Here is a 570000-nt window from a genome sequence, read left to right as displayed (position 1 = left end):
TTCCTCCAAAAGGAGAGCTTCCTCTGTTCTTGGCCATGGTCGTAGCAGACAGTGACTGTCATGATATGTTAGTGACAGTTCTCACATTAGACACCAGGCGCTGCTGACAGGTTAAGAGCTAAGCACGTTGGTCTGCAGTTCGTATGTGTCCGTAAATGTTAATAAAGCCAGTTAACGAAACAAAGTCTGGAAAGTTCATAACAATGACCAACCCGGAAGTAAACAAAACTCTCGCTCACTGGTGGGGTTTCTTGGCAATGGTGCAAATCCAGCAAATTTGCTGGACCTTTGTAGGATTTATTACAATTTTTATGGGTTCTTTTTTGTAGGATATTGTTCCAGTCATCTTCCCCAACATGTCTTGGTCAACCACGGAAAAGACATTTTGCCTGGAAGCCGATTTCACCAACAAATCATACCGTTTGGAGCATCATTTTGAAAGAACATGAGTTTTATGCAAAGTAACCAAGATAACTGAAACTTTGGGGAATGATCATACACAGACTGAAGTTTAAGTCTGTAGGATTTATTACAATATTTATGGGTTCTATTTTTGGGGGGTTCACCCTGTATGTCACTGCTGAGATAAGTGAATCTTTCTACAAGTTCAACACTGTCACCACAAGCAGATACAAGCAGATTTTGATGGTCGAGTCCAGGAAGTCATCAAAATCTGGGATCACAGCTCTTGATTCCAGACAATCACAAACACAGACGCTGCGATTCCTCACTCCGCCAGCCAGATGCTGTGGTCAGGGCATTCTTTGATGCTGCAAAGACTGAATCATCATCTGCTAAATCAATGTCTGTAAACCGATTATTATACATTTGACTGAAATCCTTTGTTCCAACTGGCTGATTTGTGTATAATAATTGCAATACTTTTCACAATAAATCATCCAAAGTTAACAATAGCCACATTACTGACTGATTCTGCACCATTTTGGGCAACATTATGAGTGATTACAGACCATTTTGTCATAACGGGGCAACAATGTTTCGCACATGCGCAGGGGCGATGCGTCGCAGACGACATCATGGGAGAGAGCAGAAGGTTTGCGTCCGTGGATACTGATGGGATAAACGCTCTTCTATCCAAGAAAGACAGTGAGAGTACCGCAAAAGTTTCAAGAAAAGTTCCGCACTGTTCAAGGACTTTTTAGCGAAGGACAACGGGAAAGATTTGCATGGTGTTTCACCCAACAGTTCGAGAAGCTTCCCACTGCCACACTTGACCATGAACTGTGACAATTCTACGCATTAGTACACTCCAAGTCTGGCCAGAGGCTGAAACACAGTACCATGAACTCACTATGGTATGGGATATCCAGGTACCTTAAGGATAAGGGTACTGACATTATGGGAACCCTGAGTTTCTAGTAAGTCCCTTCGGCTTCTCCCTTGTTTGCACTTGGGGTTGCCACAGCAAATCCAAGGTGGATCTGCATGTGGGAATCCTAAGTTTCTAGTAAATTTAAATGAATTATTTGTTTCTAGTAAAAATAACCAAAAATAAAAAAAATTAAAAATGACTTAGCAAATTTTTCACACAATTGTAAAGATAAATTTATTAACTACACAGATGTATAATAAAACAAATGGTGACTGGTTTGGAGGGCCGCATAATGGAATATCACCCCGAGGGATCATTGTTGTCCGCGGTGACATTCCATTATGTGGCCCTCCAAATCAGTCACTATTTGTATATTATCACATTAGCGTATTTGGTTAAAAACAACACTTAACGTTCACCTTTAATGCTGGTGATCTGTAATGATAAATGACAATAAAACCTGCTGTTTCTAAGTAGGCATGTAGTGATGGGTTGATGATAAAGGATTGTAAAAAAACTGAAAGTAAAAATCGCTATGACTGAATTGTGTATGGAATTGTTTTAATGCCAGAAAAAGAGGGTGCATTCTGTTCACAAAATCAGATTATATTTATAAAATCAATTTCCTGCAGCTTTTTTCCTTTGACATTCCTCGCGTGGTTTTTATTATACAAAACTGTGTATCCCTGCACGGGTAAGTGCCACTGCAGCTGAGTGTTTGTGCCCAAAGGTATCAAGTGGCGACGCTTCAGTCAGCACGGGAACAAAGTGCTTCCATTCATTGATGCTGAATTTAATCAAGAGATTAATTAGTGCACTAACCCGTTATTAGTGGAGCACAAAAACATACAAACGCGCACAGACAGGGCTAATCCGAGCTGCTCTCCAAGTCCTTCCTTCATGCTATTCCATGTCCCTGCCATCCCTGCTGAGCACAATATGTGACAACCGGCCACCAGCACCAGAACAATGTGTATGAGCATGTGCAGCACAAAGGGCCTGGGAGGTAATTCCTTACTAGATATGTTATATAACTCACGAAACACAAGTTCCCCAGTGTTCCTTTTGCCGTTCTTTCCTCTACCTCTCATTTCCTCCCTTTAATCCTGTGTAACCAGGTGGAAGCCAACAACAGTGACTTTGTGACAGCATTTGCTCTCTGTTATGTCTGTTTCACACTCAAAGGCCCCGTGCATGACATCACATCCTGTGCCGATTTTCCCAGGCACCCAGAGCAGTACGCGAGCTAAAAACGAAAACAGGGATTTCCTGGACTTAGTATGCCAGTAAAAGTCCGACGGGATTTTCTTAGATAGTGACAGATAATAAGTCACATGTCAGTGGAGTTCATTTAGACGAATCATCTCCGATAGTGCTTGATGGGTCAACGGGACGGGCGAGAGATAAATTACAGACCGCTAAAGCTGGAACAATGAGAAGTGAGCAGTCAGAATCTTCTGCAATCTTCCCAGTCAGACAGCGAGAGAGAGAGAGAGAGAGAGAGAGAATGCTTGGAAAGCAGCCAGGTTCCCACATCAGCTAAACCACTTGGACCTTCATGTTTAAAGGTCACTGCAGAGGAGGAGAGAGGGGAGTGATGTAGGAAGTGAGGGAGGGATGTGACAGAGGAATACTGTATGACCGTCCCATCCTGTGTGGTGGATCTGCAACTGTGTCAAACCTTTAGGAATGTGCCGCGGCTGACAGGGAATTGTTGCAGGTTCAGGTACATCGAAATTGTGGCACAGATGATGCGATGTCATATAGTGGAGGTTAGTTAGCTATGAGAGTACAGAAGGTGTTCATACCAATGTGATAATAAATGGCTCCAATGCTGTCAACACTGGATATATATATATATATATATATATATATATATATATATATATATATATATATATATATATATATATAAAATCAGAAAAAAGTGATCATAAAATAATCAGATTAATTGAAAAATATTTGCTAAATTAACCAATTACAACAGTTGCAGCCCTTATAAGCATATATATATATATATATATGTGTGTGTGTGTGTGTGTAAAGGCTCCATAGATAGATACTGGAGGGATCTGTGCTGTACATTTTCTTACCCTCCAGCAGATGGTCAGCAGATGGTGCTAAAATGTTGCATTTAAAATGTCAGATTTTTATGTTGCCTCAGGCTATGGTTTTTGAAAGATAATTTGCTCTTTTTGTGCCCATGTTATTAATTAAGTTGTGTATTTTCTGTTGGGTGGGTGCATATAAATACGCTGAAACAGCTGTGTGGTCATTGTCAGTACATAGGCGGATCTAAGGTGAGGCTTGATAGGGCTGATCCCTCCCAATCTCTAACAATCGAGTAAGTCTACCAAAAAAAAAAAAAACACACACACAAAACAAACAATAATTTCCCAGTACCACCATCATTCTCTGACTGATCCACTCCTCTAACACCCCCAGGTTCCAAGGTGCTTATGAAGTATTGTCTGGAATGAGCTGAGCAACTTCTCACCACTCATATAATGCAAGATGGATTCATACGTTCATTATTCCCTTTACTTTGGTATGTTGGCATTAGGGGTAGGCAGTACACCGGTGTGATAGTCCACCATGATCTGGATTGCGCAATACCAGCAACATTGTGAGAAATCTGTTTTTCCCCTATAATAGATGAGAACTTCCATCAGCCCAAAGTATTTTTTCATGATACAAATGCAAAATCCCAGATAAAAGAACAAAAAAGTATTAATTTATAAATAAAGAAATAACACCAACTATCCATTAATCTTTAAATCAACAATCATTTTGATGTAGCTGTGATCAAAGCTCGAGATGTACATGGTCTGTACAGCTGTTAATCTTTTTTTTTTTCCTATTGTGCTCCACACAAGTCAAAACAAGACTGTTAAATTATTTTCTTATAGTAGATGCGACTGCCTACGAGGTCATTTTAATATGAAGACACAGCGGTCACAGAAGCGGTTAAACTGTGATTCTAATCCAATTACATTTTTTTCTGCAAACCTGACTGGTTAACTGTGTGAGATTTCAGACATATAATATCAGGGTAACGGTGGCAAAATATTTAACTGTTTCACATTTGGATGTATTACATCGCGCCCTGCCCGGTGTTGACCGAGATGTCATTCCTGTCGACAGGCCAGCCGTCCACGCAACTGCGCATCCGCAATATTGTTGGGACATGGAACTGTCGATTTATGCGATGAGACGCACAGTTCGACAGAACACTGGCTGCGCGCCCTGCTAGCTGTTAGCTGTTAGCTGAGAGCAAGAGAGTTGCGTACCGCCGCCGCTGCCGAAATGGCTACCATATGAAAGTATTGATGTGGATTCTGATACAGAATTACCGTTTCACTTTTGATGGATTACTCAGCTGCTTGACCGCTGTTGGAGCGACGCTGCCTCACGGTAAGCCTGGCTGACCGAATTACCTACAGAAAAATAAACCGTGCAAACGATGGAATTGGATTAGAATGGGAATAACCCCCTTGTGTCTGACGATTTGCAGACATTCATGCTGTTATACAGTCGTAAATATCCATTTTACACGTTGCCGTAAAACTCCTTTTTACCAGCTCCACTAACACGTCGCTGGTAAAGCTGAATTTGCAACCATATAACCAGCATGAAAGTCTGCAAATCATCAGACACAACAGGGTTATTCCCTAATTGTGTTGTGTGAACCAGCAGAGCTTTGGGCTGCAGGCTTGCTTACAATCCTTAATTAAACACAGCCACTGGAAAAAGGTTTACATAAAATTATAATATTGTATATATATTTGTTTCATGAAGATTTTAAACAGATTTGAACTTTGAAGGTGCAGATTTTAAAATAAAAATAGTCTCGGGGAAACTCTCGCTCAAACAAGATTATTAAAGGAGTGACAGTGAAAAACCAGTAATCCAGTGAAAAAAACACCATCACCATCCAAGAAGTGAAAAATATTGTCATATTAGTTTAAGATCATACCACTAACCACTACTTGGCATAATGTAAAAGGGTGCATTTCGTTATTCCTTGTGCTTGTAACAGTGTGCCTCAGCAGTTAACCTTTAGATGAGTGGGTGAGTGAGTTAGTCCATCTCAGCCAGCTTGTGTATATAATAACTCAAAATCAAGTTATCAGCTTGTAATTCAATATTTTAACAGAATACATAATAAGGACAAAGCCTGTTGCATCTGATGAACTTTGATACACCAGACTGATCGAAAGAGCAACTTTGTTTTGCCTATGTAGTGTCCAATAGATGTGTCTGCCATGTGCTGGATAAACAGCCAAAATTTTCTGAAGAGCTATGTTTGAAACACACATGTACTTTGCCTCCTGCACATCGGACACACTGTGTGCACGTTGCTCCGCACCACCCAGCTAACAAGCTAGATACCATGGCTGAACATACACAGAATCCTAAAATTAACAGCTCATATTTCAGTTTCCATAAGCAGAACAACTGTTAGCCAAAACCACTATAAATAATGTACAACCCCAATTCCACTGAAGTTGGGATGTTGTGTAAAATGTAAATAAAAACAGAATACAATGATTTGCAAATCCTCTTCAACCTATATTCAATTGAATACACCACAAAGACAAGATATTTAATGTTCAAAATGTTAAACTTTTTTTTTGTGCAAATATTTGCTCATTTTGAAATGGATGCCTGCAACATGTTTCATAAAAGCTGGGACAGTAGTATGTTTATCGCTGTGTTACATCAACTTTCCTTCTAACAACACTCAAGCGTTTGGGAGCTGAGGATTTGCAAATCATTGAATTCTATTTTTATTTACATTTCACACAACGTCCCAACTTCTTTGGAATTGGAGTTGTACTAAAAATTACATAGCATATATAAATTTACATATTAAATTTTTGTTCAGTGTGTCAAGAAGCAAAGATATGGTTTTAATGCTCATCACATCAACCATGCTACAGTATACTACACAATCCATATTTTAAAAGAAGAAGAAGTTGAAGAAGATAAACCTTATTGATCTCACAGAAGAGAAATTCACGTTACGTCAGCACACAAGGTGGGTGCAAGTAGAGGAAAATGTTCAAACAGTGTGTGCAAGGATAAGAAGTAATAATACTTGTAACAGTACAAGACATAAGAAATGAGGTAGAAATAGTATATATACACACATATATATATATACACCCATATGCACACACATACACATATGCATATAAACATGATTGGGATTGAAAAGGAGATAGGAGCATCTTATTTACAATATGTGAAATGGAGTTTAAATGTGATAAGGTGACATTTAGGTGATTTGTAAACAAGTTGTTATTGCATGTGGTTATTTCACAGTGTTATTGTACAGCCTGACAGCAGCAGGGAAGAACGACCTGCGGTCTCAGTCTGTCACTGAACGAGCTGGTCAGCTCCACTACAGTCCGGTGCAGAGGGTGAGAGAAGGTGTTCATGATAGATTTGAACTTGGTTAACACCCTCCTCTCTGCCACCTCATCCAGAGAGTCCAGAGGACAGCCCAGGACAGAGCTGGACTTCCTGACCAGCTTGTTCATTCTCTTTCTCTCCCGCTCTGTGCTGCCCGGGGCCCAACAGACGACAGCATAGAGGAGAGCTGAGGCTACAACAGAGTCATAGAAGGTCTTAAGCAGAGGCCTGCTCACTCCAAAGGATCTCAGTCTCCTCAGGAGGTGGAGGCGACTCTGACCTGTGTATTGGTGTATCTGGAGCATCAACTGAAATCCAAAAAGAGCTGATTTTCATCCTTTGGCATATTTATTTTTTCATGAGGATTCAAGTCCTGAAAACAGCAAGGTGATCAGAACAATATGCACTTCCACAATAAGAGCCTGTATTTCAAAATAAAACCCTGTTAGTTTGCTGCAGACCTGAGGGGATTCATCAGTCTGGCCATGTGACCCCAAACCCAGAATTAACATGTTCATACTCCAGACAAAACAGCACAATTGTGTCTCAACAGTTCAGGGGTAACGGAAAGGGGAGAATAAGGAGAAGGATTCTAGGGGCCCATGTTTGACAGGGGCCCAGAGAGGCCCCTAATACAGTTGTAATACTGACAAAATAATATATGGAGTGGCCCAGTAACATTTCTTTTCATGGGGCCCAAAATCCCTGGTGGCGCTCCTACAACAGTGTATCACACAGGCCAAAAAAAAAAAAGGAAAAGAAAAGAAGTTTGCTCTAATGTGAACACTGCAACAATGCAAATATAAAACTTCAGTTATTCATAATTTCTTTACATGGAATATTGTACTGGTTAAGCAGCTTCAGAAAAGCTTAATAACAAAAATTCATTTGAGAAAACTGAACACAACTGAAAACACATTAAACCTTCAATAAAGACTTTCATAAGAACCAAGAAATTTTTCGATATCAGTACTTAAAAAATGTTGTGTAACTGTAAACAGATGTTCCCCAAAGGTCAGCTGTTCTCCGTATATAGTACAAATGACCACATCTGGATCCTGTGGTTCCCTACAGGTCAATGTCCTTGTTATACCTACATCAATACAGAAAACTATGCCATACAAAATATTGCTGTTATTGTTTAACAACAACAACAAAAAAATTCTGTAAAATTTCAGTTTTTATACTTTTACACAAGACAACTTCTGATTGGTGTGAATTACATTTATAAATACGTATACAACGTAGTACTCTTCCTGTATGTTGTACATGTATCACAACTTATACAGATGTTGCCATGTTGATGTAGTATCCCAAAACGGACATACTAACTTAAACTTATATTTACGTACTCTGCCTTGTATATTTTGCAGAGCGGCTGAAAGTCTTAAGAAAAGAGAAGAGGAATCAGCCATTACACTGCTGTATACGACCACACCACTGGTTACTCATGCAGATTGACAAGTCTGAGAACATTAACTCTGTGAAATGGAGGATCATAAAGTGTAGCAACTGCACCCTTTGGTGTGTGGTCCGCTCATTTTTAAGGGACAGCAAGTAAATAAATACATCTTAATGACAGAACAAGAGAAATCATGGCATTTTAACAAGTATAGTCAAAGATTATTATGTCCACGAAAGACAAAATAAAATCATCAGCATTTATTTGTCTGTCTGAGTAGGATTATGTCAAAACTACTGCACAGATTTTGACAAGATTTTCAACACAGATACATATTAGGCCAAGGAAGATGAGTCACGCAGATGTTTTTTTTTTCCCCAGTATGAATGCAAAAGACAGGAGAAAGTCCAAGGAGTCATACCATCATACGAAAACAGCACAGGCATCAACATGCCTCTGCAGTTCATTCCTCATCTGCAACAGCTGCACGCTCGCCCCCTATCATATCATACACTGAAGAAAAAAAAATGACTGTTAAATATGTACATCAGCTGTGCACGTTCAGAATTTGTCCAAACAACATTTTGTTGTTTCTAAAAGTACATTATTTGGACACATTCTGTTATACGCAACTGATGTACATATTTAAATCATGTAAATCTGAGACTTTTTTCCCAAGTGTGTGCCTGATGTGTTCTGTGCGTACGTTTTACCCACCTAACAGAGGGTTTTGCAACAGGTTAAAAGTATGAATTTGCTGCCAGCGGAGTGGCTTCTGAACTCAAATTTGTTTTTTGTCCTCTGAAACTCCACCAACACTGCATATTTGTTCAGCAATTTAACAACACATAAAGGAGTGAATACTAGAATAACGAGCACAAATATGGTCAGGTCCATAAGTATTGATACAGTGACACCATTTCTGTATATTTGCGTCTGTGCACCAACACAATGGAGTTGCAGTGGAGGTGATGGTCTAGTGGTTAAGCATTGGGCTTCAGTCCAGAGGATCCTCGGTTCAAATCCCAGCCTGACCGGAAAATCACCGAGGCCCCTTGGACAAGGTCCTTAATCCCCTAGTTGCTCCCGGTGTGTAGTGAGTACCTTGTATGGCAGCAACCTCACATCGGGGTGAATGTGAGGCATTATTTGTAAAGCCCTTTGAGCGTCTGATGCAGATGGAAAAACGTTATATAAATGCAGTCCATTCACCATTTATTTACAGCCAGTTGGTTCAAATATACTGCATTACAGCCATTTTTATACACAATCCCTCCATTTTTAGACAAGATGGTAATTGGACAAACTACATACGAGGTCTGAGAAAAGTAACAGACCTTTTTATTTTTTTCAAAAACTATATGGATTTGAATCACGTGCGATTACATCAGACAAGCTTGAACCCTCGTGGGCATGCAAGAGTTTTTTCACGCCTGTCGGTTACGTCATTCGCCTGTGGGCTGGCTTTGAGTGAGGAGTGGTCCACCCCTCCCGTCGGAATCTCTTTGAGAACTTCCTGAGAGACTGGCGCTTTGCTTGATCAAAGTTTTTTTAAAAACTGTGAGGCACATCAAAGTGGACACATTTAAGAAATTCAGCTGGTTTTCTGTGAAAATTTTAACGGCTGATGAGAGATTATGGACTGTTGCTGTTGCTTTAAGGACTTCCCACAGAGCGGGACGTCGCAACGCGCCCTGAGCCGCCGCTGTCTGTCTGTTTCGAGCTGAAAGCTTCCAAATTTAAGCCTCTGTTGACCCAGGACGTCGTGACAGAACAGAGAACTTTCAGAAGAGGTCGGGATCAGCAGTTTATCCAGACATTCCACTGTTAAAGGAGATTTTTTTAATGAAAGAAAGTGCGGACGGGTCTGCGCGTCGGGACGCAGCCGCCACAGGAAAAACACCTCCGTTGGAAGCTTTAAGGACAAGTTGGAACATGTCCAACTGTTAAACAATTTCTCAGATACTCACTCAACTGAAAGCCATCAAAAGCCGCCTGCTTTTACAAATGGTTAACACAGAGGTGTTTTTTTCTGTGCCGCCACACCACGCCGGCTGCGTCCCGACGCATGGAAGAATCCATTACATTTTGGAGGTGATCGGGATCCGGATCCAGATTCTGGATCAAGTTTCACTTTATATAGGTTTTGAAGGATTACGTCAAAACTACTTCACGGATTCTCACCACAGTTGCACAACAGATAGATATTAGGGCATGGAAGACTCCACTGAATTATGGAGGTGATCTGGATCCGGATTGGTGGACGTCAGAAATCTGATTGCTCTCATTATTATTATTATTAAAACCACTCTCTTTGCCATCTACATCAGGTTAATTTGGCTCAAACCTGTTGTCTGATCGCCAGACATACTGCCACATTATCTTCTCTGTTAGTGTTTGTGTTTGTTAGTGTACAGTGTCTCATACACGAGCTTTCAGACGCTGACAAAATAAGGTTTTCCCTCAGAGCTGCTTGTGTGAACTGACACTGTTTTCAGCTCAGCCAGCCTGTATCTCTCTCATGTTACGATTGTTGCATTTCAGGTGCTTTTGGCCCCTCAAGACCAAATGGTGCTGCTGCAGGAGGGATAGTTTGCTGAAATAATGTGTTTTAAGATCACAGTTCAATCATTCAATATCTTTCTCAACAGAACAAAACACATACTACTAGGGCGGCACAGTGGATTAGTGGTTAGCACTGTTGCCTGACATGAAGAAAGTCATGGGATCAATTCCCACCTGTGGCCTTTCTGTGTTGAGCTTGCATGTTCTCCCCATGTTTGCGTGGGTTCCCTCTTAGTGCTCCGGCTTCTTCCCACATCCAGAGACACACAGGTTAGGTGGATTGGAAACTTTAAATTGTCCGTAGGTGTGCATGCAGGTGTGAATGTCTGTCTACATGTGACCCTGTGACAGACTGGCGCCCTGTCCGGGGTGTACCCCACCTCAAGCCTTATGACTGCTGGGATAGGATTCAACCCCCCGTGAGCCTTAATTGGAGTAAGAAGTTAAAAATGTGTGAGTGAAAACACCTACTACCATAAAATAATGTGAATCATGTCTGTTCCACTTTAAGTCACTGAACTTGTCTTGAACATCTGTCATTAAGAAATACAAACAGGATGGTAATTCTGCTAAATGTCTGAAGTAGGCAGTTTTCATATACTGAGTGTCCATGCAAAAAGGAGACTGGTGAGGGAAGCCACCAAAAGACCTATGGCTACTCTAAAGAAGTTATAGGCTTCTGTTGTTGAAGAAACCGTTCATGCAGTGCAACCTTTACACAGCTCTACGGTGAAGTGGCACACAGATGAATTTTCTGAAAAATTAAATGTGACATTTCAGCTACAGTTTGCCAGAAGACACATGGGAGACTTGAGCCTAGATCTGCTTTCTTCTATCACAAGTACGTCTTGGTTGATTCATTTTGGCTCCACTGTGCTGCGTGTACAAAGACAAAATTAGAATATTGATGTCCCTGACATCAGGCTGCAGTAATTTTTCCTCTGCCGTTTTGAGGCACCACAGTATCAGCAGCTGTGACAGTTTTATGAACACCAACATGTTTTATTTAACTCTCCTGGAGTCACCTGACAGGACGCTGAGGAAGTAACCTCAAAGCTGACGAGCTGACAGGGAGGAGATGCACCAAAACAATAAAGCTGAAATCTCACAGAGCGTGTTTGGATTTCTTTCAGATTTATCACAGGAGCATTTGGAGCAGAAGCGACCTCGTGCCCAACTGATGTAAAGCAGAAAGTGGGAGTCAACAACATGTAGTGTTCCAGTCCTCAGCACGAAACGGAACTAACAGAGCAGAAAGAAAGATATGAGAAAGTCCTAAAACACTGCATCTGTTACTTTCCCACTGGACCAACCCATAATCGTCTGAGGAAGAAACAATCTTATTTTTCCCTCACCACTAATTGTTTTAACTTCCACATTGTCCATGTCAAATCTTACAAAGCTTGAATCTGCACCTAGTTTTGTCTTATGTATGATTTATAACACTGGTTAACGCGGTTTTTCTTGCATGGAGTTTTTCAACAGATTTTGGGTAATTGGGGGCACTGAATCCGAATGTGGTGTTAGTTTTTGCCAATCACATCACATTTTTTGGGATATGAAAACATATTTGTCGTATCAAGCTTTGAAGCAAAAGCTGCAGTCTCACACACCTCTTCAGCGTCAGAAACAAAGATACGGCACTTGTTTACATTTCACGAACCTGGTTTAAAAACTATACTTTTGAAGGTACTTCTGTGCATGATTAGTGGTGTCAAACTAGTGAGTGAATGAGCAACTTTTGCGTAATCCATCAATACAGAACATGCAGATTGCAAAAAAAACATGATGTGACAGAGGAAATCCAAGCTCAGATTCAACATCCCAAAATTACCCGAGAGACCCTTTCACACCGGGCTTACATAGAGTTGCATTGTGGTGTGTATATAGTATGCAGCAATGACTGCATAAGTTGCGTGCGGGGGGAGAAGCTTGGCTCCATGACGCTGTTTTTACAGACTGCCTGGACACGTAGATGGTTTGATACATTGGGAAAAAGTCAGAATACATTATTTCTGAGAGTTAATGGACTTTAACATGTCACAATTGTGAGAGAGCTTGAAGAGGTGAAGGTGGAGCTGCAGCCGGTCATCACGTACGATCTGTCTGTGAGGAGTTATAGTGGACATGGATATGTCCTCTCGCTGGCGATCCGTCCGTGAGGAGTTAGAGTGGATGTGAAAGCTTGGCCCGCATCATCTTCCATGATTTTGAAGCTTCACTGCCAGCAAAATTCAGTGGGATGAATAAAATAGAGCAATGCAGGTATATGTACTGATAAAAAAAAACCTAAAAAGATTTTTCGCCAGACTGACGTAGGATTGTGTACAACTGTGGAGGCTTGGTGTACAGAAGCCAGTGGTGGGCACAGCTCACCAAAATGTTGGCTTCGATAACTGCTAATCTGCTAACTGAAAAGTTAACTTTTATAACGATAAACCAATAAAAAAATTTAGCGGAAGCTACAGCTAATCAATGACCGCAAGCAGATCTGGCAACTTGCTTCTGACGGATTGTTTGTTGCTGTGACGCCACTCTGAACTTCACATGGTTGTATACGCTTCTTTTATTTCTGTTTAGCATTCTTCTGGTTATTAATTATATCTACTCTGAACGTTATTTAACAACAGTCCTGTTGTGAATCGCTAGCAGTTAGCATTCGCTAGCGGTTAGCATTTGCTAGCTAGGTCGACCCCTCCCCTCTCCATTGTTACTTTTTATAGCCGTTTCTTTTCTACCCATTTAATACTTTAATAGCTTGCGTTAGCTATTTCGGACCCCCGTCATAATTTTTCATTTCATTTTTTTACACTCCTGTTTAGTGTATTTTATAGCTGCTGCGTTTTTACCTGTTTAATACCTCTGTTAATTTTTCAGTGTAACTGCTGTGAATTTTAATAAATTTATTTGCATCTGTGTGAGCCTTAGGAGTGGTTAGCTTATCCATTATTGGTTAGCTCGTGTTTGCTTGGCTACATTCTTGAATTTCTTAGTGCACAAAGTACACTACTAATTCTATTTTACACCCTCCGTAAATCCTGCGTGACATTGGAAGACAGGGTGGCTCTCTTAGAGAGCCGTGTCCGTAAGTTAGAGCAGCATCTTAGCTCAGTGAAGTTAGATGTTACAGGCACTCCAGATGAGGTTAGTGTTGGGCCGGCTAGCGAGCCCATTAGCATCAGCTTAGAAACGCCGGCTGTGGAGGATGGCTTTCGGACTGTGGCTAGGCGGAGGAAGCCCCGTAGGGCTTAGGTGCCCGGTTGTGGCACCCCGATCACACTCACCAGTGCGAACTGTGAATCGGTTCTCCCCCTTGGATTTGCCAGATGTGAATTCTCTGAGCCCACAAGTGACTTCCACTCCTGTCTCCAAGCCGAAACACTGGACTTTAGTGATAGGGGATTCTGTCACCCGCAAAGTCAGGTTACAGACGCCGGCTGACGTTAAATGTATTCCTGGGGCCAGAGCTCCCAACACTGCATCTCATCTTAGGGTGCTGACGCTGCAGAAGGGAAGACAGATTAAGGAACATGACATGAGATATAGTCACATATTTATTCACGTTGGCACCAATGATATCAGGATGAAGCACTCAGAGGTCACAAAAATGGACATAGAGAGAACTTGTGACCTTGCCAGAAAGATTTGTCGGCATCGATTAATAGACTCTGGTCCCCTCCCCTCCCGGGGTACTGATGAGTCGTTTAGCAGGCTGACATTGTTAAATAGGTGGCTGGCACAGTTTTGTAGACAGCAAGGCTTTAGCTTTATTGATAACTGGCCTTCGTTCTGGGGCTGCTGTGGCTTTCTGATGCTGGATGGCCTCCACCCTACTGGAGAAGGCGCCGCCATCTTGTCTGCGAACATAGATAGAGCTATACAGGGAGGGTAACATTAGGAATCTACAGCAGTCCACGGAGCAGGTGATTAGAGACCCTGCAAGGCTTATGACAAATGTGGGTGTGGAATCCATTAGTTTAGCGGGGAATTTAGTGCAGAAAATGCACTATGGTGATAGTGCAGTTTATTTGCCAGGGAGGGAATTTCAACAAGTTGAGACTGTGGCCTGCTTCCGTAGTCATGTCCATAAAAATCAGAGGGATATGCTTTCCAAACTTAATACCCATTACTATATTGGATAATGTTGAAATTGAGGATGGCCCAGTGGGTTGTTCCAGCAATAGCAAAGATTTCGTGTCTGCTACCGACAACGCGCGTGGAATGTCTTAAACCTAAACCTACTTCTAGGCATCTTATATATGCTACTCTGGAACCACCCCTAAACCCAAACAGTTCAACTGTCAACCCCACTGAGGTCCTTAGACTGAGTCTCATTAACATAAGATCACTGTCCTCAAAATCATTGTTGATCAATGATCTAATTATTGATCATCACTTAGATATGACTGGGCTATGTGAAACCTGGCTTAAACCTACAGCTGTCCTCCCCTTAAATGAGGCCTGCCCACCAGCATATACATTTAGTCACATCCCTCTTGATGCAAAGCAAGGCGGGGGTGTTGCTCTTATTTATAAATCTAGGTTTAGCGTATTAGCTGTTAGTAAGTCCCTTCGGCTGCTCCCTTGTTTGCACTTGGGGTCGCCACAGCAAATCCAAGGTGGATCTGCATGTTGAATTGGCACAGGTTTTACGCCGGATGCCCTTCTTGACGCAACTCCACATTACATGGAGAAATGTGGCAGGGGTGGGATTTGAACCCGGAACCTTCTGAACTGAAACTAAGCGCATTAACCACTTGGCCACCACCCCTGCCAGCTTATTAGCTGTTGGCGGTTACAAATATCACTCGTTTGAGCATCTGATTCTCCGCTCTGCTCAGGATATTACACATTGCCAAGGTCAGAAGAATAAAAATCAGGTGTATTACTTTGTATATAGTATATACATATATATAGTATATATATAGTGTATATAGGCCTCCTGGCCCATATTCTGAATTCTTAGATGAATTTGGTGCGTTCATCTCTAAATTGTCAACTAGTGTAAATAACATTCTGATCATTGGTGACATTCATATAAATAAGCCTTCTGATCCCCTCTGCAAATCATTTATGGAAATTGTGGATGCATTCGGATTTCGGCAATGCATTTGGGATTCGACGCACATTAGTGGAAATACCCTGGATCTGGTTCTCGCACGTGGTATTGCTGTCACGAATATTGACATCATGCTTCTTACATCAGTGGTGTCTGATCACTCACTTATTATGTTTAAAGTTTCGCTGCCATGTTTAGTGGAACAACAACCTTATATATCATTACGGCGATGCATCAACTCCTCAACTAAGACTGAACTCGAAGCTAGACTGCCTGATGTCTTAGCTTCACATTTGACAAATACCCAGTCAGTAGACAGACTTGTGGATAGTTTAAACTCAGTGCTCAAAACTACACTCGACATGATTGCACCACCTGTGTTAAAACCACGCTCCCCCAAATCACAGTCACCTTGGTTCAATTATTATCTGCGTGACCTCAAGCATAAAGCAAGAGGTCTAGAACGGAAATGGCATCGTTCAAAATTAGAAGTATTTCACCTTGCGTGGCATGATGCTATCTTAGACTATAAGCATGCATTACTGGCTACAAAGCAGACTTACTACTCTGATTTGATCAACAAAAACAAGCATAACTCAAAGTTCTTGTTCGACACGGTGGCAACACTTTTGCATGAACAACCACCTGTAGTTCGCTCTCCTTTTACAGCACAAAATTTCCTGGATTACTTTGGGAAGAAAATAGAAGACATCAGGTTAAACATATCCGGACATGCCTTAATCCAGCCACTACACCCTGCTATTGATGTGGGCGCCACTACTGAGGTATTACCTAGATTTACAGAATTTGACAGTATCTCACTAGGCATGCTGACAAAACTCAATGTCAACAAAAAGCACAACCTGTTTATTTGATCCTATACCAACAAAACTGTTTAAGGACCTGTGGCCCACTCTTGGGCCGTCTGTGCTGGAAATTATTAATCTTTCTTTAACTTCTGGATCTGTTCCTAAATGTTTCAAATCTGCAGTGATTAAACCATTACTTAAGAAACCTAATTTTGACCCTAGTGTATTGACAAACTATCGGCCGATATCAAATCTATCATTTTTCTCTAAAATTCTGGAAAAAGTGGTGTCACGGCAGCTCGTAGACTATCTTACTGAGAATAATCTCTTTGAGCCACTGCAGTCTGCTTTTAGAAAATATCATTCCACAGAGATGGCTCCCACTAAAGTGGTGAATGATCTTTTGCTTACAATGGATTCGGACACCACTACGGTTCTGTTGCTGTTAGATCTCAGTGCTGCATTTGATACAGTGGATCATTATATTCTACTTGATAGCCTGGAAAATCACTTTGGGATTACTGGGAGTGCCCTTGCATGGCTGACGTCATACTTGACCAGTCGTTCTCATTGTGTTTTGTACAGTAACACTACCTCTAACCTTAGTGACATGAAATTTGGGGTTCCACAGGGGTCTGTCTTAGGCCCCCTGCTTTTCTCCCTTTATATAGCACCCCTTGGGCACATATTGCGGCGTTTCGGGATTACCTTTCACTGCTATGCAGAAGATACTCAGTTATACATGCCGATAACTGCTGGTAATCTCGTTCACATAAAATCCTTAGAAGATTGCCTTGCAGCAGTGAGAAGTTGGATGTCTAGAAACTTCCTACTTTTAAACTCTGATAAGACTGAAATGATGTTTCTTGGTCCAGTGAGACATTGGCATCAATTTGACCAGTTAACGCTCAGCCTCGGCTCGTGTGTCATACATCACACTGACAAAGTGAGGAACCTTGGGGAACCTTGTGGAATGATCTGCCTGCATCAATAAAACAGTCAGATTCTGTGGAGACTTTCAAGTCCAGACTTAAGACGCACTTATTTTCCCTTTCATCTGGCTAGCATACTGGTACATTTTTGTTTTAAGCTTTTTAGTCTTAATTCATTTTATTAGTAATTGGAGAGGGCCGCGGCCTCAGCTTTACCTAAATTCTGGGTCTTTTAGTGAAGTTTAGGGCTAGTGGCCGGCGATCACCTTATTATTTCTCTGTTTCTCTTGGTGTTTAATGCTGGCAAATTATACAGTATTTTTTTTTTTTTGTCTTTCTGATGCCTGATTGTTTTTTCCTCTCTGTTTAAGGTGCAGCTCCATCCAGAGATGGGAGTTGTATTCGTGTTGGCGATCCTCCTGTCCTGTGCGCCAATAGCATTTCTTGGATATTTTTCCGTGAATTGTTCTTTAATTTATGTTTGTAGCATGGCCCAAGCAGAGGGTCACCCCTTTGAGTCTGGTCTGCTTGAGGTTTCTTCCTCAGAGGGAGTTTTTCCTTACCACTGTTGCTCTGGGGGTTGGTAAGGTTAGACCTTATCTGTGTGAAGCGCTTTGAGGCAACTGTTGTGATTTGGTGCTATATAAATGAAAATAAATTGAAATTGAAACTGAAGCTTTCCGTACTGACTCCGGTACACTGTCAGCTACTGACAAGCCAGTTTCGAGTTTAAACACAGCCGATGCTTCTGAGTAGAATCAAAGGCGATCACAACCCCAACACAAACAATGAGTCAGAGCTTCTGTCTTCGTGTGCCCTGCCCACTGCTGTATGGAAGAGTCATGTTCATTCACAGCATACAGTCCGCCAGACATTGGAAAAAGGCATAAACATAACAGCAGCTTTGACTTATGGTTTGATTTAAAAAACAAACAAATTCAGGATGGTTTATTAATATTAACTGTCATTTTAACAAAGTTAAAATATCAAATATCTTAGTTTTAAAGTAATGCACTAACTCTGAAGGTTTGAGCATTAAAAATCAGATACCAAAAGGCACTATGGGAAATTGAGCCTCTTCATCACTGGTTGGTTGGTTGTAAAAAAAAAAAAAAAAAAAAAAAACACAAATTACTATAACGTGTGTGCTGGTTTTACCAATAAATCTGTAGTTGCAAATATGTAATTTTTTCATTTGTTAAAAAAGACATTTGCAATTTGTTTAAGTGTGAAACAGCGCACCGAATGGCAAAAAGACTATGGCTGCAGATGGCAGTGGATGCTATTTACACTCCCATCCAGTAGATGGTGGTGTTCTGTGCATTCAGGCTTCTAATTATATATTTTTTAAAAGAGTATAAAAATCAACAAATTTGTTTTTTGTGTGTGCATGTGTGTGTGGGGCTGGGGTAGGACTGATTGCAAAAAAAAAAAAAATTAAACTCAGTTGCCTCAAAATTGTATGATACCTAAAATTTTTCTATGGAATGGTCTATAAACAATACTTCAAGATGTCTGTTACTTCCATGAAACAACATTCACCAGCCCAGATTACCTCACTGCATCATTGTTACAGAATATTAGAAATCCAATCACAATGACAAAGGAACTGCTTTTCTGGCAGTTTCTACCAAACCCTTGATCTAGTTCAAGAACTAAAAATTAAAACCATTGATTATTATAAAAGGGATCCATGAACCTTCTATTTAAATAATTGTACAAAGTCAACATGATAAGTGTGTTTTGGTTGAAACTGGTGTGAAGAAGCTGACAAGATGGCCCCTGTGTTTGGCCTCGCTGTCGCTGCTGTCCGTGTACCTGTTGTGTGTTGTTGATTGTCATCCTGCTGGTCTACGATGGTCTTGCTGCTTGCTGTGTGTATGACCGTCAGGCTCTGCTCAATATCCGAGCTTCTATGGAGAACTATGGGGCTTCATTCTCGTCTTCTTTTGGTGATGAGCTCTTTCGGTGGCCTCCTTTTGTGCCGTTAGCCGGCGATGCTAGCGCCAGTCAGCTCTATAGGAGCTCCCACGGACGCAGACGAAGGAGGGGGAGAAGAGCTGGTGTGCAGGTGAGGTTGAGGCTGCTCTGGAAACGCAGAGTTGTGGGAAAATGTCGTCGATCCCGTTTGATCAACTTGCTTTCTCCGGACGTGTGGACGTACGGCCCATCTCCCTCGCTGGATCATCACGGGTGGCCCTGCTGTCTCCGTCAGGTGTTTCCTGATTTTCCCGCGGCTGTGGTGGCCCCCCCTCTGGAGTGTGAAACCCGCAGGCGAAGTGGTTCGTCTCCGCGAGTCCTGTGTGCCGTACCCCGGCAGTCCGCTGTGGAGAATCCAGCTACAGCTCCTCTCAGGATGGCGCTGTTAAATGCGCACTCCGTTACTAATAAGACTTTCATTTTGAATGATTATATTCGGTCCAAGGACCTGGAATTTTTGTTTCTAACTGAAACCTGGCAGAGGGAAATGGAACTCGCCCCCCTCATTGAACTCTGGCCCAAAAATTTCAGATTCTTCAGCTCGCCACGTTTGTGTGGACGTGGTGGAGGACTTGCTGCGGTCTGTAGGAGCAGCTTTGTGTGTCGACGTGTCCGTTCAGAATCGTTTCCATCATCTGAATCACTGATTTTAAAAGTTGGGAGAACTAATCCTTTTTATTGTGTTTTAATATATCGTCCACCTGGTCAATGCACTTCCTTCCTCAAGGAGTTTAGTGACTTTTTATCTACAACTCTCAAGCTGTCCAGACTTTTAATTGCTGGTGATTTTAATTTCCATGCTGATGATGCTTCAGATAAATCTGCTGCTAAATTCATCACTCTGATGGAATCTTTCAACTTGATCCAACACGTGTCTGGCCCCCCACACAGCAAAGGTCATGTTTTAGATCTTGTTTTTACTCTGGGTCTTAACATTGAGTCTATTTATTCTGAGGATATTTTTATTTCTGATCATGTTTGTATTCTCTTTAATTTGTCTCTTAATCTGGATTGTCCGTCTGCTCCTCCTGTGATCTGCTCTCGCATTTTTAATAATTTTACTGCAGATGTATTTTCTGCTGCTTTTAACCTTGAGTTGTTTAGTTCAGATGATGTTGATATTTTAGTTAATTCTTTTAATCATCATTGTCTCTCAATTTTGGACAGAGTGGCTCCTTTTAAAACCAGACACGCCCCTCTGAATAACTCCTCCCCCTGGATGAATGACAGTATTCGCAGCGTTAAGAGATCATGTCGGAAAGTGGAGCGGTTGTGGAAATCTACAAAGCTCCAGGTCCACCTCCTTCATTTAAAGGAGCTTTTAATCTCTTAATATGGTGAAAGATGCGAGGGCTGCTTATTTTCCCACTTTAATTTCAAACAGCCGACGGAATCCAAAAATTTTGTTTGACACAATCAGAGACATTGTTACACCTGCATCTCCTGCTGCTATCATTCAGTCAAAAGAAGACTGACAATTTTTTGTCCTTTTTTATCAGTAAAATTCATGATATCAGGGCAAATATTAATCCCTCTCTTTCTTTTCCTGTCCCCTATCTTACCCGGCCGTCGTTCTGGATAGTTTTAAACCTATATCACTGAAATAGCTCACTGGTCTGGTGGACAGATTGAAACCTTCCTCCTGCCCACTTGATATCGTCCCTACCTCCTTCTTTAAAAAGGTCTTCCATTCTATTGGCCCGGTTGTTTTATTGATAATAAACAGATCACTGCTTTCCGGCTATGTCCCTCAGTATTTTAAACAGGCAGTTATTCACCCTCTTTTAAAAAAGCCTAATGCTGATCCTTCACTCCTTCAAAATTTTAGACCAATTTCAAAGTTGCCTTTTATTTCCAAAGTCTTAGAGAAAGTGGTAGCCAAACAGCTTAATGAGGTTTTAGCTGAACATAATATTCTTGATAAATTCCAGTCTGGGTTCCGTCACTTGCACTCTACAGAAACTGCCCTTCTCAGAGTTTCAAACGATATTTTAATGCGCAGAGATGCAGGTGAATATTCTGTACTTGTCATTTTAGATCTCTCTGCAGCTTTTGACATGGTGGATCATGGAGTCTTAGTTGAGAGACTAAGGACTTGGGTGGGCATTTCTGGGTCTGCTCTGGACTGGTTTTTATCTTATCTTTCACACAGGACTTTCGCTGTTGCTACTGGTAAATTTATGTCCTCCTCTGCCATGCTATCCTGTGGTGTGCCTCAAGGTTCTGTTCTGGGACCTATATTGTTTGCTCTATATTTGCTCCCACTTGGTCATGTCTTGAGCAGTTTTAAAGATGTCTCCTACCACTGTTATGCAGATGACATCTAGCTGTATATTTCAGTCACTCCTCAAACGGTCTCTAGGGTATTTGCTCTTCAGAGCTGTGTTGAGGTTATTGGTGGCTGGATGGCGGCCAACTATTTGTCTTTAAATATAGCAAAAACTGAGGTCCTTGTTTGCGCCCCTGACGAGTTTGTTCCCACTGTGGTTGGGAATCTTGGTTCGCTGGCCCCTTTTGTTCGCTCAGCAGTGAGAAACTTGGGTGTTACGTTCGATCACCCCCTCAATTTTGACGCGTATGTTACCCGCCTGCACAGTCTTGTTTTTTCCATTTGCGTAATATTGCCCGTCTGCGCAGCATTGTGTCTCGGGCGGAGTTGGAGATGATCATTCATGCATTTGTGTCGCCACGTCTGGATTACTGTAACTCACTATTTTTTAGCTTTAGCAAGTCCTCTTTGGACCGCTTACAAATGGTTCAGAATGTGGCTGCAAGGCTGCTGACGAGGTCATCAAAGAGGTCACATATAACCCCAATCCTCTCCTCCTTGCACTGGCTCCCCATCCATTTCAGACTCCAATTTAAAATTCTAGTACTGACTTTTAGAGCTCTGCATGGTCAAATGCCATCTTATATCACCGAGCTATTACATCCATATGTGACAAGCAGGTCTCTGAGGTCTTCGGACCTGGGCCTATTGGTTGTGCCTAGGACAAGACTGAAGACCAGGGGAGACTGCTTTCGAGGTGGTGGCACCTAAAATGTGGAATGCACTGCCTTTGGACCTATGCTCCGTGGACTCTGTTGAAACATTTAAAGTGAAGCTAAAGACCCTTTTGTATAGGTTGGCTTTTACCTAGTTTTATGGTTCTATCTTTCTGCTGCTTTTAATTTCTTTGTTCTGATGTGAAGCACTTTGTGATTTCTATCTTGAAAGGTGCTATATACATAAACCTTACTTAATTACTAACTGAATATTTATTGGTATAATTACACCCAAGCAATGGCTGCAGCGTTGTTACGATTCTGGATCTGAAGCGTTCAGTAGTTTGCTAGCAAAATGATAACACAGTCTAGTAATGCATTTACGTAATTTATTATGCCATTATTAATCTCTAATATCCGCACCCACCCTGATTCATATAACAGTCTCCTGACATTCATCCGTCTGCGGGAGGTGGTGTAGCGTCCAGTTTTTTTTTGTTTTTTTTTTTCACTTTTCCAATTTAATTTCAATTTATACAGTACCAAATCACAACCAAGCTGCCTCAAGGTGCTTCACACCATTAAGGTCTAACCTTACCAATCCCTGGAGCAAGAACACAGGTGACTGTGGTAAAGAAAAACTCCCTCTGATGATTTGAGGAAGAAACCTCAAGCAGACCAGACTCAAAGGGGTGACCCACTGCTTGGGCCATGACACTGACATAGTCGACAATACAAATATACAGGAAAATTTTGTCTTTTGTTTCCATCTGCACCCGCGCGAATGACAATCTCTGCTGCAATTGTTGAACGTGTACTATGATGCCTGCTGAGGCTGCCGCTGTCGCTCCTTCCTCCTAGCTCATTGCTCAGCAAGACCTTAGTTCCTATCCTGCTCAGCCCTCTGTGCACCTGTTCTGACACTAAGGCGCCAGGCTTAGCGGTCCTCTGCACACTGCTCCCACATGTTGACACTGATGCTTCACATTTTCATGTCCTTCTTGCAGACACATTTGAAGCGCATGTGTGCTTGACTAGCCAAACGAGTGCCTTCTGCCAGCTCACCATAGAGTAGATTTTTAGGAATGTGGCCTGGATTCATTCTCCTGACGTGGCCAAGCCAACAAAGATGCCTTTCGCCAAGAATGGTGAACATGCTGCTCATGTTGACACGTTCCAAGACCTCTGTGTTGGGCACCTTGTCCTGTCATCTGATGTGCAGAATTCATCTAAGGCACCTCAGATGGTAGCTGTTGAGCTTTTTCTCATGTCTGGCATAGGCGGTCTACGCCTTGCTACCGTAAAGTGTGCGGAGCACGCAGGTCTGGTAGACGTGCAGTTTTGTCAGCACAGTAACAGTCTCCAATAAAAGTGGAATAAATACAGTAATGTTCAGAATAATAGTAGTGCTATGTGACTAAAAAGATTAATCCAGGTTTTGAGTATAGTTCTTATTGTTACATGGGAAAGAATGTACCAGTAGATTCAGTAGATTCTCACAAATCCAACAAGACCAAGCATTCATGATATGCACACTCTTAAGGCTATGAAATTGGGCTATTAGTAAAAAAGTAGAAAAGGTGGTGTTCACAATAATAGTAGCATCTGCTGTTGACGCTACAAACTCAAAACTATTATGTTCAAACTGCTTTTTTTAGCAATCCTTTGAATCACTAAACTAGTATTTAGTTGTATAGCCACAGTTTTTCATGGTTTCTTCACATCTGCGAAGCATTAATTTTGTTGATTTGGAACCAAGATTTTGCTCCTTTACTAGTGTGCTTGGGGTCATTGTCTTGTTGAAACACCCATTTCAAGGGCATGTCCTCTTCAGCATAAGGCAACATGACCTCTTCAAGTATTTTGATATATCCAAACTGATCCATGATACCTGGTATGCGATATATAGGCCCAACACCATAGTAGGAGAAACATGCCCATATCATGATGCTTGCACCACCATGCTTCACTGTCTTCACTGTGAACTGTGGCTTGAATTCAGAGTTTGGGGGTCATCTCACAAACTGTCTGCAGCCCTTGGACCCAAAAAGAACAATTTTACTCATCAGTCCACAAAATATTCCTCCATTTCTCTTTAGGCCAGTTGCTGTGTTCTTTGGCAAATTGTAACCTCTTCTGCACGTCTTTTATTTAACAACGGGACTTTGCGGGGGATTCTTGCAAATAAATTAGCTTCACACAGGCGTCTTCTAACTGTCACGGCACTTACAGGTAACTCCAGACTGTCTTTGATCATCCTGGAGCTGATCAATGGGTGAGCCTTTGCCATTCTGGTTATTCTTCTATCCATTTTGATGGTTGTTTTCCATTTTCTTCCACGTGTCTTTTTTTTGTGTGTCCATTTTAAAGCATTGGAGATCATTGTCGATGAACAGCAGATAATTTTTTGCACCTGCGTATAAGCTTTCCCCTCTCCAATTAACTTTTTAATCAAACTACGCTGTTCTTCTGACCAATGTCTTGAACGTCCTTATTGTCCTCAGGCTTTCAAAGAGCAAAGCATGTTCAACAGGTGCTGGCTTCATCCTTACATAGGGAACACCTGATTCATACCTGTTTGTTCCACAAAATTGACGAACTCACTGACTGAATGCCACACTACTATTATTGGTATCACCCCCTTTTCTACTTTTTAATAACAGCCCAAATTCATAGCCTTAAGAGTGTGCATATCATGAAAGCTTGGTCTTGTTGGATGTGTGAGAATCTATTGAATCTACTGGTACCTTGTTGCCATGTAACAATAAGAAATATACTCAAAACCTGGATTAATCTTTTAAGTCACATAGCACTACTATTATTCTGAACACTACTGTATAAGCAAAATTTCATCGACTGGAAGACCGGCTGACCCCCTCCCCAAACTTGTGCACGTTGTTTTGTTTAATGGTGGAACGTCATTCACTTCCCCTCGTAAGATGGTGGCCTGAGCTACCCATCACTGGCTGCTTCAGTGAATGACAGGTTCTGCTCTTGTAATTTTTGATCCCAATCTTCAAATTTAAAACAGTCAAGCATGCTAACTGCAGCATTAGCGATAAGACTATACAGTGAAATATAGCCTATAGTATACTAACAGACATCTGTAGAATATCTCAAAGATTAATATTGTAATGTCACACACTCCTACATAAAATCTTATTAACCAGGATTTCATCTGATTCTAACTTGGTTGGGAAAGATCAAGTAAAAATGGAACCCAAAACTAGAAATGTTACCGATTTTGCTTGGAAATGCATAAAAAAACAAAAAAATTCTTGTTAGAAACTCTGGTTTCTACCTTGTGTCAGCCTCCGTAGGAGCTGCTGGCGTGCTATGATGCGTGACAGGCGAAGGGCCGAACGTCGTCGGGGGGTGTTGCCCCGCCTCAGGTAGTACTCGTGTCCATCAGGTGTCATTGCCTCCAGACAGGCACCCTCATTGTTGCTGTCAGTGTCACTCTCACACTCATTGCTGTCGCCTTTGGCACTGCGGTCTGGAGTATCATCACTGGCCTCTGCGCCGTTCACATCTTCATCTTTGCCTAGACGGGTATTTAAGGCGTCTTCACGCTCTGCGGGAATTCCTCCATCTGCCATCTCATCCACGTCCATGGCATCCATAACAGCGGATCCTCACAGTCCAACAAGTGCGTCTCACGCTCACCGCGCTGAGCTGTGATGTGAGCTCTCCCTCTGAATTCCTGCCTTCGACATGCCCTCACTGGAAGCCAAATTGCCTTCCCACCCTCTTGCCTCCTCCTGTCAGCTCAGCAAACAAACACAAAAACCTCATCTACCTGACAGCCGTTCACATTATCTCTCCCTTGCACACGCTGAAGTCTCAGCTGAGGAGGGTGAGGAAGACTCACAAACTCTAACTTCCACAAAGTTGTTCCATTTGGTCACGTGGTCAGCAGCCAATTGTGTGAGATTTGAGGAAACACTACCCTGTTTCCTGACTCTGTGCCAGAGATACAATTTGGCATATGCCTCAGGCAAGTGTGCATGTGAGAGACAGGCAAATGGGAGATGTACTTATGGAGGGAATCAGTCTGGGGGAAAAAAAAAGAAGCCCAATCCCCATCGGTCATGTTGCAGTGTAAATGGGAACGGGCAGAACAATGGGGAGTATGTGGGTGTAAGGCTGTGCTCAGGAATTTATGTAGGACTCCATTGTTACTAACGCTGAGTAGGACGGTAAGAAACAGTCGAAATCCACCCTGATGTGTCAAACACGAACGCATAGCCCACATTCCATCAACATGCCCCCAGGCTAACACAACGTCTGAAAAATCAGTTATGCAGCCGTCACCGTGAAGCTGATTTATAAAATACAAATGTTCGGAATGCAGTGAGTGGACCGAGAAGTATGAAAGTACATTCTCTGGCGTGCTCTGGCAGACACGTGAGGTCAACTTAATTTTAATATGACAATGTGCACGAAAAGAGTCGTGCACATTCCGTACGAAAACTAGGCCTAAAAACAGTGAATTTCAGGTCACGCGCAATAATTTCAGAGTAGATGATGTAGATCACGTGTTGTCTGAAAGTTCTGAGGTAACATCTGTTCAAGGATTTGGGCATTAATCATATGCACTATTTTCAAATTCTAAAATAGTCAATGTTATTTGCTTATGCTGCCCTCTTGAGGCCATTTTTTGAAGAAATGACTTCTTGTTCCACAGTGTGGATGAACAGTGTGCACCCAGTTACGACAGCTGCTCTGTGCAAGATAGTGCTCATCACCAATGTTGGGAAAGTAACTTTTGAAATGTAATAGGTTACAGATTACATGTTACTTTGGAATAAATAATGTAACTATTTTAATGACTTTGTCAGCGTAATGTAACTTATTACTTGTGATTACTTTTTGTGTGCTTTCTGAACAAATGTTTTAAACTGGATAATAAAGCTATTAAATCTTAAAATAGATTTAAACCTGGCAGTGTAGACCTCACAACGTTTACCGTCATATGATTATTAAAATTTTCTCAACAAAACTTTAATTAAGATTGCGTGATGGTCTGCAGAGAACATCTGCACCTCCCCAGTATCTCCCAGTGTCCCTTTCTTTTCCGAGCCCTCAGAAACATCATCCCAGACAATCCCATTGTTTCAAAACTCACTGGTTTGTGTGGAGTAAAAGTTGTCAGATTTGTTGCAAGTCACTGCATAAGATTTTTAGTCGCTAGTGAAGGTCAAAAAGTCATTAAATATGACAAAGTCATGACATTGGCAATCAATCAATCAATTCAATCAATTTTTTTATATAGCGCCAAATCACAACAAACAGTTGCCCCAAGGCGCTTTATATTGTAAGGCAAGGCCATACAATAATTATGTAAAACCCCAACGGTCAAAACGACCCCCTGTGAGCAAGCACTTGGCTACAGTGGGAAGGAAAAACTCCCTTTTAACAGGAAGAAACCTCCAGCAGAACCAGGCTCAGGGAGGGGCAGTCTTCTGCTGGGACTGGTTGGGGCTGAGGGAGAGAACCAGGAAAAAGACATGCTGTGGAGGGGAGCAGAGATCGATCACTAATGATTAAATGCAGAGTGGTGCATACAGAGCAAAAAGAGAAAGAAACAGTGCATCATGGGAACCCCCCAGCAGTCTACGTCTATAGCAGCATAACTAAGGGATGGTTCAGGGTCACCTGATCTAGCCCTAACTATAAGCTTTAGCAAAAAGGAAAGTTTTAAGCCTAATCTTAAAAGTAGAGAGGGTGTCTGTCTCCCTGATCTGAATTGGGAGCTGGTTCCACAGGAGAGGAGCCTGAAAGCTGAAGGCTCTGCCTCCCATTCTACTCTTACAAACCCTAGGAACTACAAGTAAGCCTGCAGTCTGAGAGCGAAGCGCTCTATTGGGGTGATATGGTACTACGAGGTCCCTAAGATAAGATGGGACCTGATTATTCAAAACCTTATAAGTAAGAAGAAGAATTTTAAATTCTATTCTAGAATTAACAGGAAGCCAATGAAGAGAGGCCAATATGGGTGAGATATGCTCTCTCCTTCTAGTCCCCGTCAGTACTCTAGCTGCAGCATTTTGAATTAACTGAAGGCTTTTTAGGGAACGTTTAGGACAACCTGATAATAATGAATTACAATAGTCCAGCCTAGAGGAAATAAATGCATGAATTAGTTTTTCAGCATCACTCTGAGACAAGACCTTTCTGATTTTAGAGATATTGCATAAATGCAAAAAAGCAGTCCTACATATTTGTTTAATATGCGCTTTGAATGACATATCCTGATCAAAAATGACTCCAAGATTTCTCACAGTATTACTAGAGGTCAGGGTAATGCCATCCAGAGTAAGGATCTGGTTAGACACCATGTTTCTAAGATTTGTGGGGCCAAGTACAATAACTTCAGTTTTATCTGAGTTTAAAAGCAGGAAATTAGAGGTCATCCATGTCTTTATGTCTGTAAGACAATCCTGCAGTTTAGCTAATTGGTGTGTGTCCTCTGGCTTCATGGATAGATAAAGCTGGGTATCATCTGCGTAACAATGAAAATTTAAGCAATACCGTCTAATAATACTGCCTAAGGGAAGCATGTATAAAGTGAATAAAATTGGTCCTAGCACAGAACCTTGTGGAACTCCATAATTAACTTTAGTCTGTGAAGAAGATTCCCCATTTACATGAACAAATTGTAATCTATTAGACAAATATGATTCAAACCACCGCAGCGCAGTGCCTTTAATACCTATGGCATGCTCTAATCTCTGTAATAAAATTTTATGGTCAACAGTATCAAAAGCAGCACTGAGGTCTAACAGAACAAGCACAGAGATAAGTCCACTGTCCGAGGCCATAAGAAGATCATTTGTAACCTTCACTAATGCTGTTTCTGTACTATGATGAATTCTAAAACCTGACTGAAACTCTTCAAATAGACCATTCCTCTGCAGATGATCAGTTAGCTGTTTTACAACTACCCTTTCAAGATTTTTGAGAGAAAAGGAAGGTTGGAGATTGGCCTATAATTAGCTAAGATAGCTGGGTCAAGTGATGGCTTTTAAGTAATGGTTTAATTACTGCCACCTTAAAAGCCTGTGGTACATAGCCAACTAACAAAGATAGATTGATCATATTTAAGATCGAAGCATTAAATAATGGTAGGGCTTCCTTGAGCAGCCTGGTAGGAATGGGGTCTAATAAACATGTTGATGGTTTGGATGAAGTAACTAATGAAAATAACTCAGACAGAACAATCGAGAGAGAAAGAGTCTAACCAAATACCGGCATCACTGAAAGCAGCCAAAGATAACGATACGTCTTTGGGATGGTTATGAGTAATTTTTTCTCTAATAGTTAAAATTTTGTTAGCAAAGAAAGTCATGAAGTCATTACTAGTTAAAGTTAATGGAATACTCAGCTCAATAGAGCTCTGACTCTGTCAGCCTGGCTACAGTGCTGAAAAGAAACCTGGGGTTGTTCTTATTTTCTTCAATTAGTGATGAGTAGAAAGATGTCCTAGCTTTACGGAGGGCTTTTTTATAGAGCAACAGACTCTTTTTCCAGGCTAAGTGAAGATCTTCTAAATTAGTGAGACGCCATTTCCTCTCCAACTTACGGGTTATCTGCTTTAAGCTACGAGTTTGAGAGTTATACCACGGAGTCAGACACTTCTGATTTAAAGCTCTCTTTTTCAGAGGAGCTACAGCATCCAAATTTGTCTTCAATGAGGATGTAAAACTATTGACGAGATACTCTATCTCCCTTACAGAGTTTAGGTAGCTACTCTGCACTGTGTTGGTATATGGCATTAGAGAACATAAAGAAGGAATCATATCCTTAAACCTAGTTACAGCGCTTTCTGAAAGACGTCTAGTGTAATGAAACTTATTCCCCACTGCTGGGTAGTCCATCAGAGTAAATGTAAATGTTATTAAGAAATGATCAGACAGAAGGGAGTTTTCAGGGAATACTGTTAAGTCTTCTATTTCCATACCATAAGTCAGAACAAGATCTAAGATATGATTAAAGTGGTGGGTGGACTCATTTACTTTTTGAGCAAAGCCAATAGAGTCTAATAATAGATTAAATGCAGTGTTCAGTTAGTGTGACTCGGGGGTGTTGACTCATTTAAACTAACATATTCATCCTACTGTAACCAGGTTTCTGTAAGGCAGAATAAATCAATATGTTGATCAATTATTATATCATTTACTAACAGGGACTTAGAGAGAGACCTAATGTTTAACAGACCACATTTAACTGTTTTAGTCTGTGGTGCAGTTGAAGGTGCTATATTATTTTTTCTTTTTGAATTTTTATGCTTAAATAGATTTTTGCTGGTTATTGGTAGTCTGGGAGCAGGCACCGTCTCTACGGGGATGGGGTAATGAGGGGATGGCAGGGGGAGAGAAGCTGCAGAGAGGTGTGTAAGACTACAACTCTGCTTCCTGGTCCCAACCCTGGATAGTCACGGTTTGGAGGATTTAAGAAAATTGGCCAGATTTCTAGAAATGAGAGCTGCTCCATCCAAAGTGGGATGGATGCCGTCTCTCCTAACAAGACCAGGTTTTCCCCAGAAGCTTTGCCAATTATCTATGAAGCCCACCTCATTTTTTGGACACCACTCAGACAGCCAGCAATTCAAGGAGAACATGCGGCTAAACATGTCACTCCCGGTCCGATTGGGGAGGGGCCCAGAGAAAACTACAGAGTCCGACATTGTTTTTGCAAAGTTACACACCGATTTAATGTTAATTTTAGTGACCTCCGATTGGCGTAACCGGGTGTCATTACTGCCGACGTGAATTACAATCTTACCAAATTTACGCTTAGCCTTAGCCAGCAGTTTCAAATTTCCTTCAATGTCGCCTGCTCTGGCCCCCGGAAGACAATTGACTATGGTTGCTGGTGTCGCTAACTTCACATTTCTCAAAACAGAGTCGCCAATAACCAGAGTTTGATCCTCGGCGGGTGTGTCGTCGAGTGGGGAAAAACGGTTGGAGATGTGAACGGGTTGGCGGTGTACACGGGGCTTCTGTTTAGGGCTACGCTTCCTCCTCACAGTCACCCAGTCGGCCTGCTTTCCCGGCTGCTCGGGATCTGCCAGGGGGGAACTAATGGCTGCTAAGCTACCTTGGTCCGCACCGACTACAGGGGCCTGGCTAGCTGTAGAATTTTCCACGGTGCGGAGCCGAGTCTCCAATTCGCCCAGCCTGGCCTTCAAAGCTACGAATAAGCTACACTTATTACAAGTACCATTACTGCTAAAGGAGGCCGAGGAATAACTAAACATTTCACACCCAGAGCAGAAACGTGCGGGAGAGACAGGAGAAGCCGCCATGCTAAATCGGCTAAGAGCTAGTAGCTACGGTAAGCAACACTGAAATAAAGGTTCCTTAACAGGCAAATTCAAAAGGACCAATCAAATTTATCTCAATGGTTTTTAGTGAGCCTCATTGTTCAGAAATATGCTGTTCTTGCAAAGCAAAGATGTAACCAACATAGGACTAATGAATATTAACACATTAGATTTTCTTTATTATATCCAGTTGTGATCCCTTTAAAATCACCACATATTTTGACTAGTAATTGTATTTTATTTACATATTTTTTTCTCAGTTACTGTAATGGATTACAATTATATACTGTACATTTAGTAATTACTTAACTACATTACATGTAAGTAGTAACTCCCCAACACTGCACCTCACCATGTGTCAAAATCAGTTCCTCCATTGACTAGGTAGCTCAGCGGGATAAGGAGTTGGCCTACCAAAATGCAGACCTGGATTTGGTTCAATGTCACACTACCTGTCCGTGTCCTTGGAAAAGACACTTCATTTGTCACGTCCATTGTGATGCGAAGCAAGGCGGGTGTGTTGCTCTTATTTATAAATCTAAGTTTAGTTTATTAGGTGTTGGGGGTCACAAATATAGCGTATTTTCTGCACCATAAAGCGCACCAGATTATAAGGCGCACCCTCAATTAGCGGGTACTTAACCCTTACAAAAGGCGCACAAGATTATAAGGCGCGCCCTCAATTAGCGGGTACTTAACCCTTACAAAAGGCGCATGCTAAAACATATAGTCTACAAAAAAAAAAGGTAATGGAAGCAAAACGGTGAGTTTATTTGAACTTTTTAACAACCGGTATTTAACAATATGGTACTCACATTATTTTTTATTATGGTTCTGTCACAAATCCAACGAAGTCTTCATCTTCTGTGTCTGAACTGAATAGCTGGTCTTCTAGCTGTGGCCACCTCGCTTTGTTTCTGCGAAAACTCTGGTCTTTTTAACTTGGTGCAGTTCATTTTCTTGTTTCCTCTCGCAGCTGCTCTATTCCCACAAACAACCACGTAACTGATAGCCTGCAGTTTGCTTCGTAAGCATGTCTCTTCGCTGGTGCCATTTTCGGGGGTCCTTAGACAAACAAATATTGTTTTGCAGGATACCTGTAGTATACGGTAACTACCGGAGGAGTGGCGGAGGTAAGTGTACGTACCACGGACTCACGGACTCTTCTCTGATTGGTTTATCGCTGGCAGCGTACGTACTTTACGTAATGTTCTCCGATTGGTTTATCGCTGCCAGGGTACGTACTCTATGCTGCTAGCGTACGTACTTTACGTATTACGTCCTTTTGTCAGCGGGAAATGGTCCGATATTCCGACGGTCAAAGACAACGTCGGTCGTTTTTACAGATTTTGGAATTCAGTGCGCACATAAGGCGCACCGGATTATAGGGCGCACGGACAATTTTTGTGAAAATTTAAGGCTTTTAGGTGCGCCTTATGGTGCGGAAAATACGGTAACTCCTTCAAACATCTGATTCTCCGCTCTGCCCACAATGCTATGTATTGCCATTGTCAGAAGAATCAAAATCAGCCATATTATCACTGTATATAGGCCCCAGGAATTCTTAGATGAATTTGGTGAGTTCATCTCTAACTTGTCGACTAGTGCAGATAACATTCTGATTATTGGTGACTTTTACATTCATATAAATAAGCCTTCTGATCCCTTCTGCAAATCATTTATGGAAACTGTGGATGCATTAGGATTTCAGCAATGCATTCAGGATTTGATGCACATTAGTGGAAATACCATGGATTTGGTTCTCGCACATGGTATCGCTGTCATGTTTTGTGGAACAACAACCTTATTTATCACTGAAGTGATGCATCAACTCAACTATGACTGAGCTCGAAGCTAGACTGCCTGATGTCTTAGCTTCACATCTGGAAAATGCCCAAACAGTAGACAGTCTTGTGGACAATTTAAACTCAGCGCTCAAAACTACACTCTAGTATCTCACAAAGCATGCTGATGAAACTCATAACGTCTACAAACACCACAACAAAATGTTGGTATGGGACCTTTGGCCCACTCTTGGGCCAACTGTGCTGGAAATGATTAATCTCTCATTAAGATCTGTTCCTAAATGTTTCAAATCTGCAGTGATTAAACCATTACTTAAGAAATCTAATCTTGACCCTAGTGTATTGAAAAATATAGGCCAATATCAAGTCTATCATTTTGCAATAAAATTCTGGAAAAGGTGGTGTCACAGCAGCTTGTGGACTATCTTACTGAGAATAATCTGTTTGAGCAATGCAGTCTGCTTTTAGAAAATATCATTCCACAGAGACAGCTCTCACCAAAGTGATGACTGATCTTCTGCTTGCAATGGATTTGGATACCACTACGGTTCTGATGCTGTTAGATCTAAGTGCTGCATTTGATACCGTGGATCATCATATTTTACTCGATAGGCTGGAGAATCATTTTGGGATTACTGGGAGTACCCTTGCATAGCTGATGTCATACCTGACCAGTCGTTCTCATTGTATTTTGTAAAATAACACTCCCTCTAACCTTAGTGACATGATATTTGGGGTTCCACAGGGGTCCGTCTCAGCCCCCCTGCTTTTCTCCCTTTATATAGCACCCCTTGGGCACATATTGCAGCATTTTGGGATTACCTTTCATTGCTATGCTGATGATACTCAGTTACACATGCCAATAACTGCTGGTAATCTCATCCACATAAAATCCTTAGAAGGTTGCCTTGCAAAAGCTGTAAGTGAAAAGCTGGATGTCTAGCAACTTCCTACTTTTAAACTCTGATAAGACTGAAATGATGGTTCTTGGTCCAGTGAGACATCGGCATCAATTTGACCAGCTAATGCTAAACCTAGGCCTGTGGGTCATACATCACACTGACAAAGTGAGGAACCTTGGGGTAATTTTTGATCCTATGCTGTCCTTTGACCTCCACATTAGAGATATTACAAGGACTGCTTTCTTCCACCTGCGAAATATAGTGAAGATTCATCACATCCTGTCTATGACTGATGCTAAGACCTTGATTCATGCATTTGTCTCTTCTAAATTGGATTACTGCAATGTTCTATTTTCTGGTTTACCACAGTCCAGCATTAAGGGTCTCCAATTGGTTCAAAATGCTGTTACCAGACTTTTGACACAAAGCAGACGTTTTGACCACATTATACCCATTTTGGCATCTCTTCACTGGCTTTCTGTCCCTTTGAGATCAGCACCTTCCTACTTATCTGACCTAATTACACCCTACGTACCGGCCCAAGCTCTGCATTCTCAGGGTGCATGACAACTTTGTGTCCCTAGGGTGAATAAAAAGTCTGTGGGTCACAGAGCTTTCTCTTTATCATGTCCCTGTTCTGTGGAATAATCTCCCTGCGTCAATAAAACAGTCTGATTCTGTAGAGACTTTCAAGTCCAGACTTAAGACACACTTATTTTCCCTTTCGTAAGACTAGCATACTGGCATAGTATGTTACTATGCTTTTTACCCTTTTAAATTAATTTTATTAGTAAAGCGACCAGGCAGTGGCTTCAACTTTATCTAAAGTCTGGGGCTTTTAGTGAACCTTAAGGCTAGTGGCCAGTGATCACCTTAGCATTTCTTCTGTTTTTCTTGTTGCTTAATTCCTGACAAATTATACTGTAATTGTTTTCTTTCTGTTGCCTGATTCTGTTTTTTCTCTCTGATTGAGTTGCGGCGCCATCCAGAGATGGGATTGGGTGTCTTATTCTGCAGGCCTCCCGTCCTGCAGCATGGACTCCCAAAATTTCCTGTATTTTCGTATTGTCAATTGTGTCACTAGCATGGCCCAAGCAGAGGGTCACCCCTTTCAGTCTGGTCAGCTTGAGGTTTCTTCCTCAAATCATCAGAGGGAGCTTTTCCTTACCACTGTCACCTGTATGATTGCTCTAGGGGTTGGTAAGGTTAGACCTTACTTGTGTGAAGCAAGTTTGTGATGATGTGGTGCTATATAAATGAAATTATTTGAAACTGAATTAATCGGTACCGGCCTTGGCTGAGGAAGTAACCTGCGATGGACTGGTGTCCCATCCAGGGAGAAAAATCAACTCATCTGCTTCATACTACAGAACCCTGGGGATAAGTATCAGAACCAATAACGCATACATACACACAGATACATAGAACTGAAAACAATAATACTGCACACAGATGTAAAAATTACATGTAGCTCTCTATAATCTCCCAGGTTGTTTACCAGTGGTTATGTACAGGTTTCTGGGGACACTGCACTCTAAATATTGGTGGGAAATTATTTACAAGACAGAAGCTTCAATGGGCTCCAATGGACTACAACATTACTATGGCAACATCCAAAAAAACAAAACAGTATTCAACTGGTCATTTCAGCAGCCACAGAGTCGTCTGTGCAAATCTTTGGCTTAAACTACTCAGAGAGACCAAGTCTGTATTTACTACAGTTCAACAAGATTCCTGAAAATAAGACAGAAATCGACTGTGACCTTCAACCCCACAGTGACCTCGCTGTTTCAGGAACAGATCATCTAATTCTTTCACTGAAGAAAACTTCACAACAGTATGGTAAAGCGAATGCAGCACTAATCTCACTAATCAACGCCAATCTCACACTCCATTGTCCCCTCCCTCATAAACATGACTCTGAGGCACTTGAACTCCTTCACTTGGGGCAAGACCTCATTCCTTACCCAGAGTAGGCAGTCCATCGGTTTCCTTCTGAGAACCATGGCCTCAGACTTAGAGGTGCTGATCCTCATCTCAGCCATTCCACACTTGGCTGTGAACACACCCAGTGAGTGTTGGAGGTCACAGGCCAATGATGCTAACAGGATCACATCATCTGCTAAAAGCAGTGATGAAACCCTGAGCCCACCAAACTGGAAACCCTCCTCCCCTGACTACGCCTCGGTATCCTGTCCATGAATGTTGCAAACAGGACTGGTGACAAGGCACACCCCTGGTGGAGGCCAACCACCACCAGAAACGAGTCTGACTTACTGCCGAGCACCCGAACACAGCTCTCTCTTTGTGTGTACAGAGATTGGATGGCCCTGAGAAGGGACGCCCTCACGCCATACTCCCGCAGCACCTCCCACAGTATCTCCCAGGGTATCCGATCATACTCCTTCTCCAAGTCCACAAAACTCATGTAGACTTAATGGGCATACTCCCAAGCACCCTCCAGGATCCTTGTGAGAGTGATGAGCTGGTCGGTTGATCCACGACCAGGACGGAACCCACATTGCTCGTCTGCAATCTGAAGTTCAACTATCGGCCGAACCCTCCTTTCCAGCACCCTGGAGTGGACTTTACCAGGGAGGCTGAGTAGTGTGACACCCCTGTAGTTGCCACACACTCTGGTCCCCTTTATAAATATGGGGACCACCACCCCAGTTTGCCACTCCTTAGGCACTGTCCCAGCCCTTAACCCAATGTTGCATCCAAGACAGTCCCTCCACACCCAGAGCCTTCAGCACTTCTGGATTGATCTCATCAACCCCTGGGGCCTTGCCACTGCGGAGTTGTTTGACTACCTCAGTGGCTTCCACCAGGGAAATCAATGATGATCCCCCATCAGCTTCCAGCTCTGCCCCTAGCTCGGCCACGCAACCCCCCTCCCCTCCGCCAGTCGTCACATCAGCCCAGGTACACAAAGCCTTGAGGAGTGTCCACCCCCGGAAGGCTGCTGGACCTGACAATGTATCAGGATGCGCCCTCAGAGTATGTGCTAACAAGCTGGCTGATGTTCTCACCATCTTCAACCTTTCCCTCAGGCAATGCATCATCCCAAGATGCTACAAGACCACCACCATCGTCCCCTTCCCCAAGAAGAACCCTGTCTGAATGACTTCCGGCCAGTAGCACTCACTTCAATCATTATGAAGTGCTTCAAGAGAGTGATACTGTCCCACATTCATAACAGCATCCCGGACACCACCGACCCACTGCAGTATGCCTACAGGTACAACCGGTCTATGTCAGATGCCATCGCCGCCACCCTTTACATCTCCCTCTCTCATCTGGAAATTAAAAACTCCAACATTAGGATGTTCTTTATCGACTACAGCTCCGCCTTCAACATGATCATCCCCCACAAACTCATCCACAAACTGTTAGCCCTCGGACTTCACCCCTCCCTCTGTGACCGGCTTCTCAACTTCCTGACTGGCAGACCAGTCTGTCAGGATCGGGAGAAGGACGTCAGCCACCATCACTACCAACATGAGGACCCCACAGGGCTGTGTCCTGAGCCCCATCCTCAACACCCTGTTCACCCATGACTGTGTCGCTTCCCACCCCAACAACACCATCATCAAGTTTGCCAATGACACCACCATGATAGGACGCATCACTGGCGGAGACGAGGCGGCCTACAGGAGGGAGGTGGACAGTATGGTGATGTGGTGTGGAGACAACAACCTCACCCTCAACACAGACAAGACCAAGGAGATGATAGTGGACATGAGGAAGGAGAGGAGGCCTCACCAGCCGCTGTTCATCCGAGTTTTGAGGTGGAGAGGGTGAGGAACTTCAAGTACCTAGAGGTCCACATCAACGATGACCTCACCTGGACATTCAACACCACACAGGTGGTGAAGAAGGCTCAGCAGCGGCTGTATTTCCTGAGCAGGCTAAGGAAATTTGAGATGGCACCCAAGATCCTCAGTAACTTCTACAGCTGCATCATTGAGTTAGTCCTGACCACCTGCATCACTGTGTGGTATGGCAGCTTGACTGTGTGGGACCGCAAATGCCCACAGAGAGTGGTAAGGACTGCATCTAAGATCACCAGGACCCCACAACCCTCTCTGCAGAGCATCTACCACCGCAGAGTCCACAGGAGAGCTGTCTCCATCATCAAAGACCCCACTTATATGCAGATGATACAGTTCTTTATACCCATGCAAAAATGAAAGGCGAGGCAGCTGCAGTTCTATCGGGAGCCATGGTGCCAGTGTTCCAATGGCTTCAAACTCCTGCCTGCACCTTAATACTAAGAAAACAGTCTGCATGTTCTTCTCACGCCAGCCAGCAGGGAGTGAGCAACCAGCTGTCTTGGTTAATGGAGAATGTTTACAAGTGGTAGAAAATTTTAAGTATCTCGGGGTAATTTTTGATTCAAATTTAACCTTTAAGGACCATGTAAAGAAAGTGTCCAATATCATAAAATTTAACTTGTCCAATTTTAAGCATATAAGACCATATTTAACTGTAGATTCGGCAAGGGCTTATATGCACTCAATGATATTTAGCCACATCACTTATTGTTATACAACAGGGGTGGTGGCCAAGTGGTTAATGCGCTTGGTTTCAGTTCAGAAGGCCCCGGGTTCAAATCCCACCCCTGCCACATTTCTCCATGTAAGAAGTTGCTGAGAGACTGGCGCTTTGTTTGATCAAAATTTTTTTGCAGGCGCAGCGCAACAGGAAAAACACCTCTGTTGGAAGCCTTAAGGACAAGTTGGAACATGCCCAGCTGTTAAACAATTTCTCAGATACTCCACTGAAAGCCATCAAAAGCCGCCTGGATTTTACAAATGGTTAACACGGAGGTGTTTTTCCTGTGGCAGAGCGTCACGGCGGCTGTGAGCTGACGCTGCAATCCGTCCGCACGTCTTTCATTAAAAAAAAAAATCTCCTTTAACAGTGGAATATCCGGATAAAATGCTGAAACCGACTTCTTCTGAAACTTCTCTGTTCTCTCACGACATCCTGGATCAATAGAGCCTGAAATGTGGAGGTTTTCAGCTTGAAACAGGCTGACGACGGCACCTGGGAGCGCTGCGCGACGTCCCGCTCTGTGGGAAGTCCTTAAAGCGACAGTATCACCTCAAAATCTCTCAGCCTTTAAATTTTCACCGAAAACCACCTTAATTTTTCGAACCGTGTCCACTTCGATGTGCCTCACAGGTTTAGAAAAAATTTTGATCAAACAAAGCGCCAGTCTCTCAGCAACTTCTCAGACAAAGGAATTCCAACGAGGGGCTGGACAACTCCTCCCACAAGGAGTGCTCACAGGCGAATGACGTCAACGACAGGCGTGGAAAAACTCGAGGGTTCAGCATGTCTGACGTAAAAACATATGAATGAAATCCATATAGTTTTTGAAAAAAATAAAAAGGACCTATACTTTATTGACAGCCCTCGTATATTTGGGCATCCAGTGTGGGCAGCAAAGTAAGAATTTCATTGCACAGGGAAACGTTTCTTTACTGTGCATATGACAATAAAAGCTTTGAATCTTTGAATCTAGTATAGAGGGCACTCCAGTCTGATGCAGGAGTTCCTCAAAATTCTCCTTCCAGCACCAAATTACCTCATCAGTTGAAGTCAACAGAGTCCCATCCTTACTGGAGGCAGCTTGGATGGTTCCCCATTTTCCTCTCCCGAGGTGCCTCGCGGTCCTCCAGAACCACCTTGGTGCCGACCAGAAGGTCCTTCTCCATGGTTTGGCTGAACGCCTCCCCACCTTGCTGCTTTGCTTCCCTCTCAGCAGAGCAAAAACTACAATAATCTCCATATATTTTCCAGAGGTCTTTTTTTTTTCACTGGATGACCTCATGAGCTTCCATATAAGGTTATCTAGCACTTATCAGGTAAACAACAATAAAAAGAACATTACGGGTCTCAAAGAAATGATTTGTTTTGCACCCGTTTCTTTAAAATGACCCAACAAAAAAATCCCGTTTGCCACGCCTTAACATTGTTCTCTGTGTACGTATGTCCCACAAAGCCATCAGGAGTCCAAATAAATGGACATGCATAACATAGAAACTGATAAGCAAGATCATTTTAAAGTACATATAACTTCAACCAGACATACTGCTATTTTCTAACATGCAGGTGCAGACAAGCGACATATAAATTCAGCCACACCTGCTGCCAATTTCCATCATCCATCTAGCATCCACCAAATATCCAGCAGATGGCAGTGTTTCACAGGTGGCAGCTAGCCGGACAACTGGCCTGAATTAGGCCAGATACTGGCCTCTCTCTCCGAGCCTGTGATTGGTTGGCAGCCGAGATACTGACAAGCCTCACTTTTGTGTGGCGCGAACGCTGCTCTCCTATTGGTCGTTTAGGAGTGGGAATTCCCACTCCTAAATGGAGGCCAGTATCCGGCCTGATTCAGGCCAGTTGTCGGGCTAGGTGGCAGCTAGCTTTATGGAATTTTACATAAGCAAAACAAAATTGCTTTTTGGATTGCTGCGGTGTGTAAAAGTTCAACAAATTTTAATCATCTTATCCTCATTACATTTTTAATTTGGAAACGTACAAGAAGATAACATTTCTGGTTTTTGAGTTATGTTAATCTTGAGGGGATGACCTATTCATTCTACCTGTTTGTGTCCTTGGACAAGACACTTCATCTGCATTATCCCAGTCCACCCAGCTGTAATGGGCACCAGATCGAGCTGGGACATAACCTGCGACAGAATGGAATCCCATTCTGGACTCGGGGCTTATATAGGACCTATTACAGGACACCTCCATGATGGAGATGAAATGAAACTATCAACATAGACTTGTAGTGTGGACTTTTGGCTTTAAATCAAAGGCCCCTACAAAAATAGTGCATTCACCATGAAATAATTATAGCTACTTATATACCCAGTCCCTCCTTTTTCAGAAGTCATAAGTAACTGGACAAACTTATATAATTCTAAGTATACAAATATAATAATTACTTTCAGATCCAGGTTTCTTTGGACAATTCAGGAGATGGCTACATGAACATTTCCAAGTCACTGAATATGTCTTGGGCTTCATTTACATCAGTCATTAAGAAATACAAAGAGTGTGGTTCTGTGTGGTAAATCTGTCAGGAAGAAGCAGTTCCCAAAAACTGTGTGACAACAAAAAGGAGATGAGTGAGGGAAGCCACCAAGACAATATTAGTTCATCCAATGTATTACCTCTGAAAATGGAGGGACTGTTCTCAAAAACTATTTGACCATGACAAATCCAAAGGAGGTATAGGAGGGCAGTGACTTGAGAAATTGTGCAACTTTTTTTCTGGTGTATCATCGTTGTGATAGTAGAGAGGAACAAAAAAGGATTTTCTTTAAAAAAAAAAAAAAAAAAAAAAAAGAGTGTAAATTTGGAAAAGTTGACCCGATGGCTCTCCATACTTTTTGGCCTGAATATACTGACAAACGGCTTGTAGCCTGCAGATTAAATTGTATACATGTGATTTCTGAATGAGATTACAGTTATTACTGGCAGTGGAATGTAAACCTTAACTACAGGCAATGAAATAATCTGAAAACATATCTCTGATTTGCATTACTATTGTATATTTCTTTTGTTTCCTGTGTTTCATTCTTGTGTATAATGTGCACATTAATATTTGGGCTTTTTTAAATGAAGGGAAAGTGCATATACAAGAGTCTCACTGAACCTCCAAACACAACAATCTAATCTGCAGGCTGCAGAGTAAATTTTGCTGATTAAAATTTACTCTGCTGGGATAACATTTGATCCCAGTCTAAATAGAGAAAAAAAACCCACTATTGTAGAGTAAAATAAGCTCTACCGGTGTCCCCGAACAAACGTTTCCCCCCCACCCTGCCTCCACTGCGCATACGTCATTCGGAGCTCAGAAGCTCTATGGATGGACCCAAAGCGATCACATGGATGAAAGAGATTATTAACCATCAGATGACAAGGTACTCATCATCAAGGTATTGTAATCATTCTAAAGTCAGTTTTAAGCAGAAACAGGGCTGTTTTAAGCAGGAACAAGGCGTTAATCCATGACGCTTTGAAATGACGGACGTTCAGTGAAAGCAACAGCTAGCAGCTCGTGTAGCTTCGACGCTCTGATCGCTTCCTCCACTTTTTATGATGAAATAATGTTGAATGCTTCAGATATCTGTCACTGAGATAGATGATGACTGGAGAGCAGTTTTAAGAAGAAACAAGATGATAATCGGTGAACCGTGGCTGACAGACGTATGCGCAGTGAAGGCAGGGTGGACCAATTTTTAAGGTGGACTATTCAGCTGGCGACACCGTCTAGTCAATGCAAGTGGTTTTACTCCAATAAAAGTTGATTTTACCACTATGTTGAGTTGATTTAGCCCTGTGATAGAGTATATTTAACTCTATATAGACTGGGATCAAATGTTATCCCAGCAGAGTAAATTTTACTCAGCAAAATTTCCTGTGTGCAAGCTGTTTACAGTGCAAATAAATAGACATCAAATGCAAATGTATGATCTGCTATTCAAAATTATGTAAATATTCAGCCATGACTTTGCAGACCAGACTTCACTATTTCTTTGGTTAAACAAACAAAAACCAACAAAACACTGCTCATCAACATTCGACATGTATAACTTATTGGACAGCTGGCAGGTGCCACCACAGTTGAATGCCGAGGTAAAAGAGTTGCCTTTCTAATCAGTCCTCTTAAAAACATTTCTTTACTTGTACTGAGGTAAATATGCACACACCGTGCTTCTGCTGGGGAAATGCTACATGCTTCCTGAACGACCTATTGACATTTCAGCATATCTGAATCAGTGGTGACAAGCATTTCACTGCAGAACTTTCTGAACCCGCGCACTTCTGATATACGGTGCATCCAGAAAGTATTCACAGCACTTCACTTTTTCCACATTTTGTTCTGTTACAGCCTTATTCCAAAATGGATGAAATTTGTTTTTATTTCAAAATTCTACACACAATACCCCATAATGACAATGTAAACAAAAGGTTTTTTTTTCTTTTGCAAATTAATTAAAAAAAATAAGAAATCACATGTAAGTGTTCACAGCCTTTGCCATGAAGCTCAAAATTGAGCTCAGGTGCATCCTGCTTCCACTGATCATCCTTAAGATGTCTCTGCAGCTTAACTGGAGTCCACCTGGGGTAAATTCAGTTGATTGGACATGATTTGGAAAGGCGCACATCTGTCTACATGTAAGGTCCCACAGTTGACAGTGCATGTCAGAGCACAAACCAAGCATGAAGTCAAAGGAATTGTCTGTAGACCTCTGAGACAGGATTGTCTCAAGGCACAAATCTGGAGAAGGGTACAGAAACATTTCTGCTGCTTTGAAGGTCCCAATGAGCACAGTGACCTCCATCATCTGTAAATGGAAAAAGTTTGGATTTGCCAGGACTCTTCCTAGAGCTGGCCGCTGGTCTAAACTGAGCAATCGGAGAGGAGGGCCTTAGTCAGGGAGGTGACCAAGAGCCCGATGGTCACTCTGTCAGTGCTCCAGCATTCCTCTGTGGAAAGAGAGAGAACGTTCCAGAAGGACAACCATCTCTGCAGCAATCCACCAGTCAGGCCAGACGGAAGCCACTCCTTAGTAAAAGGCACATGGCAGCCCACCTGGAGTTGGCCAAAAGGCACCTGGAGGACTCGCAGACCATGAAAAATAAAATTCTCTGGTCTGATGAGACAAAGGTTTAACTCTTGGGCGTGAATACCAGGTGTCATGTTTGAAGGAAACCAGGCACCATCCCTACAGTGAAGTATGGTGGTGGCAGTATCACGCTGTGTGGATGTTTCTCAATGGCAGGAACTGGGAGACTAGTCAGGATTGAGGGAAAGATTGATGCCGTAATGTACAGAGACATCCTGGATGAAAACCTGCTCCAGAGCGCTCTTGACCTCAGACTGGGTTGATGGTTCATCTTTCATCAGGACAATGACCCTAAGCACAAAGACAAGATATCAAAGGAGTGGCTTCAGGACAACTCTGTTAATGTCCTTGAGTGGTCCAGCCAGAGCCCAGACCTGAATCTGATTTAACATCTCTGGAGAGATCTGAAAATGGCTGTGCACAGGAATGTGTAAAACCGCCCAGGTGCACCAAGCTTCTGGCATCATATTCAAGAAGACCTGAGGCTGTATTGCTGCCAAAGGTGCATCAACAAAGTATTGACAAAGGGGTGTGAATTCTTATGTACACGTGATTTCTTAGTTTTAAAAAAAATCATGTCATTATGGGGTGTTGTGAGTAGAATTTTGATTTATTCCATTTTAGAATAAGGGGTTAACATAAAATGTGGAAAAAGTCAAGCGCTGTGAATATTTATAGATGCACTGTATAGCTGTTTGTAGCTGTTGATTATTTTTAATGATCAAGCTAAACACTGGCCAGATTAAAAAAATAATCCTGAGTGCAGAGACAAGACAACCTAAAAAATAAGCCCCATAATTTAAAAAAAAAAAAGGCACAATTCTTTAAGTGACTTCCAAGATGTGGTTCTGGAAACAAAATGAAATGTGGCCTTATGTTTTACATAATTTACAGGGTTGTTTTTTAACCAGTATATATATAAATCAATAAGATTGCACAGTTTCAAGAGCCAGCAACTTGCAACATATGCAATATTTATTGGCTGTGACTAATTTATTGCATGGAAAATGTGCTACTTATTCCAAAGTCCAGAACCAGGCCAGATGCAGACATATTTTAGAATCTGTAGGGCCTTGAAGGAGAAGGATGCCCCACTAACCAGAACCCAAATTCAACTTGGGGAAGGGGAGGGTATCTACAAGCTTTGCTTTTGCCTCACCCTTTCAGCTAACAACGGATTCATTGTACGTTTTCCTTTTATGAGTGTGTTATTGTCTGTGTTGTTCTGTGTGTCGAATAAATTAATTCATTAAAAAAATTCATTCATTCAGTTCACTTTCATTGCCCTTGTTTTCAGGAATGTGAATGCAGGAAGGCCCAGCTTTTAATTGACTTAAGAAGCAGAGATCAGAAATTAGAAATTAAATTACATTAAACCAAGCAAACAGGCAAACTCAGAGCTGTCCATCAGTCCTCAGCCTCACTCAGAGAGACAACCCCGTGCGTGCACTGCTCCCAGTTTGGTGCACCAGTACACAATTCTGAAAATGTTCACAATTCAAAAAAATTCTCTTAATAGCGCAAATCAGAAGAAAAGCGTCAGATGCAGTGCACCGACCAGGCACGCGCTACATTTGACAATGACCTTCCCAAAATATCTGTGCGCGCTGCGCACGAGGCCGCATGCACAGTATGTTGCCTATAAATATGCAGCATTTACAGGTTGAGGAGAAGGGGAAAAAACAAACAAACAAAAAAAAACTTGTAAAGCTGTGTGTGTAAGCACGCGCATCCAGGCGCGGGGCCAGAACGGAACGCTTTTAAAAACATGCGCTGCGTAACGAGGACAATGTACTCCGCAGCTTCCAGCGGCGCTCTGACCTGACAGGCGTCTCTCCCGGACATTCCTCCACAACAGATCCCACGCTTTGGACGTGGAGTCCCGCAGCTGCTCGCTGATGGATCTCCGCAGCTGCAGCTTTGCGGACTTTCGCTGGCTTGTCATTGCGGCGCATCCGGACTCATGTTCCCGGAGTCAAAGCGGCGCACCGCGCGATCGTTCCAAACGGCGCGCACAGCGCGCACCGGCTGCGTGTGGGTGCCGCAGTGGTCGTCACCGCTTCACCTGGTACTGCCACGCGCTCCTTGCGCGCTGCGTCACCCTCATGCGCCAACAGTGGCGGATCAGGTCCGGTACTTGGGGTCGGACCCTCTAAATGTGTTGATTTCATCGGTTATGTCCGTCATCTGCTCGACACATCGACACGGGAAGAAATGCTTCAGCACAACTCCTGCATGTGAAGCTGCCAGATCTCTCTCTCTCTCTCTTTCTCTTTCTCTCCCCCCCCCCCCCCCCCCCCCAACAAGGCTCTTTTTCAGTCTCTTGGCAGACAGTCATGCACCATCAGCGGCTGGAGGGGGTGCGTGATGGGGCTACTGCCCCCCCACCCAACAATTTCAGCAGCGTCATTCACCAAAAAGTTAACATTCACAACTCAACATCCTGTTTCCAATTTCCATACAAACCACAATATATTGTTTACACACTGCACTTAATTAAAAATGGAATTATTTTACACAGCAGATCTTCCCAAGTGAAATCAACTCTATTTTGAGTGGGACCACATACACAGTGCTACATCAGTGAGTGTTACTCCTAAAACACTCACTAGCACTGATCAACTAGTTCAGTGGTGCGCAAACTGTGGTACGCAGGGGAATGTCATGATTTTCCATATTTTTCCACATTTTCACTTAAAAAAAATTCCGAAAAATACAATGCATTATAAATACGTTTCAAATGAAATGTGTAGCTTGAGATAATTAAAATTGTGTCTTTTAAAAAAATATTTGTTGCAAACGTACTCTGCTTACGTAGGCACGTACAGGCTGCACGGAATCATGGGATCACTAGCATGGGATCACTCACTTCAAATTGTTGGTGCGAGCAGGAACAGAAACGTAAATGCGAAGGGTAAATAAATGTAATGTTCTAGCGTCGAAATGAGTTTAAAAGCGTGGCTAAGTGGAGAGAAAAAGACAGAGAAAAGAAAAGTTGCAGATCAGGATGGAGAGGATATTGGTTCGAGCAATGTGGAAGCAGAATCGAGTAGCACTACTTCAAGTGCTAACGAAAGATGCAACGCTGACCCTGAAATGCCCGCGGCTTCTTCAAACAGAAAGCGCCGCAAAGCTGCACGAAAATATGACCCAACATATCTCGAGCTCGGGTTCTTTTGGAGCAGGACCGAGGAAGAACCAAAGCCACAATGTGTTGTGTGTTCTGAAGTACTGTGCAACGACTCAATGAAACCAGCCAATCTCAAACGGCACCTACACACTAAACACCCGACTTTAAAAGACAAGCCGGTGGACTTTTTTCGAAGAAAACGTGACGAGCTGAAGCAGTCAAAGTCCGCCATTCGTTCCTGTACTGCACCCTCAGCCGACGCACAGGAGGCCTCCTACGAAGCTAGCCTGCTCGAAGCTATGTCTACCGCTTGCTAAAAAAATAACACACATCATGTGTGGGGAGAAGGCAGCAAAAAAAGTTGGACTTGGTACCACATTGTCTGATTCACTAAGGTAACAATTCAGGTAACAATAAATAACAATAAGGAATAAACATCTCTCCTGTGTGTTTAAAGCTAATTGAGAAGGCATATATGGCTATATTTTAAAATCGGTCATCATGGTGGTACTCAGACAGCACACAGTATTAAAAGTTTGAGAACCACTCAACTAGTTGATTAATGCTATTTTAAACGGGACACTAAGACGTTTAACTCAAAATCACATAATCTGCCTAAGGTGTCCTTGTCCAGATAAAATAGCTGTGGGCCCAGAACAGAGCCCAAGTACAACAATAATATCGACTCTGTCTATCGATATCAAGTAACAGATCCTTCACTGCTTTTGTGAGAGTTATTTTCACTGTTGGCCCAAATATAAGATAGTTATAAAATATCCTTCCTTTTCCAAGACATGTTTTTAGATAAATACTTTAAGACCAAATCTTTTTAAAAACTTTTGTTTTGAAAATAATGCTAATGAGAACAAAGAACAAGAGATTACATTAAGTAGGGGTGCAACAAACTGGTGCACTAAAAAACAGTGTAAAATGGCCTAATTTAGCTCCTCAGATTATCATGTTATGTCCAGCCCAGTCTCACACTTTTTTGTGCTAACCCAACCATAACCCTCACAGACACCCCACATTTTGTGATACCATCAAAAAATGAATTTGTGCTCCTGTCATGAAAATGTGGTGCTTTTCATGAAGGTATCACAAAGTATCAGATAAATTTACTTTTTGTAATCACATCACAAAATAGCATGAGATTGGGTTGGTCATGTCCTCATGTCAGTCAGCTCTCCACTGGTCAAACTTTCTGCATATGCTCTCCATTTGGATAATGATGTAAACTTACTTGCTCTGAGGACTTTTCACATGGGTAAATGCCAAAAAGATCCTCAGAAATTCCTGTGAAGGGAGGAAGAAAATGGCTATAGAGTACAGTAAGTTGCTCCCTTGTTTGCACTCAGGGTCACCACAGCAAATCCAAGGTGGATCTGCATGTTGAATTGGCACAGGTTTTACGCCGGATGCCCTTCCTGATGCAACTCCACATTACATAGAGAAATGCGGCAGGGGTGGGATTTGAACCCGGAGCCTTCTGAACTGAAACCAAGCACTTTAACCACTTGGCCACCACCCCTAGACCACTTAAAAAAAATAATGGAACTGTTTCAGTGGTGAGAAGCAGAAGCAACAGGCCCTGTTAAATGCAGCACAACATGGTGTGATTCTGCTGCTCTCTTCTTGAATCTTTCCCGATGCAGTTTGAGCAATGCAAATAATGTTGCTCCGTTGTTAAAATAAAATTGTTGGGGGACAAGAGGCAAAGCTTTGGTGTCAAAATAGACAGCCTAGTGGACAGGAATGGCTGTAACACTGACGCAGGAGCTGCCAGGACTTCTGACAAAACTGTAAATAACTTATTTTATATGCTGGTTGGTTCTCATGGTGATCTTGTTAAAACTGTGTAGATAAATAATTGTGGTTTTAAAATGCAAACAAGCACCGTTCTGCACCATAAGTTTAAATAGTATCAAAGACCATGATATTCACCTATTGTAAGTGGCACACAGCATTCAGGGGTGGTTGGTGCCACCTACTGGTGCAGATATATGCCATGAAAATTCAGTAAGGTATGTCTTCTATAATACATTCCAATTCTAAGGTAGAACTCTACTAGTGTATATTAAGGTAATTCTAAATATCTAAAAAAAAAAAAAAAAAAAGGTGGGGGGTAAAATACGAGGTCTGTCAAAGTAACGGTCTTTTTTATTTATTTATAAGTATATGGATTTGATTCATATGTTTTTACGTCAGACAAGCTTGAACCCTCTTGCGCATGCGTGAGTTTTTCCATGCCTGTCGGTGACGTCATTCGCCTGTGAGCACGCCTTGTGGAAGGAGTGGTCCCGCCCCCTCGTTGGATTTTCATTGTCTGGAAATGGCGGAATGATTTGGACTTTTGTTCCATCAGAATTTTTTCAAAAGCTGCTAGAGACTGGCACCTGGAAACCATTTGAAAAATTTATCTGGCTTTCGGTGAAAATTTTACAGGCTTCACGGAGAATAAGGACTGTTACTACAGCTTTAAGGACGCTTGGCGCGCCGCGCTCCGAGCTGCGACGACGAGGCAGAAAACGCCAGATCATTTCTAAGCTGATGGCTCTGTGGATTCGAGACCGTCGTGCACTTTCTCTGGTTATCACAAGAGCTAGACAGCCATTTTCCGGCAGATTTCACTTTTAACAAAAGATTTTGTCATGGAAAGCCGCGCGGAGGCTTCGTGCGTAACGACCGATTCGCTGTTTCAGCGAGACAAAGGAACACCTCCGTTTCGGAGTGTTAGAGGACAAGTTAGGACATGCCCAGCTCTCCACAATTTCTCTGATACTTACTGGACTGGTAAGCATTGAAAGCCGAGATAGGCATGTCCCATGACACGCCAAAACAGAGGTGTTCTTTGTCTCGCTCAAGCAGCGAATCGGTCGTTATACACGAAGCCTCCGCGCGGCTTTCCATGACAAAATCTCTTGTTAAAAGTGAAATCTGCTGGAAAATGGCTGATGTCCAGCTCTTGTGATAACCAGAGAAAGTGCACATGACAGTCTCATATCCACAGAGCCATCAGCTTAGAAATGATCTGGTGTTTTCTGCCTCGTCGCAGCTCGGAGCGCAGCGCGCCGAGCGTCCTTAAAGCCGTTCTTAAAGCTGTAGTAACAGTCCTTATTCTCTGTGAAGCCCGTAAAATTTTCACCGAAAGTCAGATAAATTTTTCAAATGGTTTCCAGATGCCAGTCTCTAACAGCTTCTGAAAAAATTCTGATGGAAAAAAGTCCAAATCATTCCACCATTTCCAGACAATGAAAATCCAACGAGGGGGTTGGACCACTCCTTCCACAAGGCGTGCTCACAGGCGAATGACGTCACCGACAGGCGTGGAAAAACTCACGCATGCGCACGAGGGTTCAAGCTTGTCTGACGTAAAAACATATGAATGAAATCCATATAGTTTAAAAAAAAAAATAAAAAGGACCGTTACTTTATTGACAGACCTCGTAGAGTAGAGCCACTTAGGTGCCTGGTCTTGAGAACCAGGGATGGTAGGTTGAAAAGCTTTTTTATCCCATGGGAACTCTCCCTACCCACCTAAGTGGCTCAAGAAAATGGACAGCATGTATACGAGGTCTGTCAATAAAGTAACGGTCCTTTTTATTTTTTTTTAAACTATATGGATTTCATTCATATGTTTTTACGTCAGACATGCTTGAACCCTCGTGCGCATGCGTGAGTTTTTCCACACCTGTCTGTGACGTTTTTCGCCTGTGAGCACGCCTTGGGAAGGAGTGGTCCCACCCCCTCGTCGGAATTTCATTGTCTGGAAATGGCGGAATGAAAAGGACTTTTTTCCATCAGATTTTTTTCAGAAGCTGTTAGAAACTGGCACCTGGAAACCATTCGAAAAATTTATCTGGCTTTCGGTGAAAATTTTGCGGGCTTCACAGAGAATAAGGGCTGTTACTGTCGCTTTAAGGACCCCTTTAAGGACGGTCGGCGCACCGCGCTCCGAGCTGCAATGACGACGCACAAACCACTGGATAATTTCTAAGCTGATGGCTCTGTGGATAAGAGACGTCGTGTGCTCTTTCTCTGGTAATCACAAGAGCTGGACATCAGCCATTTTCCGGCAGATTTCACTTTTAACCAGAGATTTTGTCATGGAATGCCGCACGGAGGCTTCGCGCGTCATGACCGATTGGCTTGATGAGTGAGAGAAAGAACGCCTCCATTTCGGCGTGTCAGAGGACAGGTTTGGACATGTCTACCTCTCCACAGTTTCTCTGATGCTTACTGGACTGGTAAGCATTGAAAGCCGAGATGGGCAGATAGGCTGACTGTCCTTAAAGGGGTCCTTAAAGCGACAGTAACAGCCCTTATTCTCTGTGAAGCCTGCAAAATTTTCACCAAAAGCCAGATAAATTTTTCGAATGGTTTCCAGGTGCCAGTTTCTAACAGCTTCTGAAAAAAATCTTGATGGAAAAAAAGTCCTTTTCATTCCACCATTTCCAGACAATGAAATTCCGACGAGGGGGCGGGACCACACCTTCCACAAGGCGTGCTCACAGGCGAATGACATCACCGACAGGCGTAGAAAAACTCACGCATGCGCACGAGGGTTCAAGCATGTCTGACGTAAAAACATATGAATGAAATCCATATAGTTTAAACAAAAAATAAGAAGGACCGTTACTTTATCGACAGACCTCGTATAAGTGATATTTACACAATCAGGGTAATAAACAACATACACAAGAAATATAGTTATTACATAATATTATAGGCGTTAGCTTCTAAAACCTAAATATTCATACAGGAGAAGACTGTAGTATACGTATACCTAGTCTGTAGACTTGTAGCAAAATTAAATTATAGCTAGTAGGCTAAGCTATAAATATGGTTATTTTATTATAGAAACAGAAGCTATGATGTAATATGTTTTAGGTATCTATCTAAAGTTAACCCTGCTAGCTTACTATAGGAAGACAAAATACATACTCTATATGCTATCTAATGGAAACCCCAAACTTAGATACTATCTGTTGATATCTATTAAAGAACCCATAAACTGAAGAATCATTAAAATCTACACCATGTAAAATAAAGTGTAAATCACAAATGTAAGCCAACTATAGCTAGATAAGCTACCGTTAAATTAGCCATTAATTAGCCAACCGTACCTTGCTAGCCAACAAGGTTAAACAAAGCCGGTAACTAGCGTATAAAGTACAATAGCGTAGTTTAACCCTACTATAATGGTATTAACAAATACGTATAACAACAAATGTAAACAAAAGTGTGTATTAATGTTAGCTTCCCAAACAGAACAGAAATGACTATATTGTTAGCTATGATATGAAAATTCAGTAAGGTATATCTTATACATTATATTACAATTCTAAGGTGGAACTATGCTAGTGTAGTGGCTGCACTCTGCGTTGTGTTATGACTCCGCCCATTCGCTCCCCTCGGGATGCAAACTCACGATCTCTGGCGAGGAAGTCAGACTCTCTAACCAGAAGGCTAAAACCCAGGGCTCTGGCCTTGTGACCAGAGAATCTGTTTGAGCTGTTGGGAGTGAGATTTACTAACTACATCTGCACAGCGACACCTGCTGGCCTCCGTTACACTAGTATATCAATCAATCAATCAATTTCTTTATATAGCGCCAAATCACAACAAACAGTCACCCCAAGGCGCTTTATATTGTAAGGCAAGGCCATACAATAATTATGTAAAACCCCAACGGTCAAAATGACCCCCTGTGAGCAAGCACTTGGCTACAGTGGGAAGGAAAAACTCCCTTTTAACAGGAAGAAACCTCCAGCAGAACCAGGCTCAGGGAGGGGCAGCGCTCTATTGGGGTGATATGGTACTACGAGGTCCCTAAGATAAGATGGGACCTGATTATTCAAAACCTTATAAGTAAGAAGAAGAATTTTAAATTCTATTCTAGAATTAACAGGAAGCCAATGAAGAGAGGCCAATATGGGTGAGATATGCTCTCTCCTTCTAGTCCCCGTCAGTACTCTAGCTGCAGCATTTTGAATTAACTGAAGGCTTTTTAGGGAACTTTTAGGACAACCTAAAAAACTCTACTGCCATCTCTCCTAGACATTTCCATGCCTCCACTGGAATGTCATCTGGACCAAATATCTAAAAAGAAAGAGTAAAATAGGAGAGTAGAAAAGAGTAGAATTGAGCCACTTAGGTGCCTGGTCTTGAGAACCAGGGATGGTAGGTTTTGCAGCCGGCTCGATAAGCTAACGTTAGCTGTTTGGGTTAACTAATTGTACCCCACTCCTCCATTTTTATCACTAATATAATAATATTAAAAAAGAACAAGAAAAGGGACATTTGTATGTATACACAACCATAAAGCATGCTGAAATGTATATGGAAACAAGATATAAGTACCTTAGTGAAAAGATACTGAGGTGGAACTGCTCCCGGCTAAAGAGAGCTCGGGGTTCGTGGCTGCAGCCACATGTAGGCCAGGTTAGCCTCAAACTAGCTCGACAGAGAGGGATAAATTCCAGGTAAGTTAACGTTGACAGTAGTAGGCCTAGTTACCACTTAGGAGCAAACTAATGTGAAAGTATGTAATGTAAAAGTAAAAACCATGTAAAAGTCTACTCCAGGATCAAAATATGACCTCATATTTTCCTATGTGGTGTTTTTTTATGCTTTCTTTAAATCTTATATTCAGGCCAATATGGTATGTCAAGTGTTGAGGTCTGAAGGCTGACTGTATCGGTTCATAAAGATTGTTGTTCAGGGATCTGAGCCGTCTCTCATTTGCCCATTTGACAGGTCTGTGACAGGTTTGTGGATTTGAGCTCTTATTTATCCCCATGTCATCCCAGCAATGCTAGACAGACTGTTCACTGTGGACAGGGGATGTCTGTCAGCTGCCGTCAAACGTCCTGTTTGTGGTGTTCAGTTCCAGTCAGGATGCATCTCTGACCATAGACCTGATTTGTCATTTTGGTCTGTCAAAGCATGCTGCTCCTTATGCTGCCCTGACGGTAGAATCCTGGACACAGGACACCACTCTGAGGGTCATATTACACTGGCAGTGACTATGTACCGTAGTCACCATCAACAATGTGACTTTTGCTCAGAATGGTGCACAATCAAAGGCAGGCTGGAGTTCATGGAGCACACGTTTTTGGCATGTTGTGATGTGTGGTGACAGCAACGGAGTGGAGATGATTTATGTTACTGCCTTGCTCTGTGTGAGATTGACAGCTGGTATTCATTGGTGATAAGAAAAGAATTCCGAAAAGGATGAATGGAAAAAGAAAAGAGACACAACACACCTGATGAAAGACAGTAAATAAGTTGCTGACCAGACCAACTAATTATTCTGAACACCAGGTCTTGGCTAAATGCAGGTGTTAGTATCCACCACACAGGAGAACCACCTTAGGCCCGACATGGTAAACAGCCAGGTAGATAATCAGACCACCTCCACCTCTTGAAAGCAACCATCTACCTGCCACAGCCACGTGAACAGTGAGCATCCCCTTGATGTTCTCAGTTGCTGTGGTCCACAACACTGAGGCACCTGCATAATGGAGAAACCCCTGATGTGGCCAAAATATTACCACTAAGTGGCAGCCTCTTGTGCTGAAAAATAAAGCCAATGCAGAAGTGCCACATCTTGCAGTTTCTTGAAAGTCTGCTTTAAATCCTGGTGCAAAAAAATGGTTTTGGTCTCTACTGGTAGTTTCCCTGTTCATGAAAACTGTACAGGACACTGAATTTGTATATAACTCTTCAGTTTAAAGTATTTTAAGCCATAAAGTTATGGATAATTAGGGGTGTGGTCACACTGAGTGACAGCTAGCATGCCTGTTGGGTCCAGGACTCCAGTGGTAGTGGCTACAAGCTGCTGAAGACTCAATCATTTTATTACAAATATCTCAGATAATATTATTTACTCTGTGGCTAATTGTTCTAATGACCATATAAGAAGGAGATGTTCCAGTATTTGCACTGAGTGAAATGCATGTGTGTTATAATTTGTATGTTGGCACTGTTAGCACTAGCAAGCAGGTATCGGCAGCTTGGAGACATTAGCTTCAAGGGTGGTGCTATGGTTACTGAGGCAATGTGGTTACAATACTGTACTCAATGCACTTGTAATGAAGACCACCACCCAGTTCACACACACAAAAAAAAAATGTGTTAGTCAAACATCTAAATCAGTTAGCCTTAGCTTGTTTGATAACTATGAGATGGAGGCATGTTTGGAATTTATTCATCCTGCTCAGGTACCGCTTTTGCCTACGCTCCAACACTCTTTGCCCATTTATGGATTGACTGGGAGTTAGAGTCAGGCCATGCTGCTGAAATTTGGAGATGCCCCATTTGAGCTTCAAACTATGTCTTCAAAAACCAATGGGTGACATCATGAAGGGTTTATCCAGTATACTCAGTGGTGTAGTCTATGTGATACACAGTTATACACTGTATAACCACTAAGAAAGCCCCGGAATTTTTGTATACCCATGACAAATTGCCCTGTCATATGTAACAGGCCAGTATAAATAAAATGTAAGCTCTATTTTTCCCCCTGCTCTTTCAAAGACGGCCGGCGGCTAGTTGCCACTGCCGTGGTGTGCCGTGTGTGTCTCACTCACTGTTGGTCCTGTTTTGATTGGGTCACAGAAGAAAGTGGGGGGGGGGGGGGCAAGACAGCAAGTGAACGCCGCACACGCCAAGAGAACGATGAGAAGCGTGTATCATGGAAAGAAAGTCTGATTTATAGTTCTAAAAATTAAAAGAAAACAAGCCAGACTTTTTTGACGGTTTTCAAAACCGTCCTTCTGCTTCACAGGCCACCGATGAAGTTTCTATATCGAGCAAAGAAGACGAGTTGGACGCTGCCAGAGTTTCTGGTAAGTGGGCAACAAATGCTAGCTGGTTTGCTTTGTTAGCAGTCGTTAACTGTTGCTAATGCAGAGATATTTGAGAGGGTAGAAACAAACATCGCAGAGCAGCAATAAGAAACAAGTTCAATATTACTTGTTTCTCTTTACATGTAAGTTCTACTTGAGATTATTTTAATCACTACATACATAGGGACCCATGTATGTAGTTCGCTCCCCCTCTAGCTGCCACCTTATCGTGGTGGGGGAGTTTGCGTACCTGGATGATCCTAGGAGCTATGTTGTCGGGGGCTTTGTGCCCCTTGTAGGGTCTCCCAAGGCAAACAGGTCCTAGGTGACGGGTCAGACTAAGGGCAGTTCAGAAGCTCCCATGTCCAGTAAAAAAACAAAAATCAAGGACCGAGACGTCGCCCAGTAGGCCTGTATGTAGCACAGATTCCATCACATACAATTTGGCCAAGCACCTCAAGTGGATCTTGGCTCCTCTAGTGGGTACCTCAGACCACCATGTGGAGGACACACAAGATTTTATGAACAAGATCAAGGACCTGCAGCTGGAGGCAGATGAAACTATGGTGTCATTTGATGTGACATCGTTGTTCACCTGCATCCCCACTGCTGAGGCCATCTCAGCTGTGAGGCAGAGACTGCTGGAGGATGTGTCTCTACTTGAAAGGACCAAACTCACACCAGACCACATCTGCCAACTCTTGGAGATCTGTCTTAACACCATGTATTTCCTGTTTAGGGGGAATTACTACAGGCAGATCCATGGTTGTGCGATGGGGTCTCCGGTATCCCCCATTGTGGCCAATCTGTACATGGAGTGAGTGGAGAAGATAGCCTAGACGTCTTTCACGGGCATCTCTCCTAGTCACTGGTTCAGATATGTCGATGACACATGGGTTAAAATCAAGCAACAGGAGGTTGAGGACTTTACAGAACACATCAACTCGGTGGATTCCAATATCAAGTTCACACGTGAGGATGCCAGAAACAACCATTTAGCCTTCTTGGACTGTGATGTTACGACTGGAGAGAACATGCAGCTCCAGACGGGTTTACAGAAAACCCACTCACACTGACCAATATCTGCTCTTTGGCTCAAACCACCCCCTTGAACACAAGCTTGGGGTGATCAGGACTCTTCAACACAGAGCCCTACAGGTGCCCACAACTGCAGAGGGAAGGGCTAAAGAACAACAACTTGTACGGAAAGCCCTCACAGTATGTGGGTACCCACGATGATCCCTGGACAAAGTGCAGAAGTCCCAGAAAACAAAGTGACCAGGTAGACAGGAGACAGAGACAAGAAGAAGAGGAGTGTCTCTCCCTTATTTAGCAGGAGTAGGGGAAAAACTACAGAGGATCTTCAGACAGCACAAAATCCCAGTTTACTTTAAACCAGTTAACACCTTGAGACAGAAATTAGTTCACCCTAAGGACAGGGTCCCTAGTTACAAACAGAGCAATGTAGTGTATTCTATCAGATGTCAGGAAAACTGTAATGAACACTATCAATCAATCAATCAATCAATTTTTTTATATAGCGCCAAATCACAACAAACAGTTGCCCCAAGGCGCTTTATATATATATATATATTTTTTTTTTTTATTCCTTATATAGCGCCAAATCACAACAAACAGTTGCCCCAAGGCGCTCCATATTGCAATGCAAGGCCATACAATAACCATGAAAAACCCCAACGGTCAAAACGACCCCCTATGAGCAAGCACTTGGCCACAGTGGGAAGGAAAAACTCCCTTTTAACAGGAAGAAACCTCCAGCAGAACCAGGCTCAGGGAGGGGCAGTCTTCTGCTGAGACTGGTTGGGGCTGAGGGAGAGAACCAGGAAAAAGACATGCTGTGGAGGGGAGCAGAGATCGATCACTAATGATTAAATGCAGAGTGGTGCATACAGAGCAAAAAGCGAAAGAAACAGTGCATCATGGGAACCCCCCAGCAGTCTACGTCTATAGCAGCATAACTAAGGGATGGTTCAGGGTCACCTGATCCAGCCCTAACTATAAGCTTTAGCAAAAAGGAAAGTTTTAAGCCTAATCTTAAAAGTAGAGAGGGTGTCTGTCTCCCTGATCTGAATTGGGAGCTGGTTCCACAGGAGAGGAGCCTGAAAGCTGAAGGCTCTGCCTCCCATTCTACTCTTACAAACCCTAGGAACTACAAGTAAGCCTGCAGTCTGAGAGCGAAGCGCTCTATTGGGGTGATATGGTACTACGAGGTCCCTAAGATAAGATGGGACCTGATTATTCAAAACCTTATAAGTAAGAAGAAGAATTTTAAATTCTATTCTAGAATTAACAGGAAGCCAATGAAGAGAGGCCAATATGGGTGAGATATGCTCTCTCCTTCTAGTCCCCGTCAGTACTCTAGCTGCAGCATTTTGAATTAACTGAAGGCTTTTTAGGGAACTTTTAGGACAACCTGATAATAATGAATTACAATAGTCCAGCCTAGAGGAAATAAATGCATGAATTAGTTTTTCAGCATCACTCTGAGACAAGACCTTTCTGATTTTAGAGATATTGCATAAATGCAAAAAAGCAGTCCTACATATTTGTTTAATATGCGCTTTGAATGACATATCCTGATCAAAAATGACTCCAAGATTTCTCACAGTATTACTAGAGGTCAGGGTAATGCCATCCACAGTAAGGATCTGGTTAGACACCATGTTTCTAAGATTTGTGGGGCCAAGTACAATAACTTCAGTTTTATCTGAGTTTAAAAGCAGGAAATTAGAGGTCATCCATGTCTTTATGTCTGTAAGACAATCCTGCAGTTTAGCTAATTGGTGTGTGTCCTCTGGCTTCATGGATAGATAAAACTGGGTATCATCTGCGTAACAATGAAAATTTAAGCAATACCGTCTAATAATACTGCCTAAGGGAAGCATGTATAAAGTGAATAAAATTGGTCCTAGCACAGAACCTTGTGGAACTCCATAATTAACTTTAGTCTGTGAAGAAGATTCCCCATTTACATGAGCAAATTGTAATCTATTAGACAAATATTATTCAAACCACCGCAGCGCAGTGCCTTTAATACCTACAATACCACTACATAGGTGAGACGAAGCAACCTTTACACAAAAGGCTATACCAGCACCGCAGAGAGGGCGCAAATGGACCTCAGTCTGCAGTTCATCTCCACCTGAAAGACACTAACCACACGTTTGAGGACAAGGAAGTTAAAATCTTAGACAGAGAAAGGAAATGGTTTGAGAGAGGGGTCAAGGAAGCATTCTTTGTGAAACAGTTGAAACCCAGCCTTAACCAGGGAGGGGGTCTGAGACACGCTTTGTCCCCTGTTTACAATGGGGTACTCAGGTCAAAGCAGTTTCAGTCTTTTGTTCATGGTAATGAGTCATTCACGTCATCAGGAGAGTCGTCAAGGGAGCCATCAGGAGAGGCTTCCGTCCCATCATTAGGAGGGACAGCTGCCCTGTCATTAGGAGGGTGCTAACTAGAGCACAATAGGTGCTAATTAGAGCTATTGTTTAGTCACTAGCGTATAGCAGTTGGCCTCTCGGTAGGAGGGGTCTGGTTAGGTTTAAAAAAACTCCAGCTTTTGTTGGCTTCTGTTTTTTGTTCTCTACAAGAGTCAAGACAGAAGTCAGACTACCAGAGCAAGAATTTTAGCTGAGGAAGCTTCTGTGATTTGAAGCGAAACGTCCTCACGTCAAGCAACCCAATCCAGTCGAAGATTCAAGCTTCTCTACTATGGAAACCACCTGGACAACTGAGAGCCTACACAGAAACATATACCCACTAGAAAACAAAGACTACACCATTGAGTATACTGTATGTATAGTATATGATTGTTGCTGATGTTCCCTTACAGTGTAAGTGGTACTCATCTGAGGCACCCTAAGTAACTTCAGCTGACACAAAGGTCTCACACCATAAACCCCATATACTGGACAAACTCAGGGTGATGTCACCCAGAGGTTTTTTTTGTTTATAGAGACCTGGAAGAGCTGTTTTGAAGCCCCAAAATTGCTGCTCTGGGTGTTGCTATGTTGGCAGGGCTTACTCTGTCTACATCAATGCCAACACATATTTTGATAAAGAGGTGGACTGTGGGCGAGACCCCGCATTACCTGGGTGGAACAAATAAAGCCTGAACACGCTATCATCTTAGGAGTTACCAAACAAGCTAAGCCAACAGGCTGACCACGGTTCAGGTGTTTAATAAATCAGATTTTTGGTGACTGACTGGTGGATTGCTTTGGTGTCACCATTAAAAAATGATGACCCACTTATTTCCACAGTAATTGCGAATTAACTGGACTTAATGGCTACTGATACCTGCTACAAGTTCTAACGCTGTTAGCATGTAATTTTTTTCATTATTTTGTCATTTTACATTTTCATAAAACAAACAAATGTGTCAGACACCAAACAAACCAGATAAATGAAATATTACAGCTCTTAATAAAAATTAAAATGCAGGATGTGGTGGGTTGAATTTGCACTGTGAATAACAGAGTCCTTTTAAAACGACGTGGGAGAGGTCTGGTCCTATGTAGTCCAAATACGGGCGCCACACTCTGTAGAACTGGTCTACGTTACTGTGGATGATGTTGGTAAGATATTCAAGGCGAATCATCTCGGAAATTATCTTGCGCCAACTGCTTACAGTGGGGACTTTGTCACTGATAAACTGCAGAAGAATGTTTTTCCTGGCTGCAAAGGTTAGAATGTTAAACAGCCTTTTGACAGCTGATGTTTTCAAACATTTGTGTGGAAGTCCCAGGATCAGAGTGACAGCATCCATTTCAATATTAATATGAATAATTTTCCTTATTTCACAGAGAATTTCAGACCAGTATGTTTGAATTTTATAACATGACCAGAAACAATGAATTAAGGTTCCCACGTTAGTTTTGCACTTAAGACACAAGAGGGAGAGTGCGTGGTTGAAAAAATGCCTTTGGTGTGGAGAAATGTGTAATCTGTGTATAATTTTAAGTTGCATCGCTCTGGCACGTGTACAAATCAAAATCTTTTTTGCATTAGACCAGATTGAATTCCATGTTTCCTCATCTATGTTTACTGCCAATTCCTTCTCCCACACAACTCTCACCCTCTCTGTGTCACAACTGGATAGACCATTGAGTGTACAGTAAAATGAGCTCAGAGACACTTTCAAATGTTGAAACAGCATTTTCTCAACAGCAGATGTTTCAGGGTGATCAATTAGTGATGTACTATGAATAATGTCTTATTTGCAAAAAGCGATAAAAATCAGTTTTGTTCAAATTATAAGTGTTAGAAAGATCTTCAAATGACACGAGTCTATTATTTGAAAAAAGATCAAAGAGTGTTTTGATATTTTTATCAGCCCACTTCCGGAATCCAAAGTCTGAGGAGCCCAAAGGGAAGGCAGGGTTGTTTATAATCGGCGTGAACGTGGATGTTATATTTGATCTGTCTCTTGATGGCATACAAGCCGCCATGCTTTTAGAGTGTTAATAGTAATAGGATTTGTACAGTAAATTTTGATTTCTTTGAAGTTATTCAAAAATAGTAAGTCACCAAGTCTGCATTGTGATAATGCTGATTCAATATCCATCCAGATTGAATTTTGACCTTTAACCCAGCCATTTACAAATCTTAAGTGGGCACACGATATATTTTTATATTTGGCATATCTAAGCCGCCCTTCGAACTTGGTAAGCATAAAACTGGTCATCTTCAACTTGGGTTTACGTTTGTTCCAAATAAAGGAACTGAGCCATCCATTTATATCCTTTAACACTCTTTAGAGAACAAAACTGGAATCACTTGAATGGGATACAGGGGCCGAGGTAACACATTCATTTTGACCAGGGTAATACTGCCTAACCATGAAGTTCAGTTGGGAGCGAATCCCAGCGTTCCAGGTCCTGTTTAATTTTGGACAGTAAAGGCACAAAATTAGAGTTGTAAAGCTGGTCAAGAGATGGTGTAATAGAAATGCCCAAGTACACAAACCCATTGGGAAACTATTTGAAAGAGAAGGGTGGCACTGTAGTTGGCATTGCTGAGAGGGCACCAAGAGGCATAGCCTCGGATTTGGAGAGATTGACCTTGTAGCCAGAGAAGCGACTAAAGTGACTGATTAGTTGGATAAGAGCTGGTATTGACATTTCAGGGTCAGTCAAGAGTATCAAAACATCATCTGCGTACAGCATAATTTTGTGGCATAAGTATCCTATTTGTAAACTACTTATTGTGGGCGCTACCCTTGTGGCCTCAGCGAGAGGCTCAACTCCTCTTTGTGTGGCAAAATATTTGGAGTGGTATTCATTTGTCAAAACTGCTGTCTGTGGTTTATTATATATCATTTTTACCTACTTTATGAAATTTTCACCCAAATCAACTTTACCTAATGTGTAAAATAAAAAAGGCCATTGGATGCGATCGAATGCTTTCTCTGCATCGAGAGAAAGCACCAGACCTCTAATAGAGTTTTGTTTAAAAGCATGAATAGCATTTAGCAGCCGTCTAACATTAAAAGTGGAATGCCGCCCCTTTATGAAACCTGTCTGATCTTTTATCAGTAAAGGTAAAAGATTTTCTAAACGAGAGGCTAGAATTTTAGAAAGCTATTTTCTATCCAAGTTTAAAAGGGCTAACGGCCTGTAGGACGTACAGGATTCAGGACATTTACCCTTTTTTAAAATTAGGGTTATATTCGCCTGATTCAATGTTTGTGGAAGTTTTCTTGTAAAAGAATGATTAAACATATTAAACAGAGGGTGCACATGGATGTCCTGGACTTGTTTATAAAATTCACAACAAAACCCTTCAGGGCCTGGCGCCTTTCCATTTCGTAAGGTTTTAATAGCTCTAATCAATTCCAATTCAGTAATAGGACCATTGAGGGAAGCCCTCTGGTCTTCTGACAAGCTTGGCAAGTTAAATTGTGTGAAGAAATTGTCCATAAGTAGTTTCCTTTCTGGGATTTTGTCGGCCGTGTATAATTGCTCATAAAACTTTTTAAAACAGGTATTAATTAATTTATTGTCATATACCTTATGGCTTTCCCTATCTGACACTGCTGCAATAGTTAGAGATTCTGCCCGTTTTTTTAACATGATATGCCAAACATTTCCCAGGCTTATCCCCGTGCTCATAAAATCTCTGTCTAGTATATTTAATTTTCTTCTCTGCATCTCTTGCGAGTAAAAGTTAAGAGCTGATCTCAGGGTATTGACTTTGTCCCACAACAAAGGTGAAGGAGAGGCAATGTATGCATTTTCTTTATCAGTTCATTTTCTAATGATTTTTGATTCTCTTGTTTTTGGCGCTTCTTTGTGACAGAGTAAGAAATAAGCAACCTTCTAGCATATGCTTTACAAGTTTCCCATAAGACTGACACATTTACAGATGATGGGGTACTTACTAACAGAAATGCTTTAAATTCAGTACTAAAATAGGATGTAAACTTTTCCTCTTTTAGAATAATGGTGTTAAGACTCCAGTGGCGGGACTGCTGCAGTGGTGATTTAGGAGTAATATCCATAATTATTCTAGCGTGATCCGAAATGATTATACTAGAAATTTCACAAGACAAAACTGAATAGAAATCTGTCCGCGGCATGAAGAAATAAAGTACAGGTAAAGCATGTTCTTGATTGCAGAGCACCACATACTCTCTATTGTTCTTTGGTTGCACCCTACTTGACTTATTGCGCTGAAGTTTGGGGCAACTGTTACAAAACTACATTGCAACCATTATTCATTCTTCAAAAAAGAGCATTAAGGACAATTCATAATGCAGGTTATCGAGACCACACCAACCCACTGTTCATTAAATCTCAAATATTAAAACATAATGATATGATTTAGTTCAAGACTGTTCAATTAATGCACAAAGTGAAAAATAAACAAATGCCATTTAGAATTCAAGAATATTTTACTGAGAGAGAAGAAAAATATAATTTACGGGGCTTGTATCATTTTAAAATTGCTGGCGCTCGGACGACCAGGAAAGGTTTCTGTGTCTCCATGTGTGGCCCTAGATTATGGAATAAACTGAGGGATGAACTCAAAGGATGTCCAAATATCAATCAGTTTAAAAATCAATACAAAAAAAATGATGTTTTCAAGATATGTATCTAATGAAGTACGATGAGTTTTGTGTTGTCAGTTGTAATTGTGAACTTGTTCAGTAACATTCATTTGTGTATGCGCATGTATGTATATGTGTATCTATGTAGATGTATATATATGTGTGTGTATGTGTGTGTGTGAGTAATTATGTATGTATGTGTAAGTGTATGTTGGTGTGTGTATACACGTATACTGTATATGTATGTAAATATGTATGTAGACGAAGACATGGTGTTCACTTGATATGTTTATGATAATGGGATTTGAGTTTGTGTTAAATGTGTTTGTAGCATGGCCCAAGCAGAGGGTCACCCCTTAGAGTCTGGTCTGCTTGAGGTTTCTTCCTCAATACATCAGAGGGAGTTTTTCCTGTGTTCCTTTCGCCTGTGTGCTTGCTCTGGGGGTAGGTAATGTGTATATATGTATGTATGTATATATGGGGTGGGTGTTTATAAGCTTTGCTTCTGCTCACCCCCTTTTTGGTGACATGTCTCTGTGGAATTGTCTTGTATATCAGTTTTTGTTATTGACGAGTTTGTGTGCCAAATAAATAAGTTCAATAAGTTCATATGGACATTGAAAATAGCAAAGGATGGAAAGTGAAGCTAAGGGTAAATTGAATGTGTATCAGACTGTGGAGGTGTCTTACTTGTGTTACTGGTGTTTTGGCATGAATTCTGACTTTTAAGTCACACATTTTTATTTTTCTTACTTTTAAGGACTTCATTGGATCTTGTCTGTCCTTTCTATGCTTTGCTGTTAATTCAATAAATAATTAATATTAATTTTAAAAAAAATAGTCAATTCTGGTATGACACTTATGAGGGGCAGAAAAAAGTATCCTGTTTGTCTGAAGGATGAATGCATCACCAAACATCAATCAGCCCAAAGCACCAAGCGCATTGGCTTGAGGAGAAGGGGTGTTAAAGCTGTGTGGAAACACATCAATGAGTGGGTTTAATATCACATTAAAATCACCACCAGTAATAGCAGTAGAGTTAGAAAGGAGTGGAGCCAAGTCCATGAATAATTTGGTTAAAAAAGTGACTGGATGAGCTGGCGGAAAATATACATATTTTGACCTTGCAAGATTCCTTTAAGTATAACATATCAACCTCGTTATCTTTCACACAATGAGATACTTTAAATGGCAGATTTTCTTTGGATCAGCAACACCACACCCCTGCTTCTTGTTGTAAAAGAAGAAAAGAACATGTCCAAATAACTCCTCTAGTTTCAAATGCTCGATATCATCAAGATGTGTCTCCTGCAACAAAGTGATATCTATGCCATCCCTTTTCAAGCTTGTAAATATTTTTCTCCGCTTGATAGCGCTATGGACACCTCTCAGATTCCAATTACATATTCGTAGTTTACTCATAAATGGTATATTTCACCTACTGGAAGTGCAAAACACCCACCATGTTTCAAATAAGAAAATAATGGAAAAAGAGAGAAAAAATAGATAAGCTGTGTGAAAATATAGCATTAAAATGATAATAAAACAAACACTCAGAACTAAGACGAAAAATAATAATTTGGCAACAGCCCTACTGAACACGTAGGGAAAGTCCGTCCTTCCGTGTAAAGTACAGTAACAAGCGCTTGACTCATGCCTATCCATAAACCTGAACACAATCTGCCAAGCACACGGTGAAGAACCTTTTCACCTGGCTAACAGGTGGATAACACCCACGAAGAGAACATATTTGCATGATGTGGATAAGTCACAGTTGAAATAGTCCACACAGGAGTCTATGGAAGCGTATCCACATAAGCTGAAGCAGCCTGTGGTGTATCAAACCTCTGCACCACATCGTTGCAGGTCACCTTTAATGTAGCAGGATACAGAAGAGCGTACTCTACGTTCTTGCTCCTGAGGTGACTTTTCACAGTATCGAAAGCTTTACGTTTATTAACAACCACGGCAGAGTAATCGTTGAATAAAGAAACACGTATCCTGTCAGCTGACTGGTTTGGTTCGGCTGGGCGGCGGGCTGCGGCCATCACTCATTGCTAATCAGTGAAGTTATGAAACTTAACGATGATGGGTCTGGGGCATTGATTTGGGCCTGGGTTCCTTGGAGCCAGAGAGCGGTACGCACGATCCAACTTGATCTTCCCCGCTTTGGTTGTGAGCTTGAGGTATGAGGGGATTGAAATTGAAATTGATCCACGTCTCCAAGAAAGCAACTGGGTCATTGGTCTCCATGCGCTCCAGTAAACCGACCAAGCGGATGTTACATCTGCGGTTATGGTTCTCCAAGTCATCAATGCCTCTGCCATGCCTCTGAGTTATTTCTCAAGCATTTCTACTTTAGTTTGGAGTCTTTGCGTCGTGTCTTCAATGCTTGCAATACAGGTTTCGGCTGTATCAAGCGGATGTTACATCTGCGGTTACAGTTCTCCAAGTCATCAATGCCTCTGCCATGCCTCTGAGTTGTTTCTCAAGCATTTCTACTTTAGTTTGGAGTCTTTCCGTCGTGTCTTCAATGCTTGCAATACGAGTTTCAGCTGTATCAACGCGGGTCCCCAGCGCCTGTACCTGAGACGTCTGATTATGGATAGCAGCTAGTACAGTATCAATTATAGTGTCAAAGGTTGTAGTGATGTTATCCGTTATCTTGCTCGGAGCTAAAAGAATACTCTGGTCCACTTCAGTCCCGCTTTCAACTTCAGCAGTAGTTTCCTCATCACTAACTTCTTCAGCCTCTAGAGCAGCAGCTTCCACCATAGCATTGTTACCATTTTTTGCTCTTCTTTCTCTTGCCTTTGGACTTCGACTCAGGCATTTTGGAAAAATAATCGGCCAGACTCATTACAGAGTGACTCCCACGCATGTGTGTAAAATTCCACCAGGTGAACAAGTAATTTAGCCGGATTATTCAACAAATCACACCGGAGCTCAGCAGACGAGGTGCTCACGCTATGACGCCATCTTGTCAACCCCCGTTAGCATGTAAAATTAAAGTCAGACAGTAGTTTTACTCAGTGGAAGTGGAAATACAGGAGCACAGACATTTTAGATGATCCGTTAGGACAATTTAACACACATCAGGTCTTATATTACAGATATTTGAAAGAAAATGCTCAGAAAGGGCAGAAACAGTCCTCCAAACAATGAACGTGTCCAACCCCTAATTATGCATAATTTTATGGTTTAAAACAGCTTAAACTAAGATATTTTTTTGTTACCCCGGCACAGCTGTTAGAGGTGGAAACTAGCTATACAGACCAAAATAGTTTTTTTTCTGCCAAGTTGTAAAAACGTTTTTCCTCTGAAGTGAGACATTTTAACGTGGGCTTCTATGCGAACTTGCTCCTTTTTGGTTCCACCCTCAAGCGGCCAGTCAAGGTACTGCAACTTTTTTCTTCCAGTTGTGTCTTATTTTGGATGGCCTGAAGTTACCACTTGTCCTACAGCAGTACCCAAGGATCTTTTAAAGAGACTTTTGTTGTGTGGGCCACCGAAGAGGAGGTACTGCTGGCCCACCACCAGATGGCGCCTGCCTTGTCAAAGTTTTATTTGCCATTTGTAGAGCACAGCAAAATTGTACACATACATAGGAATTGTATTGTTACCCTTAGAATCAAAAGAACATCTTAAAAATAAAATCTTAAAACATCTTAAAAATAAAACAACAATGCTTGTTTCCAGTACATTTATAGTCTATAGATTGGCCATCAGCCTTACAGCTGCTGGAAAGAAGCTGTTGTAGAAACGTGTTTTGTGCGTGATAATGCTGTCTGCTCTAATGTGTCTCAGACTGTAGGGTTTGTATCTGGGCCTCAGTAACAGGTGTCCTGGATGGTGCCTGTCTCTGATTATGGACTGAGCTTTCTTCTTGCACTGCTCTGTGTATGTCGTGGTTATGGATGGAAGGTCTATCCCAATGATCCTCTCTGCAGTCTTAATGACTCCTTGGAGTGACTTTATATCTGCCTGTGTGGCGTGATGCCAAATGCCAGGATGCTCTCTATGAGTCCTCTGTAGGCATGTGTGAGAGGGCGCTTCCCAAGTCCAGCCTTCTTCAGAAGTCTTATAAAGTACAGACGCTTCTGGGCTTTTTTCACTGTGGCAACAGTGTTAGTAGACCAGCTCAGGTTAGATGTTAAATACAGGCCCAGGAATCTGTAGCCTTGTGGGCACCTTTTTGCCAGTAGAGGGCGCTTTGGCCTGTTGGCACCACCAGGTGTGCATCGTTAGGCTGTCAGCAATCACCTCGTCCATAAAAGCCTGGGAGAGACACCATAACTCTGCCGAGTTATCAGCCTACCACACAGGTAAACCTACTCAGCCGTTTTGTGCCGTTCGCACATTCATTGTAACTGAAGTCTTTGCAGTTGTGACTTATACTTGCAGCTGAGTTTGTGGAAGTTGGAGGAGTTGGTGTCTCCACTCCTCACTTCTAACTACTGAGTATAACAATTGACACTGCACGTCCTCCAGTTTTTCCTCTGCACTCTGGGAGTATCTGGATTTATTCCTCCAAGAGGATAACTGAGTTGCTGACTGTTTGCTGGGTGTACACACACCCACCTTAACCTGTTTTTGCTCCTGCCAGCAGTACCGGTCTGACAGCCTCGAGCAGTGGCCACCTGGGGGACCAGGACTTGGTGGCTCTGGTGTATTGCAGGCCTCCAGCTGGCGGTGGGACTTCGTGGGTTCCGGCTCTTCTCTGGATAGGCGTCTCCTACCCTCGGGCCTACCCACGTGTCAACATTTTGGTTATTAATTGGACTCAGCATATTCGTCTTCTGTTTGCACTTTTGCATAATAAATTATTTATTGGAGTTCCTACTGACTGCTCATTTACGCCCCCTAACGTGGGTCCGTGCATTCACTTTCCCAACAACTTTGCACCAAAGGAACCTAGTTGCCACCTTCAGTCACTGGTTAGAGACCAAGTGCTCTAACGTCCTCCCAGTGCCAACCGGCACACAGCACAGAACAAATGTTTTAAACTAGCATTACAATGGGTGCCATCTTTGACTGGGAATCAAACCTACGCCACATAAGCATCCCATCCAGTGGGAGTCATAGACTCATCTGGGTTATGATATGGAATCCAGGGATAAGCATGGGTACCAGTGGACTTTAGGGACTATGTCAGACTTACGTCTACTTGACACTTTGATGGTCCTCGAGATCACTTTCTCCACCAAACTGAAAGAACGTAACAAAAAACTTTCACGTAGGAACATCCCATCAAAGCAGAAACCTGAAACATTCCAAACAGCATGATGGATGCAAATTCAGGATCTGAGGTTCAGAGCAAACACACAGCAGAGCACAGGCATCTCCAGGACGAACTGGGACAAAGCGGCTGCTGTCTACTAAAAGAGCAAACAGCAGCACGAGGAAGGTAAAATTTCTTGACCTACAAATAGCATGTCATCTGACATGGTTCTTTCTGATGAACTGCAGTATGTGTCCCTGAGATTCTCTGCTACTGATGCACTATGAATTTGTTGTTATAATAAAAGCACGTTGCTCAATGATTGAACAGATCATGTGACCACATACTTTGAAAAAGCATCTTTTCTGACCCACTCTCCCTCCTCCCATCTTCTGAAAAATGACGTCTGCTTGCTGCCGTGTGGCCTCTTTCCTCTATTCTCCTCCTCTTCATGCTCAGTTTTTCTCCTCCTCACCCCTGCCTCTCTGTTTTCTATTTTCAGACACACTCAGCCATTCAGCCAAGCTGCTGTGCTCACTGAACTCAACTGTCTCTGCTTGAAAAATACACACACACACACACACACACACACACACACACACACACACACACACACACACACACACACACACACACACACACACACACACACACACACACACACACACACACACAGTACATCACGTCATCTGCTGCTTGAGTAAAATATGCTTGATTGAAATACTAATTTAGAAGAAAGATCACCGTAATGTGACAAGAGTTCAGATTACTCATTCTGTAAAAAAAGAAAACTTCATGTCACCTGTCACAAATTTCACCAGTCTGCCTATAAAGAAAGACTTCCTCATAAGCAAGCAAAAGGAAGGCTGCTGTGCTGGAAAACAGGCTATGGATAGACTTGCAAAAACCTCCACTGCCAGGTCTTTTCACCATCAATGCACGATTACTGGCCAACGAAAACGAAGAGCCAGAACTCATATCAAAGCAGAAAATTATAAAAGAACTTCTGTATTGTGATTATTCAATGTGGCTCAATTTGACAGTTATCGAAGCAGACTGACATTTCACTGCTACAACGGGAACAAGGAGTAGGGTAGGTGCACAGGAGGACAACTATGTATTTAAAATAACAGGTACACAAACGCAAATGTCACTCCTATATACCACAAGAATAATTCCCCATTTGCTTGTCCCTGGTTTGTGACCACACCTGGGCTGGGTTTCATAAAGCAGTCTAATCTTGTTTAGTCAACTAAATTCACTTAGTTGGCTAATTATTTGACGTTAATCGTTGCACAAAGCACATCAGTCGGCAAACGTTTCGCTTTAGCCAACTACAGTTTTCAGCCTGGTACAGAGGAGGCTAATCTTATTTTAGTCGACAAAACTTCAATGTCTTACCTCAAAAAAGGTGGCTATGTACCACCACTTGATGGTGGAGGAAGGAAGGAGAGATTTGCAGCAGGAGTGGGTGTTCCGGGACTGGAATAATCTATTGGAGATGTTTATGGACACCGAGATCCGGAGCTCTTCTCCTCTGATGCGGCAGACAGTCATGTTTGTAGCAGATGCACCAGCCTGGAAGTAAACAAAACTGTTGTGCATTGGAGCCATTTCTTGGCACTCGCAAGGCCACTATGACTGTGAAAATCATTGACCAAAGGCCATGCAGGCCTCTCATCCTGGACACCAGCATGGACTCCCAAAATTTCCTGTATTGTCTATTGTGTTGGTAGCATGGCCCAAGCAGAGAGTCACCCCTTTGAGTCTGGTCTGCTTGAGGTTTCTTCCTCAAATAAGAGGGAGTTGTTCCTTACCACTGTCACCTGTGTGCTTGCTCTAGGGGTTGGTAAGGTTAGACCTTACGTGAGGCAACTTTGTTGTGATTTGACGCTATATAAGTGAAAATAAATTAAATAGAAATTGACTAAAGTAAAACAGCTAATCTACAAGTTTAGCCATCAATGTGAAATGGAGATTAGATGGATTATGTTGGCCGACTAACCATAGTCGACTAGAAGATTAAACTGCTTTATGAAACTGGGCCCTTTTCATGAAAACTACCTGTACAGATTATCATGTCCCTGTTTATGAGAACAGGTGATTACAGAACAAGTAAATCTGCAATTTTACATACGGTAACTACGATAACCATTTATGTTGTGTTCAGGTTTCATCCCTATAGGGATGCAGCATAATGTAACTCACCAGGTCAGGGAGCATGTGCTGGTGCTCCCCACCACATTATGGAACTGCCTTGGATCCTATATAGCCACCACCCAGCCATACTCATATCTTAAAAGTAGCATCTTTGTTTTTTTTCCAGTTTCTGGGCTCCTCAACACTGAGGCACTTACACACTGGATCATGCCCAGACAAATGCACCACATGGCCACAATGTCAGAGCTGACCTTCCCTTATAATGCAAGTAGTTTGCCTCAGCTGAGTTTCTTTAAGTAACTGCTCAGTTGACACAAAGCCATTCCAGAGGTACCCCAAGGATCCTCCAATGAGACCTAATACCAAAGTCAGCCAGTTGTCATGTTAGGTTAATGGTTAGCTTCCAAGTTTCACAATCATACAGGAAGCAGCAGGACCCGAAAGACTTGGACCTTCAGTCTATCACAAAGGTATAGGCATATCTGTCTGGTGATTTCATGAGTCCAGTTGAACATGTACCTCAGTCTGATTTGATCTTCTCCCCAGTATGTGGAGAATTTCCAAAATCCATGAATAGAGCAGTAATCATGCCTATCGTAAGCAGCTATGTGGGACTAACATGGAAAAGCAGAAAACCTCAAAATAAAATGAAACCATTGAGCAGATGATACTGTGTAACCTTGGCCTGAATTCCAGCTCCTGTTATCTTATTTGCTTTTCCCTAAGGTTTGCAGACTCATACTGCATTTCTATATGTTGCTGCCATCTTCAAAAAGAATTTTGAAGAGCAGCACTGCAGGACTCACATCACAACATGTGGTTCGTGTGTTCACTGTCTGGCAAATCCTGCATAAGTTTTTATTCTATTAGGCAAGACAACATAACTCCAGAAATTATGCTGGCTCTATCTCCTGCTAATAAACACTGGTTTTGCCTTAAAATATCATTGAAATGCCTTTAGATAGATAGATACTTTAATGATCCAAAAGGAAATTTAAACACCCCATAGCTTAAAACACATCCTTATACTTATACAATACATTCAACACACACAAGGACAAAAAAAAAAAAACTTTATAACTTTTTGAGATAACCTGGCAATGAACACCAGTTATCACATCACCGTCTTGATGTGGGTAAAAAGTAAAGTGGTGATGTCATGTATGGCCTTACACTTAGATCCATGTTTTAAAATTAGAAATTCTAAAATATTCAATTTTCTGAATATTGTCAACTCAAAACCCTGACCTTGATAAATCAAAGTGAAGTTGTGACTGGTAGGTGTTGTCTATAAATGCAAAGCTTGATGACTTTGCAGACTGAGCAGGACAAGAGTTCTGTCCTGAAGGACCAGTCGCTCTTGCTGATTTGGCACTGTGGAGCAGAAGGACCCAGAAAAAGCAATTCAAGGTTCGCACCCTCTAAACTCATGTGAAAGGGCTGCGAGGTTAACGTATCCCCCAAAAATCATTGGTCGTCAAAGATATGGCTTGGAGTAATCACACAGGAAATGCCACAAACACTTTTAAAAACAAAACATGACATTTCTGCTACAGCTTGCCAGAAGGCACATGGGAGGCTCAAGCGTAGATTTGATGTTTTTTCTTGTTTCAAAATCCTTTTATGTTCCACTCCATCATGAAGCTGGTAATGGTGGCAACATTTCTTCAATCACAGCCACAGAAACTTGTAAGTCTGTCAGAGTTGTCTGGGTGTTTTGGTGGCTTCCCTCACTAGTGTCCTTGCATGGTCACTCAGTTTTGCTCAACTGTCCACTTCAGACAGATTTACCATACAGTACCACACTGTGTGAATTCTTTGACGATTGATCTAAATAAAGTCCAAGACATATTCAGTGACTTGGAAATGTTCATGTATCCATCCCCTGACTTGTTGAAAGAAAACTGGCTGTAAAGGTGATGATGTGTATTAAAAAAAAATCCTCACATTTAGTGTTGTTGAATTACTCATGGACTCCGAAAACAGAGGCACCCTGCGCATAAATGGTCATAATTTTTAAAATTGTTAGTGTTAATTTTGTTTAACCCCTTTACTAAAAGCTGAACATAGACACCCCTAGCAAACACAAAAAAGCAGAGCTGAGAAATGGTCAGCAGACTCAATCAGATCTGAGTGGGGAGGGGTAGACAACGGTGACATTAGGAGAGAGACGAGCATGTTTGAAAGCCAAGTGAGGAGGCCTACAGGGTGCAGAGTGTGGTATGGAAGGAGCAGGACCTGCTTTTGGAGACAGAGAGGGGGAACAATAGGTAATGGATGTGCAGGAAACTCCACAGGTCACTGGAGTGCAGATCACATGCTGATAGGAGTCCTTGTTGCCGAGTTTGTCAACTGAAAGGCACTTAGGAGTGATATATGTATACCCACGATCCCAGCTGTTAAAATAATCATTCTGACAGGACAGTCCTCAAGGACCAACTTCCTTCCTCAACAATTTTCTCTCGTGATAGTATAGGGTTGCAGGGCTGCACCCAAACGTTACATCACTTACACAAATATGCACTCATGTATATGCTGCCAAACACACACGGCCAAATGCAAATAAATACAAGTAGCAGTGTTCATTTTAGGCGCTACAACCAAATTGTCACCTTGATAAATTAACTAGGTAGTAGTAGTACCACCCATGGGCAGTAATGGCTATGACAATCTGATACCAACACCAATGACATTAGCTATCACCCAAATGGTTACTTCTAAGTTTGTGCCACATTTGGTCCAAATCAGGTTGAAAATAACATTCTTTGACCTTTGCTAAAAGTGATTTTTAATGTCAATTTTGGGACAACAGTCAATGAGATACAAAATTTGGTAGAAATCAGAGACCTGGGAAGAGTAGACCAACAACTAGACAGACAAATTTGACCTCAACACCAATGATTGATCTTTGGCAAAGTTGACCTTGACCATGGGCAATTCTAGAACCCACCTACATGTGTGCACCAAGTTTGCTTGAATTAGAAAAAAAAGACTCAGTTTTTTTCCTTTGACCTCAATTACCCTAACCCTTACCAAAACAAACATTTTAAGGGAAATTCTAGGGTTGGCTGTCATCCACATATCAGGTTCTACTGGCAGAGCAGGCAGGACACAATTGCAAGACGCAGACAAATAGCTCTGTAGAATTATGGCGTTTACTTGATACGAAAGCAGGGGTCAGTACACAGAAAGGCAGTCCAAAAAAGCAACAATAACACAATCATCAGGCAAGGGCATGGTCCAGGTACACAGGCAGGTTGTCAAAGACACGATGAGGCAGTCAAGGCAAGGCTAGAAAGGAGAAAGATCTAGAAAGAGGCACAAGGCACATCGATCAGGTGAGGAATACAGGCACACAGTGAGGCTTATAAAGCACGCAGGTGATGAGCAGCAAATCAAGAACAGGCATGAGGAAACTTCCAGAACCAGGGTGTGGCCAGAACAGAGGGAAACGCCTACCATGAAGAACCAAGAGAAAGAGAGGGACAAGAAAGAGCAGGACAGAGAAAACCCAAGCAGAAAGGCAGCACAAGAGACAGATACAAAAGCAAACCAAACACAACCCACACAAAGTCCAATTCCTGACACATATTAGGTTTGGTGGAAATCAGCCTAAGGACATGGGAGGAGAAGGGAAACAGACATGCAAATAAGCCACCCCAATGACCTTGACCTTTGCCAAAACAAACCCCTTCACAGCAATTCTGGGGTCAACCTACATGGTGTCAGCAAGATAGATTGGTGGAAAACAGCTCAAGCACCTTGGAGGAGTGGAACAAACACACACCCAAACAAACGTTTCTCCAGTTATAGTATGACGTTATCAAAGCATAGTCTTTCTGCTCACTTAGCTGTAACAGAAGACACACTGTCATGTTGTCGTCAGCATGACTATCAACATTTTTACACAATTCTCCTTAAAAATAGGCAGCTTGTGCATGAAAGCAAGAGTGACTACAGATGCAAAACAGCCATAAATAGGAGTTTCTGCTATTGACTGTGGTCAAGTGGGATCAGCCAAGAATATTACAAATGCCCCATCCTGACCTGGAAGCACCTCTGGATGCAGCAGGAAAACTGAAGTCTGAGGTACACTAATCTGCTATCACATGGCAGAGAAGCCGTGCAAAAGGGATGGACGGATGGTTGTCTGATCCAAATGCGATTCAAAATGAAACTGTGCTTTCAGGCCTAAAATCAGAGAGGTGAGATTGAGATGCTGGGACCATGTATAGAGAAGGGACATGAGATATATATCAGGAGAAGGATGTTGAAGATAGAGCCATCAGGCAGAAGGAGAAGAGGGAGGCCAAAGCGGAGGATTATGGATGTGGTGAGGGAGAAGAAGAAGAGCTTTACTTCCAGGCGCTGTGAGAAGGATCTGGCTCCTGTATGTACAGTCCGTGCACGCTCTGTCTGACGGCAAGTGCACACTGTGGTAAGCTTACAACTATCCCCAATTCTAACTTGAAAATGTAGTACCATATTTCTGACTTAATGAGCAATAACTTTGCAGCGATGAAGCGATTCCAGGTTGCACTTCAGAAGGATGTTCCAGAAGGTGCACACTCAATCAGACACTCTCGGGAGCTGTTAACACAGATAGGCAGAATACCCCAGCCCCCTTTCCTGTGCACGTACACACACACACACACACACACACACACACACACACACACACACACACACACACACACACACACACACACACTTTTCTCATCATTTCTATTGTTTTAAATCCAAAACAATAGAAAATTCCACAGCCGCTGGCTGTGAGCAGCTATAATGCACACAATGAGTGGTCAGAAGTTTGAAATGGGCAACTTTTTCTGCTTGCCACAGCCACAAGGACAATCCTCTACAGTGGCTGAGAGTGGCCATAAACTTCCAAATTTTGGCAACACTAGTAACTGCAGAAGACAGTCAAATACACAAACCACCTGCTTCGATTGTTGCACACACAAAGAACACAAAGTAATGCAGCTTTCAGCACATCCAAGGGTGTGATTTGATATAAATTAAGAAAGACCCCTCAAAACACAGACACACTGACAGACAGACAGACACACACAGCTTAAGGACACGTTACCGATCAGTATAATTCTGGTGTCCACATGAACGCAGCAATCTTTGTGGAGAAAACTACCATAACCTCAACAGAGACAAAGACCAGAGATGTTCAACAACACGACTGAAGGACGACCGCATCAACATGTTCAGAGAAAAAGGTTAATAAAACTCCACTCAAAGTCAAACTGGAAACAGAAAAATCACTTCTGGGGTTGATTTAATTTAAAAATTCTGCAGAAACAGCAACAGGCAGAAAGATGAAGGTGAGTCGAAAACGACAAAGCAGGAGAAGACAGATGGCTCAACTTGAACTAAAGCCAAATCCTCGGTGAGAATTAAAAAAAAAAAGACACGAATTCAACACTCACATGCACAAACACCACAATAACCTGTGTTAAGCTGTAAAGGTTTACTGCCTGCTAAATGCTGAGCCGACGGCTTTTCCTTGTGACATTTCAATGATGCATACGAAAGCCAGCTATAGAATTGTGTGTGTGTTTTTTGTTTATTGATAGGTAAGTTTATAGTTATATATTGTTATCTATGTTGTATTCTGTTATGCATATATTCTCTTATCCATGTTGTATTCTATTATGCATGTAGGTTGTTGTGGCAGCACCGTGGCTTAGTGGTTAGCATTGTTGCTTCACAGCAGGAAGGTCAAGGGTTCACTTACTACCTGTGGCCTTTCTGTGTGGAGTTTGCATGTTTTCCCCGTGTCTTTGTGGGTTCTCTCAAGGTGCTCCAGCTTCCTCCTACTTGCAAAGACATGCAGGTTAAGTGGACTGGAAACTTTAAAATTGTCTGTAGATGTGTGTGCGGGTGTGAATGTGTTTCTTTCTTTCTTTCTTTGTATGTGGCCCTGCGACAGACTGGCGTCCTGTCCTTGGTGTACCACGCCTCACACCCTACGACTGCTGGGATAGGCTCCAGCCACCCGCGACCCTTAACTGGAGTAAGTGGGTATAGAAAATGGATGGATGGATGTAGCTTGTTATATTTGTAATAAACTTTGTACATGGATGTGAGTCTAATGTTGGTTTGTTGGCAGTTCAAAGAGTATTACAGTGAGGAAAACAGAGAGGGAAAACGCAGATAAGAGGAAAATGTTTGCAAATTACATTCACTTATTTTCATTGCTCTTGCTTTATCATTATTACAGTATTATGGTATTAGTACCAGCAGCAACAACAACGTCATGTTACGATTTACCTAATAAGCAACTTCAATGTGTTAAAATCATGTCAAGTAAATTATCCAGGGAGGAATGGCAATTTTATTTTTGTAGAAACCAAAAAAGTGAGGCACTCAGCCGACTGCTATCACACTCCCTCCCTCCCCACCTGCCTTTTGCTTTTTGTCCGACCAAAAACCCTAACCCGTGAATCAAAAACTTTCACAAACATTTATCAGCATGTGAAATGTTCAGCCCAGTCTCTCTCTCTCTCTCTTTTTTTTTTTGTGACACAATCACGAAATGTAATACATTTTCATGATGCGGTCATCCGTCACTAAGTTTAACCCTAACCCTAACCTCAAATGCCCCCCCACCCCAAATTTTGTGATGGCATCACAAAAATGTTTTTCATGATGCCATCATAAAAATGTATAATTGACATTGGTATAATGAACTAATGGATTAAATCATTCATGACCCCAACATGTATTAGGGGTGAGATCAGGTGGGAAATGTTTTGAAATATTAAACTATTAAAGGAACTGAAGTATAGGTTAACAAAAATATCAGATATTTTAGGTTTGACCTGTGATGTTTTGTTTTGTATGTATAAGGCCTTTACGATGTGCTTTGTGTACTCAACTCTTTAAATCAGTTTAATTCCTGTTCAAGCCGAAGTTTACCTTTTGTCTCACAAAAATTCATCTCTTGGCAACAAATGTTACAAAAAGAAAGCGTCTCCAAAAATAATATAAAATATGATCAATGTTGCAACAGTTACTTTGAAAAAGTAATCCAGTTACTGATTATGTCTTGAAAAAGTAACAGTTACTTCACTGATTACTCAATTTTAAAAGTAACCAAGTTAGATTACTGGCTACTTTCAGCAGCTGCCGACAACACACCCCTGCCACCTCAACATGAAAATAACCCATTTTGCCAATTCTTGACTTCAATGAACATAAATACTTGTTTTCTAAAAAAGAAAGACATTTTTCTTGAAGCAGTGTAACAGTAAAACTTACCATTTCTAACCTACACTGTTTAGAAATGTAACTAATAAATTCTAACATTTTAGTTGTTGAAATTCTGATTATTATTGTTATATGAGGTCTGTCAATAAAGTATAGGTCCTTTTTATTTTTTTCAAAAACTATATGGATTTCATTCATATGTTTTTACGTCAGACATGCTTGAACCCTCGTGCGCATGCGTGAGTTTTTCCACGCCTGTCGGTGACGTCATTCGCCTGTGAGCACTCCTTGCGGGAGGAGTTGTCCAGCCCCTCGTCGGAATTCCTTTGTCTGAGAAGTTGCTGAGAGACTGGCGCTTTGTTTGATCAAAATTTTTTCTAAACCTGTGAGACACATCGAAGTGGACACTGTTCTAAAAATTAAGCTGGTTTTCGGTGAAAATTTTAGCGGCTGATGAGAGATTCTGAGGTGATACTGTTACTTTAAGGACTTCCCACGGTGCGAGACGTCGCGCAGCGCTCTCAGGCGCCATCGTCAGCCTGTTTCAAGCTGAAAACCTCCACATTTCAGGCTCTATTGATCCAGGACGTCGTGAGAGAACAGAGAAGTTTCAGAAGAAGTCAGTTTCAGCATTTTATCCGGATATTCCACTGTTGGAGATTTTTTTAATGAAAGACGTGCGGACGGATTGCAGCGTCGGCTCGCAGCCACCGCGACGCTCCGCCACAGGAAAAACACCTCTGTTGGAAGCCTTAAGGACAAGTTGGAACATGTCCAGCTGTTAAACAATTTCTCATATACTCACTCCACTGAAAGCCATCAAAAGCCGCCTGGATTTTACAAATTATCAACATGGAGGTGTTTTTCCTGTGCCGCCGCACCGCGCCGGCTGCGTCCCGACGCGCGGACCCGTCTGCACGTCTTTCATTAAAAAAAATCTCCTTTAACAGTGCAATATCCGGATAAAATGCTGAAACCGACTTCTTCTGAAACTTCTGTTCTCTCACGACATCCTGGATCAATAGAGCCTGAAATGTGGAGGTTTTCAGCTTGAAACAGGCTGACGACGGCGCCTGAGAGCACTGCGCGACGTCCCACTCCGTGGGAAGTCCTTAAAGCGACAGTATCACCTCAAAATCTCTCATCAGCCATTAAAATTTTCACCGAAAACCAGCTTAATTTTTCGAACCGTGTCCACTTCGATGTGCCTCACAGGTTTAGAAAACAAAGCGCCAGTCTCTCAGCAACTTCTCAGACAAAGGAATTCCGACGAGGGGCTGGACGACTCCTCCCACAAGGAGTGCTCACAGGCGAATGACGTCACCGACAGGCGTGGAAAAACTCACGCATGCGCACGAGGGTTCAAGCATGTCTGACGTAAAACATATGAATGAAATCCATATAGTTTTTGAAAAAAATAAAAAGGACCTATACTTTGACAGCCCTCGTATAAGTCTTGCCTCTCTTTTCAAGCCAAGAAGGAACTTGTGAATGCAACATTTTTGTCAGCCTTGGACTATGGATTCGACTGCTCAGTGTCTCCATGCCTTGGACACAGTGTTCCATGGAGCCCTGCGCTTCATCACCAACCTGAAGACTCTCACTCATCACTGCGTTCTTTATTCTCGGGTTGGTTGGTTTTCTCTTTTCTTGTGTCGCTGGATCCATTGGATCATTTTTATTTGTGTTAGGTCTCCTTACATCTTACTTGTGCACCTACCTGAGATGGAAAACTATGAGGACATACAATTTACATTCACAGGACCTGTATTTAATGTCTTTGCCTGAAGTCCGCACTGATTTGGGTAAAAAGGCTTTTAGCTTTGCTGCTCCATTTGCTTGGAATCAGCTGCAAGTTAAGGACTTGGTCTGTTTTAGTTGTTTTAAACATCTTTTAAAGGATCTGATGAATCAAAGGTGTACGTATGTGTTTTTGTGTGTTGCCTTTTGGCCAGGACACTCTTGTAAAAGGGTGTTTTAGCTAGGGGAGGTGATGGTCTAGTGGTTGGTGGTGTTGGGCTCGAGTCCAGAAGATCATGGGTTCAAATCCCCGCCTGACTGGAAAATCACTAAGGGCCCTTGGGCAAGGCCTTTAATCCCCTATTGCTCCCGGTGTGTAGTGAGCACCTTGTATGGCAGCACCCTGACATCGGGGTGAATGTGAGGGATAATTGTAAAGCGCTTTGAGCGTCTGATGCAGATGGAAAAGCGCTATATAAATGCAGTCCATTTACCATTTTAACCTCAATGAGTTTTTTTTTAAATCCTGGATAAATAAAGGTTTGAATGAATGAAAAATTATTATAAGTAGTAATAGTATGAAAAAAAATGTCTTCAAAAGTGGACCTTTAATCTGTTGTGTGGAGCTGCGTCCCCCCCACCCCCCGATAATGGGGAAAAAAAAAATCTGTAAATTTGTATTCCTGCATGTCAGATATACAGGTTTTCAATGCTCAAGTGTATGATGTTGATGGTGTTGAGACATGATTCAGCAAAAAGTGTTTAATAAGCAAAATAACCCAGAATCAATACAAATAGACAGAGAACCCAGTGGTTCCAAACAAACATGATATTGGCTACAAAACTGGTGGACAGAAACTGAAAACCAAAAACAGCACTTATGAAACAGAGGTGAGCACCAGCAAAGTTCAACAACACAGTTAAGATAAACAAGAGCAGATACCATAAACAGACTGATGAACACAGGGGAGAAGTAAAGCAAATTAATTAAAGAGGAAGTGATTGATACATTTCAGGCGTGATGGACAGATTACGATGAGATCAAGGTAGCTTGGAAAACAGATAATCAGTGAACAAATCGTAATAGTCTAGAAACTGTAGAAATGCAAGAGTTTGTCAACTGGGTCTTGACACTAGGAAAATGAATTCTTTACATAAGTCAGCATGCTGAATAATTGTCTCCATTAGACTACAGAATGAATCTTTATTGGTCGCAAGGGAATTTTTGGGGGGCTCATGTGATTAAAAACTTTATTATAGCCAAATCTAGTTATCCATTTAAGACAACAGATATTTCTAAGGTAAATAGAACCCTCCTTCTCCTCAAGGCATGTCTGTCTCTGTACAAATTCTGTGAGACAGTGAAGGTGACCTCAAAGATTAAAAGATCCTTTGAATCAAATCAAACTTGAAAAAACCAAAGCACTTACGCAGCCACAGGAAAATACTATTCTCTTATTGCATATTAATGTTCCAAATGTACAGTGAGGAAAATAAGTATTTGAACACCCTGCGATTTTGCAAGTTCTCCCACTTAGAAATCATGGAGAGGTCTGAAATTTTAATCTTAGGTGCATGTCCACTGTGAGAGACAATCTAAAAAAAAAAAATAAAAAAAATAAATCCAGACACTACAATGTATGATTTTTTAATAATTTTCTGTATGTTACTGCTGCAAATAAGTATTTGATCCCCTACCAACCAGCAAGAATTCTGGCTCTCACAGACCTGTTAATTTTTCTTTAAGAAGCCCTCTTATTCTGCACTCTTACCTGTATTAATTGCACCTGTTTGAACTTGTTACCTGTATAAAAGACACCTGTTTACACACTCAATCGCACTCCAACCTGTCCACCATAGCCAAGACCAAAGAGCTGTCTAAGGACACCAGGGACAAAACTGTAGACCTGCACGAGGCTGGGATGGACTACAGGAGAACAGGCAAGCAGCTTGGTCAAAGACAACAAGTGTTATGATTATTTATTAGAAAGTGGAAGAAACACAAGATGACTGTCAATCTCCCTCGGTCTGGAATTCCATGCAAGATCTCACTTTGTGGGGTAAGGATGATTCTGAGAAAGCTCAGAACTACACAGGAGGACCTGGTCAATGACCTGAAGAGAGCTGGGACAGTCACAAAAATTACATTAGTAACACATGATGCTGTCATGGTTTAAAATCCTGCAGGGCAGCAAGGTCCCCCTGCTCAAGCCAGCACATGTCCAGGCCCGTTTGAAGTTCACCAGTGACCATCTGGATGATCCAGAGGAGGCATGGGAGACGGTCACGTGGTCAGATGAGACCAGAATAGAGCTTTTTGGAATCAACTCCACTTACCATGTTTAGAGGATGAGAAAAACCCCAAGAAAACCATCCCAACCATGAAGCATGGGGGTGGAAACATCATACTCTGGGGGTGCTCTTCTGCAAAGGGGACAGGACGACAGCAACCTCCTTCCCTCAGTAAGAGCACTGAAGATGGGTCATGGCTGGGTCTTCCAGCATGACAATGACCCCAAACACACAGCCAGGCCAACTAAGGAGGGGCTCCGTAAGAAGCATTTCAAGGTCCTGGAGTGGCCTGGCCAGTCTCCAGACCTGAACTCAATAGAAAATCTCTGGAGGGAGCTGAAACTCCAAACCTGAAAGATTTGGAGAAGATCTGTATGGAGGAGTGGACCAAAATCCCTACTGCAGTGTGTGCAAACCTGGTGAAAAACTACAGGAAACATTTGACCTCTGTAATTGCAAACAAAGTCTACTGTACCAAATATTAACATTGATTTTTCACAGGTGTTGAAATACTTATTTGCAGCAGTAACATACAAATAATAAAAAAAAAAAAAAAAATCATACATTATGTGTCTCAGTGGTTCTCAAGACCAGGCACCTAAGTGGCTCTACTCTACTCTTTTCTACTCTCCTATTTTACTCTTCCTTTTTAGATGTACCTTTATATACTGGCATAGTTCCACCTTAGAATTGGAATATAATATATAAGTTATACCTTACTGAATTTTCATGCACCTAAGATGAAAATTTCAGACCCCTCCATGATTTCTAAGTGGGAGAACTTGCAAAATCGCAGGGTGTTCAAATACTTATTTTCCTCACCGTACGTTTACTGAAAACAAATCCTGTCTTTTTTGCTGGTGTTAAAACATCTTCCATAGTAACATGAGGACAAATTTGATTAAAAACACCTACTGGATAATCACAACATCCATCTGCTTAAACAGTAATATAACCATCTGCAAACATTTTTTAAATACTGTCACACAAATGCATCTGATGAATTCCAAAAATTTGCAACCACGCAAGGAGCTCTACGTACCACAGACAGCACAGATATTGCCCTCTGGCTGAAAGGAGTCCTTATCAGACCAGATGAATGTCAGGTATGTGGGCAGATGTAAGTCCAAATATTGTGTCTGTACAGAACTAATACATGGACCACACACAGGCCAAAAAGTGATCAGACAGAATTTCTGTCAAACAGCCAACATGTTTCCTTGCGTGAGAGGAGAAAATAAAACACGCTTTGAGGAAAAACAATCAAACTAATCTGCAAACGTCTGTCAGTACCGCTGCATTACGACCAGGGTGGAATGAAATGTTTGACACAAATAAACTAACTCTAGTCATGACCGGCTGATCGTATCACCTCTGCCCCCCCACCCCCATTCCTTCCAGGGGACTCTGGGGCCTTATTACCCACACTCCACCTCATACCACCGTTGACAGTAATATCACCCTGATTGTTGGAGACACCCAAATTGTTCATGTAAACACATCACAAACCACACATCCTCCATGTAAAGCTAGCTTTACACGACGCGGTGATCCAGTACAAATGATTAGACAGAACTTCACTGATACCCTTGGGAAGACTCCCTCAGAAAAATCGAGGTTCCAGCAGCATTGTACAGCAGCACACAGGGTAAGAAGCACAGAGTATCAAAAGTGAAAGTAAAAAAGAAAAACAGTTTGCAAATGTGCATTACTACAGGATCATAGCATCTCTTGACCAACTACTGTAGGAATGAGCATGTCGGTGAGACGTATCACAGCAATTCAGACATGTTCAAAACTGCTGTAATTTCCATATTGCATCATTATATGCATTGCATAGGGTTAAATATATGTTTTTACACAATGTGCATTTGCTCATGCACACACTTTAACCAGAGAAAACAGGAGTAGCCAAAAAAAAAACAAAAATAATGATGCACTCACCTGCAGCCAAAGTGCTTGCGAGGATGTAGAATAGTGCAATCACTCAAATGTCAGTGAGTGTAATGTGATCAGCCTTGTGTCTGTCTTTTTGTGACGTCATTACACACACAAAAAGGTTTCAAACATACAACCCCAAATCAGAAAAAGTTGGGCCGGAATGAAAAATGCAAATAAAACAATTTCTGTGATGATGACATTTACTTGGACTTCTTTTTCACAGCAGACAATATGAAACCAACATATTTCAAGGTTCTTCTGGTCAGCTTTATTTAATTAGTTAAAACACACACATTTCTGCATTTGAGACCTGCAACACAATCCCAAAAAAGTTATGACTGGGTCAATTTAGTGTAAGTGACAAGGTCAGAATTTTAAATAATAATGTTATATCAGTCAGCTGATTTCAACAGGTGACTGTAATAATGATTTGGTACAAAACCAGTATCCACAAAAGAGTCCTGAGGAGCAGAGACAGGCAGAGGATATCCACTTTGTCAACAAATGCCTGAGAAAATTATTGAAATGTTTCAAAACAATATGCCTCAAAGAAAGATTGAAAGGGATCTGGATATTTCTCCCTCTACAGTGCATAATATTAGATGATTCAAGGGATTTCAGTGTGTAAAGAGCAAGGCTGCAACCCCAAATTGAAGAACCATAATCTCCAATCCCTCAGACGGCACTGCATCAATAATCCTAATTCATCAATAACTGGTATAACCACACGGGCTACTTAAAACTTTACGGTGCAAAAAACAGCCCTTATTGACCTGAAGTACCATTGACTTCTCTGGGTTCAGAGGCACGTGGGTTGGACCATTACATAGTGGAAATGTATATTGTGGTCAAACAAATCAATATTCCACACCTTTTTTTGGGGGGGGGGGGGAAGAAATGGATGCTGTGTGCACCAGACCAAAGAAAATAGACCACCCAGACTGTTATCAGCAAAAAGTTCAAAAGCCAGGGTCTGCCACTGTATGAGGTTGTGTCACTGCCCTTGGCAAACGCAATTTACACTTCTGCGATGGCAGCATTAATGCAGAAAAGCACATCAATGTTTTAGAGCAACATATGCTGCCTTCAAGACATCTTTTCCCAAGAGTGTAACTCAATAAAAACCAACAGACAAACTTGGAATAACTAACTCGTTAACTCAAGTCTAATGGACTAAAACTATTTTTATGTGTGAGTAACTTAAAAGTAATAGAAACTGGATGATTTAAGGTCAATGCAAAACATAAAGTAACTATCTAAAAGGACTAATGATTTGGTGGAAGTGACTATGTACAGTGGTACGTAAAGGTTTGGGCACCCCTGATGATTTCCATGATTTTCCTTTATAAATCATTGGTTGTTTGGATCAGCAATTTCAATGAAATATATCATATAGCAGACAAACAGTGATATTTCAGAAGTGAAATGAAGTTTATAGAATTTACAGAAAGTGTGCAATAATTCTTTAAACAAAATTAGGCAGGTGCATAAATTTGGGCACCCCAACAGAAAAAAAATACATCAATATTTAGTAGATCCTCCTTTTGCAGAAATAACAGCCTCTAAATGCTTCCTATAGCTTCCAATGAGAGTCTGGATTCTGGTTGAAGGTATTTTGGACCATTCTTCTTTACAAAACATCTCAGGTTTGTTGGTTTCCGAGCATGGACAGCCCACTTAAAAAAAAAAAAAAAAAAAAAAAAAAATCACACCACAGATTCAATCATATTCAGGTCTGGGGACTGAGATGGCCATTCCAGAACGTTGTACTTGTTCCTCTGCATGAATGCCTTAGTAGATTTTGAGCAGTGTTTAGGGTCATTGTGCTGTTGAAAGATCCAGCCCCGGTGCAACTTCAACTTTGTCACTGATTCATGAACATTGTTCTCAAGAATCTGCTGATATTGACAAGAATCCACATGACCCTCAACTTTAACAAGTACCAGTACCTGCACTGGCCACACAGCCCCACAGCATGATGGAACCACCTCCAAATTTTACTGTAGGCAGCAAGTGTTTTTCTTGGAATGCTGTGTTCTTTTTCAACCATGAATACCGCCCCTTGTTATGTCCAAATAACTCAATTTTAGTTTCATCAGTCCACAGCACCTTATTCCAAAATTAAGCTGGCTTGTCCAACGTGCTTTAGCATACCTCAAGTGACTCTGTTTGTGGTCTGTACACAAAAAAGGCTGCATTATAGCATCATACAGCATCTCATTGTGCAAAGTGCACTGTATAGTTGAACAATGCACAGAGACACTATCTACAGCAAGATCATGTTGTAGGTCTTTGGAGCAGGTCTGTGGGTTGACTATGACTGTTCTCACCATCCTTTGCTTCAGCTAATCTGAGATTTTTCATGGCCTGCCACTTCGGGCCTTAACTAGTACTGTGCCTGCAGTCTTGCATTTCCTCACTATGTTCCTCACAGTAGAAACTGACAGCTGAAATCTCTGAGATAGCCTTATGTATCCTTCCCCTCAACCACGATGTTGAACAATCTTTGTTTTCAGGTCATTTGAGCGGTGTTTAGAGGTTCCCATGTTGCCACTCAGAGACTCAAAGAGGGGAAACATTTGCAAATGGCCACCTTAAATACCCTTTGTCATGATTTTTTTTCAGCTGTGTAAAGAGGTCAAGGATCAATGAGCTTACCAAACCAATTTTGTGTTCCAATAATTACTGCTAAATGTATTCAAATCAATAAAATGACAAGGGTGCCCAAATTTATGTGCATGCCTAATTTTGTTTAAATAGTTATTGCACACTTTCTGTAAATACTAGAAACTTCATTTCACTTCTCAAATATTGTGTTTGTCTGCTATATGATATATTTAACTGAAATTTCTAATCCAGACAATCAATGATTTATAAAGGAAAATCATGAAAATTATCAGGAATACCCAAACTTTTGCATGTGTAATTGGGTAGCTTGTTATTAACAGTACTCAAGTGACTTGCAACAACAACAGCTGAGTAATTGTAACTATTTAACCTAAAGATAACTGACAATAATTACAGATAACCGCAACTGACTAAATTAAAAAAAAAAACTCATTTTAAAAGATTCCTTTGATCCAAATCAAGTAGCAGATCCTATCATTGATTTTGAGCTTTGATCCCGTTTCTGTTTATTCTAACTGATCAAAGCACAGGACCTAAGCTCAATCATGAGGATTTACCCTTGAGCCTGATTACAGGGTCAAACAGACAGAGAGACAGATGGCCAAACAGAGACTAACATCCTTGGCCAGGTTCAAATATCAATTAGCAGCCAAAAAAGGATTCAAAATGAGTGATTAGGATCAAAGACCATTGTCAAAGTTTGTTGATCAGAATCAAAGGTCACGTACAGGGTCAAACTTCAGCGTCAAAGGTTACCAATCAAAATCACAGATAAGTGATAAAGATCAAAATCAGGATCACAAGTCAGTAAGTAGGATCAAAGACCAAGATCAAAGGACAACAGTCAGGAACTAAGAATGTTATAGAAGACATCAAAGGAATAATCCTGTCAAAATGTTATTAACAAGGACAGGAACAGAGGACTGTTGGATTTGGTAGAAGTATGCACTATGTATGTCCACTTATGTCTGGGTGAAGAGGGGGTTAACGCACTGTAAGATTCAATGTTATCACAACAAGAGGGCTTTTTGTTATGAGGACAGGTGGACTGCTGTGTTTCTGCACCTGAATATGGGTGTCTTGTGTATGGGTTATGCATGTCTGCATATACAAGTTTCAATGTGAAATATGAGCACTGTTTGTGTCATATTACCTGCTGATCCAGGGGTCGTCCTTGCTGCAGCCTGACATCAAATCCAAAAGAAAGAAAGAAAAAAAAAAAAAAAAAAACATACAATGAGTGGCAAAACCACAACAATAAAGCATTTATAATGCACCTACAAAGTATTCACACTGTTGCACCGCTTCCACATTTTTTAATGTTACAGCCTTATTCCAAAATGGATGAAATTTTTTTTTTTCCTCAAAATTCTACACACAATACCCCATAATGTGAAAAAGGTTTGAGATTTTTGCAACTGTATTAAAAATAAAAAACTAAGCTATCACATGTACATAAGTATTCACATGGTCAACATTAAAATGTTATCCCAGCAGAGTAAATTTTACTCAGCAAAATTTCCTGTGTGCAAGCTGTTGTACAGTGCAAATAAATATAGACATCCAATACAAATGTCTCATCTGCATATTCAAAATTATGTAAATATTCAGCCATGACTTTGCAGATAGACTTCACTATTTCTTTGGTTCACAAAGAAACAAAAACCAACAAAACACTGCTCATCAATATTCAATATGTATGAACTTATTTGACAGCTGCAGCGCCACCACAGTTGAATGCTGAGGTAAAGAGGCACCTTTCTAATGAGTCATCTTAAAACATTTCTTTACTTATACTGATGTAAATAGGCACACTCGTGCCTCCCTGGGAAATGATACATGCTTCTTGACACACCTATTAACATTTCAGCATATTCAAATTGGTGGTGACTAAGTATTTCACCAATAGTGCTTTCTGAAAGCCCTGCACACTTCTGATATACAGTGAATCTGGAAAGTATTCACAAGAGCTGGGTATCGATTCAAATTTCAAGAATCAATTGATTCCAATTCTTAATACCACCATCACACATAACCAGAATCACGCAGAATGGCGTCACAATGATGAATCGCACACATCCGAAAACTGTCAGATTTCTGTTCCAAAACGTTCCGACAGCCATCTGCGAGAATCCACACAGTTGGTCAAAATCGGCCGACGGACCCAGTGTGATGCACATGTTCAAAAGCCTCCAGGAGCTGTCGAGACGGGACACCTACAACCCCTGGCAAAAATTATGGAATCACTGGCCTCGGGGGATGTTCATTCAGTTGTTTAAAAGCAGATCACAGACATGACAAAACTAAAGTCATTTCAAATGGCAACTTTCTGGCTTTAAGAAACACTATAAGAAATCAGGAAAAAAGAAATTGTGGCAGTCAGTAACGGTTACTTTTTTAGACCAAGCAGAGGGAAAAAAATATGGAATCATGAAAAACAAAAGAACGCTCCAACACATCACTAGTATTTTGTTGCACCACCTCTGGCTTTTATAACAGCTTGCAGTCTGAGGCATGGACTTAATGAGTGACAAACAGTACTCTTCATCAATCTGGCTCCAACTTTCTGTGATTGCTGTTGCCAGATCAGCTTTGAAGGTTGGAGCCTTGTCATGGACCATTTTCTTCAACTTCCACCAAAGATTTTCAATTGGATTAAGATCCGGACTATTTGCAGGCTACGACATTGTTTCTTACAGTTCGGTCACAGACGTTGACTCCCATTCATTCCTCATTTGTTTTGTTGTGTATTTTCGATTTTTGAGACATATTACTTTAAGTTTTCTGTCTTGACGCTTTGATGTCTTCCTTGGTCTACCAGTATGTTTGCCTTTAACAACCTTCCCATGTTTGTATTTGGTCCAGAGTTTAGACACAGCTGACTGCTCTCGGGGTGCCTCTGTGCTGGGAGCGCTGTAGTAAACAAGAGCTTCCAGTAGGGGCAGAATGTTGAAAGAACAAAAGTGTTATCTCATTGTTTGTGTCTGTTATTTTTAATATTACTAGAAGCTATTAAATTTGTTTTACTAGTAGTTGTAAATGTGCCAGAGATAATATTGAAATTTATCAGTTATCTGTAACTTCCGATACATTTTTGGGTGGTTTATTGTTTTATCTTTATCGAAGGTAACTTTTCAGTTATCTGATTATCGAAGTAAATTTTTTGGTTATCTGTGCCCACCACTGAATGTAACACAACAAGGATGTGCCATGTTACAAAGCTAAATATTGAATTTTAGTTCACGTTTTGTGTCCGGGGTTTTGGTGACAATGGGATGAATAATAGTGACAGTATGGTTTATTTGCACTCAATGGGCCTCATGTATCAACGTTGCGTACGGCGATATTTGAGCGTATATGGGGTGTACACCAAAACGGCTGCGCTACTTGGCATTTATCAATGTGGTCGTTGGCGTACGCTGCGCTGTAAATATACACCAGGTCGAATGGTGGCGTAAATTATACACCAAAATGAACCAGCGCTGGAATCCACATAAAAATGAAGATGATCAACATGATAAACAGTGCCATTATACAAATCAATGCATATGTTACATAAATAACACTTTCCTGATTATACTACATAATAATCAATACAAATCCCGCTGTTGCGGGAATGTTATGGAGCACGATCCGTGGCTACAGCGTTACTGCAAAGAAAGCGCTGCTCGCCTTTTTCTCCAGACTTCGAGCCTGGAGCCAGAGCAGCACTGAGCTTAACTTTATGTGGTGTGATTGTTGTAGACAATGGAATTGATAACTGTAGTTTCGTCATTCCCTTAATTTGCTCGTGCTGCAATCAGGTTTTGTCGTCTCCAGTCGGTTGTCACAATAAAATAAATACAGAAATACATTTAACAAATAAAGAAATGTGACAGATTAGGCGTGTCTTATTAATTGAGCGAGCAAATATCCACATGTCAAGAATTATTGACATGTGAAAAGAGAATACAGTGGTCCCTCGCTATAACGCTGTTCACCTGTCGTGGCCTCGGAGTCTCGCAGAGTATTTAGTCCAGTTTTGCATGCCTTTTTTTTTTTTTTTTTTTTTTAACAGTGTTCTGTGTTCTGCATATCTGTTTATAAGAATCTTGTTGCCCAGAAGAAAGAAAGAGCGCCAACAACTATTCTTAACTGTGTTTGTCACACGGAAACAAACACCTGCTACAGCGAGATGTGAGTGGGGGAAAAGGCGTAGCGCCAGGACACAGAGGCCCGATCTGTGACATACTGGTCAGTCACTATTACTAATTTCTTATGTGTCCGACCTCGTTCGTTGATCGTTAAAATTAATTTGTTAGTTCTAAATGCCATCATAATTATTTATAGGAAAACGTTCTATTTTTATTTCTCAAACAAATGTTTGGGCCTGAAAACAGTTTGGTATTATTTTCCTACTAAGGTTTGAACTTTGAGAGTGTTTACACACGAGAGAAAAGTGAGAAAATGTTCATGCCTGATTGAGAAAAGTGTATAAACTGTGTAGAGAGGGGTTTTACAGCCTTAAAACGTCTATAATAATAGTAAAAAATAACGCTGACTACATCGCGGTTTCACGTATTACGGGCTATTTTTTAGAACATAACTCCAGCGATTAATGAGGGACCACTGTAACACTTTTTTGATTATACTACAAAACAGTTGATACGACAGCCGCTTTTGACACTCTATTGGCATGCGTCGTGATTGGTGGAGTTCTTTTTCATTGCCGTCTTTCCGGCTTCTATGTCGTAAAATGAGGGTGTGTCTGAAGCGGAGTCTGAATATTTATGGGCGTGTTTATTATAATTACGATCGTTTCCACCCACCGCATTTATCAAGATCACATCAGGCGTACGCCAGAAATTGGCAGGTGCGCACTGCTTGATAGATGTCACGGCGACTTTGGTGTATTTCAAGTTTACGCCATAAATTTACGCCACAAGTGCGCAACATTGATACATGAGGCCCAATGAACTTTATCCCCAATGACACTGAAGTTTCAAAAAGCAGAACAAACTTCATTCAGGGAATGGGCTTTTACTGTATGAGAATGTTGATCAGAGTTGGTAGGAGCAGCTTTCATTAAGATTTCATCTATATGAAATATCTGTTTTATAGCAAATAGACCAGGGGTGGGGCCACAGGAGCACTGGCCCTACCCCATAATTGTGTTTTCTATACACCACAATTATAACATGCTTGTGTATCTAACAAAGGAGGAGAGGTGCTAAGCTGGCCTGGGGATATTGTCAAGCATTGAAAAGAACACTGAGGATCACATCAATCCTACTGACATGCCCTCCATTGAGGCAGTAAGGATGAGAGACTCAGACAGATCTGGTGCCATCACCCGAGAGAAAGTCAACAAGGCAAGTGGCTGGGGGCAGACAAATTCATCCTGAGATGCGGAATTCTCTGAATGTTGTTGGGCTGTCACGACTGACATGCTTACACATTGTTGCATGGACTTCAGGGACAATATCTCTGGATTGGCAAACTGGGGTAATGGTCCCCACCTTTTAAAAAAAAAAAAAAAAAAAAAACTGGAAAGTGTGTTCAATTAAAGAGGAATCACACTTCTCAGCCTCCCTGGGAAATCCTATGCCATAGTACTGCAGAGGAGACTTTGCCCTCAGATTCAGGACAAGCAATGTGTGTTTCATCCTGGTCATGGAACGGTGGACCAGCTCTTTACCCTCGCAAGGATATTAGAAGGGGCTTGGGAGTATGACCAGCCAGTCTACATGTGTTTTGTGGACTTGGAAAAGGCGTGTGAGGTGTGCTGTGGGGAAAACTGCTCCAGTATAGGGTCCCGGAACAGCTGCAATGAGCGATTTGGTTTCTATATGACTAAAGTAGGAGCTGTGTCCACATTCTCTGCATTACATCAGACCTGCTTCCAGTGGATGTAGGACTCCCCCTTGTCACCAATCCTGTTTGTGGTCTTTGTGGATGGAATTTCAAAGCCCAATCAGGGACCAGAGGGTGTCCAGTTTGATTGCATCTCTGCTTTTTGCAGATGATGTGGTTCTGTTGGCTTCATCAGGCAGTGACCTCTGATGCGAACTGAGCAGGTTTGAGGTAGAGAGTGAAACAAGTGGGATGAGAATCAGCACCTCCAAATCTGAGACCATGGCCCTTTGTAGGAAAAGGGTGGATTGTCCCCTCTGGGTCAGGGAAGAGTTCTTGCCCCAAGTGGAGGAGTTTAAGTATCTTCAGGGTCTTGTTCATGAATGGGAGTAAGTTGGAGCGTGAGATCAATCGACAGATTAGGGTGGAGTCTGTTGGCTTACTGACACTGTCCTGGACACTCATGATGAAGAAGGATCTGAGCCAAAAGGGGAGACTCAGTTTTTTTTATTTTGTAAGCTTTTTAAAAGCATTTTAACAAAACAATTTTCAAAATATATTCAGTGATGTAGTTTTCATCTGACAGAAAAGTAATGACTGATGAAATGTGTACCACCTTACTGAACAGGGAATTGTGCCTGGATGTTGAGACATATGCTTGACCCCTCTGTATAAAATGTGGCCCCTTAACGGTGCCTGACGTTTAAAAATCCAAGATGCACCACTGGATTAAAGTATACCACTCGCAAAATAATTATATACTCATGGTATACGCCCATAAGAAATTTCTGAAGCCATGATATTACAATCCCGGAATCATTTGTATCCTGCACCAGCAACAGTGGAAAATCATGGGGGGGCACACACGCATATTACTTTGGCTGTCTCAGATATCTTCTGATCTGTTCTGATTCAGCATCTCAAAACCCTTATATACAATTTTCATGCTTCCTGCCAGAGATACACATCTTGAACACATATCGGCACCTATGGAATGTGTTTGAAGCTCAAACGTGTTTAGCTGTTTTTTTTTTTTGTATTTATGGTTTTTACTACCTCCTTGCATGATGTCACCCTTGGTCATGGACTTTCTGCTCAAATGTGTTTCTGCTGCAGTATGACAGAGAGGAAGGTGACCTTGTACTCTGCTGGACCGAGCAGAGCTGTCTGATCCTGTTTCACTTTATTTACAAAACAGGCAACATGCTCCCTGATGGCAGACAGAGGAAGAGAGGAGGAAAGAAAACAGGTTTGTAAAAGAAAACGTAAAAAGAAAACCCTCCCTATAAGATTTCTACAGATCTTCAGGAGAAAATCCCCACCGTAATGGGTTTCTCACACATTCAACAAAAAGTCCACCGGTGTTTTGGGGATATAAATGCAAGTTGTGGGTCAGAAATAATTGTCTAAATAGTGCCAAATCATAAAAGTCACACCAGGGCCCACACACAAGCAATGTTCAAACCTGGCCCACCCAGTGAGCAAGCACATGTCAGTGGGAAAGAAAAAATCCCACTTGTTCCCTTTATTTTTAATAAAGATAGGAAGAACCCTCAAGCAGAACAGACCCAGTGAGATGGCCATACTAATGAAATAAAACAACTCAGAGTTGTCCTCAGTGGGAGATGTAGCCAGAGTCCCATCCACACTAATCAACTGGGGAATAACCCAGTCATGGCTGATGATTTACGACCGTAATCCAGCATTAACATCCGCAAATCAGGCACAAGGGGGTTATTCCCATTCTAATCCAATTCCATCCTTTGCACGGTTTATTTTTCTGTAAATTGTCAAAGGGTGTAGTCGGCTCATCAAAGCTTACCGTAGCAACAACGTCTTCGTGCCAAACTGGAAATTTGGAGAACAGACGCACAGATTTCTCCATCTCGGCAACGGCATTGAGTCATTCTGTATCAGAATACACATCAGTGCTTTTGTATGCTAGATTAAATTCACCCATTTCTTCCACAGTCAACGCAATATTTTAATGGTCAAATCTCACATGATTAACCAAACAGATTTGTGGAGCAAATGTAATTGGATTAGAATCAGTAATTACACAGATGCCAAATCAGACACCAAATTATGTAGTTTTACATCATCACGAAGTTGTTCAAGGAAAATGGGTTATCACTGATTTCTGAAAATTAAAAAAAAAGATGAATTACAAACTATCTCCATGTTTATCACAGCAAGACATTTGACAGCTGTCACACAGTGCTGCAGCCTGTCGGTCATAAACCCAAGCAAGAAACAGACTGAGCAACCAAAATCAAAAACATATGTCTATATGCCTTTCAATTTTGCATTCATTTCTTAATTATAAATGTGATCAAAAATTAGCATTTAAAATTTGGAAGGCATTTAAGTAATGAGTGCTCATGTTGGGTTCACTCACTTTTCTGCTAATCATGGGCTGACTTAATGTCAAATCCTTCATGGATATGCACCTACATGCTCAGTGAAACATGCCACATGTCCAAGGTGCAAACTAAGTGACACTCCTTATCCGAGTCTCCCTCACTAACCACGTATTTCATACAAAGTCATTCCAGCTGCACACAAAGATCTTCCCAAGAGCTGTAGCACCAAAGAGACTTGAGTCCTTACCTCATTTTGATGTCAGCATCCAAGATTCACAACCATACGGTAAGAAAAGTACCAAGATCCAAAAAGACTTAAGGTACCTTGACACTTGCACCAATTTGATCCTCGCACTGGCACGCAATCTGGTATGCCAGAGCGTAAACGGTGCATGGCTGCATGCAAGTACACAAAGAAGATTTTGAAATGTTCAAAATCTCTGGCACACAATTTTGTGAACTACACACGAACATTGCGCATTCTATTCAAAAACACTGTTACTCTGTCTCATTGTCACATCACAGCGCAGCTCTTCTGAACAATTATGAGATGTTAAATCTATCATAAACATAATTATACAGATACTCATAAGAAGGAAAGAAAACGCAACTATTTCATCAAGCCATTACAATATAAATAATTACCTTTGAGACTATTTCACATGCACTCGCCACGTCATGAAGCACATGAAAAAAAGCTGGAGCTGTAGAAGATTCCTCTGATTTGGGGAGCAATTAGAGGTGGTTTCATCAGCCAAGTTCTGGTATCAAATGATTAATCCGCTACAAAATAATTTTATATACACCGCAGCATCCAGCGGCACAAAGCGCAGCATCCAGCAGAACAAAGTCTCAAGGTGCCTTTAGACCTTTGTTCTCTTGCAAAGGTATCAGCATCGCCAAACATGTCTGTTCAGGCATCTATCAATCTCAGAGGCGCGAGAGTGCCAAGATAAGTGTATGTCTCTACAATTTCAACACTTTCACTGCATACAGATACTCTGATGATGACCACATCCAAGAAGTCATTGTTGACTGCCTGGGTTTTAGTCTTAATTCAGGGCAATCACAAACCCAGACACACTGATTTCTTGCTCAGGTTCTCAAGTATCTACTGATTCTGCAAAGATCACAGGAAATAACGCTTGCTGCAACTGATGCTATTTTTTGCTCTTTGACATGTGCTGCTCAGGATATTTTCCTTGTTCTTATTTTGGTTTGTTCAGCTTTAATTTCCATTTTGGTGGTGCCCTATCCACTTTAGTTTTATGTCGCTGTTGTGTGTTTCCATGTGGGTGCATTTCTGTGCGTGCGCACACACACAATCATTGAAGTTGGTATTCCATCTAGAAGATTAAGAAAGCTGTGACACTTTCTATCCACCCAATAGGCACAAATATGCAATTGTCTAAATAGTTTCTGATGTTTTATGTCCAACACTTGTATCCAAAAATGTTACTTTAAAAAGTGAAAGAACTCCTTAGTTAAAAACTGACCATCCTTCCCCTTTACACACTCACAGCACTCCAGACAGATGCATGCATACATATGGAGTCTCTCTCACTCTGGCTCGTCGGGCATGAAGATGTGCAACAGATGAAATAGAAGAGCGGGTCAGTGGTCTGCTCCGAGTCAAAGGTCGAGAGCGGCGCCTGGTTAGCGGCTCAGGTCTGTCTGGAGGTTTGGGAGCTACCCGATCCTGACCCAGGGCTCGGCTTGCCATCCTGCTTACAGCTGATGCACACTGAGGACAGAAAAGTGAGCAGTCAGATGGAACAAAAGCAAATTGCTGGCTGTCAGTACAGTGTTACAGTCCATCCATGTCTGCTCTGCTTGTCTGAGAATGGATCACAGTGGCAATAGCCCAAATGATCCTCTCTCCTCAGCTCCTCTTGAGTGGTGTCATGGTGTTTCTAAAGTAGTGAAGCTTGAATCTTCGACTGGACTGGGTTGCTTGACGTGAGGACGTTTCGCTTCAAATCATAGAAGCTTCCTCAGCTAAAATTCTTGCTCTGGTAGTCTGACTTCTGTCTTGACTCTTGTAGAGAAGAATAAACCAGAAGCCAACAAAAGCTGGAGTTTTTTTATCCTAACCAGACCCCACCTACCGACAGGCTGACTGCTATAGGCTAGTGACTAAACAATAGCTCTAATTAGCACCTATTGTGCTCTAGTTAGCACTCTCCTAATGACAGGACGGAAGCCTCCCCTGATGGCTCCCTTGACGACTCTCTCCTGATGACGTGAATGACTCATTACCATGAACAAAAGACTGAAACTGCTTTGACCTGAGTACCACATTGTAAACAGGGGACAAAGCGTGTCTGAGACCCGCTCCGCAGTTAAGGCTGGGTTTCAACTGTTTTACAAAGAATACTTCCTTGACACCTCTCTCAAACCATTTCTTCTCTCTGGCTAAGATTTTAACTTCCTTGTCCTCAAACGTGTGGTTAGTGTCTTTCAGGTGGAGATGAACTGCAGATTGAGGTCCACTGGCGACCTCTCTGCGGTGCTGGTATAGCCTCTTGTGTAAAAGTTGCTTCGTCTCACCTATGTAGTGTTCATTACAGTTTTCCTGACATCTGAAGATCCTCTGTAGTTTTTCCCCTACTTCTGCTAAATAAATCCCTTATTTAGCAGGAGTAGGGGAAAAAACTACAGAGGATCTTCAGACAGCACAAAATCACAGTTTACTTTAAACCAGTCAACACCTTGAGACAGAAATTAGTTCACTCTAAGGAGAGGATCCCTAGTTACAAACAGAGCAATGTAGTGTATCATATCAGATGTCAGGAAAACTGTAATAATAGGTGAGACGAAGCAACTTTTACACAAGAGGCTATACCAGCACCGCAGAGAGGTCGCCAGTGGACCTCAATCTGCAGTTCATCTCCACCTGAAAGACACTAACCACACGTTTGAGGACAAGGAAGTTAAAATCTTAGCCAGAGAGAAGAAATGGTTTGAGAGGTGTCAAGGAAGCATTCTTTGTAAAACAGTTGAAACCCAGCCTTAACCGCGGAGCGGGTCTCAGACACGCTTTGTCCCCTGTTTACAATGTGGTACTCAGGTCAAAGCAGTTTCAGTCTTTTGTTCATGGTAATGAGTCATTCACGTCATCAGGAGAGAGTCATCAAGGGAGGCTTCCGTCCTGTCATTAGGAGAGTGCTAACTAGAGCACAATAGGTGCTAATTAGAGCTATTGTTTAGTCACTAGCCTATAGCAGTCAGCCTCTCGGTAGGTGGAGTCTGGTTAGGATAAAAAAAAACTCCAGCTTTTGTTGGCTTCTGGTTTATTCTTCTCTACAAGAGTAAAGACAGAAGTCAGACTACCAGAGCAAGAATTTTAGCTGAGGAAGCTTCTGTGATTTGAAGCGAAACGTCCTCACGTCAAGCAACCCAGTCCAGTCGAAGATTCAAGCTTCTCTACTATGGAAACCACCTGGACAACTGAGAGCCTACAAATCAAATCAATTTTATTTATATAGTGCCAAATCACAACAAACAGTTGCCCCAAGGCGCTTTATATTGTAAGGCAAGGCCATACAATAATTACGGAAAAACCCCAACGGTCAAAACGACCCCCTGTGAGCAAGCACTTGGCGACAGTGGGAAGGAAAAACTCCCTTTTAACAGGAAGAAACCTCCAGCAGAACCAAGCTCAGGGAGGGGCAGTCTTCTGCTGGGACTGGTTGGCGCTGAGGGAGAGAACCAGGAAAAAGACATGCTGTGGAGGGGAGCAGAGATCAATCACTAATGATTAAATGCAGAGTGGTGCATACAGAGCAAAAAGAGAAAAGAAACCCTCAGTGCATCATGGGAACCCCCCAGCAGTCTAAGTCTATAGCAGTATAACTAAGGGATGGTTCAGGGTCACCTGATCCAGCCCTAACTATAAGCTTTAGCAAAAAGGAAAGTTTTAAGCCTAATCTTAAAAGTAGAGAGGGTGTCTGTCTCCCTGATCTGAATTGGGAGATGGTTCCACAGGAGAGGAGCCTGAAAGCTGAAGGCTCTGCCTCCCATTCTACTCTTACAAACCCTAGGAACTACAAGTAAGCCTGCAGTCTGAGAGCAAAGCGCTCTATTGGGGTGATATGGTACTATGAGGTCCCTAAGATAAGATGGGACCTGATTATTCAAAACCTTATAAGAAGAAGAGTTTTAAATTCTATTCTAGAATTAACAGGAAGCCAATGAAGAGAGGCCAATATGGGTGAGATATGCTCTCTCCTTCTAGTCCCTGTCAGTAACTGAAGGCTTTTCAGGGGACTTTTAGGACAACCTGAAAATAATGAATTACAATAGTCAAAATAGTGAAAAACTCTTCAAATAGACCATTCCTCTGCAGATGATCAGTTAGCTGTTTTACAACTACCCTTTCAAGAATTTTGGAGAGAAAAGGAAGGTTGGAGATTGGCCTATAATTAGCTAAGATAGCTGGGTCAAGTGATGGCTTTTTAAGTAATGGTTTAATTACTGCCACCTTAAAAGCCTGTGGTACATAGCCAACTAATAAAGATAAATTGATCATATTTAAGATCAAAGCATTAATTAATGGTAGGGCTTCCTTGAGCAGCCTGGTAGGAATGGGGTCTAATAGACATGTTGATGGTTTGAAGGAAGTAACTAATGCAAATAACAGACAGAACAATCTGAGAGAAAGAGTCTAACCAAACACCGGCATCACTGAAAGCAGCCAAAGATAACGATATGTCTTTGGGATGGTTATGAGTATTTTTTTCTCTAATAGTTCAAATTTTATTAGCAAAGAAAGTCATGAAGTCATTACTAGTTAAAGTTAAAGGAATACTCGGCTCAACAGAGCTCTGACTCTTTGTCACCCTGGCTACAGTCCTGAAAAGAAACCTGGGGTTGTTCTTATTTTCTTCAATTAGTGATGAGTAGTAAGATGTCCTAGCTTTATGGGGGGCTTTTTTTTTTTATAGAGCACGCCATTTCCTCTCCAACGTACGGGTTATCTGCTTTAAGCTGCGAGTTTGAGAGTTATACCACGGAGTCAGGCACTTCTGATTTAAGGCTCTCTTTTTCAGAGGAGCTACAGCATCCAAAGTTGTCTTCAGTGAGGATGTAAAACTATTGACAAGATACTCTATCTCACTCAGAGTTTAGGTAGCTACTCTGCCCTGTGTTGGTATATGGCATTAGAGAACATAAAGAAGGAATCATATCCTTAAACCTAGTTACAGCACTTTCTGAAAGACTTCTAGTGTAATGAAACTTATTCCCCACTGCTGGGTAGTCCATCAGAGTAAATGTAAATGTTATTAAGAAATGATCAGACAGAAGGGAGTTTTCAGGGAATACTGTTAAGTCAAGTCAGAACAAGATCTAAGATATGAATAAAGTGGTGGGTGGACTCATTTACATTTTGAGCAAAGCCAATTGAGTCTAATAATAGATTAAATGCAGTGTTGAGGCTGTCATTCTCAGCATCTGTGTGGATGTTAAAATCGCCCACTATAATTATCTTATCTGAGCTAAGCACTAAGTCAGACAAAAGGTCTGAAAATTCACAGAAAAACCTCACAGTAATGACCAGGTGGACGATAGATATTAACAAATAAAACTGGTTTTTGGGACTTCCAATTTGGATGGACAAGACTAAGAGTCAAGCTTTCAAATGAAGTAAAGCTCTGTCTGGGTTTTGGATTAATTAATAAGCTGGAATGGAAGATTGCTGCTAATCCTCCGCCTCTGCCCGTGCTACGAGTGTTCTGGCAGTTAGTGTGACTCGGGGGTGTTGACTCATTTAAACTAACATTCATCCTGCTGTAACCAGGTTTCTGTAAGGCAGAATAAATCAATATGTTGATCAATTATTATATAATTTACTAACAGGGACTTAGAAGAGAGACCTAATGTTTAATAGACCACATTTAACTTTTAGTCTGTGGTGCAGTTGAAGGTGCTATATTATTTTTTCTTTTTGAATTTTTATGCTTAAATAGATTTTTGCTAGTTATTGGTGGTCTGGGAGCAGGCACCATCTCTACAGGGATGGGGTAATGAGGGGATGGCAGGGGGAGAGAAGCTGCAGAGAGGTGTGTAAGACTACAACTCAGCTTTCTGGTCCCAACCCTGGATAGTCACGGTTTGGAGGATTTAAGAAAATTGGCCAGATTTCTAGAAATGAGAGCTGCTCCATCCAAAGTGGGATGGATGCCGTCTCTCCTAACAAGACCAGGTTTTCCCCAGAAGGTTTTCCAATTATCTATGAAGCCCACCTCATTTTTTGGACACCACTCAGACAGCCAGCAATTCAAGGAGAACATGCGGCTAAACATGTCACTCCCGGTCCGATTGGGGAGGGGCCCAGAGAAAACTACACAGTCCGACATTGTTTTTGCAAAGTTACACACCGATTCAATGTTAATTTTAGTGACCTCCGATTGGCGTAACCGGGTGTCATTACTGCCGACGTGAATTACAATCTTACCAAATTTACGCTTAGCCTTAGCCAGCAGTTTCAAATTTCCTTCAATGTCGCCTGCTCTGGCCCCCGGAAGACAATCGACTATGGTTGCTGGTGTCGCTAACTTCACATTTCTCAAAACAGAGTCGCCAATAACCAGAGTTTGATCCTTGGCGGGTGTGTCGCCGAGTGGGGAAAAACGGTTAGAAATGTGAACGGGTTGGCAGTGTACACGGGGCTTCTGTTTAGGGCTACGCTTCCTCCTCACAGTCACCCAGTCAGCCTGCTTTCCCGGTTGCTCAGGATCTGCCGGAGGGAAACTAACGGCGGCTAAGCTACCTTGGTCTGCACCGACTACAGGGGCCTGTCTAGCTGTAGAATTTTCCACGGTGCGGAGCCGAGTCTCCAATTCGCCCAGCCTGGCCTCCAAAGCTACGAATAAGCTACACTTATTACAAGTACCATTACTGCTAAAGGAGACCGAGGAATAACTAAACATTTCACACCCAGAGCAGAAAAGTGCGGGAGAGACAGGAGAAGTCGCCATGCTAAACCGGCTAAGAGCTAGTAGTTGCGCTAAGCTAGCGGATTCCTAAAAACACACAAAGTGAATAATGTGTAAATAATTTAGAGGTGATTCAGCAGAGGGAGTGCTTTAGTTAAGGCACGTGAAGATTACACTGTGAAACAAATCGTTATCTAGATCAATCTAACTGCGCAGATTAAACAGCTAACAGATACAGCAAAACGCCGCTGTGCTCCAGAACAGGAAGTGATACAATACCGCAGTGAGAGCCAACCACCAGTAGAGGCAAGCAACACAGAAACATGGTGTTTCTAAATTATACGGGATAGGTAATCCCTCCAGTGCTCTTAAGATCTACCCAAAGGTCTCCTAGTTGGATGTACTGCACCCGGAAAACCTCCACAGCAACGTGTCAAAGAATCATTCCAATAAGATTCATGAACGATTTAAGACTGACATCTTTCAATGTAAAGGAAGAGCAATTGATTTGCAAACCCCCTTGAGACACTGACCAAAGGTGTGATACAATATGGGAAAGGCTTATTGCTGAACACTGCTGCGTGCAGAATTAGTTACTGCAGTGTACAGCTCAGCCCACTGGACTCAATGTCTTCAGAAGATCGCCAGTCTTCAAAATAAAAACTATTAAAAGGGATCACTAGAGAGTTTAGTTTCCCAGTTTGCTTTAGAACGAAGGATGAAAGCTGTAGCTTTTTAAAATTTAAGTGGGAGTGTGTGGGGGAGCATCTGCCCCTGGAAAGTTTTAAGTGAAACCATTTTGTCCTCACTTGTGAACAAAATAGACTCCTTGTCTTGATTGAGTTTAGAGGTACTGCTTGTCATCTGCCCTTGTTCTCACTTAACTGGAAAGTATGCCAATTACACTGAAGGTCATGCTGGGAAGCAGTCATCACAGTTACACCATAGTTTTAATCCTGTGAAAAAAAATAGACCCTTTTTGACATTCATTTTTCCCACATGGTCATAAGACTTCAGATCTATAAAGGAGATAGAATGGATTGTCAAAAACTATCATGTCCTCTTGAGTGTCCTTGAAAGGGTAAAGAGCTTACACACTGTTCCCTAGATTAATCAGAATGTGATTTCCTACTCATGAATCTGAGGTTTGTCTTGGGACAGAATGTGCATGCCAATCAAATGGACAGCCTGCCAGTCTCTTTTCCAAATGTGGCATTTATACATAAATGATAAACCATTTTATATCGCCACCTTCCTAAAATAATGGCCTAAGTCATTTTTTCCAAAAGTGAATTTTTTTTTGCCTAAATCATCTCCCTATGATGCTGGCCACCTGTGGTAAAATTGCTTAAATCTTCAGTTGAGGAGATCATGCAGTTCCACCCCAGTTGTATAATGGCCTATCTCAAGAGCGTGACTTAGGCCATATTATTTTGATTAAGTCAAAAGATAATGTGACTTAGGCAATTTTAGAAGCTTTTCAAAATGGTGACTGTTTCAGGAAAATGAAACTCTACTCAGCCACTGAAGCTCTTGTGTTTTCCATGACATAGGCCATTATTTTAGAAAGGTGACAATATACAGTGTCTCAATAATTAAATGACTTGAAACAGTCAAGGGGCTGCCATGCAACAGATAGGTTACTTCTTTGAGCAGAAAACCTGGCCAACAGTCTGCCTGAGTGGTTGGAAATTGGAACACTGGTACCACATTTTCCTTCAGCCACCAGGCAATCAAACCACCGTAGGTTCTGAATGGCAAAAACACAGAACTGTGTGCTCCAACAGTTGGTATGTGGTTGTCCCTTTGGCCATTTGCATTCGTTGGGGTCATAAACACCGAGGCAGCTGTGTTCTGGATTGTGCCCAGTCAAATGATATACATACCCAAAATGTTGTAGTTGATGTTCTGTCACAATACAAGTAGTATGCCTCCTGTGAGTCTCACTAATTAACAATTCATTTGAAAAAAATCATTCCAATGATGCTCATGGAAGAGACCTGAAACCAAAGACATCCAGTTCTCACCTTAAATACAATCATACAGTAAAACAGGAAGCACCGGGACTCTAAAGACTTGGATTTTAGTTTTGTTGCAAAGGTATCAGCATCAAACAACTCTATCCAGTAACCTCATGACTGCATGTGGTCTTCCCAGGCATTTATTCATTTCAGAGGTTTGAGGACACAGAGATATGAGTGTCATTGCTGATATAAGTGAATATCTTGACAAGACTTAATGTAAGTTTGCCACATACTAGAGCTCTTTTACATTCCATTGCACCTGCATTAATGGTAAATGTCCACCAGGAGGTGATATTGCTTCATTTCAAGAACCTTGAGTACAGGCTGCTGTGGGTCACAAACACTGTTTATTTTGGTACCTCTGATGGCTGAGTACAGAAAGTCATTGAAAGCCTGGATCTTGATCCAGAACAATCAGTAACACAGACATTCAGATGCCACACCCTGACTCACATTCTGCAATCAGAGAATCTGTTGCTCCCTCAAAGATCAGAGCATCATCTATACTGAACAACAAAAGTAGCCATGTTTTAATGTTACTTTATAAATAAAATTTCTGTTAGATTTTGTACAGGATGTCACATACAATAGAAAATTAAGGTGTTTTGAGTTTCTCAAGTCGATAAACAGAACGGCAACATTATGGATCAGATCACAGTCAACTGTGCATGTGACCACCATGCAGTGGTAATGCAGCTAATCTGTGCATGGAACCTACTAAATGGTAAACTTCCTGTTGAGGAACGGCCTGCCACTCATCCCTCAAGGCACTTTGGAGTTGAACAGCATGTTCGGTATTGGGATACAAGCGCAAACATTACAATCCAGAACCCCCCGAGTGTTGTATGGGTCTATTGTGCGCCCTCCCTGTGTTGGAGAACCACCTCCCTAACCGGCTAGTAGTCGCCTCATGAACATGTTCTGCACTGTGTAACTAGCATCCAACATGCCAGTAACGCATTCACGAAGCGTTTTGGTGAGGCGCAGCAAGGCTAAAACTCTCATTTTATTGGCCCCTCATACCCCAACAAAATCAGTCCTAATTGCTACCAACAGTGAAGCATTGCTGAAAACATGGCACACCTCCGTAAATTCTGTCCAGGTGCTCGCCAGCGTCTGTGGTCGTGTTTGTGTGCAAACGCATGTTCAATGACTTAAAACTCACCATTTATAATCTGCATCTCCATGGTAGACTCAAAATGACATCTACCCCTACTGTTTGTAGAAAAACCTGTGTTTCTTTTGTTGTTCAGTATATCATCTACATATATCACACGAATTGTTTTATATTCAATCAACTTTTTTCTTATATAGCGCCAAATCACAACAAACAGTTGCCCCAAGGTGCTCCATATTGTAAGGCAAGGCCATACAATAATTATGAAAAACCCCAACGGTCAAAACGACCCCCTATGAGCAAGCACTTGGCCACAGTGGGAAGGAAAAACTCCCTTTTAACAGGAAGAAACCTCCAGCAGAACCAGGCTCAGGGAGGGGCAGTCTTCTGCGGAGACTGGTTGCGGCTGAGGGAAAAAACCAGGAAAAAGACATGCCGTGAAGGGGGGCAGAGATCGATCACTAATGATTAAATGCAGAGTGATGCATACGGAGCAAAAAGAGAAAGAAACAGTGCATCATGGGAACCCCCCCACAATCTACGTCTAAAGCAGCATAACCAAGGGATGGTCCAGGGTCACCCGATCCAGCCCTAACTATAAGCCTTAGCGAAAAGGAAAGTTTTAAGCCTAATCTTAAAAGTAGAGAGGGTATCTGTCTCCCTGATCTGAATTGGGAATGATATTGTCAGTAGTCTTAAAATGATGTACTTCTCTGGAAAGTTGCACAGATATTAATATGCCTGATAACTCATTTTCTTTACCTTCACCAGAAAGAATAAAGCACTAAAACATGAACTTTGTGTCATTATAAGCAACTTTCACTTCTTTTATAACGTAATTACAACCTTATCACATAAAACCTGACAAAACTGACATTTCTTCCTAGTGTATTCACTGATTTGTGTGTAACTGCATTACTGACATTATTTCTGCGTGTCTTACCCCAGTCCCCGTCTTCATGTCACCTGTCTCTCTTCCAACAGCTCTCTGTATCTCAGTTTGGTCTTGGCAGAGTAACTGGTGTCGCTGCAGAAAGTGTGGAGTGAGCAGAGATAGAAGACACCGGTGATAAAGTATTTGCTCTTCTCTCGTTCTGAAAAATCCCCATTTAGTTCATCCATTCATGCCTCCTCAGCCCGTCCGTCCACTCACTGACAATTCTGGAAAGTCCGTCTGTGTTTGACCTTGTGAGTCAGCTACTGTACAAGCTGGATTTTCCTGGTATAACCCTCCCACCAAACGTGTCTGTAAAACTGAAAGTAATGACAGTAATGGAATTGTTTCTTACAAGGATTCTATCCAAAAATAAAGTACTATATTTTCTGGAGTATAAATTTAACCGAAGTATAAGTCACACCTCAAAAAAATACCTATTGAAGAGGAAAAAAAACACAATTTGCACCAGAGTATAAGTCACACCTTTTTCCTTTTTCTGTGTTATGAGCTCTTTAATTTGGGATTTTTGTGCATTGTTGTAGTACATTTTTATTGCTGCATTTATATTTTCATTATTGGAGTTTATTTTTGCAAATGTTCTAAGTAAATAGTCATTATAATTTCTAAGAACAAACTTGCGAATTTTTGGTATACAAGTCACAGGGCCTCCCAAACTACCAAAAAAACAAAATGCGACTTATACTCCAGAAAATACAGTAGTCTGGTGGCCTATAGGGGTGTAGAATTATGTAATCACAACATCCTCTGATTGAATACAACTACATGCTTTGTATGTGTTGGGGTGGGGGTGGGCAGTGCCATCCTGTACATAACCTTTTCTGAAATATAAACAAAAATGTCCCAAATAACCATTTTCTAAACTTATTTTGTTAAAGACCATGGACTGGGAGGGGAGCTGAGGCCTATCCCAGCTGTCATTGGGCAAAAGGCAGGGTACAACCTGGACAGACCGCCAGTCTATTGCAGGGCCAAGACAGACACACATTCACACCTACAGTCAACTGAAACTCACCAGTTCACCTAACCTGCATGTCTTTGGAAGTGGAAGGAGTCAGAGCCCCCGGAAGGAACACACACAAGCACTGGGAGAACATGGAAGCTCCACACAAAAAAGACCAGGTTGGTCCTTTCAGCCTGTGAGGCAACAGTACCAACCACGAAGCACACTGATGTGGGCCACTCTTCGGTATTAGCCTGCCTTACCCTGTATAGCTGTATGTAGCCTGTGGGATTGGCATCTGCCTGCTTGGCACCTGTGTGTGCCACCAGTATTGGTACCCTGACTTTCCACTTTCCAAACCATTAGGGGCTAGTGGGATTTTCTGTGCACTACGTGCGCTCCTGCAGTGGTGCAGGCTTTATTTGACAGCCTGGTGTGCTGTGGAGTTGTGTTTGCGAGGACCATCACAGCTTCCCCCTGCTCCAAGATTAACCATACAGACTCCCATGATGGGCGTCGCAATTGCCCCTCATGCATGGGGATTGCTCATTTGAGAGTAGATGTCAATCTGCAGTGCAGTTTGTGACCTGTGGAGGGACGAGAGTCTACGCTCTGTGCCCATCAGTGGTGGGAGGGGATCACATGTCGACCACCAGGCTGAAACATAAGTGCGCTCTGTGTGCCTGCGAGGAACGTATGCATGCTGGTGCGGGCCAACAGCATCGTTATCTGATTTTCACTTTTTTCACCAATAGTAGCTTGTGTGATTAGTGTGTGCACACTACGTGCACTCATATAGTGCGTGTTGTCCCAGTTTTTACTAGGAAGATAGATGTATAAATGGATGTTATTTTATTGTGTCTTATATCACCCAGGCAGTGGCTTTGGGCGTGCCCATGATGAGTGGCTCCAAAAATCCATCTCCAGTGCAAACGTATCTTACATAAAAATACTTGACAGTAAAATGGTAAAATGCCGGCTTTACTGCTGTTCGCCTGCTTGCGTGACACTTTGATTATGATTATCTTGATTAAATGCAGCCTTTTTATAAGAATTCCTGAAGTTCTGCCGTTGGTTTAAGAGCTATTAGAGGTTCCTGGAGTTGCGCTGGGTAAACATAATGAGGCAGCTGGAATGTCTTGAGAGCACAGGAACAACCATGTTCTTCTACCCAATGTTAAGTCTTTACAGTAACCGTGAGAGGGTTTGAGCTCAGCACTTACTGTCTGTGGTTTCTGAGGGATTAATGCTGCTTCCAGCTGGATGCCAGACAATGGACAAACCACCTAGTTTATGAAAGCCAATAATGGTGGAAAAACAACAGGCCTGGAGACAATGCAAACTTTCATTCTTAATGTTCCCCATATTAAATTGAAGGAAAGTCTGTAAGGCCTGATGAGTTATGAGAGGGCCGTCTGCCCAACATGTGTGGTATGATGACTATGATTTAAAAGTGTGTGTGTGTGTGTGTGTGTGTGTGTGTGTGTGTGTGTGTGTGTGTGTGTGTGTGTGTGTGTGTGTGTGTGTGTGTGTGTGTGTGTGTGTGCGCGCGCGCGCGCACGCCAAAAACCAGCATAACATGTACAGGTTAATATCTTATTGAAGATAATGATTGTTTTCTAAATGAAGTGCATTTATATTGAATGTAAATGAAATAAGTGCATGGGGGGGCAGCATGGTGGCTTAGTGGTTAATGCTGTTGCCTCACAGCAAGAAGGCCGTGGGATCGCCTCTCGCTTGCTCCTCTGTGTGGAGTTTGCATGTTCTGCCCGTGTGCACGTGTTCCCTCTGTGTGCTCCGGCTTCCTCCACCTCTAAAGACATGCAGGTTAGATGGAAATGGAAACTTTAAGTTGAGCGTGCGTGGAATTTGGCCCTGCAATAGACTCCTGTCCTGTCTAGAGTGTACCCTGCTTCACACCCTATGCATGCTGTGATAAATTCCAGCCCCCCCCCCCCCCCCCCCCCCCGACGTGACCCTTGATTTGGAGTAAGCGGGTGTAGAAAATTAATAAATGCATTCTACTTCTCCAAAGTACTGTTTGGTACCTGAGCTTTTAGAATGAATAGTTGAGCCTGCAAAATATTATATTAAAATACTACTGCGGGAACATTGCTGATGCTCTGGTCTTCCTTTCTTGTGTGACCTCAGCTGTTATGATGTGGGCCGGTGTTTGCCAGATGAGTAATATCTGGGGAATGTGCTGCACGAGTGTTATTTTGAAGGGCAGGAGTAATAAGCTTCAGCCTGTACTTTTCTTAACCAAAAGAACTACTGAATAAGCAAATAGGTTTGTATTAAATTTATAATAGATTTTTCAGATTTCATTCAAAGTTACTGTCAATCTTTATGGCTTTATGCAGCTAAAAACTTAACTGTTGACTTTGAGTTTGTCATTAAAAAAAAATCAATTTTATTCCTTCGTATTTACATAAAGGACCTACAACATATAACACCAATATATGTTGATTTAATTCCTGACTATTCTTGTCTACGTGAAAGCTTCCTCGAACAAAACAGCTGAGATAAGGCACCTTTTTTTATCTCAGCTCCTGGGATCAGTGGATGAATTGCAATGCATCTTTATAAAATTTTTGCCTGATTTCTAAAGGAAAATGTTATCAATATGTAGTGCATTTACAGATTTGATATGTCACAGACTGGCTCAGTGGGTGTTTCAGACAGGAGCTGTGAGAAGAACATCCATGATGCATGTCTGATATCTTGTGCTTATAATGAGAGGATTCTGTCCTAAATTTTGTTGGTAGCAGGGAGTTTCTAAATGGATGGAAATAAAATGTTGGGACTTTGAGGATGTCTCACATAAAACCATCCAATCACATGCCTCCTGTCAATTGTCCTCATGGAGACAAGGAGTGCACCTGGACCCGTGCTCAGGTTGAAGTGGCCCACTGGTGTAAAAAAGATGAGCCAATTAAAGCAGCTTTGTCCTCCAAGCTGTCTGTTTTTAAAATCAAAAGGCTCCAAATAAAATGTTTTTCAAGTTATGCTTCACAATAAAGTGTGTGTTGAGCTTACCATGGTGTTCTGCTGCTCCTGGTCAGCAGAGTCTGTGTCCGACTGAGACGAACTTGGACTTTGGACATCCGTCTCATTGAGGTGTTTCAGCTTTTTCATCAGGAGGTTCATAGAGTCAAACTACACATGCAGACCCAAAGACACACATGTCAGCAAATAATTTGCTTAATTTCCATTTCATTTTCACCAATGCCTGTAAAAGTAACCTTGTCAACGAAAATATTGTAATAGAGAACGAAGAAAAGCCATCCCTATATTTTAAGTACACAATTTCAAATATGTTCAAAAATAAATGCAAACTAGAAGCACTCAGAGTGCAAACCTCTGCCAAGGTCATGGGGTCACTGACGCCATAACATCTACACGCCGTGGAATCATTGAACCTAAAAAAGTCTAACAATGATGTTTGCTCAGTAGTAAAAAAAGTTTCATCTGCTGTGACTGGATAGCATGTATCCTTAGCGCTTGGCATCACAGTTTATTGCAACTTGCACCTTTCCCAGAAACTACTGTCATCTGAGCACTGATACTGATATTGCATGTGCTTATAGACAAAAATCAGACAAAATTCAAATTTATTATTCAACTAAACTGCTAATATATGAATTTTTTTTTTTACATTTATGAAACACTTCTCTAAAGGCCATAGGGTCACTGACCCTAAAGAGATTCCCTCCTTGGCACAGTGATCTATTCAACAATTCAGTGTTACAACCAAAACTATGATACACTTTTCTTTATATTTGACATCCTTGACCATGAAAACATAGCACTAGAACTTCGAATCACTTTTATGTCTTTATTAGTTCAAAAGTTATTGTATAAAAATGATTTTTCGGTAATGGCGGTTTTCTTCTGGATCTAGCTCCATAACATTTGAAGCTACATCAAATCTGATGACACCTTACTGAATCAGTACAGATTCAGCTACAATTTGGTGTTAGTTGTGCACCTCTAGCTTCATTTGTCACCTCACACTGACACATTTTCTATTTCCCTATATTTTTGCATATTCTGGATCACCAGATCCAGAATCCGGATCTGATCATCACCAAACTTTGTTGTTTGATAGAACATTTGACTATGTTACACCCTAATTTTTTTTTTCAAGCCTTTCTGCCTTGTTTTTGTGGAGTTAGAAACTAGAATGTCAAAATTACCCCTATCCCACAATGGTGAAGAATCCTTTAAAAAAATTCCTGGATCTGGACCGTGATCCATATCACCACTAAAATTTAATAATTTGTGCCTCTTGTCATTTCCAACCACTCCACAAAATTTCATCAAAATCCGTTCAAAACGTTTTGAGTTATTCTGCTGACAGACAAACGCACGGGACCAAAAACATAGCCTCCTTGGCGGAGGTAATAAAACAATTTTGCATAATCAGAATATTTTTTTTTAAATGTCCAAAGTTACTAAACAACAACAACAAAAAAAAAAGTGTTCCAAAATATCTGTCACCCTTTTATGTTTACCATCAGTCATTTTTACAACCAGCCTGGGGATGGATACATGAACATTTCCAAGTCAGTGAATAGGTCTTAAATGTCATTTGCCTCAATCATTAAGAAATTCTAACAGTGTGGTACTCCATAGTGAATATGTCAAGACTGACTGTGCAAGGAGAGTCCTGAGGGAAGCCACCAAGACGACTCCCAAGATAACTCTAAAGGAGCTATAGGCCTGTGTGGCTGTGACTGGAGAGCGTGGGCATTGTTTAACTTTTGTCTGTTCCATCACCAGTCACAGCTTTACGGTGGCGTGGAACACAATGGCTTTAATAGGAGAATTTTTAACTGCTCAGATCTAAGCTTGAGTCTCCTGTTTGCCTTCTGGCTAAACACAAGTAAGATTTTATGTATTTTCCAAAAAAAAAAAAAAAAAAATCTCAGTCTCTTCCACTTCACCATGAAACTGATTATTGATGCAACAGACAAAAAGTTGCATTCTGCCTAGTTGCTGTGATCACAGACACAGAAGCCTATAACTCCTTGAAAGTTGTCATGGTGGCTTTCCTCACTTGTCTCCTTATAGGGTCACTTAGTTTTGAGAACTGCCTCCTCCAGACAGATTTATCACAGTAAAATACTGTTTGTATTTCTTGATGGATTTAGATATAATACAAGACATTCAGTGATGTGGAAATGTTCATGTATCTATCCCCTGACTTCCCAAAAGAAACATGGCTGTAAAAGTGATGAGTTACCGTAAATTCCTCAAAGGGTGTCAACAAATGTACCACGTGTACATTTTACATCTGTATTTTTATTTAACCATTCAAAGCATTTTGTTATTGATTAGTTCTGGACATTTTTGTTAGAATTGTGATTACGCTCCATTACTTCATTTGGTTTTATTTCGGAACCTATTTTCATTTCTGTTCTCTATGCACTTTGTGATTTGAGCTGATGGAGCCGTGCAGCTGGTGCATGCTAAAGTGTGCACGGTGTCATATCTGGATTTCTGTACAGCTGTTATGTTTGTGTGTTCAAACACAGTCAAAATTGAGTCCCCAAAAACGCAAGCAGACAAACACAGGAGGTAAGTGAAAAAAAGTCAAGGTGATTTATTAACCACACAATTGTCAAAGTACTAAACCATCCAAATGGTGAGAAAAACAGGGCAGAGAGAACTGAGTCCAAACACGAAGAATTCTAGAGCAAAAACCATAACTTAACTGACAGATCAGCGAAACAACCAGCAAACAGTACTCACAACCCAAGAAAACTGGAACCACAGTGAATCTACAGGCAACTGACCTAAGGACAGGTGAGGACTTAAATACAAACCCACTAATGAGCAACGGATGTGTCTAATTAGGGGAGGGAGGTGGAGCATGAAGAGGAACTGACTGAACGAAATGGAGACAGAGCCGGCCCAAGGCATACGCCAACTACGCGGTCGCTTAGGGCCTCCACGCCACCAGGGGGCCCCGAGAGCACCGAGACGTTGTGATAAAAAAGTAAATATATACATGAAATTAAAATAATATTGAATCATTTAAACGAAATTGTATTACACCCGAAAAAAAAAATTCATTTTGACAAAATACCAATACTAGGTTAACTGATGCCTCCTGTTGGCTGCTGCCACCGTTGGGCAAATTTAGATGCACCGCTTGGGTCAGGTGGTCGATGACTAATCGTGAGGAATGAAGTGTCATGTCTCAGAAAATAAATTATCCCCCTGGAGCGGAGAAAAGAAAAAAGAAGGTGGAAGACGAGAAAAAACAACAAGACAAAGGTAGGTTTGCATGTCCAATATTACAATTTTTGTTGTCATTATTTACGAAATGCTCCGTTTGTTTAGTGTAAAGTGCTTTAGGTGTCTTAAAGTCAGAGGCGATTGCTCTAAGACTGCAAGACTAAAATGTCAAAAAGTAAGTGATCAAATATATACTGTTGTGTGTACATGTCATTAACTAAATATGCGCTACAACGCGCTCAACTTTTGTTCAGAATCAGCTTCTTATCACTGGTAACGACGCGGCTTTCCTCTCACTCAAACCCGCAGCTTCACAGTGCTTTAAACAGTGTAACAAACTTCAATAGCGACACAAAGCATTCAGCGAAACGAGACGAGTCATTGGATAAATGCTGGGCTTTGTCCCGCCCATCGGACGCTCAGCGTGTCTGCGGGTCAGTGGGCTGGCCTCGGCCGGCCCGGACGCTCAGCTTCTGAATGATGATTGGATGATCTGTCTGAGGCTGAATCCCTTTTTGATTGACAGCGAAATGAGCGAATCAGCGATTTTTTTGGTGTAAACATCCGTGGGAGCATTTTCATTCTGTTCTGAGTTGAACCGGAGACTTTTCTAATCCTTTTAGCGGCATTTTCTTTGTTAAAAACGACTAGCGACAAATCGAGCTTCTATTTCTGGTGGGGTTTTTTTTTGTAGCTGCTTGTGTTTGGAGACTGACTTCTATCACTCTTTCTGACTTCTATCGCAGTTTCTGTCCCTACCGAGCAGCGGGTGCTGCTGAGCTCCTTCACCGTCACAAAGCACTCACAGGCGGACACACTTCACACTAGCCTCACGCCTTCCCAGCTAGCTAGCTGCACTTAATGGCAGACTATTTGAATGTTGTGGACCGGATTTTGGCGAAGCCATTTGATAGTCTTCCTTACGAAGAAAAACTTAGTTAAACAGCAGGGCCGATAAACTCCAGATTAATTTGGTGCAAAAGGTGGGGAAAAGTGGCTCAGCTCTCAATGGTTTACAGGCCAAAGTTAAAGCAATAGCCCCCAGTGCAATATGTGTGCATTGTTATGCACACACATTGCTGTTATGTTGTGGATTTCTATGTTCATTTTGGAGATATTTAAGTATTGTATTTATTATTAAAGTATTTAATTTTGATTACAACTTTTATTTTTCTGTAAGATAATGTGAATGTCATTTGATTCTATTTTGTATTTGGATATTGAACATTTTGCACACCATTGCACATCTGAAAGAAACTAAACTATTTAATGTGTTTACTATAAATGCAGTCTCCTGCCTGCTGATGTTACTTTCAAATAGTTAAATTAATGAGCCATACTTATACATCACTCTGTATGTAGAAGTTAATTAAAACATATTTATGAGTTTGCTTCCCCTTTAAGGTTAAAAACAAGAATGACACCTGTATGATGTAAGATAATTACAAATAATGCTAAAGATTGTGGGTACGTTACACACATAACAGTGTAGCCTATGGAATAATGAGGCATCTGGTACTGAGGTGATGGTTGGGGGGCCCCAAATGAAATTCTGCTTAAGGCCCCATAAAGGCTTGGGCCAGCCCTGAATGGAGGACTGGTGTGTGAAAGGTCAAAGGTCAAGTGACAACATACAAATAAAAGGTGAACAAAAACTAAACAGACAACTGCCAGTGAGTAGAATATACTAAACATAATGATTGCAAACTACAATAAGAAGGGACGTAACAAAACCAACACAAAACTCAGTAAAGTGCCAGAGTGAGAAAACTAACCTAATGACAGCAGGAGGTGATCAGAACAAAAAGATTATAAGAATGAATGAAGACTAAACCAAAATCTATAAAAAAAAAAAAAAAAAAGGCAGAAAAGCAAAGTAGGACTCAAACATAAGAAGGAGTGCAGAAGGAAGACATAACAAGACAGACAGGTGAGTAAGCAGTGGTGGAATACAGGGGACCCAGATCAGACAAGTACAACCCCTGGCAAAAATTATGGAATCACCGGCCTCAGAGGATGTTCATTCAATTGTTTAATTTTGTAGAAAAAAAGCAGATCACAGACATGACACAAAACTAAAGTCATTTCAAATGGCAACTTTCTGGCTTTAAGAAACACTATAAGAAATCAAGAAAAAAAGATTGTGGCAGTCAGTAACGGTTACTTTTTTAGACCAAGCAGAGGAAAAAAATATGGAATCACTCAATTCTGAGAAAACAATTATGGAATCACCCTGTAAATTTTCATCCCCCAAATTAACACCTGCATCAGATCAGATCTGCGCATTGACATTGACCCTATGCCATGACATTGACCCTATGCCATGACATTGACCCTATGTGTCTTTTTGCAAGGAATGTTTTTGCAGTTTTTGCTCTATGGCAAGATGCATTATCATCTTGAAAAATGATTTCATCTTCCCCAAACATCCTTTCAATTGATGGGATAAGAAAAGTGTCCAAAATATCAACATAAACTTGTGCATTTATTGATGATGTAATGACAGCCATCTCCCCAGTGCCTTTACCTGACATGCAGCCCCATATCATCAATGACTGTGGAAATTTACATGTTCTCTTCAGGCAGTCATCTTTATAAATCTCATTGGAACAGCACCAAACAAAAGTTCCAGCATCATCACCTTGCCCAATGCAGATTCGAGATTCATCACTGAATATGACTTTCATCCAGTCATCCACAGTCCACAATTGCTTTTCCTTAGCCCATTGTAACCTTGTTTTTTTCTGTTTAGGTGTTAATGATGCCTTTCGTTTATCTTTTCTGTATGTAAATCCCATTTCCTTTAGGCGGTTTCTTACAGTTCAGTCACAGACGTTGACTCCAGTTTCCTCCCATTCGTTCCTCATTTGTTTTGTTGTACATTTTTCGATTTTTGAGACATATTGCTTTAAGTTTTCTGTCTTGACGCTTTGATGTCTTCCTTGGTCTACCAGTATGTTTGCCTTTAACAACCTTCCCATGTTGTTTGTATTTGGTCCAGAGTTTAGACACAGCTGACTGTGAACAACCAACATCTTTTGCAACATTGCGTGATGATTTACTCTCTTTTAAGAGTTTGATAATCCTCTCCTTTGTTTCAATTGACATCTCTCATGTTGGAGCCATGATTCATGTCAGTCCACTTGGTGCAACAGCTCTCCAAGGTGTGATCACTCCTTTTTAGATGCAGACTAATGAGCAGATCTGGTATGATGCAGGTGTTAGTTTTGGGGATGAAAATTTACAGGGTGATTCCATAATTTTTTCCTCAGAATTGAGTGATTCCATATTTTTTTCCTCTGCTTGGTCTAAAAAAGTAACCGTTACTGACTGCCACAATCTTTTTTTCTTGATTTCTTATAGTGTTTCTTAAAGCCAGAAAGTTGCCATTTGAAAAAATTGTGGCAGTCAGTAACGGTTACTTTTTTTAGACCAAGCAGAGGGAAAAAAATATGGACTCACTCAATTCTGAGGAATAAATTATGGAATCACCCTGTAAATTTTCATCCCCAAAACTAACACCTGCATCAAATCAGATCTTCTCGTTACTCTGCATCTAAAAAGGAGTGATCACACCTTGGAGAGCTGTTGCACCAAGTGGACTGACATGAATCATGGCTCCAACACGAGAGATGTCAATTGAAACAAAGGAGAGGATTATCAAACTCTTAAAAGAGGGTAAATCATCACGCAATGTTGCAAAAGATGTTGGTTGTTCACAGTCAGCTGTGTCTAAACTCTGGACCAAATACAAACAACATGGGAAGGTTGTTAAAGGCAAACATACTGGTAGACCAAGGAAGACATCAAAGCGTCAAGACAGAAAACTTAAAGCAATATGTCTCAAAAATCAAAAATGCAAAACAAAACAAATGAGGAACGAATGGGAGGAAACTGGAGTCAACGTCTGTGACCGAACTGTAAGAAACCGCCTAAAGGAGATGGGATTTTCATACAGAAAAGCTAAACAAAAGCCATCATCATTAACACCAAAGTCATATTCAGTGATGAATCTCGAATCTGCATTGGGCAAGGTGATGATGCTGGAACTTTTGTTTGGTGCCGTTCCAATGAGATTTATAAAGATGACTGCCTGAAGAGAACATGTAAATTTCCACAGTCATTGATGATATGGGGCTGCATGTCAGGTAAAGGCACTGGGGAGATGGCTGTCATTACATCATCAATACATGCACAAGTTTACGTTGATATTTTGGACACTTTTCTTATCCCATCAATTGAAAGGATGTTTGGGGAAGATGAAATCATTTTTCAAGATGATAATGCATCTTGCCATAGAGCAAAAACTGTGAAAACATTCCTTGCAAAAAGACACATTGGGTCAATGTCATGGCCTGCAAATAGTCCGGATCTTAATCCAATTGAAAATCTTTGGTGGAAGTTGAAGAAAATGGTCCATGACAAGGCTCCAACCTGCAAAGCTGATCTGGCAACAGCAATCAGAGAACGTTGGAGCCAGATTGATGAAAAGTACTGTTTGTCACTCATTAAGTCCATGCCTCAGAGACTGCAAGCTGTTATAAAAGCCAGAGGTGGTGCAACAAAATACTAGTGATGTGTTGGAGCGTTCTTTTGTTTTTCATGATTCCATAATTTTTTCTTCAGAATTGAGTGATTCCATATTTTTTTCCCTCTGCTTGGTCTAAAAAAGTAACCGTTACTGACTGCCACAATTTTTTTTTCCTGATTTCTTATAGTGTTTCTTAAAGCCAGAAACTTGCCATTTGAAATTACTTTAGTTTTGTGTCATGTCTGTGATCTGCTTTTTTCTACAAAATTAAACAACTTGTTGTGTGGGCCGCTGAAGAGGAGGTACTGCTGGCCCACCACCACCAGATGGCGCCCTGCTTGGAGTGCGGGCTTCAAGCACAAGAGGGCGCCAGAACCACTGGGAGTGACAGCCGTCACTCATCCTCAACACCAGCTGTCACTCATTCATCTCATCACCATCACCATAAAGGCCGGACGGCGACTCCACCTCCTCGCCGAGAAATCTCCTACGATTAGAGGTAATCTTCTCTGCTGTGATTATTGTAATCTATTATTGTTCTGTGTGCAGTTGCAAACCCGTGAAGACCCAGGAGAGGGACAAACGGGAACTTCACAAGTCAAGACGTTCCTGGAGGTGGAGGTTATCCCTCCCGGAGGAATCATTAATCAAGGTTGCTGGGTGTGAGGATTCACACTCACCACCTTCTGTTTCTGTCTGCCAGCAGTACCAGGGCCGACAACAGAGGACAGAGACCACCTGGGGACTCAGGGCTTGACGGCTTCGGTGTTCTTCAGGCCGTTGGTGGTAGAAGCGGTGTGGGCCCCGGCTCTTCGTTCATCCGAGGTCTCCTATCTTCAAGCCTGCCCGCAGTCCTCTTGTGTATGATTGGCAGTACTCTTGTTTATATTCCGTTGTGTTCTTTTGCAACATTAAATTGTTACTCCTTCTCTTATCCATTGTCCGTTCATTTGCGCCCCCTGTTGTGGGTCCGTGTTACGACACCTTCCCAACACAACTGAATGAACATCCTCCGAGGCCGGTGATTCCATAATTTTTGCCAGGGGTTGTATAAGGAAGAGAGAACACGAACAATTGATCACCTACCGAAAATAATAATATTAACAGAAATACAACACAAAATAACACCTAAGTGCACAGACAAGCATACCCACAACAACAGCTCAGTTATGCACATACCAGAGCCCTCTTTCCCGCTCCACCCATTGGTCATGGACTCTGACTGAGACACTTGTTTGCCGGCCTTCCAGGAAATGAACAAACTGCTTTGTTTCTGAGCTCGACTGTTGATCCCTGAGTCCCAGAGGCTGACAGCAGCACATAAGGCCCCTTTGAGGAGTTTTAAGTCCAAAAACAGCCTCCTCACTCAAACACATATATTCATGTGCATGAGCGTGCCCCCCGCCTACCCGTCCACCCACTCACAAACACACCCTTCTGTCCACTCGTGTTCCCAAAACCCCATCATTTTGGGCCATTTTACAAAATATCCACATTTACGCCTTGGCAGTAAAGGCACTTCCTGTGCATTACAGCCCCCACATGTTCAGATTCCTTCACACAGGAATACAGAAGTCCGTCTGTGTGCACCACACGGCTATTTTTAACACTCACTATTGAGGGACTGAGTCGGGCTGAGGGCAGAATGCAGGGAGCGAAGGCATTTCTGTGGCATAAGTGACTGCAAACACAAACAAACGCACACCATCTCACATACACACACATTTGGACGGACTCAGTTTCAGAGCAGAGGGCTCTCAGACCTCATGAAATGTTAATAAGCTTCTTTCCAGCCCCGTGATGCATCAGCTGTCTCTAATATAAGACCATTTCATTATTCGTCTGTCTTGTAAAAGAAGACTTCTTTTACTATGACGACTGCTGTCAGGGTGAATATCTGAGGTGATGGGTTGTTGGTTCAACACCTATACCCCACAGGCCCGGGGGGCTGATGCCAACTGCCTGACCCCCAAACTTGACTTCTTGGTATTTTTCTGAAGTCTTGTCATGTTTAGAGTGCAAAATCATAAATTAACAGTAAATAAATTGGGATGCATTGTGTGTTATTAACGTTCACGAGCGCAGTGGGGGTGCACAGGGGCCTCTCGACTCTGGGTTCTACTTTACTCCTGCAGACTCCGCTAAAATGTAAATATTGTTTATGATTGATTGACTGATTGATAGAGGGGCTTTATTGAACATGTACAAATGGTATGTAAGCCAATAAGATCTTAATAATTAATTAAACTGCAAATTATAAAGAACACAATGCTCATAAGGCCGAGGGTATTTTAGCATTGCGTTATTATTATATCTCCAGCCACTAAACTGGCATGTACCACTGTAACAGCTCTGTACTGAACTATGGTGCTCTGCACTCTGCCTTCAGTACTGTGTTGTCTGAATTTGCAGCAGCCACATTATCAAATTAAATTGGTACATCTGCTCTATGCTCCGTTTGTATTTTCTTTGTTTGCAAGAACTTTTCAATTTGAAAGATGTTTTTTGATGCAACTACCTATTGTTGAGTAGATGCAAGTGTTTTTTTTTTGTTTGTTTTTTTGTATTTGTAAATGTGTTATTACTGCCTTATTTTAGAAGTGTTGTGTCCCCTGTTGCCCACCAAATATTACCTATTAAAGCTTTAAAAAGTATATTTTTTTAATCGATAAATTTAAAATATTGACCTTGTAGATTTATTCATCCACAGGCAGGAGTGGTGGCCAAGTGGTTAGTGCGGAAGGTTGCCGGTTCAAACCCCACCCCTGCCACATTTCTCCGCTGCATCAGGAAGGCCCCCCGGCAAAAACTTGTGCCAATTCACCATGCAGATCCACCTCTGATTTGCTGTGGGAACCCTGACTTACTTTTAGATTTATTGTATTCACATGTATCCATGCAATTGTATGATTCTACACTCCTGGGTGCCACCAAGAGAAAAACTCTCCTCAGACAGGGCTCAGGACTTGTACCCACAGTTTAATAACTTGGTTTTTTTTTCAAGTTGTTTGTTTGTCAAAGCTGTTTCTCATTGTGTGGTGACGGCGCGATGAAGCTGCCTGAGCCAAGATATTCCAAGAATGTGGAGCCACAGTGAGCCTCACTGACTTAACAGGTATTCAAATGAGCGCCAGTCAATAAGTGATTTTAAATGCTACTTGGATTAATCTCAAAACTGTAAAAGGACTGGAAATTGGGGGGGTGCTTTTATTTCAGGCCAATGGGAAGAACGGCATGCCAGAGGATCTTCACACGCCAAACACAGAGGGGTGTCCAGGTGTAAGAACCTTGTCAGGGACATTCTCACACTAATGGATGGATGTTCGGAGTTGGAAATCTCACTGTAAGACAAAATTTATGGCACTGGATGCTCTTAATTTTTATTTATTTTCATTTCTATGTCAAACACGCAAACTTTATATTTTATTAAATTTGTCAGAAAACTATTCAAATAATTGTGAAGTTTGTATCCTCAAGTATTTTAGGTATTATGTGCATAATATTTAAAGTGCATAAAAGAAAAGCAGAGGATGTTTGCACCCATTGTGTTTGGACCCAACAGGGTCAGACTCTGCAGGATTAGTTCAGTGGCTCCCAAACTTTTTAAGTCATGCACCCCTGTGTACAGTTAGTTCACCCCTCATTGCTGCTGCCCCCCCCCCCCCCCCCCATGCCCCATCCTACAATAACTATTCAATAACCTCTGTTGTGCAAAAGATAACGTGTGAAATCTGTATCATACTACGGCCCCGGTCAAAAGACTAAAATTTAGTAATATCAAAAGAGGAGGTCTCAGTCCTCGTAAAACTGAACCACTGTCCAGTGCATTTGCAGTTTGTAAACGCTTTTTGGATAGTAAGGACTTTTGGGCAAATTACAGGAAGAAAGCAGGTTGTCGTCACCCATTAAATATCAGAAGAAGAAAACAAACAGTTAATAATTGAATTAATTTAACTGATTAAAACTGGGTGAAGATCTGTGAAAATGTTTCCCTTTTGATGGCAAGTTCTGTGAAATTACTGCTTGCTCCAAAAGAGAAAGCAAAATGTTCTACAAAAAGTAACAGACAAATACAAATAGTGATCATTTGTCCAAAATCAGTTCATTCATTTTTCTCTGTTCAAACAGAACTTTTTTCTGTTGAAATGGAATTACAGACCAAACTGATGTCTACAAGCCAACCAGTGGCAGGTATGGGGAGATGCAGCCTGTATAGATGATGATGTGAGGATGGAAGGACGTCAAACGTTCTTTAGTCTGACCGCAACATTGAAGCATGAAACAAACTATACAAACATGAATCTGGGTTCAGACTTTGTTCTGGACTTTCATGTGTGAAAATGCCCTTAGATTTTTTTTTTTTTTTTTGTACCTCAGGCAATCTGTGCACACCCAGGGGTGTACACACCCTTTGGGAAACCTGTGTTAGTTAAAGAACGCACTGCAATCCACTGCAAATTAACTTTGCACTCACTCTCTAAATTTCTACCATTTAAAACACTGCATTTAGGGCCAAACAGTTACAGACAGAAGTCACTGAACTACACCCACCGACTGACAACAAACACTTTAACAGTGCTGCCCTCTAATGGTTCCAACATGTAGGTGCACATGCTACCACACTGATTCAGTGTTTGTGTCTGTTATCTGTCCGTGCATCACTCACAAGGATATATTCATTCATTCATTCATTTTCTATACCCACTTACTCTCAGTAAGGGTCACAGCAGGTGGGGGAGGGGGGGTTATGGGGGACTGGAGCCTTTCCCAGCAGTCATAGGGCAAGAGGCGGGATACACCCTGGACAGGATGTCAGTTTATCGCCACACCACATGCAGACAGACAAACACAACCACACCTACACTCACATCTACAATCAATCTTATAGTTTCCAGCTCACCTAACCAGTGGCAGCACCAGGAAATTTTTGTTGGGGGAGCTGAGGGGGGGCTGGAGTAAAAGTTGGAGGGGCTCCACAAAATGTTGTTGAAATGAACAACATATAGTAAATTGCTTTATAAACACCAAGGTACGAGGTCTATTAGAAAAGAAACCGACAGTTTTATTTATTTAAAAAACTATATGGATTTGAATCACGTGTGATTACATCAGCCAAGCTTGAACCCTCGTGCGCATGCGTGAGTTTTTTTCACGCCTGTCGGTGACGTCATTCGCCTGTGAGCACGCCTTGTGGAAGGAGTGGTCCAGCCCCCTCGTCGGATTTTCATTGTCTAAGAAGAGACTGGCGCTGTGCTTGATCAAAATTTTTTCAAAAACTGTGAGGCACATCCGAGTGGACACCATTCGAGAAATTCAGCTGGTTTTCGGTGAAAATTTTAACGGCTGATGAGAGATTTTGGATTGTTTCTATCGCTTTAAGGACTTCCCACGGAGCGGGATGTCGTGCAGCGCTCCGAGGCGACGTCGTCATCCTGTTTCAAGCTGAAAACCTCCAAATTTAAGCCTCTGTTAACCCAGGACGTTGTGAGAGAACAGAGAACTTTCAGAAGAGGTCGGAATCAGCAGTTTATCCAGACATTCCACTGTTAAAGGAGATTTTTTTAATGAAAGACGAGTCTTTACAGCGATAGAAACAATCCAAAATCTCTCATCAGCCGTTAAAATTTTCACCGAAAATCAGCTGAATTTCTCAAATGGTGTCCACCCGGATGTGCCTCACAGTTTTTGAAAAAATTTTGATCAAGCACAGTGCCAGTCTCTCAGCAACTTCTCAGACAAAGGAATTCCGACGAGGGGGCTGGACCACTCCTTCCACAAGGCGTGCTCACAGGCGAATGACGTCACCGACAGGTGTGAAAAAACTCTCACATGCCCACGAGGGTTCAAGCTTGGCTGACGTAATCACACGTGATTCAAATCCATATGGTTTTTTAAAAAAATAATAAGGTCGGATACTTTTCTCACAGACCTCGTATATGTTTTAGTCCCCCGTGCTCCTCTAAAATGTGGTATCAATGCACACACACTTCACTTAGAATGACTGCCGAACAACAATATACAGCTTCTGTATATTCTGTGTTAGTGCACGGCTGTGGACGACGTGCTTGATGAATTCCTGAGAAAAAAGTAGTTCCCAGATAATTGTGATATATTCCTGTGAGATAATAAGTATATCTCATCTAAATCAATTCTAAAATATAATTATAATTATAATTTTATTACTGGTAACAGTAATAAAATTATAAAGATAAGTGAAGTTTTAAGAGTGGCCGTAATAAATATTTAGACAACCTAAATTTTTGGAGTATGGAGTTAAATTTGTCTCATTAATACTTGCAAATGCACAGAGGGTGATTTACAAATATCCTTTGATTTGTACACGTGCTTTGTGATCCACAAACACAAATTTCTGATTTGTAACTTGTGTGTGGGTTTTTACAAATAAATGTTTATTTGCAAAACTGAAAATTCTGTTTGTGAAGAGTGATTCAGCTTTGGTGGATCACCAAACACAGACATTCATCACTTTGCTCAGTTATGCAATATTGAGACATTCTCAGCGCAAACTTGCAGTTGAGATCCACAGATATGTCAGTCGCTATTCACATTATTGGCAGAATTATTGGGAGGGGGGGCTTGGCTCATTATTGGGGGAGGGCTTAAGCCCCCCCTTGTCACCGCCACTGCACCTAACCTGCATGTCTTTGGAAGTGGGAGGAAGCCAGAGAACTCGAACTGAACCCATGCAAACATAGGGAGAAGATGCAAACTCCACACAGAAAGGACCATGTGGAAAGCGATCCCAGAGTGGGACCAAATGTTCACTATCAGTGTTAATTTAACACTGGTGATTTTACTGTAACAACCAGAGCGGATCTTCACTAGATGCCCAAGTCAACTCAGATGGCTCCTTTTGACTCTACTCATCATCCCTCTTCCCCCTCCAAGACATTTGAGTCTCTCACCCTGTCCCTAAGTGTAAGCCCGGATATCCCAAGGCATTTCCACCACATTTCCACCATATCTGTTGCCTTGTCATGATCACAGATGAGGATAGGTGCATAAGCCAAGTGGTAAATCAAGAGCCTTGCCTTCCGGCTCAGCTCTTTCATTTTACCATGACAATCCAGTACAGCGTCCACAGGACAAGAGATGCCGCTTCAGTTCATATACCGATCTCACGCTCCATCTTACCCCCACTGGTGAACAAGACCCAGAGATACTTGAACTCTTCCACTTGGGGAATTAGGTCTGCTCTGATCCAGAGCGGACAATCCACTATTTTCTAACAAAGGTCGAAGGTCTCAGATTTGGAGGTGCTGATCTTCATCATTCACTTCACACGTTGCCTTAAACCTCCCCAGTCCACATTGGAGGTCACTGAAGCTAACAGAATCACATCATCCACAAAAAGCAACAGTGTGATTCTGAGCTCACCAAACTGGACACCACCCTTACTGCACCTTCAAAATCCTGTCCATGTAAATCACTAACAGGTTTCGTGACAATGAGCAACCCTGGCAAAGTCCAACACACACCAGGAACAGGTCTAATGTGATGCCAAGAATGTGGACACAGCTCCTACTTTGGTCATAAATCACATGTTGCAGCAGACTCTGCACCACATACTACCACAGCACCTCCCACAGGGCACCTCCAGGGTCTCAATCATATCTTCTTTGTCTTTCGGCTATTCCCGTTAGGGGTCGCCACAGCAGATCAATCGTTTCCATCTCATCCTGTCCTCTGTATCTTCCTCTGTCACACCAACCACCTGCATGTCCTCTCTCAGCACATCCATGAACCTCCTCTTTGGTCTCCCTCTTCTCCTCCTGCCTGGTGGCTCCATCCTCAGCATCCTTCTCCCTTTATACCCTGGGTCCCTCCTCTGCACATGTCCAAACCTTCTCAATCTCGCCTCTCTGACTTTGTCTCCAAACTGTCCCACCTGAGCTGTCCCTCTGATATGTTCATTCCTAATCTTGTCCATTCTTGTCACTCCCAAAGAGAATCTCAACATCTTCAGCTCTGCCACCTCCAGCTCTGCCTCCTGTCTTTTTGTTAGTGCCACTGTCTCTAAACCATACAACATAGCTGGTCTCACTACTGTTTTGTAAACTTTCCCCTTCACTCTTGCTGATATTCTTCGGTCACAAATCACTCCTGCCACCTTTCTCCACCCACTCCACCCTGCCTGCACTCTCTTCTTCACCTCTACCACACTCTCCATTACATAGAACAGTTGACCCCAAATATTTAAACTCATCTACTTTCACCACTTCTACTCCTTGTAACTGCACTATTCCACTGGGCTCCCTCTCATTCACACACATGTACTCAGTCTTGCTTCTACTGACTTTCATTCCCCTTCTCTCCAAAGCATATCTCCACTTCTCCAGACTAGACTCAACTTGCTCTCTACTCTCACTACAGATCACAATGTCATCTGCAAACATCATAGTCCATGGGGACTCCTGTCTGATCTCATCTGTCAACCTGTCCATCACCACTGCAAACAAGAAAGGACTCAGAGCTGATCCTTGGTGTAATCCCACCTCCACCTTGAATGAGTCTGTCATTCCGACTGCGCATCTCACTGCTGTCACACTATTCTTGTACATGTCCTGCACTACCCTAACATACTTCTCTGCCACTCCAGACTTCCTCATACAATGCCACAACTCTTCTCTTGGCACCCTATCATAAGCTTTTTCTAAGTCCACAAACACACAATGTAACTCTTTCTGTCCTTCTCTGTACTTTTCCAACAGTATTCTCAGAGCAAACATTGCATCTGTAGTGCTCTTTCTCGGCATGAAACCATATTGTTGCTCACAGATCTTCACCTGTTTTCTAAGCCTAGCTTCTACTACTCTTTCCCATAACTTCATGCTGTGGCTGATCAGCTTTATGCCTCTGTAGTTACTGCAGCTCTGCACATCACCCTTGTTCTTGAAAATAGGAACCAGCACACTTCGTCTCCACTCCTCAGGCATCCTCTCACTTTCCAAGATTTTATTAAACAATCTGGTTAGAAACTCTACTGCCATCTCTCCTAGACATTTCCATGCCTCCATTGGAATGTCATCTGGACCAACTGCCTTTCCACTCTTCATCCTCTTCATAGCAGCCCTCACTTCTTCCTTGCTAATCTCTTTTACTTCCTGATTTACTCTCACCACATCATCCAGCCTTTTCTCTCGCTCATTTTCTTTATTCATCAACTCTTCAAAATATTCCCTCCACCTTCTCAGCACACACTCCTCACTTGTCAGCACATTACCATGTGCATCTTTTACCACCCTAACCTGCTGCACATCCTTTCCAGCTCTGTCCCTTTGTCTGGCCAATCTGTACAAGTCCTTTTCTCCTTCCTTACTATTCAACTTCTTGTACAGCTCACAATATGACTTTTCCTTTGCTTTTGCCACTTCTCTTCTCGCCTTACGCCGCATCTCCTTGTACTCCTGTCTACTTTCTTCATCTCTCCGACTATCCCAAAACGTTTTCGCCAACCTCTTTCTCCTTATGCTTTCCTGGACCTCTTCATTCCACCACCAAGTCTCCTTGTCTTCCTTCCACTGTCCAGATGTCATACCCAGTACTGCCCTAGCTGTCTCCCTCACCACATCTGCAGTACTTTTCCAGTTGTCCAAAATTGCTTCCCCTCCAACTAGTGCTTCTCTCACCTGCTCGCTAAATTTCACACAACAGTCTTCCTCCTTCAGCTTCCACCATCTGATCCTTTGTTGAGCTCTCACTCTCTTCTTCTTCTTTACCTCTAAAGTCATCCTACAAACAACCATCCTATGCTGTCTAGTGACACTCTCTCCTGCTACCACCTTACAGTCTGTGATTTCTTTTAGCTTGCATCTCCTATAAAGAATGTAGTCCACCTGTGTGCACCTTCCTCCACTCTTATATGTTACCCTGTGCTCCTCCCTTTTCTTAAAGTAGGTATTCACCACAGCCATTTCCATCCTTTTTGCAAAATCAACTACCATCTGTCCTTCCCCATTCCTATCCTTGATACCATATCTACCCATTACTTCCTCATCACCTCTGTTCCCTTCACCAACATGTCCATTGAAGTCTGCTCCTATCACAACTCTTTCATGCTTGGGCACACTCTCCACCACCTCATCTAACACACTCCAGAAATCTTCTTTCTCCATCATCTCACAACCTACCTGTGGGGCATATCCACTGATGATATTCATCATCACCCCTTCAATTTCCAACTTCACACTCATCACCCTGTCAGACACTCGCTTAATCTCCAACACACTTTTAACATACTCGTCCTTTAAAATGACCCCAACACCATTTCTCTTCCTGTCCTCACCATGGTACAACAACTTGTACCCACCGCCGATGCTCCTGCTCTTACTTCCCTTCCACTTGGTCTCTTGCACACACAATATGTCTACCTTTCTCCTCTCCATCATATCAGCCAGCTCTCTCCCTTTACCAGTCATACTACCAACATTCAAAGTCCCCACTCTCATTTCCACCCTTCTAGTTTTCTTCTTCTCCCGCTGTTCGTGGCAACATTTTCCTCCTCTTCTTCGTCGTCTTCGCCCAGCAGTAGCCCAATTTCCACCAGCATCCTGTTGGGCAATAGCACCGGTGGCAGACGTTGTTAACCCGGGCCGCGACCGATCCGGTATGGGAATTCGATTCTGAGTCTGCATAGTTGGGTTGGCTTGTTTTATGCCGGATGCCCTTCCTGACGCAACCCTCCTCATTTATCCGGGCTTGGGACCGGCACTCTCTGTGAGGGTAAAGATTGCTCCTCCTGAATCCAAGGTTCAACAGTCGGACTAATATCCTTTCTAGTACCAAGAACTCTCTCACCTTCACACACACACACAAAAAAACACTTTTGTTCACCTTTCTTGTGAGGTTTGGTTTGAACTTCAGAAGATCCTCTTGAACTGTGTACGACGACATGCACTAATGCCCTACCATCAAGGCTGGGTAGGATTACTTTGAAATGTAATCCAAGAGTAATCAGATTACAAGTAATCCAAATGTATGTACATACATACATGTAATCCACATGTATTCTTTCAAAGTAATCCTACCCAACCTTGCCTACCATGTACCTGGCCAATTTGGTATGGGCAGTTCAATCAATCAATCAATCAATTTTTTTATATAGCGCCAAATCACAACAAACAGTTGCCCCAAGGCGCTTTATATTGTAAGGCAAGGCCATACAATAATTATGTAAAACCCCAACGGTCAAAACGACCCCCTGTGAGCAAGCACTTGGCTACAGTGGGAAGGAAAAACTCCCTTTTAACAGGAAGAAACCTCCAGCAGAACCAGGCTCAGGGAGGGGCAGTCTTCTGCTGGGACTGGTTGGGGCTGAGGGAGAGAACCAGGAAAAAGACATGCTGTGGAGGGGAGCAGAGATCGATCACTAATGATTAAATGCAGAGTGGTGCATACAGAGCAAAAAGAGAAAGAAACAGTGCATCATGGGAACCCCCCAGCAGTCTACGTCTATAGCAGCATAACTAAGGGATGGTTCAGGGTCACCTGATCCAGCCCTAACTATAAGCTTTAGCAAAAAGGAAAGTTTTAAGCCTAATCTTAAAAGTAGAGAGGGTGTCTGTCTCCCTGATCTGAATTGGGAGCTGGTTCCACAGGAGAGGAGCCTGAAAGCTGAAGGCTCTGCCTCCCATTCTACTCTTACAAACCCTAGGAACTACAAGTAAGCCTGCAGTCTGAGAGCGAAGCGCTCTATTAGGGTGATATGGTACTACGAGGTCCCTAAGATAAGATGGGACCTGATTATTCAAAACCTTATAAGTAAGAAGAAGAATTTTAAATTCTATTCTAGAATTAACAGGAAGCCAATGAAGAGAGGCCAATATGGGTGAGATATGCTCTCTCCTTCTAGTCCCCGTCAGTACTCTAGCTGCAGCATTTTGAATTAACTGAAGGCTTTTTAGGGAACTTTTAGGACAACCTGATAATAATGAATTACAATAGTCCAGCCTAGAGGAAATAAATGCATGAATTAGTTTTTCAGCATCACTCTGAGACAAGACCTTTCTGATTTTAGAGATATTGCGTAAATGCAAAAAAGCAGTCCTACATATTTGTTTAATATGCGCTTTGAATGACATATCCTGATCAAAAATGACTCCAAGATTTCTCACAGTATTACTAGAGGTCAGGGTAATGCCATCCACAGTAAGGATCTGGTTAGACACCATGTTTCTAAGATTTGTGGGGCCAAGTACAATAACTTCAGTTTTATCTGAGTTTAAAAGCAGGAAATTAGAGGTCATCCATGTCTTTATGTCTGTAAGACAATCCTGCAGTTTAGCTAATTGGTGTGTGTCCTCTGGCTTCATGGATAGATAAAGCTGGGTATCATCTGCGTAACAATGAAAATTTAAGCAATACTGTCTAATAATACTGCCTAAGGGAAGCATGTATAAAGTGAATAAAATTGGTCCTAGCACAGAACCTTGTGGAACTCCATAATTAACTTTAGTCTGTGAAGAAGATTCCCCATTTACATGAACAAATTGTAATCTATTAGACAAATATGATTCAAACCACCGCAGCGCAGTGCCTTTAATACCTATGGCATGCTCTAATCTCTGTAATAAAATTTTATGGTCAACAGTATCAAAAGCAGCACTGAGGTCTAACAGAACAAGCACAGAGATGAGTCCACTGTCCGAGGCCATAAGAAGATCATTTGTAACCTTCACTAATGCTGTTTCTGTACTATGATGAATTCTAAAACCTGACTGAAACTCTTCAAATAGACCATTCCTCTGCAGATGATCAGTTAGCTGTTTTACAACTACCCTTTCAAGAATTTTTGAGAGAAAAGGAAGGTTGGAGATTGGCCTATAATTAGCTAAGATAGCTGGGTCAAGTGATGGCTTTTTAAGTAATGGTTTAATTACTGCCACCTTAAAAGCCTGTGGTACATAGCCAACTAACAAAGATAGATTGATCATATTTAAGATAGAAGCATTAAATAATGGTAGGGCTTCCTTGAGCAGCCTGGTAGGAATGGGGTCTAATAAACATGTTGATGGTTTGGATGAAGTAACTAATGAAAATAACTCAGACAGAACAATCGGAGAGAAAGAGTCTAACCAAATACCGGCATCGCTGAAAGCAGCCAAAGATAACGATACGTCTTTGGGATGGTTATGAGTATTTTTTTCTCTAATAGTTAAAATTTTGTTAGCAAAGAAAGTCATGAAGTCATTACTAGTTAAAGTTAATGGAATACTCAGCTCAACAGAGCTCTGACTCTTTGTCAGCCTGGCTACAGTGCTGAAAAGAAACCTGGGGTTGTTCTTATTTTCTTCAATTAGTGATGAGTAGAAAGATGTCCTAGCTTTACGGAGGGCTTTTTTATAGAGCAACAGACTCTTTTTCCAGGCTAAGTGAAGATCTTCTAAATTAGTGAGATGCCATTTCCTCTCCAACTTACGGGTTATCTGCTTTATGCTACGAGTTTGTGAGTTATACCACGGAGTCAGACACTTCTGATTTAAAGCTCTCTTTTTCAGAGGAGCTACAGCATCCAAAGTTGTCTTCAATGAGGATGTAAAACTATTGACGAGATACTCTATCTCCCTTACAGAGTTTAGGTAGCTACTCTGCACTGTGTTGGTATATGGCATTAGAGAACATAAAGAAGGAATCATATCCTTAAACCTAGTTACAGCGCTTTCTGAAAGACTTCTAGTGTAATGAAACTTATTCCCCACTGCTGGGTAGTCCATCAGAGTAAATGTAAATGTTATTAAGAAATGATCAGACAGAAGTGAGTTTTCAGGGAATACTGTTAAGTCTTCTATTTCCATACCATAAGTCAGAACAAGATCTAAGATATGATTAAAGTGGTGGGTGGACTCATTTACTTTTTGAGCAAAGCCAATAGAGTCTAATAATAGATCAAATGCAGTGTTGAGGCTGTCTCAGCATCTGTGTGCATGTTAAAATCGCCCACTATAATTGTCTTATCTGAGCTAAGCACTAAGTCAGACAAAAGGTCTGAAAATTCACAGAGAAACTCACAGTAACGACCAGGTGGACGATAGATAATAACAAATAAAACTGGTTTTTGGGACTTCCAATTTGGATGGACAAGACTAAGAGACAAGCTTTCAAATGAATTAAAGCTCTGTCTGGGTTTTTGATTAATTAATAAGCTGGAATGGAAGATTGCTGCTAATCCTCCGCCCCGGCCCGTGCTACGAGCATTCTGACAGTTAGTGTGACTCGGGGGTGTTGACTCATTTAAACTAACATATTCATCCTGCTGTAACCAGGTTTCTGTTAGGCAGAATAAATCAATATGTTGATCAATTATTATATCATTTACCAACAGGGACTTAGAAGAGAGAGACCTAATGTTTAATAGACCACATTTAACTGTTTTAGTCTGTGGTGCAGTTGAAGGTGCTATATTATTTTTTCTTTTTGAATTTTTATGCTTAAATAGATTTTTGCTGGTTATTGGTAGTCTGGGAGCAGGCACCGTCTCTACGGGGATGGGGTAATGAGGGGATGGCAGGGGGAGAGAAGCTGCAGAGAGGTGTGTAAGACTACAACTCTGCTTCCTGGTCCCAACCCTGGATAGTCACGGTTTGGAGGATTTAAGAAAATTGGCCAGATTTCTAGAAATGAGAGCTGCTCCATCCAAAGTGGGATGGATGCCGTCTCTCCTAACAAGACCAGGTTTTCCCCAGAAGCTTTGCCAATTATCTATGAAGCCCACCTCATTTTTTGGACACCACTCAGACAGCCAGCAATTCAAGGAGAACATGCGGCTAAACATGTCACTCCCGGTCCGATTGGGGAGGGGCCCAGAGAAAACTACAGAGTCCGACATTGTTTTTGCAAAGTTACACACCGATTTAATGTTAATTTTAGTGACCTCCGATTGGCGTAACCGGGTGTCATTACTGCCGACGTGAATTACAATCTTACCAAATTTACGCTTAGCCTTAGCCAGCAGTTTCAAATTTCCTTCAATGTCGCCTGCTCTGGCCCCCGGAAGACAATTGACTATGGTTGCTGGTGTCGCTAACTTCACATTTCTCAAAACAGAGTCGCCAATAACCAGAGTTTGATCCTCGGCGGGTGTGTCGTCGAGTGAGGAAAAACGGTTAGAGATGTGAACGGGTTGGCGGTGTACACGGGGCTTCTGTTTAGGGCTATGCTTCCTCCTCACAGTCACCCAGTCAGCCTGCTTTCCCGGCTGCTCGGGATCTGCCAGGGGGGAACTAACGGCGGCTAAGCTACCTTGGTCCGCACCGACTACAGGGGCCTGGCTAGCTGTAGAATTTTCCACGGTGCGGAGCCGAGTCTCCAATTCGCCCAGCCTGGCCTCCAAAGCTACGAATAAGCTACACTTATTACAAGTACCGTTACTGCTAAAGGAGGCCGAGGAATAACTAAACATTTCACACCCAGAGCAGAAAAGTGCGGGAGAGACAGGAGAAGCCGCCATGCTAAATCGGCTAAGAGCTAGTAGCTACGCTAAGCTAGCGGATTCCTAAAAACACGCAAAGTGAATAATGTGTAAATAATTTAGAGGTGATTCAGCAGAAGGAGTGCTTTAGTTAAGGCACGTAAAGATTACACTGGGAAACAAATCGTAATCTAGATAACTAGATCAATCTAACTGCGCAGATTAAACAGCTAACAGATACAGAAAAACACCGCTGTGCTCCGGAACAGGAAGTGATACAATACCGCAGTGAGAGCCAACCACCAGAATTGGTTGAATTGGTAACAATGGTAAGACTTGTCAAATGAACGGTTACTTAGGGAGACTAACATGAGTGCTCCTTGCATTTCGAGGGAACATCACCAACAATACTTTTGACCATTTTGCTCATTTCTCATGGCACAAACCATTACCCAAATCCCTCAAGTACTGAGGACCCCAGCAAGCAACTAGAAAAGGCAAGAGGGGGGCATGTTTCACCTGACTGCACTAGATAGATATCTATTGATTGATAGATTGATAGATAGATCGATAGATCAAAAGATAGAGATGTGAGGTAGTGTTGGGCGAAATGAAGCGAGGCTCCAAAGGCTGTATCGAACAAAAAGGGGCGTGTCAAAAGAAGCCCCGCTTCGAGGTCTGTATCAAACCACGTGACTACAACTAAACGAGGCCTCGTTTCCTGAAACCACGTGACTGCTTCGTTGAGCGAATCGATTCGCTGAAAAGCACTCGAAAAATGCAGGAAACGTTTGGTGCTTGCCCGGTCCAGCGCTTGGAGGAGAGTGATTGACAGGTTCAATGCCTGCAGCTGGGATGCAATTTTATGGATTGTTTAAAATTGTTGATTATGGACTTAGCAGCCCCTCTCTCCCCAAAATAGTCTTTCATTGTTATAAATTATTATTTGAAACCACCCATTTAAAAAAATGACATTAATATATGTCTCAAAACTAATATGTCTAGGGCCTTATTTGTTTAATTCACTCAGTCATTATTAATTATTATTAATTCACTAAGTTAACGAACAATATTATTCTTGGTTTATTAATTTATTGTTTCAAGTATTTGATTGTATTTGTTTTAAGGTCAAACATCAAATCCAGGGGGTCGTCAGAGTAAATTCATCCTGTGCATTTCTTTCTCCACTTGATGATAGTACAGCAAACCAAGCACTGCGTGAGGCCTCGAGACATGTATCGAAACATTTGATGAGAAGCCTCGAGTCTTGAATGGGGCTTCATTTGCCCATCACTAATGTGAGGTGGGAATGGACCCGTGGGTGGTTACTATTCATGACGTAAGGCAATTCTGTAGTGTGGCTGATGCTGGAACGTGTGGCACCAGCACACACTCTCAGTCGTGACCTGACCTGTTGAACTTAATAAAGTGGAGAGATCTGAAAATGTCTGTGCACCAACCTGATGGAGCTTGAGAAGTGGTGCAAAGAGGACTGGGCAAATCTGCCCAAAGATAGGTGCACCAAGCTTGTGGCATCATATTCAAGAAGACTTGAGGCTGTAATTGCTGCCAAAAGTGCATCAACAACGTATTGAGCAAAGGGTGTGAATACTTATGTACATGTGATTTCATAGTTATTGTTTTTTTTTAACAAATTAAAAAAAAACTTTTTTCATATTGTCATTATGGGGTGTTGTGAGTAGAATTTTAAGGGAAAAAAATTAATTTACTCCATTTTGGAATAAGGCTGTAACATAAAATGTGGACAAAGTGAAGCGCTGTGAATACTTTCCGGATGCACCGTACGTAATACAATAACATGTTTAGTTTGTTGAAATGTTATGGGCTCTAAAATTAGAGGGAGATATTACTTATACAAATGGCTGTAATTTGTTAACAGTTATGAGGTACTTTTGTTCAACCCCTTGAATTTAGGCTGAAAGTCTACATGACAAGCACATCTTTAATGTTTCCTTTCAACTCCATTGCGTTGGTGCACAGGGAGAATTTCAAAAAGTGATTCACGGTCTACTTATGGACTTTACTAGACAGTCTCATCATGCTACATCTTCTACAATGTATAGGTTGTCTGAAGTGTAATGCAAGAAGCAAACAGTAATGCAGCTGTACAATCCAGGAAATCAGACGAGGAGATACCCAGAGGTTTGTGTTTCCTGGCCAGTTATTGCTCTCATACCTTTTTTCCATCGTCTGCTTCCTGAATATCTGCAGCTTTTTCCTTACAGGGGGCCTTTGGCCATCCAGGACTGACACAACACTGACCATCCTGTTTCTTCCTCAAGCATTTCTTGTTCCTGTTCAGGTTTCTGCGGCGACGACTGACCAGGAATTCTTTATATTGTGACGTCTTAGGAAAAATATCATCATCTTCCTTGTCATTGTCACCGTTTTGTGTGGAGGAGGAAAAAGATTTTCCCTCGTCAGAGCTCCGATGGGCTGAGGTCACCTCGTTGTCAGTGATACAGTCATAATCGTAAAACACAATAGCGCTTAGTTTGTGTCTTATGATTCGTAGATCCAATGAACAGTTGTCTGCAGGCGTCGGTGGACTACAGTTCTTGTGTAATGAGGCTGTGCCATTTCTGAGATCTTCCTGTTTCTTTTCAGATTGACTGTGAACAGCCAGTTTACGATCCATCTCCATGTCCTGAGCGGTTCCAGCAGCTCCGTCTGACTTACATCCACAGTGTCCATTCTGCTTCGGGTCAGGCTTAGCTAAGTCCAAGTTGGAGTATTTGTCCATCTGAAAATGCTCCTCCATCCATTTTTGAGGATGATTAGAGATGGGGTCAGGAGGGCCGTGTGCCACAGGATCAGGTTCAGACATTGTTCTCTGACTCTTATTTGAGGTGGAGTCAGGTGGGGGATTTGACCCTGTGGGTCACCCAAAGGGCCACACTCAGATGGGGAGGAAACGTGCCTGTCGGGGAGCTACTGAACAGGCAAAGTGGCTACTGGACCTGCGTGCATCACTGGAGGACCAGAGTTTGTGTGGACTCACTTAGCCAGAGGCTAATAAGTTCTCGTAAACGAAACCAGGACTGTGTGATCGTTAAGGCTTGATCCACATTTTAATGCCTCACAAACACACCTGGTGTGGAGAAAGAAGGAGAAAAAGACAGAAAATAATAATAAATAATTTTAAGAAAACTGATTCAAGCTCTGTCTCTGTTAATGCTTTCATATCTCTGAGTCTATGTTCAGATTTATTGGGCGTCCAGCTGCCAGCTCACGGGCTGCTGCTGCTTCTGATTGATTTAAATGACATCATTTTCTTCTCTAATCACAAAGTCACTACTTTGTTTTGTAAACTTTTTAATGATGCAAATGCTGCAAAAATAAATACATTGGAATTTGACTTATGAAATCACTCTGTGGTGCAGAAAAAAAAATTACGGACTGATCAACAAAACAAAGTTCTAACACTGGTGCTGAAACACTGATCTGCGTTTGGTGTCCTCTCGAACTAACTAACAAATTATTTTCTGCTTTACCACATGAGCATAAGATTTAAATCTTCAGAATTTTTGTTGTTTATACATTAAAATATATTTTTTATTAATTTGTTCTCATGGCAATTAAATATTTTCTGCTTTACCACGAGTGTACAAGATTTAAAACTTTAGATTTTTTTCAGTTTTACATTATAAGTATATTTCACATATAAATCTGTTCTCATGGTCGTTTCATTTTTATATTATTTTCAATTTTCTGTGAACATGGACAGTACTTAAAAATTTTCTGCCCTGAAAGTGCTTCATAAATACTGTATTATTATTATTACAACTACTACTATGTTTACTACTATTACTACATGTTGGCTAGATTATAGCATTAGTAGTACTGTTAGCACAGTGTATTTTGAGCAAAATAATTATAAATATAAAATATAATCAGTCATATTTAATAACATGCACTGAACATACATACAACTTTTGCCAAACCAGATGTGTGCATTTACTTCATATAACACTGCAAAATTTTAAGTGCCCCAGAATTTTGACATAAATTGTTGGGAAAGTGTAGGTACACGGACCCACAACAGGGGGCGCAAATGAACGGACAATGGAATAGGTCAGATAACAACACTTTACTGTTCAATCATTCAATCATTTTTTATTTATATAGCGCCAAATCACAACAAACAGTTGCCCCAAGGCGCTTTATATTGTAAGGTAAGGCCATACAATAATTACATAAAAACCCCAACGGTCAAAACGACCCCCTGTGAGCAAGCACTTGGCGACAGTGGGAAGGAAAAACTCCCTTTTAACAGGAAGAAACCTCCAGCAGAACCAGGCTCAGGGAGGGGCAGTCTTCTGCTGGGACTGGTTGGGGCTGAGGGAGAGAACCAGGAAAAAGACATGCTGTGGAGGGGAGCAGAGATCAATCACTAATGATTAAATGCAGAGTGGTGCATACAGAGCAAAAGGAGAAAGAAACACTCAGTGCATCATGGGAACCCCCCAGCAGTCCAAGTCCACAGCAGCATAACTAAGGGATGGTTCAGGGTCACCTGATCCAGCCCTAACTATAAGCTTTAGCAAAAAGGAAAGTTTTAAGCCTAATCTTAAAAGTAGAGAGGGTGTCTGTCTCCCTGATCTGAATTGGGAGCTGGTTCCACAGGAGAGGAGCCTGAAAGCTGAAGGCTCTGCCTCCCATTCTACTCTTATAAACCCTAGGAACTACAAGTAAGCCTGCAGTCTGAGAGCGAAGCGCTCTATTGGGGTGATATGGTACTATGAGGTCCCTAAGATAAGATGGGACCTGATTATTCAAAACCTTATAAGTAAGAAGAAGAATTTTAAATTCTATTCCTGAATTAACAGGAAGCCAATGAAGAGAGGCCAATATGGGTGAGATATGCTCTCTCCTTCTAGTCCCCGTTAGTACTCTAGCTGCAGCATTTTGAATTAACTGAAGGCTGGAGCTGCCAAGTCCCGAACTCCCAGGTGGCCACTGCCTCCGCGTGTCGGATCTGGTACTGCTGGCGAGGAACAAAAAGCAAGTGAATGAGGATGCGTTTGCACCCAGGAATCAGCACGGCAGGAAAGCTACCTCCACCTCTCGTTGGAAAAACAGTCCAAAAGATAATGCACAAAAGTCACAAAGGATATTGTCAAGCAGACAGCTGAGGTACGTTACCTTCCAGGTAGAACGATATCTCGGCAAAGAGGTGGAGACGTCGTCCTGCTGATATACTCCTGCCGATCAGATGATTGGTAACAGCTGTTGCAGGTGATGCATGACAGCTGTCACCCTGGCTGCTCCTGTGAGGCGGCTGCGCCCTCTGGTGCCTGGAGCCCGCACTCCAGACAGGGCGCCCTCTGGTGGTGGGCCAGCAGTACCTCCTCTTCTGGCGGCCCACACAACAGGACCCCCCCCTCAACGGGCGCCTCCTGGCGCCCGACCAGGCATGTCCGGGTGGCGGCGGTAGAAATCGGCCAGGAGGGCCGGGTCCAGGATGAAGCTCCTCTTCACCCAGGAGCGTTCTTCAGGTCCGTACCCCTCCCAGTCCACCAAATACTGGAAGCCCCGGCCCATCCTACGGACATCTAAGAGCCGGCGCACAGTCCAAGCCGGCTCGCCATCGATGATCCGGGCAGGAGGTGGTGCCGGACCGGGAGTACAGAGGGGTGAGGTGTGATGGGGCTTGATCCGGGACACGTGGAAAACGGGATGGATCCGCAGTGAGGCCGGAAGCTGAAGCCTCACTGCGGCTGGACTGATGACCTTGATGATCTTGAACGGACCGATATACCGGTCCTGCAGTTTAGGGGAGTCCACTTGAAGGGGTATGTCCTTGGTAGACAACCACACTGCCTGCCCTGGCCGGTACGTAGGGGCCGGGGTCCGCCGACGGTCTGCATGGGCCTTCGTCCTCATCCGGGCCCTCAGCAAGGCAGAACGGGCGGCACGCCACACCCGACGGCACTTCCGTAGGTGGGCCTGGACCGAGGGCACACTGACCTCTCCCTCAACCACCGGAAACAAAGGAGGTTGGTACCCCAGACACACCTCGAAAGGGGAGAGGCCGGTGGCTGCCGACACCTGGCTGTTATGGGCATACTCGATCCAGGCCAGATGGGTACTCCAGGCCGCCGGGTGCGCGGCTGTCACGCAACGCAGGGCCTGCTCCACCTCCTGATTGGCCCGTTCTGCTTGCCCGTTGGTCTGGGGATGATACCCGGATGAGAGACTCACTGTGGCCCCCAGTTCCCGGCAGGAGCTCCTCCAGACTTGCGAGGAGAACTGGGGACCGCGATCAGAGACGTTGTCTGTTGGGATCCCATGCAACCGGACGACGTGGTGGACCAGGAGGTCCGCTGTCTCCTGGGCCGTCGGGAGCTTCGGGAGGGCCACGAAGTGGGCCGCCTTGGAGAATCGGTCCACTATCGTGAGGATGGTGGTGTTGCCCTGGGACGGCGGGAGGCCCGTGACAAAATCCAGGCCGATGTGGGACCAGGGGCGATGGGGCACGGGCAGCGGCTGGAGCAGTCCCGAAGCTCTGCGATGGTCAGCCTTGCCCCTGGCGCAGGTGGTGCAGGCCTGGATATAATCCCGGACATCGGCCTCTAGGGACGCCCACCAGAAGCGCTGCCGGACAACTGCCACGGTTCTTCGCACCCCTGGATGACAGGAGAGCTTAGAGCCGTGACAGAAGTCCAAGACTGCAGCCCTAGCTTCTGGTGGGACGTAGAGTCTGTTCTTCGGCCCAGTTCCGGGGTCCGGGCTTCGTGCCAGGGCCTCCCAGACGGTTCTCTCTACGTCCCAGGTGAGGGTGGCCACGATAGTGGACTCCGGGATGATGGGTTCCGGTGGATCCGACAACTCCGTTTTGACTTCATCTTCATGTACCCGGGACAAGGCATCCGATCTCTGGTTCTTGGTCCCGGGACGGTAGGTGATCCGGAAGTCAAAAAAGCCGAAGAACAGTGACCAGCGGGCTTGCCTGGGGTTCAGCCGCTTGGCGGTCCTGATATACTCCAAGTTCCGGTGGTCAGTGAAAACCGTGAATGGCACGGACATTCCCTCCAACAGATGTCTCCACTCTTCAAGAGCCTCTTTCACCGCAAGGAGTTCTCGATTGCCGATGTCATAGTTCCGTTCGGCCGGGGTCAACCTGCGGGAAAAATAGGCACACGGGTGAAGGACCTTATCGGTCTTCCCGCTCTGGGAAAGCACAGCTCCTATCCCTGAGTCCGAGGCGTCCACTTCAACCACTAACTGGCGACTAGGATCGGGCTGCACCAGAACGGGTGCAGACGAGAAGCGCCGTTTCAACTCCTTGAACGCGGCATCGCAACGATCCGACCAGGTGAAGGGGACTTTTGGTGAGGTCAGGGCTGTCAGGGGGTTAACTACCTGACTGTAGCCCTTAATGAACCTCCTGTAGAAATTAGCAAAGCCGAGGAACTGTTGCAGCTTCCTACGGCTAGTGGGTTGGGGCCAGTCTCTCACCGCCGCAACCTTGGCCGGATCAGGAGCGACGGAGTTGTGGGAGATGATAAACCCCAGGAAGGACAAAGAAGTGCGGTGAAACTCGCACTTCTCGCCCTTCACAAACAGTCGGTTCTCCAACAACCGCTGCAGGACCTGACGTACATGCCGAACATGGGTCTCAGGGTCCGGAGAGAAGATGAGTATATCATCCAGATATACGAAGACGAATCGGTGCAGGAAATCCCGCAAGACATCATTAACCAATGCTTGGAACGTCGCGGGGGCGTTTGTAAGACCGAACGGCATGACCAGGTACTCAAAGTGACCTAACGGGGTGTTAAATGCCGTCTTCCACTCGTCTCCCTTCCGGATCCGAACCAGGTGATACGCATTTCTAAGATTGAGCTTGGTGAACATTTGGGCTCCATGCAGGGGCATGAACACTGAATCCAACAAGGGCAATGGGTATCGGTTACGAACCGTGATTTCGTTCAGCCCCCTGTAATCAATGCATGGACGTAGTCCGCCATCCTTTTTTCCCACAAAAAAGAAACCTGCACCCATCGGGGAGGTGGAATTCCGGATCAACCCGGCAGCTAAAGAGTCCCGGATGTAGGTCTCCATTGATTCGCGCTCAGGTCGTGAGAGGTTGTACAACCTGCTGGATGGGAACTCAACGCCCGGAACGAAATCAATGGCACAATCGTACGGACGGTGGGGGGGAAGGGTGAGCACCAGATCCTTACTGAATACATCCACAAGGTCATGGTACTCCACCGGCACCGTCCCTAGATTGGGCGGGACTCTGACCTCCTCCTTAGCCTGGGAACCGGGAGGAACCGAGGAACCTAAACATACCCGATGGCAGGTCTCGCTCCACTGAACCACTACCCTGGACGGCCAATCGATCCGGGGATTGTGTTTTAACATCCAGGGGAACCCTAAAATCACACGGGAGGTAGCAGGAGTCACAAAAAACTCTATCTCCTCCCGGTGATTTCCTGACACCACCAGAGTTACAGGTGGTGTCTTATGTGTGATTGGAGGGAGTAGGGAGCCATCTAGTGCCCGCACCTGCACAGGCGAGGTAAGCGCCACCAGAGGGAACCCTATCTCCCTGGCCCATCTGCTGTCTAACAGATTCCCTTCAGAGCCCGTGTCCACCAGTGCTGGGGCCTTCAGGGTTAAATCCTCATAAAGGATTGTAACTGCGAGTCGTGTGGCAATGTGGGTGTGTCCCACGTGAATGTCTCGGCCCACCCCTAGCCCAGTTTCTAGGGGCGGGCGTTGGTGTTTAACCGCTCGGGGCAGTCTCTTACCTGATGCTCTATCGAGCCACAAACAAAACACGCTCCGCGGGCCAGCCTCCTCTGTCTATCTGGTGCCCTAAATGTGGCCCTGCTCGTGTCCATAGCTTCGTCAGCAGGGGGAGCTGTAACCACACGGAGCGCAGGGGCCGTGGAGCGTGGGGAGGGCGGAACGCGGTCGGAACTGGAAGGGAGAGGGACGGCGCGTGCCCGGCCACGCCCTTCGTCTCGTTCCCGACGGCGTTCTTCCAACCGATTGTCTAATCGTATGACGAGATCAATAAGCCCATCTAAATCCCGCGGGTCGTCCTTAGCCACCAGGTGCTCCTTTAGAACCAATGACAGTCCGTTTACAAAGGCGGCGCGGAGGGCAGTGCTATTCCAGCCGGACCTCGCAGCCGCGATGCGGAAGTCGACTGCATAGGCAGCTGCGCTCCGGCGCCCCTGTCTCATTGACAGCAGCACGGCTGAAGCGGTCTCTCCTCTATTTGGGTGATCGAACACTGTTCTGAACTCCCTCACAAACCCATCATATGTCAGAAGGAGCCGTGAATTTTGCTCCCAGAGCGCTGTAGCCCAAGCGCGTGCCTCGCCACGAAGCAGGTTTATTACATAAGCTATCTTGCTGGCATCAGTCGCGTACATGACAGGACGTTGTGCGAAGACGAGCGAACACTGCATAAGGAAGTCCGCGCACGTCTCCACACAACCTCCGTACGGCTCTGGAGGGCTTATGTATGCTTCCGGGGAAGGTGGGGGGGGTCGTTGAACGACCTGTGGAACATCACTTGTACGCACAGGGTCGACAGGAGGGAGAGCCGCACCAGCGCCCTGAGGGCGCGCTTCCACCTGCGCGGCGAGAGCCTCCACCCTGCGGTTAAGGAGGACGTTCTGCTCGGTCATTAAATCCAACCGAGCCGTGAAAGCGGTGAGGATCCGCTGCAACTCACCGATCATTCCTCCTGCGGACGCCTGTGCACCCTGTTCTTCCATTGGCCGTTCAACAGCCGGTTGACGCCCCTCGGGATCCATGACGATGGCCGAGATATCCTGTTGGGAAAGTGTAGGTACACGGACCCACAACAGGGGGCGCAAATGAACGGACAATGGAATAGGTAAAAAAAAAACACTTTACTGTTGTGAATGTGCACAACAAATACAACAGATTGCAACAATAGACAATAGTCAATTCACAAGGTGTCGTGTGGGCAGGCTCGAAGATAGGAGACGCCTGTCCAAAGCAGAACCGGAACCACCCGATTTCCTCCGCCACCAGACCCCGGGAATACTGGAGCCGCCAAGTCCCGAACTCCCAGGTGGCCACTGCCTCCGTGTGTCGGATCTGGTACTGCTGGCGAGGCACAAAAAGCAAGTGAATGAGGATGCGTTTGCACCCAGGAATCAGCACGGCAGGAAAGCTACCTCCACCTCTCGTTGGAAAAACAGTCCAAAAGATAATGCACAAAAGTCACAAAGGATATTGTCAAGCAGACAGCTGAGGTACGTTACCTTCCAGGTAGAACGATATCTCGGCAAAGAGGTGGAGACGTCGTCCTGCTGATATACTCCTGCCGATCAGATGATTGGTAACAGCTGTTGCAGGTGATGCGTGACAGCTGTCACCCTGGCTGCTCCTGTGAGGCGGCTGCGCCCTCTGGTGCCTGGAGCCCGCACTCCAGACAGGGCGCCCTCTGGTGGTGGGCCAGCAGTACCTCCTCTTCTGGCGGCCCACACAACATAAATGTTGTGTTTGTTGGGTTTTTCCTCATCAGAAAATTAAATTTAAAATATCTAATCTTTCCTATGTAACTGAAAAGCAAGTGTATTTTTCCTAATTTCATTATCCAATATCACATTACACAACTCAATTGGGGAAAAAAAACAGCCATAATTTCTTTGTGCTGTCTAATCTGTGAGAACTCAAAATTAAGCCGTCAAGTTATTGCAAAAACATTATTAAATACAAGCTGGTTATCTTATGAATAAGTCTTTCTTTTTCACCAAAAACAAATTGTGCATTATCAAAGAAAAAATTGATATTTAACAGCTTTTCATGATTAAAAAAAGAAAAACATTAAAACACATGAAATTGGCCTCAATTTTTGCACAGCTTTGAGGAAACCTGCACAGTGACTGAGCAACACTTGTGTTAAAGTGAATAAATGACAACATGAGAGCAGCATTTGTAAAATTGGCTCAATCAGTGAACAAATCATAAAATAATGAATAGACACAGACAGCTGTCAACATACCAGATGTCTTCTTCCTCTCAGAAGTCTGTACAGAGAGAAATCATCCACGTCAACTTTGTGCCAGACACAAAAAAATAATACAAAATGGATCAGTTTGCCTCGAAAGATATGGAATGCTGAGAGGGGAGGGTTTGAGGAATGCCTTTCCCTCCTACATTACCTCAGTGGGAAGACAGGGAGTTCCACAAGCAGGTGTGTGTGTGTGTGTGTGTGTGTGTGTGTGTGTGTGTGTGTGTGTGTGTGTGTGTGTGTGTGTGTGTGTGTGTGTGTGTGTGTGTGTGTGTGTGTGTGTGTGTGTGTGAGATGAATGTAAAGAGAGAACGCTCTTGTGGTTTCACCTTTACACCAACTTGTTGCTGCTTTTCTCTGCTCGCTGAATCAAGAGGCTGCAGGCGGCACATTTTTCATCGGTGACGCACATTCCGTTGTTAACACATGAGGTCATGATTTAAACACCACCTCTCATTTTTTATAAACAAGAGAGGGGAAAAAAACTTGAGGTCTCCTCAACCAAAAAATATTTAATATATTTTTGTTATAAGGCTGGTGGTGAAGGTGGAATTCTTCAAATTTGCCTGAAAACAGAATTGTATGTTTCATGCGTCTTTGGTCGGAAATATCTTGTTTGCACAATAACCTTGAAGATGATTCTGCCTGTTGAGGCCTGTTTGATCCTCAAGGATTGAGAGAAAAGGGATTCAATTTAAGGTTAAAGTCAAGAAACCAAATTGACCGGCTGTTTGTTTCAAAGCTTTTCACACAATCACGTTCTTTCATTTCCAAAACCTAGATTTGGTGGCCATCACTGTCTGTGCAAAGGTCATTTCATATATCGTAATGACATTAAAAGCTTTTGTTAGACAAAAGTTGCACAATGTAATGTTTGAATGAATGAATGATAATTTTATTCAGACATTCCACCAAAAGTGACCAGAACATCAAAGTTAACACACATACACCTATTCCTAAATGTTAATACAAACACCACGTCACATAAATGTATATGACTGATACAAAAATGCAAATTAACTAAATATACAGATAATACAAGCATATCCATGTATATACTTCTATGCACATACACACACCACATAATTAATGACTGTCTCTAAACATTTTTCCTAAGTGTCTTGGTGGCTTCCCTCACTCATCTCCTTGTAAGGTTACTCAGGTTTAAGAATTGCCTATACAGTAGAGTTTAATGGGGTCCAGTCAGTTTGTTTTTGGAGAAGCAGTTTTTATTATGCCCGCTCACTGAAGGTGGAAATAGTAAATGGACTGCATTTATATAGCGCTTTTCCATCTGCATCAGATGCTCAAAGCACTTTACATTAATGCCTCACATTCACCCCGATGTCAGGATGCTACCATACAAGGCGCTAACTACACACCGGGAAGAACGAGGGGATTAAGGACCTTTCCCAAGAGCCCTTAGTGATTTTCCAGTCAGGCTGGGATTTGAACCAAGGATCCTCTGGTCTCAAGACCAGTGCTTAACCACGAGAGCATCACCTCCCCAAAGTTGGAGGAATAATGTTTCACCCCATCTGGGTGTCCAAGCATCAATCTGTAAACTTTTTTGTTACTGCACAACAGAAGATTTCATTGGAATGAAACCATTTCTTGGTGATGTATTGGGGAGGCTAGATGATGGCTTCTTTTGAAAATGGAGGTTGTCCATCATCCAGTATGGCTGCCATGGGTGCCGTCTTGATTTTTATTTCCATGCAGTAACTAAAGAATGTCAAGTCTGATCAAACTCATTTCTTGGTGATATATTGGGGGAGGATAGATCATGGCTTCTTTTGAAAATGGAGGGTGTCCGTCATCCAGTATGGCTGCCATGGGTGCCGTCTTGAGTTTTATTTTCACGCAGTAACTAAAGAATGTCAAGTCTGATCAAACTCATTTCTTGGTGGTGTACTGGGGGAGCTACAGGAAGGTTCCTTTTGAAAATGGCCGTCATTTGGATATATACTTTATACTTTATTGATCTCACAGTGGAGAAATTCAGTTTACACTACAGTTACCTCAGACAGCAATTAGTCCACAATTATTACTTGTTTACCATAATAATGGCACACATCAGAATTAAAGACAACACATAGACATTTGACATTGTTTATGTGCTTTAAGTTTGAAGAAGTCCGTTATCCAAATTGAGGCAAGTGGGTGAAGGTCACACAGCAACCCTGAGATGCACCACCGTCAGCTTGGGGGAAGTGACAGGAGCAGTTGCTGCAGCTAAAACTGCACCGCCCCCACTGAAGGGGGAAGGAGTGATGTTTAGCAGGCGCTGGAAAGGGGGGGGGGGTGTTGATGGGGGAAGGAGGGGGGAGGGGAGAGAATGGAGCATGCTTCAGTCCTGTGAAAATAGATAAGAAACAGCCAATGTTCCCCAGGCCGAAAAACATCCCTCTGGAGGAAAAACAGTCGGGCAATTTGACCTTCAGGCTTGATAAGCCTGTAATGTTATGGTTTGAGCAGTGAAAAACACTTTTTTACAGTTCCACTTGAACAAACCAATTCCTAATTATGAATTAAGAATATTCCCAATTATGAATTAAGAATATTCACCGGCCTCTGAAATCTTCAGCTTCAACTGCAAGGCACGCATCTGCTCCAAGATGTCATCCAATTTGCGTCTGAGTTCAAGAGTCATCGCAGTCTGAGAATGCACTACCTTGCCAACCTCATTAATCATGACGGACAAGCGAGGGGCCGTGGTTCTTGATGCCACCGTCTTGCCAATTTTCCAGTAGATCAGGGCAGCACATAAGCCAAAAAGTACCAGCCCTGCTACCATGAGACCAAAAATGAATAAATCCTTGATGTCCTCAATGGAGAAAGGCGGCAAGCATGCCACACGCCAGGAACTCCAGGAGTCGAGAACATAGCCCGCAGGATACGTTCCATCTGGGCAGGTAGGATCGCCCGGTCCTGACCTTCTTGTAGAAAAAATGGTGTCAATAGCGTTCAGAGACCAGCTGATGGCATGGTTAATACAATAGTAGTCCAATAGATCCAGAATCCAATATAATTTGAGGAATTCACAGTCTGGTGAAGTAGGGACTTGAAGATTAAAGGCAGAGAACAGAGATAAGGGAGAGTGGAGGAGATGTGACCGCCCTCATCGGAGTCCCAAGCTGTTAGCCTTTGTTATGCAATATGGTCATTAAGGATGCCGTTTTAATTTTTGTTTCTGCTCCATAACTAAAGAACACCCCATCCAACTGAAATGGTTTCTTGGTATGTCATTGGGGAGGCTAGAGGCAGTATCCTTTTGAAAATGGGCCTTTATACATCACATACAATTGTAAAGCGGCAATTTTTTGCTGTTCAAATACACCATATATTATCTTTAAAGCACTAGCCTTTAAATAAATTCCAGACTTCATTATCATCTCTAAAACCACACACTAACTTAACATACGAGCAGGGGCATGCACCACACTTTGCACTGCTCTTATTAGAAGTATTCCCACTTTCACTCACACCTATACTAGGTCTCCTGTTGTTGTGGGTTCCACTCTAACAGAATGATATTCTACACATTTACTTGCCTTTACATTCTCTTTTCTCACAAGCAAGGCTTTGTGCAAATAAGTCCCTTCAGCTGCTCCTTTGTTTTCACCTTGGGGTCGCCACAAGTTTTACGTGGGATGCCCTTCCTGATGCAACTCCACATTACATGGAGAAATGTGGCAGGGGTGAGGTTCGAACCAGGAACCTTCCGCACTGAACCCAAGCGCACTAACTGCTTGGCCACCACCCCTGAAGTGAAACTTGGTCAATAAGATCACCTTTTGCCAAAGCCTAGGCATGTACCTGCTGTGATGGTGGAGGCCAGCAGGAGTCGCTGTGATTGTGGTAGTCAATAGGCCTCACTCCCCCGACAGCTAAAGGATTCTCTGGCCACTCAGGCAGGAGCCCGGGTTTTAGGCAACAGGTCAGAGTGTGCGCCTCCCCTGCTGGATTGTGAGTTTGTGTCCTGAGGGGAATGAGTGGGAGGAGTCAAACACACAACACAAAAACATAGAGAGTACTAGCTGCTACAAACCCTGCTCAGTGCGCCGCTCTCATTAGAGTGACAACATACAGAATGTGTCTCTTTGTCCCAGATAGATCTCTTTCAGTGCAGCTTCTTGTTCTGACTTTAACACGAAGTTAACACCCAGGTCTTTCATCGCCAACTGTAAATGGTAATCAAAACATTCCAATCGTATCTTTCTGAACTCTTCTGCATCAAACTCCATCATGTCAATGTTTACAATGTGCTTGAGCAATAACAGGTGAAGTTGCTGATAAACTTTAAGTTTCTTAAATATTTTTTACAGCCACTCTTCAGTTATCTTTATAATTTTATTACTGGTCAATTTTAGAATTAATTTAGATGAGATATACTCATTATCTCACAGGAATATATCACAATTATTTGGGAACTACTTTTTTGCGCAGGAATTCATCGAGCACGTCGGCCACGGGTGCGTAATAACACAGAATGTCCAGTAACTGGTTAGTTGTTCGGCCAAAATGAGAGCGTCCACTTATAGCTTGCCATAAGCTAAGCTAGTGGCGCTCATGAGAGTGTGGTTGCTACATATCTTCTAAGCCCATGTAGTTTTGAATTTAGCTTGAAATGAGCTTCTTTGTCAGCATTATTTAGTTAGTTATTTCATTTTATTTCCAGATCCTCCTACCAAGGTCATCCCTGCTTACATCATGAAATTACTGACGATAAGTCCAAAGTTCATTATGTAATCCACTAAAAAACATACACGTGAAAAGTTTATCTTGTTGGCAGACGGCATAAAGAGATATTGATATTTCACAGCCTTGCTTGCATAAACCCCCTCAGTCCACCGCAGATGTTCTTCCTCTGTCCTACATTCAGACTGTGATGATGGATGTGCATTAATTTACCTCAAACATGTATTTTAGTGCAACCTACACCAACATGCAGAGACCTGTTCCTCTACATATGACATTCCTATCATACAGCGGTATAGTTACAGGGTTGAAGAAAAGTAATTTTTCTGAAGAGAAAAAAAAGACAAGGTGAGAATGAGAAGCAGATGTTTAGTGTTAGAGTCCTGATTTGAGTTGAGGGCATCCAGTGGGGTTTTAATGGAGGTTTGACATTCTTGGCTTGTTGAAAAATGTAATATGACATTTTTAAAAATCATATTGTTGTGCTGCTTTGGTGGTGTGTTCTCTCTCTCTCTCTCTCTCTCTCTCTGTTTTCCTCATGACCTCAACAACAGAGCTGACTATCCACACCTGTGAGTGTCAGAACACCTGTCACCAGTCAACAATCTCCATTTATACCCTAGTCTTTCCACTCCACACTCACCACAAACATCAGTTCCACTCTGTGGTAACCTGGCCCCGGTGTTTGTCTGTTGTGATTCTATGGTATCTGTTTATTTCATCGTGTTTGTTTCTCACCCCCTTTTGTTCTCATCTTCCCACAGTTCCAGTCATCCCTCAGCTCCGTTGTGGTCACCTGGCCCTGACTCCACCGTGCCCGTCTTATTCTGCTCTAACCTGTGTCTCCAGCTCTGGTGCCTTTGTGGCCAATAATTCAGTACCATTTATCCTCATTCAATAAATCTTTCTCATTTTTTTTTTCACCTCAGCCTCACCACATTTGAAACCACATCCTTTACCTGCAAAGCCTGACACATATAGGTAATATAAAATACAGTGCAAAAAAATTGCATGAAAAACAAAAACATTCATAAAAAAGATGCTACAAACATCTTCTACATATCAAATATGTAACGGTAGAGAATAATAAGCAATAAGAAATACAGTAAATAATTTATCTCTAGGTTTTACAAGACCATTATTCAATGATTATCCTCTTTGTAGTCTTTGTGGAATTACGGACTGGGTGAACAGTCTACACTACAAGCACATATTCATTATTTTACTTCAACGCAACTATTATGGTGCACAAGGCAAATCACAAATATTGCGTAACTACCCAAATACTTATGGACCTTTTTTTAATTGTATAAGAGTTATTCAAATGGCTGTTCTGACAAAGTGGTACATCTATGGTTACTATTAAACATTAATGTGGTGAACCTCCTTCCTCCCATTACTTGGTGAGGAGTTTTTGTAAAACTGAGGTGAAAATGGCACTTGTAGGGGAAGGTCACAAGGATGAGGATCTCATTCAAAGTCAGATGATGTTATATGTAAGCGATATGCAAGCTCACGAGAACATGTGATCCAATCAATGAATAATAATGGGACATCTGAACTATATGACATTAAACCTGTTTGAATCTTCTGATGGTCTATTTAGCATGATTTTTATATTTTTGGTGTAATTATACTATTGCTTATTGGCAGTACTTAGATTATTGATGGTTTTAAAGAAGACCACAGTCTTTACCCTGGTATTGCTTTGTTGGCCTCGTGGTTAGACCCACCAGACCCCACCACCCAACCCCACATCACCACCGCTCTTTGACAACCACCTAACCTCTTACATTTGAGGCATGGATAATTACATAATTTTAAGCGAGTGTGGACTAGAGAAACTGTTAAAGTCCCTTACAAAACATCAAATTATTTGATTGATATGAATGGCAACCCAACAAACCCTTTTTAGTCCAAGACTTTTATGTTTTTATGAATATAATTAATATAGTATTGAAGCTTCATTAGGAGGATATAGTTTGAAGGGATTTAGACATAAATACACAGAACTTTGAGAATATGTCAAAAAATCTGAATGCTAGTACTTCAGTCTTTATCAGAGCAAACCCCAGTTCCCCCAGTCTGGATCTTTTTGCATCTGACTCCAGAAAGTGAAAATAAAACAAAATTCTGGTTCAGTGGGGTTGAAAGCAAACTGCGGGATGCATAAGTGTTCTATTATTTTAAAATAAAACAGCTGGTTATCAGATACCTCAATGAATAGGCTATTTATTTATTTATTTATTTATTTATTTATTTATTTATTTATTTGCTTTTTTAAAACAATTGTGTTTTTTTATTCTGTTTTGTTACGCGACCGCTCTATACTCCAGTCCACTTGGTGGCGCCAAAATATATCTGTAGCATTCCGCCATTAAAAAAGAACAAGAATGCGTATGTTCATGCGGGTAACGGGGAACCTTTTTGACCCAGTTGACTCGCTGTAGTTTGTCTTATTTCGCGGGAGAGTTGTGACACTTGTTTGAAATAAACATACGATTTAAACAATTTTTCTATTAATAACACGATGAGTCTGTGGGTGGACAAATATCGGCCGAATTCTCTTGGAAAGCTCGACTTTCACAAAGAACAAGCGGCTCAGTTGAAAAACCTGGTAAGATAAAGAAACGCCTCCGTGATCAAAAGCTAGCGTTAGCTTTAGCTGTTGATCTTAGTTGTTCGGTTTAAAAGCTTTAGTTTACATGTCACACTAACTACATGTATGCGCAATAACTGCCCTGATATCTGCTTTATACTTGTTATAAATTGTCGGGTTTGCGCGTGATGTTATTGTGATGGTAAAATAATCATTAAATTATTTTACAAATACATAGTATTTGGCATGTAGTATGTATATGGCATGTAAGTCCTTTATAAGTATTTCTGGTAAAAAACATATTTTTAAAGCAGACACAAGTTTATAGTTTGAATTATAATAGAATTTATCACGTGAATTAGCCTACACAGTTTTTTTTGTTTTTTCCTGATTCATAATATTGCTGCAGCTGTATTTTACCATACCATACCCTTTATTTATATAGCACATTTCACAAACATAGTTTCCAAAGTGCTGTACAAAAAAAAAAAAAAATACCACACACACAGAGGACCACACACTCACGCGGTGTTAAAAGCCAAAGCATAAAAATGGGTCTTTAGACGAGACTTAAAACACTCTACTGTGGGGGCTGTTCGAAGGGGCAAATCATTCCACAGCTGAGGGCCCACCCCTAGATAGAGATAGCCCATTTTGGGCTATCTCTATCTACTATCTACTCTCCTTTGTTTTGTAAATGAGTTATATACACCATGATTATTTAAACAAACTTTTTGCATCTTGTAGGTGCAATGTGGAGACTTTCCACACTTGTTGGTCTACGGTCCTCCAGGTGCCGGAAAGAAAACTCGCATCATGTGCCTTCTGAAAGAGCTGTATGGAGCTGGAGTGGAGAAGCTCCGCATAGAGCACCAATCCATTGTGGTGAGAGACAATAATTGAAAGCTATGCCTCCTTTATTGCTGCCATTCTATATATACAAGGGGCAATTGAGAATTTTTGAGCCTGACCTAGAAAAAATAAGGTGTGGTTCTTCAGCTTATGAATTCTGACAAACCAACATTTCTCAAGAATGTGTGACGTTTTGACTCACTGGGTGCAATGTTGAGAAATGTTGGTTTTTCAGAATGTAGAAGACGGAAAACCCCACCCTACTTTTTCTGGGCCAGGCTCAAAACTTACCAGTCACCCTTCTTCTATTAAGCAATCTTATTCCAGTCTCTATATTTTGTAGTTGCCCTATGTTTTTATTTTATTTTTTGCTTATTTTTTAAGACTGCATATCATCTGTTGTGTGGTTGTTTTTACTTTTTCTTGCACAGTACTGAAACAGTAATACATCAGCATTTCCCTGCCATTGTCTATACAATTTGTGCATGTGACAAATAAAGAAGTCTGTATCAAAAACGCTTAGTAGACCTTCTCATGTGTGACTGGATCTTTTTACAGGTCCGCTCTGTTGTTTTTCCGCTTTGTTGCATCTGTTTTTGTCTGCAGGCTCCTTCAAAGAAAAAGATTGAGATCAATACAATAGCCAGCAACTACCACCTGGAAGTTAACGCAAGGTAACTGTGTTCGATAAACATCTTATTGGAAGTCGTTGTTGAAGCCGTCACTTTTAAAATGAAACTTTAAAAAACAAAACCATGAGTAACATTTTTGTGCTTTCAGTGATGCCGGTAACCAGGACCGTGTGGTGATTCAAGAGCTGATTAAAACTGTCGCTCAGTCTCAACAGATCCAGTCAAGTACCCAGAAAGAGTTCAAAGGTTGAAAAGAAACTTTGTGATAGTTTAATGTTTGTGCAACCAGCAGCACTAAATTATTTCATTCACGTGGAGCCAGCAGATGAATTGCATCTTAATTGTCAGTTTCCCATCCTCAGTGGTGCTGCTAACAGAAGTGGACCGACTCACAAAGGACGCTCAGCACGCTCTGCGTCGAACTATGGAGAAGTACATGGCGACCTGCCGTCTCATCCTTTGCTGTAACTCCACCTCAAAGGTCATTGGGCCAATTCGGAGCCGTTGTCTGGCCATTAGAATTCCTCTGCCCAGCACAGAGGAGGTAAGGTGGTTTAATTTTATAGACTGATTAATTTGCATTCATTATAACCTTAAAATAATAATGTGATTTTCTGTTTCTGTTGCCAGGTCTGTAATGTTCTGTCAGCAGTCTGTAAAAAGGAAGGATTGCTCCTCCCACCGGAGCTGGCAAAGCAGATCACTGAGAAGTCTGGACGCAACCTCCGTAAAGCCTTACTGATGTGTGAGGCCTGCAGAGTGCAGCAGTAAGTGTGCACGTTCATTACTGTTCCACAGTGTTATCAATGACCATCAGTGTGGGAAAACTGATCAACATCCTTTTCCAGGTATCCATTCTCAGTGGACCAAAATGTGCCAGAAACAGACTGGGAGGTTTATCTCAGAGAAACGGCAAATGCCATCGTCAGCCAACAAAACCCTCAGAGGTACGTTTTACCTCACTTGCAGATGGCTTGGTCATAGCACAGCTGAAACTATTTGGCACAGTGGCTTAGTCGTTAGCACTGTTGCCTCGCAGCAAATGCATTTGATCCCACCTGCAGCCTTTCTGTGTGGAGTTGCATGTTCTCCATGTGTTTGTGCGAGTTCCCTCCGGGTGCTCTGGCTTCCTACTACATCTAAAGACATGCAGATTAGGTGAATTGGAAACTTTAAATTGTCCGTAGGTGTGCGTGCGGGTGTGAATGTGTTTGTTTGTCTACAGTGTTCAGAATAATAGTAGTGCTATGTGACTAAAAAGATTAATCCAGGTTTTGAGTATATTTCTTAATGTTACATGGGAAACAAGGTACCAGTAGATTCTCACAAATCCAACAAGATCAAGCATTCATGATATGCCCCCCCCCCCCCCGCCACGCCAAAAAAAATCTCCAGTGAACATACCGTTGTGTACTTGTATACGTTGTGTGCTCATAACATTTGTTGGAACTTGGAGCGATTATTTCACATTAAAAACATTATGCAACAACAAACACTGAGGTTTAATGGTGAGATGAAGCCTCCCAGTTGATTGTTTCATCAACAGCTTAATGATGTGAGGCTTCATTTAGCAGTTCGTTTCTAACTAGTGGCACCTTCTGGTCAGATAATGGATAGTACACTTACCACTTAATATGACATTACAACTTTGAGGTCACATAGTGTGATTTCTGTGGAGGTCTGTCAGTCCAGTAACAACATCATTAATTGATTAACTGGATTATAGCAAATAGATTCCATTGATTGCAGGCAGTAATTTTATTTCTATTTGTTAATTGAAAATTTGATCAATGTAATAAAATTGATTTAATATAGACGTTGCACCATTGGTGCTCAAAGGATCTCACTTTATTTTACCGACTACTGTAGAGCAAGGTTCTCCCCCAATAGGAGAAGTAAAAACGACCTTAATGCTTCAGGTTGAAGCCTGTACTCCGTCACCCATATTTCATTATTCATAAATCACTGCTTGTTTATTGTACAGCTCTGTTTGGTTGATCAGTAAATACCACTTGTGCATTAATCATGTAATGTGGATACAGTGATTCTTGGAAATGGCAACTTTAATTTGATTACTAGAGGTATCATTTGGAGGCTGATGTTATTGGGATAAACATTAATTAATTTGTTTAAGGTTGATGGAGGTTCGAGCCCGACTGTACGAGCTGCTGACGCACTGCATCCCTGCAGAAATCATCATGAAGGTAAATCTTCTGTTACGCCTCATCTCCCTGCAGGATGTGTAATTTCAGCCGATGTGCATTGATTTCCATCTCTGTCCAGGGTCTGGTTAAAGAGTTGTTGTGCAACTGTGATGGTCAGCTAAAGACTGAGGTGGCCCACATGGCAGCCTTCTATGAACACAGGCTGCAGCTGGGTAACAAAGCCATCTACCACCTGGAAGCCTTCACTGCCAAATTCATGGCCATGTACAAGAAATTCATGGAAGATGGTCTGGATGCTATGATGTTTTGATTTTTGAGGTGGACTCAAACACATGCATGTTCTGACAGGATTTACAGGTAGCTCACATGATTCCAAAATTTCGTGTCGGGCATCCAACTCACTCCATAACAAATTTTCTAATAGCTTTGGTATGTCTGATAATGACTGGTAAATTTAATTATATTCAAAAGAGAAAAACAGCAGGTATGACCACCTGAAAATATCAGATCGTTACAAATACTTACTATTTTACATTGAAAGTCTTTTTTTTTCCAGTGTAGATTAATGAAACATCTTTCAATAAATGTTTAATAATTTTTCTGCAGCCAGTCTTAATGTTCAGCTCACAGTTCATTTATCACAAAGTTCACATGTACACAATGGGAATAAGACAAAGTTTTAGGGAAGAAAAACAAATGCAAGCAGTGACACTTACTAGACCAAGGCCTTTGGGAAATTAAATAAACTGACAAATTCAACTTCAGCCACACCTGCTCCTGATTTTCATCATGCTTGTGGTAACATTATTTACTGCAACAATCACAGATGTGTCCAGCAGGTAGCAGGCAGGTCTATGGGATATTACATAAGCAAAACAAAGCTGCTTTTTGGATTGATGAGCCCATCAAAAAATAATTAGTTTATAGTTATTTGCCCTTTTACTTTGGAGATGTACAAGATTATAGCTTGTTTGTTTTGAGGTAAAGCATTAACACTGGAAGGGATGGACTCCAGCTGTTGCTTTGCTCCTGTGCAGGCTTTTGCAAAGCTTAGGAACAACAGAGTGTAGCTTATCAAACAACTGAAAACATTAAACTATGGTTGTCTTTGTCCAACATTGTTTTATTTCTGCAATGTGGGATGTACCAGTAAATATATTTCGAAAGGTGCTATTAACATGAAATTTTCACTACATGTCAGTAACAACTCAAGTAATCCATAGATGCAAAGAAACCAAAACAAATAAGTACAGAAATAAAGTTATGTATAATAATTATACAAAAGTTTTTGTTGGTAATGACAGCTCCAAGGAGCCTCTTGTATGGAGAAACTAGTCACATGCATTGCTCAGGTGTGATTTTGGCCCATTCTAACACAGTCTTCAAATCTTCATTTAAGGTAGGTGATTGGCTGGGTCATTCTAGCATAATTAATTTCATTCTCTCAAACCAAATGAGAGTTCCCTTGTGTGTTTGGGATCATTGTCTTGTTGAAATGTCCACCCTCCTTTCATTTTCGTCATGCTGGTAGATTCCCCCCCCCCCCCCCCTCAAGAATGTCTTGATACTTTTTTCCATTCATCCTTCCTTCCTTCAGTTATGTGACATTTGCCAGTGCCAGATGCTGTAAAAACAGCCCCACACCATGATGTTCCCCCCTCCAAACTTCAATGTTGGTGTTTTGGGGTAATGTGCAGTGCCATTCGACCTGCAAACATGGTGTGTATTATGGCATCCAAACAGTTAAATTTTGGTCTCATCTGACCAGAATATATTCTCCCAGTATTACATGGGCTCATTTAAATGTTGTGCAGCAAACTTTAAATGAGCTTCAACATGCTTTTTTTTTAAAGCAGTGGAGTCTTGCATGGTGAGCGTACATACAGGCCACAGTGGTTGAGTGCATTACTTGTTTTCTTTTAAACAGTTGTACCTGCTGAGTCCAGGTCTTTCTGAAGTGGTCATTTGCTCTTGGACAACTCTTCTAATAATTCTTTTCAGTCCTCTGTCAGAAATTTTGCAAGGAGTAGCTGGTTGTGGCTGGTTGACAGTGAAAGGACGTTCTTTCCACTTTGAGATTACAAGTATAACAGCAACTGTGCTCGCTGAAACATTGAGAAGTTTAGAAATCCTATGATCAATGCCATCGGTGTGTTTTGCAAAAATAAACTTGCTAAGCTCTTGAGAGAGCTCTATGCTTTTTTTTACCCCCATTATAAGAGGTTTCTTGTGTGACACCTTTCTAATGAGACTTTTTTTTTTTAAGGACATCACTTGGGACTGATCCAGATGATATTAATTTGCACTGAGAAGGGGCAGGACTGCTTTCCAGTTTGATAGATTTCACATGGTGTCTTGGCTTTCCATGCCTTTTTGCACCTCCCATTCTTCAGGTGTTCAATATTTGTTCCTGTGTCATTTCACATAATTTATGGACATCTATGGTTTAATTTCTTTGTATGTGTGAATTACGTGGGTTGTTAGACACATCTGGTGAAAATGTCATGTCAGTAGCACCTTTAGAAATATATTTAATGAGGAAAAAATGGTGACGTGATCAATACTTGTTTTACCTGCTGTAAATACCATCAGCTTCATAGTTTTTCAACCAGCATTAGAAACCAGAAGCAGCATAAGGTTTTTATAATACCACACAACATTAAACACACCTGTAAACATAACAATGAGTTTGGTCCACAGTCGTCATTCCAAGTTTAACAAACACTAAAATAAGTGCTACAAGTAAAAGCTGATAATCTTAATTCTTCATTCACCACCTTATTTTCAAGTTATTTTTTGTAACTGATTAATCAAAATCATCAGTAACATTCTTTACGTTGCTTGGCTTTGTAGTAAATGATCAGACCTGAGGTGATCAGCACTCCTGATCCAACTAGAGTCAGGAAACCCAGAACAGGCCTCCTGACCAGCAGGTGGCAGCCCAGGCAGGGCTGGAGCGGGGTGGGACACTGCTGCGGTGCCGACCCCTGAATGGGGAAGCCGTTGTGCTGGATGATATTGCGGTAGTTGGACACAGAGGCCTTGGTGATGACCTCATCATGGATGTGGCCGTAAAAACCAAAGCCTGGGTCCCTCTTGTCGGTCAGGGCATATGCGAAGTAGCCCTTCAGGTTTACACCGTCCAGAGTGTACGCTGAGGAGGCACAGAGGGCACACAGGTCATTTACACAGGGTGTCAAACAGGTCAAAACTGTGAACATAAAATCTCAGTTTTATTTGGATGTAGAAAGTCATTTTCAACTGGTAAGTTCCACTAATTTTCAAAAACAAAACTGTTAACCTTAAATATGTGATAATATTTAGAATGATGTGAAAGCAGGGGTGGTGGCCAAGTGGTTCATGTACTTAGTTTCAGTGTGGAAGGTTCCTGGTTCAAACCCCACCCCTGCCACATTTCTCCATGTAATGTGGAGCTGCATCAGGAAGGGCATCCGGCGTAAAACTGAATTATTTTTGACTATTTAGCATGATACGTTACATTTATGGAAAGCGTCTCATATTTACGATATGTCATAAATTTCATTATGTCAGTTATTTTTATGTACTGTACAAAATGAAAGTAACTTAGAGAACAGGTTATAGCAATTATGCAATATAAAAATAATTACTAAAACCTAGCAAATTTGAGAACAGGCTACTTCAGACAGATTTACTGTAGATTAAGTTTGATTAGAACAGGGACACCGCCAAAACAAAGTGATGAGAAAACAAATCAGACTCATTAGGGAAGCTACTCTAAAGGAACGCTGTGGCCTAGAGTTCTCTCTTGTTATGACAGATTTTCATCAGTTGGATTCCAGGAAGACTATATGAGATCAATGCAGAGCTGAATGATTTTGTTTGTGTGTGTGTGTGTGTGTGTGTGTGTGTGTGTGTGTGTGTGTGTGTGTGTGTGTGTGTGTGTGTGTGTGTGTGTGTGTGTGTGTGTGTGTGTGTGTGTGTGTGTGTGGACTCAGTCTCACTACCAGGTGATGTGGGTACTCATACAGTGTAGGCATTAGATGTGCAAGATTAACCACATCTATGCACCGAATGAAAATAAATCTTTTTTTATATATATATATATATATATATATATATATATATATATATATATCCACCATGAGGCAAGGTCTTTCAAGAGGTAAAGATTTCATGGAGAAGCATCTGACCTTAATGCTTTTACAGCAGGTCGCTCAGTGGATAAGGAGCTGACTCGCTCCCTGGGCTGGAATCTTGCTCATGCTGTCTGTCTGTCTTTGGACAAGTAACCTGAGTCAGACTGGCGTCCGGTCACGCTAAGGAATCCGAATATAAGCACCAAAGAGTCTCTAGGACTACATCAGACTTGTTTTGTTTTTTTTTTTTACTTTTTATTTAGACTTGTTTCTTTTTAACGGAGTCCTTCTTTACACTATTATTGGTCTGCTTAGCTGTAGACTAATGTGGAGTTTCAGGTGTTGGCATCACATGCTGCAGCCTTGTATGAGTTTGTGCGAGTACAAGGTTTGTCTTCATGTAACCGAACTAAAGGGTAACAAACTGTATTTCGTAACGGAGTGAAAACTTTCAGCGTCCTCTGTGCAAACGTTTGTGTGAGGTCGGTGACTTCAGCACAGGTCTAATGATTAAACAAGGAGGCTGCACGAGGGTTCACTGCTCGTGCGTGTGTGAGACTACCTTTCAGCGCCTCATTGATGTAGTTATAAAGGTAGTAGACTCTCAGGCTGTCTTTGAAGTGGGCTGGATCTTCCTCCACCCCATTGGCCATCACATACACAGGGACGTCGCAGTAGTGCTCCCTCACCTTACACAAACCATCACGTAAAGTTAGCGTCTGCCTCCATCACATACTATCAAATCATTATTTGACACTTATTTTTCACACCTAATTTGGAAAGTGTTACGTTTTCCCTCATTCCTCTGTTATCCAAATCGTCAGGAGCTTGTCAGTATGATGTTGAGGCGAGCAAAACGTCACCCCACAACTCAGACATTAATACACTAAACCTATTGCGCAATATTAAAGAGGTTTAAAGCTTAAGCCCCTTTTACACCGGGCCAACATAGAGTTGCTTAATGTGGTGCACTGACTACGCTGAGCTTATGTAGCCCTACGTGGCAATATGCTGTGGGACACAAAGGGGTCCACGAAATGGATGCACAAATTAAATGTTTAATTTTTTTTGTGGACTTCCGGCGTAGAGTACCAGACACAGTACTCGCCGTACTCCAGTACTGTATGCAAGTCTATGCAGCACTGTGCTACTGTACACCAAGCCTCCACAATTGTACGCAACCCTACGCCAGTCTAGCAAAAAAAATCCTTTTAGGGTTTTTTTTTTTCCGCTGAATTTTGCTAACAGTGAAGTTTCAAAACCACAGAAGAAGATGCGGCCCAAGCTTCCACATCCAGTATAGCTCCTCACGGACAGATCGCCAGCAAGAGAAATAATATATTTTGACTTTTTCCAATGTATCAAATCCATCTGTGTGTCCAGGCAGTCTGTAAAAACAGCACCATGGAGCCAAGCTTCTTCCCCTGCATGCAACTCCCCCCCATGCGCACAACTTACACAGCTATTCCTGCTTACTAAACTGAGGTGGGACGAAGTCACTGTCAAGTTATTCTCAAGTCATGAATCTGCAAGTCCCAAGTCAGCTCACAAACAATTCGTGGTCATTATGACTTGAGACTTGCTGATTCATGACTTGAGAGTGACTTCGTCCCACCTCTGGTACTAGATACGCAGCACAATGCAACTCTGCGCAGGCCCGGTGTGAAAGGGGCTTTAGTTCAAAGTATTTATTAAACAACATTTCAGTCTTTACTTGTCACCAACATCCAGCTCACCCCTGTGATTACGAGTGGAACTGTATGTTTAACCTTCAAGCGACCGAGTGAAGTCATTTATGACTTCAGCCAAATATTTATCACATTTTTAATCAGAATAATGCATCCTGTGATTTTGTCTATCTACTTTTCTGAATGCTTTTTTTTTTTTTTTTTTTTTGCCAGGAATTAACCCATTTGTGTGGCAAGAATAATGGAAACCTATGTGGGGTCATTTGTGACCCAGGATATACTGTATTTTCTGGAGTATGTCACACCTGTTAAAAAAAAAAAAAAAAGACACTTGACAAAGAAAAGCCTGTATATACGTAACACCTTCTTTCTGTATTATCAGCTGTTAAATTTGGAATTTTTGTACATAATTGTAGTGTACCTGCACTTATTCTTTATATTAGAATTAATTTTGTTTATTGCTTTGGTTTCTGGGAAAGTCCTATATAAATAGCCATAATAATTATTATTAATAACAACAAAAAATATGTAATTTTTCAGTATACAAGTTGCACCTGAGTCTAAGTTGCAGGACTTCCCAAACTAGTATAAAAAATGCAACTTCTACTGTGGGAAATATGGTACTCATTAAAAATTTCTTTGTCACCCACAATTAACTGATACTTGACCTAACTGGATGGTTAATTTGGGTTTCTCCTGCTGAAGAGGAATTTGTGGAGTGTAAAAGAGTTGCTGGGACAGAAATACTGTAACGCTGTAACTTAAACAACATCAGGTATTTTGGCAGTTTTAATTGTGACCCCAACTTTCTAGTTTGTAGCATGCTGCTGTAATAGAGTTTGCGTTTTTAAACATCTACAGCTTTAGAATCCTGCAGCTAAGAGACACATCCTTTAATGGTTTGATTCTTACCCAATTCAGGGCTTTCCTCAGACCCCAGGGCACAACAGGTCTGGGCGACATGATCCAGGTAGTATCGATCATGTACTGGACCTCCAGCATGTCTGTGTACATGTATCTGCAGAGGCAACAGTCAGTTAAAAACAGACTCCACAAAAATCTCCCCCCGGTGACATTCACATCAGGCATGTTAATCATGTTTTCTACCCCTTCACGCGCAGACACACACACCCCTAAGTAACCGTGGAAGATAAACATTTGTTTTCCTTGTGCATTGATCTCTGATGCCTCAAACACTGATATTTAACATGATGTCATTGATTTTTTTTGTTTGACACATATACAGTAATGAAGGAAATAAAAACTGCATGTGTAGGAGAAGTAAGAAGACAAAAGTTTGTACATGAACTCTACATGTATAAGAAAAAAAAACTTTCTAGTGCGGTTTGTGTTTTTCATCATTACTCTGTAGATTAAGGTACATTAAATAGGTATTCATTTGTTATAAGTTTTGTAACATTCATTCAGACCTTTGAAGTGCCACTTTTATTGATTTATTTTTCTGAAATTTCTGGTGATTACATGCTGTGGTTGAACGGAATTGGTCACATTAAAGCATTTAGTCAGCAGAAAATAAAATTCCAAACATTATCTTTTTAAAATATTTGTAAATAGTAATGATTTTACAGCTTTTTCATTACGTCTTAAACCACACAACTATTTTCTGCCAAAATGGCAGCAAATGCCAACACTTTCTTCCGAGCTTGCCCAAATGGTTCCAAATTTTTATGCATTTAGTTTACATATCACAAAATGATTCCAAGTAGGAAGGTAACTCTATTTCTGAAATAATCACTTTGAAAAATGTAAAACTTGAAATAAAATTCTGTTTGCCTAAATAATTTGGGGGGTTTTTTTTTTTGTTTTTTTTTCATTATTGAACTTGAGAATGTCAACTTGAAACAAATTCATTTTCTTTTTAAAGAGTTTCCTGTCACTTGCTACAAAATAAATGAGTTATTAAGCATAATTTCCGTCGGGATTAATAAAGTATATCTTTACATATTAAAGAGAAACAATGCTGCATTTGATATCTCTCAAGTGAGAAGTTGAATAAATTGTCTTAATTTTTGTTTACCCCGTGTGTTTGAGTCACAGAGTGAGGGGGAAATATGGCTTCATCCAGGTTTTCTTTGTCGCGTCCTCTGCAAGCATACTTCACTTAATTGCAAAAACGGCAAAGGTGATAAAGGAAGATTGTGATTCACAAAGTGTGGGCCATGAGCGGTCATTAAAAAGGAAATTAACTTTTTTTTTTTTTACTGCAATAAAGTTTAAAGTTTCACAAAAACAATTTGATTATTGGGATTTAAATTTGTTTTTCTTAATTTGTCTGACAAAGTTTAACAATAATATACACATGGAAAGGTGTTCAGAATTGTGATTCAGCGTTTGGTAGATTTTCAGATTTTAAAGTGGATTGTAGCATTCTTACATTTGGGAATGGCTGGTTTCAGGTTTTGTTTTATTATATCAAGAATAAAAAAAAAATTGCTTATTTTGGCAGCATAGGCATAATATGAATGAAATGTGTTCCTTGCTTAAATTATTTATAATCCATGATAATAATAATAATAATAAACACCAGCAGGAAGGCATTTCCAAGTGTTTTACAATTTTTTAAAAACCCATCAAAATCATAAAAACAAGTCACAAAATATAAGAAATCAAGAGTCATTGGAGGGAGAGGGAGGGAATAACATAAAGAATGTGAAGCCTGAGTAGGAAAGCCGACTTCTGATGCCTTTTATAACCCCGCCCAGCAATAGTAAATTCCATGTTCACAGCTGCTAGTCAAACAGAAAATAAGCAGTAACTTTTGGAAAAGTCATTTAACAGAAATGGATGGTAAACCGACTTAAATAGTCATTATCTTACGGGTCCTCTTTGGCGTGTGTGACCAGCTTTGTGCTGAAATGGCTGATGGCAAAGAAGTCAAATGTGCCCTTAACAAGCTGTTTATCCTCCTCGTTGAACACCGGCAGGCTGGAACACACACAGCAAAATGCTGATCAGGTCTATTTTTGTAGTCCAGACAGATCTCCAACCTGTCAGGTGGTTAATCATTTTCCACTAACTCCGTGGTAATGCATAATGTGCTATAGTGCCTTGAGTTTATTCTGCATTGTTAACACATTCAGAAGTTATATTGTTTAAAAAATGTTAAGGACAATCAAACATGGATTTGTTGTTAATGATGCAGTTTTTAACAGAAATTATGGGTGCCAAACACCTTTAAAAAAAAACAAAAAAAAAAAACTGATTCTTCAGTAGGATGGAGTATGAATGAAATTTACTCCAGTGAGTTGAGCTGCCGCAGCCAGCTCCTCATGCCCAGAGGATAATCTCCACTGCCAAAGATCGGTTCTGCAAACCAGCCAACGCGGAAGTCTAAAACTCTTTTAGCCGGTTCCACGTCTTCACGGCTGAAGGAAAAGGCTGGTTCCACCCAGTCCATGTGCAGTGCCAGAGATACCTGAAACGCAAAAAACACTCAGTTTCTGTTAACTGAAGCCGATTCAACAACAGGCGGCCTTTTTGTTCAGAATAACCTCAGCACTGACCTGTCCTCCCTGCACGTGTCGAAACTCGCGGTCGTAGGTGTGCCAGGCCAAACCGTGTGCACGCAGCATCTGATGACCCTCTTGGTAGCTCACCACCTCATCGTTGGGCTCATTCAAGGTGATCCACATCTTCACGTGGGCACCGAGTTCTCTGAAACACAGTCGGGCGTAATCTGCAAAGGCTTCCGGTGTCTCCCTGACGGGAAAAAAAGTACAGAGAGGAATGACTGAAAATTATTTGACATAGAAAATTATAGGGATGAAGAGACCACCTATATTGAGTCAAGACTGAAACCTAAGAGGGTTGAGTGTGAGTCGAGACCAAGAATTTGGGATTTTGGACTTATTTTATTTGATGGAGTTAATTTAGCATTTTGTTATAATTGTAGTTATCTGGAAAAGATCGGGAATAGGTAATTATATCCACATTTGCCAAATCCTGCCCTCAATGAGCCATTTACATTTTTCTACATTTTTTTTGTTTGTTTGTTTGTTTGTGTAGTGCCCACAAACATTTTTAACTATGAACAGTATTTAATATGATCAGTATGACAGACAGGATTCATCAAGATCTGTGGGGATGTTTTTCCGTATCTATATTATAATAGCCAAGTGGCCTTTGTGTTTTTGTGTATGGCTTCGATCATGCCAAAACTGGGGAGAGCTGACATTTGCCATTTGGTATGCTTATGTATTTTGGGTCAAGGATCAATGCTGAGAAAACGGAAAGGTGATAGGACTAATATTTTTGGAGAAATTAAGAATTATAGTTAACAACAGTGATCATTGGACATTGTGCTACAATGCACCATGGGAGTTTGGGGTTTTAAATGTTGTTATTGTGGTTCATGTTAGTGTAACAGTGTTGTTAGTGTTACTGATTAATTGTGTTTTTGTAGTTCAAATGGTTTAGTTAAGTGTCATGTTGGAGCAGGGGTAGCTGCCCGGTGGTAGGTGCGCTTGGTTTCAGTGCGGAACGTTCCTGGTTCAAACCCCACCGCCACATTTCTCAATGTAATGTGGACTTGCATCAGGACGGGGATTCGATGTAAAACTTGTGCCAAATTAACATGCATTGGAAACCCCAAATGAAAAAAGGAGCAGCCAAAGGGACCTTACTTTACTCTCGTGTGTCCCAATCTGGAGTCAGGTTGGATCAGAGAGTATGCAATGATACCACTCAGATAGATAACTGGTCCATCTCCACCTCTCCGAAGTAGGCATCCATCTGCCTGGTGAAATGCAGACATCTCCTTGGCCGTTTCCACTTGCTGAGATCCTCAAGAGTGAGGCACCTGTATACTGCAGCATTCCCCCCCGCCCCAAAAAAAAACACACTACATGGCCAAAATATCATAGCTGACATTCCCTCACAATTCAAGTGGCATGGCACATCTGAGTCTCCCTGAGCATTTCACACACAGTCATTCCAGTGATACATAAAGATCCTCCTAAAAGACCTGGTAGCAAAGGCATCTAATCATTGGTTTTGGGTCACTGGTTAGCATTCAAGTCTCACAACCATACAGTAAGACAGGAAGCACCAGGTCCCAAAAGACTTGGACCTTGCATTCTCTTCCAGTGACCTTATGACATCATAAGCTCTTTCCTGACGTCTGTCTTTCTCAAAGGCCGAGGACCCAAAGCCATGAATGTCACTGCAGAGAAAAGTGACTGTCGATACCTTCACTGCAAACAGAGAAACCTCTGATAGTTGAGTCCAGGTTGTCATTGAAAACACGGATCCTAGTCTTGATCCAGGAAGATCACAAACTCAAACTCTGACTCCTCACTCAGCTTCTCAAGTGTTGCAATCAGAGTATCCATTGATTCTGTAAAGATCACAGCATTGTCAAACGCTTGTCCTCAGTGGGCAGACGTTGGAGATTCCGGTGCTGCTCCTCACAGCACTTACAGTACCTGTTTGTCGGCTGGGTGTCCAGCAACTTATTCAGCATCCTACAAACCTTCAGGATGTCCCAGAAAGCACCCCAGTCAAATAAATCAAACGCTTTGTGTAATATGGGAACTGTGAATACAAACTTTTCATATCCAAGAGTCCAAGAAAATTCCTGTCCAAATGAGCTCCTTGTTCTGGTTGTCACAAGCAAAAACAGCTGAAAAACACAAATTTAATCAAAGAGCACAAAGCTTTGCCTGACTGACCAATAAACACCTTCACCTCTAAGAGGATCAAACCCGGCTTCAGGACAGCTCTGTAGTCTGGGTTCCTTTGTGTGTCTGACCTGTTCAGCCACTTGTTGCTGGCGTCCAGCAGAGCCGGCAGGCTGCTGCGGTGCCGCGTGTGGTGCCAGAGGGTGACCACAGGCATGATGTTGGCCTGGAGCAGCTGACGGGCAAAGCAGCTGTAGTAACCGAGCAGGGTGTTGTTAGGATGAGCCACATCACCCGTGGGTACCACCGCCGACCAGTTCAGGGAGAAGTGGAAGTGGTTTACGCCCACCTGTCGGATTTCATCTACCTACAGGAGCGTGAGAGGATGTGAGGCTGTCAAAGTGGTCTACACAGTGAAAACACAAATGTAACGGCGTTCACCACACAGTTCATGAAACACTTTGGGAATTGAAGGCATGTCAGACAATCTGCTACAAGTAATATTTTGTCCGATATAACCTCCCCACTAAATAATTGTTCAATGAACTGCAGAAAAAGGCCTTCACATAAACCTGCTCTGATTCAGAGCTAAAAGGTTTCTGGGAAGTACTGGACGTGAAGGTACAACTCATAATTCCGGACATTATCATAGCAACATGGCACATTTTCACCACTGACAGGCCATATTACATGAATTAGCATTACCATATGCTGTTACATGTTAGCAATTATCATATGAGGACATACATAGAATTGGCCATGGTTAGCACATGCGGTCACATAGTATTAGCCATGCTTAATGTGCAGTCACACATAGCATTAACGGTGGTTAACATATGCAGTTACACATAGTATTAGCCGTGGCTAGCATTTCCAGCCTCACACAGGATTAGCCATTAACGTTAACATGTCAGCCAACAGCTAACGTTAGCTTATGTAGCTGGCTGTAGCACCGTTTATCGTAGCTTACAAAATAATTGGTTCTTTTCTGTTTGATAACCTATATTAATTCATACTTTTGTCCACATTTATTTTTATATACATTTGTTAATACCGTTATTGTAGGTTTAACTATGCTATTATACTTTATACACTAATTACCGTTTTTGTTTATCTTGTTAGCTTGCTAGGTATGGTTGGCTTGTTAACGGCTAATTTAGCTCTTATATTATTTATTATTATTATTTATTATTATTATTATTATATATACTTTTTTCTTGAGCCGCTTGGGTGGGTAGGGAGAGTTCCCATGGGATAAAAAAAAAAAAGCTTTTCAAACTACCATCCCTGGTTCTCAAGACCAGGCACCTAAGTGGTCTACTCTACTCTTTTCTACTCTTCTATTTTACTCTTCTTTTTTAGATATTATCATTTATCAAGTTGTTTACCAATGAATATGGCTTTTTACACCCTTCAAGCCATATTCATTGGTAAAACAACTTGATAACAATGTTATCATATACAGTAGTGTTCAGAATAATAGTAGTGCTACGTGACTAAAAAGATTAATCCAGGTTTTGAGTATATTTCTTATTGTTACATGAGAAACAAGGTACCAGTAGATTCAGTAGATTCTCACAAATCCAATAAGACCAAGCATTCATGATATGCACACTCTTAAGGCTATGAAATTGGGCTATTAGTAAAATAAAGTAGAAAAGGGGGTGTTCACAATAATAGTAGCATCTCCTGTTGACGCTACAAACTCAAAACTATTATGTTCAAACTGCTTTTTTTTTAGCAATCCTGTGAATCACTAAACTAGTATTTAGTTGTATAACCAGTTTTTCATGATTTCTTCACATCTGCGAGGCATTAATTTTGTTGGTTTGGAACCAAGATTTTGCTTGTTTACTAGTGTGCTTGGGGTCATTGTCTTGTTGAAACACCCATTTCAAGGGCATGTCCTCTTCAACATAAGGCAACATGACCTCTTCAAGTATTTTGACATATCCAAACTGATCCATGATACCTGGTTTGCAATATATAGGCCCAACACCATAGTAGGAGAAACATGCCCATATCATGACGCTTGCATCACCATGCTTCACTGTCTTCACTGTGAACTGTGGCTTGAATTCAGAGTTTGGGGGTCGTCTCACAAACTGTCTGCGACCCTTGGACCCAAAAAGAACAATTTTACTCTCATCAGTCCACAAAATATTCCTCCATTTCTCTTTAGGCCAGTTGATGTGTTCTTTGGCAAATTGTAACCTCTTCTGCACATGTCCTTTGTTTAACAGAGGGACTTTGCGGGGGATTCTTGCAAATAAATTAGCTTCACACAGGCGTCTTCTAACTGTCACAGCACTTACAGGTAACTCCAGACTGTCTTTGATCATCATGGAGCTGATCAGTGGGTGAGCCTTTGCCATTCTGGTTATTCTTCTATCCATTTTGATGGTTGTTTTCCGTTTTCTTCCACGCGTCTCTGTTTTTTTGTCCATTTTAAAGCATTGGTGATCATTGTAGATGAACAGCCTATAATTTTTTTGCACCTGCGTATAAGTTTTCCCCTCTCCAATCAACTTTTTAATCAAACTAAAAGCTAAAGCTAAAGCAGCCAGCTTGATGACGCACTGCCGAATTTGGAGAGCAGCGCGCGCGCCAGCCGACACAACAATAGTTAAGTGAGCCAACTTTTTATGTATGCGTTACGTGTTGTGTAACTCAGTAAAAAGTGATAATAATGCAAATAACATGCTGTTGTCATGTGGTATGCATTTTCTGCAACAAGGGCAGGTGAATTTTGCGACAGCGGCATCTTGTCTCAGCACTTCCTGTGGCATCTGTGTGTGTCGCGGCAGCTGCTGCTGTTTTTGTATTTCGTCTAACTCGGGCGAATATCTGTCATTTTGGGAGACTAGGCGTGAACGTCGGGTCTCTGAAAATGCATACCGCCCTCCAAAAGCATGTTATTGTATTAGTATTTCACAGTTCCTCTGACCGCGCCTCTTCGTCATGGCGCCGCTCTGCTGTCCGGATTGGCTGATTACTCAGGTGGTATGAAAAATATTACCCGTCTGCGAAAAGGGTGTATTGCTATTTATTCTTTAGTGTTTTATCCAATCATATTGGCGTATCATTTATAGGTATATGATAATTAGATATACCTTAGTATACTGGCATAGTTCCACCTTAGAATTGGAATATATAAAATATACCTTACTGAATTTCATGTGCAGTCACACAGAGAATTAACAGTGATTAACACACACACACAGTGGTAGCATTAAATGTCATTAACGTGTATGATCACAAGTAGCATGAGCTGTAAGATAGAAGGTCACACAACGTTAGCTGTGGGTAGCGTTATGCAGTCATACATAGCATTAGCCATATTTAACAAGAGCAGTTCAGACATTTTGGAGTCCACTGCACTTAGCATGAATGCATAAGTTAATGCTAACTGCTTCTTAATGTTTTCTTTAATATGGCCTCAGTAATCATACGCACCATGATTCACGGCTGATGACAGCTGGTGGGGACATTTGGTGGGTGAGTTAACAACTACGGCAAATGCAACTACTTTGAGCTCTTCTTCATACCTTTGTCGAACTTTAGGCTCCAGGCGCAAAAATGTAATTAGTGTCATGCTCATTTCAAGCACATATAAATAAATGTCTTCAGCAAACAGCAAACCAAATAACACCTACAACTGACCAAATGAGGATCTGTTCCCACATGCTGCTACGACAGATGTGTTGCTGACCAGGTAGCACACACTGGAAAAACAGAATGTAAACAATAACAGCGGTCGATGGTATAGTTCACATTGCAGCAACACAACAGAGATACGTACAAAAGTACTCCAAACTACACTACAACTACAGATAAATACTCAGGATGATTTGATGCCAAACAAATCAAACTCACGCACCACCATTTGACTACTTCTTTTACCATATGGCATTTTTTAATCAAAAAACAAAATATGCAAGAACAATGGAATGATATTCTAAATGATCAGAATGCTACAATGTCAGAAAAAGCCACCTATACATGCACAACAAAGCATGTTCCAATTGAAACAGCTACCAACAGATACTGCATCTATTTTATCACAATCATTTTGCAACATATTGAGTCAAATATCTTGTACTGAAGAAAACAAGTTGATGTCCGCAGCAAAAATAATGGTCATTATTATCACTTTACCGAGGCGTTGCTAGGCCGGTATCGTAGATTTACATCGATGCTACCTGGCTATACCCTCCCACTGTGCGTAAACAAATGACGTCATACCGCGCTCGCAGCCCAAGAACTGTCCGCAGAGGAAAACATAAAAAGGCGAGAAGTGTGTGTGTTGGTCCCAATATGGATATTCCGGATGATTTTCTCATGGATAGTACCACAATGAACAGCAGCCAGCTTGATGATGACACACTGCCAAATTTGGAGAGCAGCGCGCGCCAGCCGACACGACAAAAGTTAAAGTGAGCCAACATTTTATGTACCCGTTACGTGTTGTGTATCTCAGTAAAGTGATAATAATGCAAATAACATGCATTTGTCGTGCGGTATGCATTTTCTGAGTCCCTCTGTCCATGTCGTCATCTGCAATGACAGATATTCGCCCTCGTCTAATTCCGGCGAATATCTTGTCATTTTGGGTGACTGGGCATGGACGTCGGGCCTCTGAAAATGCATACCGGCCTCCAAAAGCATGTTATTGTATTATTACTGAAGAGAAACACTGTGATATGCAGGTTAACCCATAACCTGCAGGACGGCAGAGTTCTCACTAAGTGACTAATAATTTACAATTATATTCCAGGCTCTCTACATGGCATACAACAGGCTAAGATGTGATTACTTCTATCTTCTCGTCCCCTCTCCCTCTCAGACATGCACGGGTCAGAGGGTGTGCTATGTGTGACTTGCTATTGCCTGAATTAAGTAGCACAACCTAAGGCTATGGTTATCTTTTACCACATTTTTTTATGTTGCAGCCTTATTCCAAAATGGAGTGAATTCATTTTTGCCCCTCAAAATTCTACTCACAGCATCCCATAATGACAAGATGGAAAAAAAAGTTTTTTTTTTTGTTTTTTTTTGCAAATTTATTAAAAATGAATAACTCAGAAATCACATGTACATAGTTATTCACACCCTTTGCACAATACTTTGTTGATGCACCTCTTGCAGCAATTACAGCCTCAAGTCTTCTTGAATATCATGCCTGCTCCATCAGGTTGGATGGAGAGTGTCATTTTCAGGTCTGGACTCTGGCTGGGCCACTCAAGGACATTCACAGAGTTGTCCTGAAGCCACTCGTTTGATATCTTGGCTGTGTGATTAGGGTCACTGTTCTGCTGAAAGATGAACCGTCACCCTAGTCTGAGATCAAGAGTGCTCTGGAGCAGGTTTTCATCCAGTATGTCTCTGTAAATTGCTGTATTCACATTTCCCTCAATCCTGACTAGTCTCCCAGTTCCTGCTGCTGAAAAACATCCACACAGCATGATGTTGCCACCACCATGCTTCACTGTAGGGATGGTGCCTGGTTTCCTCCAAACATGACGCCTCGCATTCACACCAAAGAGTTCAATCTTTGTCTCATCAGATCAGAGAATTTTGTTTCTCATGGTCTGAGAGTCCTTCAGGTGCCTGTTGGCAAACTGCAGGTGGACTGCGATGTGCCTTTTACTAAGGAGTGGCTTCCATCTGGTCACTTTACCATACAGGCCTGATTGGGGTATTGTTGCAGCGATGGTTGTCCTTCTGGAAGGTTCTCCTCTCTCCACGGAGGAATGCTGGCGCTCTGACAGAGAAACCATCTCATGTTTTTGGTCACTTCCCTGTTGAAGGCACTTCTCCCTGATGCTCAGTTTAGACGGGCAGCCAGCTGTAAGAAGAGTCCTGGAGGTTCTGAACTTCTTCCATTGGAGCTCATTGTGCCCACTGGGATTTTCACAGCAGCAGAAATGTTTCTGTTCCCTTCCCCAGATTTGTGCCCCGAGACAATTCTGTCTCGGAGGTCTACAGACAATTCCTTTGACTTCATGCTTGGTTTGTGCTCCGACTGTCAACTGTGGGACCTTATATGTAGACAGGTGTGTGACTTTCCAAATCATGTCCAATCAACTGAATTTACCTCAGGTGGACTCCAGTGAGGCTGTAGAAACATCTGAAGGGTAATCAGTTGAAACAGGATGCACCTGAGCTCAATTCTGAGCTTCATGCGTAAAGGCTGTGAATACTTACGTACGTGTGATTTCTTACTTTTATTTTTGCTGAATATATGCACAAAGTCTTAAAAAAAAACTTTTTCACGTTGTCATTATGGGGGTATTATTGTGTGTAGAATTTTGATGAAAAAATTAATTTAATCCATTTTGGAATAAGGCTGTAACATAACATAATGTGGAAAAAGTGCAGCACTGTGAATACTTTCTGGATGAACTATAAATGTGAATTTGTGTAATATTTCAGAAAGGAATGAATTTCTAACTTAACAAAAAGTTAATTTGTTCAGATCAGGCCATCAACCTGCAGTCTGTCACTGCAGATAAAAAATTCTGCTTTAACAACTGCTGTGATGGTTTACTGAAGAAATCTGAATGAGCACGGGTGTGTGTGTGTGTGTGTGTGTGTGTGTGTGGTGCTGCAGAGAAAGTAAGTTATTTGCTTCACTAATCAGGCCCACTGTGGGCGCCCACTGTGGGCGCACAGATGTAATTTGACGTCGTGGTCCACAGCTAGCTAGATTCAAGCCACATTTACATTCAGATCGCGGTGAATCCTGCTCAAATCCAACTCAAATCCGGAGCCAGATGTAGGTTCATAGAAAACAATGTGGCTTAAATCCAACTTGTGATCTTCCAATTTTCTAAATTGTAAAAGATTTGGAGGACTTAGCCCATTTATATCAGCTGTTCCTGTGCAGGCCACAGCCAATAAATCCTGGAAACGTTCCCCACTGCTCTTTGGCAGGAAGAAAAGTGCAACAAAATCAAGTATTTGTATGGATGTCAAGGAAGTCTCAGATAATCAGCAGGAGGACAAGCTTGTGTCTCTGTAAAGTCATTTTTGAGCAGAGAAGATTTCTCAACCTGCTGCCGGATGGTGGCGTAATCGGCACAGTGTGCGATCCGACGTAAAGGTGGTGCACTGACGCCCTCGAGTTTCATGAGCTCTCCGTTGTTGGAGATGTTCCAGAGGTAAACATTGGGGTCCACAAACTGGCTGGGTGTGGTCTCCACCTGCAGTGTGAAAAAACAGACCAACTCACTCAGCAGCTCAGTGGATGTCATTCACACAAAAACGCACAGACGCTGTGGATCGTGCCGAAGGGACAGCGTGACGTTGTGTGGTTTATGATTAAAAGACATGCGTTTAAACTGGACTAGGACCACAAAACTTTAACTGAATATGTCAATGAGATGAACAGGCCAGGAAATGAAGCAAGTTGTCATAATGAAAAGAAAATGCCCGCCGAGGCTAGATGTTAAGGACATCTATGTAAAACTTCTTTGTAAAACTTAAGTGCCAATCTGGAAAGTTTTTGTTGCATTTTACTTTTTCTTATATCTCACATGGGTCATTACTGCAGAGTTCAGATAAAGTTCATGTTTTGTAAGGCCGGCCATTTTTGTTGCATTTATCTCGTTACCTTTCACCTTGTGCGCCCCCCCCCCCAACACATACACACACCTGTATAGAGTTGGCAGACACCCCCCAGGCAAAATCGCACGGGAAAGTCCCTTGGGCCGGTCTATTCTCTGGAAGCTCAGGGAAGCCATTCTTCTGGATGACATTCCTGTAATAATCACACATAAGGATCATGACTTCCGGAGGTAGCACCATGACGCAAAAGACTTTCATTCTCCTGCAAAGATATTGGTATCGCCAAATGCTTCTGTCCAGTGACCTCCTGAGCTCTATCCAGGCATCTCTCAATCTCAAATGCTGAAGCCCCAGAAATATGAATGTCACTGCTGAGAGAAGTCTCAACAAGTTCAACACTTTCACCATATGCAGATACATTTCTAATGGCCATGTGCAGGAAGTTATTAAAAGCGTGGGTCTTAGTCTTGATCCAGAACAGTCACAAACCAGACACTCCAATTCCCTACTCAGCTTGTTTTTTTAAAGTCAGGGTATTTGTTGATCATCACATTGACTGTAAAGTCCAGGTCAGTGAGCCTTTCATTGCCAATAAAGGCACCCAACCTTATGGTTTGCACTGCCCTATACAATCCCCAGTCCATGCAAGCATCGAACAGTATAACAGCCAGAACACATCTCTGAGGAACACCGATATTTACTGAGAAAAATTTAGAGATTCAACTCCTGTTCCACAAGGTACTCACAGTACACTGAGTATAGGCTGGCCAGCAATGTTTTGGGGATCATGCAAATTCCCAGGATGTCCCAGGGAGCATCCTAGTAAACTGACTCCAACTCTTTGCCAAAATCAACAAAGGCTTCAAAGAAGCTGTGCCTATATTCTTGCTGGCATTCAGTGACTAGAGCTAGTATACGAGATCTGTTAGAAAAGTATCCGACCTTATTATTTTTTAAAAAACCATATGGATTTGAATCACGTGTGATTGCGTCAGACAAGCTTGAACCCTCGTGCGCATGCGTGAGTTTTTTCATGCCTGTCGGTTGCGTCATTCGCCTGTGAGCAGGCTTTTGAGTGAGGTGTGGTCCACCCCTCTCATCTATTTTTTATTGCGAATAAATGTCTGAATGACTTGGAGCTTTGCTGCATCAATTTTTTTCCAGAAACTGTGAGAGACCTCCAGGTGGACACCATTCGAAAAATGAATATGGCTTTTAGGGACGATTTTATGGGGATTAAACAGATTATGGGGTGTTACTGCCGCTATAAGGATGGCCCACAACTGCTGAGAGCGCGGCGCGCTCCCAGCCCCCATCGACAGGCTGACACCCCGCTGGAACAACCAGATCATTTCCAACGTGAAAGCTTTGTTGATCCGGGACCTTGTCTGACTTTCACAAAAAGGCAGAAGATGTGGACATCAGCACTTTTTCCGGCACATTCCACCGTTACAGGAGTTTTTTTCATGGAAAGAAAAGTGGAGGGACATGCCACGGCTCCGTTCATTACGCGGGACAAAACCACCTCGGTATTGGTCTCTCAGGACAGCTTTCAGGTGGATTTCAGACGGATTCCGGTTGCTTTCCAGTCGTGTGAATATCCGATTGTGATTGTGCATGAGCTGGACATGCCAGAACATGTCCCGTGAGGCTTCATCACGGCGTTGCTTTGCGCCGAGCGGGTTGTGAGATGACCCCCAAACTCTGAATTCAAGCCACAGTCCACAGTGGTGCAAGCATCATGATATGGGCATGTTTCTCCTACTATGGTGTTGGGCTTATATATCGCATACCAGGTATCATGGATCAGTTTGGATATGTCAAAATACTTGAAGAGGTCATGTTGCCTTATGCTGAAGAGGACATGCCCTTGAAATGGGCCAACAAAATTAATGCCTCGCAGATGTGAAGAAATCATGAAAAACTGTGGTTATACAACTAAATACTAGTTTAGTGATTCACAGGATTGCTAAAAAAGCAGTTTGAACATAATAGTTTTGAGTTTGTAGCATCAACTGCAGATGCTACTATTATTGTGAAAACCCCCTTTTCTACTTTTTTTTTTTTACTAATAGCCAAATTTCATAGCCTTAAGAGTGTGCATATCATGAATGCTTGGTCTTGTTGGATTTGTGAGAATCTACTGGTACCTTGTTTCCCATGTAACAATAAGAAATATACTCAAAACCTGGATTAATCTTTTTAGTCACATAGTGCTACTATTATTCTGAACACTACTGTAAGTACAAGACAAAAGAAATATCAATAACATTACTTTTACTGAGAATATTCTGTGAAACAAGAAGAATGTAGAATATTCTGTGAAACAAGAAGAATGTTGGATAACTTCTCAAAATAAATGAATTAAAGTGCATTGTGATGTTCAAATGTATGCAATAATAGCAAGAAAAAAAGGTCCTGAAAGTATATTCTGATTAACTTGCAAGCCCCACTGAGGTGCACAGAAGCTGTGTCTGTATTTCTGTTGAAGATAACTATCCATAGTTTTACCTTTCACATGAGCCGTATCAAAAGACATATCACAAAAGATTAATAAAAAAAACTATTTCAAATAATCTATTCCCTAAGGAGTTCCACACAGCACATGAGTGTAATGCTCTCTTACTTGATTCACAATTTTACTTGTCAGTGTAGCCAGTCAGTGCATACATTGTAATAATCTGTATAAACAGTGTATTTTATTCATGAGTTAAAATAGTCACGTGTCAATTTCGTAAATTATTGATGGAATTCTAACCAGCATAATAATAATGGTCTGATGCTTTTTTGTCTAATAACAGAATTGATTGATCTGTGGTTTGCTGAAACAAACCATATTAAATAAAAAGACAAATGTGCAACTCTTCCAGTTACAAAACCTCAGAAAAGGGACTCTGAAGGTTCTACCCCCAGATAGTCGGTATGGAACCAACAAGAAACAAAAAAAAAAAGGGGGGGGGGGGGTGCAATCTTTTGTTTGGCCAAAAATCACTTGACATCTTAGATGTAATCACTGTGCACCTGTGGTGAGACATTACGGGTGAAAACCTGTAAAAGATGGCAGATGTCTTTGGCTCCCTCTTCATGTCATGAGTATTGAAGTCAACATAGTAAAGTCCTCCTCGTATTCCGTACTCTCTGTGCCACTCAAAGCCGTCTATGAGGGACCAGGCGGTGTAGCCGATCACATTCACGCCATCTATGACGATTGCTGCAAAAGCAGAGGGACAAAGGTTTCAATTCTCTGAGGATGCTCTTCTTAAAATGTGACATGGCCTTAATCTTCTTCCAAGTCACAAATGATGCAACACTGTTGATGAGGTTCAAGGCAGTGAGGATTCCCAAGAGAAACAAACAGCCACAGTATAAGTGGACAGACCAGCACAGACAGCGCAAGACTTTAGTCAAGTTTGGGAACATGTTACTGTAAGTGTGGGAGAATACTCTGGTGCCACGCATTTCTGCAACCAGCACAGAGTCATGAGTTCACTGGACAACTAAGGGATGGTTCAGGGAACCATCCCTTAGTTATGCTGCTATAGACGTAGACTGCTGGGGGGTTCCCATGATGCACTGTTTCTTTCTCTTTTTGCTCTGTATGCACCACTCTGCATTTAATCATTAGTGATCGATCTCTGCTCCCCTCCACAGCATGTCTTTTTCCTGGTTCTCTCCCTCAGCCCCAACCAGTCCCAGCAGAAGACTGCCCCTCCCTGAGCCTGGTTCTGCTGGAGGTTTCTTCCTGTTAAAAGGGAGTTTTTCCTTCCCACTGTAGCCAAGTGCTTGCTCACAGGGGGTCGTTTTGACCGTTGGGGTTTTACATAATTATTGTATGGCCTTGCCTTACAATATAAAGCGCCCTGGGGCAACTGTTTGTTGTGATTTGGCGCTATATAAAAAAATTGATTGATTGATTGACAAAGGTGTTTGGTGATGCTGCTATCTTTGCAGGAGAACAAGGTCCAGATGTTTGGAGTCCTGCTGTTATTTCCTGACCTATTTCAATGACTGGATGTTTTTGGTACCAGGTCTCCTCAGAGTATCCTTGGGTACTGCTAGCATGACTCTGAAAAAAGCAGTTACTTAAGGAGACTCATATATGAGGAGTATCAGTTGCACTGTGAGGGAACATCAGCTAACAGTTTGGCCATATGGCACGCCTGAGTTGGAATCAATGTTGTGGACTCCAGCAAGCCAAGGGAGCACCCACAGGTCACCAAGTTACTTTCAAGAGGTAGGGATGGACTGGTTGTATCCATGGGTGATTACCATCCAGAACCCAAGGCAGTTCCAGAGTATGTTGGATGCAGCCACATGTGACACCAGAGCATGTTTCCAACCCTGACCTGACCTGAAGAGGTGAAATGTCTTCAAAACTAACCAAGAAGCCCAGTTGCTTTTGACAAAGCTTCTCAATATCTTCTACTCCAGTTGTCATAACCATACTCCTGGGAGAGCACCTGCCCTACATGTTTTCCATGCCACCTGCTGTAACCACCATTCATTAGTTCAAGTCTTGATTGTCTAAGCACAACTGACTTAGTTAATTGGCAGTGCGTAGAGCAGGGAGAGTTGGAAAACATGCTAGGCAGGTGATCTCTACGAGCATTGTAGATGATCTCTGCTCTATTCGGACAACTGAGAATCTTCAACTCACATTTTAATGCCTCTGAAATGAACCTCTTGAGGTAATACACGTGCTTGGGATCTTCTGTCTTGGTGTTGCCGAGTACGTACCTGTGTTGCAATGAAAATATGTTTTCAAGCTTCCAGCAAACACATATGAACGTCACAGTCAACAGCATTGCCTCAACATACCAACCACTTTGCACCACAAAGATCGGCGGTTTGTTGTACTCAGCATTCACCCAGTACAGCAGCATCCTCAGATCCAGATCCTCATGTTGCCCAAACTTTAGGCTATCATTGATGAGGTTGAAGCTCAGAACTGCTCCGTGAGAGAGGGCAAAGAAGTCCGCCGTTCCTCTTACCTGCTCCCTCTCCTCCTGGGTGAAGGAGGGCAGCCGCCAGCCCAGCCTCTCTTTCATACAGGGAGGGTAGTCACCATCTACAAACAGCGGCCTCGCAAACCAGCCCAGGACGTGGTCCAGGGAGCACTGGCACTTCAGCAGGCTTTCACGGCGGGTAAGACTGGGCTTGATCCAGTGAGAGGCCAGGGCCATGGACAGTTTCCCCTGCTGCCGAGGTCGAAAGTGCTGGTGGTAGAGATGCCACACAGCTGCGTGAGCCTGGAGGAGACACAAGTCAAGGAGAAGATGTGAAGGGAGCTGATGAGGGACAAAACAATGAGGCAAAGGTGAGACGACAAAATTAACAACATGAGGACATGAGCAAAACAAGAGCAATCAGAGATTTCTGACATCCACCAATCCAGATCCACATCACCTCTGAAATTCAGTGGAGTCTTCCGTGCCCTCATATCTATATGTGGTGTAAATTTGGTGAGAGTAGTGAAGTAGTTTTGAAGTAATCCTTCAAAACATATATAAAGTGAAATCTTGATCCACAATCTGGATCCAGATCCCCTCCAACATTTAATGGATTTTTCCATGGCCTAATGTCTATCTTTGGTGAAAATTTAATCAAAATCCGTGCAGTAGTTTTGTTGATACAGTAACCCAAAAGGAACATACTAACTTAACTTTTGCCTTTTCCTGTGCGGACAAAAGAAAAAAAGAGGAGGAATCAGTTTGCTCCTCGAAACACTGTCTACTGGTTGCTGTCATTTTTGTGAGGAAAGAACTGAAAACATCAAGGATACAAAACCATGACCACTGACAGCATAATGCAGTCTTCAACCTCACCACTGGATGGCACTAAATCCTACATGTTGCAGCTTTAATAGTGCCGACTGTAATTCTTTTAGCTGCTCCCACTTTGCTCAGGGTCGTCACAGCAGATCCAGGATTGATCTGCATGTTGATTTTCCACGTTTTACACCGGAAGACCTTCCTAATGTAAATGTGAACATTACAGCACCTTATGGTTCCTCTGCTGAGAGCAGGCCGTCCTCAACAACTGAGTGACGGAGGAAACTCGTGAGGGAAGCCACCAAGACACTCTTGACAGCTGTGAGGTTGTTACAAGTATCAGTTTTGGTGGCTGTGATGGAGAACAACTTTTGTCTAGTGTTTCTTCAGTTGCAGCTTCTCAGGGGTCCAAAGAAACATTTTGTTCAAATGAATAGTGAAATCTAGGCTAGAATTTACCAGAAGCAATGTGAGAGACTCCAGCTTCAAGTTTGTCTTAATTTAAGATATATTAAGTTACAATAACTTAAAGACAAAAGTTTTACTGCACGACTAAAATCTGAATAATAAATTGAAGGTCAGACGTTGTTCTCTGCACGTTCTCCAATCACAGCCACTAAAGTTGGTAGTCATTCCACGTCTTCATGGTGTCTGTCAGTAGTTGCTTCCAGGCAGATTTGTTCCAGACACATGTACTGCACTGTGCAATATCCCGGATAAGTGGTTGAAGGTGAGTGAATGAGTGAGTGAGTGACGTTAACGACACACACCCGGCTGTGAAATAGATCAGCAGCCGATTTGTCCAATTACTTTTGGTCCATCAAAAAAATAGAGAAACACAAACATTCAGGATATTTCCTCCCAGAGTTCACTGACAGTGGATGCGGTTTCCTGTCAGGTCGGGTCTGGGAGCACACCCTGGCGCCGCCTCCTCTCCACTAAGGAACCGCCCTCCACCTCCACTTCTGGATTATGGCAAGAACAGTGCTCAATGGATCACTCAGAAGTTTACAAATCCTTCTGTAACCAATGCCATCAGTATGTTTCACAACAATAATGTTGTGAAGATCATCTTGAGAGAGCTCTTTGTGTTTCCCCACCATGAGATGCTTCTTGTGTGAAACCTTGGTAATGAGACACCTTTTTATAGGCCAATCAGTTGGGACTGAACCAGTTGATATTAATTTGCACTGAAAAGGGGCAGGATTGGTTTCTAATTACTGATAGATTTCATCTGGTATCTTGGCTTTCCATGCCTTTGTGCACCTCCCTTTCTTCAGGTGTTCAGTACTTTTTCCTGTGTCATTTCACATGACACATAATTTATGGACATCTATGGATTGAGTTCTTTGTATGTGATTACTTGGGTTGAAATTGAAAATTTCATGTCAATAAGTACCTTTAGAAATCAGTTTACTGAGAAAAATTGTGACATGTTCAATACTTATTGTACCTGCTAATTATATATATATAAGTTATCATGGCAAGCTTAATTTTTTTAATCAATGTAATTGTGGTTAAAATTCAGCCTGTAAGAAAACAATACTTCATTTGTTTCTGTATAGAGAAGCAAATATTTGATTGCATGTTTTATGGAAAGGCAGCACATTGATATATATAGATCCCATTACTGAGGATTTCTTCAAAGCTCTCAGTCGGGTGAAACAAATCCATGAGGATGTGAAGATCCTTTTACGATATATATATATCTATATCTAAAAGGATATCTATATATATATATATATATATATATCTATATCTATATATATATATATATATCTATATCTATATATATATATATATATATATATAATCATGTCAACCTCTTGCTTCAGACACAAATAAAGTGCCCTTTGCCATGTTTTTTTTTAACATGTTGAATCTGCTGACAAAAAGTAGCATCTCATTACATAAAATAATGAATTAGTTATGCAATGTTTATCAGCTCTCTGATGGCTTTTATTGGTTTTCGTATTTACATGTCTATTTAATCTTTTATTTATATTTGTGCGCTGTAGCTATACATGAACTCAATCACAAACCTTATTCGGAACTACAGTAAAATAATGTTCTGAGGATCCAGTTCTGTTAAAGTCTCTTCTGTTTTTAGTGTATATAATGTTCTTACATATCTTAGTTCATATCTGTGTCTCATTATTTATTGCATTCCATCTTTAAAACCATTAAAATATTAATAAGGATGTGTAAAATCAAAGCTCCATAAACTTTGTGTGATGTTTGTGTTGTATTGTTTCTTTGTGGAATCACGTTTTAAAAGGTGAAAATGATGTTTTTAGATTCATTTTAAATCAGAGCCGACCTTCAGGAGATTGTGTCCAACCCGGAGCGGCAGATCGGGGTCGTTCTTGATCCCCGGTGCGACCACTCCGGTCCCGTAGCCGTGGCGCGCGACCACGAACGGGTTATCGATGGTGATCCAGAACCTGACGTCGTGCCCGAACGCGTGGAAACAGAAGTCCGCGTAATCTCTGAAGATGTCCACCAGCTCCGGGTTGCTCCAGCCGCCCAGCGTCTGCTGCAGCTGATCCGGAAGGTCCCAGTGGTACAGGGTGACCACGGGCTGCACGCGGATCCTCTTCAGCGCGCGGATGAGCGCGCGGTAGTAGTTGGTGCCCAGCTCGTTGTAGCTGCCCCGCGTGCCGTTGGGGAAGATCCTGGACCAGGACAGCGAGAAGCGGTAGTGGCTGACCCCGAGCTGCCTGATGGCCCGGACGTCTGCGTGGATGTTGTGGTAACTGTCGCTGCCCACGTCCCCGGTGGTCACGCGGTTCCCGCCGCGCTTAAAGGTGTCCCAGATGGAGAGCCCCTTCCCGTCCTTCCCGAAGGCGCCCTCCACCTGGTAGGCGGCCGTACCCACCGCCCACATGAAGCCTTCGGGGAAGGTGTCGTACAGGAAGGCTTGATCTCCGGGGACCGGCAGCTTACTGAAGCGCGACCACGTCTTCAGACCGGTGCCGCGTTTGGCGGCCGCGGAGGCCAAAGCGCCGACCATGAGGAGAGCCAGCAGAGCGCGCATGGTGCCGTTTACGCGCGCGTCCCCATCTGCGGGTCCGGTTTGTGGAGCTGAAACCGAAGCGCACCTGCAGAGGCACAGCGGCGGGCCGTGAACGCACCACGCGCCCGTCAATGATTAACCGGAGGCACCCGGCGCACGGAGCTCTCCGCTGCGCGCGCGACCCTGCAGGTCAAAGCGCACTCATGTGTTCACAAAAACAGCTGTTCTGGGAGTAACGAAACTCGATTATGAAAAAACTAGACTGGAGGGGCGCGCGCATGTGAGGCGCAGCTCCGCCAAAGTGCACCACAGTCCCCGTGAACCCCGAGACACACACACACGCACACGCACACACACGCACACACACTTTGGAACAACTGAATCGTTTACACATATACAATGTTTGATTTGCAAGATACAACAAAACTAAAACATTAATATGTTAACAGCCAAAAAAAAAAGAAAGAAAGAAAGAAAGAAAAGAAAAGAGAAAAGAAAAAGGTAACCACCTGGAAATCAGAGGCTAGAAAGCAGATTTTGATCTTAAATTTTTACAACTTTTTTTTTTTTTTTTTGGCTTCAATTTAACATATTTTTTCTTCCCAATCAGAAATTCTAGTTTTGAACCCAACAAAATCAGGCATTGCCGTATTTTACACATGCTGTATATTAGGAACAGGTGAGCAAAAGTGTTCAGTTGAACAGGAGAACTTAAACGTAAAGAATGACAGTTGAATACCTACATTGTCATTTCCATTCAAATAACAGAAGGGAAATTGCTTTGTATGTTGGGAATAATTTGACACCAAATTCAGAACTATATAGAGTAGCAGCCAAAAGCTGTTTGTTCAAACAAACTTGGTACTAATTGTGGAGTACAGGATCAGTACAGGATCACGTAGAAAATGATTGGGCCTATGAAGAACTTTGCGTCTGATGGGTACCCCCTGTTGCGTTTGGTCCCTGAGGACCCCCAAAAGAGGCAAAAAAAAACAAAAAAAAAACACACAACTCAATCAAACAGATAGGGACCACAAAACAAATGTATTTCAGAGTAATTTACAAGTCAATCAATCAATCAATCAATCAATTTTTTTATATAGCGCCAAATCACAACAAACAGTTGCCCCAAGGCGCTTTATATTGTAAGGCAAGGCCATACAATAATTATGTAAAACCCCAACGGTCAAAACGACCCCCTGTGAGCAAGCACTTGGCTACAGTGGGAAGGGAAAACTCCCTTTTAACAGGAAGAAACCTCCAGCAGAACCAGGCTCAGGGAGGGGCAGTCTTCTGCTGGGACTGGTTGGGGCTGAGGGAGAGAACCAGGAAAAAGACATGCTGTGGAGGGGAGCAGAGATCGATCACTAATGATTAAATGCAGAGTGGTGCATACAGAGCAAAAAGAGAAAGAAACAGTGCATCATGGGAACCCCCAGGCAGTCTACATCTATAGCAGCATAACTAAGGGATGGTTCAGGGTCACCTGATCCAGCCCTAACTATAAGCTTTAGCAAAAAGGAAAGTTTTAAGCCTAATCTTAAAAGTAGAGAGGGTGTCTGTCTCCCTGATCTGAATTGGGAGCTGGTTCCACAGGAGAGGAGCCTGAAAGCTGAAGGCTCTGCCTCCCATTCTACTCTTACAAACCCTAGGAACTACAAGTAAGCCTGCAGTCTGAGAGCGAAGCGCTCTATTGGGGTGATATGGTACTACGAGGTCCCTAAGATAAGATGGGACCTGATTATTCAAAACCTTATAAGTAAGAAGAAGAATTTTAAATTCTATTCTAGAATTAACAGGAAGCCAATGAAGAGAGGCCAATATGGGTGAGATATGCTCTCTCCTTCTAGTCCCCGTCAGTACTCTAGCTGCAGCATTTTGAATTAACTGAAGGCTTTTTAGGGAACTTTTAGGACAACCTGATAATAATGAATTACAATAGTCCAGCCTAGACGAAATAAATGCATGAATTAGTTTTTCAGCATCACTCTGAGACAAGACCTTTCTGATTTTAGAGATATTGCGTAAATGCAAAAAAGCAGTCCTACATATTTGTTTAATATGCGCTTTGAATGACATATCCTGATCAAAAATGACTCCAAGATTTCTCACAGTATTACTAGAGGTCAGGGTAATGCCATCCAGAGTAAGGATCTGGTTAGACACCATGTTTCTAAGATTTGTGGGGCCAAGTACAATAACTTCAGTTTTATCTGAGTTTAAAAGCAGGAAATTAGAGGTCATCCATGTCTGTATGTCTGTAAGACAATCCTGCAGTTTAGCTAATTGTTGTGTGTCCTCTGGCTTCATGGATAGATAAAGCTGGGTATCATCTGCGTAACAATGAAAATTTAAGCAATACCGTCTAATAATACTGCCTAAGGGAAGCATGTATAAAGTGAATAAAATTGGTCCTAGCACAGAACCTTGTGGAACTCCATAATTAACTTTAGTCTGTGAAGAAGATTCCCCATTTACATGAACAAATTGTAATCTATTAGACAAATATGATTCAAACCACTGCAGCGCAGTGCCTTTAATACCTATGGCATGCTCTAATCTCTGTAATAAAATTTTATGGTCAACAGTATCAAAAGCAGCACTGAGGTCTAACAGAACAAGCACAGAGATGAGTCCACTGTCCGAGGCCATAAGAAGATCATTTGTAACCTTCACTAATGCTGTTTCTGTACTATGATGAATTCTAAAAACCTGACTGAAACTCTTCAAATAGACCATTCCTCTGCAGATGATCAGTTAGCTGTTTTACAACTACCCTTTCAAGAATTTTTGAGAGAAAAGGAAGGTTGGAGATTGGCCTATAATTAGCTAAGATAGCTGGGTCAAGTGATGGCTTTTTAAGTAATGGTTTAATTACTGCCACCTTAAAAGCCTGTGGTACATAGCCAACTAATAAAGATAGATTGATCATATTTAAGATCGAAGCATTAAATAATGGTAGGGCTTCCTTGAGCAGCCTGGTAGGAATGGGGTCTAATAAACATGTTGATGGTTTGGATGAAGTAACTAATGAAAATAACTCAGACAGAACAATCGGAGAGAAAGAGTCTAACCAAATACCGGCATCACTGAAAGCAGCCAAAGATAACGATACGTCTTTGGGATGGTTATGAGTAATTTTTTCTCTAATAGTTAAAATTTTGTTAGCAAAGAAAGTCATGAAGTCATTACTAGTAAAGTTAATGGAATACTCAGCTCAATAGAGCTCTGACTCTGTCAGCCTGGCTACAGTGCTGAAAAGAAACCTGGGGTTGTTCTTATTTTCTTCAATTAGTGATGAGTAGAAAGATGTCCTAGCTTTACGGAGGGCTTTTTTATAGAGCAACAGACTCTTTTTCCAGGCTAAGTGAAGATCTTCTAAATTAGTGAGACGCCATTTCCTCTCCAACTTACGGGTTATCTGCTTTAAGCTACGAGTTTGTGAGTTATACTACGGAGTCAGGCACTTCTGATTTAAAGCTCTCTTTTTTAGAGGAGCTACAGCATCCAAAGTTGTCTTCAATGAGGATGTAAAACTATTGACGAGATACTCTATCTCACTTACAGAGTTTAGGTAGCTACTCTGCACTGTGTTGGTATATGGCATTAGAGAACATAAAGAAGGAATCATATCCTTAAACCTAGTTACAGCGCTTTCTGAAAGACTTCTAGTGTAATGAAACTTATTCCCCACTGCTGGGTAGTCCATCAGAGTAAATGTAAATGTTATTAAGAAATGATCAGACAGAAGGGAGTTTTCAGGGAATACTGTTAAGTCTTCTATTTCCATACCATAAGTCAGAACAAGATCTAAGATATGATTAAAGTGGTGGGTGGACTCATTTACTTTTTGAGCAAAGCCAATAGAGTCTAATAATAGATTAAATGCAGTGTTGAGGCTGTCATTCTCAGCATCTGTGTGGATGTTAATATCGCCCACTATAATTATCTTATCTGAGCTAAGCACTAAGTCAGACAAAAGGTCTGAAAATTCACAGAGAAACTCACAGTAACGACACGATTTTTTAACCCAGTCACACTGGGTTAAAAAATCGTTTCATGTCAGATATAATCTCGGCTACATTAGGCCCACCAGACACCCAACAATGGCCCAAAATTTTGGCTGGATCAAATGTTTTGGTACCACTTGAAACAAAGTTTATATATCTCGAGACATGTCAGAGTACAGAATAGACCAGACAAATTACCCGCTGCACTAGGCCGCCAGACACGCCCAGAGGTTGACCCCCATCCAGTGGTCTGGCAAAATTGATGGAGAAAAAAAAAAACATGAAAGGTACCGAATTAAACTATGAAATGAATGATGATTGAAAAATGAAAAATGAATGTTTAAACTTTCCATTGACATATTATATTCTGATTGGCAGACATTCTATCTGCTGCATGAGGCTGGTCAGACACCAAAAAGGAAGAAACTTTGGTTGGACAACATATATCTATACAGTTGTGCTCAAAGGTTTACATACACTGGCAGAATTTTTTTGTTGTTGTTGTTGCCATTTTTCAGAGAATATGAACGATAACACAAAAACATTTTTTTTCACTCATGGTTAGTGGTTGTGTGAAGCCGTTTATTGTCAAACCGTTGTGTTTAGTCTTTTTAAATCTACCCAAATGAACCTGACCAAAAGTTTACATACATACTTAATAGTGTGTGTTGACCCCCTTTAACATCAGTGACAGCTTGGAGTCTTTTGTGGTAGTTGTGAACGAGACTCTCTGATGGTAAAGCTGCCATTGAATACAGAGGGGGAAATAAGTATTTGACCCCCTACAAAGAAAGAAGAGGTCTGTAATTCTTATCGTAGGTACACTTCAACTGTGAGAGACAGAATCTAAAAAAAAAAAAAAAAAATCCAGAAAATCACATTGTATGATTTTTAAATAATTAATTTGCAGTTTATTACATGAAATAAGTATTTGATCCCCTAGAAAAAACAGAGCTTAACAATTGGTACAGAAACATTGTCTGCCATTACAGAGGTCAGACGTTTCCTGTAGTTCTTGACCAAGTTTACATACTGCAGCAGGGATTTTGGTCCACTCCTCCATACAGATCTTCTCCAAATCTTTCAGGTTTGGAGTTTCAGCTCCCTCCAAAGATTTTCTATTGAGTTCAGGTCTGTAGACTGGCCAGGCCACTCCAGGACCTTGAAATGCTTCTTACGGAGCCCCTCCTTAGTTGCCCTGGCTGTGTGTTTGGGGTCATTGTCATGCAGGAAGACCCAGCCATGACCCATCTTCAATGCTCTAACTGAGGGAAGGAGGTTGTTTGCCAAAATCTCGCAATACATGACCCCATCCATCCTCCCTTCAATACGGTGCAGTCGTCCTGTCCCCTTTGCAGAAGAGCACCCCCAGAGTATGATGTTTCCACTCCCATGCTTCATGGTTGGGATGGTTTTCTTGGGGTTGTTCTCATCCTCTAAACATGGTAAGTGGAGTTGATTCCAAAAAGCTCTATTCTGGTCTCATCTGACCACATGACCTTCTCCCATGCCTCCTCTGGATCATCCAGATGGTCACTGGTGAACTTCAAACAGGCCTGGACATGTGCTGGCTTGAGCAGGGGGATCTTGCTTCCCTGCAGGATTTTAAACCATGACAGCATCATGTGTTACTAATGTAATCTTTGTGACTGTGATCGCAGCTCTCTTCAGGTCATTGACCAGGTCCTCCTGTGTAGTTCTGAGCTTTCTCAGAATCATCTTTACCCCACAAAGTGAGATCTTGCATGGAATCCCAGACCGAGGGAGACTGACAGTCATCTTGTGTTTCTTCCACTTTCTAATAAATAATCATAACACTTGTTGTCTTCTACCAAGCTGCTTGCCTGTTGTCTTGTAGTCCATCCCAGCTTTGTGCAGGTCTACAGTTTTGTCCCTGGTGTCCTTAGACAACTCTTTGGTCTTGGCTATGGTGTACAGGTTGGTGTGTGATTGATTGAGTGTGTGAACAGGTGTCTTTTATACAGGTAAAAAGTTCAAACAGGTGCAATTAATACAGGTAAAGAGTGCAGAATAAGAGGACTTCTTAAAGAAAAATTAACAGGTCTGTGTGAGCCAGAATTCTTGCTGGTTGGTAGGTGTTCAAATACTTATTTCATGCAATAAAATACAAATTAATTATTTAAAAATCATACAATGTGATTTTCTGGATCAGTTGAAGTGTACTTGTACCTACGATAAAAATTACAGACCTCTCCATTCTTTGTTGGTGGGAAAACCTGCAAAACTGACAGGGGGTCAAATACTTATTTTCCCCACTGTATGTCTTGGACTTTATTTACATCACTTATGAAGAAATGCAAACAGTATGGCACTCTATGGTAAATCTGCATGGAGGAGACAGTTCTCAAAAACTGAGTGACTGTGCAAGAAGGAGAAGAGTGAGGAAAGCCACCAAGACACCCAGACAACCCAGAAGTTGTAGGCTTATGTGGCTGGGATTGGAGAAATTGTGCACAGTGCTAATTCTGCATTTTGCATCACCACTCTTAACTTCATAGTGGAGTAGAACAGAGAAGGATTTTCTGTCACCAAAACAGATCAAATCCAGGCTTGCATCTCAGCTGTACCTTCTGGCAATTTGTAGCTAAACTTTCAGGTCTTCTTTTTAAAGGACATGTTGCACGTTTTTAATGTCCCAGTTAGCAAGACAACATAAAAGTACTCATGATTGTATGTCTCTCCGCACACATGTGCTAATAATTAGTGATCACTGATGTATTTTATTCCTCCCACTCTGAGCGTTAGCAGGTATACAAGGTCTGTCCATAAAGTAACGTACCTTTTTATTTTTTTCAAAAACTATATGGATTTCATTCATATGTTTTTACGTCAGACATGCTTGAACCCTCGTGCGCATGCGTGAGTTTTTCCACGCCTGTCGGTGACGTCATTCGCCTGTGCGCACGCCTTGGGAAGGAGTGGTCCCGCCCCCTTGTCGGATTTTCATTGTCTGGAAATGGCAGAATGAAAAGAACTTTTTCCATCAGAATTTTTTCAGAAGCTGTTAGAGACTGGCACCTGGAAACCATTCGAAAAATTTATCTGGCTTTCGGTGAAAATTTTACGGGCTTCACAGAGAATAAGGACTTTAACTACAGCTTTAAGGACCCCTTTAATGACGGTCGGTGCACCGCACTCCGAGCTGCGATGACGAGGCACAAACCACTGGATCATTTCTAAACGGATCGCTCTGTGGATACGAGACCGTCGTGTGTTCTTTCTCTGGTTATCACAAGAGCTGGACATCAGCCATTTTCCGGCAGATTTCACTTTTAACAAGAGATTTTGTCATGGAAAGCTGCGCGGAGGCTTCGCGCGTCACGACCGATTCGCTGATGAAGCGAGACAAAGGAACACCTCCGTTTCGGAGTGTTAGAGGACAAGTTGGGACATGCCTATCTCGGCTTTCAGTGCTTACCAGTCGAGTGAGTATAAGAGAAATTGTGGAGAGCTGGACATGTGTAATGTGTAAAGAAAAAAAAAAAAAAGTCAGAAAAGCTGCTCCCGGAGAGCGACCCCACTCACCTCCCCACCGGAGCTCTCTTACCTGCAGGAGCCAGTGGCACGTTCCGCTGATGTAGGAGAATCTCATGGATACTTTGGGCATGGGCAGGTTACAGCTCTTATCCTGTCCAGCTCAGGTCTGTCGATCTGAGCTCCCAGAGCTGCTGGGAGACACTGAGCAGCAGAGCCGTGGACACCAGGCAGGCAGCCAGCGTGGCCAAAGCCGAGACGAGGTTGCAAGTGTCAAACAGCATGATGATGGAGAGCTGGCGGGTCTCGGAGCGCTGTGTAACTTTTTTTTTCTGATAAAGAGCTGCAGAAGTTTACTTGATTGCAGTAAATCTGGGCCATCTTTATGTTTTAAGGTTTAAAAAAGAGCCGTTTTGTTTTTGCGTAAAAGCGCAGCTTCCTTTTAGTGTGTGACAATTTACTCAGACTGACCCACCATGACCCAAACTGACTTCAAATACAAGTGAATTTTGGTGAGTTATACGCTTTGTTCTCAAAATGGTACATGAAAGGGAAATGGCACTCACCTTTCCAAACGCAGGGTGGGACGCGCTGCTGCCTCATCAGGGCTCGTAACATCAGGTTGTAAAGTTCAGAGTGTCGCTGTGTGTCCCAAAAAGAATTGCCAGGACTCACAAACGTACTGAAACATCCTTTGTTTGTGGTTTCAGCATTCTAAAGCTCTATACGGTAGAAGTTTCATACGTGAGAAACAATCAAGCGCTTGATTTCCTCTCACCACAGCCAGATCACAGATATTACTTGTGGCTGCACTTGGACAAATATTACAGGATGCGTACATTTACATAATGTTTGCATGACCATAATAATCAGATAACTTTTACTAATCAGATAACTAAGAATCTGATCTCTGATGTTACGAGCCCTGACCCAGCAGTGTGTCCCACTGTGCGTTTGTAAAGGTGAGTGCTGTTTGCTTTTCATGTACCGTTTTCAGAACGAAGTGCATAAATCACCAAAACATGAATAAAAGTACTTCATTCGTTCGTATTTGGAGTCAGTCTGGGTCAGTTTTTGGTAAATCTTGGCACTTCTTTTACACACACACAGCCAAAGCTGGCTGTAGAACATTGTATACTTCTTCCCAGTACGGTGTACTGCTGCGTTCTGGCTTACTTTCACCCCTCTAACAGTTATATACAACACTTACAGGCATTTTGTTTTGATTTCAACATGTTGTGTTTATGACTAATAGCGCGCAGGTGCATTAAATCTTCTCATGGCTGCTACTTTTAGCGTGACTCCATCAAAATGAACAGTTATCACTTAAAAACGAGTCATCAGAACATGACATCACACTTATGTCAACTTTGGAATAAATCTGTGCCTCAGTTCTTAACATTAACAGCTACATTCCATTCAAGCATGTGCTGGGACATTTGTAATAGTCATGACACTTGTTTTTGGATGTCTCTGTATCTGTTTGTTGAGAATGTCGTATACTTTGAAACCGGTCATGGAAATGCACAAGTAATCCCTTTAGATCATTGGATGGTCACCAACAGCCTAAATCATAATTGTTAGGATTTTGGTGCGATATGTCCTTTAAGAAAATCCTCCTCTATGCCACTTCATCATGAAGCTGTATAACTGGTGACACAAAATGACACAACGAGGGTCTTCTCGGCTAGAATTTTTCCATAATGGTCCTCCGCTAATGTGTTGCCGATAAAACTCAATTTGCGACCGTAAAATCCAGCATGAAATTCCACAAATCATCGACACAACAGGGTTATTCGCAAAATCCACCATCAATCAAAGTGGCATTGATGGTTCGTAGAGGTGTCTCCTTGAAACCATCCTGCAGTGCTTTAAGCCTGTCAAGGAGCTTTCTCTTCTCCGGATTTAACACTGAACCATAAGAATGTGCAATGGACCGTGGATAGTCGCTGATCGGGAACATCACATTTTTCAGGTTGAATGGAGAAGGTGATGGTCTAGTGGTTACATGTTAGGCTTCAGACCAGAGGATCCTCGGTTCAAACCCCAGTCTTGCTGGACAATCACCACGGACCCTTAGGCAAGGTTCTTAATCCCTAGTTGCTCCCGGTGTGTCGTGAGCACCTTGCATGGTAGCACCCTGACATCGGTGTGCGAGTGTGTCTGTGTGAATGTGAGGCATCATTGTAAAGTGCTTTGAGCTTCTGATATAGATGGAAAAGTGCTATATAAATGCAATCCATTTACCAATTCTTGGAGACAGTAGCAAACAATTGGATGAATACATACCTCTGGCTTTCAGCAGCAGCTGTTTTTCACTTGGACTCTGGGGGTTTCTTGAAATTTTCCAGCGCAAAGTTGGCCACCTTTCTCCTCTGGATCGGCTTCAGAAAACTGTCCTCGTTTGCTGCACATTCTTCTTCAAATTTCAAATGACGGGCATGACCAGCATCAAGGCTTTCACTCAGGTAGGTCCTTGTGGTAATATTCAGGAGGTAAGCTGTGGTTAATGCTGGAGCTGAGAAAGGGTCACAAGCTTAAGTGACTGCTTCATATAAGGGGGTGATTCTTTAACTACGGGCACTATTAGCCTTGTAATTGTAATTTCCACCACACCATTGCCTTACAATATAAAGCGCCTTGGGGCAACTGTTTGTTGTGATTTGGCGCTATATACGTACATGTCACTGTTTATCTCCATAGAAACTACCCAAACAATCTTTCATACAAACTGTTTAAAGGGACATTACACTGTTGTGGTGGAAATTGCGGCAATAGTGTGGGACAGCTATTTTGTTTAAAAAAAATCACAACAGTTGTATGACATTGAATACCCCAATTATGTTTTGATTATTTTACTTATATTTTATTCAGAGATATTTTAAAACATTAGAAAAAACGTTTCTTTACCATTCATTTTTATCATTGAAGATCAAAAGTCTGGGTGTGGGACAAGCACAAAACGGCAATATTTGCATATAATGATGCAGAAAAAAGGTGAAAAAGTCATCAGAGACTACTAGAACAAATTTCTTAACACACTTTCATTGTAAAGATAACTATAAAAGTGTGAAATTTCCCCTTTTTTCTGTTTTTCATACAATATGATCAAAGGACATAATAAGTGGCCGTAGTCTAAGAATCACCCAAGGCATCGCTGTGGTGCAGGATCCTTTCCGATCCTGCTCATCTGTAACTGTGTTGCAGGCTACTCTTCTGATTCCAATCCAGTCACATGCTGGAGTTCTGTAACAGACACGCCTCACTGTGTTGACTAATGCACCATCTTCTAATGGCATTACGGGAGTAGCGAATCCCCCCAATTCCTCTCATTGGCAATGCGGCATCTCCATTGACAGTCTGCTCTAGTGTCAAGTTAATTGGTGCCCTGGAACAGTTCTTGTTTGTCTTTCAGAGGTGATAATCAGTGAGTCACTGATGATCCGAAATGACACATGCGCAGTGAAGGCAGGGGAACTGATCAGATGGGGGGACTGATCAGGCCACGACATTGGAACACCCGAGACCGCAGCAAAAGCTCATCACTCGTGTTCCACTACATCAGAAATCACACTCGGGTGTTTTTTTTTTTGGTATCTCTTATCTGTTTGAGGTACTACAGCAGACCATTCCCCAAGTTTCTAAACCTTGTTTCAAGTGTAGGCCTATGAATGATTTTGGATCTGCACTGGGCATGCTGGGTGGGGGTCAACTTTTGGGTGTGTCTGGGGGCCTAGTACAGCGGGTAATTTGTCTGGTCTTGACTATTCTGTACTCTCTTACATGTCTTGAGATATATAAACTTTGTTTCAAGTGGTACCAATAATGTTTGATCCAGCATAAAATTTCTGGCCCTTTTTGGGTGTCTGGTGGGCCTAATGCAGCCTAGATTATGTCTGACATGAACCATTTTTTACCCAGTATGACATATAAATTACTCTGAAATACATTTTTTGTGGTCTGTTTGATTGAGCTGGGGGGGGTTGCCTCTTTGGGGGTCCTCATGGGCCAAATGCAGCAGGGGGCACCTGGCAGATGCCAAGTTCTTCATTTGCCCTATTATTCTTTACGTGATCCTGTACTCCACAATTAGTACCAAAACCATCTGTATAGCTTGTGACATAGGGGAAGAGAAAGTTTGTCTGATTTTTCTGACATTATGGTTTGCATTTTAAACCAATTTTATAACATTAATTGATGGTGAAATCAAGTTAACTGCAGCATAATTTTACAGGAAAACGTGTGAGCAGAGATGTGACAGGAAATGAGACTCCATACATCCTGAGACAGGAGATAATCTCATAACTCTATTGATGAACAGCATCTTATCACGTCAAGAACACTAAAGTCATCCACCTGTCTCAGCAGATCCTGTTCAGACAGGACGGACACACTGTGCGGTGTGTGTGCATGGAGCTTTTTGGACTTTTTAATCTCGTACCTATAAGGACAAAAATACAGGTACCTGTCAGAGTTTGGACATGTTGCTTGCTGAGGGTTAGTGTCCTTACGTGAAGACAAACAGCAGTCTGTCCTGCTGTACCCGTTGACCTGTCAGTGTGGTTGCTTGTAAACGCAGCATCTTGCTTCTGCAGCTGCAAAATGTGTTAACTGCACAGACACACATTCAGATCAAACTTCATGTCAGTTTTTACACGAGACCTTTAGTGTTTCACATCATCAGCCTTTGACAGTTATTTCAATTGTGGGCAGAAGTTTATGTAAAATAAATCAGATCTTGGCTTGTTTCTCATTTGCCTTCTGGAAAATGAGCAGTTTCTCCAGTCACAGCCAGAGAAACAGAGCAGTGATGCAAAAGAAAAAAAGTTGCACTATGCACAATTTTTCCAACCACAGCCAAACCACGACTCCTTCAGAATCATCACGAGTGCTTTGGTGTCCTCTCTAATTTATTACCTCCGTCAACAAAGTTGGAAGAGGTTGTTTTCACCCGTTTGTTTGAACAGCCTGCAACCCACAAGTTTTCATTTATCATTATGAAAGATTCATATCCTGATCTGGCAAGAACTGATTCAATTTGCAAGGTCATAGGTCAAAGTCAGGAAAAATCCCTATCGTTAACATTTTCACAACTTCATAACTGTCAAAAAGCTCAAATTTCTTTCATATTTTAGAGTGTTATGTAGGATGGTGTCCTTTATCGACTGAGTTTGATTCGGATCTGATCCAGATTACAGATTTTGTGGCCATTTAAATTTAACTTTGAAAACCCCATTTAAAGTATATTTTACATTATATCTTAATCAAACATGCTCCAATCATTCTCATATTTGAAAGTGACAAACGCTATCATTTAATCTCTGCATTTAATCATTAGTGATCGATCTCTGCCCCCCTTTCTCGGCATGTCTTTTTTCTGGTTCTTTCCCTCAGCCCCAACCAGTCTCAGCAGAAGACTGCCCCTCCCTGAGCCTGGTTCTGCTGGAGGTTTCTTCCTGTTAAAAGGGAGTTTTTCCTTCCCACTGTGGCCAAGTGCTTGCTCATAGGGGGTCGTTTTGACCGTTGGGGTTTTTCATAATTATTGTATGGCCTTGCCTTACAATATGGAGCGCCTTGGGGCAAGTGTTTGTTGTGATTTGGCGCTATATAAGAAAAAAAAGTTGATTGATTGATTGATCACCTGACAGTTTGATCTGGATCTGATCGGGATTGTGGATTTTGTGGACATGTGTACCTCAATGGGTGCAAATTGGCACTCTCAATGAATAGACTAAGTTTGATCCACATCTGATCCGTACTGAGGATTTAGCAGCTATTTGATTTTAATATTGAAAAGCCCTTTTGATCTCTTTTGTATTATTTTTAGTTTATGAAAAGCCACTTCTAACAAGACTTTGACCTTGAAAACTTTTTCCAAGGTAAAATTTTGTGGAATTGGAAACTAGTGCTGGCAGGTTTGTGCTCTACAAGTGCGGCGCGCTAATTTTATTTCAATAGCGCCAAATCACAGCAATGCTGCCTCAAGGTGCTTCACACAAGTAAGGTCTAACTTTACCAACCCCCTCAGCAAGCACACAGGCAACAGTGGTAAAGAAAAACTCCCTCTAGTGATAATGAGGAAGAAATGTCAAGCTTGACTTGTTGACAGAAAATTAGACATCAAAGACTCATCTCATCTTCAACCGCTTATCTCGGACCGGGTCGTGGGGGCAACAGCTCCATTAGGGGACCCCAGACTTCCCTTTCCCAGTGGGGGATACTGAGGCGTTCCCCGGCCAGTGTGGAGATATAATCTCTCCACCTAGTCCTGGGTCTTCCCCGGTGTCTCATCCCAGCTGGACATGCCTGGAACACCTCCCCAGGGAGGCTCCAGGGGGCATCCTTACCAGATGCCCAAACCACCTCAGCCGGCTCCTTTCAATGTGAAGGAGCAGTGGCTCTACTCAGAGCTCCCCACAGATAAACGATCTAAGGCATAAAAGTGATATTTGTATTAAAAAGAACCCTCATTTACAATTTGTTTAATATCTTAGGAGCTCTTAAAATTCAGACACTGCATACAGAAATGGTCATACTACATCTTTGTTAAACAATCTACACTACAAACACATCTTGTTTCATTTCAACGCCATTGTGTTGATGCAGAGCACAAATCATAAGACCGGTCATTGTCCAATTACTTATGGACCTGACTGTATACCCCACTTCCAACCTTCTTATACCTGATTTTTGTAGTACCTGAATGCATCACGGCTAACTAAGTAATGTCAAGGCTGGAGCATCAAAGCCCTTCAAGATGAAATCAAGAGAAATGGCGCATGTCAGGTTTTATAGAGAATTATATTGATACAACAGAGGCTCTGACTGGGTGGATGTGAAGCCAAAGTGAATTAGCAGTGACAAACAATACAACAGCTGAAGTCTACCAGTAACACCTAGAAATGAGACACACACTACAACCCCATTGAGCCATTTCTACATCTGGACAGGTTTCAGACGACGTTTAAATTTTCCATTCCATGGTTTAAAAAATGTTTTAATATACAGAGATGTAAACAAAAAGGAGCAATAAAATGACAACATTACAAAACATTCAGGGTGAATCTCTTTGTTTTAAAAGTGGGCCACATAGGGAAGCTGGATGATCGATATTGCTTTAAGGGAGCACATTTATAATAATGACGGTGCGTAAAGGCTGTACAGCATCCCCCCCAGTCAGCATCATCAACACAACAGAACAAGAAACAGACATAACAGAATATTTACAAGTCCTTTTTTGTTTTGTTTTTGTTTTTCTGTTAAAATGTCTACTTATATGGTGAACATCATCACAATGCAACACAATGCAACAACCCACGGTGGGTGCCACGGATGTACTGATGTCATTTGCACGTGAAATATGCAAGCGTGTCGTCAATCCGTAACAGTAGGAGCGTTGGTGTATGAAAAAAAAAAAAAAAAAAAAAGTTCAAAGTCCATGTCTTCTTTCCTACGACATTCATCCAATTTTTTTTAAAGAGAGCAGACACACCATTTTTTGTTGTCCTTCCTCTTTTAGTTCATTTATCTTCGTCGCCCGGGTTTCTTGCGACCCTAGAGGACAAAATAAATATACTGGAGATGATTTGGCCCGATAACATCCATTTAATCTATTAAAACATTCCATTTCAAATATGCACTTAGACAGTCATTAATATAGAGTAACTAGTGATAAACAATTTCAGACTCAATACAACTTTAGGTTATACAGAGAGAGGAAAAAAAAAAATCAGCAGGTTTCAATTTACTGTACCTTTTCCCTAATCTATATTACACTCAACAAAAATATAAACGCAACACTTTTGGTTTTGCTCCCATTTTGTATGAGATGAACTTAAAGATCTAAAACTTTTTCCACATACATAATATCACCATTTCCCTCAAATATTGTTCACAAACCAGTTTAAATCTGTGATAGTGAGCACTTCTCCTTTGCTGAGATAATCCATCCCACCTCACAGGTGTGCCATATCAAGATGCTGATTAGACACCATGATTAGTGCACAGGTGTGCCTTAGACTGCCCACAATAAAAGGCCACTCTGAAAGGTGCAGTTTTATCACACAGCACAATGCCACAGATGTCGCAAGATTTGAGGGAGCGTGCAATTGGCATGCTGACAGCAGGAATGTCAACCAGAGCTGTTGCTTGTGTATTGAATGTTCATTTCTCTACCATAAGCCGTCTCCAAAGGCGTTTCAGAGAATTTGGCAGTACATCCAACCAGCCTCACAACCGCAGACCACGTGTAACCACACCAGCCCAGGACCTCCACATCCAGCATGTTCACCTCCAAGATCGTCTGAGACCAGCCACTCGGACAGCTGCTGAAACAATCGGTTTGCATAACCAAAGAATTTCTGCACAAACTGTCAGAAACCGTCTCAGGAAAGCTCATCTGCATGCTTGTCATCATCGGGGTCTCGACCTGACTCCAGTTCGTCGTCGTAACCGACTTGAGTGGGCAAATGCTCACATTCGCTGGCGTTTGGCACGTTGGAGAGGTGTTCTCTTCACGGATGAATCCCGGTTCACACTGTTCAGGGCAGATGGCAGACAGCGTGTGTGGCGTCGTGTGGGTGAGCAGTTTTCTGATGTCAATGTTGTGGATCGAGTGGCCCATGGTGGTGGTGGGGTTATGGTATGGGCAGGCGTCTGTTATGGACGAAGAACACAGGTGCATTTTATTGATGGCATTTTGAATGCACAGAGATACCGTGACGAGATCCTGAGGCCCACTGTTGTGCCATACATCCAAGAACATCACCTCATGTTGCAGCAGGATAATGCATGGCCCCATGTTGCAAGGATCTGTACACAATTCTTGGAAGCTGAAAATGTCCCAGTTCTTGCATGGCCGGCATACTCACCGGACATGTCACCCATTGAGCATGTTTGGGATGCTCTGGACCGGTGTATACGACAGCGTGTACCAGTTCCTGCCAATATCCAGCAACTTCACACAGCCATTGAAGAGGAGTGGACCAACATTCCAAAGGCCACAGTTGACAACCTGATCAACTCTATGCGAAGGAGATGTGTTGCACTGCATGAGGCAAATGGTGGTCACACCAGATACTGACTGGTATCCCCCTCAATAAAACAAAACTGCACCTTTCAGAGTGGCCTTTTATTGTGGACAGTCTAAGGCACACCTGTGCACTAATCATGGTGTCTAATCAGCATCTTGGTATGGCACACCTGTGAGGTGGGATGGATTATCTCAGCAAAGGAGAAGTGCTCACTATCACAGATTTAGACTGGTTTGTGAACAATATTTGAGGGAAATGATGATATTGTGTATGTGGAAAGGTTTAGATCTTTGAGTTCATCTCATACAAAATGGGAGCAAAACCAAAAGTGTTGCGTTTATATTTTTGTTGAGTGTATAATAGCCAAGCGACTACTGTGTGCGTGTATGCGTGCGTAAGGCTTTGATCACAGAGTTGACATTTGCCATCATTTGCCATTTGGTATGCTTATGTAATTTGGGTCAAGGATGAATGCTGCAAAAACAGAAAGCTGAGAGGGCTAATATTTTTTTTTTAAATTAGCTAACAACAGTGAACAATGGATGTTGTGCTGCAATGCACCATCAGAGTTTAGGGTGTTAAATGTTATTATTGTGATTCCTGTAAGTTCAGTGTTATTCTAGTTCAATTAGTTTAATCAGTTTAGTTAAGTCAGTGCTGGTTTTGATACTGTTGACCATAAAATTTTATTACAGAGATTAGAGCATGCCATAGGTATTAAAGGCACTGCGCTGCGGTGGTTTGAATCATATTTGTCTAATAGATTACAATTTGTTCATGTAAATGGGGAATCTTCTTCACAGACTAAAGTTAATTATGGAGTTCCACAAGGTTCTGTGCTAGGACCAATTTTATTCACTTTATACATGCTTCCCTTAGGCAGTATTATTAGACGGTAGTGCTTAAATTTTCATTGTTACGCAGATGATACCCAGCTTTATCTATCCATGAAGCCAGAGGACACACACCAATTAGCTAAACTGCAGGATTGTCTTACAGACATAAAGACATGGATGACCTCTAATTTCCTGCTTTTAAACTCAGATAAAACTGAAGTTATTGTACTTGGCCCCACAAATCTTAGAAACATGGTGTCTAACCAGATCCTTACTCTGGATGGCATTACCCTGACCTCTAGTAATACTGTGAGAAATCTTGGAGTCATTTTTGATCAGGATATGTCATTCAAAGCGCATATTAAACAAATATGTAGGACTGCTTTTTTGCATTTACGCAATATCTTTAAAATCAGAAAGGTCTTGTCTCAGAGTGATGCTGAAAAACTAATTCATGCATTTATTTCCTCTAGGCTGGACTATTGTAATTCATTATTATCAGGTTGTCCTAAAAGTTCCCTAAAAAGCCTTCAGTTAATTCAAAATGCTGCAGCTAGAGTACTGACGGGGACTAGAAGGAGAGAGCATATCTCACCCATATTGGCCTCTCTTCATTGGCTTCCTGTTAATTCTAGAATAGAATTTAAAATTCTTCTTCTTACTTATAAGGTTTTGAATAATCAGGTCCCATCTTATCTTAGGGACCTCGTAGTTCCATATCACCCCAATAGAGCGCTTCGCTCTCAGACTGCAGGCTTACTTGTAGTTCCTAGGGTTTGTAAGAGTAGAATGGGAGGCAGAGCCTTCAGCTTTCAGGCTCCTCTCCTGTGGAACCAGCTCCCAATTCAGATCAGGGAGACAGACACCCTCTCTACTTTTAAGATTAGGCTTAAAACTTTCCTTTTTGCTAAAGCTTATAGTTAGGGCTGGATCAGGTGACCCTGAACCATCCCTTAGTTATGCTGCTATAGACGTAGACTGCTGGGGGGTTCCCATGATGCACTGTTTCTTTCTCTTTTTGCTCTGTATGCACCACTCTGCATTTAATCATTAGTGATCGATCTCTGCTCCCCTCAACAGCATGTCTTTTTCCTGGTTCTCTCCCTCAGCCCCAACCAGTCCCAGCAGAAGACTGCCCCTCCCTGAGCCTGGTTCTGCTGGAGGTTTCTTCCTGTTAAAAGGGAGTTTTTCCTTCCCACTGTAGCCAAGTGCTTGCTCACAGGGGGTCGTTTTGACCGTTGGGGTTTTACATAATTATTGTATGGCCTTGCCTTACAATATAAAGCACCTTGGGGCAACTGTTTGTTGTGATTTGGCGCTATATAAAAAAAATTGATTGATTGATTGATTGAAGTGTCATGTTGCTGTTACCATGAGTGACAAGTGTAGTGCGTTTGATGTCTTCTGTCACCGTCTCTGTGGGTGTGTAAAAATAAAATCCCGTTTGCACAGAATGCAGAAAAGACTCAAAGCTCTGGCTCTGTTTTTGTACTTCCGCACAGCTCACCACAATATATTAAAAGGCGTTTGTGTACATGTATGTGTGCGTGCGTATAACTTTGATCATGGGCAAACTGGGGATAGCTGACATTTGCCATATATATTAAATGCATGCATGAGTGATTTCATTTACTAGATTCAATGTAAGTACATAATATAATTGTAAATACATTAAAATACATGGATGACACAAGAAAGTGAAAACACTTACTTCCATTGTGGTCCATTAAAAATCAAATGACAAAATAAGAATAAGTAAGAATAAAATCATAATTGTAATACTGATAATAATACACTGAACAAAAATATATATGAAAAAATATAAACACTGTTTGTGCTCCCATTTTTCAGGAGCTGGACTCAAAGATCTAAAACATTTTCTATAAACACAACAGACCCATTTTTTTTCAAATATTGTTCACAAATCTGTCTAAATCTGTGTTTGTAAGCACTTCACAATTAGTGAGCCACAATCAACAACCTGATTAATTCTATTCGAAGGAGTTGTGTTGCACTGTGTGAGGCAAATGGTGGTCACACCAGATAGTAACTGGTTTTATGACCCATGGACTCCCCCAATAAAGCAAGACTGTACATTTCAGAGTGGCCTTTTATTGTGGCCAGCCTAAGGCACACCTGTGCAATATTCATGCCGTCTAATCAGCATCTTGATATGCCACACCTGTGAGGTGGGATGGATTATCTCAGCAAAGGAGAAGTGCTCACTAACACAGATTTAGGAACAATATTTGAGAGAAATAGGTCTTTTGTGTATATAGAAAATGTTTCAGATTTTTGAGTTCAGCTCATGAAAAATGGGAGCAAAAACAAAAGTGTTGCATTTATATTTTTGTTCAGTGTAATAACACTGATAATAATAATAATAGTGGATATATGATAAGAATCTAAACAATTTATAAGTACATCAAGACACTAAATTAACATAAAAAATTTTTTTATGTAATTAACAGGAAATAAAAGGGTTGAGATCTTCCTCGAAAAGCTGTTGAGGTCTAAGGTTTTAAAAACATTCTAGACTCACACACCATTTCAACTCATTATAGAAATTTAGCATAATTTATTACCACCCTTGAAAAATGTCAGCTACCTATTTTATAAACACTACCCAATCTAGAGCCCATGGATCCCCACGGGCAACACGCTAGTTTCATATTTAATTTGTCAAAATTGTTTTTGGTTGATTGTGGTCCTGTGCAGTAATCCTGGAGAAGATGGTGTGAGGAAAATGGGGGTGTGGTGAGGGGAATGTGTGAAGCATTCAGTTCATTATCCTGTTTGTGAGTGAGTTTGTCTGACAGGGAGAGAGAAGAACAAAGACGTAGAGAGACAGGAACAGGAGCTGAAAACATAGCAGGGTTGATTTTCTTTCTTCCATTTGTGGCGATTTTCAGAAGAGCTTAGCACTACAGCACCACAGATAGTTCCAGCAGTGAAATATAATCTTTGTATGTGGTCGCCATGGAAGAACACAAACACTATGGACTGTCTCTTTCTCTCTCTCTCTAAGACACACGTGTGCGCACAGTCTGTCACTGCACCAACCAAATACACTAAGCAAAAACCAGCCTGTATTGAACTGATGAACATGAAAGCTGAACGTTTTGACTAAACTCAGCAGAAATGTAAATAAATAGTGACAGCTGGACTTCTTCAGAAACGCCACTTTCTGCTGCAGCAGTGAGTGGACATAATTTTCCTACTGTTCTTTAGTCAGTACCTTAGGCGTGGGCTCCTCTTCCTGCTCCTCTTCCTCCTCTTCATCTTCCTGCGCAGAGTCATCTTTAACAGCAGCTGCTTTCGATCGTCCGCCACGCCTGAACACCACAAAGAAGACATCAATCTGAATGGTTCAAACACAGCTACAGAAACACCTGCTGACTTACAGAAGTACATCACCCCAACATGACACTGATCTCAGCACAAGTTTTAATAAATTACACACACAAATGGCAACTTCTGTAAGAAGCGACAGCGGCCATGACATAACAGAAGATTAGCAACAAGGCTTCATAAACATGCAAACAGAAGACCTACTGCTCATGTTCCTGCCTGAAGAAGCACAGACACTGTGCAATCATTCCTATATGAAACAATACCTGCTAATTGCGTGAAAAGATGCCTACAGCACAAAAAAGTAAGTTCGCTGGTTCTCATCTGTGCCAATTAGAATACAGAGTTTCAAAGCTGAACGTGCAGCAGTTTTTACAGTTACTCTTATTTGACAGACCCACTCACTGATTTCATCATGCTTACACCTGCCAGGCTAATCGCAGGGCATAGTATACAAAGAAGTGAGATATACATGAAACACCCGAGACCGCGATAAGTACTTCCCAAATTTGATCTGAAATCATTTTGTGCTAAACAATGCAAAAACACCCAATAAGAAGATACAAACAAATTCAGAAAAGGTATAGTTTGGACAATCTATGACTGAATTCTATGGCGTTATTGGGTAAAAATAGCAAAAATGGTGACAAAGATCAAGTTCAGTTTGTACAGGAATCAAAGGTTGAAGTGCTTCAATTGTGATAAAAAGTGATTAAATTACTGCTTGATATAGGACCAATAAATGGAATAGTTCTGACTGCGTTGAATACCTGGTCTCCAAAGTAAAAGGTCAAACAAGGTAAACGTCCACTGACTCCCTAAATGACGTGTTTTCTCCCACGGGATGGGAGAAAACGCCATTTAGGCTATTAATAAAGAAATTCATGGGGTTGTATGTTTCGTTTCACTGGCCTGTATGTTTTTGGACGCACTAGTCAGGAATAGCGCTCCTATTCTGTTGTTTTCATTTAGTTTAAAGACAGTTTTATAAATCTGTGCTATATATGGGCATGCAGTGTCGCTACGGTAACTCTCGCTGCATCTATGTTTGGGCAAAACAAGGCAATAATAATAGTGTGCCCCTCCGATTCATAGATAATTAACTACAACCCCTGGCAAAAATTATGGAATCACCGGCCTCGGAGGATGTTCATTCAGTTGTTTAATTTTGTAGAAAAAAAGCAGATCACAGACATGACACAAAACTAAAGTCATTTCAAATGGCAACTTTCTGGCTTTAAGAAACACTATAAGAAATCAGGAAAAAAAATTGTGGCAGTCAGTAAAGGTTACTTTTTTAGACCAAGCAGAGGGAAAAAATATGGAATCAATTCTGAGGAAAAAATTATGGAATCATGAAAAACAAAAGAACGCTCCAACACATCACTAGTATTTTGTTGCACCACCTCTGGCTTTTATAACAGCTTGCAGTCTCTGAGGCATGGACTTAATGAGTGAAACAGTACTCTTCATCAATCTGGCTCCAACTTTCTCTGATTGCTGTTGCCAGATCAGCTTTGCAGGTTGGAGCCTTGTCATGGACCATTTTCTTCAACTTCCACCAAAGATTTTCAATTGGATTAAGATCCGGACTATTTGCAGGCCATGACATTGACCCTATGTGTCTTTTTGCAAGGAATGTTTTCACAGTTTTTGCTCTATGGCAAGATGCATTATTATCTTGAAAAATTATTTCATCATCCCCAAACATCCTTTCAATTGATGGGATAAGAAAAGTGTCCAAAATATCAACGTAAACTTGTGCATTTATTGATGAAGTAATGACAGCCATCTCCCCAGTGCCTTTACCTGACATGCAGCCCCATATCATCAATGAATGTGGAAATTTACATGTTCTCTTCAGGCAGTCATCTTTATAAATCTCATTGGAACAGCACCAAACAAAAGTTCCAGCATCATCACCTTGCCCAATGCAGATTCGAGATTCATCACTGAATATGACTTTGGTGTTAATGATGATGGCTTTTGTTTAGCTTTTCTGTATGAAAATCCCATCTCCTTTAGGCGGTTTCTTACAGTTCGGTCACAGACGTTGACTCCAGTTTCCTCCCATTCGTTCCTCATTTGTTTTGTTGTGCATTTTCGATTTTTGAGACATAGTGCTTTAAGTTTTCTGTCTTGACGCTTTGATGTCTTCCTTGGTCTACCAGTATGTTTGCCTTTAACAACCTTCCCATGTTGTTTGTATTTGGTCCAGAGTTTAGACACACCTGACTGTGAACAACCAACATCTTTTGCAACATTGCATGATGATTTACCCTCTTAAGAGTTTGATAATCCTCTCCTTTGTTTCAATTGACATCTCTCGTGTTGGAGCCATGATTCATGTCAGTCCACTTGGTGCAACAGCTCTCCAAGGTGTGATCACTCCTTTTTAGATGCAGACTAATGAGCAGATCTGATTTGATGCAGGTGTTAGTTTTGGGGATGAAAAGTTACAGGGTGATTCCATAATTTATTCCTCAGAATTGAGTGAGTCCATATTTTTTCCCTCTGCTTGGTCTAAAAAAGTAACCGTTACTGACTTTTTTCTTGATATCTTATAGTGTTTCTTAAAGCCAGAAATTTGCCATTTGAAATGACTTTAGTTTTGTGTCATGTCTGTGATCTGCTTTTTTTCTACAAAATTAAACAACTGAATGAACATCCTCCGAGGCCGGTGATTCCATAATATGTGCCAGGGGTTGTACATGCGATATGGAGAATTGTAGAGACATTCATTTATCCAGGCAGTGACACTCAAGTCTCTGGTGCCCCCATTCTTTGACAATGAGAGATGTCTGGGAAGGACTCATGGAATCATGAAGTTGCTGGAGGTGTTGGCAAACCAGATATTGCTGCAGGAGAATAAAGTTCCTCGCCTTTGGGGTCCTGGTGCTTCCTGTTTTACTGTACGGTTGTGACACTTGGACGCTACCCAGTCACCTGCTGTGGCAACTACATATCTTTGTTACTGGATCTCTTCAGAGTATCTCTGAGCACTGTTGGAGTGACTCCGTGTCAAAGGAGAGGTTACTTGTAGTGACTCAGATGAGTGGGCATCAGTTATGGAATTACAGATGTGTGGTGTATTTCTCTGGACATCATCCAGCACACATGCTTAGTGCTGAAAACCCCCATTGACTGGAGAAGACCAAGGTGATGTCCATGTTTCAGCTGGTTGTGTACTGTAAGATAGGTACTTTTGAGAGGTGGGGATGGAACGTTTGGGTGGATGTCATTCAAGATCCATGTGGTGGAGTGGATACGGAAAACCAGCACATGCTCTTGGACCTGAACATCACCAACTTTTGTTGATCAAATCTGTTTTTATTAGCAACTGTGGAAAGTGTCAGGTTAATCTGAGACTTTTCATATTCTGAGACAAGTTCCTTACTCTGTGTGTGTCTTACGTTTTCTTGGCAGGTGGCTGACTTGCTTTGGGTGGACGTCCTCTCCTCTTCTGTGGCGTGGACTCTGCCGACTCCAAACTGCTGAACAGAGAGGAGGAGCAACGGCAAAATAATCAGCCCAAATTTGAAAAGAACCTCCATGATGACAGAAAATGTTTCTAAGACCGTTTTATGTTCTCACCCTTGTGATCGGCGTGGCGCCCTAGTTTGCCTCCCTCCTTTGCTCTTAACCTCCATATTTTCACTGTGCCTGTCATCCTCATCCTCCACTTCCTCCTCCACCCTATCCTCTTCCTCCTCCTCTTCTTCTTCTTCCTCTGGAGGAGGCACTGCCTTCTTTCGCCCCCTCTTTCCCTTGGCAGGCAAGTCCTGGCTAGATGTAGCAGATTTCGGAGGTCGACCCCTGCGTCCCTTTTTAGGTGGGCTGTTCTGTTCATCTTCTGGCCGATTGTCTTCGTCCCACTGGTCCTCAGACTCCATCACTGCGGTTGGATTAACTGCTGCCTTCTTGCGCCCACGCTTTGGCTTGCTGTCTGGATCGTCACTTGAGACAGTGGCCCGTTTGCGACCGCGGGGTTTCTCCATGTCCTGCAGGAAACATAATATTTAAATGGACATACAAACATGGAAAGCACTGAATGCAAGAAAGAACTTGCAAAATATTTCTCTATAAATGAAGACATTTTATCCTCAACAGCAATTATTTTATAGACCTGAATGTCATGATAAATGGACTGCCAGATGGACGGGCGGATGATAGGCCTTCGCAATACACAATGTGGTTAAACAAGATGAAAATACACTTCATCTTGTTTAACCTCATCTGTTTTCAAACCTTCACAGAGGATGAACAAAGCTGCAGTCACACATCAACCGCAGAAATACAACAGAATATTTCTGAAAAAACAAAATGACACTAAAGAACAAAGCTGATCAGAATAAAACAAGATGTGACCCAGGAGGTTTCCAGACTGTTATTTTTTGTTGAATTTATGCACATCTTATCTTAAGTTAAACCCAGCTGGTGTTTGAACAGGTGAATCAAAACGCAGTGACACGAAACTTTATGATCGGAGACACTTCACCGCATCATAGCAACACGACTATAACAACTTGTCCTTCACGACTGTGTCATTTCACATCATCATTTCTTCTGTGACTTTATTCAGGTCTATAAACAGATATTTTATTATTTGCAATGCTCATCTTCATGAAGTGATGTTCTCATTGCTTAAACACCCTATTTTATAGTTTATTTTTCTTCAGATGGTTGTGCTCATCTGTTGTCATTAAGACTAAAATAAGTTTAAATTCTCACAAAAATAAATAAATAAAAAGTGAAGTTCCACATTATCCAACTAAGGAAATGGTTTCATGCACAGTATAGCTGAGTGAAACAGACATAATGATATATCAATCACATTTATTCCACCTTTTTGGGATTACAACAGATACTTTCAGATGTTTACACAATAACAATATATAATCCAATGCTAAAATACCCTCGGCCGTATGAGCATGTACCTTTTAACAGCGTCTGCAGGAGGGTTTGCGTGTGCGCATACACAAGTTTTTGAAGAGACCGTAAGTTACTACTGACTGCGTGTGATGCATGTGCACGCCGATGTCCATGAGATTGTAAATCACTCTAGAGGTGTTATCAGGTTCTAAAAACAATATTTTCAGTTGTAGAATTATTTATTACTCGCTAGCTTTTCATAATGTATAAGAAACATGTTAGATTTACACAGAAACGCAGACAAACATATGAACAGACAAACAGCCAGGCGGACGCAAGGCCTTCGCAGAACCCGATGGCCATATTTTGGCCTCGGGTAATTATGCGGCACTAATATTTGCAATGTGAAACATAAACTTGAGTGAGACACAAGTTTAAAACATTGTCTCATTTATTTACAATGCAACCTTAAAACATCTATACAATATATGCAGACCGGTAACAGTCAATTACGAGGATTAATACCTTGTCAGTGCTGTCTCCTCTCTTCAAGCTGATGTCCTCGTTTTCACTGTAGTCCATCTCTGTGCTATCATGCCTACGACAACAATCACTGATCATTTTCTTTTTATACAAACATTTTTTAAAAGGGTTCTTTACAAAAACAATCATTGAGCAAATCAATGAGAAGAGGTGGCACATTTTTATCAAAATGTTGAATACCTTTATACAAAGTGATATATTTGTAGGGTTACCAGTTCATCCTTTGTTTCAGAGAGTACCTGGTCTTGCTACGTTGTGGTGAGTTCGGGTCGGAGTCATCCTCATCGTTGCTGGCAGTTTCCATTCGAGAAGCTTTGCTTTGTAACTGCTTCCCTGCCGAGGCAAGCGGCTTGTTTATGGCACCCAGGACGTTCGCCGACTTTGGCTTGATGAAGGAAACAAAATACGAGATGACTGAGCAAAATGCATGTTCCTAATTTAGTGCAATGAGAGAATACAAACAAGTGATTAAAAACAAGTCTTTTACAAGCACATATTTGATAAAAAAAAACAAAACAAAACAAAAAAACATACCTTCCCTGGTGTGAAGAATGCCTTCATCTCTGGTGGGAGATAATTTTTAGTGTTGCTGAAATTCTGTAAAAGGAAGCAATCATACATCAGAAGATGTTCAAGAACCAATAAAAACCAGTAAGACAGAAATGTAGGCTGCTTAAGAGGCAAACTATCAGACAAGCCCAGAGTTAAGAATGTGCTTCATAAAAAAACAAAAAAAACAACAACACTTTACTGCCAACAAACAACTATGAGTCTGACTTTTTATTCAGTGGTAGAAACAACAACTCTGAACATATAAAACTAAAGAGTGCCATAATGCTAGAAGACATGGATCTACAGGATTAGGGATGGGTATCGAGAACCAATTTCTTTCAGGTATCGTTAAGAAATAATTCGATCCACCGACATCAATAACCTTTCTGCTCAACGATTCCCTTATCGGTCCTTCAGAGTGGCCGTTGTTTTTGGGGGTGTTTGTCAGGAAAATGATAATTTCTCTACATTGATTACAGACCCTGCAGCGGGTCTGTAATCAACTTATCTGCAGTGCGGCTTTGCTTTGAACCTTGAACCAATTGAAGCAGTGGTTCACAGATTGAAGCAGTGCTTCGATCTATTGCTTCGTTTACTCATTTTTTTCCCCTTTCGCTTTATCTTAATTTTCCCCGCTAAAACCCTAAAGAGCATACGTCTGTGAGTATTATTTACCTTTTATACGAGGGCTGTCCATAAAGTATAGGTCCTTTTTATTTTTTTCAAAAACTATATGGATTTCATTCATATGTTTTTACGTCAGACATGCATGAACCCTCGTGCGAATGCGTGAGTTTTTCCACGCCTGTCGGTGACGTCATTCGCCTGTGAGCACTCCTTGTGGGAGGAGCCGTCCAGCCCCTCATCGGAATTCCTTTGTCTGAGAAGTTGCTGAGAGACTGGCGCTTTGTTTGATCAAACTTTTTTCTAAACCTGTGAGACACATCGAAGTGGACATGGTTCGAAAAATTAAGCTGGTTTTCAGTGAAAATTTTAACGGCTGATGAGAGATTTTGAGGTGACACTGTCGCTTTAAGGACTTCCCACGGTGCGAGACGTCGCGCTGCGCTCTCAGGCGGCGTCATCAGCCTGTTTCAAGCTGAAAACCTCCACATTTCAGGCTCTATTGATCCAGGACGTCGTGAGAGAACAGAGAAGTTTCAGAAGAAGTCGGTTTCAGCATTTTATCCAGATATTCCACTGTTAAAGGAGATTTTTTAAATGAAAGACGTGCGGACGGGTCCGCGCGTCGGGACGCAGCCGGTGCGGAGCGGCGGCACAGGAAAAACACCTCCGTGTTGATAACCATTTGTAAAATCCAGGCGGCTTTTGATGGCTTTCAGTGGAGTGAGTATATGAGAAATTGTTTAACAGCTGGACATGTTCCAACTTGTCCTTAAGGCTTCCAACAGAGGTGTTTTTCCTGTGGCGGAGCGTCGCGGCGGCTGCGAGCCGACGCGCGGACCCGTCCGCACGTCTTTCATTAAAAAAATCTCCTTTAACAGTGGAATATCTGGATAAAATGCTGAAACCGACTTTTTCTGAAACTTCTCTGTTCTCTCACGACGTCCTGGATCAATAGAGCCTGAAATGTGGAGGTTTTCAGCTTGAAACAGGCTGATGACGCCGCCTGAGAGCGCAGCGCGACGTCTCGCACCGTGGGAAGTCCTTCAACCGACCTGTTATGGTCTTCTGAAACAGATGATAGATGTATTTTATAACTTAAAAACGGGACCGATGCTAACACGTTAGCATGTCTATGGCATTTTCAATGTTAAAGTTAGCATTAAGCAGCTGTCAGCATGTTCGGGTGCATTTTTCTGTATAATAAGCGTTTGTTGTCGTAAAAGAGTCAAATGTATTACAAATTGTAATACTTTTTAAATTTTTTTTTGTTTATATATTGATAATAATAGCAACCACAACAATAAGAGTAATAATAACTAATCTAATGATTAGTTATTATATACAATTTTAGAGAAAGAGACAAAAAGAACCTGAACAGAAACAACAGAAAATATAAAACCAACTAACAATGAACATACATAAATAAATAAATACATACAGAAATGTTTCCTGTGATCACCTAGTGACTCTCACACCTCCACTTCATCCCTGTTTTATTTAAGTTTAATGACAGTTTGTTTCAGTCAAACCATATTTTCAATGTGTTAATTTCTTCAGTGATTTCCTCCAGAACTATCTGCCAAACTAGAAAAATGCGCATCATAGTAAGAGCAGAATACAACTGGAATGAATTAGAATGTTTTTTTTTTTTCCACACCAAAATGGATGCTGCACTCACTGCAGTTTATTGTCTGGAATAGTCCCAGATTGCATTTCAGAGCTTCTAGAATTTAAATATTTTTGTGCAGGTGGTGTTGGGGGGTAATTTTCTGTTTCAGCTTTTTTGTTTTTCACCACTTTCATCCCTGAATATGTCAATCGTGAGTCATTTGGTGTGGATTAAAGTCACTAACTGGGACTCCTGTCTTGTTGGGAGAGAGAAACGAGAATCGTCCTCTGTTCTGTTCACACAGCTCCAAATGCTGCGCGGGTCTCTGCCGAGTCAAGTTAGAATGATAGAGTCCAGTCGGAATTAATAACTTCAAAGCAAAACACCGTTTTGTTTATTTATTTATTTGAGGATTTATTTCATTCATTTAAAAGAAAAAACAGAAAAGCAAAACCAAAATTAACAAAACATTACAAACCACTGAATGAAAAGGAGCAGTTTGGAAGAACAAGTCTTATATATTCTGCCCCTTTTTTACAATATAATCTTGCAAAGCATCATCAATCGACATCATTGCATTTCTATGACTTTGTCACATGCCACCGACCTCTTTCCTAATTTTAACCATTATTTAAAAGACTACATCCCTAATAGATTACATTTTAAACTTCAAACATTCTAAACATTATTAACAGATTACATTTTTGGCTTTGTCACAGCCCACTGACTTATTTCATAGTTTCATACTTACGAAATACGTCAAGTTTAATACGTTTTTTAAATAATTTAAGCGACCTTGATTCTTTGATTTCTTTGTTGAGGTTGTTCCATAATTTTACACCATTCACTGCAATACTCCATTCCTTTATCGTGGTTCTGAATCTTGGTTTTTTAAAGACTACTATGTCTTCAAATTATAACTACTTACTCTTTTTTCAAACATATTTTGAATGTTTATTGGTAAGGTATTGTTATTCGCTTGGTACATTATTTGTAGTAATTTCAAATCAACTAAATCATGAAATTTAAGTACCCTATACTTAATAAACAATGGATTATATGGATGTCTAAATCGACTGTTGCCAATCACTTTTAAAGCTCTTTTCTGCAAAATAAATAAAGGTTGTGTATAAGTTGTACATGTTGATCCCCAGATTTCTACACAATAAGTCAAATATGGACCAATCAATGAATTGTACAATGTTAATAAACCATAACTATTTAATGAATATTTATGCAAAACAGCAATGGCTTTCGCTATCTTTCCTTTTATGTAATTTATGTGTGACTTCCATGTAAAATCTTCATCAATCATAACTCCTAAAAATGTTGTTTCTTTTACCCTTTGAATGTCCATTCCATCTATTTTTAATGACATCATTTTTTTTAACTCTGTCATTAAACAATATGAAATTTGTTTTATTAAGATTAAGTGACGATCTGTTTATATCAAACCAATATTTCAGTTTTTCCAACTCTGTATTTATCACTTGTGCTACTTCCTGTATATCTGATCCAGAGTAAAATAATGTTGTGTCGTCAGCAAATAAAATGCTACCAAGTACATTAGATATATCCACAAAATCACTGATATACAAAATAAACAGTTTGGGTCCAAGTACCGACCCTTGTGGTACTCCACACATAATATTACACAATTCTGATTTAGTATTATTTATCTGAACAAATTGTTTTCTATTTTCTAAGTAGCTTTTTACCCACTGATGTGCAATCCCTCTTATTCCATATTGTTGTAACTTGTGAAGCAATCTTGAATGATCGATAACATCAAAAGCTTTTTTCAAGTCAATAAAAACACTTAACATATAATCCTTATTATCTATCGCTGTTGATATTTTCTCTGTTAATTCCATAATTGCCATAGCTGTCGAATGCCCTGCTCTGAATCCATACTGAGCATTATTTAAAATATGATGTTTCTCAATGAATTTATCCAACCTTGTCACAAAAACCTTTTCCATAATTTTAGAAAACTGTGGAAGCAATGACACTGGCCTGTAATTTGAAACGTTATGTTTGTTTCCATTTTTATATAACAGGACTACCTTGGCAATTTTCATTTCGTCTGGGAAAATTCCTGTTGACAGAGACAGATTACAAATGTAAGTGAATGGTTCAATAACAGTTTCTATTATACTTTTTACAGTCATCATGTCTAAATCTTCATAGTCAGTTGATCTTTTGCTTACACAGTTTTTTTTTTACAATATTCCTTATTTCATCTTTTTCCACATTGTCAAGGAAAATACTATTGACTGTATTTACAACTGTATTTAATTTATCTTCTACTACTGGTTTATTTCCCACCAGATTTGATCCCACCTTTGAGAAATAATCAAACTCATTTACAACTTCTTTTATGTCATTTATCTCTTTATTTTCCTTGACAAGGTAATTCGGAAAAGTTGATTTCACACCGTCCCTTTCCATCACACTTTTTATAATTCCCCACGTTGCCCTCATATTGTCTTTACTCTTATTCAATTGTTCACTATAATAATTTTTTTTTGTTTCCTAATTATTGTCAATAGTTTATTTTTATATTTTTTGTATCTGTGTTGTTTCCTTTGTTTGCATTTTTAAAAAGCACTTATATAAATATACTCAACAAAAATATAAACGCAACACTTTTGATTTTGCTCCCATTTTGTATGAGATTAACTCAAAGATCTAAAACTTTTTCCACATACACAATATCACCATTTCTCTCAAGTATTGTTCACAAACCAGTCTAAATCTGTGATAGTGAGCACTTCTCCTTTGCTGAGATAATCCATCCCACCTCACAGGTATGCCATACCAAGATGCTGATTAGACACCATGATTAGTGCACAGGTGTGCCTTAGACTGTCCATCTCAGCAAAGGAGAAGTGCTCACTATCACAGATTTAGACTGGTTTGTGAACAATATTTGAGGGAAATGGTGATATTGTGTATGTGGAAAAAGTTTTAGATCTTTGAGTTAATCTCATACAAAATGGGAGCAAAATCAAAAGTGTTGCGTTTATATTTTTGTTGAGTATAGTTTTCTTTACACAAGCGTTTTTGATTCCCTTGGTCAGCCATGGTTTATTTACTCTTTTCTTACTAGTTTTTATTATATGATTTTATCAGTATTTTCATGAATGAACTATATGCTACATTAACGTCACAGACATAAACCTCTTCCCAATTTTGATTTTTAAGATCATAATTTAATGCCTGTAAGGCTTTTAATGACTTCTCTTTTAAAGTTTATAACTTTTTTTTTTGTACCTATTTTTATATTTAAATATTGAAAAAACTGGTAAATGATCACTGAGATCTGTTATCAATATCCCATTCTTAATAATTTCATCTGTTCTATTTGTGAATATATTGTCAATTGCAGTTGTACTTTGCGATGTAATTCTGGTTGGTTTTGTTATCAAGGGGAATAAACCCAAGCTATTCACTGAATTCACAAAATCACTTACTCTTTGGCAACTGGAGCTTTCCACATTAACATTAAAGTCTCCACACATAAAGAGCGTTTTGTTTTTGATTTGATGGAATAATTCTATTATTTTATCTGTAAATTTCACAACACAAGAGTCTGGTGCTCTGTATACACAACTGATTAGAATATTTTTAGACGTTTCATGTACAATTTCCACTGTCACAATTTCTATGACATCATCTATAATTGTCATTTCTTCTACAATTTTACATGTCAGATATGTTTTTATGTACAAAGCAATACCTCCACCTTTTTTTCTCTTCTATTTACAAAATATAACTCATATCCCTCCATTTGAACATCAGCCATGAGGTCATTTTTAAGCCAAGATTCTGTGATTGCAACAATGCTGAATCTATTTTTAAACTGGTTTAAATAATCTTTTATTTTTGACATTTTATAGTACAAGCTTTGAATGTTTATATGTATGAGTGACAGGGTATCTTCAGTAATTTTTTCACTATTTAACTGTTTTTCTGTATAATACAACCAATTGTAGTCAAGTCAAATATACTTTCATCAATATTGGTGTCTATGTCATATATTTTATCATCTGTTTCCATGTTTAATCTGATTTTTTGTTGGTCATACTACCAAGTGATGTCATATTCATTTGTCTACTCAGGTCTGTACTTTGTAAGGTCCTCCATGTCTCTGATTTGTATACCCTTTGTCCCTTCTCTCACTCTGATCCAAACCCTACAGTTCCAGACCCATGTAGCAACAATATGTTTCTGTTTTTTTAATAGTCTTGCTTCCCTGGCAATATCTGCATTTTTTTTCGTTAGATGCTCATTTATATATACATTTGTTCCTTTCAGATTCTTTGCCTGTCTTAATAATTCATTTTTGTATTTTCTGCTTATAAATCGTATTACTATATGTGGTAGTTTATTTTTACTGTCTTTGGATGGAATTGTGTGACAGTCTGAAATAGTGTCTTGATGTATGACAACACCTTTTTGATTTAAAAAATTTGTAACTTGCTGTTCTAATGTTTGTAATTCTTCAGGTGGTGCATCCTCCCCACTGGCTCCACCAGAATCCACCACCCTTGCGTACGACCGATGTTTTGTTTCCAAACCAAGTATTATGTCCAAAGATCAAGGATACAGTGACCAATTTCATATTTATTTACTTTAAGACTCAATGAAATACATAGAAAACCTGTAAAGCCTACTTTTAGTAGAAAATTCACAAGCGGTATCGATAAGGAATTGGATCAATAAGCAGAATCGATAATGGCACTGATAAAATCTTATCAATACCCATCCCTACATATCATTGTGACAATTGTGAAGTATTTAAGTGTGTTTTGAAAATGCTCCTTGATTAGGTCTGACACCTCCCCACCCTCCCCAAAGTAGAAGCAGTAGCAATAATTTGCAATTATATGAAAATGAGTAGTTGTATTGTAAGACCATGCACTTTAAGAGGTGATCAATTTGATAGCTGTCAATAAACAGACAGTTGTGTGATCTAGATTTGTGAAAGACAGAAATAATTTAGAAATGTTCACATTACAAAACCTTTTGTGGACCAATTAAATATTTTTACAGCATGAAGGCCCATCACGTTTTGTGGCTCAGTCAGCACGAAAATATTTATCTATTGATCGATAGAACCATTAGTTTGCTAACTTTAGGCAGAATGCCACCTTTCACCATTTTAATTTACTCTTTGCCTGCAAAAAAAGGGCATTAAAACGCAAAGTGCATTTAGAAAAGTCTGTTATCAGTAGTAGCTTAATCCCAAATTAGAACAACTTGGAAGGATTTCATTGCAGACTGTATGGACCCAGGATATTTCATGTTTCGTGTCATCAGCTTCACTTAATTTGTTAGTACACATACATTCCTGCATTTATTGCCTGCAATATATAAAACTTTGTAATGTTGTCATTCTTTCTCACAACAGTTAAAAGATGTATGGCTTTTTTATATTTTGGGGCGGGGGGGAGTATTACACCTTCTGCAACAATAAAGTTAAGTCCACATGTACATGTGGAGTAGGTAGCTCGGTGGACAAGGAGCTGGATTCGAATCCTGCTCAGGCTACCCATTTGTGCCCTTGGAAAAGACACAATCTGCATTCTCAGTCCACCCAGCTGTGAACAGGTGTTGGCCTCGACTGGAAAGTAACTTGCAATACACTGGTGTCCTGTCTGGGGAGAGTTCCTGTACTCTCATCTGCTAAACACCACAAAAACATCAGGCTCTGTGAGAACTTATGACTTAACCACACATTCATGAGGATTTTTGAAAAACAGTGATTTTACAAATAAATTTTAATATAATTTCAAAAAAAAAATCTCTGCCTATATGACAACGGAAAACATGTTGCTAAATGCTGTCAAGATCTTGCCAGAAGCAACAGGGACAAATATAACTAATTGTATATCCATGTTGGCCAATCTGAGGCCTGGAAAAACTTATGTATCCATGTGGAAGCAGCAGTAGTACCCAAAGCTCAGACACCTGTTTCAATGTGTGTGCATGTGTAAGCATGACCGGACAGCAACATTACCATTAACAGTGTTTTAGCTACCTCAACCATGACAGAAAAACAACTCATGCAAACAACAGACACAGTCAAACAAAAAAAAAGATAAAGGCACACACACTCTGACACTGCAAGAAAAAAATTCAGTTTTTCTTGCCTGCACGGAAATACTGAAATCGAGTTTCTGAAATCTTCTCCCTCAAAAGAGTTTTGCAAAAGCTTTGTTTTCAGTGGCCTAAAATGCAGTTTGCTTGTGGCCAAAAGGAGAAAATGCATAGAGAGGTTTTCCAAAATACCCATGCAGACAGAGCCGAAAACAGAACACAAATTTATCTGCAATAGATCTTGCTACTCGCTGCTTGCGTAGACCATGAAGAATGTACAGGTGCATCTAAAAAAAAAATTAAATATAAAAAGTTTAAAAAAAAAAATTTTGTCAGGCTTTTTTTTTTTTTTAGATGTACCTGTAGTTTGGGTTCAAAACTACAAGCTTTTTTGTCCCCTCAATTTGCCTTTGTGTATTTGCTCTGGTTGTCTGTCCATAATTGCTCTTTTTCTTTTGGGTTTGCTTTTTGTGCTGTCAACACACTTCTTGGAGATGGACAGAAATTAAAAATCACCATCAACATCCAAAGTGGTCCATGTGCATCCCTAACACACACAAACATTTGAACCTATCATTTACAAATTCTGAGAACATGCACTGCAATTGCTACTGTTGATACATTTAAAACAAAGAATAACATGAAAAGAAAAAAACCTTATCAAGAATAGAACTGCTTGAGAGTCTATTCAAAATACTGAACATTTTATGGAGGATAATTTTCAATTTATTTTCATTTATATAGCGCCAAATCACAACAGAGTTGCCTCAAAGCGCTTCACACAGGTAAGGTCTAACCTTACCAACCCCCAGAGCAACAGTGGTAAGGAAAAACTCCCTCTGAGGAAGAAACCTCAAGCAGAGCAGACTCAAAGGGGTGACCCTCTGCTTGGGCCATGCAACAAACATAAATTACAGAACAATTCACAGAACAGGTAAAGTTGAGGCCGCAGCCCGCTCCAATTACTAATAAATTAATTAAAAGGGTAAAAAGCATAAAACAAATCTGTACCAGTATGCTAGCCATATGAAAGGGAAAATAAGTGTGTCTTAAGTCTGGACTTGAAAATCTCCACAGAATCTGTTTTATTGATGCAGGGAGATCATTCCACAGAACAGGGGCACGATAAGAGAAAGCTCTGTGACCCGCAGACTTCTTATTCACCTTAGGGACACAAAGTAGTCCTGCACCCTGAGAACGTAAAGCCCGGGCTGGTACGTAAGGTTTAATTAGGTCAGCTAGGTAGGGAGGTGCCAGGTTAGTATAGGTTAGTAGCAGAAACTTAAAATCTGATCTCACTGGGACAGGAAGCCAGTAAAGGGATGCCAAAATGGGTGTAATGTAGTTGTACTTTCTGCTTCGTGTCAAAAGTCTGGCTGCAGCATTTTGAACCAATTGGAGACCCCTAATGCTAGACTGCGGTAAACCACAAAATAGAACAATGCAGTAGTCCAATCTAAAAGAGATAAATGCATGGATCAGGGACTTAGCATGCAGGATACTATGGTACATTTGCTGTACAAACCTTATCGGGCTTGGTAAAGAAGCGCGAGGGCAGCACAGGGTCTTTTGGAGACTCCAGGCTGTACGTGGTGCTCTTTGACATGATAATATTTATGGCTACATCACACACCGTGTAAAGCTTCTGCATTAAAAAAAAAGAAGGGGGGGGGGGGGACGACCACTGTTCAGCATGATTGTACCAACTTTGGACAATTACAATAATGTATGTGGAGCATTTATTCCTTTTATAGTGTGTGCAGGTGTAACACCTCGTTGGTTTTGGGGTCGCTGGGGGATTGCGCATCTTTTGTCTGTTTGATGTTTTCCACCATTTTCCTAATAAAGGCGTGGCTGTTATTTTCATTTTTGGCCATGATGATCTCGAGGACAAACCACAGAGCCCTAACAAGGACAACAAGCAATCCATCAGAAATACTGTTAAGAAAAGTTGCATGCGTCTCAAAAAACAAAAACAAACAAAAAAAACCCACAAAGCAGTATTTTGACACATTCTGTGCAGTCGTCTCCCAAACTTTGGTTTAAAAGTTGTTTGGATACTGCAGAAGGACATTTTTAAGCAATAATGAAACGATCAACAAGATTTAACAGTCATAACAAACTTGCATTGTAAGGTAATAAAAATGAGTAACGGGCCCCTCGTTACTCTCATATCAATAATACATTGTCCCTACACTACTTACTCCTTAATTTCTTTGAGCTGCTCGATGTCTTGTACTTTGATGTAGTCTGGGTCATGAGCCAGCAGGTGGATGGTGTAGGGCACCACATACTCCGGCAGCAGGGAGAACAACTTGTCTGTTGGTACGCACAAGGAAAATATGACATTATTATTACCACTTCAACTTTAATCCTGACTGCTGACCTATGTGCAGAGGTCCCCTTAGAAGGAAAGATGAAGGATTATTTCAGGATTTTCAATTACCTCCACCAGCGTTTAATGCTAATTAAATGCTTAATGCTAATTAAACACTAATTTTAGAGGTGCCAACTGTCAGTGATGCAATATTAAATGATGGAACATAGACATGCATAATTTCTGAGAATAATTTGAGTTCATATACTCTTCAAACAACTAGTTTTAACTTTTTACATTTATGAAACAAATATGACAACTAATTATTCAAATATTATTATTACAATATCAATAAATAAAACAAGTTTACATTACTGAAAAAGTTTTGAAATGGTGATACGCATTTATGGTTTGTACTTTAATATGTAAACCTGGACTAGTGACCATGCTTTTAAACAAAAACTGTTCCATTTTATTCATCTAAATTAATATAAAATTCTCAATGTACATGGGGAAGAAAAAAACAAACAAACAAACAAACAAAAAAAACTCTCAGAATTGTGACAATTTGGAGCCGTTTAACATGAAACCTCAAGTACATGAAAATGTAGATCAAAACTTGTTTTGCACTACATGATCTCTTTAATAATTATCTTCAAATTTCAAATTTATTAATTTATATAGTGCCAATTCACGATGAAATCGTCTCAAGGTGCTTCACACAACATAAAAAAACTGAATTAAAAATTTTAAACAATAAAAAGACAACCATAAAAGAATACAAGAATAAAAACATCATTACACTAATAAACAGGGAAAACAAATGAGTCTTTAAACATGACTTAAAAGTCTCCACAGTATCCGACTGCCGAATGTGTGCCGGGAGATCGTTCCACAGAGTTGGGGCACGGTAGGAGAAAGTTCTGTGACCAGCAGACTTTTTATTCACCCTGGGAACACATAGAAGTCCTGCACCCTGAGAATGCAGGGCCCGAGCTGGTACATAGGGCCTTACCAGGTCAGCCAGATAGGAAGGTGCAAGTAAATGAACAATTTTATAAACTAATAACAGTACTTTAAAATCTGATCTTGCAGCGACTGGAAGCCAGTGCAGGGATGCCAAAACGGGCGTAATGTGGTCAAACTTTCTGCTTTGTGTCAAAAGTCTGGCAGCAGCATTTTGAACCAGTTGAAGACCCCTAATCCTGGACTGAGGTAAACCAGAAAATAGAGCATTACAATAGTCCAATCTAGAAGAGACAAATAAATGAATCAAAGTCTCAGCATCAGCCACAGACAGGATGGGACGAATCTTCGCTATAATTCGCAAATGGAAGAAAGTAGTTCTCGTAATGTATCTAATGTGGAGATCAAAGGACAACGTAGGACCAAAAATTACTCCAAGGTTCCTCACTTTATCCGTATGATGTATAACATACAAACCTAAGCTAAGCGCCAGCTGATCAAATTGATGCCGATACCTCGCTGGACCAAGAACCATAACTTCAGTCTTATCAGAATTTAAAAGTAGGAAGTTACTAGACATCCAAATTCTTACTGATGGAAGGCAATCTTCCAAAGATTTTATGTGAATGAGATTACCAGCAGTTATTGGCATGTACAATTGAGTGTCATCAGCACAGCAATGAAAGGGAATCCCAAAGCGAGTCAGTGAGCCAGACTATTTTCACTCTCAAATCTGCTTGTTGAAAGTTAAAACCTGGGTGAAAATCTCAATGAATCAAAGCTTTCATTTTCCCACGTGAAACATACATGGCTGTGTTTCATTACCCATTGATAAGATATAAACAATTCTCCCTATGGCATACAGGCAAAAATCCACCCAGAATGCATTGTCGTCAACATCTGATGTTTTTAAATCAGCCAAAGTCTGGTCACTTTCACATGCAGCACCTGGCAACTACAACCCCTGGCAAAAATTATGGAATCACTGGCCTCGGTGGATGTTCATTCAGTTGTTTAATTTTGTACAAAAAAAAAGCAGATCACAGACATGACACAAAACTAAAGTTATTTCAAATGGCAACTTTCTGGCTTTAAGAAACACTATAAGAAATCAAGAAAAAAAAAATTGTGGCAGTCAGTAACGGTTACTTTTTTAGACCAAGCAGAGGGGAAAAAAATATGGAATCACTCGTTAGTCTGCATCTAAAAAGGAGGGATCACACCTTGGAGAGCTGTTGCACCAAGTGGACTGACATGAATCATGGCTACAACACAAGAGATGTCAATTGAAACAAAGGAGAGGATTATCAAACTCTTAAAAGAGCGTAAATCATCACGCAATGTTGCAAAAGATGTTTGTTGTTCACAGTCAGCTGTGTCTAAACTCTGGACCAAATACAAACAACATGGGAAGGTTGTTAAAGGCAAACATACTGGTAGACCAAGGAAGACATCAAAGCATCAAGACAGAAAACTTAAAGCAATATGTCACAAAAATCAAAAATGCACAACAAAACAAATGAGGAACGAATGGGAGGAAACTGGAGTCAATGTCTGTGACCGAACTGTAAGAAACTGCCTAAAGGAAATGGGATTTACATACAGAAAAGCTAAACGAAAGCCATCATTAACACCTAAACAGAAAAAAACAAGGTTACAATGGGCTAAGGAAAAGCAATCGTGGACTGTGGATGACTGGATGAAAGTCATATTCAGTGATGAATCTCGAATCTGCATTGGGTAAGGTGATGATGCTGGAACTTTTGTTTGGTGCTGTTCCAATGAGATTTATAAAGATGACTGCCTGAAGAGAACATGTAAATTTCCAGTCATTGATGATACGGGGCTGCATGTCAGGTAAAGGCACTGGGGAGATGACTGTCATTACATCATCAATAAATGCACAAGTTTACGTTGATATTTTGGACACTTTTCTTATCCCATCAATTGAAAGGATGTTTGGGGATGATGAAATCATTTTTCAAGATGATAATGTATCTTGCCATAGAGCAAAAACTGTGAAAACATTCCTTGCAAAAAGACACATAGGGTCAATGTCATGGCCTGCAAATAGTCTGGATCTTAATCCAATTGAAAATCTTTGGTGGAAGTTGAAGAAAATGGTCCATGACAAGGCTCCAACCTGCAAAGCTGATCTGGCAACAGCAATCAGAGAAAGTTGGAGCCAGATTGATGAAGAGTACTGTTTGTCACTCATTAAGTCCATGCCTCAGAGACTGCAAGCTGTTATAAAAGCCAGAGGTGGTGCAACAAAATACTAGTGATGTGTTGGAGCGTTCTTTTGTTTTTCATGATTCCATTATTTTTTCCTCAGAATTGAGTGATTCCATATTTTTTTCCCCTCTGCTTGGTCTAAAAAAGTAACCGTTACTGACTGCCACAATTTTTTTTTTCTTGATTTCTTATAGTGTTTCTTAAAGCCAGAAAGTTGCCATTTGAAATAACTTTAGTTTTGTGTCATGTCTGTGATCTGCTTTTTTTCTACAAAATTAAACAATTGAATGAACATCCTCCGAGGCCGGTGATTCCATAATTTTTGCCAGGGGTTGTATATTTTATTTCTATGTGTTCATCAGAAAGCTGCACAAGTTTATCAAATTTTGGAAGAGTATGACCATGCAGGTTTGGAGAGGAAGTGGCAGCAGCTTAGCGATCTCACTGGGACATCTGTGCCATGGATACAGGACCTTGGAACAGGTAGCAATGGTTTGTATGTGGAACTTGGAAATATTAAAGCATACAAAACTATGTGAAGCCCGAGCAGCGTTTGACAAAAGGACTATTCTTCCTGGTTGCTGTGCGCCATTTCAGGAGATGTAAAATCAGAAGGGTGTGGTTGTGCTGCAAATTATATATCTATAAGTGGCATCTGTGTGTGCACGCGCGTATAACTTTGAACACAGTGAAACAGGGAAAAGCTGACATTTGTCATCTGTTATGCTTATGTATTTTGGGTCAAGAATAAACCCTGCAAAACAGAGAGTTGATAGGACTAATATTTTTTGGAAAAATTAGCAGTATTAGCTAGCAGCAGTGAACAATGGACATTGTGCTGTTCAGGAGTTTTAAATGTTATTGTGGTTCATGTTAGTGTTTTTGTAATTCAATTGTCAGTCAGTTTAGTTGTGTCACGTTGCTGGTACCATGAGTGGGAAATGTACTGCGTTTGATGTCTTCCACCACCATCTCGGTTTGTGGGTGTGCAAAGATAGAAGCAGCAGAATGCAGAAAAGACACAAAACACTGCATGCGTGAGTGTAACTTCGATCATGGACAAACTGGGGAATGCTGACATTTGCCGTTTGGTGTGCTTGTGTATTTTGGATCAAGGATGAATGCAGCCAAAATGGAACACTGATAGGAATAATAGTTTTGGAGAAGCTACAAATATTAGCTAACGTTGCTACTTACATTTTGGACTCACACGCCATTCCAGCAGGGGGTGGTAAATCATCTACACTCAACAAAAATATAAATGCAACACTTTTGGTTTTGCTCCCATTTTGTATGAGATGAACTCAAAGATCTAAAACTTTTTCCACATACACAATATCACCATTTCCCTCAAATATTGTTAACAAACCAGTCTAAATCTGTGATAGTGAACACTTCTCCTTTGCTGAAATAATCCATCCCACCTCACAGGTGTGCCATATCAAGATGCTGATTAGACACCATGATTAGTGCACAGGTGTGCCTTAGACTGCCCACAATAAAAGGCCACTCTGAAATGTGCAGTTTTGTTTTATTGGGGGGGGATACCAGTCAGTATCTGGTGTGACCACCATTTGCCTCATGCAGTGCAACACATCTCCTTCGCACAGAGTTGATCAGGTTGTCAATTGTGGCCTGTGGAATGTTGGTCCACTCCTCTTCAATGGCTGTGCAAAGTTGCTGGATATTGGCAGGAACTGGTACACGCTGTCGTATACGCTGGTCCAGAGCATCCCAAACATGCTCAATGGGTGACATGTCCGGTGAGTATGCCGGCCATGCAAGAACTGGGACATTTTCAGCTTCCAAGAATTGTGTACAGATCCTTGCAACATGGGGCCGTGCATTATCCTGCTGCAACATGAGGTGATGTTCTTGGATGTATGGCACAACAATGGGCCTCAGGATCTCGTCACGGTATCTCTGTGCATTCAAAATGCCATCAATAAAATGCACCTGTGTTCTTCGTCCATAACAGACAACTGCCCATACCATAACCCCACCGCCACCATGGGCCACTCAATCCACAACATTGACATCAGAAAACCGCTCACCCACACGACGCCACACACGCTGTCTGCCATTTGCCCTGGACAGTGTGAACAGGGATTCATCCGTGAAGAGAACACCTCTCCAACGTACCAAACGCCAGCGAATGTGAGCATTTGCCCACTCAAGTCGGTTACGACGATGAACTGGAGTCAGGTCGAGAGCCCGATGAGGACGACGAGCATGCAGATGAGCTTCCCTGAGACGGTTTATGACAGTTTGTGCAGAAATTCTTTGGTTATGCAAACCGATTGTTTCAGCAGCTGTCCAAGTGGCTGGTCTCAGACGATCTTGGAGGTGAACATGCTGGATGTGGAGGTCCTGGGCTGGTGTGGTTACACGTGGTCTGCGGTTGTGAGGCTGGTTGGATGTACTGCCAAATTCTCTGAAACGCCTTTGGAGATGGCTTATGGTAGAGAAATGAACATTCAGTACATGAGCAACAGCTCTGGTTGACATTCCTGCTGTTAGCATGCCAATTGCACGCTCCCTCAAATCTTGCGACATCTGTGGCATTGTGCTGTGTGATAAAACTGCACCTTTCAGAGTGGCCTTTTATTGTGGGCAGTCTAAGGCACACCTGTGCACTAATCATGGTGTCTAATCAGCATCTTGATATGGCACACCTGTGAGGGATGGATTATCTCAGCAAAGAAGAAGTGCTCACTATCACAGATTTAGACTGGTTTGTGAACAATATTTGAGGGAAATGGTGATATTGTGTATGTGGAAAAAGTTTTAGATCTTTGAGTTCAACCCATACAAAATGGGAGCAAAACCAAAAGTGTTGCGTTTATATTTTTGTTGAGTATATGTATTAAACGTGTGCATGATGTAAGTTCATGATGCAAATTCAATTTAAGTACATAATATAAATGTAAATACATTAAAAATACATAGATGCACAACAAAGTGAAAACACTTATTTCCATTGTGGTCCATTTAAACATCAAACGACAAAATAGAATAATAAAATAAAACAATAACCATAACACTGATGATGATAATAATACTAATAATAAAAGCGTGTACAAGATAAGAACCTCAACAATTTATAAATACATTAAGACAGTAAATTAACAGGAAATAAAAAAGTTGAATTCTTCTAAAAACTGTTGAGGTCTAAAGTTCTAACAACATTCTGGACTCACACGCTATTCCATCCCATTCTAGAAACTTTGCATAATTTATTACGACCCCTGAAAAATGTGAGCTACCTAATTTATAAACCCTACCCAATCTAGAGGCTGTGGATCCTCACATGCAACGTGTTAGTTTATTATTTAGTATTTACAATAATGCAGGGATTTCAACACAGCCAGACAGAAGTACTGCTGACCGCAAATTCAGCAAAATAAGGAAATAATAATTGTACAATGTGATAGAGAGAACTGTGGAGCACAAAAGGCCACTGACTCAGAAAACATAAAAACAGTTCAACAATATTTCCACATCTTATCTGAACATTACTTTCAAGTGGATTACTTCTATAAAAGGATTTAACAGAAGTTCTATTTCATTCCTCCTGACTGCCAGAGGACGGTGCTTTAGCACGTGGATAACTACATGTGCACAGCACAGAGGACGAGAATATATACCAACAAAGTCACGCCATTGGATGTGACCTGGGTGACGTCACTGGTTGTCTTTATATACCAGACGCACCCAGCGCTCGCTTCTTTTCTACATTCTCGCATTCTTAGAGGTTGAGAACGCATTTAGCTGCGATTGCCGCTCTCGCTTGTAGCCTCGCAACCCACCTTCGGTTGGAGCTACGGGCACTGCACACGTCCTCCAGAGGCTGCGAGACACGGCTTCACCGTTTTTTGTATTCTTTGACTTACGCCTGTTGTGAGTACACCTTCCTAAACGCTGGGTGCGCGCCTTTGCCGCTGCACTGCTGGGTATTTTCCTCTGTGCACATTAGCTGTGTTGTTTCGATGAAAGCTGGCTATTTGTTTAGTTGTGTCACTAACCCCGTTAACTATGTGGTAGTGTGTGTATCAGAACCAGTATAGTGTGCTGTGTTGGGCTTGCCGTGAGTGTTTTCCACTCCTTGAAGTACTTCGTCTGCACTGCCGCCATTTGGCAAGTTGAACAGCTCTGCAAGCAGCTAGTGTTGTCGTCGTTGCTCTAAATGACTTAGCACTTGGGCTGTGAGTTTTTCGGCTGTGTGCATCGTGTTATTACTGTGGCTGAGCGTGTTTCACGCTCCAGGCCTTGTATTAGCTTTTACACTGTGAGTGCTTCACGCTCCGTGCCTCGTGTCGAGTCTGCGGCTGTGAGTGCTTCACGCTCCGTAGCTCGTGTCGAGTCTGCGGCTGTGAGTGCTTCACGCTCCGTGCCTCGTGTCGAGTCTGCGGCTGTGAGTGCTTCACGCTCCGTGCCTCGTGTCGAGTCTGCGGCTGTGAGTGCTTCACGCTCCGTGCCTCGTGTCGAGTCTGCGGCTGTGAGTGCTTCACGCTCCGTGCCTCGTGTCAAGTCGACGGCTGTGAGTGCTTCACGCTCCATGCCTCGTGTTATTTACACTGTGTGTGATTCACTCTTTGTCTTTCCATTTGTAACCATCAGGCCACAATGTTGACAGGGCCTTTGTTGCATGGCTGTAGTACCTGTTTGGCTCCCTTGAGCCCAGATGATGGACATATGTTTTGCCCCTCGTGTCTTGGGATCAGACACCCGAGGGAAGCCCTGACTGGCGATGCCTGCCTTAATTGTGCCAGCATGCCACTGGCAGAGAGATCTGCTAGACTTGCGGCATTGGAAAGTGGAATATCTAGTGCGACTTTGGCCTCCAGCTCCAGGAAGGAACCAAAGCGCCGTAAACGCCCACATGCAGGAGCCCCTTCTGCTAAGAAGGTTACTCATGACCATGCTTTGGCTGAAAAGATCGAAACGTTGACTTCTGAGTTTGCTCAGATTAAGTCCTTGCTTCTGAATCTACAGCCTAGGGATGCAGTGAAAGTTCCTGTTGTCCCTAATGAGGCTGATCAGACCAATGTAGTTGCTCAGCAGGAGGAAGACGTCGTGTCTATTGCTGCAACTGATTCCTTGTACATGACAAGTGATATAAACTGTGTGCAGGATGAGGATGAGAGGGGTCTTTCTCCAAGCCATTCATTAGTGGGCTCTCATACCTCTGAGGCAGAGTCCATGCCGCAAACCGGACCTGGACTATCCTTTGTCAAGCAAGCTGTTCAGTTGGCTTTATCCAGGCTTGGGGTCGACAATCCCCCTGCGGAAACCACCGCTTCAAGTGCCTTTTTCAAAGTCACTCAGAAGCCTGAGTTCAACGTTCCAGTTTCACAACCATATATTGAGGAGCTCCACCGATGTTGGGCGGACCCCAAATCATTGACCCATCTATCGCAGGACTACAGAGCCCTTAGCTCTATGTGTGATTCGGTGCAGTATGGTCTGAACTGTATGCCTGCCGTTGATAGCATTATTGCGAACCTGGTTGTGGCTCCAGCTGATGCTGCTCGGCCGGATGCCCGCTGCCCACGTCCTCAGTGTAGGGTCACTGATGACCTCCTCACCAAAAGCTATGACATAGCTGCTCGCATCGGTCACCTAGGCAACTCACTGTCCCATTTAGCCCTTGCCCTCTCAAAGTCTTTGAGGGAGGCAGAGGTTGATGATGCTACGCAAAGTCTTAGTGATGCCTCACTCCAAACCTTTGCTTATATGTCCAGAGAGCTTGGCAGACTGATGTCAACCCTTACCATCACTAGACGTCAGTTATGCCTTGCGCAGTCCCCCCCTGTCCAAATCCTGCAGAGGCACACTCCGTTCGCTGCCGGTTCTTCCAGGCCAAGTATTTGGAACTGCGGCCCAACAAACTTTGCAGCGTGCTGTTGAGGCTAGTAAATCTCGGCAACAGTTTGTTGACCTACACCGGTCTTCCAGACCTCAGCCAGTCAGACGTGCTACAGCTTTTCACTCTACATCCAGGCTTCCGCCAACTCCCAGAGCTGCATGTGCTTTTGCAGTTGAGGGCCAGCTCTCCCAGCGGCCTGCCTTTCGGAAGCCTACAGGCAGACCCCCGAGAACTGAACGGTTTCACAGAGCTTCCAGTAATCGCACCCAGAGGTCCTCAGGGATGCGAGGCAGAGGTGGTCGGGTCTGACTGCCAATGACCCATGGGTCATTTCAACCTTGTTCGAAGGTTACAGAATTCAGTTCGAATGTCGTCATCCAAAGTTCAATGGGGTGAGGATGACTGTTGTTTCCGACTCTGTGCAGTCTGCCGCCCTACAACGGGACATTTTGGAACGCCTGGAGAAGGGGGCCATAGAGCCAGTTCACAGTTCAGACCAGCTCAGGGGGTTCTATTCAATTTACTTCCTTGTTCCAAAGAAGGATGGCGGCTTTCGTCCTATCCCCGATCTCCGACGTCTGAATCATTATATCAAAGTGCTGCAGTTTCACATGTAGACGTCCTTCAAAACTATCACACCAGGAGACTGGTTCACAAGTGTCGACTTAAAAGACGCCTATTTCCATGTGCCAGTGGGGCCTCATCACAGGCAGTTTCTCCGCTTTGCTTTTGAAGGTCAGGCATACCAGTTCAGGGTGCTTCCTTTCGGCCTCTCTCTCGCCCCCTCGTACATTTACCAGATGTATGGCTGCAACACTAGCCCCACAGCAAGCTCTTGGATTAAGAATCCTACCCTACTTAGAAGATTGGCTTGTCTGCGCTCCGACTCAGGAGCAGGCGCACAACGACACAGCTTTTCTCCTGAACCATGTCTCTCATTTAGGACTCACAGTGAACTTTGCAAAGACCCTGGGGGAACGTGGACTTCATCTGCAAGGGTGTCCCTCTAGGCTCTGTCCCTTCTCGCCGAGAGGTGGTTGTTACAGATGCATCACTCAAAGGTTGGGGGGCCGTGTGGAAGCACAGGATGGTGAGGGGTGTCTGGAGTCCTCAGGAAAGACTCCAACACAAACGAGCTGGAGCTTCGCGCTGTGCAACTGGCTCTCAAGCATATCCTCCCGGCCCTGAGAGGAAGACATGTTCTTGTCTGGTCGGACAACACGTCAACAGTCTATCACATAAACCATCAGGGGGGCACCAGGTCCAATCACTCATTGGCAGAATCTCTGAAGCTTCTCTTATGGGCGTTGCCTCGCCTTCAAAGTGTCAGAGCAGTTCATCTGCCCGGCGTACAGAACAGCACAGCGGATTTACTCTCCAGACAGAAACCACCACCGGGAGAGTGGAGACTGAACCCGATTGTGGTCCAAATGATCTGGCAGAAATATGGTGTAGCGGAAGTGGACCTTTTCGCTTCAAGCACCTCGACACATTGCCCACTGTGGTACTCCCTCTTGGAACCAGACAGCCCGCTGGGGCAGGATGCATTGGCTCACCCGTGGCCGGATTGCCTCCTTTATGTCTTCCCTCCTCTCCCGATGTTGACACTGCACAGGATAGATCAGAGCAGCCACAGGGTGCTGCTGGTTGCTCCATTCTGGCCGGGGAGGATTTGGTTTCCCATGATTTACAAACTCCTCGAGGGGGAACCTTGGGCTCTCCCGGAGAGGAAGGATTTGTTGTCACAGCTACAGGGGAGGATTTGGCACCCTCACCCAGAACGCCTTCACTGTATGTGTGGCCGTTGAGGGGCCGGACTCCTTGTTAAGTTCTTGTGACCAGGCTGTTGTTCAGACTATCCTTAATTCACGTGCTGCTTCTACCAGGGCTTTGTATGACAACAGATGGAAGCTGTTTGCGCGGTGGTGTGAGAAACAAAAGTTAGACCCGGAGCGTTGCCCTGTGCCTATTCTCCTCAAATATTTACAAGAACTGCTGGAGAAAGGACTTTCTCTCACTACCTTGAAGGTTTATGTTGCTGCAATCTCTGCCCGGCACGTCTACGTTGATGGCTGGTCAGTGGGTTCACACCCCTTAGTGTGTCGTTTTTTAAAAGGTGCTCTACGTTTGCAGCCTCCAAGGCTTGCACGCGTACCTTCATGGGACCTTCCTCTAGTCCTGGAGGGTTTAAGCTTATTCCCTTTCAAACCAGTTAAAAGTGCTGATCTTAAATGGGTGTCAGTGAAGACTGCCTTTCTACTTGCACTGTCTTCGGCTAAGCGGGTGGGAGAGCTCCATGCCCTATCAGTCACTGGGGACTGTTTGCGATGGAATTCTGACGGATCTGGGGTTACGCTGTGGCCTAATCCGTCCTTTTTACCCAAGAGAATTTCAACTTTTCATGTTAACCAGCCAGTTTCCTTGGCTGTGTATGTCCCGCATTCTGCTCCAGGATTATCTGTTTCAGGTTCCCTGTGTCCTGTCCAAATGTTGAAGCAGTAAATTAGTGCAACTGCCGGGATCCGGAAAACGGACGCCCTGTTTGTGTGTTACGGTGATCACAAAAGAGGCTGTGCTGTCTCAAAGCAGCGACTCTCACATTGGGTCGTGGATGCCATTTTACAAGTATACAGGTCCAGAGGTCTTCAGCCTCCTTAGGTTACGTGCCATTCCACCAGAGGGGTTTCCACCTCCTGGGCTGCACTGAGAGGTGTCCTTTTGAGTGATATTTGTGCTGCTGCTACGTGGGCTTCGTCCTGTACCTTCGCCCGCTATTACAGACTGAATGTGGCTGCTCCTCCTGCAGTGACTTCGGTGGTGTTGTCTGCCTCCACTCCCCACTGCTGGTGCGAGGTGAGTGTGACTCTTCGTGACCTTGTTGGTATTAAGTCATCCAGGTGCTAAAGCACCGCGCTCTGGCGGTCAGAAGGAATGAAATAGAACAAGAGTTACGAATGTAACTACGGTTCTATGAATTCCGAATGACCGCCAGAGCTGCTTTTCACTCAGAGTCTTGCGAGTTCATTCCGAAAAGAAGCAAGCGCTGGGTGCGTCTGGTATATAAAGACAACCAGTGACGTCACCCAGGTCACATCCAATGGCGTGACTTTGTTGGTATATATTCTTGACCTCTGTGCTATGCACATGTAGTTATCCAGGTGCTAAAGCACCGCCCTCTGGCGGTCAGGAGAAATTAAATAGAACCGTAGTTACATTCGTAACTCTTGTTTTGGGCAGCACGAGATCTGAAGGGGGCATGGGGAGCAGTGCACCATCTGAATAGCCTCAGAGCTGATCAGAGCACTGCAAATAAAATGAAATGATTATTGATTAATGGGAACAAATTAAAAATAAAATAAAAATCTTGTCTGGCAGGAGTCCGTATTGGCCTGACAGGGGGGTAAACTCTGAATATTAAATGTGAATTGACTGTACTTAGAGTGGTTTTGCTTTTGCTGGAGGTCTGTCATCCAGAAATGCACATGCATATTTCCTCTTTGGGTGCAACCACTTTTAATTCCATACTTTTTTTGCATTTGGTCTTTAGGAACTTTCAATTAATTTGCTTGTGCCAGAATCAGACTCTGCTGCATCGGTCATTATATTTTTAAAACCAGAGCTGAGATGAACCACATCATGCAGTTTTTGTCACTATGTGTCTGCACCACTCAGGAAATCTGTGATGGAGAGCTGTGTGACATTGAAAAAACTGACATGACAATATTATTTTTGTCTGTCATATATTGCAATGTGAGAAAAACACAGAAATTTAACCCACATAACTTAAATAGCTCTATTTGGAAAGAATGACTCATTCAACAATGACTAGGATGATTTTGAAGGGCAATACATCAGCACAGACAATTTATAAAAATTAACAATTAAATTTAAAAAATTTGATTAACTCCTTTTCTATACGCAAATTATTTCCATACAACTGATGCCAATTTTGTTTCTGCAATCAATTCTGTTTTTATTTCACATGAGTTAAGAGCTTCTTTCAGGCAAATACAGAGAAATCACTGACCTTTACTTTCTGACATCTCACAATAAACACTGTAAATATACTCAACAAAAATATAAACGCAACACTTTTGGTTTTGCTCCCATTTTGTATGAGATGACCTCAAAGATCTAAAACTTTTTCCACATACACAATATCACCATTTCCCTCAAATATTGTTCACAAACCAGTCTAAATCTGTGATAGTGAGCAGTTCTCCTTTGCTGAGATAATCCATCCCACCTCACAGGTGTGCCATATCAAGATGCTGATTAGACACCATGATTAGTGCACAGGTGTGCCTTAGACTGTCCACAATAAAAGGCCACTCTGAAAGGTGCAGTTTTATCACACAGCACAATGCCACAGATGTCGCAAGATTTGAGGGAGCGTGCAATTGGCATGCTGACAGCAGGAATGTCAACCAGAGCTGTTGCTCGTGTGTTGAATGTTCATTTCTCTACCATAAGCCATCTCCAAAGGCGTTTCAGAGAATTTGGCAGTACATCCAACCAGCCTCACAACCGCAGACCACGTGTAACCACACCAGCCCAGGACCTCCACATCCAGCATGTTCACCTCCAAGATCGTCTGAGACCAGCCACTCGGACAGCTGCTGAAACAATCGGTTTGCATAACCAAAGAATTTCTGCACAAACTGTCAGAAACCGTCTCAGGGAAGCTCGTCTGCATGCTCGTCATCCTCATCGGGGTCTCGACCTGACTCCAGTTCGTCATCGTAACCGACTTGAGTGGGCAAATGCTCACATTCGCTGGCGTTTGGCACATTGGAGAGATGTTCTCTTCACGGATGAATCCCGGTTCACACTGTCCAGGGCAGATGGCAGACAGCGTGTGTGGCGTCGTGTGGGTGAGCGGTTTTCTGATGTCAGTGTTGTGGATCGAGTGGCCCATGGTGGCGGTGGGGTTATGGTATGGGTAGGCGTCTGTTATGGACGAAGAACACAGGTGCATTTTATTGATGGCAACTTCACACAGCCATTGAAGAGGAGTGGACCAACATTCCACAGGCCACAATTGACAACCTGATCAACTCTATGCAAAGGAGATGTGTTGCACTGCATGAGGCAAATGGTGGTCACACCAGATACTGACTGGTATCCCCCCCAATAAAACAAAACTGCACCTTTCAGAGTGGCCTTTTATTGTGGACAGTCTAAGGCACACCTGTGCACTAATCATGGTGTCTAATCAGCATCTTGATATGGCACACCTGTGAGGTGGGATGGATTATCTCAGCAAAGGAGAACTGCTCACTATCACAGATTTAGACTGGTTTGTGAACAATATTTGAGGGAAATGGTGATATTGTGTATGTGGAAAAAGTTTTAGATCTTTGAGTTCATCTCATACAAAATGGGAGCAAAACCAAAAAATTGACATCAAATCAAAAATTTTGTTAAGAGACAACAGAATAGAGCTGTTAACAGTATCATACTTTTGAGGTTGTTTTTGCGGGATGGGCAGTACACCTGCATCATAGTGCAACAAATCAATTGTGTAATCCTGTAAATGCCATGAGAAATCAGTTTTCACCTACCAGAGTTTTAAAAAAAGTATATGAAATGATGGAACAATTAGATGAAATAATGAAAAGAGTAATACCAGATATCCAATAATTTGGAAATCAATAATAATTTCGATAGTATTATTTAAACACAGCCATGAATATTAATAAACAAATAAATAAAAATTGAAAAATCTTTGATTCACAATTTTTGAAGGAACAGATTTGAAAATGGTTAAACTTTTGCTCAAATAAGAGACAGGTCATATACTGTAGTGCCACCAGTAACAGTCTAGTGGCACTACAGTCAAGGTCCAAAAAGTGAATAACACTGATATTAACTTTAGGTCATATCTCCAGGAACCTCCTTCCCTACAATTTAATGTTGACGGGGACAGGCAAGGAAAGAAAATTTGTGACAACTTGCAGTTAAGTTGGTGGGGTTATTATTGTTATTTTTTTTGGCTTTGTTGCTCCAACACATTTCCATTCTTTGTGAGACCCAAAGTTGTCACCAACGTCTATGAAATATAGTTATAAACCTACTAACAAGCCCACAGATGTAGAGGAATATCTCAACAAGGCTGTAATAACAGAAACAAAAGCAATATATTCAGGTTTTCTTTTCTTTTCTTTTTACCACTGAGGGCAGCGTGCTGTTTAAGGTACTCCCGGCGTATGTTGACGTTCTTCACCAAGCACTGGCGAGCATGAGCCCTCCTCTCCTTGACAGGGTCCTTGGCACACAAAGCAAATACTGCCATGTACTCCAGTGGCAGACGCAGGCGGCACAAACCACGGTGGAGCTTCTGGGAGAAACACTGACGCACTTGATAGCACTCATCCTGAGAGGGAAGAGGAAAACAGAGAGGACATGGATCATTAGATACAAGCGATACTATGAGAGGCCACCAGAATATTTTAAAATGAGAACCTTCAGGGCTAAAAGACGCAGTAATCCAAGATCATCATGCAGCGCTCCAACACATTCACATTTTGTGACTGATTCTCCAACTAGACATTATTTGTTTCCTAACAAGCACATAAATGGCTGAGTTGCTGTAAAAGGGCTGGTGGACAGTGTTTGACTTTTCTTTGGGTTCATTCACAGCTTCTCCTGCTACTGGAGCAGCACGCCAAAGGCTGCACTGCATGTGGGCGCCATTTTGACTTGATGTGTACAGGCGGCTGCACACCTTCTTTGTTCACCAGCGCACTGGGAAAGTGTTACATGCAGTACCAGAATGTGAGCAGAGACACAGTCCAGAGTCTAAACACACAGTTATGAGCTCGTTAAAAAAATATGTGAAGAAATTCATAAATGATTCTGTCACACTTTTTCATCTGGTACAGATGCTTTAAGCACTTTACAATGAGGCCAACACACACACACACACACACACACACACACACACACACACACACACACACACACACACACACACACACACACACACACACACACACGGGTACTGGCAAGCACAGTGTTCAACTGCACCCCGGGAGCAACTTGGGGATCAAGGAGCTTGTTCAAAAGGACCTTAATAATTTATGATTTTGAAATTAAACCTATGACTCTGGTCACAAGCCAACTTTAGGTGACTACTTCCTCACGTATTTCTTCAAATTTGGCGTAAACACTGTGTGCCTTCATTTACTTGGTTATTTTGTCATATTTCAAGGCAGTCACCTGACTGCTGCCAAAAATTCAAGCAATCAGATTCTTTCTCTGTGCAGCAAAAACGAGATGATCTTGAGAGCGGGAGGGCTGCCCATTATCTCTTCAAAAAAGCCTTTGAGTTACCCATATTTCTATTCTCTGTTGGTCAAATGTGACAATGACGTGCAGCAGCACAGTTGTGAAAACCAGCCCCAACACAAGCAGGAAGAAAGCATGAATGAGGCAAGGTCATCAACCAATGTGGCTCTATCCATGTTATGCCTTGGCACACTGCATAAATCATGTGGCACATTTTTACATGCCATTAAACATGAACTCTTGAGAGTACAAAGTATTCAGCATTTCAAAAAAAAAAAAAAAAACACCCTCATCCCCCAACACATCTAATAAAGTCCTTCATAATTACCATGTAGCTGTATTCAGGGCTGTGGCGATGCTCCTGCTGCACAAAGTGTTGCAGAGGTTTTGAATGGCTGAACATAGAACTGGTGCCAATGTGCACAACTTACAGTGAGTTGCAAAAGTATTCAGCCCATTGGTATTTCACGCATTTTAATTTGTTCAGGGTTTTATTAAAAAGAAGACCTGAAAGTTCAGCTACAATTTGCCAGAAGGTACATCTGAGATGTAAGCCTAGATTTAATGTTTTGGTGAAAGAAACCCCTCCTCTGTACCACTTCATCAAGACACTGTATAACTGGGGATATAAAATGCAAAACATGCACAATTCCTCCAATCACAACCTCAGAAGCCTGTAACATCTTCAGGGTTGTCTGAGTGTCTTGATGGCTTTCCTCACTTTCCTCTTGCACAGTCACTCAGTTTTTGAGAACTGTCTACTCCACACAGATTTACCATAGAGTGTTATACTGTTTGCACTTCTTCATAACTGATGTAAATAAAGTTCAGGACATATTCAGTGACTTGGAAATGTTCATGTATCCATCCCCTGACTTTTCTGAAGAAAACTGGCAATTAAACTGATTACTTACAGGTATTATACCAAAAGGGCTGACCACTTATGCAATCCATCATCTTGGCTTTTATATTTTAATTAATATATATTAAGTTGTAGAGATTTACTTTCAGTAGATAATTTTAGAAATTTTTATATTGAGAAGCCTGATTTAATTTTTGTATTTGAAATGCCATAAACAAATTACAATGCGTGAATTACCAAGTGCCTCACAGCACACTCACTTTGTTAACAAACAAGTCATGTTACGGCTCGGCAAAAACACTACAGCCTCTTATGGAGAGTGCCAGATAATGCACAGAATATTTCATACACTATTTATGAATGGTATGCTTTGGTATTTCTTACCATCCATTTTTTTAATACACATGGTTGCATTACTGTATTATGTGTACTTTTAATGTTACACAAAACAGTTACTTGCAATGCCCAGGATAAATATGCAAATGAAAATCCAACAAAATCATGATTTATGTGGAAATGCAGTTTGCCAGGATGTGAATGGTGCCAGTGAGTTTGATCAGCATCCAACACTTTGATCTGAGTGAGTTCACCAAGTGTTCAACCTGTTTTCAGCAGAGTGGTGTCAAACTCGCATCTTCTGTGTGAGAGGGAGAAATGAACTACACATTCCTCACAGCAAAATTCTAAATCTCTCCAAGAAATGCAAGCTTATTTCCCAGTCATAGTTCTGTGTTGGGTTTTCAGTCTTGAATGATTAATGTAAGGCAACCCATGGCTGCACTGTGGATGCTACCAGTTATGGTACAGCAGACAAACATTTGTCATAGCGTTAAAATCAGTTATTTTATCTTGTTTTATGTCCTGTGATGTATAAAGACACCTTTAGGTTGCCATAGTTATTTAGCCCTCTGGGGTCCGAGGGCATTTTTTGGACAGTTCACTCGCCTGGCATAAATGTTTTGTTATTGCTGGTAACAGCTCTCCCTGCATCCCACAATCAAGTTTTATGTGTCTTTTTTTCAGGACAACCTGTACTTTCAGACTATATATACTATAGTTGTGTTTTACAAGTGTAATAAAGGTTTATAATCAGAAATAAGAAAGGAAAAAGTAAATTGGAAAATAATTTTCCCCACACATTTATTCAAAACACACAGCAAACTATAATAAACAACTGTTTTGACACTTTATAAAGGTAATTTGGGCTCTTGTGTGAAAGACTGTGCAACAAAAAGGTTCAAACAATAAATACAAATGCACATTTTGAACAATATCTACAAAATGGTCTGTGTGTTTTGTGTGTCTTCATCTCAAAGCAATTTCTGTCTGCTATTACACAAAGGTCACATCACAAACTTCTACTTCTACTGAGTTTTGGAGTGTTCTGTCCTACTCTGAAATCAGCTTTGACACTTTGGCCCACTGACACTCTGAGGAGCAGCCTCTGCCCCCTCGCTCCATTGATATGGTAAACAGTGCTTTACGCCGGAGCGAGAGAGCTTGTCAGAGACTTATTGAATAACATTCACAAGTAATGAGGAGTGGAGCATCTCTAAAACTCACACACTCTGTGTTTGATCATGTGAGATTGTCACCAGAGGCCCTCCCTCTGCTCACTTTCACTGATCACTGTGCGTAATGGCGGAGGGCGCACTGGAGCCAGCAGACAGGGGGCTATTCAAACGGGCCAACTAGTAACACATCACTGCTAAAAAATGATCTTTGGTTTATCATGTGAGGTAAATCTGCCCTACAAATGGATTTTGAAAAACCATGCGACGGTGAACCAATTCCGATTGGACACTCACATTGCGCACGTCATCACACAATTTCTATGAAGAGTACAAAGATGGCCGACGGCTGGCTCAAAAGTTTTGCAGAGTTAACTTTTCAGCAAAAAAAGGAAGTTTCTATCTCATATCATTAAAAAGTTATTTATAATTTAGTAAAGCTTGGTCTCAGCCGTCGTATACAACGGCCTCGGCCCCAGAGGGTTAAAGTAAGAAAGGCCCATTTAAAGTGGAGGTAAGAATGTGTTTCAAAGAAAATATTTATTTGCACTACATCAATTTAAAAACATAAAATCTAAACATATCTAAAGCTAAAAACACACACAAGAATCTGAGGAGAAGCTTTACACAGCAGCAGGAAACATGAACTTTCTTACGTTGATGACGAGCGCACAGAGCTGATATTGCTCCAGAGTGATGATCTCGTGGTAACAGGGCTCCTGTGCCAGTTTCAACAGTGCACACGCTGCTGCCAGCCGAAGTCTTGACATGTCAGGTTTACTGAAGATCAAAAAGGGAGGCAGAAGAGAAAACAAGATTACTTTTCATATCTAACAATGTTCATGATTAAATTTAACATGCCCCAGGAACCATAAAACCTACTAAGCACTTCACTGAAAGATACATCATTATAATCAGTAAACAAATTGTTGCCTGAGCAACTGAAGATGGTTTTTCTTAAAGAAGCATAAGGTTTGTGTGTTACCCCATCCGGCCCTGCTCGGTTAGGTCTCCGTCACTGTGCAGGATAGCAGTCAGCATCCTTAATGTGGAGTTGCCCGACTTGCTCTGATTGTTCTTCACTCCAAGTAACCACCTCACCATCAGCTTAATGCCCTGGATCTAAAACAAAGAGTTATCAACAATCTAATGCAAAGAAAATGTGTTTCCAGTCGGACCTCCTTCTCGGACGGACTGACTCCTCAGCGACCAGACTGAACAGCTTTCTTCTATTTAACACAAGATTGTAATCATCCTTTTTATTTTAGTTACCTGTGCATTAAACCCTCATCACATTTAGTACGAATGAGCATGAACCAAGCCGAATCAGGCAGAATGTAAAAAAATACCAGGATTCGTGCCACATCTGGCAGGGATAAGAATTGCAGAGGACAGCCGTCCGAAGACCCAGACTGCGCTCCAACCTGCCCCGACTGATTCGTGCATGTGCCATGCGCAAGAGCCTCCAAATGCAGTACAAATGTTGGTGGAAACCATTAGGAATACTGAGATGGCTGTCAAAATGCAGTGAGAATATGATGAATGCATGTACTGTAAATGAAGTGGTAAATGATCTCCTGCTCGCTATGGATTGGGACACCACCTCAGTTCTGTTACTGTTAGATCTTAGCACTGTGTTTGATACAGTGAATCATCGTGCACTACTTGATAGGTTGGAGAATCACGTTGGGATTGCCCTTTTATGGTTGATTTCCTACCTAACCAGTCACTCTCACTGTGTCCTATACAATAACGTCATTTCAAACCTTGTTCCGATGAACTATGGGGTTCCACAGGGATCTGTCTTAGGCCCCCTGCTTTTCTTCCTTTATATAACAGCCCTTGGGCATACATTGCAACATCATGGGGTTACTTTTCACTACCATGCTGATGATACTCAGTTGTAGATGCCGGTAAGTGCTGGTAATCTCATGCACATCAAGACTTCAGAGGATTGCCTTCCTTCAGTGAAAAGCTGAATGTCTAGCAATTTCTTTCTTTTAAATTCAGAAAAGACTGAAATGATGGTCTTTGGTCCAGTGAGACATCGACATCAGTTTGACCAGATAATGCTTAACTTAGACTCGTCCCTAAGGTAAAAAAAAAAAAGTCAGAAGGCCACAGAGCCTTCTCTCATTATGCACCTGCCTTCTAGAATGATATCCCTGCAGAGATTCCGTAGAGACATTAGAGTCCAGACTAAAAATGTATCTATTCCCCCTCTTGTATGGCTAGCATACCGGTGTAGTACGGAACTATGCTTTCTCTCCTTTTAATTCATATTATTAGCAACGGGTCTCTGTCTCTTCTGTTTGTAAAGAAATTCGTGTACCACCTGTAAAATCCTTCTAACTGTTAGAATGGCCTTTGCAGTGGCTCACCCTTCTGGGTCTGATCGGCTTGAGATTTCTTCCTCATTATCACAAAAGGGAGTTTTTCCTTACCACTGCCTCCAGTGTGCTTGCTCAGGGGGGTTGGTAAGGTTAGACCTTACTCATGTGAAGCGCCTTGAGGCAGCTTTGCTGTGATTTGGTGCTTTACAAATAAAATAAATTGATTTTTCAGCACTCCCTATTATGTTTTACCTCCTTACTACAAATAATTTTGCCACACACACACACACACCCCAGTGAATATCCCATTTTGTGCCAAGTTGACATCTTTTAAGACACAGTGACAACATGCCACGCTCAATAAATGGCAATTAAATGTTGCCATTTAGTGGTGAGCCTGCAGCACTAAACACAGGGTCCAGTGTGTGTGTGTGTGTGTGTGTATATATATATATATATATATATATATGACAATTCAAAGCACTTGTCAATGGAGCCGTTCTTAGGATATTGATATTTAAGAACCAACCAGTTAAGCTACTTTTGAGAGAGTTAGAAACAATAACAGAAGATTCATAATTAGCATAAAATGTCTTGTTTTGACATAAAACACACAAGAAAAAAAGTCATAAAATTAATATAACATTATGTTAGGTGTTAAAGTTCAGTTTTTAAAAATGTTTTACAGAGAACAGACTTGTTGACAACAGACAGGATTTACAATTTTCTCCACTGACCTTGGCAAAAGTCTCTGGGGACACCTCCTCATCAGGAAGCCAGAGTTTGGTTGTCTTCTTACCTGGGACCTTACAAAATAGAAATATCACTAAGCCTCAGTTATTTTTCATCAGACAACCACACAAGAAGCAAAAACACTGAACCTGAGAATGGCAATTAAACAATTTAGAGGAAACTGTTTGTACTTGGTTTATTAATGAATAAAATGAGATAAAGATGTAGATTATGTAGATTTGGATGCAAGTCTGGTATTTAAGAGTATACCCTGTCGTTCATGAGCAGATCCTTTACTATGAAGTTGGCGACTAAAGATTTCAGCGGTGCAGCAAACTGCTCTGGAGCCAGCTGAGCCAAGTGCCCGAGGGTGGTTAAAGGAGTGATCAGCTGCTCCAGGTTAGCAGGGTCCAGGCCTTTGAGCAGAGGCTGAAGGAAACACAAAGTCAGCGCAAGAAAAACAAATACTAAATTGAATTTTTTTTTTTTTCCTTTTTCTGACTCATACATCTAATAAACTATTCAGTTTTACAGGTCTATGTGTGTGTATAACCTTTTGTGTAAGGAAATTTTAAAATTCAAAACACACCTGTTTGGTTTTTTTTTTGTCTGTTTTTTACTTGCCCATTTGCTGTGATAAAGGTCATTAACACAGATCCACAGTGTATTATTAAATCTTTCCGTTTAAGACATCTAACTAATGAGCTGTGACTGACCTCAAATATTTGGGCGAAATGTGTCTCTCTATTGCTGAACATGGCGTTGATGCAGTGGATAGCATATTTGGCCTGACGAGGGGGGCCTCGCTTGGCTTTGGCCTGCAGTACCGGCAGCAAGACACTAGGGGGAGAAGTAAGCAGAACACAAACATCAAGAGGCATCCTCTGAAATCTGCAGGAGTGCTGCCTACATTAGGCCAGTGATTCTCATCTTCCTTGTTGGGACCCCAAATTTTTAATTCAGGCCACGTATGTCTACTCTAGCTGATTCAGGTGTGTTCAGAGAAGGGAGACTTTTTGGAGACCACACTTCTTGCTTATAGGTGTGAGAATTAACTCTAAAAATAATCTCATCAATAATAATTGCTTTGTTTCCAAATAAACAAAGTGATTAAATGTTATGGTGTAGGGTAGAAAATGAGCAAATCAAACAATGAGACATACGATTTAATGTGAGGGAAGCTCTCTTCCATTTTGCTGCCTGTGTTTTTGAAGATCTGCAGCGCAGCCTCTGCCACTTTCTCATCATCCATCTTTAGACAGCCAAGCAAAGACTCAAATGTCTCTGCAGAGTGGAATGACACTGGGTGTGTGAATGACAACACCTGTGTGGTACAAACATACACAGGTAATCAAAGTGACAGCTGATATCAGCATTCAAATTATAGGAAAACAAAACTCAAACTATTAAAATAACATGACAAGTGTTCATGTCATTATTATTTTTATTAATAGCACTTTCAAGCTATGTAAAAGGGAGCCCAGCTTTCATTTTTTCTGTTGGTTTTACCTTGAGTAGTTCCAGCCCTGCTCTAATGGCCTCTTCAGTGGGAACACCTTCCTCATCATCATCCGCTGTTCCGTCTATAGATTTATTCACCTGTTTGATCAGGGCACTGAGGTACAGATGTGGGAGAAAACCGGGGTTGAATAATATATAATAGCTGAAGCGAGCTATGTGTGGTCTCTGTGAGTATACAGAGTACCTGATGGACTCGGTGTCGATGTGAACAGGCGCAATTCTCTCCAGCAGAAATTTGACCATTTCTAGGAAAGGATTGCTGGGCTGTTTAGGGCTGCCAAGCTTTTTAGTGATGTCTCTCTGAAGTGGAGGGAGGATATACAATAATAATGGAATGTGCAGAAAGGTTAGTCTTATTTTCTCTACATCTACATTGTGCACATCAAGCCTCGCTTCAAAGCAATTGCAGTTTATCACAAAAATGAGCACTTCATCAGATTACACTCCTAAGAGGTTGGTATACAATTTGGATATACTTAAGTGAAAACTGGCTAGTTTATAGTATCAAACAAAATTTAACTAGAGCACAGCTGCAATGCAAAACCCATAATGTATTACATAATACATGTACACTGTGTATTTCAAGTAATCAACTCATATGGCTGTAAGTGAGGAGCTCAAAATTGGATATAAGCAGATGTACAATTAAAATGGAACAGGGCCAGCTTTGAGGTGACATTGCTTCAGTTTAAGGACAAACGTTTTGAACTGCCTGGATCACAGGGGTGCACACAGGCCTTTGTATGGATGTCTATGTGCAGACCAATTTGTTACAACATTACACACGTGTGTACAAGTGTCTACCCATTGCATAGGGAGGAGTATGCATCTCCCCATTTGCTTATATGCCAGTGTCCACTATGGGGCTGTCAAAACACTGCAACACAGACTCCAAAGTCATGCAAACGCCAAACTACCTCTATGTGCAGAACATATGCCACAAAACCCTGAGGGGACTCCAACTGATCACATAAAGCAATGCTCACCACACAGACTTCAGCCTGCTTGCAGGAGCAGCTGGGGCTGACCAAGGTTTCCAACTGATCTCTGATCCTCTCATCATCCTCCAGGACCTGAGCAAGCTTCTTCACAAAGTCCTGAGCCTTGCCTGGGTCTGGTAGGTTTCCTACAAACACAATTGAAGCCAATAACTACAACAGATCTCACGAGGTGTTTTTCAAAGCACAGAGCAACTAAGTATGTGTGAATGAGGCCCAGACTACAGGAATATCTGAATCTACAATGAACTTTGGGATAATGATAGCAGGAGGTGGTAAAATCACAAGTCAGAATTTCAATACATCCACTTGGGGAATGATTCACAATATTAATACGAGCATTTTGGCATCAAAATTAATCCTATATCTTGAAAATAACCCCCCCACCCCTTGAATGTAACAAAGTATGGTCTATTTTCAATTATCTGGCTATTCCGCTATGTGTAAAGTTTGTCCATGCTCTTCAAAAACTTTATAAACAATTCTTTCACAAAGGTTTTATTTCAGTAACACTGTGTGAATAACAGAACTTAGGAGGAGGCCATGCTCTTCAAAAACATAAACCATTGTCAAAGTTTTTATTTCAGTCACACTGTGTGAATAACAGAACTTAGGAGGAGGCCATGCTCTTCAAAAACTTTAAAAACATAAACCATTGACAAAGGTTTTATCAAATTCTTTAGCCTGAGATCTTGTTTTTGGCTTGGCCATGACACTTGATTTACTACAACTTGCCATGCTGTGACTTGAAATTACATGTGCAACTGCATGATCACTGTAATAATATCAGTACTTATGTAGCTTTTGTGACTTCTCTAAAACAAGTACTACCAAGTCAGGAGCATTATATATCATAAACTTGAATGTTGTGTTCAATGCAGGGTTCATCAAAAATAATCATGAAGTCAAAACAATTATATTCAAATATTTCAAAAGATGTTAAAATTACAGTATATATTACAGTTTTCTTTTTTGCATGGGGTGGGTTTTTTTTTGTCATGGTAGACACCCACTTCCTATATGAAATATCTCCCAAATTACACAATGCACAATCTCTGAAGTGGATGTAAGCATATTTGAGAGAAAAAAAAAAAAAAAAAAAAAAATTCTACCATTGCCACCTCCTGCTACTAATGATACTGTTTTTGGTATTCTGTGGATAAAACGGTCATTAGCTAGTGTTGGGAATCTGAGTTGTCCGTGTTAAAGCCGAGACTGAGCCTAATCGAGTAGGGGTGCCGGAAAAAAATCAATTCACGTCCGAATCGCGATTCTTATTTATTACGATTCTGAATAGATCCAAAATGTCCAAGAATCGATTTTTAAAAAGCATTTTTTTTAAACATTTTCTTGCTTACTCGCTGCGTGTACTGTTTGTCAGGCAACGGCTTCCGTACTACAGCGTCCCCACGAGGGGAGAGTTCGGCGTGCTTCAAACATTCGTGAACTGTAGCTTAGCGTGGCAGACGAAGAGCTAATTCAGCCTGCACCATCTTTGAAATGTTTGAGCGCATTTTGGATTTTATTATTTGCTGCGTAAGGAGCTTGACATGACTTATGCAGTGTGCAAAATCTGCAAAATGAAAGTCAAGTAGTTCGGAAACACTTCGACTCCGCAAGCCCACATGCTACGCTATGACCCGGAGCTAAAAGAAGCGGAGCAGCGGTATCTGCCGACGACTGACCAGCGGTTCGCTAAACTGCCAGCCAACTCTGAATGAGCAAAGCAGATGAGTAAATTTACATCTAGAATCACTTGATTAATCTTGTAAAGCTGCATTTTCTTAAACATAAACATTTTTTTAAGTAATATAACTATTTCTCAGAGCTGTTTGAATCGAAAATCGATTCTGAATCGAATCGTCACCCCAAGAATCGAAGTCGAATTGAATCGTGAGGTGTTGTACGATTCACATCTCTATAATCGAGCTGACTTGAGCAATTAATGCATGTACAGCAAACAACCTGACAATCTTCTGTAAGTGTTTCTTCTGTGACCACATTTAATGTGGGCTTTTTTTTGTGTGCCTGTAGGTGTATGGCACGCAGGTTTTTTTTTTGTTTTGTTTTTTTAATACAACTTGCTCATTGTCAGCTGCACCTCCAAAGCACACATCCTGTTGAATGTTTTACAATATATAAACTTAATAATTAGTGCAGCAGCTAAGAGAATATTTAGAGCAAAATCATTCAAATGGTGATACATACACGCACCAAAGTTGGCACACAAACTCCTTAGACATTACTCTTTTGAAAAAACCAACTGGCCACTTGAATTTTCAATAGGCAGCCAGGTAGGGGTCACTTGAAGAATTACACAGGGCTCAAAATTAAAAATGGTCAAATCATTTTGAAAACTACACCACATTATTTGTCTGATCATAAAGATTCCCAAAACGTATAGGTTGGACTATCTATGACTGAATGATCAGGGGTTATGGGGTAAAAACATCAAATCAATTAAACATCAAATCATCAACACCCACGGACATTACGCCAGTTTTTTTGGTGCCTGCAGCTGAACTGGTTCACTTTTTGGCCAAAAAAGTGAGACGACGGCGGAGAGGGAAACGCGCTGGAGCTCTCGTGCGCCTCAGACGAAGGGGCACGCGCACGCCCCTACCTGGGATATTTCTCTCCAATGTCCGCTCACTCCACAACAAGCTGGATGAGCTGGCACTGCTGATGAAGAAGAATAGAGATTTCTCCTCATCTTGTGTACTGTGGTTCACGGAGACGTGGTTAAATGCACAGACACTGGACTGCGCACTCCAACTAGAGGGATTCCAACTCCTCCGCGCAGACAGAGACCGAGCATTCTCTGGTGTAAAAACTAGAGGGGGTGGACTCTGCTTCTATATCAACAATGCCTGGTGCTCCGATGTGACTGTGATCTCCCAACACTGCTGTCCCTCTCTGGAATATCTCCTCATAAACTGCAGACCGTTCTACTCTCCACGTGAGTTTAACTCTTTCATACTTTGCTCTGTGTATATTCCACCGAGCGCGGACGTGCAGGAGGCCGAGCGCGCGCTCGCGGATCAGATTATGAGCGTGGAGAGAGACTTTCCGGACTCTCTTGTCATAATTCTCGGTGATTTTAACAAAGGAAATCTCAGTCAGGAATGACCAAAATACAAACAGTTTGTTAAATGCCCGACCAGAGAAGGGGGCACGTTAGATCATTGTTACACGACAGTGAGCGGCGCCTACCGAGCGGTGGCCCGTGCAGCTTTGGGACTCTCAGATTACGTGATGGTCCACTTGATCCCCACGTACAGACAGAGACTTAAACTCTCTAAACCTGTTGTGAGGACGTCTAAAGTGTGGAGCAATGAAGCTGTAGAGGAGCTACGCGCGTGCTTGGCCACCACGGATTGGGATACGTTTGAGGCTTCAACAGACAGTCTGGATGACTACACGGACACTGTGACGTCATATATTCATTTCTGTGAAGACAGCATCATCCCACAGCGTACCAGGGTGAGGTATAACAATGACAAGCCCTGGTTCACACCTAAACTCCAGCAGCTCCGTCAGCAGAAAGAGGTGGCTTTCAGAGAAGGAGACAGAGACAGCTATAGAGGTGCAAAGTACAGATTTAGCAAGGAGGTGGCAAAGGCTAAATCCATGTACAGTTCAAGGCTGCAGCGAAGGTTCTCTGCCAACGACTCGGCCTCTGTGTGGAGGGGGTTGAAAGAGATCACCAACTACAAGCCCAAAGCACCTCGTTCTATTGACGACCTCAAGCTGGCCAACGACCTGAACGTCTTCTATTCACGGTTTGAAGACAAGGACTCACACCTCCCCACCCCCCACACAACTGGATATTCAAACACTCTGGACCTCCCCCCTCTCACTGCTGCCCTCCCCACTCCCCCTGTTGCCCTCTCGGTCCAAGAGGAGGACGTGAGGAGACATTTCAAAAGGCTGAATCCACGTAAGGCCCCGGGCCCAGACTGTGTCTCTCCTGCCACCCTGAGACACTGCGCTGATGAGCTGGCCCCAGTCTTCACGGGGATCTTCAACACCTCCCTGGAGTCATGCCATGTTCCAGTCTGTTTCAAGTCCTCAATCATAGTTCCAGTCCCCAAGAAACCACGCATCACTGGACTTAATGACTACAGGCCTGTGGCTCTCACGTCTGTAGTCATGAAGACCTTCGAACGCCTGGTTTTATCCCACCTGAAGTCCATCACCGACCCCCTCCTGGACCCCCTGCAGTTTGCCTACAGAGCCAACAGGTCTGTAGATGGCGCCATAAACCTGGCCCTGCACTCCATCCTTCAGCACCTGGACTCCCCAGGAACCTACGCTAGGATCCTGTTTGTGGACTTCAGCTCTGCATTCAACACCATCCTTCCAGCTTTGCTCCAGGACAAGCTTTCTCTGCTCCACGTGCCCGACTCCACCTGCAGGTGGATCACAGACTTCCTGACGGACCGGAGTCAGCGTGTGAGGCTGGGAAAAAAATGTCTCAAACACTCGGGTTCTCAGCACAGGATCTCCACAGGGCTGTGTCCTTTCCTCTCTGCTCTTCTCCCTGTACACTAACTGCTGCACCTCCAGCCACGACTCTGTAAAGCTCATCAAGTTTGCGGACGACACCACCCTCATCGGACTCATTTCGGATGGGGATGAGTCTGCCTACAAGAGGGAGGTGGACCGGCTGGTGACCTGGTGCAGCAGCAACAACTTGGAGCTCAACGCCCAGGAAACAGTGGAGATGATCGTGGACTTCAGGAAAGCCACAGCCCCCCCGCCCTCCCTTGCCCTCACCAACAGCCCCATCACCACTGTGGTCTGTCACCGCTTCCTTGGCACCACCATCACCCAGGACCTCAAGTGGGAGTCAACCATCAGCTCCCTCATCAAGAAGGCCAGGCAGAGGATGTACTTCCTGCGGCAGCTGAAGAAGGCCAAGCTGCCTGTCCAGCTGATGGTGCAGTTCTACGCGGCCATCATCGAGTGCATCCTCTGCTCCTCCATCACGGTGTGGTACGCCGGGGCCACAGCCAGGGACAGACACAGACTGCAGCGCATTGTGGCCTCTGCTGAGAAGGTGATCGGCTGTAGCCTTCCATCTCTCCACGACCTACACGTCTCCAGGACTCTGGGCCGAGCAGGTCGGATCACAGCTGACCCTTCTCACCCTGCACACAGTCTATTCAAACCACTCCCCTCGGGCAGGAGGCTACGGTCCATCAGGACCAGAACCTCCCGCCATAAGAACAGTTTCTTCCCCTCTGCCGTTAGACTCATGAAATCCTCATAACTCAGTCACCTTAAGCTTAACTCTGTCACTATCATCTTATCACAGGTCACTTTAGACAGTGTACTTTGGTTTTTAATTGCACTCCTCCTACTGCACTGTTTTTTCTGTTTCTCTGTTGCACACAGCCTTTCATATTTCTTTTTTTTTATCTTAGATTTTATCTTATTTTGACACATATGTTATATTTTATCTTAGCATTTTATCTCTTCTCAATGTTGCACCATTGTACTGAAGCAAATTCCTAGTCTGTGAAACCTGTTCACTGGCAATGGCAATAAACTTCTTCTGATTCTGAAGAAAGAAAAACAGCAAAAATGGCGATAAAGGTCAGTTTCAGTTTGTACAGGGGTCAAAAGTTAAAGTTGCTCCAATTTTGATAAAAAAATGATGCAAATTATTAGTTAACAGGGTTTTTAAAAGGAATAGTTTGGACCATGTATCATGCTTAGTTATCATGTTATGGGGGGACATATGTCACATGTCATAGAATCCAATGGATGCTGACCTTGTTTGACCTTTACTTTGGAGACCAAACATTCAACACAATCAAAACTATTCCATTTATTAAACCTAGGCCTGGGCGATTTGGTCTAAAAATAAAATCTCAGATTTTTGTCAGAAAAAATTTGACTTTCAATTTTTTCCCCCCTACTTTTTAAAAGAAAACATTTAGTACAAATGACAGAGATAACTCAAAACAAGTTTTGCTTTTATTTGATCAAAAACTTAAAACTAACCTCTACTTACCTCCTGCAATTGAAGCTCCAACTGTTCTTTTGATTTTAAAAATCAAAAGAACAGTTTGCGCTCTTGTTCCCCTTGTAAAGTGTGACATTTCTCACACTCAGCTGGATGCCTCTGTTTTAGATGCTGGAATAAGTTTGTTGTTCAGCTGTGTTTTGTTGCAATGGGCTTTCAGGGTTCTCCCCAGAAATGTTTAGTATAGCGGTGCTGTTGGCAATTATCACCTGAAGCGGCGCACGTTGTGAGTCATTTCAACTGTTTTTTGATGCATTGAAAGCAAGAATAATAAACAAAAAAATGACACTTGTGTTGTAATATCAAAGTTCTTTTTTGCATGTTTGTAAGTTAATAAAATAAATAACATTGAAAAGTTTAAAAACACATTCATGTTTGATGGACATAACATTTGCTCTCTTCTTCAAAAATGACACACTGTACCTTTAATCCAGTCAGAGTTTTTCTGTCATGTTGACAGTTTAGTTTTTTCTTTTTACCATTTCTGAGTGGGATTGCATACTTTTTAAAAACAATATAATGCCTAATTATCTTGTTTCAAGAAGAGCTAAATCTGGAATGATTTGTTTGTCAAATCAGAATCAAATTTATGGCAAAGTAAGTTCTCACATACAACTAATTTGATGTGGAGTCACTGGTGCCTAAACAACAATAATAAAGGAAACGAATAAAAAAAAACAAAAAAAAACCCACTTCTGTAAGAAGTAAATTTGCTCTTTTAAAGATGAAACCCTGGATGAAAAAACTTTCTGAATCAGTTTTTCACACTTTACTGTTTCACTGAGGCTGTGTGCTGAAGATGATCTTTGATTAAAATTGCTTCGCTGCTTTTTTTTTTTTTTTTTTTTTTTTTTTACAGTGTGGAGTGTCTGTTGTTCACACTTTGTCCTCCTCCCTCTCTCTCCACCACCTCCTTTCTCTGTGAGGGAACGAGAAGAGACTCGTCACTCGCACACCGTGGCTTATTTGAGCAAACTTTGGAAACATGAAGGCTTTCATCTGTAAAATAAAGCCTTAATGTGTCACTAGCTATGCAGGGTTTTTATTGGAAGACAAGCTGTTTTTATTGGAAGATGTTGATGGCGATTTTGTTCTTTCACTGAGAGATGCTGTGGCTCAGCTCGACTGGCTGCCGGCAGGGGAGGGGTGAGCAGGCAGCAGTCCGTTGAGCACAAACAGCCTGGCTGGATTAAAAAAATATAATGGCACTACAAAGTTGTTCCATTGTCTGGGGAGAACCCTGGCTTTAGACAAACTTTGCAGCATGCAGTCACTTGTTCCATGACTGTCGTAGCTAACCCAAACCACTAACGAAACTCACTCGCTCTTCCTTAGCGGTAGCCATGTTTGTTATTGTGTGAAGAAAATGCGATGGGGAGGGGGGAGCTATGGAGGTTCCTGGGGACAAAAAGGTGCGCTGCTGCAAGAGGAGAAAAAAAACTCACTTTTTTTTTTTAAATAGTCCGCAACAAAAAACTTGAATTAATCGATATCGCCCAGGCCTAATTAATCCTATTAGCTCAACCAATAATTTGCATCACTTTTTACCAAAATTGAAGGAACTTTAACCTTTGACCTGTGTACAAACTGAAACTGACCTTTGTCACCATTTTTGCTGTTTTTACCCCATAACTCCTGATCATTCAGTCATAAATAGTCCAAACTATACCTTTTTGGAATCTTTACGATCAGACAGATAATGTGGTGTAGTTCTCAAAATGATTTGAGCATTTTTCATTTTGACCCCTCTGTAATTCTTCAATTGACCCCTACCTGGCTGCCTATTGAAAATTCAAGTGGCCAGTCGCTTTTCAAAAGAGTAATGTCTAAGGAGTATTTGTGCCAACTTTGGTGCTTGTATCACCATTTGCACAATTGTTTCAGTTATCTGCTGCACTATAATACCATCATCGGCTTTTCCTTTGCTATAATTCAGAGTGGCTAACAGTCTGATAAAAGTTCAGAGCCGATTGCTTCTTGGAACCAGAGATCAGTCTTGTGACTTTTCCATCTCTGAAATGTAAATTTCAGTTCTATTTCATTCCTCCTGACCGCCAGAGGGTGGTGCTTTAGCACCTGGATAACTACATGTGCGCAGCACAGAGGTCGAGAATATATACCAACAAAGTCACGCCATTGAATGTGACCTGGGTGACGTCACTGGTTGTCTTTATATACCAGACGCACCCAGCGCTCGCTTCTTTTTCTACATTCTCGCATTCTTAGAGGTTGAGAACGCATTTAGCTGCAATTGCCGCTCTCGCTTGTAGCCTCGCAACCCACCTTCGGTTGGAGCTACGGGCACTGCACACGTCCTCCAGAGGCTGCGAGACACGGCTTCACCGTTTTTTGTATTCTTTGATGCCTGTCGTGAGTACACCTTCCTAAATGCCGGGTGCGTGCCTTTGCCGCTGCACTGCTGGGTATTTTCCTCTGTGCACATGAGCTGTGTTGTTTCGATGAAAGCTGGCTATTTGTTTAGTTGTGTCACTAACCCCGTTAACTACGTGGTAGTGTGTGTATCAGAACCAGTATAGTGTACTGTGTTGGGCTTGCCGTGAGTGTTTTCCACTCCTTGAAGTACTTCATCTGCACTGCCGCCATTTGCTAAGTTTAACAGCTCCACTAGCAGCTAGTGTTGTCGTCGTTGCTCTAAGTGACTTAGCACTTGGGCTGTGAGTTTTTCGGCTGTGTGCATCGTGTTATTACTGTGGCTGTGAGTGCTTCACGCTCCGTGCCTCGTGCCGAGTCTGCGGCTGTGAGTGCTTCACGCTCCGTGCCTCGTGTCGAGTCTGCGGCTGTGAGTGCTTCACGCTCCGTGCCTCGTGTCGAGTCTGCGGCTGTGAGTGCTTCACGCTCCGTGCCTCGTGCCGAGTCTGCGGCTGTGAGTGCTTCACGCTCCGTGCCTCGTGCCGAGTCTGCGGCTGTGAGTGCTTCACGCTCCGTGCCTCGTGCCGAGTCTGCGGCTGTGAGTGCTTCACGCTCCGTGCCTCGTGCCGAGTCTGCGGCTGTGAGTGCTTCACGCTCCGTGCCTCGTGCCGAGTCTGCGGCTGTGAGTGCTTCACGCTCCGTGCCTCGTGTCGAGTCTGCGGCTGTGAGTGCTTCACGCTCCGTGCCTCGTGTCGAGTCAATGGCTGTGAGTGCTTCACCCTCCGTGCCTCGTGTTACTTTTTACACTGCGTGTGATTCACGTTTTGTCTTAACATTTGTAACCATCAGGGCTTGCCATCTGCACGCAGTCCACAATGTTGATAGGGCCTTTGTTGCATGGCTGTAGTACCTGTTTGGCTCCCATGAGCCCAGATGATGGACATAAGTTTTGCCCCTCGTGTCTTGGGATCGGACACCTGAGAGAAGCCCTGACTGGCGATGCCTGCCTTAAATGTGCCAGCATGCCACTGGCAGAGAGATCTGCTAGACTTGCGGCATTGGAAAGTGGAATATCTAGTGTGACTTTGGCCTCCAGCCCCAGGAAGGAACCAAAGTGCCGTAAACGCCCACATGCAGGAGCCCCTTCTGCTAAGAAGGTTACTTATGACCATGCTTTGGCTGAAAAGGTCGAAACATTGACTTCTGAGTTTGCTCAGATTAAGTGCTTGCTTCTGAATCTACAGCCAAGGGATGCAGTGACAGTTCCTGTTGTCCCTAATGAGGCTGATTAGACCAATGTAGTTACTCAGCAGGAGGAAGATGTCGTGTCTATTGCTGCAATTGATTCCTTGTACATGACAAGTGATATAAACTGTGCGGAGGATGAGGATAAGAGAGGTCTTCCTTTCGTCGGCTTTCGTCCTATCCTCGATCTCCGACGTCTGAATCGTTATATCAAAGTGCTGCAGTTTCACATGCTCCGCACAGTAGACGTCCTTCAAACTATCACACCAGGAGACTGGTTCACAAGTGTCGACTTAAAAGACGCCTATTTCCATGTGCCAGTGGCGCCTCATCACAGGCAGTTTCTCCACTTTGCTTTCAAAGGTCAGGCATGCTAGTTCAGGGTGCTTCCTTTCGGCCTCTCTCTCGCCCCTCGTACATTTACCAGATGTATGGCTGCAGCACTAGCCCCACTGCAAGCTCTTGGATTAAGAATCCTACCCTACTTAGACGATTGGCTTGTCTGCGCGCCGACTCAGGAGCAGGCGCACAACGACACAGCTCTTCTACTGAACCATGTCTCTCATTTAGGACTCACAGTGAACTTTGCAAAGAGTTCTCTTGTTCCCAGTCAACAAACGACCTTCATCGGCATTGCCATCAACTCCCTGACAATGACTGCATCGCCATCCCCGCAGAGAGTGGACGATGTAATTCGTCTCGTCTCACACATTCAACGGGCTGTGATGCTGCCTTTTGGTTTGCTGCTCCGGTTGATGGGCAAATTGACTACAATGTCGCTAGTGGTACCTTTGGGACTTCTGTTCTTACGTCCCCTACAGATTTGGATCAACAACCTAGGCCTCAATTCAAAGTTGCATCAGCACAGGCTTGTACAACTCTCCAACTAGTGCCTTCTGCACCTCAAACCCTGGGGGAACATGGACTTCATCTGCAAGGGTGTCCCTCTAGGCTCTGTTCCTTCTCACCAAGAGGTGGTTGTTACAGATGCATCACTCAAAGGTTGGGGGGCCGTGTGGAAGCACAGGATGGTGAGGGGTGTCTGGAGTCCTCAGGAAAGACTCCAACACAAACGAGCTGGAGCTTCGCGCTGTGCAACTGGCTCTCAAGCATTTCCTCCCGGCCCTGAGAGGAAGACATGTTCTTGTCCGGTCGGGCAACACGTCAACAGTCTATCACATAAACCATCAGGGGGGCACCAGGTCCAATCACTCATTGGCAGAAACTCTGAAGCTTCTCTTATGGGCGTTGCCTCGCCTTTAGAGTGTCAGAGCAGTTCATCTGCCCGGTGTACAGAACAGCGCAGCGGATTTACTCTCCAGACAGAAACCACCACCGGGAGAGTGGAGACTGAACCCGATTGTGGTCCAAATAATCTGGCAGAAATATGGTGCAGCGGAAGTGGACCTTTTCGCTTCAAGCACCTCAACACATTGCCCACGATGGTACTCCCTCTTGGAACCAGAGAGCCCGCTGGGGCAGGATGCATTGGCTCACCCGTGGCCGAATTGCCTCCTTTATGCCTTCCCTCCTCTCCCGCTGCTGATGTTGACACTGCACAGGATAGATCAGAGCAGCCACAGGGTGATGCTGGTTGCTCCATTCTGGCCGGGGAGGATTTGGTTTCCCATGATTTACAAACTCCTCGAGGGAGAACCTTGGGCTCTCCCGGAGAGGAAGGATTTGTTGTCACAGCTACAGAGGAGGATTTGGCACCCTCACCCAGAACGCCTTCAACTGTATGTGTGGCTGTTGAGGGGCCAGACTCTTTAAGTTCTTGTGACCAGGCTGTTGTTCAGACTATCCTGAATTCACGTGCTGCTTCTACCAGGGCTTTGTATGACAACACATGGAAGCTGTTTGCGCGGTGGTGTGAGAAACACAAGTTAGACCCGGAGCATTGCCCTGTGCCTATTCTCCTCAAATATTTACAAGAACTGCTGGAGAAAGGACTTTCTGTCGCTACCTTGAAGGTTTATGTTGCTGCAATCTCTCCCCGGCACGTCTACGTTGATGGCCGGTCAGTGGGTTCACACCTCTTAGTGTGTCATTTTTTGAAAGGTGCTCTACGTTTGCGGCCTCCAAGGCTTGCACATGTATCTTCATGGGACCTTCCTCTAGTCCTGGAGGGTTTAAGCTTATCCCCTTTCGAACCAGTTGAAAGTGCTGATCTTAAATGGGTGTCAGTGAAGACTGCCTTTCTACTTGCACTGTCTTCGGCTAAGCGGGTGGGAGAGCTCCATGCCCTATCAGTCGCTGGGGACTGTTTGCGATGGAATTCTGACGGATCTGGGGTTACGCTGTGGCCTAATCTGTCCTTTTTACCCAAGAGAATTTCAACTTTTCATGTTAACCAGCCAGTTTCCTTGGCTGTGTATGTCCCGCATTCTGCTCCAGGATTATCTGTTTCAGGTTCCCTGTGTCCTGTCCGAATGTTGAAGCAGTACATTAGTGCGACTGCCGGGATCCGGAAAACGGATGCCCTGTTTGTGTGTTACGGTGATCACAAAAGAGGCTGTGCTGTCTCAAAGCAGTGATTCTCGCATTGGGTCGTGGATGCCATTTTACAAGTATACAGGTCCAGAGGTCTTCAGCCTCCTAAGGTTACATGCCATTCCACCAGAGGGGTGTCCACCTCCTGGGCTGCACTGAGAGGTGTCCCTTTGAGTGATATTTGTGCTGCTGCTACGTGGGTTTCGTCCTGTACCTTCGCCTGCTATTACAGACTTCGGCGGTGTTGTCTGCTTCCACTCGCCACTGCTGATGCAAGTGTGACTCTTCGTGACCTTGTTGGTATTAAGTCATCCAGGTGTTAAAGCACTGCCCTCTGGCAGTCAGAAGGAATGAAATAGAACGAGAGTTACGAATGTAACTACGGTTCTATGAATTCCGGATGACCGCCAGAGTTGCTTGTCACTCAGTCTTGCGAGTTCATTCAGAAAAGAAGCGAGCGCTGGGTGCGTCTGGTATATAAAGACAACCAGTGACGTCACCCAGGTCACATTCAATGGCGTGACTTTGTTGGTATATATTCTCGACCTCTGTGCTGCGCACAAGTAGTTATCCAGGTGCTAAAGCACCGCCCTCTGGCGGTCATCCGGAATTCATAGAACCGTAGTTACATTTGTAACTCTCGATTTCTCATTTGGTTGCATTCTGCATACAGTATGTGTGAATGAGCACACAGCCACACATACATTTGGTTACGCAGATAAATTTGATGTGGCTTCAGTTTAAGCTAAAATTATAATGTACATCATTTTCTCTTTTGAAAATATACAAGAGCACTGGGGATAAACAGCACAGCTGTCTGCAGTGAATATGGGCGGGCCAGTGAAATCTCTGCGCTCAATTAATGATTGCAGCACTTGAGTCAATCCATATATGGCTAAGATCGATAAATAGGCTTGAGCTTTGTCTCGATTGGCTCACTGCTACTCGTAACCTTTTTTTTTATGATTCCATCACACATGGAACACAAGACTAGTGTCAGCTCATTGCTGCAGGGAGTATTTGCTGACGGTGTGACAGCTTACAAGTTCAACTGCAGTATCATACTGTTACTGTTGGCTTTATCTAGATTTTTGTTTGATTGTGTGTACTTTACTAGTGACAGGCATCGACAGTATGTGGCAGCTGGCAACAGCCTCGTGATTAACTTGCAAATAGTTTGCAGTTTATCAACATTTATATAAATACTTCCAAAACTTTAGATAAACCTACATCTGTTGTGACATCACAGCAGGTGATTAACTACAATAAACAACCAGAGTGCAGTTATGGTTTATCCAACCCAAATAGCTACAGGCTTTTGTGGCTCATGTGGGAGATGTAAGAATAGCTCATAAAGCACAACAATGACCAAGAAAGCACCTGCAAGTGCACTTTTAATTTTTTCCTCGCAAAGTATTTAGACAATAATACAATGCAAACAATACAATGATTTGCAAATCCTCTTCAACCTATATTCAATTGAATACACCACAAAGACAAGATATTTAATGTTCAAACTGATAAACTTTATTGTTTTTGTGCAAATATTTGCTCATTTTGAAATGGGTGCCTGTAACACCTTTCAAAAAAGCTGGGACAGTGGTATGTTTACCACTGTGTTACATCATCTTTCCTTCTAACAACACTCAATAAGCGTTTGGGAACTGAGGACACTACTTGTTGAAGCTTTGTAGGTGGAATTCTTTCCCATTCTTGCTTGATGTACAACTTCAGTTGTTCAACAGTCCGGGGTCTCCGTTGTCGTATTTTGCGCTTCATAATGTGTCACACATTTTCAATGGGCGACAGGTCTGGACTGCAGGCAGGCCAGTCTAGTTCCCGCACTCTTTTACTACGAAGCCATGCTGTTGTAACACGTGCAGAATGTGGCTTGGCATTGTCTTGCTGAAATAAGCAGGGATGCCCCTAAAAAGATGTTGCTTGGATGGCAGCATGTGTTGCTCCAAAACCTGGCTGTACCTTTCAGCATCGATGGTGCCATCACAGATGTGTAAGTTGTCCATGCCATGGGCACAAACACACCCCAATACCATCACAGATACTGGCTTTTGAACTTTGTGCTGTTAACAATCTGAATGTTCTTTTTCCTCTTTTATTCGGAGGACGCAATGTCCATGATTTCTCAAAATAATTTGAAATGTGGACTCAACAGACCACAGCACACTTTTCCACTTTGCGTCTGTCCATTTCAAATGAGCTCAGGCCCAGAGAAGGCGGCGGAATTTTTGGATGTTGTTGATGTATGGCTTTTGCTTTGCATGGAAGAGTTTTAACTTGCACTTGTAGATGTAGTGACGAACTGTGTTAACTGACAATGGTTTTCTGAAGTGTTTCTGAGCCCACGCGGCAAGATCCTTTACACAATGATGTTGGTTTTTAATGCAGTGGCACCTGAGGGATCGAAGGTCACGGGCATTTAATGTTGGTTTTCAGCCTTACGTGTACAAAATTCTCCAGATTGTCTGAATCTTCTGATTATATTATGGACTGTAGATGATGGAATCCCTAAATTCCTTGCAACTGAACATTGAGAAACATTGTTCTTAAACTGTTGGACTATTTTTTCACGCAGTTGTTCACAAAGTGGTGATTCTTGCCCCATCTTTGCTTGTGAACGGCTGAGACTTTTGAGGATGCTCCTTTTATACCCAATCATGACACTCACCTGTTTCCAGTTAGGTGTTCTTTGAGCATTCATCAACTTTCCCAGTCTTTTGTTGCCCCGTCCCAACTTTTTTGAAATGTGTTGCAGGCATCCATTTCAAAATGAGCAAATATTTGCACAGAAACAATAAAGTTTATTAGTTTGAACATTAAATATCTTGTCTTTGTGGTGTATTCAGTTGAATATAGGTTGAAGAGGATTTTCAAATCATTGTATTCTGTTTTTATTTACATTTTACACAACGTCCCAACTTCATTGGAATTGGGGTTGTATTTAATTCGGAGCTGGAACATACCATTCAACGAGGCTTTCACCTCATGAAATATTCCTACCATTGAACTCAAACATTCATTATTTGTATGTTGTTAGCTAAATACTATGACCTTCAATTCAAGCATTTAAAATGAAAAAAAAAAAAAATTGATAGACATTACACTCTTTTGGAGGCAATACACTTTACACATTTCATCAGTTTGTGGACAGCTGCAGGCCTTTCGGGGTGCTAAAAGCAGCCGATGTCAAAATGTAACATTTGTTTTAAAAATCCCTGGAAGAAAATTTGAACTACCATCAAAACTGAAGAATTTCCTGATGTTGCCAGCTTCATTGCAAACAATGATTTTTTAAAATTGTTATATATTTATCAATATACAGTGGCCAGAACCTGCGATGAGCCAAACTTCATGCAACTTTGCTGATACACACGAGAGCGAGAGAGAGAGAATGTCTGAATGAAGATCTTACGTGTGATCACCATGACTTTGGCAAATACAGCCTTGCTTGATGCTTCAGACTAGAACAAAAACATACACAACAGAATACATTTACAGCTTGTAAAGTGGGAAACAGCAATACATCATTTAATGGGTGTGCTGTGCTTTTTGCCGGTAACCTTTGGTTTTTTGATCAGGTCCAGCAGATCTTTGACATGGTGTCTCAACAGATTCTGGCATTTCCACATCTCATTCAAGGCCCTGAGAGGCAGTGAAGTAAAGACAGGAGAAAAAGAAAAAGCACAGCGGTGGTACTGTAGGAATTTACAGGCCTTCTTTCTGACTTCACTTTACAAACAGTCTATGTTGCAGTAAATTCCCCGGTTGGTCTTACTTGACTGCATTAGTATCCAGCGTGGCATACAGGTAGTAAAGACACTTCATCCTCTCAGTCGTTTCCAAGTTGTGAGGAACCATGTACTGGGCAAAAACCCGCTCCACCAACAACCTGTGAAAGAAATGTGTAACAAAGTGCCAAACTCAGAATGAAGGATATCCCAGGAGACCCAAAGACCTTAAGCTCACAGTCCTGACAAACTGTGTTAAACACAGCTACTTGTAGGATAATAGCAGACAGCTTGCAGGGAAAAGGATCACATTTTAATGAGAATTTGCTGAGGAACTTCAAATATTCAACTGCAGCATTTCATATTGTTCCACACTTTCAGATGCCTGCTAGAATACAGATTTTTGTTGTTTTTGTTGTTAGCAGTTGTTCCACAACAGCAGAGTAATTTAAAGAGTATTCTACTGTTATGATCATGCACTACTTCAGTCATTACTGGTTACACTATTACAAATCCAGCAGACAGAGTTCAGTGAAATTAGCTTTCAAACATCTTTCTTGATAAAATTTTCTCAAGTCCTTACACACATTTCACACAGAATTGGAAATGAAGATGAACATAAATAATAACTTACACATGCAGTAATATTTTTTGCAACAAGAGCTTTAGTATCAAGGTGGAGAAAGAGATTCTGAACGATATTTGAAATCATCTAGCAATGCAACAGTCACCATTTCAATTATTTTGACATTTTTAGAATGACTTTCTTCAGCTCTCAAGAGGTACGAGAGTATAGGACTGGCGTGCCTAATCAGTCAATCACGGGCTGAGTTACCGTCAATCACATGGAGAAGAAGAAGAAAAAGAAGAAGAAGAAAAAAAAAGCACTGGACTAGAGAGGATTTAGTGCTGCTATAACAGACTGATGCAGCAGGTGGCAGCAATGCACCAACAAGGATGCCAGCTGCCGCTAAACGCCAGAGTCAAAGAAGAGGTCTTCTTCTATGGTGGATAAGAAAAATGAGAATTTTCATCCTGTATTATTTTTTCATTATTTGAATGACAAATCCATCTGTCTTATCTGCAATGTAAATGTGGCTTTACTGAAGAAAGGGAATTTGGAGCAGCATTTCAGACCATTCACAAGAAATACGATGCATTGGGTCGTGGATGCCATTTTACAAGTATACAGGTCCAGAGGTCTTCAGCCTCCTAAGGTTACATGCCATTCCACCAGAGGGGTGTCCACCTCCTGGGCTGCACTGAGAGGTGTCCCTTTGAGTGATATTTGTGCTGCTGCTACGTGGGTTTCATCCTGTACCTTCGCCTGCTATTACAGACTTCGGCGGTGTTGTCTGCTTCCACTCGCCACTGCTGATGCAAGTGTGACTCTTCGTGACCTTGTTGGTATTAAGTCATCCAGGTGCTAAAGCACTGCCCTCTGGCAGTCAGAAGGAATGAAATAGAACGAGAGTTACGAATGTAACTACGGTTCTATGAATTCCGGATGACCGCCAGAGTTGCTTGTCACTCAGAGTCTTGCGAGTTCATTCCGAAAAGAAGCGAGCGCTGGGTGCGTCTGGTATATAAAGACAACCAGTGACGTCACCCAGGTCACATTCAATGGCGTGACTTTGTTGGTATATATTCTCGACCTCTGTGCTGCGCACAAGTAGTTATCCAGGTGCTAAAGCACCGCCCTCTGGCGGTCATCCGGAATTCATAGAACCGTAGTTACATTTGTAACTCTCGATTTCTCATTTGGTTGCATTCTGCATACAGTATGTGTGAATGAGCACACAGCCACACATACATTTGGTTACGCAGATAAATTTGATGTGGCTTCAGTTTAAGCTAAAATTATAATGTACATCATTTTCTCTTTTGAAAATATACAAGAGCACTGGGGATAAACAGCACAGCTGTCTGCAGTGAATATGGGCGGGCCAGTGAAATCTCTGCGCTCAATTAATGATTGCAGCACTTGAGTCAATCCATATATGGCTAAGATCGATAAATAGGCTAACTTCTAACTTCTAACGCTAACCTGGCTAAATCCCCTCTGCTCGCTCAAAAAGTCCAAGAACTGAAAAGTCGGCAAGCAGCACAATGATTCATGGTCCATAAATACGAGGTCTGTCAATAAAGTATAGGTCCTTTTTATTTTTTTCAAAAACTATATGGATTTCATTCATATGTTTTTACGTCAGACATGCTTGAACCCTCGTGCGCATGCGTGAGTTTTTCCACACCTGTCGGTGACGTCATTCGCCTGTGAGCACTCCTTGTGGGAGGAGTCGTCCAGCCCCTCGTCGGAATTCCTTTGTCTGAGAAGTTGCTGACAGACTGGCGCTTTGTTTGATCAAAATTTTTTCTAAACCTGTGAGGCACATCGAAGTGGACACGGTTCGAAAAATTAAGCTGGTTTTCTGTGAAAATTTTAACGGCTGATGAGAGATTTTGAGGTGATACTGTCGCTTTAAGGACTTCCCACGGTGCGAGACGTCGCGCAGCGCTCAGGTTCCGCCACAGGAAAAACACCTCTGTTGGAAGCCTTAAGGACAAGTTGGAACATGTCCAGCTGTTAAACAATTTCTTCTATACTCACTCCACTGAAAGCCATCAAAAGCCGCCTGGATTTTACAAATGGTTATCAACACGGAGGTGTTTTTCCTGTGCCGCCGCACCGCGTCGGCTGCAGATTTTTTTTAATGAAAGACGTGCGGACCCGTCCGCACGTCTTTCATTAAAAAAAATCTCCTTTAACAGTGGAATATCCGGATAAAATGCTGAAACAGACTTCTTCTGAAACTTCTCTGTTCTCTCACGACATCCTGGATCAATAGAGCCTGAAATGTGGAGGTTTTCAGCTTAAAACAGGCTGACGATGGCGCCTGAGGGCGCTGCGCGACGTCTCGCACCGTTGGTTAGTCCTTAAAGCGACAGTATCACCTCAAAATCTCTCATCACCCGTTAAAATTTTCACCAAAAACCAGCTTAATTTTTCGAACCGTGTCCACTTCGATGTGCCTTACAGGTTTAGAAAAAATTTTGATCAAACAACGCGCCAGTCTCTCAGCAACTTCTCAGACAAAGGAATTCCGACGAGAGGCTGGACGACTCCTCCCACAAGGAGTGCTCACAGGCGGATGACGTCACCGACAGGCGTGGAAAAACTCACGCATGCGCACGAGGGTTCAAGCATGTCTGACGTAAAAACATATGAATGAAATCCATATAGTTTTTGAAAAAATAAAAAGGACCTATACTTTATTGACAGCCCTCGTATGACGAGTGATGAATGTGGCGAACAAGACTGCAGTGTTCTCTTCAGGCCAAGAGTCTGAGGACGCATTTACTCTGTTCGCAGCTGAAGGAGACACACATCTGCTGCACACAGATGTTAGGTGGCTCAGCAGAAGTAAATTTCTGGAATGGTCTTCTGCTTGAAATTAAAGAATTTCTGAACCAATCAACCATGCTGAATATGCACAGCTTTTGGATTTGAAAGCAACCTTGAAAGCAAATTACATGTGCTATCAAGCAGGTTGCAACAGTGTGACCTGCAGAACTTTCCACACATGGACACAGAACTTAAGCACCAGGACAAAGAATGTGGAGCCTAAGCGTGCACGTTATGATGATCACACACAGAGCATCTTGTCAGAATCTGACAGGCACTTCACTGACTTTGCATCCAAAGAGCCTGTTGTCAGTTTTCTGTTTTCCATTTGGGGAAAATATAGATGTGGACTGTATATCGTCCAAAGTGGCATCACTCTTCAACCTGGACCCTCACACTGAAAAAACAACATTGAGTTCAAATCCAGAGCAACACCTGACATGAATGTCCAAATCTAGAATCTAATGCAGACAAGCTGACAAGAAAGTTAATTAATTATGACAATTACACTGAAAAATAATAATTTCAACAAAAATGGGTGCAACAAATCTGAGAACATTACCAACTTCTGCCTTAAGGGACTCAAAACGGCTGCATCTGTACAACAGGGCGAGGTGCCGATTCTCTCAACCCACGTCTACTTTCTCAAAAGCACTCAAACAAGTCTTTATTCAAACAAACAAAAACAAAGCTATCTTTTAACCTTTAAGTGACCTCAACATTAAAAGCTTTACTGCTCATTTTAAAGTCTTCTTGATTTTCCCATGTTTCTAATGGCAAAGAAGCTGTGCCCACAAACCTGTCGTCAATACTGTTCTGATAGTAGATATGAAGCAGCTTGTCTTTGATCCAGGAAATCTGCTTTGAGGCTTCTCTCCCTCCTTCGCCTTGCAGCGAATACTTCCTGTAGATTGATGCCAGGCCCATCATGGCCTCTTTCCGTACACGCCACTGACGGACAGAAGAGTGAGGAAAACATTGAAGGCTAACTTGTTCAATAAACTACAAATATAAAAAACAATGTTATACTGTTATTCCCAAGAGACAAGTATGGATATAGTGTTGAAAATCATTTTTAAAAAAATGTATATTTGTAGCTTGCACAAATGTCCACTTACTCTTTTGTCCAAAGTCCTCTCTTTTACAAAATTGAGCAGTGCATCATTGACTAGTGACAAGTCTTTCTTGGCAGCAGTTACTATAGAGACGATGACATCATGGCGAATGGCCTCTTCTGGGTCATGTGATCTGACCCTCAAGTATTCTGAGGGTGAGGCGAACAGTGGGTTGTGAGAGGCGATACCAACACAGCAGGACTAACAACATGCTAATAATTTGCCGCTACACCAAATAATCACTAGCATCAAGTGAGAAACAACAGGCCTGTGATAATCTTCACTTTCCTGAAATGAAAAGTGCCAAACTACTAAAAGCATTGTGTCAATTGGAAGTAGTTTTATGTGAATGTCAGCATGTTGGCAATTGTAGACTTTGTATCTGGAGTTACATGCGCAAAAAAAACCCTGAAAAATCTTTCTACAAATGAAGTTCACGTCCACTGAAAATATTTATTATAAGCACTTTCAAATGAACTCCCCAGAAATGTTCCCTCAGCAGCATACACAACCAAACAAACAATCCAAACACCAGAATCCATTGCAACTACACTGACAAGTCAAAATATGAATCCACACAAGGAATTTTAACTTGTAAAAACTGAATTGTGCAAGTCAAACCTAAACATGCACTCAGAGTGCATGTATTTTGCGTATTATTATGACTCCTAACTGAAAGAGGAGAATTCAGACGTATATCCCCAACACATAATTGTGATGTCATACGGTAAGAATGCAAATGCACGAGACAGTATTAAAGGAAAACCTATCTGACGTGTTAAATAAAACTTAAAGTAATGAAAAGACTCTGAAGGAGATTCAGGTCCACAAATATGTTTGCTCAACTTTTCCTTGTGCAAAGAACTACAACCTTCCCCCCCAATAAAAGAGGTGATTACATAAACTCCACATTCTTCTTTTGGTGATCACAGGCAAAGATCATTTGGTTTAGGTGGCAAACCATTTCAGGAAATCTGAGGTCATTATAGTCATCACAAAAGGAATCCTGACTCATCAAAACATATTTGGGAATATCAAGAATCGTAATCCTTGCAAAAGAGATTTTTACTGCAAATATCCTGAGTCATCATTCTCGCTAGTCACTTTGTATTATGATTTATAAAAATAATTTCCTCAACAACTAAAATGTAAATATGGAATGGTCATATAAAAACCCTTTATGCAGTATGCAGCACATTATACAACAGAAAATTACATCATATTTCTCAAAACATTCATCTGTTAAGCTCACCTGTGAGGTCTTTGGCCAGGTCTGGGTGATTCATGAGACAATGACTGGCAAACTTCACACACTCCAGTCTGATGGGCACGTGGATGTCATTAAACCTTTCAGAGACAGAAATAAACATCTTTAATAACTCTTATCTATAGCCAACACAATCATACACTTTCAGGTGAAAACATAACATGCATTTCCTGCATTTCTGAAGAAGACAATATGGCAAAACAATTTAGTATATAACAGCTACATACTGGCTTGAAATTATGATTTTGTTTTTAATTCCATATTTGTTCTCATGTTGCTTTAACACCCAAAGTTCATACTGAGCATTAATAAAGTACTACCCTATCTATCTTGGTTACTGTTAAGGGACAGGGACTAAACTGTTTAGCAATCCCATGTAATATGAGACCAACACAAAAGCAAATGTACTATTGACAGTGCTGTTTTCAACACCACCAGAAATAATGAATGTTGGGGATTTAAGGTGAATAGATATCTAACTTTACGTAATTTGAAAGAGTAAACTCTTAAGGACAGTCTGTCCCACTGGGACAGTGTTCAGCTGCGCTTTATGTCATGTGAAGCAAGCAGATGAGGGTCTATGACACCCCTGAATGATTATGAGTATCGAGAATTGAAGACTTTATAGATCTGTGGCCTCCATGACCAGTAAAAAAAAAATCAAGGGCCGAGACGGCGCCTGGTATGGCGGAGCCGGGGTCCCACCCGGGAGCCAGGCCTGGGGTTGGGGCTCGCGCGCAGCGCCTGGTGGTCGGGCCTTAGCCCATGGGGCCTGGCCGGGCTCAGCCCGAAAGAGCGACTTGGGCCCGCCCTCCTGTGGGTTCACCACCTGCAGAGGGAGCCATGGAGGTCGGGTGCAGAGAGGATTGGGTGGCGGTCGAGGGCGGGTGGCCTGGCAGCCCTGTCCATGCTCACAGCCCCTGGCTGTTGGGACGTGGAATGTCACCTCGCTCGGGGGGAAGGAGCCTGAGCTTGTGCAGGAGGTTGAGAGATACCGACTAGAGATAGTCGGGCTCACCTCCACGCACAGCTTGGGCTCTGGTACCCAACTCCTGGAAAGGGGCTGGACGCTTCATTTTTCTGGTGTTGCCCACGGGGAGAGGCGGAGAGCTGGGGTCGCATTGTTATTGCTCCCCAGCTCAGTCGCCATGTGTTGGAGTTCACTCCGGTGAACGAGAGGGTCGCGTCCCTATGCCTTCGGGTCGGGGACAGGTCTCTCACCGTTATCTCGGCCTACGGGCCGAGCAGTAGTGCAGAGTACCCGACCTTCCTGGAGTCCCTGGGAGGGGTACTAGATAGCGCTCCGACTGGGGACTCCATTGTTCTCCTGGGGGATTTCAACGCCCACGTGGGCGGCGACAGTGAGACCTGGAGGGGGGTGATTGGGAAGCACGGCCTCCCCGATCTGAACCCGAGTGGTGTTCAGTTGTTGGACTTCTGTGCTAGTCACAGTTTGTCCATCACAAACACCATGTTCAAGCACAAGGGTGTCCATAAGTGCACGTGGCACCAGGACACCCTGAGCCGGAGGTCGATGATTGACTTTGTAGTCGTATCATCTTCAGCCACGTGTCTCGGACACTCGAGTGAAGAGAGGTGCAGAGCTGTCGACCGATCACCAGCTGGTGGTGAGTTGGATCCGCTGGGAGGGGAGGAAGCCGGTCAGACCTGGCAGGCCCAAACGTATCGTGAGGGTCTGCTGGGAACGACTGGCGGAACCCTCTGTCAGCAAGGTCTTCAACTCCCACCTCCGGGTGGTCCCTCTGTTTAAGAAGGGGGACCGGAGGGTGTGTTCCAACTATAGGGGAATCACACTCCTCAGCCTCCCCGATAAGGTCTATTCCAGAGTACTGGAGAGGAGAATTCGACCGACGGTTGAACCTCAGATTCAGGAGGAGCAGTGTGGTTTTCGTCCTGGTCGCGGCACACTGGACCAGCTCTACACGCTCCATCGGGTGCTCGAGGGTTCATGGGAGTTCGCCCAACCAGTCCACATGTGTTTTGTGGATCTGGAGAAGGCGTTCAACCGTGTCCCTCGGGGCACCCTGTGGGGAGTGCTCCGGGAGTATGGGGTCTGGGATCCTTTGCTAAGGGCTATCTGGTCCCTGTACGACCGCAGCAGGAGCTTGGTTCGCATTGCCGGTAGTAAGTCAAACCTGTTTCCAGTGCACGTTGGCCTCCGCCAGGGCTGCACTTTGTCACCGGTTCTGTTCATTATTTTTATGGACAGAATTTCTAGGCGCAGCCAGGGTGTAGAGGGGGTCTGGTTTGGGAACCACAGAATCTCGTCTCTGCTGTATGCGGACGATGTGGTTCTGTTGGCTTCGTCAAATCAGGACCTTCAGCGTGCACTGGGGCGGTTTGCAACAGAGTGTGAAGCGTCCGGGATAAAAATCAGCACATCCAAATCCGAGGCCATGGTTCTCCACGGAAAAAGGTGCTTTGCCCTCTTCAGGTCAGTGGAGTGTCCTTGCCTCAAGTGGAGAAGTTTAAGTATCTCGGGGTCTTGTTCACGAGTGAGGGACTGATGGAGCGTGAGATCGATAGACGGATCGGTGCAACATCTGCAGTGATGCGGTCGCTGTATCGGACCGTCGTGGTGAAGAGAGAGCTGAGTAGGGGAGCAAAGTTCTCGATTTACCGATCGATCTACGTTCCGATCCTCACCTATGGTCATGAAATTTGGCTCATGACCGAAAGAACGAGATCGCGAGTACAAGCGGCCGAGATGAGTTTTTTTCCGCAGCGTGGCTGGGCGCTCCCTTAGAGATAGGGTGAGGAGCTCGGTCACTCGGGAGGAGCTCGGAGTTGAGCCGCTGCTCCTCCACGTCGAAAGGAGTCAGTTGAGGTGGCTCGGGCATCTTTTCCGGATGCCCCCTGGACGCCTCGCTGGAGAGGTGTTCCGGGCACGTCCCATTGGGAGGAGTCCCCGGGGAAGACCCAGGACACACTGGAGGGACTACATCTCTCGGCTGGCTTAGGAACGCCTTGGGGTTCCCCCGGAGGAGCTGGGGGAGGTGTGTGTGGGTCAGGAGGTCTGGGCGGCTTTGCTTGAGCTGCTGCCCCCGCGACCCGACTCCGAATAAAGCGGAAGAAAATGGATGGATAGATCTGTGGATTTGTGGTCACCCACCTGCCGAGGTAACACTGCCAGAGGGGTTTGTTCTGTGCAGCCAACTCTGAATCTTTGGCTCCAAACATCTTAGCCAGCAGCTTCACCACCTGCAGCCTCTCGTCATTATCATTACTCTGCAGAGACAGACAAAAGGGACGAAGAACTATGAAGCACACCCTTTGGTTGTGTCAAAATTACAGCACTGCCAAGTCACTTGCATTAACTACATTAGTAATGTTATGAATGTTGTTACATACAGCAGCAGTTTCTTTGGAATCTACCTTGTTCTAGAGTCAGTCACAAAAACAGCATTGACAAAACAAACTAAGCACAAAGCATTAAGGACAAAAGAGAGCATGTGGAGAGAAAAACAAAGAGGGTTTAAAGATGAGAAGAGAAAAGAGGACAGAGAATGACAGGAGGGGAAAAACATCATGACTGCATGTGTATTCTACGGGGAAGAGATTTTTTATCACAGTTATTATTTGGGGAAGGCGGCAGTGATCCACACTCCCTCTGAACAGTTAATAAGTATTATCCATCAGCCAGATGCTGTTATGAGACACTGCAGAGGGAACACTATGCTGAATGGATGACTGCTTTATCTTTCTAGTATGAATAAACAAACCTACAGAGAAAGTGTGTGATTCTGTGTGTAATGGGATCAAAGGCTCTGGTATTTGTTGTGGTGCAAGGATAAAATTACCATAATGCCTGCATTAGGAATGAACAACACTACCGCTCCAAAAATGAAAACACTATCAACAGTAAATCTAACAAACTGAACCTGTGTGACAGATCAGTACGCTCAGAAAAACAAGTGCTATAAATCTACAGTAATGTGAGAACAGAAATGTGCATAAAATACTGAATTTATGGTTCTACCTTCAGTTTGAACTCTAGCTGCGGTAGCACAGAAAGCAGCAGATGGCTGTCAATGTTATAAAGCTCCAAGATGAGGTCAAAAACATGTTCGGACAGGTCGCTGACTGACGTCTTACCCAGCATCAGCACCTGGTTGAAGAACTGTTAAAGAACACAAAGAAAAGAAATCAAGGTGACGTGAAGAATTCTTTGTCTTCATCTTTCCCCCACATCAACATCAGGTTGATGTTTGTGATCATCCTCTGTATAGACCGGTCCTGCAACTCCTCCCCGCTTATCATTACTCAAAGTCTCTCAGCTGCTTCGTATTATGGACGTTGGAGACCAGCACCGGCACTGCTGGGTCTCAAGGCCAACCTCGGACCTACATCTTTCTGTCTTCAAAAGGGTGTTCCATTACTTGAGCTTACTCTCTGCTTTCTCATTTCTGGTGCTGCACAACACGATACTACCTACAAAAAGTATGCACCATGGTGCATACGTTTACTGGTTTGTAATTCTACAAGTCAACATATTCTTAATTGGGTCAAAAAGCTTTTGCCTTAAAGAATATCCATGGTAAAGACCTACTCTGACTGATTAGTTTTTTTTTTTTTTTGAAACTTTGAGAAAATTGCAAGACATACATTGGTATTTCCTCATGGTCACAGAACTAGCATGCGACCACTGGCCAATTCCATTCCCAACATTTCCTTTTTTGTTTTATTTTAACAAAACAAAACTATAGAACATTGGATGTGTTGTGAAAAAAAATCACCAAGAGACTTAATCCTCCTGAATAAAATAAATAAAATGATAAAAAATAATAATTGTTACTATTCCAAATACCTTTTCTTTATACTGACATGTCTTGTGCATTCAAGGTTTCTGCATATAGCCTTTGGTTAGCATAAACATAAAATGACCATTTTGACCATAGCTTAGCATAGCATAACCAGAGTGAAAAAGTCATTCTTTCCATTCGGTATATTTCGATCTGACTGAAATTTTATCTGTGAACTGATTCTGTTTCAAACCAGAGACTTTGCTCCCTCATGTGTACCGTTTGTGCTGAGCATTTCATACATATGTTTCTGGTACACCTTTCTCCAATATGCACCTCAATTACTCCTGGTGTGGCTCTCCTAAGAATCTCTGTCTCCCTTTCGGGTTTCCAATTCTTCAAACACCTCCAATGACCTTTCCTCTCATGTCATCACCTCCTCATCTCTCCTTTATATTCCATTTCCCATTGACGATTAGCACCTATTTATCTTTACTATAGCAGTGCCATAGAAGTGATTTAATGTCACTGATCTTTGCAAGGTCCTTCCAAATTCAGTGGCCAGAAGACGGATATGTTAAGAGTACAGCTTCCAACTAAAAAGTGATGCAACCCCTCAGGTCAAACTTTTCTCATCAAGCTACCCAACACCAACGAGGCCAAAATTGCAGCGGCAAAGGTGCCGATTCGGCATCCCTCATTACACATCATTTCAAAGCCATTTTTAAGTTTATAACACTAAATATTCCTAATGCATTTAAATTTTTAACTTACATTGGTGATGTAAGGCTCAACTGCTTGTGCGGTCCTCTTCAGCAGAGCTTTGGCCAGGTCATATGCTTGTTTATTCAGATTCTAGACAAAAAGACAATTTGCAAATTTAAAAAACAGGCCAAAGATGTGACCAATCAGACCAGCGGTGAAGAGGTTTGTGCCACTCTTTTCAGTCACATTAGAAAGTTTAAGGCGGGCGCATTTTCTATGGAGAAGCTCTTAGATTGCAATTCCTTTTTACCCCTATAGGGGTCTCATTGAATTGTACAACATGGATACAAAAAATGGCCTCTGTGTCTGACATTATCAGCTCATCTGAGACTTGTTTTTACCTTGTGTGCAGGAACCAGGTTGACCAGCACTGTGTCCAGCAGCTCCTGTGAAACAGTGTCCCCCTCACAGATGATGGAGCTCATCAAATCTACCATGTGCATGTGCACCTTCTGGTTATGGCCATTGCTATGGAAATAAAGCCACGGACTGTCAATACTGAAGCATTACTTAATAACGTAAAACATGATCCAGCTGCAAAATACTGCAATTTTTTTTTTTGCTCCTTCAGTATCTGAACTGGTACGTCTTTGTTCATGTTCCTCAGCCGAACTGGCAGAAGTCCAAGCAGGCAATTTAAGCCCACAGCCGAAGCATATGAAGGAGAAACCGTTTTGTCACTGGAGGTATTGAAGCTGAAGCAACACATCACTGGGCAGCTAAATAGAGTGATCTTGACATTTAGAGGCACTCTGGATTCAGTTTCAGCCCTGCTTTTAAACACGTTCTTTCTTTCTTATCAGTCCCACAAAACGACACTTTGCTTGTTATTGGAGGTTGAAACAGCTGGTCATCCAGCTCCTTTCCTCCTAAACAATTTCTTTCAGGATTAATAAAGTTTTTCTTATTCTTATTGCTTCGTAAGCTCTTTAGTCACATTCTCCTTCTGTGCAGCTCCATAATGTAAAGCATCACAGGATGGAGAGCTGGTAGTGTACACCTCTATGTAACAATAACCTGACTCAACGTACGCAGATACCATGATCTGGATAACTGAGGAAAAATCCACAGACAACAATGGCTGCATTTTCCTCAGCGGCACCTGCAGCACCTTTTTTATTTTATTTTAAAATGTGCAATCTGGGCTGACAGAACACAATAATGAAACAGAAAAATTATGAAAATCAGGTACATGAAAGGGCAGACTGTTATTCTGTGCTTGGTGCTCAGGAGACATTAGCATAACATGAGCTCCAACTCAATAACAGGGGCAGGCAATGAAAAAGAAAAAATTCCAAAATAAGCGCTCCAAGTAACCCATAGTGGAGTTGATTTGAATCGATTGTGAAAAACGAGGTGTTCATTTTTGTACAGGAAAAGCGTACACCTGCTGTTAAAAATAAACAGCTGAATTTAAGCAGTCATTTGGCTGAAGATGATGGTAGTGTACAAAGTTCATATTAAGTCAACACAGTCAGGCCACAGTGGTGCTTAGTAGTTCACATAATTTAGCATATACTTTTACCATTTTACTAAAAAAATGAAATGTGGCACCAGCATAAAATGTAGATGTCATCCAAGGTTAAACAATTTCCCTGTTTTTCATGAGTGGATATGAAAACTTTAATTGTGCAATTATAAATGTATTATTTGTAAATGATACATTTAGGGTAGAATTAAATACGGTCATATCTTGTGTTTCCACCAGCAAGTAGTACATACAAGTACACATGCCTGCTGATCGCCAAAGAAAAACTTTAAAGTAATCCTCATAGAAATAAAGTGTGAAAAATAATTATACTGATCAAACCCTTCAATAAAGCCATGACACTAAACCTTCAAGTTACAAAAATAAACAAATAAATAAAAATTCTCAACATGGACACATACCTTTACATAACGCAAAATGCTTAATTACTGACCTTTTAAGTACATGTGTGTGTAATTTAAGAAAGTAGTAGTAAGAATAATAAAATGTAGAAATGTCTTTGCAAAAAAGAAAAAAAAAAGTAATTTGAGATTATAGGCATAACACCTAAAAAAAATAGTTTATGAACTTACAAATAATGGCCATTTTCAGAGTTTTGCATCCAATTAAAAAAAACAAAACATGAATGAATAAATAATACTGGCAGCTGCCTCCGTTATACCTCAGCCTCCACAGCAGTGAAATCCCTGGTTAGCAAAATTCCTATTGTGATATAACCATAGATAAGTTGCCTTTTATGCATCAAAACCCTCTCAAAACATAACATTCCCAGACCCTACATTTATGTGTAATACAATGGCATTAAAAAATAAATAAATTAAAATTTTTAAATTTGGCCTACGATCTTGAGGTCAAGGTAATTTATTTTTAAACTGGACTGAGGTCTTGACCTGCTACACCTTTCCTGGAAGTTTGGTGACTCGAGGCCTCTCCATTGCACTAAAGAGAAAATCAGAAAAAATAAATAACATTTAAAAATGTAAAATTTGTCCCATGATCTTGAGCATTAAGGTCACATATTTACAAACATAATGGACCTCTTGACCTGATGCACCTTTCCTGTAAGTTTAGTGACGACAGGCCTTTCCATTCCAGAGCAATGGTGCCAACAAGCTAACTGACGCTGTTCAACACCTGGCCACCAAACAATAACTCTTCAGCCTATTGTGGACTGAGGGGTAATAAAACAGAAAATTACTGAAACAAAAATTATTATAGTTATTTCATATAGATATTTTCTGTTAAATTAAAGTAATTTACAGTGAAGGTCATTTCTAGTACAGGAGACTTTAATGAAATTAAAGAAGAAGAAAAAGTATCAGTATCAGCCAAAATTCATTCATTTTCTGCCGCTTATCTGGGTTCAGGTTGTAACAGTGAACCAAGCAGTTCATCCCACACTTCCTTATTCTTAGCTAAGTTCTTTAAGTGTACCTATGGGATCCCAAGGCATTACAAAGCCAACTGGGAAACAACATGGTGTCACCTCCACATGGGCTTAACACCCGCAAGGAGAGAATAAAGGGTCTGGTGTGCTGTTTTATAGCCAATGGACAGGGGCAAAAGCCCACATGGTCACCAAGGATAAGTATGAAAACAATGGCATATTGAATATCAATAAAAATTCAATATTATGCATCCCCACCATAAACCTTGCCAGGTAATACTCAGATTACTGCCATTCATGGTAAATGTTGCATACACATAAGCAGGGCTGAATTCTCCTACACTCACTATCACACTGCAAACATTTCAAATGGAAAGTAGAGCTTTTTAGCTTCTTCTCAATGTAAAAAATATTGTGCTCGGACAACCTTGATAGACACAACCACAATTTCATCCCAATGGCAAAGAGCCAATTGCTGCACTGCAGAATTCAGCCCTCAAGGTTGTGTTCAGCAGAGTGAAATAGAAGGAGAGGCTGGGGAGGGGGTGCGATCAAAGAGAAATAAATGGACTGCCACTGTGCTGCTTCATAAGGTAGCAGCACAGCAGAGACATTTTGAGTTATTAAGGGAAGGCTATAAAGGATCAAATAATTTTGTCCATCATACTGCAGGCAAAAATATACTCTGGGCACCAACACAGTAGGGCTGCAGCTATCGGTTATTTTAGTAATCGAGTATTCTATCGATTAATCAAGTATTCGGATAAAAAGTACTTTTGCGTTTTTAAACAACATCAATAGTCCAGGGCTCTCCTGAAGCAATGGCATCATGTCACTGTGCCATCACGCAGATTGTCAAATTTAGTGTATCCCTTTCTGTTTTCCTGGGTAATTATTTATTTTTTTCACGTCTTTACAAGTTTTGGATCTTTCCCGGTGTCAGGAGCTCGGCACTCCCGACACTGGACCATAAGCGCAGGTGGTCAGTCTGATAGTCTGGAAATACGGTACATAGTGAGTCATTATACCAACATTGACTCGCGTCCAACAAATGTCAATTTGATCATATATTTTATCAGCTGTCAACCCGCTTCAAATTTTTTCAATCTTTCGGGATCGTGTGACGTGAACATGAGCACAGCCAGTGAAAAAGTGGTCTCTGGAGTGTGCAGCCAGTGGACCAAACAGAGGGTTTTTAAAAAATAGACAAACACACTGCTTTGCTTTAAAAGCACAGTAAGCTATTTGTGATGAAACCGTGAACCCCCTTTCTCTTAAAAGGCTTTATTTTATTCTGTGTGTTGCTTTTGTTGCTACACTGATTAGCTCTTACACGGCTTATGCACATGCTCTACTCTTCTTGTTTTTTTCTGAGGATGTTAAGGCACCACACACAGTCCTAGCATATGTACAACGTTAAATGGAGCTTCAAGGCACAGAATTAGCCTCTAACATTTTTTGTAATCAAATTATTCGAGTTACTCGACTAATCGTTTCAGCCCTACAACACAGTGCACATAGATGGTGTGTCCAAGACATAACATTGTAAACATTGTACAACCTAGGGGTGCCGGAAAAATCGAGTCACGTCTGAATTGCGATTCTTATTTATTAAAATTCTGAATCAATCCAAAATGTCCAAAAATCGCTTTTTAAAAAGCATTTTTAAACATTTTCTTGCTTACTCGCTGCGTCTACTGTTTGTCAAGCAACAGCTTCCGTACTGCAGCGTCCCCGCTAGGGAAGGATCCGACGTGGTTCAAACACTCGCGAGCTGCAGGTTGCATGGCGGACGAAGAGCTAATTCAGCCAGCACCGTCTCTGCTGAAGGCAAATGTTTGGGCGCATTTTCGATTTTATTATTTGCTGCGTAAGAAGGAGCTTGACATGACTTATACAATGTGCAAAATGAAAGTCAAGTACTTTGGAAACTCTTCAAATCCTCGAGCCCACATGCTACGCCATCACCCGGAGCTAAAAGAAGCGGAGCAGCAGTCTCTGCCGACTATGGACCAGCGCACACTCCATGGCTTCACTAAACTGCCAGCCAACTCTGAACGAGCAAAGCGGATAAGTAAATTCACATCTTTAGAATTGCTTGATTAACCTTGTAAAGCTGCATTTTCTTAAACATAAAGATTTTTTAAGTAATATAACTATTTGTCAGAGCTCTTTCAATTGAAATCGATTCTGAATCACCCCAAGAATCGGAATCGAATCATGACTTGTAAGATTCACATCCCTAGTACAACCCCAATTCCAGTGAAGTTGGGATGTTGTGTAAAATGTAAATAAAAACAGAATACAATGATTTGCAAATCCTCTTCAACCTATATTCAACTGAATACACCACAAAGACAAGATATTTAATATTCAAACTGATAAACTTTACTGTTTTTGTGCAAATATTTGCTCATTTTGAAATGGATGCCTGCAACAAATTTCAAAAAAGCCGGGACAGTGATATGTTTTCGCTGTGTTACATCACCTTTCCTTCTAACAACCCTCAAATGTTTGGGAACTGAGGACACTAATTGTTGAAGCGTTGTAGGTGGAATTCTCTCATTCTTGCTTGATGTACGACTTCAGTTGTTCAACAGTCCGGGGTCTCTGTTGTCGTATTTTGCGTTTGATAATGCGCCACACTTTGTCAATGGGCGACAGGTCTGGACTGCAGGCAGGCCAGTCTAGTACCCGCACTCTTTTACCACAAAACCGCGCTGTTGTAACACATGCAGAATGTGGCTTGGCATTGTCTTGCTGAAATAAGCAAGGACGTCCCTGAAAAGACGTTGCTTGGATGGCAGCATGTGTTGCTCCAAAACCTGGATGTACCTTTCAGCACAGATGGTGCCATCACAGATGTGTAAGTTGCCCATGCCATGGGCACGAACACACCCCAAAACCATCACAGATGCTGGCTTTTGAACTTTGAGCTGGTAACAATCTGGATGGTCTTTTTCCTCTTTTGTCCAGAGGACACGACATCCATGAGTTCCAAAAATAATTTGAAATGTGGACTCATCAGACCACAGCACACTTTTCCACTTTACATCTGTCCATTTCAAATGAGCTCGGGACCAGAGAAGGCAGCTGTATTTCTGGATGTTGTTGATGTATGGCTTTCCCTTTGCATGGTAGAGTTTTAACTTGCACTTACAGATGTAGTGACCAACTGTGTTAACTGACAATGGTTTTCTGAAGTGTTCCAGAGTTCACGCGGTAAGATCCTTTACACAATGATGTCGGGTTTTTAAATGCAGTGCCACCTGAGGGATCGAAGGTCACGGGCATTCAATGTTGGTTTTCAGCCTTACGTGTACAAAATTCTCCAGATTGTCTGAATCTTCTGATTATATTATGGACTGTAGATGATGGAAACCCCAAATGCCATGCAAGTGAACGTTGAGAAACATTATTCTTAAACTGCTGGACTATTTTTCACGCAGTTGTTCACAAAGTGATGATCCTCGCCCCATCTTTGCTTGTCAACAGTTGAGCCTTTTGGGGATGCACCTTTTATACCCAATCATGACACTCACCTGTTTCCAATTAATCTGTTCACCTGTGGAATGTTCCAAACAGGTGTTCTGTGAGCATTCATTAACTTTCCTAGTCTTTGTTTCCCCTGTCCCAGCGTTTTTGAAACGTGTTACAGGCATCCATTTAAAAATGGGCAAATATTTGCACAAAAACCAAAAAGTATCGGTTTGACCATTAAATATCTTGTCTTTGTGGTGTATTCAATTGAATATAGGTTGGAGAGGATTTGCAAATCATTGTATTCTGTTTTATTTACATTTCACACAACATCCCAACTTCACTGGAACTGGGGTTGAAGACACTGAAATTTGTTACTTTAATCATTAATAGCAACAGATAAAGGATTTGAAGTTGAAGAATATTTACCACAGGAATATGTTGCTGTAAGCTGTGAATATAAAGTCCACAGGGCCGCCACCGCCAATAAAGCAAGCAATGATCCAGCCATATGTACACATATTACACAGGCATTGTTCTATTCCCAATTGACCATTTAACCGGAAGAGCTAGCGGGACCATTAGCCACACTGCGCATGCTCCTGCTAAGATTGTGACTGTCTATTCTGAATTATAGTCATGTTGTTCACCCAATACCAGCCAAATGGTTTAAAATTACAGTGTAGATGGACAATTACCAAAAGCATAATGCAAAAGTGACTTAAAACTAGTCATAGTCAATGTCAATATTTTGCGGCAAAACATTTTCAGTCAAGTATTATTAGTTCAGGTGATTCCTTTTGAGCCTTAAAAAAAAAAATTCTGTAGTGCTCACCCAATTTGATTGTAAACATCAAAGTAAACCCAAACGTTGTTCATTGTTTTAGATCAATCCTAATATGTGATTGTAGAAATACAAAATCACAAAAAGTGTGACACATTCCAAATATTATGACTCAGCTACAGAGAGACACAATATGATGAAGTTTGATGAGACTTACTTGATGACTTGGAAAAGTGTTCTGTAAAGCTGGGTAAATATCTCATTGCTGTCCTCCAGTTCAAAGCAAATGTTGTAGGACTTCACCCAGGCTATGTTCTGAGCAGAAAGAGCATGCAGGATGTCAGTGACAGGATTTACAGCTGCAGTAATATTGGGATGGCAGAGAAAAACTTTCAGTGTCAAAACTAAATCAAGATGAGATGAAAATGCACCTTGTTTTTTAGTTGAGCCGTAATGTTTAATCAATGACTGACTTTTAAATTAATCCACAACTACACTCAACAAAAATATAAACGCAACACTTTTGGTTTTGCTCCCATTTTGTATGAGATGAACTCAAAGATCTAAAACTTTTTCAACATACACAATATCATCATTTCCCTCAAATATTGTTCACAAACTAGTCTAAATCTGTGATAGTGAGCACTTCTCCTTTGCTGAGATAATCCATCCCACCTCACAGGTGTGCCATATCAAGATGCTGATTAGACACCATGATTAGTGCACAGGTGTGCCTTAGACTGTCCACAATAAAAGGCCACTCTGAAAGGTGCAGTTTTATCACACAGCACAATACCACAGATGTCGCAAGATTTGAGGGAGCGTGCAAATGGCATGCTGACAGCAGGAATATCAACCAGAGCTGTTGCTCATGTATTGAATGTTCATTTCTCTACCATAAGCCGTCTCCAAAGCCGTTTCAGAGAATTTGGCAGTACATCCAACCAGCCTCACAACCGCAGACCACGTGTAACCACACCAGCCCAGGACCTCCGCATCCAGCATGTTCACCTCCAAGATCGTCTGAGACCAGCCACTCGGACAGCTGCTGAAACAATCGGTTTGCATAACCAAAGAATTTCTGCACAAACTGTCAGAAACCGTCTCAGGGAAGCTCATCTGCATGCTCGTCGTCCTCATCGGGGTCTTGACCTGACTCCAGTTCGTCGTCGTAACCGACTTGAGTGGGCAAATGCTCACATTCGCTGGCGTTTGGCACATTGGAGAGGTGTTCTCTTCACGGATGAATCCCAGTTCACACTGTCCAGGGCAGATGGCAGACAGCGTGTGTGGCGTCGTGTGAGTGAGCGGTTTTCTGATGTCAATGTTGTGGATTGAGTGGCCCATGGTGGGGGTGGGGTTATAGTATGGGCAGGCGTCTGTTATGGACGAAGAACACAGGTGCATTTTATTGATGGCATTTTGAATGCACAGAGATACCGTGACGAGATCCTGAGGTCCATTGTTGTGCCATACATCCAAGAACATCACCTCATGTTGCAGCAGGATAATGCACAGCCCCATGTTGCAAGGATCTGTACACAATTCTTGGAAGCTGAAAATGTCCCAGTTCTTGCATGGCCGGCATACTGACCGGACATGTCACCCATTGAGCATGTTTGGGATGCTCTGGACCGGCGTATACGACAGTGTGTACCAGTTCCTGCCAATATCCAGCAACTTCGCACAGCCATTGAAGAGGAGTGGACCAACATTCCACAGGCCACAATTGACAACCTGATCAACTCTATGCAAAGGAGATGTGTTGCACTGCATGAGGCAAATGGTGGTCACACCAGATACTGACTGGTATCCCCCCCCCCCAATAAAACAAAACTGCACCTTTCAGAGTGGCCTTTTATTGTGGACAGTCTAAGGCACACCTGTGCACTAATCATGGTGTCTAATCAGCATCTTGGTATGGCACACCTGTGAGGTGGGAAGGATTATCTCAGCAAAGGAGAAGTGCTCACTATCACAGATTTAGACTGGTTTGTGAACAATATTTGAGGGAAATGGTGATATTGTGTATGTGGAAAAAGTTTTACATCTTTGAGTTCATCTCAGACAAAATGGGAGCAAAACCAAAAGTGTTGCGTTTATATTTTTGTTGAGTTTATGTTGATAATGTAAATATTATCACGTCTTAAATATGAACATTTTCATCTTATATTTTAAAAGCTGCTTTAATGCTACCTCGGCAGTAAAATGAGTACGTTTGGGTGTGGACAAAAGCTATTTGGAGGTGCCATCTTGGGCTCTGGAAGACACTGAGCAACATTTTTCACCATTTTACGGACATAACTAACTGAGAAAATCTGCAACAAATGTACAGTTGCAAACAATATTCTGGTGTATAAGCAAAATTTTAATGTTCATATTTATTGTCAGAATCTCTCCTGGTCATCACTGACAAATCTCAGGGTGTATGTACACCCCCTTTTCAAAATATTCATAATCTCGTGATATTTTTGTTCATTCTGACTGTCCCACAACGTGCAAACAAGTGGAGTACAGACTAGTATGAAGGATAATCCTTCTCTTTATTCAAAACCAAAATCTTTCAAATTTGAGAGCATGATTTATTAATTTCACTCACTCTCCAAGTCCTAACATGCACTCCTGGTTCAAATCTTGTTTGTTGGCAGGTACTACCACCTTTTGCTCTGGAGTGTGAATCATATTGCCTCTTTTAGATAAGCAGTGTGTCGCATGGACTGTGATAATGCAGTATTTTTCATATACAAGTCATTTTGAAATATTAGTCACAGGACCAGCTAAACTTAAAAAAAAAAACAAAAAAAAAAAAACATGACTGATAGTCTGGAAATACAGTACATAGTGAGTCATTATACCAACATTGACTCGCATCCAACAAATGTCAATTTGATCATATATTTCATCAGCTGTCAACCAGCTTCAAATTTTTTTTACAATCTTTCGGGATCGTATGCTTCAGAAGTTGTCACTTCTAATCACTGCCTGCATGTTTTTCTGCTATTTCTACGTTGCAAAAACCAGATGCAGAGCAATATAGCATTTGATGTTATGATATCAAAACTTCCCTCTATAGCAACAAGGCAAACACCCACAGCAACACTGAAAACCTGTGTAGGCCTTCGTTTTCAACAAAGAAAATTGATGAAGAATCAAACCAATAACCAAACCAGTTAATGGCATAAATAAAAATCATTTCCAATCTCTAAGTATCTCTGTTGCAATAAACAAGCTATTGAACAGAAAACATTCACAACCTCCACCATTCCCTTAAAAAGGATATCTGGAACAAAATGATGATACCACTTGCAATCTTGATGCTCCTCATAATGTCCATCTTCCCCAATTTGATTTAATTGCACTGCAAGGTGCATTATAACTTTTAAGATGATTAGATCCTCATCACCACTGAAGGAGACTCACTACTGCCATTTTCAGTTGAAGGAATCAGCTTTTTCCTCAGAGGACATAAAACCCCAAAAGACAACATTTTCCTCAAAAGCACAGGCAGAGATCTGAGTATTTGTATACACTAAAATCAGGGCTGTGGAATGAAAATTATGAAATCCAAGGAAAATTTGCAGGGTGTCTGGGGAGCACAGCCACCCAGGAGCTGGGATCTAGGGCCTGTGGGGCCCCAAAAACCAACTTAATTTTCTATCTGGTGATACATTTTCAGCATCACCTGGAAGAAGGAGGAAAAAAAAAAAAAAAAAAAAAAATCTCAAACGAAGTGCATATTTAAATGATCCTTGATTCAGCCTTTCATTTAAACTGTCAATGATAATATTGAAACAACAGAATATGACATGGAAAAAGGACCTGGAATGATTTTCCTTTTAATTGTAAACCAAATTATACATTAACTCAGAACAACTAAACTCCATAAAATTCATGAAGACTGAAAAGACTGTTAAAGCATTTCAAAAAACACAGCTATAGCTTGTAGAATATTTTGAAAATCATGACAAAATATCAGTAACACACCTTATAGAAAAAAGGCACTTATATCCTTGTGTAAATTCCTGTACATTCATTCAAAGCAACGTGTCTTTTTTCCAATGAAAGAAAGTCTACATTAATAAAAAGGCATCTTATATTCTTGTGTAAATTCATGTAAATCCATTCAAAGCAACAATATATTTTTTCCAATGAAAGAAAGTCTAGATTAATAAAAAATAATCTTGTCTGAAATTCTGTTTGAACAACACAATGTTTATTTTCCATGTTTCCTGATGGCATAAGATGCAGTTCATTTTTCCTGTGTCTTTAATCATTCAGATGTGTTCATGAATATAATTCAAGTCAATGTCATTCCACGGATTCTTGAAACCTTAAACTTTTTCAAACCATGTTTTCGCCATCTTCCCTCTGCCCGACGTCGCTCCGAGACACAGACATGTCGCAAATTCTTATTTTAAAAAGTTGATGGCTCTAAAAGTATACAATGTCCACATGCTACGTTTAGCAGCAGTCACACAACGCCGCCGTAGCAAACCATCCAGTCCCACTTTACAACTGTCGTAACAGCCACGCTTTGAGTGGGGCATTTTTCTCCACAGACACTGATTTGTATCTTTGTACCGCGGATTTATAAAACTTGTACAATGTTGTAAAAAAAACAAACAAAAAAAAAAAACACTTTGTGATAGGTATTAAAAAAAAACAAAAAAACAAAAAACTCAGCGTCGATCATGATTACAGAGTAAAAGACTAACCCCCCGCACCCCCCCCCCCCCCCCAAGCCCATGATGAAATCCTCGGAATTCCTCTTATCCGTGGAGTTTTCACAGCCCTGTAAAATGCAAATGCACGCCTAGTGAGTCTTTCAAAACTTGATTAATTCTAATTATTATTATTACAATTAACTACATAATCTTGCAGCCCAGTCACACCTTGATTATTTAGCCAGTGTATGCCAACCATATTAAAAAATGCTGGCATCAATCAATCAATCAATCAATCAATCAACTTTTTTCTTGTATAGCGCCAAATCACAACAAACAGTTGCCCCAAGGCGCTCCACATTGCAAGGCAAGGCCATACAATAATTATGAAACACAGTCTACGTCTAAAGCAACATAACCAAGGGATGGTCCAGGGTCACCCGATCCAGCCCTAACTATAAGCCTTAGCGAAAAGGAAAGTTTTAAGCCTAATCTTAAAAGCAGAGAGGGTATCTGTCTCCCTGATCTGAATTGGGAGCTGGTTCCACAGGAGAGGAGCCTGAAAGCTGAAGGCTCTGCCTCCCATTCTACTCTTACAAACCCTAGGAACTACAAGTAAGCCCGCAGTCTGAGAGCGAAGCGCTCTAATGGGGTAATATGGTACTACGAGGTCCCTAAGATAAGATGGGACCTGATTATTCAAAACCTTATAAGTAAGAAGAAGAATTTTAAATTCTATTCTAGCATTAACAGGAAGCCAATGAAGGGAGGCCAACACGGGTGAGATATGCTCTCTCCTGCTAGTCCCCGTCAGTACTCTAGCTGCAGCATTCTGAACCAACTGAAGGCTTTTTAGGGAACTTTTAGGACAACCTGATAATAATGAATTACAATAGTCCAGCCTAGAGGAAACAAATGCATGAATTAGTTTTTCAGCATCACTCTGAGACAAGACCTTTCTGATTTTAGAGATATTGCGTAAATGCAAAAAGGCAGTCCTACATATTTGTTTAATATGCGCTTTGAATGACATATCCTGATCAAAAATAACTCCAAGATTTCTCACAGTATTACTAGAGATCAGGGAAATGCCATCCAGAGTAACGATCTGGTTAGACACCATGCTTCTAAGATTTGTGGGGCCAAGTACAATAACTTCAGTTTTATCTGAGTTTAAAAGCAGGAAATTAGAGGTCATCCATGTCTTTATGTCTGTAAGACAATCCTGCAGTTTAGCTAATTGGTGCGTATCCTCTGGCTTCATTGATAGATAAAGCTGGGTATCATCTGCGTAACAATGAAAATTTAAGCAATACCGTCTAATAATACTGCCCAAGGGAAGCATGTATAAAGTGAATAAAATTGGTCCTAGCACAGAACCTTGTGGAACTCCATAATTAACTTTAGTCTGTGAAGAAGATTCCCCATTTACATGAACAAACTGTAATCTATTAGACAAATATGATTCAAACCACCGCAGCGCAATGCCTTTAATACCTATGACATGCTCTAATCTCTGTAATAAAATTTTATGGTCAACAGTATCAAAAGCAGCACTGAGGTCCAACAGAACAAGCACAGAGATAAGTCCACTGTCCGAAGCCATAAGAAGATCATTTGTAACCTTCACTAATGCTGTTTCTGTACTATGATGAATTCTAAAACCTGACTGAAACTCTTCAAATAGACCATTCCTCTGCAGGTGATCAGTTAGCTGTTTTACAACTACCCTCTCAAGAATCTTTGAGAGAAAAGGAAGGTTGGAGATTGGCCTATAATTAGCTAAGATAGCTGGGTCAAGTGATGGCTTTTTAAGTAATGGTTTAATTACTGCCACCTTAAAGGCCTGTGGTATAAGTTCAATAAGTTAAGGGTAAGTTTTTTTTCTAAGTTAACAACAAGTTAAAGCACGGTGAAACACACTGAAGCTCGCTGATGTATGTCCTGATAAGCTGAGCTCCTCAAAAAATTTTGGGCATGCTGAAAATTTTCAACGCATGCCAGTATGTGACTCATACGTCCGGCAAACGATGGACATAAGTTGTAGGTAAGTTACGTGATTGTTGGCACACGTTTCTTATAATTTACTCATAAGTCTAAATCCGTGCATTAATGCTGACCACTGACTGGCTGAAAGCCGCAGTCCGTATGCAGAAAGACTGTTTCATTCATACTGAAAAAATATAAACTCTGATCTGTTCATTTCAGTCCAATTCACCATCACAGACGGACATGAATCCACATAAAGCTCCTGATTTTTTAAAATGACCTCGGAAAATCCTTTAATTCGTGGCTGGAAACGTAGCGTTTTAAAGCAAGTCCCTCTGTGGTTTATTCTGCTGCAGCTGCGTTTCTCATGTCGGTGCTGCGCTTTGAAAACACATAAGCACCATGATGATTTAAACTTTTAAAGCGCCGTCGCTGTGGTGTGATCATCAGATGATCTGATTGATTGATCAGGTGTGGTCACACCTGATTAGTGCGCTGTTTAAACATTTAAAGTGGTGTGGCTGTCGGTGATCACCCCACCGACAGATCACACAGCACTTCATTCCGATCACACCTGATCGCAGTCGACTGCCGCTTTAAAAGTTTAAGTCACAGTGCTTCATTATTCACGTCTGAAATGCTGATCAGGTCTGATCACCGACCTGATCAGGTCCCCTGATCAGGAAGCAGCCAGCGCTTTCAACATTTAAAGAGACAGCACTTCATTCACGGAGGTGTTTTCCCACAGCTAGTCCACTCATCAGCATTCTGTACACAATGAAAATGGTCCACCAACATAAAAAATGAAAATAAAAAATAAAACAATGTTAAAGTACTCTGTTTCTGACACGCACCACACCTCGCAGTACCGACCAGAACCACTGGGCTGAAACGGCAGACGCTGAATAATCGTCAAGGTGTGACAGCTGCATTAATTTATTAGACGTACGACAGTGTGTGCCAGTGTTTTTAATACGGCAGGCAGACGCTGACCAAATCGTCAAGGTGTGACAGGGCCTTTAGCCAGGTTATTGTAACTAAATCGGTTTTAATAGGTTTAATCAATCCTGGACCAGATGGCTTCTGGGCCACATTAAGAAAGCAATCTTCTCAACAATGTACAAGTAAATCCAGCTCTCAATAGAACACAAACCTCAAGCAGGTAGAAGTATCTGTTGAACTGAGCGCTTTTGGTGTCCTCCAGTCCTTTCAGCTGTCTGGTGATGAACATGAAAATGTCCTGCAGAACAGAGTTTGATTTTGCATTATTATAAAGTCATTATGGTCAACAACAACAATAAAGTCAAAGTATCAACACTTGAAAATGGAAAATATTTTAAAGACAAATGTTGATTTGTGCCTGACGTGGCTGTGCTTAAAAGATCTATAAAACATGATAAACCACAACTATACAGCCTAAATAAATATCCAGCCACCCTTCAATACAAATTTTAGGTAAATTCCTCAAAAAAGCTGCCGATTATGAGAATTATTACATGGTTCAACAATCTACTGGTAAGTAATATGCCTCTATATTACCTTCCAGATAATGAGAGACAGAATATTGCAGGTAATGCTCACTGTTGACCCACAGCCTTTTTAACCACATGGCTCTGTGTACACTGGTTTCCAGACTCCTGTGGCTCTCCTTAGTCCACTAGTTTTTACAATGTTAGCCTACTTTTGTGATGGCAGCAGCTCATGCCTCGAAAGTCCCGGCTGGACAGTTGACTGCCGGTATTGTAGATACTACAAATAACATGATGTGTACAAGGTTATACATAGCATCTGTTTTCACCCCAACCCCTCACTGAATACGTTATATAATCAAACCACTAGAAAAAATAAAACTGTAGTGGTGAGAGAGAGTCTGCCAGAGAGGAACAGAGAGAGGAGATAAGTGAGCGAGGATGCCATGAGAGAGGGGCGTAATGAATGAAATCGAACACACCAAAAATTAAAAGTGCCTGGTTCTGGTGCACTTCTTACAGATACAGCATCAGGTCTCGTGTACATCTGCCTTTAGCTACATGTGTGAGTGAAACCTTGACTTCGATACCTTCAGTTTATCTGGGGAGGTGTAAGGTGCCTCTGGGGCATAAATCCTGAATATGTCTGCCAGACAGCAGGCCACCAGTAAGCGCACATCTTTGTCTGGGTGTTTGAGGAAGAAGTCTGAGGCCAAGTGGAGGGCCAGGTTGAGATACAGCTCCTTCTCCTCCTCAGAGTCCTGGTCCATGTCCATGAATGTCTTCACAACCATCTGGAAGAGGAATTTGTTGTAAGATTATTTGATGGAGCTGGAGAGGGGTGAGTGGTTTGTTACTTGAATTGTCAGATAAAAATAATACAAATAAATAAATCCATGTTTTCAGTTGCCATACTTTCCAGATTCTAAGCTACAATTAATTTTTTTTTATAGTTTGCGAGTTAGTTTGTGTGTCCTGCAACTTATATTCTGGTGTGACTTACTGTACTTGCGCGTTGGAATGCCCTGGGCTGGGCATTCCGCACAAAATTCTGCCTGAAGAGGGGATGGGTAGATCCATGAGCATGGCCAATATTACATTCATTGTAATTATATATATATATATATATATATATATATATATATATATATATATATATATATATATATATATATATATATATATATATATATATATATATATATATATATATATATCAGGTAGAAACCTGTGTGACTCACATGCAACCAGCAGACTAACTCACTGAAATCAAAGTTCTCAAAAACACAGAAATGATCAAATAATCCAAAATAATATTTTCTAGTAATCATTTCAACCCTTGGTAACACTTCTGGGAGAAATTAAACCATGGATAGCTACGGATGGTTATTGATACAACTGGATTCTAAATTGTCTTCCACAGAATGTTTAAAAGCGTGAAATCAAAGTTCTCAAAACAGATCCCCCCCAAAATCAATAATCAGTGACCACCATGTCATATCTCGTCTCCTATCATGAAACAAACCTATTACTATGTATCATCCATATCAATTCCAAGGGTGTATTTGAGGCCATATCAAAACTAAAATAATCAGAAGCACAGTATGGTCTCACCTGCCGCCTAGATTGCTCAGTCTAGGGATGAGCGAGTACACCACTATCTGTATCTGTTCAACCATCTAAATTATCTGTATCTGCACTCGTAGTGGGCGGGGCCTAAACCAGAAGTGGGCATAGTTTAACCCAAAATGGCTGGGGCTTAAATCAGTACATTATTTTAAGTCTGAAATTGATATGGATTGATTGGAAGTTGCTATATTTATTATTTATTTGAAAGCTATTTACAGAACAGCCTCAAAATTGAGATTCAAATCAATGTTTTTGATCACAAAAGTAAGAGAACTATTTACAGAACAAGTTTTTTTTTTTAATGAACTCAGAACATGAATATTCTTAAGTGTATGAATGAATATTTACAGAACAGCCTCAGAATAAGTGAAGTGCACATCTCGGGCCGCACATTGCATTATGGGTACGCTAAATTTTTCGGCTACCAATCCACATGCTATGACGGCGGAAAGCAGCGAGGAGTGCTATGATTTGGATCATTTCAACCGCTGGAAAGTTGACAATTTAAAGTGTTTTTGTAAGCTCCGCAGATTGCCTGTTACAACCAGGATTACATGTACATGGCAGTGGACAGAAATGGAAAGAAGAGCTGGCTGCGTACGCTGCATCGTTACAGAAACTACCGTTGGTGCCAACGAAGGAGGAAGAGAGAGCCGCTGTCGAAAATAACCAGTCCTTGTTGATAGTTGGAGACAAACAAATTTCTGACCCCTTGAAAGCAACTGACGGATGGGTAGATGAAGTCCAGAGTCTGAAACAGTGGATACTGCAGAATATTTGCTAAGCAGGGATGAGAAATCGCTACTCCACCGGCTTCGTAATGACAACAAGGAAGGTGGGTCTTGCATATAACCTCTTTGGTGTCACGTTTGTTTTGATAAGTTGACAGACATACAATGATATGTGCATGCATGGGGTTCGTTTATAGAACATGTCAATTTTACAATTTTACGCGCCACGTCATTCATGGCGTGACATTACAGTCAGAAGCCGATGCACGAAAATGGCATCATCAGCCACATTATAATTCGGCTCAGTTTCAGGATATTGGCAAAATAAATGTGTGCAAGAAACTTACAATTTTAGTCCATCTTTTACGTCCGTCTGGATCTTTCTTTTCTGTGGGGAAATTGTGTAGAATGAACGGAGGTTTACAACCACATTTCTTCTTCTTTCCGTCTTTGTGTGGACTCGGCGGAGCTTTGCAATCATGTGTTTTCAGCCAACTTTCCAGCCTATAAATTCCGTTCGAGCATTTGAAAACAGCACAATGTGCACCTGTCATTATTGTATGCGCCACTTAAGGCTTAAAGCCTTTGAAACAATCCCTGTAAGCCTTAACTTTTACAGTCCGCTAATGCTACTGTATACGAAATTCAATGGGAGTGGTGTGAGTTTGGTAGTTGGAATTTTTGCCCCCGTTTGACCCACGCATGCGCAGATGCGTTGCGCACTTCGCTTATTGAGAGTCAATGTTTTTGATCACAATAGTAAAGGAACTATTTTACAGAACAAGTTTTTTTTTTTATAAACTCAGAACATGAATATTCTTAAGTGTATGAATGAATAACAGAACACCCTCAGAACTGACATTCAATGTAGTAGGAAATTATATAAACTACTAAGTATGCATGAACAAGAGTTGTCATACTCAACACAACTTTCTTTTTTAAAAATTTTATGATCAAACTGTGATTTTTTTTATATTTATTTATTTATTTTTATAACCTACCGTTCTTGCCATTTCCCCCCCCACACAAAGTTAAACAATTTTGATTAAGGTGTGTGTGCCTGTGTGTGTGACTGAGTGACTGTGTGAGAGGGAGAGAGAGAGGTTGTTTGACTGACCAATTTATTTTTATGAACAGCAGTGAGAAAGTGTCAGATACTGCATGTAGCCATATTCAATAAAAAAATTAATATAGGCTACTTTGTGTGTTCAGCTGTATGTGTGTAAGTGGTCTGTAAGACTGTTTATTTTTTAATGATCTGTGTGAACTTGGCGATTCATGCAAACATACAGTGATGGCAAACAGGGAAATAATATGTCAGCCTTGTTCACTGTATTCTTCTCAAAAGCACCGCGTTTAGTACGAGCAAAGTTTTCCAACTGACTTTATATCACCAACAAAACGAAGAGCAAACAAACTTACAAAATAAATAAATAACCCGACCGGAGGCAGTGAGACGCGACAGCTCTGTCTTGTCAAAAGCAGAGTATGATACGAAACAAGTTCACCAAGTAACTTAAAAGAGGCGCACTGAAGAAAACGTGAGGCAGCCAAGACAAGCACAGAGAAGAGATCCTGTGTGTCTGTGTGTGTGTCTGTGTGAGAGAGAAGCTGCAGTGAGACCTGTTTGTGTGGGGAGGGACGGGTGCTGTGTGTGACTGGCCAATCACGGACTGGCCAGTCAGTTAGCCAATGAGTATTTTCCTTCAGCACGAGCACAGATATTGATGAGTTTTATTCGGATCATGCTCGTGCTTGTCAAAAGTGCTTTATCTGTACCGGATACTTGTCTGAAACGAGCATCCGGCTCACCCCTAGCTCAGCCCCTATTATAACAGAGTTTCATAAAGAACCTTTTTAAACATCAACAGAAGTTTTTGTTTGCCCTCATTGCAAGGCCATAACTGACTAATATACTTTCAGTGAGTATGAAAACTGTATTCAATAAATTATTAAAGTTATTGCCAATGTCAAAGTTTTTGTCAAAAATCAGGTTTTTACCCCAAATATACACATGGGTATAGGATAATAGCAGTGCATAATCTAGTAATCATCCAGACAAAAGATGCTGCCACATACAGAATCTCTATGTCCACACTTAGTGAAACTATAGTGCCTGAAAACAAAAAAGAGAAGAAAAAAAACAAAAAAAACAAATCCTTTTGTCATTCGTTAAATGAGTTCCTTGTCAGTTGATGTCTGTCAGGCCTGTTATGTGCAAAGCAGTAAAACTAGCCAAGATATACTTCTCTTCTTCCAGCATATTCTATCCATATGCTTCCTGAAAGTGTCATTTCCCACCTTATTTTCTTTGAATTTTTCTGCAGCATCATACGAAATTGTGATCGTACTTTAACAAATATACAGTAGAGAGCTTTGCCACTGAAGTGATTGGGGCTAACGCAATGTCCCACATGCGACAGAGCTGATTCATTTATTTATTATTAATTTGAAGTGTGTGAAAGGCCAGTTGGGTGAGAAGAAAAACTAAGCCCTGCAATGGATCTGCATCAATCTCACAGACCACAAATTTTCATTTGAACCGCGTAAATACGCAATTCCGCAAAAAATTTCACATCCCTGCAATTGTGACTTAAGGATGGTACAATGTCAATTATTTAGTTTCACTATAAAGTGGTAAAACATGACAAATAAATAAAAAAATAAATAAAACCCAAAGAATTCCAGCAATATCTTTCAGCCATACACTTAATACAGCACTGAGTTTTTAAAATTGCTCAGCTGCAAGAGGCAAAAGCATTGCTGTAATCAGAAAGTGAAATCAAAATTCATCAAATACTGCACTGGTACATATTCATATTCATAGCGTAATCTCTGGACCTGTAGCCAGAGTTGGCACAGCTCCGCACAGCAGAGAGGGGGGCGGTGTGAGTGGCCCGCTGCGGAGTTTACCGAGCCCGCAGACTCAGTAAGCGCATCGGAGGCAGTGAGAGCAATCACGGTGATGATGACTGGTGCCGCGACTGGCCCGCCTGTTAAGGATGCAGAACACAATGCGCTGTTTACCTCTGTTTCTGTGGTCTCCGGTGGGTTGTGCACACCGCATACAAGTAGCTGCTGTACTCAAAACACCAAGATTCCTTGCGGATAGGACATGCGCAGAACACAAAATAATGTTCCTTTCTATGGGGATATCCCGATGCGCGTTTGTATGACCTGATATTCGGGTTAGAAATGGAGTAACCCAGGGGTCTCATTCGGGTTTTTAAAAACCAGAATATGAGCATATTCGGGTTTTTGTGGGTGTTTACATGGCCGTGTGCAACCAGGTTATTGCTAATATTCCGGTTATGAAAGGGTTATTGGCTGCATGTAAACGTAGTCAGTGGTGCATCAGAATGAAAGACATACTGACCTTGAGTCTGCGGACCATCTCCTCTTTGGAAATTTTGTCTGAGATCTCCTTGACCCCCGGGGGGTAGGTCACCTTCCCATCTGTGGCTCGAGCTTTAGAGTGAGCCATCCTCTTTAGCTCTTCACTGCCTGAAAATTAAAAAGAAAAAAAAAAAAGTGGTCATTGAACACCAGTACATTATAGCTGCAATTATAATCAATTCTTTAACAAATTAATTGACAACTATTTGGGTAACCAATTAATTGTTTTGAGTCATTGAAAGAGAAAAAAATATCCAAATTCTCAGATTTTACCTTCTTAATTACGAATACTTTTGGATTTAATTTACGAGTTTCTTTACTCTTTAGGTAGTAAACTAAAATCTCTGGGCTGTGGATCACAAAGACATTTATAATTATAATTATTGGTGACTTCAACATTCATATAAATAAGCCTTCTGATCTCCTCTGCAAATCATTTATGGAAATTATGGATGCATTAGGATTCCAGTAATGCATTCAGGAATTGGCGCACATGAGTGGAAATACCCTGGATTTGGTTTTCGCATGTGGTATTGCTGTCACGAATATTGACATCATGCCTCTTATATCAGTAGTCTCTGATCACTCACTTCTTAGGTTTACAGTTTCGCTGCTGTGTTTAGTGGAACAACCTTATTTATCATTGCGGCGACACATCAACTCCTCAAGTACAACTGAACTTGAAGCTAGACTGTCTGATATCTTAGTTTCATGTTTGAAAAATGCCCAATCAGTAGACAGTCTTGTGGACAGTTTAAACTCCGTGCTCAAAACTACACTCGACATGACTGCACTACCTATATTAAAACCACACCCCCCAAAACACAGCAACCTTGGTTCAATGATTACTTCTGTGACCTCAAGCATAAGGCTAGAGGTCTAGAACAGAAATGATGTAGTTCAAAATTAGAAGTATTCCACCTTGCGTGGCGTGATACTATCTTAGACTACAAGCATACATTACTGGCTACAAAGTGGGCCTGTTACTCTGATTTGATCAACAATAACAAGCATAACTCAAAGGTCTTGTTCGACATGGTGGCAACACTTATTCATGGACAACCACCTGAAAGTCGCTCTCCTTTTACAGCACATGATTTCTTGGATAACCTCGAGAAGAAAATTGACGACATTAGGTTAAACATATCCCAGCATGCCTTAACCCAGCCACTACACCCTGCTATTGAGGTGGGTGTCATTACTGAGGTATTACCTAGATTTGCAGAATTTGATAATATCTCACTAGGCATGCTGACGAAACTCGTAACGTCATCAAAAACCACAACCTGTTTATTTGATCCTATACAAACAAAACTGTTTAAGGACCTGTGGCCCACTCTTGGGCCGACTGTGCTGGAAATTATTAATCTTTCTTTAACTTCTGGATCGGTTCCTAAATGTTTCAAATCTGCAGTGATTAAACCATTAGTTAAGAAATCAAATTTTGACCCTAGTGTATTGAAAAAAATATAGGCCGACATCAAATCTATTATTTTGCTCTAAAATTCTGGAAATAGGTTCCCCAACCTACTGAGCCAGCTGGAAGGAAGTTGAAAGGGTAGAAACAGAAAAAAATACCAATTATGGCAATATTGTCAGATAAAAAAATTAAGAAACAAATTTAACACCATGAAGGATTTTATGTACGAATCTATGCTGAAATGTTGGGATGGGGTACTAAAAATTTGTAAACTGGAGAAAATCTCTGGGATATTAAGATGGACAGCGTATGATTCAGACTTTTTGCCAAATACTCAAGATAACAGGTTTAAAACTTGGATCTCAAAGGGTCTAACTTCGTACTACTCTTTCATCCACAAGGGGGTGTTCATGAGCTTTGAAAAACTGAAGGAAAAAAATGGTCTTCGTCAAGATGACTTCTATAGATATTTACAAATCCGACATCATTTCGATCAAAACATCAAAGTCTTATGGGAAAACAGTGAATTAGGATTTATACACACCTCTTTAACTCTAACAAAATCAATTTCTATGAACAATATAATATCTAATTTGTATAAAGCAATTCAGTTAAGTAAAGAAGGTAACAGAGTACATTAAGAAAAAAAATGGGAAATTGAGGGCAATCTGAATATTTCAATTGAAAGTTGGGAAAAGATTTGTCATCTTCAGTGGAAGACCACAGGATCTAATACATGGCGAGAGTTTGGATGGAAGAGTATTATGAGGTTCTTTACCACACCTGTTCAAAAAAGACACAGAGGGAGTGGGGATTCATGTTGGAGGCTCTGTGGCTCCTCTGGGGCCAACCACTATCACATTTTTTGGGATTGCAGTATTCTCAAGTCATACTGGTCACAGATTTGCAATCATGTAAATTATGTTTTTGGCTCTAAAGTGTCGTTTACATTTGAATGCTTATATTTGGGAGATGTAAATGTTCAGAATTGAAGGGATGAAACAAAATTATTGGCAATCCTATTAATAGCAAGTAAAAAAGCCATCACAAGAAAATGGTTGAAGGCAGACCCTCCCTCGGTGGAAGAATGGATAGAAATAGTCCACGATATCTACGAGATGGAAAAACTATCCTCCATCATTCGAAACCAAAGAGACTATTTTTACGAAACATGGACAAAGTGGACAGAATATGTGAAATATACAAGATAGGACTTTACTTGAACAATATTTTTATCAATGAATACTGATTATACATTTTCTGACCAAATGTAACAGCACTCTTCCCCATTGTTTTTTTATTGTTTTGTTGTTTTTTTTTTTTCTTCTGTTTTCGTATATTTGAAAACTTAAAAATAAAAAAAAAATTACAATTCTGGAAAAAGCAGTTTCACGGCAGCTTGTGGATCACCTTACTGAGAATAATCTTTTTGAGCCACTACAGTCTGCTTTTAGAAAATATCATTCCACAGAGATGGCTCTCACTAAAGTGGTGAATGATCTTCTGATGCAATGGATTCAGACACCACTACGGTTCTGGTGCCGTTCGATCTCAGTGCTGCATTTGATACTGTGGATCACCATATTCTACTCAATAGGCTGCAAGAATCCTTTTAGGATTACTGGGAATGCCCTTGCATGGTTGACATCATACCAGTAACACAAATCTCTAACCTTAGTGACATGAAATTTGGGGTTCCATAGGGGTCCGTCTTAAGCTCCCCACTTTTCTCCCTTTATATAGCACCCCTTGGGCACATATTGCTGCGTTTTGGGATTACCTTTCATTGCTATGCTGACGAAACTCAGTTATACATGCCGATAACTGCTGGTAATCTCATCCACATAAAATCCTAAGATTGCCTTGCATCAGTGAAAGCTGCAATTTCCTACTTTTAAACTCTGATAAGACTGAAATGACGGTTCTTGGTCCAGTGAGACACTGGCATCAATTTGACTAGCTAACGCTTAGCCTAGGTTTGTGTCTCATACATTGAACCTTGGGGTCAGTTTTGATCCTACATTGTCCTTTGACCTCCATATTAGAGATATTATGAGGACCGCTTACGAAGATTCGTCTCATCCTGCTTATGGCTGTTGCTGAGACCCTGATTCATGCATTTGTCTCTTCTCGATTGGACTACTGCAGGGTTCTATTTTCTGGTTTACCACAGTCCAGCATTAGAGGTCTCCAAATGGTTCAAAATGCTGCTGCCAGACTTTTGACAGGAAGCAGAAAGTTTGGCCACATTACACCCATTTTGGCATCTCTTCACTGGCTTCCTGTCTCTGTATGACCAGATTTTAAGGTTCTGCTACTAACCTATAAAATTATTCACAGACTAGCACCTGCCTACTTAACCCCTGTGTACCGGCCCAGGCTCTGCATTCTCAGGATGCAGTACTACATTGTGTCCCTAGGGTGAATAAAAGGTCTGCGGGTCCCAGAGCTTTCTCTTACCGTGCACCTGCTATGTGGAATGATCTCCTTGCATCAATAAAAACAGTCAATCTGTAGAGACTTTCAAGTCCAAACTTAAGATGCACTTATTTTCCCTTTCGTATGGTTAGCATACTGGCATAGTATGTTACTATGCTTTTTACCCTTTTAAATTAATTTATTTAGCAAAGAAAGTGGGCTGCAGCCTCAGCTTTATCTAGAGTCTGGGTCTTTTAAATAAGCTTAGGGCTAGTGGCCGGCGATCACCTTAGTATTTCTTCTGGGTTTTTTTTTTTTTTTTTTGCTTAATGCTGACAAATTATACTGTATTTGTTGTCTTTCTGATGCCTGATTCTGTTTTTCTCCCTGTTTGAGGTGTTGCTTCATCCAGAGATGGGAGTGATGTCTTCTTCTGCAACCCTCCCATTCTGTGCACCAGCATGGACTCCCAAAATTTCCTGTATATTTGTTTTGTCAACTGTGTCAGTAGCATGGCCCAAGCAGAGGGTCACCCCCTTGAGTCTGGTCTGCTTGAGGTTTCTTCCTCAAATCATCAGAGGGAGTTTTTCCTTACCACTGTCACCTATGTGCTTGCTCTGGGGTTGGTAAGGTTAGACCTTACTTGTGTGAAGCGCCTTGAGGCAACTTTGTTGTGATTTGGCGCTATATAAATGAAATAAATTGAATTGAAATTGAATAATCATCATCTTGGACCCTTGAAAACACTGATAAACATTTTTCAGTTTTCTGACATTTTAAAAACCTAACAAACAATTTTTTTTCTAATTAATGAAATCTTAAAATAATCATTAGTTGAGGCTTTACAGTACATTGAACAATAACACAAAGATTGTGGGGGATGGACATGCAGTGGTGGTTTCTTATGTACAACAGAAAGGTAGACATATAATGGCTGAGTGGATTCTTGTCATTTGATTGGTGCTTTGTATGTCATGTGATATGGATTATTCATTCTATTTGTGTTGCATTGCATTTAGCGTGCAAATTTGGTTCCATACGTTTCATACCACTGCACTCTGCAACCAGCACCCACGCGCACTGTGTGCGCGCATACACTAGTGGGGGCGGCGTTTAGCTAAACATGGCAGAGTTTGTCTTGCTGACAGATGACAATTTGAAGGAGGTAACTGTCGGTGCTAATTCTTCTAACACACACACACACACACACACACACACACACACACAGTAAGCTGTCTGGAGGCATGAAGAGCTGTTAGGATGAGGAGGATGAAGTTAGCATGAAAAGATGGGCAAATGTCTGACATGATTTTTCCACTGGAGTGAGGAAAGCAGATGGCAGTCTGTACTGAATTCAGCACAACAGCATCATGGACTACATCATCAGGACTGTTTTTGCAAGTTGACTGAGAACAATTTTTGACTCCTATTTAAAGTTTGTATTGGACTGTTGACGTCAAAGCACCAGTGACGACCAACAAAAGTTAAGTCCCTTTTCTGTTGTTTATAAATTAATAAAATATCAAATGACAAGGATCTCTTTTTGCAACTATACAAAACAAATAATGAATGGTTTTCATTCTTCAATGGTAAGAATATTTCATGAGGTGAAAGATGGAATGTATTGTATAACGGCTGAGTAGATCCTTGTCATTTGATTGGTGCTTTATATTTCACGTGACACTGATTATCCATTTGTTTTGTGTTGCATTTATCGTGCAAACTGGTTTCATTTATCGTGCAAATTTGGTTCCATATATCTTGTACCATTGCACGCTGCAAAAACCACATGCACACACACTGGTGGGTGGCGGCATTTAGCTAAACATGAGTTTGTTTTGCTCACGGGCAACAATTTGAAGGAACAAATTGACTGTGATAACTCTTCCTACACACACACACCCAAAACAAATCCACTACACTGTAAGATGTCTGGAGGCATGAATTGGAGCTTAGGATGAAGAGCTGGACAAATATCTGGCGTGATTTTTTTGTTGGAGTGACAAAAGTGCAGACAGCAGTCTGTACCCGGAAGTCAGTGCAAGGCATCATGGACTACATCAGAATTGTTTTTGCAAGTTCATTGACAACAATTTTGGACTCCTACTTAAAGTTTGTGTTGGACTGTTCATGTAAAGGCAGCAGTGGAACGACAAAATCGAAGTCCCTTTTCTGTTGTTTATAAATTAATAAAATATCAAATGACAAGGATTTGTTTTCACCGTTATATAAAACAAACAATGACTGTTTTTCATTCTTTCAAAGGAATGAATATTTCATTCAGTGAAAGATGGAATGTACATTTAAATTCGGCTTTGCCTCATTGAACATTCCATCTTTCACTGAATGAAATATTCGTACCATTGACCTCAAACATTCATTATTTGTATACCATTCAACTCAGCGCATGTCTATTTTTACTCATCAAAATTTGTGGAAATCTCAAATTCTGATACCTGACACCTTCTGTTGAAGGTGCTGACTGCACTGATGTGGACCACAGCAAAAGGTTTTAACATCACTCTGCAGTTAGCTGACCACCAATAAGAGTAGGGGAAAAAAAAAACAAAAACACCACCAACAACAATTAGCTGATTAGAGCACTGTCAAAGCACTATTAAAAAAAAAAAAAATTACTCCACAGAAGATTTTGTGCGAGAGAATATCAGAATCAAGGGGCTCTGGGTGCACTGAAATTATTATTCATATCCAATTAATGGTCATTTGGCCATATTTTGGCCTGACGAGGGAGGGCCCTCATTGTCCTGGTGGCCTGCCAGACAGTACTGTAGGAGGGCGATTCTATGGTAATGGAATTACAATCGGAGCATATTTTTAATGGGGAGCTAAAATATGGCCAGATTTTCCTGTCATCATAATTCCGTTACCATAGAATCACCCAGGAGAAACACTGGACCTGCTCTAATTCACACATGGCCTTAACTAGGTATTACATGTATTTTGCAGTACACAAATTCAGGGTTACAGTGCATGTGCAAAAGAGGACTGTATTAATAAATTGTGAATCAAGCACAGAGAAAGAGAACAACTGCAATGCTGGTAAATTCTGAAGTGTTGGATGGTGGCGAGACCAAACCAGATAGTTGAGCCATTGAGACAAAATGGCAAAAACCTCAGTGACTTGCAAAAACAAAAAAAAACAAAAACAGAAGTAATGCTTATGATCCATTTTTAATACTTCAAAGCCTTGAATGAAGGCTGCAATACAGTAACTGTTAAAATATTCAGAAAGGTATTTGTAGCATAATAGGTAGCATAAAAGGTATTTGGGGCCTAAAACTCAAAGCTCAGACTATTTGGAAGGCTAATTTGGCAGCCTGGAGGAGTATCATTAACTGGGCAACGCAGTGTCATTTGAGGGCGGGCGATAAAGGGGTAAAATATGACACACATGACGAAATTTCTCTATTTCCAGGGACAGAAACACAGCACTTTCTTTTTTGGGCTAATTATACACAAAGTGAAATTGCAAAGAAAAAGTGACAATGCGGTGGAAAGTGGACATGTGTTATGGTTTGTTTATGACCCGGTGCTCAAACGTGTCAAGGCGGTTATGCAGGCGAGAGAACACAGCTACTCTGGTTAGCTGTGTAGGCTAACACTTAACCAACACGACCTTTCACATTTGCCTCATCTTCCCTTCTCCACTGGGAACTGCAAAAACTGCATTTTTCACGACTGCTTCAGTGATTGCAGCCAAAAACAAAACAGTACACCACTTTCCTGTGTGAAGTCATGCTGTGTATATATTGCGCAACGACAGGCTGTCTCCATAAGTCGTCAAATCCCACGATATCATGCAGGGTTCAAATGAGACTGCGTTGCCCTATAGCAGATTTTTAATGTGCTGCACAGAGATATGCCAATTAGCAGGACCATGACATGATAGTATCACAAGTATTGATTTATGAGTCTGCAGCTGGGGCCAACAGCTTCCCAACTAAAAAAATGATGAAACATTACTTCTCCCCAATGTTGTCTTTATTTGAACTCACTGTGCCATTACTGATAGAACGTAGCCTCTTGCCACCAGATCGTACTCAGTCTGCACCGTTAGATAGGCTCCATTTATCCCAGCTTTTAATTGGCTTTACTGATAACAGTGTTTGAAACCCTAACCCTCCCTGGTGTCAGGAGGTGCATAGTTTGCATTTGTGTCAGGAAAGGGTAACTGAGGAGGAGAACTGCGCATATTCCAGGCATCAAATCAAATCAATTTTATTTATATAGCACCAAATCACAACAAACAGTTGCCCCAAGGCACTTTATATTGTAAGGCAAAGCCATACAATAATTACGGAAAAACCCCAAAGGTCAAAACGACCCCCTGTGAGCAAGCACTTGGCGACAGTGGGAAGGAAAAACTCCCTTTTAACAGGAAGAAACCTCCAGCAGAACCAGGTTCAGGGAGGGGCAGTCTTCTGCTGGGACTGGTTGGGGCTGAGGGAGAGAACCAGGAAAAAGACATGCTGTGGAGGGGAGCAGAGATCAATCACTAATGATTAAATGCAGAGTGGTGCATACAGAGCAAAAAGAGAAAGAAACACTCGGTGCATCATGGGAACCCCCCAGCAGTCTAAGTCTATAGCAGCATAACTAAGGGATGGTTCAGGGTCACCTGATCCAGCCCTAACTATAAGCTTTAGCAAAAAGGAAAGTTTTAAGCCTAATCTTAAAAGTAGTGAGGGTGTCTGTCTCCCTGATCCAAACTGGGAGCTGGTTCCAGAGGAGAGGAGCCTGAAAGCTGAAGGCTCTGCCTCCCATTCTACTCTTACAAACCCTAGGAACTACAAATAAGCCTGCAGTCTGAGAGCGAAGCGCTCTATTGGGGTGATATGGTACTATGAGGTCCCTAAGATAAGATGGGACCTGATTATTCAAAACCTTATAAGTAAGAAGAAGAATTTTAAATTCTATTCTAGAATTAACAGGAAGCCAATGAAGAGAGGCCAATATGGGTGAGATATGCTCTCTCCTTCTAGTCCCTGTCAGTACTCTAGCTGCAGCATTTTGAATTAACTGAAGGCTTTTCAGGGAACTTTTAGGACAACCTGATCATAATGAATTACAATAGCCCAGCCTAGAAGAAATAAATGCATGAATTAGTTTTTCAGCATCACTCTGAGACAAGACCTTTCTAATTTTAGAGATATTGCGCAAATGCAAAAAAGCAGTCCTACATACGAGGTCTGTTAGAAAAGTATCCGACCTTGTTATTTTTTTCAAAAACCATATGGATTTGAATCACGTGTGATTACGTCAGACATGCTTGAACCCTCGAGGGCATGCGAGAGTTTTTTCACGCCTGTCGATTACGTCATTCGCCTTTGGGCAGTCTTTGAGTGAGGAGTGGCCCACCCTCTCGTCGATTTTTCATTGTTTAGGAATGGCTCAGAGACTGCTGCTTTGTTTGATCAAAATTTTTTCAAAACTGTAAGGCACAACTGAGTGGACACCATTCGATAAATTCAGCTGGTTTTCGGTAAAAATTTTAACGGCTGATGAGAGATTTTGCAAGTTGGAACATGCCCAAGCTGTTAAACAATTTCTCAGTTACTCACTTGTTGAAAGCCATCAAAAGCCGCCTGAATTTTACAAATGGTTTTCAACACGGAGGTGTTTTTCCTGTCGCGGCGCACACAGATTCGTCGAGTCGTCACGGAAACGACTCGGCGAATTTGCATGCACGTCTTTCATTAAAAAATGTCCTTAAACAGTGGAATGTCCGCATAAAATCCTCATGCCGGCCTCTTCTGAATCTTCTCTGTTCTCTCACGACGTCCTGGGTGAATTAAGCCTTAAATTAGGATGTTTTCAGGTCGAAACAGGCAGACGACGGCGCCTGGAAGCGCTGTGCGACGTCCCGCTCCGTGGGAAGTCCTTACAGCGACAGGAACACCCCATAATCTCTCATCAGCCGTTAAACTTTTCACCGAAAACCAGCTAAATTTCTCAAATAGTGTCCACTCGAATATTCCTCACAGGTCCAGAAAAAATTTTGATACAGCAACGCGCGCCGTCTCGAGCAGCGTGTGAAACAAAGGAATTCAGCCGAGAGGGCTGGACCACATCTCACTCAAGGCCTGCCCAGAGGGAAATGACGTCACCGACGCGTGAAAAAACTCACGCATGCGCACGAGGGTTCAAGCATGATTGTTGTAATCGCATGTCATTCAAATCCATATAGTTAAAAAAAAAAAAAAGTGGCGGTTTCTTATCTAATAGACCTCATATTTGTTTAATATGCGCATTGAATGACATATCCTGATCAAAAATGACTCCAAGATTTCTCACAGTATTACTAGAGGTCAGGGTAATGCCATCCAGAGTAAGGATCTGGTTAGACACCATGTTTCTAAGATTTGTGGGGCCAAGTACAATAACTTCAGTTTTATCTGAGTTTAAAAGCAGGAAATTAGAGGTCATCCATGTCTTTATGTCTGTAAGACAATCCTGCAGTTTAGCTAATTGGTGTGTGTCCTCTGGCTTCATGGATAGATAAAGCTGGGTATCATCTGCGTAACAATGAAAATTTAAGCAATGCCGTCTAATAATACTGCCTAAGGGAAGCATGTATAAAGTGAATAAAATTGGTCCTAGCACAGAACCTTGTGGAACTCCATAATTAACCTTAGTCTGTGAAGAAGATTCCCCATTTACATGAACAAATTGTAATCTATTAGATAAATATGATTCAAAAAAAAAAAAAAACGTCAGGGGAGGGACTCCGTCTGTCTCTTCTCTCGGCAGCGCGTCTTTTCCCTCTGGCTCCCGCGTATCGGACCGTTTTATTTTTTTCAAAAATCTGATGGGTTTGAATCACGTGTGCTTGCATGAGCCTGTCGACTGCGTCATTTGCTTGTAAGCAGCCTTTGTGTGAGGTGTGTGTCATGCGCTCAGCGTTTTTTCATACCAAGGAAAAAGACGGAATGACTGGAGCAGCGCGACTGCATCACAGTTTGACAGACACTGGGCGACAGCCAGGTGGAAACCATTCGGATTAGGAGTGGTACAACCGTAAGACGTCCGCACAACGGTAGAGAGCGAGCCGCGCTCTGGTCCACACTCATAATGCTACCACCCACAGAATGGGTTCCCTTGTGATTACAACTCTAATTTTTTTACACAAGCTAGATCAGCTGATTTACCGCCCACCCCCACCCCCCAACAGAAAAATGTAATTGGTGCGGTAACGCATCTTTGGCGCTGAGCATTACTATCTGAAAAGACGCGTTTAAGCGTCATTGGCACTCAATGAGTTAAGAAGGTACTGGGTTATACGATACGATACACTTTATTGTCCCCTCAGGGAAATTTGTCTTGGACTCATGCTAAGTGCCTTTACAAAAGGAAAACAAACAGATACAAGTAAAAACACAACCACATCCATAACAAATTAACATGACAGGAAGTCAGGAGAAACACCATAAGTATTGCACAATTCCAATTTTAGACATTATTGTTTAGCAATTTGATGGACATGGGGACGAATGAATTTTTGAGTCTATTCAGTCTGCTCCGAGGGACTCTATACCTTCTCCCAGAGGGAAGGAGAGTATACTCTGTGTGAAGGACATGAGCTGAATCCATCAATATCCTCTGAGCTGCTTTCAAGACAGACTCTTCATAGAGTGAGCTGAAGGACTGATATTGTTTCTTTCCAATTATCTTCATTGCATTATCAATTTGTCTGTTAAGTTTGTTTTAAGTTGTACAGAGAGGTTGCCGTACCAGGCAGTCATGCCATATCTGACTAGGCTCTCTAGCACTGCCTGGTAAAACAACAACATTATTTTTTGATTGACACCATACAAACAAAGTCTACGAAGAAAATAAAGTCTCTGATGGAGTCGAGAACACAAACTGTCCACATAGACAATACTCTCAGCTGGACTGTACATGTGCAGCCCCAAGTACTTGTATGAGCTGACCTGGTCAATAGGAGTACCATGTATGACCACAGGAGTATGGTCGCCAACAGTCCTTGGATCCAGAATCATTTCCTTGGTTTTATTAACATTTAAAACCAAGTGGTTGTCATCACACCACTGCACAAAGTGTTTCACTTCAGAGAAGTACTTTGCTGGACTTGAGTCTTTGTGCAGTAGGCTCAAAATGGCTGTCATCAGAAAATTTAAAAACAAAGTTATTACAGTAATTATTTGTACAGTTATTAGTATAAAGAGTGAAGAGAACAGGAGAACTGACACAGCCTTGTGGTGCACCTGTGCTTGATGATTTCAGTACCGAAAGAGCTCGGTTAACTCTGACTTGTTGTAATCTATTAGTTAAAAAAAGAATGATACCATGTAATTAAAAATAGGTTAACATTCATTTCCTTTAACTTAGACAGCAACAGGTATGGTTGTAATGTATTAATGGCTGAACTGAAATCAACCAATAAAATCCGTGCATATGCAGTAGGATCTTCCAAGTGCTTAAGTGAAAGGTGGGTTAAGCTGTTGATGGCATCATCAGTGCCTCTACCCTGCCTATAAGCAAATTGGAGTGGGTCAAGTACAGGATTAACATCAGTCTTGAGGAAAGATAGCATAATCTTTTCGAAGCACTTGCTTACAACAGATGTTAAAGCTATTGGCCTATAGTCATTGTTTCCAGATGAGCACGATTTTTTGGCAATTGGAACAATAATGGATCTTTTACAGAGGGTTGGTACAGTATGAAGGTCTACAGACTGCTGGAAGACAGGACACCAAGCAGGGGCCAATTCTTCTGCACATGCTTTTATAAGCATTGCAGAGATGCCGTCTGGACCGGTGGATTTTTTTGTAGACACCTTCTTAAAGATTGATTGAACTCTCCATGGGTCGATTGCAATCCTGGTATTTTGGTCAACAGGAAGGTTTTCCAAAATATTCTTACAATCATCGGAAAAATCTTGTATTTCAAACCTCAAAAAGAAGTCATTTAGCTCGTTTGCTTTTCCTTGATCATCATTTGTTGCAAGTGTCTTTTTAGCTGGGTTCATGTTTGTTATTGTCTTGATTTTATCCCACAGCCTTTTAATGTCTGATTCTCTAAAGTTCTTCTCATTAGTTTCCCTGTGTAGTATCCTGGCCTTTTTCAGCAATGTATTAAGTTCTCTTTGTACCGCTTTCACACTCATTTTGTCTTTGTTCTTAAATGCTATTTTTTTTCCTGTTAATACACTCTTTCACCTGTTTAGTTATATACGGCTTATTGTTTGGATACACTGTAACTTCTTTCTTACTCATAACACTGTCTACACAAAATTTAATGTAATCTGTTATTGTTTCGGTGGCTTCATTTATTTCCATTTCATGGAATATTTCCCAGTTAGTGCAGAGAAAAGATCCTTTAAGCGTCTCCATATTGCCATAGCATTTATCTAACACTTTGTTTCCACGTGTGTCACATTTTACATATTGTTGAAAACCAGGGAGGGATAGTTCTAATTTACAATGATTAAAATTGCCCAAAACAAACACTGGAGCTGCCGGTGTATGTTGCAGCTGTTTATGAATACATTCAGCTATAAGGCTTGCTGCTCTTACCGCATTCCCACTGGGTGGAACATAAACAAGGCGAATAATTATATTCCCAAACTCCCTCGGGAGATAGAAGGGCCTCAGTGACAGACAATAATTCTACATCCGATGCACACGTGGTCTCCCTCACGGTGTAGTGCCTGCACCAGCTGTCATTCACAAGCAGACAGACCCCGCCCCCTCTGCTCTTTCCTGACAGCTCGGATCTGCCCGCTCGGATAAGAGAGAATCCTTCAAGCTCAACAAGAGAGTCAGGGATAGCTTGATGAAGCCAGGTCTCAGAAAAGGCCAACACGCCTGCTTCCCGGTATTCCCAGCAAGCTTTGGCATTTATGCGGAGCTCCTCGATCTTGTTTTTTAGTGATCTTACGTTGCCAAACAATATGCCGGGTAGTGGAGGTCTAGTTCCTCTCCGCCGGAGACGCTGGGGTATTCCCCCTCGTTTGCCTCTCTTTTGCTGTCTGCCAACTGTTGGTTGTGCTTTTACAACATCGAGGAGAGCCGCTGGTGCTGTTATTTCCCGGGGACGGCCAGCAATGCGTCTTTGGAGTACCGCAGCGGTAACGGATTCATGACTTCGCCGTGGAGCATTGTTTGGCACGCCGCCAGCCCCAGTCAAAAAACAACGGACAGCACAAGTTTTTGTGCAAAATGATAGTGTTTCTTCAAGCATACCTGTCATCTCACACACTTGCATGTTAGTGAAACAAAAAACATGTTAAAAGGCATAAAATAAATTAAAAGGCATAAAAAAAGACATCAATACCAGCATGAGCCCGGGTCGCCAGCCGTGCAGCGCCACCGGAAGAAGGGTTTGTCATTGCACCATCAAGCCTCCTTTTGTTCCTTCCTCTATGTCCAGATGTCAATGTTCAACAAAATGTACGGAGAACGAGGTTGTGTATATATATATATATATATATATATATATGGAGAGAGAGAGAGAGAAAAGCACACAAGAAGGATATGCAACATAAGGTATATAAAAAAAGGTTTTTCAACGAGCCTAACTTCCGAGGGCACCCCGCCCTGCCCTCCCATGCTCCATATCCCAGCCAGAAGCTGTGAATACATTTGAGTGCCACATTTAACTGCGTCCAACTATTTAGCGACCTCCAGTTTCGCCTTCATTTGAAGGCTGGTGCATACATTTCCAGAACTGATTGACGGTCAGCGACTTTAATTTTTCATCTTTCCAGAGTGCGCCGCCTTTTGTGTGTGTGTGTGTGTGTGTGTGAGAGGCCACAACATGCACTTTTATTCAATTTATTTTCAGAAAGGCATTGTGTTATCTGCTACAGAGCAAAGAACTGCGCATTGCTGTTTGTCTCTGTCACACACACCCCTGCTGCTGACTGCATTAACAGCCACAGCTTTCAACAGACTTCATAATCCCACATCTAATACACAGTTTTTGACTCTTCTCAAGCTATATTTGGCCATAATGCCTCCAAATATATTTTTGCTCTGCAGGCATTTGTTCCTGAGAGGCTCTCCATTCGTGCGATGCATTGGTTTGGTTAAAAGGGCATTTGAGCAATTTGTTAAAACCTCTCCTCAAATCAGACATCTGCACTCCTAAATCCAAGTGACAATGACAAATTACAAAAAGCACAAAACATTGCATTTGTTAATGTTTAATGTTTTTGCATGATGTTTGTCATTGAGCAGCAGCTTTAAATTTGCCGCTGTGTTCTGCCTGAAGCAGGGATGTTAATTGGTGCCCCGTGGGTCACATGACGCATGTCCTCCAGGGAAATGCTTTCCCAATGTGTCTGGAGTTAAACTTAGAAGCAGAAAAGTGGGTGCACATGCACCCTGAGTGACACAGTGTGAGTACATAATTAGTTCCACCTGACGCGCAGTGAAAGGCAGACACATCATTGCCAAAAAATGCAAATTCAAAATAAAGGAACTTCATTAAGCTATACCTTTTTCTCGTTGATTACTTTCACTGAAGATAATCCGCACTCCCACCCCCACCACACATCTCATTAACAATAAATGTCACTATCATCAAAAAAATACTTTAATAAAAAAAAAAAAAAAAAAAAAAAATATGCCAGTGAACCATGGGAGGAGTTGACCTTAATCAAGATACCATTTTGTGTGTACGAGGTCTGTTAGAAAAGTATCCGACCTTTTATTTTTTCAGACATGCTTGAACCCTCGTGGGCATGCAAGAGTTTTTTCACGCCTGTCGGTTACGTCATTCGCCTGTGGGCAGGCTTTGAGTGAGGAGTGGCCCACCCTCTCGTCGATTTTTCATTGTTTAGGAATGGCTCAGAGACTGCTGCTTTGTTTGATCAAAATTTTTTCAAAAACTGTAAGGCACAACTGAGTGGACACCATTCGATAAATTCAGCTTGTTTTTGGTAAAAATTTTAACGGCTGATGAGAGATTTTCATCTGGTAGTGTCGCCGTAAGGACGGCCCACGGCGCCTGATTGCGATCTGCGCTTCGAGGCGGCAGCGTCTCGCCGTTTCGAGTTGAAAACTTCCACATTTCAGGCTCTGTTGACCCAGTAAGTCGTCAGAGAACAGAGAACTTTCAGAAGTCGGCATGAGGAGTTTATTCGTACATTCCATTATTAACGGACATTTTGTAATGAAAGAACGTGCGGGCAGAGTCGCATGTCGGGCCGGACCCGACCGTGGGGGGTCGCGACAGGAAGAACACCTCCGTTGGAAACCTTAATGGGCAAGTTGGAACATGCCCAAGCTGTTAAACAATTTCTCAGTTACTCACTTGTTGAAAGCCATCAAAAGCCGCCTGAATTTTACAAATGGTTTTCAACACGGAAGTGTTTTTCCTGTCGCGGCGCACACAGATTTGCCGAGTCGTCACGGAAATGACTCGGCGAATTTGCGCGCACGTCTTTCATTAAAAAATGTCCTTAAACAGTGGAATGTCCACATAAAGTCCTCATGCCGGCCTCTTCTGAATCTTCTCTGTTCTCTCACGACGTCCTGGGTGAATTAAGCCTTAAATTAGGATGTTTTCAGGTCGAAACAGGCCGACGACGGCGCCTGGAAGTGCTGCACGACGTCCCGCTCCGTGGGAAGTCCTTACACCGACAGAAACACCCCATAATCTCTCATCAGCCGTTAAACTTTTCACCGAAAACCAGCTTAATTTCTCGAATAGTGTCCACTCGGATGTTCCTCACAGGTCCAGAAAAAATTTTGATAAAGCAACCCGCGCCGTCTCGAGCAGCGTGTGAAACAAAGGAATTCAGCCGAGAGGGCGGGACCACATCTCACTCAAGGCCTGCCCACAGGGAAATGACGTCACCGACATGCGTGAAAAAACTCACGCATGCGCACAAGGGTTCAAGCATGATTGGTGTAATCGCACGTCATTCAAATCCATATAGTTAAAAAAAATAAAAGGGTCGGTTTATTATCTAATAGACCTCGTATTAATTATAAATATGAGATTAACTATTGATGAAGTATTGTCATTTACAGCATTATGCACCATTTTCCCCCCAGTCATATCCACAGAAGCCAACAGGGCCTAATTCCTATTGTTGTTTTTATTGTTATAAGTGTTATAAGTTGTTTCTATTGGTGGCTTCCCTCACTAGTGCGTTCAGGCTATAAAGACACAAACCTCACTGAAGTGAGGCTTGTGTAATAATCTGTGATACGAAAATGTGATATTGGCCTGAAAACATTGTGACCCCAGTTACAGAAATGTGTGCAGTCTGACACACATCTGTGAGTGGACAATATCAAACCCCCACCCCCTCAGAATCCAAGACCCACTGTAGATGCATGACACACACATTGACACACATGACACACACATCATGTGATCACATGATTCCGTGAAAGTTAGTCCTAAATAGGGGACAGGCAGGTTATGTTAATCATTTTGATTTCGGCTCCGTGATGTTCTAAAGTAGGTCAATGTCGTTCATCATCGAACTTGACGTAGACCTTGAAGAGAAGCGTCCTTGCTCCCAATTTGGTTAACCTGTCTTATTTCTTTTAAGAGTTATTGGGAGTACAGTATTCTGGATATTTTGACCTTATGACCAGAAAAGTTAGGCCAAAGTCATCACTGAACTTTGTCAAGACCTTCAAAGGACACATCTTTGCTGCAAGTCCAAAGACCCTTTCTGAAATCCTTGGACATCACACACAGACACTACTAGCTGGGCTCTGTGACTTTCAATAACCTATTTGGTTAAAGCCACTCATCATCAAGCTTGACCTCGATTTTCAAGCGATGCATTCCTGCTGCAAATGTGGTAAACCTGTCTATCACCCATAAAGTCAGGTTACAGATACCGGCTGACATTAAATGTATTCCTTGGGCAAGACAATGCATCCCATCTTAGCGTGCTGATGCTGCAGAAGGGAAGACAGATTAAGGAACATGACATGAGATATAGTCACATAGTTATTCACGTCTGCACCAATGATGTCAGGATGAAGCACTCAGAGGTCACAAAAGTGGACATAGAGAGGACTTGTGACCTTGCCAGAAAGATGTGTCGGCATCGATTAATAGCCTATGGTCTCCTCCCCTCCCGGGGTACTGATGAGGCGTTCAGCAGTCTGACATCATTAAATATGTGGCTGGCGCAATTTTGTAGACAGCAAGGCTTCAGCTTTATTGATAACTGGCCTTCATTCTGGGACCGCCGTGGCTTGCTCACGCCGGACGGCCTCCACTCTACTGGGAAAGGCGCCGCCATCTTGTCTGCGAACATAGATCGAGCTCGACAGGGAGGGTAACATTAAGAATTTACAGCAGGCCACGGAGCAGGTGATTGGACACCCTGCAAGGCTTATGACGAATGTGGGTGTGGAATCCATTAGTTTAGCGGGGAAATTACAGAAAATCTACTATGGTGATAGTGCAGTTTATCTGCCAGGGAGGGAAGTTCAACAAGTTGAGACTGTGGCCTGCTTCCGTAGATGTGTCCATAAAAATCATAGAGGGATATGCTTTGCAAACTTAATACCCATTACTACATTGGATGATGTTAAAATTGAGGATGGCCCAATGGTTGTTCCAGCGATATCAAAGATTTTGTGTCTGCTACCTACAACGCGTGTGGAATGTTTCAAACCTAAACCTACTTCTAGGCATCTTATATATGCCAAACGGTTCAACTGTCAACCCCACTGAGATCATTTGTCTGGGTCTCATTAACATAAGATCACCATCCTCAAAATCATTGTTGATTAATAATCTAATTATTGATCATCACTTAGATATGATTGGGTTATGTGAAACCTGGCTTAAACCTACAGCTGTCCTCCTCTTAAATGAGGCCAGCCCACCAGCATATACATTTAGTCACGTCCCTCGTGATGCAAAGGCGGGGGTGTAGCGCTTACAACCCCAATACCAATGACGTTGGGACGTTGTGTAAAATGTGAATAAAAACAGAATACAATGATTTGCAAATCCTCTTCAACCTATATTCAATTGAATAAACCACAAAGACAAGATATTTAATGTTCAAACTGATAGACTTTATTGTTTTTGTGCAAATATTTGCTCATTTTGAAATGGATGCCTGCAACACATTTCAAAAAAGCTGGGACATTGGTATGTTTACCACTGTGTTACATCATCTTTCCTTCAAGCAACACTCAATAAGCTTTTGGGAACTGAGGACACTAATTACTGAAGCTTTGTTGGTGGAATTTTTCCCCATTCTTGCTTGATGTACGACTTCAGTTGTTCAACAGTATTTTGCACTTCATAATGCACCACACATTTTCAATGGGCGACAGGTCCAGACTGCAGGCAGGCCAGTCTAGTACCTGCACTCTTTTACTACAAAGCCACACTGTTGTAACACGTGCAGAATGTGGCTTGGCATTGCTGAAATAAGCAGGGAACTGCATGAAAAGCTGACTTGGTCCTTTCAGACAAAGGGAAAAGTTGTGGAAAAGTGTGGAAGATCCAAAAATTAAGTTTTGCCCTTAACTGCTGAAATGACATGAAGTTGCCTTCTCTGAAAAAAATCCCTGACCAAGCCTACACCTTTAGTCTAGAGCTGAAAGGTTGTGTCCATAAGAGATGGTGGGAATGGGGCGTTTGCTGCAATGGGAGCTAAAGGGAGGCCCTGTCTTAGCTGCTTCCATATCTTAAGCGATACCTGTGTCACTGGGTTGTGTCCAAGCATTTTTTTTTTTACTGACTGGCAGTGGGACACAGATTAAGGAACTCAGTGCTATGGGTCTGTAGGAACGCTGTTCCATAAGTGCCCAAAGGGGCATTTGTTCCCCCTCAGTTGGCTGCATCACCATGTCGAACTTAGAAGTGTTCATTGTCCAGTAGTAATATATATAACTTGGCATGGCCAGGCCTCCTCCTTCCTTCCATTTTTCCAAGCACTCCTTTCTGATACATGGTATCTTCTTATTCCAAATGTACAAGGAAGTGGCCCTATCCAATTTCCCAAATCTCACACTAAATCATTGCGAGATGACACCACTCGGCAGTGTGGCACCATTATTCTATTGTCTGGGGAGAACGCTGCAAAATAAACGGAACATGGAAACACATTTTGATGGAAATCCGTCCACAAACAGAGGTTTGCAGGCCTGATTTTATTATTACTCCTAATTTGCCATTTAATTTTTTAAATGGACGACAATGGAAATAAGTGTTTTCACTTTCTTGTGTCATCCATGTACTTTTAACGCATTTACAATTATATTATGTACTTACGTTGAACTTACTAAATAAAAATCACACATGCTTTTTAATATACGAGGTCTGTCAATAAATTAACGGTCCTTTTTATTTTTTTCAAAAACTATATGGATTTCATTCATATGTTTTTACGTCAGACATGCTTGAACCCTCGTGTGCGTGCGTGAGTTTTTCCACACCTGTCGGTTACGTCATTCGCCTGTGAGCACGCCTTGGGAAGGAGTGGTCCCGCCCCCTCGTCGGATTTTCATGTCTGGAAATGGCGGAATGAAAAGGACTTTTTTCCATCAGAATTTTTTCAGAAGCTGTTAGAGACAGGCACCTGGAAACCATTCGAAAAATTTATCTGGCTTTCGGTGAAAATTTTATGGGCTTCACAGAGAATAAGGACTGTTACTACAGCTTTAAGGACCCCTTTAAGGACGCTCGGCGCGCCGCGCTCCGAGCTGCGACGACGCGGCACAAGCCACCGGACCATTTCTAAACGGATGGCTCTGTGGATATGAGACCGTCGTGTGCTCTTTCTCTGGTTATCACAAGAGCTGGACATCAGCCATTTTCCGGCAGATTTCACTTTTAACAAGAGATTTTGTCATGGAAAGCCGCGCAGGGGCTTCGCGCATAAAGACCGATTTGCTTTGGAAGCGAGACAAAGCAACACCTCCGTTTCAGCATGTCAGAGGACAAGTTTGGACGTGTCCAGCTCTCCACAATTTCACTGATACTTACTGGACTGGTAAGCACTGAAAGCCGAGATAGACATGTCCAAACTTGTCCTCTGACACGCCGAAACGGAGGTGTTCCTTTGTCGCGCTTCCAAAGCGAATCGGTCTTTACGCTTGAAGCCTCCGCGCGGCTTTCCATGACAAAATCTCTTGTTAAAAGTGAAATCTGCTGGAAAATGGCTGATGTCCAGCTCTTGTGATAACCAGAGAAAGAGCACACGACGGTCTCGTATCCACAGAGCCATCTGTTTAGAAATGGTCCGGTGGCTTGTGCCGCGTCGTCGCAGCTCGGAGCGCGGTGCACCGAGCGTCCTTAAAGCTGTAGTAACAGTCCTTATTCTCTGTGAAGCCCGTAAAATTTTCACCGAAAGACAGATAAATTTTTCGAATGGTTTCCAGGTGCCAGTTTCTAACAGCTTCTGAAAAAATTCTGATGGAAAAAAAGTCCTTTTCATTCCGCCATTTCCAGACAATGAAAATCCAACGAGGGGGCGGGACCACTCCTTCCCAAGGCGTGCTCACAGGCGAATGACGTAACCGACAGGCGTGGAAAAACTCACGCATGCGCACGAGGGTTCAACCATGTCTGACGTAAAAACATATGAATGAAATCCATATAGTTTTTAAAAAAAATAAAAAGGACCGTTACTTTATTGACAGACCTCGTAAAGATGATTTACCATCCACTGCTGCAATGGCATGTGAGTGCAGAATGTAATTAGCAATGTCAGTAACATCCGTAGCTTCGCCAAAAATATTAGTCCTATCAACGTTCCATTTTGGCGGTGTTCATCCTTGACCGAAAACAAATAAGCATACCAAACGGCAAACGGCAGCTCTCCCCAGTTTGTCCGTGATCGAAGTTACACACACGCATGCACAGAGCGCTCTTTGCAGGGCCGTATGCTTAGCTTTTTCACTAGGAGCACAGGTGCTCCTAAATGAAAAAATTTAGGAGCATAGATAAAAATTTAGGAGCACTGTAAAATTTCTTGATACAATTTTAATATTAACGCAAAGACACATACTGTACAGAGAGTACCTTTTCCACACACACATTTTATATGATTCTATTGTTGTATTTATTTCATTGTTTTTTACTTCCTTTTCTATCATTATTTACATCATTGCTTTTGTCCATTTCATTACTTTTTGCTGTGTATTTCTTGTATTATTTTAAACCCTCACACACACATAACATCCCAGTCCCACTTTTTATACTCAGGTCGCCTGCTACGCTTAGCTACATTCAACTAACATTTTAACGTTTTTAGACGTTTTAAAGCTGTAAAACCCCTCACTACACACTTTATACACTTTTCTCAATCAGGCATGAACATTTTCTCACTTTTCTCTCGTGTGTAAAAACTCTCAAAGTTTACACCTGAGTTGAAAAATAAGACTAACCTGTTTTCAGGCCCAAACATTTGTTTGAGAAATAAAAATAGAATGTTTTCCTATAAATAATTATGATGGCTTTTAGAACTAATGAATTTAATTTTAACGATCAACGTACGAGGTTGGACACATAAGAAATTATTAATAGTGACTGACCAGTATTTCACACTTCCTCTGATCGCGCCTCGTCGTCCTGGTGCCGCTGCGCTGTCATGTCTTTTTCCACTGACTCACACCTCGCTGCAGGTGTTTCCGAGTGTGTTTCACAGTTATGGGTAGTTGTTGGTGCTCTTTTTTCTTCTGGGCGAGAAGATTCTTATAAACAGACACGCAGAACACAATGCGCGTGCTCTCCCTTCGCGGTGTCGCGACCGGCTGCTTGATGAGGCCGCGGAACACAATGCACTGTAAAAAAAAAAAAAAAAAAGCATGCAAAATTGGACTAAAAAAATGCACGAAACAGCGAGGCCGCGAAAGGTGAACCGCGTTATAGCGACAGACCACTGTATTTATTTTAGGAGCAAAATGCGAATGAAAGGGTTGAAATACATTCTCCCACATGTGCGCCAGTTTTATTTTTTTTCCTCGCACAATCAAATTTTAGGCGCAATATGCGAGGAAAACGCTCGCACTATACAGCCCTGCTTTACCTTTTCCACATTCTGCCACAAGCAGGTGCTTCTAATTTTAGACATACAGAAACCGAGGCGGTGGCAGAAGACAAACACAATACTCTTCTCACTTATGGTACCGGCAACATGACACTTCACAAACCTGACTAAACCAATTGCACTACAAAAACACAATAAACCAACACCACTAACACTGTTAACTTAACTTGAACCACAATAACATTTAAAACCCAAAACCCGTTCATTGCAGCACTATATCCATTGTTTACTGGTTAGCTAAAATTGCTCATTTCTCCAAAAGTATTTGTCATATCAACTTTCTATTTACACAGCATTCATGCCTGACCCAAAATACTAAAGGATTATTAATCGAGCATGAGGTCTGTACGAGAAAATATCAGACGGAGGTCTTGACAGTAGGGACCGAGCAAACAAAGTTAATACTTTGTTTTGTTTTTTTATATGGCTGTTTAGAGCTGTGATTTCATCTTGTTGGTCTTCAATTTGCTGTCCACTTTGAGCTTGTCTGCTGTTAACTCCTCCAATTCAAACTCTTCAGTGTAATAAAATTTTCTTGGAGAATGGTTTGCTTCGTCACTCATAATTTCTTTGTTCGCTTCTTGTATTGTTCTATTTCGCGCTGTGAAAACTGTAAACAAAGTCACAAATCTGATACACAATCTGGACCAATTGTCATGTAATGGCCTGATATGGGCATATATCAGAAAGGAAATCAACTAATCAGAGAACATGTACTGTTGTACCCATGTAACAAATAAGCATACCAAATGGCAGATGTCAGCTCTCCCTGGTTTCTGCATGACCCAAGCCATACACATTCACAGGGCCCACTTCGCTATTATAATTTAACCTGCAAAAAAACTCACAAATTCATATACCTCATGTACAACCATACCAACCAAACCAGTATAAGAGTGCCCAAAATTCTGCAAACTGTTATATAAAGTATAGGTGTTATTTTATCCACTCCTGCAAATTTTGTTAAAAAATGCTGATGGTGCGGGTCACCAGGTGGCGCTAAGTTTCCTCAAAATTGGGCAAGTTGAGTACTTTGGCACCCCCTGGTGGCCAGGCGCCCCAATGTTTTTTCAGTTGCATTTGATAGAGTAGGGCCTATATCTGTTGATAACAACAGGGTTATGGGCCTTTAAATACAGCCAATTTTGACCAGACTTTGCCTGCCCCCTATATTCAGCACCATCGATCCCCCAACCTAATATGTATGTAAGATGAAAGAGTTTGACTCCATAAGTCATTTGATAGTTAAACTGGCTTGGGGACTTGGTTGGCGCTGAATGTTACACCACTTGGGAATTTAATGAAATATCAGTTTTTGTGTATTTTTCCCTTGAACTTTGATGACCCCTGGCAAGGTCACCGTTTGGTTTTCGAGCAAAAAAGTTTTGGGAAAGTTCATTTCTTGGTAGGCTCCATCTCTGAACTATGATTCGTTGAAATCCGAGTCAGCCTGAATCACAGCCAATGTCAACTGTTAGTCACTTTTGTGTGGATTAAAGTCACTAGCTGAGACCCTTGTTGCAGTCAAAGGAGAATCTTCCTCCTTTCCGTTGGCACTAGACATGGGCCGATAACCGATTTCACGGTATACGGCGGTATAAAAACCATTAAAACTTTCTGTTATACCATCCCTACGGTATGAGTGGGTTATGAGAATTCTTGACAGGCAGAGCAGAGGCGGCCGCTGCCGCCCTTCCCCCTGGCGCATACCTCTGTATACAAACAGGCAGCTAATGTTAGCTAGCTCTGCATCATGGCTGACGGAGGTGAAGCCTGCACTGAACTTTTCCCTCCATCTAAAAGGACCAAGCCGACTTTTTTTTTTCCTGCGGAATAGCCCTTCAAACCAAAAACGGTGGCAACAAAGCACCATAGCTATGACCTGCGTCAGACTCGGAGCAATTCAAGATACCCACAAGAATTACATGGAAGGAGTAAACTTTATCCCATCTTTGAAAACCACTGAGAAGTACAAGCGGTGGACTCAAGTCGTGCTTGTTGTCAACCGAATTTCTCCCACAAACATGTCAAGAAGGACAAATACATTTATTCCAAGTGTATGTATATATATATATATATATATATATATATATATATATATATATATATATATATATATATATAGGGATGTCCCGATCTGATCACGTGATCGGAAATCGGGCCCGATCACGTGATTTCAGACTTGATCGAAATCGGATGTTGCATCCCAAACAGGAATCTGATATAGATTTTATCCTCATTATTTTGATCAGCGCTATTTCTAGCTCATTATCGCAGAATAATGGGCCTTTCACGCGTTGGTAGCATCAGTGGCGTCAAGAATCGGTCTAAAAGCATTATTTTCAATGCGATGCATTGCTTTTTAGAGGCGTCAGAAGTGGCGCTTTAGCTCAGCTTTTGACGCGACGCTTCTGATGGGAGCGCGCATTGCTGACACGAGGCTGAGTTCAACCCAATCTTTTTTTTTTTTTTATTGAACAAAAGAAAAAAACATAAGTTCAACCAGACATTCTCGCACACGCGTGCGGCTGAAACCGATTCCAGAGGAGAAAAGGGAACAAGAGTTGCGAAGTGAATTTTGGAAGAAGAGATCGAATTGTAACCCGGACAGAGGTGGGGGGAGTTACGCGTGCAAATTTTCTTTAGCAGAACTACTGTTTGTGTGTTTACATGCTCAGCCTGACGCCTTGATGGAATGACAAGAGGATCATGGACACTTTCCCACCGAAACTCTTGCTCAGTCATCTTTCCGTGCGCAGCAGGACCCGGTGCTGACCAAGTCCTCAGGACGACGATCTGTCATCTGATTAACAAAAAAACAAAACAAACAAACAAAAAAAAAACCAAATTGTCCTGTGATCGTTTGTCTGCAAAACGGAGCGAGAGATGGTGTGTGCACGAGCGACGTGCGCACTCATCACATTTAGGAGCACGTCTTAAAGAGCTTCCGTCTTCATTCACGTTCACTACACTGCTCTGAACTTGTCGAACACTGATAAAGCATCAGAGTGGTACACTGAGGACTGTCAGGATGCAAATGTAAGTTGTTTTGTTTTTTTTTTCCTTTTACTTTTCAAGTTCACTTTTGAACTTTCGACGCTCTGAGCTGTGACGTAGCTTCGCGCTGTCCAATAGGAATGATGCGTCGGGCCAAAACACGGATAACTAGTGGCAGAAACCACTGATCTGTACAAATGGTAAATGGACTGCATTTATATAGCGCTTTTCCATCTGCATCAAACTTCTCCCCTCTGCGCACAAGATCTCTCTCTCTCTCATATATATATACTCAACAAAAATATAAACGCAACACTTTTGGTTTTGCTCCCATTTTGTATGAGATGGACTCAAAAATCTAAAACTTTTTCCACATACACAATATCACCATTTCCCTCAAATATTGTTCACAAACCAGTCTAAATCTGTGATAGTGAGCACTTCTCCTTTGCTGAGATAATCCATCCCATCTCACAGGTGTGCCATACCAAGATGCTGATTAGACACCATGATTAGTGCACAGGTGTGCCTTAGACTGCCCACAATAAAAGGCCACTCTGAAAGGTGCAGTTTTATCACACAGCACAATGCCACAGATGTCGCAAGATTTGAGGGAGCGTGCAATTGGCATGCTGACAGCAGGAATGTCAACCAGAGCTGTTGCTTGTGTATTGAATGTTCATTTCTCTACCATAAGCCGTCTCCAAAGGCGTTTCAGAGAATTTGGCAGTACATCCAACCAGCCTCACAACCGCAGACCACGTGTAACCACACCAGCCCAGGACCTCCACATCCAGCATGTCCACCTCCAAGATCATCTGAGACCAGCCACTCGGACAGCTGCTGGAACAATCGGTTTGCATAACCAAAGAATTTCTGCACAAACTGTCAGAAATCGTCTCAGGGAAGCTCATCTGCATGCTTGTCGTCCTCATCGGGGTCTCGACCTGACTCCAGTTCGCCGTCGTAACCGACTTGAGTGGGCAAATGCTCACATTCGCTGGCGTTTGGCACATTGGAGAGGTGTTCTCTTCACGGATGATGCGAAGGAGATGTGTTGCACTGCATGAGGCAAATGGTGGTCACACCAGATACTGACTGGTATCCCCCCCAATAAAACAAAACTGCACCTTTCAGAGTGGCCTTTTATTGTGGGCAGTCTAAGGCACACCTGTGCACTAATCATGGTGTCTAATCAGCATCTTGATATGGCACACCTGTGAGGTGGGATGGATTATCTCAGCAAAGGAGAAGTGCTCACTATCACAGATTTAGACTGGTTTGTGAACAATATTTGAGGGAAATGGTGATATTGTGTATGTGGAAAAAGTTTTAGATCTTTGAGTTCATCTCATACAAAATGGGAGCAAAACCAAAAGTGTTTGAGTTTATATTTTTGTTGAGTGTATAAATGCTACTGACCACATATATATATATATATATATATATATATATATAGCCTTATTCCAATATGGATGAAATTCATTTTTCCTGCAAAATTCTACACACAATAGGGCTGTGCAATTAACCGAATTTCGATCGCGATATCGATATTTGTATCAAACGATCTCCAAACTTGTATAATCGAGTGAAACGATTTAAGGGCCTTTCATCAGACCAATCCGTCAACGTGTCCCAAGACGCATGACGTCAGACGCGTCGCTTCGGAAGCGGCAAGGGGGCAGAGATTGCGGCTACGTCACACTCTGGCTGTTTCCACAACCTGAAAAAAGTTCAGCGATCGCCTTCTTGAATTTGCGTCGCCTGAACCACAAAAAAAAAGCTTTAAAAAAAACAGCACAACGATTCTCCCATCACCCTGCTGGGAGAAGCTTTTTTCAGCTACTTTTCGGAGTGATGCCGACCGAGGGAGGACTGACAACTTGGTGGGATATTGATCGAACCGCGACAGCGGGCCGACCCGCACGGAGAAGCCGGCCTTCAGGCATCATTTCTGGGCAGAGCGAGGCCGGCAGCCGGGGTGATGGAGCAAACCCACTCAGTCCGAAATCTCCCACTTTTTGGATATATGCGAAGTCCCAGTTTGCCCAACGGAGTTTAGTTCTGCAGCTTTATCGAGGTGAGAATAATGTAAAAATAAAACGTGACATTTACTGAACTGCTCTGAAGGTTTAATGATCGTCTAACATTAGCTTACCTTTTTAGCACAGTTGATCTGAGTGAACGCTTTAATTTGTAAATGGTTCAGTCTTTTTTATTTTTACCAAATAAAGCTACAGCTTTTTTCAGACACCACAAAAGCTTAACTTTAAATAACTTATTTTTCGGGCGTTTTTTCCCCATCGTTTTTTTCCCATTTCCCCCCCCCCCCTTTTTTTTTATATATATATAAACTGTTTAGTGTTTCTTTATATTTAAAGAAATATTTTTGTCCTAATCAGGAACATTTGCTGTGCAGACAACCAAACTTCCATTGATGAGCTGAACACCACGAACTCCAATCGAAAGAAAACATCTCTGATCTTCAAAATAGGACAAAAGTGTCTTTCAGCAAAACCACCAGAGTTCAAAGCTGCAGAAGAGACCTTCATCTGGTCCCAAGAATCCAGCAGAACATCACCTGCTTCTAAATAAAAGGCTCTTTCAACAGCAACTATTTTATTATTTTTAAAAAAGCTGTTTCATTTTCTATTTTAACAATAAATGAACGGATCATTAAAAATGTCCACGAATCAAAAGTCCAAAGACATTTGCACAGGTAGAAGCTCTCCACTTATTATGCTCAAATTCATATTTTAGAAATGACTCTGTCCTGATAACAACATTAAAGACAATTACATATTTTGGCGAAATTACAAGTTGAAATGACCATTAAAAAAAATTCATCATGATTCATGAGGTTTATGTCACAGAAATCCTACTTTACAATCACACTGCAGTCATTGTTAAATTAATTCCTGTTGCAGTCATAATAAACATTTGTATTTATGTACAGTGTCTGTTTTTCTGGTTGAAATGAGATAAATAATCTACCAGACTTCCAAAAAAAGAGTACAAATTTCCATGTTATTTTGTCTAAAAATAAATGTCCGAGGTTCCTTACGTTAAACAAGAAGTTATCTAATCTGAAATAACAGGTGGTTTTAATTTACAGATGAAAGGTTTCTAAATAACCATTTATTGATTTATTTAGCTATTTTAATTACAAGTGTTCTAAACTTTTTTAAACAGTAATCAGAAATTCTGAGGTAAACAAACAGCAATAAACATTTCCAAGTATTTTTCTTCAGAAAACTGCTCCATAAATGAGCAGTCCTGTGACACGTCTAACAAATATTTTTTTTAGAGTGAGAGAAATGATGAATAAAAGCATTGTGTAACTAAAAAAAAAAAAAAATAAAAAAATAAAAAAAATTAGTTTGAATAATCGTGATTTCAGTATTTACCTAAATAATCGTGATACTGATTTTTTCCATAAACGCGCAGCCCTAACACACAATACCCAAGAATTACAATGTGGAAAAAGGTTTATTTTTTTAGATTTTTGCAAATTTAAAACTAAGAAATCACATGTACATAAGAATTCACAGATTTTGCCATGAAGCTCAAAACTGAGTTCAGGGTCATCCTGTTTACACTGATCATCCTTGAGATGTTTCTACAGCTTAATTGGAGTTCACTTAAATTCAGTTGATTGGACATGATTTGGAAAGGCACACACCTGTCGACATATAAGGTCCCACAGTTGACAGTGCATGTCAGAGCACAAACCAAGCATGAAGTCAAGCAAATTCTCTGTAGACCTCTGCGACAGGATTGTCTCCAGGCACAAATCTGGGGAAGGATACAGAAACATTTCTGCTGCTTTGAAGGTCCTAATAGGAGACCGTAGTCTTGTTTGAACCCTCCGTGATATCGTGGGATTTGACCACTTACGGGGACCTCCATTTAATATATACACAGTATAACTTCACACCGATAAATGATGTACAGTTTAGTATTCGGCTGCAATCACCGAAGCAGTTGCGAAAAGTACTTTCTTCAGTTCCCGGTGGAGAAGAAAAGGCAAGGAGGTGGGAGACCTCGCACTGGTAAGTTTAAGCCTACACACCTAAACAGAGTAGCTCCGTTCTCTCACCTCCAAAACCGCCTCAACACATTAGTGCTCTGGATCATAAACAAACCGCAACACATGTCCACTTTGCCACTGCATCATCACTTTTTCTTTGAATTTTCATTTTGTTTGCTTGTAATTTTCCCAAAAACCCATTGAAAATGCCTTGGTCTGTACCCGGAAGTAGAGAAATTACATCATATGCGTCATATTTCACCCCTTTCGCTCCCGCCCCCAAACGAGACTGTGCTACCCTATAAGTACAATGGGCCTCATGTATCAATGTTCATGTCTGTTTAAGAAAAGTGTACAGTGAGGGATTTTACACGAAGCAGGATTACACGAAGCAGGGTTACGTGAAGCAGGATTTGCACGAACGCCAGACCAAATCAAGCACCGGTGGAAGACGTGCGTCGCTGTTTAGATGGGGATATTCCAAATGATACCAATGACCACGTATACTGGAGTAACTGTCTGCTTAAGCATGTAAACGGGTTATTCCTAATGATTCAGAAACTGGAATATTGACCTTAACCCGAATATTAACGGCATGTAAACGTAGTCAGTGAGTCTCAGTGCTCCAGTCTGAGCACAGCAGCGCAGCAGCTCTCCATGTGCGAGTATTGTAGGGAAGGCCAGGACCAAAGTAACATTTTACATTTATATCCCTCTGAAACACTGTTGCTTGCATTTTGAGGGCCAAATTGTGTTAAGTAAAGCCATAGTTTATTTTGTTATCTTTGTTACAGCCTTACTTTAAAGCTAAAAGAAACAAGGCATCAGACCAAAACATGGAAGAGTGTAGAAATGTGTGGCACTGCACAGGACTGTGCAGTGACACACATTTCTACAATCTTATAGTAAACTGCTGTGTATAAATTAACTCCAGTAAACAGCAGTTTACTATAGAAAATCCTTAGAAATGTTTTTTTTAAACTTCAAGATTAATTTCTGTTTACTCTACATTTTGAGGTAAAAAAAACAAACAAAAAACAAAGAAGGCCCTTTATAAGCTCATAAAGCAAAAGCTTCAGTGGGGTTGAAGCGTAAGCAGTCTCCTGAACCACAGGCTTCTTAAGGTGATTTTTCCATCCCATTACGCTGAGAAAAAAAAAAATCCTGCTGAGAACCCTGAAAACAAATGAACTGATGGTGGCTATCTAAACAACCTGGGTTTTCATAACACCTCTGCAGTGCCACAGGCTGATCACCTCCAAGCCACCCCACACTGATGACTGACTTTTTTTTTACACTGATCCAGTAAAGAGCCTTTCACACAGCACGCTTTATACACTTCAGGCAACGCCTCCCAACATGTCGTGATGTCACGTCGATGCATCAAAGGGGAGATTTTCACTCTGATTTTTTCCCAGAGACAGCTGAGCGAACGCCATGTTGGATTTGTGTCAACAAAACCACGAAAAAACTTTAAAAAACAGCTGTAGAACAATTCTCCAATCACTCTGCTGGGAGAAGCTTTATTTCAGCTACTTTTCTGAGTGATGCCAAGGTAAATCAAATCAAATAAATTTTATTTATACAGCGCCAAATCACAACAAACAGTTGCCCCAAGGCGCATTATATTGTAAGGCAAAGCCATACAATAATTACGGAAAAACCAAAACGGTCAAAACGACCCCCTGTGAGCAAGCACTTGGCGACAGTGGGAAGGAAAAACTCCCTTTTAACAGGAAGAAACCTCCAGCAGAACCAGGCTTAGGGAGGGGCAGTCTTCTGCTGGGACTGGTTGGGGCTGAGGGAGAGAACCAGGAAAAAGACATGCTGTGGAGGGGAGCAGAGATCAATCACTAATGATTAAATGCAGAGTGGTGCATACAGAGCAAAAAGAGAAAGAAACACTCAGTGCATCATGGGAACCCCCCAGCAGTCTAAGTCTATAGCAGCATAACTAAGGGATGGTTCAGGGTCACCTGATCCAGCCCTAACTATAAGCTTTAGCAAAAAGGAAAGTTTTAAGCCTAATCTCAAAAGTAGAGCGGGTGTCCGTCTCCCTGATCCAAATTGGGAGCTGGTTCCAGAGGAGAGGAGCCTGAAAGCTGAAGGCTCTGCCTCCCATTCTACTCTTACAAACCCTAGGAACTACAAGTAAGCCTGCAGTCTGAGAGCGAAGCGCTCTATTGGGGTGATATGGTACTATGAGGTCCCTAAGATAAGATGGGACCTGATTATTCAAAACCTTATAAGCAAGAAGAAGAATTTTAAATTCTATTCTAGAATTAACAGGAAGCCAATGAAGAGAGGCCAATATGGGTGACATATGCTCTCTCCTTCTAGTCCCTGTCAGTACTCTAGCTGCAGCATTTTGAATTAACTGAAGGCTTTTCAGGGAACTTTTAGGACAACCTGATAATAATGAATTACAATAGTCCAGCCTAGAGGAAATAAATGCATGAATTAGTTTTTCAGCATCACTCTGAGACAAGACCTTTCTAATTTTAGAGATATTGCGCAAATGCAAAAAAAGCAGTCCTACATATTTGTTTAATATGCGCATTGAATGACATATCCTGATCAAAAATGACTCCAAGATTTCGCACAGTATTACTAGAGGTCAGGGTAATGCCATCCAGAGTAAGGATCTGGTTAGACACCATGTTTCTAAGATTTGTGGGGCCAAGTACAATAACTTCAGTTTTATCTGAGTTTAAAAGCAGGAAATTAGAGGTCATCCATGTCTTTATGTCTGTAAGACAATCCTGCAGTTTAGCTAATTGGTGTGTGTCCTCTGGCTTCATGGATAGATAAAGCTGGGTATCATCTGCGTAACAATGAAAATTTAAGCAATGCTGTCTAATAATACTGCCTAAGGGAAGCATGTATCAAGTGAATAAAATTGGTCCTAGCACAGAACCTTGTGGAACTCCATAATTAACCTTAGTCTGTGAAGAAGAGTCCCCATTTACATGAACAAATTGTAATCTATTAGATAAATGATTCAAACCACCGCAGTGCAGTGCCTTTAATACCTATGGCATGCTCTAATCTCTGTAATAAAATTTTATGGTCAACAGTATCAAAAGCAGCACTGAGGTCTAACAGAACAAGCACAAAGATGAGTCCACTGTCTAAGGCCATAAGAAGATCATTTGTAACCTTCACTAATGCTGTTTCTGTACTATGATGAATTCTAAACCCTGACTGAAACTCTTCAAATAGACCATTCCTCTGCAGATGATCAGTTAGCTGTTTTACAACTACCCTTTCAAGAATTTTTGAGAGAAAAGGAAGGTTGGAGATTGGCCTATAATTAGCTAAGATAGCTGGTTTCTGTGTAGGCTCTCAGTTGTCCAGGTGGTTTCCATAGTAGAGAAGCTTGAATCTTCGACTGGACTGGGTTGCTTGACGCGAGGACGTTTCGCTTCAAATCGCAGAAGCTTCCTCAGCTAAAATTCTTGCTCTGGTGGTCTGACTTCTGTCTTGACTCTTGTAGAGAAGAATAATCAAGAAGTCACAAAAGCTGGAGTTTTAAACCTAACCAGACCCCTCCTACCGAGAGGCAGACTGCTATAGGCTGGTGACTAAACAATAGCTCTAATTAGCACCTATTGTGCTCTAGTTAACACCCTCCTAATGACAGGGCAGCTGTCCCTCTCCTGATGGCTCCCTTGACAACTCTGCTGATGACGTGAATGACTCATCACCATGAACAAAAGACTGAAACTGCTTTGACCTGAGTACCCCATTATAAACAGTGGATAAAGCGTGTCTCAGACCCCCTCCCCGGTTAAGGCTAGGTTTCAAACGTTTCACAAAGAATGCCTCCTTGACCCCTCTCTCAAACCATTTCTTCTCTCTGACTAATATTTTAACTTCCTTGTCCTCAAACATGTGGTTAGTGTCTTTAAGGTGGAGATGACCTGCAGACTGAGGTCCACTGGCGCCCTCTCTGCGGTGCTGGTATAGCCTTTTGTGTAAAGGTTGCTTAGTCTCACCTATGTAGTGTTCGTTACAGTTTTCCTGACATCTGATAGAATACACTACATTGCTCTGTTTGTAACTAGGGAATACTGTTAAGTCTTCTATTTCCATACCATAAGTCAGAACAAGATCTAAGGTATGATTAAAGTGGTGGGTGGACTCATTTACATTTTGAGCAAAGCCAATCGAGTCTAACAATAGATTAAATAAAGTGTTGAGGCTGTCATTCTCAGCATCTGTGTGGATGTTAAAATCGCCCACTATAATTATCTTATCTGAGCTAAGCACTAAGTCAGACAAAAGGTCCGAAAATTCACAGAGAAACTCACAGTAACGACCAGGTGGACGATAGATAACAACAAATAAAACTGGTTTTTGGGACTTCCAATTTGGATGGACAAGACTAAGAGTCAAGCTTTCAAATGAATTAAAGCTCTGTCTGGGTTTTTGATTAATTAATAAGCTGGAGTGGAAGATTGCTGCTAATCCTCCGCCTTGGACCGTGCTACGAGCGTTCTGACAGTTAGTGTGACTCGGGGGTGTTGACTCATTTAAACTAACATATTCATCCTGCTGTAACCAGGTTTCTGTAAGGCAGAATAAATCAATATGTTGATAAATTATTATATCATTTACTAACAGGGACTTAGAAGAGAGAGATCTAATGTTTAATAGACCACATTTAACTGTTTTAGTCTGTGGTGCAGTTGAAGGTGCTATATTATTTTTTCTTTTTGAATTTTTATGCTTAAATAGATTTTTGCTGGTTATTGGTGGTCTGGGAGCAGGCACCGTCTCTACGGGGATGGGGTAATGAGGGGGTGGAAGGTAAGGTGAGGTAAGGGAGGACTGACGACTTGGTGGGATATCCATCGAACTGCAGCAGTGGGCCAACCCGACAGGAGCAGCCGAGGTTCAGGTCTCATCCCTGGGCAGACAGAGACAGGCACCCGGGGTGATGGAACAGACCCACTCAGTCTGAAATTCCTCACTTTGGAATATATAAAAAACACCCAGTTTAAGCAACAGAGGTTACTCCTGCAAATTTGTCTTCGGTGCGAATAATTGAAAAATTAAATTGTGACGTGCACTTCTGAAGGTTTAATGTTCGGCTAACATTAGCTTAGCCTTTTAGCTGCAGAATCACCATTTAACCTGTAAATAATTATTTTTTTTAACCAAATAAAGTTGCAGCATTTTTGTTAATTCTGAGACCATAAAAACTCAACTTTCAATGACTTTTTTCGGGGGGGGGGGGGGGGGGGGGGGGAGTATTTGTAGTGTTTTTAACTGTTTAGTGTTTTTTAATATACATTTTAAGATTTTTTTGTCACACAATCAGGAATATTTGCTGTGCAGACACACTTCAAAAACTTCAACTGATGAGCTGAATGCCAAAACCTGAAGTCCAGTTGGATGAAAACATCTCTGCTCTTCAAAATGTGTGAAAGTGTCTTTAAAACTCCAGAGGTCGAAGCTGCAGAGATTTTCATCAGGTTAAATTAAATGGCCTGAGAATCCAGCAAATCAACATCTGCTTTTAAAAAAGCAACTATTTTATTATTTTTAAAAAGCTGTTTCAGTTTATATTTTAACATTAAATGAATAGATCATTAAACATGTCCATGAAGTCCAAAGTTCAGTCAAAAGACATTTGCACAGGTAGAAGAAGCCCTACCCTGATTGTGCATAATTTTAAAACTCTCACAATCACTATAATTGTCAAATTCATATTTTAGAAAATGCTCTGTCCTGATTGCAACATTCAAAGCAATCACATAGTCAATGAGGACATAATTAAATGTTGAAATGACTAAATTTAAAAAATTATTTCATCATGAGGCTTATGTTGCATTAACAATCACATTTCAGTCATTATTAAATTATCTCCTGTTACATTTATAACAAACATTTGTATTTATTTATTTATAGTGTCTGTTTTTCTGGTTGAAATGAGATATGAATAATCTACCAGTCTTAAAAAATGTACAAATTTGCATGCCATTTTATTTGTCTAAAAATAAATGTCCAAAGTTCCTTATGTTAAACAAGAAATAACAGGTAAGTTATGGTTTTAATTTACAGATGAAGAAAGGTTTCTAATGAATTTTTTTTTTTTTTTTTTACTATTTTAATTAAATTTAATTAAGTGTTCTAAACTTTTTTTATATACAGTAATCAGAAATTAATTTGAGGTAAAAAAAAAAAAATTGCAAGGATTTTTCTTCAGAAAACTGCTCTCTATAAATGAGCAGTCCTGTGACACGTTTCCGTTTTGTACAGATCAGTGGTTTCTGCCACTAGTCTTCTGTGTTTTGGCCTGACGCATCGTTTCTATTGGACAATGTGAAGCTACATCACAGCTCAGAGCGGTGAAAGTTGGATTTGGTTGAACTTTGACCACGGCAGCCTGTTGACAAACGGCAATGCGCACTCCCAGCAGAAGCGTCACTTTAAAATCAGCTTTTGATGAGACGCGTCTCATGGAAAATAATGCTTTTTAGATCGATTTGTGATGCCTCCAATGTGAAAGGCCTATAAGTCACACAAAAGGACACCTAACCAAATATTCAGGGTGTAAATCAACATACTTTTCAGAAGTGCAACATTTCTGTATTATAAATCCTTTTAACTAACCTTATGAAATATTCTAATAATTTGAGATTTTCCCATTTTTTGGAGCTGTAGGCTGTAATTATCAAAATAAAAAAAAATGCTTGAAGTGTTTTAATTTATATGTTAAGAGGCTAGAATATATAAAATTTTCACTCTCAAATACCCAACAAAATTTTTCCCAACTTTTTGACAATATTCTAATTTGTTAAACGCTACAGAATCACCCAACATCTGCACCGGAGTGCACCCCCACCCCTAACACAGAGGCAGAGAGAGAGAAAGAGAGAACTGCCTCCTATTTCAACAAGCAAGACACTCACATGAATCACCTGCTTAAAACTATATATCCATGTAGTCTCTAAAGTGGCAGCACGATCAAATTATCTTTCTTTATTTCAGACACTTGGCTCATAAAAAAAAAAAACTGTCAAAAATAAAAGCTGCATGTACATATGTACAAACAGACAAAACATATAATAATTTTAAGAAATGTAAGTGCTTCTGTTGTAACAGTCAGATTTAACACACATTGTATGAGGGTGTTATGGGTGTGAAAAAGTCTATTTACAGAGGAATAGCATTGTTTTCTTCACCCGGGATCCAAAGTGTCAATTGTATGCTGAACAAACATTGCACTGGTGCAACAACGTCTTTGTAGCTTCATAATAATACGAAAGCAGTTGTTGCACGCTACATGACATTTTGACACAACACTAGGGCTGACAGAGTTCCAAGGTTGGGCACCGAACAACTATTAAGTCATGAGCAATGCCTTCCTCAAAGGACAGCAGAAGTACAACTCGCGAGTTACACAGTTGGCACGACTATATACAGTGGCTTGCAGAAGTATTTAGCCCCTTGGTATTTCATGCATTTTAATTTGTTTATGGCGTTTCAAATACAAAATGTAAATCAGGCTTCTCAATATATATTGTATCTTCAGTTTTACAGCTTCATGATGAAGTGGTATAGAGGAGGGTCTTCTTTCATTAAAACATCAAATGTAGGCTTGCATCTCAGATGTACCTTCTGGCAAATTGTAGGTGAACTTTCAGGTCTTCTTTTTAAGAAAATCCTCCTCTGCTCCACTTCACCATGAAGCTGTATAACTGGGGATATAAAATCCAAAACTTGCACTGTCCACAATTTCTCCAATCACAGCCACAGAAGCCTATAACTTCTTCTGGGTTGTCTAGGTGTCTTGGTAGCTTTCCTCACTCTTCTCCTTCTTGCACAGTCAGTTTTTCAGAACTGTCTACTCCACACAGATTTACCATATAGTGCCATATTGTTTGTATTTCTTCATAACTGATGTAAATAAAGTCCAAGACATATTCACTGACTTGGAAATGTTCATATATCCATCCCCTGACTTGTCTGAAGAAAACTGGCAATAAAACTGATTATTTACAAGTTTTATACCAAAGGGGACCATTGCTTATGCAACCCAACATCTTGGCTTTTATATTTTTAATTAATTTATATCAGGTTGTAGAGATTTAGTTTCAGTTTGAGTTTAAGAAAGCTAATTTTAGAATTTTTTATACTGAGAAGCCTGGTTTACTTTTTGTATTTGAAATGCCATAAACAAATTAAAATGTGTGAAATACTAAGGGGCTGAATACTTTTGCAAGCCACTGTAAACCTAAGCTCAGCACCAATGCTATCATCAGCACTTAACATATGCCAGGAAGTCACATATTTCAAATTTACATCATAAAATTTTATTAGAGTAGTTGCTGAAGTGAGAGACCTACAACACATTTTAGCAACATTATTCAAAAGGTTGTTTTCGATACCATTTTTACACGTATCCTTATTACTTTATATATCGTGATAAATATAAAAATCAAATGGGGATAGAGGGTGACGGTTCCATGTCACCCAGCCCTACTACTGTTTAAAAGATTTTTTTTTCCTTGTTGATAACGCTGGACATTTTAATAACTAATACAATAACAAAATGAATCATTGCATTGATTTCTGAACATTTTAAATGCTGTAAAATTCAAGGCTGACAGTCATTCATTACCAGTCTGGTGTTGACGATGATCACATCACGATTCAACAGTAACACAGGTCGATAAAAATCTCGTCAGTCAGAGCGTAAACTCTCCTCATTCACCGGAGAGATAACATGTAAAACTGACTTTTTACCCACTGACACCTCTGTCACTCTGAGGTTTCAGCCACGTTTTGCTTGGTTGCCAGTAATAAATGTGTTGACCAGAGACACCCTGCTTTCAGGGATCACACGATCAGACAAACTTAGATTTATCAATAAATCCACTACTAAGCATGAAACAATGGGTCTGCAATGACAACAGTTAGGTGCCATCTACAAGCTGCTACTCATAATAACGGGAACCACAACGCAATTATTACCGATCATAGCGGTTATTATAACACTGAATAATCACATAAAATGAACCCAGTCATGTTTGATAAAAACAATAAATTAGCAGCTTATGAAAGACAGGCAGCCTTGTAACTGTAATGTTAACCAAGGCTAATCTAGTTAGCTACTATGAGCTTAGCGGCTAGCTAAGCACTGAGCTAGTGACAGAGGGCGGACTGACACACAACAAATCACCCCGGCTAACTAACGTTATATCCACAGTACATTCCTCTTCGAGCCACTCTCGGGACATGCAGCCGGGACGTTAGGACTCTCTAAAGAACCAGCAGGGTGCCAGCTATCTATTTTATTTATTAATTTGTTTTTTCGAAGCAGCAGCGGATCAGCCAGCGCCGTGAGTCTGACACGGCTGCCGAGAACAGAGGCGGGCAAAGCGGGCTACGCTGCGCCTCTCACCGCTGGAAAACCCGGCTACACCGCGGCCATGTCCTGGGTTATATCAGATTTGTGCAGCAGCACATGCAAATATTCATAGACACGTATAAAAAGAAATTGCTCTTTGGCGCAAATTCGTACCTGTTAACGATGAGCTGTAGTCAATCGTATCCTCCTCTGCGGCTCCGTTCCCCCTCCTAGCTCCAAAATGGCGCCAATATGTATAGATTCGTGCGAGCCCACGGGTAACAGGCCATCAGTGAGTGCGCAGCGCCACCTACAGGGCGGTCTCATATACACCCTTCATGCTTCCTCTTGTAATGAGGATTAAGTTAAAAAAAAAAAAAATTCCCACAAAATCCATCCATCTTCTACCGCTTAGTCCAATTAAGGGTCGCGGGGGGCTGGAAACTATCCCAGCAATCATAGAGCGCGAGGCGGGGTACACCCAGGACAGGACGCTAGTCTGTCGCAGGGCCACAAATAGACAAACACAGACACACCCACACCTACGGACAATTTTAAAGATCCCAATCCACCTAGCCTCCCAATCCACCTAGCCCGCATGTCTTTGCGCATGTCTTTGGATGCACCCGGAGAAAACCCACGCAAACACGGGGAAAACATGCAAACTCCACACAGAAAGGCTACGGGAATCGAACCCACAACCTTCTCGCTGTGTGAGGCAACAGTGCTAACCACTAAGCCACCGTGCTACCCTCCCACAAAATCCATCCAGTAAATTCACAAATTCTGCAATTTCCAGTTTTGTGTATTCCAGTATTTCGCGAAACTTTTGTGCATTTATTATTTTAATGTGAATTAACCATGAAATGTATATATTCTCAATTTCAACCACATGCCTTATTATTTAGATTAGATCAGATTAGATAGAACGTTATTAATCTCTTGGGAAGACTCCCCCAGGGAAACTGAGGTTCCAGCACCATTGTATAGAAGCACACAGGGTAAGAAGCACACAAAGTATCAAAAGTGAAAGTAAAAAAGAAAAACAGTTTGCAAATATAAATACACAATATCAATACCATAAATTTCACAATTAAATATATAATTTCAAGTCAAGTCAAATTTGGGAGCATCCACAACACCATGGAACCACCTTGGGTCCTGGATAGGAACCACCCAGGCAGACAACCGGTCCATTCCCCCATCTCTAAAGTAGCCAGGTGAAACACAGGGGTCTCCTTGGCTTTCTGCAGCTACTGGGGTCTGCAACACTCAGGCACTTGTGTGCTGGATCGTGCACAGAGAAACGGGCCACAAGGCCAAAATGTCGTAGCTGACACACGTTCACAATGCAAGTGACCTTCCTCATCCTAGTTTCTCTTAGTAACGTCTAGTTTGCTACAAAGTCATTCCACTCAACGATCCTTTGGAGACAATACCAAAGATATCCGGACATCACCTTAGGTCACTGGTTAATCTCACAACCATACAAGACAGGCAGCACCAGGACCCGAAAGAACTGGACCTGTGTTCCATTTAGATTTGGACACTTTATTGTCATTATACGGTGTACAATGACATTTCTTTTAGTGCTTCTCAGTCAACAGGCTTCAACAGCCAGACAAACAAGACAACATCGCATAACTAATTATAACATAACTAACAACATGTAGTTTGAAAATAGTAAGGTGCAAACAGCAGTAAAGTGCTAGAGCAAAGTGCAATTCTGCAGGATATGAGTGCAGGAGTGTTTCAGCTATATGCAAAGTTATCCTCATCCCCAAACACTGCTGTCCAGTGACACTCATGACTCCACAAGCTCTTCCCAGAAGGCTGAGGACCCAGAGACATGTATGTCACCGCAGAGAAAAGTCAGCCCATATAATATATTATTTCCTATGATGAAAATATGGTGAAAAAAATCCCTTAACATTTCCATTATTGTACGATGGTGTATTGCCAAAGTGTGACACAGAGAAAAACGATGCAACACTCAAGTGTACTGCAGCCAAAGATCTAACTGATTGGACTTTGACTGAAAATGTTTGTATACACAGCCAATGCCCGATCTTTCAGAACTGTGCAACAGGAAATGTAATTTTGAGACAAAATAATGATGCAAAATGAATGCACATGATCACTTTTTAAAAACTTTATTACAAATAAAATAAAATAACAGTTCATAGAAAAAGGAACAAGTAAAAACAAACATTTTTTTTCTGAAAAACAAATTTTCTAATAAGCAAATCATTTTAAAAAATGAAATGAAATTTGTCAGGAAGAAAACAAAATCTTAAACAGCAAGTTAAATAATTTATAGGGAAAAAAACTACTTTCTGTGACACATAAATTTAATTTATTTTAAATTATGGTAGTTCAAAACATTTCTTGTTATTGATCTGATTAACGGAATGAGCATTTTAAAACTCCTTAATAAAATATTATTTATTTATTTATTTATAATATTTTGTCGATGTGAAACTTACCTCCACGCATGTTAAATAGTGTAAGTAAGTAAAGTTTTTTTTTCCAAGATAAAATCACAAAGTGCTGTACAGGAATTTAAGAATACAGAAACTAAAAAAGTGATAAGTTTTGTGTTTCTGTGGACATTTTTATAACATGATAGATAACATACTTAAGATCTTTCAATTTCAACATTTTTTTTTTTTTTTTTTTTTGTATTTTATAAATTCTTAAACATTGCACGAAAATTATTTTGAAGACTCAGAGACTCGATGAGTTATATAATAAAAACAAAAATGTACAAGATTGGTACTATTTTTAGAAAGTTGGTAGGAATTTAATTCTTTAATTCTGGTTCTTTTCGATTCAAACACAGATAATCTCTCAAAATGAATTTGAAATAAAAACTTCATAGCAGCAGTATTTTTTCCTCTAATGAATATAAGAAAAATACAAGTTCATACGATTTTTTCCACAGTATTTAATGCTATTTAATATAATTTGTCACATTCACTCCAAGATTTTATTTATTTATTTGCTCCTTAATGAACAAAAAGAACTATTCACTCCTGTTATCACTTAAGCAATCAGTGCTGACGTCACTAATTCGCCATAAATCCCAGCAGGAGGCGCTGTGCCTGGTTTCCTGGCTCCAGGATGGAGGGGTTCCTGACCTCCTTCCCACCCTTCGGTATCAGTCCGGTCCGTGGGCCCCTGGTTCAGGGCAGCAGCTGGGGGAAGAAGGAGGGCCGGTTCGTGACCCCGCAGGGTCTCGGGTACCTGGAGCTGTGTAAGGCCATCCTGTCGCAGGTGAGCCCCGCTGTAGCTCCGCCCCTCAGAAAGACCGCCACCAGAGAGTGCGGCGTGCAGGTGAACGCCAAAGTGGACAAAACCGTCCAGTGCACCCTGGGCCCCAAGACACTTTTCTACAAGGAGGACGAAGCCCCGCTTCCCTCAGACACCCCGAGGAGTCCGGACCCGCCCAGCACCCCCCGCTTCCTCAGACCCGTTTCCATCTACTCCCCTGTTTTTGACCGCAGAACCTTCGTGAATAAACTCAGCGAGGCCGCAGGCAGAGAACCTCCTGAAGACGCTGACCAGGAGTCTGACGCTGATCCGGATCAGAACGACCCCAGGAAGAACACAAAGACCACCTATCAGGCATCAAAGGCCTCAAAGCTTCAGGTGGGTTTTGGAGTTAAGAGTCTGTTTAAAGCATTTCTAAAACTATTAGTTATTTCAGTTTCACTATATATTTGCTAATATTTTTTTTCTTTATTTCACAATCTGTCGAAGTGGCTCCAGAGAATTACACAGGCGGCTCTAGTAAGAGGCTCTTTAGGGGCGGTAGCCCCCTCAAGAATTTCATAATTATTTAAACTTATTTCTTGGTTCCCCAGGTTTTCTCAGTCACCACAAATCCACAGTCAGATTTTACACTGATTGCCTCTCCTGACTCAATTCCAGATGTACCTGGAGTTCAGAATCAGAAGTTTATTGCCATTGCCAATGAACAGGATTCACAGACTAGGAATTTGCTTCGATATAATGGTGCAATATAAAATGCTAAGATAAAATATACAATATGTGCCAAAATAAGACAAAATATAAGAAAAAATGACACATGAAAGGCTGTGCAACAGAAAGAGAAACATAAAAAAAACAGTGCAGTGGGAGGAGTGCAATTAAAACCAAAGTACATTGTTTAAAGTGACCTATGATAAAGTGACTGAGTTATGAGGAGTTCATGAGTCTAACGGCAGAGGGGAAGAAACTGTTCTTATGGCGGGAGGTTCTGGTCCAAATGGACCGTAGCCTCCTGCCCGAGGGGAGTGGTTTGAATAGACGGCTGTGATCCGACCTGCTCGGCCCAGAGTCCTGGAGACGTGCAGGTCGTGGAACGATGAAAGGCTACAGCCGATCACCTTCTCAGCAGAGGCCACAATGCGCTGCAGTCTGTCTGTCCCTGGCTGTGGCCCTGGCGTACCACACCGTGATGGAGGAGCAGAGGATGGACTCGATGGCTGTGTAGAACTGCACCATCAGCTGGACAGGCAGCTTGGCCTTCTTCAGCTGCTGCAGGAAGTACATCCTCTGCTGGGCCTTCTTGATGAGGGAGCTGATGGTTGACTCCCACTTGAGGTCCTGGGTGATGGCGGTGACAGTCCACAGTGGTGATGGGGCTGTTGGTGAGGGCGAGGGAGGGTGGGGGGGCTGTGGCTTTCCTGAAGTCCACGATCATCTCCACTGTTTTCTGGGCGTTGAGCTCCAAGTTGTTGCTGCTACACCAGGTCACCAGCCAGTCCACCTCCCTCCTGTAGGCAGACTCATCCCCATCCGAAATGAGTCCGATGAGGGTGGTGTCGTCCGCAAACTTGATGAGCTTTACGGAGTCGTGGCTGGAGGTGCAGCAGTTAGTGTACAGGGAGAAGAGCAGAGGGGAAAGGACACAGCCCTGTGGAGATCCTGTGCTGAGAGCCCGAGTGTTCGAGACATTCTTTCCCAGCCTCACATGCTGACGCCGGTCCGTCAGGAAGTGTGTGATCCACCTGCAGGTGGAGTCGGGCACGTGGAGCAGAGAAAGCTTGTCCTGGAGCAAAGCCGGAAGGCTGGTGTTGAATGCACAGCTGAAGTCCACAAACAGGATCCTAGCGTAGGTTCCTGGGGAGTCCAGGTGCTGCAGGATGGAGTGCAGGGCCAGGTTTATGGCATCGTCTACAGACCTGTTGGCTCTGTAGGCAAACTGCAGGGGGTCCAGGAGGGGGTCGGTGATGGACTTCAGGTGGGATAAAACCAGGCGTTCGAAGGTCTTCATGACTACAGATGTGAGAGCCACAGGCCTGTAGTCATTAAGTCCAGTTTAGGGAATAGGTGGCGTTATTAGGAATCCCCTCTTTAAGCAGCAACTATATTAACACTTTATGCCTCAGTTTCTCACAAGTACCACAGCCCTGAGGGATCTGGTCCTATCATAGCCCCAGTTTCTGTTATACCCACGAGCTAGCTCACATCACTCTCATAATGTGAGATTTTACGTTCCCCCAGTCTGATTTGGTAAACTAGCATGATTAAAAAGATTTTCCTCATCGAACAACTATCCAGGAGTCAGAACGTGGTGAAATTCAAAAATGGTAAATCTAACACTCAAAAAATAATTGTGGGCAAAGGGCTAGAATTGTTGCATGTGTCCTATAAACTCATTTTTAAAGTGGCTAATATTTGGGGCCACTCAATGGCGTACCATTATCTCAGACAAAACACTGGCTTCCTTTTAGTCTCTCCCTATATTGAGAAGGAAGGCTTGTTGGAACCCTTCTGCAGATTGAAGAGCTGTCTTGATTCTAATCTGACCTGGTATGGCTGGCTGTGCTGTTGTGATATTTAATTGACTAGTTGAAAGTTGCTGCTCTGAAAACTTTGTATTTCAGTTCCTGGAACAGCGGTATGGCTTTTTCCACTGTAAAAAGTGCAACATCCGGTGGGAGAGTGCATACGTGTGGTGCGTCTCTGGAACCAGTAAGGTAGTGTCAAGGTGGACAGTGTTGATGCACGTTTTGGGGTTTGATGTAATATAACTACACATCGTTTTGTCAGGTGTACTATAAGCAGCTCTGCCGGAAGTGTCAGATGGGGTTCAACCCCTACAGAGTGGAGTCCATCCTCTGCAAGGTACCAAATCAAAAATGACTAAAAATCTTAAGATTTCTGAGGTTGATCTAGAGTTCAAGTTGACCTACCAACTTGCTTTTAAGGATGATGCACATTTCTTTGACACGGCACATTTGAATTTTGATGACCCTTATTAACAAAATGCATATGTAGGTGATGCTAATGGCTTGCACACCTGTCTGTTATGCCTGGTTCACACGGTGAGATTTAATACCTGAGACCACCCATGGCAATTAAAAAAATCTGATTTAACAGGTTGTTGTACAGCGTGTGGTGTGTGCAGCCACATGGTAAACACAAGACACACAAACATTCCCAGAAAAACTTTTGTCAAATGTGACTTTGATGTAAACAGGGCAGCGCAGTCTCATTTGAACCCCTACGTGGTATCTCGGAATTTAACCACATGGGGACAGCCGGCACGATTGCGGCAGTGAACCCCTGGGTGGAGTGTGGGAGTTTCAGCACAAACCATTCAGCCCAGCTCGGTAAACTTAAAAGCATACTTGCTGTCACCTCAAGGACGTGCTGCTTTAACATGGTTTCCGCTGACACTCCCACACTCCACCCAGGTATTAGTCTCTTCCCACAAACGGCGCCAATCTAACGGGAAAATGGTGTACTGCTTTGTTTTTGGCTGTAATCATCAAAGCAGTTGTGAAAAGTGCAATTTTTTTTTTCGCTTCCCAGTGGAAAAGGTAAGATGAGGCAAATGGGAGAAGTCGTGTCTGCTTACCAGAGTAGCTACGTTCTCTTGCCTGTAAAACCGCCTTGACACACTTGAGCTCCGCGTCATAAACAAACTGCAACAATGTCCACTTTCCACCGCATCATCACTTTTTCTTTGCATTTTGACTTCTTTGCATGTAATATACCCAAAGACTCAGTGCTGCGTTTCTGTCCCTGGAAGTAGAGAAATTACGTAATATGTGTCATATTTTACCCCTTTAGTGCCCACCCTCAAACGAGACTGCACTGCCCAATTTTGTATTCCCCCTCCCCTTGTGCTTCTGTCACCTTGCTTTCTGATTGGCTACCTGTCACATTCAACAGGTTTTGTGCTCAGGGGACACCCCACACGCTGGGATATCAGCCCAAGACATGTTGAATTCACAATTTGAGGCCTGACGTCTTTCAGAGCAGACTAGAGCACACAGCAGGAATATCTGATAAGATTATCTTTAGAGCCATTACGATAGTCGGGGCTTCCTTAAGATTGTCAGAAGTGGAAGATTGGGTCAGAAATTGGCATACTGTAGTTCTTGCCACATCAACCAGGCATTAGGGTGTCTTTTCTTCAGTGGTCACATGTACAATGTTTGTCTGTGCAGACAAACTCAGACTTTGTACTCATGAAAAGGTCCCTCATTTCAGGTAACGTTGAGTAAAGCCATTGCTTAGACCCATCTTCCAAATCCATAATTGTACTTTTGTAAGTCTTGGACAAGACTGGAATTCAGATATTTCTGGGATCCTCCACTTTTTCCTTACTGCACAGAACATTAACATAAGATTCTGGGGATACATATAAAAAATACATGATCTGCTCTAAATGCGGTAGTTTCCAGGAAATGTCAGTCACTGCCCATGTCTGTTCATCTCGCTGTTCTGGTGCTTCATCTCAGGGATGTTCTCAGACCTGCTGTAGCTGTGAGAAGAAGCTGAGGCACATCAACATGAAGCGGCCCCACCGCCAGGACCTGTGCTGTCGCTGCAAAGGCATGAGGCTGTCCTGTGACGCCACCTACAGCTTCAAATACATCATCTGACCTCCTTGCACTTCAGAATACCCTCAACTGTTTGAGTTGTATCAGTGAACGTCTACCTCACGGCTGAGAGTGAAATTATTTTTGTAACTAAAACTTTATGAATAAATGATGCATTGAAAATTACTTTTTTAAAACTTTATCTCCAAGGATTTTCTTTAAGTTTTTTTTTTACTGGGAAAAAAAATAAATGGAACGATTTTCATGACTACTCAAATTGTAGTCAACTGGGTGGAGGGTTCAAAACAAGATGGCAAACGCCAAAATGGGGAAAAAAACACTTGAATGTGAGCCACTGAATCACTGACAGAAAATTTGTGAATAGGTTGGGCCTGTAAATGATGCTGACAGAGATGGAGCCAGGACACTTACATTTTGGACAATGTTTCGGCAAAGTGTCTCTCAAATCTGTGGAAGTTTTAAAATGGCTTCAAATAACACTAAAAAAAAAATCTTGAATGTTTTTAAGATTTCTGAACACTGAATGGCCAAGTGGTCTTTCATGACAGGGGCACTAAAATAAAAGATTTGCATATTTCTGTACTTGAAGGTTTGCAAAATGCTTGCGTATTCCCAAGATGAAAAAGTAAAGGGTTAATCTTCACGTGTGCCTTTCCTCCACAATAACGGGCCAAAAATTGATCCGTTTTGTTTCTTAAAATTCTGCATGCAATACCTCTGATGTGGCGGGGGAAAAAAGTTGAGATTCCTCCAATTTTATTACATTCTAAAATCACATGCACAAAGTATTCACAGCCTTTGCTATTGAGCTCAGGTGCATCCTGTTTCCACTGATCATCCTTGATGTTTCTACAGCTTAACTGGAGTCCACCTGGTGTTCAGTTGATTGGATGATTTGGAAAGACCCACACGTTTACATATAAGGTCCCACAATTGATGCATGTCAGAGGACAAACCAAGCATGAAGTTGACAGGATTGTCTTGAGGCACAAATTTGGGGAAGGGTATAACATTCCTGTTGCTTTGAATGTACCAATGAGAACAGTGGCCTCCATCTGTAAATGGAAATTTGGATCCACCAGGACTCTTGCTAGAGCTGACCGCTCATATATACTGAGCGATTGGGGGAGAAGCATTCCAGCATTCCTCTGTGGACAGATAACCTTTCAGGACAAACATCTCCACAGCAATCCATCAATCAAGCCTGTATCGTAGAGTGGCCAGAATGAAGCCAATCCTTAGAAGGCACATAGCAGCCCGCATGGAGTTTGCTAAGAGGCACCTGAAGGACTCTGACCATGAGAAACAAAATTCTCTGGTCTCATGACACAAAGATTGAACTCTGGTGTGAATGCCAGGTGTCATGTTTGGAGGAAACCGGGCATCATCCCTACATTGAAGCATCGTAGTGGCAGCATCATGCTGTGATGTTTTTCAGCAGCAGGAACTGGAAGATGAAGCAATGTACAGACATCTTGGATGAAAACCTGCTCCAGAGTGCCTCAGACTGGATATTGGCCTTGAGTGAGGAAGTTTGCAAATCCAGATACTCTTGACTCCTTGTTCAGTTTCTCAAATGATGCAATCAGGACATCTATTGATTCCACAATGATTACAGTCACTGGTTTCTACAAACCCAAATGTTGCCATAGGCCAGAACACATCCCTGATGAACTCCAGTATTCACTTGGAAAAATTCAGCGATTCTCCGCGACAAACAGCACTCAGTACCCTGTACCGGCCAGCTATTATGTCCATTTGTTGGGGATATGGTGAATTCTCAGACTGTCCCAGAGCATGAATGAAATTAAATGCTTTAAATCAACAGGCTGCAAAGGAACAGCTCCAATATTCCTACGTGTTTGAAGAGTACTCGCTGAGCTAGGGTGTGATTCTTGGTTGACTTCATGTGTGAAGACAAAGTACCCTGGTTGCTAAGTGACAAGTAACGGACTGAATTCTGTTAAGAACGTGATCTGTGCCAGCAGTTTTAGCAGCACAAAGAGCGGTGTTGCATCCTCATGTCTGTAATCTAGATCACCCTGCAGATACACCTAAAACACACAAATACCCCCCACAAAAACATTTGATATCTTTTACTTTGTCACCAGCTTGTACAGAGCTTTCAACTCAATTTCACAAAGGCTGTAAAAGTATTTACAACATGAAGAAAAAAACAAAACAAAAAACTACAGTCTTCATCTAAAAAGCTTTTTTAAAAAATGTGCAATTTATTATTTGGCATGCACACACGCTTTCTCCCACAGAAATTATACTGAGCTTACAGCTCCCATTTGTACCTCCATAGAAACATCTGTTAAAACAAGTCTAATAAATATTTAAAATACTCCATACAGTACACGGGAGATAGATGCATGCATGGCAGTTTGATTTGGAGAACGGCTATAAAACAAAGCTGAATGAGTGGATTTACACATCATCAGATATAAATAGGAAAAGGATATTAAACAGCAAAGAGCAAACTGCTAGAGGGAAATAAAAAGGGCTGACAGTAAAGTGTTCGACTTCAGTAGTAGCACAAGTTTGTGTTGCACACAGAGTAGTGAAAGTCAACATTTCCCTTGTCAGGTTACTACAAATGACACAAATATATTCTACAGTAGTTGTGCGCCTATAATAAACAGCGTACAGACACAGTTAAGTGTACACATACACTATCCCGTCGGAACACATCAGGCCCACGTCTTACAGTGTAGAACAGTCACAATTATACAGTGTTGTACACTCACTAATGATGCTACAACTAGTCACAGAAGAGTGCATCCTGCACACACAACGGTTTTCGTAATAGCAGAAGACAAGCTGGTTCACCAATACGGAAACTAAACTGGGACAAGGATCAATGCTCGATCATCCTGCGTCCACTCTGTCAATCGTCTCTCCATCGGTCTAAAGCACTCAGATTTGTGGGAGCAAAAACCGACAGCAGTGGAGTAGACCGCATTCATTTATGTCATGCATTGCACAATATCCTGCAAAGAAAAAGTGTCCAAACAATAGACATGAGGAGGAGAGAAAAGTTCTTCCAGCTTTGAACTTTTCCTTCTCAGGTAAAGTGACAGCCTTTTCTCTCACAGTACAAACAGTTACACAACACACGCCTGTAAAACAAACAAAATCTAATAAAAAACCTAATTTAGTGCAAAAGTGAGAATGCTATCGGCAATGTGTAGCATCACCGGCAGCGTCTTTGCTGTAACTTGCAATGCTACCAACCAGCTTACTTCCTGCAGGGGGCAGCGACAGTTCATGTCTTGAGTTCCTATAGGAAATAAGTAAGAATCAGTACCAAGTGCCTTCTCGGATCCTCGGGTGCAGTACAGATTAGCTGCTGAATTACGACTGTCAAGCAGGACTTAAAACTAGGTGCACATTGATTATAAAACACACAACTAGCATTTGGAGAGAATCACATCAAGTCGAGTTAATCAGCAGGCAGCTGTAGTAAATAATATACTGTGGGTTCAGTAATATTCTCCAGTAGTGTACGTCTAGGATGTGATTTACTGTCATTATCGTTGACTTAAGTGTCATCATTTTCAACTATCTGGAGGATGTCATCCTCTTCCGCAGATACTTGTATTTTCAGGTTTGTCAGCATAACTTGTTTCCAGGTATTTTGGATCCAGAGCAGCGTAAGCTCTCTAAATCCTCTGGTATGCTACGTTTTAATGTCTCAAGTCTGGATGTCTGAGGGTTCAGTGTTCAGGAGCCCCCCTGCTTTCAACAGGGGCAGAGCGGCATGCCCGACTTTGCTTAGGTAGCGAGCAAAAGGTGTAGCAGCACCGCTGAGGGAGCAGCAGCAACCCCATGCTGCAGCGCCTCCCGGGGCAGTGGGACAGGATGAAGGTGGTGGGGGAGGGAGCAGGGACATGGACGGGGTGGGACAACGTGTTAAGACTTTGCCGTGGGCCGTGTGTGGAGCTGATGATGGGTTTGAGTGTTTGTATGGGGAACTGGGGAAGTCAGGCAGGTGGGAACCCTGAGGCAGACTGGGTGCAGCGTACGCGTCACAGTGTGTGAGCAAATTGGGTTCTGAAGCGACAGTGGGGAGACTGGGGGGGGCAAAAGATGGCAACATTTGTGATTTAGTGTTTAAAGGCAGCAGTGGGGAACTGCACGATGAATAAATGTTAGTGCCCTCATTGCTGTAAGCCCTCAGTGGATCTCGCCATGTGTGTGGTTGTGTAGTATCTGGTTTAAAAGGCGAGAAGGGGTGCTGCCTTTTTCCATGGGATGAGAACAGGTCCGGGGGCTTCGGAAATTCAAGCAGAGATGACTCAGAATCTACAGTGGATGGGAATGAGGAGAGCCAAATAGCATCTGGGCCATGGTGAAGGTTTGATTTTGGATTTAGTGTTGCGCTGGATGGTAGGCAGGACGTCTGGAGGCCTGCATCTGGGGCAGCAGACACACGGGAGGAGGCAGGGGCCAGGTATAGGGCTGCTGGTTCTCTTCTGTGACAGCAGGCAGAGATGACTGATGGCTCAGATGTAGTGAGGGAAACATAGGAAGGGTTAGTGACTGTACTGAAGGGGGAGATAAGGGTGGGGGGCTCCTGAGGTCCTGTCAGAGGCTGGTCCCAGAGGCGCTGGAGTCGGGGAGGTAGGTTGTGACGACCCGGTAACCCTGGGCGTGGCGGATCATGTCACGAATCTCCCCGTTGAGTTCGAGAAGCTTGGAGCAGATCAGACTGAGGTCCTGGCAGGAACCAACCAGAGCAATGGTGCCTGTCTGGCCCAGGGTCTGATGGCGAAAGTAGATATTGAGGAGCGTCTGGACTTCAGTCTCTGAGCTGCCACCAAACACTCCGTGGGGCCACTGTTTCCTGAAAGCAAGATTAGGAGGTGTAGCAAAATATGTCTCATGATTTTGGTCAATACAGTGAGATCCATAAGTATTTGGACAGTAACTCGATATCTGAAACATTTTCTCCAGATAACACCACAGTGGAGATAAAATAAAAAAAACTTTAAAGATGTGCTTGTGGTGTTGACTGTCAGCTTTAATTCAAAGAGTTTAACAAAAATACCACACTAACCATTTAGGAATTACATCCATTTATACAGACAGTCCCTGCATTTTCAGAGGCCAGAAGTAATCATTCATTTTCTATATCTGCTTACTAAAATCGAGGATCACCGGGGGGCTATCACAGCAGTCATAGGGCAAGAGGCAGGGTACACCTTGGACAGGACGCCAGCCTATCGCAGGGCCACATATAGACAGGTAAACACAGTCATTTTAAAGTTGCCAATTCACCTAACTTGCATGTCTTTGGATGTGGGAGGAAGCCGGAACAACTGAAGGGAACCCATGCAAACACGGGGAGAACATGCAAACACCACACAGAAAGGACCAAACGGGAAACGATCACAGGGCGTTGGCTGTGAGGCAACAGTGCTAAACACTAAGCTGCCACACTGCCCCATAAGTAATCGGCCAAATTAAATACAGGAATTGTTCATATAAATTATGACTTTTACAGCCAGATTTCTTCAGACCAAGATGGAAACATCAACATTTCCACATCAAAGAATATGTCTTCATACTAACAGTGTGGTATTGTGGTAAATCTGACTGGAGTAGGCAATCCTGAAAAACTGAGTGTGCCAGAAGGAGAAAAGTGAGGGAAGCCACCAGTGATTGAAGAAACTGTGCATCATGCAACTTTTGACAATTGCACCACCAGGATTTAAATGTGATTACAGAACAAATCTAGGATTAAGTCTACCATGTGCATTCTGACAGACTAGCTGAAATTTGCCACCTTTTTAAGAAATTCCTTCTTGGAACGTCTCTGTGCCACTCCACCATGAAGCTTGGGTTTGACTCCTGGCAAAACTACCGGGCTGTGTCCTTTGATGATACTTCATTCACAATGCCCCAGTCCACCCACCTGTAAACAGGTACTGGATTTATTTGAGTAAGTAAGCTGAGATGGATTGACTTCCAGTCCAGGAGGAGTTGAAGACTTATCTGCTTCACACTACAGGATCCAGGGAAAAGACACAGGTACCAGTGGACCTAAGGCCTATATAGGATTTACTGTGTACTTTGACATAAAGCACAAAGTTAACGGTTTCATTTAAACTTCACTGTGGTGGTGAACAAAGGCAAAATAATAGATATTGCGTCACTGTCTAAATACTTATGAACCTGACTATGTTCAGGCAGTTATTTTCTCATTGTTTTATGTCAAAGCCATATATTGATTTAGTGTTGGACTTTCAAAAATTACCTGGTAACAGCAAAACTACATACATCATCCTTGATGACAACAACAATACAAAGCAAAAACACAAACAGAATGTAATGCTGCGTTTGTACATACAACAAGGCTGTGGACGTTTCAGCTCTCTTCCACACAGCCCACAACAAAATATCCAGATATTAAAATATACAATTTGAAGTGTTTCTCACCTGCATTCTTGAATGAAGCGGACAGCTTTGATGAAGTCGTGGTTCCTAAGGGACTCGAGAATGGCCTGCACTGCTGCCTCAGAGGTGGGGAAGCTGGGCACAACCATGGATGCCGCCTGGGTGGTGTGTGTGTGCATGTGAGCCACATGTTTGTGTTCCAGATCGCTGGTTACAGCTGCCTCTGCCGCCTGCAGGCTGGTCCTCAGATCGGTAAGCTCACGAGACATGTTTAACAGCTAGGAAGGAAAATTCAACTGTATTACCAGTGGAGCCCTTATCCTTGAGTGCATTATTTTATATTTAAATGACACAGTCATCATGGTGCATGAATCTGCTCAAACACCTTCAACCTGAAACCTCTCCATAATATTTCATTTGATTCTGATGGAATGTGAATCTTCTCATGTAGGAGATCAAGTAGACGTTCTTGCTGTACTAGTTGTTATTATTATATTTTAGTTATTATTTATTATTACTATTCGTCTTACCTCGGGCACAGAGCTGACTGCATGAACCTGATTAATGAGCGTGCAGTATGACTGGAACAGTAGAAGAAGCTGGAAGTGCAGCTTGTACAGCCTCTGACAAAGCTCCAGTTGCTAAAATATATCAGTGACAAACCAGAATTAACAAGAGCATAAAGTCACAGGTCCACATTCTCTAACGTGCACATGCAAATGACTATTAAATCAATAAACTGAGTAACTGACTGTCTTATGTGGAATAAAGTAAGCAATTTATTTTGAAGCAGTCTGAGCGGAAGAAAGTTGGAAGAGAACTTACTGCAAGAGACTCCATTTGCTAGACAGCGAGAGCGTGTTAGGGCATCAGTCAGGTGAGAGGAAGACAAGGCGTCAATCAAACACATGCACAGTAGAGTATAAACCATGACTGTCCAGTCAGGCCAGAAAGAATTAGTCAACAGTATGTAAACCAAAAAATGTTTTGATTTTGCAGCTAAATCAAATCACACACCACAGTTATCACACAGCACACATGCAAAAGAGCAAACGCTTCAGTGACAAAATCCTATGCTGCATTCACATGTTGGCTGTAAACGGCTGATGGCGAACTGGATATTCCAATGTTTGGCTGATGGAAAATTCCACTGGCTGTGAGTGCAGCACTGCAATGGGATTTGCCTTCAAAATTTAAAAATGTTCAACTTTTACAACCTGCCAGAGTGTCGAGGACAAACAGGATGTTTTATCTTTTATGAGGAGAAAATACAGGAGGCAAGAGGTGGATTATTAAAGTGCAGAGAGTCACCTGATTGTACCATAATCAGGTAAATGTGAATAATTTTTCTGATATTACAGAAAGAAATGAAGTTTTAGTGTCACTAAAAGATAACTTTTTAAGGAACCATCAGATCCTGAGCTTCTCATTTTAATGTGAAAGCCATCAGAGAGCTGATGCATATACGCTGTGTGGGCTGCACACCACGATATAAACGTACAAGTAAATATCCACGCCTGTAATGATGTTTTTGACTGTGTTACTTTGGCATATGACTTCTGTGTGACTTCATTCTGAAGTCATTCATACCAATCAATCACAAATATTTTGCAGATCAACTTACGCTTTAGATCATCCATCTCGGCTTCTTGATTGTTGAGATATACAAAAAAGTGTTGCTTTTTTCACACAATGTTTTCCTTCACCTTGACCACTGACCAAACTACTCCAAAGTCTAATCACCTCTAGTAATCTATCCAAGTAATACTCCAACCAAGTTTGAAAGAAATCTGTCCAGCCATCCACAGACACACACTAGTGAAAATAATATCCTGCTGTCGCCGCAAAACTCTAAGAATCTTTCAGTTAAGTAAATTAGTGTCTATCAATGTTAATGAAAAATGTAAACGGTCTGTCCCTGCAGATGACAGTAATTCTGCTACAACAAGCGGGATAGTAGTTTTTCAACTGAACATGTGAACGGCAGCATTAAAAGCAAAACGCAAAAGACTGAAAATAATTACCCAAATGTTTAATGTTTGCTTGTTAAGTCTGAAGTAACAAATAACAGTACCGTTAATAACTTTTTATTACCTTCTCCTCTGAGTCACCAGGCTGGCAGGTAACCACACTGTCACCGGGACATCTGGGAAATGTGTCCTTACAGTTCCTCAGCCACTTAAGGTCAAAAAGTAACAGGAACAGGGAATAAGGTGGAAAATAGCACACGAATGTGCACATTTTGTCAGTTAGCCTCACATTTACATGAAAGAAAAAACAAATAATCAAACCATATGACCCTTGATCTAAACAATTCAGCGTGTAAATGAAAAGGTACCGATACGGCAGCTTCCTCTCTGGTGTTGTAGGTATCCAGGTACTCCTGCAGCTCCAATGCGCTGAACTTCATCTTTTCCAGAAGACCATAAGACATGATCTAAAGAGATGGACATGGAGGAAGGAGAAGGTTTTAAAAAGAGTTTGGTCGAAGACAGTGGTTTTCAAACTGTGAGGTGCGACCTCCCCCCTGGGGGGCGCCACAGTTCTTCAGGCAGGGCGCAAGGGATGGATATCATGAACCGGTTCTTTTTGAGAATCAATAAGAAATGATTCGATCTACCGACATCAATAGCCTTTTTGCTTAACAAGTCCCTTATTGGTCGTTCAGATTGTTTTTGAGGGTGTTTTAACGTGGAAATGATTATTTCTTTAATTTGATTACAGACCCTGCAGCAGGTCTGTAATCATCCGCTTCTGTAATGACTCCACTTGAAGCTCAAAACAATGAAGCAGTGGTCCAATCCGCTGTTTCGTTGGTTCATTACTTCGTTGCTTTTCAGAAGCGACAAGTCCGCTTCTTAACCCCTCTCAAAGCCATTTAAAAATGTCAATCGTGAGTCACTTTTGTGTGAATTAAAGTCTCTAACTGTGACTCTTGTCTTGTTGCAGGTAAGAAACGAGAATCATTTGCCGTTCCGTTCGCACAGCTCCAAACTCTGCGCTGCTCTCTGTCGAGACAGAGTCCGGTCGCAATTAATAACTTCAAAGCGAATCGCCATATAAATAAAATGATACTTCTTTCCAAACATTGTAACACAGACAACAAACTAAAACATTTTTTCCTCCCAAAATGAGATGTCCTGTGTTCTTTATGAATTACACTGATGTTAACTTGCAGCACAGAGCTCAGCTCAGAGATATAGAGTTAGATTTGTGCCATTAATGTCTGAAAGGAAATGTTTTTGAGAAAAACTACAGTTTTTTTATTTATGTCCAGAGATCAAGGATCCAGTTACCAATTTCATATTTTTTTACTTTAAGACTCAATAAAATGTTACTGACATAGAAAACCTGTAAAGCCTACTTTTAGTACACAGAAAATTCACAAGAGGTATTGATAAGGGAAATGATAAGAAATTGGATCGATAAGCGGAATCAATAACGGCATCAATATTGATAAAATCTTATCAATACCCATCCCTTATTATTTATGTTAAAATGTGTTAGTTATGCCAAAGATGTTTAAAAAGATGTTTAAATATTTTAAAAAAACGATGTTTAAAATATGACAAAAGATAAAAATAGAAGAATAGAAAGTTCTTTAAAAACATGTTTAAAATTTTTGAAAAGGGTGTAAAATGTGTGAAAGAACAGAAAGTTATTTAAAAACATGTTTAAAATGTTTACAAAGGCTGTAAAATGTGTAAATGCATAGACAGTTCCTTAAAACACACAAATACTTTAAAAATGTGTTTAAGATGTGCAAAAGAATAAAAAGAAACACACAAAGATGTTGAAATTGTGTGTATGTGTGTTGGGGGGGGGGTCAACTATTAATTTGTTCTCTGAGGGGGCAGGGCTCATTATCCCACACTTTGAAAACCCCTGGTCTAAGAGGTTTGCTTAAATCATTTCATAATCATTTATTAAAGCGCCTTTCACACCGGCCTTGCATACAGTTGCGTTGCGTATGGAGGACGTATGGTTGTGTTCCTATGTGACGGTCCCCGCCGTCTTGTAGCAGGGCGGGCCCATAATCAGGGGCACCTGGGCCCGGTGTCCCTGTCTCTTATTTAAGTGGGCCCAACTAATTCATTTTGTTCTCTCCCTCTCTCTTTTTAGGACGTCTCGCTGCGCCGACCGGTAGCAGAGCACCTTTTTGCACAGCTGCACATCTTTGCCCTTTTAATTTACTGACTTAAACTATTGTAAATAAATACTTCTATTTTTCTAATCCTCTCGTTTGTGTCTCCTCCTTGTCAATGTCCTCTGAGCCACGGGCACGTGACAAGAGTGGGGGCTCGTCCTTTAAATTAAATTTTTGTAGTCAGCGCGTTTAGTTTTTGTAAATTTATTTGATTAAAGTTTGTTTTTAGGCCTGTTTTTTGTGTTGGGGCTTTGCCGCGCGCTGATTACATGATTAGAATCCGGTGCGCACCTGCTGATTGCGCGTTCGTTCATTTGTTTGTGGGGACACACGAGAGGTTTGAAGTTAAATTGTGTTTTTTTTTTTATCCGAGGTGAAGGTAAGTGCTGTCTCGTGCTGCATGGTGTTTCGGAGTCCTTCGTTAGGCTTTAGTGGCTTTTCTCATAAGGAGATTTGCCTGCTTTTGTTTTGTGAGGGCAGCGGTGAACATGGCTACAAGCTTCGGCTTAGGAGCGCGTCCGTGGTGTTCTGGGGGTTGTCAGCTTGCTGGTCGCTGCTCAGACCCATCGGGTTTTAGCGCATAAATACCCACCACATGAGACTGCAAGAAGACTAGGTTAAGCAGGTAGATTTGGGGTTAAGTAGTTCAGGGCGGGGGACTCCGAGGGATGCGCTGGCCCTCAGCCTCGGTGATATGAGATTGGCAGTTTGTATTCAGTTCGGTTCACATTACTTTTTTTTGTAACCATGGTTTCTGTTTCGCATTTTTTTTCCACTCCTTCTGAAAGTTTTTTGGAAAATTGTCAAAAGAAACATTTATTGCAGATAGCTAAACACTATGGCATTACAGTGGGAAATAATATACGCAAAGATGATGTTAGAGATATAATCATTGCTGCGCTCTTTAATAAAGGCGTCCTGAGAGGGGGAGAGCAACAGTCGGGTTTATATGTCAATTCTAAACCTGAGCTGTCTGTTTCGTTTGATGGACTGAGTTTTGCGCAGCGTAAGGAATTAATGTTGCTGCAAATTGAACAAGAGAAAAGCAGAAAAGATGCTGAACTTCAATTGGAACAAATGAGACTGAGAACTGAAGCTGAAAAAGAGGTTCAATTGGAACGTGTCAGACAAGAGACTGAAAAAATGAGATTGGAATTGGAACACTATAAATTGAATTTGATTCGTGATGGTAAGGTTATAGGCGAGGTGACTGAAGAATCATTTTCCTCTGCTGTTAGTAGGCCTGCTCCTAACGCATTTGACGTGGGTGCTAGTCTGCAGCCTAATGCAAAGTTTAATGAAAAAGATCCAGATACTTTTTTCGTTCTGTTTGAGCGCATTGCAGATGTTAAAAATTGGGCAGATTGTGATAAAGCTTTATTGTTGCAGTCCATGTTTACTGGTCGTGCCCAGGAGGCTTATTCTGCGTTGAGCGCTGCAGAGTGTCTGGATTATGCCAAAATAAAGGCTGCGGTTCTAAAATCCTACGAATTAGTCCCAGAAGCTTATCGCCAGAAATTCAGGAATTTTGAGAAAAATGAATGTCAAACTCACGTGGAATTCGTTGGAGATTTAACCTGTCAATTTAATCGTTGGTGTTCTGCTTTGAATATTGACACTTTTGAGGGTTTGTTAGAGTTGATGATCTTGGAGCAGTTTAAGAACTGTTTTCCTCAGCGTGTAGCTACTTATGTTACTGAACAGAAACCCAGCACCGCTCTGAAGGCAGCGGAGCTGGCAGATGATTTTGTCCTGACTCACAAGGGGGCTATGGGTGAAACTTTTCCATCTAGGACCAAGCCTATAGTCAGTGAAAGTCGCTCCTACTCGCAGACCTTTGCGCAGGGTCGCTCTGCTTCATTCAGAGCGCACTCTAGCAGGCGTAATTACTGCCAGGCAACGGGCCACTGGAAGTCTCAGTGTCCTGTGCTCAAGTCTAAAAGCAGGCGTAAAATGTACATCCCTTCAGCTCCTGCTCTGTCAGCTTCAAATAATAAGTCCAGGAAAAAGTTCGATAAAGCTTTTGCTCCTTTTATCCATGATGCGTATGTGTCCATTGTGGGGAGCGAGCCGCGTGTTCATATTAAGATGCTGCGTGACACAGGGGCTAAACACTCATTTATAGTGGCTTCTGTGCTTCCATTCTCCTCCGCTACAGAAACGGGTGACTCTGTCCTTATGCATGGGATGGAGCTGGGTGTGGTCTCTGTGCCGAGGCACACAATTATGTTAGAATGTGGGTTTATTAATGGTCTGGTGATTGTAGGCGTGCGCCCCGCTCTGCCGCTTCCTGGGGTTTCATTGATTTTAGGCAATGATTTGGTTGGTAGTGCGGTGTGGCCGAGGTCTCCTTTGCCCGTGGTGACCCCTGAGCCACGTTCATCGTCTCTGCTTGAAAAGCAGTGTCCAGAGGTGTTTCCGGCTTGTGTCATGACGCGCGCTCAATTTCGTGCGTCTGAGTCGGATGTGCTTGAGAGCTCAGTCTTGTTGCCCGAGCTCCCCGCATCTGTCTCTGTGAAGGAATGGAGTCAGCATCAAAAGTCTGATCCAACTCTTTCAGTTATGTTTGAAAATGTTCTTCCAGGTGACAAGGTAAGGAGTGCTGCTCATGGGTACTTCATGCAGGAGGGTCTGTTGGTGCGCAAGTGGGTCCCATGTCATGGTGACTTTGTTGGTGAGCCCATTTTTCAGATTGTTGTTCCTGAGATGTTTCGTGATGATGTGCTCAGAGTTGCCCATGATGACTCTGGTCACTTAGGTGTGAAGAAAACGTGTGATAGAGTGCTGGGTTATTTTTTCTGGCCTAGGTTAAAACATGATGTGTCAAAATACATTAAAACTTGTCACGTTTGTCAGTTAACGGCAAAGCCAAACCAGATACTTAAGCCTGCACCCCTGTGTCCCATTCCAGTCATAAGCAAGCCTTTTGAGCACATTATCATAGTTTCTGTGTAGGCTCTCAGTTGTCCAGGTGGTTTCCATAGTAGAGAAGCTTGAATCTTCGACTGGACTGGGTTGCTTGACACAAGGACGATTCGCTTCAAATCGCAGAAGCTTCCTCAGCTAAAATTCTTGCTCTGGTGGTCTGACTTCTGTCTTGACTCTTGTAGAGAAGAATTATCATTATCATAGATTGTGTGGGTCCGCTTCCTCCCTCAAAGTCTGGCTCCTCTTATTTGTTAACAGTGATGTGCCAAGCAACACGATATCCTGCTGCATTTACATTACGTAAAATTACAGCTCGGTCAGTCATTAAAGCTTTGTTTAATTTTATGTCAATTTTTGGCATCCCACGTTTGTACAGTCGGACCAGGGCTCACATTTTATGTCTCGTGTCTTTGCCCAAGTTTTGAAACAGTTGAGGGTAAAACACAATGTTGCCTCCGCCTATCATGCGCAGAGCCAGGGAGCGCTAGAGAGGTTTCACCAGACTTTGAAGTCCTTGTTAAGAGCTTACTGTACCGAATTGAGGGGTGATTGGGAGGAATGGTTGCCATGGCTTATGTCGTCAGCTCGGGAGGTGGTGCAAGAGAGCACTGGATTTAGTCCAAATGATTTGGTGTTTGGACATGCAGTGCGGGGTCCAATGGCCATACTAAAGGATGGTTTGGTGGTGGACTCTGATCCCCCTAAAAATGTGATTGACTATGTCAATGGTTTTCGCCATCGTTTGTATGTGGCTGTAGAAAAAGCACAGGAAAACTTGAAGGGTGCACAGGGAAAAATGATCGGAAAACTGAACATCGAGAGTTCAGCCCAGGGGATCTGGTCTTGGCCTTGACCCCTTTAACTAATTCACCGTTCCAGGCTAATTTTTCTGGCCCTTAGGTTGTTGAGAGCAGGAATTTGGATAATTACATGATCGCTACACCTAATCGCAGAAAGGCATCACGATTATGTCATGTTAATTTACTTAAGCCATACTATTCTCGCGGTGATGGGGTTCCGCAGAGTAGTGTTGCTTCTGCAGCTCTCACTGTCCACTCCTTTTCCTCAGGTCAGCAGGCTCCTGCTCAGGAGGAGGTGGATGTGAAGTGGCCTGATGATTCTATGTTGTGTGGTCGACTTAAGAACTCTGAGACCTTGAGTAAGTTGCAGTCGCTGTTCAGTCACTTGAATCTGGACAACATGCTGAACTGACAGAAGTGATCGACTCCTATCCAGAGTTGTTCAGAGATACACCTTTAAGAACACACCTGATAGAGCATGACATAGATGTTGGTGAGAGCACTCCAATCAAACAGCGGTTCTATAGGTGTGCTCCTCAGAAACGTAAGGTAATGGAGGCTGAGGTCCAGTATATGCTGGATAACGGCATAGCTGTCCCCTCATCCTCCAGTTGGGCCTCTCCAAGCCTGTTGGTGGATAAGTCAGACAAATCGCCACGTTTTTGTACGGACTATCGAAAAGTAAATAAAGTGACAAAATCAGATTCGTATCCATTACCACGAATGGAAGATTGCATTGACCAAATTGGGTCTGCTAAATTTGTGAGCAAATTTGATTTATTAAAGGGATATTGGCAAGTTGGGTTGTCTGCCCGTGCAAGAGAGATTTCCGCTTTTGTTACTCCATTTGGTTTATTTGAATACACTGTGATGAGTTTTGGCCTGCGAAATGCACCAGCAACGTTTCAAAGGTTAATGAACATGGTGACATTTGGTCTGGAAGGTTGTGCGGTCTATCTTGACGACGTAGTAGTGTTTAGTGACACTTGGAATGACCATGTCCAGCGTATTCGTGCCTTATTTGATCGCCTTTCCTCTGCGTGTCTGACAGTCAATCTGGCGAAGTGTGAGTTCGCTCGTGCAACTGTTACTTATTTGGGGCATGTAGTGGGGCAGGGGGAAGTGCGACCAGTTGATGCAAAGGTACAAGCAATTTTGGATTATCCGCCTCCGACTACTAAGAAGGAGTTGATGCGTTTCTTAGGGTTGGTTGGCTATTATAGAAGTTTTTGTCCAAATTTTTCAATCAATTTGTTGAAAAGTACTGTTGGTTTTCAGTGGTCTACCGCTTGTCAGACCGCTTTCAAGAATGTCAAGTTGCTGTTATGTGTTGAGCCAGTTCTTGTTGCTCCCATAATGGATGGGCCGTTCAAAATTCAGGTAGATGCTAGTCAAGTTGGAGCTGGTGCTGTTTTGCTCCAAGAGCACGATGGAGTTGACAAACCAGTTTGTTACTTTTCTAAAAAGTTTAATTCGTATCAATTAAATTATTCGACAATTGTGAAGGAAACTCTCGCGCTTATCTTGGCTCTTCAGCATTTTGAGATTTATGTGACTTGCGGTGATGGTCCTTTAATCATCTATACCGACCATAATCCACTCACGTTCTTAAGTACTCTGAAAAGTCCAAATCAACATCTAATTCGATGGGCGCTGTTTCTGCAGGCGTTCAGTTTAGACATTCGTCATATTAAAGGTTCTGATAACTTGTTGGCTGATGCTTTGTCATGTGTGCCAGTTTAAAAAAGGAAAAAGCAAAGTTGCCTTAATTTTTGTGCCTGTCTCTTTTCTGCCTCTCCCCGGTTTCAGGCGCCGGAACTCTGGAGGTGCAGCAGAGGACATGTGTGCTAAGCTTGTGACTTTACCAATTGGTGTCATCTTTAGCCTTGTATAGCTAGGTCTAATTTGATTCCTTGTAAATGGTAGAATTTCTCTTGTTTGATAATGGAAGAAAAAACTTAGTCCTATCAGATTTTAAAGTAGTTTGTAAAGAAAAAAAAAAGTATAGCTGAATATAGGTAAGCTGTAAATGTAATTTTGGTGCAACAAAAAAATATAATGTAGTACTACTAAAAACAAAAGAAAAAACTGTGCTGTTTGTAATTGGTTTGGAAAGTCTTTAGGTGGACTTCCCTTTTGAAGGGGGAGGGTGTGACGGTCCCCGCCGTCTTGTAGCGGGGCGGGCCCATAATCAGGAGCACCTGGACCCGGTGTCCCTGTTTCTTATTTAAGTGGGCCCAACTAATTCATTTTGCTCTCTCCCTCTCTCTTTTTAGGACGTCTCGCTGCGCCGACCGGTAGCAGAGCGCCTTTTTGCACAGCTGCACATCTTTGCACCTTTTAATTTATTGACTTAAACTATTGTAAATAAATACTTCTATTTTTCTAATCCTCTCGTTTGTGTCTCCTCCTTGTCACTGTCCTCTGAGCCACGGGCACATGACACATAGTATTGCTTACATTTGATTACTGCCATGTATGTAGCCCTCATTGCTACTTTTCTACCTCTCACAGTCCACTCCTGCCTACTTTCGTTTGTTTTTTTGGAATTGTGGAAATGTGTAACGGTACATGAATAGCATGCACATTTCCAGACGTACAGCGAGACAAGCTGCTGCCTTGTGTTGTTGGAGAGAGAGAGAGAGAGAGAGAGAGAGAGAGAGAGAGAGAGAGAGAGAGAGAGAGAGAGACCTTGCACGCAGAGGGGAGAAGTTTGGCTCGCGACATGACATGACATACTGCCTTGAGACGCAGATGGATTTGATACATTGGAAAAAGTCAGAAGACATTATTTACAGGAGTTAATGGACTTTATTACCGTGCCATAATCATGAGAGAACTTAAAAAGGTGAAAGTGCCGAGGATCTGCAGCCGGCAATCTTACGCGTGTTCCGTGCATGAGGAGTGGATGGTGGACATATCCTCTCGCTGGCGATTGGTCCATAAGCAGGAGTTAATGGACTTTATTTAACTTGCCACAATCTTGAAAGAAGTGGAGGAGGTGAAAGCAAAGCGGAGCGGCATCTGGCAGTTGCGGCATCGATCCATCTGTGAGAAGTGAACGGTGCACATGGACATGTCCTCTTGCTGGTAATCTGTCCATGAGGAGTGGACATGTCCTCTGAACGTGGAAGCTTGGCCCACCTCTTCTTCTGTGGTTTTGAAGCTTCACTGCCAGCAAAGTCCAGCAGGATGAATAAAATCTATCAATCCAGGTTTGTACTGACAAAAAGATTTTGCGCTCTAGCGTAGGGTTGTGTAGAATTGCAGAGGCTTGGTGTACAGTAATGCAGTGCTGTGTAGATTTACATACAGCAGTGTAGTGTTGTGTAGACTTGCATAAAACTGTGTACTTTCTGCATCCAGTGGTCTACATTGAAAAAAATTAAACAGGTTTAATTTTTTGCGGCCGCCCCATGTAGCACTCAGCATACTGCTGCGTAGAGGAGCAAAAACTCCACCTAGAGCTGCGGCGGAGAGCTGCTTAAACTCGGCACAGAGCTGCATACCTTAGCGTAGTCAGTAAGCCACAATACGCAACTCTACGTTGGCCCTCGTGTGAAAGGGGTTTAACTGCCAATGCTGAGAACCTTGTTAACGCGATTGAAGATAGTGCTTCCTGCACTATCAGACATACTCACTGTGTCAGCGTCGATGTAGATTGTGGGACAATCTGAGCATGTTGTGAGCATCTGTGAGGACCTGAGGAACTTAGATCCGATACCCCTCAGGCCCTCACCAAGGTAAGTGGCTACATCAGTTGTCAGGATGCAGAATTTACCCTGGATGTTCTGGGAACAAAAGGAAGTGAGATGACATTACTATAAAGTTGGGCATACTGTTTACACTCACAGGCTTTTATTATTTACATCTGTTCAAGTGCTAATTAAAGCTAATCTCTAATCAGCCCAATCACATAGCAAAAACTCAGTGCAATTAGGTGGTCAACAATGTTGTCTTTTGGCTGCTTCTGTTTTGTTCAGGGTCACCACAGTGGTCAAGAAATCTGCTGAAATTTAAACCAAGCATCAGAATGGAGATGAAAAGTGATTTAAGTGATCCGAACATAACGTGGTTGTTGGTGGTAGATGGACTGCTTTGAGTATTTCCCAAAGTGCTGAATGACTAGGATTTTCACATACAACCATCTCTTGGCACTACAAAGACTGGCCATTAAAAGAAGAAACTTCCAGTGAGCGGTGGTTTTCTGGGTGCAAAGGTCTTCCTGATGACAGGAGTCAGAGGAGAATGACCAGACTGGTTTGAATGGTTTATGGAAATGCACCAGTAGCTCAAACAAACAACTGGTACAACCAAGATATGCAGAAGAGCATCTATGAACACACAACATAATGAACCTTGCAGCAGATGGGCTACAGCAGCCACAGACCTCACAAGGTGCTCCTCCTGCAAGCCAAAAAAATTAATCTGGGGATACAGTGAATACAGCCTCACCAAAACTGGACAATGGAGGATTGGAAAAAGGAGTCTTGAATTCTGTGGCAACAACATTTGGCAAAACAGCATGAAACCACAAAATCATCCTGCCTCATTTTAACAATTCAAGTTGCTGCTGGTGTAATGGTGTCATGTCAACATGGATGAAAATCTCTGAAAAAAAATGTCCAGCACCTTGTTGAATCTAAAGCCAGCCCATTGCTGATTTCTGACACCACATTGTGTATGTTTATGGCTATTAATTCATTCATTAATTATCTTTGGAATCAGTGATGCTGCAGAACACTACACAACTGGAAAGTTTTAAATGTGTTTAACAAATCTGTGACACATCGTGATCCAAAACATAAATAATAATAATAATAATAATAATAATAATAATAGGATGGAATTTGTGTAGATGGGGGTAATACGTGTCTTTTACTGTAATTTTACAGATGGCTTTGTTTTAATTTTGTTCATTCATCATCAATCAATCAATCATCAATCTGACAAAATTTATTTCTAAAACGCTTTATAGCACCAGATGTTGTCCAAAGTGCTTAACAGTAAAAACACAAATTCACAACATAAAACACATACACAATAAATTTAATACAGCACATAAAAACATGTCATCTCCCTACTTGGTGTTAAAAGTTAAATATATAAGTATTTAATTTAGATTTAAAAAGTGATTAGGTCAGGAACAGTGCGCAAGTCAAGAGGTATCTTAAAATAATCTTGAAATAAATAACTCATTTCTGCTTTAATCTGGATTTAGCTGCTCAGTTATTTTGATGCCAGGATACAATTAAAGGCCAAAAAAAAAAAAAATACAATACAATACAGATCATCTGTTTTGGAACAAGTGGTGAGAGATTTCACTGAATGCAGCAGGCAGATCAATAACAGTTCTGTAGACGCACAGCAACTTAGTGCTGCACAGTGCACAGCTCCGTTTATTGCCATAGCATTAATATCATACACGTATGATATCTATGTGGAAAAAGTAAATGCAGGTGGACATGCAGGTAGAACATGCAGTGACAGTGACCTCCCATTCTTAGAGCAGAAGCCTCCTTTTGATGCTGCTCTAGAACATACATGAAAAGGTCAGGTAGGTAAGTGCATAGGCTGTATGTAGTATTTGTGTGCATCCCTAAAAACACTTGTGTCATGGGTCGCTTCTATATTTGGGTGTCGTCACAACTTGCCAGTTATCATGAGTATACAAAAGCATGAAGCGCAAATTCTGCCTGCTGTACATCAGGCTAAATTCCTCATTTTTGCAATTGAATGCAAATTGTGCAAATAAATTGGCAACGGAGACTGTCTTAAGTCACAAAGTATTACGCAAGTTTAGGCAGTTCTGAAGCCAATTTCACATTATGAGCAAGCTTATGTATGTAACTTGTCTGAATGAATAGATTTACAAATTAGAACTAGATCAATTTGTTAAGAAAATGACACGCACAAACAAAAATACCTTTATGAAGGATATAAATGGGCTTCAGATAATTTATCATCTAATTTACCTTAAAGAGAGATGAGAAGACTTGAAAAGTGTAGACAGCACAGGACCCATCTAAATCAGTAACGAGCTGGTTGATATGGCAATGCCATGCTTCCTCAGCATCGTCACATACTGTGGGTTGGAAAGCCGCTAAGATGGCAGAGAAAAATGGAGAAGGGGGAGGAGGAAAGCCCAGGTCTTCCAGGTCATCCACATAGTCACGCAACCTGCTGACACATACACAGGTGAAAAAATTTGATAGCTTTGTTAAAAAGAATATATATATATATATATATATATATATATATATATATATATATATATATATATATATATATATATACACACACTCAACAAAAATATAAACGCAACACTTTTGGTTTTGCTCCCATTTTGCATGAGATGAACTCAAAGATCTAAAACCTTTTCCACATACACAATATCACCATTTCCCTCAAATATTGTTCACAAACCAGTCTAAATCTGTGATAGTGAGCACTTCTCCTTTGCTGAGATAATCCATCCCACCTCACAGGTGTGCCATATCAAGATGCTGATTAGACACCATGATTAGTGCACTGTTAAAGGAGATTTTTTTAATGAAAGACGTGCGGGCGGATTGCAGCGTCGGCTCGCAGCCGCTGAGACGCTCCGCCACAGGAAAAACACCTCCATTGGAAGCCTTAAGGACAAGTTGGAACATGTCCAGCTGTTAAACAATTTCTCATATACTCACTCCACTGAAAAGCCGCCTGGATTTTACAAATGGTTATCAACACGGAGGTGTTTTTCCTGTGCCGCTGCACCGCGCCTGCTGCGTCCCGACGCGCGGACCCGTCCGCACGTCTTTCATTAAAAAAATCTCCTTTAACAGTGGAATATCCGGATAAAATGCTGAAACCGACTTCTTCTGAAACTTCTCTGTTCTCTCACGACGTCCTGGATCAATAGAGCCTGAAATGTGGAGGTTTTCAGCTTGAAACAGGCTGACGACGGCGCCTGGGACCGCTGCACGACGTCTCGCACCGTGGGAAGTCCTTAAAGCGACAGTATCACCTCAAAATCTCTCATCAGCCGTTAAAATTTTCATCGAAAACCAGCTTAATTTTTCGAACCGTGTCCACTTCGATGTGTCTCACAGGTTTAGAAAAAATTTTGATCAAAGTGCCAGTCTCTCAGCAACTTCTCAGACAAAGGAATTCCGACGAGGGGCTGGACGACTCCTCCCACAAGGAGTGCTCACAGGCGAATGACGTCACCGACAGGCGTGGAAAAACTCACGCATGAGCACGAGGGTTCAAGCATGTCTGACGTAAAAACATATGAATGAAATCCATATAGTTTTTGAAAAAAATAAAAAGGACCTATACTTTATGGACAGCCCTCGTATATATATATATATATTAAGCTACTTCATGGCAGTTCATCAAAGAAGGTTCTAACGTCCAAATTAAGAGAAAAATGTTTTAAACGTAAAAAAAAACGTAAAACAGTTTACTTGAAATCAACCTGTAGCACTTCGTTTGTCTAAATTTGTTTGTTGTTTCAAAGTACTTTGTTAAAAAATAAGAATAGAGAATATGATTTAGTTCACATTCCCAAATTGGACAATAATTCAAACTGCAGTTGTATTTGTGTGTTACATATACCTGGGCAGACAGCTGGGGTCTAGAACGTCCAGTGGTGGCTGGCAGTAGTCTGGGTGGATGCGGTGAACCAGATTGGGTGGCTGATCCTGAGGCTGACCTGGCAGCTCCAGGGTCAAGCTCTCACCACAGTCTGAGCCGTGCGGGAGCTCATTAGTGCTCAATGACAGTTCGTCATACTGAGCCTGAGTGTCTTCATCCTCACCACACACTCTCATCTGATTGGACAGAGATAATTAATATGGATGAGCATGAAAAAGCCTGAACTTTTGATGTGTATGTGTACAGCATATAAGTACTCATTACATGTAGACCCCTGTGGTCATCATGAAGTGCCCCCTGAATTGGTGTAGTGGCATTAAAGGATTGTGGGTCAGCAGATGTATCATAAGAAGTCGACAGCGAGTCAGTGTGATTGATTTCCTCTGAAGGAGAGGGGTTAGTCTGAAAAGACAGGAAACAAGGGACAGATGTGAGTGTATGTACAACGGCATCATAATTACTTTTGCAGACGCGTGCATGTATGCACACTGCACTAATAAGTAAGTCCCTTCACCTTCTCCCTTGTTAGTACTCTGGGTCACCACAGCGCATCTGCGTGTTGATTTGGCACAAGTTTTATGCCAGATGCCCTTCCTGACACAACTCTACATGGAGAATGGGCAGAGGTGGCCCTGAACCAGGAACTGCCCACACTGGAAACAAGTGTACTTCACAGCTTGGCCACCACCCCTGCCCAAACAGTGTGGAACTACGCTACTCTACTACTATCCCATAAGTCATAAGTCGGCGTAGGTCATAAACCAGGTGTACAAAGGTTTGTGCATAGTGTGGCTTTTACTCATGCTCTGGGTGTGAAGTAAGTTGAAATTCTATTCCCCACCTGTTGATTGATACATTAAATATGTATGAATAACTCATCTTATTTAATTAATTCATGACAACTGCACACAAGGAAGGAAAAAAGTGCACACATTACACTCGGACTGGACTTCAAAATGCCAAATGGCCATTTTGAAAAGACATGGTAGAAACAGCTTGACCATTGTCATGGATATGCGACATCAGAGCTCTATACCCCGTGAGGCTGTAAAAACGTCATGATGACGCAACACTATGTTATGACAAAGTTATTTATGGGCCTAACATTAACCAAGTAGAATAAAATCAATAATGTTGAAGGCGTAGTAACAGACAACACACACACACACACACACACACTGTGTGTTATACTGCTATTGAATTCAATTTTACGAGGTCTGTGAGAAAAGTATCAGACCTTTTTATTTTATGCAAAAAATATATGTATTTGATTCATATGTTTTTACGTCAGCCAAGCTTGAACCTTCGTGCGCATGCATGAGTTTTTCCACGCCTGTCGGTTGCGTCATTCACCTGTGGGCAGGCTTTGAGTGAGCAGTGGTTCACCCCTCTCGTCGTCGTTTCATTGCGAGGAAATGGCGGAATGATTTGGGCTTTTTTTCCATCAGAATTTTTTCAGAAACTGTTAGAGACAGGCAGCTGGAAACCATTCGAAAATTTTATCTGGCTTTCGGTGAAAATTTTATGGGCTTCACAGAGAATAAGGAGTGTTACTACAGCTTTAAAGACGGCCCACAATGGCGCACGGCGCCCCGCGCTCCGAGCCGCCATCGAGAGGCAGAAACCACCACATCATTTCTAAACGGATTGCTGTGTGGAGCCGGGACCGTCATGTGCAATTTCTCTGGTTATCACAAGAGCTGGACATCAGCCATTTTCCGACAGATTTCACTTTTAACAAGAGATTTTGTCATGGAAAGCCGCGCGGAGGCTTCGCGCGGCACGACCGATTCGCTGATGAAGCGAGACAAAGGAACACCTCTGTTTCGGAGTGTTAAAGGACAAGTTGGAACATGCCCAGCTCTCCACAATTTCTCTTATACTCACTCGACTGGTAAGCACTGAAAGCCGAGATAGGCAATGAAACAACGACGAGAGGGGTGGACCAGTGCTCACTCAAAGCCTGCCCACAGGCGAATGACGCAACCAACAGGCATGGAAAAACTCACGCATGCGCACGAAGGTTCAAGCTTGGTTGACGTAAAAACATATGAATCAAATCCATATATTTTTTGCATAAAATAAAAAGGTCGGATACTTTTCTCACAGACCTTGTATTTATATACGTTGGATCCGGAAAGTATTCAGAGCGTTTTGCTTTATCCACATTTTGTTATGTTACAGCCTTATTCCAAAATGGATGAATTTTTTTCCTCAAAATTCTACACACAATACCCATGACAATGTGAAAGTTTTTTTTGAGATTTTTGCAAATTTATATATATATATATATATATATATATATATATATATATATATATATATATATAAGAACAACAACAACAACAAAAAAATCACATGCACATAAGTATTCACAGCCTTTGCCATGAAGCTCAAAATTAAGCTCAGGTGCATCCTGTTTTCACTGAGCCTCCTTGAGATGTTTCTACAGCTTAACTGGAGTCCACCTGGGGCAAATTCATTTAACTGGACATGATTTGGAAAGGTCTACATACCTAAAAGCCTGTCTACATACAAGGTCCCACAGTTGACCATGCATCTCAGAGTACAAACCAAGCATGATGTCAAAGGAATTGTCTGTAGACCTCCGGGACAGGACTGTCTCGAAGCACAAATCTGTGGAAGGACACAGAAACATTTCTGCTCTGAATGAGCACAGTGGCCTGAAGTTTGGATCCACCAGGACTCTTCCTAGAGCTGGTCGCATGTCTAAACTGAGTAATCGTGGGAGAAGGGACATTGTCAAGGAGGTAACCAAGAACCTAATGGTCAGAGCTCCAGCATTCCTCTACAGAGAGAAGAGAAACTTCCAGAAGGACAACTATCTCTGCAGCAATCCATCAATCAGGCCTGTATGTTAGAGTGGCCAGACAGAAACCACTCCTTAGTAAAAGACACTTGGCAACCTGCCTGGAGTTTGCCATAAGGCACCCGAAGGACTCTCAGACCATGAGAAACAAAATTCTCTGTTCTGATGAGACAAAGATTGAACTCTTTGGTGTGAATGCCAGGCATCATGTTTGGAGGAAACCAGGCACCATCCCTACAGTGAAGCATGGTGGTGGCAGCATCATGCTGTGAGGATGTTTTTCAGAGGCAGAAAATGGGAGACTAGTCAGGATTGAGGGAAAGATGAATGCAGCAATGTACAGAGACATCCTGGATGAAAATCTGCTCCAGAGTGGTCTTGATCTCAGACTGAGTTGATTGTTCATCTTTCACCAGGACAATGACCCTAAGCACATATCCAAGATAACAAAGGAGTGGCTTCAGTACAACTCTGTGAATGTCCTTGAGTGGCCCAGCCAGAGCTCAGAACTAATCCGGTTGAACATCTCTGGAGAGATCTGAAAATGGCTGTGCACCGACGCTCCCCATCCAACTTGATGGAGCTTGAAAGGTGCTGCAAAGAGGAATGAGGGAAACAACTCAAAGATAGGTGGATCAAGCTTGTGGCATCATATTCAAGAAGACTGGAAACTGTAATTGCTGCCAAAGGTGCATCAATATCTTAAGCAAAGGTTGTGAATACTTACAGTATTTACATATGATTTCTTAGTTTTTTAATTTTTAATGAGTTTGAAAAAAAAAAAAAAAAACTTTTTTCATGTTGTCATTATGGAATGTTATGAGTAGAATTTCAAGAGAAAAAAATTATTTACTTTATTTTGGAATAAGGCTGTAACATAAGATGTAGAAAAAGTGAAGCACTGTAAATACTGTCCAGATGCACTGTAGTGCCAAATCTCAATACAAGTCACCTCAAGGTGCTTCACAATTAGAAGACCAGGCCCAATAAGGTGACCAGTCCTCAGGCCACACCAACCAACAGTAAAACAGTAAAAAAAAGAAAAGAAAATAGTAAAAAGAAAGAATTTAAAACATCTGAAATGTTTTCACAACAGTATGAAAAATGATAATAGGGATAAGTCAGATCAGTTAAATGATGAACAAATAAGTCTTTACTCTAGACTGAAAGAAGCCCACAGAATCCGATTGTCTTATTTCAAACAACAAGTTGTTCCAAAACCAAGGTATGACAGGAAAAGGCTCTGTGACCCACCAACTTTTTTCACATTTCGAACACACAGCAATCCTTTGTCTTGAGAATGCAGAGTGTGGGTTCATACATAAGGTGGATGTAGACCAGCCAAGTATGAGGCTGCTAAACCATGTAAAATTTTATATTTTAATAGTATGACCTTAAAAATCAGACCTTCAATGAACAGGAAGCCAGAAATGGCAGACCAAAACTGGAGTAATATGATAAAACTTTCTTGTCCCAGTTAGGACCCTAGTTGCAGCATTCTGAAATTCTGAAGACCCCTGATGCTTGTACGTGGCATACCAGAATAAAAAACATTACTATAGTCAATTCTAGATGAAACAAAGGTATGAATCAATGTTTCTGCATCTGTCATTGAAAAAAAACAACTGGTTGAATCTTTGCAATATACTCCGCAGATAAGAACAGGCAGTTTTTGTACTTTCTATAATATGCAGATCAAAGGACAAAGTAGGATCAAGGACGGCCACTAGGTTTTTTTTTTTAACCTTAGTACTTTGTTGAATGATGCAACCATCCAAATTCACTGATATCCATTCAAAGTGATGTCTGAGCCTTGTAGGACCAACAACAATCAACTACATCTTCTCGAAATTCAAAAGCAAGAAATTACAGGACATTCATCTTTTCACAGGCAACAAAAAGTCCTCCAAAATCCAAATCTGGGACGGGTCATTAGGATTAATTGCCAAATAAAGTTGGGCATCATCAGCATAGCAATGAAAAGCAACTCCAAAATGTCGCAATGTCTGTCCCAAAAGGGTTATGTATAAAGAGAACAACAAAGGACCCAATACAGAATCTTAAAGCACCCTTGTAATTTACAGGTACAAGTTTAGAGGCATTGTTGTTGTACAAAACACTATGATGACTGAAAAATATGTCATCCATGAAAGGACCTGACCAGTAATACCAACATCATTCTGTAGCTTATCAAACAACATATGGTGATCAACCATATCAAACGCAGCACTAAGATCCAACATGAGCAGCACCATGGTGGTGTCAAAATCCATTGCCAGTAGAAGATCATTCATCACTGTTGTAAGAACTGTGTCCAGAAAATGACAAGCTCTGAACGCTGACTGCAAAGGCTCCCAACGATAATTATCTGCAAGATTGCTGTGAAACTACTTTTTAAAGAGAATTTAGTCTATAGTTGACCATACAGTCTATAATTGCTATCTGCGTATTTTTTAGTTTCTAAAAAAAAAACAAAACAAAAAAAAAACCCTTCAGGCATTTGTGTTCTCCAACTTCAGCAGCTTGGATGGGAAAATGTTGTGAATAACCTAAATCTAACTTTTGACTGTTGAGTTCAAGCACAGCATAACTGATTAATTGCTTCTCAGTAGGACAGTGATGGATTTTTCATAGAGCCAGATAACAGTAAGTGGTGGTGTGCAATTACACAGAGCTGGTAGTCTGTAGTGCTCAGCGTAATGTAACTTGCTTTGTCCTTCTTGCTTCCACCTACAGTCACCACAAGGCTCTCCACAGTGAAAAGGAGGCTCAAGTACTTACATCTCTTCCTGGTGGTTTTACAGCTCCACCTCCCAAACCATTTGCCCCCAAACCCCCCCTCTTTCTGACCCACTCTGTGGAATCACTTAAACTGTGCTTTAGTGAGCCAAATTCAATATTTTGTTGCTCTGTTTCAGCTTGAATGAATTGAAAGAAAACTATAGATACCAGGCAAAGTGCAGGATTGGGTAACAGAAGATAAATTACTTCATAGTGTACTATAATGTAGTATTGATCCAACAGTTAAGTTACGCACAAGCTGAGAGTGAGAGAGGCTCTGGCTTGTTGACGACTCCTCCTCCTCTGAGGACGCATCAGAATCATGGGGGTCCTCGTGACCCAGACTGGGGGTGCTGCCTGAGTGCTGGCTCTCCTCCAGCAGGTCGCCCAGCTCCGTGCTGTCCAGCGAACGCCGACGTACACCCCAGTTAAAGTTATCCAAACTCTCACCCTGAATAAAGACAAACACACACACATATTGGAAGACACGGACACAGGTGAGCTCAGTGATTTTCAGTGATGTGAGCACTAATTGTGTGTTCAATACAACAGTTTTCAATATAATGAGCGGCTGTTTTCTATAAGCGTCTGATGACAAGTTCAAGATGCAAAATGATCTGTTATTCATGGCATGAAAATGTGCTGGAAAGACAGTTTGCGGCCAATATCATTAACCCAGAAAGACATGTTTGTTTGTTTTTCCATCATGACAAAGAGCAATATCTCAGGAATATAGTTCTGCAACCAAGGTGTGAGAGCACAAAGAAGCAAAAATCAATCTGGTTGTAAATGCAAAAGAAAAGAAGCCAGCAACACCACAGCGCTGTTTAAAGCTAATGCATGTGCTCGGTGTGAGAGACCTTACCTGGAGCTCCTGAGTAGCAAGAGGGAAGAAAGAGAAACACAGAGTTAGACAGAGAGACAAGACAAGGAGAAGGAACAGAAAATACATTTCAAATATCATGATGTTGTCGAATGTCAGAGGGATAAACTCACAGATTCATGTCAAGTAAAAAGAGGAAGAGACAGACAGGGTTAAACCTCTTCCGACAATGACCACACATGAACTAGTTGACTAGTACAATATTTTTTTTTTTAACTTCAACAGTGAAATGGTCATGGCCCTCTGTACATCTCACCTCCCCGTCCTCCAGCTCCACATCCAGGAAGTCAAAGTCTCTGAAAACCCGAAACTGCTGCTCACTAGCTGTGTCGTCCAGAGTGTCTTCCCTGGTTCCACCCTCTTCTGATGACACGCCACTCTCTCTCACCTCCATCAAGTCCAGATCACCACAGGATGAGAAGATCACCTGAGAAGAGGAAAAAAACAAAAGTCCATTCATCACAGTCAGCCAGACATATTGTAAAAACCACTGTGTTACTTCAAATAACAGCATCATTATCTATAAATACCTGGACAATAGTTTCTAATATTTGAAGTTTGAGGTGAATGTAACTTCAGATTTTACAAAACTCAAAGTAAACTTCTGCCCTATTGGAGAAGAATTTGTTTTTGACCAACAACATGGCAAGATTACAGGGGGGGTGGGGGGGGTGGGGGGGCTGTGTGTATGAAGGTGGAGCTTACAGACGGGTTCTTGGTGAGTCCAACTTCTTGTCCACAAAGTGACAGAACGTTCACGAGCTTTTCTCTTGTTCTCTTCTATGGGACAAAACAGGAATAAATTAAATCTGTGTGAGCCACAAATTCATACTTTTGCTTCCTTGACACTTTAATTCTGCTGTAATATTAGAGATGTTTTTTTTTAATTTTGCTACCCTTTAATGTTTCAGCTGTTTTGGTGGAGCTACCACTGCTCACACACATTTTAAATTAACAAGTGCATCAAGTCCTTTCAGTGATTCTCAAACCTGTCCTCAAGGACCACCTAACCTACACATTTTCCATCTCACCCTGCTCTGCCACAAGCTGATTAGCTCAGTTGGGTGTCTGTTTGTACACCTGACTGAGCTAATCATCTTGTGGCAGAGCAGGGTGAGATGGTGGAACTGTGCTTAATCCTGCATACTGCAGTGTGAAGAGGATGAGCATACACAATTCCCACTGGATGAGAGGCCAGTCCATTGCAGGTTATTTCTCCAGCTCAGGCTGGCACCCATCTATAGCTGGCTGGACTGGGATAATGCAGAGACATGCTACATCCAAATATGCATACTAAAACACTCTGGAGTAGACAAAAAGCAGTGTCACAATCCGTAGGCTATCTGAATACTCAGGATGCATTTAACACTAGTCAAATGGTACCCAGATTATCTACTACCTCTATAGTGTGCAACTATAAACAAATAACAATACAGTAATCACATGATGCAGTTTGAGCATGGTAACCAAACAAGAACTTTCCGGGAAAATACAAAGAAGATAGTGGACATACATAAATATGGGAGCAGCGTTCATGGGGCTGTGGCCATAATATACATTGGGAGTCATTTAAAAGAAACTGCCATTGCAAACAGAAATTTTCACGACATTCCTGGGTATATGCATAAACTTTATCTGTTAACATCTGAGTCAAATAACAGGGTGTGTTACTAATGAATTGAAAGAGTTGGGCTTTCCCTAGAACAGATGAAATTACACTACGTTAGAGCATCTAAACTTTTTTTTAATTCCATTATTGAATGCTTTGAGCATTTCAAGATGTATTGCCAGTGAGTTGCTTTCTAGGATTATTCTGTGACTCATTATGCAATGGTTCAGCTAAGTTCAGGTCAAATTTGGGCAGAACAAGGAGTGGGCCTGTTGATCCAGATCCCTTGCTATTTACTTAATTTACTAAATAGGTGACAATGTGTACTTTTTGTCAGCCCAGTACCTATCTAGGCAAACCATGAATTGGTGTGCGTTATCAGATTCAACTAGTATTACAGGGAAGCTGTTCCGCCATATTTCTCTTAATAGATCAGCGACAGAATGTCAGAGACTTTGTTCGACCACTTGTTGAAAGTACAAGCTCTCGGCCGTAGTGTGTGGAGATGATATTCGAGTCAGTCAATCCTTGAGGCCAGAGAAGGTCACATGCTCTCTGTTGTCCTCCTCCACTCTCCTTTCAACAGGGTGACACAGTGACACACACTCTATGAGTGTGTGTGTGTGTGTGAGAGAGAGCAAGACTCTGCAGCTCTGTCGCTTCAACATTCTCACTGACAGAACATGGGAAGACAGGCTAATCAACCCATGACCAAGCCTCTTCAAGGACTACAAAACAGTTTAACTTTTATTCAGTCTTATACAAAAAGAAATCAGTGGAAAAAACACAGTGAGGAATTATTTTGCCATCTGATAGATGGAGCAGCTGTGGAATTTATTGATACAGATGCTGGAGTTTCTGAGACTCATGGATTCATTTCTTTATTTAGTTTTCTTGAAGAAAGACAATATTTAGCTGACTTGATAAGCATTTACATTTTACAGGTATCTTCCTATTAACATCCAGACAGCTCCAAACGAGTGTCATGTGAATATCTGCATGGCACAATAGAGCTGTTTTTAACAGTTTGTGTCTCTTTGTTTGCTTATGTTTTGACAAACATGACTGTACATGACTGTGCCTTTTCATCTTTAGAGACAAGTTATATCTTTACACACTGCTCTAGACAAACATGTCTCACATATAGAAAGGTGAGATTGTTCTGAACATTTTGATATGCACACCATGGGTATTATCCTATATGCAAATACCTTAAAAGGAGAATTTCTTCAGGTATGGTAAAATTGAAAAAAATACCCTTAGGGCTCCAAGGGTTACGTCTTTGAGACATTTTACAACAGGTGAATGTACCCAAACCGCAACAAATGTAAGAATTTGAAAGTGGTGACATTAACATGTAACAATATAACTCTACCTGAGAAGACTGTGGTCGCCTCCAGCTGACAGGCACCAAAATAGTGTTGGAATTGGATCCAGAGGAGGTTGAGGAAGTGCTCCGTGTTACAGCCATGGCTCTAGCTTTCCCCTGTCTAACCCCTGAACCCTGGAGTTCATCGAACCGACGCCCAATCACTGGAGTCTTAAAAAAATTCCAGAAAAGCTTGGATGCAAATTTTGAAAAGTTTCAGTCACACACATTTCAAACACAGAGTCTTACTGAGCCTTTTACAAAAAAGATGTTTACATAACATTAAATACAGAATTAAAACAGACAGGAAAAACAAACAGATGTAAATGTGAGAGAAAATTCATGATTTGTTTAACAGAAAATGTGATGTGGTTTATTTTTTCTAACAACTCTGCCTGTCCACACCTCAAAATGTGCACACTACAGACAGGCATCACTTAGGGGTTTCTTCATACCTCAGAGATGTCAAAGGTGAAGTCTAGTGTTTTCCCAGGCAGAGCCTTTGCTGAGCCGTCCCACACCCTGCTGACCTCCAAATTGGAAAGGTCGCCCTGCGTGTGTCCGTACACTGGGTGCACGAGGCTGGCAGAGCGAGATACCACCAACTTCAAGATGTTTAAGGCATCCTTCCAATGCACCGTCTACAGCAGCACACAACAAACAGTATATATTGTATTTTATGCTCTACAACATTTTGAAATAACATGTTTTGAGAGTAAATACAGTAACACTTGGGATATTTTTAAGGGTATAAATCTTCAACTAATCTCATAATTGGAATATGATTTACCAATGAACAGTTGAAATGCACAATAAGCCTTGATGAATTTTGATGTATCATGATGTAACACATACTAAATTTTTCATGACATTTTTAAGCATGTGTTCCTGATTATCTTTCTGTGAAGTAATTGATATTAAAGAAGGATTCTATTTGAAGCTGTTTTTCCTTTTGGAAAAAAAATGACAATAGAAACTGTTGATGGGATTAAAAAACATACAGCACCAGTGGACTAATGATTAATGGAGGGTTTGAACATTTAAAAAGTGAAGAAACCAGCAAACACAGAATACACACACACACACTCATGACCCAATTTTGTGGTCAGAGCAGCATATCTGTCATTTTACATGCTTCATCAGTGCTCCAACAATAATATTCAAGCACAAAGTGATGGGCATTTCTGCTGCATTCTAATTGTGGAAGCTTGGTGCAAGAGGCCTTATTATATATTTAAGATGAGGTGTCTGATGTGTGTCTGTATGTCAGAGATGTATCAAAAGTGAGAGAGATGTACAGACAGAGGGAGTGAAGTAGTGTTAGTTTAAATGAGTCAACACCCCCGAGTCACACTAACTGTCAGAATGCTCGTAGTACGGGCCGTGGCGGAGGATTAGCAGCAATCTTCCATTCCAGCTTATTAATTAATCAAAAACCTAGACAGAGCTTTAATTCATTTGAAAGCTTGTCTCTTAGTCTTGTCCATCCAAATTGGAAGTCCCAAAAACCAGTTTTATTTGTTATTATCTATCGTCCACCTGGTCGTTACTGTGAGTTTCTCTGTGAATTTTCAGACCTTTTGTCTGACTTAGTGCTTAGCTCAGATAAGATAATTATAGTGGGCGATTTTAATATCCACACAGATGCTGAGAATGACAGCCTCAGCACTGCATTTGGTCTATTATTGGACTCTATCGGCTTTGCTCAAAAAGTAAATGAGTCCACCCACCACTTTAATCATATCTTAGATCTTGTTCTGACTTATGGTATGGGAATAGAAGATTTAACAGTATTCCCTGAGAACTCCCTTCTGTCTGATCATTTTTTAATAACATTTACATTTACCCTGATGGACTACCCTGCAGTGGGGAATAAGTTTCATTACACTAGAAGTCTTTCAGAAAGCGCTGTAACTAGGTTTAAGGATATGATTCCTTCGTTATGTTCTCTAATGTCATATACCAACACAGAGCAGAGTAGCTACCTAAACTCTGTAAGGGAGTTAGAGTATCTCGTCAATAGTTTTACATCCTCTTTGAAGACAACTTTGGATGCTGTAGCTCCTCTGAAAAAGAGAGCTTTAAATCAGAAGTGTCTGACTCCGTGGTATAACTCACAAACTCGTAGCTTAAAGCAGATAACCCGTAAGTTGGAGAGGAAATGGCGTCTCACTAACTTAGAAGATCTTCACTTAGCCTGGAAAAAGAGTTTGTTGCTCTATAAAAAAGCCCTCCGTAAAGCTAGGACATCTTTCTACTCATCACTAATTGAAGAAAATAAGAATAACCTCAGGTTTCTTTTCAGCACTGTAGCTAGGCTGACAAAGAGTCAGAGCTCTATTGAGCTGAGTATTCCATTAACTTTAACTAGTAATGACTTCATGACTTTCTTTGCTAACAAAATTTTGACTATTAGAGAAAAAATTACTCATAACCATCCCAAAGATGTATCGTTATCTTTGGCTGCTTTCAGTGATGCCGGTATTTGGTTAGACTCTTTCTCTCCGGTTGTTCTGTCTGAGTTATTTTCATTGGTTGCTTCGTCCAAACCATCGGCATGTTTATTGGACCCCATTCCTGCCAGGCTGCTCAAGGAAGTCCTACCATTATTTAATGCTTCAATCTTAAATATGATCAATCTATCTTTGTTAGTTGGTTATGTACCACAGGCCTTTAAGGTGGCAGTAATTAAACCATTACTTAAAAAGCCATCACTTGATCCAGCTATCTTAGCTAATTATAGGCCAATTTCCAACCTTCCTTTTCTCTCGAAGATTCTTGAGAGGGTAGTTGTAAAACAGTTAACTGATCACCTGCAGAGGAATGGTCTATTTGAAGAGTTTCAGTCAGGTTTTAGAATTCATCATAGTACAGAAACAGCATTAGTGAAGGTTACAAATGATCTTCTTATGGCTTCGGACAGTGGACTTATCTCTGTGCTTGTTCTGTTGGACCTCAGTGCTGCTTTTGATACTGTTGACCATAAAATTTTATTACAGAGATTAGAGCATGTCATAGGTATTAAAGGCACTGCGCTGCGGTGGTTTGAATCATATTTGTCTAATAGATTACAGTTTGTTCATGTAAATGGGGAATCTTCTTCACAGACTAAAGTTAATTATGGAGTTCCACAAGGTTCTGTGCTAGGACCAATTTTATTCACTTTATACATGCTTCCCTTAGGCAGTATTATTAGACAGTATTGCTTAAATTTTCATTGTTACGCAGATGATACCCAGCTTTATCTATCCATGAAGCCTGAGGATACACACCAATTAGCTAAACTGCAGGATTGTCTTACAGACATAAAGACATGGATGACCTCTAATTTCCTGCTTTTAAACTCAGATAAAACTGAAGTTATTGTACTTGGCCCCACAAATCTTAGAAGCATGGTGTCTAACCAGATCGTTACTCTGGATGGCATTTCCCTGATCTCTAGTAATACTGTGAGAAATCTTGGAGTCATTTTTGATCAGGATATGTCATTCAAAGCGCATATTAAACAAATATGTAGGACTGCCTTTTTGCATTTACGCAATATCTCTAAAATCAGAAAGGTCTTGTCTCAGAGTGATGCTGAAAAACTAATTCATGCATTTATTTCCTCTAGGCTGGACTATTGTAATTCATTATTATCAGGTTGTCCTAAAAGTTCCCTAAAAAGCCTTCAGTTGGTTCAGAATGCTGCAGCTAGAGTACTGACGGGGACTAGCAGGAGAGAGCATATCTCACCCGTGTTGGCCTCTCTTCATTGGCTTCCTGTTAATTCTAGAATAGAATTTAAAATTCTTCTTCTTACTTATAAGGTTTTGAATAATCAGGTCCCATCTTATCTTAGGGACCTCGTAGTACCATATTACCCCATTAGAGCGCTTCGCTCTCAGACTGCGGGCTTACTTGTAGTTCCTAGGGTTTGTAAGAGTAGAATGGGAGGCAGAGCCTTCAGCTTTCAGGCTCCTCTCCTGTGGAACCAGCTCCCAATTCAGATCAGGGAGACAGATACCCTCTCTACTTTTAAGATTAGGCTTAAAACTTTCCTTTTCGCTAAGGCTTATAGTTAGGGCTGGATCGGGTGACCCTGGACCATCCCTTGGTTATGCTGCTTTAGACGTAGATTGTGGGGGGTTCCCATGATGCACTGTTTCTTTCTCTTTTTGCTCCGTATGCATCACTCTGCATTTAATCATTAGTGATCGATCTCTGCCCCCCTTCACAGCATGTCTTTTTCCTGGTTTTTTCCCTCAGCCCCAACCAGTCTCAGCAGAAGACTGCCCCTCCCTGAGCCTGGTTCTGCTGGAGGTTTCTTCCTGTTAAAAGGGAGTTTTTCCTTCCCACTGTTGCCAAGTGCTTGCTCATAGGGGGTCGTTTTGACCGTTGGGGTTTTTCATAATTATTGTATGGCCTTGCCTTACAATATGGAGCGCCTTGGGGCAACTGTTTGTTGTGATTTGGCGCTATATAAGAAAAAAGTTGATTGATTGATAATCACAATTTGTTCAGGAAAATGATTTTGATGACAAGGAAATATGTTCATTACATTACATTGTGGGTCCGTCGTTGCTTTGGTGAAAATTATTTAACACCTGCATCACAATGCATTGAGAAATTTTCACACCTCTGCTATTTTAAATTGATATTTTTATGATAAGAACCATTGTGTGAGATAAAAGTTCTAACAAACTGTAACAAATATCACAGTACTGTATACAGGAAGAGTTGTATGATTTTCAGATAAAAACAAACTGCAAGTTTTATGCTATAGAAATACTGACCTGTACAAATTTTTCAATGGTTTTCATGACGTCAGCATTGAACTGTTTGACCTGCACAGCAGTCAGGTCCATGTGGCTGAGGAGACAGTAAATTATCTGCAGCAGAGACTGCTGCATATTGGGCAGGCCTTTATCCAACAGCTAAAAAAACAAACAAAAAAAAAAAACCACAGAAAAAAGTTCAATGGTTAAAGAAGCATTCTACAACAGAATTAGCTACATGGGTATTTGTATCCTTTAAAAAAAAATTACTGGTCATTGGATGTTCCTTCTTTTTCTAAAAATTCTGTTGTATGGCTGGGGGGCCTGGCTGCCTTTTTGTTTCTGTCTTTTGTTTTTCCTTCCAGGTGGCTTGCATTTGGGACTGAGTGGCTGTGTTGCTGAGGTTATCAGGACCTCACCCTGATCACCTGCGGCTCGTCAGGACTCACAGCTGAGGTGCATCTATATGGATTGGAACATGGTGGCATTTAAGACTGGAGTATACAGTGTGTATTTGCCAGAGACTCGACCTTGTGACCAGACGGGTGAGATCGTCGTCTCGGGAGCCATCTCATCATCAGTGGATGCAGAGAATGTCCAGGGTTTGATGCACGGTCTGTGAAAGAGGAGGGGGTGAGGTCTCACGCTCGTCAGCACACTTCCTGAGGTACGTTAGATTTTGTGACTAACATTTATACAGTCAGTAAATGTGGTGTCCCTCACACCTTTATTATATTGAGCTGTATGTTAGTCATGTATCGGCTTCCACTGCAGGGGAGTTTTGTGAACTGGATGTTCCATGCCTGCAGGTTGGGAAGCTGATTAGTAATCAAGCCAGGAAGTGTTTGCTGTTCGTACACCTTTAAGTGTTCTCTCTGTGTGTAGAGTGTGGACTCACATAATGGTTCCTTCTTTCACAGACTCGGTTTGTTGCGGCCACCTGGGGGGTGTCGGCGGGGTCCTTGGGTCCGAACAGCTTCTGGCTCCGGACCGTTAGCGCTGCTGGGAGCGCACCATGCCACACCGCACTTTCTTTTGTTGTTTTTTGTATCACTGTTATGTATTAAATTCAGTTAGCCTTTGTACCGTGCTCTGCTTATTTCATACTGGGTCCTTCAAACGCTGGTCGGTTCTCCGAGCTGCGTCCGACACATAACAAATTCTTTGCTGACCTTAGTGATAACTCCAGAAGATCATCAATTTCTAAAACACTCAAACCAATGCTTCTGACACAAACAACTACGTCACACCCAAAATCACCTTTCTTCTCCATTTTGATGGTTGGTTTGAACATCAGCAGATCCTCTCGATCATGTCTACATACTAACATGAACTGAATTTCTGCCACATGATTAACTAAGTAGACGTTTTTGAACAAGTGCACTGAATGAAGTGGCCAATGAGTGCATATACAGTATAAATACAGTGTAAACGATGAACCCTTACCTCAGCCATGTAGGTGACCATGCTGAGTGTGATGTCAGAGAAAGCCTCGTGGAGGTAGCGGCAAACCACACTGACCCAAGAGAAAGGGTCCCGTGTATAGGAACGAGTCTTATACAGGGTCATCACGTGGGCCAGATGGGACAGTTTTGTGTTCTTCTCTTCCAAACACACCTGGGAAAGACACAGTATAAAAATAACATGAAGAAGATGATAAACTAAGGAGAGGTAATGGGGGGGTGGGGGTGTGTGTGCATCCAACTGCTTGTTTTTCAGACTTCTCTATTTTGAAATGAACTATGTGAACCATTTTAAACTGAACTTAAAACGCTTGCATGATACCTGTGCGATTCTCTCAGCACTCTCTTTGCAAAACTGAGTTGGGTGACCAAAGTGCTGCACCAGGTGAGGCAACAGACACAGTACATTCAGAGGGAAACCTGCACAGAGAAAGCTGGATTTCAACACGAGTCACTCAAACTAATTCACACAGACACTGCTGGTGTAAATCCTTTTTACTACAATCACTAAGTGAGCACTCTGTCACTGACCTATACTCTGTGAGCTGTCTACAACAGGCACACGGGAGACAGGTGTGAGTTGACAGAAGAGCTGCAGGGTGAGATCAGAAGTGGCCTGCGAGGTGAAGCCCTTCAACAAAAGCTGCTGTATCCCAGAGAAGCCGCTCCACCTTAGCTGAGCCTGCAGTTTGTCTAGGCGTTCGCGGTTCTCTGCTCTGTCTAAGGGCACCTGGGAAGTAAGAGTTTTTCAGTGTGACTGAAGCTGAAAGTACTAGTTGCTGAAGCCCTGCTGTCACTTTCACTGATATGAACCTGAAAGGTCATGGTCTGAAACCTTCTTGATACCTTTGGAAAACCTTAAAGGCTCGAGGAGGGTGTCTGTGATGCACGGGGATATTCTGTCATTGTACTGTGGACTTGGTTGAACCCTGGTGGGATTTAAAATTAAAAATTCCTTTTTTCAGACCTAAACTTTGACATACTCTAGAAATCTCTTGTATTTCTGTGTAGACAATAATGTTGTTGTAGATGCCATGGGATAAGGTCATCTCAAGTCAAGTCTGGGAGCATGTGCTGGTGCCACACGTTGCTGCATCCACAAAACCATAGCTCCACCCTGGTCCGAGATGGCAACACCCAGTCACACAACCTATCCATTCCCATCCCGAAAATAGCTATGCATCTGCTACCCAAGTGAAATGCCAGCATTCCCTTGGTCTTCTCCAGCAGCTGGGATTCGCAGTACTGAGGCTATTGATATAGATATGTCACAGCTGATGTGCCCTCACAATGCAACTGATACTCATCGGAGTCTCCCCAAGTAATTGTTCATTTGAAACGAGTCATTCCAGTGGTACCCAAGGATCCTCTAAAAAGAAGGTGTCGAAGACATTCAGTTGTCACCTTAGGTCAGCGGTTAGCATGATGTCACCGTGACGTTTTCTGGAAGTGCCAAGGTTATGTTAATGCTCTACTACAACTGTGTTAATGTTAGGCTATGATTGTTTTTGCGAACATCACATAGTACAAGTCCGGCGCTTCACCTGCTGGTTTGTTACGGTTATAGACAGTGAGCTTCCAGTACGCATCAGTGAAAGTTCATTGTTTACAGTTAATACCAACTGTATGTTTCTGTATTTTCTGATGTCCTCTGTATTTTTATGCTGTACACACTTTAATTTAATCATATATTGTCCAAGTAATTCAGGGTTCTATCAACCCTAACCCTATTTTGTCTCATCTTTAAATTTCTGCATTACTTTTAGAAATTATAATACCTTTGATAGGAGCTTGTGAACAAGGCGAAGGGACATCTGATACTCAAACTCAAAATCTGACTCCATGAGTGATACCGCCACCCAGAACACTGTGGCTAATATTGATGAAGGATGGGAAACATGGGCAGGATCAGACAGCACACTGGGATCAATACGATTAGTTGATGATGAACAGGAGCCAGGGGTTCTTCCGGTTCTTGAGAGTCCATGATTGTTGCAAGCCTGTTGAACAAATAAAATGGAACAAAGTATTACTGAAGCAAATTGCAGATTATTATGGGATCACACTCAGCAGGCGGATTAGACAGGCAGGGCTTCAACCAAATCTTTGTTGTGGTCTTGCCTGGATACGGTCCAGAGTAGCGCTGCGTGGTGGATCATTCAACTGGTTCCCACACTCGCCAAATTTCTTAGGGACAGAGTAAGAGCGCTGGTGGCGCTGTGATGACAGACCTACAAATCCTGGACCAGGGAGGTTCAACTGTCCTGTGCTTTTTCTGTTCATCAGTTTGTCACTCATCACAAAGTCTGGTGAAGACGTCCTACAAATAAGACCAAAACAAAAAAAAGAGTAAGATGTGAGATCAGCAGGATTCCATTCACTAATGTTAAAAGAGGAGAGTGGTAGCATAAAAGACATGCTGTACTATTTCGCACAAAATATTTCAGTAGTGACAACAATTCATGGTTACCATTCTAAAAAGGTTTGATTTTATACCTCAGGACTTAAATACAGTGCATCCAGAAAGTACTCACAGCACTTTGCTTTTTCCACATTTTAATTTACAGCCTTATTCCAAAATGGATTAAAAAAAACTTTTGTCCTCAAGATTCTACACACAAGACCAAGTTTTTTTTTTTTTTTTTTTTTAAGATTTTTGCAAATTTCTTAAAAAAATCATATGTACATAAGTATTCACAGCCTTTGCCGTGAAGCTCAAAACTGAGTTCAGGTGTATCCTGTTTCCACTGATCATCCTTGAGATGTTTTTACAGCTTAACTGGAGTCCACCTGGGGTAAATTCAGGTGATTGGACATGATTTGGAAAGACACACACCTGTCTACATATAAGGTCCCACAGTTGACAGTGCATGTCAGAGCACAAACCAAGCATGAAGTCAAAGGAATTGTCTGTAGACCTCAAAGACATGATTGTCTTGAGGCTCAAATCTGGGGAAGGGTACAGAAACATTTCTGCTGCTTTGAAGGTCCCAGTGAGCACAGTGGCCTCCATCATCCATCATCCAAGACTCTTAGAGCTGGCTGCCCATCTAAACTGAGCCATCAAGGTAGCCATCAAGGGCCTTAGTCAGGGAGATGACCAAGAACCTGATGGTGACTCTCTCAGAGTTCCAGCATTCCTCTGTGGAGAGAAGAGAACCTTCCAGAAGGACAACCATCTCTGCAGCAATCCACCAATCAGGCCTGTATGGCAGAGTAGCCAGACAGAAGCCACTGCTTAGTAAAAGGCACACAGCAGCCCACCTGGAGTTTACCAAAAGGCACCTGAAGGATTCTCAGACCATGAGAAACAAAATTCTCTGGTGTGATAAGATAAAGATTGAACTCTTTGACGTGAATGCCAGGCATCATGTTTGGAGGAAACCAGGCACCATCCCTACAGTGAAGCATGGTGGTGACAGCATCATGCTGTGGAGATGTTTTTCAGTGACAGGACCTTGAAGACGAGTTAGGATTAAGGGAAAGATGAATGCACCAATGTACAGAGACATCCTGGATAAAACCTGCTCCAGAGCGCTCTTGACTTCAAACTGGGGTGCGGTTCATCTTTTAGCAGGACAATGACCCTAAGCACACAGCCAAGATATCAAAGTTCAGGACAACTCTGTGAATGTCCTTGAGTGGCCCAGCCAGATTCCAGACCTGAATCCAATTGAACATCTCTGAAGAGATCTGGAAATGGCTGTGTAATGATGCTCCGCATTCAACCTGATGGAGCTTGAGAGGTGCTGCTAAAAGGAATGGGTAAAGAGATAGGTGCCCCACGCTTGTGGCATCATATTCAAGAAGACTTGAGGCTGCCAATGTATTTAGCAAAGGGTGTGAATGCTCCATGTGATTTCTTACTTTTTTGTTTTTAATAAATTTACAAAAATTTAAAAAAAAAACTTTTTCCATGTTGTCATTATGGGGTGTTGTGAGTAGATTTTTTTTTAGGGAAAAAATGATTTACTTTATGTTGGTATAAGCCTGTAACATAACAAAATGTGGAAAAAGTGAAGAGCTATGACTGCTTTCCAGATGCACCATATATCACTTATTACACTTAATACAGATGTTTATCTATTTGGGTTTGTTTCCAGTTTGTACAGAGAAGGGTCCTACCTAGTTAGAGCTGCCATGAGGTCACTGTTTTTCAGACATTCTGCCAGATTCACCACCACTGACTCCAATGTTAACAGTACCTCCATCACATAGCCCTGAAACACAAAGTTCCCGTTTCACCGACTGACCACAAACACCTCGGCAAACAAACATGTATCCTCACATGCAGCATAAATAAGGAGTAAGGACACAAAGTAATTGTCATAAATCCTGCAGATCTGTAATCCACACATGTAAATCTCCAGACACGGCTTCACATGACCAAGTTTGTCTGGCTGCATGCATATATGAGGAATACAAAATACTGTCTAAATATGATAAAAAAAATAAAAAAAACAATTCACAAGAATAATTTGTTGCCACATGAACCCTACAGCACATTCTGACTCTAAAATGACAAGTAACAGTTACAGCGTTTATAATTTACAGCATATCAAACAAACTCAATTGAAAATGAAAAATGATTAATAACACAGCCTGCAGGAGAAACACTTTCCTTTTAAAAAACTTAATTCAGGTCTGGCAGCATGTGCTGGTGCCACACGTCGCTGCATCCACCCCACTACTGAACCACCATGTGTCCTGAATGGCAACTACCCAGGCAGAAAACTGGTCCACAGCCATCTGTCGATCACAGGGTAGTGGAATCATGGCATCACCTTGGTCTTTTCCTGTTGCTGGGGTCCTCAACACTGAGACACATGCATGGTGGAGCATGCATAGATGCCAAACATGTCATAGCTGATGTTCCCTTAATGCCAGTGATACTCCTCCTCTGAGTCTCTCCAAGTAACCCCTTGTTTGACACAAAGTCATTCCAGCGGTATCCAAGGATCCTACTAGTTGTTACCTTAGGTCACTGGTTAATGTACCCAAGTCTCACAACTATACAGAAAGATCAAAATCACTAGGATCCGAAAGACTGTGTTCTCCTGCAATGGTATCAGCATAATCAAACACCTCTGTTCAGGGAGCTCATGACTCCATAAGCTCTTCCCAGGTGTCTCTTAATGTCAAAGGCTGAGGACCCAGAGATATGGATGTTCCTGCAGAGATAGGTGAATGACTCCACAGGTCTGACACTTTCACCACATTCAAATATACTTATGATGGCAGAGTCCAGGAAGTCACTGAAGGCCTGGAACTTAGTCTTGATGCAGGACAATCACAAACCTAGACAATCTCACTCCTTAGCTACTTTCTCAATGCTGAAATTAGGGCATTCACTGACTCCACAAAGATCACAGAATGTGTCCTTAGAGGTCAACGCTCAGTAAACCCTCCTTACCAACAAAGGTACTACCTCAAGCCCCTTTCACAGCGGGCCAACATAGAGTTGCATCATGTGGCGTCATGACAATGCAGAGTTTATGCAGCCTAACGCCACAATACGCTGAGGGATGTAAAGGGTGAGACAAAGGGTGACGCGAAACAAAGGCAAAAAATTAAACATGTTTAATTTTTTTAATTTAATTAAACATGTTTAATTTTTTTAAATTTAATTAAACATGTTTAATTTTTTGTGGATTTTCGGCGTAGACCACTGGATGCAGAATGGAAGTAGTTTTCACGCAAGTTGAGGCAACATTACACTTACGTAATGTGACTGTATTGCTACCCGACGCCAATTTATGATTCCTGCTGTACTCCATTGTTGCCGAGCTATAAATCATACAGGATTGTTGTTGAACTTTTTATACCGTTACACAATGCAGTAACTATACTGCTCAAAGAGCACATGTAAACAATTAAAAGAAAAAAAAAGCTCATTACAGACTGGCTGTAGTTCCTCTACGCTTTCACCTCAAAAAGAAAGATAAACAAGAACACACATCAGCGCACACACCTGCAGCGCAGCACAGGAAAAACAATAAACCAGAAGAGACATCAATCAATCAATCAATCAATTTTTTTATATAGCGCCAAATCACAACAAACAGTTGCCCCAAGGCGCTTTATATTGTAAGGCAAGGCCATACAATAATTATGTAAAACCCCAACGGTCAAAACGGCCCCCTGTGAGCAAGCACTTGGCTACAGTGGGAAGGAAAAACTCCCTTTTAACAGGAAGAAACCTCCAGCAGAACCAGGCTCAGGGAGGGGCAGTCTTCTGCTGGGACTGGTTGGGGCTGAGGGAGAGAACCAGGAAAAAGACATGCTGTGGAGGGGAGCAGAGATCGATCACTAATGATTAAATGCAGAGTGGTGCATACAGAGCAAAAAGAGAAAGAAACAGTGCATCATGGGAACCCCCCCAGCAGTCTACGTCTATAGCAGCATAACTAAGGGATGGTTCAGGGTCACCTGATCCAGCCCTAACTATAAGCTTTAGCAAAAAGGAAAGTTTTAAGCCTAATCTTAAAAGTAGAGAGGGTGTCTGTCTCCCTGATCTGAATTGGGAGCTGGTTCCACAGGAGAGGAGCCTGAAAGCTGAAGGCTCTGCCTCCCATTCTACTCTTACAAACCCTAGGAACTACAAGTAAGCCTGCAGTCTGAGAGCGAAGCGCTCTATTGGGGTGATATGGTACTACGAGGTCCCTAAGATAAGATGGGACCTGATTATTCAAAACCTTATAAGTAAGAAGAAGAATTTTAAATTCTATTCTAGAATTAACAGGAAGCCAATGAAGAGAGGCCAATATGGGTGAGATATGCTCTCTCCTTCTAGTCCCCGTCAGTACTCTAGCTGCAGCATTTTGAATTAACTGAAGGCTTTTTAGGGAACTTTTAGGACAACCTGATAATAATGAATTACAATAGTCCAGCCTAGAGGAAATAAATGCATGAATTAGTTTTTCAGCATCACTCTGAGACAAGACCTTTCTGATTTTAGAGATATTGCGTAAATGCAAAAAAGCAGTCCTACATATTTGTTTAATATGCGCTTTGAATGACATATCCTGATCAAAAATGACTCCAAGATTTCTCACAGTATTACTAGAGGTCAGGGTAATGCCATCCACAGTAAGGATCTGGTTAGACACCATGTTTCTAAGATTTGTGGGGCCAAGTACAATAACTTCAGTTTTATCTGAGTTTAAAAGCAGGAAATTAGAGGTCATCCATGTCTTTATGTCTGTAAGACAATCCTGCAGTTTAGCTAATTGGTGTGTGTCCTCTGGCTTCATGGATAGATAAAGCTGGGTATCATCTGCGTAACAATGAAAATTTAAGCAATACCGTCTAATAATACTGCCTAAGGGAAGCATGTATAAAGTGAATAAAATTGGTCCTAGCACAGAACCTTGTGGAACTCCATAATTAACTTTAGTCTGTGAAGAAGATTCCCCATTTACATGAACAAATTGTAATCTATTAGACAAATATGATTCAAACCACCGCAGCGCAGTGCCTTTAATACCTATGGCATGCTCTAATCTCTGTAATAAAATTTTATGGTCAACAGTATCAAAAGCAGCACTGAGGTCTAACAGAACAAGCACAGAGATGAGTCCACTGTCCGAGGCCATAAGAAGATCATTTGTAACCTTCACTAATGCTGTTTCTGTACTATGATGAATTCTAAAACCTGACTGAAACTCTTCAAATAGACCATTCCTCTGCAGATGATCAGTTAGCTGTTTTACAACTACCCTTTCAAGAATTTTTGAGAGAAAAGGAAGGTTGGAGATTGGCCTATAATTAGCTAAGATAGCTGGGTCAAGTGATGGCTTTTTAAGTAATGGTTTAATTACTGCCACCTTAAAAGCCTGTGGTACATAGCCAACTAACAAAGATAGATTGATCATATTTAAGATCGAAGCATTAAATAATGGTAGGGCTTCCTTGAGCAGCCTGGTAGGAATGGGGTCTAATAAACATGTTGATGGTTTGGATGAAGTAACTAATGAAAATAACTCAGACAGAACAATCGGAGAGAAAGAGTCCTAACCAAATACAGGCATCACTGAAAGCAGCCAAAGATAACGATACGTCTTTGGGATGGTTATGAGTAATTTTTTCTCTAATAGTTAAAATTTTGTTAGCAAAGAAAGTCATGAAGTCATTACTAGTTAAAGTTAATGGAATACTCAGCTCAATAGAGCTCTGACTCTTTGTCAGCCTGGCTACAGTGCTGAAAAGAAACCTGGGGTTGTTCTTATTTTCTTCAATTAGTGATGAGTAGAAAGATGTCCTAGCTTTACGGAGGGCTTTTTTATAGAGCAACAGACTCTTTTTCCAGGCTAAGTGAAGATCTTCTAAATTAGTGAGAAGCCATTTCCTCTCCAACTTACGGGTTATCTGCTTTAAGCTACGAGTTTGTGAGTTATACCACGGAGTCAGGCACTTCTGATTTAAAGCTCTCTTTTTTAGAGGAGCTACAGCATCCAAAGTTGTCTTCAATGAGGATGTAAAACTATTGACGAGATACTCTATCTCACTTACAGAGTTTAGGTAGCTACTCTGCACTGTGTTGGTATATGGCATTAGAGAACATAAAGAAGGAATCATATCCTTAAACCTAGTTACAGCGCTTTCTGAAAGACTTCTAGTGTAATGAAACTTATTCCCCACTGCTGGGTAGTCCATCAGAGTAAATGTAAATGTTATTAAGAAATGATCAGACAGAAGGGAGTTTTCAGGGAATACTGTTAAGTCTTCTATTTCCATACCATAAGTCAGAACAAGATCTAAGATATGATTAAAGTGGTGGGTGGACTCATTTACTTTTTGAGCAAAGCCAATAGAGTCTAATAATAGATTAAATGCAGTGTTGAGGCTGTCATTCTCAGCATCTGTGTGGATGTTAAAATCGCCCACTATAATTATCTTATCTGAGCTAAGCACTAAGTCAGACAAAAGGTCTGAAAATTCACAGAGAAACTCACAGTAACGACCAGGTGGACGATAGATAATAACAAATAAAACTGGTTTTTGGGACTTCCAATTTGGATGGACAAGACTAAGAGTCAAGCTTTCAAATGAATTAAAGCTCTGTCTGGGTTTTTGATTAATTAATAAGCTGGAATGGAAGATTGCTGCTAATCCTCCGCCCCGGCCCGTGCTACGAGCATTCTGACAGTTAGTGTGACTCGGGGGTGTTGACTCATTTAAACTAACATATTCATCCTGCTGTAACCAGGTTTCTGTAAGGCAGAATAAATCAATATGTTGATCAATTATATCATTTACCAACAGGGACTTAGAAGAGAGAGACCTAATGTTTAATAGACCACATTTAACTGTTTTAGTCTGTGGTGCAGTTGAAGGTGCTATATTTTTTTTTCTTTTTGAATTTTTATGCTTAAATAGATTTTTGCTGGTTATTGGTAGTCTGGGAGCAGGCACCGTCTCTACGGGGATGGGGTAATGAGGGGATGGCAGGGGGAGAGAAGCTGCAGAGAGGTGTGTAAGACTACAACTCTGCTTCCTGGTCCCAACCCTGGATAGTCACGGTTTGGAGGATTTAAGAAAATTGGCCAGATTTCTAGAAATGAGAGCTGCTCCATCCAAAGTGGGATGGATGCCGTCTCTCCTAACAAGACCAGGTTTTCCCCAGAAGCTTTGCCAATTATCTATGAAGCCCGCCTCATTTTTTGGACACCACTCAGACAGCCAGCAATTCAAGGAGAACATGCGGCTAAACATGTCACTCCCGGTCTGATTGGGGAGGGGCCCAGAGAAAACTACAGAGTCCGACATTGTTTTTGCAAAGTTACACACCGATTTAATGTTAATTTTAGTGACCTCCGATTGGCGTAACCGGGTGTCATTACTGCCGACGTGAATTACAATCTTACCAAATTTACGCTTAGCCTTAGCCAGCAGTTTCAAATTTCCTTCAATGTCGCCTGCTCTGGCCCCCGGAAGACAATTGACTATGGTTGCTGGTGTCGCTAACTTCACATTTCGCAAAACAGAGTCGCCAATAACCAGAGTTTGATCCTCGGCGGGTGTGTCGTCGAGTGGGGAAAAACGGTTAGAGATGTGAACGGGTTGGCGGTGTACACGGGGCTTCTGTTTAGGGCTACGCTTCCTCCTCACAGTCACCCAGTCAGCCTGCTTTCCCGGCTGCTCGGGATCTGCCAGGGGGTAACTAACGGCGGCTAAGCTACCTTGGTCCGCACCGACTACAGGGGCCTGGCTAGCTGTAGAATTTTCCACGGTGCGGAGCCGAGTCTCCAATTCGCCCAGCCTGGCCTCCAAAGCTACGAATAAGCTACACTTATTACAAGTACCGTTACTGCTAAAGGAGGCCGAGGAATAACTAAACATTTCACACCCAGAGCAGAAAAGTGCGGGAGAGACAGGAGAAGCCGCCATGCTAAATCGGCTAAGAGCTAGTAGCTACGCTAAGCTAGCGGATTCCTAAAAACACGCAAAGTGAATAATGTGTAAATAATTTAGAGGTGATTCAGCAGAAGGAGTGCTTTAGTTAAGGCACGTAAAGATTACACTGGGAAACAAATCGTAATCTAGATAACTAGATCAATCTAACTGCGCAGATTAATCAGCTAACAGATACAGAAAAACACCGCTGTGCTCCTGGAAATAATTAATTCTGACTTTTTCCAATGTATCAACTAGAGCTGGGTATCGATTCAAAGTTCAAGAATCGATTTGATTCCGATTCTTAAGATTCAGAATCTTTTTTTTTATTCGATCCAATCTGATATCGATTTGGGTTAGTGTTATTAAAAAACGTTTTTTGAGCGGTTACCTGATTGTCTAGTTATGCAACATATTAATACAAGTATTATATTGACATTTGACAGCAAATTAATGAAGTATTTAATAATGATGGCTAAAAGACTAATGGCATGGAACAATCCCCCTCCCAAAGATGCTGTTGAGCAGAATTACTGAACAGATCCAGGGCAGCCAAAAGAGGGTGCCAGGGGTCTCTACACCTGGTTCATTACTCCTGACACATATCTATGTTTCCATGTTTTGGCCTGATGCCTTGTTTCTTTTGGCATTAAAGTAAGGCTGTAACAAAGATAAAAAAAAAACTATGGCTTTACGTGACAAAATTTGGCCCTCAAAATGCAGGCAATAGTGTTCAGAGAGTTATAAATTTAAACTATTCCCCTACAAATACTCGTGTCTGCAGCAGCAGAACATTTCCAGCAAAAAATTTCCCACAGCCATGAGTGCTGGTGGAAAAGACTGACTGAAAAGTAAGCCCACACCAGAGAATCTTTGCACGCTTTCCCATGGAAAAGGCACGTTATGACGAACGGAAAAAAAAAACCCTACTGTATGAATTAAACATCATTGAATTCACACAGTCACGACTCTCTTTTCTTGCTCATAACAGACAAGAGTCCCGGTAGTCATGACTGACATTTTTAAATGGTTTTGACAGAGGTTGATGAATACATTTTGGACGCTTCTAAATCAGAACCAGCGGATCATTTCTCTAATCAATGTAGAGAACTGATCATTTTCACACCCTCGGAACCAGCGTGATGGGGCAACTGCAGCATAACTTTTCAGACATGCTGTTACAACGCTGGTGAATGGTGCATATATAGATATACACATTTTCGATCGTTGGATGTACGAATCGATCTGTGGTATTTAAAATGAGAATCAATTTAAAATTGGAGAATCAATATTTTTAACCCAGCACTAATATCAACTCCATTTGCGTGTCCAGGCAGTCTGTTGGAACCAATCTTCGCCACCCTGCTATGCGCAACTGATGCAGACATTCCTGCATGTTAGATATGCATACTATGTTAGATATGCATATGCAACTCTATGCAGGCCCGGTGTGAAAGGGGCTTCAGCCTCTGTTTTCAACAATGCCACTCAATACCTAGGCAGGCCATGCATCATCAAAAAGTGAGGAGCAAAAAAAAAACAAAAACAAAAAAAAAACCCCACAATGAACCTTTACATCTATTTTTATGTGGTGCTAATGGTTATGCACTTTTACATCAACTCATTGCTTGCTTTAATAGTTGTGCAGCTCAGTAGTCAAGTTGGATTTGCCTGGTTATTGTGTACTTTGTATTAGTAGCGACTGAATGTTTAGTGGTTTTAAGATGCTCACTTTACTGATTGTTTTAAACAGTTGCTTCATTCAGCAATACTGAGGTGTTGGGTGTGATGTGAGGTTTACTTGGTTACCAACAACAGCCTAAACAGGCTACCTACAAATTTGCTTCACAATGCTGCTGTATACAATATATAATCGATACTTAGCAGAATCTCCTGTTCTCACCCCTCACCTGCACCTCATCTCCATGCTCTCCTACGACCTCAACGAGCCGCGAGACCAAATCAGAGACAGCGTGGTTGTTGATGGGCTGTTTCAGGGCTCTGAAGATCTGGAAAGAACGGCCAGCATAATGGCGCGAGGAGCTGCACAGAGCTGTCTGTAAGGCCACGTCGCTCAGCTGCTGCTCCAGGTGGAAGTCTGTGTGAATGCACAGGTGAAAAGACACACAGAGAAACATGCTGTAAAACATTGTCACTATGGAAAAACACAATGCTGCCTATTATCAGATGCAGATAACACCCATTAAGGTTTGACTTACACGTAATATTAAACCATCAATATATTATTGCTACATCTTCCTGGAGACTAATTTACCATATTTTCTGGAAGATGTCACATTTTTTGTTTGTTTGTTGTTTTTTATACTTGTTTGGCTGCCCCTGCAAATTACATTCCAAAGCAACTTATACATTTAAAAAATCTGCATGATTATTGGCTTCCTTCCACTTCCTGGTTGTGGTCAAAATACAAGCTTGAGGGTTGCCGCTTGGTTACGATTGCAGGAATTTGTGTAACACTAGCAGGAATTTGGAGTTGAAGAGTGGTTTCTCACCTGACTTGGACTCCTTAAAGACAGAGATAACGTGCCGTAAGAAGTTGGAGAGCTGCTCTGTGCTTTTGGAGTTGAGGTTCTTTGGTGTGATGTCCTCATGTACCCACAGTGGCCCATAGGCTCTGAGCAATGACAACACAGTACTCCAGGCACTGTATTCCCGCCACCAGTTGCACCACATATACGTTACACAAGCACTTGTACAGTGCACGCATCAGTGTTCACAACACAGACTTCCACACATACGCATGCATGCCCGCACACATGCACACACACTGACAGAAAATTCATCCACCAAAATCTGGGATATGTACCTTGTGGAGAGGAACTCAATAAGCTTGTGTGTCTTCTCATCCGTCTCATTTGGTGCGTCTTCGAGGTCCTCCAGGTCATCAGGGGTTCCAAGTGGCAAATTTCCAACACTGCCTGCAGTGCTGCCACCAGCCAGACTGGTAGAGGAAGAGTTAGAAGTGGAGCTAAGACCGGAATCCCCCACTGGAGACGTCTGCCACTCACGCAGGAAGTCAGGTGTATCTAAAAGAACATTCAGTATATTAAGATGAAGTGCAGCAACTACACCATATTATATATATATATATATATATATATATATATATATATATATATATATGAAAAGAGAGAGAGAGCAACTTTTTGTATTCATCTCTGTGTTTTTGCGTGTGTAAAATGACTGAACAATTATTTACATGCAATGAGCAACTGGAACAGGATTGATCAACATGAGAATAGAGCAGGTGATATACATTTTCCACTTACGTGACTGCTGGTACTCAGTGTGGTAGCTGGACTTTACGGTGAGAGTCTTGTTGTCGCTAATCTCTCTGGTCAACATCAACACTGAAGCTATTACCTAGAAAACAAACAAAGACATTCTTTAACAGAAGAGAAATTTGGCAAATTTGGCATTTATGGGTGTATGAATTTGTTTTCTTTGAGAAAAGCTTTCATTCACACATCATTCTGAAAAGGTTAGTGTTACATAATTTAAAGGTATAATTCTTTACACTGTTCAAGAGCAAAACACTTCCCAAAACCTTACATATGGCATAATTTCTGCTCATAAAATGGGTCCTGAGGCCCATCAGGGCAGTGCTTACCCCAGATACCAATCCATGAAGCAAATGATATAAGGTTTATATTTAGCCGATGTGATCTCCACCTATAACACTGTATCACAAGATAATTGCTTCACTTCATACTGGACTAATTATACGAGGTCTTTTAGATAAGAAACCGACACTTTTTTTTTTTTTTAACTATATGGATTTGAATGACGTGCGATTACACCAATCATGCTTGAACCCTCGTGCGCATGCATGAGTTTTATCACGCGTGTTGGTGACGTCATTTCCCTGTGGGCAGGCCTTGAGTGAGATGTGGTCCCGCCCTCTCGGCTGAATTCGTTTGTTTCACACGCTGCTCGAGACGGCGCGCGCTGCTTTATCAAAATTTTTTCTGGACCTGTGAGGACTATCCGAGTGGACACTATTCGAGAAATTAAGTTGGTTTTCGGTGAAAAGTTTAACGGCTGATGAGAGATTATGGGGTGTTTCTGTCGCTGTAAGGACTTCCCACGGAGCGGGACGTCGACCTGAAAACATCCTAATTTAAGGCTCTGTTGACCCAGGACGTCGTGAGAGAACAGAGAAGATTCAGAAGAGGCCAGCATGAGGACTTTATGTGGACAATCCACTGTTTAAGGACATTTTTTAATGAAAGACGTGCATGCAAATTCGCCGAGTCGTCACGGAAACAACTCGGCGAATTTGCATGCACGTCTTTCTGTGTGCGCCGCGACAGGAAAAACACCTCCGTGTTGAAAACCATTTGTAAAATTCAGGCGGCTTTTGATGGCTTTCAAAAGTGGGTAACTGAGAAATTGTTTAACAGCTTGGGAATGTTCCAACTTGCCCGTTAAGGTTTCCAACGGAGGTGTTTTTCCTGTCGCGACCCCCCGCGGTCGGGTCCGGCCCGACATGCGACTCTGCCTGCACGTTCTTTCATTACAAAATGTCCGTTAACAATGGAATGTCCGAATAAACTCCTCATGCCGACTTCTTCTGAAAGTTCTCTGTTCTCTGATGACTTCCTGGGTCAACAGAGCCTGAAATGTGGAAGTTTTCAACTTGAAACGGCGAGACGCTGCCGCCTCGAAGCGCAGATCGCCATCAGGCGCCATGGGCCGTCCTTACGGCGACACTATCAGACCAAAATCTCTCATCAGCCGTTAAAATTTTTACTGAAAACCAGCTGAATTTATCGAATGGTGTCCACTCAGTTGTGCCTTACAGCTTTTGAAAAAATTTTTATTGAACAAAGCAGCAGTCTCTGAGCCATTCCTAAACAATGAAAAAATTGACGAGAGGGTGGGCCACTCCTCACTCAAAGACTGCCCACAGGCGAATGACGTAACTGACAGGCGTGAAAAAACTCTCACATGCCCACGAGGGTTCAAGCATGTCTGATGTAATCACACGTGATTTAAATCCATATGGTTTTTGAAAAAAATAATAAGGTCAAATACTTTTCTAATAGACCTCGTATATGAGGACTGTTTCACTGTGTCGCATCGTTTCATAAAAGCGCTCTCTTGCGCGAGAGAGAGATTTTTTATTTTGAGGAGTCTGAGTCTCCTTAAAATAAACCCGCTCTCTCTCCTCTATCAGGCTCCGTAAAATAAAATAAAATAAACCCGCTCTCTCTCCTCTATTAGACTCCTTAAAATAAAATAAAATAAACCCGCTCTCTCGCGCGCGCACGCTCTCCCTCCCTCTCTCCCTCCCTCTCTCCCTCCCTCTCCCCCTCCCTCTCCCTCTCTGTGTCTAATCAGTGCTGCGACTCTTTAAAATAAACGTGCACTCGCTGCATGTCGGTGCGCTAAGCAAACGCCCTGATCGATCTGTCTGATCAAAGCTGAAAAGAGCTGTGACTCTAAAATAAACGTGCACTCGCTGCATAAAAAAAAAAATAAATAAATAAATAAATAAAAAATAAATAATAATAATAATGGTAAATGACTCCGTTTTTGAGCCGCACCACACCATGCAGTAGAGAACAGAGTGCACTTCCACAGAGGCAGAAAATAGCACTGAAACTGGTGCAGCATGGCACACGCGACTGTGTGCACACATTAAAACGCGAACACACGCAGCTGCAAGTATGAACGAACACTGTTAAAGGCTGAGTACGCGCGTATTACGGCCGTATTTAAATGAAACACAACACTGCAATGACCAGCTCTACGAATACGCCACTGTGAAAGCCCCAAAAGGTACTCCTGGCATTAATGTTTTTTTTGCATTCTTACCCCCCCCACGGATTTGGACGTTTCACAAAATCGAACCCCAGGACTGTCAAATCTCATCCCTGTTCATCTGCATTGTTTCAGTCCACCAAGATGTAAACGTGTAGTGGCTTAGAAAGTAACCTGCATCAGACTGGTGCCCAATCCAGGGGGAATAGCAGACTCATCCATTTCACACTACAGAATCCAAGGAAAGCACTGGCACCAATGAGCCTCAGGGCCTGTATAACATTTACTTCATTTATTCCATAGAGCCACGTGGGTTGCAGCCTAGTAACTGTTAAGAACAGGAAAATCAGAAATGTCAGAAATATTCCCTGTAAAATAAGAAAAATAAAAAGTAAGGAACAATATAGAAAATAAATAAATAAAAACACTGCATACACCTTCCCCAAGGCTGCACAAAGGAAACACAATTTCCCTTTAGTCAAATGTTGCATGACATAACTGTGAATTAAGGCTGAATCTCAATTCTACCCCTAGGCCCTTCCCCTTCCCCCTCCATTTTGCGTGGGCACGAGAGACAGAGGGGTGTCTCAATTCTCTTTTTGGAGCGAGACGGAGGGGTAGGTGGAGGGCTACAAACCCCTTCAAATGGAGTGAATCTGGATGCACCTCCTCACCAGCTTACCGCTGTCTCCAAAGAAACAAACATGGCGCCCAGAGCCGCACAAATGAAAGCGGCTTTCATTACATATTACGCTGTTTAGAATGTTTTAACTTGCCAAAATCTTTACAGGCAATTGTCTATGACAGCAACGTGTATGCTGCTGGATGCATGTTGCGTATATTGTCGTTCTGAAGAATATCTTAACTTTGCTCGTGCACTGAGGCGTTATAATGCATATACACACGAACGCTACGATAAGACACTTTTATATCTCACAATGGAGAAAATCATGATAAAGGATAAGCACGTTAATTTGTATGTTCATAAACCTTTGGATAATAGCGATTCCTGCTGTTGGATTTCAAGGTCTGTAACACGCGTGTGTATTTTGTAAACAAAGAGGGAGCCCTGAGCACACTCGTCTCCTAATAAGCTTTTAGGCAGAAAATTTCATCAATGGGAATAAGTTGGAAAATATATACACACACATGTACGAGGTCTGTCAATAAAGTATAGGTCCTTTTTATTTTTTTCCAAAACTATATGGATTTCATTCATATGTTTTTACGTCAGACATGCTTGAACCCTCGTGCGCATGCGTGAGTTTTTCCATGCCTGTCGGTGACATCATTCGCCTGTGAGCACTCCTTGTGGGAGGAGTCGTCCAGCCCCTCGTCGGAATTCCTTTGTCTGAGAAGTTGCTGAGAGACTGGCGCTTTGTTTGATCAAAATTTTTTCTAAACCTGTGAGACACATTGAAGTGGACACGGTTCGAAAAATTAAGCTGGTTTTCGGTGAAAATTTTAACGGCTGATGAGAGATTTTGAGGTGATACTGTCGCTTTAAGGACTTCCCACGGTGCGAAACGTCGTGCAGCGCTCTCAGGCGCCGTCGTGAGCCTGTTTCAAGCTGAAAACCTCCACATTTCAGGCTCTATTGATCCAGGACGTCTTGAGAGAACAGAGAAGTTTCAGAAGAAGTCGGTTTCAGCATTTTATCCGGATATTCCACTGTTAAAGGAGATTTTTTTTAATGAAAGACGTGCGGGCGGATTGCAGCGTCGGCTCGCAGCCGCCACGACGCTCCACCACAGGAAAAACACCTCTGTTGGAAGCCTTAAGGACAAGTTGGAACATGTCCAGTTGTTAAACAATTTCTCATATACTCACTCCACTGAAAGCCATCAAAAGCCGCCTGGATTTTACAAATGGTTATCAACTTGGAGGTGTTTTTCCTGTGCCGCCGCACTGCGCCGGCTGTGTCCCGACGCGCGGACCCATCCGCACGTCTTTCATTAAAAAAAATCTCCTTTAACAGTGGAATATCCGGATAAAATGCTGAAACCGACTTCTTCTGAAACTTCTCTGTTCTCTCACGACGTCCTGGATCAATAGAGCCTGAAATGTGGAGGTTTTCAGCTTGAAACAGGCTGACGACAGCGCCTGAGGGCGCTGCGTGACGTCTCGCACCGTGGGAAGTCCTTAAAGCGACAGTATCACCTCAAAATCTCTCATCAGCCGTTAAAATTTTCACTGAAAACCAGCTTAATTTTTCGAACCATGTCCACTTCGATGTGTCTCACAGGTTTAGAAAAAATTTTGATCAAACAAAGCGCCAGTCTCTCAGCAACTTCTCAGACAAAGGAATTCTGACGAGCGGCTGGACAACTCCTCTCACAAGGAGTGCTCACAGGCGAATGACGTCACCGACAGGCGTGGAAAAACTCACGCATGCGCACGAGGGTTCTAGCATGTCTTACGTAAAAACATATGAATGAAATCCATATAGTTTTTGAAAAAAATAAAAAGGACCTATAATTTATTGACAGCCTTCGTATATGTGTAACACATAACCTGATGTCCTAATAGACTGCTATTATTTGTCAAGGAAATTTCTAAAGGAAATAGTGTTGGATGCAAAAAATGGGAGAATTTGAAGAAGAAATACAGTGGGGAAAATAAGTATTTGACCCCCTGTCAGTTTTGCAGGTTTTCCCACCTACAAAGAATGTAGAAGTCTGCAATTTTTATCATAGGTACACCTCAACTGTGAGAGCTAGAATTTAAAAAAAATCCAGAAAATCACACTGTATGATTTTTAAATAATTAATTTGCATTTTATTGCATAAAATAAGTATTTTACGGCCTACCAACCAGCAAGAATTCTGGCTCTCACAGATCTGTTAATTTTTCTTTAAGAAGTCCTCTTATTTTGCACTCTTTACCTGTATTAACTGCACCTGTTTGAACTTGTTACCTGTATAAAAGACACCTGTTCACACACTCAATCAATCACACTCCAACCTGTCCACCATAGCCAGGACAAAGAGCTGTCTAAGGACACCAGGGACAAAACTGTAGACCTGCACAAGGCTGGGATGGACTACAGGACAACAGGCATGCAGCTTGGCAGAAGACAACAAGTGTTATGATTATTTATTAGAAAGTGGAAGAAACACAAGATGACTGTCAGTCTGGGATTCCATGCAAGCCCTCACTTTGTGGGGTAAGGATGATTCTGAGAAAGCTTAGAACTACACAGGAGGACCTGGTCAATGACCTGGTCGGTTCGCAGAGGAGCTAAACAGCTACTTTAACTGTTTTGGCTCCTCTACACCTGCTCCCCCGCCTGCTCCTGGCCCCCCACATGTCTCCAGCAGCCAGCCCTCCAGTCCCTCTGACCCACCACCTTCTACCCCCTGGTCACCTTCACTGCACCCCAGACCTTGTCCCCCCGCGGCTGTATTCAGCACCAGCCCACCTCAGCTCACACCCCAGCTCCCCCCTCCCCTCACTGTAACTCCAACTGAGGTGAGAGGCCAGCTCCTGCAGCTGAAGCAGAGGAAAGCAGCAGGACCTGATGGGATCTCCCCGAGGCTGCTGAGGACCTGTGCAGATGAGCTCTGTGAGGTCCTCACCCACATCTTCAACATGAGCCTCAGCCTGGGGGTGGTCCCCACCCTGTGGAAGACCTCCTGTGTGGTCCCGGTTCCCAAAACACTGCACGCCAAGGAACCGGCCCACTACAGACCAGTTGCCCTGACCTCCCACCTCATGAAGACCATGGAACGGCTCGTCCTGTCTCACCTCCGCACCGTGATGAGCGACACCCGGGACCCACTGCAGTTCGCCTAAAGGCCCAACATCGGGGTAGATGATGCTGTCATCTACCTACTGCAACGAGTGCTCACACACCTGGAGACCAGCGGGAGCGCTGTGAGAGTCATGTTCTTTGATTTCTCCAGCGCTTTTAACACTATCAGACTGGCACTGCTGAGGGGGAAACTGGAGGACACTGGTGTGGATGGACACCTCGCTGCCTGGACCATCGACTACCTCACTGACCGCCCACAGTACGTGCGGCTGTCAGTCTGAGGTGGTAAGGTGCAGCCCCGGGGCCCCCCAGGGCACTGTCCTCTCGCCTTTCCTCTTCACCCTCTACACCTCGGACTTCACCTACAACACGGACAGCTGCCACCTCCAGAAGTTCTCTGATGACTCTGTCATTGTAGGTCGTGTGTCTAAGGGGAACGAGCTGGAGTACCGGTCGGTCATCACAGACTTTGTGGACTGGTGTGAGCGCAACCACTTGTGTCTTAACACCAGTAAGACGAAGGAGATGGTGATCGACTTCAGGAGGAAACCACCACCTCACCCACCAGTGAACATTCAGGGGGAGGACATAAAGACTGTGGACAGTCTCAAATACCTGGGTGTTTACCTCAACAGCAAACTGGACTGAACTCACAACACCGACGCCCTGTACAAAAAAGGTCAGAGTCGCCTCCACCTCCTGAGGAGACTGAGATCCTTTGGAGTGAGCAGGCCTCTGCTTAACACCTTCTACAACTCTGTCGTAGCTTCAGCTCTCCTCTATGCTGTTGTCTATTGGGCCCCGGGCAGCACAGAGCGGGAGAAAAAGAGACTGAGCAAGCTGGTCAGGAAGTCTGGCTCTGTCCTGGGCTGTCCTCTGGAGTCTCTGGAGGAGGTGGCAGAGAGGAGGGTGTTAACCAAGTTCAAATCCATAATGGACAACTCCTCTCACCCTCTGCACCGGACTGTAGTGGAGCTGTCCAGCTCGTTCAGTGACAGACTGAGACACCCTCAGTGCAAGAAGGAACAATACCGCAGGTCATTCCTCCTTGCTGCGGTCAGGCTGTACAATAACACTGTGAAATAACCACATGCAATATGTCCACAAATCACGTGCAATATTATTAATATGTCCACATATCATGTGCAATAACAACTCGTTTACAAATCCCTGCACTGTCACCTTATCACATCTGAACTCCATTTCACATATTGTAAAGAAGATGCTCCTATCTCTTTTTCAATCCCAATCATATATATATATATATACATACATACATATATATATACATATACATACATACATATATATATATACATATACATACATACATACTCTATTTCTACCTCATTTCTTATGTTTTGTACTGTTACAAGTATTATTATTGCTTATCCTTGCACATGCTGTTCAATGAACATTTTCCTCTACTTGCACCCACCTTGTTTGTTGTCTTAAGAGCTGACGTAACATGTGAATTTCTCTTCTGTGAGATCAATAAAGTTTATCTACCTGAAGAGAGCTGGGACCACAATCACAAAGATTACATTAGTAACACATGATGCTGTCATGGTTTAAAATCCTGCAGGGCAGCAAGGTCCCCCTGCTCAAGCCAGAGGATGAGAACAACCCAAAGAAAACCATCCCAACCGTGAAGCATGGGGGTGGAAACATCATACTCTGGGGGTGCTCTTCTACAAAGGTGCCAGGACGAATGCACCGTATTGAAGGGAGGATGGATGGGGTCATGTATTACGAGATTTTGGCACATCCTCCTTCCCTCAGTAAGAGCATTGAAGATGGGTCATGGCTGGGTCTTCCAGCATGACAATGACCCCAAACACACAGCCAGGGCAACTAAGGAGGGGCTCTGTAAGAAGCATTTCAAGGTCCTGGAGTGGCCTGGCCAGTCTCCAGACCTGAACTCAATAGAAAATCTTTGGAGGGAGCTGAAACTCAAAACCTGAAAGATTTGGAGAAGATCTGTATGGAGGAGTGGACCAAAATCCCTGCAGCAGTGTGTGCAAACTTGGTCAAGAACTACAGGAAACGTCTGACCTCTGTAATGGCAGACAAATGTTTCTGTACCAATTGTTAAGCTCTGTTTTTCTAGGGGTCAAGTACTTATTTTATGCAACAAATTAATTAATTATTTAAAAATCATACAATGTGATTTACTGGATTTTTTTTAAGAATCTGTCTCTCACAGTTGAAGTGTACCTACGATAAAAATTACAGACCTCTCCATTCTTTGTAGGTGGGAAAACCTGCAAAACTGACAGGGGGTCAAATACTTATTTTCCCCACTGTATAAGGTTAACAGAACTAGATGCAGCCCATAACATACAGACAGGTGCTGCTCATATAATTAGAATATCATGAAAAAAGTTGAATTATTTCAGTATTATTTATTTAGTATTTATTCCATTCAAAAAGTGAAATTTGTATAATGTATACATTCATTCCCCACAGACTGATATATTTATTTTAATTAGTAAATCAATTCATGACTAATTATTATCAGTATTAACATCGATTACGAATTAATTAATTATTAATACTATTAATTACTATTATAAATTACGAATAAATTAAATTAATTATTAATACCACAAAATTCTCCGACATGATTGCAATGCATCGAAGAAATCTGCGACTTCTTCTATTTCTTTGCATTTACGTAGAAAGGCGAGAAAACAAAACGAGCAAACAGGCTACTGCAACAAGTTTCGCTTCGGTTGCCATGTTGACAGACAGTGAAGACGGCAGTTTGAGACGGGCAGCTTTTTTTTCCCCCCTAAGGCGGAGGGGTGTCTCAATTCATAGGGCTAGAGGCATACCCCTTCATCTTACCCCTTGTTTTAAAGGGATAGGCATAGGGGTAGGGCCAAGGGGAAGGGGTACAAAAGAGAATTGAGATTGGGCCGAAGTAATCATCAAAATGATCTTTTTTAGAACTACTGGCTAACCGTGATTTAGCTAAAATGCACTCAAGCTGATACAGGAATTACATCAAATTGTTCGTGTAACACCGTTGCCTCACAGGAGGAAGGTCCCAGGTTAGTTTCCAACCTGATCCTGTGTGTGTGGAGCTTGCATGTTCTCCCTGTCCTTGTGCGAGTTCCGTCCAAGTGCTCCAAAGACATGCAGGTTAGGTGAAGTGGTGACTCTCAGTGCCCGTAGGCGTGAGTGAGTGTGTCTATGTGTGTGTTGGCCCTGTGACAGACCGGCGGCTTCCCCAGCATGTACCCCACCTCTCACCAAATGACCGCTGTGATAGGGTTCCATCCCCCGCTCCCAATGAACCCCTCAGCACAAAAGTGACAGTGCAACACTGTTGTATTGTTAAGACAAAAACAGCACCCTCAGACTGAAATGGAGGATTTTGAAGGTGATGTCTGAAATGATTATGAAAGACTGTCCTTATTTTAATAAAGTACAATAAATAAATTATATATATATATATATATATATATATATTTTTTTTTTTTTCTCAATTCAATTCAGTTCAATTTAATCACCTTATAATGCGCCAAATCGGAACAATTCAATATAAAAATTAAATAAATAATTAAAAATTAATACAAAATTCAAATACATAATTAAAAACAGAAGTAAAAGAATAAAACAGATAAAAAATAAAGACTATTCATAAGAAAGAGAATAAAAATGGGTTTTAAGTCTTCACTTAAAAATGTCCACGGACTCCGACTGCCTCACGGTCGCAGGAAGACCGTTCCACAGGGTGGGTGCACGTGTGTGTGTGTGTACACACACACACACACACACACACACACACACACACACACACACACACACACACACACACACACACACACTACTGATGATCATAATAATCCGCAAGTGAAAATGTTGCTTGACAAAATGAGCTGTTTGTTTTTGGGTCCATGTTGTAATAAATTCTGACCTGAAAGTTGTTGTTGCAGGAGAGGGCAATGAGGAGGTGGAGAAGGAGGCGTTTACTGTGTTCATAGACTTCTGGTCTATAGTGGTCCAGACCTAGTCCAAAAGAAAATGCACACAGGACGACAAAAAGCAGAATTATTTTTCAACTGAATCAAGGACAGACAATATGTTTATCAACAGGTCTAATGTATTCAACAAAATCTTGAATCACAAGCACATACATTTTTATTTTTGTTAAATTTCACAGGGAAAGAGCAAAACTGTAACGTGTAGTGATTGTGTGTTGCGGTTTTATACCCAAGAAGAGGGCATGGAGTAAAAGGGGCAGATGTAATGCCCAGTCCTCTCTCACACTGTGATCCACCACCATTTCAGTCATGAAGATCACTGCAATGTTACACCTGAGGACACACAAATGTACTGAGTGCTCAATGTGACAACAAACCATGCATGCATTGTCCATAGGCAGTGGGCATAGTCTGGGTTCAAGTCCTTGGGTCAATTGGTCCTGTCCTTTGATAAGTCCGTATAAGGTGGCAGAGGAAACAAAGGTCCTGCTTGAATTAGTTTGAAAACATTTTCCAAAGGGAGTGCTGTACATTTAGAAATAAAGTGACATCCTTTAAGACAGCTGTTCACGACATCATAATACGATGTGATTGCAATACTGCCTCAGCATCATGCAGAAATGTATTCTGGAAGAAACACATAACACGGTGTACACGTTACGGTGTGCACCTCTAGAGAAGCAGGAGATGCACAGGTTGACCCATCGGTGGTAGAAGGACTCAAAGTAGAGTTAGAATGAGACAGAAATAAATATGTAACAAGGCTTTGTTTTATTAGAACTCAAACTTCTAAGGTGTGCACAATACAATTATTTCTCATGTTTGTGTGCACGTCATAAGAGTTTGCGCTGTGCCAAATTGCTAACCATGCACAAAGAATGGAGATACAAAATAACACCCTGTGTGATATATGTTATTAGTGGGTGTCCAATCGCCCTATTTACGTATCCCATAATCCCTTGCGTGCCAGAGAGACGCTGCAGTCAAAACAACATAGAGAATCCACATGATGACAATTGTAAATGAATATTATACTACAAAAATGTAATTTTTTTATGCTTTTCATCACGTTAATAAGAGACTGCTGCATGATACCCTGTAAACTTGCTAAAACAATTATAACAAATAATCTGTGTCTGTTACGTTTAATCTGCGTGGAATTTAATAAACGGAAACCTAATTTCAGACATATTATATATTAGTCTGGAACAAAGAGGACAAACAGTGTTGTAAAGAACAATAATCAGGACGTTAAAGAGCAAACTTCACTTTCCCCAAGAACGACATGATCAGGAAGCGAGCGTAGCTCACAGCAGCTCCCATTGAAAATAACGGAGAGACAGCCTGTGATTCTCGCATGTTTACATAAAACAAACGCAATAACAACATCTATAAACCCAGAGAATATATTCATGAGAGTTTTAGGCACAATATAAAAACAGTTTTATGTTGCGATGTTAATGGTGTTGTCCGTGTGCAGCGGTTAAAGTGAAGCCCGATCAGAGCGTCTCAATGTAGTTCTCAATGTTACTGAGATCTCGCAGTGCGGCGACCTCTTCGAAGTTTTGCGAGATTTGAAATGTCAATAGGGTGAATTTAAATCATAACAATCACAAAATACATTTATTGAGCACAGAATAGATTTTTGTTTGCCAAGAGGGAAGTGTGCATGTGAACCAGCACGACAAATTACTTTTCTACTGAGTTACCACTAATACAGTTTCATTATTTAAAAATATAAACATCAAATTGTATTAAATCTTTGTTGAGCAAACAAAGGATACATCAGGTAGATTCTTCATGGCCCAATATAGTGGGGCAGTATAGCAAAATAATTGTGCATTCTGTGATAAAGGCATCAAATTTGGCACACATACGTATTCTAAATTAACTAATGTTTATTTCCAGATATGGAGCCATCCTGGAGCCATGCGCGCATTTTGGTGGGGGATGGGGGGACATGTCCCCCCCACCTTTTCAACCAGGGGGGACAGAATCAATCAATCAATCAATTTTTTTTTTTATATAGCGCCAAATCACAACAAACAGTTGCCCCAAGGCGCTTTATATTGTAAGGCAAGGCCATACAATAATGATGTAAAACCCCAACGGTCAAAACGACCCCCTGTGAGCAAGCACTTGGCTACAGTGGGAAGGAAAAACTCCCTTTTAACAGGAAGAAACCTCCAGCAGAACCAGGCTCAGGGAGGGGCAGTCTTCTGCTGGGACTGGTTGGGGCTGAGGGAGAGAACCAGGAAAAAGACATGCTGTGGAGGGGAGCAGAGATCGATCACTAATGATTAAATGCAGAGTGGTGCATACAGAGCAAAAAGAGAAAGAAACAGTGCATCATGGGAACCCCCCAGCAGTCTACGTCTATAGCAGCATAACTAAGGGATGGTTCAGGGTCACCTGATCCAGCCCTAACTATAAGCTTTAGCAAAAAGGAAAGTTTTAAGCCTAATCTTAAAAGTAGAGAGGGTGTCTGTCTCCCTGATCTGAATTGGGAGCTGGTTCCACAGGAGAGGAGCCTGAAAGCTGAAGGCTCTGCCTCCCATTCTACTCCTACAAACCCTAGGAACTACAAGTAAGCCCGCAGTCTGAGAGCGAAGCGCTCTATTGGGGTGATATGGTACTACGAGGTCCCTAAGATAAGATGGGACCTGATTATTCAAAACCTTATAAGTAAGAAGAAGAATTTTAAATTCTATTCTAGAATTAACAGGAAGCCAATGAAGAGAGGCCAATATGGGTGAGATATGCTCTCTCCTTCTAGTCCCCGTCAGCACTCTAGCTGCAGCATTTTGAATTAACTGAAGGCTTTTTAGGGAACTTTTAGGACAACCTGATAATAATGAATTACAATAGTCCAGCCTAGAGGAAATAAATGCATGAATTAGTTTAGAATATGGTATGCCCCCCCCACCTTCTGACATATATGTGTGTACTTGAAACATGCTATGCCAGTCTTATGTGCAAACCATGTCAGAATAGTATCTTTGTTTCTGCAAGTTTGTATTTTTAGCAACACCTGTTTCTTGTTTGTCACATTCGGAATTTTCTGGCACTGCATTTGTCCAGATTTGAAACCAAAAAGAGTTGCCTCTAGGGACTAGTGTCTACACATAAGTATCAATGGACCATATGCTAATTTACTAAATTCTGAAAGTTAGAAAAGGAAATCAGAAAAGCTATCTGGGACCTCAGAAAGCCCATCTGCAGTTATTGCTTGTTCTCCAAAATCAATCTATGCAAGCGAAATTCTGTTCAGTATGAGTGTTGTCATTAGTGCCACTTCAAAAATTAAATTCATAAGTAATTTATCCTAAACTTATGATCTGTTGTTTTTTCAAACTTATGCAAAAAAAAAATCTTGAGAAAAAAAAATACAGCATGCGATAGTTAATAATTATTAAGAGCCTGTTCTTTCATATTTATGAATACATTTTACCACATTGCAGTTGTTTTTTTAATGAAAACTCAACCTATCATTCTTTTTGAGTTTTACACATGTGGTGATACCTTATTTACACCAGGATGTTAATAAAATCAATGCTGGCTATTCTCAGGATAAAGTACTTATATCCACAGTTTCAAATTGCACAAGTTAAATGGTGTCCACTTTATGGTCTTCTCAAAACATTAAAATTACTGTTCTGGATGCTCAGAATGCATCTGAGCTTATCTAGAAACCGTTGGCTTCTGGGGGCCTACAGCGGCCCCCAGACCCCCGGCCTATGAGCTTTGGCCCTACGGGCCTCGTACTTTGTCCCCCCCAATTTCTAGTTCTAAATTGCGCCCTTGCCTGGAGCTGACCTCTAATGAGCTACAGGGATCATTAAGGAATTACACAGGGGTCAAAATTTTAAAATGATCCAATCATGTTGAAAACTTTACCACATTATTTGTCTGATCATAACAATTCCAAAAGGGTATAGTTTGGACTCTCTATGACAGAATGCTCTGGAGTTATGGGGTAAAAACAGCAAAAATGGTGACAAATGTATTTGTTATCATTTCAGACATCACCTTCAGAATGTATTCAGTTTGTAAAAAGTTAAAGTTTCTCCAATTTTGGTAAAAAGTGATGCAAATTATTGGTTGAAATAAAAGGATTAATAAATGGAATAGTTTTGACTGTGTTGAATGCTTGGTCTCCAAAGTAAAGGTAAAACAAGGTCGACGTCCACTGGATTCTATGACGTATGACATATGTTACCCCATAACATGATAACTAAGCATGACAGATGGTGCAAACTATTCCTTTTTAAAATGCTAATTCAACCACTGAATACTTTAAAATTTTGACCCTTGTATAATTCTTTATTGACCCCTGTAGTTCATTAGAGGTCAGATTCAGGATATCTCCATATATGAAGATAAACATGAGTTAATTTAGAATGTGTGTGCCAAATTCCACGGTTTTATCACAAAATGCACAATTTTTATGGAACTTTTAGCTAAGCTGCACCACTAAAACAATCCCACAAGTTGTACAATTTTTTCCCCCCAAGTTTAAAAGGTTGGTACATTTTTTATTTATTTTTTTAAAGGACACTTTTATGTATGTACAACTTTAAATAAGTAATATTTGTGATTAAGGCAGAAATAAATATTGAAAAATGACTCCTAAACCATGGGTTATGCCCACTTGGCACATGCAGCTGTCAAGGTTGCCAGGCGACAGGGCGTAGAGACGGGGAAACATAATGATGCATTAGCAAAACGCTCCATGGGCTCGACCGTCTCATTTCAAAACAGTTTGTTCTAGCCCCTGCTGTGTCTGAAGACCTGAGGCCTGAAGAGTTTTGTGTGGCACAGACCTTAGAAGGGTGCAGACCCTGAACTGAGACACAGCTGTGGTCTGGCGTAGCTCTAGCTTAACCATGAAGATTTTTTGGGCAGAATGATTCTTCACACAAGAGACTACAATTTTATGAACTAACTTCAAATAAATGTGCAACCATAACTGAAGATGATGTTCTACTACAATAGTTGCCAAACGCGTTTATACATAGGTTTATCCGTTTATCAGAAGTAATGGCTGGTGGAAGGGGCTGAGGTGTTTTTTGTTCCCAAGGAGAAAGTCACAGAAAAGTTTGGGGAAACGTTAGTTTACTGAACTACACATACACCAGGTTGTTCTCATGAAAACTTCTTAGCAAGTAAAATGTATGAAAAACAATGTACAAAAATCCTATGTACTCTTCATACGGCAGGATTTGATGATGTCACTGATATCTCACCCATATTGGCCTCTCTTCATTGGCTTCCTGTTAATTCTAGAATAGAATTTAAAATTCTTCTTCTTACTTATAAGGTTTTGAATAATCAGGTCCCATCTTATCTTAGGGACCTCGTAGTACCATATCACCCCAATAGAGCGCTTCGCTCTCAGACTGCAGGCTTACTTGTAGTTCCTAGGGTTTGTAAGAGTAGAATGGGAGGCAGAGCCTTCAGCTTTCAGGCTCCTCTCCTGTGGAACCAGCTCCCAATTCAGATCAGGGAGACAGACACCCTCTCTACTTTTAAGATTAGGCTTAAAACTTTCCTTTTTGCTAAAGCTTATAGTTAGGGCTGGATCAGGTGACCCTGAACCATCCCTTAGTTATGCTGCTATAGACGTAGACTGCTGGGGGGTTCCCATGATGCACTGCTTCTTTCTCTTTTTGCTCTGTATGCACCACTCTGCATTTAATCATTAGTGATCGATCTCTGCTCCCCTCCACAGCATGTCTTTTTCCTGGTTCTCTCCCTCAGCCCCAACCAGTCCCAGCAGAAGACTGCCCCTCCCTGAGCCTGGTTCTGCTGGAGGTTTCTTCCTGTTAAAAGGGAGTTTTTCCCTTCCCACTGTAGCCAAGTGCTTGCTCACAGGGGGTCGTTTTGAACGTTGGGGTTTTACATAATTATTGTATGGCCTTGCCTTACAATATAAAGTGCCTTGGGGCAACTGTTTGTTGTGATTTGGCGCTATATAAAAAATTGATTGATTGATTGATTGATCTTCCACCCAAAAGAGCAGAAATTAATCTTTTACTTAATACTGTTGTTTTTCCAACCCAAACATTATCCCAAACATTATTCCTAACTTTCACCAAAATACAAAACATGCATTTCTGACCATTAAACGCATGTGTGCATAGAAATTCATAGGAATATTCACAATATTTAGTTTGATTTTTTGCGTGATATCATACAAAATGCATCATGAACGTATGGTTCATACACACATGCATCATAAATCAATCTGCAAGACAGGACAAATATTTTGCCTTAATTCATCTTTAAATAATGAGACAATCATCAGTGATAATGTAGTTAACATCCTCTGTAACATGTGTTTGCATGTGAGCGCACATACCTATGCAATGGTCCTCTAGGTGTGATGGTTTCTGGGAGGTAGTCCACCAGAGGAGCCCAGCAGCCTCCATTAACAGGCATGGGTAATGGTTGAGGACGGTTCGTCTCCAGGATGTTCAGCAGCCAACAAGCATAAGGAGGCAGTGGGTCAGCTATAAAAGAACAACATAACGTGATTTACAGATACACTCATGAACATAAGGGCATCATATACCACATACACAGCACATGTGGAAGTTTTTCTCGAACGTACACCATGTAACTCAAAAGAATTCTGCCTGTAAATGAAAACTAGAAGTGAAAACTATGCACTGTAAATATGAATGCATGGTATGTAGCACAACATATAAATCAGGACAACCTTTGTATGATTTTGGTAAGTCTTTGGCCATCTCAGGTTAAAGTCCTCTGTTGTGAAAAAAATGGGGGGTGTTGGGGGGTGAGACGTGCTTTGCCTCATAATCTTACAGTGTGGTTTGGTGTGCTTTATTCCTGTGACATTATGATTCAATCACATTTCCGTAGTCTGTGTCATACAAAGCAAACCTGGGTAACACAGTTTGTCTTCCACAGTGAAAAAGTCAACCAACTAACATTTTACGATATATTTTTTGTCTGTACTAAGACACTGTATTTTTGTTATAAGATCATTCTGCCCAGTACGACAGAATGACCTTATAAGATGGTACAAAAATAAATAAAAAATCACAGTGTGGCAATCTTAAATAGGCAGCATTCCAATGTCATGCTCAGGTTTATGTCTACGTATTTGCGATGTTTTGGGGATATAGCATAAATTTGATTGCCCGTGTGCATGCCTGTACAATTCCAAGTACAGAGGTCTGTCTAAATAACAAACTGATATCAAATATCTATGATCACCTCTGATGAGGAGGTTATGTTTTCGGTGTTGCTTGTCTGTTAGCAGGATTATGCAAAAACACCCGCTCAATCGATTTTCTTGAAACTTGGTGGGATGTGGGCTGAGAAGAAAACCATTCATTTTTGGAGCAGATCAGATTACTTTTTTTTTACATGGCAGATTTCTGTCCATTTCTCAGAAAATAACACAAACACCATCAAGAAATAAATCAGGTATTCACTTCATGAGACATTTCAACAAATAATTTTATTTGGTGCAGATATTTATAAAGATCCTGGTTTTATGGATCAAAATACAAATCTAACAGGGTGCATTTATATCAGATGAGTGTAAGATAAATCAGGCTAGAAACCTGCAACTGGGGAGGTGATGGTCGCGCGGTTAAGTATTGTACTTGAGACCAGAGGATCCTCGGTTCAAATCCCAGCCTGACCGGAAAATCACTAAGGGCCCTTGGGCAAGGTCCTTAATCCCCTAGCTGCTCCCCATGTGTGGTGTTTACCTTGTATGGCAGCACCCTGACATCGGGCTGAATGTGAGGCATTATTGTAAAGTGCTTTGAGCGCCTGATGCAGATGGAAAAGCGCTGTATAAATCCAGTCCATTTACCATTTAACTCTGTTTTAACACGTATTCTGTGAGCATGAAAACATTTATTTCTGATGGTGTAAACACAACAAAATGATTAAACATTTGTGATACAAAGTGGTGTTGTGTTCACTGTATCTGAAATAAATAGTGTTTTTATGCAAGAACATGTGGAAAAAATAGTTGTCGTTTTCTAATATAATTTGTTAGCTTACACTCACCCAATACAAGTGAGGACACCAGTTTCAGGTAATTGTTCTTGTTACACAAGTGGAAGTACAGCAAGAGGAGGTTGTTAATCCCCTAGTTGCTCCCGGTGTGTAGTGAGTACCTTGTATGTTGAATGTGAGGCAGTATTGTAAAGAGTGTCTGATGCAGATGGAGAAGCGCTATATAAATACAGTCCATTTACCAATTATAAGAGGAGATTCTTGTATTTTTCTGTTTATGAAACTGTTAAAATATGTATTTACGTGCTGGTGGAGGTACTATATGTGTTCTCAGAGCAGTTCTAGTTCAAAATTGCACGTCTGGCAAAATTGTTGGTTGATTCAGGTGAAACTCGAGCCAACCTACTCTTCTCATCTTCATAGGAACCTCCAGAACTGTTGCTATAGCGAGACTCCAGTCTGTTGTGAGCCCTGGCCCTGGTGGGATAAAACACAGTACACACTCAGTGTGACATTACACTTTAAGATACTGTCTGACAAAACCTATGAACTGAAGTGACATTTATCCCTACTGACCGCTCTTCGCTCTCTCTCGTCAGTTTGGTCTCATCTGTGTCTGGAAGGTTGTCCTGACCTGCCACCACAGTGTTACTGCTGGACGTGGTACCTGCACACAGCACAGATCAGAGTGTTTTCACAACTATGTGATACACATCGAGGTCAATTCATAAACAGTGCTGATTAAAATATAAACATGAAAATGAAAACTCTCCAAAAGTTTCTACAAGTCTTATTTAACTAATCCAATTCAAAGTTTCCAACACGTGGTCAGAAATGTGCACTCTGACCTGTCTGTGAGGTGGAGGATTTGTTGCTGGCAGCAAAACGATAGAAAGGAGGGTTGTCACAGTGCAAAACCACAGGGTTGACCGGGTCAGTCTGCTGCAGCTCAAACAACAGCTCCTCCATCGTCTGGATGGTGTTGTTTCGACAGAGGTAGATCACCACCTTCTTAATCTAGAACAGACACAATTAAATTAACTGGATGTTTACTGAAAATGATCTGAAGATACCTATTTTAGCAGGGGAAAAAATGTATCTCATCATTTTAAAATGCAGTTACAATCCATGATCTTTTTGGGACTCATTTACAATCTAGGACATTTTACTTTTCCACAAGCAGCGGTGACCTTGGTGACCAGTATACACGCTCTATGATTTTTACACAAGGTGATACTAAACAGGTCAAGTTAACATAGAACTTTAACTGGATGTAGTACATGTAAAGTTTTATGTTAATACAACTTCATCTGTTAAGTTTCACCTCTTGAAAAAACTTAAACTGGTTTAAAGTAATGGGTTTCCACACCATTTTCTAGTAAAGCCAACTAATTCATGATAAGAGTGTAATTTCAAAACTAAACATATGTTGAGAGAAACAGAGAGAAGAAAGAAGTGACTGTATACGAAAAACTGTCTGCAGGGTGTTATTTGCGTTTTAGAATGGAATCGCTGTTAAGGATAACAAAAACCTGTTTATTTCTCTGGTTTAGTAAATGTTTTCACAGAAATGATCTCTTTCTCACAAAACCCATTCACTGTGTACCTCACTCATCCATAGGGATGGGTATTAATAAGATTTTATCGATATCGATGCCATTACCGATTCTGCTTATCGATCCGATTCCTTATCGATTCCCTTATCGATACCTCTTGTGAATTTTGTACTAAAAGTAGGCTTTACAGGTTTTCTATGTATTTCATTGAGTCTTAAAGTAAATAAATATGAAATTAGTCACTGTATCCTTGATCTCTGGACATAAATAAAAATAAAAAAAAACATTTCGCTTTGAATTTATTAATTCCGACTGGACTCTATCGTTCTAACTTGACTTGGCAGAGAGTTGCGCAGTGTTTGGAGCTGTTTGGAACACAACGGAGGACAATTCTCGTTTCTTTCTCACAAGAAGACAGGAGTCCCAGTTAGTGACTTTAATCTGCACAAAAGTGACTCGCGATTGACATATTCAGGGATGAAAGTGGTGAAAAACAAAAAAAAGCTGAAACCCAAAATTACTCCCCAACACCACCTGCAGGAAAATGTTTGAATTCTAGAAGCTCTGAAATGCAATCTGGGACTATTCCAGATGATAAACTGCAGTGAGTGCAGCATCCATTTAGGTGAGAAAAAAAAAACAACTTTCCTTATTCAAATTCATTCCAGTAGTATTCTGCTCTTACTAGGATGCAGCGGTTTTCTAGCTTGGCAGATAGTTCTGGAGAAAATCACTGAAGAAATGAACAAACTGAAAATATGGTTTGACCGAAACAAACTGTCATTAAACTTAAAAAAAAAACAAAAAACTGTGATGAAGTGGAGGTGTAAGATTTTTTTTTTCTCTTTTTTTTTTTTTTATAGCGCCAAATCACAACAAACAGTTGCCCCAAGGCGCTTTATATTGTAAGGCAAGGCCATACAATAATTATGTAAAACCCCAACGGCCAAAACGACCCCCTGTGAGCAAGCACTTGGCTACAGTGGGAAGGAAAAACTCCCTTTTAACAGGAAGAAACCTCCAGCAGAACCAGGCTCAGGGAGGGGCAGTCTTCTGCTGGGACTGGTTGGGGCTGAGGGAGAGAACCAGGAAAAAGACAGCTGTGGAGGGGAGCAGAGATCGATCACTAATAATTAAATGCAGAGTGGTGCATACAGAGCAAAAAGAGAAAGAAACAGTGCATCATGGGAACCCCCCAGCAGTCTACGTCTATAGCAGCATAACTAAGGGATGGTTCAGGGTCACCTGATCCAGCCCTAACTATAAGCTTTAGCAAAAAGGAAAGTTTTAAGCCTAATCTTAAAAGTAGAGAGGGTGTCTGTCTCCCTGATCTGAATTGGGAGCTGGTTCCACAGGAGAGGAGCCTGAAAGCTGAAGGCTCTGCCTCCCATTCTACTCTTACAAACCCTAGGAACTACAAGTAAGCCTGCAGTCTGAGAGCGAAGCGCTCTATTGGGGTGATATGGTACTACGAGGTCCCTAAGATAAGATGGGACCTGATTATTCAAAACCTTATAAGTAAGAAGAAGAATTTTAAATTCTATTCTAGAATTAACAGGAAGCCAATGAAGAGAGGCCAATATGGGTGAGATATTTTTTTTAAGAGTCACTAGGTGTTCATAGGAAACATTTATTTCAGTATGTATGTATTTATTTATGTATGTTCATTGTTAGTTGGTTTTATATTTTCTGTTGTGTTTTTATTCAGGTTCTTTTTGTCTCTTTCTCTAAAACTGTATATAATAACTAATCATTAGATTAGATTGGTGGTAATAATGACCACCAATTGTTTGCAAGCTGACTTGAGAGTTGACTTGGGATTTGCTGATTCATGACTTGACAGTGACTTTGTCCCACCTCTGTTAAAAGATGACAGCATTTATTATTTTCTAGTTATTGTGTGCCAACCTGGAAGGGATGGACACATCTTTCTATCTATCTATCACTGCATTTTTAAGAATGCATGCCTAGGCTTTTCCAAAGCACACAGAAAAAAAAAAATCAAATCAAATCACTTTATAACCAACAACAGACTTTCAATGAGTTTTAGTTTTCAAAATGACAGAACAGTGTGTTTTGCAAATAACACGCACATGAGGCAACAGTGTGGTGTCGCTGCTGACTCCACACAGACTGATGAGGAACTGTAGCGTGATTCGTAAATTGTTGCTCCACCTCTCTGTGGACACCAAAGCATTCCAGGCATTCTCGATCTCTTGGCCAGGAACCTCATCCCCATACTGGAGAAAAAAAACAAAAAACAAAAAACCTCAGCAGCAAACACTTTAATTGTGAAAATTTTTGACTTCACATCAAGACAAATTTAGCTCCCACCTTAGCTGTCATGAACATGAGGTTGTTGAGCACGAGCGATGTGGCCTGCAGGGAGCCCCAGCCATTACCTCTCAGACTGGGGGACAGTCCCATGGTCTGTGTCTGACTTCGAGCTTCGTCCTCTGGCGTACAGGGGCTTGAAGCAGGTGGTAACAATCCCGTATCCACCAGTTCAATGTTACTGAGCCAGGGGAGGAGGTAGGACAGCATGATCTGTCTGCCATTGGGGTGAGTAGTTGGGAAACGCTGGCTAACCTCTGCACAGGAAGAGAAATAAACAGAAATTAATGTGCGGTTTGAGATGTGTGAAGTATAACCAAAGCTAATAAACAAAACCAGAAGAAGAAGAAGAAAAATTGACAGTCTAGACAGAATGCTGTTTTGGGAACATTCCATCTCCTACAGCAGCTAATTCAATACTCTAAAAGGATTTATTCAGGACAGCTGACCTGAAAGCAACAATGAAGCAGCACGTGAGAAGCAGGTCTGCTTCCTCAATTTGATATGCATTTTCTGATGGAACATGATCATGTAGTGAGATGTCTCAGAGTGGAGGCAGAGGTATGTTACACCTATTAGTACAGTGTGGCGTCAGCAATCAGGATGTAAATAATGACAAAATAAGAATTAATGTGGTGTTTTGGCTCTTGTCCTATTTTCTGGTACCTGTGACATATTACTTTATTCTCTTTTAATTATTCATGTACAGTATTTGTTAGTTTCTTTCCATTGTATTTTGCAGTGCATCTGTTTGTTCAAAGTGTTACACGGGGGCGGGGGGGTGTCCACATACTGTATTGATGTCACCCTGTACAATGTACCTGAAAACAGAGGCAGGGTGAGTTCAGGATACATGCTGGCCAGCTGAATGGAGAGCTGAGACAGGTTGACACTGTAGAGCGGAGGCAGCGGGCCGTGGGTTCCATAGAGAATATTACTGGGCTTTTGCTCCACCATCCTTTTTGAATACACGCACAGCTTGGACTCCAAGACCTGAAGAGATACTATTTATCCTCACAACCAAAGCACTTTGTCAGGCTTCATGCTGGCCTTCTCTATTTAGTCTGATATCTACTGAATAAATATTTTGTGTATCAATGTATGTCAATCAATAAATCAATCAATCAATTTTATTTATATAGCGCCATGTATTTATGTATGTGTATGTATTTACCTGCATTAGCTGCATGGAGATCTCATATATTTCTCGGCTGGTATCAGAGGCCTTGAACAACACCAGATTGAGCAAGGTCACTAAGTCACATGGATAATTCCTGGCAACACAACCAAAATATTCACAATGGTCATTAACTCCAAAAAAACAAGAATACTATATTTTGCTTTGCGCTTATTCTGCCAAAGTAAGATAGAATGATTGTGGACACCACCAAGTTAGACTGAAATTGCTCTTTGTATTTTGAATATATCACTGTGGACAGTAGAGTTTGACTGAGTTTGACCTATGACCTTGACATGACCTGTGTTGCGAGTTGATGGTACACTGACACTCAAATTTACTGAATATGCTTTTTGCGTTTTGACAATACCGCCTGAGAGACTAGAGGACAATTTCTGATTGAACCTTGACATTGTACTTATGACACTGGCATGACCGGTGCTGCAAGGGGATGGTCCTGAAAGAAGATGATGTCAGAAGCCACAGAACAGTGACAAATACATCAGAGGTACCATCAACAGGGTGGAATTCTTACCTGTTACCACAAACAGTGGCGATGGCCTTGAAGCAGCCAGATGCTAGCTGGTAAGATCCAGTGAAGCATCGATCCACAGCCCAGTTGAACAAGTTGATCTGGTCTGGATTCAGTTCCAAAAGCAGGATCACCACCTCACACCCCAAACGGAAAACCTAAAGCAACACATTCTCAGGGTAAGTTGAAGCAGTATTTGCATAGGGTGTATCAAATATGTATATTTGATGAAAAATATTATAAGGCTCCAGTGCAACCTACCCGTAGGTCATGGCAAGCCAAGATGTTGTCAAGCCATTTGTAGAGATAGCCATCAGTGGAGAGTCCCACGTTGTCAAACACTGGACCACAACACAGAACTGCTGACATGGCCTACGTGACAAAAGCAAAAATTTAACAACTTTCAATTAATCTTAATATTTCTGTCAAAAGTAGATCTTTTGATTGTATGCACTGCTCACCTTGAGTGCACAGTACTGGTACCGAGTGATCTGGTGGTTACGGTCACTGTAACGATCAAGGGGTGTGAACATTACACTGAAGGGCCCAGCCCAATGGCTAAAGAGGATGAAGAGATGATGTCTCAGAGATTGTTGGGGGAAGAGGAAGCGCCTGTGGTGGACTGCACGGAGAAAATATCAAGGTCAACCAGAGAGACATGGAAGCTCAAAATAGTACAGATATGATTCATCATATTTGCGTGTGCCACTGCAACTGGCACCAGTAATGCTGAAAAGAATGTGGCGTACCAGGAACACACTGAATGAGATTAGCCACCATGCCGCTGAAGTGCGCTCTGATGTCTTTAAGGACATCCAGCTCCTTCTCATTCTCAGCCTCCAGAAGCATCCGGGTTAGGTCCACATACTCAAGGAATAAAGCTCCCAGCGCCAAGGAGTCACGTTCTAGTGCTCCGTTAGTACTGTCAGGGAGAAGGTTTGCTGATCACAGAGTTTGTCTTTTATGTTGCATCTATCACAAGTATCAGTAAGCTTGAGGTTACAAAAGAAAACACATAGACAAAAATGAAAGGTATGCAAGTCAAAGCTGCAGCACTGAAGTTACTATTAATATGTTTATGGGTAAATGTAGCATAAGAAACCACCACAGGGCAGATTGAACGTGTGTGCTCCCACTACCTGTCACTGATCACTCCTGCATTAGCCAACAGTTCAAAGATCCGCAGGAGCTGCAGCCTGAGAAGATCCCTCCTCTCTCTGCGCTTCTTATTCTGGGAACACACAAACACAACATTAAGCTGCTCTGTTTGCTGATATGCAAACTCATACTTGTATAACCACAATCAAAACTACATTCTGAATATACAGTACTTTGCTTTTTCTTAATACTAAGTGTTATTTTTGTTCAGGTGATCCACGGAGATTTCAAACATGACTCATTCTTCTGCTGGTGGCATGTGTGCATGCACACTTTTACCCAGTTTTTTCAACGTTGATACTTGAAATTCCACTGCATAATTCAACTGAAAAGGATGATCAGTTCCCCATTTCATGATGCTAGCTTGGCTCTTGAAGTCAGATAGCAAATTCTAAACACTTCTGGATTCATTCTTATTCACAATCAAACAATCCACGTCCCCTCAAATAACATCTCTTTCCTGCAGATGTCATTTATGCACATTATATTTTGAATGTCCATATTTTGAACCATTTTTACTTGACTTTGCGTCTGTCTGTCTGTGCTCAGCAAAAGTCCAGTCCTACTGCTGCCAGAGTCTTCAAATTCACAGTAAACATTCTTGGGACACAGACCTTGGACAAGTTCCGAGATGGCTAACCTTGACCTATTTAAAGAGGTATTTTGTTATTCCTCTCTTTTTTTTTTTTTTTTTGAGGGACGGGGGAGACAGCCAATCAGAGTAGAGCAGCAATGTGAAGTCAGTGGGTGGTCTAGCTAGCTGCAAACTGTTTCGTTTGTGTGTAAATATAACCTCTTTGTCATATATTATGTAAAAGATAGCAAGAAATAAACACTTCTAAAACTGAAAACGATGTCTTTGTAACCTGATAACACCTCTAGAAGGATTTACAAGACATCTGACGGACATCAGCGTGCATGCTAACTTCTGCTAACTCAAAGCTAACTTCTGCTCTTGTCAAAAGCTCATGTATGTGCACACTCACGCCCTCCTGCAAACGCTGTTAAAACCTAAATATTGTTTATGATTGATTGACTGATTGATTGATTAATAGAGGGGCTTTACTGAACATGTATAAATCGTACATAAGACAATAGGATCTTAATAATGAATGTAAATAATAATAAATGTATAAATGCTGTTAAAACCTAAATATTGTTTATGATTGATTGATTGATTAATAGAGAGACATGTATAAATTGTACATAAGACAACAGGATCTTCATAATGAATGTAAATAATAATAAATGTATAATTAATTTATATACATTCTCTCTCTCTCTCTCTCTCTCTATATATATATATATATATATATAGTAGTGTTCAGAATAATAGTAGTGCTATGTAACTAAAAAGATTAATCCAGGTTTTGAGTATATTTCTTATTGTTACATGGGAAACAAGGTACCAGTAGATTCAGTAGATTCTCACAAATCCAACAAGACCAAGCATTCATGATATGCACACTCTTAAGGCTATGAAATTGGGCTATTAGTAAAAAAAGTAGAAAAGGGAGTGTTCACAATAATAGTAGTGTGGCATTCAGTCAGTGAGTTCGTCAATTTTGTGGAACAAACAGGTGTGAGTCAGGTGTCCCCTATTTAAGGATGAAGCCAGCGCCTGTTGAACATGCTTTCTCTTTGACAGCCTGAGGAAAACGGGACATTCAAGACATTGTTCAGAAGAACAGCGTAGTTTGATTAAAAAGTTGATTGGAGAGGGGAAAACTTATACGCAGGTGCAAACAATTATAGGCTGTTGATCTACAATGATCTCCAATGCTTTAAAATGGACAGAAAAAAACAGAGACGCGTGGAAGAAAATGGAAAACAACCATCAAAATGGATAGAAGAATAACCAGAATGGCAACAGCTCACCCACTGATTAGCTCCAGGATGATCAAAGACAGTCTGGAGTTATCTGTAAGTGCTGTGACAGTTAGAAGACGCCTGTGTGAAGCTAATTTATTTGCAAGAATCCCCTGCAAAGTCCCTCTGTTAAATAAAAGACGTGCAGAAGAGGTTACAATTTGCCAAAGAACACATCAACTGGCCTAAAGAGAAATGGAGGAATATTTTGTGGACTGATGAGAGTAAAATTGTTCTTTTTGGGTCCAAGGGCCACAGCCAGTTTGTGAGACGACCCCCAAACTCTGAATTCAAGCCACAGTTCACAGTGAAGACAGTGAAGCATGGTGGTGCAAGCATCATGATATGGGCATGTTTCTCCTACTATGGTGTTGGGCCTATATATCGCATACCAGGTATCATGGATCAGTTTGCATATGTCAAAATACTTGAAGAGGTCATGTTGCTTTATGCTGAAGAGGACATGCCCTTGAAATGGGTGTTTCAACAAGACAATGACCCCAAGCACACTAGTAAATGAGCAAAATCTTGGTTCCAAACCAACAAAATGAATGCCTCGCAGATGTGAAGAAATCATGAAAAACTGGTTATACAACTAAATACTAGTTTAGTGATTCACAGGATTGCTAAAAAAGCAGTTTGAACATAATAGTTTTGCGTTTGTAGCGTCAACAGCAGATGCTACTATTATTGTGAACACCCCCTTTTCTACTTTTTTTTTTACTAATAGCCCAATTTCATAGCCTTAAGAGTGTGCATATCATGAATGCTTGGTCTGGTTGGATTTGTGAGAATCTACTGGTACCTTGTTTCCCATGTAACAATAAGAAATATACTCAAAACCTGGATTAATCTTTTTAGTTACATAGCACTACTATTATTCTGAACACTACTATATATATATATATTATATAGGAGGAAGTATATAGACATATATACTATGCTTTGCACTGGGATACCAAATTATAAAGAAGACAATGCTCATATGGCTGAGGGTATTTTCGCAATGTATCATATTTTCAGATTTAGAGCCAAAATATTTTGACATACAGTGTGCTATACACAAATATGTGACACATACTCTGAAAACAGGAATTACTGAAAATATGGTAAAAGAGCCGGTCTGCTCTGTGCCAGCCTGATCCTGTCAGATCTCAGAAACTAAGCAGCGCAGCATCCGGTAGTACTTGGATCGGAGCCCTCTTCAGAACACCAGCGGCTGTTTGTGTGTTTCAACGGGTAAAACTGGAGTTGCATCAGGAAGAGCATCTGCCGTAAAACTTGTGCCAAATGCCAATGCGGATCTGGCTGTATCTGCTGTGGCGACCTCGACCCCAAACGGGAGCAGCCGAAATGACAACACACACATTGAAAATATGGTAAAATTTAGGAACTGCCCCAGTACCCCAGAGGGCTTAACATGACATAACCCATAACTGTGTTGAGTGCTGGTACTTGTCTTTGCACCAAGTGGAAGATAAGGATCATTAATTCACCATGTTGGATTGAACTTTTTATGGTCTGAAAATTATCTCAAAGTCAAGAAACTGCACAATAAACTATTTGGGCTCCTTTCTTGGGATGGAGACCCTCAGTATTCAAACAATAAACATATGTCACTGGATTAAGATATTTAACAATGAGATGTTTTGAAATGGGAATCTATGTAAATTATTTAACCTCTGAGTAGTCCTGTCACTGTTTAAGGTAAGTACAATTCTATTTCCTCTCTGTGATCAATAAAGTCAATCTTATAACAGAGCAGGTGTATCAGTTGGGTGTCTGTTTTACCTCAGGTCTACGTTCCAGCGCTTCCTTCATCAGTGGATGAAGTTCTTCAACTAACTCCCTTTAAACACACAGAATAATAGAGGGTGACTTGATTGTTTCACTGTTCAAATAACGTAGAGCAAATCACTCTATGGTTTGTAAGAGATACAACCCCAAAAACTCCTCATCATCTAATGCAGAAATATTAGTCAAATTTGTCATATTCCTAATAATAATGCGATCTAAACTGTTCAGAGAATAGTGACACCGCACTCACTTTTCAAAGCATCAGGCACATTTACAAAATGTTACACAAGCTAAACAGCCAAATTCCTTACCATAAAATACCTGAACGCATTTTCATGAAACAAAAGGTACAAAAGTGTACGTCTCTGGTGTTGCTTTGTAGGAAATATTTCAGGTTCACAACAAAGGTTTTTAAAATGAAACATCTGTTTTTCACAATGGTGTTGTTGGACAAAATGTTACTCCTCTTTCCCTTTAAGAATTCCTTTTCTACAGTGACGCAGTTCTTTTGTCCTCTGAATGCCACAGATGTATGCTGCTCATCTCAAGTATGAAAACAATTTATAGCCAGGGGAAAACTGACAATAGAAGGAGGAAGTACTAAAAGATGGTGCCTTTCATTTTGTAAGGCCCAAATGTAACATCATGCATTTTTGTCTTTCAGACTCAAACTCTATCAATTGTCAATCAGACATCTATGTTTTAAACGCTATCAGCAAACAGCTGTTTGCACATCATGTCTGGCTTACTGATGATTGTAAGTATTCAACAAAACAAATGGACTTTGTACAAGCACCTGTCAGCTGAACATTAAGTCAGAGATCTGATTTCATGAAAATAATCTCTGTAGTGTTCGAAGTACAGTATGTCAAATCATAAACTGATGGCAGATACAGAGCCTGATGTGTACTTATGTTATGAGGAGTGCGGCTTTGTGTATTTGTTGCTATTTGTGCACATTTCTGTTCCATTACCTGAATACGAGAGCGTTTGTGCATCCAAAGCCCAGCACCAGAGACTCTGTGATCTCCAAACTCTCAGCTCTCATCAGCGGTACCAGCTGTTTTAAAAGCCAGGCCACAGAGGGCGTGCCTATCACCTGACCAATAAAATAAATATAAAACTTATCAACAAACTAAAAATAAAACTAATCAGAAACATTATGTAATCTGCAGTCTAGTCAGTAATACATTTTATAATAAAATATATTAATTTCCATGAACAGAAAGAAAGCTACTTGATCTAACGTGTTAGCATGCTAACATGCTAATATTTACATGAAATTCCAGGACATAAATACATGTGCAGCTGAATATGCACAGTACCTTGTTGTCATAGGTGACACTGCCATCGGGTGTGGTGGCGGTGATCTCTGGTGTGGAAGCTCTGAGGTGACCCGGGGACATAATGCTTGGCTTAGCCACACCTAGACACAGAATTAGATAGTTTCTCCATAGAGAGATGTAGCTGTCACTAGAGCCTGCTGTGCTGGTCTTCTTAGCATTCACTGGACTGCTGCAAAGAGAATTCAAAATAAAGGTCACATATCAATACAGTCTGAAAGCATGGAGTGTATCATTTAATATATGAAATACATGATTCTATAGCCAGAGAAAAATGATCAAGAGGACTTCCTGCTAAAGGTCATCGTGGCTACTGTTTAATCTTATCTTGTGTCTTTCTGTGGCAGCGGTCATGCTCACTGCGTTCATTACTATAGCATTCAAATAAATGAAATGACAATATAAAAGTACTGTTTGTTGTCATACTTGGGGTCAACCAGTGGCAGTAGCAGCTGTAGTCGTGTAAATGCGTAAGGCCAGGCATAGCCCAATGCGATGGGACAGTGTTTTGGGAGGTGCTCCTGCCTCAGGAAGATGTGCAGACAGAGCACCCATGGGTCCTTCACACACTGAGCAAATATCCAGACATGACTGGGGCTCTTCACGTCATAGGAGCTGCTCACCAGCCGTGCCGTCCATTCCACCAACCACTGGAGGTCCACATGGTGGCTCAGTGGCAAAGTGGCCTGACAGAGAGGAGTTAAATAAATAAATACATTAAAATTAAAAAACTTTCAGTCATACTAGCTTTGCACAGGAAACCTAACCAAGTTCACTCACACACACACACACACACACACACACACACACACACACACACACACACACACACACACACACACACACACACACACACACACACACACACACACACACACCGATGCCAGTATCCTGCCATGCAAGGTACTCATTCATATTCCTACAGTCAGTATCCAAACTGCAAAATCCCTCAAAACGTGTGACATCTGTGGCATTGTGTTGTGCGCTACAATTATATGAAATAGTTTTAATTTTTTATGTTTTTTTTCTCAAAAGATTATTGAAACAAAGAAACCAGTAACAGTGAGCTTGTTACATTTAAATTTACACCTTGTGGACTCTGTGAAAAGTCTCATGCTGACAAACTGTAATATCATACTTAAGGGTCACAAGAAGGTGGGAAACCAGTGCAGAATATAAATTCAAACACCACACATAAAACCGAAACACACTGACATCTTCAGCTGCTTACTCCAATAAAGGGTCACGGGGGGCTGGAGCCTATCCCAGCAGACATAGGGTGTGAGGTGGGGTACACCCTGGACAGGACACCAGTCTCTTGCAGGGCCACATATAGACACACACACTCACACCCGCACGCACACCTACGGACAACTTAAAGTTTCCAAGCCGCCTAACCTGCATGTCAAGACGTGGGAGGAAACCGGAGCACCCAGAGGGACTCCACACAAACATGGGGAGAACGTGCAAACTCCACAGAGAAAGGCCGCAGGTGGGAATCGATCCCATGACCTTCTTGCTGTGAGGCAACAGTGCTAACCACTAAACCACCGTGCTGCCCCACACCCTAAACAGGAATATGAAAATGAAAACGTTCTCACCGAGTCAGAGACAGCTACATGAACAATGCTGTCCATTACAGCTGGGCTCATCTGGTCCATGATCTCTATCATTGGTTTGTCATCATCCTAAAGGGGAAGACATTCATAGAATCAGTTTTTTTTTTTTTTTACAGCCAAATGTGAGAGAATTCCCTGGCTTCAATACTGTATCTCCAACCACAGCTGGTCACACCAAACTGTGTGCTGTCGTATTCCTCTTCTCAACATTTTCCTTCATTCTCTAATTTGGCATATTAAAAAATACATTTTCGGGGAAGTACCTCAGCATGTCCCAGAGCTGTGAAAAGGCAGCGTATTTCTCTTAAGACGCCAACTGCCAGTTTTCTTGTGCTAATCTGACAAGAGCAGAGTAGGAGCAGAGCCAAACCCTCAACAGCATGGAGCACTGAGCAGTGAGGGCTTTTCTCAGATAATCTAGGGCTGGCCTGATGAGAAAACAAAACAGAGAGAAAGGAGAGACTAGTGAGAAACACTTCACTTATGCTAAAAATAACAATAATCATACTCATAATAACAACAACAACCCTTATTCATTCAGATTTCACATGCCATGTCAGAGATGTGACGAGTGAACACCCCTAAATTTTTCAGGCCAGAATTAAGAAATAAATGCAAACTAGAGAACTTGCATGTATATTGGCAGTAGTATAGCTTTTGTGATGAAACACCTGAATTAAAAAAACTGGTAAATGTAATTGGCAAATATGTTTGTTTTTTTAAAAAAAAAACTTCTACAAAGGTCCAGTCTCTTCTTGAAGATGGAAGACTCCAGTTGTTTTCCTTCATGTACCTCTTCACATGTTATACTACCATTGTGCCAAGTTTCATTGAACTCCATAAAGCAGTTTAGGAGGAGATGCACACACAAAGTCAATATCATACAGTATGATGCATGACTTATACATAAAAGACTAATTAGTGCTCATTGAAGACATTGGACCAGAATTATTTAATCTTCATATGGTGTGCTGCCACTGCATGGGGTAGTAGGAATTGTCCTTACAAGGATCGTGGAGAAATGGACACATGGATGATTGAACAGGTGATTCCTACATACCCTTCAAATTTTGTTTGTGAGGGTATAATGAACCAATTTTGCACAATCAGAATATTTAATGAAACATCCAAAGTACAGTACATATGTAAAGTATTACAGCCTTATTCCAAAATGGATGAAATTCATTTTTTTTCTAAAACTTCTACACATAATACCCCATAAGGTAATATGGGGTTATTAAGGTGCAGTCGAAGATTCAAGCTTCTCTACTATGGAAACCACCTGGACAACTGAGAGCCTACACAGAAAAAAAGTTGACAGTGTATGTCAGACAACAAACCAAGTTGTGAAGTCAAAGGAATTGTCTGTAGACCTCCAAGACAGGATCGTCTTGGATTAGTCATTAAGATGTCATGGACTTCATTTACATTAATCATTAAGAAATGATTGATGAAAATGTGTTTTAATTTAGCCAGAGCGCTGCTTCACTCTTGAACACTACCCCACACGCTAGTGGGTGGACAGCTCCCAAAATCTCCTGACATTAGTGCTATGGGGTTAAGTCTAACATTCGTATCTGGCTAGTACACTGAGTGAAAGTTAGGAAAACATTACACAAACCTCAATTCCGCCTCGCATCTTCCCTTGGAGCTGTAACGCTAACCTCCACTGTGTCAGCAGCTGTAGAAGGAGCTTGACAGATGCATCCTGCAAACCTTGGTGTGTGTCCTGTACCTGGAAGAGATCAGGAAAGATCAGAAAGTGACAAAAATTAAGTCATATTAAAGATGCTATAAAAGATCATCACCAGCATCTTAGACCAAAACACCAGCTTCTCTCTGACCACCAATTGTTTCACAGGACTCACAAGCACTAAACATGCATATACGGTGGGTTCTGACTATAAAACAAGGAATGGAAAAGCTTGGATTAGAGGGAATCGTACTTCATTCTCTGAACAGGACGTCATTACAATACTGCAGCTTCACATACAAAATAGTTGTTGACTGTTCTATTATTATTTAAAATGCCATTTATACCACCTTTAAGGATATGCAATTATCTTAGAGTTGAAAATGTGTTGCAGGATGTTTAAAACGGTACTGACACTGTGCATGTACAGAGTCCATTTATGATCTATCTGCTATGCCAACATACCAATATTGAAACCCAGATTCAAACTACACAAGAGGGAGATGTGAAATTGTTGATTTCATTTTAAAACACTATACTGAGTGCAATATAGTCAAACCTTAAATTATTTCTGGAACACTGTACAGTAGATGGAGTCAACTATTAGTTCTCTCATACCTCACGCAAAAGGAAGTGTGTGTAACCAAATAAGACATCTTCCCGCCAGTCTGAGAAATCAAGCAAAAGGCTCTGTAGGGAGTTTTGGGAAATGAGACGAAGCTCATCATCCATGTGCACTGTAAGCCTGCAGGATAGACAACAGAACAGAAAAGTACCGAATGAGTAAGAAAAAGTGCTGAATGAGTAAGATCACGCAGACAAATATATGGTAGATAAAAATGTATTACGTTTATGTGAAATCTCAACTGTTATAAAGTTTCCAAGTTTATATGATGGCGATCAATTACTGCTCTGAAATGATCAATGATTAGTAAATTCCTGCTTTGTCAAAACTGGAAGATACCTGTGCAGTATGTACTATGCAGTTTGTATATACAAAAACATTAGCTAGTAAGACAAGCTAACTCACCGTGACAACAGGTCAATGAGCTCAGGTTTGGACATGCCATCAGGAAGTATACGAGGAATGGCTGCCACACACGTCCTGAACAGGTCAATTTTAGGCTTCCGTTCACCACTGTCAACAATGGAGCTGGATGTTAGTCACAGTAATATTTACTGAGCAAGCAAAGTCAGCAATTTTGAATTCTAATTAGTAGAGAAGCTTGAATCTTCGACTGGACTGGGTTGCTTGACGTGAGGACGTTAATTGAATTCTAATTAATTACATTTTTTCCGCAAATCTGACTGGTTATTCGTGTGATATTTCAGACCGTATAATATCGACCGCTTCACATTTGATGTATTACCCCACGTCCTGAGTGCGCATGCTGCTACGCAGATGTCAATAATGGCGCGGTCAGGTGAGAGCGAGAGAGGTGGCGTAGCGATAACGATGCCGAAATGGGTGAATTTAAGCTACCATACGAAAGTATTGATGTGGATTCTGATACAGAATTACCACTTCACATTTAATGGATTACTCCGCACCCTGACCACTGCTGGAGTGATGGTGAAGACACTGTTGCTAACAGTAAGCCTTGTTGACCGAATTACCTACAGAAAAATAGACCAAATTACCTATAGAAAAATAAACCATGCAAACGATAAAATTGTTTTAGAATCGGAATAACCCCCTTGTGTCTGATGATTTGCAGAGATTCATGCTGGACTACAGTCATGAAACTCCTTTTTACCGGCTCCGCTAATGCATCACCAGTAAAGCTCAATTTGAGACCGTAGAACCAGCATGAACATCCGCAAATCATCAGACACAACAGAGTTATTCCCTAATTGTCCTCCCTTAAAAAAGAGGAATGTCATGATATTAAACATTAAGTTTTTATTAACATGGGAAATACTGAATACTGAAAATTCAAGGGGTGTAGTTCCTTTTGATTTTTTTAAATCACTGTAGTTAAAGAACAAATTTTCTTTGGCACCACTATAATGTTGTTCCTTAGTATTCTAGTAAAGGATTCACAATCTTACATTGCCAACAGGATCAAAATTCAACACGCCACACTTTCTGTGGTGAGCTTTGCCAGCATCATAAGCCAAAGAAATGTAAGTAAGTCCCTTCGGGTGCTCCCATGTTTTTTCCACTCTGGGTCGCCACAGCAGATCCAAGGTGGATCAAACATTTAATTGTGATTGAAACTGCAAAAAAACTGATTGGCAGACATACTAATAAACACAAAAAACCACAGATCCCATTAAACCATAAAATCTCAGACAAAATCTATTCAAATTTCAAAGAGAGGTTTTGCTGGATATCTCGTGGACTCATAACACAACACTCACACAATACAATGAAATTAAAACAAATAGAAAATACTGGTATATTTTAAAATTTCTGTCACATTTTCAAATGAGAAGTATCAAACTGAACAATCAAAGTAGTAAAAAAGTACTGAGTTGCTGAAATGCAGAGCTCACGTACGTGATCATGTCCTCTGGTTCTTTGTTGAGCATTTGGACGCTGGTGAGCATCATGCAGCGGCCCACCTCTTTGTCCAAATGTCTCATCATGTTGTCCAGAGCCTTTCGCACCTGGGAGTAGTACAAGGACATTCCTGTGGAGAACACAGAAACATTAGTCAGCAGTCAGAGAGGACATGAACTTGAACATGAATATTTTCTACACCTATAGGTCCACACACACCAATGAGTTTGGCCTCTTCTTCAGTAAGAGTCTTGCTGAGATATGTTTTCTTCTTCTTCAGAGAGTTTCCAGAGGGCAGAGTGGCTCCTGTGTTGGGCATCGGAGGTTCCCCATCCTTTTGCTGCAAAGCATCTGCTATCACTAGAAATGCCCGCAGACCGATATTCATACGCTGAAACACAGATACAACACCACATCCTTTATAAACATCACATGTACAGTACTGTGTTAGGAAACGTGGTAAATTTGTGGTTCTGCTTGAGTAATTGCTCATCACCACTGCTTCCTCTTTGTACTGACCATTCATATGCTCAAAGATACACAACATCCCATTAGATAGTACAGCGTATGACCCCTTCAAAACCCTGGTGCTGTAGTCCACAATGAGCTACATTTGTAAAACTACAAATGAAAAGAAAAAAAAAAACACTTTCATGTGAAGCAAAGAATTTAGTATCAAATGTTGTAATGGACCACAAATACGACTGAAGGGACAACTGCTCCTGTGACAAATGGGTCTAACTTGCATAGAGCAGAGGGATTCACACCACTGTTTAAGGTCAAACTCAAAATATATGTTTTCTACTGTTTATAATAAGTGCATGGGTTTAATTTACTTGACAACAAATAATTTTTATCAGATGTCTTAAATTAAATTGCTGGGGGATTTATTTGAATTTTTTTGTGGGGAAATATGAAACTGTTGGACATTTTATGTGAAACTGTGGCTTTATACAAGGGGTGGTTGAAAAGTTTTTGAGCCCAACCAAGAAAAAAACCACAAGTGAATTAATGTAGGTAATGCTTTATTTTTCAACATAATCTTCATAATCTTAAAGTGGACTGATCGTGGCCATTGCTGTTTCTGCCTTTTAGTCACTCCACCTGGGGTGAGACACGTTTGTGTTCAGTTATCATAATTAATACATTTTTTGTCTTTTTATCATCGGTACCCCCCACACACACACAATATTGCTCAGTCTTAACTAGGGATGCACCGATTCTGAAACCAGTATCGGGTATCAGCTCAATCCCGTATTCATCTACTCGTACTTGTAATCATAAAACGTCTCCGATACTATGTCACCCCTTCACAGCATTGTGATGTCAATCTCTCAATGGGGGATTTTCACGCTCATGCTCCGAAATTTCCAGACTATAAGCCGCTACTTTTTTCATACGTTTTGAACACTGTGGCTTAAATAATGATGTGGTTAATTTATGGACTTTTACAGGCTTTCATGTAATTTACTCATAAGCCTAAATATGTCCATCAATGCTGTCCATTAATTGGTTGAAAGCTACAATCCATCATGCGGAGTAAATGCACACACAGCGTAAATAATAAAGTCTTACCTGTTTCAATGTCATTCATCATCAAACAATCCTAGAAAAATAATCCACATAAAGCCTCCTGAGTTTGGAAAAGAACAGAAAATACTTTAATTCCTTGTCGTGGCTGAAAAAAGCTCCTGTGACACTGTACTTTGTGCCAGTTCTTCCGTCAGAACTCAGATCATGGTTTCAGTGGAGGAGATTGTCCATCAGGTTGGTGAGTTTCAGCCCATGGTGTGGGTGTTCAGGCCGATGGGAGACCTGCTCAGTCCGGTACAGGTGTAATCCATTTGGAAAATGTCCGTGGCACTGCATTAAGACCCTCCGCTCCTCTTCCATGGGCCACAATTTGTGCCAGAAGTTGAGTCACTGCTCCTTGTCAATGGCTCATTTACCACAGGAAATGGGCTATTCTGTCTGAATGCGAGGAAATTATATATAATAATGTTAAAATTATTCCGTTTTGCCTCCATGTGTTGCGGAGATGCCACGCGACACCGTGTGTGCGTGCACACCATGCTCCTCTATGTTTACATGTTCCACCTTTGGGGAAAAAAAACATTTACGGTTTGTATTTGTGTATGTTATCTGTATGTATTTAAAATAAAAAAATAGTGTGGAGAGTGAAAGGCTGTTTAGCTCAGTGTCACACATTGTAGATGAAAACAGAAACAGGCTCACAGCTGATAATGCAGAGAAGCTTCTTTTCATCAAAAAGAATCTGCCCCTCACATTTTCAAAAAAAAGGCTTTTAGTCCTCACAGACATAAATAAAGTTATTGATGGACGATTTCAGTTATATTACTAATGTTGTATATTTTGTAGTGTTGAAGTCCACAGGTTACATTTAAGCGAGATGTCTGGCAGTGTCATGTTTAAGAAATACACTATTAATGTTAAAGGACAATTTGTTGCAGTCAAAAAGTGATGTTACATGATTTAAGTGAAATGTTTGTAAATAAAAACAAAGCTAATGACATTGGTAGCAGTTACAGTCAAAAAATAAGGAACAACTGATGAATGAAAACATGTTTTCAAAGTCATAAAACTGTAATGTATCATTACGTATTCGTATCGGTACTCTGTATTGACAGGTACTCAAATGTATGTACTCATACTTGTACTCGGTCTGGAAAAATCGGTGCATCCCTTGTCTTAACTTTGTTGACCGAGTACAATGACCCGCTCTGCCGAAAATGTACCTGTGATTGTTGAAGGGTGGGAAATGGGAAAAAATATATCTCAGCCGGAACAGTGATAAAATTTGTACTGAGTTGCCCTGCATAACACCTGTCTGTTTCTCTTCACCTGCTTGGACAATACTGGTCTACAACTACTGTAGGTTTGTGCAAAGGGTTAATATACCTTGCTGTATATTTTGTTCACAGAGACTGTATTATTATTGCTATTATTATTTATTTTAATACACACACACACACAGATATAGATTATATATAGTAATTTTCAGTTTCAGGTATGTTTTGCTGATTTGGAAGAATTGTTGTTCTTTATTTTGAGACCTTTATCATCTGAGGTTAACTTTTTTGGTTTGATTTTTACAAAGTCATGAGGATAGTGTGGTTGGAGCCTGCGGTAGGACATAAAATGTTTGGCTTAAGCTGCAGTCTTCTTTATTTGGGGAAGGGGACCACAAGGGTGGTCCTTATGACAGAAACCTGACCATCAGTATGCTCAGAAATCTTCCCTGGAAGTTTGTAAGGAACGTCTTAATTTGGAACTTGAGTTTGACTTGACCTCGATGAGGGAAACTGAACAGTTGTTACTACAGTCTCATGGTAACTATTGTGAAATAGTGATAAAGCTACTCGCTTATTGGCCCACCAATTCAGGCATCATGTTGCCACCTGCCACAATGTTCAAATAAAAAATACATCAGGTACTTTGACATCTGACCCTACTAAAATTAATTGTTTTTAAATAATTTCATGTCACTCTTGACACATCAGGTTCCTCCAAACTCTAAAAATATGGAGCAATTCCATGATGACCTAGAAATCCCTGCAGTTGATACTTTAAAAGCAGTTGAAATTGATGTTCCACTTAATCTGGAAGAGATTTTATCCTCGATTAAATCATTACAATCAGGCAAATCCCCTAGCCCTGATGAAGTTTAGACTTCTTCCCACTCCTTTTTGAATGAATTTTATGTTGTCTGTTGTTGTTTAACTTTTTATTATGATTGCAACACATAAATAGAAATAAATTAATATGACAATTTGTAATGCATTTGACTCTTTAATGCTAACTTTAACATTGAAAATGCCATACACATGCTAACGCCTTAGCATCGCTCCTGTTTGTAAGTTATAAAATACATCTATCAACTGTTTCAGGAGACCATAACAGGTCAGTTTAACATAAAAAGGTAAGTATTACTCACAGACATATGCTCTTTAAAGTTTAGGAGAGAAAAATTAAGAGAATAAGGAGCATGCTCATGTCTCAAAACCCCAGACGACCTCTTATTAGCTACCCAAATTACCTGATGTAAAAAACTTTAAATTCAGTACTGAATGCTTCCTGTGCTTCCTACTGATGACTGTTCTCAAAAATGACCAGGCAATTGGCAAAAAAAGCAGAAATCTTTCATTCCTGCTTCTTAGACACTGCATCTCCTCTATGGGGTAAAAAGGGCATTAAATATTTCTGTGATCTTTTTAAGGATAATGCCATTCTTAATTTTACTGATATGTTTTCCATATATGGCCTGCCCTCACCTCATTTATTTCATCTTTTTCAAATTAGACATTGTGCATCTACTATTTACACCTACAGCTACACCTGTTTTGATAATCATGGATTTTCTATAGGGGCAGCACGGTGGCTTAGTGGTTAGCACTGTTGCCTCACAGCGAGAAGGTTGTGGGTTCAATTCCCATGGCCTTTCTGTGTGGAGTTTGCATGTTCTCCCCATGTTTGCGTGGGTTTCCTCCGGGTGCTCCGGTTTCCTCCCACATCCAAAGACATGCGGGTTAGGTGGATTGGAATCTTTAAAATTGTCCGTAGGTGTGTGTGTGGGTGTGTCTGTGTTTGTTTGTCTATTTGTGGCCCTGCGACAGACTAGCGTCCTGTCCTGGGTGTACCCCGCCTCGCGCTCTATGACTGCTGGGATAGGCTCCAGCCCCCCGCGACCCTTAATTGGACTGAGCGGTAGAAGATGGATGGATGGATGGATTTTCTATAGCTGCTTTCTCCAAATAAGGGTCACAGAGGAGCTGGAGCCTATCTCAGCAGTCACTGGGCAAGAGGTGGGGTACACCCTCGACAGGCTGCCAGTCTATCGCAGGGCCACATATAAATAGACAAACACATTTTCATTCACACCTATGGTCAATTTAAATTTTCCAATTCACCTAACTTGCATGTCTTTGGAGGGAACCCACGCAAACATGGGGAGAACCAGGTGGGAAGCGATCCTACAACCTTATTGCTGTGAGGAAACAATGCTAACCACTAAGTGCTGCCCTATTTTTATAATCAGAATAGTATAATTAGATTGCACATGATCTGTTTAACCTCAATGAAAACTCCATCTCTCATTCTTATATCACACTTCATATATGTCTAGTGATGTGCACCTCACTGAATGTCTGTTTTTTTTTTTTACCTCAGGATTGAGACTGAAGGCTTTGGCAGGTTTCCCAACACTCAGCAGGTCAAATATGATCTCCTTCATAGCAAAATCCAGTTTCTCCTGAATAGAGAACAGACACACTGAGGGCTTTATTGTTCTGGTACACTGAGCTAACTAGTACATCTGTAATCACCAATGCTACGTAGATGGAATTTTTTTTATTTAAATAACTGATTATAAAGAGAAATCACACACACAACTACTAAGTGCAGACCTTGAAAAGCAATAAGTGCACAGACTTACAGTAAGCCTCTCAAACAGCCTTTAGGTCAACATAATCAATCTCAATAATGGATTCTAATGAAATACCTGATGGCCTACATTCTTTGTAATCCTCTATTATTAATGGTGCTGGACTAGGTACAGAAATACATGTTCTAAATACATGCTGTCACTTTACAACTTTGTGAATCAGGATATTTGGATTTACCACTAAAGTGTGTGTGTGTGTCACACACCTGTGCAATGAACTGGATAATCTTGACAAAAATATTGAGGGGCATGTCTCTGGGCACGACACTACGGCTGCCTTTTGGGAACAACGTTGATGTGATGGATGTCAGACGACTGGAGAAAGAAGACAAAACAAGAAAGGGGAGAGTAGATAAAACATTAAAACATGTAAAATACTCCAGGAAACGTTCATTCTTATGATATTAATTACACATATTTTCACATTTTACTAAACTAGGCATACATAGGGAGTTGGGTTTCGGAAAGTCAATTGTTAGGGCTAAGGTCAAGTCTGCTTGTTTGTTTGTTGGCTGACTTGTCAAATGTCCTTTTGCTGATTTCTATCAAATTAGGTATGCCATTGAGGGCTGACTCCATAACTGCCCTTAAAACATTCATCTCGGCGACAGATATCTGAAGCTTTTGTACAACAATCATTTCCACATAAATTCAGCATTATTTCGTAATAAAAGACGGCAGACCGATCAGAGCGCAGCAGTGATGCATGTGCAGTGCGGGCCAATTTTTAGGCAGGCCGTTCGTCTGTGACACCGGCGTCTCACAATGCATGTAAACAATAGCTAGTGAGGATGTGGATGCCGTTAATCCAGTAAGGTCATGAGCGATTATGATGATGGCACGTTCTCCTAAATTGAGAGGGTTAGCTAGAGGAGGTGTAGCACCTGTGATAGACTTCTGCCGTGGCCCGATGTTGTCTTGTTGTACATACATCACAAGGTTTACATTGTGCCCTGAACCGGAGCTCTGCTGAAACTTACCTCTCGCGTGAGTCACGGACCACGAGATGGGGTGACATTCACAACTATGAAACAGCAAATGTTTGTGCCTCATCTCCTCAGTCGAAATCATAATGGACCCCAATGGAAAGAAGTGTTTTCACTTTCTTGTGTCATCCATGTCTTTTTAATGTATTTAAAATTATACTATGTACTTACATTGAACTTACTAAAAATATATATATATAATAATAATCAATCAATCAGGGAGTCTGTCCAGGACATGATGCCATTGTTGCGTGATTGTCATGGCAACAGCTGCGCCATTTCCATGTTGGTGAATGTGTGCATTTCACACATGCTTTCACATGGTCATGAAGTTAGCAAATTTCAGCAGAAATGGAGATTTTTCACACGTACCAGGATAATTTTGTTGGTGACATGTCGTCAACATCATGTTACTGTTGTTCTCTCATAGTGAGTTTGTATTTGTTAGTGATTTTCTATGGCAAACAGACTTCAAACCTGCTCCAGCAGACAGCCAGAAGCAAGCGAACACCTGGACTTTCAAAACTGGGCCGAAAGAGCTCCGGGAGGGAGTTGAGCAGAGAGGGAGAGGGAGCATCTTACCAGATGGGCCGCCTCAGGTGATAGTTGCCAACAGCACCGCTATACTAAAAAACTCTAGAGAGAACCCCGTATATTGATGATCAAAATGGTAGGAACAGCAACTCTTATATATATATATATATATATATATATATATATATATATATTTTTTTTTTTTTTATCTGAAATGTAATTGGTGATAGCTGTTACCTTTGTGTTCCAGTGTTGCTCTCACATTTTATCCGAATCATGTAAACCCAGAGCAGTCGGTAGAGTGATTCTAGAGCCACACGTGCCATCTTGGGGTCTTTATTCTAGAATCACACACAAGCAGAGCCATTACAATACTAATTCACCTACTATTTCAATACTACCTCCATTAGACAGAACCTTTAAGCCACTCAACAAGATAAGAACTGAAATGTGTCCTTAAGCTGCAGCATTTCCCTCAAATTAACATACACTTGTTGAAAATGTATCGATGTTCAATGTGTGAAGTTGGATGTTGTGTACATGTATTATTCATGTATGACAAAATCATTCACCATGGACAACATTCTGTTGCACAGAGGGTATCTTAAGTAAGTATAACTGTCACTCCAATTGAAAATTAACTTTCACATATGCCAGAGAAAACAATTTCATTTTGGGGGCACATATACAGCTGACTCTAGACCTTTAGCTACTGAATTAATTCCAGACTAATTGCTAGACTACAATTCTACAAGTGATGTATATTGTCTAATGCAAAGGAGGGGTTACTGCTGAACTGGAGATCTGTGATCAAACTAAAAAAAAAAAAAAATACCCATCCTGCTCTGCCATACTTGTTACTTGCATGTATTACATAACAGTGGTAGTAAATCTGAATTAACAACCTGGTCAACCTCCGTAAATGTGACTGATGACTATAATGTATTAAAATAAAACAACAAAATTCCAATTATCTCCCCTTTAACAGACGAGATTGGAATTCATTTCTTCCATGTAAACCTTCTTCTGGTGTGCTACCATTGTGTTAAGTTTCACTGAAATCCATAAAGCGGTTTTGAGGAGTTGTACTTATGAAGTCAATATCACATGACACTCCAATTAAACATAAAATTCAAATTATCTCCCTTTAAAGATGTCAGACCACAATGATTTTTCTTCATTAATACTATCTTCATATGGTGTGCTAACACTGTGTAGATTCATGAAGAGTCACTGAAATTCAACACACCACTGAGGAGGAGTTGCCCTATTAGGTTCATGGAGTGATATACAAGTATTTTGCTGGTTATCAACAGCGTAACCATGAACACTAGTCTGAGTATGTGCAAAATAAAAAAGGACCTGATCAAGAACCTTCCATTTGTATGATCGAAAGACTGACCTTGAGGTTAGAGAGACAGTTGTTGAGGAAAATGTGCCAGCGGCTGAGGAAGAACTGTTTCTGGCTGACACACAGCAGACAGGTGACCAGAGGATACAAAGCCTGGTGCAGAGGCAGAGAGTCACATCACACATAAAAAAGAAGATAAAAGAGCACCATTACACACTGTGAACTCAACATTCAGTGACTGAGACGTATTGCGGATTCACTCTTTTAATGAAGTGTTTGAAACTGTTCCAGTGTCATTTAAGAACAATCAGCTATTACATTAATTCAGATGAATTTAAAAATCTTTTTGACCACCATTTCCTCATTATTCGTGGACTAATAAATCCCTCATTTACCTATTTTTTTTTTTCTTCCATCACTATCAGCCTCCTGTCTGCACTAAAGACAATTTAATGTCAACTAATAGCTACTTCTTTGGATTTTAACTTTTTTTGTTTATTTAGAAGGAATTATATGGGTGCCATATTTACTGCAGTAGGTGGAATACTGCACTGAATCTATGTACTAATAGATCTAATATTCTGACTCTTAACTGAATTTCACTAGACAAATTCAGAGAGGTCTCAGGCAAACCCAGGCATGTAGTGTGTTGATCCGCTGGTATTTCATACCTTTACAGTTCCTCAGACTAAATACAAATCATTTTTGAACACAAATCCTTGTTAATGAACAGTGTAACTACAACTACATGGCCGTCATATATGTTTGGGAGAGGCCAGGTCTGGAGAACTGTGTTATGTTCCTGTCACTCCTGAGTAAAGTCTGTACTTGTTATCTGTCTCTCACACATTGCTCTGTGTCATCTTACACAGGTACTATGAATGTCAAAGAACATTTATAGAAATGCTGCACAATACTGTCATTCCTGGAATGCCCTTCTGCGCTGCCATGACAGCTTATTGTCTATTCAGACACTTGAGTGGACTCTGGCTATTTACAGCAAATGATTATACAGTTAGTGGAAATAGCTCAGATACGAGGTCTATTAGAAAAGAAACTGACAGTTTTATTTTTTAAAAAAACTATATGGATTTGAATCACGTGTGATTACATCAGCCAAGCTTGAACCCTCGTGTGCATGCGTGAGTTTTTTCACGCCTGTCGGTGACGTCATTCGCCTGTGAGCACGCCTTGTGGAAAGAGTGGTCCAGCCCCCTCGTCGGAATTCCTTTGTCTGAGAAGTTGCTGAAAGACTGGCACTGTGCCCGCCACAGGAAAAACACCTCCGTGTTGATAACCATTTGTAAAATCCATGCGGCTTTTGGTGGCTTTCAGTTGAGTGAGTATCTGAGAAATTGTTTAACAGCAGGGCATGTTCCAACTTGTCCTTAAGGCTTCCAACGGAGGCGTTTTTCTTGTGGCGGGCGCGCGGCGCCGGCTGCGAGCTGACGTGCCAATCCGTCCGCACGTCTTTCATTAAAAAAATCTCCTTTAACAGTGGAATGTCCGGATAAACTGCTGATTCCGACCTCTTCTGAAAGTTCTCTGTTCTCTCACGACGTCCTGGGTCAACAGAGGCTTAAATTTGGAGGTTTTCAGCTTGAAACAGGATGACGACGTTGCCTCGGAGCGCTGCACGACATCCTGCTCCGTGGGAAGTCCTTACAGCAATAGAAACAATCCAAAATCTCTCATCAGCCGTTAAAATTTTCACCGAAAACCAGCTGAATTTCTCGAATGGTATCCACTCGGATGTGCCTCACAGTTTTTGAAAAATTTTGATCAAGCACAGCACCAGTCTCTCAGCAACTTCTCAGACAAAGGAATTCCGACGAGGGGGCTGGACCACTCCTTCCACAAGGCGTGCTCACAGGCGAATGACGTCACCGACAGGCGTGAAAAAACTCTTGCATGCCCACGAGGGTTCAAGCTTGGCTGATGTAATCACACGTGATTCAAATCCATATGGTTTTTAAAAAAAATAATAAGGTCAGATACTTTTCTCACAGACCTCGTATTTGACAGATTTGATTTAGACTTTAGAAATGGAGCAGTTTATAAAATCGAGTAAATTCATTTTTCCCCTCAAAATTCTACTCACATCACCCCATAACGACAATATGAAAAAAGTTTTTTTTTATTTTTGCAGATGTATTAAAAATAAAAAACAAAAAAGAAATCACATGTACATAAGTATTCACACCCTTTGTTCAATACTTTGCTGATGCATCTTTCACAGCAGTTACAGCCTCAAGTCTTCTTGAATATGATGCCACAAGCTTGGTGCACATATCTTTGGGCAGTTTTGCCCATTCCTCTTTGTAGCACCTCTCAAGCTTCATCAGGTTGGATGGGGAGCATCGGTGCACAGCCATTTTTAGATCTCTCTAGAGATGTTCAATTGAATTCAGGTCTCAGCTCTGGCTGGGCCACTCAAGAACATTCACAGAGTTGTCCTGAAGCCACTCCTTTGATATCTTGGCTGTGTGCTTAGCATCATTGTCCTGGTGAAAGATGAACCGTCACCCCAGTCTGAGGTCAACAGCGCTCTGGAACAAAGCTGATTTGAAGAAGCAGGTTCTCATCCAGGATGTCTCTGTACATTGCTGCATTCATCTTCCCTTCAAGCCTGACTAGTCTCGCAGTTCCTGCTGCTGGAAAACATCCCTAAAGCATGATGCTGCCACCACCATGCTTCACTGTAGGGATGGTGCCTGTTTTCTTCCAAACATGATGACTAGCATTCACACCAGAGTTCAATCTTTGTCTCATCAGACCAGGGAATTTTGTTTCTCATGGTCTGAGAGACCTTCAGGTGCCTTTTGATAAACTCCTGGTGGGCTGCCATGTGCCTTTTACCAAGGAGTGGCTTCTGTCTGGCCACTCTACCATACAGGCCTGATTGGTGGATTTCTGCAGAGATGGTTGTTCTTCTGGAAGCTTCTCCTCTCTCCACCGAGGAATGCTGGAGCTCTGACTGAGTGACCAGTGGGTTCTTGGTCACCTCCCTGATTACACCCCTTCTCCCCGGATCACTGAGTTCAGATGCGCAACCAGCTCTAGGAAGTTCTTCCATTTATGGGTGATGGAGGCCACTGTGCTCATTGGGACCTTCAAAGCAGCAGAAATGTTTCTGTACCCTTCCCCAGATTTGTGCCCAATTCCTTTGACTTCACGCTTGGTTTGTACTCTGACAACTGTGGGACCTTATATGTAGACAGGTGTGTGTCTTTCCAAATCATGTCCAATCAACTGCATTTTACCAAGGTGGACTCAAATTAAGCTGTAGAAACATCTCAAGGATGATCAGTGGAAACAGGATGCATCCAAGCTCAAATTTGAGCTTCATGGCAAAGGCTGTGAATGCCTTTGCCATAAATACATGTGATTTTTTTAGTTTTTATTTTTAATAAATTTGCAAAAATCTTTACCTTTTTTCACATTGTCATTATGGAGTATTGTGTGTAGAACTTTGGAGGAAAAAAAGAATTTCATCCATTTTGGAATAAGGCTGTCAGATAACAAAATGTGGAAAAAGTGACTCGCTGTGAATACTTTCTGGATGTTTATGGGAAGTGGGCTGCTTGTGAGTCACCAAGACAGTGCTTGTATGAGTCTATTAAATGTCGAAAAATTGAGTAACTCAGAAACATCCCATTCCCAGAAAATTAAGAAAAACTTTAATGTCGTTATATCTTTCACCTGTTACTGAGATGGTTCTTGTCTTAACAGTTATCGATATAATTTTCAGTTGGTGGAAACATTTTTCGCTCTCTGCTGACAACAAAATGTTATTTCATTGTATGTCTGTTCAAGTGAGACAACTGTCTTCATAAGAGAACTAATTTGGTGTTTACCCTGCCTGCTTTACTGCTGTGAGCAAACATTACCCAACTGGCACGATTTCAATAACTACCCCGCATACTGCATCTTCAGCTGTGCTCACCTTCTTCCCATGAAGACATAAAAGCCCACATGAGCAAGATTTAATTGCTTTCACAGATGTCAGGTAACACCGCGGAAATAAAGAGAGATGAAGATGAGCAGTGAAAAAAGCGAGTCACATACCAGAGAGTGCTTCTTCCTGGAGGACAGATCCAAGGTGGTGTCATACAAACTCTCAACAAAATTTCGTAGACACGGCACGTTCACCTCATTTTTCACAGTCTGCAGGATGAAGAATGATGAGAAAGTTCATGCACTGTGGACAGCTAGACGCTGTCTTTTAGAAATTAGCTTTTCGCAGACCCTTCCCATTTCCTGCCATTATGTGCTTCTGTTGTATGTTCACATTGATGTTACTTGACATTACACAGACTGAGCAAAACAAATAAACTTACAGCAGCTACAGGAACTAGTATCTCCACGAAGAGTCCAGCTAATGAGTGCTTAATGTCTTTGTCCTTCACTTCCAAGAAATACTGTGCACACTCCTACAGCAAGACAGACAGACAAGACAGACAGACAGAGAATGAATGGACACAGTATCTATGTGTGAATTTAAGGTTACTGGTTTGAGTCTCTCATGCTTGGCAGCAGACATAAGCAGAGAAACATTCTCATCACAAACAAAACAAAATAAAACAAAAAAAACACCAAACTATGAATAAAAAAGGATTTTAATCCCTAATTACGGTAGCCAAACATCAGTAGTCAACAGGTAAACAAAGTGTCTGTAACAACTGCTTCTGGATATGAATTCATGTATCTGATTTCCTGAAGAATGCAGGTAAATTTATTTAACCATGATCAATATCATGATCACCATCATTCATGAAGGCCCTTGTAATTGGTGGAATGAAATGTGAGGTCTCTTTATTGTTTATGGTCAACTGACCCAGGCACGCTGCTGCACTGAAGCATTTGCGTATTTTGCATGATATCTGCTGGTGGCAGTTGGAACAGAGTGTTGATCAAGATTTTAGCTTTTCTATAAGCTGAATTCCTTCAAGAAGGAAGGAGAAGGTCCTGGGTTCAACTGAAGAGTTTGTCATCAACTCCAATTTCATAAATGCACCATTACGTCAGCACTGGACAACAGCAAAATATATCAAATTACTTTTTTGCAATATCCACCAGAGATCTACGCATGTTATTCTGTACATTCACTCCATGGTGCAATAAGTGCTATGGCTCATTCCATGCAAACTGTGACATAATGCTTCCAACCAATAAGAGTCATGCATTGCTATAAAGTAAATGAACAACAATGCATCATGTCGTGTCATGTTTTAGATGTTCGTATCAAATCTTCTTCTGTTTTTGAGTTAAATTAATAATTGTTAAGAGATAATTCTGACTTAAAAGAAGAACCAGTTCTTTATCCAGTCTGTAAGAAAGGTAGACCATCAAAAATCATTCACACCTGAGAAAAAGTACAAAACAATTCTTCATTCTGCCCTGACAGTAATACGGATTCATTTATTCAGTCCTGTTGGAGTTCTAAATAACTGAATATCACATCAAAAATAATAATAAAAATAAGAATCATGCCAATCATTACTAAATAATTACTACTTTGTTTATTCTATCATAAAAATGAATATGTAGCACTTTGAAAAAAAACATCTTGTTTTGTGATGTTTTGGGAAAAAAAAAATCTGATTATTAACTGCTCACACAAAAAGTTCCTGGAATTTAATTTCTTTGTTGGTTATCTTTCAAATGCCTTCATGAAAGGTTTCATGGAGAAAACAAGTGGACTCCTCTGTCACTGAGTGTAAGCCCAGATATCCAATAATGGAATCTCATTTCTGTTACCTGTGTTCGATGCCTTGTTGTTTTGGTCATAACCCACAGTTCATGATCGCAGCTGAGGACAGAAGCATAAACTGACTGGTAAAAAGAAAGTCTCAACTTCTGGCTCAGTTCTTTCTTCATTACAACTGTCTGGTACAGCGTCCGCAAAACATCAAATACATCCCCAAGCCGTCTATCGATCTCACTCTCCAACTTATCCCACTCGTGAACAAGACCCTGAAATACTTAAAACTCTGCCACTTTGGGCAAAAACTCTCCCCTTACCCAAAGGGGACAATTTCAATTTATTTCATTTTATATAGTGCCAAATCACAACAAACTTGCCTCAAGGCGCTTCACACAAGCAAGGTCTGACCTTACCAACCCCCAGAGCAAGCGCATAGCGAAAGTGGTAAGGAAAAACTCCCTCTGATGAAGAAACCTCAAGCAGACCAGACTCAAAGGGGTGACCCTTTGCTTGGGCAATGCTACAGACACAAATACCGACAGAAATTACAAAAACAATTCCTAATAAAATTAATTAAAAGAGTAAAAAGCATAGTAACATACTATGCCAGTATGCTAGCCAAATGAAAGGGAAAATAAGTGGGTCTTAAGTCTGGAATTGAAAGTCTCTACAGAATCTGACCGTTTTAAAATCCACCCCTTTCCAATAAATGACCACAGTCCCAGATTCGGAGGTGCCGATTCTCATCCGAGTTACTTCACACTCTGCCTCAAACTTGTCCAGTGCACAGCGATGGTCACTGTCTGATGAAACCAAAAGAACCACACCAGACCGTGCCTTGAAATTCTGTCCATGAACATCACAAACAGAAGCGGTAACAAGGGGCAGCCCTGGCCGAGTCCAACTTCCATTCCATGTTCAATGTTCTTTGACCAATAATGTACCTGAATTTCATTGTATGCCATAGATATTCCCGATACACCAAATAACTCAATTTCTTCCAAGACAGGAGAGTTAAAGCAGAGGTCTGTATTTGTTTTCAGACAAACAAAAAAAAAACCTTAAGCATAGCTAAGGTGCCTAATTATTTCCGCCTTTTCTACCTGCATGAACTGGAAGGAGGCTTCAAAGTCTTCCACTGGGTACATTTTAATGCGAAAGAACTTAAGTCCCATGATGAGGGTGATAGTAGATTGAATGACATATGGGCTCTGTTCCTTCTGTCTGAGCTCCTTGAGCTCAGAGATGAATTTCTTCCTCACTGCTGGAAACCTGTGATGGAAACATAAATAAGTGTGAACAGTTAGTCAATTCTCAACATTTTTCATATGTGGATTCCAGCTGATGGTGTGATCATTTGTTGAATGTATACAAAAAGAAGGGAGGACTTCTTTTTTAAAGTGTCTTAGTGGATCCATAATGCAACGTCACTGCAGGAATGAAACACTATAGTTCCAGAAAATATTCCCTCATTTGGTGTTTTGATGACTCGTAATGGTTGTGGTGCAAAGTCTCACATAGGTTCTTTCAAATGGGATGAGATCTGGCGACTGTGAATTCCTTAGCATATGATTCCCATGAATGTCCACGTGCCCTATGGACAGGGGCATTTGCTGTGTTGCTCCACTCATTTATTCAGACTTTTCCATTACCTAGTCATCTGTCTATATAGATACTTTCACAACTTTTAATAATTAAAAATAACATGCATCATTAGACATACATAAAAACAAGCTCTTGTAATTTTTTATGGGTCCACGTTTCAGATAGATTTAACTCACAGTGCTCTGTAGACCTATATTTAGAATGGCATCTGGAGGGGTGACATGGACGGAATGTGCATGTGTATGCACTTGCTCTTAGGCGCCTGTGTTTTGGTGTGAGCTTTATGCATGCTGCTCAAAGATAAATGGAAGAGCCAATAGTTCTGTGTGTAGAGCTGTGTATTTGAATAAGATACACATTAATACTGTAAACAACACTCCTAGCTAGGAACACACACATTTACGCATGCGTGTACTGCAAATATTACACAGATGAGCAACACAAGACACACTTGTGATTACTTTATTTTTAAGAAAAAAGAAAGACAGAATAATACTCGAGTAGAAAAACAATCTTCACACACAAGTAAATCCAGATGGTAAGGGGCTCTATTTCTGTGGAAATTCAACAAATAGTGCAAACAGAGTTTCCTGCCACTGAATTTGCTGTGTGCAAAGGTGGACAAAGATGGACATATATATTTGGGGGTTTAATTTGAATGACATAGCATAAATGTGGGCTTTTGCAGTTTGATGGAAACTGTGTTGAACACTCTGCATAGAAAACAGACCTGTCAGAAAAACAGACACTCAACAGCATACTGAATGTCAACTGTAAAAATGCAGCAGATACAGAATGATGCCGAAATGTGTGAGTGAAGAATTTCTGTACGCCTGTAGCCTATACCAGCGACCACTGGGCAAGAGGCAGGGCATACCCTGGACAGGCTACCAGTTTACCGCAGGGCCACCAAATACATAGCCTCCATCAAAGAATCAAAGTAGCCAGGGATCAGGATCAAAGCTTAGCAATCAATGTAATAGGCCAGAATAAAAGAACAGAGACAAGGTCTAAAACTCTGTGACCAAGATCAAAGGTCAACAATAAAAGATAAGTGATCAAGGCAAAGCTCAGCAATCATTATCTAAGGTTAGACTCAAATACCGAAGGTCAGAAACAAAGCTCAGCGATCAGGATAAAAGATTAGAAATCATGTTTCAAGACCAGGATCAAAGATCAACAAAAGTACAGGAAAAGTACTACAATCATGATCTAAGTTCAGCAAACAGGAATTCAATTCAATTAACTTCATCTATACAGTGCCAAACCACAATATAAATCATGCCAGTGCACTATGCACTATCAAGATCAGGCTCACAGGTCAGCAATCAAGATCAAAACTGAATGTTCAGCATTCCATAATTGTCTATCCATAGGAGTAGGGTACTGTGGACTGATTCCAGTGATTTTATAGCTATAGTTATAAAACCGATGTTACAGCTACAGTTAAATTTCCCCTCAATGACAACTGTATGAGTGACTTTTTTGTAACTCATTACTTTAAGACATTAAGTCATAAAATCAATTAGAATTAGAGGTGTAGTCACACTGATTGACAGCTGCTAGCTCTTGTGGAGGGCTGTGTCTGTCATCTTGAGCATTATATTATAAATATCTGTGAGAATATGTCTTGTGTAGTGAAATGTCCTAATGGATCATCTATGCAATATGTTTAACTATGATTTTGTTTATTTTACCAATCTATTTATTCTACATTTCAACCTTTCCTTTTTTATTCTATTTATAGTTGCCTATTTATGTGTGTGTGTGGAGAAACGTTTCACATGTGCGTTGTTTTGTAGCACTATGAAAGGGGCAATTGGCCCCTTCAAATTTCGTTGTTGTTAATACAATGACAATCAAGGCCTCTCTCTCTCTCTCTCTCTCCCTCCCTCATGTCTGTGCTGCAGTATTTGTACCAAGTGAAAATATAGTTTTATTCAATTAAAAGATGAGCACATGCTCGGGCTTCATTCCTCCCACCCAGGTAATGCATTGTCTCGTCCAAGCTCCACCTCTTTATCTAAATATGGGTTAGCTGTGATGTAAGCAGAGTAACCATTGCGAACATGGCGACACCCAAAGCAGCAAATTTTGGGCTTTAAAACAGCTGTTAAAGGCCTCCATAGAAAATCTGTGGATGACGTTATGTACGGTTTGTCCAGTATATGTGCAGTCTATGACTGAGGCTTAACTTAAAGAAAAAGGGACTTTTGAATCTTGATGGAGGTATACACTCTGAGTGCCCCTCTACAACCTAAAATGAGAAAAACCAGACAGTGTGAATCCAAGATATTTCAAGTTTTTTTAAATCAACTTCATTAATTTTTTAATATACATCCATTCCTACATTTCAGGAATATTTATATCTTGTTAAATGGAAAAATCCCCGAAACAATTAGATTTTCTGATGAAATACCCATGGTGTGGTTGACACAGCTGACTGAAAGGTATGAAAAATAATACCTAGCTGAGAGAACATTGTTATAACACATCCTCTAATGTGTTGTATTAATACTGTTGTTCAGTTGGTCCATTTACACATGGTGTCAGCATGCCTGGATGAGCAAAAACAGAAGGTAAGTTGTAACACTCCCTCTGACCTATGACCTAAAACAGCGCACTGGTCGTAATGCTTCTGCCTTCAGAACTTGAATTTACTATCTCAGAGTCGTGGCAGATTGACCCATTACTGAACTGATGGCTGTGTTAAATGACTGTGACAGCTCAGCAACTGTGTGTAATATGTGTGTTTGTACAACAGCCGTGGCTGAGTGGCACTCTGAACCCACACCTCCTTCATCACAGTAATAACCTCACAGAAACCGGGAACACTTCTCATCTCTCATCACACACAACATTACCCAGATGGAGGACCACAATCTGGAGTGCTGTTATCCTCAACTAAAGCAGTGTCTGAAGGAATTATTATTTTTTTATATAGAATTTTGTCAAGGAGGTTATGTTATTTCCTCTTGTTCGTTTGCAGAATTAAACAGATTTAATTATTTTTCACAAAACCTGCTGAAAATGTTGGTTCTAACTCTTGAAGCTCAGGCTATAAGGTTGAGAAATGCAAAGGACGATCTTGTGGAGTCATTTTGTTGGTGGACAGAAGTCTTTGGTGATGCCGATGCCTTTGCAGTCAAACAAAAGTCCAAGTCTATGTTTTGTCCAAGTCTTTAGGTTGTGACACCTGGGCCTGGTTTTTTAGTAGCACTACGGTTGGTATCTCACTGGGATGCGACAGCTTGCAAATGGCATCTGCAAGGAAATTTGTGCAGTTTGGTGCAAGGTTAGCAGCCGTTCACCATCCCCTTGTGTCAGTTGCAGGACAGCGCCCGTGTGTCACTTGATTTTTGAACATATCAAAAAAAAATTTTCACAGCCTCTTTCACATAATAAAACTATAACAGTCCACATCTGTCCTGAGCACTATGTGCACAAATGTGTCATCATCCTTCATCTTTGAGAGTGCTGTGAGGTATTCATGCGCAAATCCTTGTCCCTGCAAAGGCTGCGACAGTGTTGCTTGACTTTCACGTGTGTACTACATGCCATGTTATTGGCTGTCATTCAGTATGTGTACAGACTGCTCGAGATTTGTGCCCATAGTTTCACCGCCACTGCGGACAGCATTCAGCAGACAGTCAACCACCATGCGCGCATGTGCTGGGAGGACCAATTCAACGAGATTCCACATGAGAAAGATATCTCCTTTTTGCCTGTTTTTGATTGATTTCGCACGTTGGTGAGATACTAGCCTAATAGTGACAGACTGAGACTAGGCTTACGGGCCTTTCACACTGCACTCTTTGGAAGCGTCAGGGAACACCTCCCAACGCGTCGTGACGTCACGTCGGATGCGGCAAGGGGGCGGAGATTTTCACTCAGATTTTTTCCAGAGGAAAGCTGAGCGATCTCCATGTTGGTTTTGCGTCAATGAACCACGAATAAGGTTTTAAAAACAACAGTAGAACGATTCTCCCATCACCCTGCTGGGAGAAGGTTTTTTCAGCTACTTTTCGAAATGACGCAAGCCGAGGGAGGTCTGATGACTTGGTGGGATATCCATCGAGCCGCAGCAGCGGGCCGACCCACATAAAGCAGCCGGGGTTCCAGCCTTATTCCTGGGCAGACGAAGGCAGGCAGCCGTGGTGATGGAACAGACCCACTCAGTCCGAAATGCCTCACTTTAGGATATTTAAAAACCCCCAGTTTAAGCAACGAAGCTTACTTCTGCAAATTTGTCTGAGCTGAGAATACTTTAAAAATAAATTGTGAATTGCACTTCTGATGGTTTAATGTTTGGCTAATGTTAGCTTAGCCTTTTAGCTGCAGAATCACAGTCCAGCTGAGTGAATGTTATATTGTAAATAATTTTTTTTCTTTCTTTCTTTTTTTAACCAAATAAAGCTGCAGCGTTTTTGTTACTTTTGAGACCATAAAGAACTCGACTTTTTCAGGTGGTGGGGGGGGGGGTCATTTCTTAATTTCTTTTTATTATTTTTAACTATTTGTGTTTCTTTATATTTTCAGATATCTTTTTTATTTGTCCCACAATCAGAAATACAACCCCTGGCAAAAATTATGGAATCACCGGCCTCAGAGGATGTTCATTCAGTTGTTTAATTTTGTAGAAAAAAAGCAGATCACAGACATGACACAAAACTAAAGTCATTTCAAATGGCAACTTTCTGGCTTTAAGAAACACTATAAGAAATCAAGAAAAAAAGATTGTGGCAGTCAGTAACGGTTACTTTTTTAGACCAAGCAGAGGAAAAAAATATGGAATTACTCAATTCTGAGGAAAAAATTATGGAATCACCCTGTAAATTTTCATTCCCCAAATTAACACCTGCATCAAATCAGATCTGCTCATTGACATTGACCCTATGCCATGACATTGACCCTATGTGTCTTTTTGCAAGGAATGTTTTTGCAGTTTTTGCTCTATGGCAAGATGCATTATCATCTTGAAAAATGATTTCATCATCCCAAAACATCCTTTCAATTGTCCAAAATATCAACATAAACTTGTGCATTTATTGATGATGTAATGACAGCCATCTCCCCAGTGCCTTTACCTGACATGCAGCCCCATATCATCAATGACTGTGGAAATTTACATGTTCTCTTCAGGCAGTCATCTTTATAAATCTCATTGGAACGGCACCAAACAAAAATTCCAGCATCATCACCTTGCCCAATGCAGATTCGAGATTCATCACTGAATATGACTTTCATCCAGTCATCCACAGTCCAGAATTGCTTTTCCTTAGCCCATTGTAACCTTGTTTTTTTCTGTTTAGGTGTTAATGATGCCTTTCGTTTAGCTTTTCTGTATGTAAATCCCATTTCCTTTAGGCGGTTTCTTACAGTTCGGTCACAGACGTTGACTCCAGTTTCCTCCCATTCGTTCCTCATTTGTTTTGTTGTATATTTTTCGATTTTTGAGACATATTGCTTTACGTTTTCTGTCTTGACGCTTTGATGTCTTCCTTGGTCTACCAGTATGTTTGCCTTTAACAACCTTCTCATGTTGTTTGTATTTGGTCCAGAGTTTAGACACAGCTGACTGTGAACAACCAACATCTTTTGCAACATTGCGTGATGATTTACTCTCTTTTAAGAGTTTGATAATCCTCTCCTTTGTTTCAATTGACATCTCTCGTGTTGGAGCCATGATTCATGTCAGTCCACTTGGTGCAACAGCTCTCCAAGGTGTGTTCACTCCTTTTTAGATGCAGACTAACGAGCAGATCTGATATGATGCAGGTGTTAGTTTTGGGGATGAAAATTTACAGGGTGATTCCATAATTCTTTCCTCAGAATTGAGTGATTCCATATTTTTTTCCTCTGCTTGGTCTAAAAAAGTAACCGCTACTGACTGCCACAATCTTTTTTTCTTGATTTCTTATAGTGTTTCTTAAAGCCAGAAAGTTGCCATTTGAAATGACTTTAGTTTTGTGTCATGTCTGTGATCTGCTTTTTTTCTACAAAATTAAACAACTGAATGAACATCCTCCGAGGCCGGTGATTCCAGAATTTTTGCCAGGGGTTGTATATGCTGTGCAGACGCACTTCAAAAACTTCAAGTGATGAGCTGAACACCAAAACCTGAAGTCCAGTCAGAGGAAAACATCTCCGCTCTTCAAAATGGGACAAAAGTGTCTTTGAAAACTTCACCAGACGTTGAAGTTGCAGAGGAGACTTTGGTTAAATGTCCTGAGAGTCCAGCAAACCGACACCTGTTTCTATGATTGTTAAAAGAAAAAGCAACTATTTTATTATTTTTAAAAAGCTGTTTCATTTTATATTTTAACATTAAATGCATGGATCACTAAACATGTCTGTGAAGTCCAAAGTTCAGTCAAAAGACATTTGCACAGGTAGAAGAAGCCCTGCCCTGATTGTGAATGCTTTAAAATTATGCACAATCACTAGACTCGTCAAATTCATATTTTAGAAACTGCTCTGTCCTGATTGCAATATTCAAAGCAATCACATAGTCAACAAGGACGTAATTAAATGTTGAATGACTGAATTAAAAAATGATTTCATCATGAGGTTTATGTCAGTCATTGTTACATTATATCCTGTTGCATTTATAATAAACATTTGTATTTATTTACAGTGTCTGTTTTTCTGGTTGAAATGAGATATGAATAATCTACCAAACTTAAAAAAATTCCATGATATTTTATTTGTCTAAAAATAAATGTCCAAGGTTCCTCATGTTAAACAAGAAATAACAGGTAAGTTATGGTTTTAATTTACAGATGAAGAAAGGTTTGGAAAGAATCTTTATTTATTTATTCATTTTTACTATTTTAATTACAAGTGTTTACAAGTGCATGCAGGATTTTTGTTCAGAAAACTGCTCTATAAATGAGCAGTCCTGTGACACTTTTCTGTGTTGTAGATATCAGTGGTTTCTGCCACTAGTCTTCTGTGTTTGGGCCCGGTGCATCGTTCCTATTGGGCAGTGCGAAGCTACGTCACAGTTCAGAGCGGCGAAAGTTGGATTGAGTTGAACTTTGACCAGGTCAACCTGTTGACAAGTGGCAATGCGCGCTTCCATCAGAAGCATCGGTTCAGCTCGGCTTTTGACAGGACACTTCTGACGCCTCTAAAAAGCAACATGTTTCATTGAAAATAATGCTTTTTAGACAGATTTATGGTGCTTCTGATGCTTCCAAAGCGTCCGGTGTGAAAGGCCTCAAACCTTAGCCAGTGGCTAAAAATGGTGGCATGCTATGGAGACAGACTGGGAAAGTTAGACCCATCCTATTGTGCTCCAAAGGTCTAAAATTTAGACCAACCATTTGAGGTGATTCAAACTTCTTAGTCCTGGTCTAAGGCCAAAATGATAGCAACGTTGTACATTTAATGATGTTGTACTTCAAGACATAGACACAGATCGACTGATGATCTGCCTGGGTGGTTGCCAATCACGACCCAGGAGGGTTCAATAGTGTGATGGACGCTGTGGTGTGCAACATCCGTGCATGTTCCCAGATGTAACGTGACCCAACCCATTACCTTTTCGGGGAGAAAGCGTTATAAAGAGCTATGCAACAGGATTTATATTAATATATATTTAAAATTTCCACATGCCTTGGTGGAGGCACACAATAACTGTAGATCAAGGTTCATATTGGAGCTGCATTCCACATGTCCTACAACACATTCTTAAAAATAAGTAAATTAAATACAGTAAAATTAAATACACTACAGTTGAACTGCGCAGCAAAGATGCAATCCCACTTGGGCACCATTTTCATTGTGTGTCTTGAGTTACCTCACCAAGGGCATCCCACGTAAAACTTGTACCAAATCCGGTTGTTAATCACTGACGTAACGCATCATGTGATAAATCTGTTTCCGGGTCCAAAGACCTCCAAGTTTACAATTAAAGTTACGTCTGTATGATCCTTTTAAGGATTTATAGTTTAAGTTTAGTTTGTGTTTACATTGTGCGCAAACCTCCGTCCCTCCCTTCTCGGCCTCCACCTCCATTAAACGCATTCGTCTGGCTCTATGGTCGGAACACTTAAAAATTTTTTTTCTTTTACTTTACATATTTTATTATGCGCAGGTATAATATACATGTCTGTTTGTTAATAAAAAATATTTATTACAATAAACACAACGTTAAAAAACTTCACTTTCTCCCTGAACGACATGAACAGGAACGATCGCAGCTCGCAGCAACTCCCATTGAAAATAATGGAGAAACAACCTGAGCGTCTGACATTTTTACATAAAACAAACGCAGTAACAATGTCTAAAAACCCAGTTAATATATCCAGGTGAGTTTTAGGCATAATATACAAAAAGTTTTATGTTGCGATGTTAATGCTGTTGTCCGTGTACAACGGTGTAAGTGCAGCCTAATCAGATCGTCTCAGTGCAGTTCTCAATGTTAATGACAGCGCGCCTTTTTTGTTTGGAGCCGGAAGTTGAAAATCACACGATGTGTTACATCACACTTAACAACCGGATTGACATGTGGATCCATACTGGATCAACTGCAATGACTCAGAGCAAGAATTGAAAAAGGTGATACAGTCTTAAATTTAGTTGAAAGTTGAACATGTTGTGAAGAAGGTATGACCAACCTTTCAATGGATCCAAGCAAATGTGAACAGATCTGATCAGACTCAGTATGATCACTAATGAATGTAATATCTAATAATCACAAGACAACAAGACAATTCTGTATTTGTTTTTTGAAGCGAGTATTGGAGTGCATGAAGAGGAGGATGGGAATTGTGAAACAAGAACAAAATATCAGAAACCAATACTGGTACATCATGAAATGCCTGATGAGCCACAGTGCTGAAGTTCGGCTTAGGATGTTAGTAAACTCTAGGTAATGTAATAAATGGTATCTCTGGTAGTACAGCTTTAATTTGGAAGAATGAATCTTTTCTAGTTGTTATATAAGCAACTAGCTACATTCAGAGACAATCAATGCATTCAACCTTAAATTTTTATTATGTCAAGCTTTTGTATCACTCTCTTCATGCATAACCACTTCTTCTGCTCATATCAGCACCTCTCCTCTCTTCTAGAAATGTGCACCTGCATCATGGTGCAAATTTATGAATAAATTCCCCTTAATAAAGAAGTCAAAGAGATGGTGTCCTGTACTGGGCAAACTCACTTCTTATCTTCACTGTCTCAAAATTGTACCAACAATAAACAAGATACTTGTTCTAAATGCAGTAGTGTTTTGTTTGCCATTACCAATTCATCTACTTTCTCCACTTAAGCTATGTTAGAAACATTCTATATTTAGAGAAACACTTTTACTTTTACTTATACATAACACCAGAACAGAACACAAGACATACAGCTATTAGCCAAAGTGTGAAACGGACTACACTCAATGACGTTTTTTTTTTTCTCTCTTACGATATGTGACACACTGAAAATACATGAACACGCATGCAGTATAAACATTACTGAAACATTTGAGTACCTGGATTGAGCTACAACTCCCACTACTTCAGCATAGAGGTCAGCCACAATGTGCATATTGCCTGTGTTGGGTCCAAAATACCTAAGGATTGAATACAAAAAATAAATTCAGGACACAGGTATAGTGCTGTTCAGATTACCACTGACATACACAGAAACATGGATGTTCCACATGGACATGTTGAGGCTGGTCAAAAAGTGTAGGCATATGATAAGGCACTGAACCTCAAATTTGCCTTCAGTTATGCAATTCTAGCAAATTATAGTATTTCTTTATGTGATCATACCCTTCCTTATATTTGAAGTGCTTGAATGCCAGGTTTATGACTTCTTGGATAAGTCCGTCCAAAAGAGGATGAAGAGGGATCTGGAAAGACAGGAAAAGCTGTCACAGACATGTTGGACTTCAGTCTGTCACCTGATAGACAACAGTTTGATTAAAAAAATATGCCCACAAAAAAAATGTACTTCTTCCGCTTCATTTTGCATTCTAGTGACCTTGTGCACAGACAGTGGGGCAAAAAAGTATTTAGTTAGCCCCTGATTGTGCAAGTTCTCCCACGTGGAAAGATGAGAGAGGTCTGTAATTTTCAACATAGGTACACTTCAGTTATGAGAGACAAAATGAAAAAAAAAAAAATCCACAAAATCACATTGTAGGATTTTTAAAGAATTTATTTGTAAATTATGGTGGAAAATAAGTATTTGGTCACCCACAAACAAGCAAGATTTCTGGCTCTCACAGACCTGTTACATCTTCGTTGAGAATTTCTTCTGTCCTCCACCTGTTACCTGTATTAATGGCATCTGTTTGAACTTGTTATCTGTATAAAAAACACCTATCCACAGCCTCAAACAGTCAGACTCCAAACTCAACCATGGCCAAGACCAAAGAGCTGTTGAAGGACACCAGGAAGAAAATTGTAGATGTGCACCAGGCTGGGAAGAGTGAATCTACAATAGTCAAGCAGGTTGGTGTGAATAAATCAACTATGGGAGCAATTGTAAGAAAATGGAAGACATACAAGACCATTGATAATCTCCCTTGATCTGGCGCTCCATGCAAGATGTCATTCTGTGGGGTCAAAATGATCATGAGAATGGTGAACAAAAATGCCAGAACTACATGGAGGGACCTGATGAATGACCTGCAGAGAGTTGGGACCAAAGTAACAAAGGCTACACACTACACAGAAAAGTGCTGAGTACTCGGTTTCACCATTTTCAGTGGTAGGAGAGTGCTCCTCATGATGTTATAATGACAACAGCAAACATAGTTGAGCCTATAAATTCCAATGAAGTTGGGACATTATGTAAAATGTAAATAAAAACAGAATGCAATGATTTTAAAATCCTCTTCAACCTATATTCAATTGAATACTCCACAAAGACAAGATATTTAATATTCAAAATGATAAAATTTATTGTTTTTGTGCAAATATTTGCTCATTTTGAAATGGATGCCTGCAACACGTTTCATAAAAGCTGGGACAGTGGTATGTTTACCACTGTGTTACATCACCTTTCCTTCTAACAACACTCAATAAGCATTTAGGAACTGAGGACACTAATTGTTGAAGCTTTGAAGGTGGAATTCTTTACCATTCTTGCTTGATGTACGACTTCAGTTGTTCAACAGTCCGAAGTCTCCGTTGACATATTTTGCACTTCATAATGTGCCACACATTTTCAATGGGTGACAGGTCTGGACTGTAGGCAGGCCAGTCTAGTACCCGCACTCTTTTACTACAAAGCCATGCGGTTTGGCATTGTCTTGCTGAAAAAAGCAGGGACGTCCCTGAAAAAGACGTTGCTTGGATGACAGCATGTGTTGCTCCAAAACCTGCATGTACCTTTCAGCATTGATGGTGCCATCACAGATGTGTAAGGTGCCCATGCCATGGGCACTAACACACCCCCATACCATCACAGATGCTGGGTTTTGAACTTTGCGCTGGTAACAATCGGGATGGTCTTTTTCCTCTTTTGTTCAGAGGACACAATGTCCATGATTTCCAAAAACAATTTGAAATGTGACTCAGACTACAGAACACTTTTCCACTTTGCGTCTGTCCATTTCAAATGTGCTCGGCCCAGAGAAAGCGGCGGCGTTTCTGGATGTTACAGATGTATGGCTTTCGCTTTGCATGGTAGAGTTTTAACTTGCACTTGTAGATGTAGCAATGAACTGTGTTAACTGACATTGGTTTTCTGAAGTGTTCCTGAGCCCACGCGACAAGATCCTTTACACAATGATGTCGGTTTTTAATGCAGAGCCACCTGAGAGATCGAAGGTCACGGGCATTCAATGTTGGTTTTCGGCCTTGCAGCTTACGTGTACAAAGTTCTCCAGATTCCCTGAATCTTCTCATTATATTATGGACTGCAGATGATGGAATCCCTAAATTCCTTGCAACTGAACATTGAGAAACACTGTTCTTAAATTGTTGGATATTTTTTCACGCAGTTGTTCACAAAGTGGTGATCCTTGCTCCATCGTTGCTTGTGAACGGCTGAGCCTTTTGGGGATGCTCCTTTTATACCCAATCATGACATTCACAATTAGTGTCCTCAGTTCCCAAATGATTATTGAGTGTTGTTAGAAGGAAAGGTGATGTAACACAGTGGTAAACATACCACTGTCCCAGCTTTTTTGAAACGTGTTGCAGGCATCCATTTCAAAATGAGCAAATATTTGCACAAAAACAATAAAGTTTATCAGTTTGAACATTAAATATCTTGTCTTTGTAGTGTATTCAATTGAATATAGCTTTAAGAGGATTTGAAAGTCATTGTATTCTGTTTTTATTTACATTTCACACAACGTCCCAACTTCATTAGAATTGGGTTTGTACGAGGTCTGTGAGAAAAGTATCCGACCTTATTATTTTTTTTAAAAACCATATGGATTTGAATCACGTGTGATTACATCAGCCAAGCTTGAACCCTCGTGGGCATGCGAGAGTTTTTTCACGCCTGTCAGTGACGTCATTCGCCTGTGAGCACGCCTTGTGGAAGCAGTGGTCCAGCCCCCTCGTCAGAATTCCTTTGTCTGAGAAGTTGCTGAGAGACTGGCGCTGTGCTTGATGAAAATTTTTTCAAGAACTGTGAGGCACATCCGAGTGGAGACCATTCGAGAAATTCAGCTGGTTTTCGGTGTAAATTTTAACGGCTGATGAGAGATTTTGGATTGTTTCTATCGCTGTAAGGACTTCCCACGGAGCGGGATGTCGCGCAGCGCTCCGAGGCGACGTCGTCATCCTGTTTCAAGCTGAAAACCTCCAAATTTAAGCCTCTGTTGATCCAGGACGTCATGAGAGAACAAAGAACTTTCAGAAGAGGTCAGAATCAGCAGTTTATCCAGACATTCCACTGTTAAAGGAGATTTTTTTAATGAAAGATGTGCGGACGGATTGGCGTGTCGGCTCACAGCCGGTGTGGTGCGCCCGCCACAGGAAAAATACCTCCGTCGGAAGCCTTAAGGACAAGTTGGAACATGCCCTGCTGTTAAACAATTTCTCAGATACTCACTCAACTGAAAGCCACCAAAAGCCACCTGGATTTTACAAATGGTTATCAACACGGAGGTGTTTTTCCTGTGGCGGGCACGCCGGCTGCGTGCCAACGCGCCAATCCGTCGGAGGGCTGCGCGACGTCCCGCTCCGTGGGAAGTCCTTACAGCGACAGAAACAATCCAAAATCTCTCATCAGCCGTTAAAATTTACACCGAAAACCAGCTGAATTTCTCGAATGGTCTCCACTCGGATGTGCCTCACAGTTCTTGAAAAAATTTTGATCAAGCACAGCGCCAGTCTCAGCAACTTCTCAGACAATGAAAATCCGACGAGGGGGCTGGACCACTCCTTCCACAAGGCGTGCTCACAGGCGAATAACGTCACCGACAGCTGTGAAAAAACGCACGCATGCGCATGAGGGTTCAAGCTTGGCTGATGTAATCACACGTGATTCAAATCCATATAGTTTTTTTAAAAAATAAAACTGTCGGTTTCTTTTCTAATAGACCTCGTATATCGAGATATACTTTATTGATCTCACAGTGGAGAAATTATGTTTGCACTCCAGTAACCTCAGATAGCAATTAGTCCACAATTATTACTTGTTTACCGTAATAATGGCACACATAAGAATTAAAATGGCAATACGAGGGCTGTCAAAGTATAGGTCCTTTTTATTTTTTTCAAAAACTATATGGATTTCATTCATATGTTTTACGTCAGACATGCTTGAACCCTCGTGCACATGCGTGAGTTTTTCCACGCCTGGCGGTGACGTCATTCGCCTGTGAGCACTCCTTGTGGGAGGAGTCGTCCAGCCCCTCGTCGGAATTCCTTTGTCTGAGAAGTTGCTGAGAGACTGGCGCTTTGTTTGATCAAAATTTTTTCTAAACCTGTGAGACACATCGAAGTGGACACGGTTCGAAAAATTAAGCTGGTTTTCAGTGAAAATTTTAACGGCTGATGAGAGATTTTGAGGTGATACTGTCGCTTTAAGGACTTCCCACGGTGCGAGACGTCGCACAGTGCTCTCAGGCGCCGTCGTCAGCCTGTTTCAAGCTGAAAACCTCCACATTTCAGGCTCTATTGATCCAGGACATCGTGAGAGAACAGAGAAGTTTCAGAAGAAGTCGGTTTCAGCATTTTATCTAGATATTCCACTGTTAAAGGAGATTTTTTTTTAATGAAAGATGTGCGGACAGGTCCGCGCGTCGGGATGCAGCCGGCGCAGTGCGGCGGCACAGGAAAAACACCTCCGTGTTGATAACCATTTGTAAAATCCAGGCGGCTTTTGATGGCTTTCAGTGGAGTGAGTATATGAGAAATTGTTTAACAGCTGGACATGTCCCAACTTGTCCTTAAGACTTCCAACGGAGGTGTTTTTCCTGTGGCGGAGCGTCGCAGCGGCTGCGAGCCGATGCTGCAATCCGTCCGCACGTCTTTCATTAAAAAAATCTCCTTTAACAGTGGAATATCCAGATAAAATGCTGAAACCGACTTCCTCTGAAACTTCTCTGTTCTCTCACGACATCCTGGATCAATAGAGCCTGAAATGTGGAGGTTTTCAGCTTGAAACAGGCTGACGACGGCGCCTGAGAGTGCTGCGCGACGTCTCGCACCGTGGGAAGTCCTTAAAGCGACAGTATCACCTCAAAATCTCTCATCAGCCGTTAAAATTTTCACTGAAAACCAGCTTAATTTTTCGAACCGTGTCCACTTCGATGTGCCTCACAGGTTTAGAAAAAATTTTGATCAAACAAAGCGCCAGTCTCTCAGCAACTTCTCAGACAAAGGAATTCCGACGAGGGGCTGGACGACTCCTCCCACAAGGAGTGCTCACAGGCGAATTACGTCACCGACAGGCATGGAAAAACTCACGCATGCGCACAAGGGTTCAAGCATGTCTGACGTAAAAACATATGAATGAAATCCATATAGTTTTTGAAAAAAATAAAAAGGACCTATACTTTATTGACAGACCTCGTAAAACGCACTCACCAAGAGCCAGATCCAAGCCTCTGCTCAATCTGCTATCACAGATAAGTTTTTGTCTCTACTGTGACAGATTTTGAGTGACAAATCAGTAAAAATAATCCACTCCTCTTGTTTGCCTGAAAAAGCCCTGCAGTGATGTCACAGTGCTTCATTGAAAAGTTGAGAGATTTTAAATTGCTGTGATGGGGTGGGTAAAAAAAAGGCGTTCCTTTCTGAAAAAAGATGTTGGGTGCAGCAATTTTTCTGGAGGTGGCTAACTGCAGAAACATGCGCTCCACTTTTATTTACAGCAACTTAAAAAAAAAGTCTGCTCCTCAGAAAAAAACAACACTATATGGACATGGGGGTGAATGGAATGCGTTTGTAAATTTCAACTCACCTGCTTTAAAACTTCTATCAGCACGAGAGAAAACATGAAATCTATTGCCAGATCTCTTCGCTCTAATAAATAGTCCTTCTGCTGCTCATCACTGAAACAGACAAAGACAAACAAACAGACACACATTATTTGTTTTGTCCAAGATAACAGTGTTCATCCTGCCTGGGCTTCTTTCTTTCTTTCAGTATTACAGGCAAATGTGCAGGTTTGTTTTTATTGAATTTTCACTGATGAATTCCTTATAGATACAGTATGGCAGTATTGTATGTACATCGCTCTCAGACTGCAGGCTTACTTGTAGTTCCTAGGGTTTGTAAGAGTAGAATGGGAGGCAGAGCCTTCAGCTTTCAGGCTCCTCTCCTGTGGAACCAGCTCCCAATTCAGATCAGGGAGACAGACACCCACTCTACTTTTAAGATTAGGCTTAAAACTTTCCTTTTTGCTAAAGCTTATAGTTAGGGCTGGATCAGGTGACCCTGAACCATCCCTTAGTTATGCTGCTATAGACGTAGACTGCTGGGGGGTTCCCATGATGCATTGTTTCTTTCTGTTTTTGCTCTGTATGCACCACTCTGCATTTAATCATTAGTGATCGATCTCTGCTCCCCTCCACAGCATGTCTTTTTCCTGGTTCTCTCCCTCAGCCCCAACCAGTCCCAGCAGAAGACTGCCCCTTCCTGAGCCTGGTTCTGCTGGAGGTTTCTTCCTGTTAAAAGGGAGTTTTTCCTTCCCACTGTAGCCAAGTGCTTGCTCACAGGGGGTCGTTTTGACCGTTGGGGTTTTACATAATTATTGTATGGCCTTGCCTTGCAATATAAAGCGCCTTGGGGCAACTGTTTGTTGTGATTTGGCGCTATATAAAAAAAATTGATTGATTGATTGATATATATATATATATATGGGGGTGAAGCCAAGTGTCTTCTATAATATGTTTGTGGAAGTGTGTGTGTGTGTGTGTGTGTGTGTGTGTGTGTGTGTGTGTGTGTGTGTGTGTGTGTGTGTGTGTGTGTGTGTGGCTTTAATCACAGAAAGGATAGCTGACATTTGCCATTTGGTAGGCTTATGTATTTTGGGTCAAGGATGAACGCTGTGAAAATGGAAAGTTGATAGGACTAATATTTCTGGAGAAATAAGTGATACTGGCTTCCAACTTTGAACAACGGATGTTGTGCTGTAATGCACCATGGGAATTCAGGGTTTTGGGGTTTTAAATGTTGTTATTGTGGTTCATGTTAGTTTAACAATGTTGTTAGTGTTATTGATTTATTGTGTTTTTGTAGATGAATTAGTTTAGTCAGTTTAGTTAAGTGTCATGCTGCTGTTAGCATGAGTGAGAAGTGTAGAGAGTTTGATGTCTTCCACCACTGGCTCTGTTTGTGGGTGTGTAAAGATAAAGCACCTGCTTGGGGCAGAATGCAGAAAAGACAAAAAGCTCTGGCTCAGTTTTCATTCTTCTGCTCAGCTCACCATAATATATTAAAAGTGAAGAGGCATCTGTGTACATGTATGCATGAGTGCATGCATATAAATTCAATCACAGATAAACTGGGGAGAGCTGGCTGACATTTTCCATTTGGTATGCTTATGTATTTTGGTCAAGGATGAACGCTGCCAAAATTTAACGCTGACAGGACTAATATTTTTGGAGAAACTAAGGATATTAGTTCACATCGCTGAACAATGGATGTTGATAATTAGATTCTGGACACACACACACACACACACACACACACACACACACACACACACACACACACACACACACACACACACACACACACACACACACACACACACACACACACACACACACACACACACACACACCATTCCAGCAGAGAGCAGGAAATCATCTATATCTAGCGTGCCCAACCAGTCAATCGTGGTCGACCAATTAATCGTGGGCTGAGTTCCAGTCGACTGCATAAATCTCACATGGTTCTTTCTAACTGTGCATGCACAAGGTCAAAAGGGCACGAGAAGCTACAGCAGAGTGAGGGGATACTACAATGGTGGAAGCTAAAAAATCTAACACTTATTTTCATTCAGAGTGGGAGCAGGATTATTTTTTCCTTTATTTGAATGCCAAGTCCATCTGTCTTATCCGCAATGCAAATGTGGCTTTACCAAAGAAAGGGAATTTGGAGGGGGATTTCAAGAAGATACACAAGAGCTACAATGCAAACTTCCCAGTTGATCCCAGCTGATCCCAGCTAAATCAGCTCTGCATGCCTAAAAAGTGCAGGCATTGAAAAGTCAGCTAGCAGCACAACAGTCCATTTTTACCGGGCCCAATAACACAAGTAAGGCTGCAACTATAGCTTCCTAATGTGTCAGTCGTGTTCTTGCAAAAGGAAAAAAAATCTTTCAAGGATGGTGATATTGTGAAAGAAGCGTTCACAGAAGCTGCAGATGTGCTCTTTGCCAATTTTAAAAATGGAAAGGAGATTGTGTCTTCTATTCAGGATGTGCAGCTATCAAGAAATTCTGTTACACGGCAATGAGAGGGAATGGCACAGGATATTGAACAGCAACTGAGGAATGACAATGACACGTGTTTTTCTCTCCAATTCAATAAATCCACTGATTGATGTGGCTCAGCTCTGTGTTTTTTGTTAGAATGGTTTTTGATGACTAGGGATGGGTACTGATAAGATTTTATCGATAGACACCTTATCGATTCCGCTTATCAATCCGATTCCTTATTGATTCCCTTATCGATACCTCTTGTGAATTTTCTGTGTACTAAAAGTAGGCTTTACAGCTTTTCTATGTCAACAACATTTTATAGAGTCTTAAGGTATCCTGGATCCTTGATCTCTGGACATAAATACAAATAAACAAAATCTGTAGTTTTTGTCAAAAGCATTTCCTTTCAGACATTACTGGCATGAATGTCTTTCCATACATCTGAGCTGAGCTCTTACAGCTGGCTGTGCTGCATGTCAGCATCAATGTAATTCAATCAATGTTTTTGTCGATTGTAGTTTATTGTTTGCATTACAACGTTTGGAAAGAGGTGTCATTTGATTTAAATGGTGACTGGCTTTGAAGTTATTAATTCCAACCGGACACTGTCTTGGCAGAGACAGCATTTGGAGCTGTGCTAAAGGAACGGATGACGATTCTCGTTGCTTGTCTGCAACAAGACAGGAGTCCCAGTTAGTGACTTTAATCAGCACAAAAGTGACTCACGATTGACAGATTTTAATGGCTTTGAGAGGGGTTAAGAAACGGACTTGCCGTTTCTGAAGAGCAGCGAATCAAAGGACCAACGAAGCAGCCAATCGAAGCACTGTTTCATTGGTTCAAGCTTCAAAGCGGAGTCACACTGCAGAAGTGGTTGATTACAGAGCCGCTGAAGGGTCTGCAAACAATGCAGAGAAATGATCATTTTCACTACAAACGGCCTAAAAACAATGGCCGCTCTGAAGGACCGATAAGGGAATCGTGAAGCAAAAAGGCCACTGATGTCAGTGGATCGAATCATTTCTTAACGATACCCGAAAAGAACCGGTTCTCGATACCCAACCCTAATGATGACATGAACGTAAAAGAAGAGCTGCTGACCATTTTGCATTTCAAAGAGCACACGAGAGGCACAGATATTTTTCAACCTATTACTGAATTTGTTAGTAAGAGGCAGTTGCTCCTCTTTATACTTGTCGCCATTACAACCGATGGGGCTCAGCGATGGTTGGACATGGGGCTCCAGCGATGGTTGGGCATACTGCTGGGTTCATTGGATTGTGCAAACAGTGTTAAGCTCTCCCGGATTTCCTGAATTACCATTGTATAATTCACCAGCAAGGGTTGTGCAGGAAGATTTTATATATGGAAGAAATGATGGATGTGGCTAACAAAACTGCGTGCTCTGTTTCAGCTAGAAGTCTGCAGAGGCGATTATTCTGTGCACAGCTGGAGGAGACAGGTGCAAAACACACAGATCAGCTGCTGCACACAGATGTTTGATGGCTCAGCAATGGTAAATTTCTGGAACGTTTTTTTTTTAATTGTTGCTCGAAATTAAAGAATTCCTGAAACGTTCAAACCATGCTGAATATGCACAGCTAGAAGACAGTCAGTGGCTCATGGATTCAGCCTTTCTTATAGATCTGACTAACAAGCTCAATAACTTGAATCTAGAGCTGCAGGGTATGGACAAACACATCATCAACACGTTTAAAAACAAGTTACATCTGTAATCAAACAGGTTGCAACAGTGTGATCTACGGAATTTTCCACACATGGACACAGAACTGAAGCATCAGAGCAAAGACTGTGCGGCGCTTGAGAGTGTACATTATGATGATCAAGTGCAGAGCATCTTGTCAGAATTTGACAGTGCTTGACTGACTTTTCTTCTGTTGAGGATGTTGTAAGTTTTCTCTGTTTTCCATTTGGGAAAAACATAGATGTGGGTTGTATAACGTCCAAAGTGGCATTACTCTTCAACCTGGATAGCTGGACAGCTGAGAATGAGATACTCACACTGAAAAATAACACTGAGCTCAATTCCAGAGCAACACCTGACATGAATGTCCAATTCTGGAATCTAATGCAGAAAGAGAAGTACCTCAACCTCACACAAATGTGTGAAATTGAGTGTACTTTTTGGATCAACATATTTGTGTGAGTCTGCCTTTTCACATATGAAAATCATCAACTCAAAATAGAGATCCATGATGAGTGATGACCACCTTGCGGCCTGCTTACAGCTGGCACTCAGCTCCTACTGTCCGGAGTATGAAGGACTGACTTCGTCTTCTCAGTACCAGAAGTCCCACTAAGGTAGGGAACAACTTTTCCAACTTGAATTAGGCATTGTATTATTTGGATTGTTTGTTGTTTTGTCCTAGGGCTACTTGTGTTTATTCTTTGCACTACGCACATTTACGTCAATCATGTATTATTATTGTTAAAATTTTATCTCTGTGCCAAAAAATAGTGTTATTATATTGGTGCACAATAAATTGTGGCTACACTATGGCTTTCGATATGGGTTAGTCGATTTCGATACACTGTCAACTTTAAAAGTAGATCTTGGTTAAACAAAGGTCGGGCACCCCTGATCTATGTATTAAAAGTGAAGTGGCGTCTCTGTACATGTATGCATGCATGTGTGATTTTATTTAGTGAGTTCAATGTAAGTACATAATGTAACTGTAAGTAAATTAAAAATACATGGTTGACACAAGAAAGTGAAAACACTTACTTTCATTGTGGTCCATTTAAAAATCTAATGACAAAATATAAGTAATAATAAAATAAACAAATAATAATAGTGATGATAATAATAATAATAATAATAGCATGTATATGATAACAATCAATCAATCAATCAATCAATCAATTTTTTTATATAGCGCCAAATCACAACAAACAGTTGCCCCAAGGCGCTTTATATTGTAAGGCAAGGCCATACAATAATTATGTAAAACCCCAACAGTCAAAACGACCCCCTGTGAGCAAGCACTTGGCTACAGTGGGAAGGAAAAACTCCCTTTTAACAGGAAGAAACCTCCCGCAGAACCAGGCTCAGGGAGGGGCAGTCTTCTGCTGGGACTGGTTGGGGCTGAGGGAGAGAACCAGGAAAAAGACATGCTGTGGAGGGGAGCAGAGATCGATCACTAATGATTAAATGCAGAGTGGTGCATACAGAGCAAAAAGAGAAAGAAACAGTGCATCATGGGAACCCCCCAGCAGTCTACGTCTATAGCAGCATAACTAAGGGATGGTTCAGGGTCACCTGATCCAGCCCTAACTATAAGCTTTAGCAAAAAGGAAAGTTTTAAGCCTAATCTTAAAAGTAGAGAGGGTGTCTGTCTCCCTGATCTGAATTGGGAGCTGGTTCCACAGGAGAGGAGCCTGAAAGCTGAAGGCTCTGCCTCCCATTCTACTCTTACAAACCCTAGGAACTACAAGTAAGCCTGCAGTCTGAGAGCGAAGCGCTCTATTGGGGTGATATGGTACTACGAGGTCCCTAAGATAAGATGGGACCTGATTATTCAAACCTTATAAGTAAGAAGAAGAATTTTAAATTCTATTCTAGAATTAACAGGAAGCCAATGAAGAGAGGCCAATATGGGTGAGATATGCTCTCTCCTTCTAGTCCCCGTCAGTACTCTAGCTGCAGCATTTTGAATTAACTGAAGGCTTTTCAGGGAACTTTTAGGACAACCTGATAATAATGAATTACAATAGTCCAGCCTAGAGGAAATAAATGCATGAATTAGTTTTTCAGCATCACTCTGAGACAAGACCTTTCTGATTTTAGAGATATTGCGTAAATGCAAAAAAGCAGTCCTACATATTTGTTTAATATGCACTTTGAATGACATATCCTGATCAAAAATGACTCCAAGATTTCTCACAGTATTACTAGAGGTCAGGGTAATGCCATCTACAGTAAGGATCTGGTTAGACACGATGTTTCTAAGATTTGTGGGGCCAAGTACAATAACTTCAGTTTTATCTGAGTTTAAAAGCAGGAAATTAGAGGTCATCCATGTCTTTATGTCTGTAAGACAATCCTGCAGTTTATCTAATTGGTGTGTGTCCTCTGGCTTCATGGATAGATAAAGCTGGGTATCATCTGCGTAACAATGAAAATTTAAGCAATACCGTCTAATAATACTGCCTAAGGGAAGCATGTATAAAGTGAATAAAATTGGTCCTAGCACAGAACCTTGTGGAACTCCATAATTAACTTTAGTCTGTGAAGAAGATTCCCCATTTACATGAACAAATTGTAATCTATTAGACAAATATGATTCAAACCACCGCAGCGCAGTGCCTTTAATACCTATGGCATGCTCTAATCTCTGTAATAAAATTTTATGGTCAACAGTATCAAAAGCAGCACTGAGGTCTAACAGAACAAGCACAGAGATGAGTCCACTGTCTGAGGCCATAAGAAGATCATTTGTAACCTTCACTAATGCTGTTTCTGTACTATGATGAATTCTAAAACCTGACTGAAACTCTTCAAATAGACCATTCCTCTGCAGATGATTAGTTAGCTGTTTTACAACTACCCTTTCAAGAATTTTTGAGAGAAAAGGAAGGTTGGAGATTGGCCTATAATTATCTAAGATAGCTGGGTCAAGTGATGGCTTTTTAAGTAATGGTTTAATTACTGCCACCTTAAAAGCCTGTGGTACATAGCCAACTAACAAAGATAGATTGATCATATTTAAGATCGAAGCATTAAATAATGGTAGGGCTTCCTTGAGCAGCCTGGTAGGAATGAAAATAACTCAGACAGAACAATCGGAGAGAAAGAGTCTAACCAAATACCGGCATCACTGAAAGCAGCCAAAGATAACGATACGTCTTTGGGATGGTTATGAGTAATTTTTTCTCTAATAGTTAAAATTTTGTTAGCAAAGAAAGTCATGAAGTCATTACTAGTTAAAGTTAATGGAATACTCAGCTCAATAGAGCTCTGACTCTTTGTCAGCCTGGCTACAGTGCTGAAAAGAAACCTGGGGTTGTTCTTATTTTCTTCAATTAGTGATGAGTAGAAAGATGTCCTAGCTTTACGGAGGGCTTTTTTATAGAGCAACAGACTCTTTTTCCAGGCTAAGTGAAGATCTTCTAAATTAGTGAGACGCCATTTCCTCTCCAACTTACGGGTTATCTGCTTTAAGCTACGAGTTTGTGAGTTATACCACGGAGTCAGACACTTCTGATTTAAAGCTCTCTTTTTCAGAGGAGCTACAGCATCCAAAGTTGTCTTCAATGAGGATGTAAAACTATTGACGAGATACTCTATCTCACTTACAGAGTTTAGGTAGCTACTCTGCACTGTGTTGGTATATGGCATTAGAGAACATAAAGAAGGAATCATATCCTTAAACCTAGTTACAGCGCTTTCTGAAAGACTTCTAGTGTAATGAAACTTATTCCCCACTGCTGGGTAGTCCATCAGAGTAAATGTAAATGTTATTAAGAATGATCAGACAGAAGGGAGTTTTCAGGGAATACTGTTAAGTCTTCTATTTCCATACCATAAGTCAGAACAAGATCTAAGATATGATTAAAGTGGTGGGTGGACTCATTTACTTTTTGAGCAAAGCCAATAGAGTCTAATAATAGATTAAATGCAGTGTTGAGGCTGTCATTCTCAGCATCTGTGTGGATGTTAAAATCGCCCACTATAATTATCTTATCTGAGCTAAGCACTAAGTCAGACAAAAGGTCTGAAAATTCACAGAGAAACTCACAGTAACGACCAGGAGGACGATAGACTTGGGACTTCCAATTTGGATGGACAAGACTAAAAGTCAAGCTTTCAAATGAATTAAAGCTCTGTCTGGGTTTTTGATTAATTAATAAGCTGGAATGGAAGATTGCTGCTAATCCTCCGCCCCGGCCCGTGCTACGAGCATTCTGACAGTTAGTGTGACTCGGGGGTGTTGACTCATTTAAACTAACATATTCATCCTGCTGAAACCAGGTTTCTGTAAGGCAGAATAAATCAATATGTTGATCAATTATTATATCATTTACCAACAGGGACTTAGAAGAGAGAGACCTAATGTTTAATAGACCACATTTAACTGTTTTAGTCTGTGGTGCAGTTGAAGGTGCTATATTATTTTTTCTTTTTGAATTTTTATGCTTAAATAGATTTTTGCTGGTTATTGGTAGTCTGGGAGCAGGCACCGTCTCTACGGGGATGGGGTAATGAGGGGATGGCAGGGGGAGAGAAGCTGCAGAGAGGTGTGTAAGACTACAACTCTGCTTCCTGGTCCCAACCCTGGATAGTCACGGTTTGGAGGATTTAAGAAAATTGGCCAGATTTCTAGAAATGAGAGCTGCTCCATCCAAAGTGGGATGGATGCCGTCTCTCCTAACAAGACCAGGTTTTCCCCAGAAGCTTTGCCAATTATCTATGAAGCCCACCTCATTTTTTGGACACCACTCAGACAGCCAGCAATTCAAGGAGAACATGCGGCTAAACATGTCACTCCCGGTCCGATTGGGGAGGGGCCCAGAGAAAACTACAGAGTCCGACATTGTTTTTGCAAAGTTACACACCGATTCAATGTTAATTTTAGTGACCTCCGATTGGCGTAACCGGGTGTCATTACTGCCGACGTGAATTACAATCTTACCAAATTTACGCTTAGCCTTAGCCAGCAGTTTCAAATTTCCTTCAATGTCGCCTGCTCTGGCCCCCGGAAGACAATTGACTATGGTTGCTGGTGTCGCTAACTTCACATTTCTCAAAACAGAGTCGCCAATAACCAGAGTTTGATCCTCGGCGGGTGTGTCGCCAAGTGGGGAAAAACGGTTAGAGATGTGAACGGGTTGGCGGTGTACACAGGGCTTCTGTTTAGAACTACGCTTCCTCCTCACAGTCACCCAGTCAGCCTGCTTTCCCGGCTGCTCGGGATCTGCCAGGGGGTAACTAACGGCGGCTAAGCTACCTTGGTCCGCACCGACTACAGGGGCCTGGCTAGCTGTAGAATTTTCCACGGTGCGGAGCCGAGTCTCCAATTCGCCCAGCCTGGCCTCCAAAGCTACGAATAAGCTACACTTATTACAAGTACCGTTACTGCTAAAGGAGGCCGAGGAATAACTAAACATTTCACACCCAGAGCAGAAAAGTGCGGGAGAGACAGGAGAAGCCGCCATGCTAAATCGGCTAAGAGCTAGTAGCTACACTAAGCTAGCGGATTCCAAAAAACACGCAAAGTGAATAATGTGTAAATAATTTAGAGGTGATTCAGCAGAAGGAGTGCTTTAGTTAAGGCACGTAAAGATTACACTGGGAAACAAGAATGTAAATAATTTATAAATACATTAAGACAGTAAATTAACATTAAATAATTAACAGGAAATAAAAGGGTTGAATTCTTTCTCTACAAACTGTTGAGGTTTAAGGTTCTTAAAAACATTCTGTACTCACAAGCCATTCCAACTCATTATAGAAACTTTGCATGATTTATTATCACCCTTGAACAATGGGCAACACGCTAGTGTGTTTTATATATATATATATATATATATATATATATATATATACACACACACACACACACACACACACACAAGGTCTGTTAGAAAAGTATCTGACCTTTTTTTTTTCAAAAACCTGATGGATTTGAATCACGTGTGCTTGCATGAGCCAAACTTGAACCTTCGTGCGCATGCGTGATTTTTTTCACGCCTGCCGGTTGCGTCGTTTGCTTGTAAGCAGCCTTTGTGTGAGGATGGGTGTAGTCTCTCGTCATTTTTTCTTTGCAAGGAAATGGCGGAACGACTGGAGCAGCGCGACTGCATCAAATTTTGCCAGAAACTGGGCGACAGCCACGTGGAAACCATTCGGATTATTCAGACGGCTTTTGGTGACGATCCTATGGACATGCTCACCTCGTCCACAATTTCTCAGATAGTCACACGACTGAAAAGCCACCGAAATCCGTCTGAATCTTCCGAATGGTGGAAGAGGTGAGCATGTAACAACATGTCCTGTGAGGCTTCAACACGAAGGCGCTTTTGCTGCGCCATCAGCTTTGTGCCGATGAATTTCGCTGCAGCTCTTTTCATAGCAAAATCTTCTGTCACAGTGGAATGTGCTAAAAAAAGTGCTGATGTCCACCTCTTCTGCAATTTTTCGGCTAATCACACGACGGTCCCACATCACCACAGCATTCACTTTGGAAATGATCTGGTCATTTTAGTGTGTTGATGGCCGACCGGAGCGCAGCGCGCTCTCCATCGTTGTGCGGCCGTCTTTAAACCCGTTGTACCGCTCCTTAATCTGTGTGATGCCCATAGGATCGTCACCGAAAGCCGTCTGAATAATCCGAATGGTTTCCACCTGGCTGTCGCCCAGTTTCTGGCAAAATTTGATGCAGTCACGCTGCTCCAGTCGTTCCGTCATTTCCTTGCAAAAAAAAAACGACGAGAGACTCCACCCATCCTCACACAAAGGCTGCTTACAAGCAAATGACGTAACCGACAGGCATGAAAAAAAATGCGCACGAAGGTTCAAGGTTGGCTCATGCAAGCACATGTGATTCAAATCCATCAGGTTTTTGAAAAAAATAAAAAGGTCGGATACTTTTCTTTTCTAACAGCCCTCGTGTGTATATATATATATATATATGTAAATCATCTTGTCATCTTGTCCATTTGATATGTGAACGTGATTAAGTTTTCTCTGTTTGATGCGTTTAGATCCGTTTTCTTGTGCCTTTATGTGCATCAGTTCATCTGTGGATTAAACTGAACTGAATACATTTGTTAAACCCAAATCCCCAGTGCTGAAAATATCTATGCGTCTGTTGCTTGTGTTCTCTCACTTCTTTGACTTTGTGTTGGCCCTGGGTCGGTATTCATGGGACTCATCCTCCAGGCCGTTTTGCCTTTTGTACCAGTCAAACAGAGTCCTCAGGATAGATGGTAGGCAGTACTCTGCTAAAGAACTCATAGTGCTGATGTGCTGCAGAAAGAGAGGAAGAGCCGGTAGAAGACAGACCAATCTCATCCCAGCAAACAGTTTACAGAAAAAGAATCAAGCATCAGTGAAGATGAGTGTACAACCCCTGTCAATAATTATGGAATCACCGGCCTCGGAGGATGTTCATTCAGTTGTTTCATTTTGTAGAAAAAAAGCAGATCAAAGACATGGCATAAAACTAAAGTCATTTCAAATGGCAACTTTCTGGCTTTAAGAAACACTATAAAAAAAAAATCAGGAAAAATAATTGTGGCAGTCAGTACGGTTACTTTTTTAGACCAAGCAGAGGGAAGAAAATATGGAATCACTCAATTCTGAGGAATAAATTATGGAATCACCCTGTAAATTTTCATCCCCAAAACTAACACCTGCATCAAATCAGATCTGCTTGTTAGTCTGCATCTAAAAAGGAGTGATCACACCTTGGAGAGCTGTTGCACCAAGTGGACTAACATAAATCATGGCTCCAACACGAGAGATGTCAACTGAAACAAAGGAGAGGATTATCAAACTCTTAAAAGAGGGTAAATCATCACGCAATGTTGCAAAAGATGTTGGTTGTTCACAGTTAGCTGTGTCTAAACTCTGGACCAAATACAAACAACATGGGAAGGTTGTTAAAGGCAAACATACTGGTAGACCAAGGAAGACATCAAAGCGTCAAGACAGAAAACTTAAAGCAATATGTCTCAAAAATCGAAAATGCACAACAAAACAAATGAGGAATGAATGGGAGGAAACTGGCTGGAGTCAACGTCTGTGACCGAACTGTAAGAAACCGCCTAAAGGAAATGGGATTTACTTACAGAAAAGCTAAACGAAAGCCATCATTAACACCTAAACAGAAAAAAAAACAAGGTTACAATGGGCTAAGGAAAAGCAATCGTGGACTGTGGATGACTGGATGAAAGTCATATTCAGTGATGACTCTCGAATCTGCATTGGGCAAGGTGATGATGCTGGAACTTTTGTTTGGTGCCGTTCTAATGAGATTTATAAAGATGACTGCCTGAAGAGAACATGTAAATTTCCACAGTCATTGATGATACGGGGCTGCATGTCAGGTAAAGGCACTGAGGAGATGGCTGTCATTACATCATCAATAAATGCACAAGTTTACGTTGATATTTTGGACACTTTTCTTATCCCATCAATTGAAAGGATGTTTGGGGATGATGAAATCATTCAAGATGATAATGCATCTTGCCATAGGCAAAAACTGTGAAAACATTCCTTGCAAAAAGACACATAGGGTCAATGTCATGGCCTGCAAATAGTCTGGATCTTAATCCATTTGAAAATCTTTGGTGGAAGTTGAAGAAAATGGTCCATGACAAGGCTCCAACCTGCAAAGCTGATCTGGCAACAGCAATCAGAGAAAGTTGGAGCCAGATTGATGAAGAGTACTGTTTGTCACTCATTAAGTCCATGCCTCAGAGATTGCAAGCTGTTATAAAAGCCAGAGGTGGTGCAACAAAATACTAGTGATGTGTTGGAGCGTTCTTTTGTTTTTCATGATTCCATAATTTTTTCCTCAGAATTGAGTGATTCCATATTTTTTTCCCTCTGCTTGGTCTAAAAAAGTAACCGTTACTGACTGCCACAATTTTTTTTCCTGATTTCTTATAGTGTTTCTTAAAGCCAGAAAGTTGCCATTTGAAATGACTTTAGTTTTGTGTCATGTCTGTGATCTGCTTCTTGTCTACAAAATTAAACAACTGAATGAACATCCTCCGAGGCCGGTGATTCCATAATTTTTGCCAGGGGTTGTACATCAGGGATGCTCACCTGGTCAAACTGAAGGTCCTCTCCTCTCTGCAGAGATTTATTGAGTGGTTTCTCCTGTTAGATAAAAAGGCATAGGAGCAAAAAGACATTGTGTATGACTTGTGTCAAAGAAAGGTCATCAGGTACACTTTGAAATACAATAGAGAAATCTTTTGAAGATGATCTACTATATGCCTTTGCACCAAATCCATCATTACATGATCCAGAGGCTCACATCCTACTTTTGTCTCTCCAAACATGCAACTACATGTCCACCAATCAAAGGCTACAAGAGTTGTCAGGAAAGCAGCAACTGTATGGCATTCAATTCAGACTTTTATTTTAAAGTGTTTACATGGTGATATTTGAATCTGTGCTCTTTTCAAGACTTCGACTAACATACATCAATACTGCTCTAATCACACTGACCCAAAGGGGTTACCTAACTGGTGTAAAGGGTCAGTTTTTTTTTTTTTAGAACGGGGTGCCCTAGTTCAGTCCTCGAGATCTACCTTCCTGACACTCTTAGTTGTCTCTCTGTTCCAACACACCTGAATCCAATGAAAGGCTCATTAAAAGCCTGCTAACGAGTCTTTATATTTTGGTAAAAAAATAAACAAAAATCACTTCAGCTAATTTATCTGAATTTACGGGCACACAGTAAAATTAATTTCCCCCAATAGACCAGTGTCTTAATCACTCAGAATGGCTGCAGAGAGCATGCCAAATATGTGGTGTCGAATGTAACCCATAATGTCCCTGTTTATGTTTAAAACTCATGTTCCTAAACTGCTAATTTATTCAATAAATAAAACTCCAGTTGTGTTGTTTGAAAGCACCACTCTCGAGAGCCTTAAACTCATTCAGTACTTTAAGGTTTCCCATAATCCCCCTGGCAGCCCCCTGCGCTTCCCAGAATGCATCTCACAGTGCATATAAACAATAGCTAGCGAGGATGTGAATGGCTTTGATCCAGCGAGTTCACAGGCGATTATGATGATGACGTGTTCTCCCAAGTTGAGAGGGTTATCGAGGGGAGGTGTAGCACCTGTGATGGACTTCTGCCGTGCCCCGATGTTGTCTTGTTGTCCATACTTCACAAGGTTTGTTTACATTGTGTCCAACCTGGAACTCTGCTGAAACTGACCTCTCGTATGAGTCACAGACCGCTAGATGGCGCGAGATTCACAAATGTGAAACAGCGAATGGGGAGATCGAATTTAGTTGAACAATAAAGTAACAATCATCAATTATTCGCTTTATGTTTGTTTCGCATCCCAGTTCGACCAGTTATGCTTGAGTCCTAATATAGCTATCAAAAACAGCCCTCTGGGGATTCCCACAAGCCCATGCAAAAAAAGTATATCATGACTTATCCCAATAGTGGACTTTATGTATTCCCCATGGTCCGTATAGTCATATCTTACAGCCTATATCACCTTGCTAGGAAATTTAAAAACTGACCCTCATGTCACATATTGGTGACCCCTTTTCATGAAGTGACCCTTTAGAGAGTGTGAAATGAGCTCTTTCATCTGCTGCCACTGCAAGCTGGACCCAGATAAGCTGCAGAAAATGAATGGATGAATGAAAACCCTATGGTTGATTAACATCCTAACCTGAGGTTATGTCTGGAGTCTGCATATGTTAAAAGGTTGCAGGTTCAAGAGAAACACACAATGCAGAACACTGATTTCATTTATATGAAAAAGTACTTGAGGGCATCACCCTTCCTGAAAAAGAAAGTGAACATACTGTTGTAAATGGCCACTCTCAAGCAGATAATCTAAAATACCTGAAATGTTAACTTAAAGATGTCGTATCCTGAGAGAGACAGAAAAACATATAGACAATACAAGATAACAAATCAATGAAGTCACTCACCAGTGGTTCAGCCATGATTATGCGAATCTTGCGTTCTGAGAGCAAGGTGAAGTTCGCAAACAGGCTTTTTAGGACAAACTCGCCCGGCTTACTCTCAGGGTCCACGTTTACGGGCGCCATGGCGACAGGACCCCTCCTCTCTCCCGTGATTCCACTGACTGGTGAGAGTGGTGGCTTCAATCCCACTGGAGAGGCTGGGGGAAGTCAACGTAATTCAGTCAGACTATAAATTTGTGTATTGACACAACTGGCAGTAAAATTAAAACAAAAGCTTTGTTCTGTGATACTGAAGACTGCTCTGTGATGTCTGCAGAGGTACGTTCTAGGCACACAAAGACTTTCCAAATTGAAATATTTTATGGCATAAAATAAAATAAAATCAGGCTTCTGTATATTAACATTTGTAAAATTGTGTTCTTTAAACTCACAGTTGAAAAACATAAAATAAATCAAAATCTCAAAGCCAAAAAACAATGGAACGCATAGGTTTATCAACTCAATAGTGAAACAATCAGTGTGCTCGTAGTGTGAACTTTCAGCTTCAATTCAAGGGATGTATTTAACACCAACAACAAGGGTAGCATGGGGCTTCGTGGTTAGCTCTGCTGCCTCACAGCATGACAGTCCCAGCTTCACTTCCTACCTCATCCTTTCTGTGTGGAGTTTGCATGTTTTCTCCGTGTTTGTGTGTGTTTCCTCGGGATGCTCCGGCTTCCTCCCACTCCCAAAGACATGTAGGTTAAGTGAACCGGAATCTTTAAACTAACCGTAGGCGTGAATGTGTTTGTCTGTCTAGATGTGGCCCTGTGACAAATTTGCAGCCTGTCCAGGATATAACTCGCCTCTTGCTCAAAGACTACTGAGATAGGCTCCACCAGCCACCCTCAATTGCGGAATGAGCAGGTATAGAAAATGAAAGGAACAACAAAAATATACAGGTATATCACATTAACCATTTAGGAATTACAGCCATTTTTATACAGTACAAACAAAATCCAACTGGATTATCATCAACACAAAACATCACTTTAACAGTTTTCTTTATACATGTCAGGGGATGGATACATGAACATTTCCAAGTCACTGAATGTATTTTTATATCAATCATTAAAAATGCAAACAGTATGACACTGTATGGTAAATCTGTCTGAGTAGAGAGATCCCAAAAAGTCAGTGACCTCCAATTAGATTAGTGAGGAAGCCACCAAAACACCTATAGCTCCTGTATCCATCCCGTGACTCAAGAATCGAGCTGTGGAAGTGATGATTTAGTTGAGCTATAATAAAGGGTGTCCATACTTGTGCAATGTATCATTTTGGCTTTGATATTTTTATAGATGTCATGTTGTATAGATTTGCTTTCACTGTGAGTTGAAAGGGCCTAACTTTTGAAATTTTCTATAAAGAAACCTGACTCTTTTTAAAAATTCTGTAATAAAAAAGCACTATTAACACTATTAAAAGCACTATTAACATTCCCAATGACCGCATGACAAGGAGACAGACAGAATGGGTGGAGGATAAAGAGTATATGTGAGAGACAGAAGAAAGACAGACAAATAGATATAGCCTGGTCATTTGTCTCAAGAAATACTTGCATACCTGGAAAAAAATAACAATACAGCACATTTCCATAGTATCAGTGACTACACAGTATATATAAACTGTTAACGTTTTTAACATAGGTTACTGTTACAATCGGTTAAATTAAACCTTCAAGTTTAGATTATGGTGTGGATATATAAATAACATGATTAAAAAAACACTATTAAAAAAAGTTGAAATACCTTTCAGCAAGACCAAAGTACGAACACACTGAAATATTTGTGTGGTTAATGCATATGAGTTCATGCTATGTCAGCGTCAACTGATTTGTCATGATCACATGACTTGACCCCGGTTATTTTGCAGGAGCGGTGAGATCTAACTACTCGTGCCTGGTCAGGATTTGCCAATAGGCTGATGAGACTTCTTAAACAGCAGCGTGTGTGAGACCTCTGCAGGAACATGAACACTGGCACATCATGCTTACCAAGTCCTTTGATAAAGCTGATAACACTAGCTCGACTCCACTTAGTTGGCAATTCCATGGTGCAGACAAACGGAAAGCACAAACACAAGTGGGTACAGTGGGTGAAAAAAGGAAGAAACTCAGTATGATGAGAAGGAATGGGACAGGAGGAGAGGGTAGGAGGCTGTGGAGGGATAGCTGTGTAATTAAATGTTCATTCAAACAGATCCCATGATAAAAGTATTTCCTTACAGACGATTAGTGGCATAAAGTAAGTTTGTCTTTAATATCCAAGTATTCCACTAAGAGGGCAGCTATACAGATCCTGGTAAAGTCAGGTTCCGCTCGTAGACCGGGTAAACACTCCATCATTCAAGAAATAACAAGCAGTCACAGAGAACTGTCATGACAGCTGTCACACACAGTCGATCCAAACGGAGAGGGAACATATTCCACATCCACAAACCTGAACAGCCATAGCTAGGCCTAAACTACCCGAGCAAAGGCACTTTGATGCAGAGGAGTGTTACAATTTCAGACTGATAACAAGAAATGGCGTGAAAGAATGTCAGAAGAGAAAAATAACAGCAACTTATTCCATTTTGAGAGAACTGTACCAAAAGTCATTTACAAATAATCCACTTTCCGGGTCCAGGTAGGTCTGTGTAGGTCAGAGGCTTCATAGGGCCCCATGCTTCAGAGCGATATGAGCCTGTGGACAAATGATCAGTTTCTACTTTTGCTGAAGCTCCGCCTCCAGTCAGCCATCAATTCTCTGGAAGACCTTGACACTGTAATCCTCAAGTTCCTTTTGGAAAGTTGATCTGAAGTGAAGTGCTGAGTCAGAGATGGCTTATAGCCGTCCTTTAGCCATCAGTAACAGTTAAGTAAAAGTCCGTTTCTGCTGGAGATCAGACCACAAAGTTTGGTCGGAATTTCGACACTGTCCTGAGAGAGAGGAGAGGGGAGGAGGGAGGTGCTATATATAGAGCACTTGGTGGTCACTCTCTTACAGTACATACCCACCACTCCCACTGACCCCCACTCATGCACGTACAAACACACTGAGGCACGCTCAACCAAACACACTCAGGAAACATAAAAAAATGAAGAAATCTGCACATTGGTGTACAAAACTCTACAGGACAGACAGTGATGAATCAGGAAAACAACAACAAATAAAATCATTCAACTAATTTAGCCAATCTAAAGTTGGCTTTGAAGAACTCATCTACTACAGCTTCTAGGTGGCATCCCTATGGTGCACGTGTGATATTTACACACCTGTACATACATTGAGCATATGTGCAAGTTATATGGATGTGTGCATGTGTGTGTGTGGAGGGGGGGGGGGGGGGGGGGGGGGAGAGAGAACAGAGCCTGACTATGTAATGACGAGCAACAAGCGTTGCTGATACACCACACCAGAGCACATACCAGGAATCCTGGAGAATTTAACTGGACTAGTCAGCATTTTCATCAATGAGTCCTGGTTCCAAAAATGAACCAGGTGTAATCAATAATAAAGGATCACAACAGAACTTCAGTTCCAATTGATCCCAATTGAGCCAGTTCCAAACATTCCGATCTGTCACATTGAATTTTGTGCCTCCAAGCTTATCAATTCATTATTTTTATTGATGTCAGTGTGTTTTTCTGTGATTTCTGAACAGCAAAAAGTCTCATGTCTTGATGAAAAATTATTCACCAAGCAAGTGAAAATAAGTGTATGTGCACTACGCTGCTGCAACAACAACAGCAACAACAAAAAGACACAGTCGAGAAGAGGCCATGATCCATTGCATTTCACAGATAAAAATAGTTTGTAGTGTCTATGAAATAATCATTTCATATAAGTGTGGAAACAACAGCAATATGTCCCACGCATGACTTCCTAACCAAGCACTATATCTATTACTAGCTTTGGGCAGTGGGACTATTCCATCGTTCAACAACATTAGCTGCCCAAAATCACAATTTGAAGCCACCATCATGATGCCACTCCCCTCACTCTGTTTGTCTGTCTGTAAGGAGTGTCACATGGTTGAAATACGCCATAGCTGTGCATTCATGAGTCAAGTGCAGGTTAAAACTGGACGTGTAGTCTGACTGTGCCCTGTGTTGTGGGAGGAAGGCACCCTGCTGCTCAGATCAGAGCGGCTGGGTGCAGCCTCAGTGGTAGTGTACAACCATTTTCATGCTGAGAAAATAAAAAGCTATTCCAAAATTTACGAGCTAATCACAGGTTGAATCAAGGAGGCAGTCTGAGCAAGCTCTGCATCCTAGAGGAGATGTACTACTCTGCTGCTCGGCTCAGAGCATTAGGGTGCAGCTCTAAGGTGGCATGCCACTCCGCATCCACTGTTGTTGTAGAGCACAGAAAAATTAATGCAGATTCCAAAATGTGAAAAGAGTTCACCTGCTTGAAGTTATGTGGAGATATGTCAGGGGTTCCAACTTTGGGGGAAAAAAAATGACTTTTCCTGACTGCTGCAAAATAGTGACACTCGGTTGCTCTGAAGAAGACCAGGGAAAGCCAGATGAGGTACAGTGTTTCTTGGCCTGTTATGATATGCTGGCACATTCATAATAGTAAATCAATACATCATGGGTTAAAGCAATAAATTTTCATCTGACTTAATTTTTTTTCTGGCAAACATCAATGCCAGCAATTCCCTAAAATGTGGCGTAGTGGGGCCACACACTCTTTTTTCCTCAATAAATACAATAAACACATTATACGGCATACAAATCTATTCTAAATAGCCTCTAAGGAGAGACAGACAAAGCATAAAAAGAATGCAAAACTTGAACATAAGGTACATAAAAGGGTGGCGGGGGGTGCCCCCCCAGAACATTTTTTAAAGACCAAGTCAAATTTTGTGTATTCTGGTGAATTTCAACAGGTATGAAGCCCTCTGAAGCAAATAAAACTAACTTCAATTTGTGAAGTAAAAACACAGTATTGATTATGGGGGGGTCTCCCCCAGAATTTTTTTTAAAACAGCAAGTCAAATTTTGTATATTCTGGTGAATTTTAGTGGGTATGAAGCCCTCTGAAACAAAGAAAACTCTCTTCAAACTATGGGGGTCTAGGGGATCTCGCACCGAAATTTTTTAAAAGCGCAAGTCAAATTTTGTACATTCTGGTGAATTTTAATGAGTATGAAGCCCTCTGAAACAAATAAAATCCATTTCAAAGTGTGAAGTAAAAACACACTATTGATTATGGGGGGTCTGGGGGGTGTTACCCCAGAAATCTTTTAAAAGAGCAAGTCAAATTTTGTATATTCTGGTGAATTTTAATGGGTATGAAGTCCTCTGAAACAAATAAAACTCTCTTCAAACTGTCAAGTAAAAATTCTTTGTCTTCTGTAGCATTTTTATCTGTTCTAATCCAGTGAATGCACCAAATGGGTGCTGTGTTGCTGACTGTACAGTCAATAAAATACAAAATTAGGGCATAAAGCAACTGACAATGTTGTTCTGCTGTGCACAAAGTAACACTGTCACCTGTTTTGAAAACACATGTGCACTGAGAAACTCAAAACTGGCGTATTCACATTTAATTGGTAAAATGCTCTCACTCAAAACAAACTAGGGCTGCAATTAACGATTATTTTAGTAATCGATTAATCATTTTTTTGTTGTTTTTTTTTTACTTACATATGAGTTTTGCCATTATTTCTTGAAGTGAGTTATTATTAAAAGGACTTTGTCACGCAACATCAACGTCTGACCTCGTAATAAAGTTATGATGTTATATTCTCATCAAAAACATACCTGGAGTAGTGTTTTGTTTTATTTTGCACATACATACATCACCGACACACCACAAAGAGATTTCCATCAGGTTTCACCCGATTATTATCATTATTAGATGCCTACAGCATCTATCTCAACCACTGACAACATATTACAGCAAGAGCCCACAAAAGTATTTTAAAGGCCTGACTAAAGTGTAATATGTGATCCTTAATAAGTTATTTTCATGAAAAAAGACACAAATGTGCAGTTTACTGCATTTTTTTTTCTTGTGTAAAAACACAGCTTAGATGTGGTTTGACCGAAACAAATTGTCATTAAACTTAAATAAAACAGGGATGAAGTGGAGGTGTTAAGAGTCACTAGGTGTTCACAGGAAACAGTTATTTATTTCTATATTTATTTATTTATGTTCATTATTAGTTGGTTTTACCTTTTCTGTTGTGTTTTGTTTCATCAGGTTCTTTTTGTCTGTTTCTCTAAAATTGTATTGTAGCAGTATTAGTTATTAATACTTTTGTTGTTGCTGCTATTATTATTATTAATATATAAATAAAAATAAATAAAAAAATATTACAATTTGTAATACATGTGACTCTTTTACGACAAACGCTAAGCCATTAATTATTTATTATACAGAAAACAAATGCACAAACTGTGCTGAGATGCGAACAGCTTAATGCTAACTTTAACATTGAAACGCCATAGACTTGCTAACGCGTTAGCATCGGTCCCGTTTTTAAGTTATAAAATACATCTATCAACTGTTTTAGAAGACTATAACAGGTCGGTTTAATATAAAAAAGGTAAATATTACTCACAGACATATGCTCTTTAGGGTTTTAGTGGGGGAAAATTAAGATAAAGCGAAATAATACAACAAACCATAGAAGCAGTGAGACGGATCAATGCTGCATTGGTTCAAAGCAAAGCCACACCCCGCTCTATTTGGGGAGTGTCTGCCAATGTTCTCACAAAGACAGGGAGGAGAAAGACCGTGGCTCATGGCAAGCAGTAAACAGAGTGGAGAGGAGTGAAAATTCACACAGTCTCTTCCTCCGCAGTCCACGCTGACATTGCTGCTGCTTTGATTAGCGCAGAATGGGATGTTGCTTTGACAGTGAGGCTCGCATGACACCACATGCACACGAGTATGTGTGGTTAAATTTTCCAAATGATGGAAATCCGTCGTGGTGATGAAGAACTTTAACCCATGCAATACATACATAATAATTAATTAATTTAATGGTAGGCATTTTAAAGTAGACAAATTGCAACCCCCCCACCCCCATTTCATCATCCATCACAATACTTTCCCGAAGGCACTGTGATTGTCCAATTACACAATTACGCAGGCATCCAGACCACCAATAACCAGCAAAAATCTATTTAAGCATAAAAATTCAAAAAGAAAAAATAATATAGCACCTTCAATTGCACCACAGACTAAAACAGTTAAATGTGGTTTATTAAACATTAGGTCTCTCTCTTCTAAGTCCCTGTTGGTAAATGATATAATAATTGATCAACGTATTGATTTATTCTGCCTAACAGAAACCTGGTTACAGCAGGATGAATATGTTAGTTTAAATGAGTCAACACCCCCGAGTCACACTAACTGTCAGAATGCTCGTAGCACGGGCCGGGGTGGAGGATTAGCAGCAATCTTCCATTCCAGCCTATTAATTAATCAAAAACCTAGACAGAGCTTTAATTCATTTGAAAGCTTGTCTCTTAGTCTTGTCCATCCAAATTGGAAGTCCCAAAAACAAGTTTTATTTGTTATTATCTATCGTCCACCTGGTCGTTACTGTGAGTTTCTCTGTGAATTTTCAGACCTTTTGTCTGACTTAGTGCTTAGCTCAGATAAGATAATTATAGTGGGCGATTTTAACATCCACACAGATGCTGAGAATGACAGCCTCAACACTGCATTTAATCTATTGTTGGACTCTATCGGCTTTGCTCAAAAAGTAAATGAGTCCACCCACCACTTTAATCATATTTTAGATCTTGTTCTGACTTATGGTATGGAAATAGAAGACTTAACAGTATTCCCTGAAAACTCCCTTCTGTCTGATCATTTTTAATAACATTTACATTTACCCTGTTGGACTACCCTGCAGTGGGGAATAAGTTTCATTACACTAGAAGTCTTTCAGAAAGCGCTGTAACTAGGTTTAAGGATATGATTCCTTCTTTATGTTCTCTAATGTCATATACCAACACAGAGCAGAGTAGCTACCTAAACTCTGTAAGGGAGTTAGAGTATCTCGTCAATAGTTTTACATCCTCATTGAAGACAACTCTGGATGCTGTAGCTCCTCTGAAAAAGAGAGCTTTAAATCAGAAGTGTCTGACTCCGTGGTATAACTCACAAACTCGTAGCTTAAAGCAGATAACCCGTAAGTTGGAGAGGAAATGGCGTCTCACTAATTTAGAAGATCTTCACTTAGCCTGGAAAAAGAGTTTGTTGCTCTATAAAAAAGCCCTCCGTAAAGCTAGGACATCTTTCTACTCATCACTAATTGAAGAAAATAAGAACAACCCCAGGTTTCTTTTCAGCACTGTAGCCAGGCTGACAAAGAGTCAGAGCTCTATTGAGCTGAGTATTCCATTAACTTTAACTAGTAATGACTTCATGACTTTCTTTGCTAACAAAATTTTGACTATTAGAGAAAAAATTACTCATAACCATCCCAAAGATGTATCGTTATCTTTGGCTGCTTTCAGTGATGCCGGTATTTGGTTAGACTCTTTCTCTCTGATTGTTCTGTCTGAGTTATTTTCATTAGTTACTTCATCCAAACCATCAACATGTTTATTAGACCCCATTCCTGCCAGGCTGCTCAAGGAAGTCCTACCATTATTTAATGCTTCAATCTTAAATATGATCAATCTATCTTTGTTAGTTGGTTATGTACCACAGGCCTTTAAGGTGGCAGTAATTAAACCATTACTTAAAAAGCCATCACTTGACCCAGCTATCTTAGCTAATTATAGGCCAATCTCCAACCTTCCTTTTCTCTCAAAGATTCTTGAGAGGGTAGTTGTAAAACAGCTAACTGATCACCTGCAGAGGAATGGTCTATTTGAAGAGTTTCAGTCAGGTTTTAGAATTCATCATAGTACAGAAACAGCATTAGTGAAGGTTACAAATGATCTTCTTATGGCTTCGGACAGTGGACTTATCTCTGTGCTTGTTCTGTTGGACCTCAGTGCTGCTTTTGATACTGTTGACCATAAAATTTTATTACAGAGATTAGAGCATGTCATAGGTATTAAGGGCACTGCGCTGCGGTGGTTTGAATCATATTTGTCTAATAGATTACAGTTTGTTCATGTAAATGGGGAATCTTCTTCACAGACTGAAGTTAATTATGGAGTTCCACAAGGTTCTGTGCTAGGACCAATTTTGTTCACTTTGTACATGCTTCCCTTGGGCAGTATTATTAGACGGTATTGCTTAAATTTTCATTGTTACGCAGATGATACCCAGCTTTATCTATCCATGAAGCCAGAGGATACACACCAATTAGCTAAACTGCAGGATTGTCTTACAGACATAAAGACATGGATGACCTCTAATTTCCTGCTTTTAAACTCAGATAAAACTGAAGTTATTGTACTTAGCCCCACAAATCTTAGAAGCATGGTGTCTAACCAGATCGTTACTCTGGATGGCATTTCCCTGATCTCTAGTAATACTGTGAGAAATCTTGGAGTCATTTTTGATCAGGATATGTCATTCAAAGCGCATATTAAACAAATATGTAGGACTGCCTTTTTGCATTTACGCAATATCTCTAAAATCAGAAAGGTCTTGTCTCAGAGTGATGCTGAAAAACTAATTCATGCATTTATTTCCTCTAGGCTGGACTATTGTAATTCATTATTATCAGGTTGTCCTAAAAGTTCCCTAAAAAGCCTTCAGTTGGTTCAGAATGCTGCAGCTAGAGTACTGACGGGGACTAGAAGGAGAGAGCATATCTCACCCGTGTTGGCCTCTCTTCATTGGCTTCCTGTTAATTCTAGAATAGAATTTAAAATTCTTCTTCTTACTTATAAGGTTTTGAATAATCAGGTCCCATCTTATCTTAGGGACCTCGTAGTACCATATTACCCCATTAGAGCGCTTCGCTCTCAGACTGCGGGCTTACTTGTGGTTCCTAGGGTTTGTAAGAGTAGAATGGGAGGCAGAGCCTTCAGCTTTCAGGCTCCTCTCCTGTGGAACCAGCTCCCAATTCAGATCAGGGAGACAGATACCCTCTCTACTTTTAAGATTAGGCTTAAAACTTTCCTTTTCGCTAAGGCTTATAGTTAGGGCTGGATCGGGTGACCCTGGACCATCCCTTGGTTATGTTGCTTTAGACGTAGACTGTGGGGGGTTCCCATGATGCACTGTTTCTTTCTCTTTTTGCTCCGTATGCATCACTCTGCATTTAATCATTAGTGATCGATCTCTGCCCCCCTTCTCGGCATGTCTTTTTCCTGGTTCTTTCCCTCAGCCCCAACCAGTCTCAGCAGAAGACTGCCCCTCCCTGAGCCTGGTTCTGCTGGAGGTTTCTTCCTGTTAAAAGGGAGTTTTTCCTTCCCACTGTGGCCAAGTGCTTGCTCATAGGGGGTCGTTTTGACCGTTGGGGTTTTTCATAATTATTGTATGGCCTTGCCTTGCAATGTGGAGCGCCTTGGGGCAACTGTTTGTTGTGATTTGGCGCTATATAAGAAAAAAGTTGATTGATTGATTGATCACCCAACCCTACCTGGCACTGACAATACGTATATGAGTATACCATTAGCACCATGCAGGCAAAGCTGTCACATTTTTCTTTAAAGGAGACCTGCATTGAAATAAATGCAGTCAGATCTTTGGACCAAAAAATGACTAATATTTACACATAAGATCCTTCTGAATGTAGTAAAGTAAATCTGCAAGCCCAGATCTGTCATTCAACGGAGAAATATTCATTTGAAAATGACAAATTTACAGCTAACATTTAGCCCTCCGCAAATTGTCCCTCTCATCATGGACACTGCCGAGACGTCAGGGACAAGACCCTCTCCCAGCATGCATTGCGCACGCCAACTGTAATTTGTGGATTTACGTCAGTTTGCATCTGCACCTTTTTCTTATCTTATACGGAAGGATCTACTTTTTAAAACTTCATATTGTCTTGCGGTAAGCTTGGTGAGTACACATTTCTTTTATTTGTGCTTGAAAATTATTTTTGTGGACTTTTTCATACGCCCGTTTGATTGAGTGGTGTCGCATTGAAAATCTACTGTCTTTCACCTCCGGTGTACCGTAGCGGGCTACGGAGGCGAGACCCGCAAAGAATTCAAGTCATTAAAAATATATAAACCTCTCTCAGCGGCCACAGAGCTCTGCGGCTCCGATTACCGAGACGTGCGGCGCTGCGGATTTTGCAGCAAGAAGTCTGTCCTTGCGAGCAACAGGTGTCACCGCGTGCACTGCATTAAAACGGCGAGCATAGTCTCTGGACTTGTGCCAAGTTGGCTGCAACTCCATTCAGTAGACAGAGAGGTGGTGGTGGCTGCACAGCAGACATGGGGGTGTGAGTGCCGCGGCGGCATTTAACGAGCGCATGCACTCGGTAAGCGTATCGGGGGCAGTGAGAGCGAGGCGTCGGGGAATAATGTCGCACACTGTCGATGCCGCCGCTGATCTGATCCCCGGATCTGAGCAAGCAGAGCTGTATCTCACATTCATTGCAGCTTACTTTTGGATGTTGAAACCAGGATGTGTATAACAGTAACATTACTAAGAGATAAAATCAATTTCAATGCGGGATCGGACTGAAGGTGGGAACGCGTCATCTTGTCACCGACGTCATGAAATGATCCGGATGTACAAACTGTTTTCACAGAGGGCTAAATGTTAGCTGCAAATTTGTCATTTTTAAACGAATATTTCTCCGCTGAATTACAAATTTGGGCTTACAGATTTACTTTACTGCATTCACAAGGGTCTTATAAATACATATCAGCTATTTCTTTTCTGAAATCTGACCACATTTATTTCAAGGCAGGTCTCCTTTAAGAAAACCAATGTGCAAATGAACGGTACACAGATATGATTTTATTTCACCCATTTTAGATGATGGCAGACAGACTGTGTTACTACACTCAGCTCTGAAGCCTCAGCCAGCTGCTTAACTTGCCCAATAGTTCCGAGTAAGAAAAACTCTTTCACGCTTGCTGTACAGGGAAGCAAAGTTAATGAACAAAGGGAGAATGAGTGTCCCTGTGCAGTCGGAAAATTTGCAGTGAAAGGTATGCACACCATTCTTAAAAGTATAAGAACCAGACTTTTGGTAGATCCAAGTTATATCCTTTTAAGAAAAGTAACATGGTAATTTAGTTTAAAATGTTCAAAGTGGTTACCACTGTTGCCTCACAGGAAGAAGATCCTGGTATCACTTCCCACCTGGTCCTTTCTGTGTTCTCCCTGTGTTTGTGTGGGTTCCCTCACGTGGTCCAGCTTCCTCTCATTTCCAAAGACATGCAGAGTAGGTGAACTGGGTGTACAGTGCCTCTCGCCCAACAACTGCTAGGATAGGCCCCAGCTGCCCCATGACTCATAATCAGAATTAGTGGGTATAGAAAATGAGTGAATGTTCAAATTTTATGAAGCAGACATTTGACACTGGGCTCAGAATTAGAGACAATAAAACAGCTGCACTGACACCGAATAGGTGTAGGTATGCCTACTTTTTTTTTTTTTTTACAAAAGAGAAAATTGGGAATTGATAAAGAATCAGACTGATATATAGAACTGTTCATGTCAGTAGTATCAATAACTTCTTATCAAACCCTATCCCTATCCCTCGGTTTAGCAGAGTTGTTCCCAAACGGGGAGGTGGATTCAGATTGGTGGGAATGAATTACTTGGAGCTAGACTTTACTCAAACTGAAAACCAAGTAAATATGTAAAATAAAGCCAAAACAGGATGTCTTGCTCTTTGGTTTGGTATCCTTCCTGTTGTGTGGGCCGCTGAAGAGGAGGTACTGCTGGCCCACCACCATCAGAGGGCGCCCTGCCTGGTGTGCAGGCTCCAGGCACCAGAGGGCGCTGCCGCCTTCACAGGAGCAGCCAAGGTGACAGCCGTCACCTATCAACTGAGACAGCTGACATCCATCAGCGGAGGGGTATATCAGCTGGACGGCATCTCCACCTCATTGCCGAGATATCGCTCTACCAAGGAGGTAACGACTCTCAGCTGTTCGTATGCTTATACATAAGTATTGTTCTGTACGTGTTTTGCAGGAGTACCTGTTTAATCTCAGGACAGCAGGAGCTGGAGATTGGGAGCTAGGACTGCACTCCTTTTCCCCCTGAGAGATAACTGCTTTACTCTGCACGTTCTTGTATTAGAGGTGGAGGTGGTGTTTTCCACCCCACGTGTTGTTGGGTGCAGCCGCACCCCCATCTGACTGTTTCTGTTCCTCGCCAGCAGTACCGGATCCGACGAGCGGAGGCAGTGACCACCTGGGAGTTCGGGACTTGGTGGCTCCAGTATTCCCGGGGTTCGGTGGTGGAGGAAATCGGGTGGTTCCGGTTCGACTTGGACAGACGTCTCCTATCGTCGAGCCTGCCCACACGACACCGTTGGAATTCAACTTGTGACCGAAATTGTAATTTGTTGTGTTTGTTGTGCGTGTTCACAACAGTAAAGCTTTGTTATTTGACTTTCTTCATTGCCCATTCATTTGCGCCCCCTGTTGTGGGTCCGTGTACTTACACTTTCCCAACACTTCCTTTCTTAAAAAAAAGGTCAGATTGGCCAAACTGTGCAGGACTTAACACTTTCATTATAATATTCCTATTGTTATTCATGGCTACACAGAAATTATTATGGCCAAATAAAAGTAGGTAGGGTCATGGTGGAGCAATTGATGAACAGAAAAGAGAAAAAAGAAAAGAAAAGAGAGAGACAGAGAGAGAGCAAATGCAAAAGAAAGAAAGAAAGAGATATAATGATAAGCAGTGCAACATTTTCACCCATCCTGCTGTCTCCAAGCTGACAAGTGATTTATGACTCATATTCAGTGTGAGACAGAGAGATAACACACATGTACACACCCAACACGACAACAAAGCAGCCGCTATCAAACATGCATCATGCTGGAGTTTAAATTATTCCGGTACCACAGGTTTTCCACATTTGAAAATGATTTGTTCTATGCTCTTTGTGCAAGTTGTCTGGTCATTTGCATGAATAGCTGTTGAGGAGAACTTTTTTTTTTAAGTTGCAAACAATTTCTACAAGAATGAGATAATATCCAACTCAACATCGAGCAGAAGCTAAATTTTGGCAGAGAGATGTCAGAGAATGTGCTACTGTTGAATAAAGTATGTCGTGGTCACTTTGGTATGAAATATGCACAAAATGTATATATGCACATACTATATACGAGGTCTGTCAATAAAGTGTAGGTCTTTTTTATTTTTTTCAAAAACTATATGGATTTCATTCATGTTTTTACGTCACATATGCTTGAACCCTCGTGCGCATGCGTGAGTTTTTCCACGCCTGGCGGTGACGTCATTCGCCTGTGAGCACTCCTTGTGGGAGGAGTCGTCCAGCCCCTCGTCGGAATTCCTTTGTCTGAGAAGTTGCTGAGAGACTGGCGCTTTGTTTGATCAAAATTTTTTCTAAACCTGTGAGACACATCGAAGTGGACACGGTTCGAAAAATTCAGCTGGTTTTCGGTGAAAATTTTAACAGCTGATGAGAGATTTTGAGGCGATACTGTCGCTTTAAGGATTTCCCACGGAGCGAGACGTCACGCAGCGGTCCCAGGTGCCGTCGTCAGCCTGTTTCAAGCTGAAAACCTCCACATTTCAGGCTCTATTGTTCCAGGACGTCGTGAGAGAACAGAGAAGTTTCAGAAGAAGTCGGTTTCAGCATTTTATCCGGATATTCCACTATTAAAGGAGATTTTTTTAATGAAAGACGTGCGGGCGGATTGCAGCGTCGGCTCGCAGCCACCGTGACGCTCCGCCACAGGAAAAACACCTCTGTTGGAAGCCTTAAGGACAAGCTGGAACATGTCCAGCTGTTAAACAATTTCTCATATACTCACTCCACTGAAAGCCATCAAAAGCCGCCTGGATTTTACAAATGGTTATCAACACGGAGGTGTTTTTCCTGTGCCGCCGCGCCGCGCCGGCTGCATCCCGACGCGCGGACCTGTCCGCACGTCTTTCATTAAAAAAATCTCCTTTAACAGTGGAATATCCAGATAAAATGCTGAAACCGACTTCTTCTGAAACTTCTCTGTTCTCTCACGACGTCCTGGATCAATAGAGCCTGAAATGTGGAGGTTTTCAGCTTGAAACAGGCTGACGACGGCGCCTGGGAGTGCTGCACGACGTCTCGCTCCGTGGGAAGTCCTTAAAGCGACAGTATCACCTCAAAATCTCTCATCAGCCGTTAAAATTTTCACGGAAAACCAGCTTAATTTTTCGAACCGTGTCCACTTCGATGTGTCTCACAGGTTTAGAAAAAAGTTTGATCAAACAAAGCGCCAGTCTCTCAGCAACTTCTCAGACAAAGGAATTCCGACGAGGGGCTGGACGACTCCTCCCACAAGGAGTGCTCACAGGCGAATGACGTCACCGACAGGCGTGGAAAAACTTCACCCATGCGCACAAGGGTTCAAGCATGTCTGACGTAAAAATATATGAATGAAATCCATATAGTTTTTGAAAAAAATTAAAAGGACCTATACTTTATTGACAGCCCTCGTATGCTATACTATACTGAGCTGAACTTTCAGCACCTTGCAGGCACAAACTAGCTGCAGTTAGTTACTTAAATAATCATTTCTGTGAAGGCTCTCAGTTGTCCAGGTGGTTTCTATAGCAGAGAAGCTTGAATCATCGACGACAACAAAGCAGAAGATTCAAGCTTCTCTACTTAAATAATCATGGGTGCGTTTTGGGCAGAACATGAAATAATCATGGCTTAGTGGTTAGCAGTGCTGCCAAACATTCACTTCCAAGTTGGTCCTTTCTACAAGTTTTCCCTGTGTTTATGTTGATTCCCTCTGGGTGCGCCGGCATCCTCCCAGTTCCAAACACATGCACGTTAGGTGAATTGGTGATTAAAATGACAGTAGGTGTCAGTGTGACCTTGCTTGTCTGTCAGAATAAGCAGGTTTAGAAAATGAATGAATGAAATATATCAATCACTAGTCTGTCATCTCTCCTCTCCATTACAACTTAGTGTACACTGGAATATGGCACAGTGTTATTTAAACAGCGGACTTAAGTGAGACGTGTTCTGGTGTGTTCCTGAATCTGCATGCAGTGTGAGTGGAGAGCAGCCACCAAAGTGCTCAGGTCAAACAGTGAAGCAGTGAAGCCACATTCTCACTTTTACAGATACGCATTTCAGAAGGATATAATCTTTAAGTGTAACAAAACCATAGCACACCTGCAGTACAACCTTGGAGCTACATTAAAGTCTCACAGGACATATGGCATGAACAAGTTTTCCACTGAGGAAAAGAGGATTTGATCATTTTGAAAATTCTACTACATTTAAAACAAGACTGCGGTGCAATGACAGATATATGTCATACTCTGCTGGTTCTTCTAAGGCAGTGGTTTTCAAACTGTGAGGCGCGCCCCCCAGGGGGCGTCAGAGTTCTTCAGGTGGGGCGAGAGGGATGGGTATCATGAACCGGTTCTTCTCGAGATTGTTAAGAAATTATTAGATCCACCGACAACAACAGCCTTTTTGTTTAACAAGTTCTTCATCGGTGCTTCAGAGTGGCCGTTGTTTTTGAGGGTGTTTTACCCTGCAACGTTTTTTATCGTTTGCTTAGTTTTTGTAACGTTAGCGATTAGTTTGACTTTGTTCGACCAGATGAATGTTTTCACACAGTGCAAAAGCTGGTCTGTGGAAATTACAGGGTAAACTCAGCCTGCTTGGGTTTTTTTTTTTTATCTGGGTGGGGGGGTCAGCTTCACTGGGCTCAGGCACCTTATATAGGCCAGAATTAATCATTTGTGTGGATACAATTAATTATTTTACCAAAAATAAAATTAAAACCACGCTCCTGCTTCAAGCAACTGCTGAATTTGAAACAACAAAAAAGTCCTGTAATTTCCGACGGTACTTGAACGCAGCATCAGCGGCAGCATCAGCCATCGCCTCCTGCATGCACTTATTATTTTTTATTAAATATAATAATATGAGTGTAGGAATGACAAGTCAGCCCTTATATGCATGTGGCAACAGGTAGATTGTTCAGATGATTATATAAGAGCTGTTCTGGAAAGCAGAATTCACGTTGTGGATCAGCTACTCAGTGATCAGCTTGTGTAAATAACTGCACATGGAGGGTCAATGCGCGGCGTTCACACGGACTAATTAAAATTTACTGCGCTGACATATTCAATCATCTTTACACTTATATTTTTCCCCCCTTTTGACAGTTTTCTGTTATAAATCAAGGGTGCCGGTGGAAACTGGGCTACTGCTGGGTTAAGACTACGAAGAAGAGGAGGCGAACATTTCCAAAAACAGCAGGAGAAGAAGAAAACTAGAAGGATAGAAATGAGAGTGGGGACTTTTAATGTCAGTAGTATGACTGGTAAAGGGAGAGAGCTGGCTGATATGATGGAGAGGAAAAAGGTAGATATATTGTGTGTGCAAGAGACCAAGTGGAAGGGAAGTAAGAGCAGGAGCATCAGCGGTGGGTACAAGTTATTGTACCATGGTGAGGACAGGAAGAGAAATGGTGCTGGGGTCATTTTAAAGAAGAGTATGTTAAAAGTGTGTTGGAGGTTAAGCGAGTGTCTGACAGGGTGATGAGTATGAAGTTGGAAATTGAAGGGGTGATGATGAATATCATCACTGCATATGCCCCACAGGTAGGTTGTGAGATGAAGGAGAGAGAAGATTTCTAGAGTGTGTTAGATGAGGTGGTGGAGAGTGTGCCCAAGCATGAAAGAGTGGTGATAGGAGCGGACTTCAATGGGCACATTGGTGAAGGGAACAGAGATGATGAGGAAGTAATGGGTAGATATGTTATCAAGGACAGGAATGGGGAAGGACAGATGATAGCGGATTTTGCAAAAAGGATGGAAATGTGTTGTGGGCTGGGGTGTTTGGTTGGCTTGGTTTTTGTTTTCTGTTTCTCCCACCAGGTGGTATGCATTCAGGACTGAGTGGCTGAGCATTAGGACCTCACCCTGAACACCTGAGGTTTGTTTTCACATGCAGGTCATCAGGACTCACAGCTGTGGTGTATTTTGTCTTAATCAGAGATTGCTGCATTTAAACCTTGAATGCACAGTGTGTGATTGCCAGAGACTCGACCTTGTGAGCAGACGTGTGAGATCGACGTCAGGAGAACAATCTCACCATCACGGACGCAGAGACCGCTCCAGGTTTGACGCCACAGTCTATGAAGGAGGATTGGGTGAGGCATCACGCTCTTCAGCACACTTCCTGAGGTAATTTGGTTTTGGTGACTTTTATGAAGTAATGACAGTGGATTTGGTGTCCCTCACACCTTGTGTTAGTGAGCTGTCACGTTATGCTAATTGTCTAATCAGCTTCTGCTGCAGTGGAGATTTGAACTGAGTTGTTCCGTGCCTGCAGGGTGAGAAGCTGATGTACAGATTTAAGCCAGGAAGTGTTTGCTGATTGCGTGCACCTTTGAGTTGTGTCTCTCTGTGTGGAGTTGGACTCACCTCATGTTTTCTTTCTTCACAGACTTGGTTTGTCGCGGCCACCTGGGGGGTGTCAGCGGGGTCCCTGGGTCCGAACTGCTGTGGCTCCGGACCGTTTGCGCTGTTGAGAGCGCGCCGTGTTTCCACCTCACCAGACCGCGGACTTTTTAGTTGTTTAGCACTTCACCCACTGTTATGTTTATTAAATTCTGTTACCTTTTGAACCGTGCTCTGCTTATTTTATGCTGGGTCCTTTCAAACGCTGGGTCGGTGCTCCGACCGCGTCCGACACATAACAGAAATGGCTGTGGTGAATATCTACTTTAAGAAAAGGGAGGGGCACAGCGTAACATAAGAGTGGAGGAAGGTGCACACAGGTGGACTACATTCTTTATAGGAGATGCAAGCTAAAAGAAATCAGAGACTGTAAGATGATGGAAGTAGAGAGTGTCGGACAGCATAGGATGGTTGTTTGTAGGATGACTTTAGAGGTAAAGATGAAGAGAGTGAGAGCTCAACAAAGGATCAGATGGTGGAAGCTGAAGGAGGAAGACTGTTGTGTGAAATTTAGCGAGCAGGTGAGAGAAGCACTGGTTGGAGGGGAAGCAATTTTGGACAACTGGAAAAGTACTGCAGATGTGGTGAGGGAAACAGCTAGGACAGTACTGGGTATGACATCTGGACAGTGGAAGGAAGACAAGGAGACTTGGTGGTGGAATGAAGAGGTCCAGGAAAGCATAAGGAGAAAGAGGTTGGTGAAAAAGTTTTGGGATAGTCGGAGAGATGACAAAAGTAGACAGGAGTACAAGGAGATGTGGCGTAAGGCGAAAACAGAAGTTGCAAAAGCGAAGGAAAAGGCATATTGCGAGCTGTACAAGACACTGAATAGTAAAGAAGGGGAAAAGGACATGTACCGATTGGCCAGACAAAGGGACAGAGCTGGAACGGATGTGCAGCAGGTTAGAGTGTTAAAAGATGCACATGGTAATGTGCTGACAAGTGAGGAGTGTGTGCTGAGAAGGTGGAGGGAATATTTTTGAAGAGCTGATGAATAAAGAAAATGAGCGTGAGGAAAGGCTGGATGATGTGGTGAGAGTAAATCAGGAAGTACAAGAGATTAGTAAGGAAGAAGTGAGGGCTGCTATGAAGAGGATGAAGAGTGGAAAGGCAGTTCGTCCAGATGACATTCCAGTGGAGGCATGGAAATGTCTAGGAAAGATGGCAGTAGAGTTTCTAACCAGATTGTTTAATAAAATCTTGGAAAGTGAGAGGATGCCTTAGGAGTGGAGACAAAGTATGCTGGTTCCTATTTTCAAGAACAAGGGTGATGTGCAGAGCTGCAGTAACTACAAAGGCATAAAGTTGATCAGCCACAGCACGAAGTTATGGGAAAGAGTAGTAGAAGCTAGGCTTAGAAAACAGGTGAAGATCTGTGAGCAGCAATATGGTTTCATGCCGAGAAAGAGCACTACAGATGCAATGTTTGATCTGAGAATACTGTTGGAGAAGTACAGAGAAGGCCAGAAAGAGTTACATTGTGTGTTTGTGGACTTAGAAAAAGCTTATGACAGGGTGACAAGAGAAGAGCTGTGGCATTGTACGAGGAAGTCTGGAGTGGCAGAGAAGTATGTTAGGGTAGTGCAGGATATGTACAAGAATAGTGTGACAGTGGTGAGATTCGCAGTCGGAATGACAGACTCATTCAAGGTGGAAGTGGGATTACACCAAGGATCAGCTCTGAGTCCTTTCTTGTTTGCAGTGGTGATGGACAGGTTGACAGATCAGATCAGACAGGAGTCCCCATGGACTATGATGTTTGCAGATGACATTGTGATCTGTAGTGACAGTAGAGAGCAAGTTGAGTCTAGTCTGGAGAGGTGGAGATATGCTTTGGAGAGAAGGGGAATGAAAGTCAGTAGAAGCAAGACTGAGTACATGTGTATGAATGGGAGGGAGCCCAGTGGAACAGTGCAGTTACAAGGAGTAGAAGTGGTAAAAGTAGATGAGTTTAAATATTTGGGGTCAACTGTTCAAAGTAATGGAGAGTGTAGTAAAGAGGTGAAGAAGAGAGTGCAGGCAGGGTGGAGTGAGTGGAGAAAGGTGGCAGGAGTGATTTGTGACTGAAGAATATCAGCAAAAGTGAAGGGGAAAGTTTACAAGACAGTAGTGAGACCAGCTGTACTGTACGGTTTAGAGACGGTGGCACCAACAAAAAGACAGGAGGCAGAGCTGGAGGTGGCAGAGCTGAAGATGTTGAGATTCTCTTTGGGAGTGACAAGAATGGACAAGATTAGGAATGAACATATCAGAGGGACAGCTCAGGAGGGACAGTTTGGAGACAAAGTCAGAGAGGCGAGATTGAGATGGCTTGGACATGTGCACAGGAGGGACCCAGGGTATACAGGGAGAAGGATGCTGAGGATGGAGCCACCAGGCAGGAGAAGAAGAGGGAGGCCAAAGAGGAGACTTATGGATGTGCTGAGGGAGGACATGCAGGTGGGTGGTGTGACAGAGGAAGATACAGAGGACAGGGTGAGATAGAAACGATTTATCTGCTGTGGCGACCCCTAACGGGAACAGCCAAAAGACTAAAAAGAAGATATATGGCCTAGTAACATAATACAGTGATACAGCAATCCCCCATGGCACACCAGTTTTTTGTTTGTTTGTTTGTTTTCTTTTTTAATTGTAGCAAGACGGAACACGCAGCGTGTTGTCAGACAATGAGAATTCTGATGATGAAATGATCCCTCTTTTGTTCTGGACAAGGAACCAGAGCAGGTGGATCCACCAACATGCGCACAGATCACCACAGTGGGTCGAATCACGCGCTTCTGTCTGCTGTTTCTCCAGGACTCAGGCGCTATGAGCTCCAGCTCAGCGTCGATTCCTGGAAGGCAGAGATGCAGACACACACTGCTCTAGCAGTGCCTCCGGGCGCATTTTGTTTAAAGCGTGGAGATCAGCGTTAGCTTCGGTTTCGCTTTGTTCCCCTTTTGTCCCTTTTGCTCTCTTGATTCGCAGGCTATTCGGTGATAAAGCTTGTTTGTCCACCCTTTCTCAACGACTTTGTGACTTTTTTCCCCCTTCGTTCAGAAATCGTCGTATGCCGTGTGACCAGGCCTTTAAATAAACAGCTGTTCAGTAATTGATTTAACTTACAAAGTACTGTACATTTGATCAGGGGCTTAAGAAAAAGTCACGTCACCATTGAGATCCCTCAGTAGTTACCTTCTTGCATAGTCAGTTTTTAACGACCTCGTCCAAACAGATTCACCATACAATACAGTAATACTAGGGCTGAAACGATTAGTTGAGTAACTCGAATAATTTGATTGCAAAAAATTTTTGAGGTAAATTCTGTGCCTCAAAGCTTCGTTTAATGTTGTACTACATATGCCAGGCCTGTGTGTGGTGCTGCAACGTCCACAGAAAATAAAACAGAAGTAGACTGGAACATAACGGCTAATCAATCAATCAATCAATCAACATTTATTTATAAAGCGCTTTACAGCACCAACTGGTGTCCAAAGTGCTTAACATTAAAAACACAAATTTACAAAAATAAAACACATACAAAATAAAATTTAAAACAACACATAAAAAAGAACAAAAATAACAGAACATGTCACCTCCGCACTGTGTTAAAAGCCAGTTTAAATAAATAAGTCTTTAACTTAGATTTAAAAAGTGCTAGGTCAGGAATAGTATGTAACTCAAGAGGTAGCTCATTCCACAGTCTGGGGCCAGCTACTGCGAAAGCATGATCACCCCAGCGTTTATATCTTGACCTTGGAACATCTAAGTAAAGCTGGCCAGACGCCCTTAATGTCCTTTTTAAGTTAAAATTTCAGACAAGTAGGGAGGTGCAAGGCCATAAATAGCTTTAACAACAAACAAAATTTTAAAATCAATTCTAAAATGAACTGGAAACCAGTGGAGTGAGTACAGGATGGGTGTAATATGCTCACGTCTAAAAGTGTTTGTTAAAAGACGAGCAGCAGCATTCTGCACCAATTGGAGATGTGCAAGAGACGACTGATTAATGCCCGAATAAAGTGCATTACAATAATCAAGTCTGGAGCTGATGAAAGCATGAATGGCCGTCTCAAGATCACCTCTACTGAGAAAGTGCTTTATTTTAGCCAAAAGGCGAAAGTTGGAAAAAACTAGCTTTGACAACAGAATTTATCTGTTGATCGAACCTCAAACAACTGTCAAATATCACTCCCAAATTCTTGACAGCTGGTTTTACATAGTTAGCCAAAGCACCAAAATTTGGTGTTACCACATTTGCTATGCCAGAGCGCTCAAACACCATGATCTCAGTTTTACCATCATTCAGGTAAAGGAAGTTTTGGGACAGCCACTGCTTTACATCACGAATACAATTAAATAATGATGACAAAGCATCACTCCCGTTAGTCCTCACAGGCAGACAGATTTGCAGATCATCTGCATAACAATGAAAGGACAGGTTGTGCTGGGTTACAACTGACCTCAATGGCAGAATGTACAAAGAAAATAGAATCGGCCCAAGGACAGAACCCTGCGACACTCCACAAGACAGATGAACAGTTGATGAGGAGAGGTCCCCAATCATGACAGAAAAGCTCCTTTCAGCCGAATATGATCTAAACCACTTAAGTGCAGTACCATGAATGCCAATAAAATGTTATAACCGGGAAACAAGTACTGTGTGATCCACAGTATCAAAGGCTGCTGTGAGGTCCAACAGAATTCAATTCAATTCAATTTTATTTATATAGCGCCAAATCACAACAAACAGTTGCCCCAAGGCGCTTTATATTGTAAGGCAAGGCCATACAATAATTACGTAAAAACCCCAAAGGTCGAAACGACCCCCTGTGAGCAAGCACTTGGCGACAGTGGGAAGGAAAAACTCCCTTTTAACAGGAAGAAACCTCCAGCAGAACCAGGCTCAGGGAGGGGCAGTCTTCTGCTGGGACTGGTTGGGGCTGAGGGAGAGAACCAGGAAAAAGACATGCTGTGGAGGGGAGCAGAGATCAATCACTAATGATTAAATGCAGAGTGGTGCATACAGAGCAAAAAGAGAAAGAAACACTCAGTGCATTATGGGAACCCCCCAGCAGTCTAAGTCTATAGCAGCATAACTAAGGGATGGTTCAGGGTCACCTGATCCAGCCCTAACTATAAGCTTTAGCAAAAAGGAAAGTTTTAAGCCTAATCTTAAAAGTAGAGAGGGTGTCTGTCTCCCTGATCCGAATTGGGAGCTGGTTCCACAGGAGAGGAGCCTGAAAGCTGAAGGCTCTGCCTCCCATTCTACTCTTACAAACCCTAGAAACTACAAGTAAGCCTGCAGTCTGAGAGCAAAGCGCTCTATTGGGGTGATATGGTACTATGAGGTCCCTAAAATAAGAAGGGACCTGATTATTCAAAACCTTATAAGTAAGAAGAAGAATTTTAAATTCTATTCTAGAATTAACAGGAAGCCAATGAAGAGAGGCCAATATGGGTGAGATATGCTCTCTCCTTCTAATCCCCGTCAGTACTCTAGCTGCAGCATTTTGAATTAACTGAAGGCTTTTCAGGGAACTTTTAGGACAACCTGATAATAATGAATTACAATAGTCCAGCCTAGAGGAAATAAATGCATGAATTAGTTTTTCAGCATCACTCTGAGACAAGACCTTTCTAATTTTAGAGATATTGCGTAAATGCAAAAAAGCAGTCTTACATATTTGTTTAATATGCACTTTGAATGACATATCCTGATCAAAAATGACTCCAAGATTTCTCACAGTATTACTAGAGGTCAGGGTAATGCCATCCAGAGTAAGGATCTGGTTAGACACCATGTTTCTAAGATTTGTGGGGCCAAGTACAATAACTTCAGTTTTATCTGAGTTTAAAAGCAGGAAATTAGAGGTCATCCATGTCCTTATGTCTGTAAAACAATCCTGCAGTTTAGCTAATTGGTGTGTGTCCTCTGGCTTCATGGATAGATAAAGTTGGGTATCATCTGCGTAACAATGAAAATTTAAGCAATGCCGTCTAATAATACTGCCTAAGGGAAGCATGTATAAAGTGAATAAAATTGGTCCTAGCACAGAACCTTGTGGAACTCCATAATTAACCTTAGTCTCTGAAGAAGATTCCCCATTTACATGAACAAATTGTAATCTATTAGATAAATATGATTCAAACCACCGCAGCGCAGTGCCTTTAATACCTATGGCATGCTCTAATCTCTGTAATAAAATTTTATGGTCAACAGTATCAAAAGCAGCACTGAGGTCTAACAGAACAAGCACAGAGATGAGTCCACTGTCTGAGGCCATAAGAAGATCATTTGTAACCTTCACTAATGCTGTTTCTGTACTATGATGAATTCTAAAAACCTGACTGAAACTCTTCAAATAGACCATTCCTCTGCAGATGATCAGTTAGCTGTTGTACAACTACCCTTTCAAGAATTTTTGAGAGAAAAGGAAGGTTGGAGATTGGCCTATAATTAGCTAAGATAGCTGGGTCAAGTGATGGCTTTTTAAGTAATGGTTTAATTACTGCCACCTTAAAAGCCTGTGGTACATAGCCAACTAATAAAGATAGATTGATCATATTTAAGATCGAAGCATTAAATAATGGTAGGGCTTCCTTGAGCAGCCTGGTAGGAATGGGGTCCAATAGACATGTTGATGGTTTGGATAAAGTAACTAATGAAAATAACTCAGACAGAACAATCTGAGAGAAAGAGTCTAACCAAATACCGGCATCACTGAAAGCAGCCAAAGATAACGATATGTCTTTGGGATGGTTATGAGTAATTTTTTCTCTAATAGTTAAAATTTTATTAGCAAAGAAAGTCATGAAGTCATTACTAGTTAAAGTTAAAGGAATACTCGGCTCAATAGAGCTCTGACTCTTTGTCAGCCTGGCTACAGTGCTGAAAAGAAACCTGGGGTTGTTCTTATTTTCTTCAATTAGTGATGAGTAGTAAGATGTCCTAGCTTTACGGAGGGCTTTTTTATAGAGCAACTGTTGGGAAAGTGTAGGTACACGGACCCACAACAGGGGGCGCAAATGAACGGTCAATGGAGTAGGTCAAATAACAACACTTTACTGTTGTGAATGTGCACAACCAATACAACAGATTACAACAATGGTCAAAAGTCAAATCACAAAGATGTCGTGTGGGCAGGCTCGAAGATATGGGACGTCTGTCCAAGGCAGAACCGGAACCACACGATTTCCTCCGCCACCAGACCCCGGGAATACTGGAGCCGCCAAGTCCCGAACTCCCAGGTGGCCACTGCCTCCGCGTGTCGGACCTGGTACTGCTGGCGAGGAACAACAAACAATTAAATGTGGGAGCGTTTGCACCCAGCAATCCACACGGCAGGAAAACTACCTCCACCTCTCGTTGGATAAGGAGTCCACACTAACAATGTACTAGTCACAAGAAATACTGTCAAAACAGTCAGCTGAGGTATGTTACCTTCCAGGTAGAACGATATCTCGGCAAAGAGGTGGAGACGTCGTCCTGCTGATATACTCCTGCCGATCAGATGATTGGTAACAGCTGTTGCAGGTGATGCGTGACAGCTGTCACCCTGGCTGCTCCTGTGAGGCGGCTGCGCCCTCTGGTGCCTGGAGCCCGCACTCCAGACAGGGCGCCCTCTGGTGGTGGGCCAGCAGTACCTCCTCTTCTGGCGGTCCACACAACAGCAACAGACTCTTTTTCCAGGCTAAGTGAAGATCTTCTAAATTAGTGAGACGCCATTTCCTCTCCAACTTACGGGTTATCTGCTTTAAGCTGCGAGTTTGTGAGTTATACCACGGAATCAGGCACTTCTGATTTAAAGCTCTCCAGCACAGCAGGATTCCCTGCATCCACCGACAAAGTGATGTCATTATGAACTTTTAAAAGTGCTGACTCAGTGCTGTGTCGCGATCTAAACCCAGATTGGAATTTTTCAAGGATGAGATTGTCTTCTAAAAATGATTGTAACTGTAAAAAGACAACCTTTTCTAAAACCTTAGATAGAAATGGCAGATGAGACACAGGTCTAAAACTGGATAAAACTGATGAGTCCAGGTGAGGTTTTTTAAGAAGAAGTCAAACCACAGCATGTTTAAAAGCAGCTGGAACAGACCCTGATCTAAGACAAGCATTGATAAAAGTTAGGAGACCCGCCCCAACAGTATTAAAAACCTCCTTCAGCACCTTAGCTGGAACAACATCTGAAGGACAACTTGTAGGTTTTATGTGTTTCACAACATCAGCGAGAGATGTAAAAGAAATGGGCTCAAACTGCTCGAACACAGCAGAATGTGCACGAGGAGCAGACAACTCAATATTACAGTTCTGATCAGCGTTCTGTCTGATGAAACCTTGTCAATAAAAAAACTGAAGAAACTCCTCACAGGTTGTGGTTGTAGCGTCCATCAAAACAGAGGTGTGTGGATTTACAACTGAGTTTATAGTCTGAAATAACACACTGGGACGATGACAACTGCTCGAAATAATATGAGACAGATATTGTGCTTTTGCCTCCTTCACAGCCTTCTGATAGTCAGTTAGACTATCTCTTAGAATACCCAGAGACACCTGTTGTTTGTCCTTTTTCCATTTTCTCTCTGCCTGTCTGCAGCGTTGCCTGAGGGCACGGGTTGTAGCATTTAACCAGGGGTCGGATTTTGATTTCCTGGATTTGCAGCGCATCGGTGCAACAGAGTCCAAAATTACTGTGCATGTAGAGTGGAAAGAAGAGAGGATGGTATCTGGGAGTAATGGAGAAACCAGTCCATTCATGGCATAAAACTGAGAGTCCATGAAGGCAGCAGCAAAGTCCCCCGCTGTCGAGGAGGTAACCAAACGGCGGCGAGAGACAGGAACAAGTGGCTTACTAGCAGATGGAGGAGCAATAAATTAAAAAATAACAGGAAAGTGATCTGAAATAGCAATGTCTGATATGTCCTTAAGTGAAACTGGGAGCCCAAAAGAAATAACCAGGTCCAAGGTGTGTCCAAGATTATGTGTTGGTCCATCCACAACTTGTGTTAGACCAAAAGAGTTCAGGAGGCTTTTAAAATCATCAGGAAGCTGATTAGGACAACAGATATGAATATTAAAATCACCACAGACCAAAAATTTGTCATATTTTGGCATAAAATCTGCCAGAAACTCAGAAAACTCCTGAATAAAATCCTTATTAAATTTTGGTGGAAGATAAACAACAGTACAGAGCACAGGACAGTCGAACTCTAATTGCTCGTTGCTAATCAAATTAGCAATGAAAGCTACCGCTTTTCAACGTGACACACAGAGTAAAATAAAGGCTTTTAAGAGAGAGATGGTCCACGCAGATCATCTAAAATAGACTTACTGTGCATTTAAAGCGAAGCAGTGTGTTTGTCTATTTTTAAAAAACACACGGTCTGCTCTACGTGGGGAGGGACTATTGACCCGGTGGCCGGCTGCTGTCTCTCTCTGCCCAGTGTGAGGGGCTCTCAGACCAGGCGAGTCACAGCTCTGTCCCCGACGAAATTGACAAACAGCTGAAGTCCACTCTTTCTTCTGTGTTTCCCTCACATTCACACTGACTGTTTGACTTTTTAATTTTTGCTTTTTTGGGCAACACACAACACTTCACAAACACGGTAACTTAAAATAATAATAAAAAAAAACTGACTGCAAGGCTGCATGTTCAACCTCCAGCTGAAATGCATCTGCTGAATTGCAGAGAAAGAGGGATAAAAAAAAAATCATGCAGGGACCCAGTCCATCAACCTTTATAAAGAAAAAAACAAAACTTAAAAATTGTTACATTTTACAAGTTGGAGAAAACAAAACAGAAAGCCACATCCCATCGCCATTTCAGCAAAATGCCAACACTTTGGCGCAGTGACATTGTGCCATTGCTTAGGGAGAGCCCTGGACTATTGATAGTTTAAAAACGCAGAAGTACTTTTTATACGATTACTTGATTAATCGCCAGAATAATCGATCGAATACTTGATTACTAAAATAACTGATAGCTGCAGCCCTAAGTAATACTGTACGGTGGATTAGTTAGCACTGGTGCCTCACAGCTGGCTGACATGTTGGTAGGAAACAGTGCTATCTTTGCCTTATACAAACAAACACTTTATTTCATCATGGCCACTGATTTCTTTTTCATGTAGAACCAAAGATGTCATAGGAGGAACATCATCATATTTCCTGCAATGCTCTCCCACCCCCCACACACACAATAACATAATCTGTACTGACAGTTACCTTCAGCATACACCTAATATATGACCTGCAGTGAGCTGCTCCATTAACCACATACACAAACATCACAATTAGATTATCTAATTAAAGTACATGCAAGGCAGCATTTTACAATAGTGCACATAGAAACAAGGCATATATTTCCTCCTTAACGCTGATACCCATTACACAAAAATGTCCATATTTGCAGGCACAGACATACGAGGTCTATTAGAAAAGTATCCGACCTTATTATTTTTTTCAAAAACCATATGGATTTGAATCACGTGTGATTACATCAGACATGCTTGAACCCTCGTGGGCATGCGAGAGTTTTTTCACGCCTGTCGGTTACGTCATTCGCCTGTGGGCAGTCTTTGAGTGAGGAGTCGTCCACCCGCTCGTCGATTTTTTTCATTGTTTAGGAATGGCTCAGAGACTGTTGCTTTGTTTGATAAAAATTTTTTCAAAACTGTAAGGCACAACTGAGTGGACACCATTCAATAAATTCAGCTGGTTTTCGGTAAAAATTTTAACGGCTGATGAGAGATTTTGGTCTGGTAGTGTCGCTTTAAGGACGGTCCACGGCGCCTGACGGCGATCTGCGTTTCGAGGCGGCAGCGTCTCGCCGTTTCAAGTTGAAAACTTCCACATTTCAGGCTCTGTTGATGCAGTAAGTCGTCAGAGAACAGAGAACTTTCAGAAGAAGTCGGCATGAGGAGTTTATTCGGACATTCCATTGTTAACGGTCATTTTGTAATGAAAGAACGTGCGGGCAGTCGCATGTCAGGCTGGACCCGACCGCGGGGGGTCGCGGCAGGAAAAACACCTCCGTTGGAAATCTTAACGGGCAAGTTGGAACATGCCCAAGCTGTTAAACAATTTCTCAGTTACTCACTTGTTGAAAGCCATTAAAAGCCGCCTGAATTTTACAAATGGTTTTCAACACGGAGGTGTTTTTCCTGTCGCGGCGCACACAGATTTGCCGAGTCGTCACGGAAACGACTCGGCGAATTTGCGCGTACGTCTTTCATTAAAAAAATGTCCTTAAACAGTGGAATGTCCGCATAAATTCCTCATGCCGGCCTCTTCTGAATCTTCTCTGTTCTCTCACGATGTCCTGGGTGAATTAAGCCTTAAATTAGGATGTTTTCAGCTCGAAACAGGCCGACGACAGCGCCTGGAAGCGCTGCAGGACGTCCCGCTCCGTGGGAAGTCCTTACAGCGACAGAAACACCCCATAATCTCTCATCAGCCGTTAAACTTTTCACAGAAAACCATCTTAATTTCTCGAATAGTGTCCACTCGGATATTCCTCACAGGTCCAGAAAACATTTTGATAAAGCAACGCGCGCCGTCTCGAGCAGTGTGTGAAACAAAGGAATTCAGCCGAGAGGGCGGGACCACATCTCACTCAAGGCCTGCCCACAGGGAAATGACGTCACCGACACGCGTGAAAAAACTCACGCATGCGCATGAGGGTTCAAGCATGATTGGTGTAATCGCATGTCATTCAAATCCATATAGTTAAAAAAAAAATAAAAGGGTCGGTTTATTATCTAAGAGACCTCGTACAACATGGTACAGACAAAAAGCCCATTCACAAACACAGACCGATATAAACATTCGTAGACACACAATGTGAAATGATTCAGAATGAAGCCAATACGTAAAAAAAAAAAAAATCACTGAGACAGTCTTAACTATTTCCTGATTACTGTAAGAGGCATCATGCTGACTAATGTCTGCATCACCTCTATGAAGAGGAAATATTGATGTTACAGTGAAGGTAAACGGCATGCTGCACGGCAGGCCAAAGGTGTGCAACAGTGCTGTGCTCACTGCACTGCCTCAGGTTCATAAAGTAACAGCTTAGAGCAGCACTTTCAGATTTTTTAACCACACCAGTTGGAGCGATGCTGACATGGATAAATTAAGAGTTTGTCCTGATCTTGAAATATCAGGATTTTGTGTGTTTATCAAGTGATCATAAGAAGGACTTTCAGGAAATATTTTCATTACTGACAAATCTGTCCATCATTTTAAGACTCATCACTAAACTGATTCATTCTAGAGGCGATACTGCTCATAATTTCTCACAACCAAAGGACATGAATTCAAATTACTCCTTTTACAGAGTCGACACTGGATTAGAGCTGCTTATTGTAGGTTCAAAAACAGTCAATAGCTGGTTGAAAATGCTCAACGTGTATTAAAGGTTCACTATTTCAGAAAGCTAATATAGGTCATGAGGTGAAAACAATGTTGAAATATACAGGCAAAAATACTACTTAGACATTGAGGCCAGTTGTTACACACACATATACAGGCATTGACATTAAGCTTTTTAGTGTACTTGTCCATAGGACAAGTAACCCTGGCAGTTTACTTGTCCTATAGGAAAAGCTGGTTGTCTGGACAACCCGTGTGTTGGGGAAAGTGTAGTGACACGGACCCACAACAGGGGGCGCAAATGAACGGACAATGAAAGTCAAATATGAACACTTTACTGTTGTGAATGAGCACAACACAGAGGAATGTGAAATTTTACAGACAGTCAATCACAAGGGTGACGTGTGGGCAGGCTCGAGGATAGAAGACGTCTGTCCTGAGATGAACCGGAACCACACGATTTCCTCCGCCACTGAACCCGGAGAATACTGGAGCCGCCAAGTCCCGAGTCCCCAGGTGGCCACCGTCTTCGAAGGTCGGATCTGGTACTGCTGGCAGGGAGCAGAGACAATAAGATATGGGTGTGTGCACACCCAGTAGCAACAATGGTGGGAATTCCACCTCCACCTCTAACACACACTCGTGCAGCTCCTGTCTACCCACTTATCTGGTAGAGGTGTGCAGCGAAGCCGTTGCTGGTCACACCGAACGCCGGTCTCACAGACACGGAACACCACAGGAAAACGGCTGCAAAAAAGAGTTCAGACTGATACACAGTTCACTTTCAAGGCTGAGAATACTACCTGAACGGTTTGACGATATCTCGGCGATGAGGTGGAGATGACGTCCGGGTTTTATGGAGTGAGATGATGAAGCATGAATGAGTGACAGCTGTCAGGAGATAATGAGTGACAGCTGTCACCCCCGGCTGTGTCTGTGGCGGCAGCGCCCTCTCGTGCTTGAAGCCCGCACTTCAGGCAGGGTGCCCTCTGGTGGTGGGCCAGCAGTACCTCCTCTTCTGACGGCCCACACAACAGGACCCCCCCCCTCAACGGGCGCCTCCTGGCGCCTGACCAGGCTTATCGGGGTGTCGACGGTAGAAATCGGCCAGGAGGGCCGGATCCAGGATGAAGCTCCTCTTCACCCAGGAGCGTTCTTCGGGTCCATATCCCTCCCAGTCCACCAGATATTGGAACCCCCGGCCCATTCGACGGACGTCCAGGAGACGGCGCACTGTCCAAGCCGGCTCCCCATGAATGATCCGGGCAGGAGGTGGCGCCGGACCGGGAGCACAGAGGGGTGAGGTGTGGTGTGGTTTGATCTTGGAGATGTGGAACACCGGGTGGATCCGCAGTGAAGCTGGGAGCTTCACTGTGGCAGGGCTAAGGACCTTGAGGATGCGGAAGGGTCCGATGAACCTGTCCATCAGTTTTGGTGACTGTACCTGAAGCGGGATGTCCTTTGTCGACAACCACACCTCCTGCCCGGGCTGGTATGCAGGGGCCGGGGAACGCCGGCGGTCTGCATACAGTCTTGGCCCTCGTCCGGGCCTTCAACAAGGCAGAACGGGCGGTGCACCACACCCGACGGCACCTCCGAAAGGTGGGCCTGGACCGAGGGCACACCGACCTCTCCCTCAACCACAGGAAATAATGGGGGCTGGTACCCCAAACACACCTCAAACGGGGAGAGGCCGGTGGCAGAAGACACCTGGCTGTTATGCACATACTCGATCCAGGCCAGGTGGTTGCTCCAGGCCGTCGGGTGAGCGGATGTCACACAGTGGAGGGTCTGTTCCAACTCCTGGTTGGCCCGTTCTGCCTGTCCGTTCGTCTGTGGATGGTACCCGGACGAGAGGCTCACGGTGGCCCCCAGTTCCCTGCAGAAACTCCTCCAGACGTGAGAGGAAAACTGGGGACCACGATCCGAGACAACGTCAGTAGGGATCCCATGCAGACGGACAACGTGGTGGGACAGGAGGTCCGCTGTCTCCTGGGCCGTAGGGAGCTTCGGGAGGGCCACGAAGTGGGCCGCCTTGGAGAATCGGTCCACTATTGTGAGGATGGTGGTGTTGCCCTGGGACGGTGGGAGGCCCGTGACAAAATCCAGGCCGATGTGGGACCAGGGGCAATGAGGCACAGGAAGCGGTTGGAGCAGTCCTTGGGACTTCCTGTGGTCAGCCTTGCCCCTGGCACAGGTGGTGCAGGCCTGGATGTACTCCCGGATGTCGGCCTCCATAGACGCCCACCAGAAGCGCTGACGGACAACTGCCACGGTCCTTCGCACCCCCGGATGACAGGAGAGCTTGGAACCGTGACAGAAGTCTAGGACCGCAGCCCTGGCCTCTGGTGGGACGTATAGTTTGTCCTTTGGTCCAGTTCCCGGGTCCGGGCTCCGTGCCAGGGCCTCCCGGACGATCTTCTCCACGACCCAGGTGAGGGTGGCCATGATAGTGGACTCAGGCAGGATGGGCTCCAGTGCATCCGACAGCGCAGTTTTGACCTCCTCTTCGTGTACCCGGGACAAGGCATCCGATCTCTGGTTCTTGGTCCCGGGGCGATAGGTGATCCGTAAGTCAAAACACCTGAAGAACAGTGACCAGCGGGCTTGCCTGGGGTTCAGCCGCTTGGCGGTCCTGATATACTCCAGGTTCCGATAGTCAGTGAAAACCGTGAATGGCACAGACGCTCCCTCCAACAGGTGTCTCCACTCCTCAAGAGCCTCTTTCACTGCAAGGAGTTCTCGATTGCCGACGTCATAGTTCCGTTCAGCCGGGGTCAACCTGCGAGAAAAGTAGGCACACGGGTGAAGAACCTTATTGGTCTCTCCACTCTGGGATAGCACGGCTCCTATCCCTGAGTCAGAGGCGTCCACTTCAACCACAAACTGGCGGCTAGGGTCGGGCTGCACCAAAACTGGCACAGTAGAGAACCGTCGTTTCAACTTCTTGAATGCGGCTTCGCACCGATCCAACCAGGTGAAGGGGACTTTTAGAGAGGTCAGGGCTGTCAGAGGGCTAACTACCTGACTGTAGCCCTTAATGAACTTCCTATAGAAATTAGCGAAGCCGAGGAACTGTTGCAGCTTCCTACGGCTTGTTGGTTGGGGCCAATCTCTCACCGCCGCAACCTTGGCCGGATCAGGGTCGACGGAGTTAGAGGAGATGATAAACCCCAGGAAGGACAAAGAAGTGCGGTGAAACTCGCACTTCTCGCCCTTCACAAACAGTCGGTTCTCTAACAACCGCTGCAGGACCTGACGTACATGCTGGACATGGGTCTCAGGATCCGGAGAAAAGATGAGAATATCGTCCAGATATACGAAGACGAATCGGTGCAGGAAGTCCTGCAAGACGTCGTTAACCTTGGCTTGGAACGTCGCGGGGGCGTTGGTGAGGCCGAACGGCATGACCAGGTACTCAAAGTGACCTAACGGGGTGTTAAATGCCGTCTTCCATTCGTCTCCCTTCCGGATCCGAACCAGGTGATACGCATTCCTAAGATCCAGCTTAGTAAAGATTTTGGCTCCATGCAGGGGGGTGAACACGGAATCCAACAGGGGCAACGGGTATCGGTTGCGAACCGTAATCTCATTCAGCCCCCTGTAATCAATGCATGGACGGAGTCCGCCATCCTTCTTGCCCACAAAAAAGAAACCTGCACCCATCGGGGAGGTGGAGTTCCGGATCAGCCCGGCAGCTAATGAGTCCCGGATGTAGGTCTCCATTGATTCGCGCTCAGGTCGTGAGAGGTTGTACAGCCTGCTGGACGGGAACTCAACGCCTGGAATCAGATCAATGGCACAATCGTACGGATGGTGCGGGGGAAGGGCGAATGCCAGATCCTTACTGAAGACATCAGCAAGATCGTGGTACTCAACCGGCACCGCAGTCAGACTGGGAGGGACTTTGACCTCCTCCTTAGCATGTAAACCAGGAGGAACCGAGGATCCTAAACACACCCGATGGCAGGTTTCACTCCACTGAACCACCACCGCAGATGGCCAATCGATCCGGGGATTGTGCTTCAACATCCATGGGAAGCCCAAAATCACGCGGGAGGTAGAAGGAGTCACAAAAAACTCGATCTCCTCCCAGCAGCTTGCATTTTTATTCTGACTAGAATTCATTTCCTCTTTTTTCTCCTCCTCAGTCACGTTTTGTGCTTGAACATTAAACAACTACATTAAGTCATCTAAAATAAATACCTTTGTAAAATAACAGCCTTTTAAAGTTCAGAGTTCTCAGCTGCTTTATGTGATTTCTGCTTCTGAACATCACTGCAGAGTTTCTACACATCAGGTTTTTTTAAACACGTGTGTGTGATTTTTATTTTGTTCATTTATATATTCTCATTTTAAGGAATTTTGACCAATTTATTTCATCTCATAATTTCAGTATAACTGTCATCTTATATCATATGTGCACACGGTGTGAACAGGACATACCGTCAGAACAGTCCAGAGAGAAATAAAGGCAGCGACACAGTTTAGTTTTTCACTCTGTGCTCACCCCCCCCCCCACACACACACACATATATATAAACACACTCACACACACAGATGGCTGCAGCGATCAGACCCAGTCCTAATTTTAGACGGCTTTAAGCAAAGCCGCCCGCTATTTTTTTGGCGTCTTTTTCGAAAATTGACCGCTCAAATGACGGCAGGACGGCTCGCTGCCTAAAACCTTGGTTCTCGCTCCCGTCTTCTCCCGTGAATTTTTAATCCCGTATCGTTCCAATCACGTGATAAATAGCAAAGTTGACTCCCATCCCATGGGATTCCCGAAAAAATGTCAACATTTAGTAAGAAAACACACACTGCATACAGTGGTCTTGCGCACACATTGATATCATGTTTTCCGATTGTCCACTGCGTGGACAGTGGCGGGAAAAACCAAAGACCGTGTCATTTGATTGGTGCTTTGTATGTCACATGACATGGATGAATTCATCCCACTTGTGTTGCATTGCATTTAGAGTGCGGCTTGGTTCCATTCAGAGTGCAAATTTGGTTCCATATGTTTGGCACCATTGCACTCTGCACACGCACGCATCCTCATGCATGTGCGCACCCGCACTTGTGTATGCCCTCATGCACGCGCACACGTGATCGCGCGCACACACATCCTCGCGCCCACATGTGCACGTGCACGCACATGCACATGCGCCCACACATGCAGGCATGCAACAAATGTGCGAGCGCACACACAACACGCGTGCGTATGCACACACAAAACAAATCCACTATGCTGTCTGGAAGCTGTTGGCAGGAAGTTGGAATGAAAAGCTGGACTCATTTCTGATGTGATTTTTTTTTTTTCGCTACACTGAGGATGTACAGAGTCTTTTTTTTTTTTTGGAATACACGCACTCACAAGCACCGACCAGGTTGTGTGTGTGCACAAGTGCGCAAGGGACAACGACACAGTGATTTGATTGAGCTAACTGATGCTGCTAATTCTTGTAACATAAACACATTCAAACACAAAATCCACTCCGTTGTAAGAAGTCTGGATGCATGAAGACCTATTCACATGAAACGCTGATGTGATTGTTGGCTGGACTGAGGAACTACACAAAGTCTTTTTTTTATGGAAGTCCAAAGTCAGTACACAGCATCACTGGACTACATGTTACAATTTGGACTTTATCGTCAGAATTGTTTTTGGACTCCTACAACCCCTGGCAAAAATTATGGAATCACCGGCCTCAGAGGATGTTCATTCAGTTGTTTAATTTTGTAGAAAAAAAGCAGATCACAGACATGACACAAAACTAAAGTCATTTCAAATGGCAACTTTCTGGCTTTAAGAAACACAATAAGAAATCAAGAAAAAAAGATTGTGGCAGTCAGTAACGGTTACTTTTTTAGACCAAACAGAGGAAAAAAATATGGAATCACTCAATTCTGAGGAATAAATTATGGAATCACCCTGTAAATTTTCATCCCCAAAACTAACACCTGCATCAAATCAGATCTGCTCGTTAGTCTGCATCTAAAAAGGAGTGATCACACCTTGGAGAGCTGTCGCACCAAGTGGACTGACATGAATCATGGCTCCAACACGAGAGATGTCAATTGAAACAAAGAAGAGGATTATCAAACTCTTAAAAGAGGGTAAATCATCACGCAATGTTGCAAAAGATGTTGGTTGTTCAGTCAGCTGCGTCTAAACTCTGGACCAAATACAAACAACATGAGAAGGTTGTTAAAGGCAAACATACTGGTAGACCAAGGAAGACATCAAGGCGTCAAGACAGAAAACTTAAAGCAATATGTCTCAAAAATCGAAAAATGCACAACAAAACAAATGAGGAACGAATGGGAGGAAACTGGAGTCAACATCTGTCACCGAACTGTAAGAAACCACCTAAAGAAAATGGGATTTACATACAGAAAAGCCATCATTAACACCTAAACAGAAAAAAACAAGGTTACAATGGGCTAAGGAAAAGCAATCGTGGACTGGCTCTCACTGCGGTATTGTATCACTTCCTGTTCCGGAGCACAGCGGTGTTTTTCTGTATCTGTTAGCTGTTTAATCTGCGCAGTTAGATTGATCTAGTTATCTAGATTACGATTTGTTTCCCAGTGTAATCTTTACGTGCCTTAACTAAAGCACTCCTTCTGCTGAATCACCTCTAAATTATTTACACATTATTCACTTTGCGTGTTTTTAGGAATCCGCTAGCTTAGCGTAGCTACTAGCTCTTAGCCGATTTAGCATGGCGGCTTCTCCTGTCTCTCCCGCACTTTTCTGCTCTGGGTGTGAAATGTTTAGTTATTCCTCGGCCTCCTTTAGCAGTAACGGTACTTGTAATAAGTGTAGCTTATTCGTAGCTTTGGAGGCCAGGCTGGGCGAATTGGAGACTCGGCTCCGCACCGTGGAAAATTCTACAGCTAGCCAGGCCCCTGTAGTCGGTGCGGACCAAGGTAGCTTAGCCGCCGTTAGTTACCCCCTGGCAGATCCCGAGCAGCCGGGAAAGCAGGCTGACTGGGTGACTGTGAGGAGGAAGCGTAGTTCTAAACAGAAGCCCTGTGTACACCGCCAACCCGTTCACATCTCTAACCGTTTTTCCCCACTTGGCGACACACCCGCCGAGGATCAAACTCTGGTTATTGGCGACTCTGTTTTGAGAAATGTGAAGTTAGCGACACCAGCAACCATAGTCAATTGTCTTCCGGGGGCCAGAGCAGGCGACATTGAAGGAAATTTGAAACTGCTGGCTAAGGCTAAGCGTAAATTTGGTAAGATTGTAATTCACGTCGGCAGTAATGACACCCGGTTACGCCAATCGGAGGTCACTAAAATTAACATTAAATCGGTGTGTAACTTTGCAAAAACAATGTCGGACTCTGTAGTTTTCTCTGGGCCCCTCCCCAATCGGACCGGGAGTGACATGTTTAGCCGCATGTTCTCCTTGAATTGCTGGCTGTCTGAGTGGTGTCCAAAAATGAGGTGGGCTTCATAGATAATTGGCAAAGCTTCTGGGGAAAACCTGGTCTTGTTAGGAGAGACGGCATCCATCCCACTTTGGATGGAGCAGCTCTCATTTCTAGAAATCTGGCCAATTTTCTTAAATCCTCCAAACCGTGACTATCCAGGGTTGGGACCAGGAAGCAGAGTTGTAGTCTTACACACCTCTCTGCAGCTTCTCTCCCCCTGCCATCCCCTCATTACCCCATCCCCGTAGAGACGGTGCCTGCTCCCAGACTACCAATAACCAGCAAAAATCTATTTAAGCATAAAAATTCAAAAAGAAAAAATAATATAGCACCTTCAACTGCACCACAGACTAAAACAGTTAAATGTGGTCTATTAAACATTAGGTCTCTCTCTTCTAAGTCCCTGTTGGTAAATGATATAATAATTGATCAACATATTGATTTATTCTGCCTTACAGAAACCTGGTTTCAGCAGGATGAATATGTTAGTTTAAATGAGTCAACACCCCCGAGTCACACTAACTGTCAGAATGCTCGTAGCACGGGCCGGGGCGGAGGATTAGCAGCAATCTTCCATTCCAGCTTATTAATTAATCAAAAACCCAGACAGAGCTTTAATTCATTTGAAAGCTTGACTTTTAGTCTTGTCCATCCAAATTGGAAGTCCCAAGTCTATCGTCCTCCTGGTCGTTACTGTGAGTTTCTCTGTGAATTTTCAGACCTTTTGTCTGACTTAGTGCTTAGCTCAGATAAGATAATTATAGTGGGCGATTTTAACATCCACACAGATGCTGAGAATGACAGCCTCAACACTGCATTTAATCTATTATTAGACTCTACTGGCTTTGCTCAAAAAGTAAATGAGTCCACCCACCACTTTAATCATATCTTAGATCTTGTTCTGACTTATGGTATGGAAATAGAAGACTTAACAGTATTCCCTGAAAACTCCCTTCTATCTGATCATTTCTTAATAACATTTACATTTACTCTGATGGACTACCCAGCAGTGGGGAATAAGTTTCATTACACTAGAAGTCTTTCAGAAAGCGCTGTATCTAGGTTTAAGGATATGATTCCTTCTTTATGTTCTCTAATGCCATATACCAACACAGTGCAGAGTAGCTACCTAAACTCTGTAAGTGAGATAGAGTATCTCGTCATAGTTTTACATCCTCATTGAAGACAACTTTGGATGCTGTAGCTCCTCTAAAAAAGAGAGCTTTAAATCAGAAGTGCCTGACTCCGTGGTATAACTCACAAACTCGCAGCTTAAAGCGGATAACCCGCAAGTTGGAGAGGAAATGGCGTCTCACTAACTTAGAAGATCTTCATTTAGCCTGGAAAAAGAGTCTGTTGCTCTATAAAAAAGCCCTCCGTAAAGCTAGGACATCTTTCTACTCATCACTAATTGAAGAAAATAAGAACAACCCCAGGTTTCTTTTCAGCACTGTAGCCAGGCTGACAAAGAGTCAGAGCTCTATTGAGCTGAGTATTCCATTAACTTTAACTAGTAATGACTTCATGACTTTCTTTGCTAACAAAATTTTAACTATTAGAGAAAAAATTACTCATAACCATCCCAAAGACGTATCGTTATCTTTGGCTGCTTTCAGTGATGCCGGTATTTGGTTAGACTCTTTCTCTCCGATTGTTCTGTCTGAGTTATTTTCATTAGTTACTTCATCCAAACCATCAACATGTTTATTAGACCCCATTCCTACCAGGCTGCTCAAGGAAGCCCTACCATTATTAATGCTTCGATCTTAAATATGATCAATCTATCTTTGTTAGTTGGCTATGTACCACAGGCTTTTAAGGTGGCAGTAATTAAACCATTACTTAAAAAGCCGTCACTTGACCCAGCTATCTTAGCTAATTATAGGCCAATCTCCAACCTTCCTTTTCTCTCAAAAATTCTTGAAAGGGTAGTTGTAAAACAGCTAACTGATCATCTGCAGAGGAATGGTCTATTGAAGAGTTTCAGTCAGGTTTTAGAATTCATCATAGTACAGAAACAGCATTAGTGAAGGTTACAAATGATCTTCTTATGGCCTCGGACAGTGGACTCATCTCTGTGCTTGTTCTGTTAGACCTCAGTGCTGCTTTTGATACTGTTGACCATAAAATTTTATTACAGAGATTAGAGCATGCCATAGGTATTAAAGGCACTGCGCTGCGGTGGTTTGAATCATATTTGTCTAATAGATTACAATTTGTTCATGTAAATGGGGAATCTTCTTCACAGACTAAAGTTAATTATGGAGTTCCACAAGGTTCTGTGCTAGGACCAATTTTATTCACTTTATACATGCTTCCCTTAGGCAGTATTATTAGACGGTATTGCTTAAATTTTCATTGTTACGCAGATGATACCCAGCTTTAATCTATCCATGAAGCCAGAGGACACACACCAATTAGATAAACTGCAGGATTGTCTTACAGACATAAAGACATGGATGACCTCTAATTTCCTGCTTTTAAACTCAGATAAAACTGAAGTTATTGTACTTGGCCCCACAAATCTTAGAAACATGGTGTCTAACCAGATCCTTACTGTGGATGGCATTACCCTGACCTCTAGTAATACTGTGAAAAATCTTGGAGTCATTTTTGATCAGGATATGTCATTCAAAGCGCATATTAAACAAATATGTAGGACTGCTTTTTTGCATTTACGCAATATCTCTAAAATCAGAAAGGTCTTGTCTCAGAGTGATGCTGAAAACTAATTCATGCATTATTTCCTCTAGGCTGGACTATTGTAATTCATTATTATCAGGTTGTCCTAAAAGTTCCCTAAAAAGCCTTCAGTTAATTCAAAATGCTGCAGCTAGAGTACTGACGGGGACTAGAAGGAGAGAGCATATCTCACCCATATTGGCCTCTCTTCATTGGCTTCCTGTTAATTCTAGAATAGAATTTAAAATTCTTCTTCTTACTTATAAGGTTTTGAATAATCAGGTCCCATCTTATCTTAGGGACCTCGTAGTTCCATATCACCCCAATAGAGTGCTTCGCTCTCAGACTGCAGGCTTACTTGTAGTTCCTAGGGTTTGTAAGAGTAGAATGGGAGGCAGAGCCTTCAGCTTTCAGGCTCCTCTCCTGTGGAACCAGCTCCCAATTCAGATCAGGGAGACAGACACCCTCTCTACTTTTAAGATTAGGCTTAAAACTTCCTTTTTGCTAAAGCTTATAGTTAGGGCTGGATCAGGTGACCCTGAACCATCCCTTAGTTATGCTGCTATAGACGTAGACTGCTGGGGGTTCCCATGATGCACTGTTTTCTTCTCTTTTGCTCATGTATGCACCACTCTGCATTTAAGCATTAGTGATCGATTCTCTGCTCCCCTCCACAGCATGTCTTTTTCCTGGTTCGTCCTCCCTCAGCCCCAACCAGTCCCAGCAGGAGGACTGCCCCTCCCTGGGCCTGGTTCTGCTGGAGGTTTCTTCCTGTTAAAAGGGAGTTTTTCCTTCCCACTGTAGCCAAGTGCTTGCTCACAGGGGGTCGTTTTTGACCGTTGGGGTTTTACATAATTATTGTATGGCCTTGCCTTACAATATAAAGCGCCTTGGGGCAACTGTTTGTTGTGATTTGGCGCTATATAAAAAAATTGATTGATTGATTGATTGACTGTGGATGACTGGATGAAAGTCATATTCAGCGATGAATCTCAAATCTGCATTGGGCAAGGTGATGATGCTGGAACTTTTGTTTGGTGCCGTTCCAATGGGATTTATAAAGATGACTGCCTGAAGAGAACATGTAAATTTCCACAGTCATTGATGATATGGGGCTGCATGTCAGGTAAAGGCACTGGGGAGATGGCTGTCATTACATCATCAATAAATGCACAAGTTTACGTTGATATTTTGGACAATTGAAAGGATGTTTGGGGATGATGAAATCATTTTTCAAGATGATAATGCATCTTGCCATAGAGCAAAAACTGTGAAAACATTCCTTGCAAAAAGAAACATAGGGTCAATGTCATGGCATAGGGTCAATATCAACGAGCAGATGTGATTTGATGCAGGTGTTAGTTTTGGGGATGAAAATTTACAGGGTGATTCCATAATTTTTTCCTCAGAATTGAGTGATTCCATATTTTTTTCCTCTGCTTGGTCTAAAAAAGTAACAGTTACTGACTGCCACAATCTTTTTTCTTGATTTCTTATAGTGTTTCTTAAAGCCAGAAAGTTGCCATTTGAAATGACTTTAGTTTTGTGTCATGTCTGTGATCTGCTTTTTTTCTACAAAATTAAACAACTAAATGAACATCCTCCGAGGCCGGTGATTCCATAATTTTTGCCAGGGGTTGTATTTAAAGTTTGTGTTGGATTGTTGATGTCAAAGCAGCAGTGGCACACCAAAGCTGGATTAATTTCTGACATTTTGTTTTTCACTGCACTGAGGAGGTACCAAAATCTAAGTCCCTTTTCTGTTGTTTGTAAATTAATAAAATATCAAATGACAAGGATTTATTTTAGCCATTATATAAAACAAATAATGAATGTTTTTACATTCTTTCAATGGAACAATATTTACTTCGGATATTACTACACACAAAACAAATCCACTGTGCTGTCTGGAGGCTGCACTGAGGACTACACAATCTTTTTTGGTAGCACACGCATGCACAAGTGCCAACCAGGTTCCATGTGTGTGCGTGCGCGGGGGAAACGACTCTACGAGACATAATTTGATTGAGCTAAGTGACGCTGCTAATTCACACACACACACACACAAACAAATCCACTGTGCTGTCTGGAGATTGTTAGCAGGAAGAGAGAAGAAAAGCTGGACTCATTTCTGACGTGATTTTTTTTGTTTCGCTGTACTGAGGATGTACACAGTCGACCAACCCGGTTGCGTGTGTGTGTGTGTGTGCGCGCGCGGGTGCAAGCAGGGCACAATGATGGCTAACTGACGCTGCTTGTAACACACACACACACACACACACACACACACACACAATCCACTCCGCTGTAAGCCATCTGGATGCATGAAGACCTGTTCACATGAAACGCTGATGTGACTTTTGGCTGGACTGAGGACTACACAAAGTCTTTTGTTTTTTTTTTATGGAAGTCCGAAGTCAGTGCACAGCATCACTGGACTACATGTTACAGTGGAACACCAAAATGTAAGTCCCTTTTCTGTTTATAAATTAATAAAATATCAAATGAGAAGGATCTATTTTAGCTGTTATATAAAACAATAATGAATGTTTTTACATTCTTTCAATGGAACAAATATTTAATTTGGTGAATGCTGGAACATACTAGTTAACTCAGCTTCGCCTCGCTGACTGGTATGTTCCAGCATTCACCTCATGAAATATTCGTACCATTGAACTCATAAACATTCATTATTGTATAATAGAAAATGAATTCATAGATATGTGTGAGAAATGAATCATAGATATTGTGTGTAATATACATTTTTTTTCTTATAAAATTACTGATATAAACACTTTGTCAATTTCAGTTCAGAGTGTTAATTGTACAAGCCTATTTTGTATGTCACTGACAGCAACAAGGTCGCTCTTTGTTTACATGTGCATCTGAGAATGTCCCATTAAACAGATGAAAGTATAGTGAGTTCAATTTCATTGAACACACTGCAGCATTGTGAATGCAATGCATTCATCCTGTCCCGTGATACAGTTTTGTCTCTGGTTTGTGCTACAGAACAAGATTTAGAGCTTTATGTTGCTCCATCAGCAAGATATACTTCCAAATCCAAATAAAATACTTCACATTTGGAATCAAATGACAGCTCAGGAAAACACAATGAACAAATTTAAAGCATCTAATAATACTTTTAGAATCTGTATTTCTTGGTGGGGAATGAATAACAAGGTCTCAATCTATATTTAATGGAAAATGATCTTGAGCTTGATGTCATGAATATGTAATGAAACAAAACTGCTGCTAATGTGCTCAGCCATGGGCACAAAGAACATAACAAAGCCAAAGACTGACTTCTTCTGCTGAGTAACGTGCTGTATAATTACTACAGAACACTGCTGAGCAGTCAGATCAGCTTTGAGCTGACTTGAGAGCAGTTCTGTCCCTTTACCCCCTGGTTTCATTCATTCCGTGAAGTAACATTACCAAACACTGATCATTGGGTGATGCCGAGCTGCCTGTTCTTCAGTCTCATTCACTCACAAAACACCTGTCACACAAATTTAAAACAAGCACAGGCGAGACACAGGAAGATCTCCTGATGGCTGCTTGGTCTGTGCAAGACCGTAACCTCTGCTTGCTTCACAACTGTGGTGCATACAGTCTGTACTCACTTCCTCCTAACGACTTGAGCAGAGACTTGATGCTGATGTCAAAGAAGCCTGAATCCTGCTGGCTAGTCGCCATGGCTGCAGAGGCTATGTCGCCACGGTGACAGACAGCAGCGATGAGGACAAGACGGTAGACAAGGCGATGCAGACGGAGGAAGGGAGAGAACAAGGCGTGCGCTCAGAGAAAGATGGAAGTAAAGAGGGGCAGAAGGGAAGCGGGTCGGCGGCCACTGATGCGGATGTTGCGACTCGCTCCTGCTGAATGTGTATGCGAACAGGAGAGACGGTCAGAATGAAAAAAAGGAGCACTCAGCATCGTCAGTTTTGCTGTGCTGCTCCCCCACCCCATCCCCTCTCTGTTTTGCTCTCTCACAGATGTTGGTAGATGCAAGCAGCCAATCCTCTTAGAGGAGGAGAGAAAGCACGAGACAGGAACCAGACGATAACACTGCACAGGGAGGGTTGCAGAAAAAGACAAGAAGGGATGATAGGAGGAAGAGTGAGAAGAGAAAAGTGTACAGTAGGAGTACTAGAATCACAACAAATGCAGCTTTCTGTTATTTCCTTAAACTGTCAGCTCTGTAACACAAAAAAGTGCTGAGTGAGCACATTGCAAGCATACCCCAGCCAATGAGAACAAAAGAATGGAGGAACAAGGAAACATACAATCATTCATCAGTGAAATCAACACATCAGACTTAAGATATGTTCCAGTTGTACACAACGCACAAACATTGACTGGGTTCTGAGTATGACGTGCGTTCCCACTAGAAAAAGCAACAAAACTACAGTAAAAATAAGAATGCATGGAAATTTTGCAAGATTGTTTAGTGTGTTAATGCACAATGAAAATAAATGGGTGAAAATAAACTTTTCCACCTCCCCTGCTGGTAGATAAATGACACAGCAACACACCAGCGTTGACTGAGACATTGAAGACACAGAGCAGGCAGAAATTCATTTCCTGAAGCATTTCAGTGCTGCTGCAGCATGTTCATGCACGTTGATTTTGTAGACAAATTCAATGTTATAAAAATGCCAAAGAAAGACTGAGGTGAAAAGGAGAATTTAGGTACTGCAGGTAGAATTTCTTCCTTCCAAACCATTTTACATCCAGACAAAAGGGCTTGGGACTGGTTTTAATTTCCTCTCCTGGTCTTCTTGGCCAGTCATCTCGAACCAAACTTGGAGCTATGACCAATCCAAGATCAAAATGAACAAACACGGACAAACTAAAATCATACTTAAAGTAGGGCTGAGAGATGTAGCAAAACATATTAGCCAGGGGTTTCCATAGCTACAGCTGTCATAATCAGGCTACTTCACAAAATGTGCGCGCGTACTTATACTAGGACGGTTGTCTTGTGCCGTGTTTCCGATCCCCTGGCCCGCACTCATATTGCACTTCACATTTTGGGCCACATTTGGATCAACACACTGTGTCTTCTGTTTTGAAAAGAGCAGTTTTTCTCTGAGATAATGTTCTATGGAGAGATGAACCCAAAATGACACCTTTTTAGGAATGCAGTGAATCCATTTGTTTATAGGCGAAGGCATTTCATTCAAATATTCTGATTATACAAAGTTGATTCAACTGCAATTTATATATATATATATATATATATATATATATATATATATATATATATATATATACATATATACACACACACACACACACACACACACACATCAAACTCAGAACATGTCAATAATTTTAACCAGGACTGTACAATTTAAAGGAGACCTGGGGAGCATGGTTCACATTGTCGGACAATTACACTCTAATCTCAAAGGACAGGAAAATACAGTGAACTACTGCAGGCTCATTCCTGCCCCCCATCATCTGTTTGTTGCACTGAACCAAATAGTATTAGCAAACAGCCTCTGTTTTAACATGTTGGTACACAATAAGGTAGGTAGTTCACTGTGTTAAGACACTCCAGCCAAGCTGACAGCATCAGAAAACAAGAAAGGATAATAATTTGAAATCATCTTGTAATTTCCCCAAAGTTCCAGACATTCAGTGGAGTTCTTCGTCTGTGTGTGACCTCCGACTGTGACAGTGAAGGCTTGTTGCAGATACCTCCAATGTGGTAAATTGGAGCTTTTCACTCAGAAATAGAGTAAGTAAGTCCTACACAGGCTTGAGACTGAAGCATCGTTGTGCTTGTGTTTATCTCTGAATGGATGGGAGGCCAGTCTGACACAGGTAAATCCCCAGCCAAAGCTGATCCCCATTTACAGGGGTGGACTGAGACTATACAGATGAAGTGCTTTGTCCAAGGGCACAGACACGGAGTCTGACTGGAAATCAAACAGGTCTGCATGTTGGCAGCCCACTCCTTATCCAACTGAGTTACCTGTTCTACAACAGAAATAGAAATTTACTTAAAATATGGTGTATGGTGTTTTTGTTGTGGCAGAAAAAACTCCACTGAAAAAACAGTACTGTCACTGCAATTTCTTAATTGACTAAGGTAGAAAACACAGAACCTAAAAACACCCCTCCTATTAGGTAAATTACAGTCAGCTTTAGTAAATGTAAGATGTTGGTTTATCTGGGAGAAGGAACAGCTGGGATCTCAGAAAGAGAAACAAGTCAGTGCAAAGTGGCTGAAGTGTTGCTCATATCCAAGGAATGAAAATCTATTCCATTTCATTAAATTACAGTTGCACAACAAGGAAACATTTTCCAGAGTGACACAAATTTTTCTTCATTTTGAAAGCAGAAATCATAAAGACCAAGACTCACACGCACACACAGAACTGCAGAGCTTTCAGAGCTTGTGGGATTCCATACATTCTGAGTGAGGCCTGGGCATGCCAGCTGTTGGAATGTGACTCCACCAAACACACCAAATACATCCACACAGACATGTGCACATGTACTGCACATACTGTACATACATACATCCATACATACATACACACATACAGAAAAATGCATTGCATAAGTCACACTTCATCACATATCAGTCAGACGTAGCTGCACGTCAGCAATTATTCATAAAAAAAAAAACAAATAAACTCAAGCATACAATAGGCTCTGGATCCCAGTTAGACTGCTTTGTATATATGCACTAATCACAGGATGTGGCAACGTGTCATCACTTTGACTGACAATTTCCTGAGGTATTAATGGGAATGGTAAATAAAAAAATGGACAAGCTTTCCTATTTCACAGTGGGATTAAAAACCTAGAAGGGGCACTCAGACTGAGCAACACCCAAGCCTTACAGGCTTGACACTGATTTATGCTAATCACTTCTTTATGACTCAGTGATGCCATAATATATGCTTCAGCGTAGCTTGTGAAACACCTTGGGGTAACTTATGTTGTAATTTGCCGCTGTATCAAATAAATCTGAATTTATCTGAGTTGAATCGAGTGTAGCCTTGGCCCTTTGATCAACAATTAAACAGGTCTGACTTGACGCTTCAAGATTATAGGCTAAAAATGGAAAGGGAATATACAACTTCTCATCAGTGTTGAATAGAAACTCTAGGTATATTTCAACCAATTACTCAAAATGTTTTTCCCTTTGAAGGTCTAAGGACATGTTGCCAACATGTCATGCATATCTTTCAATCCATTTCTCAAAATAGCTGTTCTAAAGATGCTGTATTAGCATTGGGATTGAATTTGATCCTGACCTTGAATTTTAAAGCTAGTGTCTCAGACCCAGGGTTGATTATTTGCATATCTGCAAATAATCAACCCTGCTTATACGTATTGTGAATAAAGCATTCACAATACATATAAGCATTCATGAAACTGATGGGAGTTGATGGTCTTGTGGTAAACGGTGGGCTTGAGACCAGACAATCTTGTGTTCAAACCCCTCCCATCCATCCACCCGTCCATCTATTTTCAAGGTCCTTAATACCCCAGTTGCTCCAAATGTGAGGCATCATTGTAAAACACTTTGAGCTTTTGATTCAGATGAAAAGGCATTACATAAATGCAGTCCATTACCATAACTATCTATTTGATACTGCTATAATTACATTCAATAATAAACTGATGTGTTTCATAAGATTAGAATGAGCCCTTCATAGTTACACAGGAGCAGCCCTAAAACGACACACTTAGTCCACCTGTCACATTTTGCAGCACGGCAGGAAGACAGACAGAATAAAAGGATTCTCAAACTTGTTAGCTTACTAGAACAAGTTTGAGAAACCCTTATTTTTTGTTGAATGGAGGATCACACACATTATGTATCACAAGGTGAACGCAAGGGAGCACAAAAAAATTCTCTGAGCTACTGTGTTCTAACAGGGACAGCCTGACAGACACACAAAATTGTACACCACTATACCTTCACATATGCTACCCTCTTTGCATGTATAAAATTGTGAGAATTTAAAGTGGTTTACAGCCACTTTTATTCAGACGAAGTCTGGTATATTCAGATGAAATAAACACTTGTTCTGATGAGATTACTAATCATATAATCACACTAAGACTGTCTTATGAAGCACAGCCCATCTGCTAAATATGCCAACTGTGCTGAAGTAATTCATCCTTCAAACATGTTGCCTTCACTTGCACATAGGGAATTTTTCCTGATCCAGCATAACAGAGTAAACACGCACGCACACGTATGGCACACACACGCGACAGAGGGACCGTGTAAGGCTCACATTTCACAAGATGGTATCTGTTTAACACAGATGGGTTTATCAATAGATAACTTTTGCGGCAAACGTGTGTGAGCAGCTTTCATGCCATGCATACCATCCTGCTAACATCAGACCAGTTGAACATGGTCAAACCACTGTAATATGTAGGCTATATGTCACGAACATGAACACGTGAAGCTCTTCAGCATCTCACCACGTCATTTAAGGTCCTTCAGACTTTTTTTAAAGTAAATGCTTCAGGGGAGCATTAGCATGGCTAAAACCTTTCAGCTTCTGGGATCCGCTCCCCCGAACCCCCACCTTTTTTTTTTTTATCATTTTTCTTAATTACAACTTTCTTAACCCCTGCCACTTTAAGCATTTTTTTTTTTAATGTAGATGCAAATTAATATCAAAGTCTTCAGCTAGTTGACAGTAGGGCTGTGCAATATGGCCAGATTATAGTGTCTCAATAGTGTCATATCAATATGGACCATATGATATGAGTATGATTTCACACAAAGTGCAGTAACAGTGAAAATTTAACTTTCGTAATAAAACAGTAATAATACTCATTTTGCATCATCATAAGGTTAGGAAACAGTGCCCTCCAATAGGGATGTGAATCGTTCAACGAACAACTCACAATTCCAATTCGATTCGATTCTTGGGGTGACGATTTGATCAGAATCGATTCGCGATTCAAAGAGCTCTGAGAAATAGTTATATTACTTAAAAAATGTTATGTTAAGAAAATGCAGCCTTTACAAGGTTAATCAAGTGATTCTAGATGTAAATTTACTTATCTGCTTTGCTCCTTCGGAGTTGGCTGGTAGTTTAGTGAAGCGTCTGGTCAGTAGTCGGCAGATACTGCTGCTCCCCTCTTTTAGCTCCGGGTGATGGGCGTAACATGTGGGCTTGCGGATTTGAAGTGTTTCCGAAGTACTTGACTTTCATTTTGCAGATTTTGCACACTGCACAATTCATGTCAAGCTCCTTCTTACTCAGCAAATAATAAAATCCAAAATACACCCAAACATTTGCCTTCAGCAAAGACGGTGCTGAGCTAAGCACCATCTAAGCACTGCTAAGCGACAGCCACTGAACTCTGCAGCTCACGAGTGTTTGAAGCACGCCAGACCACCCCCCGCCCCCCCCCCCTCGCGGGGACGCCTGTAGTATGGAAGCCGTTGCCTGACAAACAGTACACGTGGAGAATAAGCAAGAAAATGTTTTAAAAATGTTTTTTAAAAATCGATTCTTGGACATTTTGGATCGATTCAGAATTGGAATAAAATAAGAATCGCGATTTGGACGTGAATCGATTTTTTCTGGCACCCCTACCCTCCCAAAAGTATTGTAACATTTGGCATTTCACACATTTTAATTTGTTTATGCCATTTCAAATACAAGAAATACAAAAAAATATAAAGAATAAAAATTTCTAAAATTATCTTCCTCAAACTGAAAGCAAATCTCTAAAACTGATAAAACCTGTAAATAATTAGAGCCCGACCGATATATCACCCAGCCGATATTATCGGCCGATCTAAGCCCTTTTCAAAGTACTCAGTATCGGGACAAAATTATGCGATAGAACGCCGATAATTTCTCAAACAGAACAGTTACTGAAATAATGTTGTGTCGGCCAACGTTATATTTTTAATTAATTATATCAAGTTGTAGACATTTTCTTTCAGTTTGAGCTTAGGAAGATAACTTTAGAGTTATTTATTTGGATTGAAATTGCATAAATTGAAATGTGTGAAATGCCAAGTGTTCCAAAACGTTTGAGTACAGTGAGAAACACTCTGTGCATGTGTATTTTTAAGTGAAGCATCATCTGGTGTCACTCAGAGAGCAAAAATTAAGAGGTTATTTAAGGCTTCAGACAGCAAAATTAAGAGGTATTTAATCAACAGCTGCATGCTAATTTAAAAAATCACTGGAGACACACATATACAAGGCAACCCAAATTAAAGGAGAAATGCCGCTTTTAACAACCTGGACTTAATTTCTGGCATAAAATACGTTTTTTTACTCACCAATATAACTTTGGTGTCATTATTAGTCCATGGTTCAAACAACATGTTCATTTCAAATTTGAGGCAAACATTTTTCTTCTTCTACTAAGGAGGATTAGAACTTTTTGTGGTACACAGCACCAATTACTGGACAGGCGGAATCTAACAGTCAATGTGACCTACTGATTTCAAAATGCAACTCTTTTCAATCAGACGTGCGGTGCCGTGACATGTCAATCATTTGTTTCCAATCAGATTTCAGGGTAGTCCACTGCAACCCTGGCCTTTGCTCTAGCTTCACCCACGCCAGGAAGTGTTCAACATTTGACATTTCCTGTTTCACTGTGGACTCAAAATTTGGCACTTCCTGTTTAAGTGTGAACTTGCCAGTAAGTTCCCGCGAGATTGCATGAGATCCTGTCTGTCAATCCAGGAACTATTTGACATTTCCTGTTTCACTGTGGACTCAAAATGTGACACTTCCTGTTTGGGACTCCCTGTACCATGAGCGAGCTTTGCACCACTGAGCGGCACTTCGCTCGTATAATAATCATTTCATGCTCAATTGTACGGCTTTTTCTATACCACTTTATGATCATTATGCAAATGACTGAGAAGTTGACGTTATACTGTTAACTGGTAATGAAATTAAAGAGTGTTTGCATTGTCTAATCATATATGACTGTTTTTAAAAATCATTCCTAGGCTTTTAAAAGCCTGAGCAAGTGCTGTGAATGAATGAATAGATAAATAAATGAGCCCATCCTCTCCAGTTTGTTAACACAGTAACTCAAAAACAATATCTCACCGGGATATTTAAAATTTTGAACTGTTGAATATGCAATTGTAACAAAGATTGAGAAGGAAAAAGCAATCTTCTCATGTCTGACTCACATGAACAAAGTGCATGGCTGTAGCGCAGCACATGTTAAACACGTGAGCACAGTTTAAATGCACCTCAAATATTGGGCTACTGAATAGGATTTAAAAACTTTATGCATTTGGTGCCTAAGGGAGGTGCATGCTCCCTTAGGCACCAAATGCATAAAGGTGCATTTGGTGCATAAAGGCTAAACATTCTTGAGAGACTGTTTATTATTGTTACCAGCAGGAGACGCAACTCATACCCAACATGACTTACCCGTAACGGTGAAATTCACCATTTCTTTCACTCTCTCCTAGGACCCTCCATGCTCCTTGATTAAAGAAACGGCATACATCCATCTTTTAGTTCAGCATAATTTTTTTTTTTACTTCATACTCACTTTCACAGCTAGGTCCAGTCGTCAACACTCTACATATCACTTCATTTGTCGTTTTCATTTACTCAGATCATTTCAACCAATCGAATCATTCACAATTATTTTAGTAAAAATCAAATAAAGCACAGTGTGTTTATCAATATTATTACATTATGAATCATTTATGGATGATTCTTAGACTACGGGCACTTATTATGTCCTTTGATCATATTGTATGAAAAACAGAAAAAAGGGGAAATTTCACACTTTTATAGTTATCTTTACAATGAAAGTGTGTTAAGAAATTTGTTCTAGTAGTCTATGATGACTTTTTCACCTTTTTTCAGCATCATTATATGCAAATATTGCCGTTTTGTGCTTGTCCGACACCCAGACTTTTGATCTTCAATGATAAAATGAATGGTAAAGAAAAGTTTTTTCTAATGTTTTAAAATATCTCTGAATAAAATATCAGTAAAATAATCAAAACATAATTGGGGTATTCAATGTCATACAACTGTTGTGATTTTTTTTTAAACAAAATGTAGTTGTCCCACACTATTGCCGTAATTTCCACCACAACACTGTAATGTCCCTAAACAGTTTGTATGAAAGATTGTTTGGGTAGTTTCTATGGAGATAAACAGTGACAGAGCACATGTATATAGCGCCAAATCACAACAAACAGTTGCCCCAAGGCGCTTTACATTGTAAGGCAATGGTGTGGTGGAAATTACATTTACAAGGCCAATAGTGCCCGTAGTTAAAGAATCACCCTTATATTGGAAATTTGTACATTGTAATTGTAATCATAGCAGCCTGCGTTTTTGTTTTTTTTTTTGTGGTTGGTGGATGACTGATGGGCTCGTCCGTCCAGGATGGTCCCAACTGACTCCGAGGGTGTGCAAGACACCCAAAGGACCACCCTGACACCAGCTATGACTAGCATGTACTTGATTGTCATAACGTGTGATGGAAATTAGGAGCAGTTGAGGTTAATACAGCTTGAAATAAGCTTGTCAGTTTTTATTTATTTTCATTTTTGTAGCCTAGTTCTGGTGGCCAACAACACCACCACTGTTGTTTTGATTTTATTTATGTATAAATGGCAGAAGATGGTCAATATAATGTACACCACAACTTCCCACAGCACAGAGAAATTCCTGCATATTACTGTGCTTTCCTTAACCAGCAGGAAACCCTAAAAAAATGTCTATATTTATCATGACATACAACAGAAAAATGTCAAACTGTCAACTGAAAGAAAAGGCAAGGCTGGCAGCTAGCCTTGAAAAACAATATTAAATTTTATCCATCTATTCAACAACCTAAAATCCATCAAAGGAGTGGTTCCTAAAACAGATATTAAAGTTTGGAGCAAAAGATACCCCATAAACATAAGGTAATGCATGCAGAAGAATTCAAGCCTTTTCAGGCCAACCCAAAACAACCTGTTTATGTGCCTTTGCTTAAATAGCTCCCAACTGTCATGCACTCGCTTTTACTCAAAGGCAGGGCTTCTTTCTATTCTCACCCACAGACTGTGGGCATGTCTCACATCAAGCCGGAGTTGCAGATGTGGACTTCTCTACCGTATGTCACACATTCTGAAATGCACAGTAGACTTAGGAATGTTTAACCTGAAACCATAACCACATTACACTGATTTACACAATTAATTGTAAACAAACAGTGGCCATTATTTTTCTGCTGAACAACTGTTCCATTAATCAAATAATCTTTTCCGTTCTGACATACTGTATGTGTATGGAGACATTGTTTGGACAGAGTTTTTTTTTGTTACAAAGCATAATCCCACCTCTAGATTCCCCTGTTCACAACTCACTTGCAAATCTTGGATCCCCGGTGGGTAGTCAGCATAAGGTTCCTTGAAGTTCAGCCAAATCCCACTGACAAATGCAATGTCAGATAGAGAATGATAGAAACAATCCTTCACTGCATTCCCTCATACCCAGACATTCTTCTCTATTCACCGAAATACACTTATGTTGAAATTTACTGACTGTTTAAAGGCACTCATCTCATCCTCAAGCTGATACTCAGACTTGCAAACCACTTTGTACATTTATGAACCTAGACTCACTCTCTCACTAGATAGATTAGATCGATTAGACAGATCAATACATCGACAGATAGATAGCACCGTATTTTCCATCAGCATAGACTTCACAGACAATACTGTGATCTTTGTGGAATCAATAAATACCCTGAGTGTTGCTGTTACTGCGCTACTTCTGTGTCTTAAAACTCTCATGAAACATCAAAGGCCTTTGTAACCTATATTCAACTGAATACACCACAAAGACAAGATATTTAATGTTCAAACTGATATTATTGTTTTTGTGCAAATATTTGCTCATTTTGAAATGGATGCCTGCAACAAGTTTCATAAAAGCTGGGACACTGATATGTTTACCACTGTGTTACATCACCTTTCCTTCTAACAACACTCAATAAGCGTTTAGGAACTGAGGACACTAATTGTTGAAGCTTTGAAGGTGGAATTCCTTACCATTCTTGCTTGATGTACGACTTCAGTTGTTCAACAGTCCGGGGTGTCCATTCTTGTATTTTGTGCTTCATAATGCGCCACACATTTTCAATGGGCGACAGGTCTGTTCTGCAGGCGGGCCAGTCTATTACCCACACTCTTTTACTATGAAGCCACGCTGTTGTAACACGTGCAGAATGTGGCTTGGCGAACTGTGCTCCTGAGCACACGCGGTAAGATCCTTCACACAATGATGTCAGTTTTTAATGCAGTGCCACCTGAGGGATCAAAGGTCACAAGGATTCATTGTTGTTCATTGTTGTCGGCCTTGCCGCTTATGTGTAGAAAGTTCTCCAGATTCTCTGAATCTTCTGATTATATTATGGACTGTAGATGATGGAATCCCTAAATTCCTTGAAATTGAATGTTGAGAAACATTGTTCTTAAACTGTTGGACTATTTTTTCACGCAGTTGTTCACAAAGTGGTGATCCTCGCCCTACCTTTGCTTGTGAATGGCAGAGCCTTTTGGGGATGCTCCTTTTAAACCCAATCATGACACTCATCTGTTTCCAATTAACCTGTTCACCTGTGGAATGTTCCAAACAGGTGTTCTTTGAGCATTCATCAACTTTCCCAGTCTTTTGTTGAACCTGTTCCAGCTTTTTTTAATGTGTTGCAGGCATCCATTTCAAAATGAGCAAATATTTGCACAAAAACAAAGTTTATCAGTTGGAACATTAAATATCTTATCTTTGTGGTGTATTCAATTGAATATAGGTTGAAGAGAATTTGCAAATCATTGTATTCTGTTTTTATTTACATTTCACACAACGTCCCAATTTCATTGGAGGTGGGGTTGTGTGTATGTGTGTGTGTATGTATAAAGGCCTTAGTAAGGGAGGTGGCCAAGAACCCAATGGTCACAGTGTCAGAGCTCCAACATTCCTTTGTGGAGAGAGGAGACCCTTTCACAAGGACAACCATCTCTGCAGGAATCCACCAATCAGCCCTGTATGGTAGAGTGGCAAGACAGAAACCAGTGTTGCCAACGTGGCAACTTTCTTGCTAAATCACGTGACTTTCCGAATCCTCTTGACGACTTATTTTCTCACAAGTGACTTGCGACAAATCTAGTTACTTTCCTGGCATCACTGGAGACTTTTCTGGTGGTTGGCGACTGAAAAATGAAAGCATGTATTAATGAAATCTCTGTTCTCACCGAGTGGCAGCGGGTCTCCCCACCTCCGCTGCAGCTACAAAGCTACAGGGCCCAATTGCAAAGCACTGAGCAGAGGGATATCTACAATCCTACGCATTCAAACACACATGCGTGATGCCTAAGCAGCTGTTTCCGCATTGAAAGGCAAATTTCACTTGGACTCAGTCAGTCTTTACCTTGTTTGCTGCGATGTGACAAATGAGTCTCCAGACTTTGAGAAGCCCTGGCCTTGAGAAGTTATTTTATTTTGAGAAATGATGGCTAAATTTAATGGCAAAATAAAAAACAAAGAAACCGAGAATCAATCTTATTTGTAGTTCTAAATATTAATATTGGTTTTCATCACTTTTTTGTCTCTCCCACAATGTTTTTTTTTCAAAACTTTATTTCAACAAATACATTAACAGTAAACAAACAAAGGACAAGGCCAATAACATTCACAATATTATCATTATAAATCAAATCAATCAATCAATTTTGTTTATATAGCGCCAAATCACAACAAACAGTTGCCCCAAGGCGCTTTATATTGTAAGGCAAGGCCATACAATAATTACGTAAAAACCCCAACGGTCAAAATGACCCCCTGTGAGCAAGCACTTGGCGACAGTGGGAAGGAAAAACTCCCTTTTAACAGGAAGAAACCTCCAGCAGAACCAGGCTCAGGGAGGGGCAGTCTACTGCTGGGACTGGTTGGGGCTGAGGGATCGAGAACCAGGAAAAAGACATGCTGTGGAGGGGAGCAGGAGATCAATCCTAATGATAAATGCAGAGTGGTGCATACAGAGCAAAAGAGAAAGAAACAGTGCTCATGGGAACCCCCCAGCCAGTCTACGTCTATAGCAGCATAATAAGGGATGGTTCAGGGTCACCTGATCCAGCCCTAACCTATTAAGCTTAGCAAAAGGAAAGTTTTAAGCCTAATCTTAAAAGTAGAGAGGGTGTCGTCTCCCTGATCGAATTGTGAGCTGGTTCCACAGGAGAGGAGCCTGAAAGTGAAGGCTCTGCTACCATTTCTACTCTTACAAACCCTAGGAACTACAAGTAAGGCCTGTAGTCTGAGAGCGAAGCGCTCTATGGGGTGATATGGTACTATAGGTCCCTAAGTAAGATGGGACCTGATTATTCAAACCTTATAAGTAAGAAAAAGAATTTTAAATTCTATTCTAGAATTAACAGGCAAGCCAATGAAGAGAGGCCAATATGGGTGAGATATGCTCTCTCCTTCTAGTCCCGTCAGTACTCTAGCTGCAGCATTTTGAATTAACTGAAGGCTTTTTCAGGGAACTTTTAGGGAAACCTGAATAATGAATTACACTAGTCCAGCCTAGAGGAAATAAAGATGAATTAGTTTTTTCAGCATCACTCTGAGACAAAGACTTTCTAATTTTAGAGATATGCTGTAAATGCAAAAAAAGCAGTCCTACATATTTGTTTAATATGCGCTTTTGAATGACTAATCCTGATCAAAAATGACTCAAGATTTCTCACAGTATTACTAGAGGTCAGTGGTAATGCCATCCAGAGTAAGGACTGGTTTAGACACCATGTTTCTAAGATTTGTGGGGCCAGTAAATAACTTCAGTTTTATCTGAGTTTTAAAATGCAGGAAATTAGAGGTCATCCATGTCTTTATGTCTGTAAGACAATCCTGCAGTTAGCTAATTTGGTTGTGTTTGTCCTCTGGCTTCATGGATAGATAAAGCTGGGTATCATCTGCGTAACAATGAAAATTTAAGCAATACCGTTCTAATAATACTGCCTAAGGGAAGCATGTATAAGTGAATAAAATTGGTCCTAGCATCGAACCTTGTGGAACTCCTATAATTAACCTTAGTCTGTGAAGAAGATTCCCCATTACATGAACAAATTGTAATCTATTAGATAAATATGATTCAAACCACCGCAGCGCAGTGCCTTTAATACCTATGGCCATGCCTCTAATCTCTGTAATAAAATTTTATGGTCAACAGTATCAAAAGCAGCACTGAGGTCTAACAGAACAAGCACAGAGATGAGTCCACTGTCTGAGGCCATAAGAAGATCATTTGTAACCTTCACTAATGCTGTTTCTGTACTATGATGAATTCTAAAACCTGACTGAAACTCTTCAAATAGACCATCCTCTGCAGATGATTAGTTAGCTGTTTTACAACTACCCTTTCAAGAATTTTTGAGAGAAAAGGAAGGTTGGAGATTGGCCTATAATTATCTAAGATAGCTGGGTCAAGTGATGGCTTTTTAAGTAATGGTTAATTACTGCCACCTTAAAGCCTGTGGTACACAGCCAACTAATAAAGATAGATTGATCATATTTAAGATCGAAGCATTAAATAATGGTAGGGCTTCCTTGAGCAGCCTGGTAGGAATGGGGTCTAATAGACATGCTGATGGTTTGGATGAAGTAACTAATGAAATAACTCAGAACAATCGAAGAGAAAGAGTCTAACCAAATACCGGCATCACTGAAAGCAGCCAAAGATAACGATACGTCTTTGGGATGGTTATGAGTAATTATTTCTCTAATAGTTTAAAATTTTATTAGCAAAGAAAGTCATGAAGTCATTACTAGTTAAAGTTAAAGGAATACTCGGCTCAATAGAGCTCAGACTCTTTGTCAGCCTGGCTACAGTGCTGAAAAGAAACCTGGGGTTGTTCTTATTTTCTTCAATTAGTGATGAGTTAGTAAGATGTCCTAGCTTTATGGAGGGCTTTTTTTATAGAGCACACAGACTCTTTTTTCCAGGCTAATGTGAAGATCTTCTAAATTCGTGAGAGACGCCATTTCCTCTCCAACTTACGGGTTATCTGCTTTAAGCTACGAGTTTGTGATGTTATACCACGGGGTCAAGTACTTCTGATTTAAAGCTCTCTTTTTCAGAGGAGCTACAGCATCCAAAGTTGTCTTCAATGAGGATGTAAAACTATTGACGAGCTACTCTATCTCACTTTACAGAGTTTAGGTAGCTACTCTGCCCTGTGTTGGTATATGGCATTAGAGAACATAAAGAAGGACTATATCCTTAAACCTAGTTACAGCGCTTTCTGAAAGACTTCTAGTGTAATGAAACTTATTCCCACTGCAGGGTAAGTCCATCAGAGTAAATGTAAATGTTATTAAGAATGATCAGACAGAAGGTAGTATTCAGGGAATACTGTTAAGTCTTCAATTTCCATACCATAAGTGAGAACAAGATCTAAGATATGATTAAAGTGGTGGGTGGACTCATTTACATTTTGAGCAAAGCCAATTGAGTCTAATAATAGATTAAATGCAGTGTTGAGGCTGTCATTCTCAGCATCTGTGTGGATGTTAAAATCGCCCACTATATTATCTTATCTGAGCTAAGCACTAAGTCAGACAAAAGTCTGAAAATTCACAGAGAAACTCACAGTAACAGACCAGGTGGACGATAGATAATAACAAAACTGTTTTTTGGGACTTCCAATTTGGATGGACAAGACTAAGAGTCAAGCTTTCAAATGAATTAAAGCTCTGTCTGGGTTTTTGATTAATTAATAAGCTGGAATGGAAGATTGCTGCTAATCCTCCGCCCTCGGCCCGTGCCACGAGCATTCTGGCAGTTAGTGTGACTCGGGGGTGTTGACTCATTTAAACTAACATATTCATCCTGCTGTAACCAGGTTTCTGTAAGGCAGAATAAATCAATATGTTGATCCATATTCTATCATTTACTAACAGGGACTTAGAAGAGAGCGACCTAATGTTTAATAGACCACATTTAACTGTCTTTAGTCTGTGGTGCAGTTGAAGGTGCTATATTCTTTTTTTCTTTTTGACTTTTTATGCTTAATAGATTTTTGGCTGGTTATTGGTGGTCTGGGAGCAGGCACCTGTCTCTACGGGGATGGGGTAATGAGGGGATGGCAGGGGGGAGAGAAGCTGCAGAGAGGTGTGTAAGACTACAACTCTGCTTCCTGGTCCCAACCTGGATAGTCACGGTTTGGAGGATTTAAGAAAATTGGCCAGATTTCTACAAGGAGAGCTGCTCAATCCAAAGTGGGATGGATGCCGTCTCTCCTAACAAGACCAGGTTTTCCCCAGAAGCTTTGCCAATTATCTATGAAGCCCACCTCATTTTTGGACACCACTCAGACAGCCAGCAATTCAAGGAGCACATGCGGCTAAACATGTCACTCCTGGTCGATTGGGGAGGGGCCCAGAGAAAACTACAGAGGTCCGACATTGTTTTTTTGCAAAGTTACACACCGATTCAACGTTACTTTTAGGACCTCCGAATTGGCGTAACCGGGGTCATTACTGCCGACGTTGAATTACAATCTTACCAAATTTACGCTTAGCCTTAGCCAGCAGTTTCAAATTTCCTTCGAATGTCGCCTGCTCTGGCCCCCGCAAGACAATTGACTATGGTTGCTGGTGTCGCTAACTTACATTTCGCAAACAGAGTCGCCAATAACAGAGTTTGATCCTCGGCGGGTGTGTCGTCGAGTGGGAAAAACGGTTAGAATGTGATCGGGTTGGCGGTGTACCCGGGGGCTTCTGTTTTAGGGATACGCTCCCCCTCACAGTCACCCAGTCGGCCTGCTTTCCCGGCTGCTCGGGAATCTGCCAGGGGTAAACTAAGGCGGCTCTAAGCTACCTTGGGTCCGCACCGAACTACAGGGGCCTGGCTAGCTGTAGAATTTTCCATCGGTGCGGAGCCGAGTCTCCCATTCGCCCAGCCTGGCCTCCAAAGTCCGACTCACGCTACACTTATTACAAGTACCATTACTGCTAAAGGTAGGCCTGAGGAATAAACTAAACATTCTACACCCAGAGCAGAAAAGTGCGGGAGAGACAGACGCCGCCATGCTAAACCGGCTAATGAGCTAGTAGCTGCGCTAAGCTAGCGGATTCCTAAAGACACACCAAGTGAATAATGTGTAAATAATTTAGAGGTGATTTCAGCAGAGGGGACTGCTTAGTTAAGGCACGTGAAGATTACACTGTGAAACATATCGTTATCTAGGTAACGATCAGTCTAACTGCGCAGATTAAACAGCTACAGATACAGCAAAACACCGCTGTGCTCCGGAACAGGAAGTGATACAATACCACAGTGAGAGCCAACCACCAGTAGAGGCAAGCAATCAGAATAAATAGAAAGATAGAAAAAAATAAAGATAAATTGGACCATAACTAAGGGATTCTTTAACATTAAGTCTATTTAAAAGCTCATTATAGAGTGTGACAGTTTTTATGACATTTTAGAGAATCTATAACCTACTACTGCTTGTTCAAATTCAGCCAGAAACTCTATGTAAATTCCTTTTCACTACTCCGCATTATGAATAGGGATTACCAAACAACATAAAAAATGATAATGTATTCAATGGTCTCTCCCACATTTTTTTCCGCAAATCTGTTACGACGTCATACAATGTAAATGATATGCAAGTTAGATGATCAAATCAAATCAATTTATAGAGCGCCAATCACAAGTCACCTCAAGGTGCTTTACAAACATCATTTAAAGGCAGAACTAAAATGAACTAAAGATTAAAACACAATGAAAAATGTAAAACATAAATAAGTAAAAGGAATAAATAAATAAAAGAGACACAATCGTATAAAATATTATGATAAAACAGGGGAAAAAGTTGTGTCTTCAATCTACCCCTTAAAAGTCCCCACAGAGTCTGACACTGGAATAAGGCTATAACAACAAATGTGGGAAAACAGTGAAGTGCTGTGAATGTTTTCGGATGCGCTGTGTATCCATATATAATAGCCAAGTGGCCTCTGTATGCGTGTGTGTGTGTATGACTTCAATCACACAGAAAACCGAGGGGGCTAACATTTGCTGTTTGGGATGCTGATGTATTTGGGTCAAGGATGAAAGGCGCAAAAATGGAAAATAGATAAGACAGGTATCTGTAATCAACCACTTCTGCAGCGCAACCTCCACTTTGAAGCGTGACCCAAATGAAGCAGTGCTTTGATCCGCTGGCTCGTTGGTTTCTTTGATTCCTACTCTTCAAAAGCAGCAAGTCTGCTTTTTAACCCCTCCCAAAGCCATTGAAATATGTCAATTGTGAATCACTTTTGTGTGTATTAAAGTCACTAACTTTGACTCTTGTTTTGTTGGAGTCAAGAAATGAGAATGTCCTCCGTTCCGTTGGCACAGCTCCAATGCTGCGTGGCTCTCTCTGCCGAGACAGAGTCCGGTTGGAATTAATAACTTCAAAACGAATTGCCAATTTAAATAAAATGATACCTCTTTCCAAATGCTGTAATACAGACAATAAACGACAATCAACTAAAACATTTTTTTCCTCCCAAAATGAGACATCCTGCATTCTTTATGAATTACATCCGGACATGCAGCTCATGGCCCAGTTACACGGCACAGGACAATTCCTGAACGTAGGGAAAAAGTAAAAAATGTTACAATTCATTGAGAAAAGGTGGACAAAAGAGCTTTTATCACTGAACAGTCTGCGAAGCAAGAGCGCAAAAGGGACGAAAGAGGAACTTAACAAAACCAAAGCTAACGATCTCGACGAAACGCGCCTGGAGCCACAGCTGGAGTAGGCGCTGGGATGGAGAAACTGCAAACAGAATCTGTGGAGATCTGTAGAGATAAAATGCTGAAACCGACTTCTTCTGAAACTTCTCTGTTCTCTAACGACGTCCTGGATCAATAGAGCCTGAAATGTGGAGGTTTTCAGCTTGAACAGGCTGACGACGGTTGCCTGGGAGGCGCTGCGCGCAAGTCCCGCTCCGTGGGAAAGTCCTTAAAGCGACAGTAATCACCCAAATCTCTAAGCCATTAAATTTTCACCAAAAACCAGCTTAATTTTTTTGAACCGTGTCCACTTCGATTGTGCCTCACAGGTTTAGAAAAAAATTTTGATCAAACAAAGAGTGCCAGTCTCTCAGCAACTTCTCAGACAAAGGAATTCTGACGAGGGGCTGGACTCCTCCCACAAGGAGTGCTCACAGGCGAATGACGTCACCGACAGGCGTGGAAAAACCTCACGCATGCGCACGCGGGTTCAAGCATGTCTGACGTAAAAACATATGAATGCAAATCCATTCTAGTTTTTGAAAAAAATAAAAAGGACCTATACTTATTGCCAGACCTCGTATCAGAGCAGTAAATTAATCAGTGCGTATGAACGCGCGCATTGACTCACATGTGCGGTATTCCACCAGGCTGATCACTGATCCACAACGTGAATTCTGTCTTCCAGAATAGCTCTTTATACATCATTTTGATTCATCCGCCTGTTGCCACATGTACAGAAGGACTGGACTGTCATTCCTACACTCAGATTGTTATATTTATACAAACTAATTAAGCGCACGGGAGCAGCTCCTACTGCTGCTGATGCTGCATCAAGTACCGTCGGAAATTACACACCTTTATCATTGTTTCAAATTCAACAGTTGCTTGTGGCAAAATACATTAATTATATCCACACAAAAGATTAATTCTGGCCTATGTAATGTGCCTGAGCCCATTGAAGCTGCCCCCACACAGATAAAAAATCCAAGCAAGCAGCTGAGTTTGCCCTGTAATTTCTGAACGGTACATGAACGCAGCAGCAGCCTCAGCGCTCACACCCTGGCTTCTGCGCTGTGTGAAAACATTCAGCTGCTCCAACAAAGTCAAATTAAACAATAACGTTATAAAAACTACACAAACGATTAAGCACAACGAAGCACAGACGAACTGAGGTTTTCGGTGCCCTTCGTTCAAATTTTTCAACAGTTAAAAATCTGACGAAGCGCCCGCTGCAGGACGAAGCTGCGCGAAGGTTAAACGATGTCAACGAAAGTCCAGATTTCTTGTTTGGTCAGGGCTTCATCACCCTTCGTTAAGTGCCGTGTGACTGGGCCATCAGCTGGCTGCAAGAGCTCAGCTCAGATGTATGGAAAGACATTCATGCCAATAAGGTCTGAAAGGAAATGCTTTTGACAAAAACTACAGATTTTATTTCTATTTATGTCCAGAGGTCAAAGATCCACCATGCAGAGTTAATTATGTCCAGAGTTTAAGGATCCGTGACCAAGTTCATATTTATTTAACACTCAATAACATGTTGTTGCCATAGAAAGCTGTAAAGCCTACTTTTCGTACACAGAACATTCACAAGAGGTATCGATAAAGGAACTGATAAGGAATCGGATCGATATCAATACCATCCCTAGTAACACCAATGTGGTTCATTATGTGTTGGCTTTTAGGTTCCTGGGTTTGTAAGAAAAATCTAACAACCAGTTCCATTTATTTCTTTCCAGGGCTTTGAACCAGAATTTTTTCCAAACTGGTTTGTTCTGAACCGAAACAGCATTTTACACGTTTCCAGTTTTGGATTCGACCCCAAAATTGTGTTCCTGAACTTGTTACAACAAAAAATACTGTTCCCCAGAAAGGTTAATAAAGTTCCATGTCATTTGTGGGTCATTGAAACACTGTCACGGGTCGCGGGGGCAAACAGGCTCTAGAACCGGGACCCCAGACTTTCCCGTTCCCGGGCCACATGACCACCTCTGACTGGGGGATCCTGAGGCATTCCCAGGCCAGTGTGGAGATATAATCTCTCCACCTTGTCCTGGGTCTTCCCCGGGGTCTCCTCCCAGATGGATGTGCCTGGAACACCTCCATAGGGATGGGCCCACGGTGCATCCTTACCACATGACTGAACCACCTTACCTGGCTCCTTTCAATGCGAAGGAGCAGCGGCTCTCCTCCAAGCTCCCCTCGGATGACCAAACTTCTCCGGGATCAGGTCACACCCCCACGACCCGATTCCGGATAAGCAGTTGAAGATGAGTGAGTGAGTGAGAACACAGTATATGTCAGGCCTGTATGTAGCGCTGTAATGCTCCCATGATAAACCAAGATGATGATCATAGAGCATACTGTCACAGGCAGCTGACGCTACAACTTTTCAAAATAGTACACGTTGTAAAATAAAGTTTTAAGAGAAAGAGGGTTTGCGCTGATCACCTGAAATAGACTATTGGTGTTTAAAGCAAAGCAGTGTGCTTGCTGTGTTTTTAAAGACATGGCACTGTCTCGCAGAGAAGCCTGCACAAACCTACTGCTTCCCATGACTGGCTCAGCAGCAAAAGCTCCAGATCTCACACAACCATTCATACTGTTTCAATATTAAAACCATTCACACACCGAGTAAGTATAAAGTCTTAATCTGCCTTGTTACATCATTTCAGTCGGATTCATCATCACAGCCTGACAAGAAGACGTTTTTGTTTTGGAAGATGACATCTGGGAAATACTTTAATTCCTTATTGTGGAAATTACTGAAGAAACGCCAGTGTTTTTAAATAAGTCCCTCTGTGTTTATCTACCCCGGGTGCATTTCTCAGCCTGAACCAGAGAACTCCAGCACGTTGTCCCATCAACAAGAAAACGAGTTTTTTTAAAAAGTTGAAATATATTCCGCCAGCCTTCAACCATCTGACATATCTTCCGTTATCTGCTTGCAATGAAATAAATCCCATTGGGTGATTCTATTGTAACGGAATTATGACGACGGGAAAATCTAGCCATATTTTAGCTCCCCATTAAAAATGTGCTCGATTGTAATTCCGTTACCATAGAATCGCCATTTGGTCCACCAAGACGACAAAAAAAAAAAAACAAAAAAAAAACAAACAAAAGCACAATAATAATCTGAACAAATGCAGTGTTTTTAAAAGAAGCACCTCAATGTTGTCTGCTCCAGGTGCATTTCTCCCATTGAAACACGGGGCGCCAGCATTTTGTTCCACCATCAACAACCCTCTACCGGGTCTTCATCTTCTTCTGCTGGGTTTATTTGCAGATGGCAAACTGGACACGGTGCACTAGTGCCACCAACTGTTTTGGGTGGCAGAACACTAGCGGAGTTGAAGTCCTTACCAGGTCATTGGAAATGGAAACATTTTGAAGAACAAATAAATGATGGTTTTAAGCGGTTACCACAATTATAAATAAATGTTTCTGTTCCAGAACATAAAAAAGGTTTCTGCTTTTCGTTCCACGAACCGGTTCAAAACCTTGACTCTTCCAAACATTCTGCACAGAGGGGTGCAGGCTGGTGTCCACTCTCGTAGCCTTTACAGAGCTATGCTCAAACACACAATAGATTGACCCAGTCTCCTCCTACAGAAAGGAGATGGAGGAACAGACACAGGGACTCGCTGATGACAGCGAGGAGAATCAAAGAAAATAGAGATGTTAGTCTAAAGATCAATTTTTGAACATTTTGAATGTGCAGGTGCCCCACGCATTCACTCCCAGAGGAGCATGTGTTATATCCAGCCTTGATGATTTTGCGTCAGGACGGCATCAGTACAAACCCTGTATGTAGCTATAGATAGGTAGATATAGCTATATGAGGTTGTAACAGCTTCCTGTCCTATCCTAACATATTTTCCTCGGTCCGATTATTTGTACACTGTTTGAAGTAGTTATGCACATTTTGTTTTGTTATGTGACATTTTGTACTAATTTCTGGAAACGTTAGATGTATGTGTGTGCATGTGTGTATATGCTTGTATATGTATATGCTTCGTTCAATGTTAAAAATAGGGATTTTTCCAATTTTCCAAGATTTTTCTTGACTTTGCCTAAGGACAACTAGTATGACAGATCCACTTGTCCTATCAATATCCTGATGTTACGAATGCACACTCCTTGAGCGGTTCTGTATGTATATATCAGGGATGTGATTTAGTAACAGAGAAATTGGAGAAATGTAAAGCCTCAAGAATAAGGTTTGGGGCCCACTTCGGGCCTCTGAAGCCAAAGGGTTTCTCGATGCTCTGAAATGCATTTTCCCAGCATTTTAGAGGAATAAATTGAAAAAAATTGAGACTGTATGAGAAGATTTTTGAAAATTTTGTGAAATACAGCATTCCGAAAATTTATTAGCAAAGTTACACATGTTCTGACAATTCAGTAAATAACATACATTTGTCCCCAACGGTAGGTCTATTATATGCACAGCAGTAAAAGTATCTAAGCTGTACTTAAGATTCTTGAATATTCAATTCCAATACAGTGGTCCCTCGTTTATCGCGGGAGTTACGTTCTAAAAATGACCCTCGATAGGCGAAATACGCAAAGTAGTCAGCGTTATTTTTTACAATTATTATAGATGTTTTAAGGCTGTAAAACCCCTCACTACACATTTTATACACTTTTCTCAAACAGGCATTAACATTTTCTCACTTTTCTCTCCTGTGTAAACACTCTCAAAGTTCAAACCTTAGTAGAAAAATAAGTTCAGTATTATAGAATGAAACCAAAGATCAAAACCAGGCCCAAACATTTGTTTGAGAATAAAAATAGAAAGTTTTCCTATAAATAATTATGATGGCTTTTAAACTAACGAATTTAATTTTAACGATCAACCTATGAGGTTGGACACATAAGAAATTATTAATAGTGACTCACCAGTATTTCACAGTTCCTCTGACCGTGCCTCTTCGTCCTGGCGTCGCTCCGCTGTAGCGTCTTTTTCCACTGAGTGACACCTCGGTGCAGATGTCTTTTTCCGAGGTGAAGAACACAGTTAAGGGTAGTTGTTGGCGCTCTTTTTCTTCTGGGCGAGAAGATTATTAACAGGCACACGCAGAACACAATGCGTGTGCTCTTTCTTCTCGCTCACTGCCTCCGGTGTTACCGTTGTGGGATGGATGCGGGACCCGCAAAGAATCCAAGTCATTAAACAGATGCAAACCTCTCTCAGTGGCCACGGAGCTCTGCGGCTGCGGTTACTGAGACCATGCAGCGCTGCGGATTTTTCCGCAAGAATTCTATCCTTGCGGGCTGCTGGAACGCTCTGCATCAAAACAGCGAGCATAGTCTCTGGACCTGTTGCCAGATTTTGGCTGCAACTCTGCACAGCAGACAGTGGGGCGGTGTGAATGGCCAAGCCCGCAGACTCGGTAAGCGCATCGGAGGCAGTGAGAGCAATCGCGGTGATGCCGACCAGCCTGCCTGATGAGGACGCAGAACACAATACGCTGTTAAAAAAAAAAAAAGAAGAAGCATGCAAAATTGCACTAAAAAAAATCCGCAAAACTGCGAGGCCACGAAAGGTGAAACACGTTATAGCGAGGGACCACTGTAATAGAAAAAAAATGCAGTTTGACAAACTATTATACAAAGCTCGACAAAAAATTAAAAGAATTATAGGAAGTCATGTTTATACAGTAATGTTTAGTATTTGAAGAGAGAAATAAAGTCATATAGCCGACATCCATCATAGAATGAATTAATATCTGCATAAGTTTGTTATTCTGAGATATTTTACCAAAAATAATGATGCCCATTAACAATAACTTAATGAGTAATGAAAATAAGGTACGTTTAGGTGGCACTGTGGATTAGTGGTTAGCACTGATGGCTCACAGCAAGAAGGTCATGGGATCACTTCCCAGCCTTTCTGTCTGGAGTGTGCATATTCTCCCATGTTTGTGTGGATTTCCTACAATCAAAAACATGTATATTTAGGGTCTGCAATTTCTCTGCTGCTGACCATCTGGAGTTGGTCCCCGGTTGCCGGACGTTGGCTGCCCACTGGTCCTAGTAGTTGGATTGTGTCTCACTGTAATTAGGATGGGTTAAATGCCAAGGACAAATTTCGTTGTATGTTTGTATATGTACAAGGACAATAAAGGCTCTATTATTATTATTATTATTATTATTATTATCATCATTAATAATAATAATACTGTTTGTGGTCCCGAATGAAAGCAATGTGTCCAAGGTTTTACAGAATATTTTAAAATGTTGACCCTTGTCATTTTTTCATTTCATTTTTTACACTCCTGTTAGTTAATGAACTGTTTAGTGTATTTTATAGCTGCTGCTTTTTTACCTGTTTAATACTTCTGTTAGTTTTTCAGTGTAACTGCTGTGAATTTTAAATCATTTATCTGCGTTTGTGTGAGCCTTAGGAGTGGTTAGCTTATCCATTATTGGTTAGCTCGTGTTTGCTTGGCTACATTTTTGAATTTCTTAGTACACTACTAATTCTACTTTACACCCTCCGTAAATCCTGCGTGATGTTGGAAGATAGGGTGGCTCTCTTAGAGAGCCGTGTCCGTAAGTTAGAGCAGCTTCTTAGCGCAGTGGAGTTAGATGTTACGGGCACTCCAGATGAGGTTAGTGTTGGGCCGGCCAGCAAGCCCATTAGCATCAGCTTAGAAATGCCGGCTATCGAGGACGGCTTTCGGACTGTGGCTAGGCGGAGGAAGCCCCGTAGGGCTTGGTGCCTGGTTGTGGCACACCGATCACACTCGCCAGTGCGAACTGTGAATCGGTTCTCCCCCTTGGATTTGCCAGATGTGAATTCTCTGAGTCCACGCGTGACTTCCACTCCTGTCTCAAGGCCGAAACACCGGACTTTAGTGATAGGGGATTCTATCACCCGCAAAGTCAGGTTACAGACGCCGGCTGATGTTAAATGTATTCCTGGGGCCAGAGCTCCCGACACTGCATCTCATCTTAGGGTGCTGACGTTGCAGAAGGGAAGACAGATGAAGGAACATGACATGAGATATAGTCACATAGTTATTCACGTTGGCACCAATGATATCAGGATGAAGCACTCAGAGGTCACAAAAATGGACATAGAGAGGACTTGTGACCTTGCCAGAAAGATGTGTCAGCATCGATTAATAGTCTCTGGTCCCCTCCCCTCCCGGGGTACTGATGAGGCGTTTAGCAGGCTGACATCATTAAACAGGTGGCTGGCGCAGTTGTGTAGACAGCAAGGCTTTAGCTTTATTGATAACTGGCCTTCGTTCTGGGGCCGCTGTGGCCTGCTGGCTTAGCGGGGAAATTAGTGCAGAAAATCCACTATGGTGATAGTGCAGTTTATCTGCCAGGGAGGGAATTTCAACAAGTTGAGACTGTGGCCTGCTCCCGTAGACGTGTCCATAAAAATCATAGAGGGATATGCTTTGCAAACTTAATACCCATTACTATACTGGATTATGTTAAAATTGAGGATGGCCCAATGGTTGTTCCAGCAATATCAAAGATTTCATGTCTGCTACCTACAATGCGTGTGGAATGTCTCAAACCTAAATCTACTTCTAGGCATCTTATATATGCCACTCTGGAACCACCCCTAAACCCAAACAGCTAAACTGTCAACCCCACTGAGGTCCTTAGACTGGGTCTCATTAACATAAGATCACTGTCCTCAAAATCATTGTTGATTAATGATTTAATTATTGATCATCACTTAGATATGATTGGGTTATGTGAAACCTGGCTTAAACCTACAGCTGTCCTCCCCTTAAATGAGGCCTGCCCACCAGCATATACATTTAGTCACGTCACTCGTGATGCGAAGGAAGGCGGGGGTGTAGCTCTTATTTATAAATCTAGGTTTAGCTTATTAGCGGTTGGGGGTCACAAATATAACTCGTTTGAGCATCTGATTCTCTGCTCCGCTCAGGATTTTACGCATTGCCAAGGTCAGAGGAATAAAAATCAGCCGTATTACTTTGTCACTGTATATAGGCCTCCTGGCCCATATTCTGCATTCTTAGATGAATTTGGTGCGTTCATTTCTAACTTGTCAACGAGCGCAGATAACATTCTGATCATTGGTGCCTTCTGATCCCCTCTGCAAATCATTTGTGGAAATTGTGGATGTATTAGGATTTCAGCAATGCATTCAGGATTCGACGCACATTAGTGGAAATACCCTAGATCTGGTTCTCGCACGTGGTATTGCTGTCACGAATACTGACATCATGTCTCTTACATCAGTGGTCTCTGATCACTCACTTATTAAGTTTACAGTTTCACTGCCATGTTTAGTGGAACAACAACCTTATTTATCATTACGGCGATGCATCAACTCCTCAACTAAGACTGAACTAGAAGATAGATTGCCTGATGTCTTAGCCTCACTTTTGACAAATACCCAGTCAGTAGACAGACTTGTGGATAATTTAAACTCAGTGCTCAAAACGACACTCAACATGATTGCACCACCTGTGTTGAAACCGTGCTCCCCCAAATCGCAGTCACCTTGGTTCAGTGATTACCTGCGTGACCTCAAGCATAAAGCAAGAGGTCTACAACGGAAATGGCATCGTTCAAAATTAGAAGTATTCCACCTTGCATGGCGTGATGCTATCTTAGACTATAAGCATGCACTACTGGCTACAAAGCGGACCTATTACTCTGATTTGATCAACAAAACAAGCATAAGTCAAAGTTCTTGTTCAACACGGTGGCAACACTTATTCATGGACAACCACCTGTAGTTCGCTCTCCTTTTACAGCACAAGATTTCCTGGATTACTTTGATAAGAAAATAGATAACATTAGGTTGAACATATCCCAGCATGCCTTAACCCAGCCACTACACCTTGCTATTGAGGTGGGCGCCACTACTGAGGTATTACCTAGATTTACAGAATTTGATGGTATCTCTCTAGACATGCTGACGAAACTCGTAACATCAACAAAAAGCACAACCTGTTTATTTGATCCTATACCAACAAAACTGCTTAAGGACCTCTGGCCCACTCTTGGGCCGATTGTGCTGGAAATTATTAATCTTTCTTTAACTTCTGGATCTGTTCCTAAACATTTCAAATATGCAGTGATTAAACCATTACTTAAGAAACCTAATCTTGACCCTAGTGTATTGAAAAACTATCGGCCGATATCATATCTATCATTTTGCTCTAAAATTCTGGAAAAAGTGGTGTCACGGCAGCTTGTAAACGATCTTACTGAGAATAATCTCTTTGAGCCGCTGCAGTCTGCTTTTAGAAAATATCATTCCACAGAAACGGTTCTCACTAAAGTGATGAATGATCTTCTGCTTACAATGGATTCGGACACCACTACGGTTCTGTTGCTGTTAGATCTCAGTGCTGCATTTGATACAGTGGATCATCATATTCTACTTGATAGGCTGGAAAATCATTTTGGGATTACTGGGAGTGCCCTTGCATGGCTGACGTCATACTTGACCAGTCGTTCTCACTGTGTTTTGTACAGTAACACTACCTCTAACCTTAGTGACATGAAATTTGGGGTTCCTCAGGGGTCTGTCTTAGGCCCCCTGCTTTTCTCCCTTTATATAGCACCCCTTGGGCACATACTGCGGCATTTTGGGATTACCTTTCACTGCTATGCAGATGATACTCAGTTATATATGCCGATAACTGCTGGTAATCTCGTTCACATAAAATCCTTAGAAGATTGCCTTGCATCAGTGAGAAGTTGGATGTCTAGAAACTTCCTACTTTTAAACTCTGAAAAGACTGAAATGATGGTTCTTGGTCCAGTGAGACATCGGCATCAATTTGACCAGTTAACACTCAGCCTAGGCTCGTGTGTCATACATCACACTGACAAAGTGAGGAACCTTGGGGTAATTTTTGATCCTTCGTTGTCCTTTGGTCCATATTAGAAATATTACTAGGACTGCTTTCTTCCACCTGCGAAATATAGCGAAGATTCGTCCCATCCTGTCTATGGCTGATGCTGAGACCCTGATCCATGCATTCATCTCTTCTAGATTGGACTACTGCAATGTTCTATTTTCTGGTTTACCACAGTCTAGCATTAGGGGTCTCCAATTGGTTCAGAATGCTGCAGCCAGACTTTTGACACGAAGCAGAAAGTTTGACCACATTACACCCATTTTGGCATCTCTTCACTGGCTTCCTGTCCCAGTGAGATCAGATTTTAAGGTTCTGCTACTAACCTATAAAATTATTCATGGACTGGCACCTCCCTACCTAGCTGACCTAATTAAACCTTACGTACCGGCCCGGACTTTACATTCTCAGGGTGCAGGACTACTTTGTGTCCCTAAGGTGAATAAGAAGTCTGCGGGTCACAGAGCTTTCTCTTATTGTGCCCCTGTTCTGTGGAATGATCTCCCTGCGTCAATAAAACAATCAGATTCTGTGGAGACTTTCAAGTCCAGACTTAAGATGCACTTATTTTCCCTTTCATATGGCTAGCATACTGGTGCAGTTTTGTTTTACGGTTTTTACTCTTTTAATTCATGTTATTAGTAATTGAAGTGGGCCGCGGCCTCAACTTCACCTAAATTCTAGGTCTTTTAGTGAAGCTTAGGGCTAGCTGCCGGCGATCACCTTAGTATTTCTTCTGTTTTTCTTGTTGATTAATGCTGGCAAATTATACAGTATTTTTTGTCTTTCTGATGCCTGATTCTGTTTTTCTCTGTTTAAGGTGCAGCTCCATCCAGAGATGGGAGTTGTGTTTGTGTTGGTGATCCTCCTGTCCTGTGCACCAACAGCAATTCTTGTATATTCTTCCGTGAATTGTTCTGTGAATTATTTCTGTAATTTATGTTTGTAGCATGGCCCAAGCAGAGGGTCACCCCTTTGAGTCTGGTCTGCTTGAGGTTTCTTCCTCAGAGGGAGTTTTTCCTTACCACTGTTGCTCTGGGGGTTGGTAAGGTTAGACCTTACCTGTGTGAAGCGCCTTGAGGCAACTCTGTTGTGATTTGGCACTATATAAAGGAAATAAACTAAACTATAAACTATAAATACTTAACTGTTGGATTAAACTGCAACATAAACAGTATTAGTGAATTTTAAAAAACTGCGTTGGTCAAAACCATGTCAACTATGAAAAAGAGAAAAACTAATCTGATTTTTTTTTAAACAAGGCTGTTGCATAAAAAATTGCCATTTTACATCAGGTTCATTCATGCAGCTTTTGAATGTGACCAGAGGTGTACTGTTAAAACACAGTTTTAATAAATGTCCTTCCTTCAGAATAATCTTTCAGGATTTTCTGCACAATTGAGCCAAATATGAGGCATATGTAATGCCGACCAGTGTTGCCACAGTTACTTTGAAAAAGTAATCCAATTACTGATTACTGATTACTCCTTGAAAAAGTAACTTAGTGACTTTACTGATTACTCAATTGTAAAAGTAACTAAGTTAGATTACTAGTTACTTTTTAGTTCATTTCCCCAGCTCCCGACAACAACCCTCTGCCACCTCAACATGACAATGATACTTGTTTTGCCAAAACTCACTTTATAGTCACCCTTTCTTTACTTCAATGAAAATAAATAGTTGTTTTATAAAAAGTAAAGACCTCCTTCTTGACCTCATATTTAACTGTTGACAGCACTGTAACAGTAAAACGTATGATTTCTAGCCTACATTGTTTATAAATGTAACTATTAAATTATTTCTAACATTTTTCTAACATTTAAATTCTCTCAACATTTTACTTGTCAAAATTATTATTATTATAAGTAGTATTAGTAGGTGTAGTAAAAAAAGGCTTCAAAACTGGACCTTTAATCTTGGGGTGTTGTGGGTGGGGGTGGGGGGGGACACATCCCTGCCCCACACCCCCATTCCATCTGGATTCGCCCCTGCTTTGGCGTTTGAGCACAAAGAATGGATAACATTTATTTATGCAGAAAACATGACCAGATTTACAGGTAAGAACGTTTTATTGCATTTTCACATCATGTGGTCCTCAGAAAGAGAGTTTAGGTGCATTAGAGTGGAAAATAGTGTTGTTGATGCGTAGCGGAGGATCAGCTGTGTTTAGCGTGCAGATACGGAGTGGCTCAGCTCAGAATTCTAAATAAAGGAGAAAAAAAAGCATAAAAATGTCTTTGTAAAGGTCAGTGCAGGTGTGCTGTTATCACTGCGCTTTAAGAGGTGAGGATGAGTCGTAGTTGCTGCAGAAAACCGCGGATGAAAAGCTCACAGCTCACTTAAAGTGGGCAGTTCAGTCGAACCCTGACCCCCTGCACACGGGCCAAGTTTAATGCTGCTATCGACCCACAATGCAAAAATAATAGTAACGCACAGTGACTTGGAGAAGTAACTTTAATCTGATTACTGATTTGGAAAGATTAATGCGTTAGATTACTTGTTACTAAAAAAAAGTGGTTAGATTAGAGTAACGAAGTTAAGGTAAGGTGAGTAGAGTAAATTTTATTTATTTACCTTTTTGGGGGGACGGGAGTGGATTAGAGACACTTTTTTCACATTCTTTAGAATAAGGATTAGTGGACTTGTGATGCCTTCTCAAGATACAGAAAACTTGAGTTATCAAAGGGTCTAATTAGTCACAACAAACATTCTTGTCCTCGTGTTAAAACCATTAAAGCTGTATTAACACAAATAGACTGCCAAACCTCATCCTAACAGGCAGCATTTTTGTTACCCTGAGAGCAGATTAAACCCAGTCTGCATTCCACATTTTCACATGGATGTTAAACCACTCTTTCCACACTGTTCAGCCAAAGAAATGCTGGGTGAAACAAACTGGGATGAATACAATATACACGGCATGCATTGTGGTTTGGGGAATCGGTCTAGTTCCTTTTTGTTGTTTTCTCCTCCTCTCTGCTTTTTCTCTGCCAGTGGAGCGGACTGTCATCTACACCTGTGATTGACACACACCGGCATCAATCAGCTGCATCCTACTTAAGCCTCAGCTGAACAGGAGGACACTACCAGATCTTTCAGTCATCGGAAGTGGTAAAACTGGCCTCAAGTGTAGTCATACCTAATCTTCTTGCTCTTTGTTGGTGTTTTTCCCCTGTTTGGATCTGTTTGGTTATTCTCATTATGGTGTTTCTGTGTAGTCCGCAGCCACCACCAGCTCCAACTGACGCACCTGGCTTCCCGCACAGGTGCAATCTGTTCTCCAGTGTCTTCACCTCCTGGTCGCTATGGTCCGTCACATTATCAGCACAATTACAATAAACTGTTATTGGTCATTCCTGCCTCGTTGCAACTGAGTCAGTTTCAGTTCCTCGCGCAACAGCATGTCAGTGACTACTTAGGATAATCTTAAAGTTTGCAATGGGTAACTCTTCTTCTTATAGCTGATGAGTCTGTACAGGTTGACAGAAGCTCAGTCAGTAACTGGACAGTTGGTGGGCTCAATCTCCGCTTGTGGGCAAGTGCTGAAGTGTCTTTGACCAAGACACAGAATCCCTAAATTGCTTAATGTCGGGGATCATTGCCAACGTCAACCTCAAACAAATGTTGGATAAAAATGCAGAGAAAGAGTAAGTCCTATGCAGGCCTTGAAAGCCATAGGGGCTGGTACTTACATCCACAGGTACTGCAGTATGAAGTGTATTTGAGTCAATGATTCCCCCTTGATGGTACACCAGTCCATTACAGGTTACTTCACCAGCTATGGCCAGTACACATTTACAGATGGGTGGATGGAGACGATGCAGATGAAGCATCTTATCCAAGGACACAGATAAGTAGCCTGATGCAGATACCTGGGCCCGGTTTCATAAAACAGTCTAATCTTATAGTCTATTAAACTTACTTAGTCGACTACGGTTAGTCACCCAACATTATAATAAATGGTAAATGGACTGCATTTATATAGCGCTTTTCCATCTGAATCAGACGCTCAAAGCGCTTTACAATTATGCCTCACATTCACCCCGATGTCAGGGTGCTGCCATACAAGGCGCTCACTACACACCGGGAGCAATAGGGGATTATCTGTCTAATTACCATTTCACATCAAGGGTTAAACTTGTAGTTTTATGTTAGTCAACGATTTTCATGGGCATAACGTCCTTGCAACTGCCATTGCCAAGAAACTCCTCCAATGCATGAGGGTTTTGTTTACATCCTGGTTGGTCGTTGTCATGAACTATCCAGCCTTTGTTACATTAACTGACTTTATTAACATTTATGGACACATACGAACTGCAGAACAACATGCTTAGCTCTTAGCTTAGCAGTTCTTCTTCTACAATCTGTTAAGCCTTTTTGTGCACACAACGCTGCTCAGTGTAAGAGTGACACCTGGTGGCTAATGTGAGAACTGTCGCTAACACATCATGACAATGGTTTGCTACAACCATGGCCAAAAGCGGAAGAAACTCTCCTTTTGGAGCGACGTAGGGGTGCACGAGTGTTCCATCAAGTAGTGGTACATAATAGCTGCCGTTTTTGAGGTAAGACACTGAGGTTTTGTTGACTAAAATAAGATTAGCCTCCTCTGTACCAAGCTAAAAACTTCAGTCGGGTAACGCAAAACTTTAGCCGACTAAGCGCTTTGTGCAACGACTAACGTCAAAAAAATTAGTCAAGTGAGTTTAGTCGACAAAACAAGATTAGACTGCTTTATGAAACTGGGCCTAGGAATTGAATCCCAGCCTCCATTATGTACTGATAGTCCAACTCCTATCCCACAGAACCACCTGGTCGAACATATATTGTACACTTTACCATTATAATGGCATATTAGTGTTGGACTATTAATTAGTCATATAATATAATAAATATTAATATAATAAAAATATTTAAATATGAATCAAAAATTAATTTTAAACTAATAGACATGGCTACAATGGTACATGTGCCCATGAATCAATTTAAATGTACTATAAACCAGTTAATGGGTTAATTTTAACATTATAAATGGGTTAAGTTTAACTTGTTTCACTCCTGCTTCCTCCTAAACCTTCAAAGGTTAGTGCGAGACTCGTCACAGGAACCTTAAACTTTGAAAAGTAAAAACTAAATCACCATGTCTGATTGTGGTTTACATTTCATCAAACAATTAATAAACATGATCTTAAACATGAGAAAAGGTGGGGGTGGTGGCCAAGTGGTTAGTGCGCTTGGTTTCAGTGCGGTTTCAAATCCTGAAATTGGTGTCACCTACCTCCAATGATGCTTGTCCTCTTTCTTGACTGGAGCTTGGAAAACCTCCCCTTGAAATCACTGGGCTCAAACATGTCCAGCGACAGAGCGGCAATTCGTTCCAGAACAATCCTCTCCTGGGCTTGGCTCTGGTTCTCCAGATCCTGGTCCTGACACTGGCTTGGACAGTAGCCATTGCTGTGCTCTGAAGCTCCACTTTCAGCCAGTGTGGTTCTCACATCTTCCATCCTTTACGAGCAGCAGGAGTTTAACCCACTCCTGGTCATGTACTGTCAACCTCAGAACCAGCAGGCACAGGCTACATGATTGTTCCACAGCAGAATCAGTAGGGTAAAAAGTGCAGTTTAAAAAAATGTATTTATACTCCACTTTATAATAAACAGATTATTCAGGCGGGGCTATGATCTCTACTTTTGTTTTTTCATCTTGTGGTATCCCGCATTTTGACCTCTAAATTTTTGAGGATTCCTCTCTTCGCTCCTTATGTTGACTTCAGACAATCCAGGAGGACAGTGAGCTCATTTCTTTGTTGTTGCAGAAGCAGCTCTCTTGATAGTTCAGGTTTTCCTCTCCTGAGTCTCGTTCTTACTCTCTCCTTCTCTCTTGCTTATGATGAAGAGTTTCTCATGTTGCTTTAGCGGTGCTGTAACTTTCTGTAGACGTATCGTCTCCTTCTTCGGTGTTTGAGATGCCTTCTTTTCCTATCACCTGGTCTTTATTTCTCCCATAAGCCTCTGAAACACAGCTGTGCTTCACTGCTCTCAGGTGGTGAACAAGGGAGGGATCCAATTCTGCCAACGCAGCTTGATTGGCTGGTTTAGGAAGTTTGGGTGGGTCTCTAATAACCTCTCTCTCTTACCGTCTACTCTTTTATTTTCAGTCCAATGTTTTCTCAATAAGGTCACCATTACTGTTCTATATGAGATAACTATTTTCTCCTCATGTGCTCTGTCACTCACCTCTTACTGTATCGTTGCATTATTTCTATCTTACAGGTTGTTGAGGCACAATAGAAATAGCATGCATGTGCTTGACTCAGACATGGCATGTGGGTGTGAGCAGAGTGCGCGTCCCTGCAGTCACTGGTTGAGGCTGTTTAGCCAGTTACAGTAACCTTTGTGTTAATGGTGTAGGATTACTGAGGACAGACACTCCCCTTTACAGGAGGGGGAACAACGCCAAACACCAACAGGAAAAATCTTAAATATCGGAACAGATGAAGTCTTTATGCAAAAGATAGCTGCTATATTTGAAATGCAGATATATTTTGAGATTTAAAAGAAAAAAAAAAAGAATAACAGCATGCACAGAACTGTTGCCAATATCTCTTCTTGTTTAAGGCAAAACTTCAATGTGATCCTGAAATGGGACTAGAAACCAAAACTTCAAAAGCTAATCTCTACCAAAAAACAATTTATCTACATCTATATCAAATTGTCATTTAGTGACACTTTTACACTGCAGATCTGACAGAAAGCTGGCAAAATAATCTTCTCTAGCCTGGGGTCCTTGATGCTGAGACACCTACATGCTGGATCATGCACAGAAAAATATGCTACATGGACAAATTGATGCATCCTTCAATGCAAGTAATACTTCTCATGAGTCTCCCCAAGTAACCACTTGTTTGACTCATCATTCCAGCAGTACCCAAGGATCCTCCTTTTGAGGTGAAATATCCAAACTAAGAAACTGGTCAATCTCTGTACATGAAACAGAGAAAATGTGATTATATATATATATATATATATATATATATATATATATATATATTTAAAAAAAAAACCCGAGTCTGTCACTGAAGACATTAAATCAGATTTTCCATCTGGCATGTCTTAACATAGTGTACTATCACAACGTGACATTTCAATGACATTCATAAACCTGTTTGAGGATTTGCACTGAAGTAGACAAATAAGACAGTATGATGCATCAACAAAAGGCAAAAGTCCAATTATTTCTCTTTAAAAACATCAGACTAGAATTACTTTCCTTCATGCACATCTTCATATAGCATGTGACCATTCACTGATATCCCCCAAGATGTTTAGAAGTTGTGCTTATAACTGTCATTGACAGATAAATGGACATCCATCCATCCATCCATTTTCTTCCGCTTTATCCGGAGTCGGGTCGCGGGGGCAGCAGCTCAAGCAAAGCTGCCCAGACCTCCCGATCCACACACACCTCCCCCAGCTCCTCCGGGAGAACCCCAAGGTGTTCCCAAGCCAGCCGAGAGATGTAATCCTTCCAGCGTGTCCTGGGTCTTCCCCGGGGCCTCCTCCCAATGGGACGTGCCCGAAACACCTCTCCAGCGAGGCGTCCAGGGGGCATCCGGAAAAGATGCCCGAGCCACCTCAACTGACTCCTTTCGACGTGGAGGAGCAGCGGCTCGACTCCGAGCTCCTCCCAAGTGACCGAGTATAAATGGACATCATGTTCCTAATTTAGTTATTTATTTTATAATTTTATTTGCAGAGGGAATAATAAAACCAGTACCCAAGTTTCCAAACGCTTCAAAATGTCATTTTGAGCAGCAGCAGAAGCAACACTTTTATTAAAAATACAAAATGAAGAAATCACGTGTACGTAAGTATTCATACCCTTTCCTCAATATTTTGTTGATGCACCTCTGGCAGCAATTACAGCCTCCAGTCTTCTTGAATATGATGCCACAAGCTTGGTGCACCTATCTTTGGGCAGTTTTGCCCATTCCTCTTTGCAGCACCTCTCAAGCACCATCAGGTTGGATGGGGAGCGTCGGTGCACAACCATTTTCAGATCTCTCCAGAGATGTTCAATTGGATTTAGGTCTAGGCTCTGACTGGACCACACAAGAACATTCAGAGTTGACCTGAAGCCACTGCATTGACTGTGTGCTTAGAGTCATTGTTCTGCTGAAAGATGAACAGTCACCCCAGTCTGAGGTCAACAGTGCTCTGAACAGGTTTTCACCCAGGATGTCTCTGTACACTGCTGTATTCATCTTTCCCTCAATCCAGACTAGTCTCCCAGCTCCTGTTGCTGAAAAACATCCTCACAATGTGATGCTGCCACCACCATGCTTCACTGTAGGGATGGTGCCTGGTTTCTTCCGAATGTGACACCTGGCATTCACACCAAAAAGCTCAATCTTTTTCTCAACAGACCAAAGAATTTTGTTTCTCATGGTCTGAGAGTCCTTCAGGTGCCGTTTGGCAAACTCCAGGCATAAGTGTCAACCTGACTCCAGAAAGAGCAAAGAGGGTGCAGGTTTCTTTGTAACCACCAACTCCACCAGGTGATTTCACTGATTAACAGCAGACAGGATGAGTTCATCAATGAAATCACCTGATGGAGTTGGTGGTTACAAAGAAACCTGCACCCTCTTTGCCCTTTCTGGAGTCAGGTTGACACCTATGTCCAGGCGGGCTGCCATGTGCCATTCACTAAGGAGTGGCTTCCATCTGGCCACATTACGATACAGGCCTGATTGGTGGATTGCCGCAGAGATGGCTGTCCTTCTGGAAGGTTCTCCTCTCTCCACAGAGGAATACCGGAGCTCTGACAGAGTGACCATCGGGTTCTTGGTCACCTCCCTGACTAAGGTCCTTCTCCCCCAGTTACTCAGTTTAGACGGGGGTCAGCCCTAGGAAGAGTTCTGGTGGATCCGAATTTCTTCCATTTACAGATAATGGAGGCCACTGTTCGCATTGAGACCTTCAAAGTAGCAGAAATGTTTCTGTACCCTTCCCCAGATTTGTGCCTCGAGACAATCCTGTCTCGGAGGTCTACAGACAATTCCTTTGAGTTCATGCTTGGTTTGTGCTCTGACATGCACCGTTAACTGTGGGACCTTATATGTAGACAGGTGTGTGCCTTTCCAAATCATGTCCAATCAACTGAATTTACCCCAGGTGGACTCCAATTAAGATGTTGAAACATCTCAAGGATGATCAGTGGAAACAGGATGCACCTGAGCTCAATTTTGAGCTCCATGGCAAAGGCTGTGAATACTTATGTACACGCGATTTCTCAATTTGTAAAAACCTCAACAAATTTTTTTTCACATTATCATTATGGGATATTGTGTGTTGAACTTTGAGGGGGGGAAAAAAGAATATCATCCATTTTGGAATAAGGCTGTAACATAACAAAATGTGGATAAAGTGAAGCACTGTGAATACTTTCTGTATGCACTGTATCTCTCAGGAGATTCCTACCCTGAGGTGACATCTTGTTGTTTATGCAACTATTGTCATGACATCAGTTCCTCTGAGTGCCTCACCTGAGAGCTGATTTGTGTCGTTAAAGAGAACAAAAAAATCCTACCCTCTTCCTATCGGAAAAGCGTGTCGAACAAGTTCATGCAAACAAGAAAAACCTGTCAACGTCCCTGTTCTGCTTTGTGTATGTCGTCTACTGTTGTCTCACATTTGTACAAGAAGTGCTTGCTATGCACTGCAAATATAGGTTGGTGTTTTGAATCCAGTGAAACTTTGATTCATGAAAGGATTTGATAATCTGTAGAACTTTTCCAAAACACAGCAATCTCAATCCACACAGTAGAATCACCTGATTTGCTGTCTGAGCATGTGGGTATTGCAATATAATATGTTGGAAATATTAGTATTTCCAACATATATTTTTACCATATTGTTTAAAACATACACCGTCTCGTTAAGTCATGGGGTCCACAGCAGCTAACTTTATGTGAGGCTAATGTAAAACACCCATGCAACCTACAATGCTGCCTTTTACCAAGATGTCTGTATATTTTTTGCCAAATATTTGTTTTTGAAGGACACTGGGGTGAACAGTGGCAATGTATGTTATACATAAGGGTAAGGGGAAAAAAAAAAGATACTCATATGTAGATATTTGTTTTTACACTGTGAGAATCAATTTTTTAAATTTCATAATTAATATACTGTAGTTCAAATTCAATTGCCAGTACACAGGATGAAAATAATGTAGGGTCACTTGAAAAAAAATTCCCCAGAAATCAAACTGAACAAAGAGGTTCACCCAAAGTGTGCAAAATTAAGGATGTAGCCAAGTCTTTAGTTGTTGGTGTAGGCCCAGCCATCTCGAAGCACTGCAGACATTTAACTCACCCTCTAATTTTCAGTCCAAACACTGAATAAATTAAATCAAAACAAGAAGCCTTGTGCACCATAGCAGACATTGTGATACACCAGTTTATACACAGAGAGCATAACCTTAATGCAAAATATTTATACCACTTTTTAATGCAGCCAAGTCTGGGGTTGTGAAAGATACACGAGCAGGAAGCAGTGTACTTCAAAAAGCATTTTAATTATGTGATTACCAAATTGTTTCTGTAAATATGATTTATGATATACATTCCCTGGAAGTGTATTTTTTGTACTTTTTTGAATAATCTAGTGTTTTAAAAAGCAAACAAAAATCACAACATATTAATTATCAGTTTGCAATACTGGTAGAGCCATGTTTCTTTAGAATTGTGATATATATTGAATCGTATCACGTTGGGAAACAGGTGTATCGTCCCAGCCCTGGTTAAAGATGTTTCGATACACCATTCTGCTGTGTAGTGGCTCTGATTTCAGGATAACCATAGCTTCTTCTCTCTCTTATTGAAAAACAAAATTGGATTTCTCTTTTCCAACAAACATAAGCTTATCTAATTATTCAAATCAGTATTAAAAATGAGAACACACAAATATGAAGAAGGACTGCATCTCTGTAGCGCTTTTCCATGTGGCAAATGCTTTAGGGCTGCAGCTATCGATTATTTCAGTAATCAAGTATTCTATCAATTATTCTGGCGAATAATCGAGTAAGCGGACAAAAAGTACTTTTGCCTTTTTAAACAACATCAATAGTCCAGGGCTCTCCATAAGCAGTGGCACAAAGTCGCTGTGCCAAAGTCTTGACATTTTGCTGAAATGGCAATGGGATGTGGCTTTCTGTTCTGTTTTTTCCCCCCCAAGTTGTAAAATTTAATCATTTTTAGTTTTTATTATTATTTTTTTAAAGGCTGGTGGACTGCGATTCAGTAGATGCATTTCACCTGGGGGTTGAACATGCAAGCCTTGCAGTCACTTTTATTTTTTTTAAATTACCGTGTTTGTGAAGCATTGTGTGTTATCCCAAAAAAGCAAAAATTAAAAAGCAAAACACTCAGTGTGAGGTTGAACAAAATAGACAGCAGCCAGCTTCAACTGTGGGTACCCGGCTGTCAGGTCAGTAGTCGCTCACAATGTCAAGCAGACTGTGTGTTTTTTAAAACGAGAAAACACTGCTTCACTTTAAATGCGTAGTAAGTGCCCTGAGACCACTGTTATGCCCTTCCTGGCCTTGTGGCCTTCTGCTGCCCTTTATCTCCTGGTTTCTCCTGGGGCCCTGTGTCCTGGACCCATTTCCGTCATTGCGTGTAGTTGACTGTATGGCTTCTTACGTGCCGGAGTGGTCCACGTCATATGGTAAGGTTCTGTACTTTTGTCTTGGCCCAACACATGAGCCACAGTAGTGATCAGATATTTAGCTGTGATCTGGGTCTCTGTGCGTGGTTGTGTGTTTGTGGCCGTCACCACAATTCGGTTTTGGGTGCTTTCAAGGGGATCAATACTCTGGTGTCTTAGATTAGAGTATGGATACTCACTAATTAGACAACAGACTGTCACTACTTGTTCATGCGTGGTTGTTTATCCTGGTAAGTTGTATGGTTGGGGCCCCATCCCCTTGGTGTCTCACTTCTCATCACTTCATAGTTATTGACGTCACCACTTGTCTTTCATTCTTGTCTGTCTTCGTGTTGTTTTGGTGGTCGGCCCTTCCTGACAGAAGTTGTCGGTTGGCTATGAGTAGGATGTAGGCTGATCCGTTGGGAAGGGCAGATGGGGGTCACACAAGCACACCATGTTCACTCACGCACTACATACCTTCTGTATTACAAGAATAAATTGCATATATGTGTATTAATGTTCATAAAGGGTAGCATTTACCATTATTATATATGCAGACGGGGGGGGGCTACACAGTAAGTCTATTTCAGATGATCAGTGTAGAGCCTCTTTCTCTTAAAAGGCTTTATTTTACTCTGTGTCGCATTGAAAAGCGGTAGCTTTAATGGCTAAATTATTAGCTGTTACACGGCCTGAGCCCATGCTCTAGTCTTCTGTTGTTTTTCTGGGAACGTTACAGCACCACACACAGGCCTGGCATATGTACTACAACTTTAAACAAAGCTTCGAGGCACAGAATTTGCCTCGATCATTTTTTGTTATCAAATTATTCAAGTAATCGTTTCAGCCCTAAAATGCTCAAAGCGCTTTTCAAAGATCCCTCACATTTACTTCCCCAGCCAAGTCTCATACCCATTTTTTGTAGTTTGGGGGACTGAGGCAATGCAGAGTAAGTGTTTTGTCCAAGGACAGACAGGTAGTATGAACAAGATTTAAGCCCAGGTCTGCATAATGGCAGGTCAGCCTCTTATACAGATTTAGCCACTATGGATCATGAATATGAAAATAAGTGAACCTTACAGTACTAACCAACAAGCGAGATAAGTACTAGCGCATGTGCAAACCCTGCAATGACTGCAGCCTTGAAATATGAAATTCATAATTTCATATGGACACACATTCCTGAAGGATTCAGTTACTTTTCTGAGTACTCAATCTTAAAAATAACCAAGATACATTGCTAGTTAATTTATTAGTTACATTCCGCAGCTGCCAAGAAGTTGTCCGCAGCTGTCAATGAAGTAACTGCATAATGCAACCAATAAAGTAACTTTTCAAAGTAAATGTGGCAACAATGGTAGAGACACAGCTTTGGTCAGTGACAGAGAAAGGAGCAGACCCTAAATAAGCATGTTCACCAGGTGGCAGCTCAGCACCCGATGTCTTCCTTTTCATCCAAACTCCAGAACAATGTATGAAACACATCACCATGCTTTAGCACTGAGAGCAGAACATGGACAGGTTTGTGACAAAAACAAATTAAGATGCACAACACATTTCAATTTTAATAATTCCACTTTAAAGGAAGGAAAAAAGCAACAAAAACTGTACGTGTCTGTCAGTGGATGAGTGGAGGGGCCTCAAAAATATTCATATCTACAAAAGGGGGGTGTTGCACAAAAAGTCTGGGAACCCCTGGTATAGTCCTGGACAGTGTTAAAATTCAAGCACAATACTGGACTGATCATCATCAGTTTCTTCCCAAGTGAAAAGGTGAACTGAAATACTGAAATACTGGACCCTGAAAATAGGACGCTGGTTGAAAAATTCCAAAAGTACCCTTTAATTTACATTGTCCCAGTCCACCAGTCTCAGATGGGTTCTACCCTTTAACTAGGTGATGGTCTATTGGTTAAGGTGTTGGGCTTGAGTCCAGAAGATCATGGGTTCAAATCCCCGCCTGACTGGAAAATCACTAAGAGCCCTTGGGCAAGGCCTTTAATTAATAGTGAGCGCCTTGTATGGCAGCACCCTGACATCGGGGTGAATGTGAGGCATAATTGTAAAGCGCTTTGAGCATCTGATACAGATGGAAAAGTGCTATATAAATGGTTAAAGGTTAACAGATAAATGGTAAATGGACTGCAGTCCATTTACCATTTAACTGAGGAAGTAGCAGCAATGGACTGGTGTCTTTTCCAGTTTCAGATGCATCTCCGTCAGGCCACAGCATCCAGAAATATGCTCAGGCCTGATTAACTTCAGGACCCATATATAACTTCATCCAGCATCCAATAACCAATTACCCGTGGGAAATACATCTATGGGATATTACACAGGCACAACAAAGTTGCTTTTCAATTGATCTAGTGCATCAAACTTTATCCCCATTATGTGCTCTTTTAATTTGCTGAGTTCAAGATGATAACTGTCGCTTGTTCCAGGTTTCCAAGCATGTGGATTTGCTCAAGTTTCTTTCTTTATGTGAAACTTGTCAATCACTGGGTACTCATTACACAAAACAAGTAATTTATACTGTAGATGTTGCATTGGAATATGAACAAAAAACTATTTTACTGTTATATCTGACATTTTTTATAAAATATGCAACAGAAAATTTATAACATATGGCTAATGGACTAAATATAATTTATAAATTGTCACCTCAAATGAAACAACAGGTCTGACAATTGTTGTCAGACCTGTCACCAACCTGATTTCTGTGTGTGTGTGTGTGTGTGTGTGTGTGTGTGTGTGTGTGTGTGTGTGTGTGTGTGTGTGTGTGTGTGTGTGTGTGTGTGTGTGTGTGTGTGTGAGCATGATAACTTGAGAACCACTGAATTTTAGGCATAAATCGTCAAGAGTTTGCACAAGAAGGTCAGAGGTCAAGGTCAAGATTATGGAAGTCAAAGTGAGAATTATGGGTGGTGCGGTCATGTGCTTTACTTCCAAACAGGTGAATGATGAAGCCAGGAAAGGTTTCAGTTTTTACCGAGTGATGCTGCTGTTTATTAAAAGCTGGAAGACAAATGGTTACGTAGCGGGAGGGCTGGTGCCAACAGCAGTTAAACAGGCGTGCCGTTCCCTGGAGGAATACAGCAGCCAAGCCAGACCTATACTCACAAACAGGAGATTGTTTTTGTCCTTCTCCTAACTGATAAATCTGGACAACTAATCAACGCAAAGACAAAGCTTTACCAATTATTTTGAGGAGTATGTTCCAAACAACAATCAGGTTGTGCAGTGTTGCGATAATGTGCAGGCCAAAACTGAAAAAAATGACAAAATTGCTACTTTTGCTATTAATTTAAGCCAACATGTTTCGTAATTGGCTTTTGTCCCGTGATGGTTGATGGGAGAAAATGGAGTCCAGCAAGGTTCTCTGACAAGATACTCAAGTCTGCTGCACCTTTCTTTGCTTAACCTGATTAGTCAGTTGCTGTTTTTTTTTTTTTTTTCCTTTGTGTTCAGCAGGTTAAATGTTACCATTTTTTCTTTACACATGCAGAATAATTCTATCTTGTCTTTTTCCCCTGTGTCCTTTAAAACTTTATTGTAGAGATTAAAATTTAAAAAATTAACTGTTAACACTGAGATGTAAAATGGCACCACACACTTACTAACCACATGGTCAGGATTGACCAATAGTACCTAAAAACATGTTTATACAACAAACAAGTACTCTGTCACACAAATTTATTCTTTGGGATTCAATATTTCCATAATTTCAATTTTCAATTTATTTTCCTTTATATAGTGCCAAATCACAACAGAGCTGCCTAAAGGCACTTCACACAAGTAATGGTCCTTAGTGATGGTCTAGTGGTTAAGGTGTTGGGCTTGAGTCCAGAAGATCATGGGTTCAAATCCCCGCCTGACTGGAAAATCACTAAGGGCCCTTGGGCAAGGCCTTTAATCCCCTATTGCTCCCGGTGTGTAGTGAGCGCCTTGTATGGCAGCACCCTGACATCGGGGTGAATGTGAGGCATTATTGTAAAGCGCTTTGAGCGTCTGATACAGATGGAAAAAAGCACTATATAAGTGCAGTCCATTTACCATTTCACAACAGAATTTATCTGTTGATCGAACCTCAAACAACTGTCAAATATCACTCCCAAATTCTTGACAGTTGGTTTTACATAATTGGCCAGGGCACCAAAATTTCATGTTACCACATTTGGTATGCCAGAGCGCTCAAACACCATGATCTCAGTTTTACCATCATTCAGGTAAAGCAAGGTTTGGGACAGCCACTACTTTACATCGCGAATACAATTAAATAGTGATGACAAAGCATCACTCCCATTAGTCCTCATAGGCAGATAGATTTGCAGATCATCTGCATAACAATGAAAGGACAGGTTGTGCTGGGTTATAACTGACCCCAATGGCAGAATGTACAAAGAAAATGGAATAGGCCCAAGAACAGAACCCTGCGGCACTCCACAACACAGAGGAGCAGTTGATGAGGAGAGGTCCCCAATCATAACAGAAAAGCTCCTTTCCGACAAATATGATCTAAACCACTTAAGTGCAGTACGCTGAATGCCAATAACATGTTCTAACCTGGAAACAAGTACTGTGCGATCCACAGTATCAAAGGCTGCTGTGAGGTCCAACAGAACCAGCACAGCAGGACTCCCTGCATCCACCGACAAAGTGATGTCATTATGAACTTTTAAAAGTGCCGACTCAGTGCTGTGTCGCGATCTAAACCCAGATTGGAATTTTTCAAGGATGTGATTGTCTTCTAAAAATGACTAACTGTATAAACACAACCTTTTCTAAAACCTTAGACAGAAACGGCAGATGAGACACAGGTCTAAAATTGGACAAAACTGACGAGTCCAGGTGAGGGTTTTTTAAGAAGGGGTTCAACCACAGCATGTTTAAAAGCAGCTGGAACAGACCCTGATCTAAGACAAGCATTGATAAAAGTTAGGACACCCGCCCCAACAGTATTAAAAACCTCCTTCAGCACCTTAGCTGGAACAACATCTAAAGGACAACTTGTAGGTTTTATGTGTTTCACAACTTCAGCAAGAGATGCAAAAGAAATGGGCTCAAACTGTTCAAGCACAGCAGAATGTGCACGAGTAGCAGACAACTCAACATTACAGTTCTGATCAGCGTTCTGTCTGACTTATGAAACCTTTCAATAAAAAACTGAAGACACTCGTCACAGCTTGTGGTTGTAGTATCCATCAAAACAGAGGTGCGTTTTGATGGACTTGAAAGTCTCCACAGAATCTGAATGTTTAATTGACACAGGGAGATCATTCCACAGAGCAGGGGCACGATAAGAGAAAGCTCTCTGACCTGCAGACTTCTTATTCACGCTAGGGACACAAAGTAGTCCTGCACCCTGAGAACATAAAGCCCGGGCTGATACGTAAGCTTTAATTAGGTCAGCTTGGTAGGGAGGTGCCAGTCTGTGAACAATTTTATAGACTAGTAGCAGAGCCTTAAAATCTGATCTCACTGGGACAGGAAGCCAGTGAAGGGATGCCAAAATGGGTGCAATGTGGTCGAACTCTCTGCTTTGTGTCAAAAGTCAGCATCAGCCACAGACAGGATGGGAAGAATCTTCGCTATATTTCTCAGGTGGAAGAAAGCAGTCCTAGTAATATTTCTAATGTGGAGGTCAAAGGACAATGTAGGATCAAAAATTACCCCAAGGTTCCTCACTTTGTCAGTGTGATGTACGACACACGAGCCAAGGCTAAGTGTTAATTGGTCAAACTGATGCCAATGTCTCACTGGACCAAGAACCATCATTTCAGTCTTATCAGAATTTAAAAGTAGTAAGTTTCTAAACATCCAACTAAATAACTATATAAAGGATTTTATATGAACGAGATTACCAGCAGTTATCGGCAAGTATAACTGAGTATCATCACCATAGCAGTGAAAGGTAATCTCAAAACACCGCAATATGTGCCAAGGGTGCTATATAAAGGGAGAAAAGCAGGGGGCCTAAGACGGACCCCTGTGGAACCCCAAATTTCATGTCACTAAGGTTAGAGGTAGTTACTGTACAAAACACAGTGAGAACGACTTGTCAAGTATGACATCAGCCATGCAAGGGCACTCCCAGTAATCCCAAAATGATTTTCCAGCCTATCAAGTAGAATATGATGATCCACAAAATCAAATGCAGCACTGAGATCTAACAGCACCAGAACTGTAGTGGTGTCCGAATCCACTGTAAGCAGAAGATAATTCACCACTTTAGTGAGAGCAGTCTCTATGGAATGATATTTTCTAAAAGCAGACTGCAGTGGCTCAAAGAGATGATTCTCATAAGATAGTCCACGAGCTGCCGTGACACCACTTTTTCCAGAATATTAGAGCAAAATGATAGATTTGATATCAGCCGATAGTTTTTTCAATACACTAGGGTCAAGATTAGGTTTCTTAAGTAATGGTTTAATCACTGCAGATTTGAAACATTTAGGAACAGATCCAGAAGTTAAAGAAAGATTAATAATTTCCAGCATAGTCGGTACAAGAGTGGGCCACAGGTCCTTAAAGTAGACCTGCATTGAAATAAATGTGGTCAGATTTCAGAAAGAAATAGCTGATATGTATTTATAAGACCCTTGTGAATACAGTAAAGTAAATCTGTAAGCCCAAATTTGTAATTCAGCGGAGAAATCTTCGTTTAAAAATGACAAATTTGCAGCTAAAATTTAGCCCTCTGTGAAAAGAGTTTGTACAGCCGTATCATTTCCATGACGTCAGGGACAAGACAACGCACTCCCGCCTTCAGTCCGATCCCGCATTGAAATTGATTTTATCTGTTAGTAATGTTACTTATACACGTCCTGGTTTCATCATCCAAAAGTAAGCTGCAATGAATGTGAGATACAGATCTGTGTGCTCAGATCAGCAACGACATCGACAGCGGGCGCCGTTCTTCCTCTCCCGCTCTCTGCCTCCGCTACGCTCGCTGTTTTAATGCGAAGCGGCCGGTACACCTGTTGCTGCAAGGACAGACTTCTTGCGGCAAAATCCACAGCACCGCACGTCTCGGCAATCGGAGCCCCAGAGCTCCATGGACGCTGAGAGAGGTTTATATATTTTTAATGACTGGGATTATTTGCGGGTCTCGCCTCCATATCCCGCGATGGTACCGGAGGCGAAAGACAGATTTTCATTGCGACACCACTCAATCAAACGGGCGTATGAAAAAGTCTGCCAAAATAATTTTCAAGCACAAATAAAAGAAATGTGTACTCACCAAACGTGCCGCAAGACAATATGAAGTTTTAAAAAAAGTAGATCCTTCCGTATAAGACAAGAAAAAGGTGCAAACTGACGTAAATCCACAAATTACAACTGGTGCAATGCATGCTGGGAGAGGGTCTTGTCCGTGACGTCTCGGCAGCGTCCATGATGAGAGGGACAATTTGCGGAGGGCTAAATGTTAGCTGTAAATCTGTCATTTTCAAATGAAGATTTCTCCGTTGAATGACAGATCTGGGCTTGCAGATTTACTTTACTACATTCAGAAGGATCTAATGTGTAAATGTAAGTCATTTTTTGTTCAAAAAAATCTGCCTGCATTTTTTTCAATGCAGGTCTCCTTTAAACAGTTTTGTTGGTACAGGATCAAATAAACAGGTTGTGCTTTTGTTGACGTTACAAGTTTCGTCAGCATGCCTAGTGAGATACTATCAAATTCTGTAAATCTAGGTAATACCTCACTAATGGCGCCCACCTCAAAAGCAGGGTGTAGTGGCTGGGTTAAGGCATGCTGGGATACGTTTAACCTAATGTCTTCTCTTTACTTCTCAATGTAATCCAGGAAATCTTGTGCTGTAAAAGGAGAGCGAACTGCAGGTGGTTGTCCATGAATAAGTGTTGCCACCGTGTTGAACAAGAACTTTGAGTTATGCTTGTTTTTGTTGATCAAATCAGAGTAATAGGTCCGATTTGTAGCCAATAATGCATGCTTATAGTCTATGATGGCATCATGCCATGCAAGGTGGAATACTTCTAATTTGAACGATGCCATTTCCATTCTAGACCTTTTGCCTTATGCTTGAGGTCACGCAGGTAATCACTGAACCAAGGTGACTGTGATTTGGGGGAGCGTGGTTTTAACACAGGTGGCACAATCATGTCGAGTGTAGTTTTGAGCACTGAGTTTAAACTATCCACAAGACTGTCTACTGATTTGGTATTTGCCAAATGTGAAGCTAAGACATCAGGCAACCTAACTTTGAGTTCAGTCTTAGTTGAGGAGTTGATGCATCGCCGTAGTGATATATAAGGTTGTTGTTCCACTAAACATGGCAGCGAAACTGTAAACCTAATAAGTGAGTGATCAGAGACCAGTGATGTAAGAGGCATGTCAATATTCGTGACAGCAATACCACATGCAAGAACCAGATCCAGGGCATTTCCACTAACGTGCGTTGAGTCCCGAATGCATTGCCAAAATCCTAATGCATCCTAATGCCTATTTATATGAACATTAAAGTCACCAATGATCAGAATGTTATCTGCACTAGTTGACAAGTTAGAGATGAACGCACCAAATTCATCTAAGAATTCAGAATATGGGCCAGGAGGCCTATATACAGTGACAAAGTAATACAGCTGATTTTAATACTTCTGACCTTGGAAATGCGTAATATCCTGAGCAGAGCAGAGAATCAGATTGTTGTGTGTTGGGGGGGGGGGGGGGGGGGGGGGGTTGGCTGGACAAGGTTGGGTGGTTTTGTGTTTATTTTCCTTCCCAGGTAATTTGGGGCTGTTCTCTGAGGAAAATGTGCTGCAGAAGAGTCTCTCTCCTCTGTTACGATGATTGGCTGCACTTGTTGCATTCTCGTGCGGCTCTCTATCAGGACAATCCACGACACCTGTGATGTTCAAGTGCAGATCTGGGCTTCCAGCTGGTACCAATGTAGTGATGAAGAACTACATTTAAACCAGCAGTGAGTTGGATAAGATTGCCGGAGAATACGACCTTGTGACGACCGTGTGGGGACGCTGAGGGCCGTTTCAGAGTCTGACATCGCGCCTGTGAAGGAGGACGAGGGTGAATGTAAATTGGCATTTATACGCAGCTATAAGTAATTGTTGGTGAAAATTGTTTGGTGTGCTCCTCACGGCAGTGGCGTGCGGATTAATGATCCTCCACTAGCTGTGAGCAGCAGCCTCTTTGAACTAAGTTTGAAACCAGACCTAAACGTGTAGCTGATAAGTTTGCCTCTAAACAATATTTCGTAGTAATAAGTGTTGAATAATCTCATCTCTGTTCCTCCTTCGCAGAGTACAGTCTGGGAAACTCACCTGGGGGGGGGGGGGGGGGGGGGGGTGTTGGCGGAACTCTTGAGTCCTGAACGTTCGGACTCCGACTGTTGAGACGCTGAGAGAGCGCGCCGCCTTTTCACCTCACCAGAACTTAAATTATTTAGTATTTCATGTATAGCACAAAGGGAGAAAAATAAATGTTTTCTTTTGGAACTGCTTCTGACTATTTCATGCTGGGTTCAGTCAGATACTGGACCGCTCCTCAATCCGCGTCTTATCCATAACACAGATGCTCAAATGAGTTATATTTGTGACCCCCAACAGCTAATAAGCTAAACCTAGATTTATAAATATATGATTGTGTAATCTAGACTTTTGATCAATCTTGCTTATTTTGAATGCATTCTCATTTTTGTGCAGGTTTCACATACTGCAGTGCATGAATGAGAATAATGTCTCTGTCATACTTTCCACTGGCCTGTTTACATTCACATAACTAGAGCACCATGCTCATAGAGCGTAAACCTCCGCCAACAGTAGTTTCCACGTCCACAAATTTTTACCTTGGAAAAAATGTTCAAGGTCAAAGTCCTGTTAGAAGTGGCTTTTCAAAGTTAAAATCAAATATCCGCTAAATCCGCAGTACAGAACAGAGGCGGATCAAATTTAGTCTATTCACTGAGAGTGACAGTTTGCACCTCACTGACACAAGTGAGAGTGATTGAGGCATGTTTGACTGAGATACTGTATAATGCAAAATGTACACCAAATGGGCTTTCAACATTAAATTCAAATGCCCACAAAATCCACAATCTGGATCATATCCGGATCAAACTTTGTCAGGTGATAGTTAGAGGCAGTCTGCACCTCACTTTCAAATATGAGAGTGATTGGGACATGTTTGGTTAAGATATACATTAAATGGGTTTTTCAATGTTAAATTTAAATGGCCACAAAATCTGTAATCCCAATCAGAACCAGATCAAACTTTGTCAAACAGTAAAGGATCTCATCCTACATAGTGCTTTCAAATATGAAAGATATTTGATCTGTTTTGGCAGAGTTATGAATTTTTTAAAATTTTGTTCAATGTTAAAGGATAGGGATTTTTTTCCAATTTTCCAAGATTTTTCCTGACTTTGACTTTTGACCTTGAAAAGTGAATCAGTTCTTGCCTTTCAGGATATGGCTCCTCTGTAATAATTTCATAATGATATATGAAAAATTGTGGCTTACAGGCTCTTCATAAACAGACAAACAAACAAACAAACAACAAGGGGTGAAAATATAACCTCCTCCAACTTCATTGGCGGAGGAAAAAATCCAGTTGCTATGTGATTATTGGCCATTATCTGATTATTATGTGGTCATGTAAATGGGAAAATCCAATATGTTAATAATACAATAACATGCTTTTGGAGGGCGATATGAATTTTCAGAGGCCTGACGTCCATGCCCAGTCGTCCAAAATGATCATCTAACTCGGGCGAATATCTGTCATTGCGGGCGACGGCATGGACGGAGGGACTCAGAAAATGCATACCGCACGACAGCAGCATGTTATTTGTATTATTATCACTTTTTACTGAGATACACAACATATAACACGTACATAAAAAGTTGGCTCACTTTAACTTTTGTCGTGTCGGCAGGCGCGCGCTGCTCTCCAAATTCGGCAGTGCATCCTCATCAAGCTGGCAGCTTTAGCTGCTGTTCATTGTCGTACTATCCATGAGAAAATCATCCGGAATATCCATATTGGGACCAACACACACTTCTTGCCTTTTAGTTTTTTTTTCCCCTCTGCGGACAGTTGCGCGCTATGATGTCATTTGTTTACACACAGCGGGCGGGTATAGCCAGGTAGCGTCGACGAAAATCTACGATACCGGCCTAGCAACGCCTCGGTAAATTGATAATAATAATACAATAACATGCTTTTGGAGGGCGGTATGCATTTTCTGAGTCCCTCCGTCCATGCCCAGTTGCCCAAAATGACAGCTATTCGCCTGAGTTAGACGAGGGCGAATAGCTGTCATTTTGGGCATACCGCATGACAAATGCAAGTTATTTGCATTATTAGCACTTTACTGAGATACACAACACGTAACAGGTACATAAAAAGTTGGCTCACTTTAACTTTTGTTGTGTCGGCTGGCGTGCGCTGCTCTCCAAATTCGGCAGTGCGTCCTCATCAAGCTGGCTGCTTTGGCTGCTGTTCATTATCGTACTATCCATGAGAAAATCATCCGGAATATCCATATTGGGACCAACACATTTCTCGCCTTTTTATCTTTTCCTCTGCGGACAGTTCTCGGGCTGCGTGCGCGTTATGACGTCATTTGTTTACACACAGCGGGCGGGTATAGCCAGGTAGCGTCAATGTAAATCTACGCAACTGGCCTAGCAAAGCCTCAAAGTGATAATAATGACCATTATCTGATCGGATTAAGACACCTGGGCAAAGAAGAGGAGG

The 570000-nt window shown here is 41.6% G+C and overlaps 6 protein-coding genes and 1 long non-coding RNA gene across 14 annotated transcripts in view; 3 read left to right on the top strand and 4 right to left on the bottom strand.

Annotated features, from left to right (window-relative positions):
• The window catches only part of stard13a (StAR-related lipid transfer (START) domain containing 13a), a 104184-nt gene extending 77874 nt beyond the window's left edge, over positions 1 to 26310 (bottom strand). The window contains 1 exon segment of the mRNA XM_034179078.1: positions 25785 to 26310. Coding sequence (XP_034034969.1) covers positions 25785 to 26106 — 322 coding nt within the window. The 5' untranslated portion in view covers positions 26107 to 26310.
• A 125664-nt stretch (positions 26311 to 151974) lies between these two features.
• rfc3 (replication factor C (activator 1) 3) lies at positions 151975 to 156448 on the top strand. Its single transcript, XM_034178239.1, has 9 exons — positions 151975 to 152156; positions 152886 to 153023; positions 153597 to 153664; positions 153771 to 153868; positions 153985 to 154166; positions 154253 to 154389; positions 154471 to 154569; positions 155757 to 155826; positions 155906 to 156448. Exons 1-9 carry the CDS (start codon positions 152070 to 152072, stop codon positions 156095 to 156097), a joined length of 1071 nt encoding a protein of 356 aa, XP_034034130.1. The 5' UTR covers positions 151975 to 152069; the 3' UTR covers positions 156098 to 156448.
• A 2139-nt stretch (positions 156449 to 158587) lies between these two features.
• Positions 158588 to 183639, bottom strand: kl (klotho). The gene is made up of 13 exons (XM_034178238.1): positions 182893 to 183639; positions 179620 to 180050; positions 179459 to 179538; positions 177850 to 178012; positions 174889 to 174994; positions 174288 to 174437; positions 167364 to 167599; positions 165118 to 165313; positions 164851 to 165029; positions 164432 to 164539; positions 162506 to 162611; positions 160468 to 160594; positions 158588 to 158941 (listed from the first exon to the last, which is right to left on the bottom strand). Exons 1-13 carry the CDS (start codon positions 183607 to 183609, stop codon positions 158607 to 158609), a joined length of 2934 nt encoding a protein of 977 aa, XP_034034129.1. The 5' UTR covers positions 183610 to 183639; the 3' UTR covers positions 158588 to 158606.
• A 14236-nt stretch (positions 183640 to 197875) lies between these two features.
• On the bottom strand, positions 197876 to 332990 carry pds5b (PDS5 cohesin associated factor B). Of its 2 annotated transcripts, none has more exons than XM_034178235.1 (35): positions 332907 to 332990; positions 293454 to 293581; positions 288308 to 288511; positions 287402 to 287488; positions 279813 to 279910; positions 272797 to 272923; positions 272465 to 272545; positions 270928 to 271068; positions 270061 to 270176; positions 266913 to 267007; positions 265664 to 265809; positions 265345 to 265496; positions 261190 to 261303; positions 260975 to 261056; positions 260827 to 260875; positions 245243 to 245382; positions 244441 to 244556; positions 244245 to 244350; positions 243899 to 244059; positions 243452 to 243575; positions 243006 to 243164; positions 242741 to 242809; positions 240656 to 240792; positions 240327 to 240450; positions 236179 to 236383; positions 220825 to 220939; positions 220393 to 220525; positions 220146 to 220265; positions 210262 to 210324; positions 209967 to 210112; positions 209710 to 209782; positions 207907 to 208313; positions 207726 to 207806; positions 204200 to 204296; positions 197876 to 198647 (listed from the first exon to the last, which is right to left on the bottom strand). In XM_034178235.1, the coding sequence occupies exons 2-35, from the start codon at positions 293559 to 293561 to the stop codon at positions 198618 to 198620; spliced, it is 4206 nt and encodes a 1401-aa protein (XP_034034126.1). In that variant the 5' UTR covers positions 293562 to 293581; positions 332907 to 332990; the 3' UTR covers positions 197876 to 198617. The 2 variants fall into 2 exon arrangements, with proteins under 2 accessions (XP_034034126.1, XP_034034127.1); XM_034178236.1 differs by having other exon boundaries at positions 207726 to 207803.
• LOC117517280 lies at positions 314970 to 333766 on the top strand. The gene is made up of 3 exons (XR_004562694.1): positions 314970 to 314980; positions 316346 to 316348; positions 333641 to 333766. It is a non-coding gene; the product is annotated as an uncharacterized LOC117517280 (long non-coding RNA).
• Positions 333767 to 335855: 2089 nt separating this feature from the next.
• On the top strand, positions 335856 to 340760 carry zar1l (zygote arrest 1-like). Its single transcript, XM_034177436.1, has 4 exons — positions 335856 to 336383; positions 338627 to 338719; positions 338793 to 338867; positions 340493 to 340760. The coding sequence occupies exons 1-4, from the start codon at positions 335856 to 335858 to the stop codon at positions 340634 to 340636; spliced, it is 840 nt and encodes a 279-aa protein (XP_034033327.1). The 3' UTR covers positions 340637 to 340760.
• Positions 340761 to 342675: 1915 nt separating this feature from the next.
• fryb (furry homolog b (Drosophila)) lies at positions 342676 to 552571 on the bottom strand. 7 transcript variants are annotated; one of them, XM_034178228.1, is made up of 67 exons: positions 551831 to 552571; positions 473867 to 474060; positions 472004 to 472057; positions 470058 to 470197; positions 458740 to 458830; positions 453138 to 453217; positions 452852 to 452932; positions 442860 to 443028; positions 440390 to 440482; positions 440118 to 440216; positions 436101 to 436202; positions 434936 to 435039; positions 433385 to 433493; positions 432900 to 432986; positions 427937 to 428108; positions 427715 to 427847; positions 426242 to 426349; positions 425830 to 425956; positions 425140 to 425253; positions 423782 to 423946; positions 423501 to 423587; positions 422326 to 422585; positions 421882 to 422071; positions 421531 to 421655; positions 420551 to 420608; positions 416872 to 416963; positions 416482 to 416654; positions 416194 to 416354; positions 415994 to 416104; positions 415736 to 415890; positions 415198 to 415297; positions 414845 to 415016; positions 414024 to 414280; positions 413783 to 413929; positions 410982 to 411150; positions 410710 to 410800; positions 410540 to 410610; positions 408494 to 408644; positions 402362 to 402465; positions 402066 to 402157; positions 391890 to 391983; positions 391427 to 391646; positions 391113 to 391264; positions 390510 to 390697; positions 382330 to 382424; positions 380326 to 380524; positions 379983 to 380204; positions 378736 to 378934; positions 378527 to 378624; positions 378188 to 378358; positions 376760 to 376900; positions 372440 to 372625; positions 371991 to 372155; positions 369712 to 369786; positions 369263 to 369433; positions 368989 to 368997; positions 368380 to 368574; positions 362777 to 362914; positions 362474 to 362688; positions 360847 to 361051; positions 358513 to 358662; positions 349335 to 349433; positions 349091 to 349174; positions 347822 to 347839; positions 347527 to 347637; positions 347039 to 347274; positions 342676 to 345443 (listed from the first exon to the last, which is right to left on the bottom strand). In XM_034178228.1, the coding sequence occupies exons 1-67, from the start codon at positions 552054 to 552056 to the stop codon at positions 345185 to 345187; spliced, it is 9309 nt and encodes a 3102-aa protein (XP_034034119.1). In that variant the 5' UTR covers positions 552057 to 552571; the 3' UTR covers positions 342676 to 345184. The 7 variants fall into 7 exon arrangements, with proteins under 7 accessions (XP_034034119.1, XP_034034120.1, XP_034034122.1 ...); XM_034178229.1 differs by having other exon boundaries at positions 421882 to 422068; XM_034178231.1 differs by having other exon boundaries at positions 391113 to 391234; positions 551831 to 552570.
• Between the last annotated feature and the right edge of the window lie 17429 nt (positions 552572 to 570000).

Source organism: Thalassophryne amazonica, chromosome 9 (genome assembly GCF_902500255.1).
Source record: "Thalassophryne amazonica chromosome 9, fThaAma1.1, whole genome shotgun sequence".
Lineage (NCBI taxonomy): Eukaryota > Metazoa > Chordata > Actinopteri > Batrachoidiformes > Batrachoididae > Thalassophryne > Thalassophryne amazonica.
The sequence above is the reverse complement of the archived record's forward strand: the minus strand, read 5'-3'. Positions and strand labels throughout refer to the sequence as shown.

What these genes read in the sequence shown, in the direction of transcription:
- rfc3 (XM_034178239.1), top strand. Translation starts at nt 152,070, where the DNA reads ATGAGTCTGTGGGTGGACAAATATCGGCCGAATTCTCTTGGAAAGCTC. An exon ending in TACCCAGAAAGAGTTCAAAG is followed by an intron (nt 153,869 to 153,984) that starts GTTGAAAAGAAA and finishes TCCCATCCTCAG; the next exon opens with TGGTGCTGCTAACAGAAGTG. An exon ending in CTCTGCCCAGCACAGAGGAG is followed by an intron (nt 154,167 to 154,252) that starts GTAAGGTGGTTT and finishes TTCTGTTGCCAG; the next exon opens with GTCTGTAATGTTCTGTCAGC.
- kl (XM_034178238.1), bottom strand. Translation starts at nt 183,609, where the DNA reads ATGCGCGCTCTGCTGGCTCTCCTCATGGTCGGCGCTTTGGCCTCCGCG. An exon ending in CATTTCAGAGGCATTAAAAT is followed by an intron (nt 178,013 to 179,458) that starts GTGAGTTGAAGA and finishes CTGCTTTTGCAG; the next exon opens with CAATCGTCATAGATGGCGTG. An exon ending in CATCAATGAGGCGCTGAAAG is followed by an intron (nt 158,942 to 160,467) that starts GTAGTCTCACAC and finishes GTGCCTCCTCAG; the next exon opens with CGTACACTCTGGACGGTGTA.
- pds5b (XM_034178235.1), bottom strand. Translation starts at nt 293,561, where the DNA reads ATGGCTCACTCTAAAGCTCGAGCCACAGATGGGAAGGTGACCTACCCC. An exon ending in ATCGACACCGAGTCCATCAG is followed by an intron (nt 244,351 to 244,440) that starts GTACTCTGTATA and finishes TCTGTACCTCAG; the next exon opens with TGCCCTGATCAAACAGGTGA. An exon ending in ACCGAGCAGGGCCGGATGGG is followed by an intron (nt 240,451 to 240,655) that starts GTAACACACAAA and finishes TTTGATCTTCAG; the next exon opens with TAAACCTGACATGTCAAGAC.
- zar1l (XM_034177436.1), top strand. Translation starts at nt 335,856, where the DNA reads ATGGAGGGGTTCCTGACCTCCTTCCCACCCTTCGGTATCAGTCCGGTC. An exon ending in CAAAGGCCTCAAAGCTTCAG is followed by an intron (nt 336,384 to 338,626) that starts GTGGGTTTTGGA and finishes TTTGTATTTCAG; the next exon opens with TTCCTGGAACAGCGGTATGG. An exon ending in TGGAGTCCATCCTCTGCAAG is followed by an intron (nt 338,868 to 340,492) that starts GTACCAAATCAA and finishes GCTTCATCTCAG; the next exon opens with GGATGTTCTCAGACCTGCTG.
- fryb (XM_034178228.1), bottom strand. Translation starts at nt 552,056, where the DNA reads ATGGAAGATGTGAGAACCACACTGGCTGAAAGTGGAGCTTCAGAGCAC. An exon ending in ACACCACACTGTTGCCTCAT is followed by an intron (nt 411,151 to 413,782) that starts GTGCGTGTTATT and finishes TGTCTGTTCTAG; the next exon opens with ATTAAGAAGGTGGTGATCTA. An exon ending in ATTGAGTTCCTCTCCACAAG is followed by an intron (nt 391,265 to 391,426) that starts GTACATATCCCA and finishes GCGGGAATACAG; the next exon opens with TGCCTGGAGTACTGTGTTGT.